Below are 562,619 nucleotides of genomic sequence, written 5' to 3'. Positions count from 1 at the left end.
CTGCACAAATCAGTGCTCCCTGATGGTTAGAATTAAGTCCAAAGGCAGAGGTTTTCCTCATTAAAATTACCTTAAGAAAGATACAATTTTCTGCAAGAATTTATTTAATAGTCTGCTCTTTTTTTTTTTTTTTTTTTTTTTATTTTATTTTTGGCTGTACTGGGTCTTCGTTGCTGCACCGGCTTTCTCTAGTTGTGGCGAGCAGGGGCGACTCTTCATTGCGGTGCGCGGGCTTCTCATTGCAGTGGCTTCTCTTGTTGCGGAGCATGGGCTCCAGTAGTTGTGGCTCTCGGGCCCTAGAGCGCAGGCTCAGTAGTTGTGGCACGCGGGCTTAGTTGCTCCGTGGCATGTGGGATCTTCCTGGACCAGGGCTCGAACCCGTGTCTCCTGCATTGGTAGGCGGATTCTTAACCACTGCGCCATCAGGGAAGCCCTAATAGTCTGCTCTTAATAGAATAAGACCTAACTGAATAGTTGAGTTCCTTCCTTACTAAATCTCTTTGGATTAGTTTGTGATCAATTTTTTTTTGATTTATTGATTTTTATTTTTTATTAAGATATAACTGACATATGGCATTTTATTAGTTTTAGGTGTACAACAGAATAATTTGATAAATGCATATACTGTGAAATGATCACCACAATAAGTCTAGTTCACATCCATCACCACATAGAGTTACAAATTGTTTTCTTGTGACGAGAACTTATACAATCTACTCTTAGCAACTTTCAAATATACAACACAGCATTGTTAATTATAGTCACCATGCTCTACATTACATCCCAGAACTTATTTGTCTTATAACTGGAAGTCTGTATTTTTTGACCACCTTCACCCATTTTGCCCTCCTCCCCACCCCACCTCCCACCTCTGGCAATGACACGTGATCAATTTTTGAAAAGTATTTTCCAAGTGGTCCGAAGGACAAAGCCATCTGTCACAGGCGCTCAAAGTCATTCTTATTTTCTGTCTTTTTGTTTAAAAATTCACAACAAGTTCTCTCCATTTGGTGTCTATTCTCATGTTTCAAGATTCCTTCCCTTAAAATACTGCCTCTCATGTACTTGTAGTCTGACTATAAATTAGCAATATTTTCAGAAGTAATTTCAGCAGGATCTATGAAACATTTTAAATACACATATTCTTTGACCCAAGAATTCTAATTCTAGGGCTCTATTCTCTAGAAATACTGACAAAAAATTCTCCAAGCATTATTTATAAGAGCAAAAATATTAAAACTATCTAAATGTCCATATCCAGGACATGTTAAATGAACATTGATACATCTATATTGTGGAATGTGGATAGTATAATGAGTAGGTAGATCTGCATGTACCAATATTCATGGATGTGCATGACATTCCATTGAATGGGGGAAAAAACCCACAAACTATTTTATATAGAGTGAGCTCATTGTTTAAAGAATAAAAAGTATCTTGTATATTTACATTTGTGTACATGTTTCTACTGGCATTGAAAAAGGTATAGGAGAATACACAACAAATAAAGGGATCAGGACAGAGCTCTTTCACTTTTTATGTTTTATGCTACTGTATTATTTAATTTTTTCCCACTTAGTGTATATTATACTTGCATTCCAACACTTCCTTCTGCATTATTTTTTTTTCTTGATACAGTTTATTTTAGGTCATGAGTGCTAATTGTTCTAAATCTTTACATGTCCAAACAAGGCTTTATTTTATTTTCACTCTACTCAAACTACTGATAATCTGGTTATAAATAAAACTGTAGATTCACAGTAAATTTTCCCTCAGTATTTAAAAAATATTTCTCCATTGTTTGCTTGCATAGAATTTTTCTAATCAGATATCCAGGGTTATTTGAATCTTCTTGCTTTGTAGTTCAGCTTTCTACTCTGGTAGTTTATAGGGTTTTCTCCTTATTGCTGATATTTTACCATATGTTTCAGTCATGTTTCTTTATTTCATTTTTTGTATTATTCTGCTAGAATTTAGTGAACTATTAATCTGAAGTATCATGTCTTTTTTTTCAGGTCTAGAAAATTAAAGAATCACATTTCCTCTGTTCTTGGGAAATCTCCGGGAAATTCTATGAGACCAGAGTTTTTTAACCTGAGCTCTGTGGATAGAATTCAGGGGAGTCCATGAAACTGGATGAAAAAACTATTACATTTTAATTTTCACTAGCCTCTAACTGAAATATATTACTTTCCACAATTTGCATATTGGCAAAAAACCACAGTAGTATTGGCAGTATCTGTGACATTATCACCAACTGAAATCACAGATATTTTCATGTTATATTACAATTATGGCAGATATTTCAAAAATGATAATAAGCTGGCTGTAACATCTCATTATTCAATTTGTTAATATGTTAACACATGACAAAATTTTAACATTTTGATAACCGCATTTCAATATAATTGATATCTTACATAATTTTATATATTTTATTTTATGCATTTGAAGGTATTAATCTGAGAAGGTACTATGGTCTGAATGTTTGTGTCCCCCCAAAATTCATATGTTGAAATTCTAATGCGCAATATGATGGTATTAGGAGGTGGGGACTTTGAGAGTTGCTTAGGTCATGAGAGTGGAGTCTTCATAAATGGGATTAGTGCCTTTATAATAGAGGCCCCAGAGAGCTCTCTCAGCCCTTCCACCATGTGAGGGCATAGCAAGAATACTGGCTATGGACCAGGAAGATGACCCTCACCAGAACCTGACCATGGCAGCACCTTGATCGTGGACTACTCAGCCTCCAGAACTGTGAGAAATAAATTTCTGTTGTCATAAGCTACCCAGTCTGTGGTATTTTGCTATAGCAGCCCAACTGGACTTAAGTCAGAAGGGATTCCATAGTCTTCACTAAGCTTGCTGAAGAGAGATCCATGGCACAAAACATTTTAAAAACACCTGCATTAGATTGATGATAAAATCTCTGTAACCTCAGTACCTCTTATCTTTTCTCTCAGTTTCAATTTTTTTCTATCTCTTCATCTCTTCGGTTAGATTAGAGAGAACCAGAAGGCCCCCAGTCAGGGCAGTATGTGACAAAGAGCAAGAGCTTTGAGGTGGCGGGAACCTCAGCTCACCGCTCTGGTTTCCCATGTGATTACGGCTTCTAATCCTAAGAAAGTTCCTTCTTTGTTTTTGAATGTTTATTAACCTATTTTTTATCAGTCCTGCAATTATGGTGATGGAGAGTGAGATGACCAATATGCAATCCGTCTGCATCTTAAAGCTGGGATGCATGTATTAATTTTGCATTTAGAAAGAGAAGGAAAAGATGCAGTGCTACATTCTTTCCCCTTCTATTAATCGTTTTTGTTTTTTACCATATATAATATTGTAATAATAAACCCTTACAAGGCTATTTTACAAGTGAGAAACCTGAAGTTGATACAGGATAATCATTGATTCAAAGTCAGGTAACTCATTAATAACAGGGCTGAGTCTAAAACTCAGGTTGTGGTTTCCTCTCTAGTGCTTACTCTTTTGAGCTTTCTTGGGAGAGTGCTTCCTTTCCAGGAGCTAATGGTGCTGATATTATAAACCACAATCTAGAAAAATCACTGTGTTGTTTATTTGTTATTGTACATGTGGTTCTCTCTGCCAAAGATAGTTTTAGTCAATAGGATCAACTAATATTTTAGAACATTTGATGTGTGCCAGGTGCTGAGCTGGGCGCCAGGCATACAATGAACAAGATTAATCCCAAACACACAGAATTTATAGTCAGTGTATTAAGAAGGCTAGGTATCAAACAAACATTGAATTCTTCTCCCCTTCTTTGGTGACCTTCTACTCATCTTTCAGGAACAGATACAAATGCATCTGCTCTGTGAAGCTTTCTGGGCAGTTAGTTGTCCTTCTCTGTGCTTCTACAATGCATAATTCACCCCTGCGTTATCAACTGAGAACAGGCTTTTTATTTTAACACTTTAGTTAACAATGTTTCCTGCCACTTCACTCACCTCTATCCCCCAACTGGGTGGTAAAGAACTCAAGGGCAAGCTTCCTCATTTATCTTTTTTTTTTTTTTTTAACTTTTATTTATTTATTTATTTTTAATTTATGGCTGTGTTGGGTCTTCGTTTCTGCGCGAGGGCTTTCTCTAGTTGTGGCAAGCAGGAGCCACTCCTCATCGCTGTGCGCGGGCCTCTCACTATCGCGGCCTCTCTTGTTGCGGAGCACAGGCTCCAGACACGCAGGCTCAGTAATTGTGGCTCACGGGCCCAGCCGCTCCGCGGCACGTGGGATCCTCCCAGACCAGGGCTCGAACCCGTGTTCCCTGCATTAGCAGGCAGATTCTCAACCACTGCGCCACCAGGGAAGCCCCTCATTTATCTTGATAGCAACTTCAGGACTAGCACAGTGCCTGGCACATAGGCGATAAATACTTGAATGAATGGAACTGACACCGAGAGGAAAGAATGGGAAGTTCTGTATGACTCCTTTCTATATACTGTATGTCCACTTGTGGCTTTGAAATTAAAAATGGCATTCCCTATTGATGATTTTTAGCTTTATGATTGGCAAAAATCCATTTTTCTTGTTTGGGCTAGTGGCCAATACAAATGGAAATAGATGTAAGCTCTTGCCAGCTGTTGTTAATTATACTTTAAGCCTATTCAGAAATATTGAGAAAATCCACCTTTTGCTTCAATTTATCTGAGTTGACAATCTCCACAACCTAAATCCACTAAAATCCACACCTCCAAACTCATTTAATTCTGCATGACCTATGACTATAGAAATTGAATCCCTAGAGTCTCAATTTCACAATTTGGCTAACTCTAATTCTTTAACCTTTATAAAATTCTTTTTGAATGACTGTTGACAAGCCGGGTATCTAAGGTTCAAGAAAAAGAAATGAAAATTAGTTCCATACTTATTTGGCAAGGAAAAGGCTGTGGCCCCTGGGAGGAGGAAGCAATTTCTCTTCTACCCTTACCTTAGAGATTGACTCTAAGCTTGACTACCTTAGAGTGAGACACTTGGGAAAAGCCACAATCTCTAGGGGTAGACAGGCACATGATGCTTGTAACCAGAGCCCTGTCAAAAATGGCCTGAGATTTTTGAAGGCTGGGGTGGGGAGAGTGGCTTGAACGTTGTAATTTCAGATCTTCAAGCAGTTTTTTTTTTTCTTTTTAAAATTTATTTATTTATATATTTTTATTTATTTATTTATTTTTGGCTGTGTTGGGTCTTCATTGCTGCACACAGGCTCTCTCTAGTTGCAGCGAGCGGGGGCTACTCTTCGTTGCGGTGTGCAGGCTTCTCATTGCGGTGGCTTCTCTTGTTGCAGAGCACGGGCTCTAGGTTTGCAGGCTTTAGTATTTGTGGCTTGCGGGCTCTAGAGCGCAGGCTCAGTAGTTGTGGCACACGGGCTTAGTTGCTCTGCGGCATGTGGGATCTTCCCGGACCAGGGCTCGAACCTGTGTCCCCTGCATTGGCAGGCAGATTCTTAACCACTGCGCCACCAGGGAAGTCCCCTCTTCAAGCAGTTTTTCAAGGGTAGTTTTGGTTTAGGGGAAATGATCTAACTGGACAAGATGAGATATACTAATACTAAACCAGACCATTTTCTGGAATGGAAGTTTGACAGCTCCAACTCCAGAGACCTAACCTTTTCTGCATCATAATGTCAAAAGTTGCCTTTGTTATGGGTGGAGCTACATCTCTGGAGTTTAAGATGCCTTTGGAGAAATAGTTCCTTTAAGGTGTGGGTATAGATTCCCTTAGCCAGTATGGGATTGTTTATTTTCGTAGAGATGCTTGTGCTTCCTGTTTAAACAGCTTCTCACAGGAGATGGGGAGTGAGCACTTTAGGACTACAGGGAAGCTACAGTTCTGGGTTTTTACTTCATGTGGATAAAATGCCACAAAAAGATACTGGACTGGTCCAGGCTTAGTACAAATAGACAGGCCTGTGATTACCTCACAGGTGGTAATACTCAAACACAGACGTGGGGAATGTCGTCTATCGGATATTTTGCTTTTATGTGATGATCTCACAGAGGCCATAGGAGCAGACCTGACCCCGTGAGTTGGGGAGGGCTGAAGTTTCCTCAGAGGAAGTGGACAGGAAATGGGGGTAGGAGGGGCAAACTTGAGGCTAGAAAGACTGCAGGGAGAAATGTGGTCTTCTTCTGGGGCCTCTGGAGATTGGGGCCTGAACTTTCAGTAGGGTGAACTCACTTGAGGTCACTCCCAAAGGGAGAAGATAAGCAGCCCCTGCCAGAGAGCCCAAGCCTGGGAACTAGGCAACAAGGCACCTCCACGGCCCTAAGACAGCCAGGGCTTTGCTTGTGGACTCTGAGAGCCTTCAGAACTCATAGCCATTTAACAATTTGTCGGTTTTATCATTCCTTTCTCTTATCCTTAAACGTTTAATCAAATTTTACTAAGTGTTGCAGCCTAGTCCTGGTCAGGCTATGGGAAATTAAATGAAGGGTCTGTGTCCACCTCTGGGAACATTTAGTAAAGGGAGGAAAAGCCTTCCCTTGAGGCCAGCATGGCTGTGGTGGCTTCAGTCGTGGGGTTGCAGGAGGTGAGAGGTGACAGTGGGGGAGCTGTGATGACCCATCTGGAACCACATTGGTGGCCAGGGCAGTATGGATTTGTGGACCACGTGAGCCACTGGCAAGTGCAAAGACCTCTGTGTGGAGAGGAGCCGCATAAAAGACGAGACTGCCTGTCATCAGATATGATGAAAGTTTGAGCCACAGTAATTTGGCCATTACAAGGTAAACCTGACCTCATTTTTTAAAAAATTATTTTATTTTATTTTATTTATTTTTGGCTGTGTTGGGTCTTCATTGCTGCTTGTGGGCTTCCTCTAGTTGCGGCAAGCGGGGGCTACTCTTTGTTGCGGTGCACGTGCTTCTCATTGTGGTGGCTTCTCTTGTTGCGGAGCACAGGCTCTAGGCGCTTGGGCTTCAGTAGTTGTGGCACACGGGCTTAGTTGCTCCGTGGCATGTGGGACTTTCCCGGACCAGGGATCGAACCCATGTCCCCTGCATTGGCAGGCAGATTCTTAACCACTGCACCACCAGGGAAGTCCCAGAACTAACATTCTTGATCACTGTTCTCTCCTTCTTGAGATTCTTTAATACATTTCTTCCATTATTTTTCTTTTTATATTGTCTTTCCATCTATATGATTCTTCCTTTCTGTATTCTTCTCTGGATCCTCTTCCTTTGTCCACCTTAGATTTGTGGCTTTCTGAGAGTCTTTGTCGTTGTGTCTGATTATAATCATGACTGTTCATTATCTTTTTTTTTTTTTTTTATGGCTGTGTTGGGTCTTAGTTTCTGTGTGAGGGCTTTCTCCAGTTGCGGCAAGTGGGGGCCACTCTTCGTCGCAGTGCGGGGACCTCTCACTATCGCGGCCTCTCTTGTTGCGGAGCACAGGCTCCAGACGCGCAGGCTCAGTAATTGTGGCTCACAGGCCCAGCTGCTCCGTGGCATGTGGGATCTTCCCAGACCAGGGCTCAAACCCGTGTCCCCTGCATTAGCAGGCAGATTCTCAACCACTGCGCCACCAGGGAAGCCCTGTTCATTATCTTTTGAATAGCCTTTCTATAGTAGGGGAATTCCCATATTTATATAGTAAATTTTACCATGTAGTAGTCAGTCTCCTTTGCAACAAGGATGCAGGCACACAATTTTGGTACCATCAATCAGCTCATACCACATGAGACTTAACTAGAAACCCAGTATCCCTTTAGTTATCACCCTCCAGGTTCCCCATCTTCTCAAGCTCTAAGCAGCAACTAATCTACTTTCTATCTCTATAGATTTACCTATTCTGTATATTTCATATGAATAGAATCATAAAATATGTGATCTTTGGCAACTGGCTTCTTTCACTTAGCATAATGTTTTCAAGGTTCATCCATGTTGTAGCATATATCATACTTCATTCCTTTTTATGATCAAATAATATTCCATTGTGTGGATACATCATGTTTTATTTAGTCATTCATCAGTTGATGGACATTTGGGTTGTGGCAGCTTCTATTATTACAAATTCTACTTTATTTTAGAGATGAAGAATCTGAATCTCGGGGAAGTAACTTGACCAAGGTGAGACAGCTAGAAAGTGGCATAACTGAGATGCACACAAACCCTAGTGTATCTGATGCTTTCATTCTTATCTTAACCACTACACCATTGTCTCTTACCATGCTATACAGCCTTGTGAGCTTACACAAAAGAGGATGGGGCAAGACCAATAAAATTCCCATTATAAATCTTTTTCAGAGCATGACTGAAATTTCATCCCGAAAATCAAGTAGGTGAAATTATCCAAGAAATTTTTGAGAAATAAGATTTTTTTTTTTTTTTTTTTTTTGGCCGTGCTGTGTGGCTTGTGGGACCTTAGTTCCCTGACCAGGGATTGAACCCATGCCACCTGTAGTGGAAATGCAGAGTCCTAACTACTGGATCGCCAAGGAATTACCAAGAAATTTTTTAAAATAGCAAAATATAACTTAACTTTATCAGATTTTAAATCAATATGTCTATGATAATTAAATATTAATAACCAACACTTACATAGCACTTACTCTAAGCGTCTAAGAACAGTTCTAACTGCTTTACATATATTAACTGATTAAATCGTCACAGCAACTATTTGTGTGTATTAGTGTCTACACTTTGCAGATGAGAAAATCAAGATGCTGGGAATTTAAGTAACTTGCCCCACATTATAGAGCTGGTGGGTGGTAGAGATGGTATTTGAAATCAGGCAGTCTGACTCTGGATTTGGGGTTCTTAATCACTACCCTCATAAGCCAGACAAACAAACATAACAAACTAACTAATATAATCAAAGAAAACAAAGAAAAGAATGATTATCAAATATGTATGGGGTAAACTGTTTAAGTTTAAAAGTAACAGAAGATAACACAATGTTAAAAAGCAATACATCGAAGTACAAAAAATAATTTCTCTGTACCCCAGACAAACCAAAATCAAATGGAAAACAACAAATAGGAAGAAAGTATTCCCAGTGTATATGGAAGATAAGAATTAATTCACATGAAAACTAATAAGAAAAATAGTACAGAACCAAATAGAGAGGTAGAAAAAGGACATAAATATATTATGTCCAAAAAACAAACAAACAAAAAAACTTGAGAAACATGTTTAACCTCATTAAATGAAAGAAATGCAAGTTAAACCCATGTTGATTTTTTTTTCCTATCAAATAAGAAAAATATACAATATTGAAGGACAACATTTAGTCTTGGCAATGGTGTAATAAACAGATGTTCTCAAACAATGGTGGTAGAAGTGTAAATTAGTAGAGCCCTTCTGTCAAATCATCTTGCAAGATAAACCAAGAACCTTAAAAATTCATATTATTTGCTTCCTCTCCTGGGAATCCAGGCTAAGGAAATAAGTGTAAATTTAGAAAAGGCTTTAAGTTCATTGACATTCAATTGACATTCATAACAATTCAGATAAAAAATATTGGAAACCATCTAAATACCTAACAATGAGGAAATAGTTAAATAAATTGTTCAATGTATACACGTTATGTGGCCATTAAAACTTTATTCACCTAATTATGTAAAGGTTTGGGGAAATATTCCTGTTATACTTTTACATGCCAAAAAAAAAAAAAAAGGCAGAATACAAATTTATATTGATTACAAAATGTATATGATGGAAGATGGCAGAGTAGAAGGACATGTGCTCACTCCCTCTTGCGAGAGCACTGGAATCACAACTAACTGCTGAACAATCATTGACAGGAAGACACTGGAACACACCATAAAATATACCCCACATCCAAAGACAGAGGAGAAGCTGCAGTGAGATAGTAAGAGGGGTGCAATCACAATACAATCAACTCCCATAATCACCAAGTGGGTGACTCACAAATTGGAGAAAAATTATACCACAGAAGTCCACCCACTGGAGTGAAGGTTCTGAGCCCCACATCAGGCTTCCCAACCTGGGGGTCCAGCAACAAGAGGAAGAATTCCCAGAGAATCAGACTCTGAAGTCCAGTGGGATTTGATTGCAGGACTTCGACAGGACTGGGGGAAACACAGACTCCAATCTTGGAAGGCACACACAAAGTAGTGTGCGCATTGGGACCCAGGGGGAAGGAGACTGAACCACACCTACCTACTAGTGTTGGAGGGTCTCCTGCAGAGGCAGGGGTGGGGAGTGGGGGTGGCTGTGGCTCACCATGGGGACAAGGACACTGGCAGCAGAAGTTCTGGGAAGTACTTCCCCTGGGAAGGTATGAGCCCTTCTGGAATCTGACATTAGCCCCACCAAAGAGCCTGTAGCCTCCAGTGCTGGGTTACCTCAGGCCAAACAACCAATGGGGAAAGAACTCAGCCCCACCCATCAGCAGACAAGCTGATTAAAGTTTTACTGAGCTCTGCCCACCAGAGTAACACCCAGCTCTACTCACCACCAGTCCCTCCCATCAGGAAGCTTGCACAAGCTTCTTAGATAGCCTCATCCACCAGAGGGCAGACAGTAGAAGCAAGAAGAACTACAATCCTGCAGCCTGTAGCACAAAAACCACATTCACAGAAAGATAGACAAAATGAAAAGGCAGGGAACTATGTACCAGATGAAGGAACAAGATAAAACCAGAGAAAAACAACTAAATGAAGTGGAGATAGGCAACCTTCCAGAAAAAAATTCAGAATAATGATAGTGAAGATAATCCAGGACCTCGGAAAAAGAATGGAGGCAAAGATCGAGAAGATGCAAGAAATGTTTAACAAACACCTAGAAGAATTAAAGAACAAACACCTAGGAGAACTAAAGAACAAACAAACAGAGATGAACAGTACAATAACTGAAATGAAAAATACACTACAAGGAATCCGTAGCAGAATAACAGAGGCAGAAGAATGGATAAGTGACCTGGAAGACAGAATGGTGGAATTCACTGCCATGTAACCAAATAAAGAAAAAAGAATGAAAACAAATGAAGATAGCCTAAGAGACCTCTGGGATAACATTAAACGCACCAACATTCCCGTTATAGGGGTCCCAGAAGGAGAAGAGAGAGAGAAAGACCCAAGAAAATATTTGAGGAGATTACAGTCAAAAATTTCCCTAACATGGGAAAGAGCCACCCAAGTCCAGGAAGCGCAGAGAGTCCCAGGCAGGATAAACCCAAGGAGAAACACGCTGAGACACATAGTAATCAAATTGACAAAAACTAAAAACAAAGAAAAATTATTAAAAGCAACAAGGGAAAAAAGACAAATAACATATAAGGGAACTCCCATAAGGTTAACAGCTGATTTCTCAGCAGAAACACTAAAGCCAGAAGGGAGTGGCATGATATATTTAAAGTGATAAAAGGGAAGAACTTACAACCAAGATTACTCTACCTGGCAAGGATCTCATTCAGATCTGACAGAGAAATCAAAAGCTTTACAGACAAGCAAAAGCTAAGAGAATTCAGCACCACCAAACCAACTCTACAACAAATGCTAAAGGAACTTCGCTAAGTGGGAAACACAAGAGAAGAAAAAGACCTACAAAAACAAACCCAAAACAACTAAGAAAATGGTAACAGGAACATACATATTGATAGTTACCTTAAATGTGAATGGATTAAATGCTCCAACCAAAAGACACAGGCTTGCTGAATGGATACAAAAACAAGACACATATATATGCTGTCTACAAGAGACCCACATCAGACCTAGGGACACATACAGACTGAAAGTGAGGGGATGGAAAAAGATACTCCATGCAAATGGAAATCAAAAGAAAGCAGGAGTAGCAATACTCATATCAGATAAAATAGACTTTAAAATAAAGAATGTTACAAGAGACAAGGAAGGACACTACTATAATGATCAAGGGATCAATCCAAGAAGAAGACATAACAATTATAAATATATATGCACCCAACATAGGCGCACCTCAATACATAAGGCAACTGCTAACTGCTATAAAAGACGAAATAGACAGTAACCAATAATAGTGGGGGACTTTAACACCTCACTTACACCAATGGACAGATCATCCAGACAGAAAATTAATAAGGAAACACAAGCTTTAAATGCCACAAGAGACCACATAGATTTAATTGATATTTATAGGACATTCCATCCAAAAACAGCAGATTACACTTTCCTCTCAAGTGCACACAGAACATTCTCCAGGATAGATCACATCTTGGGTCACAAATCAAGCCTCAGTAAATTTAAGAAAATTGAAATCATATCAAGCATCTTTTCTGACCACAACACTATGAGATTAGAAATAACTTACAGGGAAAAGGAACATAAAAAAGACAAACAGATGGAGGCTAAACACTACGTTACTAAATAACCAAGAGATCACTGAAGAAATCAAAGAGGAAATCAAAAAATACCTAGAGACAAATGACAATGAAAACATGATGATCCAAAACCTATGGGAGGCAGCAAAAGCAGTTCTAAGAGGGAAGTTTATAGCAATATAATCCTACATGAAGAAGCAAGAAAAATCTCAAATAAACAATTTAACCTTACACCTAAAGGAACTAGAGAAAGAAGAACCAAAAAAACCCCAAAGTTAGTAGAAGGAAAAAAATCATAAAGATCAGAGCAGAAATAAATGAAATAGAAACAAAGAAAACAATAGCAAAGATCAATAAAACTGAAAGCTGGTTCTTTGAGAAGATAACCAAAATTGATAAACCTTTAGCCAGACTCATCAAGAAAAAGAGGGAGAGGACTCAAATCAATAAAATTAAAAAAGAAAAAGGAGTAGTTACAATGGACACCACAGAAATACAAAGCATCCTAAGAGACTACTACAAGCAACTCTATGCCAATAACATGGACAACCTGGAAGAAATGGACAAATTCTTAGAAAGGTATAACCTTCCAAGACAGAACAAGGAAGAAATAGAAAATATGAACAGACCAGTCACAAGTAATGAAATGGAAACTGTGATTTAAAATCTTCCAACAAACAAAAGTCCAGGACCAGATGGCTTCACAGGTGAATTCTATCAAACATTTCGAGACGAGTGAACACCCATCCTTCTCAAACTCTTCCAAAAAATTGCAGAGGAAGGAACACTCCCAAACTCATTCTATGAGGCCACCGTCACCCTGATACCAAACCCAGACAAAGATACTACAAAAAAAGAAAATTACAGACCAACAACACTGATGAATATAGATGCAAAAATCCTCAACAAAATACTAGCAAACAGAATCCAACAACATATTAAAAGGATCATACACCATGATCAAATGGGATTTATCCCAGAGATGCAAGGATTCTTCAATATATGCAAATCAATCAATGTGATACACCATATAAACAAATTGAAGAATAAAAACCATATGATCATCTCAATAGATGCAGAAAAAGCTTTTGACAAAATTCAACACCCATTTATGATAAAAACTCTCCAGAAAGTGGGCATAGAGGGAACCTACCTCAACATAATAAAGGCCATATACAACAAACCCATAGCAAACATCATTCTCAATGGTGAAAAACTGAAAGCATGTCCTCTAAGATCAGGAACAAGAGAAGGATGTCTACTCTCGCCACTATTATTCAACATAGTTTTGGAAGTCCTAGCCACGGCAATCAGAGAAGAAAAAGAAATAAAAGGAATCCAAATTGGAAAAGAAGACGTAAAATTGTCACTGTTTGCAGATGACATGATACTATATGTAGAGAATCCTAAAGATGCCACCAGAAAACAACTAGAGCTACTCAATGAATTTGGTAAAGTAGCAGGATACAAAATTAATGCACAGAAATCTCTTGCATTCCTATACACTAACAAGAAAAGATCAGAAAGAGAAATTAAGGAAACAATCCCATTCACCATTGCAACAAAAAGAATAAAATACCCAGGAATAAACCTACCTAAAGAGGTAAAAGACCAGTACTCAGAAAACTGTAAGACACTGACGAAGGAAATGAAAGATGACACAAACAGATGGAGGGATACACCATGTTCTTGGATTGGAAGAATCAATATTGTGAAAGTGACTATACTACCCAAAGCAATCTACAGATTCACATGCAATCCCTATCAAATTACCAATGGCATTTTTTACAGAACTAGAACAAAAAATCTTAAAATCTGTAAGGAGACAAAAAAGACCCCGAATAGCCAAAGCAATCTTGAGGGAAAAAAACAGAGCTGACTTCAGACTATACTACAAAGCTACAGTAATCAAGACAGTATGGTACTGGCACAAAAACAGAAATACGGATCAATGGAACAGGATAGAAAGTCCAGAGATAAACCCACACACCTATGGTCAACTAATCTATGACAAAGGAGGCAAGGATATACAATGGAGAAAAGACAGTCTCTTCAATAAGTGGTGCTGGGAAAACTGGACAGCTACATGTAAAAGAATGAAATTAGAACACTCGCTAACACTATACACAAAAATAAACTCAAAATGGATTAAAGACCTAAGTGTAAGACTGGACGGTATAAAACTCTTAGAGGAAAACATGGGAAGAACACTCTTTGACATAAATCACAGCAAGGTCTTTATGACCTACCTTGTAGAGTAATGGAAATAAAAACAAAAATAAGCAAATGGGACCTAATGAAACTTAAAAGCTTTTGCACAGTAAAGGAAACTATAAATAAGATGAAAAGACAACACTAAGAATGGGAGAAAATATTTGCAAACGAATCAACACACAAAGGATTAATCTCCAAAATATATAAACAGCTCATGCAGCTCAATATTAAAAAAACTAACAACCCCATCAAAAAATGGACAGAAGACCTAAATAGACATTTCTGCAAAGAAGACATACAGATGGCCAAGAGGCACATGAAGAGCTGCTCAACATCACTAATTATTAGAGAAATGCAAATCAAAACTACAATGAGGTATCATCTCATACCAGTCAGAATGGCCATCATCAGAAAGTCTACAAACAACAAATGCTGGAGAGGGTGTGGAGAAAAAAGGAACCCTCTTGCACTGTTGGTGGGAATGTAAATTGATACAGCCACTATGGAGAACAGTATGGAGGTTCCTTAAAAAACTAAAAATAGAATTACCATATGACCAGGCAATCCCACTACTGGGCATATACCCAGAGCAAACCATAATTCAAAAAGACACATGGACCCCAATGTTCATTGCAGCACTATTTACAATAGCCAGGTTTTGGAAGCAACCTAAATGCCTATCATCAAACAAATGAATAAAGAAGATGTAGCACATATATACAATGGAATATTACTCAGCCATAAAAAGAAACGAAATTGGGTCATTTGTAGAGATGTGGATGGACCTAGAGACTGTCATACGGAGTGAAGTAAGTCAGAAATAGAAAAACAAATATTGTATATTAACGCATATATGTGGATCCTAGAAAAATGGTACAGATGAACCGGTTTTCAAGGGAGAAATAGAGACATAGATGTAGAGAACAAATGTATGGACACCAAGGGGGGAAAGCAGGGGTGGGGTCGTGGTGGATTGAATTGGGAGATTGGGATTGACACGTATACACCGATATGTATAAAACAGATAACTAATAAGAACCTGCTGTATTAAATAAATAAATAAATAAAATTCAAAAAAACAAAAAAATTTAAAAATAAAACAGTGAAGTTGTAAAAAAAAAAAGTATATGATGACAACTCTTAAAGAAATAACCTACTGAAAGGCTAAAGAGAAACATATCAAATATGCTAAATTGTTAAGGAATTTTTTTCCTTGCATATTTTGTTATTTGCCAAATTTTCTTGGAGCACTGATTACTTTTACGATGGTAAAAAAAAAAAAAAAAACACCTTTGCTTTTAAAAAACAGTTAATGGCTTGTGTTATATGTGTTAAGTTGACTGATCCCAATTACTCCCGTCTTTCACTGGCACAGCTATCTGACCCAGGGGAGTGGTGTGCATATATCTCTTTGAAGAGTCAGCTCTGGAGATAAGCCTCCATTGACTTGTGGGCCTGCTGATTTGCTAGCAATGCCAGATAAGGAATTTTAAACACCGAAGGAAACTTCAGAGTCACTGGCTGGTTCTCATCAGGAGAGCCCAATCAGTACAGCTTTTGTTTCCTCTGGTCAGTGGCCCTGAGAGAAAGTGAGATTACACTGTAGCTTTTGCACTCTGTCCAGGGCGCCAGGGCTTCGCCACTTACAGAGCTGAGGTGGGCTGCAGAGGAATGCCTGGCTGGAGAGACAGAGGAAAACGACACCCGGTGGTGAAGGATGAAGATAAGATCTCCAAACAAAGAAGCTCGTTCTGGTTAACAGTTTCCAAAGTCTGAGGAACAAACAGAAACCTCTAGGGAAGAGGAAATCAAATGTGGCTAGGAATTCCCTGGCCTGATCCGTGAGAAGGGTTAGGGGCCTTTGGAATTCTTACTCCTGTTCTCATTCTTTCACTGACCAGTAACTAATTGAGCACATAGGATAAGCTGGATGTGGCTTCTCATAGGTTTTACTTACAGACCCAAACAAGAGATAAACTGGCAGACAGGCAATTAGGCCCGGTGTATAGGATGCTATGGCTGTGATATCAGGGGCATCTTCAAATATTGAGGAAGGCTTTTTGGAGGAAAGTTGACTCTAAAGTAACATCTTAGGAGTTAGCCTGATGAAGGTGAATAGGGATGAGGAAGAAGGTTCTTGCGGGCTAGGGAAATGGCTAAGACTTGCAGGCAAGAGAGATAGAGAGCATTTGAAGAAGCTTAAGACATCTGGAATGGAAGATGGGAAGTGGTTTCTTCCTGTTCCCCTTAGACTGAGTTATGGAGAAAGGTGAGAGGAAAAAGAAAAATAGATTTGTGAAAGCCTTCCTCTTCTTCATTTCAAAACTTTGCCCTTTTTATTAGTCCCAGACTACGCTGCTATTAGCTCTCTTAACCCTTGTGCTGTTGTTTCAAGGTTGTAGAGGAAATGTAGGGACGGAGGCAGCCCAAGGTTGAAGTCTGAGATCCATACAGGGGCTGCTGCCATCACACAGAAATGAGACTGAGCAGCCAGGACAAAGGTGATCCACATTGCTCTTAAACACGACAGCTGCAGTCATTTTCAGTTCCAAGAGGCCAGTGGTGGGGTGGAGATGTCATTCAGTCATTCTGCATATGTTGAGTGCACAGTGTGTATCCACTGATGTAATTCACAGACTCACTGGGGAGGTATTACATGCAAACATGAGTGATTTGTATATTTACTTGTTATAAGACAGTAGTGGAGTGGGGAGTACAACAAACTTTTATTGAGTCCTTATTATGTGTTAGGCACTATGTGAAGTGCTAGGGAGTAAAAATGAAAAACAAACAAACAAACAAAAAAACCTCTCCTAAAGTAGATCAGGGTCTAGTAGACCCTGATCTACTAGCCCATGAATATACGTAGTGGAAAGAGAACAAGGTGGGAAATGAGACTTGAAATGCACTTTAAATGTTTCATTACCTTGTCAGCCTGTTGAGATAGATCCATTGGCTCTCCGTCCTCTTGTACAACTCATTTAAGGGCTGAGTTGAATGACAGGTGAACTTATGAAGGGGGTTTGGGAAAAGTTTTTGCGTTCCTGATAAAATGGGGACTAATATGGCTGGCCCTACGTTTCCCTCTGAGTTCTACCTTGAATGTGGATATGATATCTGGAGTTGATGCAGCCATCTTGCAATCATGAGATGATAAGCATAAGGCTAAAGGCCAACTTCCTAAGGAGAGTGATGCAGAAAAAGAGACTATTCCTTGATGTCAATCACTTAGATGCTGAATCGATGCCAGCACCAGCTACTGGACTACTAAACCCCTAATTTGTTAAACCACTCAGGTTAGATTTTCTGCATTTTGCAGCTAAATCTATCCTTAAGTAATTTCACAGGCTTATTGTGAATATGAGATTAATATGCAGATCATTTAATAGATGCTCAATAAACGATGCTTCTCTTCACGTTTTTTTTTTTGTTTTTTTTTTAAACTTTTTTTTTTTTTTTAATAGGGAGCATTTTCTTTTTTCAAATTTTATTTATTTATTTTATTTATGGCTGTGTTGGGTCTTCGTTTCTGTGCGAGGGCTTTCTCTAGTTGTGGCAAGTGGGGGCCACTCTTCATCGCGATGCGCGGGCCTCTCACTATCGCGGCCTCTCTTGCTGCGGAGCACAGGCTTCAGACGCGCAGGCTCAGTAATTGTGGCTCACGGGACCAGTTGCTCCGCGGCATGTGGGATCTTCCCAGACCAGGACTCGAACCCGTGTGCCCTGCATTGGCAGGCAGATTCTCAACCACTGCGCCACCAGGGAAGCCCTCTCTTCACGTTTAATTTCACAGAAAGTTGATACCATTCCTTTTGTGATCAGCAAACATTTGCAAACAAAATGCTAACATTTTGCACAAGCTCCTTTCAAGAATATGTCACCTAGAATGGAATATTTTTCAGCGCCATTTTTAGTTTCACTCTAATTTTAAGTTTCCAAGGCCTCAGAAAGAGTAGGAAAGGGAAGGACTGAGAAGAATATCTAGTTTAGCAGGAGCCTGAGTATGAAAATATCCCAGGGAATTGTCAAACAAACTGGAGCAACAAACTCTCCCTGGTAACAATTAATGAAAGTATCCTTTTTCATTCCCTTCCTCTGCTGCTTGCCAAGGTTCCTCATACCTGCCTGCCTCTGACTTCAGATGTGAAGATAAGAAGCACACAGGGTGCTCTGCACAACGAGACCCTCAGTAGATGCTATTCTATTTTCCCTGCCTCTCTTTTCCCTGCCTTGCACTCTCACGGTCTGGGCTTATTAAAGAATCAGATCCAGTGTGCAAGGCAGCCCCAAGAAGAAGGCACTCTAAGCCTGAAGGAGGAGAAGACAGAGAATGATTAGTCCAGGGATTGAGAGCAACAAGGAACAAAGGTTTAGAAATGTTCAGAGTCAGGCAGTTCAGAAGCAAATTTCTGAAAAGCAGGTTTCTGGGAATCTCTCTCTCTCTGTCTTAAAATAGTGCCGTGTGTGTGTGTGTGTGTGTGTGTGTGTGTGTGTGTGTGTGTGTGTGTGTGAGCTTAAGGTACCCATGCAGAGACAGACAGTATCCAATAAATGTTTTTGAAAATATGGATCAATGGGTGGGTGGATAGATAGATGAATCATTAGAGAAAGGAACGGATATTGTGAACATTGTGCAGCAGTGGTCTGGCTGGCTCTTGGTTTGGCAAGCTCTGTGAGAACTTTTCAAATTCCCTGTTGCAACTAAATTCTATTATAAGGTGAAAGCAGCCACAGACAATATGTAAAGGACCTCAGAAGGATGTTTCCCAGTAAATCCTTACTTATAGAATCAGGTGGTGATTCAGATTAGACCCACAGATCGTAGTTTGCCCATCCTTGCTCTGGACTATGTCCACATCTGGGAATGCCTCCTAGACCTGCAGTAGCCATTCTGCTACCTGCCTGAGGATGGAGATGGACAGGTGCAGATAAAGAACCTTGGTTATTTGGCAAAGCCTCTATCCTGATGCACCTAAGACCCATCCTCACTCTGTGCTTCTTATCTTGTGAGGCAGGTGGTTTTTGTTTTTATTATGTTCATTTGAGTGGACTTTTTTCTTACTTGTAACCAAGAGCAACCTAGCTGCCCTATTTCCCTAAGAGGAAAACTCCCCCTTGTCTATTTCCCTCACTAGGTTGTGAAATAGTAATGTACTCAAGGCTGGTAGTGGTAGGAGAAAGAAGGAAAAAAAGAAGAAGAAGAAGAGGAGGAAGAAGAAGAGGAAGAAGAAGAGGAAAAAGGAGAAGAAGAAGGAGAAGAAGAAGGAGGAGGAGAAGAAGAAGGAGAAGAAGAAGAAATGTCTCCTTACTGAAGACTTCCCAGAGCAAGAATTCACTTCAATTTAGTCGATTTTAAAATCCTTTAGGAATTACTATACTGCTAAATACCCTGAACTATCACTGATTTGTTAGCCCCTTGTTTAGAGAGATGTAAAGATGATTGGAATATAGCTCCTGCTCTTGTTTAGTGGGCTGACTTCACTGAACCACTCATTTTTACTGTCCTTCATTTGTCTCTTATTGTTTCATATGTGTAAATTTTATTTCTATCAATTTAGAGAGAAGTTCTTTTATGGCAGGAAACTTTTTATAAACCTCACAGAATTGGGCACTTAACAGGTATACACTATATGCATTATTAACTCAATTTTTTAAAAAAAATGTTTTCAACTTACTGCATTTTCTTTTTTCAGCTTTTTTTTTTTTTTTTAATTTATTTTTTGGCTGTGTTGGGTCTTCGTTTCTGTGCGAGGGCTTTCTCTAGTTGCGGCAAGTGGGGACCACTCTTCATCGCCATGCGCGGGCCTCTCACCATCGCGGCCTCTCTGGTTGCGGAGCACAATCTCCAGACGCGCAGGCTCAGTAGTTGTGGCTCACGGGCCCAGTTGCTCCGCGGCATGTGGGATCTTCCCAGCCCAGGGCTCGAACCCGTGTCCCCTGCATTGGCAGGCAGATTCTCAACCACTGCGCCACCAGGGAAGCCCAACTCAATTTTTAAAGGGTATTTTCATGAACATATTACAGAGTAAGAACAATTTGGGGTTATTTTAAATGGCTCTAGTCTGATTTAAACTACCTATTGCAAAAAAAAAAAAAATTGTAATGAGTCTATCTGGGAAATTTTTTTTTTAATTGAAGTATAGTTGATTTACAATGTTGTTTTAGTTTCTGGTATACAGCAAAGTGATTCAGTTACACATATATACATACATATTCTTTATCAGGTTCTTTTCCATTGTAGTTTGTTACAAGATATTTAATATAGTTCCCTGTGCTATCCAATAGGACCTTATTGTTTATCTATTTTATATATAGTAGTTTGTATCTGCTAATCCCAAACTCCTAGTTTATCCCTCCTCCCCTTTCTCCTTCAGTAACCACAGATTTGTTTTCTATGTCTGTGAGTCTGTTTCTGTTTTGTAAATAAGTTCCTTTGTATCATTTTTTAGATTCCAAATAAAGTGATAGCATATGATATTTGTCTTTGTCTGACTTACTTTACTAAGTATGATAATGTCTAGGTCCAACCATGTTGCTGCAAATGGCATTATTTTATATTCTTACAGCTGAGTGATGGAAATGTTTTTTAAAGTCAGTGAATTTTGAACTATTTATTCATTCTTTCTCGAAGGGGAATATTTCCCCTACAGTGAAACTTGTATGGTATGAACTTGTACCACGGAAGCCCACTTGTCCAGCATGTGGTTGTTACAATTAACATATCCCAATATGCACAGGTTTACCATTCTTTTTCTGAAATTCACAAGACATTTATTGTTATGTACAAATATTGGAGGTTGGCCTGTAACTTTGGGGCAGTTTTCAAATACAGTTGGGTAAAATACATAAGAATAGTAAGTAAGGAGATGAAACTAGGTTATTATGGGAAGCAAAGAAAAAAGAGAAAAGGTCAGTCTAGTTTAGACTTGCCTTAATTACAGCCTATATGCACTGAAATGTGGTAATTTGATCCTAGTTGATTAATGGGGTAATCCCTTTTTTGTACTAGTAAATAGCCCCAAATTGCCTTTTGTATGAATTATGTTACAAGAAATGTGTAAGTCTATAAGAGAAATTGGTTAAACAAAAGAGGTAGAATTTTAAAGGTGGTGTTAAAAAAAACAAAACACCATGGGTTTTTTGTTTTGTTTTTTTTCTGAGATTCCTACAAACTCTAAGCACCTTTTAAAAAATTACAGATTTATTTTCTTGGCTGTGCAAATAATATGTGTACACTGTAGAAAGTACAAAGAAGAAACTAAAATTATGCATAAGCTCATAAGCAAAGATAACCAGTTCTTTCTCTCTCTCTCTCTAGATGTGTATTTTTTACAAGCCATCCAGGCAATTCTGATGCTCACTAAAGTTTGAGAACCACTGTCCTATGGGATCAACAATCTGCAGAACATCCTTTGGGAAACAATTTGCAAAATTGCCTTTCTGATGAGTATCTATATTTCCTGAAAGGAAGACGCAAATTGCTGGCTGCCTCTGTTCCCTCAAGGGTAAAACAGGGATATTAGCTGCCTCCCAGGTTAAGATTAAATATAATAATTAGTAAAAGTGTTTTGTAAACTATTAAGTGGTGAGGTGATACATAGATATTATTCCTATGGTGACCTTGAGTTTAAGCTGAAAGATTTCTATTACTTAGCTCTGGGGAAACCCAAATGGAATGTGGGTACAGATGGTTCTTAACTTTCACATATTCAACTTTTTTTTTTTTTTCAACTTTTTTTTTTTACTAAATTTATTTATTTTATTTATTTATTTTTGGCTGCATTGGGTCTTTGTTGCTGCGTGTGGGCTTTCTCTACTTGCAGCGAGCGGGGGCTACTCTTTGTTGTGGTGCCTGGGCTTCTCATTATGGTGGCTTCTCTTGTTGCGGAGCACAGGCTCTAGGCGTGTGGGCTTCAGTAGTTGTGGCACACCGGCTCAGTAGTTGTGGCTCGCGGGCTCTAGAGCACAGGCTCAGTAGTTGTGGTGCACGGGCTTAGTTGCTCCGCGGCATGTGGGATCTTCCTGGACCAGGGATCGAACCTGTGTCCCCTGCATTGGCAGGCAGATTCTTAACCACTGCGCCACAAGGAAAGTCCCATATATTCAACTTTTATACAACCCAATTTTCACACATGACACATGCCACCCCTAAAATGCCTTTCCCACACCAAATCTGGAATTTCCTACACTTGCAGTTTAATGAGCAATTTGACGTATCCCATGGCTGCACCACCTGCCAACCCAAAGCTCTGTTTTGGCAAGCTCACCTCTTTTTATATTTCGCAGCTTTTGTGCCTATTTTATTGCATCTAGCCATTATCATTTACAAAGAAAACAAGAGAGAAACAGTAAGAGACACAGTCCTCAGCCATGTTTAGTTTCTATTACATTTCTTTGGCAGTCTTAGGCTGTGATTGTACGTATTTTTGTTTTATGCATGTGATAGCCTCTCAAATGTTCCTAGCTTCCCAAGTTCATATTTTTTCAAGTCCTCCTCTGCTCACTGAATTAGCTTTGCTTCCTCTGGTCAGTTTGTTCTCTTTGCTCCTTCTTTGTCTTGATGCTGGTGATCCTCAGATACCTGGTCATTCCTAGTTGTCTGTTCATATATTTTTTTTTTTTAAAGAAATTCACGTTCTTTTATTTATTTATTTATTTATTTATGACTGTGTTGAGTCTTCGTTTCTGTGCGATGGCTTTCTCTAGCTGCGGCAAGTGGGGACCACTCTTCATCGCAGTGCGCGGGCCTCTCACCATCGCGGTCTCTCTTGTTGCGAAGCACAGGCTCCAGACGCGCAGGCTCAGTAATTGTGGCTCACGGGCCGAGCTGCTCCGCGGCATGTGGGATCTTCCCAGACCAGGGCTCGAACCCATGTCCCCTGCATTGGCAGGCAGACTCTCAACCACTGTGCCACCAGGGAAGCCCTGTCTGTTCATATTTATATGACTTTTAGGTGCCTGGTATGGGCTGCCTCTGCAGCTACTCATGTTCCTTTTCCCCAACAGACTTCTCCCCTAAGAGGGAGAGTGGCTGTGATCTTCGTATAAGTGGGCAGGGCTTTGACCAAGAGATCCCGCTTTAGGGACTTAGCTGTCAGGCAGACAGACAGGCTAAAACCCCTTACCCTCTCCACTCCCACCTCCCCCTCATTGCCAGACAAGAAGGACTTTATTTTGACATTGGAGGATGTCAATGAATTTTTCTCCTAAGCAAAGATGGCTTAAGTTTTTTTTTTAATCCCTTCTGAGTCCATTTTGGAATTTTCAATTTACCTCTCTCAGCTCTCTCCCCCCACACATCCTATCCCTCCCCAGATAGGAAGTTAACATTATTTGCAGGAATATTCTACTGGGACTTTAACTCAGGGTCTAAGGCTGCCGCTGTTGCTGGCTGCTCAGTGGTGGCGGGGATGGGTGGTGGTGGGGTGAGGGACATGACTTTGCTGCTTTGGATGCAGGTCTGTAATTAGTTATCTGGATAATTAATTATGCAAATTATCTTGTAATTAATTATTCAGATAATTATCACAGGGCCCCTACTGCTCTTGACTTATAGTCACCTTTACTCTGAGCTGGGAGTTTCTTTCAATCTTATCTTTCTTTCTGAGCCAATCTATTTTTTACAGATTTCTCTACAATAGTAGTTCTCCAAGTATAGTATCTGAACAAACAGCATCAGCACAACCTGAGAACTTGTCAGAAATGCGAATTGTTTATCTATAATACTGCTGATGAGAATTTGGTTGTTTCTAGATTTTTGACTCTTATAAATAAAGCTGCTGTGAAATTCTTGTACAGGTGTTTCTGTGGACATATCTTTTCATTTCTATTGGGCAAATACCTAGAAGTAGAATTGTAAGACAAATCCAATCTGATGTAATCCCAAAATTCTTCCTAACTATGATCTACTAACAGTACAGTGTTATGGACTTATTCTTTTTATGGTTGCCAGATAAAATACAGTAAGTCCAAAATATTACATTTGGGACATATTTATACTAAAAAATTATTCACTGTTTATCTGAAATATAAATTTAACTGGGTGTTCTTTTTTTTGTTTTTTGTTTTTTTGCTAAATGTGCCAACCCTAATTCCTTTTTATTATCATTTATGTTATTTTAAGGGCTTCCGAGGGTGGGAGAAACAAGATTAACTTGTATAATTATTCCACCATCTTAATCCAAGATAAAAATTTGGCAGAAACTAAATAACCTCATAATCCACTTACCAGTTGCCTCATTCCTCTGCAAAATAAACTTCCCAAGCCAGTGAAAAATTACCATCAGACAGTCTTCCTTCCTAACCCTAAACCAATATCTTATGTCTACAAAATATCATTTCAAATAGGCTCAGAGCAGAATTTGAGATAAGCAATTACTTTAGATAAGAAATTTTATTTTCTGTATTTAATGTTTAATTTGTGCTTTGACCATTTTAAATAATCATACATATATATACATATATATGTTTATATGTATATATATATATAGTCTAACACTCAGATTTCTATTTTTAAACCAAGATTAAAACACTTATATACTAGGAACTCTATAATTTTTTTCGTTCTTGGGGATAAAATTCCTCACATAGCATGCAAGTCTACTGCTTGATTTTTATATATTAAACTTTTCATATAAGTTTTCAGAAACTCGTTAAACACAAAAATGGAACTGACTCCAAAAAGACGTAATGGGCAGAAAAAAGTTTTAGGTGTAACCATGAGACCCTTCGGCTAGAAAAATAAATATCTAGGTGTCCTATTAGCTTTCTGGCAAGCTTAACCAATTTTGTTACCCAAAGGTAAGGTTTTACTAAAGAGTCCTAGCGTAGTTAATTCTCTCTTAGCAGTTATGGATGTCATGAGATTACTATACATTCTGCATATGAATATTTTGGACTTGCATTTCTTTGTCCTATAATTTTTTAAATGTGGCTCCTTTTACTCCACTGTTTTGGTACAATCTCTTGTGGTGAGTTGGTGGCAGGACACCACCCTGGCTTTGAGGCTTCTGGCAGAACATCATTCTTGTAGGGCTGTGGTTGCTACTAAGTTATTGCTGAGGAATCCTGTCCGAGGCCTATCCGCAGTTTGGGTTTTGCCTATGCATTGAACACTGTTGGTGGTTTTAGTGCCTCCATTGTTCCTATTTGAATTAAATGAAAACTCCTGTGAAATAGGATTTCCGGAGGTAGTAGGAAAAGACCCAGGTCCAATAATGCCCAGGTTGCTCTGCACAGATTGGATTTACTTCTGTTTAATTCAGCCATTCTCTAGAGAGGCAAGAAAAATTCTACTTCTAAATTTTCTTTTTCATATCTGGTAAAAACATCAACGATAATAATAATAATAATCAACATTTACCATATATCGGCTTAAGTACTAGTCTACGAACTTAATATGTGTTACTTGATTGATAAGAGTCATAATCATAAACAGTATAATTTAGCAAACCTTGTCTATAAGGTGGGTGCTTTACCTACATTATTTAATCTTCACAACTTTTTGAGAGAGGTATTCAGAAACAAGGAAGTTGAGGCACTAACAAGTTAAGAAGCACGTCCAAGATTAGACAGGTGGTAAATCATAGAATTGGGATTTAAACCCAGACCCTCAAGACTTCTTCATGTAATGCAGTTGAATCAATTTTTATTCTTTTTTTAAAAAATAGGGCTTCCCTGGTGGCGCAGTGGTTGAGAATCTGCCTGCTAATGCAGGAAACACGGGTTCGAGCCCTGGTCTGGGAAGATCCCACATGCCGTGGAGCAACTGGGCCCGTGAGCCACAACTGCTGAGCCTGCGCGTCTGGAACCTGTGCTCTGCAGCAGGAGAGGCCGCGGTGGTGAGAGGCCCGCGCACCGCGATGAAGAGTGGCCCCCACTTGCCGCAACTGGAGAAAGCCCTAGCACAGAAACGAAGACCCAACATAGCAATCAATCAATCAATCAATCAATAAAGAAATCTTAAAAAAAAATAAATAAATAAATAAATTTATTTATTTATTTTTGGCTGCGTTGGGTCTTCGTCGCTGCACACAGGCTTTCTCTAGTTGCGGTGAGCGGGGGCTACTTTTCGTTGCAGTGTGCAGGCTTTTCTTATTGCGGAGCACAGGCTCTAGGTGTGTGGGCTTCAGTAGTTGTGGCTTGTGGGCTCTGGAGCGCAGGCTCAGTAGTTGTGGCGCACGGGCTTAGTTGCTCCACGGCATGTGGGATCTTCACGGACCAGGGCTCGAACCCATGTTCCCTGCATTGGCAGGCGGATTCTTAACCACTGTGCTACCAGGCAAGTCCCCAATTTTTATTCTTAAAAGTATGGTCACTTATCTTATTTAACTTTGACCAGAACTCCTGTGGAAAGAAAAGAAAATACTATTATCTCCATAATGTTAAAGTAAAATGAGATATAAGAAGTTAAATAGTTTGCCCCACTTCCCATATTAATGGTAAAGTTAGCCTAGAGTGCCCACTTTCTGGCCGTTTAAGGCAATGCCTTTTCTACTATCCACCTACCCTATGACTGGGTGAGGTTACGTTAAGAAAATATATGTTTTAAGTCCTTCCACTCAAAGCAAACCTTAGAGGGTCATCATCCTTGAATTCTTAGTTCCCACATTGTCATTGTTTATACCTAGTCTAAACCTGTTAAATATCTAAGAATCCAGAGAGCCTTAGTTTGTGCCAACAAACATTGATTTTTCAAAGGTAAAGTCCTCTACAGTTTTACTCTCCAAACCACACTTCCCAATAAAAATGATCTTCCACAAGTTCCAAAGTAAGCGCCAGGCCTGGATCCCAGGCCATGAGTTCTATGGGAGGGCGTCATCTACAACCCACCGGAAATTTGGCAGGTTGTTTAGACAACCCGTCTCCATCAAGCTGCCTTCGATGGCAAAGCCAGATGAGCTTCTTTGCACCAGTTGACCTTCTCTACTCATCTCTGCAGGGCTCTCCTCTTCTTTTACCCTAACCCTCCAGGTCAGATCTCCCTGCACAAATGCTCCTCCTTACCAAGAAGATACGTTGGCTCAAATGATCCGATAAATATACTGGTCATTTTTCTGAGCAAATCAATGCTGTGTCACTTCAGGTCTCTACAAAATGCCCTCCAACTGCTTGACAGCCCTATCCACTTACAATCAGAGTTCTTAAAACCTAGATGCAGGTTGAGCCCAGATTCTAATTTCAAATCTCTGTTGGCTCTCACTTGGGGTATGTCCTGTTTTCCATCTCCAGCTGGCCCACTATCATGCCCTTTCCTCTGGAACGAAGACTTCCCCACATTCATCTCCACATTCCTCACACTTGGAAGAGTGGAATTTATAGCGTGCTAACTCAGCCTTGTCTCAAAGAGCAAGCAAAGGGGAACTGGGTTCAGGGTTTGCCTGCTAGGCAGGAAGTAGTCAAAGCTCCAGTTTTTGAACTTTTTGCCCATTTTTTCCTCCTTTCCCTTTTGAAAGACTTGCTTTCTAGAGGTCTCTGCTTAACTTTTTAAGCACCCAGCACTTGATCACTACCTGGTTAAGGTTCAGCAAAAAAAAAAAAAAAAAGCCTAATGAAAGTTTTTCAATCAGATTCTTTCCCTGTTTCAAGCTACTCCCCAGCAGTCCAGTGGGAAGTTTTTTTTTTTAATTTAATTTTATTTATTTTTTTATACAGCAGGTTCTTATTAGTCATCAATTTTATACACATCAGTGTATACATGTCAATCCCAATCTCCCAGTTCATCCCCTCACCGCCCCCCCCCCCCCACCACTTTCCCCCCTTGGTGTCCATACGTTTGTTATATTGGAGTACAGTTGATTAACAGTGTGTTAGTTTCAGGTGTACAGCAAAGTGATTCAGTTATCCATATATATGTATCTATTCTTTTTCAAATTCTTTTCCCAGTGGGAAGTATTTTTGAAAGATGCATTAACTCTTTTAGGCCACTAGGGTGTCATAAGGTAAATCACTGCCTATAAAATGACCTGAGAAATTATGTAAACTTCCAGTCAATTGCATTAAATTGTAGTGCGGATGCCCCTGAGCGTTCTCATGATTTTTAAGAGTTCCTGAAAGTGACATATACAAAGAGAGGACCTCATCAAGTCAGTGTCCCCTCAGCCATTTGTTGTTTTACAGAAAGCAGACACCTGGACTCATTTTCTCATTCATTCAACAAACATTCTTTGCGTCCCTGCTCAGAGCCAAGTATGAGTTAGGTGTGGAGGGTACACCAGGTAAACACAAAATAACAAAAATCCCTGCCTTCAAAGAGTCCCAGGGCCTGAGGAGGGACTTAAGCCTCAAGTTGCATTTCTATTTCTGGTGTCTTGACTCGTCCTGAGAACTCCTGGAGGCTGTGAAAGTATTGCCCTTCTCTTCTCATTTAATCTCTCACCCCAACCACAGTGAGGTGGAAATAGAGACAGATCAGGTGCAAATTCCCCTTCCCTCCTAGAGTTCGTCATATCTTAACCTCTAGTCATCTCAGTTACCTTGTTCATAAAATAGTCAGTAATATTTAATGTCTCCTTCGCAGGGTTGTTGAAATTATTAAGAATAATATAAGTAAAGTACCTGGCAGACAGCGATTGTTTGATAAACAATGGTAGCTATTTTAATAAGAAATGGAAGGTGATACAGTAGTTGCCCAATAAGTTAACTGTAGCTATCACTATGGTAGTTCTTTGTCTTTAAGCCAAAACTCAAAGAGCTGATATATCAAGGTGAGGGTTAATGGATGTGGAGGATTATTTTCCCTGGCACCTGTCTCATCCTGTATCATGCAAACCTTGTTTGTGCAAACCTTTCTGCTCTGTCCTAAGGAGCTCAGGGTGTGTCTACTCCTCATGCTGGCCAAGTTCTACCTGCTGAAGCTTCCTGGGCAGCCAGGGGTCAAGCAGTTGGCAAAGGCAGGCCAGCCAGCTGCTGTGAAGTGATACTTCTGAAGGAAATCCTGGATCGGTCCTGCAAGGGAGTTGCAAACTGCCCGGGGTTAATCCAGGCTGCTCACCAGTGCCTCAGCTGCTCGCCCACTCTCTGCCGGGCAGCTGGGCAAGAACTCCAGGACGGCCACTCCCCACTGCCCAGGATGGCCAGAGGGAACGGTGGGGATTCCTCATCAGTACATGCTCTCTTTCCCAGAAAAGGGATTAAGCGTGCCCTGACAAAGTTTACCCTTCCATCAGTCTTTCTTGGGGAGTGAAGTGGGAGAGAAAAGGGACCTGAGAAGTCCATTCCCCCAATACCCTAAAAACCCCTGCAAGGTGCTCCATTCTGCCATCAAACACTGGATCTGAGCAAGCAATCTACTGGCATCACATGTGCCTGTGTTCTTGATAAAACGAGGAAAATCATGCCAACCTTAGTGGGTTGTTATAAGTAGTAAATGAGAGATCACACGTGAAAGCAACTTACCCAACTGCCTGGCACATGGTAAGTACATAATACATGCTAGTTTTCCCTTTTCTGAATAATTTTGTAAGGAGGTATTGCATAATGTGAGGAAAAAAACCCATAAGTCTCTATCAGAACCCTCTCATTGTAGGTGATCAAAACCTGACTCAAACTAGATTAGGGAAAAAAAAAAAAAAAAAGGAATCCATTGGCTCATGGAACTAATAGGCATGGCTAGGTTAGAGGCTCAAATGAAGTTTTCAGGGCTCTGTTTGTCTTTCTCCATACTTAGCTGGCTCTGCTTGGCTCTGCTTCTTTGTGCTGTTGGTCTCATGCTCTCACAGGATCTCTCCATGTGGAAAGCAAGACAGCCATGGGAATCAGGATACAAAAGGACAAGGCACACACACTCTCTCCCGGTTTCCATGTATTAAATCTCATGACAGGACTTTGGCCGTTTGTGGGTCACATGCCCATGTCTTAGACCAGGAGTCAACAAACTATGGCCCATGAGCCAAATCCAGCCTGTCTCCTGCTTTTGGACAGTAGGCAAGCTAAGAATAGTTTTGTCATTTTTTTTAAATGTTTATTTAATTAATTTATTTATTTTTATTTTTGGCTGCATCGGGTTTCCATCGTGGCATGTAAGATCTTCGTTGGGGCACGCGGGCTTCTCTCTAGTTGTGGCCTGCGGGTTTTCTCTCTCTAGTTGAGACACATGGGCTCCAGAGCGTGTGGGCTCTGTAGCTGTGGTGTGGTGCGTGGGCTTAGTTGCCCCGTGACATGTGGGATCTTATTTCCCCGACCAGGGATCGAACCCACGCCTCCTGCATTGGAAGGTGGATTCTTTACCACTGGACCACCAGGGAAGTCCCAGTTTTGTCATTTTTAAATGGTTGGAAAAAAAGGAGGATAGTATTTTTACACCTGAAAATTATATGAAATTCAAATTTCAGTCTCCATAAATTTCAGTTTTATTGGACACACCACAACCATTCGTTTATGAATTGTGTTTTCTGCTATCACAGTAGAATTGAGTAGTGGTGACAGAGACCTTATATCTCACAAAGCCTAAAATATTTCTATCTGTTCTTTATAGAAAAATTTTGCTGACCCTGCCCTAGACCAATCATGGTAAACATGAACATAAGACACTCGGATTGACCAGATCTGAGTCATGTGTCCACCCCAGTAGCTTGGAGACAGGTAGGGTATGGGTCTGCTCTAGCAAAACAATGGTGGGTAGGATGGTTTGCCCTGGAAGGAAGGGTACCCGGGAAAAGAAACAACAGGTATCCATAACAGTGTCAGATTAATATAAGTTTGGAAATCTTTTACTGAACTTCTTAGGACTTCAGTTTTTTTTATCTAGAGTGAAGTAGATAAGCTTTGCCCTTTGGGAGGGTAGTAATGATGTTGGCTAATATTCATTGAGCATTTACTCTGGGCTAATACTAAGTACTTTATGTATGTTGTCTCATGGAGGAAACCAAAGCTTAGAGAGGTTACACAGATTGCCCAGAGTTACATGGTGAAGCAGGGCCAGGGCTTTGATGGGAAGCCATGTCTGTCCACCTGGAGGGCCCAGGCACATAACCACTATACCGCACTGCCTCCTATTCAAGAGGATGAAGGGAGATGAGATATCATATAGGCTGAGCAGAGAGCCTGATATACTGTGGGCACTCAGTTAAGATTAATTTCTTTTCTCCCTCTTCCCTGACTTTTCCCATTCACATTACGGAGATATAAATGAGCAAGGAATCCGTAAGTACCATTCAAGTGTCCTGTTGCCTCTATCTTTTAAGTTAAAAAAAAAAGAAACCAAACCCCTCCCCTGCAAAAAAAACTCCCTTTAATCAGTCTTGCTGTCAAAAAGGCAGAGTAAAAATAGTAAAAGTTCAGATAAGGGCAGTGAAAATAATTTGCAGCATGCATGGCAGAAGAGCATGGCATAAGAAGAGGAATTCCAAACCCTGGGATCATTTCATTTGAAAAGGAAAGCTCCCAGAGGCACAATGTTTACAGTATAATAAGCTGACGACAGGTATAGGAAAGACTAATCAGGACCTGGTATTTACTTTTCCCCCCAAATACAAGAACCAGACTGTTTCACGCATTGTATAATAGCCGTGTCACCTTCCACTTTGGAACACTATCAAAGTGAGCTTTACCCTCCCTTCCTATGGACTGTGGAGCCAAACCACACCTCCAGTCCCAATCAGTACACAAGACACTGCACTCTACACGTACTATTCAGAATCTGGAGGTTTCTAGCTGGAAGGTGTGTTGGGGCCACGTTATAGAGAAAGCTGAAGCCCAGTTAGGTGAAATAGTTTGTCCAAACTTGCACGGTGAACTCATGACACATCTAGATTTAACTTGGCCTTGAGGTCAGAGAAACTGGATTGAGATCCTGGCTAGACCTAAATGACCTTTCTGAGACTCAGTATCCCCTTTTTTAACCATTTTTAACATAGTTGAAGAATCAAATAATAAAAGTGGCCTAATTCTCGGTTCAGGGTATTGGGTATTGTGGCTTAATTCTCAGTTCAGTGCTTTCTTTCCCTAAGTCATTCTGCTCCTTGGATCGCCCAACAGAGGAAAAAAGTGCAATGCTGGATTGTTGGAAAAAAAAAATTGGAAGATGCCGCACCACCCCCTCTTTACTTCCCCTTACCAACAATAAAGTACAAACTTCAAAAGAAACAAACTTGAAAATGGTGAATGCTGGACTCAGAGACCTTTCCTGGAGTGGAACCCTGTGGTCAGATATTGGCCAGGGCAATCCTTGAGCAACTTGGTTGCCATCCAAGTCTGTTTTCAGTGGGGAATAAAGTTCATGTTTTGGAGGCAGTATCCTTGACTTTTTTATCCTGTTATTCAAATATTTCCTAATAATCTTCAGCATTTACACACTCAAGAGACCTTGAAGGAAAAGGATGCAGGACTCCAATCTTTTTTCCTTCCTTTTGCTAATGAATAGCTGTTTTCTTTCTGAATTCACTGGCCCTATCTTCCTATTTTTTTTTTTTTTTTTTCATTCAAGTAACCTTACAAGACAGAGGTCAAATAGCAAATGGAAAACTGTAAGTTACCAATTTCTGGTTTGGGCTTAATGCTATGTGTGCCTTTTCAACGTGAAAAATCTAAGTAGAGAGGAATTGACGTTTTAGCAAATATATACATAATGCATAAATTAGTTGGAATAAGTGTGGGTGTTTCTGGTGCCACCTGTTGGTCACACTGTGAGATTGACCGATACACAGTATTGTTGGTCATGAAAACGAATATAAAATGGAATTTATGCTGTAGCTGTCACAGTTATGTATTTCAGCAGGCTGGCTGAATGTTGAAATAGGGTGACTGTTGCTTGAACATTATCTTTACTCACAGCTACTTGGAAGTGCAGGACTGTTTTGCTGTTGGTTTATTCACCAACTAAATGTGTAGAGGGGAATATATAATGAAGCATCATCTCTGGGAACTCCGAGATTAATGAACCAATACTCCGATTCAAATGATTTTTGTGTCTTGTGGTTCAGAACTGGTGTTGGTGCCCTGCCCAGATCCCTTTTACCAGCCAGCGCACCCACGCAGTTTCCCTGAGCTACTGGGAGAGTTGGCTAATACAATTCACAGCTACTCCCTTCTCTGGAGAAGTGCCCTTGGCTAAGAGCAAGCCACCTTGAGCAAATGGGAGCCACCTCGACCAGGAAGCTACGTACACAGGCACACAGACATGTGGCCTCCACGGCCAGTGGCCAAAAAAAATGACTGTCATGGGGGTGCAAAGGGCCAGCCCTCCTAGCTTTAAGGCGAGATGAACCCTCTGGTGCAACTTGTGTTCCAGAGCTCCCCATGGGATCAAGCCAAAGCTAGACTCCAGCTGAAGCCAAATTCTTGTTTAGCCCTTTTCCCCTGTCATAACTGTGTCTCTGCTTCTCCTTGAAAACACGCAGTAAATCACTTGAAACCAACACATCTCAGGCTCTGCTTCTAAGGAACCTGACCTAAAGCAAGAACTATCCCATGGAAAAATGTATGTGTGTAATGATAAAATTCATGAGAGCGAAACAGGCCTTTGGGTCTGTGAATGTGGTTTTCCCAACATGTTTGGGAAGAAACACCGAACAAAGCAGCCCTTCTCCATAGGCGGCAAAGCCCAGACGGAAGGACAGCAGCAGTGATACTGCACTGTGGGACAAAAGACCTGGGTGATGATATAAAATATATGCTTGCAGTGGCACTATGCCTGAGTTTTCTCAGAAATGCGTTTAGTTTCAAAATAGTACGTCCATGCTGGCATTAGACCTAGTGCTCCCAGGGGCAATGAAAAATAACCCGGAATTGGAGGACTTGAGGCTTTACACATTTCTATATCTGCTGGAGGAACCAGACCTTTTTGGCTTGTGCCAAAGGAGCACTTTGGGGAAAGGAAAAAACTCTGCCAGAGGACAATTTTGGAAATCTCAGAAGAATTGTTGGTTGATTTAATTGGGTTTTAGTTGTAGAAGTTCCAGCTGGTTCTCCAGAAGTGGCAATGCCAAGTAAGAAGTGGGGAGCTTTGGGGCTAGTCAGGCCTGGGTTTGAATTCTCCTCAACTTATTAACTCAGTTTCCTCATTTACAAAATGGGGATCATAATATTTATCTCCCCAAATTGTGGAGAGGTTAGATTTAGTGTCATTTCAGCACCTGATATATAATGGTCAGTGAATAAAGGGTAAGTATTTTTTTGTACTCAAGCTGTAGCATCGACTGAGCAGTCTAACCTCTGTCACTAATAAACGCAATATTTTTAGTTTATTTATTCAGCGTGTTTCCAACCCAGTGGGAAAAAAAGATGCTGTTTATTTAGGGCCTTATTAGGGACCCCCTAAAAAGCTATTTTAATTTTTAAAAATTAACCCTCAGGTGACTGAGATCATCACTTGGAGAAAGCCAAGGGAAGGGTCTCATATAATGAAAGGCCATCCTGTATGGTTGAGAAGATTGTATACAGTGTACAAAGGCACCCCACTGCGGGCAAGTGGGGCTACAGTCTAGCTTTCCTTCTCTCACCAAGCCATGAACCCCTTGGGCAGGGTCCACCTAGAGGGGATAATTTACTAATTCTCACAGAAAGTGGGTTGGAAGCAGCCCTGACATTGTTCATGCCCTTTGTCAGGGTTAAGGTCCCTCTTGTGAGTGGAAGGGACCATGAGCACCTCCTGAAGACAGTACCAAAGCATCATACTCTCTAGACTCAACCTCTTCCCACCTACATGCCCTGTGCTCAAAGATAAAGCCTAACAGTGACATTTGGGCCACAGTGATTAGCTGGCAGGGGTTACCTCAAAATGGGGTGCCTAGTTCAGACATTTCTCTATTAGTAATACTCAAGGTAAGGTCTGAAAAATTACTGAAGCCATCACTTGGGGTTCTTGATGGAAGATATTATTGCCTGAGCCATACACCTGACCTTCTAGATTCTAGACTGGCTAGAGGTTAAATTAGGGAGCAGCTGTTGAAATAATATTAATAATTTCTTCACAGGCTTACTGACCATAAAGAAGGCTTTCTTGGTCAAGGATTCCCTTCATTCACAAAGTCTACATAGGAGTCATGGTGAAGAGTTGAATGTTCCTTGGAGAGGCTCTTCCTCTTGGAAGAAGCCCAGAGATACTGACAGCCATACACTTCCTTTCCCTTGATAACCCCCTTCCACTCCACATCCCGTTCCCCCAGCATGTACACAAAATTATCTCTCATGAGAATCCTCTTTCTCTCTCCCTTTCTCATTTATGGTCTATGATGTGTAGAAAAACACATCTTTCAGCAGGCAGAGGCAGCTAGGTGATGGTTATCTGTCCTTAAAATTCTTGTTTATCCTTCAGAATCACATTTAGCATTTTATAATGCTCTTCCTAGAGCCCTGGGTTACTCAAGCCCTTCCAAGTAACTTAAGTCTGCCCTTGGTGGAAATCCTGACAGTCAGGGAATGTTCACATGATGGGTTATAAAGTTAATGATGTCTTCAATATAACATAGGCCTTAAATAATAGTAGTTAATATTTAAACACCTTAACATAAGGTTTGCCAATCAAAGAACCAAATTGAACTGTCCTATAACCAACAACTATACCATGGGGTATACATCTAGAGTTGTGTCAATTCACTTTACCCAGTTCCTAGGTAATTACTTCCAAGTGGGCTTCAATGTCACTGAAGAACAAATCCATGAAAAGATATAATCTAAGAAAGATTCAACACCTGTGCTAGGAGCTAGGGATAAAGATAAAGTAAACATGGTCTCAATATTCAAGAAATTCATAATCTAGGGAGTTCCCTGGCGTTCCAGTGGTTACGACTTGGTGCTTTCACTGCTGTGGCTCTGGGTTCAATCCCTGTTCAGGGAAATAAGATCCCACAAGGCTCATGGTGCAGCCAAAAATAATTAATAATAATAATTATAATAATAATAGAAATTCACAATCTAGTAGAATAATGACTATGGAAGCACTCTGTGACAAAAAGACTATACCAATTAAGGGATTATCATTATTAAGAAGAGAGTCTTGTACTATAATTTAGATGCTGAGAGGAAAATAAATATTTACTAACCACCATTAAATTTTCACAACAATCCTACTGGTTTGATTGCTGGATCAGTTATAGTGCCTTCATGGGCAAGAAATAAGAAAGAAACCCAACTAAAAGTGGCTTCCACAAGAAGAAAAATGTATTATCTCACTTAAACATAAGTTTAGCCATAAGGACTACTGGGGTTGATTAATTCAGTAGCTCAATCATATCTGTAAGAACCCAAGTTCTTTTCATCTTTCTGTTCTGTCATTGTATTAGGGCTCTTCAGAAAAATAGAACCAACAGAATATATATACATATATCAGATTGGGTATGGAACCTGACTAGTCCCAAGATCTGCGGGGTGAGTTGGCAAGCTAGAGACCCAGGAGGGTTGTTGGTGTAGTTACAATCTGAAGTCTAGCAGGCTCAAGACCCAGGAAGAGCCAATAGTTCAGTTCTAGTCTGAAAGGGGGAAGAAAACTGATCTCCCAGATCAAAGGCAGTAAGGCAAGAGGAATTTTCTCATTTCAGGGGAGGGTCAGCCTTCTTATTCTATTTAGACCTACAACTGACTGGATGAGGTCCACCCACATTAGGGAGGGCAATCTGCTTTACTCAGTCTATTGACTTAAATGTTAAACTCATTCAAAAATATCCTCACAGAAACACCCAAAATAATGTTTAACCAAATATCTGGGCACCCTGTGGTCCAGTCAAGTTGACACATAGAATTAACCACATATTCATCATCAGCATTTGGTCTGCACTCTTCTGGGTAGCAAAATGGCAGCAACAGTTCCAGCCATCACATCCTCACTCAACATCCAAAAGCTGGAGTAAGAAGAGGCAGATGTTTTTGCTATACCCTTTCTAAAAGTTAGGAAAAACATCCCCAAAGATGAGCCCTCCATACCTACCCCTCATTTGTACTTCCATCTCATTGGCTAGAATTATGTCATATGCCCATTCCTAAGCCAATCACTTGCAAGGGGAGAGATTTATCCCCATGCCCTAGGACCAGGAAAGGGCTCATCTTCCTCTGAAGCACTTGACAGTCTAATACACTGTTGTTAGAAAGGAAAAAAAGGTTTGGATGGGGCAAGTAGGGGTTGGGGGTAGCTACTGGCTAAACAACTAACAGCGTCTGCCATAATTTCTATTATGCCATTTTAAAGATATGGACACTGAGGCTCAGAAAGGTTGAATTGATCAGCACCACCCAGCTAGAACTATCAAGTTAAAATTTCCAATCAGATTTCTCTGGCTCTAATTTGCTTGCTCTATTTATAGGTCTAACTGTAGACAGACCTATCTCTGCCCCATACTGTAACCTTGAGCAAGTGCCTTAATCCCTCCAAATCTTCTGTCACTGATAAATAGACACAACAGTAGTCTTGACCTTTTAGAGTATCATATTAACTTAGGTCATGTATGTAAAGCACTTTAGCTATTATTTATTGCCACTGCATAGTAAAAAGAACACACACTGTACAACTCCAGGAGGCACTATTCACCTAGACTGTAAGACAAATTATGCCCCTGGAATTTCACCATAGCATCACCCTTACTAAGAGGTATAGAAAACTTACCTCTAGAATGAGGAGTGGAGAATTCTTGGATTTAAGTACGACAACACAGGCAAGTTTTAACTCAGTGCCACAACAAACAGGTGATGGAAAGACAACAGAATTTTCCAAGCCTAATGGTAAGAACCTTTATATATGTGTGCCTTATATTCTCACAAAAGCCCTAGGATGATAAAGAAATTTTGTTATTGCTTTTGTTTTTCCTGTAGAGAGTTACTATGGTAGGGCTTAATTCTAAAAAGGAAACAGAATTTCCTGATTTCCTTGCTGGAAGATATTGTCAGTCAGTCAACACCCTTTCCAGGGGGCTCATTGTGTCCCTCGTATTCTAAGTGCCAGGGCTTCAGCATGATGTAGGAGGTACTGGGCTGCAAAGTCAGAAGGTCTGGGTTCTAGCTTTGCTCTGTGTCCAGCTAGCAATATCAAAGGGAACAGTCAATGATCATGTACTTTTCCCTCTGTATCCACATTTATCCGTAAATAGGGTGACAAGGTAGACTCATTGGTCTCTAAGGTATCTTCCAGTTCTGACATTCTCTGAGCCACTCCCACCGCTCTGGCCTCGTGGGGATGCTGCAAGTCAGACTTCATTAGCAGGGATATCTCAGCTCGCCCCTCAAGAGAGGCTTAAACAGTCACAGAAGCAGAAACGAGGAAGCCATTCAACACAGCTCTTCTGAAACACAATGTATGGACAAGGAGGAAGGAGAGATGGGTCGGCTGAGGTAGAGGAGTGATTGGCTTCTCTGAAGGGCAGGCAGGTGAGGCAAGTCTAGTCATCCTCAGTGCACGAGTGGTCACGTGTGGCAGTGCTACTGAGAACGAGAAAGGGCCTGGTTTACAGAACAATCTATGACCTTGCTCCCCGTATATGCAGTCTGAAGCCTCGGGTCTGAGTAATGGGTCTGCTGCTGTTTACCCATAACCTGGTTTCCACAGCGATCCTGCTTTCTCCAGTAAGGAGGTGGAAGGAAGACGGTGTGGTGTGATGTGAGGGGAGGAGTCCTGGATGCAGGGTAAAGGATATTTACTTTTAGCCCCATCTTGCACAAGCCATCGGCGCCCATTGGGTCTCAGATTCTCTATCTGTTGAGTTCTGCAGCAGATGATCTGGAAGGTTCCTTCCAGGTCTCTGGTAATCTAACAGATGTTATCAACTGCTACTGTTTCTTTGCATGTATCTGAAAATTGTTTTCTTAAAATGTGTCTCTTCTTGTTTTATCTTTATTTTATTATTTATTATTATTATTATTATTGGCTGTGCCCTGCGGCATGCGGGATCTTAGTTCCCTGACTAGGGATCGAACCAGTGCCCACTGCAGTGGAAGCGCAGAGTCTGAACCACTGAACCACCAGGGAAATCCCCTGTCTCTTCTTGTTCTAACATTTTTTTTTTAATTTTTTTTTTTTAATTTTTTTTATGGTTGTGTTGGGTCTTCATTTCTGTGTGAGGGCTTTCTCTAGTTGTGGCAAGTGGGGGCCACTCTTCATCGCGGTGCGCGGGCCTCTCACTATCTTGGCCTCTCGTTGCGGAGCACAGGCTCCAGACGCGCAGGCTCAGTAATGTGGCTCACGGGCCTAGTTGCTCCGCGGCATGTGGCATCTTCCCAGACCAGGGCTCGAACCCGTGTCCCCTGCATTGGCAGGCAGACTCTCAACCACTGCGCCACCAGGGAAGCCCTCTTCTTGTTTTAGAACAGAAATGGTATAGTTTCTTGAAGGCAAAAGAGATAAGGAAGAAAAACTGGGGCAGGGAGGTCGAAAATTCAGTCACGTTCTTAAAACTGAAAAATTGAGGGCTACTGAAGGAAAATCAGATAAAAATGCAGGCATCTGTAAATTCCCAGGATGTGATACATGAGGGATCCTTAATGTCCGTCCTATTTGGGGGAGCAATTCCAATTACCTTATCAGTGCCCACAGGAAGGACTGTAAATGGTTAACTGATTAACTTTAGTATCAATATAACAACTAGGCAAGGAGGTAGGTGATTATAAAAGTTTCCTTGCAGTTCTAATATCTGGATACATTTTGCACCCAGAGGACACTTGTGGAGGCAACAAAGCCTCGAAAGTAGGATGCATAATGGTCAGGTGAACCTGTGTTGGAATAATATCAACTAAGCTATTTACTGCGGGACCCCAGGCAAGTTTTTAATCTCGCAGGCACTGTGTTTCCTCATCTGTAAAATGGAGAGAATAACAGTAGGTACCATCCAGGTTTGTTCACTTAACAAATATTTACTGAGCACCTACTAGGCACCAGGGATATGTTAGTGAATAACACAGTTAAGACTCTGTCCTCATGGAGATTCTTTTTAGTTAGGAGAGAGACAAAGTTGATAAATAAGAAAGTAAATAACCAAGACAGTGATAGGCATCAATAAGTGCTGTGAAGGAAATAAAACAGAGGAAGGAGTGAGTGACTGAAGGGAAGGGTGAGAGACATGAGTGTTCAGGGCTGACCTCGCAGAGGAAATGACATTTGTCAGGAAGGAGCAGCCATGGGAAGCTGGGGGAGAGTGGCTTTCTAGGCTGAGGAGACAGCAAAGCCTCTATGGTAGGAACTAGCCGGGTATGTTTTAGGAATAGAAGGAAGGTCGCTGTAGCTGGAGTGCGTTGAGCAAGGCAGAGGGTGTGACCGAAGCGGAGGGGAGATGGGGCCAGATCTTATGGGACTTTGTAGGCCTGATACATTTTAATCCAACAGCAATGGGAAACCACTGACAGGCTTTCAGCAGGAGAGGAAGCTGATGGTGGAAGCTGATGTGTAAAGACGGCCCTGTTTGCTGTATAGAGAAGAGACTGCCAATGAGCAGGCCTGTTAGGAGTCAGTTGTGAATGAGGGGTGATAAGGGCTGGGTGGTTGGTGGTGGTGGAGACGGACAGAAGTATTGATAATTCAATACTTTAGGATATACTCTGGAGGGCAAGTGGATTAAATGAGGTCATCTAGGCTTCCCTGGTGGCGCAGTGGTTGAGAATCTGCCTGCTAATGCAGGGGACACGGGTTCGAGCCCTGGTCTGGGAAGATCCCACATGCCGCGGAGCAACTAGGGCCGTGAGCCACAACTACTGAGCCTGTGCGTCTGGAGCCTGTGCTCCGCAACAAGAGAGGCCGCGATAGTGAGAGGCCCGCGCACCGCGATGAAGAGTGGCCACCGCTTGCCACAACTAGAGAAAGGCCTTGCACAGAAACAAAGACCCAACACAACCAAAAATAAATAAATAAATTAATTAATTAAAAAAAATAGAAAATCCTTCAAACATTTCATTTGGAGACAAATCAGTAAGCAAATTAAAAAAAAAAATGAGGTCATCTATGTAAAACACCAAGCACAGTGCCTGATATGTAGGGGCTCAATCAAGTGCTTGGATAGATAATAGGATCTGGTGTAGCAGGCCTGTTGCAATTCCATAAGTCAAACAGGAATTTGGCAAATACTTAGGTCACAGAGCAGGTTAGCAAGCTGGTTCAACCACTCATTTATTATGTGCCACTTGGGCAAGTCACATTTGGGACCTCAGTTTCCCCATTCAGAAATGAGGAGTAGACCAGGTGAACTCTAAGGCAGCTGCCAGAGCTTATGTCCTATGAGTCTTTTTTTATAGGATGTATCAGTCAGGGTTTGATCGAAGAAGCAGAGTCACTCTGCGTAAGGTAGAATCAAGAATTTATAAAAAGCATCAGACCTCACAAAACTGTGGAAGCCAGTGCAGTACTCTGCAAGGGTACTGGGCCTGAAGTCAGTACAGATCAACCAGGCCTGCAGTCAAGAAGGAAAGCTGGGCAAAAAGTTTGGGAAGTTGAGGGCACACTGGAACCACAGGGACAAACTAGATCCTGTGTCTGTCTCTAACCACCTCTAATCTTGAGGATGCAGGTGACCTGCAAAAGCTCGAGCCCTTGGCCACAGAATTACTCAAGCACCTGGCCCAGGACTCAGAGAAGCTGAAGGACATAGCGCAGGTCCAGATCCTGCCAGCAAGTGAGCCAGCAGTTAGGGACAACATCCATGAACTGCCACCGTACCTGGCACCCAACACTGACTTTCAGAGCATAAAGCGCTGCTTCACTTCCACCTCCCCAGTCTCGGGCTAATTTCTCTTGTGGCCAATCCCAATCTAGAACCATGCAAGAAAGGGAATTCTGGAAAATGTAGTTCTACTGTAGCTAAATGGACACAGTACAAAGCTACCAGAGTCACTCTCTGTCAACTTGGCAGTCACACGCCCTTCTTTTAACCATACTTAACTTCTTATTTATTTATTTATTTGGTTGCACCTGGTCTTAGTTGCCACACGTGGGCTCCTTAGTTGCAGCATGCGAACTCTTAGTTGTGGCATGCATGTGGGATCTAGTTCCCTGACCAGGGATCGAACCCGGGGCCCCTGCATTGGCAGCACAGTCTTATCCACTGCGCCACCAGGGAAGTCCCCATAGTTAACTTTTTTTTTAAATTAATTTATTTATTTATATCTTCATTTATTTTTGGCTGTGTTGGGTCTTCGTTTCTGTGCGAGGGCTTTCTCCAGTTGCGGCGAGCAGGGGCCACTCTTCATCACGGTGCACGGGCCTCTCACCGTCGTGACCTCTCCCGTTGCGGAGCACAGGCTCCAGACGCGCAGGCTCAGTAGTTGTGGCTCACGGGCTTAGTCGCTCCGCGGCATGTGGGATCTTCCCGGACCAGGGCTCGAACCCGTGTCCCCTGCATTGGCTGGCAGATTCTTAACCACTGCACCACCAGGGAAGCCCAACCTCTTCTTTTTAAAAAATTTTATTTATTTATTTATTTTTGGTTGTGTTGGGTCTTCGTTGCTGCGTGCAGGCTTCATCTGGTTGCGGTGAGCGGAGGCTACTCTTTGTTGCGATGCGCGGTTTTCTCATTGCAGTGGCTTCTCTTGTTGCAGAGCATGGGCTCTAGGTGCACCGGCTTCAGTAGTTGTGGCTTGCGGGCTCTAGAGCGCAGGCTCAGTAGCTGTGGTGCACAGGCTTAGTTATTCCGAGGCACATGGGATCTAGTTCCCTGACCAGGGCTCAAACCCGTGTCCCCTGCATTGGCAGGTGGATTCTTAACCACTGCTCCACCAGGGAAGCCCTTTAACTTCTAAATAAAAATAGCAAAATCATGCTTCCACGTAACATGACCCAACTGTCCCCCATGCAACTGAAAACATTACCCCATCTAAAGTCCCTTTATTCATCTTTGGGTAGTCATTCTTTCTCTAGCAGAGTCACACTCTCTTTTGATTATTTTGTTACTTACTTCTGTTGTGGTTATATGTTGCTGAATAACAAACCAACCTAAACCTATAGGCATTGCAAAAGACTGAATGTTTGTGTCCTCTCAAAATTCATATGTTGAAATCCCAATCCCCAATGTGTTCGTATTGGAAATGGGGATTTGGGGAGGTGATTGGGTCATGAGGGCAGGCATGAATGGGATTAATGTCCTGATAAAAGAGACCCCAGAGAGCTCCCTTGTCCCTTTTGCTATGTGAGGACACAGCAAAAAGGCATCCTCTATGAACCAGGAGGTGGACCCTTACCACTGAATCCACTGGTGCCTTGATCTTAGACTCAGTATCCAGAGCCAGGAGAAATAAATATCTGCTTATAAGACACCCAGTCTGTGGTATTTTGTTACAGCAGCTCAAATGGACTAGGATAGGCATAAAACAACAACCATGGATTTAGTGTGTCAGGAATTTGGAAAGGCACAGCAAGGATGGTTCTTCTATGCTCCACAATGTCTGGGCCGGGATGACTCAAACAGCTGAGGGTGAGAACAACTGGGGCCAGAGAATCCATTTCCAAGATGGCTTCTTCATTCATATTTCTGGCACTTGGCCTGGGATGGCTGAAGGACAGGATTATCTGGGACCATCAACTGGAAAGCCTATATGTGGCCTCTCCTGCATGGTGGTATCAAGGTAGTTGGACATTACAAGGCTGCTCAGAGCTCTAAAATGAATTTCCCAGTAAATAAGGTAGAAACTGCAAGGCCTTTTATGACGTAGCTTTGGAAGTCACCTAGTGTCACTTACTCCATACTCTATTGGTTGAAGGAGTCACAGCCCCTTCCAGATTCAAGGAAAGGGAACATATACTTTGCCCTTTAATGGGAAGAATGTCGAAGAAATTGAGGCTGTTTTAAAACCACCACCTGGAACGCTGTCTAGTCTAGTTCTTGCTTATCCATAGCAGGTGGCTAGTTCACCCTTTGGTAATTATTTAACACCACTTTTATTCCTGTTCATATCTCACCTGTATCAAATGATGAGAGTGATGCCTGTGAGAATATTATTACAGGTGCCTTCTTTTCTATGCTTCCCAAGGGCTCTTGGAAATTTACACATGCCTCATAGCTAAGCTCACATTCTAATTTTTCTACAAATGTATCATTTACAGGTGATCCCCTGACTTATAATTCCTTGGCTTGAGATCCCTGCTGACAGCCTGTGTTGTAGCATGTATGATTCCTAATGGCTTTAGCTGACAATAATGAAATAAGTGGTCAACTAGCCAATGAACAGTGATAAGAAAATGTCTTCAGCTGATTTATGAAGTAGAGAAACAGGCTTCTGAATCAAACAACAATTTGGTCAAGACACTTTTCTACCTTAAAAGACTTAGGAATTGGCACAATAAAATAGAAAAGGAAGAAAAATGATTGGCAAAACAACCAAGTTCAGAGGAAAGCTGAAAGCTGTTTTGCAGGAGTGGCTTATAGAATAGACTTGACCATCATTCTGGGACCAGTTAGGTTGTATTTTGGTTGTCGCCTATACCCAGCACATAATAAAGGCTCTCTTTTTCTGAAGAACTAGAGCACTTATAGCCTGAACCATTCATTTATTTTATTTTTTAAAATTTATTTATTTATTTATTTATTTATTGTTGGCTGCGTTGGGTCTTTTTTGTTGCGCGCGGGCTTTCTCTAGTTACGGCGAGCGGGGGCTACTCTTCCTTGCAGTGCGCAGGCTTCTCATTGCGGTGGCTTCTCTTGTTGCAGAGCATGGGCTCTAGGTGCACGGGCTTCAAGAGTTGCGGCACACAGGCTCAGTAGTTGTGGCTTACGGGCTCTAGAGCGCCGGCTCCGTCGTTGTGATGCATGGGCTTAGTTGCTCCGTGGCATGTGGGATCTTCAGGGACCAGGGCTCGAGCCCGTGTCCCCTGCACTGGCAGGCGGATTCTTAACCACTGTGCCACCAGTGGAGTCCCCCATTCATTTATTTATTCAACAAATATCTATTGAGAGCCTTCGTTGGGTCAGGTAGTGTTTTTCTTTGCTGTTCAGCACAGCCTCTGACCTCAGAGGATTGTGAAGGAGACTGAAAAAAACAAAACTAAAAAACAGAAACAAAGAAACCAAACGTATAATACAGTAAGAGAGCTCAAGAGAAAGCACTTAACTATAAACAAGCTTGTTTCACTCTTGGTCTCATGTCTTAATCTCCTCCAACATGACTATAAGGTTCTTGAAGGCAGGGACCTCCTTTTATATCTGCATACCACTCAGTACTCAGCTCAGTGACATGTCCACAATGGTTATTTGGACTAAACATCATTAAACATTTGCTAATGGCTTGACTGATAAATACTGAAATGAAACGAGGTTGTGGAGGTATAAAATGTTTGCATTACTTTTTGTCTCCTGCAAAGGTTATTGGTTGCCCATCTGTGCATTAAACCATCACCACCAACAAGTAAGAGTGTCCTCTGTACCATTTTATGCTTGGAAAGAGGAACAACAGGGCTTTGATTCCTTGATACCCAAGAGTTCTATGGTGACTTGATTCTTCTCTGCTAGCTAGCTAATGGTGCAACCGTGATAAGAAGGGGATTTGGCTCTGCCATTACTTAACCACTTGGGGCCTCTGATTCCTCAACTTTGAGCAAGATTAGTGTTCCCTTCTGCTTTATTCAGTACACATGTTCTTGTTTTATAACTAGCTCGGGTGCAGGGTAAGATGCAGCACCTAGACTGTCCATAAACCCATGGGATGGGGCACGGCTTCTCCCTGTGCTTCTGTTGTCCCACCGTAAATTCCCAATCCTTACGAGGTTTTAGTCGCAGTGAATTTTCCCCTCAAAAACCAAACAGGATAATAATGAACCACTTTCTTGCATTTTCTATCAAGACAGCTCTTTGTGAGTTTTAAATGTTCTGTTCAGATTCAAAGAAGCTGGTTTCTTCATGAGTGGTTGGAATAAGACTTTTCTTGGAAGCTATTGAATATGGATTAGTTGGATTGTTTCGCAGGAAATAAAAAGCAGGCTCTAGGGTGACTACTTCAGCACTTAATTGGGTTAGCAAAGAACTGCAAATGAGAGGTTTCCCTTAGGAGGGAAAGGATGTTTACAGGCCCCCCCCCCACCCCCCTAGGTGGTGGATTTTAACCTAAACGTTAGTCTTCAAATGCAGCCTTTAATTTAGGAACCATTACAAGAATCTATGAGAGCAGAAAATGTCAGGTTGAAAAATTAACACATCACAGGAGTTAATTAGAACCCAGCCTCTCATTAGATGCAAATGGAGAGCCCTCCAACTGCCCAACAGCCCGCTGAAGTCATGTTTGTTGCCGCTCCAAAGTGGCTGCATCCTTATTACTCAGGGAGTGGACTAAGAAGCTGCCCAGGCATTCAGGCCAGAGCCACTAGGGACCCATGGCCTGCCCTTTAGATTAACAGAAGGTCTATTCCCAAGTCCCTACCTTCTACTCCTCTCCTAAACGCTCTGCGTGTCACAGGGTGGATAGCCTTCTGCCTGGAACTCCCTTGGGGAAGTGTTTTCTGCAACAAAGACAAACATGCCATGCCTGTCACCAGGCGCAGATTGTCGACTGTGTAAACCACTCTGTGAGAGGGAGGCTGAGGAGCTCCAGGCCGTTCAGACTTAGTTCTAAGTCGTGGTCTTTGTTTTCTTTCCACATTCAGACTGAAATGTGATTCCCCTGGCTTTCTTTTTTGGAAAATACCTGCGATGAGTTCCATGCCGGGAAAGAAAAGCTGTTGACAGGAAAAGCTTCTGACGGGCGAGGGGCTTTTTCAAGTGCTCTCAAAGGAGACAGTCGCTTCAAGCAGGCTGAGGCAGGGATGCCCGGGCTCTAGGAATAAGAGGTCCAGATCACAAAAGTATCATCTTTAACTATGGATTAGGCCAAGTGTCAAGCAGCTTCCTCTGTAAGAGCAGTGCCATGCACACAGACTTCTGGGCCAGGCAGATATGCATCTGAGTCCTTCTCTGTCACTTACTCTGTGCTCTTGGGCAAACTGCTTAACCTCTCGGAACATCAGTTTTCTCAGGCTGTTGTGTGAAATAAATGACATAATGCATGTAAAGTGTGTAAAACAGTATCTGGCACAAAGTAAAGGTTCTATATGAGTTATTTGTTATTGACTTAATGGTATTCCTTCACCCAGCACCAGTGGGTTCCCTCTGTGTGCCAGGCCCTATGCGAGGGACAGCTCCTGCTCCTTGACCTCACGGACTCCATTGTTTAATAAACCATGTACACATATCTTTAGCACAAAGCAAGCTCCCCTCCCCTCCCCGCAAGTGCCGTAGGAGAAGTGCCAATCGCACATAGCTCTGCTTTGTCCAGTAGCTCAGAATTCTGCTGATTATCCCCCTTTGGGCAGCCCTCCAAACTCAGCTACCTCTACCTTCAACTTACCCACAATTCTCTCTGTGTGCACTTACACATCGAGTTACAGTTGTCATTTTTTTTTTTTTTAATTTATTTTTGGCTGTGTTGGATCTTCATTTCTGTGTGAGGGCTTTCACTAGTTGTGGCAAGTGGGGGCCACTCTTCATCGCGGTGCGCGGGCCTCTCACTATCGCGGCCTCTCTTGTTGCGGAGCACAGGCTCCAGACGCGCAGGCTCAGTAGTTGTGGCTCACGGGCCTAGTTGCTCCGCGGCATGTGGGATCTTCCCAGACCAGGGCTCGAACCCGTGTCCCCTGCATTAGCAGGCAGATTCTCAACCACTGCGCCACCAGGGAAGCCCCCTACAGCTGTCTTTTTATTCTTTGTCTCCCCCTGTGAGTTCCTACAGGGTGAGAATCATCTATTCACTTGATTCATTCATCTAATCATTTATTCATCTCTGTAGGCCAATGGTCTCATGCATTACTCCGCAGAGATGAATGGGCACCACATGAGTGGTACAGAGCTCCTTCCAACTTGCATCCAGCCTCTGCCATATGCCAGAGTTAGCTGAAACGGGAGGTTATAAACACACATTAAAACTTGGTCCCTGTCATCGAGTCCCTGGAAAACAGTGCTATAAGTGTTGGGCCAAAATACCTCAGGAAGAGAGTAGAAAGCTCTTAACCCAGATCCTCAGACCTGGGCTGCAGAAGATGTCCCACAACAAGAACAATAACCAAGTTATTCGGCGCTTAGGATGTGTCAGTGCGCTCAACGATTTACACGCATTATCTCATTTAACTCAGAACAACTGTTTGGGGGGAGATATGAACTTCCTTATTTTACAGATGGCCAGTCTGAGGCTCTGAGAGGCACACTGGCTTGACCACAGTCCTGCAACGAGTAAATGGCTTAGGAATCCACCTGCTGAGGGTTTCCCTGGCCCGACTGGAAAGTGGAGAGTGTGGGCCAGCACAAAGCTCCATCCAAGGAGGGGCGGGTGGGGAGAAGGGCTGGGAGTGAGAGGGAAAAGTTGGATGGAAAAACGGCTGGCATGAGCCCCAGGACTCCCGCAGAAGCAGAATAAGTCAGAAAGAGATGCAGGCTGCAGGGGAGGGATGCCCGGGAGGCTGGGGAAGGGGAGCCCCGGCGGTTGTGCGCCTTCTCAGCTCCCCATGCACAGGTCAAGCTTCTCCCCTCCTGCCCTCTCACCCTCCCAACCTTATTTAGAAACCGTGTCCCCGAGACAGGAAGGGCGGCGGGCCGAGAAGCACGGAGCGTCCCGGTCTCATTTCCTTTCGAATCCCCCTGTGGAATTTCATTTCATACGGTGAGGAAATCGGAGCGCGAGACCGTTGGCTGGTCGGCTGCTCCGGGGCGCCTCCCCCATTCGCGGCTGGAGACAGACAGCTCCCGGGTGCAGGTCAGGCCGAGGCTGGGGGCGGGGAGAGGGGGGGCGGGGAGAGGGGGGCGGGCTCCAACCCAAGCAAGTTCGGAGTGAAAATAGCTGCGAGCTCACGCTGTACCAGGCACGGTGCTTAAGCATTTTACGCGTTATCTCTAATCCTCCCAAGTCTCTTTACGGATGAGGAAACTGACGCCGAGAGGCTGAGCAATTTGCTCAAGGTCACACAGCCGGATTTAAAGCCACAATCTTTGTAAATCCAAATCCCGTGTTCTTTGTATACGTTTCCCTGCTTGATGGGGAAGTGGCCACGGGCTGAGGTGACAGCTGGAAGAAAAAAAGGAAAAGGGAGCCGACTCCTCTGGGAGCGCTTCTCACCTGGGAGAGAAGGGGCAGGCTGGCCCGGCTGGAGCGTCTCGGCTCCATCCCCGCCTGGCCCCCGAGCGCCGAGAACCGGGTGGGAGGAAAGTGAGAGCCGGGAAGCGGGGTGGAGCGCTACGGGACGGGAGGGAGGGGCGGAGGAGGGGGGCGGGCGGGCGGGAGCCTGACCCTGCCCAGGGCAGAGAGGCCCCGCCCCTCGCTGGCCACGGCGCCCGGCCATTGGAGAGGCGCGCTGTCCGTCCCTCCCCGCCACCGCCCAGCAAACCTCCAGCGCCTCGGAGGGCTCGGGTGGTGAGAGCGGTGCGGTGCTGCGTGCTGGCGGGCTTCGCGGAGACGCTGAGCGGCCGCGGCCGGCGCCGGGTTGGGGGCTCGCCGCCTGTGGCCATGACCCTCGCAGTCTGTCCTTCGGCCCCGGCCGGGGGCGTCTAATACCCCACACAGTCGCGCGCAGCTGCTGGAGAGCCCGGCCGCTGCCCCCTCGTCGCCCTTGGCGCCTTATCACACTTCCTTTCCCGGAGCTGGGAGCAGCGCGGGCAGCCGGCTCCCCCGTGCAAACTGGGGGTGTCTGCTGGAGCAGCCCTCGCCACCGCCGCCGCTGCCCCCCGGCTCTGGCCATGGCCTGGCGGGGCGCAGGGCCGCGCGTCCTGGGGGCCCCCGGGGGCGTCGGTCTCAGCCTGCGGCTGCTGCTACTCTTGCTGCTGCTCCTGAGGCCGGCGCGGGGCTTCGGAGACGAGGAGGAGCGGCGCTGCGACCCCATCCGCATCTCTATGTGCCAGAACCTGGGCTACAACGTGACCAAGATGCCCAACCTGGTGGGGCACGAGCTGCAGACGGACGCCGAGCTGCAGCTGACAACTTTCACGCCGCTCATCCAGTACGGCTGCTCCAGCCAGCTGCAGGTGGGCGCCCCTACCCCGGGCGGGACCCCTTGGGCAGGGACGCCCCAAACTAACTCCGTGGAGCCCTTGCCAAGTCAAGCCCCCTGCCCCCTTCCTAAGTCTGAAGGGTATTAACTATCCTGGAGAAGTGGTTTCCATTCCCACCCCCACTTTTCTGTCCCTTCTCAGGGACTCGAAGCCAAAACATTGTGTAAGTCATCTGGCCTGCGAAAGAACCCACTCTTACACCCCGCCCTTCCGTTTTTCTCCCCTGCCCACCCGTGTCTGGCCAAGCCCCTAACCCCAGTGGAGCTGAGAGTTATCTTTGCCAAGGATTCTGGCCGCCGCTGCTCGGTGGGCGAGTCCCAGGCAGGGCAGCCAGCTGCAGCTAAGACTTGGAAGGAGAGATAAGGAGACGGGAACTTCTCCTCCCTCACCGACCTCCTTTCTCCCCCCATATTTTTTGGGTGTGTTATTAAATGAAACACCCCTGCCCCGTTTCTGCAGAATGGCCCCTCGCGTCGTCCTGCATGATTTTAGAGGTCATGCAGTAAGGAATGGCTGCGATGGCTTGAGTTCCTTCTTAGCCTCAGGGTTAAGGGCAGGTTTAGTACTTGGAGGGGGAGAAGATATCACTTGGGAAAAAGGCGTTAGTATGGTCAAGCTCCAGAAGGTAGTTTGTGTATTGGAAGTTTTTTTTGGTTTTTTTGTTTGTTTTTGCAGTCATTAAAAATGTTAAAGCTTATGTAATAATATAGAAGATATTCATCCTACCATAAAAAGTGAAGAATTTGCATATACAGGGTGATTATATAATCTTATAACAACAACCAGTTAATTTAAAAAAAAAAAAAAAAAGAACCGAAAGGAAATTTTTAAAAATGTTAACACTGGTTGTGTTTTGATTGGTGAGGCTATGAGTGATTTTTAGAAGTTTAGAAAAGAGAGAAGTTGGGGGAAATAGAGGATAGTTATCCAGGCTAAAAGCCTTAGAAATCTGTGGTTCTGGTTGTAACTTTTGAGAGATAAGAAACAGGCAGGCAGCTGACTTACTAGGTGCATGTTTTTACATAGGTCATTTGGAAAGTTGGATTGTGGTTTCAGAAAGATGGTTGGGATTAGACCTGTTGCTGGTAAAATGTCCCTTTGGAAGTTTCAGGACTTTAGAACTAGGTTATAAAAACTTGAGAAAATGATTCTCTAGCTCTCAGTTTGGAAACAGCACATATCCTGACATCAGTGACAATTTTGTTGGCGAAACAGCTTTTGCAGGGATATATATTTTTAATTACATGTATCCTGGGGAGGCAGCCAAGCTGTTTTGAAGGACAGGACTGGATCCCTTTACATGCTGGAAAATAGTTACTTGTAACTCTAGACTTCATAGACAACATCTGTAAGGAGCCAAGCAGACTGTTTATCAATGCTGGAGGAATTGAGGACAGCAACTGGACTCTCCCCTGCTGGTATTGCAGTTTCAGGGACTGAACATTTATATTTTCCTATTGTGCTTCATTATTATTCTTTGAGGAAACCTGGCCAAACAAACCCCTGGTATCCAGAGGCTTCAACCTGCATCCCATCCTTGGATTTAACAGTATCTCAGTGAGGACATTTTCTCTTTCAATATGAGACTGGTTAAAAAAATAATTTTAGGGGATAAAATAGAGAAAGGAGAGAATATTAACATGAGAAAAGCCATATCTACTTTTTTTTTTACATTTATTTTTACGGTGATAAAGAAATGGGGGTAAAAATAAATCACCCCATCACCCAAAGGACTGAGTCATTTGATTAGTCTGTCCAGCTCTTTCAAATAGTAGCTGAAAGGGGAGGGAGACTCAAAGTCAGCTTTTTAAGGTTTATTTCCCTAAGTGTTGTGCAAAAAGGGATTATGTAATTCTTCGAGTCCCTTTTATATATTTATTTATCTATGTTCTCCTGGAAAGGATTACTAGACCCAAAAGCAAAAAAGTGTGCAAGTGATGGATTATTAGGCACATTTGTTTGAGGTCAGAGTCAACAGACACCCCGTAGACTGATTTAAAAGTAGATGCGTACTTTGCCCAGAAGCATTCAAGTCAGTTTTGTGCAAGCCTTTGGTCAAACTTCCAAGTCATTGTTTTCTTTGCTCGTTTCATGACTTTTCCAGTTCTTCCTTTGTTCCGTGTATGTGCCCATGTGCACAGAGAAGGTCAATATCCCCATCGGCCCCTGCGGCGGGATGTGTCTTTCGGTCAAGAGACGTTGCGAGCCTGTCCTGAAGGAATTTGGATTTGCCTGGCCGGAGAGCCTGAACTGCAGCAAATTCCCACCACAGAATGACCACAACCACATGTGCATGGAAGGGCCAGGTGATGAGGAGGTGCCCTTACCTCACAAAACCCCCATCCAGCCTGGGGAAGAGTGCCATTCCGTGGGAACCAACTCTGATCAGTACATCTGGGTGAAGAGGAGCCTGAACTGCGTTCTCAAGTGCGGCTATGATGCTGGCTTATACAGCCGCTCGGCCAAGGAGTTCACCGATATCTGGATGGCCGTGTGGGCCAGCTTGTGCTTCATCTCCACCGCCTTCACTGTGCTGACCTTCCTGATCGATTCTGCCAGGTTTTCCTACCCGGAGCGCCCCATCATATTTCTCAGTATGTGCTATAATATTTATAGCATTGCTTATATTGTCAGGCTGACTGTAGGCCGGGAAAGGATATCCTGCGATTTTGAAGAGGCAGCAGAACCTGTTCTCATCCAAGAAGGACTTAAGAACACAGGATGTGCAATCATTTTCTTGCTGATGTACTTTTTTGGAATGGCCAGTTCCATCTGGTGGGTTATTCTGACACTCACTTGGTTTTTGGCAGCGGGACTCAAATGGGGTCATGAAGCCATTGAAATGCACAGCTCTTATTTCCACATTGCAGCCTGGGCTATCCCTGCAGTGAAAACCATTGTCATCTTGATTATGAGACTGGTGGATGCAGACGAATTGACTGGCCTGTGCTATGTGGGGAACCAAAACCTTGATGCCCTCACGGGCTTTGTGGTGGCTCCCCTCTTCACTTACTTGGTGATTGGAACCTTGTTCATTGCTGCAGGCTTGGTGGCCTTGTTCAAAATTCGGTCGAATCTTCAAAAGGATGGGACAAAGACAGACAAGTTGGAAAGGCTGATGGTCAAGATTGGGGTCTTCTCAGTCCTGTACACGGTGCCTGCAACCTGTGTGATTGCCTGTTATTTCTATGAAATCTCCAACTGGGCGCTCTTCCGGTATTCCGCAGATGACTCCAATATGGCGGTTGAGATGTTGAAAATTTTTATGTCTTTGCTGGTAGGCATCACTTCAGGCATGTGGATTTGGTCTGCCAAAACTCTTCACACGTGGCAGAAGTGTTCCAACAGATTGGTGAATTCTGGGAAGGTAAAGAGAGAAAAAAGAGGGAATGGTTGGGTGAAGCCTGGGAGAGGCAATGAAACTGTGGTATAAGGCTAGCCAGCCTCCACGCTTTCCAGATTTTGAAGGGGGCATGCCAGCATTGCAGTGCAAATGCTACTAAAAGCTTCATGCAGTGAATCTCAGTTTGAACAAGCTAGCAACACTTAAGTGACCCCCATAACCCTCCACCACTCTCCCCCATCTCCCCCCAGCATCATAAAAACTAATGATTTTGCTGCGGACTTTGGAATGATCCAAAATGGAAAAGCCGGTTAGAGGCTTTCAAAGCTGTGAAAAATCAAAACATTGATCACTTTAGCAGGTCGCAGCTTGGAGCGTGGAGGTCCTGCCTAGATTCCAGGAGGTCCAGGGCGATGCTGCTTTTCCCTGCAGGGTGGGATTTGAGCTGTGAGTAGGCAACTTGCAGGGAGAAAGATTAACTTTTTTAACTCTTTAAAAATTTTAAATACTAACTGGGTCTTTCAGATAGCAAAGCAATCTATAAACACTGGAAACGCTGGGTTCAGAGAAGTGTTACAAGAGTTTTATAGTTTGGCTGGTCTAACATAAACATTTTCTGTGGTGTACTGTCTGCTGTTTAGAACTTTGTGGATTGCTCTCCCAAGAGGTGGTGTCAGAATCTTTCAGTGCCTTTGTCATAAAACAGAATTGTTTGAACAAACAAAAGTACTGTACAAACACACATAAGGTATCCAGTGGATTTTTCTTCTCTCTCTTCCTCTTAAATTTCAACAGCTCTGTCCTAGGCTGCTGCTGTTTTCTCCATTTTACGTTAATGACTCAAAAACAGGTATTTTTATAGGAATTTTTGCACTGCAGCATGCCTAATGAGGGGGAAAGGAAGGGTGATTCACTTTCTTGACAATCACTTAATTCAGAGGAAAATGATATTTACCAACTCGACTTACCTTACCCACCCCAGAGACCGACTGCATTGAGCAATGGGGACTTAATATATTTTACTTTGTGTGATTGCATCTATGCAGACGCCAGTCTGGAAGAACTAAAATGTTAAGTTTCTTGGCAACTTTGCATTCACACAGATTAGCTATGTAATTTGTGTGTGTCAATTACAATTAAAAGCACATTCTTGGACCATGACATAATAGTTACTCAGCTGACTTTAAAGCTATGGTCAGCTTGCATTCTCAGAATGATAGTGCCTTTTTTTCCCTTTAGCATAAGAATGTTATCAGAGTCTGGTCTACTTACCACAATGGAGACTTTTTCAATTTTGTAAAAGGAGCTAAGGACAGCTAATCCAACTACTTGGTGCATAATTATTTCCTAGTAATTGGCAAGGGCTCCGTATAAGATTTCCTTGGAGGCAGTGTGGCCTGGAGTATTTATATGGTGCTTAATGAATCTCCAGAATGCCAGCCAGGAGCTTGATTGGTTCGTAGGGAATAAAGTGTAGACCATATGAAATGAACTGCAAACTCTAACAGCACAGGTCTTAATTGCCTTTTGCAGAGGTATCCAGAGCTTTTAAAATTTATGCTGTATGTTCCTTGCAAGGGGGTACCCCCTAGCAGACTCTCAAAAGCTGCAGTTCTTTTAAAATTGTAACTGGCCTTTCTCCTAACCCGCCTGAGGCCTTCTAATCACCAGATCTCTGGGACAAATTATTGACGATGTCACAGGTTGCTGTCCTTGAAGTTCATACCTGTCTTTGCTTCAGCAACTACCTTGCGATGACTCATTTATTTATTTATTCATGCTCCTCCCCCCTTTAAAACAGGTAGGAAAGCTCTTTTATCACATTTCTTTGTGGAAAAGTATTTCCAGGGACTCAAAATTCCAAATAGGAGTTCAGATTCTGGAAATAAGCATGTCTTTTTTTTTTGTTTGAGCTTTATGCCCCCTGGTTTGACATTTTCCTTTCTTCTTTCTCTGTTGTGGTGTGGTTCTTGAGCTGTCTGAGATGAAGATGCATGTAAGGTCTGTTGCATGTTTTGCAAGGCAGAGTCTTGGGGCTTTGGACACAGATGCTAAGTGGGCACCGGTGGCCCCTGCTGTGTGTGCTGAGCCTGAGTACCTTGGCTGGACTCTGGGTCAGGGCTCCAGGAGCATGAGAAATGATCCCCAGAAGGACCAGTTGAACTCCATCTGAGACTGCATCGCCTATGAGATGTAAAATGTGAACGCCCCGTGCTGCTTGCAGATGGTTCCCATAGCTGGCCGGGGCCCTGGAGCATGCACCCAGGGGCAGAGCCTGCCCTTACTCACGCTCCGCTCCAGTGTCTTGGGAGTTGTGCGGAGACTCTGGCCCAGGAAAGGAAAGAAGGACCAGGCAGGGGATTGTAATGCAGTTCTCTTTGTAATGTTTCAGTGATCGTGTGACCGACGCAGCACCTAGCAGAGGGCCCGGCATGGAGAGGGTGCTCAACATTTATGAATAGTAACAAATAAGTAACAATAAGAGTACTTGGGTGAACCTGGACCCCCAAGTTTTGGAGCTTTCTGGGTTGTAACGTGTCTCTTCCATAAATCTCTTGCCTTCACAGGAGAAATATATATTTGATCAGAAGTCGTCATTGGTGCAGAATAGATGAGTAGCCTTGGCAATGTCACAGGGTTATAGGCCGTTCCTTTCACATTCCAGACGATGGAGAGTGTTTACGGTTTTAAGAAAAGAGCTTTGTGGCCGAAGAGTTAGATATCAGTTACCTTGAAACGAATCCATCACCTGTTAAGTTGGTATTGGTTTTAAAAAAGTTAATTATCAGCACATTAATTGAGCGCTAACTGTGTGTAAAGCCCTGTGTTAGGCACCTTAGGGGATGTCAGGGAGGGTCAGCTCTGTTCTTTTAACCGACCTGCATTGGGATGCCCCTGGGTCTGCTGAACTTGGCCATTGGTTTCAGGAAGGAGCAGGGGCTACTGAATTGCCATCTGTTCCACTGTCACCATCCCATAAACCTCTTCCTGGGTCTTTCTCCCTTTAACACATCACTTATCCCTTCCCAGGATTCCCTGCAAATCGATTCACAGGGGTTTTGCCAGAAAGCATCAGCTCTGTTTCATGACAGTCTCCGTGGAAATCTCCTAGGAAGATCACAAACATTGGCTACAAGGACATGAACTCCCACAGCTACTATGGCTTCGGGAGCAGGCAGTTTAGGGCTTGGGGTGTTCTGGTGACTCGTACAGGTGAATTTGAGGACAGCATCTTGCTAGGGAAAAGGTTAGCGTTCTTTTTCTTTCTCGGAAATCTAGGATAAGTAGGTATAATTATAGCTTCCTACAAAATCCCTTGGCCTCAACAGGGACCAAGGGCACCTCTGTCCAGCCTCCTCTCTGGCAAACTCCTTTCTCCTCCTTCATAAAGGCCACACCTCAGGGCAGAGGAACATGGCAATAGTGGAACTGGCCAGGACCGCCTGATGGAGCTACTTGGTTGATTCATATCCTTTTTCCTCTATGGAGACCCGTTTCCTGATCTCTGAGACTGCTTCTGATCTGGCAGCTTACTCAGGGACCTGGAACAGGAGAAGCGGTGACACTTTTTATTTCCCTGAGATGCTCTCTGACTTTGCTTTCCCCTGGCCCTCCCTCCCCTGCATCCTCCAAACCTGGAACCTGGGAAACTTCTGTATCTAGGTTCTGAATTGTGATGTTACCAGCACCCCCAGCTCCGTCGTCTCTGGCCCCGCTCAGCCCCCTGGTCACGGAATTCAGTGTTAGGAACCAAGCTGAGGCCTGAGGGTGTAAAGAGAAACTCGACAGCCTCAGCCCTGGAAGGCAGACTCAACTTAAGATTTCACCAGGATGCTGCAAGCCTCGGCTTCTAGCAAGGTGGCCACAACCGCAGTTAGGGGAGAGGGCTGTGGAGCCCAGACTCTGGAAGGAGCCCCCAGAATCGATCTGTTATACATCCTGGATTTCATTCTGTGATGGAGGAGATTGGAGAGAGTTGCTATTCCAGCCCGAGATGTCGAGTCATTGGACTCTGATGGTTCTTTTTGTTCCTTTATTATACTTGGGTTCAGAGTCCCCGTCTGGGTTTGTATTATATCTGGCAAAGGACCCGGGTTCTCGTTTTTCTTCTGGGCCTAGGCTGTAGATCTTGGAAACTCCTAGGAGAGCATTTTGCTCCTACCAAGGATCAGATACCAGAGCCTTAAATAATGGATTTTGTTTGGCTGCGGCCTGGTTTGAGCTGTCTGCTGCTGCCTCTTGCCATGCACATGTGCAGTGATGGCCCACTGGGTGTTACCTGGAGGGAAGTGAACCCCGGATCTCCCCAATAGACCTCTTCTCCTTGGTACACCCAGTTGCCTATTCCTGATTTGCCTTGTTTCCCTTCTTTGCATCAGCAAATTCCCAGTATTCACCCAGGCAACTTGTAGAGGGCCTGCTTGGGGTCCTATGAGCCGCGTCCTCCAAGCTTTGTAGCTCCCTGATCGCCTACAATATTCAGTACATGACCACTGTCATCCCAGAAGGCTTCCGGGGAGGGGGCGGGAGCCCCTGCCCCTTGGAGGCTGGGTCCATCTGCTCTCCCAGGTGTGCACCTTCCCCCATCCTGCTGAGGGCTCGGGCTGGTATGGCTGAGGGTTTGGGGAGGGGAGGCTGCTTTCCAGGTGTCTCCCCGTGGGGCATCTAGGTGGTCCTGAATTTTTTCCTACCTCACAGGGATGTTGTGAGACTTTAGAAGGAAGGAGGACAAAGGCCCCTTGAGCTCTTTGTAGGAAAGTCAGAATAAATATCAGGTGTGATCTATGCAGAGATGAAATTCGGCCTGCTGGTGAGGCAGACACGCTCGTGCTCTGCGGCTGTTCTCGGGCTCCCGTGCCACCCAAGCTCTGGCCACCTCGTGGCCTACCTGAGGGACTTTCAGATGTTCGACATAGAGGTACCAGGCAGACCCCTCCTACATGCCCTGAACGAATTGCTGAACGTCAGAGGAAATGGACCCTGCTTTTGAGGATGTACAAACGTATGTCTGCATTGATGTCTGTACTGTAAATTTCTAATTTATCACTGTACAAAAATAAATAAATAAATAAACTTTGCTATTTAATTTTTGTATCAAAGGAAAATAAAGTTTTGTTTAGTAGCTGGTGTGTGATTTGGCCTATTCCTGCAGATGTCTGAAAGCCCCTGGGAAGCATGCTTACCCAGCAGTGAGAAATAGAGAATTGGGTTTGCAGGGCAGAGGAAGAGCCTCTTTCCGAGAGCCTCGTTGTCTTTTTTTTTTTTTTTTGCTGGTGCTATTTCTCCCCCCCCCCCCCCGGGATTTCTCTTGGGTCAGCAAACCCCTGAGATCCAAAGTCAACAGACTTTATCACTACTATGGTCATCAGTAACACTCAAGTGGTCACATGATGCTTCGGATGTGACTATGGTTCTCAAGCTGTCACCCCATGACACCCCTTTTTGGCATTTCCAATACATGTAACCATTTTTACACACCTTCCCAGTCCCTTTGACTTAATCTGGCAGCCTGAAAAAAGTTTCCCCATCACTGCTAGAGCTTCAGGCCTCTTGAAAAGGGGAAAGACAGCTTTTTCTTTTAACTTCAGATTTTCATTAAAAGATTTTTTTATTTTTCTGGTTACAAAATGGTTCTGTTTCGTGTAATAGACATGGTATCAGTCAGCCAGGAAAATGACTTCTTTAGCTAAATTTATAAGCTGGGTGGTCTGTGTCCCCATATCCAGAAAAGTCATCAGACAAAGCAAATTCAAGGCCATTAGCAGGACCCTGTCAAGGGAGCAAGTAATATTATGGACCACACAGACAAGGGGTAGGGCAGTCACTGCCATTGGAGACGGCTGCTGATGTCCCAGAGGAGAACATCAGCCCTCTTGGTTTGCCTTTCAATTGCTTTCCACCCCTTGGTCTCACCTGAATACCACCCTGTTTTGGTGTGAGTAAAAAGCCCAGGGAGCAAGAATCTGCAATGCTCTTCTCCTTCGCTGCAGATCGCTATTGTATTTTTTTATCAAACCATACCTGAAGGGAGGCATGTAATTTAAATTCTCTTCCCTGTAAGACAGGCTGTGTTTCTCATTTCATTACCTACTCATTACGTAGTTATGACGTTAAGGAAAATTCAACACAAGCTGGAATGAATTCATAATCCATTGCACTTGTAGAAACACTTTCCGTATAGAAAACATTTTTATTTACACGATTTCATTTTTTGCTCATTGCACCTCTCAGGTAAGCAGCGCAGGCACTACTTTGCTTTCGAGATAACTGAAACTTTTGCCGTGAGTACCTCTGTGGGTGACTAGCCTGTGGGCTAGCCTTGTTCTCTCATGCCTAGCCCAGGGTTTTGTTTTCGTTCTGCATTCAGCTGTGGGTTGAATCGTGTCTGCCCCAAAGACACGCTGAAGTCCTAACCCCCTTTACCTGTGAATGTGAATTTATTTGGAAGTAGGGTCTTTGCGGACATAATCAAGATGAGCTCCTACTAGATGAGTGTGGGGCTAATCCGATAACTGGTGTCCTTATAACAAGAGGGTAATTTGAACACAGGCACAGGAGAATGCCATGGGAAGGCAGAGGCTGAGATTAGAGTGATACAGCTACAGGGCAAGAAATACCAAGGATTGCCAACCACCACCTGAAGCTGGGAGCGGCATGGAAGATTCTTCCTCAGAGCCTCCAGTAGGAGCCATCCTTGCCAAAACCTGGGTTTGGACTTCTATCCTCCAGAACTGTGTGAGAATAAATTCCTGTGTCTTAAGTATTCCTAGGAAACTAACATGCTCTATTCCTCTGATTTTTTTTTACTGCAAGTAGTTCACTGAGAATGGGTAAATGTTTTGGCAGGCAACTCAATAACGAGACCTGGCCATGAGCTTCTGTTGTTTAAGGATTATGTAGCATAATCACTCTTGTAAGTTTCTTTATCTGTAAGCTGGACACCTCCAGAATAAACCCCAGGACCCTGGACACTCAACTGATCTGAACTGGTCTTAGCTGCTCTCCCGTCCACCCACCCCGATAGGAGCTCCATACGCAGGGCTGGGACCTTGACTGGAATGTGGCCTAAGGGTTTTTTAGCATTTCTGTCCTGAGAACTGATTTTTTCTCTTTCCCGTTTTAGCTTTCACATGCAATCATAATTTTAAAGTTGAGCAGACTCTTGACTAAAGAGGTCAGCCTTGGCCTCCTGTCTTCAGAGTTTCTGTGAACAGAAATAAACCACACTCGGAGAAGGGCGTTGTCCTCTGCTCAGTTTTCCTTCACCATGGAGCTGGGGTGTAGGACTGGGAACATCTCGCTAAATGTTTTGAAAATGTTGGACCTGCAAAGGTTTAGTCCAAAAAGTTTTCAGAATGGACCTTGGTCCCACCTGAAATTCCCAGAATCACCCTGTCCTTTTCCTTAGGCAGAGAACCCACGGATTCATCTGTTCTCACAGCAGAGGATTCCAACTTCTCAAACCCCCAGGGAGAGAGAATAAAAGGTAAGATTTATTACATTTCACATCAACGGCCTGATTTTCATCAGCCTCCCACATGGTTTCCTATAAGCACCCGATCCGGTGTTCACCCAAGAATGTGCTTAATCTCATAGATAGCCCACATTATCAATGCCTTTCTCTTTAAGAGATTAAATGATTGGCTATCTAAATTTTCCAAGATGCTGAAGGATTGCATCATTTCACTGGATATGAGGTGAATGTAGAGTATAAAGCACTGAGATGGGATTGATAAGTCACAGAGACTGTCCTAGTTCCATCGTTTTCCTTACTCTCCCTTGCCTTTCCGCATGTGTTTCCCTTTGCCTGCAATGCCCCTTCCCTCTTTCTTCAACTAGGCTGTTTCTATTCTCCTTTAACGTTGAAATCTTAGGTCATGTCTCCTGGGAAGATGCCCCTGACCCTCCTGCTTGCCACTTCCTGCCTCTCTTTTCTTCTTATCATAGGTAAATTTCAGCCTCTGTGCTTTCAATTCTGGGAGCCTTCATTGAGCTGTTGGTAATAGACTGTTCATGTGTCTGTCTCCCTACTAGACCAAACACCCTGACAATGACTCTGAGCACCCAAAGGTGCCCATCTGTGGGTCCTCAAGGCCTGGCATGAGTTTCTGAAATATCTATGGAGAGAATAAGGAAGGGAGGATAGAAGGACAGGAGGGTTTTAGCTTGTTAGGCCGGGAAACTGTGGAGCTTTGGTGACAAATGTGGCCAGCATAGGAAAGAAACCAAAGGTCCAACAAGAGGCCTCACCTAGGCAGGACTTTCTGGAAAGATGCTTGGGCAGTAGCCGCAGAAAATACTGTAGTCTCAAAGATGGTTTTGAGACTGATCACCTACCTACTCACCGTGTTGCTTATTGTTAAGCTGTCTCTCTTCCCCCTTTTTTCTCCTCTCCCCCCAACAAATATTTGCTGACCGCCTACTATATGTAGAATACTGGGGTGGGCTGTGGAAGGGAGAGACGGAGTGATTGTAGAAAACCACAAAGACAAGGTCCAACTCAGAGTCCAAAAGTGCAGATGACGAAACAGAGAAAGAATTCATCTGTTATTAACAAGCTTAAATCTCCAAACCTGGAAAAACAAATCCTCTATTGCTTAGTAAATATTTGTGGAATAGCTGAATGAGGGTCCAGCATGTGTCAGCCTGGGAGGGTATACCAAGATAAATAAGGCACAACCTTTTCCCTCCAGAAGTTCATGGCAACAAACCACATGCCTCAGTACCTGGTAAAGGATCTGTACCCACTAAGAGATCAGTGCTACTATTCCTATCACATTTATTAGGTAATTTCTTCCTAATCTGAGTCCCAGGGCCTTGTTGGTTTAGTTTGGGTAGAACAGCTTCTGAGTACTGAGTGCAATGGGAAAACGTTTTCTAACCCATTCTCATCCCATTTGATCCCCGGAAGGACACGTCTGCCTCAACAGGTAAATGTGTAGGGAGGGCGCAGGAATAGGAAAAAGGAAGGGGCAGATCCCAGCAAGCATGACTTTTCTAAATCTTTGTCTGCTACTCAAAACCACCCTCTGTTCAAAATATAAAAAATAAAAATTAGGGACTTCCCTGGCGGTCCAGTGGTTAAGACTCTGTGCTTCCACTGCAGGGGGTGCTGGTTCGATCCCTGGTGGGGGAACTAAGATCATGCATGCCGTGCCCCATGGCCAAAATAAAATAAAATAATAAAAATTACAACTTACTCGCGAGGTGCCATTGGAGGCATTTAGTCATGAGATCGGCTGCCTCCATCTGAATATCTTTGCTGGCACACGTGATTTATGATACTTGCACCCAGTAGGTGTGTGTGTAGGCGTGTCTGCCCTGTGTCCTCTGAGACCCACTCTCTTGCTTGTCTCATGTCATAATTCTATAAATCCAAAGAGACTACTCTATAGAAATCAAGAGAAGTGCACATTCTACCCTCATCTCCTCATTCGCCCAGAGTGGAAGGAAGAAATGTGTGAATGAACTTGGCTGAGAGGGACGCCCCTGGTGGCGCAGTGGTTAAGAATACACCTGCCAGTACAGGGGACACGGGTTCGAGCCCTGGTCCGGGAAGATCCCACATGCTGCGGAGCGACTGAGCCCGTGTGCTACAACTACTGAGCCTGCGTGCCACAACTGCTGGAGCCCACGCCCCTAGAGCCCGCGCACCGCAACAAAGAGTAGCCCCTGCTCTCTGCAACTAGAGAAAGCCCCGTGCGCAGCAACGAAGACCCAACACAGACCAAAAAAAAAAAAAAAGATAGAAAAAACTTGGCTGAGAGGTACCTGTGGGGCGGTGCAGGCGGTGAGTTGTTCAGTGTAACTGGAGCCTGAGATTCTTGGAGTGGGAGTGTGGGTGGGCTGAGGCCGAGTTACGAAAGGCCTTGGAGCTTGTCCTGTCTCCTGCGCTGGGCACAGGGGAGGTGGCAAAAGTTTGAGGGCAAGGGAGGCTCACACGCACTTTGGTGTTTTACAAAGCTCGCCCTGGCTGCCGCAGGGGCCGTGGGCTGGAGACAAGGCGGGGCTGGGGAGGGCAGGCAGACCAGTTTCAGAGACCATGAAGACCTGAATGAAGGGGGTAGCAGAGAGCTGCTGGAAAGGAGGGGGCGATTTTCAGGGAAACCACAACAAGCTGCGTCCTCCTTCGCACAGTTCAATGAGCCGAATCTGTGCTTTCTAAACGGCCTGTGTTTCAGAGGCCTGGAGCTTTCTGTTTGCTCTGCACACCTGCTCTAGCACACTCCCTGCGTTGCAAGTTCCAGATAAATAACAACCTCACCGAAGGGCTGTGGCAGATTGCGCCCTGGGGAGCTGGGGTTTCCCGGGTGAGACTGTCTCCCTCGAAGTCTGCAGGTCAGCATGACACCATTTGTTAGTGGCTGGAAGGGACAGGGTCCTGGGGAGGACAGCATAGTGCTTAGTTGTTTGTGTAGTGCTAAGGGGTCCCACCACCTCTTTTGGACTCAGAGTTTCCTGTCAAGACATACCTCCTAGAATAGCTGATACAAATTCCATAGTAAGCGCTTCATTTCGTACAAACTTAATCCCACTCACGTCTCCCATCTAATAGATTTTATTTCTTGACACAGTTTTCTCTGTGGGTTACTGTGATCAGTAAAATTCTGGACTGCCCAACCAGATCCACGGCAGAAGATACCACGAGCACACACATTTTCCCTAGTCCTCTTCCTTTTAAATCAGAAATTCTGTATAACATTTTCCATAAGTGAAAGAGAGAACCACTTCCTAGCTTTTTTTTTTTTTTGGTCCTTTTTTTTTTTTTTTAAACAACAGACCTTCCTTTTGGATTTACATCAGCATTTAGCTAACTTCCTGAACACTTCACCCATTTCCTGAACTTATTCTGAGGAAGGAAAAACATCCTCCTTCAGAAATAAATGCAAATAATCGCAGAGATTATTTTTATTAAATAAATAGTGTAAATGCAATGGAATTTCCTGTACAATGGACGTTTACCGTGGATATTTCAACAAAAATCTATTTGTTGTGATCCTGTAGGGACTATCTTATTTGCAGGTAGTCTGAGGAATTACAACCATTATGTAGCTACTCAAGAGATAAATTTTGAACATTTGCAAGTTTTGCTGTTGTTAAAAATATTTTTTCTTTTTTACTCAAATATCTGAACCCTAGGGGGAATGGTTTTCTTTAGGTCAGCAGTTTTGAAGATTTGTCTTCTTAAAAACAGGGTTCTCCTGACATCTAGTGGTAAATACGGGAAGGACAGCTTCAGAGCAGAGATTAACTTCATAGAGTGTCTCAGTGATCAGCATTTTCTGTCTATGCATTAGTTTGGGAGAAAACACACCTGTTCCAAGGACTTCTTTTTTTTTTTTTTTTTTTTTAGTATTTATTTATTTATTTATTTATTTGGCTGCGCCGGGTCTTAGTTGCAGCATGCGGGATCTACTTCCCCCACCAGGGATCGAACCCGTTCCCCCTGCAGTGGAAGCTCGGAGTCTTAACCACTGGACCGCCAGGGAAGTCCCCTCTTCTCTTGATTAATATTTCTTCAGAGCCAGCCCACCACCTAGGACTAAGCTGGTTTAATTTACAAATAAATGAAAAATGTGAGACTTTGCAGAGAGAAACACATCAATATATTCAGCTGGGGTCAGGTTCCCTTCAATTTTTTTTTTTTTTTTTAATGAAAGCAATTTCTCTGCATTTGTAAGAAGGCCGATTTGGTCATCTTTCTGTGGAGAAGAATGGTACTTTTCTGGTGAGTAAATCTCACTGACACCTTAGAGATGTGTTTTAGGCTAACTGCCCCTGTCTTTTATGAAGGCTTTATAGGGCCCTTCCTTTGTTCTCCAGTGTTGGGCAGCGGCTGATTTTTAGAGACAGAGGTGATCGGGATGTGAGAAAAGCTTTTCACCCCACATCTTGACCTCCACCCCATCCGGCAGAAGGCCGTCCGGGACAGATGGATATCTGGCTTCTTGCACCATCCCCAGGAAGAGACTCCTTCATCCATCACTCAGGTTGACATTCTTCCGTAGGTCCAACCCCTTAGTGTGATATCCAAGGGCTCCAGAATTGGACCCCTTCCCCTCTCCTCCAGTCTCACTTCCTGCGTCTTCTTCAGATACAACGTATGTTCTAGCCAATTCCAGCTCCCTGTGTATCTCACGCTGTCTGAGTCTTTTCTGCCTTTGCATATGCGGATCCCCTCAGCCAGGAGATTCTGTCCCTCCATGGCTCTGGGCTCACTCCTCAAGACCCTGTGTAAGTGTTTTCTCTCCTGGGAGCCTCGAATGATCCAACCTGGCAGACATAGTGCACCCGGTATGTCACCTCTCAAACACCTATAGTTGCCTGTGTTATCTTACATTTTTTGTCTGTGTGTGTGTCTCCCCTAGACGTCTGTGATCTTCTCAAGGACAAGAGCTGTCCTGGTGCCCAAGTCCCTGGCTTGTCCAGGCACTCTGCAAACGTTCACTGATGTCCTCACATCAGCCGTCTGTGGGGTTAGACTGTCCCACTGGGCTGCAGTGTTTTGATAGGAGCAAATTGGGGGGGCTGGGGCGTGCAGCTAGTTCAAGGGTAGAGTTGGCAATCAGCGGAGTAGGTCTTTGAAAATGTACAGAACCATTTATTATCCCCAAATGACCTCAACCTTCACCCCCTGAGAAATACGATGGTTTCACAAAAATGATCTCTAAGTTTCTGTCTGGGCCCAGCATTGTAGGTTTCTATAACTGGGGGATCTGTGATGGGTTTTTTAAAAATCTGGGGTCAATGAAGGAAGTCTATAATTGCATGCAAACTGTTTTTATGTACACATGTGTCTTTTGGGAGGGAAATGGTCCAAACTTTCATAGATGGGTCTATGATCATGAAAGATTAAATGTCACTGATTAAGAATTGTTCACCCAAAGGATGTTCATAATCTCTATTGGCTCAGCAGGAGTTGACACCTTCTTGCGTGCTTCAGGAGAGAGGCTTATAAACCAGCAGCCCTGTTGCTTTTTGCCCACTGTCCTTCATTAGGGCACCTACAGGTCTGGTCTGCAATTTAAAAAGAGAGGCTAAGGGGCTTTTGGCTGTGTTTCATTTTGTGTTGTATTAATGTCCCCCCTCCTTAGGTTCTAAAGGTAGGTGAGAGTGTAGTTAGAACCCTTGTCAGCCCAAGATTATGTACCTTTCCCCACATAAAAAAATTCTTCCTGCTCTGGGAAAGCTATGACACAGCGCCCACAAATTCTGCCCGCATGGTCCACGCTGAACCCTCTGGGTAACGTCAGGTAACCTGCACATGACGCATGATTATAAAACGTTCTGCCACTGTGGGCTGGGCCTGCAAATTGCTATGATGCTTTTGCTCCTGGATGGGAGATGCCATCTGTAAAGTGAATTGTAGCTGGCGGGGCAGGCTTCATGAGTGTGTGACCTGGGCAATCTTTCAGGGCCCCATGCTTTGTTTAATGCTCTATTGTTGCTGTCTTGAAGTTCTTAATAATTTTTGAACAAAAACCTCTGTATTTTTACTTTTCACTTGGTCCTGCAAATTATGTTGAGGGTCCTGAGTGGCTGCACCCACTTGAAGGAGCAGCATGCAGTGGAAAGGGCATGAGCTTTGGAGCTGGCAGTTGGGGTTCAAATCCCAGTTCTGCAATTTCCCAGCTGTGTGAGTATGAGTAGGTTACTTAACCTCTCTGAGCTTCAGTGTTCTTATATCTAAAATGGTGACCATAATATCTGACTTTTGTAATTGTTGAGATCATTAAACAGTACGTGTGATATAGTGATTGGCAATGGTTGATAATGATGACAATGATTTGAAGTTAACTAGTTAAGGAAGAATAAAATACATGAATGTGAAAAGGAGATCAAAACAAAACAAACAAATAAAGCCATACACACAGACTTTTAGAGGTGGGAAGAATCCTAAAGATGAGCTCCTAGGTTGAGTTGTTTTGACCTTTGTCCCTCCATAGCACTTTGTATATAATGTCATTAGAGCACTTAAAAATATTATGTTATTATTATTTTCCTTTATTATACATATTTTCCCCATTAAACTTTGAGACCTCCCCCGCCGCCCGAGACCCGGGACTGTGTCTATCCTTTAAAAAAAACTTTTCACTTGGCCTGTCACAAAGTGGATGTTTAATAGATATTTGTTGAAAGAATAAACTAGTTCGTTATTTTACTTTATGGTTGAGAAGCTGAGGCCCAGAGAAGTTAAGTGAGCTACGCAGGCTCACAAAGCTTGTCCTTGGCGAAGCCAGAACTGGAATCCCTTCTGTTTGTTTTGAAAGGATTGCCTAGGGGCCCCATGTGGACCCAGGCTTCTGAGCTACTAGACACTGTCTTTATTGCTTGCTGAGTTGCAATGATCGGATTACCTGGGAAATGTTTGAGCCTTTTGTGTAAGTGTATATTTATTTATTTGGAGTCAAAAATCAGAGGGGAAGACCAACCACTGGAGCTGGAATATCCTTGTGTCTATCCCAGAGAACTTCTGGAGAAAGCAATCCATCAGATCACCTTTACTGCGCTCACAATCCTGGGACAGCTCAGGTTCCCCTCTCTCCTTCCCCAGATCCTCCCATTCATGAGATTATCTTCTGTGGTGCTGATGTCCTGGATGTGATTGATTACCCACCACTATCTTGGGGACCTGAGAGTGACCTTCTGGGTGCATTTGTAAGGAACCAGCTTGGAAAAAACAAAAACAAAAACCTGAAGGCATCCTCCGGTTGGCCTGAGATAAGGGGACCTCAGAGTCATCTTTCATTAGCCTGGCAAAACAATCTAAAGAATAAAAAAATCCATAAGAAAATATTCTCCTTCCAGGGACTTGAAAGATACTCCTCATTTCACCCACCCTGTCAACATGATACCACCCCTATGTAAGAAAAACAAATGTGTGTGTGACAGGAGGAGAGGAAGGGAGGAAAGAAGAGAAGGAAAGGTTAACAGAGAAAAGGAGGAGGTGGGAGGGGGAGGGTGGAGACGAGGAATGCCAGGAAAAAGATGAAGAATTAAAGACAGAGGGAGAGACTGAACATATTTGGAAAGAGATGCGGGACTAATATTTACCGGAATAATCCCAGGAGGTTAAATCAAACCATCAGGATGAATCAATCCAAGTCACCTTGTTAAGCTCACTTGGTGTAACGATAATTCTTGGGCTGGGGAGGAAGCGGTGGGATACTGCGGAAAGATCTGGGGTTGAGTTTTGGCTCGGATGATAATTTGTTACGTGAACAGGGATACGTCGTTTCAGGTCCTGGACCTCAGTTTTCTCATCCAGAAGTGGGGGAAACAGATGAAGTGAGACATACGAAAGTAATTTGAGAAAATAGAGTGTGACACAAGCAAACACGGTCCTGAATTTACAGTCAAGCTGGATCCATTCCACTTAAATGAAAACAGGCTTGGACGCGCCCCCAGCTCTGCTCTTCATGGGCTTGAGAAAGTTTTCTACCTCGTGCTTCTTAAATAAATAAATACATGATCCAATGAGCTCGTTACATCGTTATGCTCAGGTGAACTCATTCCAAATCATGGGCACAATTCTGAAATCATAATAAAAAGAGAAAAAAGACACATGGCTTACCCATCAGCTTTCAACACATTTATTACAGTGGAATGGGCACATCTTGTGAGGAATGAGATCTGATGGCAAGCTCTGCCACTCAAGTGCTGTGTGGCCACCCACAAATTTCTCAGTCTCATCCAACTTCACTCTTTCCACTTCTGATGCGGAAACACCTCCCTCCCAGTGTTGTCAGCACAAGGACAACGCTTAGCACAGCTCCTGGCATCTGTTAGCGCCTCTGCCTGTATTGACCATCACTGTACCTTCAGTTCTAGCACAGACTAGATGGGAAATACGTGGTACTTTTCCTTCTCCCTTTCTCTTTTTCAGTCCTCTTACCTCATCCCCGCTCCCACTTACTCAGGTGTATTTCCATGGCCCCCAAAGTAAAGTCTTGGATCTGAGTATCTGAGATACTGCTAGACAACATCTCTGCGAAGGCTTCAGACAGGAAATGAACCACCAACAGTGCAAGAGGGTTCCCTTTTCTCCACACCCTCTCCAGCATTTATTGTTTGTAGATTTTTTGATGATGGCCATTCTGACTGGTGTGAGGTGATATCTCATTGTAGTTTTGATTTGCATTTCTCTAATGATTAGTGATGTTGAGCATCCTTTCATGTGTCTGTTGGCAATCTGTATATCTTCTTTGGAGAAATGTCTATTTAGGTCTTCTGCTCATTTTTGGATTGGGTTGTTTGTTTTTTTGTTATTGAGCTGCATGAGCTGCTTGTAAATCTTGGAGATTAATCCTTTGTCAGTTGCTTCATTTGCAAATATTTTCTCCCATTCTGAGGGTTGTCTTTTCGTCTTATTTATGGTTTCCTTTGCTGTGTAAAAGCTTTTAAGTTTCATTAGGTCCCATTTGTTTATTTGTGTTTTTATTTCCATTTCTCTAGGAGGTGGGTCAAAAAGGATCTTGCTGTGATTTATGTCATAGAGTGTTCTGCCTATGTTTTCCTCTAAGAGTTTGATAGTGTCTGGCCTTACATTTAGGTCTTTAATCCATTTTGAGTTTATTTTTGTGTATGTTGTTAGGGAGTGTTCTAATTTCATACTTTTACATGTATCTGTCCAGTTTTCCTAGCACCACTTATTGAAGAGTCTGTCTTTTCTCCACTGTATATGCTTGCCTCCTTTATCAAAGATAAGGTGACCATATGTGCGTGGGTTTATCTCTGGGCTTTCTATCCTGTCCCATTGATCTATGTTTCTGTTTTTGTGCCAGTACCAAACTCTGCCTACTTTTTAAAAATTTAATTTAATTTTTATTTTTGGCCGCGTTAGGTCTTCGTTGCTGCGCGTGGGCTTCTCATTATGGTGGCTTCTCTTGTTGCGGAGCACGGGCTCTAGGCGTGCGGGCTTCAGTAGTTGTGGTGCACGGGCTTCAGTAGTTGTGGCTTGTGGGCTCCAGAGCGCAGGCTCAGAAGTTGTGGCGCACGGGCTTAGCTGCTCCACGGCATGTGGGATCTTCCCGGACCAGGGCCCGAACCCGTGTCCCCTGCACTGGCAGGCGGACTCCCAACCACTGCGCCACCAGGGAAGCCCCCCTGCCTACTTTTGATGTGGACGATGGGTCCTACCTCCCACCAAGAGAAATCACAACAAAGATCAATCCTTAGAAAGAGAGAGGGACTGGCTGACAGATACTAGATAATAAAAATACGACACATGTCCACTGCAGCTCAGAAGAGGATCTTCGGTCATCTTCCAGAGGTCATGGAGTCTAAGGCCCCGCTTTGTGCAGGGACAAAGGGCCCACGTACAGCACTGAGGCGTTTAGCATCCATTGGTGTGAATAGGGAGGGCCCCACTGTGTCTGCTCACTCAAAGTGGTTTTGAAAAAAAAAAAACATTAAATGAAAATGAATAATTAGGGATTTATTAACAGTGAATAAAAAGCACATATAAAAAAGCTGAATTCAGTTAAATGGTGAGAGACCAGCTATTCAGACGGCTTTTGACTGATTTCCGCACAGCTGTTTCTCCAAACCTGTCTACATACAGAGGCAGATGCTTCAAGCAGGCACGTGTGTTTCCCACACACTCTCAGCTCTCAACAAGCTCTCCTGAATGCTGGGTGGCCGTGTCACCGATTGTTATGGTCCCTGCCTCAGGAACTGACTGCTTCCTTCTTTCTGTATCTTTCAAGCCCTAATTATTCAAAAAAAAATAAAGACTCAAGCTCAGCAGCTGAATGCATTTTTTGTTTGGGAAAGCCCAGTTTTCAATAGAAAACTACCCCCGGCAAAAGCAGTTCCTCCCCCCACCTTTTTTTTTTTGCCCCAAGAACAAGTATTCTGATGAATCTCAGTAGCCATTGGATCCATTTCCTACCAAAACGTGAAAATAACAAACCAACGAGAAAATAATGATTAATCACTCCCCCAGCCCTTCATTGCAAATAAACAGGACTACCTTGGGCAATTCAGATGGTCAACGATCACCTCCAAAATTTGGTATGGATTTAGAGTAAATCCTCACTTTTGCACAGGGCTTCACAGTTTATATAGAGCTTTATGGCTTGCATGGAGCTTTGTAGTTTGCCCTCTTATACACATTATTTTATTTGATCCCCATGCTAGGCCACTGGGCAAGCATCACCTTTCTCCTTGATTATTGTAAACACCTCTTCCCTTTCTCGATGTCCACTCTTTCCTTTTTCTTTTAAATTATGGTATACTTAACATATTATAAAAAGCACAAGTCTCAGTTGTTCACTTTGACAAGTTTTGACAGTTTTACACTGTGTAACTGCCAAGTACAAAAAGATATAAAACATTTCCAGCGCCCAGAACATTTCCTCATTTTTCTTTCCAGTCAATTTCCCTCTCCCCGCAGCAACTACTTTCTGATTTCTATCACTATACTTTTTTTTGTACATGGATTTCATTTCATGTCAGTGGAATCATACAGTATATGCATTTCTGTGTCTGCTTTTTTTCATGGATTTAAAAATGATCCATGTTGTGCGTATCAGGAGTTCCTTTCTTTGTATTGCCAAGTGGTATTCCATTGTATACATGTATCACACTTTGCTTATGAAATCATCTTTTGACAGAAATTTGTGGAGTTTGAGGGGCACAATTTTTGCTTTTATAAATAACGGCTGCTATAAAAATTCTTGTACAAATACTTTTGCAAACATATGTTTTCATTTAACTTGGATAAATACCTAAGAATGAAATTGCCAGGTCATAGGGTAGATGTATGTTTAACCTTATAAAAAAAGCACCAAAGAGTTCTCCAAAGCGGTTTGTTAGATATATGAGTTGTCAACATCCACTCGGCTTCCTCTGGTCATTTGTCCTCATAGACTCCAGAGCAATCTATTCAAAACATAACCTTGATCCCATCACTTTCCTGCTGAAACCGTTTCAATGGCTTTCCACTGCCCTTCGGATAGAGTCCAAAGTTTTAAACAGAGCCTGCATAACTTGGCCCCTAACTTTGCATCAGCTACTGCTTCCCCAGTATCCCTGCCCCGTTGTATCTGCATTCCAGTCTGCTGAATATGTTTCCACTCCTTGCCTGTGAAGCTCTTGCTCTCCCCAGGGGTTTGTACATGGGGTCCCTTTTCCTGGATGGCCCTTGTTCATCCACTGGCCCCTCTGCCTATTTATCCTTCAAGTTTCAACTTATGACTTACTTCCTCAGGGACTTCCTCAGCAGACTAGGTCAGGTCACACGTTACCTGCTTCTGGAGCACCCTGGCCTTCACCTTCTTAACATTCATTGTAGTGTTGTTATTTTTAAATTATGCATATTTATTTCAATTTCTGAATAGGTTATACATTCATGTGGTTCAAAAATTCTCAAAAGATATTAGGTGAAAGGTTTTATTCCTACCCATGTTCCCTTTTGCCTGGTTTCCCACCTACCTTAAAAAAAAATAATAACCCCTTACATTGGTTTTAAAATCTTTTCCAGAAATTTTAAAAAATGCCTATACAAAATTTTACACACATATACACTATACTAATTATTAGTATTACTCTTACTAATATTATTATATAATTTTATTATATTAGTTTGTAACTAACACTATTTGTACAACTATACTATCATTAGTATTACATTAATACACTCTATATACCATCCTGCACTTTGCTTTTTCCACTTAGCAATATGTCTTGGCCATTTTCCTTGTCAGAACTTAGAAAGCTTCCTCATTCTTTGTCACTTATGCCCAGTGTTTCACTCTATGGCTGATCTAGGCCTATACTGATGGCCATTTCAGTTAGTTTTAATCTTTTGCTATTACAAACAATGCTGCAGTGATAACAATCATATACATATGTTACTTTTTGTGAAAGTGAGAATATCCAAAGGATAATTTCCTAGGAACAGATTGCCGGTACAAAGGGCATACGAGTTTGTCTTTGAACAAATTTTGGCAAATTGCCTTCCATGAGGTTGTACCACTTTATACTCCCACCCACAGTGTATCAGAAAACTTGTTTCCCTTGACCTCATATGTGTTGCAGAACATTTGGATATTTGGCAATCTGAGAATAGAAAAATATTATCTTGGCATAGTTCCTTTTAGTTTGCATTTCTTACTTGAGAAACTAAGCATCTGGTAGGATTTGTTGTGTTTTTAATTACATAGCACAGTGACGGGCATGTGGTAGATATCCAATAGATCTATTGATACAATAAAAAACATATGTATTATATATTAATACATATACGATGTATTGTATGCCAACTATATATGCCTTATTTATTAATGTATATTTAGCATATGTATTATACACAGATATATATAATGGTTAAATGGATGAAAAACTGCATGATAATCAAAGAGCTTAAGATAAAGTGATTTAGGACACACAGCTCATAAGTGGAGATTTTCTGGCATCAAGTACACTATGATTTCCATCAGCCTGTGCAGCCCCACATTTCTAGGGTGGTCCAGAAGGAGAAAGGAAAAGGAGAGGACACTAAGGGGCAGAAGGTAAAATCTTAGCTCTGTCTTGCTCTCAGTATTGCTGTTGAAATCATTTACATGATGCCAAGTGTACCACTTAATGCCAACCGGAGAATACCCAGCTCAGGGCCAGCTTCCGGGCTCTCATCACTCTGTGTTCGGTTAGGAGCGTGGTGGTGAGGGTCTATCAGACCTGGGCATGAATCTCAGCTCTGAGAGCAGCTTCCCCTAAGATGCAACTTTCTGCTGGTGAAGAGGCGACGACAACAGAAACCTCGAGGCTTCTGCTCGTCCCCGGTTCTCTTCCTCCAACAACTTTCCTCCCTGTCAGTACCCTGCGACTCCAGGCTCCCGGCAGAGCTGATTGGACCCAGGGTGGACTGGCCCAAGTTAGGTCCTTCAGAATCTCAAGAGAATTTGGGCATAGAGGCCAGAGGCTCTGTTAATTCTTGCTCTGGGAAGGGGGGTGAGGCCATGACGGGGCAGCCCTCTTTTTTTTAATAAATTTATTTATTTATTTTTGGCCTGTGTTGGGCTTTCGTTGCTGCGCGCGGGCTTTCTCTAGTTGCGGAGAGCAGGGGCTACTCTTCGTTGTGGTGCGCAGGCTTCTCATTGCGGTGGCTTCTCTTGTTGCAGAGCACGGACTTCAGTAGATGCGGCATGCGGGCTCAGTAGTTGTGGCTCACGGGCTTAGTTGCTTCGCGGCATGTGGGATCTTCCCGGACCAGGGCTCGAACCCAAGTCGCCTGCACTGGCAGGTGAATTCTTAACCACTGCGCCACCAGGGAAGTCCAAGGGGTGGCCCTCTTTGACTGCATGTAGGAATTTGACGGGTCCCAGGCAGTGGCCTCCCCTTCCTTTGCCCCACTTCAGAGCCAGATAAGGGATGGGCGAGGTTATGGCAGAGGACGAGTTACACATCTGCCTTTTGTACATGAACTTGGCTCAGTGTGGCAGTGCGGAACCCCATAGTGAGACAGACCTTGTAGGCAGCCCTGAGCAGTCAGAGACCACCCCACGTAGATGCAGGAAGGGAGGTTGGGAGCTTTCTGAGGGCCTCCAAAGAAGAAAGGGGAGGGGAAAGGGCTGATCGATGAATTCCTGGTCCTTTCCCCAGATTTATCAATCAAAGGCTGGAGTCTAACCCTAATGGGGGGCCCTTGTGCTTAGGCACACGGTGGGTCACCCTAACATGGAGGTGCAGGGCTGAGACAAGGTGCTCATTGGAGAGGCAGCCTCCACTGTCTGGGTGCTGACTGCCCAGCTTCTGCTTCTCGTCTCTTCTGAAACCCAGTCACACTTCTTGGTCTTAAGTTCTCTCAGACGCATGACGTTCTTTATAATGATGTGTCCCCCTTTATTCAAATTCTTTCATGTGGGTCCTGTTACTGGTGCCCAACACCCTTTAATAAGGCTCTAAGTCACACAATTGTTGTGAGGTTTAAATAGAGAAATGACTATAGGGCATCTAACATGGTGGACTCAATATATATATTTTTTGATGGGGGAGGGGATGGGGCAAAGCTCTGAGCCAGTCAGTCAACTCGTTTCCAGTTTGAACATGACACCAAATGAACCCCAAAGTCTTCAAATGTCTACTTGAAGGTCAAAGAGCCCCCCAAAGTTGTATATTTGCTGTGAAAACATTGTTGAAGTCATGTCTGTCACAGGCTGCGGAGACAGTGTCGGCTAGTAGCTGGAGCCAGACATACTTGGGTAGCAATTCAGGCTCCAACACCTACTATCTGGGAGGCTTACAGAAGTCATCACCTCTCTGAGTCTGAATTTTCTCAACCATAGAAGACAAACCTAATTTGTGTGGTTGCTATAAGCACTAAATATGCCCCTGTACACAGTGAATGCTCGGTGAATGGTAGATACGTATTATTGCAATATTCTCAGTACTCCCAAGAAGAGTCAGCAGGACCCTTCTTTCTGATGATAAGAGCTACCTGCCTGATTATGCTTCCCTTTTAACCTAGAGTCTAGAATCAAATGTACAACTTAGTCATGGCAACCCTGTTACCATTAAGGTTGTGATATTATAACCTTTTCCTAGCTCTTGATTTTCTACTTCTGAAGCTTATCAACCAATGAGAAGAACTTATCAACCTGACCAGACCAGGGCATGTGTATGTATGTGTGTACACACACATGCACAAGCTTCGAACAGCTATTTTTCAAGGCAATTCCCACTTGGGTAATCCCCTGCCAAGAGAAAATCTAAATCACTTTTCAGTCCAGCATCCAGGGGCTCTGCAAATCAGTCCAAGATAAATTTAATCTTGGTCTACATAACAGAAACTGGGCAGCCAGCCAGCTAACTTTTGTTTTGTGTTTTAAGACATATTAAGAGAAATGCAACGTGCTCTTTGTCAAATGTTGTCTATGGTGATCAAGCACGGCCCCACTGGGCTAAGGTGTAGCCCTGGCAAAGGACCGGGGTAGCTTGGTGGGTTGGGCTAAGGGAGGACCTTTGAGGGGTCAACTCCCCTGGGTAACTTAAAGGCTGCAGAAACCTCTAAGGAGGGAAAAAGTAAGAGCGTCAGCATTCAGGATGTTGCTTCTAAAAGTGTGGTAGTTCAGAAACTCCTAAGGGTGGAGCGGGGAGTTGAGGGTGAGAGGGAAGCAGGGAGATGAGGTGCGACCAGTTCACAAAAGGGAGTTTGAACCTTCCCCTAGAGGCTGTGGGAGCCCTTGGACCAATTTAAACAATGATACTGTCTTGCCCACTCTTCAACTCAGCACTATTGAACTGGGAGTCAGGAGATTTCTCATTATCATGTAATTACTATAACAATACTTGGAGGTAGACTTTATTACTTTTCTTTTCCAGTTGAGTAAACTGAGACTCAGAAAGTAACTAAACTGCCTAGGATTACCAGGCTAGGTGGAGCCAACACTTTTAATCCAAGAGCCTTCAGCACCACTCATTGAATTTTCCAGTTTGGCTCCAAGGCAAGGACAATATCTTAATTATGCATCTTTGTTTTCCCTACCCCTCCCTGCCTGGTCCCAGCTCTCCCAAATTTAGTCGACTTTGGGAGGTTGAAAAGTCAAACAGGACCTCGCCTTTTTTTTTTTTTTTTTTTCCCCTCCAGCAGGCCCTGGGAATGGCTGTAGGAGCTGGCAAAATAAGTGCGCTTTGAGGCCAGAGACCCTTTTCTCCTCTTCGGAGCACATTCCCTTTTCCTGTTCCGTCTCTGAGAGAGGAATTTTGCCCGTGGGAGCTGTCTCAGGTGCCAAATGCTCCCCCTGACCTTTCCGTGCCTCCCTAACACATTCCTGCATTTAAATCAGAGCTGGTCAATGTTTCATTCCCTGCTACCCTCCCAGCCGTATCTTCTGAAGCTGGTGAACGATTAACTTCCAACAGCTCTTGATCTTCCTCCTGAGAAGCCTCCGAACACTTTACTACTGGGTGTCAATGATCTACCAAACCTCTCCAGTCTCCGAGGAGCCCCTTGCATACATTTTTATAATAATTCTGATGATATACGATTCTTCCAAACAAGTAAATACGTCTTAGGGGACAACTGAGCCAAAACACCCACATTAACTCTTGAATCACATTTTCTTGAAATTTATTGAAAATTGAAAATTACTGAAAATTATTACAAAGAACCAGAGAAGACGGGCGAAGATTCTAGCTTAGCTCTGCCACTTATGTCCTTAGCCAAATCTCTTCACTTATGCAGGTTTTCTCTTCTTCACTTATCAAATGAGGAGAATCATTCTTTTCTCTTACATTTAGTATACAGATTAAACATCAATGTAAAACGGTTTGGCTCCTAGTAGAAATATAATAAGTATTCTTACTTAAGAAGAAACTGTAGCCTAAAGTTTGTAAAGGCATAGACTTCTGGAACTGGAAAGCACCTGATAGAGCTTGTGCATCTTTTACAAGTGAGGGAGCTGGAAGGGAGAAGTCAGAACTGTATTCATCAATCTCTCAGTCAGTCCGTGGTCTATAGTATAGTTGAGCTCTGTCTAGTAGAAATACAATATATAAGCCATACATGTAATTTTAAAAGTTTTAGTAATCACATTTAAAAAGTAGAAGGAATTGAGACTTCCCTGGTGGTCCAGTGGTTAAGACTCTGCGCTTCCACTGCATGGGGCACGGGTTCATTCCCTGGTCAGGGAACTAAGATCCTGCATGCTGTGAAGCATGGCCAAAAAAAAAAAAAAAAAAAAAGTAGAAGGAATTGACACAACATTGCAAATCAACTATACTTCAATTAAAAAAATTTTTTTTAAAGTAGAAGGAAACAGGTGAAATTAATAACATTTTATTTAACCCAATATATGCAATATATTTTTCATGTAGTCAACATAAAAGTTATACACAAATTATTTTATATTTGTTGTACTAAATCTTCACAATCTGGTGTCTATTTTACACTTAGAGCACTGTTAAACGGACTAGCCACACTTCAAGTGCTCAATAGTCACATGTGGCTAGTGGCTACCATATTGGACAGCACAGCACATATCTAGTTCAATATGTCAGCAAACATTTTGTGTGCCTGTTACGTTCCAGGCACTCTACTGATGCAGGGATATGAGGGTAAACAAACGCAGGAGAGGACCAGGTGGACAGCCTTGGAAACCACAAACCATAACCCAAGGCTGGGAGCCCTTCCCCAGCTAGGCTGCTGGATTATGCATGTGTATGTTTGGTTGAGCAAGTCAAGAAGAAAATTCTCCAGGGACCATATCTGTATCTCGAGGGCATTTTCCTCTACTTGGGTATCAGCGATAGCAAAGTTTTTGTACCAGAGTTGCTATTATGTCCTAGGCATTGTGCTCTGTACTCAATGGGTATTGTCTGATTTACTCCTCAGAGTGACTGTGTGGGGATATTATTTTGCCCATTTTAAAGAAGAGGAAGTAAAGGCTCAGAGAAGCTGAGTAATTTGTCCAAGGGTCATACAGTTTATCAGAGGCAGAGCTGTGACTCAATCTCAGAAAGGAGGCATGTTTAACTTGGTCAGTGTCACCCATGGAGGAGTGAGCAAGATGAATGTTCCTTGGCCATTACTATTTTGGACTATTTAGAAACGTTCCTAAAGTTTCCTGAATAAAGTGACTGGAGGTTTATTTTAATAACAACTTTCCATCCCTGGTGGCCAAAGTTCCCGCTGCTTGAAGGCTGTTTTCAACTCCTGCTCACACAGGAATTGTATGAGCTAGTAAAAAGTACCCAGAACGTGAATACCCACCAAGCTGGAACACGGGCTGCTGCAGCTCTAGTATTTCCTGAAAGAGTATCCACTGCCATAAGGGCCACAGATGAATAAGTTTATGAACCTGGAATAATCAAGGAGAATGAAATGTTCTGCTCGAGATCATCAGTGTGATTTCATGGGGACATCTCCCCCTAGAGGAGAATAGACAGTGTGTGTGTGTTGGGGGGAAATTAGTTCCTAGAAAAAGGTGATACTTTGCATTAAGAAACAATTCAAAATTAGATCACATCCTGAAACACAGAGCATATGACACCCTGTGAGATTCACCTGGCTGAACTTGAACTGGATTGACTACAGGATTAGGAAAAAAAAAAAAAAATCAAAACCACAAGTTTATTCTGTTATTTGAAATGATCTTGTTTACTTATATTTCATTCACTCAGCAAATACTTTCTGAGTACCCACTAGGTGCTGGATCTGCATATATGGCAAGGAGGGTGGGAGGCAGACATATGAAAAATGCCAGGGGAGGCCACTTGACCCTCAGGTAGCCTTTAAGCTGAGCTGAGAAGTCTAGATTTCAGAGCTCAGGTTTGCGTTTACAAATCTAGGAGCTGATACATGATGCTTAAAACCATGGGAATAATTCCCCAGATAGAAAAAAGAATAGAAGGTCCAAGACCGAGCACCAAGAAATAGTGACATTTCATGTTGGGTGGAATAGAAGGAGCTGAGAAAGGAGCCCGGGAAGGAGCAGACTGTGAACTTGGAGCATTCCTAGGAGCGTGGGTCTCACAGAAGCCGAGAGAGAGAGTGCTTCAGGAAGGAGAGGGTGCATTACTGTGCCACGTGCAGCTCGGAGGGAAATAAGATGACAACAACAGCAGCAGTAAAAAGGGTCATTTGGATGAGGTGGCATGGTGGCATTGGTTAGTCGCTGAGGGGTGGTGCTGAGACCGGGTGGGGTGAAGGGTGACTAGGAAATGCAGATATGAGGACAGAGCATGAAATTTGCTCTTTTGGAACATCCAAAATATGAAGCTGAGAAATTGAGTGATATGTGGAAGGGGAAGTGGTTGGGTCAAGAAAGTACTGGTTTTGATTTGCAGATAGAACCTGCCCATAGTCACCCTGTTCTTTCTTCTGGAGTTCCTCTGCAGGCAGATCTCTACTCATTCTGTAAGATCCAGATTTAAGTGTGTTGTCCTCTGTCAAACATTCGTTCCGGGGCCAGTTAGATGTCTGTCCTAGGTCCCCAGGCCACGCTGTGTATACTCTGTCTGCCTTAAGGCTTATTTCAGAAATTAGGAGGAGCCCTGGAAAACCGTTAAATCTCAGCTCCTGCCCTGTGAGATGTTCCCAGGTCCCTCTCTAGAGCTGCACTGCCAGCCCCACAAGACACCTGGGGGTGAAACTCTCACATTCACATCAAGTTTCACACTTCACCACAGAAGCACAGGCCTTCACCCGTTGGGGGAGTGTGCCAGGGAGGGGGGTCTTGGCTTTCTGTGGATGAAATGCCCTAGGCTGTAGGCTAGAAAACTGAACCGAAACCAAGGGGTACCACAAGGTGTCACTGTTGATCCTCAGTTAAACAAAAACTGATTAGGGCAGGGACTTGGAAAAACACTTCAAAAACACTTATTCTGCAGCTGAAGAAACTGAGGCACGGAGAGGTGACACGATTTAACAAAGATCATGTAGCCAGTTAGTGGCAGAGCAATTATGAGAATCCAAGTCCCTTAACTTTTGGACCATCATGACCACCTTCCCCCACTGCTCTTGGGCAGCGCTTAGAAGGGAGGAACAAGCTGTCTATACAATCATTCACTCAAGACCGTAGCTCTGGATTGGAAATAGAATAGAGAAAAATGGAGGGGAAAAAAAGAACGGAAAAAACAAACCTTTAGCATTCACTTTCCCCATGTGCCTTATGCAAAGTGTTCAGCTTAGATGCCACGGCCCACAATGAGAGTGTGGTACGCAGGGCCCCCATCTGTGACATGGTTTGAATAGCTGAATAGAAAAGTATCAGGTGATGGGTTTCATCCTTTTTATGGCTTCGACTTAAAAAGAGTCTGGTTCCCAAGGAAAACAAGAAGCCAAGTTGCTTCAGCAAAGAATTGGCTGAAACCTAAGTAGGAACCAGATAAAAACATTTGGCGGATAGAAGAATGAGGATAAATTTCTGGGGCCTTTGTTCGGGGAACGGGGCGCTATGGGGCAGGAGATCCTTTGTGAGCCAGTGACCTCTAGACCAGGCATTTATCCCGGTGTCTGAAAAGAACAAGGTAGCAGAGGAGTCTTGGGAGAGGGACTTTGTCCTCACCCACCAGGTGTGTCATGAGGTCTCCCCTGCTCCTTGGCCTGACTTCCATCAGCCCTTTCTTCTCGCCTTGTGGTTTCTACTGGAGTCTCCTTTTATTGCCTCCCAGTCAACTTTTTTTTTTTTAAGTTTTACTGGGATACAATTGTGTGTATCTTTTAATTAATTAATTAATTAATTAATTAATTTATGGCTGTGTTGGGTCTTCGTTTCTGTGTGAGGGCTTTCTCTAGTTGTGGCAAGCGGGGGCCACTCTTCATCGCGATGCGCGGGCCTCTCACTATCGCGGCCTCTCTTGTTGCGGAGCACAGGCTCCAGACGCGCAGGCTTAGTAATTGTGGCTCACGGGCCCAGCTGCTCCGCGGCATGTGGGTTCTTCCCAGACCAGGGCTCGAACCCGTGCCCCCTGCATTGGCAGGCAGATTCTCAACCACTGCGCCACCAGGGAAGCCCTAGTCAACTTTTTAAAAAAAGTTAAGGTAATAAAATTAACGTGAGCTCATTTCAAAAATTCAGATACCAAGTAGCAGAAAGAAGGAAATAAAAAGATCTGTAATCCCTCCATTCAGAAATCATTGCTGTTAACCTATTGTCTGTAAGTCAGGCAGTTGGCTTGTGGGGCACCTGCCGTGTGTCCAAGGCACTGGGTTTAGAGCTGGGAAACAACACACACCAATCCCGGCTCTGCCAGAGCCTCCATTATAGCTGGGGAGGCAGACAATCAACTTTAAAAAGAAGTAAAATACTTAGTGTCAGAGTCTGGTAAGTGTTATGAGGACAGAGAAACGGGAGAAGGGGATGGGGATTTTATTGGTGGTGAGGTGGCGACTTAAAATGGGATATTCTGAAAGTGCCATCTGAACCAGGACCTGAAGCAGATGAGGGAGCAAACCATGTGGACACCTGGGGAAAGGCTCCTTCCTTCCCATCCATTTCCTGTGCATATGTAATAATGCAATTATAGCATAAGTAATATCTGACTACCACCTTGATGCTAAAAACATAAACAATATGGAAACATATAGATGACGAGAGAACCATTTTCTCACCACCCATCACCTCCTCCTCCCTCCAATAAACACATTGGCCATGGTGTGTTCCCTACTGAACTTGGTCTCTGCATTTGTATTCATTTCTGTGTATCCCACCCATGCACTTAGCTTCATTTTATTTACTCCATAAATGAGATTATCCTTTGTGAAGGTGATGTCTTTTTTTTTTTTCTTTATTTATTTATTTTTGGCTGTGTTGGGTCTTCGTTTCTGTGCGAGGGCTTTCTCTAGTTGCGGCGAGCGGGGGCCACTCTTCATCGCGGTGCGCGGGCCTCTCACTCTCATGGCCTCTCTTGTTGTGGAGCACAGGCTCCAGATGCGCAGGCTCAGTAGTTGTGGCTCACGGGCCCAGCTGCTCCGCGGCATGTGGAATCTTCCCAGACCAGGGCTCGAACCCGTGTCCCCTGCATTGGCAGGCAGATTCTCAACCACTGCGCCACCAGGGAAGCCCAGGTGATGCCTTTTTATTTTCCACAGACAGTTTCTTCTAAATGTTTTCTATACTTCAGAAATATAGGAGAGCTATGGGCTTCATATAAAAATGAAATAGGTACATTTCACTGCTAAGTGTGGTTGGATGTTTCACTTCCTCCCATGGGCTATTAATCTAGGATTCATTGCATTATATTATAATAATTTGTTTCTGCCTCTGTCTCTTCTATTGGACAATGAGTTATTTGTGGTCAGGGATTGGGTCTTCTCCCTGAACTTCCAGTGCCTGGTACAATGCCTAGCACATGGTGGGTATTCTGTAAATGAATGGGCAGTTAATTACACTTTCCTACGTGACCATAGAAAGCTTCCAACATTGGATGGGATATGCACTGAGATCAATGTTATGGTCTTTCCTGATGGGAATCATTTATTCTCCATTGAAAAATCTGTGTCACTATTGGATATAGCCATTATTGGATGGCAGCCAGGATGCCTGGGGTCAAGTCCTTCAAATCAAATAGTCCAATGTTAGCTATGAGAGCTACCTTTCACTACTCTTGCTGAAAGGAAATGACCATTTAATGAGTGAACAAATGTGCTAAGCACTTGACAAAACACTGCTCATTCAAGGCACAAAAGAACTCAATAAAGTAGATACTATTTTGGAGATGTGAGGAAACCAAGAATCAAAGAGATTAATATGGATATTACGTGGGTGCATTCATATACCACCATGCAGATTTATCTTACCATTTCCCCACATTTATTTTAGATTTTTTTTCCAGAAATAAACCATTGTGTATAAATATACCCTGGAGGACCATGTTCACAAATTTAATTGCCAAGCCTGGATGGAACATTTTAAAAGCCACTTATGCAACTTTGTCACTTAGCAGACTTTAATTGATCTTAGGCACTGGGCTAGGCCCTATGCATACAGAAAGGAATGAAGCATGGTCCCAGCCCCGAAAGAAACTCCCTTTCCAGAGGGAGTGGCGTGGTAGATACGAAAGCTTTTACAGTTGAGAAACTGAGGCTCAGGGAGGGCTGGTGACTCTTCCAAGGGACAAAGCCAGGTTTAGAGCCCAGGGGTCAAATGAAACTGACCTCTTAGAGCCCTGGGAGACCCCTACAGCACGTCCCTGCCCACTTGCAGCAGGGCGGCCCCTGAGTGGAGGAGTCTCCTCTCGGAGGGATGCCAGCCACACAAGAGAGCTGGTCTGACACAACCAAGCAGGATCCGTGAGAAACACTCATGGCTGTTTTTTTCTGTCTCCACTAAACAACTTTTTGCTGCAAAGAATAAAATTCTTGTCTGGTGACACACACTTCCTGTCAGGATGAGGCACACCCAGCCAGTGGAAACCACCCAAATCAAACGAAGAAAAATCCTTTTAATTCCTCTAGGTGCACATTTTTGGGTTGCACTGGATTGTTGCCATTTTCCCAGGGGCTATGCCAGTGGTGGGTTTGAGGAACAGCAAATTAGAACAATACACTAATAAGGGTAACAACCACAGTGACATTAAATCATCCACCATGTAATATCTCCAATTAAATTCCCATGTTCTATAAAACAATTCATTCTCATAGAACACTCAGAAACTGACAAAAATCTGTGTGCTTTTTTAAAATTAATTAATTAATTAATTAATTTATTTATTTATTTTTGGCTGTGTTGGGTCTTCGTTTCTGTGCGAGGGCTTTCTCTAGTTGGGACTAGCGGGGGCCACTCTCCATCGCGGTGCGCAAGCCTCTCACTATCACGGCCTCTCCCGTTGCGGAGCACAAGCTCCAGAAGCGCAGGCTCAGTAATTGTGGCTCACGGGCCTAGTTGCTCCGCGGCATGTGGGATCTTCCCAGACCAGGGCTCGAACCCGTGTCCCCTGCATTAGCAGGCAGATTCTCAACCACTGCGCCACCAGGGAAGCCCTGTGTGCTTTTTTGATAAAAACAAAACCCAAATCTATATTTTCTCAGTTCAAACAACCACTGTTAACATTTTGATGTGTATAGTTCCTTTTTAAAAATAATATTTATGTACATTTTACATCCTGCTCTGTTCACATAACTTTATATGGTAAATATGTCCCCATTAATTATGTTCTTTAACACATAATTATAAATGATATGTAACATTCTGCTATGCAGTTGCCCTGTGATTTAGGTGGTTAATCTATTTTTGGACATTTACATCCCCACCTAATTTTTGGTTATTATATTATTACAACTCTAAGCAGATTCTTGCCTTATTAAGAGGCACCACTGGACTTCCCTGGTGGCGCAGTGGTTAAGAATCCCCCTCCCAATGCAGGCAACGAGGGTTCGAGCCCTGGTCCGGGAAGATCCCACATGCCATGCACGGAGCAACTAAGCCCATGCGCCACAACTACTGAGCCCACACACCTAGATCCCATGCTCCACAACATGAGAAGCCACCGCAACAAAGAGTAGCCCCCATTTCCACTAAGATCAGGAACAAGACAAGGTTGCACACTCTCACCACTATTATTCAATATAGTTTTGGAAGTTTTAGCCACAGCAATCAGAGAAGAAAAAGAAATAAAAGGAATCCAAATTGGAAAAGAAGAAGTAAAGCTGTCACTGTTTGCAGATGACATGATACTATACATAGAGAATCCTAAAGATGCTATCAGAAAACTACTAGAGCTAATCAATGAATTTGGTAAAGTAACAGGATACAAAATTAATGCACAGAAATCTCTTGCATTCCTATACACTAATGATGAAAACTATGAAAGTGAAATCAAGAAAACACTCCCATTTACCATTGCAACAAAAAGAATAAAATAACTAGGAATAAACCTACCTAAGGAGACAAAAGACCTGTATGCAGAAAATTATAAGACACTGATGAAAGAAACTGAAGATGATACAAATAGATGGAGAGATATACCATGTTCTTGGATTGGAAGAATCAACATATTGAAAATGACTATACTTCCCAAAGCAATCTACAGATTCAATGCAATCCCTATCAAACTACCACTGGCATTTTTCACAGAACTAGAACAAAAAATTTCACAATCTGTATGGAAACACAAAAGACCCTGAACAGCCAAAGCAATCTTGAGAAAGTAAAACGGAGCTGGAGGAATCAGGCTCCCTGACTTCAGACTATACTACAAAGCAAAGCTACAGTAATCAAGACAGTATGGTACTGGCACAAAAACAGAAATATAGATCAATGGAACAGGATAGAAAGCCCAGAGATAAACCCAAGCACATATGGTCACCTTATCTTTGATAAAGGAGGCAAGAATATACAGTGGAGAAAAGACAGCCTCTTCAATAAGTGGTGCTGGGAAAACTGGACAGCTACATGTAAAAGAATGAAATTAGAACACTCCCTAACACCATACACAAAAATAAACTCAAAATGGATCAAAGACCTAAATGTAAGGCCAGACACTATCAAACTCTTAGAGGAAAACATAGGCAGAACACTCTATGACATAAATCACAGCAAGATCCTTTTTGACCCACCTCCTAGAGAAATGGAAATAAAAATAAAAATAAACAAATGGGACCTAATGAAACTTAAAGCTTTTACACAGCAAAGGAAACCATAAACAAGACGAAAAGACAACCCTCAGAATGGGAGAAAATATTTGCAAATGAAGCAACTGACAAAGGATTAATCTCCAAAATTTACAAGCAGCTCATGCAGCTCAATATCAAAAAAAAAAAAACAACCCAATCCAAAAATGGGCAGAAGACCTAAGTAGACATTTCTCCAGAGAAGATATACAGATTGCCAACAGACACATGAAAGAATGCTAAACATCATTAATCATTAGAGAAATGCAAATCAAAACTACCATGAGATATCATCTCACACTGGTCAGAATGGCCATCATCAAAAAATCTACAAACAATAAATGCTAGAGAGGGTGTGGAGAAAAGGGAACCCTCTTGCCCTGTTGGTGGGAATGTATTGATACAGCCACTATGGAGAACAGTATGGAGGTTCCTTAAAAAACTAAAAATAGAGCTACCATACGACCCAGCAATCCCACTACTGGCATATACCCTGAGAAAACCATAATTCAAAAAGAGTCATGTACCACAATGTTCACTGCAGCTCTATTTACAATAGCCAGGACATGGAAGCAACCTAAGTGTTGCAACCACAGATGAATGGATAAAGAAGATGTGGCACATATATACAATGGAATATTACTCAGCCATAAAAAGAAACAAAATTGAGTTATTTGTAGTGATGTCGATGGACCTAGAGTCTGTCATACAGAGTGAAGTAAGTCAGAAAGAGAAAAACAAATACCGTATGCTAACACATACATATGGAATCTAAGAAAAAATAAAAGGTCCTGAAGAACCTAGGGGCAGGATGGGAATAAAGACGCAGACCTACTAGAGAATGGACTTGAGGATATGGGGAGGGGGAAGGGTAAGCTGGGACAAAGTGAGAGAGTGGCATGGACATATATACACTACCAAATGTAAAATAGATAGCTAGTAGGAAGCAGCTGCATAGCACAGGGAGATCAGCTCAGTGCTTTGTGACCACCTAGAAGGGTGGGATAGGGAGGGTGGGAGGGAGGGAGACGCAAGAGGGAAGAGATATGGGGATATTTGTATATGTATAACTGATTCACTTTGTTATAAAGCAGAAGCTAACACACTATTGTAAAGCAATTATACTCCAATAAAGATGTCAAAAAAAAAAAAAAAGAGTAGCCCCCCGCTCGCAGCAACTAGAGAAAGCCCGTGCGCAGCAACTAAAACCCAACGCAGCCAAAAACAAACAAACAAATAAATAAATAAATTTATAAAAAAAAAAAAAGAGGCACCACTGGTCTCTTTTCTTACATTAACTCATTTCCTCATCTTAAGCCTCCAGGGTAGGCATCACAGTGTTTTAGAAATGAAGGGACTGGGATTCAAAGAGGGTAAGGAACTGTCCCGAGATCAGAGCCAGGTTTGGAACCCAGGTCCCTCTAACGCCTGAGCCAGACCTACCCATTATCACACCTTGGGTGTGCTGGGCTCTGTCTTCGCCATGTTGAGTTTTCTGTCTTCACAGAGCATCGATGCCTGGGATGGAAGAGTGTTCTTGTACTCTCCTCTGCCCAAATTCTTAATCCTGGTCTCACTCCTTTCATGTTCCCATGGATACCCTGGTCCCTTAGTAAGACTGAAGCCTTTCCAATGAAACACTCTCCATTCGAAAGTTCCCAGGCAGCTGGGCTGCTGCGATTGATGGTTCCCAACTGCTGCGCCATATGTTCTTGCCCTCCTTGCTCTCAGCTGTTCTCAGATAGGCCGGCTGCGAGGTTAATCACGTCTCACATTATAAAACTGAATCCTGATACACTCACGAAAGCCCTCATGGTTATTTGTGCCACATTCGGATTCCCATTTATATTCGCAACGATTTCCAAGATCTGAGGTGACCTCAACAACTCAGCACATTTTAAACAGAACACTAAACTTAAAAGAAAATACGTGGAGCTCAAACCTCTCTTTTCATTCCCGACTTGTATATCCAACAGTCTAATCGACACCGTTTCTCAGGTGTTTTGAAACTTACTCTATTCAAATCAGAATTGTTGATGTTTTCCTCTCAGACCTGTCTCTGGTAGGCATGTGGGCTGTCTGGCCAGTAACCATTCGTTGCCTCCTTCTACTTCACAGAACCTTGATTTTGTTCAGGGACAATGTGCCCAGACCAAGGGTTGAACCGACATGGGTCTAAGCCCATCATAGCAATCTCAGCCCTGGGTGTTCCTGCTCCTGGCCTCCAGCAAGGGTGGGCAGTGGGATCGAAAGGAAGTCTGCTAGAGAATTTCTAGGTGTACATATTCACTGAGATAAAAGAGAGGTTGCATTAGACATTTCTCATGTAGCACTTCAAGTCATCTTGGATCACTGCTTACTTACTCTAGTCATCTCTGTGGAGATCAATTACTTGCAAAATTCTACCAGCTTCCCACTGGTGCAACTTGGGCCTACAGCTGAGTGTCTCTTGCTTTCTTCCCTGGGGCTCCCCATCTATGCAACCACCACCCCAATCGAAGATGCCAATCACCTCTCACTTGCATTACTTCAACAGCTTCCTAATTGATCTCCTCTCTCCAACTCCTGCCCCCTCCCCAATATAATTCTCCACATCACAGCCAGAGTGAGCTTTTAAAAATACAATGGGAATCATGCTAGTTCTCTGCTTCAAAACTTTCAAGGAATCTGCATTATATTTTGAGTAAAATCCAAACTCCTTACCATGGCCTTCAAGACTTTGCATGATCTGGCCATCTTTCCATGTTGCCAGACTTTGCTTATCTCAATTTGCCCTTGTCCAAATTGTCCCCTAGGTCTTACATGTTTGGAATCTTCACAATACAGATCCTTCTGCCTGGTATACTCTTCCCCTATTGCTCCCCATGGCTGGATCCTTTTTGTCAGCCAGATGTCAGTTTTAATGTCTGCCTTCTTACAGAGGACTTCCTTACCACCCAGGGTTAAGCAATTCCCCATTATTCTTTTTTTAAAATTAATTAATTAATTAATTAATTATTTGGCTGCGTTGGGCACGCGCAATGTCTTAGTTGCGGCACACGGGCTCATCGATGCAGCGCGAGGGCTTCTCTCTAGTTGTGGCACGGGCTCCAGAGTGCTAGGGCTCAGTAGTTGCGACGTGTGGGCTTAGTTGTCCTGCAGCATGTGGGATCTTAGTTCTCCGACCAGGGATTGAACCCACGTCCCCTGCATTGGAAGGCGGATTCTTAACCACTGGAAAACCAGGGAAGTCCCTCCCCATTATTCTTTGTACCACATCTTGTTTGTTTTCTCCATAGCAAGGCACAAAATCTAATGCCTTATGCATTAAGCTTATAGTTGTTATTACATATTTGTTTATTTTTTTTCACCCTTTAATTGCTTATCTCCCTGATCAGGTTAGAATCTTTTCTAGCAAAGGCCAAGATTTTACTCTCCACTATATACTCAGGTCCTTGTACATTGCCTGCCTTAGAATATGTGCTCAATAAATATTTATTGAGTGAATGAATAAACTGTGATAACAACAGTATCAGTTGCCATTGAATGAGGTCCTTGCTTGCGTGTTCAAATCTTGGTTCTGTCACTTATTAGCTCTGTGAGCTTAGGCAAGTATTTTAACCTCTCTGTACCACAGCTTTCTCATCTTCAGTGGGGATAATAATAGTACCTAGCTGAGTTGTAAAAATAATTAAATTATTTGTTATTATTATACATGTGAAAACTTAGCACAGTGCCTGGCTAGTAGTAAGAATTATGTAATGTAAATGCTTAGCTGGTCTTGTTGTTGTTATTATTATTATCTCTGCCAAGAAATTGAGGCTCAGGAAGACTAGAGTCATATAGCTAGTAATTGGCAGCCTGGGCTCCCAACCAACTAGAGGTGCGAATTAACAAAGACATCTCCACATAGTGCAGCATTGGTTGTACAGTGGTGAGCATAGCTGCCTTCCAAAGATACCTCTTCTTTAGTGTAGGTGAAATTATGAAATCTTTTGAGGGGAAAGTTATTGATGGACATTACTGGAAGTGTCTGCCACCACTGCAATCTCTTTGCCAATTGTTTGCTTCTAAATGCTTTTGAAAGCGTAACCAGATGGCAATTTTTTCAAGGAGATTCACATAAAAAAGGGAACCAAAAATGGCTTAATATAATTACACTTTAAAAAAAATTAGGCGGTGCATGATTGTAAAATTTGTGTGTGGACAAAGATCACAGGAAAACAAGTGGAATGCTTCGAGGGCATCTATAGATGCAGAACAATCTGCGCTTCCTCACTTCCCGTTCACTTTTTAACCCTCTCCAATCTGGCTTCTCCAACCTCCACTGAAACTGCTCCACAAAGGTCACTGGTGACTTTCCAACTACCAAGTCCAATGGGAGCTTTCTGGACCTCATCTTACTGGATTAATTTGAGTTATTCGATGTTATTAACCAACAACAACTCTCAGCTCTCAGTATCACCACTATCACTTTCCTGATTCTCCAACATCTCCTACTCTTCTTAGCCACTTTGCTGCCCATCAGTCTCTGCATCTTCCCCAGGGTTCAACTTCTGGTCCCCTTCCCTTCTCGAACTTCCCACTCTCTCCTGAGAAAATACCACCCAAGATCATCGCATCAACTCTCACCACAACCTGCATTCCCTAACCAGAAACTCTTGACATTTTAGTTCAGACTCAAAAGCTGGCCATTTTCCTGAAGAGTTGGGATTTTAGAGTCTGGAACTCTCAAATACAAACTTTCCTTTTCACCTAAATGCTGCTGCTATGAACTCTCATCCCCTTTCCCTGGGCATTTTACCACAGCATCCTGACTTATCTCCCTCCCTAGTCTCACCTCCAATCCATTCCCAACACTCCTGTAGAGTGCTTTCTAAAACGTGGAAATCTGAGGTTCCACTTCTGATAATGGCAGAGTTGCTCCTGTAGATATTTGCCATAAGTAACAAGTATAAGCTATAGAAAATAATATAAAAACCAATCACGGGGAGGCAATTAAAGAGGAACCAAAGCTGACATGGTGGACAAGAGTCACGCTTGGAAGAAAGAAATGTCATGTGTGAGTTTTGCATTTTTTATGGATTTTTACCTGAGGGAAAACTCCAGTCAGTACTCAGCAGGACAGCTAAAACTCAGATAGAAGCATGCAGTCTTACTAGTTAGAAGAACCAGAGGAAAGCATTCAGTAACCCTAGCCACTGTAAATTGGCGGGCGTGGAGGTGGGGTGGGAGGGGTGGGGGGATGAGGGGAGATCTAAGAAAGGAGAAAGCAACTTCAGAACTCACCATATAGTGATCCATATTGGTCACTCTTGGATCCTGTTACTTCTAAAACAACATTATTTTTATTTCTTATTACAAAATAATGCATAGGACATTTAGAAGATATAGGAGAGCAAAGGTAAAAATAATTCATTATTCAGTAATTACTCACTGAGCACCAATTATGTGCCAAGGATCATCCTTGGTACTGGGAACACAGCCTTAAAAAAAAAAAAATCTTTGCACTCACTCTAGTAGGTAAGTCACACAAGAGGAAAATAAACAAATAGATGTGTAATCTAATACTCAAGGTGGGAATTTTTTTAAAAAGTCAGTGTTTCTGGACAAAACAGAACAAGAGATAGAATATTTAGAATGCTAAAAGTGGGTACTTACAGGAAATCTTTTTTTTTTCATTGAAAAAATTTTAGCTCATTCTAGATACTTTAGAAATGACCTTCAAGTAGCAAAGTTTAAAGATATAAATATTTTTCTTGGCTTCCCTGGTGGTGCAGTGGTTAAGAATCCGCCTGCCAATGCAGGGGACACGGGTTCGAGCCCTGGTCCGGGAAGATCCCACATGCCATGGAGCAACTAAGCCCGTGAGCCACAACTACTGAGCCTGCACTCTAGAGCCCGCGAGCCACAACTGCTGAGCCCATGTGCCACAATTACTGAAGCCTGCGTGCCTAGAGCCCATGCTCCGCAACAAGAGAAGACACCGCAATGAGAAGCCCACACACTGCAACGAAGAGTAGCCCCCACTTGCCACAACTAGAGAAAGCCCACGTTCAGCAACAAAGACCCAATGCAGCCAAAAATAAATAAATTAAATAAATAAATTTAAAAAATAATATATAAATATCTTTCATTTAGGCACTTTATTTATAGTTAAATATGTCTTATTTTTTACAAGTAAAAGGCTAAAATATATCCTATGTAGGTTCAATCTATGGCTGGATCTCTCTATGGAGTGAAACAATTTTTGATCAATTTTTTAAAACCCTGAATTGACTCACTGTTTTGGTGTTATTTAGATACAGTATGAATTTACGTCTCTGTCATGTGGAGATGGCCCAAGGTATTATTACAATTAGAGAAGAGCTGTCATGAAAAGTGGTCTTCCATCATCTGTCATCTCCCTTTAGCCTAATGAGATACTGCCATTATCTCCTGATGAAATACTGTTCTGCAAAACCTTGTCCTGACATGCAATTCCTGCAGATCTTACAGGGGCAATCTGAGCTCAAGTGATATTAATTACTATTCCATCACTCCATTTATCTCTCAGTAATCATGTATTTTAATGATCTTCTTTATTTCCTGTGGGTTGTATAGAAGTTACCTTGGAGACTAATTCAAAACAGTCAAATTTGTCCCTTCAAGGGCTTGAGGAAGATAGAATAAATAGATCATTTACCCAGGGGTCTGGAAATAAGTATTTTAATTGTTCTAAAAATATTTTAAAAGATTATGCATGAAAAATTACACTAATTGAGGAACCACTTGGTATGGTAGTGGTGCACGTGGCTGACATGGAAATGACCGGTAGGCATGTCTGAGGAGCTCAGTCCACGCAACATAGATGGCATGAATCAGGACAGGTGATGGCAGTTACCTTGCAAAACAAGAAGCTGGGATTCTTGTTTGCTTATGTTTTGGTGAATAGCACATCTTTTACATTTTTTAACTGTAATTGTGCAAATTGACATTAGACATTTATCCCTTCATCCATATAATAGATAAGAACAGAGAAAGAGTGAGAGAGAGAGAGAGAAGGAGGAGGAGGGGGAGGAAGAGGAGGAAATATACCTAAAAGATTCTGGAGCTGGATCAAATGGTAGCAAGAAAAGCTGTTTTGAAGATGAGGTATCTATACTTTGGAAATATCATTCATTCATCGAGGCAGGTGAGGTCTCAGACAGCTCAGTGGGTAATCTTCCTCTGTGCTGCTGTTCTCCGTATCTTGGCAATAAGGAGACTGAGGCTTGAAACGGTTACATAGCTTGCTCACTCTACTCATAGGTAGAACCAGAATTTCCACACTGCTTTCCCAGAATCCACAGTCCAAGCTCTTAACAACTATTATATACATCTTTTATCCTTGGAGAAAAGGGAAGAAATTTCCCACTCAAGCCTGAAAGCATAACGGGGTTGAGAGAAACAGTTTGGAATTAGTTAAGATCAGAAAAAAATAAGTGCCAATCTGTGCTTTGATGTTATTCTGTTTTGGGTAGTTTTCTTTACTGTCTTTGTAGAAAAAACATAGGTAGTGGCATCATGTGCACTAATCTTTTTCTCCTTAGTCATTCATATCTGGAGGTAGTTTTTTTTTTTTTTTTTAAGAAGATCTCAGTCTAGCTTGGCAAATAATATTTATTTTATTTATTTATTTATTTCTGGCTGTGTTGGGTCTTCGTTTCTGTGCGAGGGCTTTCTCCAGTTGCGGCAAGTGGGGGCCACTCTTCATCGCGGTGCGCGGGCCTCTCACTATCGCGGCCTCTCCTGTTGCGGAGCACAGGCTCCAGACGCGCAGGCTCAGTAATTGTGGCTCACGGGCCTAGTTGCTCCGCGGCATGTGGGATCTTCCCAGACCAGGACTCGAACCCGTGTCCCCTGCATTGGCAGGCAGATTCTCAACCACTGTGCCACCAGGGAAGCCCCTGGAGGTAGTTTAATAGCTGGGCCTATGACACCAGGCCTGTTACCTGCCATCTGGTGGCAGCTAGCCAATTTATCCCATTTCTTTAAAATTTCACAGAGGGCATGGGCTGAGGGGAGGTAAGTGAACCTGAACTGGCTGGAGGTTGGATGAAGACTCTTATCCAAGTAGCCAAAGGTGGGAATGAGATAGCCCGAGTTACAGTAGTTAGGGAGTGGAAAATTGAGTACAGATGCCTTGTGTTAAGGGAGAGAAGACTCCAGCTGGGAGATATTGTCAAAGGTCAGGACACAGACTGAGTGTAAACAGAGCAGGAGAAGTTGGGAGTAAAGAGAGGGGATTCTGGGGATTGTAGAGTATGTCTCCACAGGGTCTGAGCACAGGTGGGCCAGGTTAAAGGTACAGCATCTTCTTAAATGGATACTGGGAGGGGCAGCTTCATCTCAGTGAAAGAAAACTCCGCAAATCGCGTAGACACACTCTCGTTCATCTGTTATTCAAGTAAACCTTAACTGATGATCTACTCTGTGCTCAGCACTGTTCTGGGCTCCAGGTAAACAAGGATCAGGAACATCCAGTTTCTAGCCTGGAAGGAGCCCCCAGTCCTGGTTCAGAAGAGGGAGACAGACATGAGTCGTGAGTTTCTCTCTTTATCTGCTTTTCCCTGGAAGTGTCCTGGTTTTCATAAATGACCATGGCTTGACATGCTATGCCTTTATAATAATATTTTACAATCAGTGGAAAACCAGAGGAATGCCTGGAAATTGCCTTTAGTTATGGGAACAGCTGGGCTTCTTGGGATAACACGGGCAAACACTGCACCATGTGGCAAGGGTCTGCGGGACCCAGGTTTCTCTGGAGGTGCAGCTGCTTCTCTTTCAAATATCAGCTTCATATTCTGACGTTTTGGCTTTTACATGAGTGACTGTGTGACCAGGTACCTGAGTGACCAGTTCTCCAGGAGACTTTTGATTAGGGGCTTCCTGGTTTTAGAAAATGGCCCTTATTTTTCTCAAAGTTCTTTATAAATTTTCAGACCGGTAACCTCCCTTGACCGTAGTTCCTTGGCTGGAAGGAGAAGACAGTCTGCCAACCTACCATTTTGCCTTCAACTCAATTTCGTGACAAGCACTTTTTTAAGGACGCTTTTTTTTTTTTTAAGGAATTCCTTTATATTTATTATTTATTTATATCTTCATTTATTTTTGGCTGTGTTGGGTCTTCGTTTCTGTGCAAAGGCTCTCTCCAGTTGCGGCAAGTGGGGGCCACTCTTCATCTTGGTGCGCGGGCCTCTCACTATCGCGGTGTCTCTTGTTGCGGAGCACAGGCTCCAGACGCGCAGGCTCAGTAATTGTGGCTCACGGGCCTAGTTGCTCCGCGGCATGTGGGATCTTCCCAGACCAGGGCTCGAACCCGTGTCCCCTGCATTGGCAGGCAGATTCTCAGCCACTGTGCCACCAGGGAAGCCCGACAAGTACTTTTAATAATTGGATATTATGTTGTGAGCTGATTTTGGTCAGAAGCCACATGTACCCTTTCTGCGCCAGCTGCAGGAGCAGATAATCTGGTAGTTCTCTCATCAAGGCAGCCATTCACTGACTCTCCAAATGTTTGTCACACAGCAGTCTGAGCCAGGAGCTGTGCTATATTCATGGCATACAATACCCATAAAATAGATGTGGTCAGTACCCCCATCTATGAGGGATGCGGTGACAGACATTAAACAAATAACTCCACAAATTTTAATAAGTGCCAATAAGGAAGAGACTGGGCTACTGTGAGTGTAAAAAGGGGCTGAGCTAATTGGATTAAGAGACAGGGAAGTCCCCTTTAAGAAAGAGACAATAATGCTGAGATTTGAAGGAGTGGGCACTAGTCAGCCAAAGAGTCCGGGGAAGAGATTCCAGGCAGAGGGAACAGCACGTGCGCAGACTATAAGCTGGAAAGAAGAGGGTGTCACCTACAAACGGGTCAGCCGGAAAATGCAGCGTGGCATAGTCATGGTGGGAAAGAGAGACACAAAACGAGCACGTCCAGGCGGCTCAGAACCAGACCCTGCAGGGCCTTGTAGCCTCTGCTGAAGAGTGTGAGTTTCATTCTGGTGACATGGGAAGTTACAGAAGGGTCGTAAGCAGGGAAGGAGGGTGATCTGTTGACATTAAAAAACACCTGTGAATTCTGCGTGTAGAATGGATCAGATATACATTTAAGAAAAACACATGACACAGCCCGAGTCATTGTGTGCCTGGCTTACCTGCATGGTGTCCTGGGCCAGTTGCTTTTCCAAGCTCTATGGCCAGGTGGGCACAGGAAGCTGGGCATCACCTGGACACATGCAGATCACCTTCTCCACCTGCCTGCCCTACCAAGGGTCCTGCCTGGGAGGCAGAATGTGGCTTCCAGACCCTGAGACAAAGTACAAAGTGTCTGTGTAGCAGCAGAGGAAGGCTTTGAGGGGGAAACAATAAATCAAGTTTTAAAGCTCTCACCAACTTAAGATCAAGATTCTAGTCTTAGGTTGATTTTCAGTGAACGGAATACATTTGGCTATAAGTGTCTCAGGAAACATGTCCTTAGGGCCCACTGATTTAGAAACATCTCTATTTTCAAAGTGGTGTTTAGTCAGTCTCTTCCCTTTTCTAGCTCAATTTCCTTGTTTTCTCCCTCACAGACCATGCATTCTTTGGTTATCTGATTTTCCTTTGTAATTTTTTTTTAAAGACAAGTAAAAACATCTTGATAAATTGGGTCTTTTTAGTGTTACTTGTCATTAGTTTCCCCTCCCAATTTACTTCATGGCTGATGCCTCCCTTGGGGTAATATTTTTTCTTGACTTGCTTGTTCTCCCTCAACTCCCCATCAGTGGGGACTGCGGTTGGGGTAGGAGTCAGCAGGGCCAGGGTTTGTTGAAGTAGGTGGGAGTTGAAGGGTGAGAGACAAATGCCTCCCAACTTCACACAGAAACCTGGTGACCGCTCAGCTGGGACTTAGGTGTGTACTTTGTCTGCTGGGTGTGCCTGGAAGTGGAGTGATGCCCCGGAACATGTGTGATGTAGTGGTCAGGGTACCTGGGTTTGATTTCTTATCACTTCCTAGTTAATAACTCTGGGCCACAAAGAAGTTAATGGATGCGTGCCTGTTACCACCAGACAATGTGCATAAATGTTCCCAGACACTCAGAGAGGTGGGCACTGTTTTCTCCATTCAGAGGTAAGGAGATGAGGGTTCAGAGAAGTTAAGTAAAACACCCAAAGACACACAGCTGGTAAGCTTCAATTTTTCAATCTGTTAAAGGAGGATAACATTGGATGATAAAGCCTAGGGGAGCAATTTACACACTGTGAAACTTCCATGAAGACACGCGGCCTTACGTGGCTGATGAAAGCCTCCGTGAATACATTTGAGGGGTCTTATGAATGGGCCTTCGATCTCACCCGTTTCTAGGAAGTTGTCTTGTTAAACACAAAAAATTGTGCTCTCCTTTGAGACAGCTGCCTCTGGCCCATTTCTCCCAGTCTCAGTCACCCCACTCCCCACCCAAATTCTGCATTCCCCCCTAGACCTACTCTTAGGAGCCCCAATCCCTCCCCACAAGAAGGTCTCTCTGCCTGGTAAGTCTCTGCCTGCCCCATCTCCCTCTGCTGAGGAACTCAGATTCTTTCTCCTGATCTCAGCATATAATGTCACGTCCTCAGTATGACATATCTATCTCCCACACAAGACTTAGGCCCCTAGGACAGGGACCCATGAGGGAACGACAGCAGAGGGATATAGATCCGAAAGGTGCTCAGCTCCATTTGCCTTTTCTCCAGATAACATGGAAAAGGGGCCCATAGCTACGGTCAGGATGGAATTCCCAAAGGGACTCTTTTTCCTCATGATTACGTTCAATGGAAAATGGAGTCTGTGGGACTCTTATCTCCAATAAAATCTCTCTCTCTATACCTCTCTCTATATCTTTACATATAGATATCTATGTACATACATAGATATTAATATTTGGTACCCTTACAATATCAGATTGGTCTTAATGAGTCATGGCAGCTTCCTCAATTTTTTTAATATTATACTTCATGAAGGAAATTAAAAAGAATAAGTCAGTTGCTCCATCTGGTTCTAGGGGACTTCTTCATTATTATCTTTTTTAACATCCATGGAAACAGAGGTGAAAACCCTTCTCCTCCTCCTCATTGCACTATTGACATTATAAACATTGACCTAAATTATAACCATTAGGTTCCCATTGAAATGAAAATTCTGCCCTGGGGTTTAAATTCCTAAGTTACTGTGTAAGATGAGCCCCCCATTAAAGTCTTCTAATAAGAAAAACAGAGATTTGGTGTTAAAACATCTTCAAATAAACTGTGGGGAACTTTACTTATAATTTTATAGCACTTATCACAGTCTGATCTGAGCAGAGTGTAGGTCTGTCTCCCTCTACTAAGGAGAGAGCTCCTTGAGAACAAGGAATTTACCTGATTCATGTTGACATTTGACACGTAATTGAGAGCCCATAAAAGGCACTCAATAAATGCTGGTTGAACAGAAAGGAAAAAGACATGCTGAGAGCAAAAGAGTAAGGTAAAGCCATTCTGGTCTTTTTCTACTTTGATGATGATGATGATGGTGGTGATGATGGTGGTGATGATAGCAAGAGTTATCTTTGACTGAGTTGTTTCCTATGTGCCAGTCACAGTGTCAAGCACCTTACATGCAATGTACATGTACAATTTAAACTCTATAATCCTATGAGGTACCCATTTTTCCCATTAAGTAGTTGAGGGCCCAGGGTCATTAACTAAAGCAACCAAGGTTACCTGCCTTAGAGGTGACATTTCCTAGGTCTCACTTCAAGTCTTTCTGCATGCTTTTAACCACTGTGCTGTCTTTCCAAACGAGCCAACATTTCTTGTCTTTTCATGCAAACAGTTGGGTCAAGTATTAGAAAACATTTCATATGTTCTTATTTCAGTTAGTTTGCAAAGCAACACCACTAGGGCTTGAATAGGGTAAAAGATGGGCTGAAGTTAAAGATACACACATGTATAGGATGTATAGGATAATGTTTGCTAACCCCGAAGGGTTGAAGGGAATTAAAAGTTTTCAGTGTACCAATTTGAGGCGGAAAAGTGTTAGCATGTTACGAGGAATTTCCCTTCCTCTGAGCCATTAGGTTTTTGCCAAGGCTGTAGGGTAGATGCTTCGTTAGTAGAAGACGAATTTGATCAAGTAAGACATCTTCTCAATCCCTGCGTAAGATTAGTCTGAGTAGGAATCACTTGGTAACAATTTGGAATGGAGTGATAGAAGAACATAGCTTTGTCTGGGTTGAGCCTAGAAATGGGTGACAGATGTTGATGAGCGACTGAACAGATGTTTGGGGGAGAATTACAAAAAGCGTTTCTATCACACAGGATCTAAACCTTAACCTTCCTGGCTGATGCTGAAAGGAGAGCTTGTTTATGAAACACGCTCTTGCAAAACTGTTTGGCGGATTGTGACAAAGATGAATGACCGGATCCTATAATTTAAATTTGAAAATAAGGTAAATGGGGGTCCTTGTTTGTGTGCGTGTGTATATGTGTTTTCTTTGACAAGGGTCAATGCCTTATTAAAGGATAGGAATAGGAGGGCCAAGTAAGTAATTTCCCTCTGACTTCTCCATTTTTCTACCCCCACTGGAAGGAATGAGCAGAATTTGATACTATACCTTAAGGCACAACAAAATTATTAAAATACCATCACTTATATCCATTCTGAAATATTTGCCCTATAACTACATTTGGAAAAAATATTTTCTGTACAAACTTAATTGATAGTTTTAATTGGGGTCTCTGAGACTTACTAGAAGTTGTTTTTTTTTTTTTAAACAAGGACAGCTGTTGTTATTTTATTTTATTTTACTTTTTAAAGTTTTGGCTGTGTTGGGTCTTCGTTGCTGCGCGCGGGCTGTCTCTAGTTGTTCTGAGCAGGAGCTACTCTTCGTTGCAGTGTGCAGGTTTCTCACTGAGGTGGCTTCTCTTGTTGTGGAGCACAGGCTGTAGGCGCGGGGGCTTCAGTAGTTGCAGCACGTGGGTTCAATAGTTGTGGCTCGCGGGCTCTAGAGCGCAGGCTCAGTAGTTGTGGTGCACCGGCTTAGTTGCTCTGCAGCATGTGGGATCTTCCCGGACCAGGGATTGAACCTGTGTCCCCTGCATTGGCAGGTGGATTCTTAACCACTGCGCCACCAGGGAAGTCCTTGAAATTTTAAAGAGTCTAAAAAGATCTTTCATCCAAAGTAAATAAGAAACAAAGGTAGAGTTTAAAAGCTGTAGAGCTATTACCATAAACCAATCCCCACCTCCCCACCTTACCAACTTCACAGAAAGATAAACTGTTAGTTGTGTTATACAAATTGTTGTGATACTTCCTGATAATTTGCTTGAAATGATTGATGGACGAAACAGAGGCATTTATTAATTCATCTTTGTATATAGCCTATAACTGACATAAATATGACTTTTATTCTGCTAACTGTAGCTATGTCTATATAATAATATCATAAATTTGGTTGAAAAAGATGAATGCAGTCAAAAATCCAAATACTCTCAGTTTAGTGTTAAAAAATAATAAATGCATCGAATTTATGATAGACACTGGACATACGATAGCCTTATATGTCACAATAACCATACAAGGTAAATTTATTATCCCCGTTTAATGGATGAGAAAGTAGACGCCCAGATAAGTTAAGTGACTTGCCCAAGGTCATATATGCTAGGAAGTAGCAGGACCAGGATTTGTACCTTTGTCTGTGGTATTCAAAATACTTTCCAATATGCTAGACTCTCCTGGGTAGAACAGACACTTAACTCTTTAATGAAATCTTGTGTGTTACTGTATATCAAAACAGAATCTGATTTAAAGCCATGATTTTCAAACTCAGGATCCGAAGTCTCACTTTTTTAAAAGTCATAACCAGTTTTATGAACTTGTACACATTTATCAATTCTAGTACCTACCCAACAAATTATTAACACACAGAAACATGCATCAAGAGAAGCAAGAAATATCACCCATGCTTTCTGTGTATTAGCAACTTGTCACTTCTGAGCAATGGTGCTCCCATCCCTGAGGTCTGTGACCAGTCATTTTCTGCATTCATCCTGAGTGCAAGATGGAAAGAGTACTGTTCAAAGAGCACTGTTAACTCTCTGCCCTGTTGAAAGGGGAAGGGAAACACTAGACTCTTGCTCATACTAAAGAGAGAGCAATAGGGAGGAAGGTGATAAATGAGAAGGATGTCAGCTTTGGGCAAGGCAGTATACTAGAAGTGGTGAGAGTTAGAAAGATAAATGAGATACTTAGAGCCTGCAGGGGAGATGAGACACATGCACAAATAGTCAGGGATGAGGAAAAAGAGCATACGTCAAGGGATATGGGAGTTAAGGGGAGAATGAGATTTTTAACCCTGAGGATTAGGCAAGGCTACATGGAGGGATTTGCTGCATTGGGAACTTTCTAGTTCAAAAAAACCAGTGAAGGTTAGTCCTTCCTTCCTTCAGCCTGACTTTCCCTTCCTGTTCCTAGTCTACTTCTTCCTTTCATCGCCAAAGTTCTCAAAAGATGTTCTGTCTTCATTTCACTATTATTTACTAGTCCTTAAACCCATGATCCAGGCCACGTGGAATAAAGCCTACTTTGGCCAGCCTCCCTTGCAGCAAGGAATGGGCATATGAGTAAGATCTGGCCAACAGAATATGATTGGAAGTGATGGGTGCGACTTCTAGGTTATACCCTTAAAGGAAAGGGGTACAATTTTCCCTCCGCCACTTCCTGTTAATGGGCATGTGGTTGTGACATGGGTGAACTGTCGTAGTCCATGCAGATGAAAGTGTCACCCTAGGGATGGAGGAAGAATAAGTCAGATAGAAGGAGCAGGTCCCCTGGCACTGGGAACTGCCACAGTAGTTCTAGAATACTTATTCCCACGTTATTATGTAAGAGAGTATTAGGAAAACTGTGAAAGGTTTTGGAGTGAGCAAGGAAAAGATTCGTGGGTGTCCTGAGGAGCTTACCCAGCCAGGTTATCTCTACCATTCATCGTCTTTGAACTATTTTATAACTTTGTAACTTGTGCATAAATGACAGCAGTGCAAATGATTATTTCTGTTCCATATGCAAACAAATCCTGTCTAGTGGAGGTACAATGGGTTCCCCTCTTTCTTGCTCCCCTGCTCCTGCCCCATGGAAAAAGCCAGTTTTACATCTATTTGTAAATTCATTCCAGCATTCGTGATTGACCTACATAAGTGTGATACTTTGAATTCTCTTTTGAGCTGGTAGTAACGTCTTCCTGTTTCCTTACTTACTTAATGAGTTAAAATCTTTGACATGTATTCATTTTATATTGGCATGAGAGTTGAAATTTTATCTTTTATTTAAAAAAATTATTCTTTAACAAGAGGAATAAAATTCTATTTTGTTTAAGCCACTGCTACATTGGGTCTTTGTTATAATGATCAAACCTCTATCCCAACTAACAGCTCCCACAATCTTATTTATTTCCTTGCAAGTTAGCATTGATTTTTTCCCTCTTTTCTTTTTTTTTTTTTTTTTTTAATTTATTTATTCATATTTATTTTTGGCTGTGTTGGGTCTTCGTTTCTGTGCGAGGGCTTTCTCTAGTTGCGGCGAGCGGGGGCCACTCTTCATCGCGGTGCGCGGGCCTCTCACTATCGCGGCCTCTCTTGTTGCGGAGCACAGGCTCCAGATGCGCAGGCTCAGCAATTGTGGCTCACGGGCTCAGTTGCTCCGCGGCATGTGGGATCTTCCCAGACCAGGGCTCGAACCCGTGCCCCCTGCATTGGCAGGCAGACTCTCAACCACTGCGCCACCAGGGAAGCCCCCCTCTTTTCATTTGTGTTTATTTAATGAGGATCCAGCATTGACTCTTTTTTTTTTTTAAACATCTTTATTGAAGTATAATTGCTTTACAATGGTGTGTTAGTTTCTGCTTTATAACAGAGTGAATCAGTTATACATATACACATGTTCCCATATCTCTTCCCTCTTGCATCTCCCTCCCTCCCACCCTCCCCATCCCACCCCTCTAGGTGGTCACAAAGCACCGAGCTGATCTCCCTGTGCTACCAGCATTGACTCTTTTTTTTTTTTTTTAGATTTTATTTTTTTTATTGATTAATTGATTGATTGATTGATTGCTATGTTGGGTCTTCGTTTCTGTGCTAGGGCTTTCTCTAGTTGTGGCAAGCGGGGGCCACTCTTCATCACGGTGCGCGGGCCTCTCACTGTCACGGCCTCTCTTGTTGCGGAGCACAGGCTCCAGACGCGCAGGCTCAGTAATTGTGGCTCACGGGCCCAGCCGCTCTGCGGCATGTGGGATCTTCCCAGACCAGGGCTCGAACCCGTGTCCCCTGCATTAGCAGGCAGACTCTCAACCACTGCGCCACCAGGGAAGCCCTACCAGCATTGACTCTTAATCACTAAATCAAATATCTTTTCTCAGTCAACATTCATCCTCAATGAGAGAAAAAGTAGAACTGTGTTTTTTTCCAGCTGTAGGTGACAACTCATCAATTGGTCATAGAAGCGATTTAGTGGGTCACAATCAGCATTAACAGAAAATAATCTATTATTATTTTACATCTGTAAAATATTATCTGTACATCACACATGGTACAGATATTTTGTGAAGCTCTGGATTCAGATACATATAAGTACATGTATGATGTTCCTGCTGCTATAACAAATGATCACAAACCAGGTGGCTTAAAACAGAAATTTATTCTCTCACAATTCTGGAGGCTAGAAGTCTAAAATCAAGGTGTCCGGGGCCATGCTCTCTCAGAAAGCTCTAAGGGAGAATCCTTTCTAGACTCTTCAGCTTCTGGAGACTCTTGATGTTCCTTAGCTTGTAGTAGCATCGCTTCAATCTCTGCTTCCATCTTCACATCGCCTCCTCTGTGTGTCCTTTTCTATCTCTTATAAGGACACATTCATTGGATTTAGGGTCCATTGTAATCCAGGATGATCTCATCTTGATGCTTACCTACATTACATCTGCAAAGACCCTATCTCCAAATAAATGGGAGACACTATTCAACACACTATATATATATATATATATATTATATATATATATAATATATATATATAATATATATATAATATATATATGTATATATGAATGAATATTCTTGATCACTTTATAAAATGTTTTTCTTATCATGGGAAGGGGTTTAAAAGTTTAAAGGATAGGACTAGAAGACCCCCACTACCTCTTCCACTCTGACTCCAGAGAAGCATTTATCATTGTTAGCCAGCCCTTCCCATTTGCAGTAATAATAGTAATAATTAATTAGCATAAAATTTCTCTAGGTAGTTTTATATGCGATATATCATTTCAATCTCATAACACCCTAGGAAGTGAATTTTAATAACATCACTGTTTTAAAGATTATCATGAAGCCAGAAAGCGAAGGAGCCAGGATTCAATTCCAAACCCATGCTTTTCTACTATTTGTTTCTTTGGAAACTCACATCTCCCTTGGCTTCCACATTGGCATCGATGGCTTCCAGAGGCATCAATCTGTCTCTGACCTGACCCATTTTTCTGGCTTCTATTTTCTTTTTCCCATCTCCTAATATTGTCACCCTATCAACTTCTGGCTGTCGCCTGCTTCCTCCCAATCTCACTGGCTTCCTTGCTTTCTACTTACAGGGATGGAGAGGCTTAATGTTATCTGTAGGCAGAATGGAAGGAGCCAGTAGAGAGCAAAGCTTGAAGAGAGATGAAGGAGAGAGAATGACTGATGAAACAAGGCTCCAGAAAGATGACCAAGTGCCAGGAGGAGGAATTCTTTGTGGGAAACAGGATGGACACCTCTTCCTCTGAGACATTTGGTCATCGTAACAGGGCAGTGACAGCAGTAGAAGCAGGGGGTCCCTGTCCCTTTAATTGGAATAAGTTCTCCAGTTTCTGGCCATGAGCCTTGAAGTGAAAGGTGAGGCCTTGCCACGTGGATGAGATGTTCCATTTTACAGATCAGGCCAAGCCCCGCCTGGGAAAATAAGGAAGTAGTGCAGAGTGTTTGGTGACATTGTTTAAGAAAGAAATGTGGGAAAGCACAAAAAGAAAAGCAGAAACACCCAACACCCAGAAGCCTTCCTCTCTGTCACATCACTAGCTGAGGTGACTCCCAGAGACTTAGAGAACAGGTCAGGAATCCAGGTTGGCTGTGTCCTTTGGCCTGGAGGAGCAGTCAACAGCCACAGGAGCCTGAACCAGCTGCCATCTTCCCCAGATGATTAATGAGGTATCTTGCGGCAAATGAGGGCGACGCAAGCTTCCACAGCTCGTTTCTTCAAATCGGGACCTTTTAAATAAGAATGCATTGTTGCGGGAGCAATAAAACCATCAGAATGTGGCTCTGGCTTCTTTCCATCTTATTAGGGTTGAGGTAATTATCCAGGTAATTCAGGAAAAATAAACGTCATTGCCTGAATTACTCAGATAATTACCTCAATGTTCCAATTCGGTCCAGTGGTGGAGGGCCAGCTGTAAATGTCTCGCGGGCCTCAAGTAGTCTGATAACTGAAAACAGACTTGGTAATTTCGGAGCCAGGGTGAAACAGTGAAAGGGGTTGAGCTCAAATAATTAGAAAACCTTGGTGTTTTAGACCAAGCTCTGCAGCAATGACCTGCTTATTCCCGGCTAATTTACCTCCCTGAGTCTAAGGCCATTTTAAGGAGGGTAAACTATAAATTGCTAGCCAGTACAGTTTAAGCAATTATTATTAATAATATTTTTTGTTGGTGGTGTTATCAACTGACGTAAGCTTTTGTTCTGGCATAAAACTGGATAAAAAAAATTGTGCTTTATGCAAAAGTATGAGATTCCAGGGCAATGCTTTTCAACGTTAGCTGCCCATGGGATTCATCTGAGTAGCTTTTAAAAAACAGAGGATTTTCTAGACCCCAGCCCAGACCAATTAATCTGAATCTCTGGAGTGGGGACCTTGACACTGGTTATTTTTTAAAAGCTCTCCAGCTGATTCTAAGGGGCAGAACCACTGCATGCCAGAGAAAGATTCAAAGAGGGGAGGCGGATTTCTGTCACTGGAGGGTCGTATCCAGGGTTGAAGGTGTCTGATGGATAAGCCTCAGAGCAACAGGTGAAGCTATCTGGCTGTTCAGCCGGTTCCCCAGAGTTCCAGGCGGAAAGGGCCCCAAATGCCCTCATCCCTGGGTGTCCAAGTGTCCTGGTTTGAACAGCGAGAGGGGAGCTCGCTGCACCTGCGAGCTCTCATCCGCCACTCCTGAGCAAAAGCAGGAGGGGCCAGCGGTGTCCACTCTCCACACCAGAGCTTGTTTGAGTAACTGAAGGACTTGTCAAAGCCACGAAACCACAGCTAGTTATTAATGGAGATGGGCAGAAAACACCATTTCCACCTCTTTTGAATCCTTTAAAACTTTCCTTCCCAAGGATTAGGCCCAGGCACAATCCCCTCCATGAGTTACCAGGTCTTTCTAAGGTACAACAGTGCATCACACCAATGGTCATTAAAAATAATGAGACCGTAACTGCTAAAAGACGTTACTTCATCCTGGTGGCAAATGTTTCCCAAGTGCAAACCTGCCATCTGTTAGGCAGTACTGGGAACTAGAAAACTCTTCCTTCTGAAGCAATGCAGTTGGATCCTCTGGCTAAAAACATCTGTTTGGCTCGATTAACCAAGATGGCGGAGTAGAAGGACGTGCTCTCACTCCCTCTTGCGAGAGCACCAGAATCACAACTGGCTGCTGGACAATCATTGACAGGAAGACCCTGGACTTCACCAAGGAGGACACCCCACGTCCAAGGACAGAGGAGAAGCCACAGTGAGACGGTAGGAGGGGCGCAATCAGAGTAAAATCAAATCCCATAACTGCTGGGTGGGTGACTCACAGACTGGCGAACACTTATACCACAGAAGTCCACCCACTGGAGTGAAGGTTCTGAGCCCCACCTCAGGCTTCCCAACCTGGGGGTCCGGCAAAGGGAGGAGGAATTCCTAGAGAATCAGACTTTGAAGTCTAGTGGGAATTGATTGCAGGACTGTGACAGGACTGGGGGAAACAGAGACCCCACTCTTGGAGGGCACACACAAAGTAATGTGTGCATCGGGACCCAGGGGAAGGAGCAGTGACCCTGGGGGAGACTGAACCAGACGTACCTGCTGGTGTTGGGGGGTCTCCTGCAGAGGCGAGTGGTGGCTCTGTTTCACCGTGGGGATAAGGACACTGGCAGCAGAGGTCCTGGGAAGTTCTCCTTGGCGTGAGCCCTCCCAGAGTCTGCCATTAACCCCACCAAAGAGCACGGGTAGGCTCCAGTGTTGGGTTGCCTCAGGCAAAACAACCAACAGGGAGGGAACCCAGCCCCACCCATCAACAGTCAAGTGGATTAAGGTTTTACTGGGCTCTGATCGCCACAGCAACAGGGAGGGAACCCAGCTCCACCCATCAACAGTCAAGTGGATTAAGGTTTTACTGAGCTCTGACCGCCACAGCAACAGTCAGCTCTACCCACCACCAGAGCCTCCCATCAAGCCTCTTAGATAGCCTCAACCACCAGAGGGCAGACAACAGAAGCAAGAAAAACTACAATCCTGCAGCCTGTGGACCAAAAACCACAGTTACAGAAAGACAGAGAAGATGAAAAGGCAGAGGGCTATGTACCAGATGAAGGAACAAGAAAAAACCCCAGAAAAACAACTAAATGAAGTGGAGATAGGCAACCTTCCAGAAAAAGAATTCAGAATAATGATAGTGAAGATGATCCAGGACCTCGGAATAAGAATGGAGGCAAAGATTGAGAAGATGCAAGAAATGATTAACAAAGACCTAGAAGAATTAAAGAACAAACAAACAGAGATGACCAATACAATAACTGAAATGAAAACTACACTAGAAGGAATCAATAGCAGAATAACTGAGGCAGAAGAACGGATAAGTGACCTGGAAGACAGAATGGTGGAATTCACTGCTGCGGAACAGACTAAAGAAAAAAGAATAAAAAGAAATGAAGACAGCCTAAGAGACCTCTGGGACAACATTAAACGCAACAACATTCGCATTATAGGGGTCCCAGAAGGAGAAGAGAGAGAGAAAGGACCAGAGAAAATATTTGAAGAGATTATAATCGAAAACTTCCCTAACATGGGAAAGGAAATAGCTACCCAAGTCCAGGAAGCGCAGAGAGTCCCATACAGAATAAACCCAAGGAGAAACACGCCGAGACACATAGTAATCAAAGTGGCAAAAATTAAAGACAAAGAAAAATTATTGAAAGCAGCAAGGGAAAAACGACAAATAACATACAAGGGAACCCCCATAAGGTTAACAGCTGATTTCTCAGCAGAAACTCTGCAAGCCAGAAGGGAGTGGCATGAAATACTTAAAGTGATGAAAGGGAAGAACCTACAACCAAGATTACTCTACCCAGCAAGGATCTCATTTAGATTTGATGGAGAAATCAAAAGCTTTACAGACAAGCAAAAGCTAAGAGAATTCAGCACCACCAAACCAGCTCTACAACAAATGCTAAAGGAACTTCTCTAAGTGGGAAACACAAGAGAAGAAAAGGACCTACAAAAACAAACCCAAAACAATTAAGAAAATGGTCATAGGAACATACATATCGATAATTACCTTAAACGTGAATGGATTAAATGCCCCAACCAAAAGACATAGACTGGCTGAATGGATACAAAAACAAGACCCATATATATGCTGTCTACAAGAGACCCACTTCAGACCTAGGGACACGTACAGACTGAAAGTGAGGGGATGGAAAAAGATATTCCATGCAAATGGAAATCAAAAGAAAGCTGGAGTAGCTATACTCATATCAGATAAAATAGACTTTAAAATAAAGAATGTTACAAGAGACAAGGAAGGACACTACATAATGATCCAGGGATCAATCCAAGAAGAAGATATAACAATTATAAATATATATGCACCCAACATAGGAGCACCTCAATACATAAGGCAACTGCTAACAGCTATAAAAGAGGAAATCGACAGTAACACAATAATAGTGGGGGACTTTAACACCTCACTTACACCAATGGACAGATCATCCAAAATGAAAATAAATAAGGAAACAGAAGCTTTAAATGACACAATAGACCAGATAGATTTAATTGATATATATAGGACATTCCATCCAAAAACGGCAGATTACACGTTCTTCTCAAGTGCACACGGAACATTCTCCAGGATAGATCACATCTTGGGTCACAAATCAAGCCTCAGTAAATTTAAGAAAATTGAAATCATATCAAGCATCTTTTCTGACCACAACGCTATGAGATTAGAAATGAATTACAGGGAAAAAAACGTAAAAAAGACAAACACATGGAGGCTAAACAATACGTTACTAAATAACCAAGAGATCACTGAAGAAATCAAACAGGAAATAAAAAAATACCTAGAGACAAATGACAATGAAAACACGACGACCCAAAACCTATGGGATGCAGCAAAAGCGGTTCTAAGAGGGAAGTTTATAGCTATACAAGCCTACCTAAAGAAACAAGAAAAATCTCAAGTAAACAATCTAACTTTACACCTAAAGAAACTAGAGAAAGAAGAACAAACAAAACCCAAAGTTAGCAGAAGGAAAGAAATCATAAAGATCAGAGCAGAAATAAATGAAATAGAAACAAAGAAAACAATAGCAAAGATCAATAAAACTAAAAGTTGGTTCTTTGAGAAGATAAACAAAATTGATAAGCCATTAGCCAGACTCATCAAGAAAAAGAGGGAGAGGACTCAAATCAATAAAATCAGAAATGAAAAAGGAGAAGTTACAACAGACACCGCAGAAATACAAAACATCCTAAGAGACTACTACAAGCAACTTTATGCCAATAAAATGGACAACCTGGAAGAAATGGACAAATTCTTAGAAAGGTATAACCTTCCAAGACTGAACCAGGAAGAAACAGAAAATATCAACAGACCAATCACAAGTAATGAAATTGAAACTGTGATTAAAAATCTTCCAACAAACAAAAGTCCAGGACCAGATGGCTTCACAGGTGAATTCTATCAAACATTTAGAGAAGAGCTAACACCCATCCTTCTCAAACTCTTCCAAAAAATTGCAGAGGAAGGAACTCTCCCAAACTCATTCTATGAGGCCACCATCACCCTGATACCAAAACCAGACAAAGACACTACAAAAAAAGAAAATTACAGACCAATATCACTGATGAATATAGATGCAAAAATCCTCAACAAAATACTAGCAAACAGAATCCAACAACACATTAAAAGGATCATACACCACGATCAAGTGGGATTTATCCCAGGGATGCAAGGATTCTTCAATATACGCAAATCAATCAATGTGATACACCATATTAACAAATTGAAGAATAAAAACCATATGATCATCTCAATAGATGCAGAAAAAGCTTTTGACAAAATTCAACACCCATTTCTGATAAAAACTCTCCAGAAAGTGGGCATAGAGGGAACCTACCTCAACATAATAAAGGCCATATATGACAAACCCACAGCAAACATCATTCTCAATGGTGAAAAACTGAAAGCATTTCCTCTAAGATCAGGAACGAGACAAGGATGTCCACTCTCACCACTATTATTCAACATAGTTCTGGAACTCCTAGCCACGGCAATCAGAGAAGAAAAAGAAATAAAAGGAATACAAATTGGAAAAGAAGAAGTAAAACTGTCACTGTTTGCGGATGACATGATACTATACATAGAGAATCCTAAAACTGCCACCAGAAAACTGCTAGAGCTAATTAATGAATATGGTAAAGTTGCAGGTTACAAAATTAATGCACAGAAATCTCTTGCATTCCTATACACTAATGATGAAAAATCTGAAAGAGAAATTATGGAAACACTCCCATTTACCATTGCAACAAAAAGAATAAAATACCTAGGAATAAACCTACCTAGGGAGACAAAAGACCTGTATGCAGAAAACTATAAGACACTGATGAAAGAAATTAAAGATGATACCAACAGATGGAGAGATATACCATGTTCTTGGATTGGAAGAATCAACATTGTGAAAATGAGTATACTACCCAAAGCAATCTACAGATTCAATGCAATCCCTATCAAAATACCAATGGCATTTTTTACGGAGCTAGAACAAATCATCTTAAAATTTGTATGGAGACACAAAAGACCCCGAATAGCCAAAGCAGTCTTGAGGCAAAAAAATGGAGCTGGAGGAATCAGACTCCCTGACTTCAGACTATACTACAAAGCTACAGTAATCAAGACAATATGGTACTGGCACAAAAACAGAAACATAGATCAATGGAACAAGATAGAAAGCCCAGAGATTAACCCACGCACCTATGGTCAACTAATCTATGACAAAGGAGGCAAAGATATACAATGGAGAAAAGACAGTCTCTTCAATAAGTGGTGCTGGGAAAACTGGACAGCCACATGTAAAAGAATGAAATTAGAATACTCCCTAACACCATACACAAAAATAAACTCAAAATGGATTAGAGACCTAAATATAAGACTGGACACTATAAAACTCTTAGAGGAAAACATAGGAAGAACACTCTTTGACATAAATCACAGCAAGATCTTTTTCGATCCACCTCCTAGAGTAATGGAAATAAAAACAAAAATAAACAAGTGGGACCTAATGAAACTTCAAAGCTTTTGCACAGCAAAGGAAACCATAAACAAGACGAAAAGACAACCCTCAGAATGGGAGAAAATATTTGCAAATGAATCAACGGACAAAGGATTAATCTCCAAAATATATAAACAGCTCATTCAGCTCAATATCAAAGAAACAAACACCCCAATCCAAAAATGGGCAGAAGACCTAAATAGACATTTCTCCAAAGAAGACATACAGACGGCCACGAAGCACATGAAAAGGTGCTCAACATCACTAATTATTAGAGAAATGCAAATCAAAACTACAATGAGGTATCACCTCACTCCTGTTAGAATGGGCATCATCAGAAAATCTACAAACAACAAATGCTGGAGAGGGTGTGGAGAAAAGGGAACCCTCTTGCACTGTTGGTGGGAATGTAAATTGATACAGCCACTATGGAGAACAATATGGAGGTTCCTTAAAAAACTAAAAATAGAATTACCATATGACCCAGCAATCCCACTACTGGGCATATACCCAGAGAAAACCGTAATTCAAAAAGACACGTGCACCCGAATGTTCATTGCAGCACTATTTACAATAGCCAGGTCATGGAAGCAACCTAAATGCCCATCAACAGACGAATGGATAAAGAAGTTGTGGTACATATATACGATGGAATATTATTCAGCCATAAAAAGGAACGAAATTGAGTCATTTGTTGAGAAGTGGATGGATCTAGAGACTGTCATACAGAGTGAAGTAAGTCAGAAAGAGAAAAACAAATATCGTATGTTAATGCATGTATGTGGAACGTAGAAAAATGGTACAGATGAGCCAGTTTGCAGGGCAGAAGTTGAGACACAGATGTAGAGAATGGACATATGGACACCAAGGGGGGAAAACTGCGATGAGGTGGGGATGGTGATGTGCTGAATTGGGCGATTGGGATTGACATGTATACACTGATGTGTATAAAACTGATGCCTAATAAGAACCTGCAGTATAAAAAAACAAACAAAACAACTAATACTAAACTTTCATTGGGTTATTTGTATGGAAATATGTTAATATAAATGTTTCAGACATTACATGAAATTTCTAAAAATCTTATATTTGTATTTGTATGGAAATATGTATGGAAATATGTTAATATAAATGTTTCAGACAGTACATGAAATTTCTAAAAATCTTATATTTGTATTTGTATGGAAATATGTATGGAAATATGTTAATATAAATGTTTCAGACATTATATGAAATTTCTAAAAATCTTATATTTGTATTTGTATGGAAATATGTATGGAAATATGTTAATATAAATGTTTCAGACATTACATGAAATTTCTAAAAATCTTATATTTGTATTTGTATGGAAATATGTATGGAAATATGTTAATATAAATGTTTCAGACATTACATGAAATTTCTAAAAATCTTATATTTGTATTTGTATGGAAATATGTATGGAAACATGTTAATATAAATGTTTCAGACATTACAGGAAACGTCTAAAAATCTTATATGTTCTGGTATAATGTTATAAGTAATAATCCTAGTTATTACTTTAAAATGTATATCTCAGAAATAACTAATTTTCTTGTCAACTGCATTATTATGAACTTTCATCAAATCTTTAACCATGGTCATTTTTAAGTCTTTTGTCATTTACAGACAGTTCTGGGTGTACTCTGATGATTTTGCAAATATGTTCCTATAAAAGAGTTTCATCTTCAAGAAATTCATGGAAAAGACTCTGACAAGTACAGGTTTCTGGTAACTGACTGTACTGCTGAACTGAATGAATAAGCATTTTCAGAACTCTAATGAAAAACTGATGAACTCATAAAAGTGCTAACAAAAGATCAAGATGAAAAAAAAGAAATTAATTACATGGGACTGAGTGAACTGATGAGGATGAGTATAATTTTTGTGACTTTCTGTCTGAATTAAAAAAAAAAAAAATCCCACAAGGACTCAGAGGAAAAGAATATACAAATCAATTTTCACTGCAAAGTAAAGGAGCTGTTACAGTGGAGGATTACTGGACTGAATGTCAATTTTATGACATAGTATAAGTGTGTTTCATGTTTGGTAATTGCAATCATTGTTGCTTTTGTTGTGGTCATCCATGTACAATGCTTGGTGTCAGTCTATCTATCTCTTGTAAAAATAAAATACAGTGTGTGTGTGTGGAAAAAAAAAAAACAAAAAAAACATCTGTTTGGTAACTCTGCTGTCAGCGCGAAGCTACCTTCTCGGTTTGGTTTCAAATGGCAAGGTGTCAGAGCCTGAGGAGAGAATTCCTGTGGTCTAGACACAAGTGATACCAGAGCTTACAGATGGGGCTCTCCTTTACATCTTAGGGGGAACACAGCTCAGAAGTGACAGCGCCATCTCTCAGCAATCTCTCAGGAATGGTCAACAATCTCTCGGAACACAGCAAAAAATCTTTTTCCTCCACTGAACCGAAGCTGCCTTCCCCACACACATGCTGCTCCTACAGGGTTTTATGACACATGAATTCAAAAGACCATTTCTTTTGCCCCATGACAAGCTTTTCAAAGGGTGAAGTGCTTGGGTTTACAGTAATTCCCCCAGTTGTTGAAATATGGAAAACACCAAGTGCCCCTGATCTATTACAGGACAACGCAGTGATTATTCCTCAAGGAGTGCTCTCCACACCTTGGAGAAAAGCAAGTAAAAGCATGTGTCTTTTCTTCCCCTTAGAAAATAGTCTAGTCTCTCAAAATTCTCCATGACTACAGAGAGCCCCATTACCCTTCAAGGCCCTGTTCAAATGTCACCTCCTCTGTGAAGCCTTCCAGGATCTTCCCGGACAGAATTAACCACACCTTCTGTGGCAGCTCAGTCTTTCTAGTAACCGGACACTCAGCTGCTTTTTATAACAGTTAGTTGTTTAGTATGTGTGCTGCGTCCTTTCCACTCCCACCTCCATTCCCAGTAGGACAGATTGTGAGCTCCTCGAAGACAGGGATCATGTAGGGAGGTGCCCAGTAAATACTATGGGGGGAATTCAATTTGATTCCTGATTCAGGATCTTTTGTTGTTATTGTTTATTTGTTTTGTTTTTACAGTGGGTGTCAGGGCTATTTGACTTTTCCAGGCGCTTCCGTAAAGTTGTGTTCCAAGTCCTCTGCAGGGAGTATTTCTTGAACGTTCTTATCTGCTCTCTCATATTTGCCTCTGGTGCTATGAAATCTTCCTTCTAGAACAGCCCTGGGTTTTCTCACAGAAATTTCCTGTTTCTGGTTTCTTTTCCTGACTGTTTTTTGTCCCCTTCTGGTTGTTTCCCATTGGCTGTTTCCCATCTTGGACAGAGCTGCCACTTACTTGTAGTTCACTACCAGTCCAGCCTGGTCTTGCACTTTGCGTGAACAAACCCAATCTCCATCTGCCATGTGCTTCCTCCAGATAATTGCATTTGGATAAAATCTCTAGAAAGATTACTTAAAAGAAAATAGGATAGCCTAATAAGGATGAGCACAGTTTGTTTGTTTTTTTTTAGGAAAAATAATAATGTTTTATTTGTCTTTGCTAGATTCCATAAATTATCCCCAACTTCTCACCACAGAATTAATTTCTGTCCTTGGATTAGAACTTGGGAGTTTTAAACGAGGAGATTTTTTTCATGAAAAATAGCATTTTTAATAACTGACTTAAAAAATGATTTTAGAACAGCACCCATAAGAACATAAACACGGGCATTATAATTAATCTACAGCTGGACCAAGAAATAAACAACCGTACAGGGAACTGATTGTGCAAATAAGTACATTCTATTAAGAGGCCAGACAGATAGTAACATGTGGGTTTAACTATCAAGGCACTGTAGGAAAAGCACATTGTCAGTAATAACCAGAAAAAAAGTCATAAAAATTTGTAACTACTGAAAACAACTCAGTTTGATGAACATAAATTGAATGAAGGACCAAGCATCCTATTTTTTAAAGGACACTATGTAAGGATTTGTTAAGAGAAATGGGACTTAGTCACTCATGGGCCAGACTTGTCTCCGAGGCAGGCAGAGCTGCACTCTACCCTCTACCAGCTGTGTGACTGACCTCTCACTGGCTTAATCACTCTGAGACTCTATTTTTTCAAAAATATTTATTTATTTATTTATCTGGCTGCATCAGGTCTTAGTTGCGGCATGCGGGATCTTCGTTGGGGCATGCGAGATCTTTCGCTGCGACGTGTGGGCTTCTCTCTACTTGTGGTGCATGGGCTTTAGAGCGCACAGACTCAGTAGTGGTGGCACACGGGCTCTAGGGCACGCAGGCTTAGTTGCCCTGCGGCATGTGGGATCTTAGTTCCCCGACCAGGGGTTGAACCTGCGTCCCCTGTATTGGAAGGCGGATTCTTAACCACTGGACCACCAGGGAAGTCCCTCTGAGACTCTATTGACTTGTGTGGAAAATGGGAAAAATAATAAAGCTTGGATGAGCACAGTTTTGTAGTCAATCATACCTGGATTTGAATCCATCTTTAATTTTAATACGGAGTAATCTTGGGTTAGTTATTTAACTTCTCTGAAGTTTGATGTCTTCATCTGTAAAATGGGGGTAGCAATAGTACCTACTTTTTTTGGTAGTTAATAATAATCTCATTGTTTGACTACTTGCTCTCTGTCAGGCCTCGGGCAAACACTTTATATGGACTCTTTCATTTAATCCCCACAGCAGAATTGTTGCAGATTAGGTTCTTTGAGAAGGAGATTCTGAGGTGGAGATTAGCTGCAGGAAGTTTATTAGGGAATAATTTAGGGATTAACACCTGTGGAGAGGAGGGACGCATGCAGGATTGGGAAAAGGGAAAAGCTGAGCTGCAATATAGTCTTTTTTTTAAATTGTATTTTATTTATTTAGTTTTGGCCGTGTTGGGTCTTCGTTGCTGCATGCGGGCTTTCTCTAGTTGCAGCGAGCAGGGGCTACTCTTTGATGCGGTGCGCAGGCTTCTCATTGTGGTGACTTCTCTTGTTCCAGAGCACGGACTCTAGGCACGCGTGCTTCAGTAGTTGTGGCACGCGGGCTCAGTAGTTGTGGCGCACAAGCTTAGTTGCTCCGCGGCATGTGGGATCTTCCTGGACCAGGGGTCGAACCTGTGTCCCCTGCACTGGCAGGCAGATTCTTAACCACTGCACCAGCAGGGAAGCCCTGCAATATAGTCTTAAAGGCTTCAGCCAATCTTATAGGACAGCTTGAAGCTGGGATGGCCCTTCAGAATTGTCTTGAAATATAGGAAGGGAGCTGGGGTTTCCTGAACTGACCTGTTATTGGAAGAAGGTTATCCCCCTCTCCCAAGGGAATGTGACCTGGGATGAGACAGCTCTTTCCAGCTGAGGGCAATTTTTGGAAAACTGTCACTGTGAAGTGACACTGTTAAAAATATCTATTACACAGATTGATTAACACTTAAACACTTAGCACAATGCCTGTCAAAGAGTAAGCACTCTATAAATTTTAGCTGCTATCATCATCATCATCATCATCATCATTCACCACCAGATATCCCATACCCACCATCTTGCCAGGAAGAATATAATAAATTGCTCTGCTTTCAGAGAGGAACCAATGGGCCCATTTTCTGAATTCTTCCCTTAAAATAATCTGTGACCTCTCAGAAGCATGATAGAGCTAATGCATATGTCAATGGAAAAGATTCTTTTTTTTTAATTGAAATATAGTTAATTTACAATATTGTGTTAGTTTCAGGTATATAGCAAAGTGATTCAGTTATATATACATGCATTTTTTTCAGATTCTTTCCCATTATAGGTTATTACAAGATATTGAATATAGTTCCCTGTGCTATAGAGTAGGTCCTTGTTGCTTATCTATTTTATATATAGTAGTGTGTATCTGTTAATCCCATACTCCTAATTTATCCCTCTCCCCCTTCTCTTTCCCCTTTGGTAACCATAACTTTGTTTCCTATGTCTGTGAGTCTTTCTGTTTTGTAAATAAGTTCATTTGTATTATTTTTTAGATTCCACATATAAGTGATTTGTCTTTCTCTGACTTATTTCACTTAGTATGATATTCTCTAGGTCCATCCATGTTGCTGCAAATGGCAATATTTCATTTTTTTATGGTTGAGTAATATTCCATTGTATATATATATATACCACATTTTCTTTATCCATTCATCTGTTGATGGACACTTATGTTACTTCCATGTCTTGGCTATTGTAAATAGTGCTGCTATGAATATTGGGATGCATGTATCTTTTCAAATTAGAGTTTTTGTCTTTTCCAGATATATGCCCAGGAGTGGGATTGCTGAATCATATGGTAGCTCCATTTTAGTTTTTTAAAGGAAACTCCATACTGTATTCCATATTGGTAGAAAAGATTCTTTTGTATTAGTCAGCGTTCTCCAGATGAACAGAATCTGTTTATACATATATAACAGATATATAAACGTATAACATATGTTATATATAACATATACAAACATATAAAAACATATAACATGTTATATATAACATATATAACACATGTATCTGTTTATACATATATCTCCAGATAAACAGACATCTGTTTATACATATATACACATATATCTGTTTATATATATATATATATATATATATATATATATATATATATAAACAGAGAGAAATTTATTTTAAGGAATTATGGAGACTGACAAGTACAAAATCTGCATGGTAGGCCGGCAGATTGAAGACCCAGGGAAGAGTCAGTGTCATAGTTCAAGTCCAGATGCTGTCTGCTGGCAACATTCCTTGCTCAGGAAAGGTCAGTGTTGTTCTATTAAGGCCTTCAACTGATTGGACTAGGCCCATCCACATTATGGAGGGCAATCTACTTTACTCAAAGTCCACTGATTTAAATATCAATCACATCCAAAAAATACACAGAAACATCCAGAGGATGTTAACCAAATATCTGGGCACCATGGCCCAGCCAAGTTGACACATCAAATTAACCTCACAGGAAGTGGGTAGAAGATTTCACCCCTAATTTATAGAATCAGAATTAGACAAAGAGGGTTTTATGGTGTGTATAACATTATTCAGTGACAGTGCCAGAATAGGTTTCAGGTCTCTGTGCTTTGCTTTTGTTAATTTTGCCTGTAAAGTACTTGGGATGTAGTAGTTAAGTCAGTAACATTCTTGAGTCACTGGTGGTGAAAGAAATTTAATGCTGTTATATAGTATATGGCAGTATACTGGGAGATTCAATCACTGAACACCTGGTTTGGGCCAAGATGTACTCTAGCACTGGAAATACAGAGCTAAATTAAATATGTGCTCTGCCTTCAAGAAACTGTTTTCTAATTGGAACACAAACATCACAATGAGCACAATACTATAAAATAATTATTTTACTGGAGATGTAGATGCAGTATATTTTGAGCATAGGAGAAGCACCTAAGTTGTTCTAGGGGAACAGGGAATGCTCTCCAGAAGAGGCAGATCTGAGCTGAGACTTGAAAGATGCCAGTTGGTAGAATGCCAAGTAGGGAGGAGATCACTGGGGAAGGTAACAGTATTCATGGTCATGGAAGTGTGACAGATACAGCACATGTTCAATAATTTATACCTGCTCTGGGTGGATAGAGGAAGATGTGATGGTTTAGTGGGAGATGAAGCTGGTTAGGGAGGCAGGGGCCATACCTTGAAGCCTGTATGTCATACAAAGTAATGTAGAGATTATTCTACTGGTAATGAGGTTTTGAGCAGGGAACTGATGTGATTAAATTTGAGTGTAAGGATATTTTGTTGGCAATGTGGAGGGTGAGTGAAAAGTGTTGAAGACTAGAGGGTAAGAGATGATAGTTAAATAGTCAAGGAGAGAGAAGATGAAAGAACCTAGTCTAGAATAACATTGGTGTAGATGAAAACAGAGAACATGATATATGCCAAAATTTGGTGGTGGGGGGGGATTGAGAAGCAATAAGACTAGATGATTTATTTATTGGCTATAGTCATAAGAGAGAGGTGAATGACTCCAGGATTTGTCTCGTCTACAACAAGAAAATTAAGGAATGTAGGATGAGAAAGAAGGTGAGGTAGAAAAGGAAAACAAAAAAAAAGTTAGTTTAATTTTGATTGCTAAATTTGAGGTACTTAAAATTCATAAATATGTGGAAAGTAAACAACACACTCCTAACTAACCAATAGATAGAAGAAGAAACCCCTAAATAACCAATAGATAGAAGAAGAAACTCACACTCAAACTGACATTCGTGTCAGGTTTTTTTTAAACTGACACAAATGTTTGTAACAGGTTTATTTCCAATAGTCACAACCTAGAAATAACCTACAGACCCATAAAGAGATGGATAAGTAAATCAACAGTGGCATATCCAAAGATAAGAATATTACTCAGAAAAAAAAAAAGAGATGAGTTACCCATATCTCAAAGTAATTACAGAACATGAAGGAAATCAGAAAAAAATAAACAGTTTATTATTCCAATCATATAAATACAAAAAGATGCAAAGGTTATCTATTGTAAGGGAAAGTAAACCAATGGTTACCTGGAGAAGTGGGAAAGGTAAGAAGAGATTATAAAAAGACATGAAGTAAATGACAGATATGGTCATTATCAGGACTAGCATGATGTTTTCAGAGGTTCATACCTATGTCAAAACTTATCAAACTGGGCTTCCCTGGTGGCGCAGTGGTTGAGAATCTGCCTGCTAATGCAGGGGACACGGGTTCGAGCCCTGGTCTGGGAAGACCCCACATGCCACGGAACAACGAGGCCCGTGAGCCACAACTACTGAGCCTGCGCGTCTGGAGCTTGTGCTCTGCAACGAGAGGCCGCGACAGTAGAGGCCCGCGCACCGCGATGAAGAGTGGCCCCCGCTCGCCGCAACTAGAGAAAGCCCACGCACAGAAACGAAGACCCAACACAGCCAAAAATAAATAAATAAATAAATAAATAAGTAAATAAAAATTTTTTAAAAAAGTTAAAAATCGACAAATCTTTACAAAAAAAAAAAACTTATCAAACTGTACACTTTGAGGGAGTCTACACTCCCTCTACTCAAACTGTACACTCTAAGGGAAATTAGAAAACACTGTGAGATAAATGAAAATGAAAACACAACATACCAAAACTTATGGGATGCACTAAAGCAATGCTCAGAGGGAAATTTATAGCTGTAAACACCTATATTAAAAAAAAGGGGGCTTCCCTGGTGGCGCAGTGGTTGAGAATCTGCCTGCCAGTGCAGGGGACACGGGTTCGAGCCCTGGTCTGGGAAGATCCCACATGCCGCGGAGCAGCTGGGCCCGTGAGCCACAATTACTGAGCCTGCGCGTCTGGAGCTTGTGCTCTGCAACAAGAGAGGCCGCGATAATGAGAGGCCCGCGCACCGCGATGAAGAGTGGCCCCCGCTCGCCGCAACTGGAGAAAGCCCTCGCACAGAAACAAAGACCAAACACAGCCATAAATAAAAATAAATAAATTAATAAAAAAAAAAAAAAAAGGAAAATCTCAAATCAATAATGGAAACCTCCATCTTAAGAATAAATTTAACAAAATGTGCAGACTTGCACAAAGTTACAAATCATTGTTGAAAGAAATTTTAAAAGTCCTAAATAAATAGAAAGACATTTTTTGTTCATAAATTGGAAATTTTAATATTGTTAATATTGACAATACTCCACAAAATGATCTACAGATTCAATGCAATAACTATCAAAATCCCAACATCTTTTTTTTTTTTTTTTGGTAGAAATGGACAAGCTGATCCAAAATTTCACATAGAATTGCAAGGAATCTCACCTAGCCAAAACAATTTTTTTCTTTTCTTGAAAAAATAAAATTGGAGAAAGCACACTTCCCAGTTTTAAAATAGCACAAGGCTACAGTAATCAAGACAGTAAGATATTGGCACAGGGTTAGGCATATAGATCAATGGAATAGAATTGAGAGTCCAGAGATAAACTGTTACTTTTATGGTAAATTGATTTTTGACAATGATGCCAAGATAATTCAACAGGAGAAAAACAGTCTTTCCAATAAATGGTGCTGGGACAACTAGATATTCACATGAAAATAATGAAGTTGAACACTTCCCCTACCTCACGCTATGTACAAAAATTAATTCAGGGCTTCCCTGGTGGCGCAGTGGTTAAGAATCCGCCTGCCAATGCAGGGGACGAAGATTCGAGTCCTGGTCTGGTAAGATCCCACATGCCGCGGAGCTACTAAACCCGCATGCCACAACTACTGAAGCCCGCGCACCTACAGCCTGTGCTCTGCAACAAGAAAAGCCACTGCAATGAGAAGCCCGTGCACCGCAATGAAGAGTAGCCCCGCTTGCCACAACTAGAGAAAGCCTGCACACAGCAACGAAGACCCAAAAATAAATGAATAAATTTATTTTTTTATTTTTTATTTTTTTTTTAATTTTATAGCTACTTTATTTATTTATTTATTTATTTTTGGCTGTGTTGGGTCTTCGGTTCGTGCGAGGGCTTTCTCTAGTTGCGGCAAGTGGGGGCCACTCTTCATCGCGGTGCGGGGACCGCTCTTCATCGCGGTGCGCGGGCCTTTCACTATCGCGGCCCCTCCCGTTGCGGGGCACAGGCTCCAGACGCGCAGGCTCAGTAGTTGTGGCTCACGGGCCCAGCTGCTCCGTGGCATGTGGGATCCTCCCAGACCAGGGCTCGAACCCGTGTCCCCTGCACTAGCAGGCAGATTCTCAACCACTGCGCCACCAGGGAAGCCCTGAATAAATTTATTTAAAAAATTAATTCAAAATGGATCAAAGATCTAAATGTAAGAGTTGTATGCTATAAAAATCTTAGAAAAAAGCAGAGGCTTAAATCTTCATGTTCTTGGATTAGGCAATGGATTTTTAGGTATGACACCAAAACAAAAGCAAAAAAGAAAAAGAAGAAAGGTAAAGTGGACTTCATTCATACTAAAAAACTTCTGTGCTTCAAAGGATAGTATCAAGAAAGTGAAAAGACAACCAATAGAATGGAAGAAAAGATTTGTAAATCATATATGATATATAAATCCATACCCCAAATCCAGAATATATGAAGAACTCTTACAACTCAACACTGTAAAGGCAAATAACCTACCTTAAAAATGGCCACAGGATTTGAGTAGACATTTGTCCAAAGATATACATATGACAAGCACATGAAAAGATGCTCAGTATCATTAATCATTAGCGGTGTTAGCAGGTCTTTTGTAGCGCCTCATCCAAGAAACATCACCTTTCCCTTTACACTCCTCCAATTTTCCAGCAATTTTGTAATCTCAAACTGTATATTTAGACTCTTGTGGAAATAGAGTGTATTTTTTCTTAACCTAATTTTTCTTAACTGAACACTGAAAAAACATATGATTAAGGATAGAGAAGCCTCAGTAGTAATATGTTCATAAAATATTTGTGTTTAAAATGAATCCAGAGCCTTTGCACAGGTAAAGAATTAGAACTTTTTGAGATGAAGGGGATTGGAAGAACCGGAACTGTGTAAGGAGAAGGGAAGGGTGTGCACACTGGATCCCACCAGAATGGGGACCTTTCCTTTCCTTTAGCCTCCCGCTAAGGCTTCCTCTGGCACTGTGAGGAGAGCTGGGGATTAGAGAAAAGACAGATGTTGTCCTTGACCTCAAGGACAATCTTTAATATTTTAACATTTACAAAGCACTTTAATACCTACCATCTTAAGCAATATTTAAAATAACCCTGTGAGGTAGGGAGGGGGTGGTTATTATTATTCCCATTGTATCGATAAGAGATGTAAACTGAGCACATGCTGGCTAGCCAGAGGAATCTAGAAAGCACCCTACCTGGAACTCAGCCTCAGACTGTCTGATTCCTTCATAGCAGATATGGTACCCCGTTAATCAGCTATGATCGCTGGAGACAAGAACTGTGCTTTGATCATCACTGTGTCCTCTGAAGTTTCTAATGTGACGTTTGGTACATGGGAAGCATTTGATGATGGTTTATTCCACAATTCATTTTAATCTCCCAGTAGCAACTATGCAATGTTCTGGCTGCTTTGTTTCATATGTATTATCATAATCCTCACACTAACTCTCTCAGAGTTATGATCTGCACTGTACAGTGGAGAAACTGAGGCTCAGAAGTCGAGTGACTTGCCCAAGACAGAAGTGGGAAAAAAAAAAGGAGTTTAAATCCATGCGTGCCTTCTAAAGGGACCCATGGTGTTTCATTTTATTTTTAGTTATGGAGTTGTGCATGTATCATACAGTGAAGAAATGCTTCTCCATCAACTCTTTATTACTGATATCCAGGTTGTCAAAAATCTTTAGAAACTTGATCATGAGAATGAGAGTTGATCCGCCCAAGACCTTTGAAGATGAGAAGAGCGGTTGTCATTTTCCTGCTGCACATCTTCACAGCTGTTGCAACCTCTATCCGCAGCTTTAGTCCAAGTGACAGAGAGTGATTGATGGAGTTGGAGGTCTCTGTCTATAAAGGAAATACGCTTGTTCCAATGTCCCTGCTATGTTATGCAGTTGCTTACATTTTTAACCAAAGATTTAGTCAAGAAATAGTGCAGACAGAGTCCTGTTTGTGCTCCCTGAACAAAGTCTGAATAGATATTTGGAAAAGAATTTTATGCCATGGACTCAGTAAGTATTTGACTTTTTTTTACTTTGTGAATGAGCCAAAGTTCCTTACAGAGGAGGGTCTGAAGATGAGTTTTCTTTTTTTAAAAAAATCTGAATTAATTAATTAATTAATTTAGCTGCGTTGGGTCTTCATTGCTGCACGTGGGCTTTCTCTAGTTGTGGCGAGCGGGGGCTACTCTTCGTTGCAGTGCGTGGGCTTCTCACTGCGGTGGCTTCTCTTGTTGTGGAGCACGAGATCTAGGCGTGCGGGCTTCAGTAGTTGTGGCACGTGGGCTCTGTAGTTGTGGCTAGTGGGCTCTAGAGTGCAGGCTCAGTAGTTGTGGTGCATGGGCTTAGTTGCTCTGCGGCATGTGGGATCTTCCTGGAGCAGGGCTCGAACTCGTGTCCCCTGCATTGGCAGACGGATTCTTAACCACTGTGCCACCAGGGAAGTCCCTAAAGATGCGTTTTTAAAAATGACATTCTCATCCTGGTCAACTCATTAGTGTGGCCTGTTGAAAACATGACTGTAAACTCTTTCACATCAGAAGGTGAGGTCTAGGTCCCCTGTCCTTGAATCTTGGTGGCTTGTGACTGCTTTAACCAGTAGAATACAGCAGAAGGGAGGCTGTATGACTTCTGAGGCTAAGTCATAAAAAGCCATGCAGTTTCTGCCTTATTTACCTGATCAATCCTGCTTGGAGCCCAAGCCACCAGGTAAAAAGTCCAACTACCCTGAGGCAGCCATGATGTGAGGAACTCAAGCCATGTGAAGACGTGTATAGGCATTCTGGTTGACAGTCCCAGCTGGGTCCAGCCTTCAAGTCATCCCAGCCTGGGTACCAGACACATGAGTGAAGAAGCCTCCGGATGACTCAGTTCTCCAGCCACATGTGCATCCTTTGCTATTTGCATCCCAGATGAGGCCTCAGACATTGTGGAGCAGAGATAAGCTATCCTCCCTATTCTATGCCCTAAATCATGACCCATGGAATCCACAAGCATAATAAAATGGTTTTTGTATTATACCACAGAGTTGGGGGTGGTTTGTTATACAGCAAAAGATAACTACAGCAATCAGTCAGAACTCTTCGGGTTGCAAGTGATAAAAGCACAACTCAAATTAGCTTAGGAAAAAGAGAATCTGCTGGAAGGGTACTAGAGTATGGTGGTAGGCACGAGCATGTGCCTTGCAGATCACCTGTGGGAGCGTGATTGACCCATGGTCCCAGCAGCTGCACGCCGAGATCCATCACTGTGTTCACACTGAGTCCAAGCTCCTCACAAGCTTAGGGGTGCCAGATTTAGCAGATAAAAATATGGGATGCCCATTCAAGATTTGGACATATGTATACTAAAAATAACTCTTTGTATTTGAAATTCAAGTTTAACTGGGTGTCCCATATGAATTGGGCACCCCTACACAAGCTGTGTAGTGACTGGATGTGTGGGATTCTGTGGTGGGCTGTTCTTGGGAGACACAGGACCCCTCTGATTGGTGACTTTGGCTCAAGGATTCTCCATCAGACTTGCTGAACTTCCTTAGAGCTACACTGCAGTCCAAGACTATCCCCCCGTTTTTCTCTTCACAAAGTTTAGACTTGCATCTTGGTCTGATGAGGAGGTCTCCCAGTATCCTCTATCTCCCTCCACATTTTCCCTCACAGGCATCTTCCCTAATCAATGCCTTGCACTTCTAATCTCATTTCAGAACTTACTTCTCATAGGACCCGAAATAACACAGGAAACTTGCATGAATGAAAGAAGTTTGAGTAACCAAATCACAGGCAGAGCTGTGATGCAGCTGAGCGCCAGGAACCTGAAAGCCTCCATTTCCCTTTCTAGTGCTCTCTTCTGCTTCTCTCCGTCCATCCATTCATTCTTTCTCTCCACAGACCGGCTTCCTTCATGGAAACTCCCAAGTTCCACATCCTATAACTTTCACCATCAGAGAGATGTTTACTCTCTTCCTTGCTTTTAGTTCGAAAAACTGAGGGAAGGGCTCTGATTGGCCTGGCTTGCGTTAGGTGCCCACCTCTGAATCTATCAACGATGGCCAGGTGTGGGGTCTGTAAGAACAGAGATTTCTGTGCAAATCACATGGTTGCAATTGGGGGAAGAACTATTCCCCCAAAGAGAGGATTGGATAGACAATATCATAGGTGAGTGTCCACTTTACCGCCTGATCTACTGCGTAATGTCAGCCAAACTTACTGGGATACATAAAACTCCAGAGTTAACTAATGGTTGATTGAATTGATTAAATGTTGGGAACTGAATTTCCACAATGTACCATGGAGAATGTGTGGTAGAGGCTTTAGGTATATTATTTCTTTATAATCTTTGTAACAGACCCAGGAGGTAGAGTTATTCCTTTCTTACAGATAATATTCTGAAGCTCAGAATATTAAGTAACTTACTCAAGGTCATTCACTTAGTAAACAGCCAGGAGCTAGGATTTAAAACCAGATCTTGATTTCCCCAGGTCTTTCCACTACTCTTAGCTGGTTGTTCAGTATTAATTGGAGCCAGTAAAGGGGTAATTGTATTTTCACCTTTACAAAACATTGCTTTGGTGTGGTATGTGCATAACTTCAATTTTTATTTTCTTGTGTGAAAAATTACTTTTTTCATTCCATTTTAAAAATTTAAGAATATTTGAATGAACTTACTATGTGCTCTGCCACTGTCTGTAAGAAAGACAAACAGGAATGAAACTGGTCTCTGGCACTGACCCAGGGTCACAGAGCTAGGAAGAGTTCAGAAGCAAAGGACATTTATACTCTTGAATAGAAAAATCATTCAGGTAGATGCTTCCAAAGACTCAAATGTTTTATCAAATACACCAAATGCTTTATTTTGGACCCACCATTTAATAATTAATTCTTAATAAAATGATTTAAATAAGAATCCTTATATTAACTTTGATTTGGTATAAAAAAAAAAAACAACTGGTCTCTGGGCTCAAAGGCGCTTAACAGTCTAAGATGAGGGTAGACAGTGGGCATGGTGTATAGACATGTTTATAAATAAAACAATGAGAGGGACTTCATTGGTGGCACAGTGGTTGGGAATCCGCCTGCCAGTGCAGGGGACACAGGTTTGAGCCCTGGTGCGGGAAGATCCCACATGCCATGGAGCAACTAAGCCCGTGCACCACAACTACTGAGCCCATAAGCCACAACTACTGAAGCCTGCGTGCCTAGAGCCCAGGCTCCACAACAAGAGAAGCCACCGCAATGAGAAGCCCGCGCATCAAAATGAAGAGTAGTCCCCGCTCGTGCCTCAACTAGAGGAAGCCCACACACAGCAACGAAGACCCAATGCAGCCAAAAATAAATAAATAAAAAATGAGAGGATATTAGGGTCAGGAGTGTGCTAAGTGTGGGATGGACATCAAACTCTCCGTTGTTCCTGTTGAACCACTTGGTTTTCCAGAACTTTAAACAACTCAGAAAAATGATATTTATATTTGGAAAATATTTTCTGGTTTTTACACATGGCCCAGGATACTATCCATTATGTTCCATTCTCTGAACACTACTTAAACATTTGCAAAAGAATGGATAATAATAACACACCATATAGGATTTACTCTATTACTGTGCTTGATGCTTTACATAGTTATCACATTATCGCATTTAATCCCTATAGGGGTCCGGCTGGGTAGAGAAAGCCCAAACAGGAAACAGAAGCCTTGCCAAGTAGAGGAAACAGATATTGGTGTTTGGGCTTCTGAGGTGGCTGGAATGTATGGGGCAGGGTCCTGGAGAGGAGGACACTGCAGAAAAGGAGCTTTAGAAATATGCAGGAGAATCTCTTGGGTCTTTGCCTGAATACCAGTTTGCTTTTGTGCAGGATAAGACTCCAGAAGGCCTGGCAGAGAAAAATACCTGAGGGGCAGAGAGCTGAACAGAGACTCCAGAGGTCACACAGTGCTTGTGTGACCTCTGGACATGTTGGACTTTCAACCATTCTGAGAGAAGTGATGTCATGAAAACTCAGGGAATTTAGTTGAGACATCAAGAGGCCGTGTTTTAGGAATAAGGATTACATCCTGTAGTTAGGTCAACTCCAGACAGATTCTAACAAAATGCAAAACCAAGTCTCAGCAGGATCAAGATGATCTGCTAGTAACTTAACCGCCTGCTGACACAAAACTCCACACTCTTTAAAGGAAAATACAGTAAGTCCCTTACAAACGAATGAGTTCCAAGAGCACGTTTGTAAGTCCAATTTGTTCGTAAGTTCAACAAAGTTAGCCTAGGTAACCAACTAACACAGTCGGCTATATAGTACTGTACTGTAATAGGTTTATAATACTTTTCACACATATAATACATGACAAACAAACAAACACAAAAAATAAAGAAAACATTTTTAATCTTACAGTACATGGGAATGTAAATTGATACAGCCACTATGGAAAACAATATGGAGGTTCCTTAAAAAACTAAAAAATAGAATTACCATATGACCCAGCAATCACACTACCAGGCATATACCCTGAGAAAACCATAATTCAAAAAAACACGTGCACCCCAATGTTCATTGCAGCACTGTTTACAATAGCCAGGACATGGAAGCAACCGAAATGTCCATCGACAGAGGAATGGATAAAGAAGATGTGGTACATATATACAATGGAATATTACTCAGCCATAGAAAGGAATGAAACTGGGTCATTTGTAGAGATGTGGATGGACCTAGAGAGTGTCATACAGAGTGAAGTAAGTTAGAAAGAGAAAAGCAAATACCCTATAAAAACACATACATGTGTAATCTAGAAAAATGGTATAGATGAACTTATTTGCAAAGCAGAAACAGAGACATAGACTTAGAGAACAAATGTATGGATACCAAGGGGGAAAGGGGTGGGGAGGGAGGAATTGGGAGACTGGGATTGACACATATACATTATTGATACTATGTACTAAAATAGATAACTGATGGGAACATACTGTATAGCACAGGGAACTCTACCTAATGCACTGTGGTAACCTAAATGGGAGGGAAGTCCAAAAGGGAGGGGATATCTGTATGTGTATGGCTGATTCATTTTGTTGTGCAGTGGAGGCTAACACAACATTGTAAAGCAACCGTACTCCAATAAAAATTAATTAAAAAATCTTACAGTACAGTACCTTGAAAAGTACAGTAGTGCAGTACAACAGTTGGCATACAGGGGCTGGCATCAAGTGAACAGGCAAGAAGAGTTACTGACTGGAGGAGGGAGAGGAGGTGGGAGATGGTAGAGCTGAAGGATCGTCAGCAGTAGGAGATGGAGGGCAAGCTGCAATTTCACTCACACCTGACACTGATGGCACAGGTTCTGGTTCCTTGCTGGATTCAATTCTATCTACTCCCCTGGAAAAACGATCCAGTGATGTCTGGGTAGTAGCTCTTTTTTTCTCTTTATAGATGACACGGTAGCACTGGATTGCATTCTGAATGGCTGCTGCAACCTTCATGTACCGTTCTACATTTGAGACCTGTGCTTCAAAAACTAACAGTGCCTCCTCAGATAAAGCAAATCCCTTTGCCATTTCCTGCATCGTGATGCTCTTTGGTTCTTCAGTTACTTCTTCCTCTTGTCTCTCTTTGTCCTTTCTCTGGGTCTCCAATTCCATCAGGTCTTCATTAGTAAGCTCCATGTTCGCATCTTTGAAAGTTTGCAACTTGAAGGTTCGTATGTAGGGGACTTACTGTAATATAATCTGGACTGTCTATAATTTAGCAGCTAGGTGAATGTCCACCGTAGCCCCTGATCTACTATGCAATGTCAGCCGAACTTTTCTAGTCCTCAGTCAAATGACAATTTTTAAGGTCCCTCCAGTTCCAATTTCTAAAATTAAAGATATGGTCACAGCTTTCTTTCCTTAGGACCAACTAGTTAACCATGCCACTGCTTAGGCTTCAGGCTTCAGAATCTGTACACGGAAAAAGGAACTTGATTCCTGTAAACATTTCCTTCCGTTATTCACCTATTAAAGAGCTACTTTATTATTGACGACTGTCCAAGAAACGGGACAGGTGAAATTGACACAGGTGGGATAATTTGGGAAAGACCTTTAGCTCCGGTGTTTTTTTTCCCTTTGTAAAAAATCCATCATCTCTGCAGAGCCAAGGCACGGGTGAAGACTTGTCAGCAGGACGGGGATGCTCTGGCCATCCGAGCCCGCCCTCTGCTGGTTAGATGAAGCCATATCATGCTGGGTGGAAACAACTAGGGTGGGGAGCAGGGAATCATTTGAATTTTGCCCTTTTCATATTTTTAAATCCTTGATACTCCTCCCCTGGGGCTCCTATAGTCTTTCTTAGGACCTCACCATATGTATATGTATATGTATATGATGTATATGTATACATATGTATATATAGAGAGAAACGGGGGAGGGAGGGGAAAGGAGGGAGAGGATGGGAGAGATGGGAAGAGAGGGGGAAATTGAGAGAGAGGGAGAAAATAAGGAGGGAGGGAAGGAAAAAATTAGGGGAGGCAGAGAGGTGGAGGGGAGGGAGAGAGAGAAGGAGGGGGAAGAGAGTAAGAGGAAGAGAATGAAAGAGAAAGCAAAGGAAGTGAGTTTTATAGAGAATGGGTATATGCTTCTCTTTTTTGACAAGCTCTAGTGGTTGGAAAAGAGGGACTCCAGGGCTAGGCGGGTCATTCACTTTTTGGTCGCTGATTTTTTTCCTTCAGTGTTGGAGGAGAAAGCCCAGGGCCAGAGTCAGAGAACTTGGATTCTGTCCCTGCCCTGCTGCTTACTGGCCAAGTGACCTTAAACAAGTCAATTGACCTCTCTGAGCACCGTTCACTCATTAATTCAGCATTCAATATTTATTGAAGACTTACTATGTTCCAAACCCTGAGTTAGGCTCTGGGGGACTGTAAAGATGAAAGAGATGTGGCCCTTGTCTTCAAAGGGCCCACAGTCCGGTGGGGGAACCAGGGCTTATTTCACAGTGGCCAGTCAGGCAGGTGCTGAGCAAACATCCAGGAGACTCTTGGACCCCAGTCCTGGAGACAAATGCAGTTCATGGCAGTGAGCACTGTGATAGTATGAGTCTGTTGAGGCAGCTAAACGTCCACTTCCCAGAGGGGTTGCAGAAATTAGTCCAGTTGTGTGACCTTGGGCAAGTCATTTAACTTCTCTGAGCCTCTCTCTTTCTCCCACTTCACAGAATAGTCAAGCCCTGTCTTTTGATGCCCTCAGGGACAATGCCGGCTCTTCTATTAGCACTCACCATGGTAGATTTCAGTGGCTGTCTGCCTCTCTCACTGGGCTCTGAGCAGTGTGAAGGCAGGGCCATCACTTAGTAGGTGCTCAGTTAATGTTTGATGAAGGATTGAATATATGGCTGAGATGGGAAGCGGGAAATGGCTTCACTGGACGCCATGTGTTATGGCTGCTGCTCTCACATCAGCAGAAGTCTAAGGTCCCATCACGGCACTCGAATTTCCTTCGCGGTAATACCTGCCATTTATTGAACGCCTCTCACGTTCCAGGCAATGTTCTGTCAAATCTGATACATTTGTTCGTCTACTTTTCTCCGCATAATAATCATTTGCAGTAGCTGACATTATGTCTGTTTTACATTCCAGATGAATTTCAGAGCAATTTAAAAAACTTGTCCAAAGTCATACAGTTGAGAAATGACAGCAGGATTCCAACCCAGGTGTCCTGACTCCAAAGCGTTTTGCTTCCCTCTGTACAAGCTGTGCCCAGGGCTCTCAGAGCTAGCTGGATCCAGGGAGTACAAACGTGGCAGCTGCAAGGAGCTCCACGGCACGGCACACAAAGACCTGTCGCCAGAGGGCGCTCAAGGGCGCTCCCTTGGCTGCCCTGGAGTCAGTGGGGACTGAGAAGCAGTCTTGGCAGTGTCTGGGACCACGACGGTACTAATGAGCTGGGGAGTGCCAGCGCCTGGTGTGGCTGGATGCTCACTTTTCCCGTTGGCATCAGTCAAGCCTCCTTATGTGGATGACTGTCATCTCTCACTTTTTCAACCACGTCTACAAACCCCTCTACGCCCTTAACCACTGAGGGTGGATCATTGCACTGCACCACCCAGAGGCTATCAGTGCATCCCATGTGGAATGGAAGCCAGAAGGATGAGAAGCACAGTTTTTTTTCTTCTCATTCAAGGAACCCACCCAGATCCCACGCCAGCTAGGGAATTGGCAGGGCCTCTTCTACTCTGCTCAGCCCGCAGGGTGGCCGAGATTTGTGCCCCCCACCCCCATTCATGATTCCATGAGAGTCTCTGGGGCGCCTCTTTGTTCACAGCCTCCTGTGATCTCAGACTTCTCTGCTCAGCCTCCCACTCTCCTCTCCTCACCCCACCAGGCCTCACTTCTTTTCCTCTTTGGTCTTTAGCTCAACTTGTCATTCATTACATACTGTGGAGCTGTAGGAGGGTCCCAGGGGTCAAGGAGGTGCTGAGACGAATAGTTTCTTAGCATAACTCCTCAGAGTTCTACTGAACCGGCCTCTGCTTTTCTGTACCTCACGTTGCATTGTAAAAACCTCCCTGTGTTTTCATAGCTGGGTGTGAAGGGCCTCTGAAGGAAGATGGTTATGTTCTATGACCCCAGGAGAGAGCTAGGGGGAAAATAAACATCCTGCCATCCATTTATCAAACCCGTCCTCTGTATATACACTCTAGAAAGATGATAAAGGCAAGACCCTGTCCTGATGATACTCTCTGCTCCTAAGACACTGGGGACCTGATCTAGGGGACAGTTGTAAACCCCGGTTCCCATGGAAGTCAGCCTTGATAGAGCCTAAATGTCAGGGGCAAGGCATTGTGAGAGCACAGAGGAAGGAGAGAATAGTTCTGAGAGCAGCTTGGGGAGGCTTTAAGGAGAAGGAGGCTTTGTGCCAGGCCTTCAAGGATGAAGGTGATTTTATCACAGAGATGTTGTGGGGAAGAGGGTGTGAATGAAGTAAACAGAGGCGTAGAAACTTGCGAGTGCATGTGGAAACATCTCTGCTCTGGCAACAAGGGCAAATTAGATATGCTGGCTCTGTATCTGCCACACCACTGATGTACTGGGTCTCCTTCTCTAGGGCACCAATGACCATGGGTGTCTTGCTCATTCCTAAAAGACCAGAACTCAATTTTAGTTTGTAGTAGCAGTAATTCTAAAAATAGAACTACCACATGACTCAGCAATTCCACTCCTGGGTATATATCTGAAAAAAAAACTAACACTTATTTGAAAAGATATAGGCACCCCAATGTTCATAGCAGCATTATTTACAATTGCCAAGATATGGAAGTAACCTAAGTGTTCATCAACAGATGAATGGATAAAGAGGATGTGGTAAATGTATACGATGGAATATTACTCAGCCATAGAAAAGAATGAAATTTTGCTATTTGCAGCAACGTGGATGGACCATGAGGGCATTATGCTCAGTGAAATAAGTCAGACAGAGAAAGACAAATACTGTGTGATATCACTTGCATGTGGAATCTAAAAAATACAACAAACTAGTGAATATAACAAAAGAGAAACAGACACAGATATAGAGAACAAATCAGTGGTTACCAGTGGGGAGAGGGGAGGAGGGAGGGGCAACATAGGGGTAGGGGATTAAGAGGTATAAACTATTAGGTATAAAATAAGATGCAAGGATATATTGTACAACATGGGGAATATAGCCACTATTTTATAATAACTATAAATGGGGGATAACCTTTAAAAATTGTGAATCACTGTATTGTACACCTGTAACTTACATAATATTGTACAGCAACTATACTGCAATTAAAAAAAAAAGCCAGAACTCAATGCAGTGTCTGCCATATAGAAGGTGCTCAATAAATATGAGTTGAAGGGCTTACTAATGAATGAATAGATGGATGGATTTTAAACAAATGAATTTAGTTGTAGGGCAATATTGCTTAAATGTGCAGGGAATTCATTATGCAATTGTAACAGCCCAGTCTCTCCTAATCTCATCCCATACCTGCATGCACTAACCCTGACTCCGTTCTTCCCACTGACCACAGCTCCCATTCCTGTACTGAGAGCACTGTGGCCACTTTGTTCACATTTCCTTGGTCATATGCTTCTCTGGACGATTTGCTACTTTGAGAGGCTGGATCCCACCCCTTTGGGGCTCTGTTCTTAAATGCAAGAGAAAGGCATAGAAAAACATCAGACTGGTTCTCAACCTTTGGAATATTCCAGCTCAATTTAGATCTAGGAAGCCATTCAAGAGGTGAGGAGAAAAGGCTTCTCTCTTGTTCCAACAACGTGGAACATGACTCCCAGACATCCTCGTCTGTAAAACGGAAGAAGTGATGCTTGTTGACCAAGTTCCCAGCCATGACTATGGTTATTCAACACCGTGTGGATTTCTGTAAGAAGCATTTGTGACTTCAATTCAAAGGACTATTGTAATCCATTGACTTTTTCCATTTGTCCCACGCACGGAAAATGAATTTGCAATCAGCAGTCTTCTCAGCCTGACACTGCTTTTTTCACTGAACGTGAGAACACCGTGGCATCATTTGGTGGGTGGGAGGAGGTACCTGAGCTGCCAGCACTATTCATGGAGTCCTTCTGAGGCAGGAGATAGATGGGCCCCCGGCTGAACAGTTTCTCACCTGTGGACAGAAACTCCATAATAGTAGAAACTCCATAAAAGCAGGATGATGGAGGAGGCTGGGCTCTGCCCAGATAAGAGATAAAAGACCACATATTCCTCATTCTCGAAATCAAGGAGACCTTCCCCTACTACATATATGCAGAAAGGCTCCTTGGAGGCAAAAACAGAGGGGATGCCACCCCATAGTAAGTGATGTCAACTACCCACAGCCCTCTTCGCTAGAATCCACCTTGGCTAAGAGATGCGCACACACACAGGGGAGGACCCTGAGATATACCAAATACGGACTCAGAACCAGGCAAAGCAAGATGACTGGTCAAAAGAAACCCGGAAGAAATGCCCCATAAAAGTGATTCAAACTACCACGAGGGCGTGACTCTCTCTCTGAGCCCACCCGTGTGTCTATCCACACATGCTGTACTCTTTTCTTCCTAATAAACACATTATGTACTTCACTACTTTCCGTCTCTATGTGGAAATTCATTTCTACGCAACTAATGGGCCAGGGCGTTGTCACTGGCCACTGGTCCCTGGTGGTCTAGCGGCTAGGATTTGGTGCTCTCACTGCTGTGACCCCACCTCAATCTCTGGCTGGGAACCAAAGCCCAGCTTCAAGCCGCTGCTGGCCAAGGCCACCTGAGATCACTTCATGGGACCCAAACCAGGAATTGGTTACCTAAGTAGAAACTGCCAACAAGTGGATGAGTGGAGACTTGCTAATTGATGGCCAGAGAGAGTCTGACTATATCCTGAGCTTTGTAAAACAGCCCACCACCTCCCTGCTGCTGCTTTGTCTGCCTGTCTTCTGGTAAAGAAAGGCTATAATGGCATATAGATGGAGGTCCAGGCAGGGAGCCATCCTGCCTCAAAGCATTTGCAGTTAGCATTTCCATCACTACACTCACAGAACTTGCTTAAACATCAGAATGACAATGACGAGGGCCCCTTATTTATTAAGTTATGCACTTTGCATGCATTATCTGCAAGCCACACCATAACTCTAGGAGGTAAGTGATGTAGTCATTCCTGCAAGAGGACACTGACACTCAGAGAAGATAAGTAACTTGGCCAAGACCACAATAAAGAGTGCAGTTGGAAATCGAATCTCACATCTGTCTGGCTTCAAAGCCTCTGGCCTCCTCACTGCACCATGATGCCTCCTTAGAGCAGGAGGGTCAGATCCAAGATAAAAAATATCCACTGAGCCCCTGCTACTTCCCTTGTGTGGGAGACAGACTAAATGCTCTGTCCCCTTCCACCACCACTAAAGATGGTCACGTCCTGATCCCTGGAACCCATGGATATCCTACCTTACGTGGAAAAAGGGAATTTACAAATGTGATTATGTTAAGGAGCTTGAGATGGGAGGATTATCCTGGCTTATCTGGGTGAGCCCAATGTAATCACAAGAGTTCTTATAAGAGGGAGGCAGGAGGGTCTGTGTGAAAGTAGGCAATGTGGTAACGGAAGCAGATCAGAGAGACTGGAAGATGCTAGGCTGCTGGCTTTGAAGATGAAAAGCAGGGCCGTTAGCCAAAGAATGAGGCCAGCCTCTAGAAGCTGGAAAAGGTACGGGAATGGATTCTCCCCTAGAGCCTCTAGAAATAACACAGCATTACGGACACCTGGATTTAGTCTATAATACCCATTTTTGGACTTCTGATCTGCAGAACTGTAAGATAAGAAGTTTGTGTTGTATAAGTCACTAAGTTTGTGATAATTTGTTATAGCAGCAATACGAAACTAATACACCCTGGAAGATATGACAAATTGTCAGATGACCCCTTTAGGGTCACTGCTGGGCAGGAGCCACCGTGAGAGCTGGTGATTATGAAAGGCAGCCCTGGACAGAACGATGACATTGACCAGCATTTGTGACGCCACCTGCCACGCTTCTCAGGCATAGCTGCATGACACTTCCTCTGGGTTATGGCTTCAGCCTCTCTGCAGTTCAGCTTTCAGGAGCTCCCAGTGTTAGGCTTGGCTCCCTCCGGTGACCCTGCTGCTGCATCAAGGAGTGAGCCTGTTGCAGCTGCCTGATTTCCAGCCTTAGCCCTGCCACTCACTCTGTTCCCACCTTTGCCAGGCCCCGTGTCAGGCCAGCCACACCAGGCATTGGAGAAAAAAAATCCAGCTAAAATAATCACCGTTACAGGCTGTGTAGTATGTGTAATGGCTACAGTCACAGACTCAAGGCCAGACTTTTAATGTCTTAACCTTGGTGATCTCATCTGTAAAATGAGGATGGGAACACGTCCCTCATGGAGCTGTTGTGGGGGAAATTCAGATGACTTATGCCAAATACACAGCACAGTGTGAGGCCCTGAGTCAATTCCCCCTCAGTGACAGCTGTATTGTTATGATTACACATTTTAAACATGAGTCATGGACATGAGCTACAAAGCGACCTCGGGTTTAACGTCCAGGCAGGTATTTGGAAAGCACGTGATTCCTTGGTGTCAGGCACTGCAATATGAATTACAATGCAAGCTTGACTCCATAATCCAGAACTGAACTTGGATTTTAATTCTTCTGCCCACAGCTTTATCTTTCTTCCTTTTGCGTTAATCATTAGGAAGTCAAAATTTTAAAAATATTTGGGAGGGATTGCTGAAGTATTTGAAGTCTATGAGGGGATTCTGTAGAAGAGAAAACAGGTCTAGGAAAATCTGGTAAGTGGAAAATCAAGAGAGAAAGGACTCAGTGTTGTAGGCATTTGAGCTGCTCTGGGAGACTCGAAATTCTGAAAGTTAGGATTCTGCCATATGAGAAATGTGACCTGTGACCTTCAATATTCAAAGCTCCCCAGGTGTCCCCTTTCTGAGGCAGCGTGCATGGTGGGCTGAGTTACCCCAATCCTTTCTACTTCCTGGCTTCCCATCCTGACTCCAGGCTAACGGATCAGGAAGCCTCCCATTGGCTTCTATGAGCACCTGGTGCATTTCCTGTATCCTGCTGGGTACTATGAGAGTACCAGGATGTTTGAAGCCAAAATTCTCTCCTCTAGAAGCTCCTGATTTAGGGAAGAAAAGGTTATAGGAAGGGAGGAGAGTTTAAAAGCATCAAAAGAGACATCACAAGGCATACTCTTAACAACATCTGTTGGGCGCTTACTAGCATTTATTAAACATCCACTCTGGCCCAGGCATGTTACCGCCATGATCTATTTTTTTAATTTATTCCTTTTTAAATTGAAGTATAGTTGATTTACAATGTTGTGTTAGGTTCTGCTGTACAGCAAAGTGATTCAGTTATACATATATATAAATATTCTTTTTCATATTCTTTTCCATTACGGTTTATTATAGGATATTGAATATAGTTCCCTCTGCTATACAGTAGGACCTTGTTGTTTATCTATTTTATTTATAGTAGTGTGTATCTGCTAATCCCAAACTCCTAATTTATCCCTCCCCCACTCCCTTCCCCCTTTGATAACCATAAGTTTGTTTTCTATGTCTGTGAATCTGTTTCTGTTTCATAAATAAGTTCACGTCTGTCATAATTTAGATGCCACATATAAGTCATATCGTATGGTATTTGTCTTTCTCTGACTTCACTTAGTATGATAATCTCTAGGTCCATCCTTGTTGTTTTATCTATTTTTTAAAAATGGTATTTGTGTAGTTTTGTTTTTATTTATTTATTTATTTTATTTTTTTGACTGCGTTGGGTCTTTGTTGCTGTGCACGGGCTTTCCCTAGTTGTGGTGAGCGGGGGTTACTCTTCGTCGTAGTGCATGGGCTTCTCACTGCCGTGGCTTCTCTTGTTGCGGAGCACGGGCTCTAGGCACGTGGGCCTCAGTAATTATGGCATGCAGGCTCAGTAGTTGTGGCTCGCAGGCTCTAGAGCACAGGCTCAGTAGTTGTGGTGCACGGGCTTAGCTGCTCTGTGGCATGTGGGATCTTCCCAGACCAGGGATGGAACCCGTGTCCTCTGCATTGGCAGGTGGATTCTTAACCACTGCACCACCAGGGAAGTCCCCTTGTTGCTTTAAATGGCATTATTTCATCCTTTTTTATAACTAATATTCGATCATGTACATATACTGCATTTTCTATATCCATTCATCTGTCAATGGACACTTTGGTTGCTTCCATGTCTTGGCTATTGTAAATAGTGCTGCTATGAACATTCCCCCATGACCTATTTATCTCACATATTTGCTCTCTGCCCATGGGCCATAACGAGTAAGTGATGGAACCAGTATCTGGAACCTGGTTGTCTGATTTCAGATTCTGTGCTAACACCACATGCCAGCCACTAGGATTAAGTACGAATACACGGAACAGAGAGTGTATGCTCTTGGAATTCAGAGGGAGAGACAGACAGCTGTGATCTGAAGAGGTCAGTGAAGACTTCATGGAGCTCATGGTTTTAGTTGAGCCTGGAAGGATGGCTAGAATTTAGATAGATGGAGAGGAGGGCGATGAGGAAGGGCATGAATAACAGATATTCACCAGATTTAACAGAGTACTTGCTATATTCTAGGTGCTGGTCTAGGTGCTTGAATAGAGCCATGTGCAAAACAGACCCATATCTTTGCCATTGTGGGGTTTATATCCCAGTGGGAGGAGAAAGATAAAGTAAAAGCATAACAAGTAAATGTTATAGCATAATATAAGGTGATAAGTGCAATAGAAAAAGGGAGAGGGAGGAAGTGTGTGTTTCCTATGGTTGCTGTAACAAAGTATCACAAAACTGGGCTCTTAAAATAACATACATGTGATCTCCTATAGTTTTAGAGGTCAGAAGTCAGATATCAGTCAAATTTCACTGGGCTATAAAGTCAAGGTGTTAAGAAATCTGGTTCCCTTTGGAGGCTCTGAGAGGAGAATCTGTTTCCTTGCTTTTTACAGCTTCTAGTGGCTGCCTGTATTCCTTGGCTTGTGACCCCTTCCTCCATCTTCAAACTGTATGACTCTCATCTCTGCTTCTATCATCACATTGCCTTCTTCTGACTCCCTGCCTCCCTCTTTATAAGGACTCTTTATAAGGACTCCTGTCATTACATCAGGCCCAGAGAGATAGTCCAGGATAATATCCCCACCTAGAAACCCTTAACTTAATCACATTTGCAAAGCCCCTTTTGCCATATGAGCTAACATTTACAGCTTCCAGGAATTAGGATGTGGACATATTGGGGGGTCATTATTCAGCACAGGAGTAAGGGGAATTAAGCACGAAGAAGAAGTCGGATGGTCAGAATAGGTTTTTAGGATGGAATCCTTAGAAACAGAGCCTGAGACAGGAATTTAGGCGCACATGATGTATTTCAGGAGAATCCTATAAAGCGGGGAGTGAAGCAGGACAGGAAGAAGACAGCCAAGCAAGGATGGTCACATGATCTCGTCTTGGCCTGACCCACAGGGAGTGGCCTCTGGAGCATACACTGCACTGTAGACCACAGATCTGTCCTCTCTGGAGGCAAGAGACCTGCCCCTATTATTTTTAACTTTTTATTTTGTGATTATTCTGGAGGCAAGAGACCTGCCCCTATTATTTTTAACTTTTTATTTTGTGATTATTCCAAATTTGCAGAAAAGTTGCAAGAATAGTACAGAGAGCTCCCTCCCACATAACCTTTAATCAGATTCATCAATTTAATTTTTTTTCTATATTTTAATATTTTCTTTCTTTCTCTGTCTCTAAACACACACACACACACACACACGCACACACTTTATTTTTTCCAAACCATTTGAAAGCAGTTGCTGCGTATGCTGCCCTCAACATTGTTCCTAAGAACAATGACATTCTCTTACATAACCACAGTGCAGTTATCAGATTCAGGAAACAACATTTATACAACACTCTCTACAGTTTATATTCCATTTATATAAGCGAATCTATAGTTTATACTCCAACAATGTCAGTTGTCCCAATAGTATCATTTATAGCATTTCTCTCCCTCCAGTCCAGGATCTAGTATTGCATTTACTTGTCTCTTTAGTGTCTTTTAATATAAGAAAATTCTTCAGGGACTTCCCTGGTGGTGCAGTGGTTAAGACTCTGTGCTCCCAATGCAGGGGTTCCAGGTTTGATCCCTGGTCAGGGAACTATATCCCACATGCATGCCGCAACTAAGGAGCCCACCAGTCACAACTAAGACCCGGTGCAACCAAATAAATAAATTAAATAAATATTTTAAAAAAAATTCCTCAGCCTCTCTTTGTCTGTCTTGATATTGACATTTTTAAAGAATACAGTCCAGGGCTTCCCTGGTGGCGCAGTGGTTGAGAATCTGCCTGCTAATGCAGGGGACACGGGTTCGAGCCCTGGTCTGGGAAGATCCCACATGCCACGGAGCAGCTGGGCCCGTGAGCCACAATTGCTGAGCCTGCGCGTCTGGAGCCTGTGCCCCGCGACGGGAGGGGCCGCGATAGAGAAAGGCCCGCGCACCGCGATGAAGAGCGGTCCCCGCACCGCGATGAAGAGTGGCCCCCGCTTGCCGCAACTGGAGAAAGCCCTCGCACGAACCGAAGACCCAACACAGCCAAAAATAAATAAATAAATAAATAAGAAAAATCCTTTAAAAAAAAAAAAAAAAAAAAAAAGAATACAGTCCAGTTATTTTACAGAAGTGTTTTCAATCAGAGTTTGTCTAGTGTTTTCTTAGGCTTAGGTTCAGATTAGGAATCCCCTGCTGGCTTTCCTAGGTCACGTGCTCTTCCTGGGTGTCCCACCTGGACGCACACACTCCCTGGCTGTCACACTGTGAGGTTCATGTTGGGGGCCTGGCCACAACGTTGTGCGGCGTCTCCACTGTATGATTATTATTTTTTTCTCTTGCAACTAATAAGCAATCTGTGGGGAGCCATTTTGTAACCAGACAAATATTTTGTGTGTCATGAAACTTTTACTTATAGATTTAGAATCTATTGATGATCTTGCTTGAAATATACTATGATGTTGTAAAATGGTGATTTTTTTTTTTCCTACTTCACCCCGCCTTCCACGTTGATCAATTGGCACTCAGCTTATGCTACAAGAAAGCACTCTTTTCTCCCATGTTTACTAATTGATTTGTTTGCTTATTATCTACTTATTATCAGCATGAGCTCATAGAGCCCCGTTTTTAGTCAGTGAATTATAAGCCTTTACTGTCTTTAGTTCTTACACTCCTCAAAGTGTCCCAGATTCGGTAGTTTGAGGACCATAATAAATGACAGTAAAGGCTATGATTCCTGTGCCTTTTTGGTCTACTTCTATTATTATTTTGAATACATTCTTACTTTCTGGCCTCACAAGATATTCCAGGCTATCTTGTACTTTCCCTACCTTTGTAGTTTCTCCTTACACATGCATGGCTTAGAGTTGAGTAACAGATTCAAGGCAATCTTGTACAGATTTGTGCTTTTTTCCTGAGATCTTTGGGTTTTTTTGAAAAAAAAACCCAAAACCCAGATACACGTATGCTTTATTTTCCCTTATTACTTACACCAAAAGTAGTATACTACATATACCCTTGTGCCTTTTGCTCTTTTCACTTAAAGTATATCATGGAAATGATGCCGTATCAGCTTATAGAAAACTTCAGTGGGTCTTCCTCTACACTTCATCCAATGTTCTGGTACTTTGTCCCATAATTCTAACCACTTCAGCTTCCATGATCTCTGTCTCTTCAATTCAGCCTGACGGCCCTGCTTTACTTAGGCTTCCCATCAGGCACGATGGTCTGAAAGAGGCATGACAGCAGGGCTCATCTCATCTGTTTCCCTTTTTTTAGGGGTCACATGCCTTGTACCTATTACCCAATGTCTTACAACAGTTGATTCATACACTGTGTCCAGGTTTCTGGTTGTTTATGGTGGGAGTTCAAGTCCATCCCCAGTTAACTCAGCATGGGGAACATGCCCAGGAAGAAATTTTGCATATACAATAGATTTTGCTCAACCGAATGAGGGTACCTTCTTCCAAACGAGCACTTTTTTGGACATATCCAGAATGCTGGGGACAAAATTTCTAAAAGCTTTCACATATTCTTTAACAACTTTAATATTATCCATTGCTTTAAGACCAGTCTTAGCTCAGATTCCTAACCTCTACTTGCCTCGTCCTTCCCGATCTGAATTTAACTGCCCAGCGTTTGTGGCCCTTATCCCCATTTCCTGGTGCCTGTCCTATTCCACCGGTCCTGATTTCTCTTTTAGCTCTGGTCTCTGCCCTGCTTAGCTTTTGAGGTTTCCTGTGCACATCAGGGTTTCTCTATACTGTAGCACTTTTAGACCATCTTGCACTTATTAACTCATTTCAACCTTCTAATAAACTCATGGGGCAGATATTGCTGTTTCCCTCACTTTACAGGTGAGGAGACCGAGGTACAGGGAGGTTGGTAAGTTGCCTATGATCACACAACCTGAAAGTGGCAGAGCTGGCATCCAAACCCAGGTAGTTCTCCTCCAGAATTCGTGCTCTCGACCCTCTTTACATCATCTCTCAGCCCCACAGGCATAGTGCTAGGTCCTGGGCTTTGGAGTGAAATGGACCTGCTTTAAATTTTAGTTCTGTTATTTAGCAGTTATGTAACTTTGGACAAATATCTTAGGCTCACTCAGCAAGCTTTAAGTTCCCCATTCATAAATCAGAGAAGATAATAGCTTCTAACATAGAGTGTTGCAGAGAGGTTTAAATTATACATTTTATAATGATATATAGTGATGTATATATATGTAATGATACCATTATACGGTGATCTATATCTATAACTATCATTAGTAAAATGCTTGGCAACAGCACGCTCTTAATAAAATGCAGCTACCATTACCTCAGAGTCGCAGATTAAATCTGATTCTTACTTAGTGGTTCTGTAATTACTACCCTCCACCCCTAAACATACACAAAGGCCCCGGTTTAGGTATTGCTACACTTCATGCCAACACCTATCTCATTGTCTGACACCAACTGGGCACTCCGTAAACACTCGGTGAACGTATTAACGAAGAGACAGATGAGTGAGTTAGCGCTGGCCGTGCAGATTACGAGAGCTTTCTCATGGTTGACATCCTTGGCCATCCAGCTGGGAGTCAGCAGATGGGTGAACCTAGTCCTCTCAGAGGACGAGCAGGGGGGAGAGTGAGACCTCGTGCTATTGACAATGCACTCATTGTCTTTCACGGTCAAAGGACTTACCCAAGCTCTTGTTTACTCTGTTGGGTTGGATGTCCTCCAAGCAGTGATCACACAGGCATCTCAGCCAGTGTTTGGGGTTTGTTTTCTCCCCATGGGACACAATCGCTGTGGACTCAGTTTGCTAGCTTCGGTGTTAGACAGTCTTCAAAGTCGCAAGGGAAATCCCAGCTCCATTTTTCTTCCAAGGACTTTCTGGGTCCCTGCCATGGTACTTGAAGGCCGTTTCTCAAATATTCATTTGGCTGCTTCTTGCTTTTCACTGCACATAAAATCACTAGAATTATGAGTTCACATAGCTGGGTTAGAACACTATTCTGCTACCCACTGGCTGTGTGAACTTGGATGAGTTCCTGAAGTGCTCTGCGTCTCTGTTCCCTCATCTGTGAAATAGAGGTTGCAAAGATTAAGTGATATACATGTGCAGTGTTTAGCACAATACCTGGCTGTATGAGTCAGTGTTCTCCAGAGAAGTAGAGCCAATAGGATATGTACATTACATAGAAAGAGACTTGTTATGAGGGATTGGCTCATGTGATACGGAGGCTGAGAAGTCCCTCGGTCTGCTCTCTGCAAGCTGGAGGTCCAGGGAAGCTGCTGGTGTCATTCCAGTCCTAACCCAAGTCCTAAAAACGGATGTCCAGCTCAAGCAGAGATCACATTCATCCTTCCTCTGACTTTTTGGTCTATTGGGTTGGGTTGGTAACATCTTATGGATGAACTTTTTGGCCAACCCAATATTTAGGGTTTGATTTAGGATCAAAGGATTGGATGATGCCCACCTGCACTGGTGAGGGGGATCTTCTTTACTCAGTCTACCTGTTCAAATGCTAATCTCTTCTAGAAACAGGCACACCTAGAAATAATGTTATACCAGCTATCTGGGCATCCCTTAGCCCAATCAAGTTGGCACATAAAATTAACCATCACATTGGCCATAAGTGATATTGAAGGTTAGAGTGCTTATGTCCCACTTTTTTAAGTGGGGTGAGTTAGCAAGGATTTTTCCATTTAAATACCGAGGGCTCTGAGATTTTTATCTCCTTACAGGGGGTGCTGCTTAAGATGGCCTGTCCTGCCCTCCACTCCCAGAAAAGTCCCTGGCATTGACAATCCTGCCTTGTTAGGGCCAAATGACCTACTTTTACTGTCCTGAATGTCAGAATTTTTAGCCACAACTCCTCAAATTCTGAAACATCCCCACTCACTCTCCTCATCATCAAGTTATATCATGAGAAGCGTTAGGACTTGCTGAGTCTTTGATCTCTTGCAATTGTGGATATGGAAGCCTCTGGGGGAGAATTCTTGGACACAAAGAGAAGTATTCACCATGTCCCCAGCCTCCAGCAAGAGGGTGTCCACTTTCTTACAAGAACCATTATTATCATTATTATTGTTATTATCACTTATAGTAACAAACAGGTCCAATTCCCCTCTAAATACTTCAGAGCACTTTTTCTAGGAACAAGGATATTCTCTATTAACATAAGTAAACTAACTTTGCTACAATGCTATAAATTATAGTCATTCAAATTTCATCAATTGACCTGATAATGTCCATTATGACTATTCCCCTCCCCCCACCATTGTAAGACACCAATCCAAGATTATGCATGGCCTTTAGCTGTCACTTCTTTAGCCTCCTTTAATCTGGAGGTTACACAGAGCTGATGATCAGTCCCTTTGCTCTTTCCACTACAGCCCTACTTCCTTGCTCTCAGTCATGGAGAAAGAACTCAGAGAAATAAATCATCCTGTGCAGCACCCTTTTGGGTATTGCAGTGGGGCTGCTATTTAGGTGCTGGATTAATGCCAGTGCCTATGAGGTGTCTGAATGGCCAGGGCACTGGGTGCTAGAGCTAAGAAAAGTAAATTATGGATTTGCCATACCTATTTGAGAACAAACCCATATCTTAGCAGCTCATTTCTTTTGACTTGGCAAAAGATATAGACTGCCACCGCCAGCAGCAGCCATGCCAAAGCCAAGTTTTAAAAATCTCTCTCTCTCTCAACTTCTTCCCCTCCCTCGTCCCTCCCTTCCTTTTTAAAAAAGTGATCTGAGCTCAAAAATCATCTTATAAATATTTTAACTGAATAACAAAACCAAGTGATTCTCTGAAATGAGCTCATAGTTGGGCTGGTTCCACCAGTCAAGGCCTGTTTTCAACAATTGCAGAACCCAGGTTTCCTCATTTTTGGTAGCTGGTATCAAACATATTAATTTATTATTTATTTATTATTTTTATTTTTGGCTGTGTTGGGTCTTCGTTTCTGTGTGAGGGTTTTCTCCAGTTGCGGCGAGTGGGGGCCACTCTTCATCGCGGTGCGTGGGCCTCTCACTATCGCGGCCTCTCTTGTTGCGGAGCACAGGCTCCAGACGCTCAGGCTCAGTAGTTGTGGCTCACGGGCCCAGCTGCTCCGCGGCATGTGGGATCTTCCCAGACCAGGGCTCGAACCCGTGTCCCCTGCATTGGCAGGCAGATTCTCAACCACTGCGCCACCAGGGAAGCCCCTCAAACATATTAAAATGCACATACAAACATGTAAGTTTTAAAAAATTTATTTGATTATTTACTTCCATCCTCCAGTTCCTCTCCTTGTTTAAAGAATTGAGGTAACATTAGTTTATAACATTATATAAGTTTCATATGTATATTTTAACTTCTATATACACTACTGCATGTTCACCACCAAAAGTTTATTTTCCATCTGTCACCAAACAGTTGACCCCCTTTAACCATTTTGCTATCCCCCCACCTCTCATCCTTTCTGATAATCACTAACCTGTTCTCTGTATCTTTGTATTTGTTTTTGTTTGGTTGTTTATTTATTTATTGTACATATGAATGAAAGCGTGCAATGTTTGTCTTCTCCATCCAACTTATTTCACTTAGCATAACACCCTCAAGGTCCATGTTGTTATAAAAGGCAAGATTTCATGAGTTTTATGGCTGAGTAGTATTCCATCGTATATATAGTCCACATCTTTATCCACTCATCTGTCGATAGACACTGAGATTGTTTCCATATCTTGGCTATTGTAAATGATGTAGTGATGAAAGTAGGGGTGCATATATATGTTTCAATTAGTGTTTTTGTATTCTTCAGATAAATACCCAGAAGTTGAGTAGCTGGATCATATGGTATTTCTACTTAATTTTTTGAGGCTCTCCATACTGTTTTCCATAGTGGCTGCACCAATTTACAATCTCACCAACAATGCACAAGGATTCTCTTTTCTCCACATCCTCTCCAACATTTGTTATCTCTTGCCTATTTGTTAATAGCTATTTTAGTGGGGATGAAGTGATAGCTCACTGTGGTTTTCACTTTCATTTCCTTAATAATTAGTGCTATTGAACATCTTTTCATGTGCCTGTTGGTCATCTACATGTCTTCTTTGGAAAAATGTCTATCCAGATCCTCTGCCCATTTTAAAATCATGTTGTTCGTTTTTTGCTGTTGTTTAGTTGTATGAGTTCTTTGTATATTTTAGATATTAACCTTTCATTGAATATATGATTTGCAAGTATCTTCTCTCATTCAGTAGGTTGTCTTTCCATTTTGTTGATGTTTTCCTTTGCTGTGCAGAGGCTTTTCAGTTTGATGTAGTCCCACTTGTTTATTTTTGCTTTTGTTTCTCTTGCCAGAAGACACATATCCTGAAAGATATCGCTAAGATCAATACCAAAGAGCATACCACATATGTTTTCTTCTAGTAGTTTTATGGTTTCAGGTCTTACATTTAAGCCTTTAATCCATTTTGAGTTGATTTTGGTGTATGGTGTAAGATAGTGGGCTAGTTTCATTCTTTTGCATGTAGCGGTCCAGTTTTCCCAACACCATTTATTGAAGAGACTCTCCTTGTACATTCTTTATTCCTTTGTGGTAAATTAGTTGTCCATATATGTGTGGGTTTATTTCTGGGCTCTTTGATTATGTTCCATTGATCTACGTGTCTGTTTTCCTGCCAATACCATGCTGTTTTGATTACTATAGCTTTGTAGTGTAATTTGAAATCAGGGAGTGTGATGCCTCCAGCTTTGTCCTTTTTCTCAGGATTGCTTTCGGCTATTCGAGGTCTTTTGTGGTTTCATATAAATTTAGGATTTTTGGTTCTATTTCTGTGGAAATTGTCATTGGGGTTTTGATAGGGTTTGTGTTGAATCTGTAGATTGCTTTAAATAATATGGACATTTTTACAATGTTAAGTCTTCCAATCCATGAACACAGAATATCTTTCCATTCCTCTGTGTCTTCTTCAATTTCTTTAAACAATGTTTTATAGTTTTTAGCATATAGGTCTTTTGCCTCCTTGGTTAAATTTATGCCTAGACATTTTATTCTTTGTTGCAATTGTAAATGGGATTGCTTTCTTAATTTCTCTCGTCACTAGTTCATTGTTAGTGTACAGAAATGCAATAGATTTTTGCATATTGATTTTGTATTTTGACAATTTACTGTATTTATTATTTCTAACAGTTTTTTTTATGGAGTCTTTAGGGTTTTCTGTATATAAAATCATGTCATCTGCAAATAGTGACAGTTTTACTTCTTCCTTTCCAGTTTCGATGCCTTTTATTTTTATTTCTTGCCTAATTGCTCTGACTAGAACTTCGAATACTATGTTGAATAAGCGTGGCAAGAGTGGGCATCCTTGTCTTGTTCCTGATCTTATAGGAAAATCTTGCAGTTTTTCACCATTGAGTATGATGTTATCTGTGGGTTTGTCATATATGACCTTCATTATGTTGAGGTATGTTCCTTCTATTTTGATTGAGAATTTTTATCAAAAATGGGTATTGAATCTTGCCAAATTCTTCTTCTGCATCTATTGAGATGATCATATGGTTTTGCCTTTCATTTTGTTAATGTAATGTATTATGTTGATTGATTTGTGGATGTTGAACCATCCTTACATCCCTGGAATAAATCCCACTTGATTCTGTATGATTCTTTTAATGTGTTGTTGTATTCAGTTTGCTAATATTCTGTTGAGGATTTTTGCATCTATGTTCATCAGAGATACTGGCCTGTAATTTTTTGTGCATGTTGTACTTAAGTCCATCTGGTTTAAAGCTTCATTTAAGGCTGCTGTTTTCTTGTTGACTTTCTTTCTGGATGATCTATCCATTGATGTAAGTTGGGTGTTAAAGTCCCCTACTATTATTGTGTTGCTGTCAATTTCTCCCTTTAAGTCTGTTAATAATTGCTTTATATATTTTGGTGCTCCTATGTTGGTGCATATATATTAATAACTATATTAATAACTGATATCTTCTTATGAATTGTCCCTTTTATCATTATATAATGTCCATCTCGTCTCTTGTCACTTTTTTTGGCTTGAAGTCTATTTGTCTGATATGAGTATGGCTACACCCACTTTCTTTTTGCTGCCATTTGCCTGGAGTATCATCTTCTATCCCTTCACTTTGAGTCTGTGTTTATCTTTAGAGCTGAGGTGAATCTCCTGGAGGTTGCATACAGTTGGCTCTTGTTTTTTTAATCCATTCAGCCACTCTGTCTTTTGATTGGTGAATTCAAAACATTTATATTTAGGGTGATTATTGCTAAATGAGAGCTTAGTATGGCCATTTTATATTTTGTTTTTTGGTTGCTCTATATCTCCATTGTTTCTTTTTTTAAAAATTAATTAATTAATTTATTTATTTATGGCTGCGTTGGGTCTTCATTGTTGTGCACAGGCTTTCTCTAGTTGCGGTGAGCAGGGGCTACTCTTCATTGCAGCGTGCTGGTTTCTCATTGCAGTGGCTTCTCTTGTTGCGGAGCACAGTCTCTAGGTGCATGGGCTTCAGTGGTTGTGGCACGCAGGCTCAGTAGTTATGGCTTGCGAGCTTTAGAGTGCAGGCTCAGTAGTTGTGGTGCATGGTCTTTGTTGCTCTGTGGCATGTGGGATCTTCCTGGACCAGGGCTCGAACCCGTGTCCCCTGCATTGGCAGGCAGATTCTTTTTTTTTTTTTTTTTTTATAAATTTATTTATTTATTTATTTATTTTTGGCTGTGTTGGGTCTTCGTTTCCGTGCGAGGGCTTTCTCTAGTTGTGGCAAGCGGGGGCCACTCTTCATCACGGTGCGCGGGCCTCTCACTATCGCGGCCTCTCTTGTTGCGGAGCACAGGCTCCAGACGCGCATGCTCAGTAGTTGTGGCTCATGGGCCCAGTCGCTCCGTGGCATGTGGGATCTTCCCAGACCAGGGCTCGAACCCGTGTCCCCTGCATTGGCAGGCAGATTCTCAACCACTGCGCCACCAGGGAAGCCCCAGCAGGCAGATTCTTAACCACTACACCACCAGGGAAGTCCCCTCCATTGTTTCTTTTTCCTGTGTTTCTGTTTGCCATTTTTGTTTGGTATTTTTCTATGATGTTTTTCTCAGTTTCCCCTTTTTTATGTTTCATGTCTCTGCTCTAGTTTTATGTTTTGTGGTTACCATGAGGTTTGTATAAAATGTCTCATAGATAAAATAGTCCTTTTTCTGCTGATAACATCTTATCTTCATTTGTCTATATGGGTTCCATCCTTTTCCCCTTCTTTTTGTAATTTTTGTTGTCTCAAATTATCCCTTTTTATGTTGTGAGTTTGTTAGCAAATTGAAGTAGCTATAGCTATTTTTACTGCTTTTCCGCTTTTAACCTTTATGCTATAATTTAGTGGTTAATAACCTATTCTTATATGGAGTTGCAATTTTCTGATTCTGTCTATTTATCACATTTCTCAAAGTTTTGTGTACCTTTGCCTTTTTGTTTCAAGTAGAAGAGCTCCTTTCAACATTTCTTATAAGGCAGGTCTAGTGGTGAACTCTCTCAACTTTCACTTGTTAGGGAGATCTTTTATTTCTCCTTCATATGTGAAGGATAACTTTGCTGGATAGAGTATTCTTGGCTGACACTGTTTATCTTTCAATATTCTGAGCATGTCATTCTACTCCTTCCTGGCCTGTAGAGTTTCTGCTGAGAAATCTGCTGATAGCCTAATGGGGGTTCCTGGGTTACCATGTTTGTTTTTTTTCCCCCTGGTTGCCTTTAAAATTCTTTCTTTGTCATTGACTTTTGACAGTTTTAATATAAGGTGTCTTACATTGAGGTAATTAGGTGTTCTCTTAACTTCATGGGTTTGTATATCCAGTTCCTACCTTGAGTTTGGGAAATTCTCAGCTATTATTCCTTTCTTTCTTGGCCGAGCCATGCAGCTTGCAGGATCTCAGTTCCCCGACCAGGGATTGAACCTGGGTCACGGCAGTGAAAGTGCTGAATCCTAACCACTATTACTTCTTTAAATAAACTTTCTGCTCCCTTCTCCCTCTCTTCTTCTGCTGGGATACCCATTTCCCTTATCGTGTCCTCCCTAATGGAGTCAGATACTTCTCTTAGAATTCCTTCTTCTTTATTTTTTTAGATCTTAGTTCTTTCTTCTCTTCTACCTGTATCATATCTTTGAGCTTGCTAATTCTTTCTTCCATACTGTCTGCTCTATTTGCAATGCTTTCTAATGCAGTCTTCATCTAATTTATTGAATTCTTCAGTTCCAGAATTTCTGTTTGATTCTTTTTTAGAATTTCAATCTCTTTGGTAAACTATTCCTTCTGTTCATTCATTTTATTCCTGAGTTCATTGAACTGCCTTTCTGAGTTTTCTTGTAGCTTGTTGAGTTTCTTCATGACAGCTATTTTGAATTCTTTATCAGTTAAATCAAAACATTCCATGACTTTAAATTTGGTTTCTAGAGAACTGTCATTTTCTTTCTGTGACATCACATCACTGGTGTTTTTCATGGTGCTTGAGGAGTTGCTCCTTTGCTGGCACATTTGAAGTAAAGAACACCTGTCTTCTTTAGGTAAAGCTTTTTAACTTGATTCTAACAATTCAACAGTTAGTAATTAGAGATCTTTCATTTGTTTTTCAGTGGTGCTATAGCACAAGTTTTTGGTTTCTTTTACATGAGTTGTCTCTGGCTAGATTTGAAAATGGGCACTTTCCACCCTCCACAGCCTCATTGTCGCTGCTTGTTGTTTCTGGAATTGCTGCTGCCTTGCTGCTGCCAGGGTTGCTGCCGCAGGGGTTGCAGGTTGTTGTGTTCACCAGCACCACTGCTGTGGGTGATGGTGGCTGGAGTTGTGTGTGCCACCTCCCCTGGTACTGCATGTAAGTTTTTTGAAAGTCTTTTTATAATTATGCTTTTGAAATTACTTGGTTATGTTACTTATTTACTTTAGGATTGCTTGTAATATCTGGGAAATCTTTGTGCCGTCTCTGGAAATCTTGTGATCTGAGAAATTCTAACCTTAAATTGTTTTCAAAATGTAATGAAGATTTCAACAAATAATAAAGACAAAAATGAACCAAGTTGGTTTAACAAAGTCAATACATTACATCTTACAGATATTTAAAATTTTTTTCTTTTTGGTTTTGCATACTCCCTGCAGTATTTTAGAGTCATTGCATTCTTCTTGTTTCACAGGGTTCAAATGTCTTTATAGTTTCCTAAAAGGCTTGGGGGCCTCAGGCACTGTACCTATGGGCCTAAGGGTTCAACCCGAACCCTGGCCTAGAATAAAGTTAACATTATAACACTCATCAGACATAACTAAAACTGCGTGTGGGAAGTCTGTCTCTCCACTTGCCTGTGAGTGATGTGCAGCAGGGAACCTGCCTGTTTTGCTCAGTGTTGACCCAGAACGGGGCCAGCACCACATCCATCCATCCATCCATCCACCCACCAATTCATCCATTCATCCATCCATCTATCCAACAAAATGTTTATTGAGTACCTCCTGCTGAATAATGACTAATGATGTTAATCCATTTTGGAAATCTGGCAGGGGTGGTGGTAATTTGCACCATAAAATGTTTATTTAGCATCCAAATATGTGACTGTCTTTTAATATAGACATTTTGCCTTATAAATCACACAATTCACTTGTTTACATTTTTAAGGGATTGACATATACCCACTACTATGTATAAAATAGATAACTAATAAGAACCTACTGTATAGCACAGGGAACTCTACTCAATACTCTAATAATCTATATGGGAAAAGAATCTAAAAAAAGAGTGGAGAAATGTATATGTATAACTGCTTCACTTTGCTGTACAGCAGAAACACAACATTGTAAATCAACTATACTCCAATAAAAATTAATTTTAAAAAAAGTTTTATGAAAGAAAAATCTAAGTCAAATAAAGTCTGTCACAGTTCAAGTGTGGGACCTTGTTGATGTAGGGTGGAGTCTAAATTAAGTTAAGCAGTGAGAAGGTTGGGTTCAATTCCTAACTCAACCATTGAGCTTAGCAGCCTGGCGCAAATGATTTAACTTCTTTAGCTGGCAGTTTTTTCACCTGTAAAATGCGTATAATAGCAACTGCTTTACCGGCCTCCTGGGGCTTCTGGGGGGTTCATGAGATCATGAATATGTGTTTTATGAACCATGAAGAGCAATATATAGTTGTAAGAAAATATGATTATGAAGGTGATGACCAGGGCTGTTATGAGAAGGGAGCAAAAGAGGTGTTAAATTGTAAAGGATTCTATAAAATCCAGATACCAAATTATGAAAATTAATGAATAGACTCAAAGAAAGGGAAGGCTTTATTTTTTAATTTTTTTTTAATTTTAAAATATTTATTTATTTATTTATGGCTGTGTTGGGTCTTCGTTTCTGTGCGAGGGCTTTCTCCAGTTGCGGCAAGTGGGGGCCACTCTTCATCGCGGTGCGCGGGCCTCTCACTGTCGCGGCCTCTCCCGTTACGGAGCACAGGCTCCAGACGTGCAGGCTCAGCAATTGTGGCTCACAGGCCTAATTGCTCCGCGGCATGTGGGATCCTCCCAGACCAGGGCTCGAACCCGTGTCCCCTGCATTGGCAGGCAGATTCTCAACCACTGCACCACCAGGGAAGCCCTATTTTAAGGAATAAAGAGTGATAGAGACATAACCCTTTCCCCCATTTCAATAAATGTAAAGAATGACCCGTATGTGGGAGTACAAAATCAGGACATCGTTTATGATTTAACAGCCTTCCTAGAATCTCCTAAAGCAAATATTTAGATTCCAGATTCGATGACACCATGGAGCTGTTACTCCTCGAAGAATTTGCACCACGATTCACAGAGACTGGAGAGGCTCGCACTTTCTCCTGTTTTGGAGACTCAGTGATGCCGATCTGTTTGCAGAGTTGTTCTGTTCATGTAGACATTTAGGTGGAATCTCAGCCCCATTTGCTCATGCCCTCAGAGGCAAGTGATGGCTTCCCACTGCCTTGCTCGGCAGAGAGGCTCCTTTCTGGGTTGATTGGGTGAGTGGTACTTTGATCACAAACAGGGTCGAGGAGCCACGTATAGTCAGATCAGCATCCTGACAGGGCTGGCACCCAAGTCTCTGCCTCAGTCCATTGCTCATACTGAGCACCCACTGGTTCAATGTAGGAGCTGGGAGGCGAGATGCGGTAGAAAAAGGTGAGATTAAATCACAATGAAGTAAATTATCCAAGCACCTCTAAAATAGGGTCAGATAGCCACACGTGGTCCTTTGCCATAGCTCAGGGCATCTTGTGGACTTAAGCACTCCTGAGAGGAGAGTGGGTTCCTTCATAGTTTCAGAGCTAATATTCCCCCCACCCCGGCCCACTGTTCTCAGTTCCCCCTCTTTTCTCTTGGACAAGGGTCCTCTTCAGCTTCACCCTCCCTTCCCCAAAGCCCCCTGCTCTGAATTCTCAATGTAACTTTGTGAGTGAGCTTTGCTCTATTAAAATGAATCGGAGTGTGGTTTTTTCTTCAAAATCTTTAAAAACCATTTTACTTTAAAACATTCATTGGTACTCTGACTTATTGAATCAAACCAATTATTGGCTTTTTGCTCTTTAACGAAGGTTGTTTGAAGTCATGATGTGTGTGCACTGAGTTTCCTGGTTCTGGACTAATTGGCCAGGACCCAGCGTTCTGCAGAGGGTCAGGTCCATGACACGGGCCGGGCCTCACCCTTCTCATGCTATTTGGATGGTGGTCAAGTGGCTGAGCCAGCGAGTCACAGCCCCAGTTGCCCAGCAGGAGCCAAGAAGTCTGGGACTGACTGAGGCCCCTAGGGCCGGCTTGTTTATGTGGGTAAGAGGAAGGGGGCTCCCGCCCAGCAGCATTCAACGGGCTTCATTGGCATTTTCAAGGCACAGCGTTGCCTGTAAGTCATTTTCATATCCTTAGGCTACCTGGCACCACTCCACTGGGATGTTAGCAAAGGGAAGAGAGTGAGGGGTGGACAAGTAAAAACATGGTACCATGGTACAAAGAGGAAAAGCAAGAGTACAAACTTGAAGGAAGGATTTCACCACCATCGGCGTCAATAGTGTCTTGATCACCACTGAGTGTTTGGGCCACTTTGCACATTGTACATTTTTCATTTCAAGATTCTGTCTTTGGAGGTTTCTCTGGGCAAAAGCAAAAAAGTGTGGAAGGGACAAAATGAAAAACAAATACACAAAGCTGCCTATTAGTATCTGCGAAATCGTCATAAGTTGAATAAACCACTAGGGGGCGACCCAAGAATGAGCAAACGTTAGCCCAGTTGGCCAGGGAAAGTTCACTTGGGGAGAGAGGATTTTTTTTTTCAGTATGTTTTTCAAAGCATGAAGAAATCTGAGATCGTTTAGTATGAATCTGCAGACCAAGGTTGTATTTCAAACTGTCGTTTATTTTGGGAGGCTCTTTTCTGAGCTAGAGAGAAAGGTCTCCCTAAATGGTCAGAAACATTTATTAAGTAAGAGTTGTTCAGAATCATATTATCGGGGATATATGTATATGTACAGCTGATTCACTTTGTTATACAGTAGAAACGAACACACCATTGTAAAGCAATTATACTCCAATAAAGATGCTAAAAAAAAAAGAAAGAATCATGTTATCATCACAAACAACAGAATTAGAATCACAGTATATCTTAAAAACTTGAATCTCTTCTCTGAGGCATTTCCGAAACTTCTGAATGTTGGCCATTTTAAATAGATTTTAATGAAAGATATACATATAATTTGACAAGCATGTAAAAAAAAAACTTAGAATACTTCATTCACATATAAAATGAATGGAATCATGCATGATTTGTATTACACTTTTACTGATGTTACACGTTCTTAGGTATGTAACGCAGCTTTGCAGATAGGTGCACTTATTTTTTTTCTAGTGCATCTTCTTTCCAGATAACTCAGTATATGCTAACCAGTTGCTCACGGGGACTAAATTGATGCTTCATCAAAGATCAAACATCTTTTGCTCTGTGCTGTATTCCCTGAAGCCCCCTCCCCCAACCAGGGAGGTATGCTAAGTTGCTACATTCCCAGTAGTTCCATGACACCTTGCTATAAGTAGAACAAGAGTATGAGCTCTGGAGGCAGACTGCTAGGATATGAATCCCAATTTTAAATGTGTGTTTTTGTCAAGTTAACTTCTCTGTGCCTGGATTTTCCCATCTCTGAAATGGAGATAAAATCAATGCCTCTTTCATAGGTTTGTAGTGGGAAGTAAATGAATTAATCTATGTAAAACACTTAGAAAAGTGTCTACACATAGGAGGTATTCAATAAATGCTTGTTCATTTCATGAATGAATGGCCTGATACTGGCCTCAATCCAATATAAATTCTTTTTTTTTTTTAATTAATTAATTATTTATTTATTTTTGTCTGTGTTGGGTCTTCGTTTCTGTGCGAGAGCTTTCTCCAGTTGCGGCAAGTGGGGGCCACTCTTCATTGCGGTGCGTGGGCCTCTCACTGTCGCGGCCTCTCCCATTGCGTAGCACAGGCTCCAGATGCACAGGCTCAGTAGTTGTGGCTCATGGGCTTAGTTGCTCCACGGCATGTGGAATCTTCCCAGACCAGGGCTCGAACCCGTGTCCCCTGCATTGGCAGGCAGATTCTTAACCACTGCGCCACCAGGGAAGCCCCAATATAAATTCTTTATAAGAGCAAATTCATGAGGAAATTGTAAGATCCTTGGATGGGTTTTCACTGGCTATAAAAAGTCAACAAGCCGATGGCAAACAGGAGAGTTGAATGGTGAATACCCTCTACCAAAGAAACTCTAATTGATGTTCAGGTCTACCAGATAAGCCTCTTTGTTTCACCTCTACAACATGGTGACAATCAGTGACCCAGAAATATAGGGCACTTTAATAAAAGTATAGAGTTTGTTTTAAAAATGCTGGCCAGCCACTTAGAAAAGTTTGATCTGCAATCACAGGATTTCTTACTTTGTTTTTTATCTTTTCAATTGTAACCATCTAAAGAGCTTAAAATTTGCCAAATCACCAGCTTGACTCTCTAGGCAGATTGATAACATTTCAAAAGAAAGAAAAGGTTTTTAAAATGGCATCTAAAACAAACACTATGTAAAAGGGTTATGGAGCTCCAGAGTCAAGAAAAACATAATTCAATATACTATAAATTAAAAAGAAAATGTCTAGGGAAACAGAGCTCACAGTTAGAAGGTCATTTAAAAAAATGAAATCAAAGGCTCTTTCTTACTCCAAAGAATTATATTTTCAACAAAAATGAGCCATTTGAAAAAATATGGACTGAAAAGAAATCTGATTACAATGTTAATGTCTGGATGTATAGACTCAAGTGTAATCATAATTATGTTTTATCCTTTCACACAGTGAGTATTATAAATAACTGGATTTCAAGTCAAATTATTTTTTATGAGTGACTCTCCATAACATTTTACCATTTTAAGTCCTCAGATGAATGCAAATGAAGAGAATGTGGGACATTAAACAACTTGAAGAACTTAATGAGGCATAAAGAAGCTGATCAAAAAAAGGGGGGGGGGAAAGGGGGGGGAATTGAATGAATTCTTCCTGATACTATGTTAGATTCAATCAACAAACACATTTTCCCCATGAGGATAGAAAAAAAATGGTGGCATTCCTGGGGGATCTTCTAAATCTGGTCTAGCAAACATCCTGGAGTGATTAAATGTGTCAATGCTAAAGGACAATGTCCTTATGTCCAAGCAAGGCTTATCCATGGAGGACATTAGTCATGCCTGAGTTATACTGGTTTACCAAACATGGCATTTTCCATCAGGAAACTGGATGCAGAGCAGTATTAAAAAATCCCAGAAAAGAAAGGCACTAACCAGGCAGGACGATCTAACTCAAAGATTTATTAAAATGTGAGAGGAACATTCAATTAGTTCAATTTGCAAAGTGGCAATTCCATTTCACTGACACCAAGATATTCTTGTAGACAGGGTAGTGACTGAGCCTTACCTCTCTGGGGGAGTAGAGCAAGAGTCAGGACTACAGTGACCTCAAAAGGAGAAGACACAGGAACACCTTGAGCACAGGGATGTGTCTCATCTGTCTCCGCAACTCCAGTGTCAGCACAGTGACTGGCACCAAGAAGGGCTTCTTGCTGAATGAATAACTGAATGGCTGAATAATTGAAGAGAGGCGGGAAGGGCAACCTAGGCAGAGGAGGAGAGTTTGGGCAATGGAAGAGGCTTGAAAACACAGTTTCATTCACTACAACTTGCTGGAGGCCAGGTTGTATGATTGCAGAGCAATGGAGGATAAACGTGACCACCATATTGGATGGATAGTAAATCCACGGCTAAGAAAACTAAACTTTATCCTCTAGTGGCCACAGTCTAGTCAACAAGACACAAGGCGAGGGGCCTAACCAGGTCTTTGCTTTAGAACATGCCTTGGGCAGCTGTGAGTGAGCTGGGAGGAGATGGTTTGGAGTCTGCTATGACTGCTTAAAGAAGAGAGGGTAAGGGCCAGAATCAGGGCAGTGGTGGAGGAGTTGGACAGAAGGAGATGGACAGCACATCTAAAAGACAGGTTGCCTGATTACATGTGAGATGTGGGAGAGGAAGAAGGCTCTGGGCCACAGGCCAAGTCATAACAGACATCCATTCATTTTCTAGCCATATATTTCTTAAGTTAGACCATGGGCTAGACAATGGAAGATACAGGGAAGAATAGGAGTCAGCCACTGCTCTTAAAAGGCTCAGAGTCTAGAGACAGACACATAAATAACAATAGCAATGTAATACATCCTAGAACAGGATAGAATACATAGAAGACTTTTATTCTGGGATACATTTGGACACAAGGAATAGCCAAGCCCAAGTAATCCTGAGTCATGGTGTTACAGGTTATATAAAGCCACCAGGATTGTTTCAATCATTCGTTTGAAAAACATTATGTATTGAGAACCCATGTGCCAGCCACTGGTCTAAGTGTGGGGATACAACAGACAAAAATCCCTGTCTTCACAAAATTATATTCTTACTAGTGGGGGACAGACAAGAGAAATTAATACAGAGTATGTGAGATATTGATTAGTGCTAAGCAGAGACATTAAAGCAGGGAAGGGAAGTCAGACCTGTCTGAGGCGGGGCCTGCGGAGAGTTGACCTCTTAGAGAAGATGGTCAGGGGAGGCCTTCCTGAGAAGACAGCTCAGTTGACGGCAAGGCTGAGCTGCGGTTCCCAAGGCTGTTGCTCCAGTTTCACTCGTGCGCTCTGTTTATTTCATTTTCCGAGATTCTCCTCATTCTCTCCAATGCAAACAACTCAGTCTTGCTGCACTGGATTGGAACTCAACCTTCTCAGAACTGTCCTCACTCTTTATGAAAGAGAGTGCCTTAGTCCTTTTAAAGTCTGAAGATGAGAGTGATAAATCAAGACTAAGAGAGCACTTGGTATTTTTACACACTTGATACACACACACACACCACACCAAAGAGTCACGCTATTAACTATAGTCACCATATTCTTCATAACATCCCTATGACTTATTTATTTTATAGTGGAAGTTTATACTTTTTAACCCCTTCACCCATTTCACCTCCTGAACGGACCAAATTTGATCCTGCCAGGGGCCCTTGCACTCCAGCTCCCTCAGCCTAGAATATTTTCTCCCCAGATCTTCAATGGGCAGCTCACAGTTGGGTATAGCAAGCCTGTGAGTTTCTCATGGGTAATGCCAGCCTGGAAGAATATGGCTGGACTTGGGATATTTTGCTGGTTAACCACTTGAGAGGCCTGTCTTCCGGGTAAGAGTGTCCCGGCAGCAGAGGGTTACATCACCAGAGGTAAGAGCTAAGGGGGATGGAAGAGCTGGTATTATCTAAGAAGCAGCAACCACTGAGGAGAGGACCAGATGTTTGCCCTTTTCCTCTTCTTCTGTTCTACCCCAGCCCACTGGAGGAGTAGGAGCCCAGAGAGAGAGGATCTTTAAATCAGAGAGGAGGGTTTTAAGTTTTAAATGGAAGTGCATTGAGATTTATTCACCAAAAGGAAGCAGGCAACTATGGAATCAGTCGGCTCAACTCCAGGGCCGTCGTCCCCCTCAACACCAGTCTGTTGCCCCAGCTCTCAGTCTTATTTACTCCTGTTCTGGAAGCTGGTTTATTCCCTTCTCTGGGGAAACAGAAGACTAAAAACAGATGGGTTGTTCATCTGCTAGAAATGGTTTGTGTTTACCACCTATGGACTCTAGACCCCATCCCACTGGGAGGATTTTTAAATGCCCTTCCCCTACCAGAGGCCCTCAGAATGTTGATCCAGGCAAAGAAGGCATGCAGCCCCACTGCAGTTCCTTGGTTCACGAAGATGGCTGTTGGTCTGCATTCCATACGGCGCTTTGCAGGGTTTACCAGTTTAGGTGACCAGACATGCTGGATTTCTCAGTACCTACCGGTTGTGTGCCTGCTGCCCTAGCCTCATTATTAATAGAATTCCCTTTCAGTCAGTCTCAAAAAAGTATGATAAATTAAGTGGCCACTCTACCAAATATTCATAAAAATCAGTGGAGGGAGGCAACTTCAAGGCACCCTTGAGCTGGTTCATGACAAGGACTAAGAAAAAGGACAGACATGAGCAGTTGAACTCAGAGAAAGCAGGAAGGAAAGCCAGGCTAGTGCAGGGACTGTCCCCTAGCCTCCTTGGCCGCGAGCTCTGACCAGCCGTGAGAGAGGAAATGCTGAGGACTGCTGTCCAAATTGTTTCGGACACTCTGGATAACTGCCACTTACCCTTCAGCTAGCACAGGGCGGACAGACCAGAGTCTTTATTCAAGGCTTGTCATCCTTGACAAGTTCGAAACTAAAGACTCCCGGGGGTGTTAGAGAGACATCATTAAACATTGACCCAGGTGTCACCGCGGGCTTGCCCTCCCACTGAGCAGGTAGAATGAGTCACATCAGAGTGAAGACAATGATCTTGGGGTTCCGCTTTACTTAACAGGTTTTAAAAAAAAAATCCATTTTCTGGTCCAAAAAAGGTAAAGAGAGAACACAGGTACAACTCTGCCACTGGCCAGTTCATATTTCTGTATCTCTTTTAGCCCTATTTCCCCTCCCCCTGCTTTTTTTGGACTAGCTCCTTTCTGAAATTCAAAACTTTGAATAGTCTACGGAAAATACGTGTCCCCAGTTCTGCCACAACCTTCTGATTCTCAACAACAAATGATGTTTCAAGTCTCTTCTCTCCTGTTTCACCTTCTGAACATTTCCAAATCTGGATACGGGGTTCTGGTGAACCCAAAAGGCACCGGTACCTGACATCACTCGGGACTCATACTTTCTGCAGCGCCACCTAGACCAAAAGGCTGTTACAGCAATCCCCAAAATGTATTCATTAGAACACTAAATCACTCATAGGTATTATATGAGAAAACAAGGTTTCCGTGATCAAAGATGCTTATTGAAATGCAGATTTTAAAACATGTCTCTTTATGACAGGACTTCTTAGAGCTTTTAATGTGCAAACATGCAAGTGAAGCCCCAATAAAGAGAGGGAATATTGTGAGGCAACCCCCTCCTCCTTGACAATGGTGCCATTTTTATTTTTGGTAGAAAATCTGGAAGGATAAGCGTTTAAGGCACACACTTTGGGAAACATTGTTCTACTAGCCCTACTCGGAGTATATCCTTACAATGTACAACTAATATATGTAAAGCACTAATTATATTAATAATATTGCAAGAGCCTTTTCTTTATTTCAACTTCCATGATATTTCAATATGATGCTTCTTTCTATTACCACTGAAAAGGTGGATACGTTGAACTATTATATAGTCTTCTTTTACAATTCTATGAATTATGCTGTATATAGACTGTGGGTAATATTCTTAGTAAATTACATCTACTTGTGAACTAAATATTGTATTATTTTGACTTTGTGCCATTGCCCACCCTTGTTGAGTTTCAACATTGCAAAAAATCAAAATCAAGAAATCAATGTGCTTCATAAAAGGAGCATCTATCAATATATATTTTTAAAATCAGTTCTGGTCTAGGTGTCCAGCAAACTTCCTTTAGCACCAAACAAGAGCAAAAACAAACAAAACCCCCAAATACCAGACATAGAGATGGAGACCCCTCTTCTTCCTCAGGCTAGATTCCTGTTAGATTCCAAAGCATATTGTAGTGGAAATCCGAAGGTTCCTGGTGGCCTTCCATCTCTGCTATGCACAGTATTTCTTATGTGATTTGAGGAACGCACTATGGTTGTAGTTTCTTGAGTGCTTTATCAGGATTATTCTTCTGAAAAGCTCGAGGAACATAAGCCAAAAGTCACCCGGAGAAGGTTTAAGCATCAGTGCTGTATTTCAGTGTCCTAACAAATAAATAGTCACAATGCAGGCTGGAAATGTCAGGGGTGCATGCACACCACATATCTGCCTTGTAATTCATTTGCTTTTTTTTCTCTACTGATACATTTAGAAAGAAGTGCTCGGGCTGAGAGGCATAGAATGAAAACATAAAATGAGTCCAAATCTTTTCCTTATATACTGTGATGATCATATTGATAAAACATTCATAAAGACATTTATTGAAGGGGTGATTCTGATCCATTTTGCATTCCCAATTTTCATTTTTTACTCTTGTACTTGATTATGGGTGTCTGTAGCCTGGAGAATTCTAGTAAAAGAGGCCCTTTTAAAGCTAGTAAAAAAAAAAAAGCCATATTGGTTTTTCTTAAAGCATTTTCCAAATATTTTTACTATAAAATAAGTAAGAGAGAAAAGTTTCCAAATTGCACAAGTCCACAGCTTCCTGAAAGCGCACTTAAAACTATGCAGAATAATTTTGATTAGGCTGGATGACTGTGCCAGTCTCCAAACAAGTGGTTATTCTGTTGTGACATCTGCCAAGCAATGTGTCCATTGTGCTCTGGAATTTAATTCATTTTAAATTACTCCATCCAAATGATAAAACATGAGATGTTCTACACTCCAGGGGTAAAATACAATGATTGTTTTTAGTGTGACCACAACTGTTAGCTGGGAAGCAATACAGCCTGTTCTAATTAGGCCCTGATTATTGTCTTCTGGAAAGCAGCTAGTTCAAGAAATGTGAGTGAAATCCTGTTAAATGGAAGGATTGGCATAAACAATCTTGCTTACTCTGGTGTGACTACAAAGCTGGCAGAGCCACATGCAAAGGCTTCCCAGAAAGTACAGCAACAATCTTCAGAAAAGAAACTATTTCAAAACTGAAAGATGCTTGGGGTACTTACTATAGGATACAGTTTAATATGTGTACCAGTATAATCAACAAATTATTTTACTGATCCAGGACTTCTGTGCAAATGCCCCCAAATCCAAAATATTATAACTGCCTGTCTAAAAAGTATTGTGAAAGTTCCTAAGAGTTGTATGTGGTGGGGAACACTGCCATCTGGAAACATTAATGATTAGGCAGTAAAAAAAAACAAAACAAAGCAAGTTGAACCTCAGGAGAAAATACACACATACACACACATAAGAATTTATGTCTCCCATATGCCACGTATTTAATATAAGCTTTGGAAACAAGTTCAGATGAAATAAAAATCAAAGTTCTCAAAAGGTGAAAGATTAACTTAATCACTAAATCTTCCCTATTGACCCAAACATCAGTATGTTTTTTATTTCTATGCAAAAGTATGCCTTCAAACTGCTTAAATGATATATCATACACAAACCAGTTTTCAAATAATACAGCCAGTCATCTTGCAATTTAAAAAAATTAGGTGAAAGATATTATAACACATTTCTCTCACACACACACACACACACACACACACACACCCCAGTGACAAAATTTGGCCTCTCCTAAAATAGAAGACCATTAAGAGCGGCCAGAAAGGAACACCGTGTCACCCCTCCCTACAATCCAGGTAGTTTCCTTTAATCCAATAGCAAATCTGGGCATATTTGAGAGGGGTGATTCTAACAGCCACGTTGAAATCTTGTGGAGAACCGTTCATGTCTACCCACTGGTGCCCGGAAAAGATGCCAATAATTTTTCGCTCCCACTTCTGCTGCTGTCTCTTCCACATCCTCACGTAGACCCCGGACCCGCTGGCCCCGGGCTGGGCGTCACACTGCTGGTACAGCAGGTCATAGGTCTCATCTTTGACATCACAGAAGCGGTATACCAAGTTGCCCGGTCGGTCATTGTCATAACCCGAGAAGTGGATTCTGCCCCCTGGCAGCTGCTTGGCGGGAGGGCTTACCCCAATCTTCATGAACTTTCTTTTGTGGGGTTTTTTGAGTTCCAGGAGGGCATAGTCATAATCCATGCCAATGTCGTTGGCATTGCCCTTGATCCAACCCTTGGGCACATGGGTGCGCTTCACCCGGATCCACTGAAATTTCATCTTCTCGGGCACGGCTGAGCTCGAGTCATTGGCCCCTCGACCACCATCTTTAAACTTGGGCTTCAGGAAGCCCACTCGAAGTTTCTGGGTTCCTTTCACATAGGTTTTCCCATCATGTATGCAGTGGGCAGCCGTGAGGACGTGCTTCTCCGCCACCAGCGTGCCGGTGCAGCCTGTTGATAACTTCACCGATGTTGAGAACGGGTAGTTGAGCAGGAAGTCCTTCCCAAAAATGCTGAATCTGCTGTCGTAGCCATAAATCTGCCGCTTCCTTCGAGACTTTCCCGAAGACTCACCCTCACCACTTCTGAGGACATAGATGCCCACCTGTGTCTCGGTGCGGCTGCCGTTGGCATAGAGGGTTTCATAGGACAGGTACTGCTTGGCCTCTTCATAAGTGGGCAGTGGACTTCCCTTATGACACTGGGGGCCACACGAGGAGGACACTTCCAATTTGGCTTCGGCCCCAAAGTGTGGCTTGGCCAAGTTTAAGGTGGATTGGGGTAAGACCACGGGGAGGCGGTAGGCAGGCCAGGTGGGTTTCCAGTGGGCGCCGTAGGGGCTCACCTGCCCATCAGCACAGAGGAGGACGAGGAGGAGGAGGAAGAGCCCTGGAGTCCCCGCCATGCTGAGCACCACCCTGCAGGAACAAAGACAAGCAGGTCAGGAGGGCGAGGGGCTGAGCGCTCCTTTGCTGGGGAGGCAGCCTGGGGGCATGCCTGTCATTGTTTTAAGACTGTGAACCCTGCTCATTGATCGGGGTGTGGAGAGGAATCCCTAGGTAATGGTCTCACTCACAACACAAGGGCTTGACCTTGTTTGTTCCTGTGGCTGGGTGCCCAAAATGAAATTGGGTATTCCTTCCCCTTGATGTTTAAGATGCCCCTAAGGACGGCCTGCGGCAGGGCAGGTGCATGGAGTCGTTAATTCACAGATGAATTGCCTGACCAGCCCTCATAGCCATACAATTTTGAGCCTTCTTTGTGCTTGATTCTATACTTTCATCCTCTCTTACCTTCCTGGTCCCCCTGCCTTTCTTTCCTTCTTTCCTCTCAATCTCATTACGGCACGTACTTGCTCATCTCGAGGGTAAATTTAAATTACACAGTTTATTGAGTGACTAAGGCATCAAGGAGGGATGGGTCCACAGTGTCACACTTACTGGGACTCTGATTGCTTTTAAATGGTGAGTGATTGAGAAGAGGGAATGAGACTTTTTTTGTTTTATTTGTTTTGCTTTGCTTTGAATTTAGAACAACCTTAACTATTATAAGTTTAGTTTCAGAGTAACCAGGCCTCTGACAAACCAAATATTCCTTCATCCTTTGGATTTTGTTGCATACTACCAGGGTCTCTGTCAAAGATCTAAAGCTCTAATATTGCATCAAGTATCACACTGTGACTATTTTCTATTCCTATTTCAAGTAACTATTGGTTACTTTTTCAGGTCTGTGCATCTGTGTTCCCAGCCAGTCTAAATGCCTTGAACTTGGGCCTATGCTAGCAACTCAACAAAGATTTATTGAATGGATAGTTTGTATTTATGAAGAGTGAATGAATGAATGATTAGTGTGGCTCAAAAAATATATATATATTTTTTAATTGGGGTATAGTTGCTTTACAGTGTTGTGTTAGTTTCTACCATACAGCAAAGTGAATCAGTTATACATATACATATATCCCCTCCTTTTTGGATTTCCTTCCCATTTAGGTCACCACAGAGCATTGAGTAGAGTTCCCTGTGCTATACAGTAGGCTCTCATTAGTTATCTATTTTATACATAGTATCAATAGTGTATATATGTCAATCCCAATCTCCCAATTCATCCCACCCTCCCTCCCCCTTGGTATCCATACATTTGTTCTCTACATCTGTGAAAAAATATTTTGAATGATGCATGCTGAGTGCTAATGACAGAGATGCACGTGGATGATGTGGTAGCTCAGAGAAAGGGCGTGGAATCCAGTTGTGGGGAGAAGAACAGGGGAGGTATCCTGGGGCAGGTGATGCTTGAGATGGGTGTTAAAGCTGAACAGAAATTAGCTAAGACAGAGTGAAGGGGACACTTAGAAAGAGGGAAAAACAGTCTGTGCAAGGGCAAGGAGACAGGCAACAGTACAAGTCACTTCAGTAACACACTAAACTCAGCAAGGGTGGAACAGAGGACATGGTAGAAGCAGCAGGCAAGAGCCAGCTTATGCAGGGCTGTGTATACTAGATGAAGGAGTTTGGATTTTATCCTGAAAGGTATGTTTAAAGACCCAGAACAATCATCCCACAAGAGAAACAACAACAACAAAGATGATTGGAAGTACTCTTATAAATATTGAAGCATCAGTTGGCTCAGACTGGCTCCGAATCTTCTGTTCAAGAGAAGCTGACTAGCAGGTAGGTTAATTCATTCACAATCAAGGACCCCGAAACAAGGACAAGGAGGGGTTAGGTCTTAAGAAGCTAGTGGGACATAGTGGGAGTGGGAGTCAGGAGGAAACTGTTTCACTATTCTCACACTTCCTCTTTGAGAATACAGACCTGCTAAAAACTTTTGGGTGCCTTTTACATAAAACTGGAAAATCCCATTGATCTGATCTAGTCCAGCTGAGCATGCCAAGCCATCCTCCCAATATGCACACACTATGTTTTCCAGTATGTGCTTGCCCCACCTGCCTCTGGGATCTGTTTTGCTTGACTCTTTCTGATTCCACTTCTGTCAAGTGCGTGGCTGGAAAAGAAAGAAATGAAGTCCTGGAAAAGCCAATTCCTTGGGACTTCCTGATTCCTTGAAACTGTTTCTCTCTATTTTTCCAAATAGGAAGGGTCCCTGGGCCCTTTGGCATGGAGGAAATATATCTAATTATTTCTCTAAATCCTTGAAATCATGGGGGGCATGTGTATGTGCATGTTTGCGTGCATGTGCATGTGCGTGTTTGTTTGTGCTGGTTGAGGGTATTGCCAGGACTAAAGGTTCTAAATGGATGAGGGAGGGGATGCTAATGTGGGTAGAGCCCTCTTCCCTAAGGGGGACTTTGGGGGTGGGTTAGGTGTGGTGAGGACAACACTTCAGGAGACTTCAGGGGATGGTTCTCTCTGATTATTCCCATCTCCTGGCCGAGGACCCAGCCCTTGGACATACCTAGGGCTTGGACAGACTTTTCTCTGTATAAGTTTCTGTGTAGGTGACGAAATGCCCCCCACACCAGAATCCCTGCCAAGTGTGATATGTACTAGGAGGAATCATGTATTTCCCACAGGGCTTCATCTTGGATCCCTACATACCACCCCCTCCTCACTTTGACTATAACATGGAGAACATTAACGCCTGTTAACACTGAGCAACAGATGTGTTAAGCCAAGTTTACTCCAGCTTATCTTTTTTCCTTATAAATTTATTTATTTATTTATTTATTTCTGGCTGCGTTGGGTCTTCGTTGCTGCCCGCGGGCTTTCACTAGTCGTGGCGATCGGGGGGCTACTCTTTGTTATGGTGCATGGGCTTCTCATTGTGGTGGCTTCTCTTGTTGCAGAGCACGGGTCTAGAACAGAGACTCAGTAGTTGTGGCACACGGGATTAGTTGCTCTGCAGCATGTGGGATCTTCCTGGACCAGGGCTCGAACCCATGTCCCCTGCATTGGCAGGCAGATTCTTAACCACTGTGCCACCAGGGAAGCCCCCTAGATGGATTTTTAAAAGTGTATTTGAACTAGTTTCAGACTCGTTCCTACCATTCTCTTCCCTGACACCTCAGCCAATAGACAATGTCAACAGTTGGACAAATGGATAAAGCTAAAGACACGTGTCATTGGCACAGTCCTACAGAGTGCAAATTATTTACTGCAGTAAATAATTTGCACTCTGTACTCCTAGGATCCAATTAACATACAAATTTCAGATTTAGGATTTCAAAAGGCATGTTCTAGTTGATAATATGAGCAGATTTTAACTGTCATGTTCTTCCTGCCCCTTGAAAATATCTACAACTTATGATAATATATAAGATCATACTATCTCATCTCCTCCTCTCTCTCTCCCAAGAATAATATTTTGAAAACAGGAATACTTGGCAGCTTGGATCTCTGGATTCTGTGTGTTCTTTCTTAAGATAAGCTGAAGTAGGGACTTCCCTGGTGGTGCAGTGGTTAAGAATCCGCCTGCCAATGCAGGGGACGCGGGTTCAAGCCCTGGTCTGGGAAGATCCAACATGCCATGGAGCAGCTAAGCCCGTGCGCCACAACTACTGAGCCTGCGCTCTAGAGCCCGTGTGTCACAAGTACTGAGCCCGCGCGCCTAGAGCCTGCGCTCCACAACGAGAGGCCTCCACAATGAGAAGCCCGCGCACCATAACGAAGAGTAGACCCCGCTCGCCAGAACTACAGAAAGCCCGCACGCAGCGACGAAGACCCAACACAGCCAAAAATAAATAAATAAATAGATAACATTGTTAATGTACTAAAATTGCCAAAAAAAAAAACCCAAAAAACTATCCATCTAGGAACCCTGTCTTAATGAATTAACCCCCTCTCAGGCAAAACTGATTCTAATTTCATCTTTCCAAGTGCTTTCCCTGTATAGTAAAGCCCCGTTTAAAAAATACTTTCCAAGACCATGAAGCATGCTTCATTTCACATGTGTCACCACGGCATACTTTTTTGAAAAATGTCTGCCTTTCAAAAAGTAAACACTGTTTTTAGAAACCAGTTAGTGGGTGTGGAGACACAGGAACAAGTCTTTTCTGGGATATGTGTGTTGGCTCTCACTGGCCACAGCTTCACTCCAGCCTCTCAACACACAGAATCGAATTTGTTCTTCAGCAAATGAGGGCTGACTCTGCCAAGGGCCTCCCGGACCACTTACAGATCACAGGATGCTGTTAGAGGGCACTAAAGAGCCTACTGCAGACTATGGCTAGAATATTAAGACTCTAGATGAATAGCATCTAATCTAATCCAGAGCCTTCACAACTGAAATTCTGGGCAGTCAGCCAGTTTAGGAGAAGCCAGCCATCTATAAGTAAAACTGCTAAACCAACAGGGCAGGGTAAAGCTCTAATCCCTTAAAAATAAACTTTTCAGGGCTTCCCTGGTGGCGCAGTGGTTGAGAGTCTGCCTGCTAATGCAGGGGACACGGGTTCGAGTCCTGGTCTGGGAGGATCCCACATGCCGCGGAGCGGCTGGGCCCGTGAGCCACAACTACTGAGCCTGCGCGTCTGTAGCCTGTGCTCTGCAACAAGAGGGGCCGCGATAGTGAGAGGCCCGCGCACCACGACTAAGAGTGGCCCCCGCTTGCCACAACTAGAGAAAGCCCTCGCACAGAAATGAAGACCCAACACAGCCATAAATAAATAAATAATTTAAAAAAAATAAAAATAAAAAATAAACTTTTCAGATACCTCAAAAACACTAATTCTCTTAGTTTGAAGCATCGCTTATAAGTTCCCTATATTATTATTTCAACTCTATTCATTACTTTGTGTGGTAAGACCTTATTCTGAGAAGATTTTATATCTTCATTAAAGTTTCTAGGGCTTCCCTGGTGGCACAGTGGTTAAGAATCCGCCTGTCAATGCAGGGGGCACGGGTTCGAGCCCTGGTCCGGGAAGATCCCACATGCCGCGGAGTAGCTAAGCCCGTGCGCCACAACTACTGAAGTCTGCGTGCCTACAGTCCATGATCCACAACAAAAGAAGCCACCACAATGAGAAGCCTGTGTACCTTAACAAAGAGTAGCCCCCGCTCGCCGCAACTAGAGAAAGACCATGCGTAGCAGCAAAGACCTAACACCGCCAAAAATAAATAAATAAGATAAATAAATTTAAAATAAATAAATAAAGTTTCTATCTAACTCTGAAAGCTACAAAACTGTATTTAAAAAAAAACAACTTTAATTCAGATTTAGAAATTAATGCAGGTCAAATTATTCCAAATTGATTTGGTTTTTAAATACCTGATCAGAAATTGGAAGAGAAAGTTGTATGTTCTCAGGTCCCCACCTGGGTTTAAACTGACAACTGTATTAAAGTTACAAGCTTCATAAGTTACTCACTCCTTTACCAAATGTGTGTTTAGGGTGATTTAGAAATTGTTATGAACAATGATCTCTTAGTCTTCTAGCTCTGGTCTTTCCAGGTCCAAGATTCTCTCATTTTATAATTTTCCAGGGTCACAAAAGTCCATGTCAGGCAGTATGTTGTTTATAGACAGCGTCTGCACTGTCATTTACTGCTCAGGAGCTTTTACTCAAAGAATTGTGGAAGGCGGAGGCACAAGGGGAAAGGAAAAGGAAAATTTATCATGCTAATCTCTTGCCTGTCTGGATGGCAAGGTTTCCCTTATCTGTTTGCAAAGGAAACAAAGACCTCCAGCAGAGGGCAGCTTTCAAGAATGGAGTAGAGGATGGCTAGGTGAGAAAGCTCTTAGGAAAGTCTTGGGGCAGAGAGGAGGAGGGGGACACACCCTACTCCAGCTCAGGGCCTTTCCTAAGGCATTCATACCTTGCCCTGACCCCTTCCCCATTAATAAAACACTTTAAAATTAGGTCGGTGGCTTTGCATTAATTTCCCAATTCACCTGATACTAGAATAATTCTCCAGGAGACAATTATTGTTTCCATTTTTATAAACTCTTGGTAAGCCTTAGCTATGCCCATTTAAGTTTATTTAAACATAAACACTCTAGTATGAAAACAGTCATAATTTCACTACTGGAAAGGTAACTAATGGGTCACATAATTTTTAATTCTCTCCTGCCTTTAAATGAATCATTTTATCCTTATAGAATCATTTTATCCTTATAGGTGTGTCTGGAAAACTCACACCTTAAAAAAGGAATGAACATTTCCAAACCTTATCCTTATTATTAACCAACAAGGACCTACTGTAGAGCACAGGGAACTCTGCTCAATATTATGTAACAACCTAAATGGGGAAAGAATTTGAAAAAGAATGGATACATGTATATGTATAACTGAATCACTTTGCTGTACACCTGAAACTATCACAACATTGTTAATCGACTATACTCCAATATCAAATAAAAAGTTAAAAAATAAATTAATTAATTACAAAAAATCTGGACAAAAAAATTCAGGTCTACAACATTTCATTTCTAGGAATAAGCCTTTACTGGATAAGGAGTCCTTGGATACATAATTACCTTTTAAAGTTCCCAAGTATTTTCATGCATCACTTCACCTAAATGACAAAGCCGAATGGAAAATGAAGGTAAGCTAATATTTTCTCACCATGCTTAGTAATATGGAAACAGTATTCCTTTTCCAGCTCTGTATATCTGACTCACAAGAGGGTTACACTTTCCATGTTCCATCACTCAACATGAGCTGCTGTCCCTCTGTCCACTGTCTGAAAATATTTATACCTTATGAAGATGCTGCTACTTCATAAGCCCACTAATAACCTTACAGTGAAGGGACATTGCACATTATCAGATGTGCAGACAACAATCACTGCTTGGAGACTGTAGCACTGAGATGGCTCTCTGCCAGTTCTACACCTTGAAAACTGCAACAACACAGGTCTCCTCAAGGGGGCAAGTGTTTGGGATAATGGTTTAACTCCTATAGCAAAGAAGTGCTGGCAGGGAAAATCTAATCCTCAGGATATAAGTTCTCTGTTGTACAACGTCTGAATTCCTGTGACCACTATAAACAGTAATGACAGAAAGAAACAGCAGGGAAGTTTGTGAGGATAAAAGTTTTGGACACCATTTGGAAGGATGGCAAAGGGTTTTTCCATGGACTCTCTGGCCAGGGATACTGAACAGTGAAACCATGCTAATTCCTAAAGCAAATAGCTAAAAATGAACAAAGCTCTGGGAATACTCTGCAGCCAGGCATGCTCTCATTTTCCTGAGGCACAGAACCTGTTAAAGGGAAACAAACCTAATCACATAATGGTTTAAGAATTATAGTCTTGTACAGGAAAGAAATGCAGGGTATTTACAAGCCCAGCTACCCTAAACATAATCTTGTGGTCAAACGAAGTTTAACTTCTTCTCTATCAGATTTTAGGCAAAATGAACTACCCTAGTGAGCCTGGGACAAACCTGGCAGCAGAACAAGAGCAGAGTATAAAACTGTCAATGGTGAGACCATGAGAAACGAATTCCCTGGAGTTGGGGGCGGGGGAGGGGAGTTAGGCATGAATAATGGCTGGTGGATTAAATCCTAAGAGATCTATGAGAAAAGATGTGCAGGAGAACCTGAGACTCTTAAACACTGCAGACAGGGGCCAGAAGTGTTCTCAGACCCACTAATGGGCACTTTGGCACTTATACTACAGACAGAAAAATGCACCCACATTCACCATCTACCTGAATAAGTTGTCACTGTTACAAACATGAGATCCATTTTAGTTACCTTGGAAGAATGCTTCCTTTCCAGTTCAGGCAATGGAAAGGATGACAAGTTATCTCTTGACTTTAAGTGGCAAAAATACAAGTGAAACAATCTATTCAAATGCAGACGGTGTGCATATGATCACAAACACTTTCACAAGTACATATAGTGGCTTGTGTGGCAGTTTCTAAGCTTCTTTTCCCCACTCAACCTCCAATCAACTCCTGTCTGACAGACTTCTTAAGAGATGCAGTTATAAGGTCTATTTTAAATGCTCTTATGCACAGGTATGATTCTGAAACAAGTGCAATAAATAGCCTGATATTAATTTGGAATTCAGCTTTTGGCCACAGCTGACTTCAAACCATAAATTCAACTCCTTACCACAGGGCCTCGTCAAAATGATTCTGGCATTGGCCTACCTGCTCCTGAGGAGGGCACAGGGACCCCTCAAGTTCAGTTTCAGAAGCTAAGAGAAGGCAACCCTAAGCCAACACCGATCCTGAACAACCAGGAGCTTTCCACCAGCCAGGGGCTGTGTCTGAAGTCTCATGGATGTCACCCAAAAGGGAATTAAACAAACAGGCTTTTTATCAGCCACTTTCTCATGAGATGTTCGAAAGCAAACCTAATCTGTATTCCGGAGGGGAGTGGTGGTTTTCCTTCATCTAAATAATTCTTCTCCTTCCTCTTTTAAAACATTTTTGAAACTTTTTTCAAACTGTTTTTTTTAAACGTTAACTAGTGATGAATGTCCACAGGCCCAGGAAGAAATATTTGCTTCCAGCAACTGTTGATAGTTCACGGACAGTAGTTTCTAGGGATGCGCAGGGTTATCAATCAAGGCACCAGAGGAAAGAGCCTCTTTGCTGCAGTCTCCTTGCTTGCTAAGGTTTGTTCACAATCACATGCCCAGGATTTAAAAATTAATGTTCAGATCTTGTTGGAATACGTATGTGCAAAACTCAAGGGAAAAAGTGAGGGTGTGCGTGTGTGTGTGTCTGTGTGTGCATGTAGGAGGTGCCGGTGTTGTCATCTTCCAGCCGGAGAACAGCGTGCCCAGAGCGGGCTCTTTCTTTACTCCCACCCAGCATCCGAGATGGTAGTTGCAAAACTTTCCTTCCCCACCCGATCCACGGGTGACACCGCGTGAATCCAAATGCCCTGCAGCTCCTGAGTCTCCGCGGAGCTCCCCCAGGCCGCCGGTCCCACCCCTCGAGCCCCGAGGGTAGCCCAGGCGAGGTCTCCGGTGCCGCCCCCCCCCAGCCACGCAGTCCGCGGTCCCCCCGCCTCGCGCCCACCGACCCTTTGTTCCACGGCCGCCGCCGGGCCGGCGCCTTCACTCACCCGCGCCGGGTCGCCCGCCCGGGCCCCGGCTCGCCGCGCCGCTCAGACAGGTGTGGGGGCCGGGAGGGCGCGCGCAGCTCCCATGCCGGCTCGGCGGCGCGACTGAGTGCGAGCGGGCGGGCGGGCAAGCAGTGCCGGCGGCTGCCGGTTCCGCCCCCCGCGCCTCCCGAGCCCGCCCGCCCCGCCTCCGGCCTCGGGGAAGCCGCGCGGCCGCCCCCCGCCCCACCCCGCCCCGCACGCGGCCCGCGCCGCCGCCCCTCGCCGTGCGCCGCCTGTCCGAGCCGGGCTCGCAGCCGGGAGGACCCGCGGCCTTGAGGCCCCGCGCAGGTGGCCCCGGCGCCGCTCGCCTGTCCCGGCCTCTCCGCGCCAGCCCGCGCCGGCTCTCGGGGAAGGGCCCGCCCTGCCCGGGGACCCACGCAACCCTTCCTGAGCGAGCCTGCGGCCTTCGCTGCAAAGACCAGGGGCCCCTAAAGTCGACAGCCTAGATCTGGGGCCGCGGGCCACACCTGGTGCGCGAAAAGCCCCTCCGCAAGTTTCAAGAGTTGGAGAGAAACCTGTGCGCTTCCCACCCCACATGCGCTTTGAGAGTTTCCAACGTTTTGAGGTGATGCCCGAGTTCCTTCCCGCTTCACCCAGTCTCTCGGGGGCCTCCAAGGGGCGGAAACCCGCAATCCGGTGGCAGGACCGCCAATGCTTTGCATCCTCTGCAGCAGCACCCAGTGCGGTGCATGGGGCCCGGAGCAGGGCAGGGACTTGGCAGCTTCCAGTAACCGGCTGGGTGGGGAGCCCACCGGCCTCAGCTCTCTATCCGGGCACCAGCGGGTGGAGCCACCTCCACACCCAGTGGGCAAGGGGCCCACAGAAGGGGCAAAGAAGGTACAGATTACGTCTCTTTGACAGGTAAGGCCGGGGAGGTTTTTCTCGGCTCAATGACTTGTCCCAATGCACTGAGGCCGCATTTTTTTTTTCTGTGAAGCCCTTTAGCCTGCCTGTCTCCCACCAAAGTCTGCTCTGGAAAAGAGAGGGCCTAACAGGCTGTTTCACACCAACGTGTTAATGACAGACCAAGGTGCTTGTGTTTGCCATCGATTTTAAATAGGAAAGCCCCAACACGTGTCACTATGTGGTGATTCTCAAATACGAGGACACTATTTTAAGGGCAAAATTTTCTTAAACCAACCCACTCCTGGCTTAAATTATTTTCTTTTAAAACGTTGCATTACTATAAACATAAAACGAGATATAAACTTGTGTTATAGCTTTTGAACAACTCTGGAATAAAACCAAAACAAATTTATAAGTTATATATAAAATTCCCCTCCCAGAACTGTAAAATTTAAATTACTAATGTTTACTCAACTACTACTAGCAACATGTGGTACTGACTGCCCAGGTGTGAGTACATTTGAGCTCTGCGTGGCTCTACCACTCTTACGGTGTGGGAAGTGCCCTGTATGGACTCAGTTTTCTCACCTCTTTCCTCCCTTCCAGGTAACACACCTCCTCTGCTCACACCCTATGTTATTATAATAGTTGGCTTTCATTTGACTCTGATACATCATTAGAGATTAACTTTGTGCTCTTCCTTTCTTATTAGCATAATGAGTAAAGTGGTAAGGGCTGGTGGCAAGGCAGAGCTCACACAGGCACTGAGATCACAAGGCAGTACTTGGTATCAGATGGTTATCCCAATGATCCAGAATGTGTTTATATTCATTTTTTAAATCATAACTATGAAAAAAATAAATTGTGGATCTCCAGCTTCCATTTGGAGAAACACCATTAAAAGTCAAATACCTAACTTAATAGAGAAGCCGGGGGTGGAATTAGAAGGAGGGGAAGAAGGGAGAGACTTCCCAAAGCACCTATTACACGCAAGGCATTGTGTTAGGCACCAAAATAAAGAGATGGCCACGGGAAGACAGTCCAGCAACATAATTAAGAGTATGCCAGTGGCATTCAACTATGTGAGTACTACTATTCCAGGCTCTGCCTCTTATTAGTTGTGTAGCTTTTGGCTTGACCTTTCTGTGCCTCAGTTTTCTCCTCAGTAAAATGGCGACTACTTCATAGCAATGTTTGAAGAATTGAATGAATTAATACACATAAAACGCTTAGCACATGGCCTGACACAACAGTAAGCCCTTAATATATATTAGCTATTGTTATATCTGTTATGTAAAAAGAACGTGCCTTCTCTCTGCTTTGGAGCACCATCCTTCAGGACTACCTCAACCTACTTTGACATTCATTGCTCATTTGTCCTGGTGGTTTTTGAAATTAGTGTCACCAATTTAGGGAAGTAGAATCTGGGAGAACAAGATGATTTTATTCCCATCATTCAGAGAGAGCAACTGAGGCACAGAAGGACCCACTGTGCCCTCTCCTAGCTCCACTCCCAGAGCCAGCCTCAGGCCTATTGCCCCTACCCAGACAGGAGCTCCAACTACAGATGACCTGCAGAACTGTGGGTTTGAACAAGCTCCACCCACTTCTCTTCTTTCCTGGAGCTGTCAGTAGTAAAACGAGAGGATGCTATCTGGCTCTAAGGTTGTCACTGCATTGCCATAGGATAGCAACAACGACGGATCTGTAGAGAACTTTGACGTCAAAGAGAAATGCCCTGTGTAGCAGGTGTCCTCATGCTGAGCCTAGATATTTGCTTTTTTTTTTTTGTATTTGCCCCACTCGGCTACCTGAAAAAAAAAAAAAAACCACCAGAAAAACCAGAACCCTCACTGCTTAAGAACTCAGTTCAACTCCATAATCGTAATTCTCAAATACTTTTCATGAGTATGGCACTTGAGTTGTTAAAAACACATTCAGGGCAAGGCCCACACATTTAGCGAGTGCTCACTCTGTATAAGGTGACTGTACAGGGGCTGTGAGAAAGAAAACAAATATCCCTCATCTCAAGGAATTTATGCTTTGGATAGAAACGAAACAAAGTCAAATACAGGAGAAAGTGAGATGTAGGCTTTATCAGGCTACAGCTAGAGAGCATGGAAGGGGGAATTGTTAATTCCCACTCTGGCAGGTGCTAAAGTCTCCCATGAGGTGGTAGAATTTGAGCTGAAACTCAGAGGAAGAAGACTTGAGCAAAGCTTCAACAAGCATCTTGTTGGGTTCCTCCACTGTGTAAAAATGAGGGCAATCTGTGGGTGAATGAAGAGGGCAGAACTAGGATGGGATTGTAATAATTATAGCTGTGTTTGTTGAATGCATATTATGTGCCAGGTAGTGTGGAATATACTTTATTACATGTGAGACTGAGGTTCAAAGTGGTTAAATGGGATACCCAGTGCTGTACCACTAAGAAACACGGCTGTGAGTTCTGCCCAGTCTGTCCTACTCTTTCAGCAGGCTCTGCTGTGTTATATTGCTTCCCAGACCTGCCTTTTCTTGTGCTAACAATCAGGAGGTTGAATCAGTGGCTGCTGTCGCTTGAGCTCAAAATATCCTTTTGATTCTATCTTGCTTTTGTTCCAGTTATGCAATCACTTAGTAATGACCTGTTACATGGCCTCAGTGCACGAGACAAGATGGGACTGAAAGATAATTGGAAACCTAGGGTGTGGCAGGGAGGGGGAAGACCCAACGTCAACTCTATATAAACTGCTAAACTCAATTTTAATGCTGATTTTCTTTTAATTGAAGTATAGTTGATTTACAGCGTTGTGTTAGTTTCAGGTGTTCAGAGCAGTGATTCAGTAATACATATATATCTATTCTTTTTCAGATTCTTTTCCATTATAGGTTATTACAAGATACTGAGTATAGTTTCCTGTGCTATACAGTAGGACCTTGTTGTTTATCTATTTTATATATTAAATATAGTAGCGTGTATATGTTAATCCCAAACTCCTAATTTATCCCTCCCCTTAGTGCTTATGTTTCACGAGGCCGAGATCCACATGCAGCTTCAACAATTTGCCAGTTTGAAAGGTGTCAATGAGGATTATTTCTAAGGAGATAAATTTACATATTTAAAAATCATTTCCATCTGGTTTCTTATTTCTGTGGTGATAACATGGCTCTAGGAGTTCACTCAGTAAGTGGAGGTTTCTAGCTCCGTGTAGTGAATGGAAAGAGAAATGGAGTGAGAGACAACACAGGGTTGGGAGAGAGGCATTCTCAACCTGTCTGGGTGACTTTGGATAAATCACCTCAGTTAACCTGGATTTCTCATCTGTAAAAAGAGAGCCTAGATGACCTGCTCTTACAGTCTTTGAGTCTACAACATTGTAATTCTTATGGAAGGATGATCCACATATATTTTTATCTTTGGGCACCCAGTATGTGGTCCTAGGGTAGCAAAGCATGTGGAACTCTGGAGTCTGACTGGCTTGGACTCAATTTAGAATTCATTTAGTTGCTGGGTGATCCTGGGCAAGTTATGTGACTTGCTGCGCCTCACTTTTCTCTTCTGTACAATGGAGCTTATTTCAGGCTGTTGTAAGGACTCAGTGAGATAATCAGTACAAAGCACATAGTACAGGGCCAGCACAAAATAAATTCTGAATTACCTATTATTATTATTATTATTATTACTACTGTTCCTCTAAATGCTTAATAAATGTTTTTAAATTTGTTGAATGAGTGAATGAATCAAATTGTTATAGTATCAATGCTAAAAAGTTTAATCCAGGCTTTCCAAGAAAAAACTATCTCAAGACTTTTGTTCAACCCCAAGTCTTTTGTCATAGGTTTGGTTTGTAGGCAACAAAGAGTTTCCTAGTCCAGTCATCCCTTGGTATCCATGGAGGATTGGTTCTGGGACCGATGCAGATACCAAAGTCCAAGGATGCTCAAGTTCCTAATGGCACAGTATTTGCATATAACCTACAAACATCCTCCATATACTTTAAATCACCTCTAGGTTACTTATAATACCTAATATAGTATAAATGCTATGTAAATAGTTGCTGGTGTGGCAAATTCAAGTTTTGCTTCTTGGAACTTTATGGATTTATTTTTTTCAAATATTTTTTCATCCATGGTTAGGTGAATCTTTGGAGCTCATGGATACAGAGGGCTGCCTGTACTGAATTTAGGAAGAGTTACAGATTCAAATGGGAGCCAGGGTTAGGTTTTTGTCTCCTCTTCCAGTCTCCCTATGCCACCATCAGTTCATTTATTCAACAAACATCTACTGAACGCTAACATTATCAGGTCTATATACTTGTCAGTGTTTTAAGGGCAAAACCAGATTTTTCTCTCATGATGGTGGGATTTAAAATCTTGCATGGTAAAAAATAAAACCACAACAAACTCCTATAATTTAAGAAAAAGAAAAAGCTAACAAAAAGAGCCACTAAAAATAATCTTTATGGCACTTAATAAAACAAAATAAATGTATTTGTATTGCACTTAAAACTTTTTAAAAAATTCCTGTGTTTGTTACGTATAGATTACTCATTTTTAAGTATTTGGAAATATAAGTAATCAGTACACTATGAATATAAATATGTAAAGTTATAATATATAAAACCTTAAAATATAAAGTAGTTGTAGAGTTAAATTGTCACATTGGTACATATGGTAGCCTAAAAAGAAAAAAAACAAAAAAAAGCTGCACAGCAAAGGAAAGCTTTACTCTAATCCTACTTAAAAGAATATAGCAATCTAAAATTATTAGGAAGAAAAACAGGCTTTGGCAATTTCCTGTATACTATGGGCACTATTCTAAACTGAAAAATTAGAAACATTTTGAAATAATTGTGTGTTTCTCATTTTCTGTGTTCAAATTCAAAAAGTCTCCGGAGGCCAGTGCTGGACTTCTCTGATGTCCTCTAACTTGCATACTGGATGTCATGATCAAGAACAAAAGAGAAAAAATATATTTTTTTTTCTTCCTTTAACTCAAGGAGAAGCAGCAGAGCTGCTGGCCTTGAAATAGACTTTAATAACCTTTTGTTATTCTCTTTACATTTACGTTATTAAAATTTCTCCCAAATCTCTATAACTTTAAAAGGCATTTTTGGAAAATCCTTTTGTTTTTAATTAATATTCATATTTATCCATATATATTGGATTCTTTCTTTTCTGTCTTATAAGGAGTAATCTTTTATGCAGTTAAGTATGGCGTCTGGATATTCAAATTCAGTGTCCTTGCATGAGGTTTCTCCTTTTTCCTGGCAAATTCTACTCGTCCTTTAAGCTTAAACATCAGCTCTTTTCTGAAGGCTTCCAAACCCTTCATTGCTAGATAAGGAGTTCATTCTCTGTGTTTTCAGAGAATTGTATTGAAATTATAGCTTACATTGTAACTATATATTTTCATTTCATGTTCAACCTCAAGCAGTCCAGAGCTTTTTTTTTTTTTCTTAAAGATCGTTATACAGTCTTTCTTTCCTCCCTTCCTCCCTCCTTCCCCCCCCCTTTCCCTCCCTCTCTCCTTCCTTCCTTCCTTCCTTCCTTCCTTCCTTCCTTCCTTCCGGCTGTGTGGGCTCTTCATTGCTGTGCTCGGGCTTCTCTACTTGTGGCCTGCGGGCTTAGCTGGGGTATCTGGGAACTTAGTTCCCCGACCAGGGATTGAACCCAGGCCCCCTGCATTGGGAGCACGGAGTCTTAACCACTGGACCACCAGGGAAGTCCCGGTCCAGAGCTTCTGATGAGTGGGAACTCTGTCTTGTTCTTCTTGTCGGTATGGTTTGCCTCTGTAGTCTAACAGAGCCTGGCTCAGGATAAAGGCTCCATTAATTTTTACTTAAAAAACAATTGAATGATGAATGAGTAAAATTCTTTTTTTTTTTTAAATTTATTTATTTAATTTATTTATTTTTGGCTGTGTTGGGTCTTCGTTGCTGGACGTGGGCTTTCTCTAGTTGTGGTGAGCGGGGGCTACTCTTCGTTGCGGTGCGTGGGCTTCTCATTGCGGTGGCTTCTCTTGTTGCCAAGCACAGACTCTAGGCGCATGGGCTTCAGTAGTTGTGGCTTGCGAGCTCAGTAGTTGTGGCTCGCAGGCTCAGTAGTTGTGGCACACGGGCTTAGTTGCTCCGCGGCATGTGGGATCTTCCTGGACCAGGGCTCGAACCCGTGTCCCCTGCATTGGCGGGTGGCTTCTTAAGCACTGCGCCACCAGGGAAGCCCCTTTTTTTTTCAATATGGTAGTGACATGTCATAGAACAGTGGAGTTCTGTAGGATACAGTTTGTGAAAAACCATCCATAAGCTTACCCCCACTTCCAGGAGTAAACCACCTCTGTTCCCAACATGTGGTTTGTGCTTTTTTGCCTCATTGCCTTTGCTTGTATTTGAAACTCTTTCCTTCATATCCACTTGTCTCAATTCTACTTTTTTAAAAAATTGAAGTATAGTCGATTTACAATATTGTGTTAGTTTTAGGTGTACAGCATAGTGATTTGGTATTTTTACAGATTATACTCCATTATAGGTTATACAAGATAATGGGTATAATTCCATGTGCTATCTAGTAAATCCTCGTTGCTTATCTATTTGATGTATAATAGTTTGTACCTGTTAATCCCATACCCCTAATTTGTCCCTCCTCCCTTCCCTCTCCCCTTTGGTAACCACTAGTTTGTTTTCTAAATCTACTTTTATACATTTTTAAAAGGCCTAACACTATGTCACATCCTCTACAAAGTATTTTTTTAATTGGTCTTTGATTTCCCATAACACTTTCTACAAGTTTCTCATGGCTCTAATAATTTTATTTCTTTTATTATCAGTTTACCTCTCTTCTCCCCTACCACTGAATACTATGGGTTTGAATCTCTGGTCTGCATCTCTTTTGCTGGTGTGTCAGTCAGGATCTTGACAGAAACCCAATTTGCCCTTGATTGGTTCAGATGAGGAGATTTTATTGAAGTGGCTACTTATGGAGGTGAGGACAGGGTGGAGGGAACAAGCAAGGACAGAGCACCCAGTGTCTAGCAACAGGCGGAAACCATCACTGCTCTTGGGATGGGAAGTAGAGGGAGGGAAGGCTGTAGCAGAGCTGGGTGAGTGAGCGCCCAGGTCCGGGACCTGCTGCCAGAGCCATGTGTCTATGGAGCAATGCAGCTGCTGCAGGAAGAAGGGGGTGAGTGGGAAAGAAACACCCTGACCTCTTCTTCTCCTACCCTCTGATCTCTGGAGGCTGCCAAAGTCAGCTCACAAGGGAGCTGGGCTGTGCTGTCCGTAAGGCTCAGCCTCCTGGGCACGGGGCAGGGCAGGGAAGGGTGGAGAATTGCTGAGAGGCAGACAGAGAATAACCAGCACACTGGGAGAGGCTCCATTTCCTCATCTGCAAGATAGGGTAGTGACAGTACCTTCCTCCCAGGGTTATAGTGAGGATTAAATTAGGAAATGCATCAAAATACTTCTCAACATATGTGGTGCCTGATTCTACTCATTAACTACTACTTCTTATTATTTACAATAACAATTCTTTGGATACTCCTAGTGTAAAAGCTAATTGAGGAAGGTATCATGTGTTGGTTATTTTGTAGCCCTTACACATCCAGCCCAAAACACTGTTGTAACATGGCCCAAAATAGATGGCATTTTACAGGTGATGGGGAGGCCTTTTTTTTTTTTAATTTTTAAATTTTATTTTATTTATTTTTTTATACAGCAGGTTCTTATTAGTTATCCATTTTATACATATTAGTGTATATATGTCAATCCCAGTCTCCCAACTGGGGAGGCCTTTTGGACAGGGGTAACAGGGAAGATTGTTTGGCTGTTTGGACTAACATCATCAGCCAATCTGACCTTGAAAACAGACAACAATGAGATAAATTTGAGACCTATTTTTAGTTTTCAGCAGATTTTTTGGGGCACTTCTTAAACCTAGTCCAAGGCCTCTAGTTTTTCTTTACCTCAGTAGAGGGGAGAGTTACTGAAAAACAAGCCAGCTCACCAGGACTGGCATTCCATAGACATCCCTGGGAATGGTGGTGATTCCTCATATTTTGAAAGCAAAGTAAGGATGGCCAGCCCGGGGTTTAATGCAGGAAGGTTTGTATCTATGGAAGCCATTTGCTTCCTGCTCTTTCAGACCAGTAACCTGGTTTATTTCAAACACAGGATCAACTGGCTCCTGCTCCCCTTGGTACACACATTAGGGAAACCACAAGAATAGTCGTCCGTGTTCTTTTCACTTCAAAGCCTGCAGAACGCCTTGGAAAGCCAGCTGACTCTCCACCTGAGACCAGAAAGGCCGATTCAAGAGAAAGTCCTTTCATAGGAGCTGGGGGTGGGGTGGGGTGTGAGGTGGGACTCACCCACACGGAGGCAAGTGGGTGTCGGAGCGGGTGACTGCAGCTTGTGCTCTTGGGGGAAGGGCGCGTTCGCAGGGTGGCAGAGCCATGAAGGTCAGGCTGGGAGGAGCTTCCAGTACTGACACCAGCAGCTGCAGGTGGGGACTCCCTGCAGGGAGGAGTGACTTTATCTGGGTTTCCAGCAGACTAAAATTAGGGAGGACACTTAGCTCCTAGATCTTGTGGGATCTGTAAGTAGTTGCTCACATTATTGTCCCTGTGCCTGAAAAATCAAGACCCAAGCCAGAAATGTTAAGAAATGGCTCTAAAGCCGCTCCACCCACCAGCCTCACGCTGCCCTCGTGGTCCCAAGCGTGGGTCCTCTGGCTTTTCCTAGAGCACACGAGCGTTTTATCTCTTTACTCAAGGCTGGCTGAGGGCCTGTTTGGACAACTGTGTGCATCCAGAGCGAGGCCTTACTCGCCACATAAGCAGTAGGTTCCCTCCATTAAACAGAGGGGTAATAGGTAACAGAGTAGTTTGGGGATTATGCTGTCAATAAAAATTAGCTCCTCCTTTAAAACTCTGACACCCTCCAATCTGCTTTTGACACTCATCTTTAGGTCATTATTGTCTCTTATAAAAATTTTAAGAGAGGCTTCCCTGGCGGTCCAGTGGTTAAGACTTCGTCTTCCAATGTAGGGGGTGCAGGTTCGATCCCTGGTCGGGGAGCTAAGATCCCACAGGCCTTGTGGCCAAAAAAACCAAAACATAAAACAGAAGCAATATTGTAACAAATTCAATAAAGACTTAAAAAAATTTTTTAAAAATAGAAATTTTAAGAAAGGTAGAGTGTTTCCAAGTTGCTACAATTAACAATACAGTTTCCATTAAGAAGATCTTAGAAATAAAAAAGAGTCATATAATAAATCTCAAGAAACAGATTTGAAAGTTGACCTATATAATATATTCTTTGTAACTGTGGCAAAAACAAAGCAAAATAAAAACAAACAAAAAATTGGCTCTTCTTAGCAATGTGACACTATCCCAAGATGACATGATATTTTTTGTTTTAATGTTGAAATGAAAAAGGCACTTGGCTTCAATCCAGGAAGACCCAGAAGGCCCAGCCCTGTGCTAAACCATTATGACCTCATGGTTGTGTAAACTGCATATTGGTAAAGTGAGGTTATCCAAACTATCTTCTCTTTCAGAACAAGAGATGGCAATGTCTCTCTTTTTTTTTTTTTAAACAATGCAATAAAATCAAACTATTTAATGCTTAAACCCCTTTCTGCAGGAAAACTAAGAACAAATAAATGACAAGTCTTTGATTTGTTAGACCACTCTGAAAAGTTGATTGCTGACTTCAAGGCAAATTCCAGTCCTGGTAGCAGCCCTCCAATCTCAGCTCCAATCATAATTTTATTATCAACACTTTCATCCCCTGCCCCATGATCCCAAATCTTCAGGGAATTGACGTTCACTCAGAGGTTGAGTATTCTTGATCTGAGCTTGTTAGGAATCAACCTTTGTATTTACTCTAAGACCTGCCTGACTAGAGTAGAAAGCATGAGTGAACCAATAAAATTGTTTTGTGTAAATTTAGAGTTTAAAAAGTTTTTTTTTTTGGTAAAAGTATTTATAGCATTGGTATAAAGTTCATTTTCACAATAATGGCTATTTATCATCTACCAGGTACCAGACACTTCCCACTACTTATTGTATTGGACCAAATAGCTCTGAGCAGTAGGAACACGTATCCTTCCTTTTACTGATAAGAACGCAAGGCTCTAAATAGTTAAGTAAAATTCCCAGTTTGAAGTGTTGGAGAGGGGATTCAAACCCAAGACTCTCTACCCCAAATCCATGTATCATAAAGTTTCCCATATTGTTTCTGTTAGAATGGTTTCAGATACAAGTAATGGAAACCCCTGACTTACGCTGGCTTAAATGACAATAAGGAAGTTGATTATCACACGTGTCAAGAAGTTCAAGGGGTAGGGTGATTTCAGGTAAGGGGAACTCAAGGCTCCAGCTCTGCTTCTCTTGGCTCTGCAATTACCATATCCAATTACATCCAGAGGAAAAAAAAGAGGAGCTTCTCTTCCTATGTCTCTCTCTTAGGAGCAAGACAGTAATACCACTTCCCAGACCTCTCTTCATATCACTGAGGTGGGGATTCAGTGGTCATTAAGTCCTTTGCTAAATCAATCATGGGCAAGGGAAGAAGGTATCTGTTAGACTAAGGTAAGTAGCACAGAATAATTGGAAGAGCTCTGGACTAAGGCTCAGAAACCTTGGGTTTTAGTCCTAATTCTGTCATCTACTTGGTTGTGGAAACTTGCTAGTTGCTGAGCCTCTCTGAGGCCTTACCTTTTCCTTATTGGTAGAACAAGCCTGATAATTCCTGTTCTACTGATCTCACAGAGTTGTAAAACAGGAATGAAGTAATGTCTGTAGAAGTATTTTGTAAACTGTGCCACATGATATAAAACCATGTTATGGCTTCTATTAACATGGTTCAGAGAGAACTTCTGGTCGTGAGATACTTTTTCAATTACACTCATGTGGTTCTTGATCATTATCAAGATGATAATTTAGAATTTTTAAAGTTTTGCCAAAGATTATCTGAATTTTACTTTTGTGTTAGAAAATTAACAGTGCAAAAATAGGGGGAAAGTGTGAAATTTAGTACTTAAGAAAGCCAATTTCCAAGCATCCTCGTAACTCCAATAGTATCTGTTTATATATGGATAGGTTGTTTATAAGTTATTTTTTATACTCATCAAAAAGCAAGTTTCCTAAGAATCTATTAAACAGCCTTTCTCATTCCTTCCTTTATATCAATTCAATAAACATATATGGGGAGAGGGGATGGGATGCACACATAAGAGAATCCAAAACAGACTCTGTCTGAAGGAGAGTAACTACCTACAAGGGAAGAAGCCTAGAGAGCAGACTAGACAGAACATATCCACAAGTAGCTATAACAAAATGTAGAAAGATAAGAGGAAGTGATAGGTAAAGTCCCAAGGTGTGAAGAGATAAAGGGCTGTAAGAATTCGGAAGGTTCCCAGCTGTGGGGTTAGGGAAGGCCTCAGGACAAGGCTTCATTTGACCTGGGAGTTGGAAGATTTGGACATGGGAAGAGCTAGTTCACCTTGGCTCTACATCAAACTTGCTCTGAACTTGAATACTCAACCAGAATGCAATAATCCTTGAGTATAAATTATATGAGAGATATAGCAGAAAATAGTAGTCGGAAAGGTAAAGATAGCAGCTAGATTATAGAGGGGTTGGAATACCAGTCCAAGGAATTTGAACTTTATTCAGTAGGTGTGAGATAATAGAAAAAATGTATATATTGGTCTCTGCCCCTGGTTTCTAGCACTGAGCTTCTAAAACCCATGTAATTTCCTAAGTGATAAGAGCACTAGGAGCATCTAGTTCTAATATTTGGTCTTTGATCCTGGTTCCTGATGCAGGGCTTCTGAACCCTTATAATTTCCTGAGTGTTAGGAGTGTCTTTTGTTCTAATGAGGTGACTTTGGTTGGGGTCCTGGATGGCTTGTGGATGGGGGCTGGTCACCAGAAACAACAAGCCAGGACTAGAAGCTTGGAGTTTTCAGCCCTGCCCCCATTCTCTGAAGGGAGAAGGGCTGGAAATGGAGTTAATAATTGCTCATTGTCTACGTGAGGAAGCCTCCATAAAATTGCAAAAGTGTGGGGCTCATAGAGCTTCCAGATGGGTGAACACCTGCATGTACTGGGAGGTTGACACACCTCACCTCCAGGAGAACAGAAGCTCCTGTGCTCAGGTCCCTCCCAGGCCTCGCCCTATGTATCTCTTGATCTGGCTGTTCATGTGTGTCCTTTACCGTATCCTTTAATAAACTGGTAAACATAAGTAAGTGCTCCCCTGAGTTCTGTGAGCCACTCTAGCAAATTAATTGAACCCAAGGAGAGGGTCACGGGACCCTCCAATTTGTAGCTAAATTGGACAGAAGTTGTGGGGAACCTGAGGAACTACTGCTTGCAATTGGCATCTGAAGTGGGAGGGGGGCAGTCTTGTGGGACTGACACCTGTGGGATCTGACACTATTTCCAGGTAGATAGTGTCAGAACTGAATTAAACTGTAGGACACCCAGCTGGTATTGTGGAAAATTCCTTGGTGTGGGGAAAACCCCTCCACATATTTGGTGACAGGAAGTGAGGTATTCTTTGTGAGTAGTAAAGGAGACACACAAGAGGGAAAGACTGTAGGTTTTTTAATTCAGGGGGCAATGGGGGTCAGTGAAAGTTTTGGAGCAGTAGAGTGAGTGCCTTCATGATATTTGTGCTTTACGAGGATTAAGTGGGCAGCTTCTGAAGCTAGATAGGAGGGGAGAAAGTGGAGGCTGAGAGACAAAACTCAGAGTTTGCATGTTCAAGTTAGAGGTCATGAGAATTTGAACTAGATTATGGACATTGGCCTGGAGATAAGCCAATAGATATGAGATATTTTGGATGGAGAAACCATAGGTCTTGGTAATTGATATAAAGACCAGTTGGGAAAGGGGGAGTCAGGAGTCTTTTATTTGAAGATGACAAAATGTGAATGCAAACTTGTCTAAATAAAGAAGTGAATTTGGGATTGACATGTACACACTGTTACATTTAAAAGAGATAACCAACAAGGACCTACTGTATGGCACAAGGAACTCTGCTCAATATTATGTAACAAATTTTTATGGAAAAAAATTTGGAAAAGAATAGATACATGTATATGTATAACTGAATCACTTTGCTGTACACCGGAAACTAACACAACATTGTTAATCAACTATACTCCAATATAAAATAAAAAGTTTAAAAAAAAAAGTAAATTTACCTGTTCACTTAACTGAAAAGTCCTGAAAACAGGTGTAGCCTCAGGAGCTGTTGGATCCCAGGTCTCAAATGATATCATCAAGACTTGGGCTTCTCTACCAGTTAGTTTTTCTTCTGTGCTGGTTGATAAGGCAACCCCCAGAAGCTACTAATTTATATTTTTGGAGGATTAAATCCAGTGGAAGAGAGAGCTTGTCTCCCCATCAGTTCCAACAAACATCCCAGATCTGGTTTCCATTGCACATTTCTGAAGCATTCCCTCTGGCTGCAAGAGATGATTGCTGACTGGCTTAGACCTATATGTGGTCTTTTATTTTCTATTGTAATTTTGATAATTTGTCCACGAAGACAACCTAACTCTAAGCCACTATGAGACATTTCCCTGTGACCAAAATGAGATCTCACTCTGAGGAATTCTTGCTAACTGAAAGACACTGCTTCAGAAGAGTGATGGCTGTTTCTCATTCAATTACATCAACTGCAATAATTTTTTGAGGCAAGTTTCTTGAGGACCTGCTACCTATCTGAACTCATAAAATGAATAAAACCTAGACCATTTCTAGGGCAGTCTTCAAATTGGGCAGTGCAAATGCTACATAGGTGCCAGAAAGATTTCACCTCTGGGAAAAAGGTGAGCGTTGTCTGAGAGGGCTCAACAAAGGAGTAACTATTGATCTAAGTCTTGTAGCAAATATAAGCTTTGCTTCAGAGCCATCTAGGCAGGGCACTGAATGCCAAGGAGATGTTGACAAGTCATTTGGATTCCATTTGAAATGGGGTAATGGCTCTAGAAATAGCATGAGGCCATCTGCCTGATCTGAGCAGTCTTCTCTTTACACAGTATGTGTGATGTCTAAACCGTGTTTTTAAATTAGAATTTTACAAAGTGTTTAAGTACACTTAGGAAAGCCAACTCCTTTCAGAGAACCGTATGGAGATTCCTTTGGTGAAGAAAAGAATCATGCTGTGAAGTGAATCCCTCAATCTGAAAGTGCCTCTCTTTCCCCTTGATTTGATGGGTTATACATCCATTTTCACATACTGGATTTGCTTTAAAACCAGGTACATGCACGTCAACTGCAATAAGGAAAAATCTTAAATTCCATTATAAGACTTAAATTGGGTGTCTGTTTTTATGAAGGAGAAAACATCAATTTGAAAAGTGTCAAAGGCTCAAATGCAGCCTGAATCAAGTTGTTACCGACAATCACACTGCTGGCGACACATTTTCAAACATATGGCTGAGCTGCTCTTTCAGCTTTCCCGAATGATCATCATCCCACGGATGCAAATTGCCGTAACATGTAATTTGGAATGAGATCAAAAGTTTGAAAATTAGGAAAGACGATCTGGGTGGAACACTTGATTTTTGATTTCGCAAAGCAGACCAGAGCACTGGTCTAGCCTGAGCTGGTCGTCCGGCAGGCAATCAACAGATCCTGCCATCAACGGGCCCTCCGAGGCTGAGGGCTTGCTGCAATATGGCAGCTGGACTTGCAAAGCCCAGGGATCCTCTTGGCCCTTATTAGGCTCTTAAGAGCCATCCTGAAACAAGCACGGGTATTAACGACAACACTGAGAGGAGACCCAGGTTGGGAGAGAATCACTTTTACCTCAATTCTGCCGCTTTCTAACTGGGGATTGGGAAGCCTGGAGGTAGCTAGAGGAAAAAGAAGATGATTTAGGAGACCTGTATTCCCTGTTTTTATTTGAGTGCTTTCCCACCCTCCCCCCGACCCAGAAATAAAAGGAGGGGCCAGAGAAGGGAGCTTGCATTTGGTGATCTGTACTTCGCAAATTCCTGGCATATAGTATACACTCAATAATGACAATCTGTTGAAAAAATGAGTGGATGAATGAGTGATTGGATGAATTAATAGTAGACTATGAAAAGTTCCCTCTTTGTGACTTTTCTGGGAGTGGGCTACACTTGAGCTTTCCTTAGGACCAGGATGGAGACCGTCCTTTGGGTTATTGATTGGCTGGGAGACAAGGAGTTATGCAGAAAACGAACTCATCTTAAATCTTTACAGGATCCGGGCAACTCCTTTCCAAACTTATTGGGAAATATTTCAAACTCTATTTCCCACAGAAAATAAATTCTTGGAAAAGAATTCAGAAGCCAAACCAAGTAAACAAACAAACAAAAAAAGCCCAACCCTCTGTTGAATGTACAACACTCGAAAAACATTTAAAGTTAGGGAAATTTTTAGTGACTTAACAACAGAAAACTAGAGAAACTGTTTAAGGTCTGATGCCAAAATGACTTCCCTTCTCTGCACAAGATCCCCCCACTCCACCACCCCCATCTATGTCTATACCTGTTAAAAGGCGAGGCTTTGGAGGATGTTAGATGCTGGAGGAAAACTCGAGATACAGCTTGGAAAACTCAGGCTGATTTCAGACCTCCACGAATCCGCTGGTGGGTAATCAAGAGATAACCAGGATAACGCCTTCTCTTCTTTTCCCATCACCAAATGTCTTTATTTTTATGGAAGTTCAGGTTCATAACTTCTAGTCCGAACATCAGGAATCAAATTTTGAAGAAAGGAAAAAATAGGAGGAAAAAGACAGAGAATGAGTCTGACCCATAGTGAAAGACCTTAATTGGAAGCATGGGGAAGAACATTACAAAGCAAGCCTTGGTTGTGTGTGTGTGTGTGTGTGTGAAAGAGATTGAAGTTGAAATTGAAAATGAATTTTTGAAGGCCTCATCCATTCTGGTTCAGATAGAACTCGTAGGAGGGACTCTCATCCTTTTGGAAATGGGTGACTCAATGATTACTGTCCATGAAGTCCCTCTGTCTTTGCTCTGAAAGCTTGTTTGCTTTAGTGGCTTAATAACGTGAAGGCCTGAACCTGGCATCCATGGACTTCTCTCCCATTGAGTCTTCAGGGCTCCTCACCAGGTGCTGGGAGTTTATGAGCTGTGCTTCTCTTATATCCAGAAAGCCAGTTGGTGTCTCAGTTGGCCTCTCCACTTCCCAACTCCAGGAGCAGTGCCACCCGCTGTGTCCCTAGGGGTTCTGGTGACCAAAGAACAACGCTTCCCAGTTCTCTTGTCCTTATTATCCTCAAAGATGCACGCATGGGCTGTTTCCATTTTAAGAGTTTTAGTGCTAATCACTCCTACAGTGTTTCTTGCTGTTCAGGGGAACTGCATGAGAATTATCAGGATTATATGTTTAAAGCTGCCAAAACTGTTCTAATAATATTCTTTTTCTTGACCTCAGTGCAGGGCGCATAGATACATTCAGTGTGTGAAAATTCAGCAAGCTGTACACTTAGGTACACTTTTCTGGTTGTATACTGCATTCCGGTAGAAATGTTTTTAAAAACCACCTGAACCAAATGAATCAGAATCTCAGGTTCGAGGCCTGAGAATATGCATTCTTACCAAACTCCTCAGGTGACTCAAGTTTCAGGGCCTTTGCACTAAGCAGAAATAAACAAAAGATTCCAAATATTCAAAACCATTGTACCAGTGCTCGTTGTGGTGTTTGCGGGCCTACTTCATTACTCATTCATGAACATCTATTCCATAATGCATTGTGTCAGGCCCAGGATCACAACAGTTCAGTGATGGACCATGTTCCTGCCCTCATGCTGCTGAGGAACCACTGAGCTCACCTAGACACCATCCCTGGAGGAACTCCCAGCCTCCTAGAGGAGATAATGGGCCAATAGTTAGGATGCAGGCTGGTTAGTGCTAGAGAGAGGGAAAGCACAGGATGATCTGTGAGCCCTCAGAGCCACCAACCATATCCCACTCATTGGCAACTGTACCCAGACTTCTGGCTTCTACTTCCAATCCTAGAAGGATGCTCCCTGATATTCTCCCCTCCCATAGGGGAGTCTTCCTTTCCCTTTCCTGAGGGATGGACCCACCTCCCAGCACTTGGGACTACAGGCCAGGCAGGGAGGAATAAGAGGTGCCAGGAGAGGCCTTATAGAATATTAGTATGGTTTAGAGCATGGGGTGTAGAGCCAGAGTCCCTTGGTTCAAATCCCAGCCCAGGTGTTTACTAGTTGTGAGAGTGATTACTATAGTACCTAACTAGTGCTATCATCTACTTCTAGGTGTGGTTATTGTGGAGAGTAAATAAATTCATATCTGTGTATTTCTTAGATCAGTGCCTGGTATACAGTTAGTGCTGTATAAATGTTGTTATATGATCCTTATTGGTGTTGTTGTTATTATTTAATCTACCATCAAATCTCAAGTAGATAAATTACATTCCTGAGAACCTCCAGACAGGGTGACACCCATCTCAGTGGGATCAGGCTGCCTTCTGGAATGATCCCCTTGAGGCAATCCCTCCCAGCTTGGAGAGCAAATAAGCCAAATAGAAAAATACTTAATTCAAACAAAACAAAAGCACAATGATGACTGAACATGAGGAGGAAGGGAAAAATACTGGTCACAGCCATGTAAGGGCCCTTCCCACAGGCTACATCATCATGCTGGAGTGGAGGCCGCTTTCTTGCACCCCTGTCTATGCAACTGTTAACGTTACTCAGGGAAATAATTCACAACAACAAGAATCATGCAGTGTATTTGCTCCAAGACCTTCACTGGACTCCCATAAGGACTGTTTCCTTCTCTCCCTCACCACCTGAAGGAAGTTGCTAGAAGTACCTTCTGTTACTGTCCATATTTCATTGATGGGAAAACTGAGGCACATCCAGAGTCATTAAGCTATTGGCTCCAGATCACAAAGGTAGTGAAGAGTAAAGCCAGGCTTTGCATCTTGGCTCTCAACTCCTAGTCAAGTGTGTACCACGAGAGAACCAGACAAGCAATCCCTGGCCATGTATGAAGTGAGGCATGAAGAGGTTCAGGAAAAGGGCAGAGCTAAGGACCTGGAAGCAACATGGCAATATAATTCAGCAATTAAGAGTATGAGCTTTGGGGCTTCCCTGGTGGCGCAGTGGTTGAGAATCTGCCTGCTAATGCAGGAGACACGGGTTCGAGCCCTGGTCTGGGAAGATCCCACATGCCACGGAGCAGCTGGGCCCGTGAGCCACAGCTGCTGAGCCTGCGCATCTGGAGCCTGTGCCCCGCAACGGGAGGGGCCGCGATAGTGAAAGGCCCGCGCACCGCGATGAAGAGCGGTCCCCGCACCGCGATGAAGAGTGTCCCCCACTTGCCGCAACTAGAGAAAGCCCTCGCACGAACCGAAGACCCAGCACAGCCAAAAATAAATAAATAAATAAATAAATAAATAAATAAATAAATAAAAATTTAAAAAAAAAAAAAAGAGTATGAGCTTTGGAATTGGACAAGTCTGGGTTTGAATCCTGGCTCTGTCAGTTTTATGGACTGAATGTTTGTATCCCTCCCCCCTCCAAGTTCATATGTTGAAGCCCCAACCTCCAGTATGGCTTTATTTGGAGATGGGGCCTCTAAGGAAGTAATTAAGATTAAACGAGGTCATAAAGATGGGGCCCTGATCTAATAGGATTAGTGTCTTTAGAATAGACACCAGAGAGCTCACTCCCTCTCTCCATGCACATATAGGAGAAGGGCCATGTGAGGACATAATAAGAAGGCAGCTGTCTGCAAGCCAGGAAGAGATGCCGCACCAGAAACCGAATCAGCTGGAATAAATTTCCGTTGAGTGTTCAGCCACCCAGTCTATGATATTTTGTTATGGCAGCCCAAGCTGACTCATACAGTTGCTACTAGCTGTGTGACTGAGCAAATAATTCTCCTGAAACTCCTTTCCCTCATCTGTCAAATGAAAATAATAGTAATCCTACCTCATAAGATTGTTATGGTGATTAAATGAGATAATGCATTCGAAGAACATAGCCAGAGGACGAGCACATGAATGTTAAAAACTCATTCATTCACCCTGTTTATTTAACAGATGTTGATTGTGTGCGTGCTTTCTGCCAAGCATTGTTCTAGGTGCTGGAAATCCAGGAATGACCAAGAGAAATAAGGTCCCTGCACTCATGAAGCTCACACTCTAGTTGGGGAGACAGATGATAAATGAGGAAACAATTAAGATAATTGTGGATTGTAATAAATGTCATGAAGGAAATAATCAGGTAATAAGATAGAAAGCAATCTGAGGAGGCCACCTAAGATATGGTTGTCAGGGAAGTTCTCTCTGAATAAGATGTTTGAGTTGAGACCAAAAGAATGAGAATGTGCCAATCATCTGAGGAGCTGGTGGACAAGCATTCCAGGCAAAGAAAACAAGTGCAAAAGCCAGTTGGTGGAAAGGGCAGAGTGCTCCAAAGAAAGGAAGGCAAAGTGGCTGTGCTCTGTGAATAAAATGCCCTGGGATTGTGGAGACAGGCAGGGGCCAGAGTTTGCAACACCTTGTGGTTTTTTCTATGAGTAATGAATTGCTATCAACTGATTCATTTGGGGGAATGACATGTTCTGATACGGGTTTTTTTGGAGACATATCTCTGGCTGGTGTGTAGAGAATGGATTACAAGGGTTATGAGCAGAAGCAGTGAAGCTTGTCAGGTGACTGTTAAACCAGTTCAAGGTAGAGATGATAGTGACTTAGGTTAGAGATGGAGAGGAGAGTTCAGATGCCAGATTACGATGGAAGAATTGGCAAGTATTCATGATAGGCTTGAAGTAGCATGGGGAAAAGGGAGGAACAAAGGATGACTAGTAGGTTTTTGCTTGGTGCTGTTAGCTGATGGGTGGGTGGGAGGAAGACTGGGGAAAGGCCAGGTTTGGAGTCTCAGCGATCTCCAGAGGTTGGGAGATTACACTTTGAGAACTGCTGATGTAGGGGACAACAGGAGTGCAGTCCTTCAGAGGACCAGAGGGAATGCGGGGGAATGCACAGGTAAAGGGGTTGAACGTTGACAGGAAAGTGACAGTTCTTCCATTTTCATAAGTGAGGAGGCGAGAAGATTGGTATACATTTTTTTAAATTTAATTTTTTAAATTGAGGTATAGTTGATTTACAGTGCTGTGCCAATTTCTGCTGTGCAGCAGAGTGACTCAGTTATATGCATATATACATTCTTTTTTATATTCTTTTCCATTATGCTTTATCCCAGGATATTGAATATAGTTCCCTGTGCTGTACAGTAGGACCTTGTTGTTTATCCATTCTACATATAATAGTTTGCATCTTCTAATCCCAAACTCCCAGTCCATCCCTCCCCCACCCCCCTCTCCCTTGGTAACTACAAGTCTGTTCTCTATGTCTGCGAGTCTGTTTCTGTTTTGTAGATAGGTTCGTTTGTGTCATATTTTAGATTCCACATATAAGTGATATCATATGGTATTTGTCTTTCTCTTTCTGACTTACTTCACTTAGTATGATAATCTCTAGTTGCATCCATATTGCTGCAGATGGCATTATTTCATTTTTTATTGTATATCCATAAATATACATTATGAATATAATGTATATATCCATTCATCTCTTTATCCATTCTTTATCCATTCATCTCTCAATGGACATTTAGGTTGTTTCCCTGTCTTAGCTATTGTGAATAGTGCTGCTATGAACATAGGGGTGCATGTATCTTTTTGAATTATAGTTTTGTCCAGATGTATGCCCAGGAGTGGGATTGCTGGACCATATGGTAATTCTATTTTTAGTTTTCTGAGGAACCTCCATACTGTTTTCCATAGTGGCTGCACCAACTTACATTCCCACCAACAGGGTAGGAGGGTTCCCTTTTCTCCATACTTTCTCCAGCATTTGTTATTTGTAGACTTTTTAATGATGGCCATTCTGACCAGTGTGAGGTGGTACCTCATTGTAGTTTTTTTTTTTTTTTTTTTAATTTACTTATTTTTGGCTGCATTGGGTCTCCGTTGTGGTGCACGGGCTTCTCATCGCCGTGGCTTCTCTTTGTTGTGGAGCATGGGCCTTAGGGCATGCAGGCTTCAGTAGTTGTGGCTCACGGGCTTAGTTGCTTTGTGGCATGTGGGATCTTCCCGGACCAGGGCTCGAACCCTTGTCCCCTGCATGGGCAGGCGGATTCTTAACCACTGTGCCACCAGGGAAGTCCCCTCATTGTAGTTTTGATTTGCATTTCTCTAATAATTTGCCATGTTGAGCATCTTTTCATGTGCCTGTTGGCCATCTGTATGTCTTCTTTGGAGAAACATCTATTTAGGTCTTCTGCCTGTTTTTTGATTGGGTTGTTTGTTTTTCTGTTGTTGAGTTGTATGAGCTGTTTGTATATTTTGGAAATTAAGCCCTTCTCGGTCGCATCATTTGCAAACATTTTCTCCCATTCCGTAGGTTGTCTTTTCTTTCTTTTTTTTTTTTTATGGTTTTGGTATGCATTTTATTGGAAGTGATTTGAGGCAGTTCCTCTCTGATAACATGTATTTTCTCAATGAAGTATAAGTCAAGGTCTTCAGCTGAGAGGGAAAAGTGGTAAGAATGGATATGGGAAGTTTAAGGAGAATGAAAAATGTGTGAGCTAGTTGACTTGGAGAGTGGGAAGTGGATTTGCTGGAGAAGCACAGTAAGTTTTCCAGACAGTGCTCATTTGAGGTTTGTGAGCATGAATTTAAAAAGAAACAGATTGGCTTTGTTTTGTGCTTTTTTCTCCGGGAATATTCACCTGTTTGGGTGCAGGCACAGAAAAGCTGAGAAATTGGTTCACTGACTGCTGAGGTTTATAGGTGAGTATGATGGAGAGAGAGAGAGAGAGAGAGAGAGAGAGGCGGAGAGAGAAGGAGTAGACTTGAGCAAAGGAGTTGAGGGTGACTGTTGCCAGGGAGTGGCTGTTTAAACTGGGTAAAAAGAATGTGATGGAGAGAAGGATAGAAAGAAAGTGATGGGGTCAGTAGACTGCAAGTTTTGATAAAGTGTTGTCAGGGAGTGGGCTATTTGAAATCAGGGTGGCGCTACCACCGATGGCAAGGTCTAGGGTGTGACCGTGGGAGTGGATGTTTGTGGTTGAGAAGGTGAGAAAAGCAAGGAACAGAGAGGCCAGGGGTTTGGATAGTCCATTTATAGGCATGTTGAAAGCATCCAGAAGATGACAGAGGTAGAATAAGACCTAGAACCCATAACCAAAGCCTTCAATTAAAGAAGGGGGGTGAGTGACTGGTGACTGGAGGGGCAGACAGTTGACAACTACAAGGCATCTGTGTGAGCTGAAGGCAGGAACTTTAAAGGAGCTGCAGTTTCTGAGAGAGGAAGCGGAAGAAATGGTCTAAACTGGAGCATGTGCAAAGAGAATGCTCACCCCACCTCCGAGCACTGAGATGCACTTGGTGTGAGGGAGAACAGGGCCTTGAGAGGCTGTAGGGGAAGCAGTGTCTCGGGGAAAAGCCAGGTTTCAACAAGGCCGGGAGATGAGAGAGTGGTCAGAGTGAAACCGTGCAACCCAGATGGGGACTTTCTTCCTTTCTTCCTTTCTTCCTTTCTTCCTTTCTTTCTTTCTTTCTTTCTTTCTTTCTGGCTGTGTTGGGTCTTCGTTTCTGCGTGAGGGCTTTCTCTAGTTGCGGCGAGCGGGGGCCACTCTTCATCGCGGTGCGCGGGCCTCTCACTATCGCGGCCTCTCTTGTTGCGGAGCACAGGCTCCAGATGCGCAGGCTCAGTAGTTGTGGCTCACGGGCCCAGTTGCTCCGCAGCATGTGGGATCTTCCCAGACCAGGGCTCGAACCCGTGTCCCCTGCATTGGCAGGCAGATTCTCAACCACTGCGCCACTGGGGAAGCCCCAAGATGGGGACTTTTAATTGAGATCACACACCTGGTCTCAGGACTTACTGAAGCTCAGGTTCTTGATGTCTCCTCCCAGAAAGAATTCAGTGAGAGACAAAGTGATAGGTAGGAAGTGGATTTATTTAGAGAGAAATACACTCTGCAGTCAGAGTGTGTGCCGTCTCAGAAGGCGAGAGGCCCCGAAATATGGGGTGGTTAGTTTTTATGGACTGGGTAATTTTATACGCTAATAAGTGGGAAGATTATTCCAACTATTTGGGGGAAGGGGTGGAGATTTCCAGGAATTGGGCCACTGCCCACTTTTTGATCTTTGATGGTTGGCCTTGGAACTGTCGTGGTGCTGGTGGGTGTGTCACTTAGCATGCTAATGTATTACAATGAGCGTATAATGAGGCTCAAGGTCCACTGGAAGTCAAATTTTCTGTCATCTTGGACCTAGTTGATTCTAACCAGTTTTTATCATGTCCTATGGCTATGTCATTCTTTTAAAGGTTGTGCCCTGCCCCCTTTCCTTCTGTTTCAAGAGCAATGAGGACACAGGGAAGTTTGTTGATCACAGGTCTCTTTCCAGAGGGCTCTAGAAAAGGGTTTGGGAGGAAACTGAGGGGTGAAGGATTGGATTGGATGATGAAAAATATGCAGCAGGAGTCTTGAACTTCTGTGAGCTCCTGAGATGACCTGAAGACACTTCTCCCTGTGAACCTCAGTGGGGCAGCAAGAGAGAGAGACATGAAGGCAACCCTCTTTTAGGTCAGCCTGGTATTATTAGGTACAGTTACCATCACCCAGTTCATCTCCCTGCCTCTGGGCATAGCTAAATATAGACTGTCCTGCTTTTTAAAGTGCCCCAGGAGAAAGTAATTTTATAATTTCTCTCAGTAATTCATGCCTTGGTTTAATGCTCAATAACAAGTATACTACCTGACACATAGTCGGTGCCCAATCAATATTGTTTGAATTAATTGAGTGAATCCACAGTATCAAGATCTTCCTTTTACGTCTTTTAATTTACTCACGCTGTAGTGCTAGCCCATTGCACTACTTTGACACAATGGATCCACAATTAATGTCCCCATTTTATAATTTCCATTGTCACAGATAAACTGTTCTATATCATCTGTTACTCAGATGTTGATTCTATTCAATACTATTTAGTTGTGTTGTATCTGTATCCCGGATCTCCTCAGCTAGGTTTAAATTCCCTCAGTATATATGGACCAGTTTGCTAATTCTCTTCTCTATAGTATCTACTCTAGTGGAGGCAAAGAGTCAATATTTAGTAGGTGCTTTTTGAAAAAATGAATACATTCTCATATTAATTCTTGAAATAATAAATACTTATTTGAAAATTCGTGCATCTTCCTAGACAGCCACTGACATGTCCTGTGGACTAACACCTAACATAACATCCAGATTGCCTGGGTACCAGTTGTAGCTGTGTCCCTTACTAGCTGTGTAACCCTGGACAAGATACTTAATATTTCTGTACCTCAGTGTCCTTGTCTGTAAAATGAAGACTGTTAACTTATCACATATTTGTTTTGATGAATAAGTTAATATGTGTAAAATGCTTAGAGTAATGCCTGGTACGTAGTAAGCACTCAGAAAATGTTGTTATTGGGCTTCCCTGGTGGCACAGAGGTTAAGAATCCACCTGCCAATGCAGGGGACACGGGTTCGAGCCCTGGTCTGGGAAGATCACACATGCCGCGGAGCGACTAAGCCCGTGCACCACAACTACTGAGCCTGCGCTCTGGAACCCACGAGCCACAACTACTGAGCCGCGTGCCTAGAGCCCGTGCTCCACAACAAGAGAAGACACCACAATGAGAGGCCTGCGCACCGCTACAAAGAGTAGCCCCCGCTCGCCGCAACCAGAGAAAGCCCGTGAGCAGCAACGAAGACCCAATGCAGCCATAAATAAATAAATAAATAAATAAATAAATAAATAAATAAATTTAAAAAATGTTATTGTTATTACTAGGCATGTAGTTCATATACATGGAATACTTTAATAAATGATAAATAACTCAGGCTGGATCACCAATAAATATCAAATGGTCTATTTAATAGACTCTATTGTGGCTAAACACATAGGCATACCCTCTATAAATAAAATCTGATTAAATGCTTCACTTTTCAGGTAATTAAAACAGGACCATATGAGTGAAATTAGCATAAAAAAAGCAATGCTCTCACTTTATGAAAAGGAGAAATGTGAAAAATACCTAGTAACCTAAGTTGAAGCATCCTGAAATAAGGTCAGAGATTGCTGAAAACTGAGGGAGTCCATAGCATGAGGCTGACGGCTTTGAGAAAATGTTTGTTATATAGAATTATGGAGACAGAAAATGCTGCATTAAGTCCAATTCTACAGATGAAGAAATAGCCAAAATAATGGAAAGCACCATTACACAGATTATTATTTGCTTCCGTTCACAAGGAACCCAGAGCCGAGGAGAATTAGGAGGTAATAAAAACACTGTTATAACTTTTGATGGAAAGCAGGCTGGGAGCCCTTAGCAAACAGGAACTCTGCAGAATCTGCAGAGCTAGATGCATGTTCCCAGGGGTATTAGAAGTGGGTATTTGCATTAATGTGTGTAAAGAAAAACTAAGATAGTTCTAGAGGTCAGAATCAGAAAGGTGATTTATATTCAAGGTGGAATGTAGCTCCTCTTTCATCAAGTAGTAAAATTAATGAAACAACTATGAAATTTAGAAGGTAAACCCAGAGACCTTAAGGAAAAAACATAATAATCAACAAAATTCAATAAAGTTTCTTCTTCTTTTTTGAAAGAAAGTGTATCACACCGAAGAACTTGCTTTTAAAATACTACGTTCCTAAATAAGTAAAGGAAGACATTATTACGCATTTCATGTATCTGTTTTTACAGTATTAGGTAATCCATAAGCTACCTTTAGGAGCATTTCAATTTAAAAGTCCTTTGGTTTTCTGGGTGATGGGATTAAATGTGATGTTCAATTTCTTTCTTAACAGTTGTGTTATTTTTGAGACAAAAAAGTAAATAAAAATTCACTTATAAAAAGTCATGCTTGGACTTCCCTGGTGGCGCGGTGGTTAAGAATCCGGCTGCCAATGCAGGGGCCACGGGTTTGAGCCCTGGTCCGGGAAGATCCCACATGCCGTGGAGCAACTAAGCCCGTGTGCCACAACTATTGAGCCTGTGCTCTAGAGTCCGCAAGCCACAACTACTGAGCCCACGTGCCACAACTGCTGAAGCCTGCATGCCTAGAGCCCATGCTCTGCAACAAGAGAAGCCACCGCAATGAGAAGCCCGCGCACCACAACGAAGAGTAGCCCCTGCTCGCCACAACTAGAGAAAGCCCGCGTGCAACAATGAAGACCCAACGCAGCCAAAAATAAATTAAAAAAAAAAAAAAAAGTCATGCTGATTAAAAATTGACCAAAAGACCTTAAACAAAAGGGAGCATGAGCCAGTTTGCCTGTGTTGGGAGAGAAGGTGGGACCCAGAGACTTCAGGAGCCGACGTCAGAATCTGTTTCCTTCCTCATTTGTGTGTGTGTTCTGGAGAAGTCAGAGTGACACAAATGTAATTTGCAGCTGACCCAGCACTGGGAGGTGTGGCACGTATAATCAAGACAGAGAAGCAACCGAAATCTGACTCAGAGGTGCTAGAAATACTGCCTTGCAGTAATTTTAGAAAAGAGAGCAAGCCTGAGACTACACAACATTGAATTTGTCAGCATTGACTGGAACTAGCTGTGGTGTGGTGGAAAGAACACTTGAAGTGTTTTTGCAGTCAGGGATCCTGAGCTTAAATCTAATTGTGTCTCTCAGGGACTGTGTGAACTCAAGCATTTCAACTCCCTGGGCTTTAATTTTCTCATCTTTAAAATGAGGATAATAAAACCTTTCTCAAAGTGTGTCTGTGAGCATGAGCTGCTTTTACAGGGCTGTAGGGATATCCGCTGTGATGACGCAAAAGTGGTATTTATGCAAAACATCATAAGTCAGTGGAAAGCGACACAAATTTAAAATCAGGCAGACCTGAATTCACCGAAAGTCAAATCATAGCTTTCCTTCTTTGCAGCTGTTGGACTTTGGGCAAGTTTGTTTCACTGAGACACCTATAAAAAGGTATATATCTATCTACCCCATAGTGTTCTTAGAAGAATTAAATTCAATAATTAATGTGCATAGGGCCTGACACAAAAAAGCTCCATGCATCTCTGATTTCTCCTTCTGCTGCCTCTTTTCTGCCTCTAGCCAGAGAAACGTCTCTGCTTTTGAAGCCTCATGAAATTAAATTTGGTCCACCCCGATAATTCAGGATAATCTCCCCATTTCCTTCTCAGGTTCCAGGCATTAGGATGTGGACAGTTTTGGTGTGGGCATTCTCCCTAAAGCTATACTTTCATGTGCCAGGTACTTTGCTAAATGCTTTCCATGTATTATCTCATTGAATTACCTCAATAACTCTATGCAGTTTATTTCTGTCAGTCACTCTATAAGGAAACTGAGACTCACAGATGCTAATCAGCTTGCCCAAAGTCACACAGTTAGGAAATATAAGAGGTGGAATTTGAATGTAGGTCCTCTGAGTTCAGAGCTCATACTCCTGTAGAGGACAAATGTCTAGAAGGAAAAGGCATCAAGTTGTAGGGCCTTGAGATGCATGGGCCTTTTTTGTGTGCAGCAGTGCTCCACGTAATCATGTGAGGAGAAAATACGTAAAATATAAATTCTCTGTGGAAGATCAAGTGGTATTTGGAAAGCCTGGGTTACAAATACTTATGGGTAACAGAAGGCAGATTAAAATTTTAATGGGACATTGACTTGGTCTCAAGAAATTGTGTTCTTGGAAGGAATCCAATGTGGTCTGTCAAGGCACAGTATAGAACTGTGACCATGGACTACATAAAAACACAAAAACAGTTATTAGACTGGATTCTGGGAGGTCTCCAGAGGATGTGATGAAGCCTGAGGGTCAATCTTAGTTCAGTTCATATCTACACTAGTGATCTTGGAACATGGGATCTTCATCCTTTTTTAATGAGATTCACTGGAAATAACAAAATGGCTGGAGTTACAGTCACCAGAAAGAACAGAAGAAAAGTTGACAGGAAGCATTTCCCATTAAACGTGGGTGGGGGGCGTGGGGGCAGGAAGAAAGGAATGCAGAACATAGATAGTCACTAAGATAAGGAGGTCTGGATGGAGTCACCATGATTTAAGAGGCCTACCATAGACAGAAAGGGGAGACAGGAAATTATATTGAAAGTGAAATATGGTAGCTGGCTTGAAAGCTGTTTCCCAAATGTGCAAAATTCCAAATGTCACAAACTTCAGTGCTTTGGGGGCACAGCTGGAGGGAGGCCCCTGGTCATGCACTGAGCTGGCTTCCTGGGTACCAGAGCGCTAGGAGTGGTTTGGGAGAAGCAGAGGCAGAGCAGGCTGGGAGAGGGTTGGGAGAACAGGTTGGAAAAGGGATGAATATGTGTCACAAAGAGCAGCTGTACTTCCTCTTAACTTGCCTGCCCACCCTCCCCTTCAGTTAAGTTATTCTGGGCTGGCCCAAAGGGCAGTGTTAAGTGGCCTCTGTGTTTCTCCCTGAAGAATCTCTCAGGGGCTCCCATATCTTCATGAAGTCATTGTATGTGTTAGGTTGGCTGGTAATTACTGGGTTACTTGATTCTCCTTCTCCAAACCGTGAGCGCCATAAGGTCACTTGATGAAAACACAGGATAGGAAACCATCCCAGAGATGGCTGTTAATCTTTTTGGGAGTCTTAAAATTTGATAAAAGCTATGGTTTTTTCTTCCTAGAAAAATGCACAATCAGGCAAACATTTGCATACAACTCCAGGGGCTTTATGAAGCCCCTGGGTCACTTTGGAACCCCCAGGGAATCTCCTGATCTATATCCTCAGGTTAAGAACCTCTGGTTATAGCAATGGCAAATGCTTGACTCCAGCTATAGTCTTTACCACCTCCCACTTCAGCCCTGGCCCCTCCCGCCCAGTGCCTTAGTGCATTGGTAAACATCGCTAATTGATCTCACATTCTCCTGCAGATCCTGGTTGTGGTTAGCTAAACATATTGTGGTAATCATTTCATGTGGTAATAAATGTGAATTAAACCATCATGCTGTATGCCTTAATCTTATACAGTGATGTATGTCAATTATTTCTCAATAAAACTGGAAAAAAGAAAGCACTCTCTTAGAAATAAATGTATATTTATTCAATAGTCACAAGAAGTCAAGTGATTTTCCTAAAAGACGCTTCCACTCATTTTTATATTATTTTCCATTATATGTGAAATACATCACCTCTTCCTGACCAAAACAAACAAACTACAAACCCCAAACCACCTCAACCTAGTACTCCCAATTTTCCACCAATTTTTCTGAATTGGCATCCTAGTTCAATCCTGGAAATGAGAAAAGAAGATAAGGAGAAAGGCTCATTGAAGTCTAAGAGGATTTTCGAGGTGGAAGGAGTGAGAAAAGGCTGAATAGGATGAGGATGGAGAAAAGGATTATTGGAATAGGCAATTAAATGTTTGGTGACCTAGGAGAGGGCAGTTTAAGGAGAGCTGTGGGGTTGGAGCCAGATCACAGCGGGTTAAGTTGATGGGTTTCTTTGACTGTATTCTAAAGAATACATTCAAATGTATTCTAACTGTATTTCCTTGAATGTTTTCTAAATAATCAGTCATATGCATAGGGATAGATGTACAAGGATGTTAACTATGGTCTTATTAAAATAGTACTGGTACAAATTGGAAACCATCTAAAGGCCAAATATTAACGAATTTGGTTAATTTGATTTTAATGCATCCATATGGTGGAATAATATTATATTAGTAAGGATTCTTTATTTTAAGTAACAGAAACCTGAATCAAACTAGTTCAAAGTTCAAGCAAAGAAATGTAAGAGGAATTTATTGGCTCATGCAGTTGAAGAGCCCAGAAATTGCCTGGCCTTAGGCAGGTCTGGAACCAAATGCTCAGATGATGTCCTCTGATTTTAAGATCGATCTCTCTCTCCACTCCCCGCCCCACACCACCATGTTTCTCTCCTTTACTCTGGAATGGCTTCATTTTTACACAGGATCTCTCTTCATGATGAGAAGGATGGCCTCCTATGGTTCCACCATTTCCAGAGCTCACCATCTCCACAAGAGAGAACCTTTCCTGGTCTCCGCATCCAGGCCAGGCCCCTCCCCCAAGAATCTTACCAACTCCATTTGCATCGCTTGCCCATCCTTCAACTGCTGTGCGCAAAGGCGTGGAGTACTGTGATTGGTCAGCCCGGAGCACATGTACCTTCCTTGACAAACCCACCAGAATCACGTGCTGTGGGGGAAAGGCGTCTTCCAAAACGAAGGAAGATGGAATTGACCAGAAAAGAGGTACCATTATAATTGTGAACTTGTTTGTTTGTTTTTTTTAATTAATAGACTTTTTTTTTTTTAAGTATTTGTTTATTTATTTATTTATGGCTGTGTTGGGTCTTCGTTTCTGTGCGAGGGCTTTCTCTCATTGTGGCAAGCGGGGGCCACTCTTCATCGCGGCGCGCGGGCCTCTCACTATCGCGGCCTCTCTTGTTGCGGAGCACGGGCTCCAGACGCGCAGGCTCAGTAATTGTGGCTCACGGGCCCAGCTGCTCTGCGGCACACGGCATCTTCCCAGACCAGGGCTCAAACCCGTGTCCCCTGCATTGGCAGAAAGACTCTCAACCACTGCGCCACCAGGGAAACCCTGAACTTATTTTTTTAAAAAGACTGTGTAGATCTACCTTTATGGGCATGGAGGCTTTGGGTGATGGGGGAAGACTGAGGTTTCATCAGAGCTCTGCTGTTCCCTGTGCCGGGAATCCCCCCACCTATCACGCCAACCCTTCCCATGTTTCTGGGCTACTGACTACTTGGGGTGGGTAGAATAATGCCCCCCTTCCCCAAAGAAGTCTAAGCACTAATCCCTGGAGCCTGCGAATATGTTACCTTATATGGCAAAAAGGATTTAGCGGGTGTAATTAAGTTAAGAATCTTGAGATGGGAGATGATCCTGGATTATCTGGGCGAGCTCTGTGAAAAGACGCTCCAAGTACACTGTGAAATAAGAAAAGCAAGTTACAGAGCACAACATAGAATATGATTTTATCTTTAAAATCTGTTTAACTTTACTTACATAGATGCATAGGAAAAAGTTTGGAAGATGTACTCCAGATAATAATAGAGTTATTTCCGAGGTGTTGTGATAGTAGATTTTTTTTTCCTTTTTGCTTCCATACGGTTTCTTACTATTCTGCCACGAACATGGATTACTTATGTAATTCAAAGCCATAAGAGGTGAAGGAGAGGAAGCAGCCATTAAAGAGAAAGGTGGGATGGTGTTTTGAATGAAGCACATAGAAAAAAAAAGTTGCTCGTTTATCCATTTATGTATGTATTTGTGTGGGGAACACTGGAGCCTCTTTTTAAGCTGAGGTGGTGGGCCTGGGGGAGCTGAAGAAGAAGATGCAGGAACCAGGAGAAGATCTGGGGGAGTCGGATCTCTAGGACTGGTGGGGGAGGAGTACCTCCTCAAGCCCAGGGCGCGGGTGTCCCTGAGCAGCCCGGAGGAGGGAGGAGAGGCTGGGAAGAAACATAGAGGTTTTTAATGGGAGAATAAGGAAGTCAAGGACCTCAGTCTTCCAAGCAAAGAAGGAGCCGTGGGCAAGGGGGCTGGAGTGGGTTGCGGGGGCTTAAGAAAAATGGAAGCAGTTGGAAGAAAATGTGGTCTGAGGAACGTGATAGGAGGCAGCCAGCATCAGTGAGGCTTTCTGAGTGGCCTCAGTGCTACGGAGATTAGATAACAGGGTTCGTAGTCATGCTAAGCATAGCAGTGGCCTGACTTTTTCCTGTGACATGGAGCAACCTGGGAACAGAGAGCAGAGCCAGCAGAGAGAAAAGAGAGTGCTTGGCTGCATGGGAGGCTTTGGATTACGGGGTCCAGGGTTCCCCGTCGGACCTCAGGGACTCCCACTGAGCTTCCTAATTCAGTTAATTGATTAGGAATCTGCTGCACTGCTCTGCCCTGTGCCCCTTGTGCCACCATGTGGTTGCCATGGCTCTCTCAGGCCTCATAGGGATGAATCCAGGAGCTCCACTGAGAGTATCTGAGAGGCCAAAACAAAAACCAAAACCGTAAGAGTGTGACAAAGGACATAGACAAATGGTGCCACTGAGCTGTTGGGAGCAGAGGGTGAGCTGAGGAGAGAAGGCGAGAGGGGACAGGCTAGTTTCCAAACCAGAGGTACAGTCCGGGTCACCTTTACAGGATGAGTAAGGTGAGCCAGGCAAAGTAAGGGGGAAGGGCATCCCAGAACGGGGGAACTGCAGGAGCAAAGGCATGGAGGTCTGAGCCTGTGTGGTATGTACAGACAGACACATGCGAGTGAGTGTCTTTGCAGGGTCAAGTAGAATGGAGGGCCTGGTGGGAGATGGGGCTGGAGAGGTGGGCCAGGACCTCACCCAGAAGAAAAGAGGCCTCTGAAGGAGCTTGAGAGAACAGGATCAGAGGAATAAAGAGCAAAAGGAGAGAGTACAGTCTCCTAAGTCAGGTTAGCCAGGAGGTTATTAGAAAAAAGAATGATTGACAGTGTTGGGTATCCTAAAGATGCCCAATGAGACAATTTCAAAAATCTCACCAACAGACTTGGCAATTAGGAGATCCCATGTGACTTTTGCCAAACAAGTTTTGATGGGGCAGTGAGAACTGAAGACAGACCACAGAGGACTGGAAGGTAAGGGAGAAAGTAAAAAGAGAATCTGAAAACTTCGGCTCAGTAGAAAAGAAAACAAAGATAAAAGCAAGAATGAATCAGAATTTCAAGAGAGACTATGTGTGTTTAAGGAAGGGAAAGATTCTAACATAGAGGCTGTCAGGCGAGGGACAGGTTTACATTTTAAGAAAGAAAAGATAAATTGCATGGAGCCCTCGAGATGGGAGGGGGTGGGTTTGGGTAGGAAGGGCAAGGAGAGCTGATCTTGTCTAATCGCCTCTATTGTCTTTATGAAGTATGCAGCATGGCGATCTGCTGAAAATGAGGAGTGAGGAAAATGGTGGAGTTAGAAAGAGGAGGTCACATGAAAGGGCCGTTGGAGAGGAGCTCAGGACTTGTGTGGGCTGCAGAAAGTACATGAGGTCATGCATGGACGATGCACTGCTCAGGGCCTGGGTAGTAAAGGCCCTAAACAAATGGTGAAAATTATCCATGTTCGAGGTGAATCTTGAGGAACATATTCAGGGCCTAACTAATCTCAAAGGGACGAAGTCCTGGGTCGGGGCAGCGATGGGTCTGAAGGTCAAACACCTACAGTGCGGGGCGGGGGGGGTGGGAGGGGGAGGGTGGGAGGGTGGGGAAGGGGGGGAAGGGGGGACTGGAAGGCAGATGTCTAAAGCAAAGAGTTTCTTAGTAGTTTGTATATTGCTCTCCAGCATCTGGGTGTTGAGATTTGGAAAGAAGAGCTAGTTCTACAAAGTAAGGAGAAATCGAGAATTCGGAGGCCATGTTATAATTCCAGAGGCAGAACTAACTCTGCTATCAGAGTCTGAGCCTTTTGCTGCAGTGACTGCAAGTTAAGAAAGATTAAACTGATAAAGTGCAATCTGAGATGATGTGGTTCAAAATAGAAAAAATGATTCCATGACTGGGATTGGTTGGTTCAATCTATTTGTTATCTTTTCCCCATTTTCCTAAATAAATGTTTACTCAGTGTCCTAGTAGGTTCTCAAAGTCAACAGAAACAAAGTTTGGCATAGATTTTGTTGGCATGTCCCTGATTTTGTTGGTGTTGGCAGGTATGGGCAGCATGTGCAAGTATTGTTTTGCTTTGTTTGCTTGTGTAAACATGGTTGAGGTCAAGAGTACCTGCTCTTCTGTTGCACTAATGGGGTTTGATCCCAGCTACCCCTGACTAAACACCATCACATCACTCTCCAAGCCTCAGTTTCCTCATCTGTAAAATGTGGATAATATCAGTATCCATTTCCAAGGGTGATCAATAAATGTTTATCCTTACTATTATTGTTAGCCTGACTTGCCTTAACTCCTTTTTAATGTCCTCTCACCTGCTCAGCTGCTCCATTGGCCCATGAGCCACAATCAGGTGTGGTCCCAGAAGATAAGGCAGCCATGTTGTTTTTACAATATGACAAGTTGCCTAGTTCTGTGAGATGACAAATAGAGCCATTCAGACACAATGCCTTTCGAAGAAAAGCAGGTATGCGGGTCTCAGTTAGTAGCGTCAGTGTCATAGGAGGAAAAAGCACAGCCCCTCCTGGGTTAGAGGTAAGGGAGGCCATGTGAAGCCAGATGAACCCAGCAAAAATCTCCCAAGTCCCAAGTCCATACCAGGCTGCAGGATTACTCTCTCTACCGTGTAGGGAATCGGACTATTCTAGGCAAGGGCTGAGTAAGAATATGGCTCATGATATGGACCGGTCTCTAGGAGCAGATAGAAATAACTAACAATTATTTATTCATTCATTTATTTACTCATTTATTTGTTTATTCAATCATTTACTTTTCAGCACTTACTGGGCATCCACTATGTGGCAGAAACTGCTTTCATGCTGAGGTACAGAGATAAATCTAATATTCTTGAGGCCAAGCACATGACAGTTCTAAAGGCTGCTGGCCATTTTGAAAAAATGTCTGTGTTTGAGACATTATACTAAGGACTCAGCATATTTTATTTCAGTGCCCCTCGCCTCTTAGATCTTTGCACATGCTGTTCCCTCCTCTCTTTCTGGACTAAATAGGTCTTCAGAACTCAGTTGAGCTGCCATTTTTTTCCCAAGAAATCTTCTTTGACTACCCCTACCCCCAAGTCAAGTTAGGTGTCCTTCTTAAGTGTTTCCCAAGCATCCTGGATGCCTCCAGTGGGCTTACCGTGCTATATAAATGAATCCTCTCTTTGTTGATCTATATCTACCTCTAGGTTGGAAGAGCCATGAGGGCAAAGATCTCATTTGTCTGGTCTACCACTGTATTCCACCAGGCCACACAGCACACAGAAATCTCTCAGTAAATATATTTAGAGTAAATACATGCTGATACTCACAAATGAAGTAAGCATTATTACCTTTGCTTTACAAATAAAGAAAGTGAATTTTGTTGTCAAATAATTTTCCCAAACTTAAAGAGCACTATATAGGTAGAGGTTGGAACTGAACAAATCCATAGTGTTAAATTCCAGCTAGGTACCGCTAGAAGATTCTGAGGCTGCAGTCTGCCGTCTTTGAATATTGGAGTCTTAGGAAAAGTAAGAGAAAAGTTAAAAACATATTATCCCCAAACTCAGACTTTTCCCCTAAAGAATCAGAAAATGTTTTTAATTGAATAGGGACTAACTTTTTAAAAAGTTAGTCAGAACTGTCATTTCAACCTAGTCTATCTGCTCTTTTTCTGTTTTTGTATCCTGCTTTGGAATCCTTTCCATTCAACACATTATTTATTGAGATTCTACTACTTTGTAAGCACTTGTTAGGTTCTGGGGTTAGAAACTCACAGTCTATTGGAAGTGAAAAGCATGTGAATAAATATCTACACAAAGCGTTTTGGACGCTATTCTCCAATGAGACATGGAGTGAAGAGTGGTCAGTTCTACCTGGTGGAGTGAGAGAGTGGTCATTTAGGTTTCTTAAAGGTGGTAATGCTGCAGGGTCAGTGACAAGTAGGAGTGCTGGAGAGATGACATTGGAGAGTTGGGGAGGCCAGATTTTAATGGGCTTTGTGTGTCATCCATACAAAGACTTAGAGCCCTGTGGTCTGGGACTTGCATCATTTAATTGATTTATAGTCCCCTACTACTTAGTTGTTTTGAAAATTGCAGTCTTAGCTAAAAAAATCTCTGTGGAAGAGATTTGTTGCCATTTTAGAAGGAAAATGGAAAGACAGCTGAAGAAAGAAAGTTATTTGGAGGAGTAGCCCCTCTCCCACCAAGGAGTATGGACTTTAGATATTGGGGATCAGTGAAGGATTACAATGCTAATTTATCACCTGTGGCTCTGAAGTCACCTAGGGCCTCCTTGACCTACAAGATCCAGCTAAACTCGCCTCACAACTCCAATTTCACAGCCTGTCTCTCGCAGCACTTGTTCCCTGAGGACTTATTCTCTCATGGCCCATTTGTCTCTAGATTTTGTCTTCCTCCAACCCTGTGTTGCACCAAGGATGACCCCAACCAGACACGAAAGTCAATATCCAAAAGAATTCACTCACACCAAAGCACAAATGAGCATTGTAGATTTTACTAAAGATTTCTAAGGGGAGTTAGAGGAAGAATTTACAGCAGTCACACCAAAGTCCACTTTTAGACATTCTTGTTCTCTCCAAATTCCTCCTTCATGCAGTAACCAGCCCAAGGCACCTTTCCTCATTTCCTGGACTACCTGTTGAAACTTCAAATTCTTCTATTACTGAAAAGTGCATCTGTTACCCCAGCCCAGGAACAGACCTGGACTCAGATCCAGGGATTAAGATAAATTTCAAGCCCCAAGTATTTATAAAAGCTTTTCCACCCCATATCCCACAGCCTTCAGGCCAAAATACAGTGTTCTTCATAAAAGAAATCCTGGTGCATAATTTTTCCTATCTGATTATAAAAGGATTAAGATAACAGTAGACTCTTTGATCCAAAAGTGTAAAGCTATACCATTGTTTGTACTGGGCAATCTCCCTTGAAGAATGAATCATCCCGTCAATCCTGGGGGGAAAAATATGTGTCAGAACCAAGCTTAGATAGGTAGGGGGAGAGAATCTCTTTTGATCTTGTCAATGGAAAGAGTCGAGATGTTTAAGAGAAGATCCTAGGTGGTGGCCATCAATACGGCATCACCCATGGGCAACAGGGGGGAGCTCTGAAGTGAGGACTTAGGCAAAGGCTCTGGGAAGTGATGTCAGCCCTTTGGATAGCTAGCTCATTGCCATTCATGGAACCTGTGTGAAATGAGAACAGGTAAAATCCCTGAGACCTAGCCAGTTCAAGTGGAATCAGAGCCTGTGCTTTGGAAGTTGCATCATTTAAATGATTTATACTCTCTGTTTTCCCCATTTGCTCTTCCCTAACATTCAGCTGTTTTTGAATGTTCCAGTCTTAGCTGAAGAATCTGTGAAAGTGACTCATTGCCATTTTAAGGGGAAAATAGAAAGATGTTTGAAGAAAGATAGAAAGATGTTGGGAGAGCAGCACCTTTCCTGCCCAGGAAGGTGGGGAGCCATTGAAGAATGGAGGCAGTGGGCTTCCCTGGTGGTGCAGTGGTTAAGAATCTGCCTGCCAATGCAGGGGACACGGGTTCAAGCCCTGGTCCGGGAAGATCCCACATGCCGCGGAGCAACAAAGCCTGTGTGCCACAACTACTGAGCCTGTGCTCTAGAGCCCGCGAGCCACAACTACTGAGCCTGCGTGCTACAACTACTGAAGCCCACGTGCCTAGAGCCTGTGCTCTGCAACAAGAGAAGCCACGACAATAAGCCGCGCACCGCAACGAAGAGTAGCCCTTGCTCGCCGCAATTAGAGAAAGCCCGCGCACAGCAACGAAGACCCAACACAGCCAAAAATAAAAACAAATAATTAAAAAATAAAAAGAATGGAGGCAGCAAGCAAACTGAGAAAATCCAAAGAGGAAGAGAATGCTCGGAACCCAGAGGGACAGAAGAAGAGTTTCTAGGTCCAACTCCCATCCTCCACCTGGAGATTCTCCTTCCAGGCTAAATTTTGGAGGATTTGAGTTTTATTTTATTGGGAGAATGTAACAGTAAATTTCTTTATCAAAATATGGTTGCTACAGCTGGGCCAAGCTCCCTCCTATTTCTGACCCAAAGATAGGCCTTCATGTCAGTGAAATTCTGGAAACTTGTGTGCCCAACACTCACCTTCAACCTCAGCCATATACCTGCTGCCTCAAGGTCTGCCTGAGGACGGGGATGGGAGAAGGATGTTGAGATGCATCCTCTAGCTCAGAGGTTTCAAAATAATTTTTTCTAGCATTGGAATTCTGTCCTGAGAAAAATTTTACTTTCAACCCCAAAATAGAAAACATAAAATTAGATTGCTCTGGTTGAATTGCAACAGGGGGTTGGGATCCCATCCCTTATGCTGCTGCCCCCTTCCCCAGCTCATGCCAATACTCCAAGTTTCCTCCTGGGAACTCTAGAGATTGAAGGAGTTCAGTATGAGGGCCACCCCTCTAGACAGTCATCTTCAAAGCCCTCGCCTCATGAGTCTGGCAATTGCATGTGGATAAAAGTTCATCTCAGTCCATTTGAGCATCCCCACTTTTCCCTGGAAACACTTGTATGTGCTATAGGGGAGGCACAGAGTGCATTTGATCCGTGAGGTTATGTACCGGTGCTGGCATCTGCTGAGGTGTCCAACAGCTCTTTGGGTTGTCAATCACCTATCCACACAGGTTGCCTTTGAATCATTCTTCATTCACACCTGAAAGCTTGTTTTGAGTCTGTGGCAGTCTTGGCCTCTCAGGAATGATTCTACAACTCCAGTGCCACAGAAGGACACAGGAAACTGAGTCTTTCTACAGCCTACACATAACAAGCAATCATTTCTTCTCAAACACCTTTCAAGATTTCTGGGCACGAGTTTTCTTTACTTGTGAAGCCAACGAGCATCCTACTGGGGTATTTGGGGCTTCAGAACAGAACACCCAACAGAGAATAACTTAAAACATAAGACTATATGTTACTTAACATAACAAGAAGTCTGGAAGTGACAGGGAGTAAAAGGATTGACTATTTTAGCAACGTAACAAAGTAGTCAAGGACCCAGGTACTTTCCACTTCTCTCTGTGTCATCCTCAGCATGTGGACGGCCATCCTCAGGCTTGTTCCATGGTTGGAGGTGGCTGTCACTTTCTCAGACATCACCTCCTCACACAACTGTTCCAAAGGCAGGAAAAAAGCCTCCTATATCTTTATTTATTTTTTAAATTGGAAAGTGTAACAGACAAAACAGTTTGTCAAATAAGGAGATGATTTTATTCAAGCTATTGCAATAGGGAGAATGTTCATGAATGAGAACGTTCTCTAAGAAAGGGAAGGGGGCCTGGGATTTTAATAAAGGCAGGTCAACAAGCGGGTCATCCACAGTCTTACAAGAGTCACGAAGAAGGATAGAGATGGGTCTTCTTTTAGTACATGGGAGAGCATTGCTGGTAGCTGTTTCTTGGAACACAAAAGAGAGGAGGAATTTCAGAGAACAAAGGTGTAGGGGAATTTCTTAGCCAGCTCTGCTTTCTGAGAGCACAGGGCTCAGGTAAAGTTCAACATTGTCAGTCTGCCCTTTTGTTCAAAATGAATGAATATCACTTGTCACTGAACAACTCAGAGGTAATTTATGAACCCCTGAATAGAGTGAAGCAGGGTCTGAGAAATAGTCTCTCGAGGACGTTTTGTTGCCTCTATTCCTGCAAAACCAGTTCAACCATCTGCAGAGAAGTGGTGGCAAAGGTTGGTTAGTTTAGAGTCCTGGAGATCAGGCATCTTAAAAGAAGTATGCTTAAAATGAAAAAAGGGAAACAGTAACATAAAAGGTTGTATTAAAGTAAAGAACCAGGAGTTGAACTCTAAGGGTAACCAGTCCAGTGGATTCCAACAGGCCAGTGGAGGAAAACATCCAGTTATGCAGCACAGCTCCTTGAGTTTCTTGAAGCTCTTGAGCTAGGATGTCAATGCTCTTGGTTGTGTTGTTGTCCACAGTCAAGGTTACCCCTCATATAAGGGCATGCGTGACCCAAGTATTTCATCGGCCTTACTTAGTAATCCAGACAGTGGCTTGTCCAGAGAGGATTCGGGCTCATGCATGGTCTGCTGCAATGGTGAGTCCTTCGAGCTTTATATCAAGCCATAGAGCTTCAGCTTCCAGGCCTTCTTCAGGTCCTGGGGAAAATGGCCAGCTGCAAGGCAACCGAGAGTCCCAGGAAGGATACGGACAGTCAGGCTATAGTTCTCAGTAATGCCACCAGGCAGAAGCCAGATAAATTGGAAAAGTTAGTTTGGAAGGTTGTAGCCAGATATTGAAGGAATCTGGAAGACTGAAAAATTGGGGAAAATTGACAATTTGGGCAAGGTAACAGGATCTGGTTCAGTTTGCAGCTTAGGTACCAAAACTCGTTTCTCTAAGCGGAAGAAGGAAGTCAATTAATCTCTACCTGACAAGACAGAGTTTGCGTATTCATCATCTACAATTTAGAGAGAGGTGTAAAATAGCTCAAAGACAATGAAAATCATAAATAAACCCAACAAATGTAGCCAGCTCTGAGTGCAATTAAATCCCCTTTCAGGAACCTTCTACAATTTTCTATATCTGTTGCACACCCTTTATTACAACTTCTCAAAGTGGTAAAAACAGAAACACATTCATTAACAGACCCAAATATGTACATATACCCTCTCCATAGCATATAAAAATAGGAAGCAAAGTATACAATCTTAAATTATACTTAGTGACACTTTTTCAGTATTGTATCTTCTTAGAAATGATCTTAGTATCTAATGAATATCTATTAATTAACTCAGTTTAGTATCAGTCCAAGGTTTTAAGTTACCTAAAGATCTTGGAAATTATCTTCAAGCTGATGTAATTTCAATTACTCTTGAAATAAAGTTTGTCAGAATAATGATACGATATGGTTAAACAAAAATTTAAATTTTAAAAAATTCTATATATTTAGTAGAAGTAATGCTAACCTGCTCTATCAGTAACTCTGGATAAGCTTAGGAAGAAGATATTTATGTAAAGTAAAAAATGTATGTTTGTATCATGCTTAACTTTAGCTCAGAGAAAACAGGGCTATTTTATTAAACTGAAATTATTGACCTAGTCTTGTTTGCCAAAGGTTCACCTACATCTTGAGAACTTGAATTTTAAAAAAATTCTGAGTTTGTTTCTATAAGAATACCTTTTCTTTTCCACATTGAAAGTATTTCAGGCTCACTTTCCTTTATTCCTGAGAATTTTAGGAATATTCAATTTATATATGAGCTTTTTTGTCTCTAAGCCAGTCAGAACACAATGAGCTCCTTTAAGATATTTTATAATATAATTTGGGAATACCACCCAGAGATGGGAAAATACTACACAATCAGATAATGAGAGGTTTTCTGAGGCCTTTCTGAATTACAGACATATAAACATACAGAGAGAGAGAGCCACTTACAACTTCAATTCTAAATTTCAGCCATAGGTTAAACGTGGTCCTCCTTTTTATTCTAAGTCTTCTTTCCCATAATGCACTTTGAAATCCTCCCCTTCCTCAAAGCTCATTCTAAATGCACCTCTCCCTTGAAGCCTTACCTTAACCCTCAGGAGGGTGGAATTTCTTCCACAGCCATTGCTCCTCTCTGATCACTTGAATCAATCAACCTGAAAATGCAGTTATTTATGTATATTCCTCAATTTCTCTTTAAATCCAAACTCAGGGATGGCAGAGACTAGATTATCTTTCTTTCAACAAGCATTTATTTTACACCTACTGTGTTTCAGGCACTGTACTAGATACCTTTTAGACAACGAGTGACAAAAAGGTGGGATCTCTGCTTTCATGGGGCTTCCAGTTTGGAATTTGATATACTTTTGTATTCTCTTTTTGTATTCTCTTTTTGTATTCTTTGCAGAATTTGCAGTGGTTTGTTGAATAAATTAATAAATGAATATCTTCAGGCTTAGATTCACCCTGATACTGAAAGGGAAGAAAAAAAAATTTTTGTTTTGAGGACCTATTGTGTACCCTGAGCTCTTAGGTACTTTGAACAAATTATCTACTTTAATCCTACTAATATCCAGAATCTGAGTTGAGTGCTTTATATACATATTTCTAATCTTTACAGCAGCCTTGTAAGGTAGATGATTTTACAAAGGAAAAAACTGAGGCTTAGTGAGGTTATCCCACTTGCCCTGAGTCATGATCCTAGTAGGTGTCAGCATATGGATTTGAACCCAGGTCTGTCTGACTCCAAAGCCCCGAGTCAGACTGCTGAGTATAGTTAAACTGCCTTGGAGAAAACTTAAGTCATATATCCCAGAGAACAAGTCACAGGTAAGTCTCGACTTAGGGAGCCTGTGCACCTCGGGCACTGAATGGCAGGCTGGACCACACCAGTGACTTGAAGGCCCTTTCAGCCCTCCAAATGAGAGCCAAGGTCAGCAAGTGGTGGCATGCTTTGTGCAGGTGGGGCTGAGGTTCCCAGGGGGCGGAGGGCTCTCTCACCTGGAATTGCACTCAGCCAGGCAGTCAGGAGTCAGGGGCTACCGGGGAACAAGAGCTGTTCATGCCTGAAACCCACTCCTCCCACTGAGGCCAAAAGTCACATTCCTTGTTTTAAGATCAGTACTCGGAGCCGGACCTTTCACGGAAGAGATGCTGTATGTGAATGAGCTCAGTGATAACCAGTACCAAACGCATTTTAACCCCTTAGGTTTGCAACAGATGACTACAGTCAGTCTAACCCATGTAATGTTGGGAAGGAGGGAAATAAGGGTTGCTGCCTTGACTTGAGGGATGCAGCAGCTCCCTCACCTCCTGCAGAAAACCAGGAGCAGTAGCAAGAGCAGAGAGCTTTTAGGACACATTTACTGTGTGTTACGGGCTTTACAGACATAATCACATTTATGTACCACAGTTGCCTCATGAGGTGGGCACGGTTATGATCCTTGTCAAATTACCAGCGAGGAAACAGGCGCAGAGAGATTTAAGTCTCTTGACCTATATCACAAGTCAGTGGAAGCAGCAGGATTTGAAACCAGATTGTTGGAGTCCAAAGACGTTGCCTTTAACCACCACATGATATAGCACCTCCAGGCAAAAATACCACAGAGGATTATTATGATAACGGCCACCCATGAATCATACTTCATGTGTCCACACCACTTTGCAACTTGTCATTGTTGCCTCTCTCATCAAGAGGTGGAATCTATTGCTCCACCCTTTTAAAAATTTTTCTTTTAAAATCTGGGCTAATCCTGTGACTTGCTTTGACCAATAATTATGGCTGAAGTGACACTGTGGGAGTTTCAGAGCCTAGACCTCAGGAGGCTTTGCAGCTTACACTCTTACCACTCTTACCCTCTTGGAATTTTGAGACCGCCATGTTAGGAGAAAGTCCAGGCTGTCTTCCTGGAGCATGAGAGGTCGTGTGGAGCAGAACGAAGGCTCCCCAGCCCACAGCCAGCCCAGCTGGCAGTTGAGTAAACCCTTTTGGATGTTCCAGCTTCAGCTGGCTCCCCTTGCCTGCAGCTGCACCTGTGAGCCCAGGTGAAACCAGTAGGACCTCCCAGTCAATCCACCGAATCACAAATAAGAAACCATTGTTTTAAGCCACTAGATTTTGAGGTGATTTATAATGTAGCAATATGTAACTGAAATAGGTGGGTTTTAAATTCATTGTCTATCTTGGACTGCCTGCTTTTTGGCAATCTAGGGTTACATGATAGGGAATGATGGGAAATTTGAGCTAGAGGAATGGCAGACAGCATCTAATTAAACCCTTTTATTTATTGATTTTTTATGTTATCATTATTTATAAATTACAAACAAGGCATATTGATCATCACTTGATTATGTTGTTTTTTGACATTTTATGTAATCTGTGAATTATATAGTCAGCCTTTGATAATGTCTGAAAAAACAGTGTTTCTTTTTTTTAAAAAAATTTTATTTATTTATTTATTTATTTATTTATTTATTTATTTATTTGGCTGTGTTGGGTCTTTGTTTCTGTGCGAGGGCTTTCTCTAGTTGCGGCGAGTGGGGGCCACTCTTCATCACGGTGCGCGGGCCTCTCACCGTCGCGGCCTCTCTTGTTGCGGAGCACAGGCTCCAGACGCGCAGGCTCAGTAGTTGTGGCTCACGGGCCCAGTTGTTCCGCGGCATGTGGGATCGTCCCAGACCAGGGCTCGAACCCGTGTCCCCTGCGTTGGCAGACAGATTCTCAACCACTGTGCCAACAGGGAAGCCCCAACAGAGTTTCTTTAATTAAAGTTTTCAGATGAATTTTCTTGCATTTTGCTATGGCCTTGCTGCTTTTGTCCTGTGTCTTTTTTTTTTAATTAATTAATTAAAGATCTTTATTGTAGTATAATTGCTTTACAATGGTGTGTTAGTTTCTGCTTTATAACAAAGTGAATCAGCTATATATATATATATATATATATATATATATATATCCCCATCTCTCCTCCCTCTTGCATCTCCCTCCCACCCTCCTTATCCCACCACTCCATGTGGTCACAGAGCACTGAGCTGATCTCCCTGTGCTATGGAGCTGCTTCCCACTAGCTATCTATGTTACATTTGGTAGTGTATATATGTCCATGCCACTCTCTCACTTCATCCCAGCTTACCCTTCCCCCTCCCCATGTCCTCAAGTCCAGTCTCTACTTCTGCATCTTTATTCCTGTCCTGCCCCTAGGTTCAACCCTTTTATTTTATAGAGGAAGAAACTGAGACCCAGAGAGGAGAAGTGACTTGTCCCAAATCACAGTTTTTACAGCCTGAGTCAAGACTAAACCTGTCTTCAGAGCCCCACGTCTAGAATTCTCTTTGCTACACGGCACTGCCCAACTACACTGCAGTAAGAGAGTGTAAAAGCTATTTCTGACTAATTTCAAGGATAAACACTAAAACCTGTTTATAGTACATAGCCTTAAATTTATAGTCTTCAATTGTTGTGACATCCATGCAAAGAGATCCATATGCCAAGTACCCATAAAATGCCAGGAAGGAAGCAATTACCGGAAACAAGACAGTGAATTGTCATAACTGAGCATATATATTGTCTCTGGTGGATCTGTGCTTTTGCGGATGTGCCAGCTCCCTGGTAGACCAGTTGTTCTCACCTTGGCTGCACCTTGGAATCTTCTGAGGAGTTTTAAAGACCGTCTGAGGTTGGCCCAGGCATCAGGAGTTTTAAAATTGGCCCAGGGTGAATCTAGTGAGCAGCTGGGGCTGAGAACCCCTGCTCTGGACCGTGAATTCCTGCAGGGGCAGAATTTTTATCTTTGCACCCCTCCGGAGTGCCATGCCAGAGAACAATTGTTGATTGAAACTGGGGACACATGGCTGAAAGCACTTACAGAGAGCAGCTATGGCAGAGTGGAAATTACATGGGCTTTGACGTCAAAAATATGTCTTTGCCTCTCAACTTTGCTATTTAGTAGCTGTGTAACCTTGGATACAACAGGATGTCTGAGCCATCTCTAAAACGGATATAAAGATGATACTGACTTCTCAGGGATGTTATGAAATTCAGCTGAGATTATTTAGCTTTAAACACTCCTTGATAACAATAAAGACCTTGTTAAGTATTGTTATTTCTATTCAGAAAGGAAATAGAGAAGCTTTTTTTTTTTTAAAATGGCAAAAGCAATGAAAGATGATTATAAGAGTTTAAGCAATATGGAGAGTTATTTTAAAAAATCAAGTACAAATTACCTATAATTCCTCCATAAGTACACTTAAGCATTTTGTTATTTCTCCTTCCACATGTTTTTCTTGCTGTCTCTATGTGTGCCTGCACACATTCAAACACATGCACAAAAACATGATTGAAAAAATACAGGACTGTATTGTGTCCATTTTCCTTGTTAATAACTTGAGTTCTTCATATCCATGAATAGCAGTTGTGATGTTTTTCTAACCTAGGGATTTGAAAGCAATTGAAGGAGGTAATATGGCTATGATGAAACGGAAACAAGAGCAAAGCCAGCGCAAATCTGCAGAAAAATTACACATTTGGGGTGCCTAATGATTGCTGAAAATTATTTGCAAGGTTCCATTGTGGCTTACCCATTTTCTCCCCTGAAAAGACTGGCGTTTCCCACAAAAGCTTGGGAATTGACATAGATGGTCCTTACCCAAGAGCCTTAGTCACAGCCCCCAAATCCTTTTGGCCAGCAACCTTTATTTACACATGGCTTCAAAGGTAGTGAGGAAGGGAATGGAAGGAAGAACAAAAGTGCTTATTCAAGTAACTATTAATTTGAGGAAAGCAAGTTTCATACCCGAGCCAACCTAGAGTTGATTCAAAAGTCAACAGTTTAAAGAGCCAGAGCAAACACACAGGTCAAATCTCTGAGGGTGATACTGTCTGGCAAGGGATCCAGCTTTGGGAAGGACATGAAGACGACTGAACCCTTTCTGGCTCAAGCCTCCTTTTTTTCTGGACATAATTCCTCACAGCATCAGAGCCTCCATGCGCCTGTTGGCTGGGGGTCTTGCGCATAAGGAGGCTGTGTTTACAGAATCAATGAGGAACAGAGGAAGGGTGGCTGTAAGTCTAAACAAGAGGCCCCTTTTAAGGATGCTCCAAGTACGGGCATGAGTGTGAGTGTGGCGTCATCAAAATAAGGCCTTCGCCAGAGTGATGTCTTGTTCTGCCCAGGAACCACTGCTCAGAACAGCCTTGGAATTTTTCTTTGCAAACTTTCTTTAGAGGCCCACAAGGAAAATCTATTTCATTTTTTTATAGTACCTTCTGATTTTTTTTTTTTTTGGTATGTGGACTTGTTTAGAATAAAAAGAACTACATTTGGAGTTGGAGAAACCTGTGTTATTAATTCCAGTTAATCTACTTACTAGCTGTGTGTCCTTGGATAAGTCACATATCCTCTATATTTCTTGATTTCCTTATCCATAAAGAGGGAAGCATGATCCTTACCTATCTCCCATCATTTATCGCATGGGAAATTACCATGATGCAGTGGTAGCCTCTAAGGTCACTACCAGGCAAACTGGTACACCCTGCCAGAGGTCATGGAACAGAAAGGCTCACTAACTAAATTAGGATGTCGAATCATGTGGATTATAAAATCAATGTAAAACACATAGTGGAAGCAAGAGGAAAGAGATGAGCACTCTGAGGTAGGGTGTGATCAGGGTGGAAGGGCACACTGAATCCTGGGGTAGGCAGTGTTCATTTGCCCTGTCTCTTTCTCTGACACATCAGCCTTCCCCCGCTGGTGGTTTGGTTACAGGACCAGAGTTGAGATTTGAGCTAAGGGACTCGCAAACGGAAAGTGCCCTGGCCAAGAACACACACTTAAACTATTGGAGAGATAGGACAAGTACACCAGGCTAATAGCTGTAGCTTGCAGCTCACCTGCTAAGCAGCCATGAGTTTCAGCCATGAGCTTGCAGAGGACACATGAGCCAGAATGGGTGTCAATCAGTGTGTGACTGAATTATGGTCTCACGAATAGTGATTGCTCATGTATATGTAGTACACCCAGAATATTAGTTCCTCATAGGACTCATGCATATTTATATATCACTTATATTCCCTTAAATGTAGTGTATAAGTACCTCATGAATATTTAGTGCCTCATAAGTATTAGATATCTCTTGATCCTTCCATCCCTTTCTATCTATGTTAAATATACAAATGCCATATTTTCTAACATATTTTATGAATTTCACTTATCTCATTTTTTTTTTCTCTGTTGCAGAATTGAGTATTTTCAAACCAAACAACAAATACATATTACAACATTCTGTCAGAAGTCTCAAGTGAGAAAACACCTTGTAAGATGTAAAGTCCTACATAATTTTAAGGGATTATTATTATTCCTGTTATTTTGATTATGGCCATTTATAAAAATCAAATCTATCTTCAAAGTGTAAAGAGGAAGCAGTTTAACCCAATGACTAAGAGCTGTGAACTCTGCTAATAACTGGCTTTGCTCGTCTTTGGGAAATTGTATAACCTCCCTGAGACTGTTTTCTCATCTGTAAAATGGGAATAACAATAGCAACTTCATAAGCCTCTTGTGAAAATCAAATGAGATAATGTGTGGAAAACACTTAGGAAATTGCTTGACCCACAAGAATGATGATACCTAACTTTGATTGAATGCTGACTCTATGCCAAGCACTCACGGACTATATGATTATATAAGTATGATTATCATGCCCATTTTACAGATGAGGATTTTTTAAAAATAAATTTATTTATTTTTTAAAAAAAATTATTTATTTATTTATTTATTTATTTATGGCTGTGTTGGGTCTTCGTTTCTGTGCGAGGGCTTTCTCTAGTTGTGGCAAGTGGGGGCCACTCTTCATCCCGGTGCGCAGGCCTCTCATTATCGCGGCCTCTCTTTTTGCGGAGCACAGGCTCCAGACGCGCAGGCTCAGTAATTGTGGCTCATGGGCCCAGTTGCTCCCTGGCATGTGGGATCTTCCCAGACCAGGGCTCGAACCCGTGTCCCCTGCATTGGCAGGCAGACTCTCAACCACTGCGCCAACAGGGAAGCCCCTATTTATTTTTTATTTATTTATTTTTGTCTGTGTTGGGTCTTCCTTGCTGCGCGCGGGCTTTCTCTAGTTGCAGGGAGCGGGGACTACTCTTTGTTGCGACGCACGGGCTTCTCATTGCGGTGGCTTTTCTTGTTGCGGAACATGGGCTCTAGGCTGGCGGGCTTCAGTAGTTGTGGCACGCGGGCTCAGTAGTCGTGGGTCGTGGGCTTAGTTGCTCCACAGCATGTGGGATCTTACAAGACCAGGGATTGAACCCGTGTCCCCTGCATTGGCAGGCAGATTCTTAAGCACTGTGCGACCAGGGCAGTCCCACAGATGAGGATTTTTAAGACAAAACCAGAATTCAAATCCAGGCAATCTGACTACAAGCCCACACTCTTTACCATTTTGCAACACTAACTCTTAACGCAGCAAGTATTCAATACATGTCTCGTCAACATATTAGTAAGATTGTCCACTAGAGCAGATACTCAGTATCACGTGCCACTGGTGATGATATTTTGAATTGACTCTCTCAATGGCAATTCTACCTTCCATCTAGTTAGAGAAGTTGGAAAACTGTACATGTCATTTTCTAGAATACTTTGCAGCTGGGGTTATACATGTAAATTGTGCTTTGCGATCAGATGCATTTGTGAATAACGTGGAAGGCAGAAAGAAGTGAGGGCAAGCCACCCTCCTGCTGCTAAGGCTGCTGGCAAACAAGGTGTGGTGGACAGACTCCCAGGTAGCCCCGTGATCCCTCCTCCTGGCATTCACACCCTTATGTAATCCTCTCCCCTGAAGTGTGGGTGGTGGGACCTGTAACTTGCTTCCAACCAATAGGATGTGGCAAGGTGATGGGATTACATGTACATGATTATGTTGTATGAGATTGTAGCATCCATCTTGCTAGGAGATGCTCTCTCTCTTACTGGCTTTGAAGAAGCTAGTGGCCATGTGGTAAGGGGTTGAGGATGCCCTCTGCCTAATACTAATTGGTGAGAAACTGAGGCCCTGCAAAAAACTGAATGCCGTCAACAATCATGTGAGCTTGGAAGCAGTTCCTTCCCCAGGCAGGACTCAGATGAGACTGCAGCCCCAGTTGACATCATGATGGCAGCTTCATGAGACACTGAGTCAGAGGATCCATGTAAGCTATGCCTGGGTTCCTGACCTACAGTAACTATGATATAATAAATGTGTGTTGTTTTCAGCCCCTAGGTTTGTGGTAAAATTGTCATGCAGCAATAGAAAACTAACACATGAGGTTACAAATCCTGGAGACGATTTGGCCATTGTGGCAGCACATGTGATGGCAGCAGCCTCCTGACGTGAGCATGGCAGCTATGGTGGATGGATGCCCTTGAACTCAGTAGTCCAGTGCTGGGTTCTTGACATCCACTCTTCCAGCCTTTTTGGCAATTTTATTTCCCTAATTCCTTGCGTTAAATCACTTTCTTTTTGAATTACCCAAAATGATTTCTATTTTCTGTACAGAATCTGAGTTCATATCATCACCCCGCTTCAAAATCATGGCCTAACTATCCCAATATTTAATTCTTTCATCACCCAAAAAACATTTTAGGGGAGAACAGAATAGTTTCCTTTCAAAACGTCAAGGGAGAAAGGAAGTGATAATCATTGAGCAAGTGTAAGCTTTGAATAGCCACAACAACCCTTAAAGGAAGATTATGTTAATCTCATTTTATGGAGGAGAAAACTGGAGTTCAGACCCTACATGACTACCTACTGTGAATAGCACACCTGGGATGTAATTCTTGGTCGAATGGACACCAGACTGCACATTCTTTCTGCTGAATCATCTTGTTAAGAATATCCTGGGCTTCTGTATGTCCTTTCACTCATTCATTCCTCAAATTTCTATTGCATATCTATTGTGTGTTGAGTGCTGTTGCTAAGCCCGGGATGCATACAGGGCCTTACCTGGTGGAGCTCACAATCCACTGGGGCAGGTCAATGAGAAAATAGACCATTATAAAGCAGTGCATCAAGTCCCATGATGGAGTCCAGCTCAGAATGCTGAGGGGATAGTGAGGAGGGCCATCAAATGACCTGACTTGGGTCAGAGCCCCAGGAGGAAGGGACAGTGGCCTGGAATAGCCTTCCTTGCAGGCTCTTCATGCGTCACCGACACAGCTGTGGGAACCCCACAGCAATGGTGCCAGGCAGGGACACTGGCAGAAAGGTTCGTATGACTTGGTGAGACCTCAGGCACCCTTGACCGGACACAGAGCTGACCCTGGCGGCGCTCTGTTCCCGTTACTGAGCCACAGTGCGGTCCCTGGAGACCCCATGCTTGTTCTCCAAGGCTGACTGGCTGTCAAGCTCCAGCCAGCCACAGGCTTGTTTCATTTAGTTGTTTGCTTTTTGGAACAAATGTACTTCCCATTAATCGTGGTTTTCAAAAATTAAATTAAAAGCCTTTGATTGAGTCTAAAGATAGATCTGGCTCACTTTCATCAAAGCTTACCCAGCTCTCCTGTCAGGAGAGAAAACAAGGTTTGAGAGTTTAAATCTCAGACAGACCTTAGATTAGTTCGGATGCCAAAATATCTCAGCTCTAAGAGCCCATGGGCAATTTTTCTGAACCCTTATGAGGCTCAATTTCCTCATCAGAAAAATAGGTTAACAGTGGTTCCTACCTGAGAGTGTGACTGTTTATGCGGGGACTAAATAAACTAATGCGAACGTTCCGGTCCCTGGTGTGCTGGTCCTTGACGATGTCCCTTCCGTGTCCTTCCCCTGCTTGACTCTGCATGGTGTGGGCTGCGCCTGCATTTCCCAGCTCCCGTACCAGCTGGCTCCTCTCTGGGTGTAGTCAATGGGAGGTGCTGATGGGAGATTATAAGGTGGGAGGAAGGGAGAAGAGGGGGTATTTCTCCTCCCTCCCTCTTGGGGTAAAACCTCCAGAGCAGTTGTTTCGCCTTTGCAGCAGCTTCCTGCAGGCATGTCCACCATGGTTGGGGTTCAGCAGGTGGGCCCAGTACCTTGGCTTGGGGGACGTGAGCTCCTTCCTTCCTCCTCTCAGTTGAAGGTGCCAGTAGCTTCCTGCTGAGGTTAACCCCTGGACTGCCGCGTCACCCCTATGGTCTCTCCCATCTTCCATCTTCTCCATAGCCACTTCCTGGTATTAGATTCTCTCTGTTTTAAATACTCAGGGAGGTTCTGTTTTCTGGTTGGACACTGACTGCTGCAGTGAGTGACATGCACTTGCGCCACGGGGTCTGTTTTCTCAAGGAATGATTAGGCAAGATACGAGGTGAAAGGAGAGGGAGCAAAGCTTAAAACACAGAAAAGGTTGGTTATAGATGATGGGGTGTCTTCACTCAACGTCTGGTGAATAGGTGTTCAATAAACGTGGCGGTGATAGGAGGGTCGTTCCCTTTCTGCTTACGGAGAGTATAGTGAGAAGCATGCCTTTGACTGGAAGAGAAGGGCAGAAAGATCTGCCACTTCTGTTGGCACTTGGAGGTCCCCCCCCCAGTGCCCTGGAGCCTGGTTCTCAGTGCTGGGAAGAGCTGGCCTGGCTTCTCAGCACCCAGGCTGTCACCCTGGGGTTGCTTGGAAGAACTGATGCCCCTGATGAGGAACGGATTTTTCCAGCCCCACCATCAGGGGTGAGAGCGCCTCTCACCCTAAGAACAGAGGGAGAATGTTTCAAGAATATTTGCCACAGCTATTCAACTAAGATCTTATTTTCACATTCCTGCTGCTGGCTTCCCGGCCCCGCACCAATCTGTTGTTTATGTCCCAGGGCCACTTTACTTTCATTCCCAACACAACATGAGTCAGAGGTATCCGGAATGGGCCCCATGCAGAGGCAGAAAGAGTTTGACACAGTCTGTGCCACCAGGAAGGAGACCGGACAGTCACTGGACTGAACTCACCGGAGGGAGGACAGGAGGCGAGTTTCAAGCCAGGACAATGCCTGGCACACTGGGAATGAGGGGATACAAACACGGTCCTGTGATGCAGACTGTGAAATTAGCCTCCTTCTCTGGTACCCTAATACCACTAATTGCCTGAGCCATGACTGTGCCAGGCACCTCGCATACACTATTGCTAATCCTCACAACCACCCTGTGAGGCAGAGTTATGAAGTCCAGTTGACAGATGGTGACACTGAGGCTCAGAGAGGTTAAGTGATTTGTGCAAAGCTGCACAGCTGGTCAGTGTCAGCATTGGGATTCAGAGCCACATCTTTCAGGTTCCAAACTCTGCATTATTTCAGCAATTCTGTGCTGCCTCCCTGACATCTTTGTGGCAGAAGTTTAAGAATACTGTGGGCTGCCGCACCACATATTCCGCAGCTGCCTTCACCAAATGCCTGCTTGGATCCCAGTTGGCAAAACAAGAGGGAGAATGCCTCTGAGCCCAGTGGAATCCACTGCAATCAATCCCCAGGGTCTCTCCTGCAACTCTGAAGCTAAACAGCAGCCGTTACCTGGGAAACCAGAAGCCATCTGAGAGGGCAGGGGCGCTAGAGAGGGAAGGTTCACTTGGATACACCTCCCATCACCCTGAGATTAAGGGACATAAAAAGAGATGACGGCTGTGAGTTCCTCAGTGGCTGGCATGAGAACCAGGCTTTTGTTTTGCAGACCAGTTACCGCTTGTAGGGAGTAACCACTAAACCAAGAGAAGCCTAAATAACAAAGCAAGAGCCGGAGATTACCTATTAAATGAACCTTGTTCCCAATCTTATGTCTATGATCTGACGCTCCCAGGCGTTACCAAGGCAATCATGTTCACGTGTAATACCCAAGTCTCTAGGGCACTGAGCCTCAACCTGTTTGAAGGTAGGAAGAACAGTCTTTGACAGAAACCCCTCGGAAACATCTCTGAGAATCCTCAGGGTCGCTTACTGTATCCAAGAATCAGCGCTGATGGTTGTTTGCCAAACATTGCAGCTGCTACCCAAGGCGGGATGCTGCCACCCCCCTCGTGAGTTAGTACTTCTCCCCTTCACGGCGCCCCTCCTGACCCTGCTTATTGGAGGATTCCACCCATTCTTTCAAGTCCTAGCTCCCAATTCTGCCTCAGGAATGTTTTTCAGGACCGCCCTCACCCTACTAGTCACTCCGTGGCCTTGAATTCCCCACACCCGAGCACGTGCTTGTTTTGTTATTCTGTGCGTGGACGACCAAGTTGTGTCTCACATAATATGGGATGCAGAGCTGTGTACCTAGGTTCCTGATGAATGAATGTGTCCAGATACCCATGACATAAACTCCAAAAACTTTCAGTGTGGACATACACACCATTCAGTCTTGTATTTATTTAGAGCCACTGCCCAAGCACCTTTAGCCAGGCCCTGCAGATACAAAATGGACCGAATGCGACCCTTGTCTCAAGGGTTTGTGTGTTCCAACTTGTTTAGATCCCTCCTGCTGTCTGATTTTTTTGCGGGGAAAGGGAGTATATTGGCACTTTTTTTCTGCCCCCAAATAAATGATAAATAATTATCTAACTCTGCAAGCAAATAGCAAATTTCGGAGGAAGAGAAATCATCAGTGAAAACACAAATCCTTCGTAAATAACATAATGTTTATCCAGTTATAGCACACTTACTACGTTCTGGGCCATTTAGAAACAGCATCGCACTCATTCCTCCATGCAGCTCTTCAAGTGCACTATTATTTCTGCTTTAATGATGGAAAAAAAGGAAGCAAGTGGCTTGCTCAAGATCCCTTTAAATGTGATGCCAGGTTTCAAACCCAGGTTTGGGTAGTAAGCAAGGCTGTGTCCTCAGCTGCTGTTCTATGTCACTGCCCCGTCCCTGACAGTCCTTCTGTGTCCAGGGTCACAGGTAATGAAATGAACAGTGATGAGTCACTGAGAGCAGGCAGCAGACCTGAGGTGATTGATGAATTTGTTATCAGTAAGTGGGGTCGGAGCTTACAGAACAGCTGTTAGAATCTATTGCGCAAAACCCCCAGCTCTCAGGGAGCCATGCAAAAAGCCAAGGCACTTCATTGTTCTCAGAGCAGAGTTTGGTGTCTCGACCTGCCTTCACACCTGTTTACTCTGGGGCCTTCTCTCCTTCAAGGGTGTTTCTCTAGAGGCAGTCCAGAGAATTCAGATTTAAAAAGATTGTCCCCAGGGCTTGTTTGCCTGACTCATTGTGTGCTTTCTCACTGGTGAGTCACCAATCTGTGACTCAGTTTTCACATCCTACTCAGGGCTCAGAGTTTGGCTGTTGGGATCCTGGGGATGGATTTACATGGAGGTGACATAAGGTGAGTGATGTGCTGGTGAGCCAGGGATCCTGGGCTCTGCTTCTTTCCTTTTGCTCATGGGAGCACCTTTTAACCTGTCAGAGATGCTCATGGAGGGGCCAAGACCAAGGTCACTGAAGTGGCCTCACCAGTGAGGTCAACTTCCATTTCTGATGCTGCTGTGTGAACTCCAAGTGTGGACCCTCCACTCGGTGGGTGGCCTACTGTGACAATGGTCTGGCAGCGTGAGACAACACCCCGTAGAGGAAGAAATCCTCCGCGTGAAGAAACATGGATTCACTTCATACCTGTTCTTTCTCAACTACGCTGTTCAAAAAACTTCAGTTTTTAATCCAGGCTACAACCCCACCCCATAGTTCCTCCAGGTAGACTCTAGGATAGAAAGAATTCACCTGGGTTGTGTGCAAGGAGCTCAGAGAGTTAGGTGATGAGGAGCATCTTGGAAATAACTGGGTCTTCAAGAGGTCCCTGCCTCCGCATCCAAGCAGGCCATTGCTTGGTTGAGCATTCTTGGAGATGCCATACCCAGAACGGGCTGCTACAGTGATGGGACATTAACAAGATGCTGGAAGGGGATTCTTGCCACTGGTTCACCTGAGACCCCACTATGATGAACATGAAGATTCAAAAATGAGTATGATAACACAGCACAGGATGCAGATTTTCCAGGGGAAGCGCTCAGGTATCTTCACTCTTCATCCAGCTCAAGGACAGGGAAAAGGGTCAGAGAGAGTGGAACAGGGAGACGATTAGAGAAGGGATTCCTTTGGGGGCAGCTGTTCCCACTCTCTCCCTTCAGGGCAGGGGTGCAGGTGCTGCAGGAGGACACCAAAAACTATTCCTTACAGAGGGGAGATGCAGAGAACCAGTGCCCTAGTCATGCCCAAGAAAGCCAGCCGTGACTGGCACCTGGCTCCTTCCCCCAAGAGGTAGAGAATGAGAGAGGGATGACTTGCTATGTAGGTTCAGGAGCCAGAAGAGAGTGCTGTGGGGCTTTGGACTGAACCCCCAGGGTTTTTCAGGGTAAGAGATGCAGTTGTTTCCTGTGCACAAGATGTGGGCCGTACCAAACAGAGAACAGTTGTGTGGCTGGGTCGTTTAGATCTTGTCTGAAAGAGCCTTCGGGAAGGGATTTTGGCAGGAAGACAAGATGTGCTGCTTCCCAGTGCCTCAAGTGCCTTCAGGAACGGAATCGCATCTGTCAGGGTCAAGGGAACTAGAGGACAAAGGTCTCAGAAGGGGATCTTGGAAGAACCCATGGCATGACCCCAGGAGAAGAGTCCGGCTCTGGCCCAACCAGGGCTGCTTTCTTTGGCCAAAGGCCAGGCTCAAATCAAAGCTGTCCTGTCTCTTTACCTTTCCTCTTGCTCATGGCTTTGACCTGAAACAGCAGAGAGGGAGAGTGGGGTGGGGAAGAACCAGGACAGGGGGAGTCAGTGATAAAGCTTCATTTCTAATGTGCCGTGAGTCATGCTTGTTCAACATACTAGTTACACAAACCAGAAAAGGTGTTACCTGTTTTTTGTTTATTTTTGTAATTAATAATAAACATCTTCGCCTTTCTCTTGGAGCCTGCCCACATCCCTACCTTCCATTCCTTCTCTCTGTATCTCATAATATTTTGTATAAGCCTCTGTGATAGCACACCACCTTGTACTATAACTGATTATTTACTAGTATCCATCATATAAAAGATGCATTCTTTGTGGGAAGCAACTGTATCTTATTCATAGCAATAGTCCCTGTAAAGCAGCATTGTGATGTGGTACGGTTGGTTGGCAGTCAATTCTTGTTAAGTGAATGATGAAATGAATGTAAGTATGCTGATAGAAAGAATTTGGCAAAAGGGAGATTATTTAGATCTTTTGGACCTCCTCAAATCTCACCAGCTGGGCTGTGCCCATTGTTTCTACTTGTAGCTCCAATCATGTTCCTTGAAGACCCAGGTAGCTCTGTGCCCATTTGGATTTTTGAGGGAAATCCCAATTATCCCCATAAGACAGAATGTCCCTAAGGAGGGATGGAGACATTGAAGAGAGCAAGATCTCCATCAGGGAAAATAAAGAATGGGAGTTGAGCCACGCCTGCCTGATTTCAACAGAACCCTCTGTTGTACAGGGAACAGAGGAGAAATTGTTCGTCCACATCTCATTGCTCATGGAAATATTCCGACTGCAAAGTCAGTGTCAGCTTTGATTTCCTGCCCCAGGAGGAGGCTTGGTCAAAAGGCATAAAGCTGGCCTGTGAAGAGTCAGAGGAATTGTGAGTTTGGGTGAGAGGAGACCCTCACACTCCATCTTTGTTTGGTGGTGGAAGTTCTAGCACTGGGGTGGTCAAGCCAGCCCAGCCCAGCCCTCGCCTTAGGCTCTTCTGAGAACTCCAGCCCAGCTTGGAAGCACCACAAGATCACAGGCGGAAGTGTGAAGGTCAGACCAGGCCTGAGGGTCAGTGTCCCGGTCCTGCGCTTGCTTCCTTGAAAGGAACGAGCACAGAGAGGGTCTGGAGTGATGGGAATCTGAGGAGCCGAGGGCTGGAGAACCAGAGGCAGACTTCACCCAACCATTCCGGGTCCCCTTAAAGAGGACACCAACTAAAATAACCTGGGAAAGGCACTTACAGGGCAAAAGCACAGCCAGTTGCTGTCTCAAAGCTAATTTTAAGAATGTCCTTTTCTGTTGAAATTTCATCACCATGACTCATCGCACCACAGGCCAAGATTCTGAAGCTCTGAGTCAGACTGGGCCCTGAGAGCCAAAGCTCAATGGGAGTTTTACCTAAATAAAGCCTGCAAGTGGGCCTGCTGTGATAGATGCCTTAGAAATTTGCTAATTCAGCAGTGCACACACCCTTGCCCCTCTGCCGTTCACGCAGTTGCCCACAAGTTCCTGGGGCTGTCGGTGTGCAAGGCATCTCTTAGGTGTGAGATCTTTCTTTTGCTTGAATCTTCAGTTAGTTTGTTTCCATATCTTCTCTGCCAATGTGGTTCCTTTTCTATAATCTGGTCAGTGCTACTATTGGTGCTTTTCTGATACTTGTAGCCAGAACAGGTGTGATGATTAAGCACAAATTCCAAAAAGGATCCAGGGTCCCCTTCTCTAAATGCCAATCAAAGGGAATGGCATTTAAATTGGGATTTTTGAAAGTCAGAGCTGGAAGGGGCCTCAGGTCGTGTCATCCACCCTCCATGTCATTATATAGACACCCAAGTAATCCAGGACTCAGAGATGCCAACAACTTGCCCAAGGTGACACAGCCAGTTAGGAAGAGAATCCAGACAAGAAGCCATGGTCTGCTCACATCTTTTTTAAAAATTTATTTATTTATTTATTTTTGGCTGTGTTGGATCTCCGTTTCTGTGTGAGGGCTTTCTCTAGTTGCGGCGAGTGGGGGCCACTCTTCATCGCGGTGCGCGGGCCTCTCACTGTCGCGGCCTCTCTTGTTGCGGGGCACAGGCTCCAGACGCGCAGGCTCAGTAATTGTGGCTCACGGGCTTAGTTGCTCCGCGGCATGTGGGATCTTCCCAGACCAGGGCTCGAACCCGTGTCCCCTGCATTGGCAGGCAGATTCTCAACCACTGTGCCACCAGGGAAGCCCTCTGCTCACATCTTAATCTCTGGACTGAACTGTCTCTGCTTTTATTTACTCTGTATCCAGATAAAGTCCTAGACTCTACAGAGCCCACATCTGGGCGCTGGGGGAGGAGAGGACGTATAGGAAAGAGGAGGCAATGTTCAGGGCTGACCACCTGCCTTGGTGTCCCTCAAGCTCCAGGCCAGTGACCTGAGAAGACGCTGGCCATAACCATGGTGGCAGGAGGCCTGGAGAGCAGCCCTGGAGGGGAAGCTGGGACTGGTTGGGAGTGGGCCGGAGGCAGAGACCCAGTCTTTACTCAGGGATGGTGGCAGCAGAAGGTTAACCAAAGCAACAGAGACATGAAACTCGGCCTCGGGATTCTTTGGCTTCTCGGCTGTCCTTGGGACACACGGAGGGTGTCGCCCTTATTGAGAATGAGGGGGTGGGGGGCATGTAGTCAGGCGGAGTGAGAACAGCTTTGACATCAGGCTGTTGAAGTCAGAATTTTGGGGGCTGCAGCAGAGGTCCACTCTCCTGAGCTCAGGTAGGAAGGATTATTATGAGGCTCCAAAGACCTCTCAGGAACGCAGCAGTGCAGCCAAGACTCCTGGGGCCTCAAGTCAGGGCTCTGTCAGGAACCCAGCCTCCGTTCCCTTTGGCTCTGTGTCCCTGCCCTGACCTCTTCCTCTCTTTCTGTCTCTCCATGTCTTTCTGTATCTCTCTGCTTTTACACTCACTTTTTCTTGACATCTCTGCTTCTTTCTGTGTCTGTTCTGTCTTCCCCGCTCTCTGCCTGTAGTTCTGCTCACTATAGTTCGCATGTGACCCAGAACTGTCGCCCCTGTATTAAGTGCATCTCACCAGTCTTCAGCTCAGCTTCCATAGCTCAGTGGCTGTGAGTTTTTTAGATTCTAAAATCATAAGAAAGGAGCCAGATGGGCCCAGATCACATTTTAAAGCCCGGCTGCACAAGCCATAGGCTGCTGGCCACCCCCTGAATTAGCTGCCCTTGTGTCAGATGTCCAAGCCTTATGTGATCAGCTGTGGCCACAAGTGCGGGGTCTCTAGGCTGCAGTCAATCAGCAGGGAGTGAGAGAGAATAGACTATGGAAGGTTCTTGACCTGAAGAGGATCTATCTATACATTCCAGCTGTGTCATTTCCAGGACATGTGACTTTGACCAAGGCTTCATACTTCTCTGAACCTTAGTTTCCTTATCCATAAAATGAGGGAAATAATACCTACTTCCCAAGGTTGTTAGGAAGACCAGATAAATATGATATGTAATCAAGCCATGCCAGGCACATGGCAAATACCCAATAAATTGTTGCTATTATCAACTAGTATTGATTTAAGAGAGCCAGAGTCTTGGGTATGCACAGGACATTCTGGCCTGTGGCCTTTTGAACTTCTCCCTCTTTTGTCTTTCTCCATTTGGAATTTTTTTTCTTTCCCCTCTTGATGTTTGTTAATTTCTCCCTTATTGTCAGTGCTGTAACCCAATGCTTGAGGATTTCACAACAGGGTGCACTGGAGCCAATGTTTTCCATTTGGATATGACTTACATGCTCTGCCTTGCTGTTGTCAATAACATTAAAGGGGTGGAAGGTGTGGTTTACTGTACTGAATAACGCTGTGATCTGTTTTTTAGAAAATTGCTCCAACAAAGGAATGAAGTTGTCTATGACGACACTGCTGGCTTTTACAACATAAATATGAAGCTCTGTGTTGTCGTTTGGCACACTCCCAAAATTTCCCTCTAGAAGCTCAGGCCAAGTTGAGAGTCAACTCCAGAATGCAGAGGTATATTTAACAAAAAGCAAAAATTACTCCGGATGCCAGAAATTGTTATAAACAAATACTTTGCCAAACATACACAGCCTTCTCTCTCTCCCCATCAGTCCCCTGTCTGTACACATTGCAGAGTCATTGCCTGGAAAGCTGAATGGGTGAACTGTGTTCTGGAGAATATCAGTGTAAAGGCTGGTCTGGGCGGGGAGGTAGGTTACTGGAGTCTTGGGAAGTTAGGGACAAATGGGGGAAGGGGCCAACAGATGGAGACCAAGTCCTAACAGCCATGGTGAAGGCAGGCCTGTTCTAGGTTAGAGCAGGGAGATGTGTTGCAAAAACAGAGGGAGAGGGACTTCCCTGGTGGCGCAGTGGTTAAGAATCCGCCTTCCAATGCAGGGGACGTGGGCCGATCCGTGGTCAGGGAAGTAGAGCCCGCGTGTATGCCGTAACTAAGAGTTCGCATGCCACAACTAAGGAGCCCACGAGCCATAACTAAGGAGCACATGTGCCACAACTAAAGGAGCCTGAGAGCCGCAATTAAGGAGCTCCCCTGCCGTAACTAAGACCCGGCGCAACCAAAATAAATAAATAAAAAATTTTTAAAAACCCCAAGAAACAAAGGGAGAATCTGTGGTGAAAACTAGGTCATTCCAAAAATTTCAGTAAAACCTCCAGGACCTGGGCTGACTTCATGAGCATGTGAGCTGTGAGGTTGCACAGGGTCCCACACTCAGAAGGGTCCCATGCTTGCTTCAGTGCTCTGCTGTTGATGTATTGAAATGCTTAAGATTTTTTTTTTTTCCTGGCCGCACAGCATGGCATGCGGGATCTTAATTACCCAACTAGGGATTGAACCCGTGCCCCCTGCAGTGGAAGTGTGGAGTCTTAACCACTGGACAGCCAGGGAAATCCCTGAAATTCTTAAGAATTTTTGAACATGAGACCCTATATTTCAACTTTGCACTGGGCCTTGAAAATTATGTTGCTGGTCCTGGCCAGGGAGGATTGAACCAAAGACTCATTTCCAGAAATACAAGCTGGCAAGAAGAACAAGGGAAGGATGAAGTGGTGAACCACCCCCCCCCCCCCCCCCGCCCCCGCGGTTATCAGGGCAGGGAGCAGGGGCAGTCGTCAAGTGATTTTAGAACCTAATGGAACCAGGAAGAGGTCAGTGACCCAGCTTGAATAGGCAAGGACCGTGGCAGCAACTGATACCCCAGTAGGGCTATGTCTTTTTTTTTTTTTTTTTTTAAAGGGAGGCCTAAGTGACTTTATTTATTTATTTATTTATTTATTTATTTATGGCTGTGTTGGGTCTTCACCTCTGTGCGAGGGCTTTCTCTAGTTGCGGCGAGTGGGGGCCACTCTTCATCGCGGTGCGCGGGCCTCTCACTATCGCGGCCTCTCTTGTTGCGGAGCACAGGCTCCAGACGCGCAGGCTCAGCAATTGTGGCTCACGGGCCCAGCCGCTCCGCGGCATGTGGTATCTTCCCAGACCAGGGCTCGAACCCGTGTCCCCTGCATTGGCAGGCGGACTCTCAACCACTGCGCCACCAGGGAAGCCCTGGGCTATGTCTTGAAGTGTGCCACGGGTGATAAGGCGCACAAAGCACTGGGCTTAGTCGGGAGAGGTGCCTGGGTATCAGGTGTCAATCCTTATCCAATCAAGTGTGGCCACAGCAGGGTCTCCTGACCACAGCCAATCAACAGAGAGGAAGAGTAGTACAGGCAAAGGAGAGCTCTCCATAGACAGACCTACGTGTAGATGCCAGCTTTGCCACGTACAGGTGTTGTGACTTCGGGCAAGGCTCCTTACTTCTCTGAGCCTTAGTTTCTTCATCTGTGAAATGAGGGAAACAATACCTATTCACAGCTGATGAGAAGATTAGATGAGATACAGTATATAAAGTTTCTACCACTTTGCCTGCACATGTAAATCATCAACAGTTGCTGTTATAGCCTACTGTTAATTTAAGAGAACCAGAGTTAAGAAAAGTAGGTTCTAATCCCACTGGCTGTGACCTTGGGCAAACCACTTTACATGTCTGAATCTCAGTTTCCTCTTAAGTAACAGGGCAATAAAAAACCCAACACCTGAGGCAGTGCCTTGCACATAGTAGGTACTCACTAAATACATATTAAGTGTCCCGCCACACTGCAATAAAAGATAAGAGCTATTTGCAAAGCTGCAAAGGGCTTTGCAACTGTATTATCTTTTTGTTGACTTTAGAAAATCAGATTTATTACTTTTGGGGGTTGGGATCAAATAAGGTTGAGATCACCTCACTCTCAAAATAAAATAACTTTCTGAGTGCTTGCCTGCTTTGGGATTTGGGTCAATCTTTTGTTACGGGCATCAGCACATAGCTAACTAATCCAAATGTAACCGAACTGGGTTGGGAGTCTTTGCATTGCTTTTTCCCCCCCAAGTTTTTCTTTCTAAAATAACAAGGAAATGCTATTATCACATGGGTTACCACAAAGCAAAAAGTATAATCAATGACAAGACATTCAATCTGCATGCACCTATATCAAATGGATTCAGAGAATGTCATTCCTATTCATTACAGCTCATGAAGCATGAAGAGTATTTATAGAGGATGAAAAGTCTCATTCATTAGCCTCAGAGATGCCAAGAGGGGAAATGACTTATGTACAAATGACACAAAGCACATATTTTTCTTGTTCTGAGTTTACATATCCCATATGAGATCAAAGGAAACCCAGTGTCACCATACTAAGCGCCTTAGATGAGAAGAGTTTTGGGCTTCAAGGATAGAATAACAACCTGAACACTGAGAGGCCAAAGGTCAGCTTCACCAAACTGGAGTGACCTTGAGATTGAAAGGATTCTTAAGGCATTACATACTTTCTGCCTCAAATGATGGAATAATATGATTAAAAATTGCTACTAAGGCCTATCTGGCTAAGTCTCCACCAAAAATCTGTGTTCTTCCTTTCATTGTATAGAGTTGTAGCTTTGCAATCAGGGGCTAAGTTTCCCTGGCCTCTAGCACTGTGTGACTGTGTCGATAAGTTCTGAACAATGGAATGTACTGGAAGTGTGTATATATCTTCTTTGGAGAACTATGCATATAAATCCTTGGCCCATTACTATTTGGATTATTTGTCATTTTCTTGTTGAGTGTAATAGTTCTTTATATATTCTGGTAATAGTTCTATATATATATTACTCTTCCCTTATCAGATATATGATATATGATATATATATGATTTGCAAATATTTTCTCCCATTCTGTGGGATACTTTCTTGATAGTATCCTGTGAAGCACAAAGTTTTTAATTGATAAAGTCCATTTTTTCTATTTTTTTCTTTGTTGTTTGTGCTTTTGGTGCCATAGGTAAGAAACAATTGCCTAATTCAGGGTTACAAAGATGTACACCTATGTTTTCTTCTAAGACTTTCATAATTTTGACTCTTACATTTTCAACTTTGAGCCATTTGAGTTTATTTTTGTATATGGTGTGAGGTAGGAGTCCAAGTTTATTTTGCATGTGGAGACCTGGTTGTTCCAGCACCATTTGTTGAAAAGACTATTCTTTCCTTATTGAGTATTTTGGTACCTTTGTCAAAATCAATTAATCAGGTTTATTTCTGGACTCTCAATTCTATTTAATTGATCTATATATCTACCTTATGACAGTCTGTGCCATCTTGATTGCTATAGCTTTGCAGTAAGTTCTGAAATCAGGAGTGTGAGTCCTTCAACTTTATTCTTCAAGATTGCTTTGCCTTTTCTGGATCCTGGCATTTCCATTTGAATAGTAGGATCAGTTTGTCAATTTCTGTAAAAAAGAACAGCTAGGATTTTATTTTTTTAGAATTGTGTTGACTCTGTAAATCAGTTTGGAGAGTACTGACATTTTAACAATATAAAGTCTTCCAATACATGAACATGGGATGTCTTTACATTTATTTACACCTTTTTAAAATTCTTTAAACAGTTTTGTAGTTTTTAGTGCATATTTCTTCCACTTTTAAAATTAAATTTATTCCTAAGTAGCAATATTTTATTCTTTTTGATGCTATTATAAATGGAATTGTTCTCTTAATTTAATTTTCAGATCATTCATTGCTGGTATTTAGAAATACAATAGATTTTTGTATGTTGATCTTGTAACCCGAAACCTTGCTGTACTTGTTTATTGTTTCTAATAGGGTTTTTTTTTTTTGTAGTTTCCTCAGGATTTTCTATAACCAAGTTCATTTTATTATGAATGAAGATAGTTTTACTTCTTCCTTTCTAATCTGGATGCCCTTTATTTGTTTTCCTTGCTTAATTATCATGGCTAGAACTTCTAGTGCAACATTGAATGAAAGTGGCAAGATTGGACATCCTTGTCTTGTTCTTGTTCTTAGAGAGAAAGATTTCAGTCTTTCATTATTAAGTCTGATGGTAGCTGTGGGATTTTCATAAGATGTCCATCATCAGGCTGAGGAAGTTCCCTTCTATTTTCAGTTTGTTGAATATTTTTTCATGAAAGGATGTTGGGTTTTCACAAGTGCTCTTTCTGCATCGATGAAATGCACACATGGTGTTTGGTCTTTATTCTATTAATATGATGCATGACATTGTTCAATTTTTGTATGTTGAACCAAACTTGGATTTTTGGGATAAATACCAGTTGGTCATGGTTTATGATGTCCTTTATATATCTCTGGATTCAGTTTGCTAATATTTTGTTAAGGATTCTTGCATCTATATTCGTAAGGGATATTGGTTGGTAATTTTCTTTTCTTGTGATACCTTTGGTTTTGATATCATAGAATAAGTCAAGTGTCTCCTATTTTTTTGTAAGAGTTTGTGAAGGATTTGTATTAATTCTTCTTTAAAGAAGTTTTGGCACAAATGAATCTATTCTGTTTGGACTTTTCTTTGATTACTATATCAACCTCTTTATTTGATATAGGTCTATTAAGATATTTTTTTGTTTTTGAGTCAGTAGTTTGTGGCTTTCTGGGAGTTTGTTCATTTTATCAAAGGTTATCTAATTTGTTGGCATACAAAATGTTTTGCTCATAATATTGCCTTATTATCCTTTCTCTTTCCGTAAGGTTGGTAGTGATAGTCCCTCTTTCATTACTACTTTATTGATTTGGATTCTCTCTCTCTCTCTCTCTCCTTCTCTCCCTCCTTAGTCAATCTAGCGAAAGCCTTATCAATTTTATTAATCATTCCAAACAAACATTGTTTGGTTTTGTTGATTTTCTATTAGTTTTCTACTCTCTATTTAATTTGTTTCCACTCTGATATTTATTATTCCCTTGTTTTAGGTATAATTTGTTCTTCTTTTTCTAGTTTCTTAAGGTAGAGTTTAGGCTATTGACTTGAGGTCTTTCTTATTTATTTATTTATTTATTTATTTATTTATTTATTTATTTATTTATTTTTGGCTGTGTTGGGTCTTCGGTTCGTGCGAGGGCTTTCTCCAGTTGCGGCAAGCGGGGGCCACTCTTCATCGCGGTGCGGGGACCGCTCTTCATCACGGTGCGCGGGCCTTTCTCTATCGCGGCCCCTCCCGTTGCGGGGCACAGGCTCCAGACGCGCAGGCTCAGCAATTGTGGCTCACGGGCCCAGCTGCTCCGTGGCATGTGGGATCTTCCCAGACCAGGGCTCGAACCCGTGTCCCCTGCATTAGCAGGCATACTCTCAACCACTGCGCCACCAGGGAAGCCCTCTTCTTTTTTTAATATAGGAATTTACAGCCTTCACAAATTCTTGCAGCAGCCTTATAGAGGCATAAGATTACCCCCATTTTCAATGTAGAAACTGAAAGTTAAAGGGGTTAAATAACTTATTTAAGGCTATACAGCTGGTCAGTAGCAGAGTTGGAATTATAATGTCAATCCTCTAAATGGGAAATGAGGATTAGAATTCAAACTCACCATACTTTCCTCTCTGCCACATTGCTTCTAGAAGCATTCAAATATTCCCAGAGAATTGTAGCACTCACATTTATGCCAGACTGTCTTATACTATTCTGTAATCATTGTAACCATTGTGTGTGTATGTGTGTGTTTGACAGTCTCTGTAATCAGTGTACGTGTGTGTGCTTGTATGCGTGTGTGTGTGTTTGACAGTCTCTGTAATCAGTGTATGTGTGTGTGTTTGTATGCGTGTGTTTTGAAAGCTCAAGGAAAACACATCTTCCTTGAGGGTAGCAAGTATTCTGTGAACTTCTGTATATGTAGCATTCAGAACAGTAGTTTAACATTTGTATACAGTACTAGAGTCTACCCAGTACCTCTTCTCATCTATCGTGCTATTTTACATTCACCAAAATCCTATAGGCAGGTGATACTCCAGGACCCAGAAGCTCAGAATTGTTAGTATGGCCCAGGTCACAGTATTACTAATAAGTGTATTACAGACATAAAATGGCGTGCCTGATTCCAGATTTTGTGCTCTTTCTGTTTTACATATTTATTGCTATGGTGAAATGGATTAGGTGAAATGGAGTGCTTTAAAAATAGAGTTTCATTCATTTATTCATATATTCCAAAGATATTTATTGAGCCTCTGTTCTGTGTCAGGCATTGTGCAAAACACTGATGAGAAGTGGTGAGCAAAATTAGATGTAGTCCTTTTACCTGTGGGAGGGACAGATATTAATCAAGTGGTTACACAAATACACGTAAAATTAGAATTGTGATAAATGGTAGAAGGTGGACTTGCATCATTAGGAGTAAATAATGAGGTGATCTGACTAGTAAGATAGGTCAGGTGAGGCTTCTCTGGGAAGTACTACTTCACTGAGATCTGAAGTTAACAGGAGCTAAATGAAGAACAATTAAAGAGCATTCCACACAGAAATAATAGTCTGTGCAAATGTCCTGTGGCAGCCTCAGCTCTCTGAGAAATCTAAGGATTTTGTTTACTCCATTTAAAACGTATTAGTCAAAACAATATGATACCCATAGAGGAATTTTAACAAACTTTGCTCTATGGGTATTGTATTGATTTGCAAGGCCCAGCAAACATTTGTTTACCAGACATTTGCTTTTCCATTTCCATGTAAATTGCCTTCCTCCCTAACATCCTCTTTCGTCTTTAGCTGAAGATGATATTTCAGGTGAGGGTTTCAGCCATTTGGGTGGGTTACTCAGTTTTCCTGGGTTTCTCCCATGTATACATGTTATTAAACTTTTGTTTGATTTTTCCCTTTAAAAAAAAAAATGATATATCGCAACTGAACAGGAAAATGATGCAGTGTAAAAAAAAGACAAGTTAACCCTAGCTTCTTCAAGCCCTAATTTATCTATCTCTTTGCTTATAAGCATCCACATCAGAAGATAAAGAAGAGAACAAAAAAGGAAGTGATATTACTGTATATACGTAAACCCATGCAATTGATCAAGAAGAGTGTTTGTTGAGTATTTCAGGGAACTGAGGCTGCTGGTCTTGTCTTTGGATTGGTTGTTAGTCCTCAGAAGAATAAGTATCATCATTCCTTTGGGAGCCCGTGAGGCCTATGAACCTGTAGGAGCCTTTAGAGCCACGAGGGCAGTCCGCAAGGTCTTCTTTCCGGGCAGAGTAAGCTGCTTTGCTCTAGGGTGTCAGGCACGTTCCCACAAGTATTCATGCATTAATCAATTCAAGTTCTGGATTAAAGGCAGTGAATCACCTTGAGGATTGACTGTGGTGTTGGTGCTTGCAGGAGTTTAAACAGCCAGTTTGGAATCCAACACCGTGTTGAATTTAGAGGGAAAAATATTCACATACGAGAAGCATGTTTCTCCCTCCCACCGAAGCAGGATTAATCATTATTAACAAGGAGGACATCTGTGGTGACTGGGAGGGAAGGAATGTCTGGGAGAAATTGTGATTTGCTAATTTACTTATTACCTGCACTTCTCTTTGATATCCTTCTTTGTCTAGGAATTTTGTTTGGCATTGTGTGTGCTTAGCCATTTTGTCATGCGTCAAAGACACTACAGATCCAAGCACTGATGGGAACTGATGCTACACAGAAGCCTAAGAAACAGGTCCTTCCTTGTAAGGAGTGGCCAGCAGAGAATCTGATCCCAAGAAGTGCTTAATAAACATCTATTGAAATGAATAGGACTGGATAAAATTAAATGTGCTCATTGTTTGGGGGAGAGTAAAGAGTAAAAAAAAAAGAAAGTAGTTATCCTATAATAGAGCAGCTTTTTTTCCCTTAGAGGTGCAGTGTTATATAGAGATTAAGCGTTCTAGATTTAGAGAGATTGACATGAAATCCAGGCTTAAATCCTAGCTCTGTCAATAATCACCAGTGTGACTTTGAGCAAACTGCTTAATAGCTATGTGTCAGTTTCCTCATCTGTCCAATGAGATTAAGGCTAGTGCTGACCTCAAAGTGTTAAAAAATTATAAGAGATAATATATGTAAAGCATTTAGTAAGATGCGTGATACTTATGTTCAATATTAAGGACATTTTGAGTTGCAAAGGATTCACAAGGGCTCAAGGAACACAGAAAAATGGAAGAGTAGGAAGTTCTCCATTTGAGTGGCTGAAGATCAGGATGTGATTTGGAGTGGACATGAGGACGGATGGATGGATTGGTAGCAGGATAATGGCAGCACAGGAGAGGGGTTAGCCCAGGGTCTGTTGTTCCATCTGGCCTCAGCAGAAGCTGCTTGCATGTCCTACTGGCTTTCGTGTCATCCATAGGGTGGGCAGGGTGTGGCAAGGGACTGATGTGAAGACCTACCTTTCTTTACATTTCTGCACAACCCAACATGCATGATTCTGGCACAGTGAAGCATCAACACGCCAGGGTTTGGGGATTTGAGGAGGGAAGCAGGATAGTCAGGGAAGGCATTGGCAGTGGTGGAGACATTCAGGTGTCTTGGAGCAATGGACATCAGCAAGGAGGTTAACACAGTAGGGCAATTTTGGACTTGTTCTTAAGTTCTGGTGAGATCTAGGGACTCCACCAAATAAGAGGGATCTTTGAGAAAGAGTTGAGATCCTGCAGGTGGGGCTGTGAGCTTGCAAAACTTGGGTACTAGTGAGAATTTATTCATTCTCTCAGCTTGGTGGGACTTTTGAAGACATTCGGGTTATACTAAGTTTTAAGTATTCACAATTATTTCTTCCCTTTAAAGGTTTTGCTGTGAATTTTCATCATCTTATTCACCACTTTCAGTGATAATTCCAGAAGGAAGAAAACTAAATGTCTGTCGGGGAGGACAGACTTTTCCTCTTCCAACTTGGGTCCAGTGATTGGGGCCTGCAAATTAACTGACCATAGGCAAATTAACAGGAGAAAAGACAAGGTTTATTTACAGGGGGTTAATTGCAGCTGTATTTTTGGGAGGCTCTGCTGTAGTTAGATATGAGGCATTCAAATAAGATTTCTTTCTGCGTCTTTTTAGCTCAAATGTTTTCACTTTAAAATAATCTTTATACTAACTCTGGGGTCTGAGAAGTTCCCTACATGGCTTACCAGGTATTGTGCTAAATTTAGTCACATACTGTTACTTTTCAGGTTATTCTATGAGATGTCTCTTTTTTACAAACAAACCAAAAATTGGAGGATCACATAGGTCAAATGACTTACCCACTATTTATTCAAACGATGATGAATGATATTCAGTGTGTGACACGCTCCCATGAGCTACACATTTCTTGCCTGCTATCTATGACACGACCCCTCTCTTTTTCTTTTTTCTTTTTGGCCACGCCTCGCAGCACGCGGGATCTTATTTCCCCAACCGAGGATCGAACCCAAGCTCCCTGCGTTGGAAGCACAGAGTCTTAACCACTGGGCTGTCAGGGAAGTCCTGACAACCCGTCTCTTTTGACTGAAGAAAGCATATTAGTAAACAATGTGTGACACTGATGTTATTATAAGGAGACACTTACATCCACTGTAATGTATTTTTAAAGAAAATAACTAGCAAACATTATTTACCTACTTATTATTTCTAATAGATGACTTGTGATGATTTCCACAGACCACAATCCACTTCTACGTCATAATACCTCAACTGAGAATGCTGCCCTGCCCTGTACCACTTCCCAAGGTGTGTAGTAAAATGCTGAGACCCACTAGGTTATCCACCCCATGATCTTGACCAAACCCCCAGGTATTGTTTGGAAAACATCCTCCACGGCCAGTGGACTGATGCCTTTGTCAACTGATGCCATGTTCACGTTTCAGGCCCAGGGGTGGGTGGGCTCCCACAGTGGATGGCACATGGCTACCTTGATTGATGAATCCTCTCTGAGCAAAGGTCCTTAAAGTCAGTTAAGTTAAAGACAACCCAAGTCTCCATACATTACTACCCAGAGTACAAGAGAAATAGATTTAATGCATACATCCAATTTATTTCTGCCATGGAGCTATCCCAAGGAAAAGAATGCACTGCCTAAAAATGTGTGTTCTCAACCCTGGGATTTCCCTTTCTGGGTTCCTTTATCCTCACTGTGAGTGAGGAGCAGTGTGGAGTCTTCTTCCAATTTTCTCTTCAGTTTCCCACCCCTCACTCTCTTGGTCTCTTTCTCCCTCCCATCTTTTCTGAAAACATGGAAGAAATGTATCCATCGTTGCATGTAATACACGAATCTATTCTTGCCACCTTATGTGTCTGTTGCCCAACTAAAGGAAAACACCTTGAAGGCAAACACTGTAATTTTCATCTCTACCTTCAGTATGCAATAGTATTCAAGAATAAATTATGCTGAATAAATAACCAAAATAGCTTTCTTTCCTCGTTGTATGAACAACCTCTCATTGCAGGCAAGGGCTTATTTATAAGTCATGTAGTAATAATAGCAGACGTATATTAAGAACTAACCATTTGCCGAGCACTGATCTAAGAGTTTTTTATACATTGAGGAATCCTGGATTCCCAAGCCTCATACATGTTAGCCAAATTCTAGTTAATCTTGTCTATGAGAAAAGACGTGGAGGTTACGGGAAGCATGGGGAGTTAACCACATCTGTTATCAAGCAACTTCAACCTTGACGTGGAAGTCTGAAGGAAAAAAATGCCCAAGTATTTTATTTAAAATAAAAATTGTATATATTTAAGATAGATATATAACATGATGACTTGATATACATATATAGTAAGGTAATTACTACAATCAAGCTAATTAACATGTATATATGTGTCTGTGTATGTATGTATACTTATATACATACACATACACTCCTCACATAGTTACTGTTTTTCTGTGTGTGGTGAAAGCACCTAATATCTACTCTAAGCATATTTCCAGTATCCAACACAGTGTTATTAACTATAGTTATCATGCTGTACCTTAGATTTCTAGACTTATTCATCTGACATAACTGTAACTTTGTACTCTTTGACCAACATCTCCCCATTTTCCGCTACCCCCTTACCCCACCCCTGGCAGCAACGATTCTATACTCTGTTTCTCTATTTGATCTTTTTTTTTTAAAGATTCCATATATAAGTGAGATCACACAATATTTGTCTTTCTCTGTCTGCTTATTTCACTTAGTATGATGTCCTCCAGTTTCACCCATGTTGTTGTAAATGACAGGATTTCCTTCTTTCTCATGGCTGAATAATATCCCCTGGTATATATAGACCACATCTTTATTCACTCATCCGTCGATGCCCAAGCATGTTTTGTTTTGTTTTTTTAATAAATGTATTTATTTATTTTGGGCTGCATTGTTTTTTTTGTTTTTTTTTACATTAATTAATTAATTTTTGGCTGTGTTGGGTCTTTGTTTCTGTGCGAGGGCTTTCTCTAGTTGCGGCAAGCAGGGGCCACTCTTCATCGTGGTGCGCGGGCCTCTCACTATCGCGGCCTCTCTTGTTGTGGAGCACAGGCTCCAGACGCGCAGGCTCAGTAGTTGTGGCTCACGGGCCTAGTCGCTCCGCGGCATGTGGGATCCTCCCAGACCAGGGCTCGAACCCGTGTCCCCTGCACTGGCAGGCAGACTCTCAACTACTGCGCCACCAGGGAAGCCCAAGCATGTTTTTAAGAGTCTTGCTTCACTACTGAGATCTGATTGCCTTGTTCTAGGAAGACATTTCAATTCTACAGATTCTGTGATCTCCCTCACTGTCTCCCCCATGAATTGCTGAGATATTGAACCAATAAAAAGGCTTTAGTATCTAAATCAAACACATGGCAAAGCATGTCTTATGAATGGTTTTAACTCATCTGAACTTCACAGCACCCTCGTGAGGCAAGTACTATCATTATCCCCATTTTACAAGTAAGAGAACAAGAAGCAAAGAGGTGTTATTACTTGCTCAAGGATACAAATCCGTAATTTCAGACGCTGTGCTTTTAACCACATTACACTTTTTAACCCATTGCACTTCCAAGTTGGTTCCACTTTTGCAACATATGTTGCAAAAATAACTGCTAACTAGAATGATTAAGCAAAGGATTGTTATTATTATGTTTCTCAGGCAGATGATAGGGTTATGCCCAAAATCCTTAAAAATTTTAACTCTCATCAAAAATCTTGCTTTAGAAAGTACAGTGGGTATCATAAAATGTGCAACATTAAGAGTGAACCCTAATGTCAACTATGGACTCTGGGTGATAATCATGTGTCAGTGTAGGTTCATTGATTGTAACGAATGTACCCCTCTGGTGGGAGATGTTGATAGAGTGGCTGGAGGTATGGGGGAGGGGACGTATAGGCAATATCTGCATCTTCCCCTCAGTTTTGCTAGTAATTTAAAACTGCTCTAAAAAATAAAGTATTTTTTAAAGTGAAAAAAAAAAAAAGTACAGTGGGTATAATAATGGGTTCTCCGAAGAGAGACCAAGCTCTGACCACAACAGTTGATCCCTCTAGTTTTCCCATCCTTTTCCTTTCCCACGGTTTCTCTTCAGCCCCATCAGGAGCTCAAGTCCTGTGACGGCTCCTCAAGGCTTCGCTCTTGTTTAGATCAGACCTGAACCCCCAGAGTGAATCACTAGCAGCGCTCTTTTTGTCCCCTCCGCATCCCAAAAGGCTTATCATTTTGCTGTCCGCATCTTCATAAACCCCAAGCTTCAGCTTGCTCCTGTGTTTCACCTTCTTGGCTCTCCACCTAGCTCTCGAAGTGCTACTGGAGAGAAGCCCTTGACCATGCCGGTTGGTGCTATGATAGATCCACAGCCTCTGAACCTAGCTGGGCCTCAGTATCACTCTGCAATGCTTTCCTGTGTTCCTGCTTTCTCACAAGGAATATCCAAACTCCACTCTGAAGTTTCTAGTTCTGTTCTTACTTAGTTGGGTGACTTGGACAAATCCTTTAAAAGCTTTATATTTTACTGTCTTCATCTGTAAGAAGATGGATTTCGATCAATATTTTTCAAACTTCATTCAAATGCATGAACGTGGTACGTCCTTTCTATTATTTGGGTTTTCTTTTGATTACCATCTTGCATTGTGTATTTAAAGATTTCTAAGTGAGCAGTTCAGTAAAATGCAGATTTTCTGCAATATTTTGTGTTTTCAGTGTATCACTATTGCACAGTTTCCATTAAATTCCCATAAATTTCCATTTGTTTCAAAGTATTTTGTATTTTTTGATACTATTGTTAATGCACATTGCAAAACATATGTTTGAATTTTATCTTCCAACTGTTTGTTGCTAATATATAGAAATACAATTAATTTTTGTATATCGACTCTGTGGCCTTGCTAAATTCACTTATTAGTTCTAGTAGGTTTTTGCAGTTTCCTTAGTCTTTGTGTTTTCTTTTCTTTCTTTTTTTAGAACTAGATGCATTTTACTAAACAGCTCACTTAGAAATCCTTAAATATACAACTTAAGATGCTACACGTTGGGTTTTAAAAGATACTTCCACCACTTCATCACTCAGGAACTAATGAAACCCAGTACAATACCAGTTAGTCTGAGTTTTTTGGGTTTTTTTTGAGAGTTATGTTTTATTCAGCAGGGAATTTTTAAGACTTCAAGCCTGGGAGGCAGCATCTCAAGTAACCCTGAGAGAACTGCTCCTAAGAGGCAAGCGGGGAGCTAGGATATATAGGAGTTTTGTAACAAAGGGCAGGTAGTTGGGAACATCAAAAGATTACTGTTAATTAAAGAAAACCAGATATGTCAAGCTAAGGAATTTAGTGCTTTTCTATGTACGGGAAAGATGCAAGAGTCTGCGCTCACTGAAATCATTCCTTTGACGTGCATCTCAGCTCTCTGGGGCCAGTATCTTGTGTTTTCACATGCTGAGTTTCCTCAGGGCTCACCGTAGGGAGTGGCTGCAGTCTGATGGCTGCTAGATGGCAGGTTTTCTTTCCCTCCTGAGTTTCCTCAGGGCTCACCAGCTCATTAGTCTGAGTTCTGATGTGTGCAGTTTTCTCTTCTAGAATTGTCCAAGTTAGCTCCTCTGTTGGTGGAGTACCCGTCCTTGCCACTTGCCAGTCTGAGATGCTGTTTCTTGCCTTCAGTACTCTGCACTGTGACGGTGGCCAGCTGGGTCTTCACCTTTCATTTGGGGATTGGTCTGTCTCACACCCACTCTCAGCCTCGAGAGCTGGTTGGGGTGTATCCTCTGGCCCAGCCAGTGCTCTGCACCACGCTTCACCCTCTGGTAGTCATGGAAAAGAAGAGTGTGATGGAAAGAGCAATTTCAGTGGCTGGGAGTGGAGATGAAAAAGGATCTGGCCTTGGGCAGAAATAAGTTCCTAAAACTTACTGTGCAAACTATTAACCTCTAGGATGCAGAGTCCAGTGGCTTGTTTTCACCAGTTTTGACATCACTTATCACGTAGGTGGGGTAGGGGTGGAGGTAAGAATTGTGTTACATGGAAAATCACAATAGAAGGGGTCACAGTAGTAAAGCAGCCATTTTTATTTGATCCCACATCTTTGCAATTCTCTTCGTTGCTCAGTAATAGGAAGCTAAGGTAACCTAAACGCTATACACATGCATTCATAGCATTCTTTCTTTTAAGATATGAAAGTATATTCAGGACTTTCATGCATCTTAATTGTTGTTCACCTGTATTAAAAGCTGGTTCTTCTTCATGCCTTTGCATGGTTTTTGATCTTTCACTGTTGTATTTCCTCCTTTGCAGCATCTACTATACTCTATCATAATTGTCCATCTACTACAAGACTGTGAGTTCTGAGAGCACGTTTTGCCTGACATGGTCACAGGTTATCCCTGTATCCAGCATTGCTTAGGACTTCCTAGGTAAACATGTTGTCAATGAATAAAGACAGTGTTTTGGGTGGTATTTTTTTTTTTAAAATCTTTACTGGAGTATAATTGCTTTACAATGGTGTGTTAGTTTCTGTTGTATAACAAAGTGAATCAGCTATACATATACATATATCCCCATATCCCCTCCCTCTTGTGTCTCCCTCCCACCCTCCCTATCCCACCCCTCTAGGTGGTCACAAAGCACAAAGCTAATCTCCCTGTGCTGTGCGGCTGCTTTCCACTAGCTATCTATTTTACATTTGGTAGTGTATATATGTCAGTGCCACTCTCTCACTTCGTCCCAGCTTACCTTTTCCTCTCCCCGTGTCCTCAAGTCCATTCTCTATGTCTGCGTCTTTATTCCTGTCCTGCCCCTAGGTTCTTCAGAACCATCTTTTCTTTTTTTAGATTCCATTCCATATATATATATGTGTTAGCATACAGTATTTGTTTTTCTCTTTCTGACTGACTTCACTCTGTATGACAGACTCTAGGTCCATCCACCTCACTACAAATAACTCAATTTCTTTTCTTTTTATGGCAGAGTAATATTCCGTTGTATATATGTGCCACATCTTCTTTATCCATTCATCTTTCAATGGACACTTAGGTTGCTTCCATGTCCTGGCTATTGTAAATAGTGCTGCAATGGACATTGGGGTGCATGTGTCTTTTTGAATTACGATTTTCTCAGTGTATATGCCCAGTATGGAATTGCTGGGTCATATGGTAGTTCTATTTTTAATTTTTTCAGGAACCTCTATACTGTTCTCCATAGTGGCTGTATCAATTTACATTCCCACCAACAGTGCAAGAGGGTTCCCTTTTCTCCACACCCTCTCCAGCATTTATTGTTTGTAGAGTTTTTGATGATGCCCATTCTGACTGGTGTAAGGTGATACCTCATTGTAGTTTTGATTTACATTTCCCTAATGATTAGTGATGTTGAGCATCCTTTCATGTGTTTGTTGGCAATCTGTATATCTTCTTTGGAGAAATGTCTATTTAGGTCTTCTGACCATTTTTGGATTGGGTTGTTTGTTTTTTTGATATTAAGCTGCATGAGCTGCTTGTAAATTTTGGATATTAATCCTTTGTCAGTTACTTCGTTTGCAAATATTTTCTCCCATTCTGAGGGTTTTCGTCTTGTTTATGGTTTTCTTTGCTGTGCAAAAGCTTTTAAGTTTCATTAGGTCCCATTTGTTGATTTTTGTTTTGATTTCCATTTTTCTAGGAAGTGGGTCAAAAAGGATCTTGCTGTGATTTGTGTCATAGAGTGTTCTGCCTATGTTTTCCTCCAAGAGTTTTATACTGTCTGGCCTTACATTTAGGTCTTTGATCCATTTTGAGTTTATTTTTGTGTATGCTGTTAGGGAGTGTTCTAATTTCATTCTTTTACATGTAGCTGTCCAGTTTTCCCAGCACCACTTATCGAAGAGGCTGTCTTTTCTCCATTGTATATTCTTGCCTCCTTTATCAAAGATGAGGTGACCATACATGCGTGGGTTTATCTCTGGGCTTTCTATTCTGTTCTATTGATCTATATTTCTGTTTTGTGCCAGTACCATACTGTCTTGATTCCTGTAGCTTTGTAGTATAGTCTGAAGTCAGGGAGCCTGATTCCTCCAGCTCTGTTTTTCTTTCTCAAGATTGCTTTGTCTAATCAGGGTCTTTTGTATTTCCATACAAATTGTGAAATTTTTTGTTCTAGTTCTGTGAAAAATGCCAGTGGTAGTTTGATAGGGATTGCATTGACTCTGTAGATTGCTTTGGGTAGTACAGTCATTTTCTTTTTTTTTTTTTTTAATTTTATTTATTTACTTATGTATGTATTTATTTATTTATTTATGGCTGTGTTGGGTCTTCATTTCTGTGCGAGAGCTTTCTCTAGTTGCGGCGAGCGGGGGCCACTCTTCATCGCGGTGCGCGGGCCTCTCACTATCGCGGGCTCTCTTGTTGCGGAGCACAGGCTCCAGACGTGCAGGCTCAGCAATTGTGGCTCACGGGCCTAGTCGCTCCGCGGCATGTGGGATCTTCCCAGACCAAGGCTCGAACCCGTGTCCCCTGCATTGGCAGGCAGATTCTCAACCACTGTGCCACCAGGGAAGCCCGTACAGTCATTTTCATACTGTTGAGTCTTCCAATCCAAGAACATGGTATTTCTCTCCATCTGTTTCTATCATTTTAAATTTCTTTCATCAGTGTCTTATAGTTTTCTGCATACAGGTCTTTTGTCTCCTTAGGTAGGTTTATTCCTAGGTATTTTATTCTTTTTGTTGCAATGGTAAATGGGAGTGTTTCCTTAATTTCTCTTTCAGATTTTTCATCATTAGTGTATAGGAATGCAAGAGATTTCTGTGCATTAATTTTGTATCCTGCTACTTTACCAAATTCACTGATTAGCTCTAGTAGTTTAGGATTATCTATGTATAGTATCATGTCATCTGCAAACAGTGACAATTTTACTTCTTCCTTTCCAATTTGCATTCCTTTTATTTCTTTTGTTTTTCTGATTGCTGTGGCTAAAACTTCCAAAACTGTGTTGAATAATAGCAGTGAGAGTGGGCAAACTTGTATTGACAGTTTTTTTACAACGATTTTTTAATTGAAGTATAGTTAATTTACCATGTTGTATTAGTTTCAGACATACAGCAAAGTGAGTCAGTTATACATATATATATCTATTCTTTTTCATATTCTTTTCTATTATTAGTTATTATAAGATATTGAATATATTTCCCTGTGCTATACATTAGGCTATATCTATTTTATATATAGTAATGTGTAATATTAATCCCAAACTCCTGATTTATCTTCTCCCCCCCACTACCCCCAGTCATCATCCCCCTTGGTAACCATAAGTTTGTTTTCTATGTCTGTGACTCTATTTTGAATAAAGATAGTTTACTTTGTTCTTTCCAATCTTCATGACTTTTATTTTTTTCTTGCCTTATGACACTGGCAAGTACCTTCTGAACAATGCTGAATAGAGGTGGTAAGAGCAGACAAGACAGCCTTACTTTGTCTTTCATTGCAGGGAGAAAACACTCAGCATTTTATCATTAATAATTACGTTAAATGTAGGTTTTCTCATAGATGCCTTTTATTATATTCAGGTAGTTCCTCTTTCTATTTTGCTAAATATTTTAAAAATAAATGGGTGCTGAATTTTGTCAGCTGTCTTTTGGCATTCGTTACCTTGGCCACATAGTTTTTCTCCTTTATTTTCTTAATACGTTAATTATATTGACTGATTTTTGAAGTTGAACTATCCTTGCACTTCTGAGATAAACCCCATTTGGTCACAATGTATTACCATTTTTATACATTGCTGTGTCCTATTTGGGAATATTTTGTTAGAAATATTTTCACCTATGTTCATGAGCGATACTGATTTTCTGATTTTTTTAATGTAAGATCTTTTTGATACCAAGCCTGCCATGAATGGTTAGTTACTAAGCATTTAATGATGCTTAACTATATTAGGTCTGTCTAGTTGCAAGTAACAAAAAGTAACTTGAGCTAGCTTAGGCAGCTAGCTTAGGCAGCTAGCTCAGATTCCAAGGTCAGACATGAGACAGGTAACCTAGCCTCTGGAAGGAACTGGAAGCACAAGCCACTGAGCCCTCTACCTCCCTGTCACTCTCCCTATTCCTCTGCTTCATTCCTCCCACTTTGCAGACTTTCTGTCTCTGCTTCTCTGATTCATATGGCAATTCCTAAGCTTATTAATAATAAATAAATAAACAAATACGTACATAAGGCCTAGAAAGGTTCAGGAACTTCTTTCATGCATCACTAGTCAAATGCATGCACAATTATAAGGTAATAAACTAGTCTTAGTCTGAGAAAAAGGAAAAATGATTGAATCAATGGATAAAAGCAAAAATTTCATTAGTAGAGCTACACTCACTAAGTACATACTATATGTTAGACCTTAGGTAAGCTTCATCTTATAAGATCTTCACCACACCCTTATGGATAGAAAGTTGTATTATCTCCACAGATGAAGAAAGTGAGGCTTAGGTGAAATAAGTTTACAGAGTCCTCTCTGAATGATAAATTTCAGAGTCAATATTGCTGCATCTAAATGCATTGCAGGCCTCTGGGTAGGACACAAATCCTTTGAAACAAAAAAGAAGAAAGCAGAATGTAAAAACTATTAACCTTCATATTGTGTATGAGTTTGTATTTATTGCATTCATGCCAATATAAAGATGATTGCCAGCAATATGCTACAGGAAGATTTTTATCTAACAGTGCTCCTGTATAGTCAAAATGATAAGATCAGTATATATTACAGTAAAGAAGCTTTTGTATTCTCAATAGCCAACTGAGCACTGCTCTAGCAGAAGAATATCAGAAAGAAAAAGGAAAATAACTTTGGTGCTAAAGAGGAATTTTAAATTAGAAAAAAAAACAGCCAATAACAATAATTACTGCTTTATCAAGAATTTACTAAGTGCTAGGTGCTCTGCTACATGCTTTACTTTTATTGGTTTATTTGCTAGTCACAACAACCCAAAAAGTAGGTATTATTAGCCCCACTTAGAGATTGAAAAACTGAGTTTCAAGAACTTTCCCAGGAATCACAACAAGAAAGCAGCCGATCCAAGATTCTAGCTTGTGTGGTGGCAGAAGTTACAAGAACACCGATGGGCTCTTTGCTTTTGGATTGGTTATGGCCCATTTTTTATGGTTATTTTGAAAAAACAAAACAAAACATTGGCACTTTCTCAGAATTCCTTGCTGTCCTCCAGAATACGACAACATCGTGAATCCAGAAGCTCTGAGATGCTCTCATTAGCTCTCAACCCTAGAAATTGCTGCATTTCCTTGACCACAGAAAAAAACAGCTTCTCTAGCCTAGAGGCCCAGGGCTCATAACCTTTTCCAGTTTTCTAGAAGTGCTGAAGACTAGAATGTAAATAGTCCTTCAGTGTGAAACAGAGCAGGGCAAATACAAGCATCCACAGGCTGGAATGTTGGCTCAACACACAGATCTCTAACAGCAAACACAGCAAAGCAAACAAGGTGCTGAGACAAGGAGAAGGAGATGGGTCTGAGGAAAGTCTGCCAATCACACCCAGATATTCATCCGCCTGAACCTCCGGTTCCCTGGAGAGGGGCAGGTTGGAACCCGGGAAGCCCAGCTTTGCCTCCTTCCAGCACTTGCTGCACTGATTTTGGCCTAGCCTACAATTTGAGCGGCGAAAGCCACTCGGAGAGGCCTTTGTTTGGTCGTATTACAATTTGGCATCCAAGATGAAAACATCTAAAATGTTGACATTGATCCTGGGTGGGTTAAAAAAAAAAAAGACGAATATCAAATCAAAGCGCTCCTAACTGCTGAGGTCCACAGGCAACGCTCAGAGTAACTTGCTCTAGACTAGTGAAAACTCAGACTACTGAAACCTGGACAAATGGAAACTTGGGGACTCTTTGCCCAGGGGGCTTCCTTGGGTAAAGTCTGCCTCCAATAAAGACTCTGAGATAGGGGGGAGGAAATCCTCTCCCCTCATTCACCAACACACATTACCTCCGTGACCTTCACACCCACCTAAGCTAATAAATGTGTTAATGCACAGATAGCTTCTTCAATGATTGTTCATGAATTGCACTAAAATTTTGAGGGTAGCTGGTTGATCATTGAGTTCGAACCCTCAATCCTCATGGTTTTCTGTTTGCTAAAACAGAAAAACATCACCCATGAATAGGTCAAATGCATTGGTAGGCAAGTCTGGAAAAAGCCTTTCAGGTGAATGGCCAATACTACAAAAAGGCAAATTCTGTAGGATACAACGAGACAAGGTGAAGATTAATATACAGAGCACTTTCCCCCAGTTCTACCTGTCTGTCTGTCTGTCTGTCTGTCTGTCTTGAGAAGTAATGAGTCTCCAGGAAAGGGGTAGCAACATATTGTAGAGGAAGCCAAGCCGATGATAAGGTTCCTTGTATCCTGCCAGGTCAGGAAAACTGAGATCCAGTGTTTCTAAATCATTCTGAAATCTTTCTTGAGCTTCCTCTATATTCCAGGCACAGTGCTGGGTGCTGATGGCATAAAAATGAAGACAAAGTCCCTTCAGAAGCATAGGGATGGCTGGGGAGATCAACACAAAAATAGACCATTTAGATCGGGAGAGGTGGTGCTGCATCAGAGTTTATGTGCAGAGCACTATGGGAACCCAATGCAGGGGGCTGCTTGGGTGCAGGCAAGGGAAGGAGTCAAGAAATGCTTCCTGGGGATGATGTCTGAGCTGAATCTTAAAGAGTGCATAAGAAGAGGGCTGAGTGGAGATGTAGGGTTGAGGGCATGATACATAGTGTGGTCTTGCCAGATCCCACAGTGGGAGCTGGGGAGGATCTGGAAATGAAGCCAGAGAGAGAAAGGCAGGGGCCTGGTAATACAGTAATATGATTATCCCCATCCGCAGATGAGGGAAGTGATGCTTAGAGAGGGAAGATCCAGTGCCCACGATTTAAAGTCACACAGTCCTAAATTCAAGTCTCAAGTTGGCAACTTACTCATCGAGTGAACATCTAAGTTGTTTATCTTCTGAGTCCCGGTTTCCTGATCTGCAAACTAGAAATAATGACAACACCCAGCCTATGGGGTACTGTGAGGATTAAATGAGGCATGCAAAGCCCGTAACATGGTCTCAGCACACTGTAAGCACTTGATAGTGATAGATAATGATAGAAATGAACTTTTAGAAAATGTATAAATTTGCTCAAGATTGCACAGTAAATGGCAAAATGTGGATCTGAACCCACTGGTAGTGAACACCCAGGGTGATAGTGGGAATGACCTGCCCTGGATGCCAGCAAGGGGTGTGTGCAAGCTCCACAGAGAATTTTAAAACTATGATAAAACTGAATAAGCCATTGGTCTGCTTTCCATTATTGTCAAGCGTAGAGAATTCCAAACATTGTCAGTGATAAAATACTCCTCCCTCCGATATTTTTTGTTGCTCTAAGAATTTCTAAACAATTGCTGCTTGGTTACAGTTGAGTTTTAATAATACCTATGAAAGCCACGTGGTCCTCCGGCACACACTGTAAGACTAGAAACCCATCCTCCCCTGCATCCCATTCATCAGAACATAGTTTTCAAATGATCGCTCTGGCCACTTTGTTTCCCTGTTTTAAATGTTAGACAGATAAACATTCCAAATGATTACACAGGGTGACAATTGAAGCGCCTCAAGTTCCGTGTCTTTGCCTTTCAGTCACTGTGCTAACGTTGTTTATTCTGAATCTAATGTTTCAGCGAGGGAATATGTACTCTCACGGGGATGGGAGACATCAACCAAACACAAAGTGTGCTTGAATGATTGTCAACTGTCAGGAAACTATGTAGACAAAATGTTTATTAAAGAATAAGGAATAAAAATGGGCTAATCTAAAGCTCCTTACTGCAAATAAGTTTTTCATACAGAAGAGAGTGTTAAAAAGTTATCTGCTCCGGATTTCATACCTGAGGGTACCAGCTCTGCAAGTCTGTCAGGCTCTAACACTTCTGCCCGTGTTTCTCCTCTTCTATCCTGACTGCTCTAGGGCTCTGACCGTCCCCATATCTCTCCTTCTTCGTTCTGGAACCCAGGCATTCCTATCAGTGGAGTTAGTTACTCAGGTTCAGTTGTGTCCCTCTGAGGCTTCACTGAAATGCAAACTCATCATTTGAGATGGGCAACACCTTAGTGCTGAGCAGCCAGGAATGCTCAGCGGGGTGGGTGCCCTCTGGGATAGAGAGCTCCAGATGAGGCATTAAACTAGGGGATGCTGAGGTGGGGGAGAGAGCTGGGGTTCAGAAGGAGGGAGCTGATCACCTGAGGGTGACGTGGAGAAGATGGATGACCCAAGTGGGGAGACACCCCAGTTGAGTGAGGTGGCTCACAGGAAGGCAGCATCAACAATGGAGTTTTTCTACTTTACAGTTTTGACCAAAGCAGAGGCGTATAAATTTGCTCTTTGTTTTCTGCTGGGTTGGAGGAATTCCAAAAAAATCCCCAAAGCCTTGGAACTAATTACAGCAGATGATGGGCACTCTTGTAAACACACGAGGAGAAGACAAGGACAGCATGCTTTTGAAAAGAGAATTTGAGTCAAGTAGCCAAAAGCCTGAGAGTGACAAGATTGCAGTAGGTAGGTCTATAAACCCTCCTTGTCGAAAGCCTTTGTGTGCCTGTTCCTCCAAGTCATTGGATTTTAGCAAGTTTCACTGATGAAAGATCACTGCAGAGTTTACAGACATGATCTACAGAATGACACTGTGCTCTTGAGATGGCCAAAGCCACCAGCTCTTTTCACTATCTCGTGACATGAAAGTTAAGTCAATCAGTTACCTTGTATTTGTTGGGCATTTACTTTGCCTCAGGCAATTTGTTTGACTCTGGGGATACAGTCATGAATGAGAAGAATTCATTTATTCATAAGTGATAGGGACTGTCCTTCTTCAGAAGGACAGTCCCTATCCTCACTGGAATTAGAGTCTAGCAGTGGTGACACCTTAAATTATCATACATACAATAACAAATAATTTCAAGCGAGTGAAGTGCTGTGAAGGAGAAATATAGGATGCCATGGGAGCGTATGGTGTGGTGAGGGTCAGAGAAGCCTTATCTGACCACCCCATGATTAGATAGGACAAAAGCAGAATGGGTTGGATGAATTCAGCCATGGCAAATCTTAGTGGGAAATCAAGAGTAATGCTAATGCTAGGAGTAACATGGTGGGATTTCATTGAAATCCCTGACTTTTGCCAAGGGTAGCTATGGGAATCTTTCTGGCACACTCAGAATAAGATATATTTAAGAGTGAGTTACACTCACATGACTTTATTTTGGGGAAATCAACATTTCTGGATAGAAAATACATTTCAAAATTGCACACAGGCAACTAATCCACTTATAGCAGCATATGTGGTAGAAAACCCAACACAGGCCAAAATACCCTCAGTGAGGACTAGATAAAATTGGTGCTAGCTTAGGAGCACTAGGACAAGCCAAAAGCACTTGTAGTGAAAAGAGACACAGTGAAGAAAAGCACTTAGCAAAAGGGAAGTTTTTCAAGGAGGAAGGGAAAGGATGCAGCCTGGGTCAACAATTTAACATTTGAAAAATGGATACAACAAACTCAACAAATAATTAGACAGTATGTTAGAGACAAAGATGGGCAAGAGTTTGCACCAGAATTCAAGAACTGTTAAATAGATTCATTCAAATGGAAACAGAGTTTCCATTTGAACTTCTACATGAAGTTGGCAGGGATTTTAGCAGCAAAAGCACAGGGAATAAATCTATGAGAAGTCAATGGTTTCCCTAATGTGTGGCAAATTACAAATGGTGAATGCCCTTTACATAGGTCCTCTTTCACTGCCAAGACTCCTCATCTAAATAAAAATAAGAGATATTCAGTGGTACAGTTGGAGTGGGATATAGAAAGTTTATTTATTTTTGGCTGCGTTGGGTCTTCGTTGCTACGCGCGGGCTGCCTCTAGTTGCGGTGAGCAGGGGCTACTCTTCGTTGCGGTGAGCGGGCTTCTCATTGCGGTGGCTTCTCTTGTTGCGGAGCACAGGCTCTAGGCTTGTGGGCTTCAGTCGTTGTGACACGCGTGCTCAGTAGCTGTGGTGCGCAGGCTCTAGAGCACAGGCTTAGGAGTTGTGGCGCACGGGCTTAGTTGCTCCGCAGCATGTGGGATCTTCCCGGACCAGGGCTCGAACCCGTGTCCCCTGCACTGGCAGGTGGATTCTTAACCATTGCACCACCAGAGAAGTCCCTAGAAAGTTTATTAAATTTGATTGAGTGTTGCACCTAAGTTGAAGGTGGACCTTACTCGGAGGAGAGAGTGGTAGCTGTATCTCCAGAAACACTCATATCCATTGTGCTGATCCTTCTTACTGCTTTTCGTGGTCTGGAATGATTTTATTTATTATTTTACTTTTATTGTAAAAGTCTCCCCACTCTAGTGTATATAGTTTATGAGGTCCAAGACCATGCTTGTCTAGGTCACAGATACAGTTCCAGCTCTCACAGTCCTTGGAGAGAGGAGGCAGTGACATAAACATCTAAGGAATGAATGGATGATGTGACATCAAGATTGGGACATAATGAACAGGCAGATGTGACCAGGCAGTGAAGGAAGCACATTCCAGGTCAGTGATCAGAGTGGACGGCAGTCCACATTGCTCCAACTGGAGAAACCTCTTATACTGAACAAGACGCACACTGCAATTCTAAGACTAAACAGGAGATGAATAAAACATGCCGATGCTTCACTCTTCCAGAATACAGGCTGAACCTTATAGAAAACTAAAAAAAAAAAATCAGGAGTTTAATTTTCAACATGATGAGTTTGGGATTATCTATTTTCCATCCAGGTGACTTTATTAAAGTAGGCAGTTGGATATACAAGTGTGGAGTTCAGGAGAGAAATTGAGGCTGGGACTAAAATTTGAGAAGATAGATATTCATTTACCTGAACTGTAAAGTGTGGGAAAGTAGCAGTGGAATATAGGGCTGGAAAGGTAGGTTGGGGAGAGCATGTTAAAGGATTTAAAAGAGAAAGATACATTCTAAGCCTTGAGGAAGATGATGATAATGATGATGACTTATGTACCTGCTAGACCAGAGTAGATATGAGGGTTAGCACTTAGGGATGGGAACAAGTGCCTAAGTCATGTGCCTTCAGAGGTGGTATGTCCAAGCATAAGGGCTCCCAGATGCCTACATGCATCCCAGCTCCCTTCCACTGAGCCCCTCCCCCCAAAGGAAAACAAAAGGGAGCATCAACAGGTGAAGATGATGACATAGTGACCAGACTCCCTGCAGGGTCCATCTCCTGGTTTGAAGGAACTGAATGTGAAATTAATCATGTAAAGACACAGCAGGTGATCTTAAGAGGAGTATTTTTATTTATTTATTTATTTATTTATTTATTTTTGGCTGTGTGGGTCTTCGTTTCTGTGCGAGGGCTTTCTCCAGTTGTGGCGAGTGGGGGCCACTCTTCATCACGGTGCGCGGGCCTCTCACTGTCGTGGCCTCTCCCGTTGCGGAGCACAGGCTCCAGACGCGCAGGCTCAGTAGTTGTGGCTCACGGGCTTAGTTGCTCCGCGGCATGTGGGATCTTCCCAGACCAGGGCTCGAACCCGTGTTCCCTGCATTGGCAGGCAGATTCTTAACCACTGAGCCACCAGGGAAGCCCAAGAGGAGTATTTTGATATTGTGATGTAATAAGAATGATATATTTGATCTTCTTCCCTGGTTCCTGGCATAAAGCTCCTAAAACCCTTGGAATTTTCTGAGTGACAGGGGTGAGAAGAGCATATTTTGTTATTTATTGTAAGCCCGGCTCAAGCCTACCTGACTTTATGCTAAGGAGATGACTCTGGAGAGTGGGAGCTGATTGCCAGGGAAACCAAGCATGTGATTAGAGGGTTAGAACTTTCAGCCCTAAGCCTCATTACCCCCACCTCTGGGGATAAGAGAGACGCTGGGGATTCATTTAATCACCAAGGGCCAGTGATTTAATCCATCATGCCTGTGTAATGGAACCTCCATAAAAACCCTAAATGAAGAGGTTTGGAGAGTTTCTGGGTTAGTGAACACATAGGGGTGCTGGGAGGGTGGTATGCCCAGAGAGGGTATGAAAGCTCTGCACTTCTTTCCACATACCTTGCCCTATGCATCTCTTAGATTTGGCTGTTTCTAAGTTGTAGCCTTTATAATAAACTGGTAATAATAAGTAAACTGTTTCCCCAAATTGACTTCTATGAGGTCGTTCTAGCAAATTATCAAACCTGAGGAGAGGGCTGTGGATACTCCCAATGTATAGCCAGTTGGTCAGGAGTGCCAGAAGTCCAGACTTGCCATGAGCATCTGAAGTGTGGGCAGTCTTGTGAGACTAAGCCCTTAACCTGTGGAGTCTGCATTAACTCCTGGTAGTTAGTGTCTGAATTAAATCAAATCATTGGGCACCCAGTTGATGTCCAGAGAGTTGAAGGACTGGTTGCTGGCATGGCAAAAACCCCACACATTTGGTGTCAGAAGTGTGCTGTGAGTAGAGAAATAGTTTTTCTCTTAGGTATATAAACTTGTTCTCTCAACTAGGGGCAAGGACGTATAAGGCCCTGCTACCATTCTGTATGCTTCCTGCTGTGACCAGATACCAAGGGGTATGAATAAATCAAGCATTAGAGTTTAGGGATTTCTTTGCCTCAGCCATGGGTCAGAGGCTGAATTGGGACAGCCAAGCCACCAAAAATCCTCTGCAGTGGTAGTAGCACCTGTAGAGCAGCAGCAATAAAGGGCCCTGCTGCCTTAGGAGAGCCTGCTAACATGAGTCTTTATTAAGCCCTTGCTGAATGCCAAATCCTTGCTAAAAGCTTTATATACAGTATCCCATTTAAATCCTATAACAAACGTTTTCTGGTGGCAGAGCCAGTAGATACACATCAAGTTACACTTATGACTCCATGATTCTAAAAGGAGAGCTATAAATTTCAACTTTATGAAGACAAAATTTTTTCATTAAAAAAACTTCTGTGCTTAAGTTCAGTTGGCAAAATCTAACCCTGCCGCTGATTTGTAGTTTGATCCATAACCCTAGAATTTGCTGAAGTGCTCCCTAAGGCTATGGAACAAAGAAATATGCATTTGAAAGCTTCAGTTAAATAATTAATTGCAACTTTAAAGATGCACAAATGTTATTTCATGATTTTTGGCCTGCTTCCTCTTTATGTGTGGAGTAGGGAAGGATGGCATGTTTTTCTTTTTCAATTATTTAAGAGTGTTAATGAGTCTCTCTTTGACTCCATATGTTACACCACTGAAAAACTGGTCCTTAGTTTAGTAGCATTTGGAACTGGGTGAGCAGCATTTCTTCTCACGAACTATCTCCTCTCTCGTGTATGACAGAAGAGTTAGGAGAGAAGAATCCCGTTGCTTTGCCATCTTGTCTCATTACAGGACAAAGGCACCTCTGTTGTAGGCTTTTGATGTTTTAGAAAGATCTAGAAGTTTTTAAGCCAGTCTCCAGGAGAACCCATAAGGTTGCAAGTAGTATGTATTTGTTATGTATGTGCATTTTTCTAGGATGGGCCCATAGTTTTCAACTGAGTCTCAAAGATGTTCTTGACCTTACCAAAATTAAGATCACTGCTACAGAAATTTCTAGAGACATAACTAACTAAATACATGGAACAATAGAGAGACTCTTTATAGCTGGATGTATTATAGTACAGTTGTCCTCGGTATCCACAGATGATTGGTTCCAGGACCCCACAGATACCAAAATCTGCGGATGCTCAAGTCCCTTATATAAAATGATTTCATACAGTCAGCCCTTCACATCCACGGGCCCACGCATACACGGTTCATCCTACTGTGGATAATTCGATTCAAGGACGGTTGTATCTGATGCAGAACCCGGGATATGGAGGGCTGACGATAATTCTATGTAAATTAGTGCTGTAAAAGAGTATAAAAAAAGTTATATGGTCCATGTTTGTGAGTCACATTTTTTTTTCTCTCTGAGATTCTCCAAGTTCAGCCCTTTGTCATTGATATTCTATCTATGCCTTTAATAGTATATGATAATTCTGCATTTTGTTGCTGAGATATAGTGTAGAGGTGCTATTTTGATTTTTTTCTCCCAATAGAGAGAGTGGTCTTGTTCTAACACGATCACTCTCACCTGGCAGTTCCCCTGGAATATCAGAAAGCAGTTATTAGATAGTCGATGATGTTAAATGATGCATGTGTGCATGAAAGCTTATGGGTGTACACGCAATAGCTAATGTTGAAAAAAAAATGCCTCTAATTTAACATTCAGTATGTAACCCATATAAGTTTCAACAGCCTAGTGACTCTCTCCATGGTTTCACATTCAAAGAAATTTGGTCCTACATCCATAATAATCGAAGAGAAATGTAAATTTGTATTGAAGTCTCTCAGCACCGAATAGAAAATAATCAAAAGCAAAAATTATTTGATATTCTTTGTTTCCCATCTCATGTCATTTTATCATCTCTCATGCGTGGAACCTGCTCTAAAGTATTTCTCCTCCCCTACTCCAAGCTCTAAAATTTCCCCCAATTCAGTGCATTTAAACTCTGATAGATCCATTCCTCTATCTTAATTCTATGTTATGGAGGTCAATTTAACCTCTCTGGTTTCTTTCTTTTGCCTGTTTTGTCATAACTCCAACTGTTCTCTCTTCCCCCTCCCCCAAAAAAGCTGATCCAGCAAGCAAGAGCCCTTTCTGGGGAGGTGAGGAATAAAGGAAGGAAAAAAATTTATATTTGCAACTTAAATCATTTCTTTTGTCTCTGACACCAGTATAATGGAAAACACCACACTCATCTGAGATCTAAACATAACTTCAGTTTGGGATTGTAGCCTTCTTAATTAACATGTCCAATTAAACCGTTCACACCTGATTAATTTGATAAAAAGAACTGTTCATACATATTAGTTAATACATAGTTGCTTTTTAGCCTCAGCAAGTTCATTCACTGTATGTAATACACACACACACACACACACACACACACACACACACACACACACACACACACACACACACACACACACACACACACACACACACACACACACACACCCTTCACCCATTTAATATTTAGCTTTTCGTTTTAATTGAACCAGTCTTTCACTCTAAGGGCCCTGGTTGAGAGCTCTGTCCAGGAAGGAAGAGCTTTAAACCCAGGCAAATGGAAAATTGATTTGCATAAAAGCATCTCTTCATGAGTGAAAGTCTGGCTTATTCTGAATCCTGTAAGTACGTAGCCTCTGTTTCTTTCACCATTAAAACCTGGAAAACAAATCTTCAGGGGAAACATCCTGATGAGACATGTGGAGTGAGGCACATGGGTAACTGTAAGTGTAAGCCTTTCTTTGTTGTTCCCACAGCAAGGGAACCCTATAGGCAGCTGACATGAGGCTGTGGATGTGCACACATGGATTTCACATGTGCCAGACCAGAGTCCCGGAAGCCAGAAATCCCAGGAATGATCGCTGCTGAAACCTGCCTGGGTTTCAAAAGCACAGGTCCATCAAACCTGCACATATCTCTCTGAAAATTTCCATCAGTAGTAAAAACAACTTGAACTTGAGAACTCAACAAGTGGCTTTGGGTGGTTGCATTACAAGTTTCCCATTTGGGACAGGAAGTTTATCTTGCGGGGAAGAATTGTCCCCCATTTCAAGGAAATCTACAGTCAGTCAACCATGATAGGGCGCACCCAGGGAGAGAACCTGGGACCACGGAAGAAGCACCAGACTGGGAGTTGGGAGAGCTCTTTTCCTGGCTCTGTCATCAATGACTTGTGTGACTTTGGCTTTGAGGATGCCTTCCAGGTCTAATATTCTCTGATATGAGCACCTTCATAATACATGATTCGGAAACAATGTGCACATGCAACTTTGTAAGAGACTGAACAATAAAGACAGTTCTGGCTCTGGGCCTTGGGCTCGTTATTTGTAAAATGAGTAGGGAGCAGAGCAGGGAGCAAAACTATCTCCCAAGTCCAGCTCAAATGTGTGACTGTTTTCACAAAGAAAACACCATGACAAAGGCCCTGTATAAAGAAACATTTTTTTTAAAAAACCCTGCCCACAAGAGGGTTCCCATCTACCTAATGAGAGAAAATATATCTTCTCTTGTTTTTTTGTTTTTTTTTAAGTTTATTTATTTATTTATTTTTATTTTTGGCTGTATTGGGTCTTCGTTTCTGTGCGAGGGCTTTTCTCTAGTTGCAGCGAGCGGGGGCCACTCTTCATCGCAGTGCGCGGGCCTCTCACCATCGCGGCCTCTGTTGTTGCAGAGCACAGGCTCCAGAGGCACAGGCTCAGTAGTTGTGGCTCACGGGCCCAGTTGCTCCATGGCATGTGGGATCTTCCCAGACCAGGGCTCGAACCCGTGTCCCCTGCATTGGCAGGCAGACTCTCAACCACTGCACACCAGGGAAGCCCCGCTTCTCTTGTTAACTAGAATGGAACACTCCATATATATGTGTGTGTATATTGGTAAATGTATATATACCAATCAAACCACTTATGAACAAGAATTTGACAATATGTCAAATTCTAATATATGTCATTATTAGCAACTATTTGATTGCTTGAAACAGGCTTTTAGAAATAATAGCAGTGTATTAAAAAGTGCTAAATGTGTAACATGGAAAATAGTGTGAAAGATGGTAATCCTGCATTCTTTGCCTGGCTCCCAGCCCTACTGTGCATTCGGGCCTCCCTAACTTTTACAGGTGTGAATCCCAGTTCTCTTGTTTTCAACAGCTCCCAGCACTGTGATCAATCTCCCTGGTTTAGGGAAATGTAAAATGCCGTGGCAGTGGTTCTCTGTCTTCCTAATGTGCACTCCTGTTGTTTGTCTTGAAGTTACCTTGGTCCCTTTGCCTTGTACGTCATTCATTCATTCATCAGAGAAGCTAAGCCCCTTGTTAGGCACTGGGGTGCAAAGGAAAGTATATCTCATCTTAAGCGTCACTTCCTCAGGGAGGCCAAATTACCTGATCCCTCCGTGTAGGGTCCCACAGCTCCTGTATCTCTCTTGAAGCCCATCAAAATTGTTGCACGTATCAAGAGTTTGTTCTTTTTTATTGCTGAGCGGTGTTGCATGGTATGAATGCCCCAGAATGTGTTCAGCCATTCACTCCTTGAAAGATGTTTGGCTTGTTTTTAGTTTTTTTGCTATTATGAATAAAGCTGCTGTGAACATGTGTGTACAGGTTTTTGTGTGAACATGAGTTTTCACTTCTCTGGGGTAAAATGACCAAGAGCGCAATTACTAGGTTGTATGGCAAGTGCATGTTTAGTTTTGTAAGCAACTGCCAAACTGCTTTCAAGAGTAGATGTGCCTTTGTACATTCCCACCATCAGTGTATGAAATCCAAGCTCTCTGCATCCTTGCCAGCCTTTGGTATATTCATGCTTTTTGTTTTAGCTGTTTTCATAGGTTTGTAGTGATATCTTATTGTAGTTTAATTGACATTTCTCCAAGGGCTAATAATGTTGAAAATCTTTTCATGTGCTTTTTTTGCCATCTGTATTCCTCTGTAGTGAAATACTGTTTATGTCTTTTTCCACTGTATAACTGGATTGTTTGAGTCATTTTACTGTTGAGTTTTTTTTTTTTAATTTTTATTTATTTATTTATTTTGGCTGTGTTGGGTCTTCGTTGCTGTGCGGGGGCTTTCTCTAGTTGTGGCAAGCGGGGGCCACTCTTCGTCGCGGTGTGCGGGCCTCTCACTGTTGTGGCCTCTCTTGTTGCGGAGCACAGGCTCCAGACGCGCAGGATCAGTAGTTGTGGCTCACAGGCCCAGTTGCTCCGCGGCATGTGGGATCTTCCCAGACCAGGGCTCGAACCTGTGTTCCCTGCACTGGCAGGCAGATTCTCAACCACTGCGCCACCAGAGAAGCCCCTGTTGAGTTTTAAAAGGTTTTTTTATATACTGTAAATATAAGATCTCTGTCGGAAAGACATTTTGCAAATATTTTCTTCCGGTCTCTAGCTGTCTTATCACCCTCTATTAAGAAGGTCTTCCACAGAATGAGGTTTTTAATTTTGATGAAGTCCAACTTAGTAGTATTTTCTTCTATGAATTATGCTTTTGAGGACATGTCTAATAACTCCTCACCTAGCCCTAGGTCCTGAAGATGTTTTCCTAAAAGTTTTGTAGGTTGAGTTTGTAGGTTGTATTTTACATTTAAATCTATGATCCGTTTTTGAATTAATGGTTATATATGATATAAAGTTTAGTTCAAGTTTCTTTTTTTTTTTTTCTTTTTGCCTAGTGATGTCCAGTTACCAAACAATTTGTTGAAAATACTATCATATTTCCTCCAGAGTTGTTTTGCACTAGCAATTAACATTTTTTTTTAAAAATTGAAGTATATTTGATTTATAATGTTGTGTTAGTTTCAGGTGTATAGCAAAGTGATTCAGCTATCTATGTATGATAATCTTTTTCAGATTCATTGCAATTATAGGTTATTACAAGATATTGAATATTGTTTCCTGTGCTACACGATAGGTCCTTGTTGTTTATTTTATTTTTAAAATAAACTTATTTATTTATTTATTTTTGGCTGCATTGAGTCTTTGTTGCTGCGCATGGGCTTTCTCTAGTTGTGGCGAGCGGGGGCTACTCTTTGTTGTGGTGCACGGGCTGCTCATTGCGGTGTCTTCTCTTGTTGCAGAGCATGGGCTCTAGGTGCTCCGGCTTCAGTAGTTGTGGCACACGGGCTCAGTAGTTGTGGCGCACGGGCTTAGTTGCTCCGCAGCATGTGGGACCTTCCCGGACCAGGGATCGAACTGTGTTCCCTGCATTGGCAGGCGGATTCTTAACCACTGCGCCACCAGGGAAGTCCTATCTATTTTATATATATTAGTGTGTATCTGTTAATCCCAGACTCCTAATTTATCCCTCCCCCTTTCCACATGTTTAAAAATTGACTTTCATGAAAGCTGTGGTTCATGGCCTTATGGAGCTGAAAATCTCCAGAGGGAAACAGTAAATAATAACAGCACCTTAAGAGAAAAGCTAGAACAGGGTGTGCATAGGGTGCTGGGGAAGCAGGAAGGCTGTGCTCCAGTGACTGACTTCCATCCATTTCCCTGCATCCACACCTCCCTGTGACTGAGCCCCTGGGGCCCTGAAGTCTGCTTACAGACCTTCCTGGACTAGAATAGTCAGGTCTAACCAACTGCATTGGAACAATGGCCCCTGAACTCTGCTCCCAGGTTTTCACCCCAGATCTCTGCTACCTCCCTTAGCCGCTTGACTCAACTCTCATTCTAGGTCTCCTTCAGTCTTGGCCATCCATGTTACCTGAGATGCTATATTCCAATGTATGAAACCCATTGTCTCTCCCCAGTTTTGTTTGGGGTTGCCTACCCAGACCAAAGATATCAGGATAGAGAGAAAGGATATCAGGAAAGCAGAGAACTGTATATTCTCCAATGAACTGGCGCTGTGCAGGTAACCAGTCAGGTATATGTACTCTGACTCCAGATTAAAGAGATGGTGGACAGAGAGAGGAAAGGGGTGTTTCTTGCTAGACTGACAGCCTGTTCTGTTTGAGCTCATTGGCCCTCAGTGTGTAAAAAATAAATTAATACAACCATAATAGCAACAAAAGTAATCCATTGTGTGGCCTAAACTATCTGGAGTGTTGGCCCCTTAGTTAATTACATTAGCCACAGAATGGCTCCACTCTCCCCATCAGACAGTTTGTTAGGAACTGGGCACATTGAGCTATCTCTGCTTAACTATTTAGGGCTTGATCTGTGAATCGAGGTCTTTGAAGAAAGCTCATGCTTGCAAAAACAACTAATAGGGGTCTTGGCATGGGGGTGCTTTTCTTCTATGGCCATAGTGACTGCTAAAAGCCAAGGGGTAATTTTTTCTTGCTGGAAATGTGATTAATCAATTAAGGGCTGGAACACTGGCCTCTTTCATCACTCAGATGCCCAGGATGCTAATCAACCAGAGTCATCCTATTTCCATGGCAAACCTGGCATGTAGTCAGGACTTAAAAGGAAAAATTCTAAACAGGGCCTGTTAGTACTAGAGAACTTTTCCTTTTTATAAGATCTATTAGTGAAGTTCTCCTGCCTTGGGATATGTGCTAATTAGTCATAAACCAAAGAGATAATCCCTGTTAAGCTAGTACTAGCCGCTATAACACATAAACTCCAAAATATTAGTAGCTTAGCAAAATATAAAAGTTCAAAGGGGTTTTCCATCTTAGTGGTTGGTTCTGTTCCAAGTAATAATTAAAGATCCCAAGATTCCTCTAGCTTGGAGCTCCTCCATCTTCAAAACATGGGCTCCAAGATCATTGACTTGGGAGAAAGAGCACAGAGGATGGCAGTTAGGTGTTTTTATGGGCCAGGCCTGCAAGTAGTTCAGATCATTTCTGTTCACATTCCATTGCCTAGAACTTGATCTTATGGCCACACTAACTTTGGTGCCTGGGAAATGTAGTAAAACCCTGTGCCCAGGAAGAAGAGGAAACAGGTTTGTCATACTCCCTGAAGTCACTGCATGTCAGTGATCGAAAACCAGTGATTTGCAAAATATTTGGAGACCTTCCAAGGTATATGGTCCTATCTAGTTTAGCTTGCTGAATATAATGATAATGCTGATGATGAGACTAAGGTTGTTGATACATCAAAGAGGTCCTGATGAGCCAATGAACTCACCACCAAAACTTTGTCAGTTGTCTTGCTTCTTTAAATCTGTATATGAGTGGGTGTTTAAATTGGCAAAATCCTTCCTTTACCATTGAAATAAATTAATGGTAAGCAGTCATCAGCATAACCCTCATATCTTCGCCCAGAATTAATACACTGTCCATGAGTTAATCAGTTCTTTGCCTAGAGAGGAAATACAATGTAGTGGCTATAAACATGGCTTGGAATTATACCTGGGTTCAAATTTTGTCATATGCTAGCTGGATTAATTAAGACTCTAACTGAAAGTAACAAATATAAACTTGAGCTAGTTTATGCTAAAAAGGGGGATTTATTATAAAGGTATAAGGGTATCTTATGCAAATCATGGGTAGAAATACAGCTAGAGCTCAAGAAGAGATGTAAGTTAGGAACTGGAAGGGTACCATGACTCTGTTTCTCATCTCTGCTTCTCTCTTTGCAGCAGCTTCATCCTAATTTTCTCTGCTTCCTATGCTTCTCTAAACATATTATTGGAATCTGCCTCCCCAAGACTGTCAAGTCCATGTGTTCCAGCCACAAGCAGGGACTTGCTGTCTCTGAATTGCAATTTCAAATTTCTAGGAGAAAGAATCTGATTAGCTCAGCTTTGCGTCACATGTTCATTGCTGGTCCCAATCAAAAATGACAAGGGAGGCAAGATTCTGTCCAAAAAAAGCTTCCAGAGGCCAGCTCCTGTAGATGTGGGCTTAGTTCCACAGGGAGTGAGAGAGAGAGAGAGAGAGAGAGATTGTGAGAGAGAGAGAACTCTGCTAACAAATGTCTCACCTCTCAGCCTGATTCCTCATCTGTAAGATGGAGATAACACCACCTAACCCAAAGGGTTATTCTGAGGATTGAGGACTGTATTCTGAGGTCTGTATGTAAATTCTAGCATAGTACCTTTCACAAAGAAACTGTTCAATAAATAATGAATGGATGGATGTATATAAAGTAACAATACATCACTCCATTTATCAGAGGCTGCAGGCATCAAGGCATACATCTGGATAAATAGATAGAAGTTCTGATATGAACGTTATTGAGTTTCAATTTTATGTGACTATATTTTTTATTCTGCAATCCTGAAAACCAAAGATCGTTATGCATAAACAATGAAAATATTAGGATCTTGAACCCTAATATAGATCTGTGGACTTGCCAAACTCCACATCTAAGCTTTTTTTTTTTCTTAACACCTTTATTAGAGTATAATTGCTTTACAATGGTGTGTTAGTTTCTGCTTTATAACAAAGTGAATCAGCTATACATATACATATATCCCCATATCTCCTCCCTCTTGCGTCTCCCTCCCACCCTCCCTATCCAGTCCTCTAGGTGGTCACAAAGCACCAAGCTGATCTCCCTGTGCTATGCGGCTGCTTCCCACTAGCTATCTATTTTACATCTGGTAGTATATATAAGTCCATGCCACTCTCTCACTTCGTCCCAGCTTACCCTTCCCCCTTCCTGTGTCCTCAAGTTAATTCTCTATGTCTGCATCTTTATTCCTGTCCTGCCCCTAGGTTCTTCAGAATCATCTTTTTTTTTTTTAGATTCCATATATATATGTGTTAGCATACAGTATTTGTTTTTCTCTTTCTGACTTACTTCACTCTGTATGACAGACTCTAGGTCCAGCCACCTCACAACAAATAACTCAATTTCATTTCTTTTTATGGCTGATAATATTCCATTGTACATATGTGCCAAATCTTCTTTTTTTTTTTTTCAAGTGGATTAACATCTTTATTGGAGTATAATTGCTTTACAATGGTGTGTTAGTTTCTGCTTTATAACAAAGTGAATCAGTTATACATATACATATGTTCCCATATCTCTTCCCTCTTGTATCTCCCTCCCTCTCAACCTCCCTATCCCACCCCTCTAGGTGGTCACAAAGCACCGAGCTGATCTCCCTGTGCTATGCAGTTGCTTCCCACTAGCTATCTATTTTAAGTTTGGTAGTGTGTATATATCCATGCCACTCTCTCACTTTGTCCCAGCTTACCCTTCCCCCTCCCCATATCCTCAAGTTCATTCTCTATTAGGTCTATGTCTTTATTCCCATCTTGCCACTAGGTTCTTCAGAACTTTTTTTTTTCCCTTAGATTCCATATATATGTGTTAGCATACACTATTTGTTTTTCTCTTTCTGACTTACTTCACTCTGTATGACAGACTCTAACTCCATCCACCTCACTACAAATAACTCAATTTTGTTTCCTTTTATGGCTGAGTAATATTCCATTGTATATAAGTGCCATATCTTCTTTATCCATTCATCTGTCGATGGACACTTAGGTTGCTTCCATGTCCTGGCTATTGTAAACAGATCTGCAATGAACATTGTGGTACATGACTCTTTGAATTATGGTTTCCCAGGGTATATGTCCACTAGTGGGATTGCTAGGTCGTATGGTAGTTCTATTTTTAGTTTTTTAAGGAACCGCCGTACTGTTCTCCATAGTGGCTCTTTCAATTTACATTCCCACCAACAGTGCAAGAGGGTTCCCTTTTCTCCACACCCTCTCCAACATTTATTGTTTGTAGATGTTTTGATGATGGCCATTCTGACTGGTGTGAGGTGGTCCCTCATTGTAGTTTTGATTTGCATTTCTCTACTGATTAATGACACTGAGCATTCTTTCATGTGTTTGTTGGCAATCTGTATATCTTCTTTGGAGAAATGTATGTTTAGGTCTTCTGCCCATTTTTGGATTGGGTTGTTTGTTTTTTTGATATTGAGCTGCATGGGCTGCTTGTAAATTTTGGAGATTAATCCTTCGTCAGTTGCTTCATTTGCAAATATTTTCTCCCATTTTGAGGGTTGTCTTTTCATCTTGTTTATGGTTTCCTATGCTGTGCAAAAGCTTTTAAGTTTCATTAGGTCCCATTTGTTGATTTTTGTTTTGATTTCCATTTCTCTAGGAAGTGGGTCAAAAAGGATCTTGCTGTGATTTATGTCACAGAGTGTTCTGCCTATGTTTTCCTCTAAGAGTTTTATAGTGTCTGGCCTTACATTTAGGTCTTTAATCCATTTTGAGTTTATTTTTGTGTATGGTTTTAGGGAGTGTTCTAACTTCATTCTTTTACGTGTAGCTGTCCAGGTTTCCCAGCACCACTTATTGAAGAGGCTGTCTTTTCTCCATTGTATATTCTTGCCTCCTTTATCAAAGATAAGGTGACCATATGTGTGTGCGTTTATCTCTGGGCTTTCTATCCTGTTCCATTGATCTATATTTCTGTGTTTGTGCCAGTACCATACTGTCTTGATTACTGTAGCTTTGTAGTGTAGTCTGAAGTCCGGGAGCCTGATTCCTCCAGCTCCAGCAATCTCAAGATTGCTTTGGCTATTCGAGGTCTTTTGTGTTTCCATACAAATTGTGAAATTTTTTGTTCTAGTTCTGTGAAAAATGCCAGTGGTAGTTTGATAGGGATTGCATTGACTCTGTAGATTGCTTTGGGTAGTACAGTCATTTTCACAATGTTGATTCTTCCAATCCAAGAACATGGTATATCTCTCCATCTGTTTCTATCGTCTTTAATTTCTTTCATCAGTGTCTTATAGTTTTCTGCATACAGGTCTTTTGTCTCCTTAGGTAGGTTTATTCCTAGGTGTTTTATTCTTTTTGTTGCAATGGTAACTGGGAGTGTTTCCTTAATTTCTCTTTCAGATTTTTCATCATTAGTGTATAGGAATGCAAGAGATTTCTGTGCATTAATTTTGTATCCTGCAACGTTACCAAATTCATTGATTAGCTCTAGTAGTTTTCTGGTAGAGTCTTTAGGATTCTCTATGTATAGTATCATGTCATCTGCAAACAGTGACTGCTTTACTTCTTCTTTTCTGATTTGGATTCCTTTTATTTCTTTTTCTTCTTTGATTGCTGTGGCTAAAACTTCCAAAACTATGTTGAAGAACAGTGGTGAGAGTGGGCAACCTTGTCTTATTCCTGAACTTAGTGGAAATGGTTTCAGTTTTTCACCATTGAGAATGATGTTGGCTGTGGGTTTGTCATATATGGCCTTTATTATGTTGAGGTAAGTTCCCTCTATGCCTACTTTCTGGAGGGTTTTTATCATAAATGGGTGTTGAATTTTGTTGAAAGCTTTTTCTGCATCTATTCAGATGATCATGGATTTTATCCTTCAGTTTGTTAATATGGTGTATCACACTGATTGATTTACGTATATTGAAGAATCCTTGCATTCCTGGGATAAACCTTGCTTGATCATGGGGTATGATCCTTTTAAGGTACTGTTGGATTCTGTTTGCTAGCATTTTGTTGAGGATTTTTGCATCTATGTTCATCGGTGATATTAACTTGTAGTTTTCATTCTTTGTGACATCTTTGTCTGGTTTTGGTATCAGGGTGATGGTGGCCTCATAGAATGAGTTTAGGAGTGCTCCTCCCTCTGCTATATTTTGGAAGAGCTTGAGAAGGATAGGTGTTAGCTCTTCTCTAAACGTTTGATAGAATTCGCCTGTGAAGCTGTCTGGTCCTGGGCTTTTGTTTGTTGGAAGATATGTAATCACAGTCTCAATTTCAGTGCTTGTGATTGGTCTGTTTATATTTTCTATTTCTTCCTGGTTCAGTATCGGAAGGTTGTGCTTTTCTAAGAATTTGTCCGTTTCTTCCAGGTTGTCCATTTTATTGGCATATAGTTGCTTGTAGTAATCTCTCATGATCCTTTGTATTTCTGCAGTGTCACTTGTTATTTCTCCTTTTTCATTTCTAATTCTATTGATTTGAGTCTTCTCCCTTTTTTTCATGATGAGTCTGGCTAATGGTTTATCAATTTTGTTTATCTTCTCAAAGAACCAGCTTTTAATTTTATTGATCTTTGCTATTGTTTCCTTCATTTCTTTTTCATTTATTTCTGATCTGATCTTTATGATTTCTTTCCTTCTGCTAACTTTAGGGTTTTTTTTGTTCTTCTTTCTCTAATTGCTTTAGGTGTAAGGTTAGGTTGTTTATTTGAGATGTTTCCTGTTTCTTGAGGTAAGATTGTATTGATATAAACTTCCCTCTTAGAACTGCTTTTGCTGCATCCCATAGGTTTGGGGTCATTGTGTTTCATTGTCATTTGTTTCTAGGTATTTTTTGATTTCCTCTTTGATTTCTTCAGTGATCTCTTGGTTATTAAGTAGTGTATTGTTTAGCCTCCATGTGTTTGTATTTTTTACAGATTTTTTCCTGTAATTGATATCTAGTCTCATAGCATTGTGGTCGGAAAAGATACTTGATATGATTTCAATATTCTTAAATTTACCAAGGCTTGATTTGTGACCCAGGATATGACCTATCCTGGACAATGTTCCACGAGCAGTTGAGAAGAAAGTGTATTCTGTTGTTTTTGGATGGAATGTCCTATAAATATCAATTAAGTCCATCTTGTTTAATGTATCATTTAAAGCTTGTGTTTCCTTATTTATTTTCATTTTGGATGATCTGTCCATTGGTGAAAGTGGGGTGTTAAAGTCCCCTACTATGATGGTGTTACTGTCGATTTCCCCTTTTATGGCTGTTAGCATTTGCCTTATGTACTGAGGTGCTCCTGTGTTGGGTGCATAAATATTTACAATTGTTATATCTTCTTCTTGGATTGATCCCTTGATCATTATGTAGTGTCGTTCTTTGTCTCTTGTAATAGTCTCTCTTTTAAAGTCTATATTGTCTGATATGAGAATTGCTACTCCAGCTTTCTTTTGATTTCCATTTGCATGGAATATCTTTTTCCATCCCCTCACTTTCAGTCTGTATGTGTCCCTAGGTCTGAAGTGGGTCTCCTGTAGACAGCATATATATGGGTCTTGTTTTTGTGTCCATTCAGCTAGTCTATGTCTTTTGGTTGGAGCATTTAATCCATTTACATTTAAGGTAATTATCGATGTGTATGTTCCTATTACCATTTTCTTAAGTGTTTTGGGTTTGTTATTGTAGGTCTTTTCCTTCTCTTTTGTTTCCTGCCTAGAGAAGTTCCTTTAGCATTTGTTGTAAAGCTGGTTTGGTGGTGCTGAATTCTCTTAACTTTTACTTGTCTGTAAAGGTTTTAATTTCTCCGTCGAATCTGAATGAGATCCTTGCTGGGTAGAGTAATATTGGTTGTAGGTTTTTCCCTTTCATCACTTTCAATATGTCCTGCCACTCCCTTCTGGCTTGTAGAGTTTCTGCTGAAAGATCAGCTGTTAACCTTATAGGGAGTCCCTTGTATGTTATTTGTTGTTTTTCCCTTGCTGCTTTTAATATTTTTTCACTGTATTTAAGTTTTGATAGTTTGATTTATACGTGTCTTGGTGTGTTTTTCCTTGGATTTATCATCTATGGGACTCTCTGTGCTTCCTGGACTTGATTAACTATTTCCTTTCCCATATTAGGGAAGTTTTCAACTATAATCTCTTCAAATATTTTCTCAGTCCCTTTCTTTTTCTCTTCTTCTTCTGGGACCCCTATAATTCGAATGTTGGTGCATTTAATGTTGTCCCAGAGGTCTCTGAGACTGTCCTCAATTCTTTTCATTCTTTTTTCTTTATTTTGCTCTGTGGTAGTTATTTCCACTAATTTATCTTCCAGGTCACTTATCCATTTTTCTGCCTCAGTTATTCTCCTATTGATTCCTTCTAGGGAATTTTTAATTTCATTTATGGTGTTGTTCATCATTGTTTGTTTGCTCTTTAGTTCTTCTAGTTCCTTGTTAAATGTTTCTTTTATTTTCTCCATTCTATTTCCAAGATTTTGAATCATCTTTACTATCATTTCTCTGAATTCTTTTTCAGATAGACTGCCTACTTCCTCTTCATTTGTTTGGTCTGGTGGGTTTTTACCTTGCTCCTTCATCTGCTGTGTGTTTCTCTGTCTTCTCATTTTGCTTAACTTACTATGTTTGGGGTCTCCTTTTCACAGGCTGCAGGTTTGTAGTTCCCTTTGTTTTTGGTGTCTACCCCCAGTGGCTAAGGTTGGTTCAGTGGGTTGTGTAGGCTTCCTGGTGGAGGGGACTACTGCCTGTGTTCTGGTGGATGAGGCTGGATCTTGTCTTTCTGGTGGGCAGGACCACGTTTGGTGGTGTGTTTTGGGGTGTCTGTGACCTTATTATGATTTTAGGCAGCCTCTCTGCTAATGGGTGGGGTTGTGTTCTGTCTTGCTAGTTGTTTGGCATAGGGTGTCCAGCACTGTAGTTTGCTGGTCATTGAGTGGAGCTGGGTCTTAGCGTTGAGGTGGAGATCTCTGGCAGAGCTTTTTCCATTTGATTATTACGTGGAGCTGGGAGGTCTCTGGTGGACCAATGTCCTGAACTTGGCTCTCCCACCTCAGAGGCACAGGTCTGACACCTGGCCAGAGCACCAAGACCCTGTCAGCCACACAGCTCAGAAGAAAAGGGAGAAAAAAAGAAAAAAGAAAGAAAAAAATAAAACAGAATAAAATAAAGTTATTAAAATAGAAAATAATTATTAAAAATAAAAATTTAAAAAGTAATAAAAAAAGAAAAAAAGAAAAGAAAGAAAGAAGACAGCAACCAAACCAAAAAACTAATCCACCAATGATAACAAGCACTAAAAACTATACTTAAAAAACAAAACAAAACAAAACAAAACAGGACAGACAGAACCCTAGGACAAATGGTAAAAGCAAAGGTATACAAACAAAATCACACACAGAAACATACACATACACACTCACAAAAAGTGAAAAAGGAAAAAAATATATATATCGTTGCTCCCAAAGTCCACCTCCTCAATTTGGGATGATTCTTTGTCTATTCAGGTATTCCACAGATACAGGGTACATCAAGTTGATTGTGGAGATTTAATGCACTGCTCATGAGGCTGCTGGGAGAGATTTCCCTTTCTCTTCTTTGTTTGCTCAGCTCTCGGGGTTCAGCTTTGGATTTGGCCCCGCCTCTGCCTGTAGGTCGCCTGAGGGCGTCTGTTCTTCGCTCAGACAGGACAGGGTTAAAGGAGCAGCTGCTTCGGGGGCTCTGGCTCACTCAGGCCGGGGGGGAGGGAGGGGTACGGATGCGGGGCAAGCCTGTGGCGGCAGAGGCCAGCGTGACGTTGTAGCAGCCTGAGGCGCGCCGTGCATTCTCCCAGGGAAGTTGTCCCTGGATCACGGGACCCTGGCAGTGGCGGGCTGCACAGGCTCTGGGAGGGGCTGTGTGGAGAGTGACCTGTGCTCGCACACAGGCTTCTTGGCGGCTGCAGCAGTAGCCTTAGCATCTCATGCCCGTCTCTGGGCTCCGCGCTGATAGCCGCGGCTCACGCCTGTCTCTGGAGCTCGTTTAGGCAGCGCTCTGAATCCCCTCTCCTCGTGTACCCTGAAACGATGGTCTCTTGCCTCTTCGGCAGGTCCAGACTTTTTCCCAGACTCACTCCCGGCCAGCTGTGGCGCACTAGCCCCTTCAGGCTGTGTTCACGCAGCCAACCCCAGTCCTCTCCCTGGGATCCGACCGAAGCCCGAACCTCAGCTCCCAGACCCCACCTGCCCCGGCGGGTGAGCAGACAAGCCTCTTGGGCTGGTGAGTGCTGGTTGGCACGGATCCTCTGTACAGGAATCTCTCCGCTTTGCCCTCCGCACCGCTGTTGCTGCGCTCTCCTCTGTGGCTCCGAAGCTTCCCCCCTCCACCACCACCCCTCCCACCCCCACCCCCCCACCGTCTCCACCAGTGAAAGGGCTTTCTAGTGTGTGGAAACTTTTCCTCCATCACAGCTCCCTCCCACTGGTGCAGGTCCTGTCCCTATTCTTTTGTTTCTGTTTTTTCTTTTTTCTTTTGCCCTACCCAGGTACTTGGGGAATTTCTTGCCTTTTGGGAAGTCTGAGGTCTCCTGCCAGCGTTCAGTAGGTGTTCTGTAGGAGTTGTTCCACATGTAGATGTATTTCTGATGTATTTGTGGGGAGGAAGGTGATCTCCACGTCTTACTCTTCCGCCATCTTGAAGGTCTCCCCACATCTAAGCTTTTAAACAAGAATTTATGGAAGTGAAAATAAGCCTGTTACAATAGGAAACTATTATTGCTAACCTACATGATTTACTGTGCAATGATCAAGCAGATGGAGGTTTTATAAAAACAATTCATTGCCAGTTCATGCCCAGGGGCTGTCTTTACCACCATCTTTATTACTCTGATCTTCCATGAGATCAAAACTGAGTTAGCAGTGAAACTCTTCCAAATCCTACGCTGAACCTAATTTGGCTAACACTGTGGAGGGCCTAGGTTTCGATCTCACTGCCACTGTCACACACAGGCTTCACTGTTTTTCTCCAGGGTCAAAGAAATGGCTCCCATCTGTTATCCTTTTTCCATTCCACTGCCACAAACCTTCCCAGGCTGCCCTCTACAGAAAGAATAACCTTGAAACTCCTCAGCTGGTCATTCCTGGACCTTTACAATCTGATCCCAGAATATTTTCTTATAGAATTTCTTATCACTTTTCACTCAATTCCAATAGCCTCCTTTCCATTTTCTAAACACTCTTCAATGTTTGGACCTGATTGTTCTGTTCATGCCTAACTTCTCACTGGAATATCCTACCTACAAATTCTCTGTTTATTGAAGTTTCATCCATCTCAACTCAAACCTCAACCTCTCCACAAGCCTTTCCATAATCTCTTCAGGTAGTAATTCCTCTCCTCACCTGTCCAGACACTCATTACACACTGTGGCAAATCAGTTATTTGTATCAGTTCTTAAACTATTAAAATATTGAAACTAAAAACTTATCGTAAAAATTTAAATTTCATTCTACATTCATTGGTAAGTTGGTATTTCAGTAAAATTCTGCATACCAATAACAAAATCTTGGTATGTTTTGTTGGGGGGTACAAGTCAATAAGACTTTGGACTACAACTTCTAAAGGTGAATTGCAAACGAACGTTAGATTGGTGTTGGATTTCTCATTTGCAACACCTAGTAGCTAGTAGAACAAAGTTCACAGACAATTTAGGCAAAATGATTATAATCTAGGAATCCTACAGATGTGATTGTTTAGTACAAGAGTACAAAATTTCTTAGCCATGCAGTGATTAAAAAGGTATATCACCTGTATTAATCTAAATCTTGGTTGGAACTAACAGAAGCTCAACTAAACTATTTCCATGTCCATTGGCAGACTTCAGTCATGGATAAGTGATGTCATCTGGGCTCTGTTTCACCACCTCTTGGTTTTACCATCTCTCTATACATAGCAGCAGGAGGCCACCAACACCTTGACTCCCATTCTATAAGTTTAGAAATCCTCAAAGAGAAAGTGATGCTCTCTGATGCATCTTGAAGAAAGAGCCCAGGATTTGGGTCATATGCCATTTCCTGGGAAGTTGAAGAGTTAGGTAGAGTTGGGTAGGGCCTTACCCAAATAAATGAAATGGATTTGTCACAGGGAAGCAGGGCTCTGAAACTATAAGAAGGGAAAAGGGATGCTGGGTAAACAAAATCCACAGTGGTCCACCATGTACAATTATGTACAACTCATGTACAATTACTAAGGAAATTACTCTAGAAATATTCAAGGCAGCTGAATATCAAATAACACCAAAAATGAGGAAAGAATAAGCAAAAAGAAATAATTCATCTATTAAAATTTTATAGCAGTTAATTCTAAGTAGTTTTTGGTAAAATATAATTGGGAACTGATCCTTGATACAGAGAGACATCCATAAGGAAAAACTTATTTGTAGCCTTGAAATAAATTGTAATTTATTTCAAGAAATTTTAAGCTATTTTTGGATGGAGAGCTAATGAAATGGGGAAATAAAAAGCATATTCCAGGTTTCATTTTAGTTAGAGTAGGGGGAATAAGAGTAGGGAAGCTAAAGCATATAAACACTCTACTTTTGGTTGGGACAATAATATATATTTTTATCGATAAAGAAATATAGGTTTAATATGACTAAAAATAGAAAGGTAACCGTTATCAGAAAAAAACATAGTGAAACTCCCATATTAAATAACAGAGAAAAGAGGAAAGTTTTAAAACTTAAACTAGCAGAAAAAAGAAAATAAAGAAGTGGCAGCAAAATGTAGTAAATAGCATGTGTAAAATATAATGGAAAAAATAAAACTAAACATATAAATTACAATAATAAATTTAATAAATGAAATTATCGCATCAAATGACAAAGGGTCACAAATTGGGAGAAAAGTTAAAATCTGGCCATCCAGCTGTTTATAAGAAACCAAAGAAAACAAAAATGCCCTCAAAATGATTTTTAAAATAGTTAACTAATGTGGCATGGGAACTAACCAGTCAGAACAGATATTTGTTATAAGCAATTGATAATTGAGCATCTGTGAATACCAACTTCCTATTAGCCCTGTCAGAGAAACACTGAAAAATGTACAAGACATGAAAAAACTAAACAACAACAAGGAGACAAAATTAATACTAAATAAAGTGGAATTCAGAGTAAAATATTCAATAAGAAAAGGATATATATATATTTTTTAATATTTATTTATTTATTTATTTATGGCTGTGTTGGGTCTCCGTTTCTGTGTGAGGGCTTCCTCCAGTTGCGGCAAGTGGGGACCACTCTTCATCACGGTGCGCGGGCCTCTCACTATCGTGGCCTCTCTTGTTGCGGAGCACAGGCTCCAGATGCGCAGGCTCAGTAATTGTGGCTCACGGGCCCAGTTGCTCTGCGGCATGTGGGATCCTCCCAGACCAGGGCTCGAACCCGTGTCCCCTGCATTGGCAGGCGGATTCTCAACCACTGCGCCACCAGGGAAGCCCAGAAAAGGATATTTTGAATGGTAAAAGGAATATATCTCTGCTATAAATTCTTATGTGCCAAACAAAATAAGAGTGAACTGCATAAGATAAAAACTTTTATAAATGGAAGAATTTGATAAAACCACAATTAAAACCATGTTTGGGTTCTTTTCAATATGGAACTATTTGATTACTGTGAATAAATCATCTATGAACATGCAAGTAAATATATTTGTGGACATATGTTTTTATTTATCATGGATAAATACAGAGTGAGATCGCTTGGTCATATAATAAGCATATGTTTAACTTTATAAGAAACTGTCCAACTGTTTCCCAAAGTGGTTGTACATTTTGTATTCCCACCAGCAATGTGTGAATTCCTTTGTTCCTCTTCTTCACCAACACTTTGTATTGTCAGTGGTTTTTATTTTAGCCATTCTAGTGAGTGTAGTAATAACATGAGGTTTTTATAAAGATTAAGATAATATCCTAAAGCATTTAATCCTGTATCTGGCAAAATAAGCACTCAATAAATATTAACTATTAAAAGTATCATGTAGGGGACTTCCCTGGTGGCACAGTGGTTAAGAATCCGCCTGCCAATGCAGGGGACATGGGTTCGAGCCCTGGTCTGGGAAGATCCCACATACCACAGAGCAACTAAGCCCATGAGCCACAACTACTGAGCCTGCATGCCACAACTACTGAAGCCCACACACCTAGAGCCTGTGCTGCACAACAAGAGAAGCCACCACAGTGAGAAGCCGGCACACGGCAATAAAGAGTAGCCCCCGCTCGCCGCAACTAGAGAATGCCCACGTGCAGCAACAAAGACCCAATGCAGCCAAAAATAAATAAATACATAAATTAATTAATTAATTAATTTTTAAAAAGTATCATGTAGCAGAAGAGGGATTAATAGGCATACAATAAAAAGAATGACTATAAATTATTAAGAAAAGGATCAGAAAACTATGAATCAATGAAACAAATAGTTTACAGAAAAGGAATTATAACTAGACAATAAAAATATAAAAGATTCTCACCCTCACTATTGGTCAGGAAAGTAAAAATTAACACAATAATGAAGTATTATTGTTTCCCATTTGATTAACAAAAATAGTGAAACTGATAGCATCAGTGTTTTGTGAGTGTGCAAAAAAGGACATGTTTGTATACCAGTGATGAGAATATAAATTGCTGTAACTCTGAGGAGACTAATTGGGCAGCATCTATTAAAATTTTTAATGTAGATATATTTTAAACTGGCATTTCCACTTCTAGGGTTTTTGTCATTCAATGATAAAAGCATGAGAGTATGATAATGCAGTTTATAATATAAATAATGAAAAATCTCCTAGTCATTCATTAATGGTATAGAATGGAGTAATAAATTATATCCAACCTTACTAGGGACTACTATGCAACTATGAAAGGAAAAATATAGGTCTGTATATGTTGTCTGGGGAATTTTATATGATATATAGTTAAGCAAGTCACAGAGCAATATTTATGGTGTGATCCCATTAACAGGAATGACCTGCATGGACTACAAACTCAGATATGCAAAAAATATATAACTGTCTTTATTTTTCTGTGACTGAGCTTAAGTTCTATCTTAAGTCTCTCTTCTACCTGATGAGATGATGAAAACTGAATCACACACAATGTAGGATTTCTACCCGCCTCCTCTTCTTTTTTTTTTTTTCCCTGTGGGTTTAAGGAGATCCATGCCTTAAAGTATGTGATTGGGGCAAGCACAGGACAATGGTCCTTGGTCATTATCTGCTACTGTGTCCTTCCCTCTAGACTACCAGGTCCCTTGGGTCTGCCAGCAACTAGTGCCACCTCCACACTGATTGCAGCACAAGGGAAAACATTCTGCTGCTCTCAAAGGAACCTGGAGGGGCATACAGACTCTGTGCATGTGCCACAGTCCTATGCTACATTGCTTTCCCTTTGAGGCATTTACTCATTCCACAGCAGTGAGATGTGAAAAGATATGAGCAGAAAACAAGCAGAAAGCAGCAGCTGAGCAGAGCCTTTACAGTCTTAGGGAGACAGCATTCAAAAATTAGCATTTAAGTTTATCATGTGCTATACACTGAACGTTTGTATCCCCCCAAAATTAGTATGTTGATACCCTAATCCCCTATGTGATGGTATTTGGAGCTGGCGCTTTGGGGCAGTAATTAGGACATGAAGGTGGAGGTTTCGTGATGGGATCAGTGCCCTTATAAGAAGAGACATGAGAGAGTTTGCTCTCTCTCTCTGCCATGAGAAGTTTCAATGAGAAGATGGCCATCTGTCAACCAGGGAGAGGGCCTTCACTCTTCTGGCACCCTGATCTTGGACTTCCAGCCTCCAGAACTGTGAGAAATAAATGTTTGTTGTTTAAGCCACCCAGTCTATGGTATATTTGTTATAGCAGCCCGAACTGACTAAGACACCAAAGCATGCAGCACTTGAGAGGCCAAGAACCTCTCAGGAAGGAAAGTGCAGAGAAGTGAGTCCCTGAGGCATTTGCCAAGTCCTGAGAGGTCCCCAAGTAGAAGGCAGTTGATAGGAGGCTGAGAATCCTAGATGAGCTTGCCCTAGTGGCTGACTACTTGAAAGACAAAAATTAAAGTTCAAGGCCCTCTAAGGAAGAGGGACACCAGTAGATACTCCAGATCTTCAGCTGGGGCTCCAAAGGGCTATACCCTAGACACAGGGGTGAACTAGAAACAGCACAGCTCTTTTTAAAAAGATGAAATTAGGAATTTGTTGTTTTTCTTTCTTTTAGACCCTTAGCCCAAGAATTTGTATGTTTTCTGTTGTGGTCAAAATTCACCTTGAAAGCGTTCTTCTAAGTCTATTGTTTAGACTGTATAGACAAGAATCATATTCGTTTGATTCTCTTTTCATTTCTGTTGTAATGACTTTACCCTGTGGATAACCAGTGTCAAAGGCGAGTTTGAACAGAAGAAGGGCACCGGGTTTAAAGAAGAAAAATTGATTGTACAAAAATATACATTTTTATATAAAAATATATAAATTTATAAAAATATAAATCTCAATATAAATTATATTGAGACAATAAAACCTACTATGCAAAGCTGTTGGTAGACTAGAGGTAATGAATATGAATTGCCTAGCACACAGTAGGGCTGCAATACGTTATACCCTTATAATTTCTTCTTTAAAGTTTATTTCTATGAGACTAAAGTTAAGAAGTGTTCCTTCCAAGCTCAGCCAAGTGTGTGTTTAGATAGACAGGACACTATAATTGACTCTAAGCTTTTCCCTTTAATAGCTCCTATTTGACATTTTGGATAGTCAGCTATGATCAATGTTTTTCTGGAACCAGAACCTTTGAAGTTACAGCAATGTTGAATACAACTGAAATTTGGTAAAAGAATCAGAGAGGCTTAGAATAAGAGTTCCTCATTCTCACTTTAGCCTCCCTGGAACCTTAGGGCTTTTAGACAGTAAGCTGAAGTTTTAAAAGCTATTTTCAGAATTAAATAAAGCTTTGCAGAAAGAGCAAGCTTGCCACACCAGCTAAAATAAAAGGTCAAGTTTCTTCAGGCTGCAATATTACCACCCCTGCATTAATGCTGCTTAGCTCATGCTCACCAGTAGCTTTGATCGCTTGTTGATGACATCACTGGAATTTCTAGGATGCAATCAGTCGGTGGGTGACATGTCTTTACAGCCACATATTTGGTGATTTCAGTAGTCCAACGGAACACATCCAGTACAGGCATGACCTTGGACACAAGTATAGTGCAACAGCTGGAGTTAGGCCACTGACTGCTGAGTTAACTTTTCCCTCATTATTATAATTAGTGCCACAACCATGACAGTGACTCATGTGATTATGCAATTCATAATACTAAATTAAAATGACATTATTGATAGTTACGCAATAACTGCCCAAGCAAAAAGCACTGATTGAATAGATGGATTTTTTCTTAATAAATATTGTTTACTTGGGAGATGCACCTTTTCAAAAGGTGGCATTCATAGAAGGGAGAAAGGAGGTCTTTGGGGATCAAGATTTGGGAAATCACCCACTTAAAGTGCAGACTGTGACCTTGAGTGGTGGGAGTTCAGAGAGGAAAGATGTACTAAGCAAAGCTTGGAGACTTACGAACCAGGCCTTTCAAAATATCTGTGATTTAGACATTGATGAGTAAAAAGTGTTCCAGGAGGAGGGAACTGCTTGAACAAAAGCAAGAAGGCCCTTCAAAGTGCAAGGTGAGAGAGAGAGAGCACTTCTAGAGCAATCCAGAGCCGTAATCCTCAGTCAGCCAGTAAGACAGACCAGCATCAATGCATCCCTGATATTCCTGCCTCAGAGGAGGAACTCCACAACATTTTCCAGTATACACTTTTCTGACGAATCTAAATTGCTAATTATTAATGCCAAAGCAAGTAAAAGAGTATATCTATTTCCTATTCTGCATCTTATGCCTATTTGTATGACAGCTACTATCAATACTTTGGGCTGTTAATAGTGTAAGCTATACCTACAACAAAACCAATAAAAAGAAACAAAAATAATATGCAGCTTGTTTATATATCATTTCTTTTTCTACATCACACACATTTGTTAGCTTTTAAACACTCTGTCACCAAAGCACTGATGTGTATATTTGCTCCAAGAAATAAACAAGTTGTACTCCCATTGTGATTGATAAACTGGGGTTAAATATATCCAGTGTTAAGATTTGGTTTTAGTCTTAAGCTTTAGTTTCTTCCTAAGCTTTTATAATATTCTAAAAACCAAGTAACTGTTTTAATCTTGTAAAGAGGACACCGTTTCCTATGATTTCTAAGCATAGAAAACATGCACTGCATTCCATTGTGGCAACCAAGGAAGTTGAGTCATTTTATGCTCATCTTTCCTGTTTTACTGATTTTGGCATTTGGGTGGTTTTGGCTTGTTGGGACTCGCCGCATACTGGCCCTAAGAGTCAGACAGGATCATGAGCAAATCTGCTTCAGGCTCCCCAAGGAACCAAGACTGTCTGAAAGAGGCTCTGCGGGACAGGATCCCAGGCACTGTCAGGGCGTCCAGGGCAGAGGCAGCCGGGAATTTTCATATGTCTGCGTGATGTTTCACTACTGACAAAAATGAGTCAAGATGATCCGCGCTTGGCATGGGTTATTGCATGAAATTGCAGTGAGTCATATGCATAGGAAAGCTTATTCCAAGTCATTATTTCCTATACTGAATAATCCATTTTATTGCCCTGGTATCATGATCTAGTATTAATTAATGAAACCCAAGTTAGATAATAGCCTCCACTTTCTTCCTAATGATTAATAAATTAAAACCCGCTAGGGTGACATGTCTATACAATAGAGACCCAGACAGGGTAGTTACAGAACTCTGGCTTTCTAGTTCAGGTGTGTCATCTAATTAGGGAGCATTCTTTGTTTTGGCTAAAATTCTCTATCAGAGTGATGGTATTTGGTCCATGAGCTACATGCTAGATGCCTGTGCTCCAGAGTTGCTTCGTCTCTGAACTCTGTATTACCTTCTTCTCTTGTCAGTTCTTTCTCTTACTAAATTCTGTCTGCCCTCCAACCGCTTTCCCATCCTCAACCTCAACTATCACTTAAGGTAAAGACAAGGAGAATAGGTTGATTATAGCAAAACTCAGAGAGTAGTGGTAACTGGACAAATGATATTTCCAGTTACCTCAGGATTAAATGGATCCTTGTGGGTTTTCACATTTTACTGAAATGAATTCAACCACCTTTTTTGTTTTTGCCTTAACATTTTTGAAAGTCATTAAACTGAACATGAATTCTAACTTTGCAGACCAGTAACTATTGAGGTAGAAGTAGGAGGATATTGGGCAGAATGTGATTGAGTCCAGGCTTACCATGTAATTTTTTCCTTACTGACTTTGATATTTTCTTATTTTGTTGGTGTTTCTCTTTCTCTAAGAAGTCCAGGACTGCAAAAATAACTAAATGAAAGCTTCTGAGTGTTGACCTTATAGCTGACTGAATACTAGAACTGTGGTCTCCACTGGCTTACCACAGAACTCTACCCTGTCCCAAAGTTCCTGTTAATGCAATCCCAGAACGCCAGTTTGCCAATGTGTGTGCATGATGCAAAACGATGAGTGAAACCTAACACATGAGTAACAAAGTCAACATCACAAAGATTGCAACAAGCTGAAAACAGCTGAAATAAATAAAATTACAGTTAAAAGCCATGAAAGAACAGAGAGGTATTTAGGTTAGAAATTTTCCGTAATCTCAAAAAAACCAATTGTTCAAGTAGACAATTGCCTTTTTAGCTGTTCATCTGACCTTGAGGTTTCCCTTAATAGCAACTCAGTCTAGCCAGCATGGTGGCAAAGCTCTTACAAATTTCAAGTGATATGAGGCTGCATTATTAGAATTTTGATGGATGGGGTAGGTACTTTCCTGATCAGTCCGTATCTGGAGTTGGTGGTCAGGTAGGTGGGTAAGAAATCTGCTAATAAGAGAATTGCTTGTTCTCATTCTTCCTGCTTCAGTGATTGATGTTTAGTACAATGTTATAGCTTGGGTTTCCATGGATATTTGTCCCAAACAAATAGTCTCTTCTTAATATGATGGTTACTGAGAACGTATATTAGCACACCCCACCTCTAAATTTTACTTTTCTTATTTAAAAAAAACTCAGAGACCTTATAATAGAAAAGCATAAACTATTTTTTAATTAATTTTTATTGGAGTATAGTTGCTTAACAGTGCTGTGCTAGCCCCTGTTGTGCAGCAAAGTGAACCAGCCACATGTATACATATATCCACTCCCTTCCAGATTTCCCTCCCATCTAGGTCACCACAGAGCACTGAGTAGAGTTCCCTGTGCTATACAGTAGGTTCTCATTAGTCATCTATTTTATACATAGTAGTGTATATATTGTCAATCCCAATCTCCCAATTCATCCCACCTCCCCTTCCCCCCTTCGTAACCATAAATTTGTTCTCTACATCTGTGACTCTATTTCTGCTTTGCTAAAAAGTTCATCTTTACCATTTTTCTAGATTCCACATATAAGTGATATTTTACGATATTTGTTTTTCTGACTTAACTTCACTCTGTATGACAATCTTTAGGTCCATCCATGCCTCTGCAAATGGCACTGTTTTGTTCCTTTGTATAGCTGAGTAATATTCCATTGCATATATGTACCACATCTTTTTTATCCATTCCTCTGTCAATGGACATTTGAGTTAGAAAAGCATAAACTATTAACTAATATTAGTGTAACCACCTTATTGACTATGCTGATTTCAATGAAGTACAACAGGAAACGCACATTTTATCCCTTCCCATCAGGGCCTTTGGTTCTATTTGGTCAGGTCTCCTTTTCATGACCCTTGAGAAAGTCTCAGACAGGTCTCAAAACTTTAAAGTTACCTTGAGGTAATGAAAGTTTAGTAAGGTACAATTTAAAATTTCAACCTCATGTTCACTTCAAAGATTCTTCTCCCAGCTTGGGCCTGTTTCACATGCAGGGGGAAATCTCTGGGGAAGAAAAAGTCATATATAGTCTATTCTTCCCTCCTCTTCCCCCTCACCTTGAAATTTCTGGTCTCTACCTGGTTGGAGGAGGAAAGGGGGACAAGGAATGTAGTGAGTTGAATTGTTACCTCAAAGATGATATGTCCATGTCCTGATCCCCAGATCCTGTGATTATGAACTTATTTGGAAAAGGGATCTTTGCAGATATAATTAAGTTAAGGATCTTAAGATGAGATTATCCTGGGTTATCCAAGTGGGTTCTAAATCCAATGACATGTCCTTATCAGAAACACAGAGAGAGAAGAGGAAGAGGCAGTGTGACCATAAAGTCAGATAAGAGTGATGCAGCCACAAGCCAAGGAACACCTGGAGCCATCTGAAGCTGGAAGGGTCAAGGAATGGATTGCCCCCTTAGAACCTTTGGAGGGACCCCAGCCCTGCTGACACCTTGATTTCAGACTTCTGGCCTCCGGAATTGTGAGAGAATACATTCCTATTGTTTTAAGCCACCAAGTTTATAGTAATGTATTATGGCAGCCCTATGAAACTAATACAAGGAGTGAAAGCCTTTATATTAAGAGTGTATTCTTTGTCGTTCTCTCATGGTTGCTGAAGCCCTCTGTGTGGCAAGTGTCCCAAAGCTGGCTGTGTCATTAGACACAAGAGCAAGTTTTCTTGGATTCCCTTACGGGAACCTGACTTAGGTGAAGAGCTCCCTGGCTGACCTCCCACGACTTTCTGCGCAGTTCCTGACCAGGGTGGTAAACCTTACAGCCTCTTACAGCTACAGTCCCCTCCCTTGGAACAGGCCACCCTCAGGGTGTTATACCCTCAAATGACTCAGGCCCAGCTACTTTTTGTTGTATCTCTTCGGCCTTCAAGAATCTCCACTCATCCCGGTCAGTGTGAAGAGTGGAGATCACTCCACCATGCAACTGGTCTCTCTCCTCTCCCACCATCACTGACTGCTTTGGTCAGCCTCTGGCTACAGAATTTCCCACCTCCCAGGGCCACAGCTCAGGCTCTCTCATGAGCCACCGAGACGGGCTGCTCAGTAAGCCTCTAGCCAGAGACTGAGATGCTAACCTGCCCTCTTAGAGCAGCACTCATCTCCAGGTGTGGTCCCCTGGGAGGCTTCTTTCTTTGTCTACCAACAACAAGAAGGGAGCCCTGGGCTCTCATCTTCTGCCAACGGGGGTGATAGCTGGAGGATCCATTTGGATCCTTAGAGCACTCCTGGAGGCCATGTCTAATGGTTCCTTGGTTTCTTTACAGAATGAGGGGTACCACCTATTGCCCTTAGGTTGGGGCTTTAGCTGAAATCCTGACATAATAAGAAAATTCCCATTCAATATCCTGTTGTACAATATATAGGACAGTAAGCAAGATTTAAGAAATGTAAACATATTGTTCCAATTTGATATCTTCTCTACTAATTCCATCTGTTATCAATCAATTATTATTCTATCCAGGATTTTCATTTTTTTGGGTTGGTTAGAGCTAGTTGGAACTGGTGATCAGATCAAACATCCCTGACTTAGAGTCTGTTAATTGCCATGAATTTTCTCTCTGTGATAGCTCCAGTGCTCAGCCTGTGGATTATGTATCAATCCAGTCTCTCACTTTCTTCTTATAAAGGAGAAATTTTCTTTCTGAAACATGAGGCTTGATAAAAGCTGAAAAATAAGGCTGCTGAATGTCATCATTCTTTTTCATCCTAAGGAATGGTCTTCTTCCTCAAAGGAGAGGGTTTTCTCCGTTTCATTAGAAATCCCTCTGCAGGGATGCTAAGTGTCTTCTCGCATCCAGAAAGCCCTTCGCAGAGGGCAAAGTTTCTATTCTTGGCACCATCACTGATTTATTATAAAACCTAGATGATCTCTAAGGTCCCTTCCAATGTGAGAATTATGTAATTTCATGTACTCTGTAATTACCAGGAGTTTTAGAAAGCTCCCAGCTCCACTTTGATAATTCTCCTGACTTGTAAAGAAATTCCAATTCCTCCCTTCATTTCTGTCACACATCTTGTTAAAGCTAATATTTTTAAGGACATGTGGCAGGGCATCTCGACTGGGTGAGAGCTTGGATTTGGAGGCCGTTCTGTTGAATTTACACAGCTCCTATTGGAGGTCAGTCCTCTCTATGCTCCAAGCAGACAAACGTCTTAAATGTGACAGGATGCTCAGGACATTTAAATCACTGTCTGGGCACATTGCTGATTTGCATGTGGCCTTGGAGTCTCATGAAGAAAAACTTGAGCCTAATTACAACTGATTGATATACGTGTGTATTAAACCCGGTGGACCTACCGAAGCTTGAATATAGATAGGGAAAATGCCTTTCCTCCAGAAAAACTTAAACAGTTTCCAGGATAGGCTGGCCAGGAGGAAGCAGAGGTTCAGAGTACATATGAGGCTGTCCTGGAATCCACTTTGCCCCGTCTCCCCCCAGGACCATCTGTGCGCTCTGGGAAGGGGAGAGATGTAATGACCAAATCTGTCGAGGTCCAGGGTTCTGCACTCTTCCAAGGGAGTGGTAAATCTGAAAGCATCGTGTTGAGAGGTGTCCTAGACCTTCATCTCAACCTTCCCCTGCCACCACCGAGAGAGCTAGACTCTAGAAGACTCTCCAGCAGAAGAGAAAAAGTGGGGAACCACAGAAATGCAGAGACAGGTAGAAATAGCAGAGTTTCAAGCAGTACCAGCCAAGAAAGCAGCTTCAGAAGTTACAGGGGTCAGTGTCACTCGCCAGGGATCTGAGCAGAGTTGCAGCAGTGCTGGGGACTGGAACAGATGGCCACAGCCCAGTGAGAAGAAGGGAAGCAGCAGAGCCATGGGTATAATTCAAATTATAAAACCTGCCTCTCTGCTGGGCAGAATACTAGATATGCACAAAGTTGGAGTGAGCTGAGGCCTTGGCATTTGATAGGTGGAGGGACATAGATCTAGCAAACTAAAGGCTAGTGGTGCAAGTGACCTTACCTGCAACGTGAGATGGGGGAGCCCAGGAGACATTCAACATCCATTTAAATGGTATCTAAAAGCTTTATACTGTGTGTGTGTGTGTGTGTGTGTGTGTGTGTGTGTGTGTGTGTGTGTGTATTTTCTATGATAATTAAACTACAGCTAAAACTCACTGAACATTCAGCCTCTACTCTGGGTATTACCCACCTTGGAGATATACCAATATTTCACATTGATTCTTTGAAAGCTGGATCTTTGAAAATTTAGTCAAGTGCAATTTAACCAATGTTTATTTAGCAATGATGATATACCCAGAATTGTTCTGTGGGAATACAGAGGAAGCATTGAAACAGCAATAATTGCTATTTATTGCAGATTTACTGTGTACCAGGTATTTAATCCTCACAACCATTTTATGAGTTAAATACTGTTACTATCATCCTCATTTTATAGATAAGAAAATTGAGGTTCAGAAAGATCTAGTAAATCTCCCAAGATCACACAGCTAGTGAGTATCCAAACCCAGATGTATCTGCCTCCAAAGAGAAAGCTCTCAGCTACTATACAAAGAAGTTGAAATTTATATTGGCAAAAATCTGAGACAACAGCCTGAAACGGTGACCATGGTTTCTATCCCTTATTTTACTGTGCAAATTAAAGTGTTAAATAACATGTTGATGGAGCTCAAATCTCAAAACCTGCTTTGAAACAGCAGGGTCAAGCCTGCAAAAACATAAAACGAAGTGGAGCTAATTCCGATGCCTGAAAAGCAAAAAGGTGTCTCTCCCGTCCATATCACTTGGATGCTGCTGGATCAGTCTCCACTGTACCCTTTGTAAGCCAGTCTTTTAGATTTGAAACCAAGCCCCAAATTCAAGCTGAGGAGAACTAAATCCGCCTGCTCTGAGAAGCACGCATTTTCCTGATAATGAGTGGCTTGCGGGGAATAATGGTATGACCTGGAGGGAGAAACACTGACCTTTTGGTCAGAATCCACATTTGGTTTCACAGCCCAGTGAATGCTTGCTCTGTGAGCTGCCTGATGACACAGATAACATCCAGTGCAATAATAAACCATACAAGTTGAAGCTCTAACCTGTGAATCCACAAAGGAAACAAATTACATCTCTTCGGGGAAAGGCTCAGTGAATTCGGCAGGGGTATTTAAGGCTGAATAAGAGCTGAGGGGAGGGGTCGAGTGGTTAAATCTTGTGAGAAGGGAAAACAAAAGCCAACTGAAGCGATAAGAGCTGAAGAGAACTTTATCACTGTTCACTAGGAATTGACTACGCTTGTCAATCTCACTAATTATATACATAAAGAAAACATACTTGAAAAACACTGAAAGCAAAAATAAGCCAAACTCTAGTGAGATCCTTAAGATTCCTCCAGAAAGCTGATGATTTTTGTCCCACTGAGAAATAAGACTGTCAACAGGGAAAACCATTTCCCCCCCCATTATGGAAGTATGTCCTCCGGACTGTTGCAAAGTCAACGAGGAAGAAGGAGGCTATGCTCATTACAGTTTAACAAGCTCAGAGCCGAAGATGGGAAGGAGCTGAGCTGGTGAATTGGGGGTCAGCGGGTGCAGGGGATGCTGAATGGGCCAGATGGGCAAATCACACCGCGGACAAAGAGCCCGCCCCTCACCCCGCTGAGCCACCGCCCTGACCTCCGAACAAACACCCAGGGCACAAATTTGTTCCCCTTTATCAGCTGCTTAGCCTAGCAGCTGCTGCCACGAATTTCTGTTTCCGCATCTTGCCTTTTTCAAACAGTTGCCTTTTGGTCTAACTTTTTTTTTTTTTAACATCTTTATTGGAGTATAATTGCTTTACAATGGTGTGTTAGTTTCTGCTTTATAGCAAAGTGAATCAGCTATACATATACATATATTCCCGTATCTCCTCCCTCTTGCATCTTTGTCTAACTTTTGTGTGAGGTCGAGGGGCTGGGAGCAGAAGGGAAGGATGGCCTGCTGGCTGTCAGAGAACTGAGTGATTGAATAGAGTGTTTCAAGAGGGGCAGAAAATAGATTTTTAAAAGCAACCTCTGGGAAACCCAGAGACCTAGAGAATACACAAGAAGTGCTGGTTATTCCTTCTCTCCCTGGTCACCCTGATCAAGAGCATTTTCCTCTTGGCATTCTTGCTGCGGGACGGAAGCGGGGGCATGTATGAAATGGATTATAAATTGTTTGTGCCTAAACCAGCCATGAAAATAAAGGCTGGCCTGTAGGTCAGGCCAGGAAGGGAAGTGAGCCTGTTCAGGATTAGTGCAGAACTAGATGAGAATCACGCAAGGAGTCTGATGAGAAAAAAATGCAGTATGTTATATCCTTCTATCTGGAAGCAATTATGTTTGGTACAACAATTGCTTGAACAGAAGGCTGAATGAGTTTATAAATAATGATTTCAGAGTGTTTTGTGATAACAGTATGCAGCCGTAACTGGATCTGGCAGCCACCTCTATTAGAAATGTGGTTAGTTCAAAGATATTCTTCTCTTGTTAAAATTAGCTATCACAAAATTATGGCACTGCAACAGAGGAATAGAGAAATAGAATGCAATGCAATAGAAAAATAAGAAATGCAACAGAAAAATTATTTTTCTAATGCAATGCAATAGAAAAATAAGAAACATGTTTTCTTCTGCTACCCAACAAAATTACTCTTTCATTTCTCCTTGTGACTTTTTCAGAATGTCAGAGGACTGTTTATTCCCACTTAAGGGACTGGGGGAGGGTGGCAGGGAGGTGGAGAGAGGGATAAGAAGAGAAGGAGAATCAGTTACCCTGGAAACAGCTCCAAAGGAGGGAGTCAGAGGGATCAGATGCAGAGGCTCTGTGGTCCCTCTATGCCACGTTGTCCTTCCCTATTCAGGTGTATCAAATTTAGTTCCATGGGCATTTAGTGTACCCACCCTTGTGCTAGTTGTCATGTAGGATGCAACGGTGAGAGTGATGATGAGGATAATGATTGGAGATCAGATGATCACTATCCATTTAGTGTTTGCCCACCAGGCCAGGCTAAGCATTTCCTAAATGTAAGCCCTTCATGTCCCGGTCACCACCATGGCCTCTGGAACCTGGGTTTAAATCCTGGCCCACTTCAGTGAGTTATTTGACCTCTCCAGGTCTTATGTCCTCATCTGTAAAATGGAGATAATAATTGTACCAGTCAAGAAAACTGTAGTAGGTGTAGCTCAACAGAAAGAATTTAATAGAAAGAACTGGTTTCACAGGTGTTAGAGGGCTGAATGAGAAGGAAGGTCAACCACAGAGAGTAACCGTAGGAAGCAGCTCCCATTTCTAAGGCTGGAGAAAAGGGAAGAGGCTGGGACCATCAGAAGCTGGACCCATGGAGGAAGTGACCCACTGCTAAGTTTTCAGCAGCCTGGTGAGGCTGGTTCTAGAGCGTGGAAGAGGCTGGGACCAATGGTTGATGGTGGGTGAAAGGCTGTGGCTGGAGGGGATACTGAAAGGAAATAATGGCAAGCAAACAGAAAGGAGGACATCTCCCCTCTCCAGCCTCAGTCTCCCCCTACTGCCCCCTATTGACAGGAATTAATAGAAAACCCGCTGCTCCCAAAGAACTGGTTTGCAGAGTACCAACTCCAGCCACAAACCAGAGTGTAGAAAGGTAGATCTGGAGCTGAGGTAGATAGCTCACTAACCAGCTCAGTATTTCATAGAAACACAAAAAGAGTATTACTCATATTATTAACTATTAACTATTAAGTGAGTTAATATTTATAAACTCCTAGAACCGTGCCTGGCATGTGGTAAGTGCATTACAATGAGCTTTAAAAAAAACAGATGACTACATTGCTCCACCAAAAACCAATGTGGGAAATAATATTAGAATACCAATGTCTAATCCAGGAAAATGATAACAGTTTAAAGAGGTCACATAAAATGCCCAAGGTCACACAAGCTGGTCACTGGTGAAGTCAGGACTATCTGAATGAAAAGCTGTTGCTTTTACTTCTGGAAGCCTCCTTTGAGGCTCAGAGAAAAAGGGCACATAAATAAATCACTTCCCAGTGAGACGGACTATAAAAGTGCAAGAGGAGAGGCACAGATAAAGTTTGGGGAGCACGTGGGAGAAAGGCGAGCTGCTGCAGGTTGAGGAATCTGAGAAGACTTGCCGGAGGATGTGGTGTTTGAGTGAAGCTGAAGGGCAGGGCTTCAACTGGCAGGTGTTGGGAGCAGAAGAAACTGCTTGAGCAAAGACCCAGAACGCAGGGCATGTATGCGGAGTGGCGAGTATGAGGACAAGGGGGAAATAAATGTTCTTCACCATCCTCTTTCGGTGTAAACAACAGAGTTGAAGTGTCTCCAAATATTCCTAGCAGCAATGTGAATTAAAGAGTTCACCACATTCATAACATGTTGCGTAGAATATTATACGTGTGTGAAGCAATGGGATTAGCTGAAAAATAATTATTTTAATGCACCTCCATTTTTAAAAACACATAGGGAGGCTCATTAAAATCTGCTTACAAGAGACAAGTGGTCTTGTTTCAAGGCAGTCAACTGAACTAAAACCCTAATTTGAAGCTGCTTTCCTGCCCTTTTACCAACGTACCAAATTTGGTTTCAACAAGTCCACTTTTTAGAAGGGTATGCACAAATTTGATTCATACCTGTTTTATTTAGTGCAACAAACTGAGGGCATTCTTGGTGCCAGGTACTGTCCCAGGTCCTGGAGATGCAAAGAATTGTAGATGGTGGTTCCGGTCCTCAAGGAACCCAATCTAGTAGTGCAACAGATACATGTGCAAATCTCTGCAATCACAATGAAAGAGCAAAGGTACTAAATGCAAGGGGAATATGGGAACGCTGGCCAGGGAGGATGGGAATGGGATTCCTTTCCTGCCACCCCGGGAAGCAGCACTACAACCATAGCAGAAGTCAGAAAATGGGATGTGAAGGCAGAGAGACCAAGACAAATTATGGAGACTCATTAGTTCTATCTAGTGCTGGACCAGACCACAGGGCTGGCTTGCTAAGGAAGTCAGAGCAGTATGGAGCTGAAGAAGTTCTGCAATATTTCCGTGGCTCTGAACCTGACCTCTGTAATCCTATGTTGAGGTCTAAAAGTAAGGAATGTGCCAGGAAACCAGGGATGGAAACCACACCTGCCAATAATAATAGTTAACAGTTTCTGAGCATCCACTCCACGCCAAGCACTTTCATATAAAATGAGTGTTATATCCAGACTGGTAGTTACTAGTCCCCAGGAATCATTCTCCCCTTCCTCCTTTTAGTAGTAGACTCCCCTACTGAGCAGGGGTATATATGCCTTTCCTGTTAGAGAAAATACTTCCAGGCTTTCTTGTAGCTGCTGTGACTATGTGACAGGTTTCACCAGCAGAACGTGAGTAGGTGTAATGTGTGCCACTTCCGCATCATTTCCCTAAAGGAGTGCCCTCCACTTCCTCTTCTCCCTTTCCACTGGCTGGGATGCTCTTGTGGTGGTATTCGTGCTTCCGTGGAGAGAAGCCCAACACCCTGGAGAAAGAACCTGGGTCTGTAGAACACAGCAGCGCTCTCCTCTTGTCACTGCCTTCTGCTGCTCCAGCTGGTGAACCTGCCTTCAGCACCTTTCCTTAACTTGGCCAAAGATCAAACACATGCGAAAGAAAAACAATATTGTTAGATTTACATCTGGGTTAAGAGAATAGAGGCCACAGGTGAGAGAATCTTAGACGTAAGCTGTATGCGCTCTAGTGAATAGATTGTATAAAAATTATATTGGCTTATTTGGGAACCTTTGATTACATCCTGGTTTCTAGTTAAGTTTCAAATGACTGAGGTTACCTATTAAATGTGCTCCAGGTGAGACAACGGTCATTGTATCGAGGAAGGGCAGACTATTCAAAAGTTCTGGATGATTTGTTATGTGTCAGGTACCAAAGATGGAAGCACACACATACATACACACAGGCACACACACACACACACACACACACAGTCTACCCTCAAGATGTTTGTCAACTGGTGGGAAGTTTGGCAGATATAGAAACAGCATTGAGAGGAAAAGTATCAGTTAATACTCTTGGTTGTAAGCAACCAAAAATCTGACTCAAGCTGGTTTAAGAAAAAAAAAGGATCATTTATGTGTTTATGTAAGTGTACAGTCCAAGAGTAAACCAGACTTCAGGCATTTAAACCCTACTGAACTGGAATCTTTGTGGCAGGGGCCTGGAAATCTGTATCTTGGTCCCCATCCCATCCCCCCACCAGGTAATTTCAATTCTGTTTTGGAAAGTAATGTTTTATATAGATAATTGAGCAGCGCATTGAAGATTGGACTGGAAAGGGGAGAGAGTGAAGGAGGAGATGATTGTTTCTGAGGGAGAGGAGAGAATCCTGAATCCAGGCAGGGGCAGCCCCGAGTGCCACAATACCTGCTTTGTACCTAGAACAAAGCCAGAGTGCCACATTCTGAAGGCTGCTTGCACGGGAGGTTTGAAGGGGAATGAGTAGAGGACCATGTCATTTGTCCAGCAGTCTGAGGGTTCACAATCCTTATGAAAGCGGCTGTCACTTCCGTTCCTTCACCCAACTACTATTTATTGTGCAACTATGCACGAGGCACCGAGCTAGATGTGAGAATACAGGTTTATAGGCAAAGAGCCTTTCCTCATGAAGCTTACATTCTAGGGGAAGACAGACAATAAACAATTAGAAAAACGAGCTAACTACTGGCTGTGTTAAGTTTTAAGAATGGAAAAAAATCCTTCACTACTTAGTCCCTAGTGGAGGCTGACGTTGGATGGAGTGGAGGAAAGGCCTTCAAGTTGACAACTTAGTGGAGACTTGAGAGCATGAGCATTCCAAACAGAGGCCATAGCAAGTGCAAAGGCCCTGAGGTGAGAGGGAATTGGATGGGGTGGAAACACAGGAAGGAGCAAGTGTGGCCAGAGCTCAGTGAGAGGGAGACTGCAGTGGGATAAGCCTGAAGAAGTTGGCAGCAGCCAGGCTACAGGATAACCTGTGGGCACCAAAAAGAGTCTGGATTTTATTCCACACACAATGAAAGGTTTGTGTTAAAAGGAATTTCCTGGCTACTGTGTGGAAAAACGGTAAAATTAAATTCAGGGCTAGATGGACTCCAAGGTTCTTGCCTGGTCCCAACAATTCATGTCAGGCTCCGTGGGGTCCCCAGGAGCCTGCTTAGTAACTGGGGACCCTATATCAGCGATGTCTGGTAGAACTTTCTGCAAAGATGGAAATGTTCCATACTTGCGCTATCCAGTCCCAAAGCTACGATGTGCAAGTGGCTCTTGAGCACGTGATATGTGGCTAGTGTGACTGAGGAACTAGAGTTTAAATATTATTCCATTCGAAGTAATTTGTTTAAAGGTGTGGTGCCACGTGTGGCTAATGGCTGTTGCACTCGATAGCACAACGCAACACAACACAGCGCTGGGTGCCTGAGGGTTGCTACCCGTTATCCAGAAGCCAGGGCCTTCTCCAAATGGTGGGACTGAAAGAGGGTACCTTGATCCCTAAATGCTAAGCCCCCTCGGTGCGTACGGCTTGTCAAGACGGACAGGCTCAGGGAGTATCCTACGCTTCATTTTGTCACCGGGGAGGCAAATGCACACGGCTGTGAGGCGCTCCTCGCGCGCCCTCAGGGGAGGCCCAGCACTGAGAACAAGGTTTCGGGACCGCTCTTTCCAGAACGCACCAGCCTCGCGCTCTCGCGGCCGCCGGCGCGGTCCACCCATTGGCAGGAGAGGTATAACGGCCCCGCTGCGTCTCGCCCCGCCTGCCCCGCAGCCCGGCCGCGTAGACATCAGCTCCAGGCGCAGCACAGGTGGGCTGGGGAAGCAGGGGACCTAGGCGAGCCACCGAGCGGGGCTGGAGGTTCGGGGACCCCTCGGCGCGCAGTCGCCTCTTCTCCTCTTCGGGGATGGGGGCGTGGGTGGCGCGGGCTGTGGCCCGGGCTGTGGCCCGCACCGGACCGCTTCCTGAGGTTGCTTTCGCTTTGCCGGGGGCTTGGCGAGGCCTGTGCACCGCAAGCGAGAAGAGAGAGCCGCGCAGGTGGCCGCGCGGGAGGGGCGGGGGGCTGGCGCCTTAAACCCTGCGGGATCCCTGCCCTCTCCCGGAGTACGCGTCCCTGGCACTGGCTCGGTGCCCCGCGGCGCTCGTGGGTCCTGGCTGGCCGGAAGGCGCCCCTGACCTTGGTGTCTCCCCGTGCCAGGTCTGCGCAAGGGCCATGGGCGCCGCGCTGGGCACGGGCGCGCGGCTGGCTCTCCTACCCGGCCGGGCCTGCAGCGCTGTCCGGCACTGGGAGCCCCCCGCGCCCGCCCGAGGCTGCCACTCCAAGGCCGGCCCGGCGCGCCCGGTGCCCCTGAAGAAGCGTGGATACGATGTCACCAGAAACCCGCATCTCAACAAGGTAAAAGTCCGGGAGGGTAGGATGGCCCGAAGCCACTATTCTGCGGCCCGCGGGATGGGCGCCCCGCCCCCTGGGCCCGGGGAGGATCCTTCCAGAGGCCCTTCCAGCGGCTTTACATTTTTGCCTTGGGGAGGCTTGGTGCAACTCGGTTTGGCTTTTTTACCACACCTCTTCTGCGTGGAAAGAGGTAATCAGTACTGCAGGAAGCCTAATTTCTTTCGTAAGAACAAATATAGGCTGGGTTAAGGTCCTCATGGCCAGTCTGACTTGAGGTCAGATCTCCCCTTGATGCTTGCTGATTCTGTTGATCTTGGGCAGTTCATTTAACCTCTGTCAGTCCAAGTTTACCTGTCTGTAAAAGCGAAACAGTTGTCTCGGGAGTGTTGTGAGATTTAAAGAGAAAATGGAGGTAGCGTTCTTAGCACAGTACCTGACATCCAGTGAGAACAAACGTCAGCTAAGGTTATAATTATTCTGAAGAAAAGATTTTTAATTTGAGCAGGGGCAAGAAAGTCTAGAATTATGGAACGTTTAGACTTTGAAAGGGCATCACAGATCCTGATTCAAACCTCTCCTTTTACAAATGAGAAAACAAGACAAAGGGAACTTGCCCAAGGTCACCAGCTAGTTAGTTCTGGCTCTGCCACTGGAATCCGGGTCTGGATCTCTGGTGCTGGGGTCAAGTTCAGCCCACTGCTAACACAGTGCTTAGGAGCGCACACACTTGTTTCTGGGAGTAGAGTTTAGTATCATTGGTGTTAAAACCAAGAGACCTGGATTTGAGGCCTGTCTCCCAACACCTCCTTGAGTTAACTTGGGCATCTCCTTTAATTTCTCTGAGGTTCAACTTTCTCCTGTTTAAAGTGGATATTATGATAGACCCACCATTCCTACCACATTCTGTTATTGTGACAATCAAATGAATTACTGAACTTGAAATCAAATTTTAAACTATATAAAGTGCTTGGTAGATAAGTAATTACTACAAAATAAAAGTTTGAATAATTTCTTGGAGTCAGGATTGTGAAATTCAAGTGAGGAAATACTTGTGGAAAAGGTGTTTTTGAGAAATAGGAACAATTATATAGATACTAAGTATTGTGATTATTTCCTACGGAATTAATAGAAGCTAAGAAAGAAAAATTTCTCTCAACCTCCATCTATCACACTACAATCCCTGCTTCCCCCCATAGAAACCCTAAATCCTTTGTATATTACTACTTTGGGATAGGTAAGGTGTTTTATGAATTTAAATTTACTTTGGTAGCAAGTGTTAGAAAACTCAGCTCAAACTGGCTTAGCAAATAAGAGATTTCTTTAACTAAATATCTAGAGGAAGGAGGGGTTTGACCCAGCAGTCCAGATGGCATCCCTAAGGATGCAGGTTCTCTCTGGCTCTCTGCTCTGCTTTTGCAAGGTCAACTGCATCCTCCGATTCCATCCAGTAGAGTCTCTCACCCGGATTCTGCCACAGTCCCCCATCTCCTTTTTTCATACCACACCACCCAGGGATAGAAAGACATTTTCTTCTGGTAGCTCCTGTGGAAGAGAAAGGACACTTTCTCTGGAGCCTCAGAAAAAGAGTCTTTCTGTCTCATGGACTCTGATTGGATTCCCTTCCATCCCCAAACTGGTCACCATAACTTAAGTAAGTCAGGGCTCACCCCTGGATTTAAAGAGAGAGTTTAGGTTAGGGGCACCCATACCAACTGGCTTAGAATAAAGGGGATATGGCTCCCCACCCCGCCCCCCCAGTAAATCTGTGTATTGTCATCAGAGGGAGGAGGGATAGATGCTGGAAAGCAAAATAATAAATTCCCACTACTGACTGTGATGGTTTGAACAATCATTGCTTTAGAAATACTGGCATATTACAGTTAGTACTTAATGCTTTATGAATAGTTTAAAAAAAATAAAAGAAGGACTTGAATGTCTCTTTTTTTTTTTTAAGCCCTAAGTTTATGGTTCCCTAAAAGCACTCTTGCCCCTTGCCCTTGTTCTTGATGTAATTTTTTTCCTCCTAAATAATATAAATGGGACATTATCCATAAATCTAGGGGCCTGACCTTTTCATGATGTTAAAGATTTTTTTGTATATCCCTGAAGTCAGCTGATGCTGGTCTGGGGTGAGCAGGGTATCTGGAGTGCTGCTGAGAGAGGCTGTTGGCCTCCCGCATTCGCCCTTGGGGAGGGAGGGGGGACAATGGAGGGAGCAGCACTGCCTAGGAGCCGCCCCTCACTCCCCACTGGGGTGCCAACCTCTCGCTGTCCTGCTGACCTCCAGCGCTCAGAGAGTCTCCAGGGAAGGCTTGGCGCTTGGCACTTTCCATCAGCCAGATGGGGAGACTTGCTGAGTTAAACAGAACAACTGAGGTTATCACTGAGAAAACAAGAGAAGGGCAGCTTTGAAAGGGACCAGTACTTAGTGGGTGGGTCTGTGGGTGGATTTTTTTCTGCTAGACTCTGAGCTCCTCCAGGGCAGGGACCGAGTTTCATGCATTTGTGGCTGGCACTGGGTAGTTCCTGAAGGGTGTAACAAGGGCATGAACATGAAAGCTAACATTACATTCTTCGAACATGTTCTCTGGGTTTGCCTCCCGCTTTTGACAGATCAGGAGAGGCATTTAAGTTGAAGCTTGAGGGCAGAGGGTCGTCAGGAGATGGAATTCTCTGAGAGAAGAAGAGCTACTGAACAGGCCAACCATCACTGCTGGTGTGCAGTCAGGGTCTGGTCCCTGCTCTGCCATAATCTCGCCGTGCGATCTGTGCTGAATCTCATTAGCCTCTCTGCCCATGTCACACCACTGCTGTGAGGATCACAGGGGTGAAATCATTTTGAAAACTGTACGGCACTAAATATTAGATGATCGTGTTGACAAGTTCCAGAATCAGGGTTGGAAGCTCCCTTAGATACGACCTAGTCTGGAATTGTTGGACGTGAAATTAGCTTGGGTCTAACCAGCATTTTTATGTTAAAGAAATGGGTTAGAATAGAATGAAAAAATAGTAAATGTATTAAACTTAATAAAGATAAGTATTATACCAAGTCACCATGTGAAATACCAGTTTTTGCTGTGGATTGTCATTAAAAAAAAAAAAAGTTTTTGAAAACCATTGTTCTCATCCAGCCTCTCATTTTCAGATGTAGAGGCAGGCTGAGAAAGTCAAGTGATACCACAGAGATTGTCATTTGTTGCAGAAGTAGGCAGAGGAAGCCCACCTCCAGATTTTCAGTCCACTGAATCAAACAATGACAATTCTCATTCACATCTGCTTTGACTGATTCAGGCATATTCAGAACGATGACAGAACTGGAACTGGATGATTCCAAGTTCCCTACAGGAGTCTAGATTTTCTGATTGATGCAAATTCAGCAATACATCAATTTCAACTTCCTTTTTAAAAAAAACAAACAAAACTGATATTGTACCTTTCTTCTAAAATTTACATAATGACCTCTTCTGTTATCCATGTAGATTGTGGCAACAGAGTAAATCTTTGATTACATATTACAAGACATCAGACATATTTTACTTACATTAAACAGGCAATTATCAACCCCATTTTATAGAGTATCTTCATAGGACGAATCATCCCCATCCTATTCATGTAGTAGCAAGTGAGCCATCAAAACGTTTCTGACCCCAGCTTATCTCTGGCCTCTTTTGGGAAGGGATGTTCTATTCCCACTCCCCAAACTAGACTTGAGTCCCCTCCCATTTGTCTTCTCACTCCATGTTTCTTTCCTTTTGGCACTGCGCACCCTCTTGTCATGGCTGGTTGGTTTGTCTTCCACACTAGATCCTGAGCACCTTGAGGACAGAGACTGTCTTGTCACACAATATTCTCTACGCCTGACTTGAGATGCTCAGTAAATATTTGCTCTTTGAATGATCTCAATCGAGTCCTAACCCCTTTCCTCTCGATTTTATGAATCTTAATGTGACTGCTTTACAGTTAGCCTCATGCTCTCATTGCCTAGAGAAATGGCTACAAATAGCCTATTGGGAGGAAATACACCTACTTGACCTTAATCATCCCGGACTTCAGGGCATTTCACTGCAGGGGGGCATTGTATTTCCCAGAGTGGGTCAACCTCCTCCTTTGAGCCACATGCCAACAATGATTTTTTGCCATAAACTTCCACTGACTCTTCACCTAGTTCTTTGCAGTTTTTTGATCTCTTGAGCTTGATGGTCAGGGAAAGAATGAATGAAGGGTGCTTGGTCCAGTCGCTGTGATTACGGACCAGTGCATTTCATGCAGCGGGGCCTTCTTAAACTGCAAGGCGTGGTGACCGCCTTCCCATGTGGACTAGATGCATCTAGATTAGTGAACGTGTAAAGGCCTGGGGGCCTGCACTACAGCGCTGGCTGCACATCTGAGGCCACGCAGGTTTTAGCTCAATCCTTCTATATGCAGTGGTAATTTATTAGACTCCCACACAGCTGGGATTTGCCTTTGACTAAAGTATGTCTTTGTTCGGTGCCAGTTTAGAACTTGATCTTGCCTCCTTTGGGTTGGGGGGGGCGGTCTGTCATCACACACTTGGCTCACTGATCAATCAGGAGGTGATGGCTGGGTTGTACACCGAATTAGAAGTCTGTTGCAGATGCTGTTTTGTGTCCCAAAGGCCGATAACATAATGTGTCTTCCTGAGACCTCTGCTTCAGATGTGATGTTGGGTTGGGCCTCCTTGATTGATAAAGAAGCAATGCATTATTAAGTGAACATTATTTCCATAAGCAGCAGTTTGCTCTAGACCTAAGCCTCTTGTGCAGTGACTCAGGGCATCGAAGCTCAAATACTGTTCAGATATTTTAAGAACAAACAAGCAGAGGCAGGTTGGAATTAAATCCTTCCCTGTCAAATACTGTCCTGGCTTCATGGGATTGATAACATTTGGTGTTAGGGCTTTGTGCTTGGAACAGCTAAAAGAACTTGTATTAGTTAGGCTAAAGGTTAGGCAACTTTAACAAAGTAAACCCCAGACTCAGAGGCTTAAACAAGATAGAAGTGTATTTTTCACATAAATAAGTCTGGGTAGGCAATCGCAGGTTGGTATGTGGCTTGATTTTGTTGCTCTGCCATCCTCAGTGTGCATCTTACATTTCGTGGTCCAAGATGGTTGCTTCTAGGCTCTGCCATAATTCCATACAGAAGCCAGTCGGTAGGGAAAATACACAATTTGGATGTTGCAAATATCACTTCCATTCACATCCAGTTGTCCAGAGCTTGGTCATACACCATACCTAGCTGCAAGAGAATCTGGGAAATGTAATCTTTAGCTGGGCACCCATATATCCACTTAAAAATTCTGTACCACTAAGGGAAGAAAGAATGGCTATTGGGGAAACTGCTACACAATGCTTATCTGAAATTTTAATTTGATTTACTGTCAATTTTATCCCAACCTTTAAAATCCATCAGTTTCTCTACATCCCCTCTACCACCAGCCTTGTTCACTCCTTCATCATCTTGTGTCTAGATTAGGCAGGAGCCTTCCAATGGGTCTCCAACTTGCAGTCCTGTTTCTTTCAATCTGCTTCTCTGTGTCTGTTGACCACACCTTGAGAGGCTAAAACCTTGCACACATCCTTAACCACTCTCTTTCTATCCAATTCACCAGATAGTCCTGTGGCTCTGTCTTCAGACTAGATCTGGAATCCACCCTCTGCTCTCATCACAGGTCCCACCCTGACCTAAGGCACCACTGTTTCTCTGCTGGATGACTGCAGTGTCCCCCTAGCTGGTCTCCTTGTGTTCCCCTTGTTTGTTCTCCACACAGCAGCCAGTGTGAGCCTTTTAAAACGAAATTTGATCACGTCACTCTTCTGCTCGAAACCCTGCAGAGTCAAAGTTCTTACCATGCCCTGCATGATTTGACCCTCTCTGACCTCATCTTTTGCTACTCCTCAGCCTCACTTGCTGCCCAAACATGCTGGCCTCAAACACTCCAAGCATGCTCCTCCCTGGAGTCTTTGCCCTGGCTATTCCCTCTTGTAGAGCACACAGCCCCTACATAACCATGTGGTTAACTCTCTCGCCTTCTTCAAGGCTTCTCACTTTCTCAATGAGACCTATCAGACCACCCCATGGGAAGTTGTAAACAGCCCTTTCAACCTTCTTGGTCTACTTAACATGGTCTACTTTTCCTCCATAGTATTTGATACTTCCTAACATACTATTTAATTTTCCTACTTACCATACCTCTTGGTTATTATTTGCATTTCCCCACTATAATGTAAGCTCCATTTAGGCAGGGATTTTTGTTTTATTTGTTCATTGATGTATCCAAGGTACTTAGAACAGTGCCTGGTCCATAGTTTGGTACCCAGTAAACAGTCATTGGATGAGTGAATCATTCAGAGAGACATCTACTGAGACTCCTTCCTCTCATCCCTTCCCTTCCCCCTCCTCCTTCACCAAAGCCCCCCTTCTTTTCCTCTGGCGCTTTTCCTCCCCCGGTATCCCCCTCTGTGGGGTTTATATGCCCAAGATCACTTGTATCTGGAATGTGGGTAAATCTCACATCAGACCTTTGTGTGCCCAGAGGCCCACTTACTGTGAAGACTGGAGAAGCCCAACACAGAGGTTCACCCTTTGTTATTTCCAATTTTACCAGTCAAGCCTGGGGAAAAGGAGATGCTATTCTGGAGACACAGATGGTACCTTGAAAGCAGAGATGGATGGAGACATTCTTGAGGCTCACAGAAAAAAACAAAGGGTTGGGGGTGTCCAGGCTGTGGGCCAGAGATAGGAAACCCCGGCTTCTGTCAGCATCTCCAACTTCCTAGAACTCCCACCCTCTACTTTGAGTCTTGGTAGCCCCCATCCCTGCTCTGAACTTCTCTGATTCCCCCGTGCTGCAGCACCCCTGCTGAAGATATGGGAAACCATGTTATAGAGTCAGTGACCCCCCCGACCCCTGTTCATATGTTGAAGCCCTATCTCCCTAATGTGATGGTATTTTGGAGGGGGGGCCTTTGGGAGGTAGAGCCCTCATGATGAGATTAGTGTCCTTATAAAAAGAGAAAGGACACTAATCCTCTCCCTCTCTGCCATGTGAAAGTAGAGCAAGAAAATGGCCATCTGCAAGCCAGGAAGATGGTTCTCACCAGGAACTGAATCGGCCATACCTTGGTCTTGGACTTTCAGCCTCCAGAATCGTGAGAAGTAAATTTCTGTTGTGTAAGCCACCCAGTCTATGGTATTTTGTTATAGCAGCCTAACTGGACTAAGACATCATAACAGGAAATGCCTCATATCTCAGGGGTCAGGAAATCAAGGAAGTGTGGGATGGGATGCCAGAAGCACAGGAGGAAGATTTGCTACTCCTAGAACCCAAAACTGATGCTCAGAAAGTATTTTCTCATAAACATGTTGTTATAAACAGTTGAATTGTTCTCCAAAGAAAGTATATTATGTGTTAGATTAGCATTTGTGTGATCATTATGAAGATTTCAGAAATGTTGGCTTATGTTTATGAATGCTTAATTCAAAATGCAAAATACTAAGTGGAATCTATATCCATGAGCATTACTGTAGAAAGATGTAGCTCTATAAAAAGACTTGGAACTAAATGTGTGAAAATTATCATGTTAGGGCAGTGGAATTATGGGAGATTTATTTCCTCGTTATATAATTTTCTTTTTATTTTTTTAACATCTTCATTGGAGTATAATTGCTTTACAATGGTGTGTTAGTTTCTGCTTTATAACAAAGTGAATCAGTTATACATATACATATGTTCCCATATCTCTTCCCTCTTGCTTCTCCCTCCCTCCCACCCTCCCTATCCCACCCCTCTAGGTGGTCACAAAGCACCGAGCTGATCTCCCTGTGCTATACAGCTGCTTCCCACTAGCTAGCTATTTTACATTTGGTAGTGTATATATGTCCATGCCACTCTCTCACTTTGTCCCAGCTTACCCTTCCCCCTCCCCATATCCTCAAGTCCATTCTCTAGTAGGTCTGTGTCTTTATTCCTGTCTTGCCCCTAGGTTCTTCATGACCCTTTTTTTTTTTTTCTTAGATTCCATATATATGTGTTAGCATACGGTATTTGTTTTTCTCTTTCTGACTTACTTCACTCTGTATGACAGACTCTAGGTCCATCCACCTCACTACAAATAACTCAATTTCATTTCTTTTTATGGCTGAGTAATATTCCATTGTATATATGTGCCACATCTTCTTTATCCATTCATCTGTTGATGGACACTTAGGTTGTTTCCATGTCCTGGCTATTGTAAATAGAACTGCAATGAACATTTTGGTACATGACTCTTTTTGAATGATGGTTTTCTCAGGGTATATACCCAGTAGTGGGATTGCTGGGTCATATGGTAATTCTATTTTTAGTTTTTTAAGGAACCTCCATACTGTTCTCCATAGTGGCTGTATCAATTTACATTCCCACCAACAGTGCAAGAGGGTTCCCTTTTCTCCACACCCTCTCCAGCATTTATTGTTTGTAGATTTTTTGATGATGGCCATTCTGACCGGTGTGAGATGATATCTCATTAGGAGATTTATTTCCTCTGTATATAATTTTCTTTAATGGTCCATTGTCTTTTCAATTTTAGGTTATGGTTTCTGTTGGAAATTGAGTTTCTAGAGCCAGATCAACTTTTGGAAGTTGACCCATCTGTAACACAAGGGTGGCACTCTGATCCTGTGGAGATCCCTCTAAAATAGTCTTATTTCAAGACTTGCTTGCATATATTTTCGTATCTTCTAGAGGCAATGTGTTTAGATTCATGTAATAAAATGTTAACATGGGAACCTGCCACCTGTCCTAAAAACAGTTGTAAACAGCAGTACCTAGAGTCTGTAACCAGCACACTGGAGGGCAAATCCCACACAGAAATTCATGTTGTCTGGCTCAGACGGGCCAAATGGTGTCAAAGTCAATCTAAATCTGGACTCTCTATATGGAGTTTCTGTGGATGCTTTTTCAGGCTCATCTCCAGCCTCTGTTTCCAGTTTCTCTTGGTCTTCTTGGGCCTTTGTAGGCTCTGGGGGTTACGGGTTTATTTTACTTTGCATTTGTGTCATTTCTACCAAAGGTTTCTTTTATCGTCTACTCTCTTCTTTCCAATGCCAGTCTTATAGTGAAGGGCAGGGGGGAGAAGGCCTTTTGATTCATGTGGCCATTGCAAAGGGGTCAATGGTGTGAGGCACCTTTGTTTGCAAAGACGAGGTTATAGGCAGCTTCCAGATCTTCACTTTGACGTGTACAAAGTATAATACATTGGGAAATCCTTGGGGTGGTGTCCCACTGCCTCTCTGACACAGAGCACAAAAGATGCACTATGACTGTGTGATGAAAATCTGAGGGCTAGCCCATGATTGGGGGTGCCAGGGTCAGCAGTTAAAAGCATGCATTCATTCTGTACCCAGATGGTTGCCTGGCAGCCTGGTGAAAACACAGTTCCTACCCAAAGGACAAAGTAAAGAGTAAAAAGTACTCAGTCATTTGAGGAGAGGGTTTTTGGGTAGAAAGATCATCAGCTTTTGAGGAACTTGAATAAGAGAAAATCAAAGCTGCTTTGCTTTTAAAAGTGATACGAAAAGCTAGAGGGACCATAGGGGATAGAGCTGAATGATTAGCAACTTGAGAATATTATTTTTTTTAAAGCATTTTGTCTGGATTCTGTATCGTTGTTTGGTAGTAATCTCCATGAAGCCCATAGCATAATGGTCCTGAAGCACACTCCCCTGTGGTGTGGAACTCTGGAGAAGGCAGACCCTGTTTGTTCCTTTGTTTTGTTTTGCCTCGTTCTTTCAGAAAAGAGCAGGAGGGAGGCAGCATCTGCACAAGGTGGCATCTCTTCTGAGTTGTTGATCTGTGCAGTGACTTTCCCCATGAGACAAAGGCTGCCGTGTTCCCTCATGACTTCAGTGGAGCTGGGTCTCCATTCACAGTAGACGGTTCCCATCCCCACTTTGTCCGGTCTCTGAAGGAGGTGTTGAGGATTCCAACCCAGATTCAGATTATACTGAATTTCCTTCAGTAGCAGAATGCCTTATGGAAGGAATCCAAGTCATAACGATAAGAGCTAGCATCTTTTTGGACGTACGTTGTGCCATGGATTGCTCTAAGCAGTTTCTACACATTAACTCATTTAATACAATATCACAATGCTTTGACATACACTGTCGTATTACAGATGAGAACCCTGAGGTTCAAGGAGGTTAGCTAGGTTAGCTAACTTGCTGGAGGTCTAGCAGCTCATAGTGGCAGAGCTGGGTCTTGAACCCGGACCATCTTGTTTTAGGGCCCACATCCTCACCCCTTCTGCTGTATTGCCACTTCCAGCGTGCAAGTGCCCTTTCACTTACACTGGTATGTAGAGTCTGATGCTCTGGGGCCTTGCCAGTTATATGGGGGACAGTCCCTGCTGTGGCCCTCTGATGGGCTATGACCATACCCGCTGACTCTGTTAGAATCAGAATCTGGGACTCGGAGGGAACTTTGAAGATCACTGGATGCCTTCTCTTTGCCCTCTAAATTTGTGTAATTCTCCCAGGACTCATTTGTTTATTTATTAAATTTATTCATTAGATATTTGCTTAGAGTCTATTATATATTTTAGGCAGTGGAACCTCAGTGGTGAATGCAACACTTCTTTTGCCTTCAAGAGCTTATGTGTGAGGGGCGGTGGAGGTGGGGACCAGTTAGTAAGCAGACGGTTTCAATTCAGAAGGTCCGTGTGATGAGGAGAACATGTACTAGTGCTGTGGGAGCTTGGGAGAGGGGTGTGAAAACACTCTTCCCTCTGGCAGTTCTGTCATTGCTGACTCTGTGGAAGAGGAGTCGGCAGATGAAGGTGGTGGAGGAAAAGTCGTCTAGGTCAAACCATGAGAGAGAATGGCTTTCTCTCCGAGAACAGCCACCTTTTGTGGTTGAATGTGCGGAAATTGAGCAGTAGGTCCATACCTTGTAAGGGGCCCCGTTTTCAGAGAGCTAAATAATTTTACAAAACCTCTAATTCTACAAGTAGAGTTAATGATAGATCTCTAGGACCGTGACATGCCCTTTTATTTCGTTATTTTCCTTCCTTTTGTGTTTCCCAACTCCTGGGGGTACCATTCACATTGGGTTCACTTATCAAAATCTTCAGCATACTTCAGGGCTCAGCTCTCCAGGGCCACCTCTGCCATGCCACCTTCCTTGATAATGCCCCATGCAAGTGGCTCGTTCACCCTCTGTGCTCCTCTGGCATTTAGCTTGTGTAGTCATGACCCTTTTCTACCTTTGGTTTCAGTATATACTTACAACGCATGTGTCTGTCTCCATCTGGATGTCATCTTCAGAGCCAGGTCTCCCTCTTAGGCACTGCATGGCTCGCCCGATGCCTTCTTCATAGTATACTCTCAATAAAAGTTAGTGATGTGAATTACTTTCACATTGCCTCCTGGACACATCAGAAACCGCTCTGGTGAACACTGACAATACACAACCCCATCTGCCATCTCTTCTAAAAAGATGGTGACAATATAATTATGCTTAGATCTCTCCATGGGGCTTGGAGGATTTTGAAAGCCGAGAGAAATCTTTTATTTTGGTCATATAAATTTCAGGAACCCATTTCTTTAAGAGAGTTTTCTGCCCTGATGCTGTGCCAGGTGCATTTCATCTAAAGAACAGCACCTTTATGATCAGATGATTTATTCTCATCCTTGAGGCTGCTTAAGACCCGAAATTTAGACCTCTGTAACTAGCAACAGGTTAGAGGATTCTGGTGGTGAAGGAAAGCTGTCAGGTAGAATCAACTGTGTGTGCCACCCCCCCCCCCGCCCCTGCCTCCGCCGCCCACCACCAGGGCACAGCCTGTGACCAGATAGTAGGCAACAGAGCACACTGGCTATGATCTAGGGATTTGGAGTCAGAAAAGTCCAAGGTTCCAGTTCCAGCTCGGCCATCCACTATATGTGGGATTTTGGGAAGGGCACTTAATTTCTCTAAGCCTCAGTTTCCACATCTGTGAATGGGGATGATAACAAAATATACCCACTTCACAGGGTGCTATAATGATTAAATGAAATAATGTATGTAAGCACATTGTAAGTGCTCAATTAATTCTCAACGAATCCACAGCTCTAAAAATTTTGCTCCATTCCTAACATAGTGTGAAGCCCTGTGTGGGCCTCAGAAGAGGTCACAGACCTAATAGGGTTTAGACCTGGTCCTTGCCCTTCTGGAGCATCCAGTCCAGAAGGAGAGGGGAAGACTGAGGGATCCAAACTCATTCTCCATGGGTGTGGATACATCGGATTTTGGCAGAGACTTGATAAGAGAGGAGTGAATTCAGGAAGAGGCAGGTTGAATAGAGACTTTAGAAATAATTTCTGGGTACTTGATGGATCTTAAGCTGGATGATCTAGACGTTTGTCTGAAAGAAAATGATATTAAAATGTTTTCAGCAGCAGAAAAGAGAGTGCCATTTGAAAACCTGGTACTTCCAGAATTTAAAGCTGGTGTCGAAGGGAGTGGCTGCCATCATACCCTGAAGGAATCTCAGGATTTTGCCCCAACATTTTGGCACATTCTAACCAAAGTTTTTAAAAGGAACACTGATCCAAATGTAGCTGGATCTTTTTATCCATCAACTTGTCTTTTTGTCTCTCATCCATCTATCTATCTATCTATCTATCTATCTATCTATCTATCTATCTATCTATCACCAACCATCACTACAACACTTCCAGTCTTGTGAGATCATGATAGCAAGACAGCAAGACAAGAGAATGTCTGCTAGGGTAGTTTAGCATTAAAGTTAAAAAGTTGCTTCAATCCAGCTAAAGAGGGCGTGGCTGGGCCCACCTCACCTAGCAGGGAGTTTAAGATAGTCCTCCAGCCTCCATACACTCTGCCTTGGGTAATGAATAAATAATTGCATATTCATATTTTAAATGAGCATCTCTCCTCTATAAGAACCCAGGATGAGCATTCCCCAAAAGACTATGAAGAGGTCATCTTGTCCAGCCCTTTGTCTTTGAGCAGATAAGATCCATTGATCTGTATGTCTGTTTTTGTACCAGTACCACACTATTTTGATTACTGTAGCTTTGTAGTATTGTCTGAAGTCTGGGAGAGTTATGCCTCCTGCTTTTTTTTTTTCCCCTCTCAGGATTTCTTTCACAATTCTGGGTCTTTTATGGTTCCATACAAATTTTTGGATTATTTGTTCTAGTTCTGTGAAAAATGTCATGGCTATTTTGATAGGGATCGCATTAAATCTGTAGATTGCTTTGGGTAGTATTGTCCTTTTAACAATATTAATTCTTACAATTCAAGAGCATGGGGTGTCTTACCATTTCTTTGAATCCTCTTTAATTTCCTTTATTAATGTTTTACAATTCTCAGCATGTAAGTCTTTTACCTCCTTGGTCAGGTTTATTCCTAGGTATTTTGTTTTTTTTGGTGCTATTTTAAAAGGTTTTTTTTTTACATTCCCTTTCTGATATTTCATTTTAGTGTAAAGAAATGCAACCAACTTTTGAATGTTAATCTTGTATCCTGCTGCTTTGCTGAATTAATTTACTAGATCTAGTAGTTTTTGTGTAGAGTCCTTAGCATTTTCTATATATAGTATCATGTCATCTGCATAGAGTGACAATTTTACCTCTTCCCTTCCAGTCTGGATCAGTGGAACAGAATAGAGAGCCCAGAAATGAACCCATACACCTACAGTCAATTCATCTTCTACAAAGGAGGCAAGAATATACAATGGGAAAAAGACAGTATCATTAGCAAGTGGTGCTGGGAAAGTTGGACAGCTGCATGTAAATTAATAAAGTTACAACACACCCTCACACCATGCACAAAAATAAACTCAAAATGGCTTAAAGACTTAAACATAAGACATGACACCATAAAACTCCTAGAAGAGAGCATAGGCAAAACATTCTCTGACATAAATCATACCAATGTTTTCTTAGGTCAGTCTCCCAAGGCAACAGAAATAAAAACAAAAATAAACAAAATGGATCTAATCAAACTTACAAGCCTTTGCACATCAAAGGAAACCATAAAAAAAAAAAGGAAAGACAAACTATGGAATGGGAGAAAATATTTGCAAATGATGCTACCGACAAGGGCTTGATCTCCAAAATATACAAACAGCTCATACAACTCAATAACAAAAAAACAAACATCCCAATTGGAAAAATGGGCAGAAAAAAGAAAAAAAGAAAAATGGGCAGAAGACCTTAATAGACATTTCTCCAAAGAAGACATACAGATGGCTAAAAAGCACATGAAAAGATGCTCAACATCACTAATTATTAGAGAAATGCAAATCAAAACTACAATGAAGTACCACCTCATACCAGTCAGAATGGCCATCATTAAAAAGTCTACAAATAACAAATGCTGGAGAGGGTGTGGAGAAAAGGGAACCATCCTACACTGTTGGTGGGAACGTAAACTGGAGCAGCCACTATGGAAAACAGTGTGGAGGTTCCTCAGAAAACTAAAAATAGAATTACCTTATGATCCACCAATCCCACTCCTGGGCATATACCCAGACAAAACTATAATTCAAAAAGATACATGCACCCCTATGTTCATAGCAGCACTATTCACAATAACCAAAACATGGAAACAACCTAAATGTTCATTGACAGATGAATGGATAAAGACAATGTGGTACATATATATATAATGGAATACTACTCAGCCATAAAAAAGAATGAAACAATGCCATTTGCAGCAATGTGGATGCAACTCAAGATTATCATACTAACTGAAGTAAGTCAGAAACAGAAAGACAAATACCATATGATATCACTTTTATGTGGAATCTAAAATATGGCACAAATGAGCCTATCTACAGAACAGAAACAGACTCACAGACAGAGAACAGACTTGTGGTTGCCAAGGGGGAAGGGGGTGGGGGAGGGATGGACTGGGAGTTTGGGATTAGCAGATGCAAACTGGTATATATAGGATGGATAAACAACCAGGTCCTACTGTATAGCACAGGGAATTATATTCAATATCCTGTGATAAACCATAATGGAAAACAATATGAAAAAAAGAATGTATGTATGTGTATAACTGAGTCACTTTGTTGTACAGCAGAGATTGGCACAGCACTGTAAACCAACTGTATTTCAATTAAAAAAAAAAGATCCTAACGTGTTACCACCATTTTCCAGATGAGGTTTCAGAGGCCCAGAGGTGTTGAATGTCCCACCCAGGAAGTGAATTGTGGAGGGTGACTCTGGCCCTCCTTGGGTGGTGTCTGTCTCTTACCCCGCTGCCTTTGACGGGTAGCACTGTGCCTCCTCTCTTGAAATAGTGCCTGAGTCAGCCTCCATCGACTTAAGCAGAGTGCTTTTGAGTCTCTTGTAGAAAGGAGACGTGTTCATGTTTGTTTGTTTATTTATTTATTTTTGGCTGTGTTGGGTCTTCATTGCTGCACGCGGGCTTTCTCTAGTTGTGGCGAGCGGGGGCTACTCTTTATTGCGGTGCGTGGGCTTCTCATTGCAGTGGCTTCTTTTGTTGCAGAGCACGGGCTCTGGGAGCGCGGGCTTCAGTAGTTGTGGCTCGCGGGCTCTAGAGCACAGTCTCAGTAGTTGTGGCGCACAGGCTTTGTTGCTCCACGGCACATGGGACCTTCCTTGACCAGGGCTCGAACCCTTGTCCCCTGCATTGGCAGGCGGATTCTTAGCCACTGCGCCACCAGGGAAGCCCACGTGTTCATGTTAAACAATGTATATTGCAAACCTAAACATCTGCTGACCCAGCTTGTGCTATCACTCCTGTGTGTCCATTTCCGATGAATGGACATGTTCATGATGCCCACCTTCATCTTGGGATTTCTATTTTTCTCTGCAGTAACATGATCTTGAAGACAGTCCACCAACCATTTGACAGAAAGCTCAGTCCTCCTGTCAGACCCTCCCTTATCTTTTTATTTTATTTTTGGGCTCTTCTAGCCCATAATTATTTGCTTTGACTGGTGAAATCACTTTGGTCACAGGACAGTGAATAGCAATGCAGTTGCCTCCTGATAAAGCAGGTGCAGAGAGAGATGGTGTAAAGAAAAGCCTATTAACAGCCATTTTTAGAAACAGGCTTTGAAATCCGCCTGTCAGAGCTGAAAGATTTCCCCTGTTCTCACACTTCAAGAGCTGGCAGCAGCTTCCCCTCGTGTCTGAGGAGCCTCGGAAGCTGCCTAGCCATGCCTGTGGGAGAGGATGGCATGGGTGCCAGTGGGGCAGCTGGCCAGGTGGTGCCAGGAGGGAGGGCATGCCAAGCAGGGGGACAGTCCAGGCTCCAGTAACCAGCCTTGGCTGTGGGGCTGCAAGGTCTTGAGCATCCTCAGCTGCTTTTTTGTTGACTGAGCTGTTCAATGTTCTGTGACCTTCTACTAGTCAAATGCACACAGAGTCAGCTGCCTCCTCTGGGACTCATAATTGCTGGAATAATAATATTAGAAATAATAAATTATTATAACAAATTTATTATTATTAATAAATTATTATTATAATAAACATTTACCTAATGCCTTGCATGTCAGGTCCTCTTATAGGTGCTTTATATTTATTATTCCCAAGCAGAGAAAAAAAATATGAAGAAGGTAAACTTTGCCTATAGCTCCCTCATCTCCTGTTTCCATGGCTTCCTCTCCTTTACAGATCTCTATACAAGACATCCTGAGGGCCTTCATGGTATCAGTAGGATGTCTAGGGCTGCCAACCTAACAGACCTTTATATCGCACAGAATCCTGCTTCCTGGCCCGGATCTCATCTCTTTCTTTACTTCCTTCTCTGCCTCCCCATCCAAGCATCCATCCATCCATCCATCCATCCGTCCATCCATCCGTTCATGTGTTCATCCATCTGTCCATCCATCCAACTATCAGATGTTTATTGAGCACCTACCATCTACCAGGCATTGTTAGGTGTTGGGAATAACATAGTAGATATGACAGCTACGATTCTTCTTCTTATCAAATATGTAACCTAGTGAGAAAGACAGTAAGTAAACAAAAGTGTACAGATGGTTATTAGTGGTAGAGAAGAAACAAACAGTGTATGGCATGAGGGAATAATAGAGGGTCTACTTCAGTGGTGAGAGAAGACCTCTTAAGAGGTGATATTTGAGAAAAGACCTAGGGAAAGAGGAGCCAGCTGGCGGAGAAGCCAGGGTAAGAGTGCTTTGGGCAGAGACAACAGCCGGAGGCCACAAACACCTTGGCATGGCAGGGTGTGGGAACTGACAGCAGGCAGTCCAGTAAGGGTGTGGTGAGCGGGGGGAATTGCCTAAAATCAGGGTGGAGATGGCTCGGGGATCTCAATTCTGTGCAGGACCTTGGCATCCGTGGGATGTGGGCTGGGTTCCGTCCTCTGTAAGGCGGGACACTATTAAATGGTTCTAAGCAAGGAAGGGATGTGATCAGCTTTATATTCATGAAAGATCTCTCTGGCTGCCATGTGGAGAACAGACTGGAGGGGGCAGGAGTGGAAGCGGGAAGCCAGTTAGAGGCCCTGCAGCAGTGGGAGCGTGAGAGGGCAGCGGCTGGGCTGAGGGAGGGAGCAGGGAGAGGAGGCAGGTGGTTGCACTGGGAATCAGGTTTGAGTGTAGAATGAACAGGACATGTCCCCTGCGTCCTTCACCTTCAGATTCACCCGGGCTCAGCATGTATTTTCCCTGCCGTGTCACCGCCCCACCCCCGGCCACAGTTATCACCACTGTTTATTTCAGTTACTTCCTGTCCTTCCTCGGCACCCTTCATAATAACAAGGAAATGGAATGTTTGTGTTTTACGTTTGGGGCTTCCTGACTGGTCATCTCATTTGATCCTCACGAGGCAGACGTTACTACCTTTGTTTTATAGGGGAGACACCGGGACCCAGAGAGCCTACATGAGTTGCCCGTGGTCTCCTGGACAGTAAGGGGCAGCAACAAGACTCAGTCCAGGTTTCCTGAGACCATCTAGTGGTTTATTCAAAAACATCTATTGAGCACCTACTGTGTTCCAGGCACTGTGCTGGGTTCAAAAAATGAAGAGATGAATCAGTCATGGTCCTTGCTGTCAAGGAACCTAGAGTTCAGAGGAAGAGACAGATTTGCAAGCTCACAAGTGTAATGCAGTATAATAGGTTTTATATTGTATTAAAAGTGTGTTATTAATAACGTCCAAGTAATTTTTGTCTTGGTGGGGAGAAACAAGGTGACATGTCTTTAAGTGGGTGACCTTTGGTCCTTATATTAAATTACACAGATAATGTGTTGCATGAAGTAAAAAAAAATTTGCTCTGACCTCTTTTCTGAGGTAACTACTTATTTTTTCTTGGTGCTAAGACCTAAAAGATATATAGGGATTCCCTGGGCGGACGAAGTCGGGGCAAGATGTTCCAAGCAAATATAGCAGAGCGGCATGGGATGTGAGGACGTGCGGTGATGCTGAAGGAGGGCAGGGTGTGTGGAGGGATGGTGCTGGAGAGCAGGCAGGGGCCAGACCTGCCTAGGGGTCTGGGGCTGCTCTTTGCCTGGGGGAAGACTTGGACGTTAGTCCTGAAGGTGACTGGAAAGGGACACAGTGGGATTCAAGCTACAGACAGATCACTCTGGCCCAAGGAAGGGGACAAGAGCAGAGTCAGGGAGACTAGAGAATAAGGAATTCAGCTCCCATGAGGGAGATGAGAAGGACCTGAGGTGGCCAGTGGTGCTGTGGACACAGATGTGAGAGGTGCTCAGGAAGTCGAAGACTCTGTCCCTTCCAGAATTCCTTGAGCTCCGTGGTAGCAGCAAAAGGAATCCAAGGTTTATTGTCAGTATTCTAAAAAAACCCTAATGGAAACCTTATGTTTCTACCATAAATTTATACAGCTTAATCACCGTGTCACATTCCTTTGTCTTCGCCTAGAATTAAACAAAATAAAACTATTAATACTGATGATCTCAGGCCAGTAGCAGAAGTTCTGTCTGCCAGTTATGTGTTTCTTAAACATTGGAAAATAAATTTATTATAAATGCAAGATTTTTCAAGACATGAAATTCCAAAGGAGTTTCCCAAAGGAGTACTTTGGGACTGGTGAAAATGTGATGAATTACTGACTTGGGTTCTGTTTTTCTGAAGTGTTTTATTGTGAATATTGGTGTCATTGACCTTTATCTAACTAACCATCCTTGTTCTGGCTCTACTCTCACAAAGCAACACTCTGATTATAATTTTGTCTCCCAAAGTGGAGAGAATGCCCTGACTCGCTGAGTATGTGCTCACGTTAGCTGGCGTTTTTATCATTATGGGGACATTGCCCAGCCTCCCAGGCAGTAATTAATGTCACTGCCCCCCCATCACAAAGACGTGGGTGAGACGCTATTTTAACACCTGTAGGAGTTTATGGGACTTCCTCCTTCTTCTGTGCTTTCTCTCAGTTCCCTGGAAAAACAGTAATTCCTTGCATTGAAAATGGAAAGAATGTTCATGGTTTGGAAAGTATATTTTCTAGATGAGAGTTTCCTTCCTTTAGGTATTTTTTTCCTTTCCTTCCTCTATTTTTTTTTCTGAGAAGACTTAGGTGGAATAGAAACAAGAATTTGAAGTTCATGCAATGTGAACCTTTCACAAATTTGGCCTCCATAGACAAGTGCTGTCACTTTCTCTGTTGGATTGGGTTTTTGCTTGCCTTTCTCTTTGCTGAATCCTGGTTTGTCTTTATGAACCATGATTTCTGGAGAAGGAAAATAGAAAGTCAGAAGCTTACAAGAATGATTTTCTTGGCTAATTCGACCCAGTATCAGCCACTTGTCTAGGTAAATAACTATTGAAAGATTTTTAAGAATAGGTAAAGTTTTAATAGAATCAGCAATAAGAATACCGTAGTAAGCCAACTCTTGTTTTTTGTGCATTTTTTGGTGTCATCTGGGCAAGATGATCAGTCACGTGATATGACTCTAGCCATGAAGTCATGGACAACATAGAAAGTTCAATGATGAAAACAAGGTTCCCAGAATGAAAATTCTTGGGAGGCTAGTCATCTTACAGTTCTTGCAAAATTGTAAAAAATCTTTGGTTTTACACAGTGGGTGTCCCAAGTCTTTGATCTTGTGTAACTTACCCTGTGTAATATAACTGCAGTAGCCATCTTTAATTCACTTCCTCTTCAAAAGTGAATTTTTTTAAGGGGGGCTTAACACTGTAAACATTTCATAATACTGTAGCTTCAAAGAAGGAAGGCTGTAAACACATTTGCATCCATTTAGCTGGTGGTTTGTAGATCTGAGGGACTCTTAGGTCTCTGTTTTCCATGGAGAAAGCATTTATTCCATTGGCTTTGCCTCTGAAGTGTAGTTCCCACTAGCTCTCTCAGAGAGCAAGGGCTTCATTAGCATCTTTGGTCAAATAACCTTTTTTGAGGAATTTTTATTTGGTTTTTGTGTTTTAGTTTGGTTTTGGTCTGCCTTAAACTGTCTTGTTAATTTTACTATTGCTTTCTTATCTTCCTTACTAAGTGAGCGAGAAGACTTTTCTCCTGCTTTCTTCTTTTCTACGTGGTGTCAGGACATGGTATCCAGTCCATTAGAGTCGCATAAGGGTTATTGAAAATTATACTAAATTTAAATATATACTACGCATTCATTCTTCTAGGATGTACTAACACGTGCCTTTTGTTTACCCCAGTGAAACAGAGTATATTGTGTTCACTTAATTGGATTCCCAGTTGTCGAACATGATGATGTTAAACCTCTGGGGAGTCAGAAACACTTTCTCCCCCATTTCTTTCCATCAGCAGTAAGTGTTCAAGTCTGGGGGCTCTAATCCTGGAGGTGAGATCCTGTGGCTGAATTGAGAGGGAGGGATGCATCCTGAAATATCAGTGGTGGAAACCCCAAACCAAGAAGAAGAGAGGAGAACCTGATGGGGAGGTGGGCCAGTGGTGGAGACCAAGAAGAATTGGATTGTATACCATGTTGGAGAGCATGACTGAAGGTGTAACATGACAGATCAGAAAAGAGGTGAAAAGAGAGAATAGTGAGGATCAAGGTCTGCAGTAGGTGGGGTGAGATAGTTCAAGATCAGAATGCATGACTTCTGGGTACCTAGGGAACACTACTGTTTTGGTGGGTTTTGACACCTCTGCAGAGGTAAGGCAGTACCTTAAGAAAACCAAGCTGGGCTGGATGGCTGCCATCTGCCCAGTCAGTGCGAGAAGCCTGTGATCCCAGTAGTGTCATTTGAGCATATGGTAGTTACATGCTAAAGCTGTTGACCCAAACACTGGGATCACAGCCAGTGAGTATGAGAGGTGAGACCTCTGCATACATGGCAGTCACTCTATACATCTGCAGCTTGAAGGACATCAGGGCCCCTGGGGTTCAGGGATATCAGACTCAGAAGCCTTCTAGCTTAGGAAACCCCATACTCTCTTACTTTCCAAACTGGGGTGGCCTTTAGTGCCAGAAGCTAATATGCTCTGTGGAACTGCACCAAGCCTGATCTCCTCCGTGGCAGGATCCAATGTACCAGGAGACTTCCTTGCAGGAGTCTGGCCTAAGCACCAAAGATTGTCATGCAGTCTTGATTTTGTTGTCTCTTCTTCCTGTGTCGAGGACCTCTCAAATGGTTCTCATTTAACCATGGTTCTTACTGGTGGGGGAATAGAGGGAGCTGGGGCAGAAACCTGTATGTGGCTAAGGTTTGACCTGAGGCCAAAGGTCGGTTCTGGCCTCACGTCCACTCTCTCTGTCTGATAGTAGATGGTCAGATCATATGCCCAGAGGTGGGTTCTGATTCCTATCAGCTCTGCTCATTCAGTTCTCTACCCTCTCCAGCTAACCACACCCAGTCTCCAGTCACCCACCAATAATGCCAAGCATAATTGGTGGACTGTGTCCCAGTTATCTGCCCATCTTAGAGACTTTGAATCATGTGACTCTTAGAACAAACCTGTTTATCACTTAATTTGAAAGAATATTCAGGCTTCTCTCACCTTAAAGTTTTCTGCTTTAATGTGGAGCTTCACTTTTATTCCCTGTAGCATTTTTCTATGAACTCGTAGAAAAGAGAGATTTCTGGACATCACTGAGATCAGCGTAACTGAGTTTATGAATTCTTTTTTCCTTTGGGAAAAAATTAGATTTGAATCCAGACGCAATAGAAAGCTTTTATATTCTGGATACGGGTGTTTAGATGTATGCTTTTGTGGCAGCAGGAGCTGGTCATGGCAACGTGTGGGGGAGATGTTTATCTTGGGATAAATATTTGGGTGGGAGGTTTGTGTTTCAAGACACTGAGCACTAATTGTAAATGAAACCATTTCGCTGTGATTTAATCACTTCTTACTCATTCTCTTGTAGGATCTTGTGGAAGCAGATTATGTACATTAGGGAGACACAGATCATGCTTTTCCATTGAGTAAATCTGCTAGAGGAAAAGGCGTTATTACTTACTTCCCTACCTCCTTTTTAGACACAGGCGAGAATAGAAATCTCATGACTAAAAAAACAACAAGGACAACAAACTTTTGCAGGAAATCATTGACTCCTGAGACAGGAGACCTCAGCCTGATACAGCAAAGAGAACACTGGCCAGGAAGAGAGGAGACCTTAGTTATAGACTGATGGCCCTCCTCTCAAGCTGCGGGACGTGGGGAAGTGTTCCCAAAGTCTATGGAAGGAGGATAACAATTCCAACCTCCTGAGGTCATTTTGAGGATTAAAAGAGACAAAATATATCTAAAGTGCTTGCTTAACCCAGTATCTGACACATAGTAGGCACCCAGTAAATGCTAGTGAGCTTCTTACCCTTTTACTAACATTGACATCATATTCATAAGAGTCCCAGAAATTTGAAAGACAATATGTCCTCTACCTTCACCCTACCCTCCACAAGAGCTTCTGTCTTTTTCCCAGTAAGAGCTTTTATTTTAACAAAGGCACATTAAATACTACTTATTTCCTTTCGTGCATGCTGTGGGTTGTGATTTTTTTTGCATTTGTATATAAAGTCAGTAGTCAGTGCCAGTTTCCCTTTCCCCTGGGGGCTGTAATTGCCATGTTAATTTAAAGTTCTGATTGCGGAACCGAGCTCAGCCCTGACGCCCTCCGTCCGCATGGCCCTGGCTGTGCTGTGTGTGGGTCCAGGCACGTAGTGCTCCCTGTACTTAACATCGTTTGGGATGAAGTTTCCAGGACCACAATCTCACAGACAGTGTTTCATAACCTCAAACTCTGGGTTTGAGGTTAGTCTGGAAATGAAAAGCTATTTGGGTTTCCCACAGCCGAGAAGTAAGAGGATGGGGCATATCTAAGGTAACCTGGCAGAGCCAGACCTGGGGGGCTTCTTTGGGAGCTGGAAGCCAGGTGTGATTCATGCCAGGATGTTTCAGTCCAGGCAGAACCAGCTGTGTGTGGGTATGTGTGTGCGTTCATGCATGTGTGTGAAGTTCACGATCTTGTCTTTCTCATCTGGACATTTTTTTTTTAAATAAATTTATTTACTTTATTTATTTTTGGCTGTGTTGGGTCTTCGTTGCTGTGCGCAGGCTTTCTCCAGTTGCGGCGAGCGGGGTCTACTCTTCATTGCGGTGCGTGGGCTTCTCATTGCGGTGGCTTCTCTTGTTGAGGAGCATGGACTCTAGGCGTGCAGGCTTCAGTAGTTGTGGCATGTCGGCTCAGTAGTTGTGGCTCGCGGGCTGTAGAGCGCAGGCTCAGTAGTTTTGGTGCACGGGCTTAGTTTCTCCGGAGCATGTGGGATCTTCCCGGACCAGGGCTCGAACCCGTGTCCCCTGCTTTGGCAGGTGGATTCTTAACCACTGTGCCACCAGGGAAGCCCTGGACATTTATTTATTGCCTTCTTTCCATTTTCTCCTACCCCCTAGTCCAACGTCTCTTTCAGCCTCCACCAGATGAAATTTTTAAAACATGGACACTCTGCTTCTTAAAACGCTTTCTGTGGCTTCCTCTCACCTATACTACAAACGGCACCCTCGTTCGTGCAATGTCCATGGCCCCTGTCAAGGGGCCTCTCAGCCTAGCAGCCTCACCTCTCCTCCACCATGTGCTCTGTGCCTGCCTACCCCAAATGCGTTACAGATCTCCAGTGCACACCAGGCTGTCTCTCAGCCCAGGTCTTTGTGCCTGCTGGTCCCTTGCTCTTAATTCTGACAGCGCCAGTGTCACTTCCTCTGAAAAGCCTTCCTGACAGCTCCAGACCGAATATAGGCTTTTTCCATTGTATCCCATTGATTATTCCACTGCCATGGCTCTTATCACACTCCTGATGAGTTATTTTTTGGCTTTTATTTTTACCTTACCCACTCTAATAGGATTCCCCACAGACAGTAACTATTCTGTCAGTTTTCTGGGTTTTTTTCATCTTAGAACAGTTTGTTTTTTTAAATTTATTTTTTATTTATTTTCTTATTACTCATCCATTTTATATACATCAGTGAATACATGTCAATCCCAATCTCCCAATTCATCACACCACCACCCCCACCCCCCCACGGCTTTCCCCCCTTGGTATCCATACGTTTGTTCTCTACATCTGTGTCTCAGTTGCTGCCCTGCAAACCAGTTCATCTGTACCATTTTCTAGGTTCCACTTATATGCGTTAATATACGATATTTGTTTTTCTCTTTCTGACTTACTTCACTCTGTATGACAGTCTCCAGATCCATCCACGTCACTGCAAGTGACCCAATGTCGTTCATTTTCATGGCTGAGTAATATTCCATTGTATATATGTATCATATCTTCTTTATCCATTCGTCTGTCATTGGGCATTTAGGTTGCTTCCATGACCTGATTACTGTAAATAGTGCTGCAATGAACATTGGGGTGCATGTGTCTTTTTGAATTATGGTTTTCTCTGGGTATATGCCCAGTAGTGGGATTGCTGGGTCATATGGTAATTCTATTTTTAGTTCTTTAAGGAACCTCCATATTGTTCTCCATAGTGGCTGTATCAATTTACATTCCCACCAGCAGTGCAAGAGGGTTCCCTTTTCTCCACACCCTCTCCACCATTTGTTGTTTGTAGATTTTCAGATGATGCCCATTCTAACTGGTGTGAGGTGATACCTCATTGTAGTTTTGATTTGCATTTCTCTAATAATTACTGATGTTGAGCAGCTTTTCATGTGCTTCTTGGCCATCTGTATGTCTTCTTTGGAGAAATGTCTATTTAGGTCTTCTGCCCATCTTTGGATTGGGTTGTTTGTTTTTTTAATATTGAGCTGCATGAGCTGTTTATATATTTGGGAGATTAATCCTTTGCCTTATGATTCATTTGCAAATATTTTCTCCCATTCTGAGGATTGTCTTTTCGTCTTGTTTATGGTTTCCTTTGCTGTGCAAAAGCTTTTAAGTTTCACTAGGTCCCATTTGTTTATTTTTGTTTTTATTTCCATTACTCTAGGAGGTGGATAAAAAAAGATCTTGCTGTGATTTATGTCAAAGAGTGTTCTTCCTATGTTTTCCTCTAGGAGTTTTATAGTGTCCAGTCTTACCTTTAGGTCTTTAATCCATTTTGAGATTATTTTTGTGTATGTTGTTAGGGAGTGTTCTAATTTCATTCTTTTACATGTAGCTGTCCAGTTTTCCCAGCACCACTTATTGAAGAGACTGTCTTTTCTCCATTGTATATCCTTGCCTCCTTTGTCATAGATTAGTTGACCATAGGTGCGTGGGTTTATCTCTGGGCTTTCTATCCTGTTCCATTGATCTATATTTCTGTGTTTGTGCCAGTACCATATTGTCTTGATTACTGTAGCTTTGTGGTATAGTCTGAAGTCAGGGTGTCTGATTCTTCCAGCTCCATTTTTTTCCCTCAAGAATGCTTTGGCTATTCGGGGTCTTTTGTGTCTCCAGACAAATTTTAAGATTTTTTGTTCTAGTTCTGTAAAAAATGCCATTGGTAATTTGATAGGGATTGCATTGACTCTGTAGATTGCTTTGGGTAGTAGAGTCATTTTCACAATGTTGATTCTTCCAATCCAAGAACATGGTATATCTCTCCATCTGTTGGTATCATCTTTAATTTCTTTCATCAGTGTTGTATAGTTTTCTGCATACAGGTCTTTTGTCTCCCTAGGTAGGTTTATTCCTAGGTATTTTATTCTTTTTGTTACAATGGTAAATAAGAGTGTTTCCTTAATTTCTCTTTCAGATTTTTCATCATTAGTGTATAGGAATGGAAGAGATTTCTGTGCATTAATTTTGTATCCTGCAACTTTACCAAATTCATTGATTAGCTCCAATAGTTTTCTGGTGGCATCTTTAGGATTCTATATGTATAGTATCATATCATCTGCAAACACTGACAGTTTTACATCTTCTTTTCCAATTTCTATTCCTTTTATTTCTTTTTCTTCCCTGATTGCTGTGGCTAGGACTTCCAAAACTATGTTGAATAATAGTGGTGAGAGTGGGCAACCTTGTCTTGTTCCTGATCTCAGAGGAAATGCTTTCAGTTTTTCACCATTGAGAATGATGTTTGCTGTGGGTTTGTCATATATGGCCTTTATTATGTTGAAGTAGGTCCCCTCTATGCCCACTTTCTGGAGAGTTTTTATCATAAATGGGTGTTGAATTTTGTCAAAAGCTTTTTCTGCATCTATTGAGATGATCATATGGTTTTTCTTCTTCAATTTGTTAATATGGTGTATCACATTGATTGATTTGCATATATTGAAGAATCCTTGCTTCCCTGGGATAAATCCCACTTGATCACGGTGTATGATCCTTTTAATGTGTTGTTGCATTCTGTTTGCTAGTATTTTGTTGAGGATTTTTGCATCTATATTCATCAGTGATATTGGTCTGTAATTTTCTTTTTTTTGTAGTATCTTTGTCTGGTTTTGGTATCAGGGTGATGGTGGCCTCATAGAATGAGTTTGACAGTGTTCCTTCCTCTGCAATTTTTTGGAAGAATTTGAGAAGGATGGGTGTTAGCTCTTCTCTAAATGTTTGATAGAATTCACCTGTGAAGCCATCTGGTCCCGGACTTTTGTTTGTTGGAAGATCTTTAATCACAGTTTCAATTTCGTTACTTGTGATTGGTCTGTTCATATTTTCTATTTCTTCCTGGTTCAGTCTTGGAAGGTTATACCTTTCTAAGAATTTGTCCATTTCTTCCAGGTTGTCCATTTTATTGGCATAGAGTTGCTTGTAGTAGTCTCTTAGGATGCTTAGTATTTCTGCAGTGTCCGTTGTAACTTCTCCTTTTTCATTTCTAATTTTATTTATTTATTTATTTTAATTAATTTTATTTATTTATTTTTGGCTTTGTTGGGTCTTCATTTCTGTGCGAGGGCTTTCTCCAGTTGTGGCAAGCGGGGGCCACTCTTCATCGCGGTGCGCGGGCCTCTCACTCTAGCGGCCTCTCTTGTTGCGGAGCACAGGCTCCAGATGTGCAGGCTCAGCAGTTGTGGCTCACGGGCCCAGCTGCTCCGTGGCATGTGGGAATCTTCCCAGACCAGGGCTTGAACCCATGTCCCCTGCATTGGCAGGCAGATTCTCAACCACTGCGCCACCAGGGAAGCCCTCTAATTTTATTGATTTGAGTCCTCTCCCTCTTTTTCTTGATGAGTCTGGCTAATGGTATATCAATTTTGTTTATCTTCTCAAAGAACCAGCTTTTAGTTTTATTTATCTTTGCTACAGTTTTCTTTGTTTCTATTTCATTTATTTCTGCTCTGATCTTTATGATTTTTTTTCCTTCTGCTAACTTTGGGTTTTGTTTGTTCTTCTTTCTCTAGTTCCTTTAGGTGTAAGGTTAGATTGTTTATTTGAGATGTTTCTTGTTTTCTGAGGTAGGCTTGTATAGCTATAAACTTCCCCCTTAGAACTGCTTTTGCTGCATCCCATAGGTTTTGGATTGTCGTGTTTTCATTGTCATTTGTCTCTAGATATTTTTTGATTTCCTCTTTGATTTCTTCAGTGATCTCTTGGTTATTTAGTAACGTATTGTTTAACCTCCATGTGTTTGTGTTTTTTACGTTTTTATCCCTGTAATTGATTTCTAATCTCATAGCATTGTGGTCAGAAAAGATGCTTGATATGATTTCAGTTTTCTTAAATTTACCGAGGCTTGATTTGTGACCGAAGATATCATCTATCCTGGAGAATGTTCCGTGCACACTTGAGAAGAAAGTGTAATCTGCTGTTTTTGGATGGAATGTCCTATAAATATCAATTAAATCTATCTTTTCTGTTGTGTCATTTAAAGCTTGTGTTTCCTTATTAATTTTCTGTTTCGATGATGTGTCCATTGGTGTAAGTGAGGTATTAAAGTCCCCCACTATTATTGTGTTACTGTCGATTTCCTCTTTTAGAGCTGTTAGCAGTTGCCTTATGTACTGAGGTGCTCCTATGTTGGGTGCATATGTATTTATAATTGTTATATCTTCTTCTCGGATTGATCCTTTGATCATGACGTAGTGTCCTTCCTTGTCTCTTGTAACATTCTTTATTTTAAAGTCTATTTTATCTGATATGAGTATTGCTACTCCAGCTTTCTTTTGATTTCCATTTGCATGGAATATCTTTTTCCATCCCCTCACTTGCAGTCTGTATGTGTCCCTAGGTCTGAAGTGGGTCTCTTGTAGACAGCATATCTATGGGTCTTGTTTTTGTATCCATTCAGCAAGCCTGTGTCTTTTGGTTGGAGCATTTAATCCATTCATGTTTAAGGTAATTATTGATAAGTATGTTCGTATTACCATTTTCTTAATTGTTTTGAGTTTGCTTTTGTAGGTCCTTTTCTTCTCTTGTGTTTCCTACTTAATGAAGTTCCTTTAGCACTTGTAGAGCTGGTTTGGTGGTGCTGAATTCTCTTAGCTTTTGCTTGTCTGTAAAGCTTTTGATTTCTCCATCAAATCTGAGTGAGATCTTTACTGGGTAGAGTAATCTTGGTTATAGTTTGTTCCCTTTCATCACTTTAAGTATATCATGCCACTCCTTTCTGGCTTCTAAAGTTTCTGCTAAGAAATCAGCTGTTAACCTTATGGGAGTTCCCTTGTGTGTTATTTGTCCTTTTTCCCTTGCTGCTTTCAATAATTTTTCTTTGTCTTTAGTTTTTGCCAATTTGATTACTATGTGTCTTGGCGTGTTTCTCCTTGGGTTTATCCTGTACTGAACTCTCTGCGCTTCCTGGACCTGGGTGGTTATTTCCTCTCCCATGTTAGGGAAGTTTTCGACTATAATCTCTTCACATATTTTCTCGGGTCCTTTCTCTCTCTCTTCTCTTTCTGGGACCCCTATAATGCGAATGTTGTTGCATTTAATGTTGTCCCAGAGGTCTCTTAGCCTGTCTTCATTTCTTTTCATTCTTTTTTCTTTATTCTGTTCCGCAGCAGTGAATTCTACCATTCTGTCTTCCAGGTCACTTATCCATTCTTCTGCCTCAGTTATTCTGCTATTGATTCCTTCTAGTGTATTTTTTATTTCAGTTATTGTATTGTTCATCTCTGTTTGTTTGTTCTTTAATTCTTCTAGATCTTTGTTAAACATTTCTTGCATCTTCTCGATCTTTGCCTCCATTCTTTTTCTGAGCTCCTGGGTCATCTTCACTATCATTATTCTGAATTCTTTTTCTGGAAGATTGCCTATCTCCATTTCATTTAGTTGTTTTTCTGGGGTTTTATCTTGTTCCTTCATCTGGTACATAGCCCTCTGCCTTTTCATCTTGTCTATCTTTCTGTGAATGTCGTTCTGTCAGTTTTTGTAGTTTCAAGAGCCTGGCTTAGGGCTTCACACACATAGCAGGTGCTTCCTAATATTTATTGATTGAATGAGTTCATGGGTTCATGCACTGAATGTGCATGCCTAGATATTAGTTGTGGATAAGACCCAGCCATTTTTAGTTTTGAAACCCCTTAAGGATACTGGATACAGATACCATTAGTGCTCATTTTGGACTCCATTTTATACTTCTTTTAGTCCTTATGTAGATGCAAGAACAGTGGTAAACAAACAGCAAATCCTTGACATACAGGATCTTGAGCTTCTCATTTCCTGCGTAGATGCACTCCTGTGGCCTCACGGTATCAGAAAGCCTAGATTTTAGACCTTCCTGTGCTGATTACCAGCCTCTGTGTAACTACAAGCAAAGCACTTAATGTAAAAACAGAAATTAACATTTTTAGGGACACCTTCACATACCTTTCCCGTTTAATTCCCCACAACACCCTTGGAGGTAGTCATTTATCTATTCACTTTGTTGAGGATGATGAAACTGGGATTGGAGAAGTTAAGTAACTTGCCCAAGATCCCATTCACAGCACACAGAAAAGCCAGAGTACGCATGCAGCTCTGGTTCCCGAACCTGTGCATGTTCTGCTTGACAGCTTTATCCTCTTCAAGTCTCAGTTTCCCCATCTGCAACCTCCCAGGACTGTTGGGGGAGTGAGGAAGAAAGGAGGCTGTGCAGTGCTCTGCAGGTCGTCCCGGGCCTCCTGATGCGGGGAGAGTTGTTGCTCTGGCCTTTCATCTGGATGGTGCTCCCCCTGAACCAGGGCTGGCTGCAGTGGTTGGGCAATGCTCAGCCACTGCTCTTCAGTCCAGGCCATGACCTTGATCCCTCTCTTTATGAGTGTTTACTCTATTGCCAGGCAGCCTCCTAAAAGCGCTTCATAGTCATCATCTCAGTTTATGCTTCATAAAAATCCCTTAGGTAAATCTCTCAAGATTAAAAGATTAATACCATAATTAGCCCCATTTTATAGGTAAGTAAAACTGAGGCACACAGGATGTAATAGTCATCCCTAAGGTCTTATAGGGAATTAAACCCACGAAGTCTGGGGCCAAACCTCCCTCACCCTGCCCTCCAGCACTCTGAACCCCCAGGCAGAACTGCCTCCTGTTCCTTCAACCCTCAGAAGCTTCAGGCTTCTGCAAGGACCCAGGTTTCTTTCCTGTGACCCTGGTAGGCTGGTAAGTGGTCTCTGCCACCACTGCCTGACACTGTGGGAACTCTAGCCCTGAGCCTTCCCAGGACGTGGGGACTAGGTTGAACAAAACAGCCCCCGAAGAACCAGGGAGGGAAATAATCCAGTTGAAAGACCAGAGTTCCAATAGTGGCTCCACCAGTTAACCAGGTTGTGCTGGTCCCTCCACCTCTAAGTCAGTTTCCTTTACCTGTAAAATGAGGTAGCAACATCTCTGAGCTGTTCTGGGAAATGACACAGGTTCTCTGTAATCAATAAATCCTTGTCTCAGTGAGCTTGGGCTGCCAGAACAAAATACTGTAGCCTGGGCGGCTTAAACAACAGACATTTATTTTTCACAGTTCTGGAGGCTGGGAGTCCAAGATCAGGGTGTCAGCATGGTCAGGTTCTGCTGAGAGCCCTCTTCCTGGCTTGCAGACTGCTGCCTTCTCGCTGTGTGTCCCCATGGCCTTTCCTGGGAGCATGCTCCTGTGGGGAGAGAAAACTCTGCCTTCATGATCTCATCTGAACCTAATTACCTCCCAAAGGTTCCACCTCCAAATACCGTCATGCTGGAGGTTAGAGCTTCAATATATGAATTTAGGGGGGACACAAACATTCAATCCTTTGACAGCCCGCAACCTGCAGTAGTCGTCATCATGATGTTAATGAGGAAGAGGAAGATGATTGTAGGACCAGTCACTAAGACCTCTGAGTTTGGGGGACATATTAAGGTCACCTGCAAAACCCTCACGCCTCAAGTCCATGGGCAGTTCCTAATTTTCTAACAGTGCCTGGGGACATCCAGAGTGGAGCAAAGATAGAATCTCACCTCTCAACAATTGCCACGGAGAATCTGTCTAAATTAACTTTTATTGTTCCTTATCATCCATCACAGTTTCAGTGCGTCCTAAGGGAGCAAGCAACAGATAGTGTTTAAAGAAACTTGCCAGAAAGGTTTCCCAGAAACATGACAATGGACAAATCAGCTGCTATCTATGCCCCCTTTTTTTTCAAGAACAACAACAATAACAAAAACAACCAAATAAAAAACCACAGAGAACCCAGAACCATTTTCCAGCCCATAAACGTGATCTTCTCTCTTTCTTGAGCTTTCACTCACAGTAGACAATGCCTCGGATATGGGACTAAAATGCCACTGGTCACCCTTTATCGTCTGGATAATTGTCTCTTGGAGGCACGACCATTTATCTCAAATCCAAAGCCACGGCTCTGCCGAGAGACAGGTAAGCACAGGATCTGACTGTTGAGTTGAGAAAACTGGTAAGTCTGCCCTCCCAGAGGTCATGCTGCCAGTTAACTGACACGATGGTCACCATCAGGAGGCAAGTGTGGCGCCTCATGGCTGCCCAGGATGCTGGGGGTTAAGAGTAGGGAGAAGCCAGCCCCGGCACTGGTGCAGGTGACTCACGTGTAGAGGCATGTGCCCTAGGCTCTGGCCCCCATGTTCCTTGGTTCATTTGGGGCATTTACATCCGGGCCTCCACCTCTGACTGACGGGTAGAGACTCCCCTGAGCCCCCTCTCTCTGGTCCTCCACCTGTCTCCTCCCTCTCTTCTTCCTCCTGCTTTTCTTTTCCTTCCCTTCTTCATGCCCAGGATGGTTGTGTGTTGGAATGGAAGGAGAGGGGTGTATTTTGGATGGGATTTGGAGACTGAATTAGTGGAACATATCAGTCAAAGGAGAATAGGTGAAAGAGGGAAATTCTGGTCCCTTTTTGTTCTTCTCTTCTGGACTCCAAAGGCAACATGATGGCAGAGTTAGCTGCTCCCATCTCAGCTCTGTCACTGTGGGTGGCCAGTCATGTAACTGCTCTGAGTCCCAGTTCCCCATCTAGATGGGGAGATGTAACCTCACAGCATCACTGTGATAAGCCGGTGAGATAGCCAATGTGAATATGGCTTGAAAGTGCTATTTATGATAACACTTACATTAATTATAACATCAAGAGTCATAGCACTTGCTGTGTGCCAAGTACTGATCAAAGCCTTTTACGTATACTGACTCTTTTATATCTCGTAATAACTTTTGGAGGTAGGTACTATTATTAACCCCATTTTACAGAATTTGAAACTGAGGCACAGAATTAAGTAACTTGCTCAAGATCACACAGCTAGTGGATGGTGGAGCTGGGATTCAAATCAGAGCTCTCTAGCTCCAGGGTCTATGCTCTTAATCACTCTTCTATAAACATTAGCCACAGTCTTACAAGGAGAAAGATGCGCGGGTCCTGGTAGAGTAGACAGTGTCCCACTCCTGTCTGCACTGTCCCTTGGCTTCCCTTTGGGCAGTGGCCTCAGTCCTCTCTACTGGGAGCCACCCATCCTCCGTGCAGCCCATCTTGTCTGCCGCATTGCTGGGACCTGCTCCATCTCCAGGATTCTAGACTGTGTCAAGTGAAAATTCACCTCCTTCCTGTTCTGCCAGAAACTCAGCGTAGGCACCTCTGCGCTGTTGATTTCTTCCATCTCTACCCCCTAACCCTCCGCCCGCTGCCATACATACAAATGTTTCCTGTCCTGAGGTCCTGTTGATTCTGCCTTTCCAGTGTGTCTCTCACTTTTGGATTCCTGGTGCCACTGTCCCTGTGCAGATCTCGTTGTGCGCTGCCGTCTGTCACGGCGCCGTCCTGACTACTTGCTTCTGTCGGCCACACACCCTGCACCAAGACAGCTTCCGAAGGCTTTGCTCTGTCGTGCACTGTCCTATTTGGAAAGATTCAGCCACCCGTTGCCTGACTGCTCAACCTCCTCAGCCTGTCGTTTAAGGTCTCCTGTGATCAGACCTCTCCAGCCTGTCTTCCCCCATTACTTCCCTTCACACGTGCTGTGACCCAGGAAAACACAACTCCCCACTCTTCCTGAAAGTGCCTTGGCATTCCTGCCTCTTTGCCTTTGCTCAAGCTGTCCTACCTCCTGAAAGGACCTCTCCGCACCAGCCTCCATCTTCATTTGTGCCTAGGAAACCCTGAGGCCTGTGGCAGATGCTTCTTCTTGAGAAACCTTTCGTGATGCATCTGACGGACATGCTGTCTTCCTCCTCTGGGCCCCTCTAGCACTGTTCTCTGTTGCCCTCTGGCCTAGGGAAGAGCATGCACACTTGGTTTCAGATCAACCTGGATCTGTGTCCCAGATACCTGTGCAAATACCTTCCTCTCCCTCACGTCCACCTCTCCCAGAGCAATGGAGTCTCAGTGTCCTGTCTGGTCCCCTTTTATTTCTCTTATTACATTTCTCCTTCATGCCCTTGTTTTCTAGTTATTTTAATGTAGAAAGTGGACTGTGCCATTTAACAATAGGGGCTTTAGAACTAGCATCATGTGGGTTTAAATTCTGGCTTTGCCTCCCCTAACTATGTGACTTTGGGCAGATTGTCTAAGCATGTTGTGCTCAGTTTCCTAATCGATAAAATAGGGTCGAGTACCCCTCCTGTGGTTGTTATGAGAACGAACCGCATTAGGACCGTGAAGCTCTCGGAACAGTGCCTGGCGCACGGTTAAGCGACTAAACGGCAAGTTGTCCTGGGTCACATCTGTCCTGTGTCAACAAGCTGACTGGGGACCCTGGAGCCACCTCCTACTTTGCAGAGGCGAGTTTCTCTGGCCCAAGAATAAGCAACCAAACCCTCAGCCAGACCACACAGCACTCGGTGGTTACTCAGTGGTCATCGCTGGAACGCGGAGCTGAGACCCACAGCGTTCTTCTGTGGGAACCCTCGACATCCTGACTCTGCGTCCCTGGGCACTGGGCTCGTGTGGTGCTTGGGAAGAGAGTGACTAAGTGCTGCTGTTCAGCTGTGGTGACTGACTCACGAATGAGAGGGTTGAAGGATGGGGAACTTGGAAAGCCCACACCTCCTTGTGGGTTTCCTCTCAGTACAGCCCTGCTCTGGGGCCTGGGGCTTCCATAGAGGAGCGATGCCTAAGGGGGCTTCCTGTGACTGCCCAGCACCTGGGTGCCCTGAAGGAAACCACCTGCCTCCACCGTCACTCATACTTCCTGTGCCGGCCCGAGGCCCCGGAGAGCAGCTCTGCCCCCCTGATCTCCTCTGTACCCCCTTCGCAGTGGGACAGCTGGTTGTCACAGGGAATTGATGCCGGAAAGAACCTTGGGGATCGGGAGCTCCTCACTGTGCAGATACGGACACAGATGTCGCAGGAGAGTTAGCAGTGCAGTCAGAACTGGAACCCTAAGGGCTGATACCCAAGTCTGTGTTCTTTTCAGGAAACCTTGTTAAAGTGAAAGGATGAATCCGCTTGGCCTTGGTGGGAGGAGTGGGCAGAATCAGGTACAGGCGAGCGAGTCCCAGGAACACAGCTTAGCAGAGGCTGCTCTGCCAGGCTCTAGCCAGCTGTCTGCTTTCACTTCCCAGCTCCTCTGTTTACTGTCTCCTCCGCGAGCTGTGAGGCTGGTGCAGCAGCCCTCCTGGGAAAGAGGCTCTGGCCAGGCTGCCCACTCATGGTCCCAGCGTCTCTCAAACGTATCCCTGTTGGAGGTACCCCCGTTCACACCACGACCTTGGCCTCAGGCAGACCCCTGGGGGGGTCCGTGGACAAGGTGCTTAGCCTCTTGGAGCCTCCGTTTCTCCTTCTGAAATCTTCTGCACTAAATTAAATGAATTCATGAGAGCCAGCCCTCAGAACAGCGTCTGGCGTAGAGTAGGCATCTAACGTGCAGAGTCTATTATTTGTGACTGCCTTTTATCTGTAAGATCTTCTCTCAGATTGTCTTTATTATGCCAGTGGTTCCAGATGCCTCAGAATCACCTAAGGAGCTCTGTAGATGATACAGCCTGATTTAGTAGGTTTGGGATGAGGCTGGGGAACTTTTTAAAGTTTACGAAGAAGATTCTGATGTGCGCTTGGATATGGGAACATAGCCCCCTCATTGCCCCCAATTTTCCTATCCTGAGTCTTGCTCTAGTTCTTTCACATTTTTTCATTCCCTACAAATTAAAGCCAGTTTTGTATGTGGGCTGCCCTTCGTTTTGGAAAGTTCTGACTCAGTCTCTAATTTGTCTGTCCTTCTTAATGAGCTACATCCCACCAAGACATTGACGTGCAGAGAACAGGGCTCTGTTTTCTCCGGAGGCAGGAAGGAGAGCACAGGGATTGAAAACACTGGGCTTCGGAATTGGAAATCCCAGCGTTCAAATCCCAGGTCTGTCTTTTACTGACTGTGTGACCTTCGGCAAGTTGCTTTATCCCCCCAAACCAAGCCCCAGGACCACCATTTGCGAACTGGCTGTGAAGCGTTTTGGGCTGCCCAGCACCTGTAATTCAGTACGTAGTATCTTTCCCCCAAACCGTCAGTTCTTGGGCATCCTGTTTCCCAGGGCCACAGTGACCTGGGCTCAACCGTGACTCGGTCGGTCCGTCCTCTCCTGCGTCTTTTCCATTCTCTTTTGGAAGGGGGGCACCCACCAGCACCCTCTAACTGCCTGCAGTCCGTCGCCCCGCCCCCTTCCAAGTTCTGGGTGGCCCCAGATCATTGCCCCTCGGGGGCTCCTTATCAACTGTCACTTCCTCTCAAACCCTTTGCCTGCAAACTTGTGCATCGCTGGACAGACAGCAACCTGGGCCTGAACAGTCCTTTGAAAATCCTGACTCAGGTCTCCAACAGATTACTCACACGTATTAACAAGATTATTCATGAAATAACAACAGTTTCTGAGGAGAAATGCTGGAGGTTGGTATTCCGAGAATATGCCAGCAAGTGTGTTTAATTCAGGCCAAAGGCCTGATTTGATGAAATCTGTTACGTCCTGTTGATTTTTCTTCGCATTTGGACTTGTTTGAGGTAAATACTGCGGGAGGTATGGTTTTTTACCTAAAATTGTAGTGTTGCTTTTGGGCTTACAATCTTGTGTGTAAAGTACCAAGTCACTATGTAAACTCTGTAACAAAGAAAAGGCCAGAAACACAGTCCCAGTGGCCTGTTTCACAGAAACCCAGGGAGAGCACCATCCATGGCATTATGGGGGACACGGGAGAGTCAGTGGGGACAAACCCACTCAGGTGTCCAGCTCAGGCCCCTGGGGTGGGAGGCATTTACAAATGCAAAGTCTGGCTGCATTTGTAAAACACTTCAACCAAACGTTCTCCATCAGGGCCTTGTGACAGACATCCATACTTCTGCTGCTGTGTTCTTTTTCCTTTATTAATAACAGAGGTGAATCCGTGTGGCTCAAACCTTTTGTTCATATGCTATTTGCACGGCCTTGAACTCTCTTCGTCAAAGAACTCTTTGGGGAAACCCTGTACAGAAAACAGATCAAAGCAATGAAAGGTTCATCAGGGGATTTAGACCTTTATTGCAAGCCATTGTTTGTGGACCCCGTGAAGTTCCCCGGGTTCTGCAGCTCTGAGGCAAGCACCCGTGTGGGCGTTCTTCAGACGCAGTTTCCTCTTCTGCATGCTTCATACTGTCTCACTGTCGTGCTGCAGGTTTAGCAGAATTAAACCTCAGCAGTTCCAATTTAGATTGTTATTCACATCCAGCTTCAATCACAATCCCTCATGCATCAAAGCTGGCTAGGGAGGCCCCTGACAGTGGTGGGTGGGTGGGTGAGAAGCCCAACCAGCAGGGTAATTTCTGTAAGCTGCCTTCTTAGGTAAGAATGATTGCTTTGCTCAGAACCTCAGACACCCCTGCCCTGTGTCCGACAGGTCTGACAACCCAGGGCACAGCAGATACTCAGGACAGTAAGAATTGACTTTAGGACTGGAGGACAGTGCAGATGGTAGCCAATATTTTTTCTAACAGAGAGGAAAACAAAAGCTTTATTTATTTACTTATTTTAACATCTTTGTTGGAGTATAATTGCTTTACAATGGTGTGTTAGTTTCTGCTTTATAACAAAGTGAATCAACTATACATATACATACATCCCCATGTCTCCTCCCTCTGCGTCTCCCTCCCACCCTCCCTATCCCTCTAGGTGGTCACAAAGCACTGAGCTGATCACCCTGTACTATGCAGCTGCTTCGCACTAGCTAGCTATTTTACATTTGGTAGTGTATATAAGTCCATGCCACTCTCTCACTTCTTCCCAGCTTACCTTGCCCCCTCCCCGTGTCCTCAAGTCCATTCTCTACATCTGCGTCTTCATTCCTGTCCTGCCCCTAGGTTCTTCAGAACCTTTTTTTTTTTTTCAGATTCCATATATATGTGTTAGCGTACGGTATTTGTTTTTCTCTTTCTGATTTACTTCACTCTGTGTGACAGACTCTAGGTCCATCCACCTCACTACAAATAACTCAGTTTTGTTTCTTTTTATGGCTGAGTAATATTCCATTGTATATATGTGCCACATCTTCTTTATCCATTCATCTGTTGATGGACACTTAGGTTGCTTCCATGTCCTGGCTATTGTAAATAGAGCTGCAATGAACATTTTGGTACACGACTGTTTTTGAATTATGGTTTTCTCAGGGTATATGCCCAGTAGTGGGATTGCTGGGTCATATGGTAGTTCTATTTTTAGTTTTTTAAGGAACCGCCATACTGTTCTCCATAGTAGCTGTATCAATTTACATTCCCACCAAGAGGGTTCCCTTTTCTCCACACCCTCTCCAGCATTTATTGTTTGTAGAGTTTTTGATGATGACCATTCTGACTGGTGTGAGGTGATACCTCATTGTACTTTTGATTTGAATTTCTCTAATGATTAGTGATGTTGAGCATCCTTTCATGTGTTTGTTGGCAATCTGTATATCTTCTTTGGAGAAATGTCTATTTAGGTCTTCTGCCCATTTTTGGATTAGGTTGTTTGTTTTTTTCATATTGAGTTGCATGAGCTGCTTATAAATTTTGGAGGTTAATCCTTTGTCAGTTGCTTCATTTGCAAATATTTTCTCCCATTCTGAGGGTTGTCTTTTCGTCTTGTTTATGTTTTCCTTTGCTGTGCAAAAGCTTTTAAGTTTCATTAGGCCCCATTTGTTTATTTTTGCTTTTACTTCCACTTCTCTAGGAGGTGGGTCAAAAAGGATCTTGCTGTGATTTATGTCATAGAGTGTTCTGCCTATGTTTTCCTCCAAGAGTTTTATAGTGTCTGTCCTTACATTTAGGTCTTTAATCCATTTTGAGTTTATTTTTGTGTATGTTGTTAGGGAGTGTTCTAATTTCATTCTTTTACATGTAGCTGTCCAATTTTCTTAGCACGACTTATTGAAGAGGCTGTCTTTTCTCCATTGTATATTCTTGCCTCCTTTATCAAAGAAAAGGTGACTGTACGTGCGTGGGTTGATCTCTGGGCTTTCTATCCTGTTCCATTGATCTATATTTCTGTGTTTGTGCCAGTACCATATTATCTTGATTACTGTAGCTTTGTAGTGTAGTCTGAAGTCCAGGAGCCTGATTTCTCCAGCTATGTTTTTCTTTCTCAAGATTGCTTTGGCTATTCGGGGTCTTTTATGTTTCCTTACAAATTGTGAAATTTTTTGTTCTAGTTCTGTGAAAAATGCCATTGGTAGTTTGATAGGGATTGCATTGACTCTGTAGATTGCTTTGGGTAGTAGAGTCATTTTCACAATGTTGATTCTTCCAATCCAAGAACATGGTATATCACTCCATCTGTTGGTATCATCTTTAATTTCTTTAATCAGTGTCTTATAGTTTTCTGCATACAAGTCTTTTATCTCCGTAGGTAGGTTTATTCCTAGGTATTTTATTCTTTTTGTTGCAGTGGTAAATGGGAGTGTTTCCTTAATTTCTCTTTCAGATTTTTCATCATTAGTGTATAGGAATGCAAGAGATTTCTGTGCATTAATTTTGTATCCTGCTACTTTACCAAATTCATTGATTAGCTCTAGTAGTTTTCTGGTAGAGTCTTTAGGACTCTCTATGTATAGTATCATGTCATCTGCAAACAGTGACCGCTTTACTTCTTCTTTTCCGACATGGATTCCTTTTATTTCTTTTTCTTCTCTGATTGCTGTGGCTAAAACTTCCAAAACTATGTTGAATAATAGTGGTGAGAGTGGACAACCTTGTCTTGCTCCTGATCTTAGAGGAAATGGTTTCAGTTTTTCACCACTGAGAACAACGTTGGCTGTGGGTTTGTCATATATGGCCCTTATTATGTTGAGGTAAGGTCCCTCTATGCCTACTTTCTGGAGGGTTTTTATCATAAATCGGTGTTGAATTTTGTCAAAAGCTTTTTCTGCATCTATTGAGATGATCATATGGTTTTTATCCTTCAACTTGTTAATATGGTGTATCACATTGATTGATTTGCGTATATTGAAGAATCCTTGCTTTCCTGAGATAAACCCCACTTGATCATGGTGTGTGATCCTTTAATGTGCTGTTAGATTCTGTTTGCTTGTATTTTGTTGAGGATTTTGCATGTATGTTCATCAGTGACATTGGCCTGTCATTTTCTTTCTTTGTGACATCTTTGTCTGGTTTTGTTATCAGGGTGATGGTGGCCTCATAGAATGAGTTTGGCAGTGTTCCTCCCTCTGCTATATTTTGGAAGAGTTTGAGAAGGATAGGTGTTAGCTCTTCTCTAAATGTTTGATAGAATTCGCCTGTGAAGCCATCTGGTCCTGGGCTTCTGTTTGTTAGAAGATTTTTAATCACAGTCTCAATTTCAGTGCTTGTGATTGGTCTGTTCATATTTTCTATTTCTTCCTGGTTCAGTCTCAGGAAGTTGTGCTTTTGTAAGAATTTGTCCATTTCTTCCAGGTTGTCCATTTTATTGGCATATAGTTGCTTGTAGTAATCTCTCAAGATCCTTTGTATTTCTGCAGTGTCAGTTGTTACTTCTCCTTTTTCATTTCTAATTCTATTGATTTGAGTCTTCTCCCTTTCTTGATGAGTCTGCCTAATGGTTTATCAATTTTGTTTATCTTCTCAAAGAACCAGCTTTTAGTTTTATTGATCTTTGCTATTGTTTCCTTCATTTCTTTTTCATTTATTTCTGATCTGATCTTTATTATTTCTTTCCTACTGCTAACTTTGGGGGTTTTTTGTTCTTCTTTCTCTAATTGCTTTAGGTGTAAGGTTAGGTTGTTTATTTGAGATGTTTCTTGTTTCTTGAGGTAGGATTGTATTGCTATAAACTTCCCTCTTAGAACTGCTTTTGCTGCATCCCATAGGTTTTGGGTCGTTGTGTTTTCATTGTCATTTGTTTCTAGTTATTTTTTGATTTCCTCTTTGATTTCTTCAGTGATCTCTTGGTTATTAAGTAGTGTGTTTTAGCCTCCATGTGTTTGTATTTTTTACATATATTTTCCTGTAATTGATATCTAGTCTCATAGTGTTGTGGTCTGAAAATATACTTGATACGATTTCAGTTTTCTTAAATTTACCAAGGCTTGATTTGTGACCGAAGATATGATCTATCCTGGCAAATGTTCCATGAGCATGTGAGAAGAAAGTGTATTCTGTTGTTTTTGGATGGAATGTTCTATAAATATCAATTAAGTCCATCTTGTTTAATGTAACATTTAAAGCTTGTGTTTCCTTATTTATTTTCATTTTGGATGATCTGTCCATTGGTGAAAGTGGGGTGTTAAAGTCCCCTGCTATGATTGTGTTACTGTCAATTTCCCCTTTTATGGCCGTTAGCATTTGCCTTATGTATTGAGGTGCTCCTATGTTGGGTGCATAAATATTTACAATTGTTATATCTTCTTCTTGGATTGATCCCTTGATCATTATGTAGTGTTGTTCTTTGTCTCTTGTAATAGTCTCTCTTTTAAAGTCTATATTGTCTGATATGAGAATTGCTACTTCAGCTTTCTTTTGATTTCCATTTGCATGGAATATCTTTTTCCATCCCCTCACTTTCCGTCTGTATGTGTCCCTAGCTCTGAAGTGGGTCTCTTGTAGACAGCATTTATATGGGTCTTGTTTTTGTATCCATTCAGCTAGTCTATGTCTTTTGGTTGGAGCATTTAATCGATTTACATTTAAGGTAGTTATTGATATGTATGTTCCTATTACCATTTTCTTAATTGTTTAGAGTTTGTTATTGTAGGTCTTTTCATTCTCTTGTGTTTCCTGTCTAGAGAAGTTCCTTTGGCATTTGTTGTACAGCTGGTTTGGTGGTGCTGAATTCTCTTAATTTTTGCTTGTCTGTAAAGGTTTTCATTTCTCCGTCGAATCTGAATGAGATCCTTGCTGGGTAGAGTAATCTTAGTTGTAGGTTTTTCCCTTTCATCACTTTAAAAGTGTCCTGCCACTCCCTTCTGGCTTGCAGAGTTTCTGCTGACAGATCAGCTGTTAACCTTATGGGGATTCCCTTGTATGTTATTTGTTGCTTTTCCCTTGCTGCTTTTAATATTTTTTCATTGTATTTAATTTTTGATAGTTTGATTAATATGTATCTTGGTGTGTTTTTCCTTGGATTTATCCTCTATGGGACTCTCTGCGCTTCCTGGACTTGAGTAACTATTTCCTTTCCCATATTAGGGAAGTTTTCAACTATAATCTCTTCAAATATTTTCTCAGTCCCTTTCTTTTTCTCTTCTTCTTCTGGGACCCCTATAATTCAAAAGTTGGTGTGTTTAATGTTGTCCCAGAGGTCTCTGAGACTGTCCTCAATTCTTTTCATTCTTTTTTCTTTATTCTGCTCTGCAGTAGTTATTTCCAATATTTTATCTTCCAGGTCACTTATCAGTTCTTCTGCCTCAGTTATTCTGTTATTGATTCCTTCTAGAGAATTTTAAATTTCATTTATGGTGTTGTTCATAATTGTTTGTTTGCTCTTTAGTTCTTCTAGGTCCTTGTTAAATGTTTCTTTTATTTTCTCCATTGTATTTCCAAGATTTTGGATCATCTTTACTATCATTACTCTGAATTCTTTTTCAGATAGACTGCCTACTTCCTCTTCATTTGTTTGGTCTGGTAGGTTTTTACCTTGCTCCTTCATCTGCTGTGTGTTTTTCTGTCTTCTCATTTTGCTTAACTTACTGTGTTTGGGGTCTCCTTTTCACAGGCTGCAGGTTCGTAGTTCCCGTTGTTTTTGGTGTCTGCTCCCAGTAGCTAAGGTTGGTTCAGTGGGTTGTGTAGGCTTCCCGGTGGCGTGGATTGGTGCCTGTGTTCTGGTGGATGAGGCTGGATCTTGTCTTTCTGGTGGGCAGGACCGCTTCCGGTGGTGTGTTTTGGGGTGTCTGTGATCTTATTATGATTTTAGGCAGCCTCTCTGCTAATGGGTGGGGTTGTGTTCCTGTCTTGCTAGTTGTTTGGCATGGGCTCTCCAGCACTGTAGCTTGCTGGTCATTGAGTAGAACTGTGTCTTAGTGTTGAGATGGAGATCTCTGGGAGAGCTTTCACCGTTTGATATTATGTGGAGCCAGGAGATCTCTGGTGGCCCAATGTCCTAACTCGGCTCTCCCACCTTAGAGGCACAGGCCTGACACACAGCTGGAGCACAAAGACCCTGTCAGTCACATGGCTTTTGGGAAGTCTGAGGTCTTCTGCCAGCATTCAGTAGGTGTTCTGTAGGAGCTGTTCCTAATATAGATGTATTTCTGATGTATTTGTGGGGAGGAAGGTGATCTCCACATCTTACTCCTCCACCATCTTGAACGTCTCCCAACAAAAGCTTTAAATGGTTTATCTTCATACAGTGCCTAAGGCTCCAGTTGATGAAGGAAGTCGCCACCAGTCTAAGAATACCAGTTCCTTTAGGCAACAGGAAATCGGGTGTCCTTTATCTGTGGGGCAGTGGGTGGGGGGAGGGAAGGAGTCTTATCCAAAGCTTGACATTTGGTCAACCTTTTTTCAGCTTTAGAGAATCTCCCTCAGTTTTAAAAAACTATTTTCTAGAGTGAAAGCCTTCTTTAAGAAAACAAATAAATGAGTACAAGCCCTGCATTAGAGAAAGCCATGCTTCTGGGAATAGTCCAGCTGCTGTAAATGTTATGACAAAGGAATACAAGTTCAGGGACATGAACTCATGGTGCTAGACCTTCTCATGACCCCTGTGAGAAAGATAGTAGGGCTCCAGTTTCCAGGCTTGGGTTTTCTTTCCCCAAAAGACAGATCATCATTCAGGCCCATTGAATTCTCCGTATCACCAGTTAGCTCTTGCAGGAGCAAGGGGTATGCATGAGGCTTACTGGTTTCTCTCTACAGAGACTTTTTACTTGGGTGTGTTCATGCAGAACATCAAGGAAGGAAAGTGGACTGGCTCCATGCTTGGGCTAATCAGATGACGACCAGTCACCTGCTTTGTTTCATATTTTTCATCCCATACTTGCCAATGAGAAATACTAGATCTAGAAGTTTCTCTCAGGTGAAGTTTCTCCTCCATCATCATAGAGAGCTTTCTATAAGTAAGACTGTGAAACTGAGGCTCAGGAGCCCATAATTTAGTCCAAGTCCACACAGTGGAGGGGTTGGAACAGTGTTCTACATGAATCCAAAGTCTGTTTTTCCAACTCCTGTCTTGGTTACCTAACGCATTACCTGAAAAGGAGTTGGGATCCTAGTCAGGCAACCAGAACAGAAACATTATTAAAACTTCCAGGCAGGACTGATCTCTGGATCAAGGAATAAGCAGTATTTTCAAATAGTCTACAAGGGCAGGGGCAGACCCACTGTAGGACACTGGTTCTCAACCTTGAGTGCATTTTATAATTATTTGGAGAATTTTTAAAAAATACTAATGACAGGTCCCATCTCCAGAGATTCTGAAAACATTTCTCTGAGGGTATGGCCTAGGCATCAGAATTTTGTAAACCTCCCCAGGTGATTCTAATGTGCGACCAAGATTGAGAACCACTGCTTAGGAAAGACAGAAATGGTATCTTAAAAAGTGAGGCTGGAGCTGCTTGAATGTCTGCTGCACCAGGGGCAGGACCCAGAAGGCATTCTAGTGACCCCAGCAGTTCCAGGAAGAGAGATGGACATGGGGACAGGCAGTAATGCTCAGCCAAGGCTGGGAACCAAACCGTCACGCTGAGCGCCCATGGTAATCACTGTGGGAGCCAAGGGGTTGACTCTTGTGTACTGGCTGGTAATTACTTTATGTACTTAAATCTGAACTCTCCAAATGGATTGTAAGCTCCCTTAGAGTTTCAGATGCCAGTACCCAAAAGAGGTCTACCATCTTCCCCATTAAATGCTATGCTCTGGAGGGCAGGACCTATAGTTATTCTTCTTGACAGTCTCCCAGGCTGCAGAGCACAGCACATGGGGACTGGACACAGAGGATGGTGTGTGGGGGGACTTTAGCTGGAGGCACGGTCATCCCTGGAAACGGTAATATTTTCACATTGATTCACTGCAGAAGCCGTTCTGCTTTCATGCCTGAAATTGGGGATGTGCTTATGCAGCATGTAACTGAAGCCGCCCTTGCCTGGCAAGTGCGTCGACCTCTTGCCACAAGGTTGGCCTCCTGTGCTTTCCCTTTGGTGCAGGTACACAGGCTTCTGCTGCCAGTGAGACTGGCCTTGGCCAAAAAGCTTGAAGGAGATTCACTGGGTCCTGAGGGTTGTGATTTTGAGGGTGGTAACTAAATCCCTCAGAGTGAGGAGAGGAGGGCAGATGTCACAAGTCAGCAGAAAAGCTGCCAAGAATATGCTTGCCGAATGGCTGTGTACATGATTCTCAGAACCTTGGTAATTTCACTGTGTCTGATTGAAAATTCGTATTTGTGGTCTTGGGCAAGACAAGAATAAAGAAATAATACACTTAATATTTGTATGCATATGGGCAGAGCAACTTTCTTTTTGTTTGTTTTTCAAATATTTATGTATGTATGTATGTATTTATTTATTTATTTAGGCTGTGCCAGGTCTTCAGTTGCGGCATGCGGACTCTCAGTTGCCGCCTGCATGCGGGATCTAGTTCCCCGACCAGGGATCGAACCCGGGCCCCCTGCATTGGGAGCCCAGAGTCTTACCCACTGGGTGACCAGGAAGGTCCCCAGAGAAACTTTCACAGTTTGAAAAAGTTGTCCTTCCAAAGTTGAAAATCACAAAGGGCAAGCAGATTTGCTCACAATTTTGTCAGAAAACCAGCAACAGGCCTTGTAGCCATGATAAAGAAAGGGGATAGAAGTTAGAAATTGAAATTTGCTGAGCATCTATTTGATTTGTACAAGTTGTTTTGTAAAGGGTAGATCATTTGATACTTGCCACACTCTATGTTACCCAAGAAGATATTTTCAGAAACAAATATGAGACTGTAACCCACCTGCTTAAAGCCATTCAGTGGCTTTCCAGAGCTTTTTGGAATAGAAAACTGGAACCTTGACATGACCCATACGGCCTTGCATAGGCTGGTCCCACGCTACCTGTGGTCTGTCTGCTCTGACCATGGCAATTCTCGAGTGAGCTCTGCTCCCTCCCACTGCAGGGCACTTACAGCCGTGCTCCCCTGCCCTGGAACGCCTTCTCCCACTCTCCACTCCATAGCCTCCAGTCACCCTTTACCTCTTCCTTCAGATCCCAAGGAAAGTGTAACAGTCAGGGTCCAGGCAGGAGACTGAAACCATACTAGTTATTTGAACCAAGGGGATATAATATAATATATTATAAAATAAGTGCCGAGTTACTAACTAGTTAACAGAAAGGGTGAACTAGATAACAGAAGAGGGGTTGGAAACTACAGCGCATGGACCAAATCCAGCTCAGGGTCCATTTTTGTGTGGCCAGTGAGCTAAGAATGGTTTTTACATTTGTAAAAGGTTGTTAAAAAAAAAAAAAAAAAAGCATGTGGCCCACAAAGTTTGAAATATTTACTATCTGGCCTTTACAGAAGAAGTTTGACAGCCCCTGCTGTCTGGCAGCACAGAGGTAGCAACTGAGGGACGCAGCTACCACCTCTGGGACTGCGGGAACACAAGTTGGAATTATTAAAACTTAGAAGCTTAAAGAAGGGACACAAGGGCCTGCAACCCAGACCTCTGAGGAGGGGGCACCAGCAGGTGGTGCTGCCGTCTCTGAGGTGCGTTGTGATGAAGCTGGTTCCACGGGTGGTAGCAAAACTGCACACGGGAAGGAACCACTGCTGCCCAGGTGAAGAAGCCTTGGCCTCGCACAGGTGCCACCCACGAGTACAGAAAGCCCACAGAAATCACTCAGGAGTAGACAGGAAGGAGTAGGTTCTGTCTCTCCCCTCCAGGCTTTCAGTCCCCTCCATTGGACCCTCTTGGTAGAGCCCAACGTAAAGGCAAGTTGCAAAGCAAAAATGTGGTTTTCAGATGCCAGTCCTCCCAATCACAACACACACCGTAGAGGAGGAGGCTTGGAGGGTGATAATTTTTTTTTAAATTTTTTTGGAGTATAGTTGATTTATAATGTTGTGTTAGTTTCAGGTGTACAGCAAAGTGATTCAGTTATACATATACATATATACATTCTTTTTAATAATTTAATAACTGGCACAGGAAGACTTCCCTGAACTCCATGATGTGCTCAGCGCCCTTCATCATATCGTTATTGTCTTTCTCTGTAGCACTTAGCACAGTTAATGATGATAATAGATGGTACTTACTATGTGCCAGCACAGTTCTAAGATTTAACCACAGTTTCAAGATTTAATCCTCACAACAACCTTGTATAGATAGATACTCATATTATTCCCCCTTTACAGATAATGAAACTGAGGCATAGAGAAGTGCAATAACTTACTCAAGGTTACACTCAGCCAGTAGGTAGAAGAACCAGACTTTGAACTTCGACAGTCTTGTTCCAGGGTCTGGGTTCTAAACTACACGGTACTTGTCCTCGGTTTCAGCTTTGTTTGTGAATCTTGATTCAATGTGTGTCTTCCGAATTAGACTGGCTTCATGAGGGCAGGCGTTGGGTCTCTTCCTGATGACCATTGCATCCGCTGTGCCTGTCACAAGATCCGGCACACAGGAGGCTCTCAGTAAATATTTCTTGAATGGATGAATAAATGGATGAGAAACTGGAGTCACAGAAAAGTTAAGCCAACTGGTAACTGTCAGAGCTGGGATTCAAACCCAGGTCTGTTTGACTCTGGAGACCATATTCTTCCCAGTCATGAGCTGGTGGATGAGTGCTTGCCAGCGGGTGATACACGATGATGGCCTAGAGGCGCTATAAATTCATCACTGTTCTCTGTGTTTTGAACAAATGATAGTGTTCCTTGTGGTCTTTGGGTTATCCAGAATGTGTGAATTATGTGTGTGTAATTCCCCGTTCCCTGGTCATGCTGCATGAGAGAAATCACTGTGCTCTGTAAATACAGTTCCCAAACCCAGAGAGCTGGGTCTTCTAGTAAAGCTTTTTCAGATACATACCACGTTAACTAACTATAGTTATGTCTGGTGAGACATTTAGCAGTGCGGGTAGGGGATTCTTGTACTTTTTTTTTTTTTTATTTAATTAATTTATTTATTTATTTTCGGCTGTGTTGGGTCTTCGTTTCTGTGCGAGGGCTTTCTCCAGCTGCGGCGAGCGGGGGCCACTCTTCATCGCGGTGCGCGGGCCTCTCACTGTCGCGGCCTCTCGTTGCAGAGCACAGGCTCCAGACACGCAGGCTCAGTAATTGTGGCTCACGGGCCCAGTTGCTCCGCGGCATGTGGGACCTTCCCAGAACAGGGCTCGAACCCGTGTCCCCTGCATTGGCAGGCAGACTCTCAACCACTGCGCCACCAGGGAAGCCCGATTCTTGTACTTTTTATTCCATATACTGTTCAAGGATTTGGATTTTTTTTTTACAACGAGCATACTAAAGAAAATATTTTTATTTAAAATACTGAAAAAACAGTGGTTCTTTTAGGAAATTTGAACAAAGTTGAATGGTGTTCATGACTTCAGGACAACATTCTTGCCCCTTAGCATGTCATCTTTTTTTTTTTTTAATCTCCTGACCAGGAATTGAACCCACATCCTTGGCAGTGAAAGCGCGGAGAATCCTAACCACTGGACCACCAGGGAACTCCCTCTTTTGGTGGGGGGCGGGGACATGTCATCTTCTAACTCTCTCTACCCCACATAGCTCACATACTTGCCGGGCTCCACAGGCCGCATTTTCTCTTTTCTCTGTACCTTTGCAATGCCGTCCACTCGGAGTAAACCCAACATCCCCACAATAGTATGTGAAGCGCTCCGTGTGTGCCCTCAGAGCAGCCCATGTGCCCTTTCTCTGTCTGGTGTCAGCATGGAAGCTCAGAGGAATTGGAGGGAAATAACAGAGAAAGGCAGAAGGGCAGTAGATTTCACAAACATTCATTTATCCAATTCACCTTTTAAGCAATCAATAAAATGTAATCACTCAACATAATCAGCTTAGTTTTCTACGTGGGCAATCTTAGTTTCCTGTACTGGTTGTTTCAGATATTCCCATAGCAGCTCCAGAAATTCTATATTAAACGTGGTCCAGGGCAGTAATTGGTTGGATGAGGCACTGGGAGGGGGGAAATAGGGGAGTGGTCTCAAAGCTATTTGTATGGTAAGCATATTATTTTTATTCAATACTTGAGTCTGTGTTTATTGGGTTGGAGGGATTCATCTGAGAATCTACAGATTTTACAGCCACTGCTAGTGAAAGGTGATGCTAGATCTCTGCTAGTTAAGACAAGCAGAGAAACAAACTTGGTCTAGATTAAGAAGAATAGAGAATCGAAGGTTATGGGAGTGTCAGACAGAGCCAGTCGGTGGAATTCAGGCAGGCCCGAGGGAATACTGGAACCAGAGGCTGGGAGGTCCTCAGAATCCTCTAGCTTCTTTGTTCTCTTATTGCTAATAAGCCAACTTCTTCTACTTCACAGTTCCTCATTGTGGGAAACATGACTGTTCCACAACTCCCAAGTTTATATTAAACTTCCAGCCTCAAAGACAGAAAGCCATCTCTTAGTCTCAATACTAAGTTATGAGAGAAAGAATGGATCGGTCCAGCTTGAGTCAGGTGGCCAGTCAGTGACTGGAGGGAAGGATCACACTGTGCATCAGGGCTGCTGGGGAGTGAACAGGCATGTGTTGGTCAGGGGGTAATTTTGAGCTGGGCAAGCATTTCAAAGATGTCTACTGTATTAAGAAAAAGGTAGGGGCTTCCCTGGTGGCGCAGTGGTTGAGAATCTGCCTGCCAATGCAGGGGACACGGGTTCGAGCCCTGGTCTGGGAGGATCCCACATGCCGTGGAGCAACTGGACCCGTGAGCCACAATTGCTGAGCCTGCGTGTCTGGAGCCTGTGCTCCGCAACGAGAGGCCGCGATAGTGAGAGGCCCGCGCACCGCGATGAAGAGTGGCCCCCGCTTGCCACAACTAGAGAAAGCCCTCACACAGAAATGAAGACCCAACACAGCCATAAATAAATAAATAAACAAATACTTTAAAAAAAAAAAAAAAGAAAAGAAAAAGGTATGTATAACCCCCAGAGGGAAACATATGTCCATGATACATCTGGATACACAGAATGCTTGATAACTGCCTGCTGTTGAACTGGAAGAGCCCTCAGAGGTACCTGTGAAATGATCTATTGATTGAGCTGTGGATTAAGTTGTTATTTCTATAACAATGCCTTGGTTATTTGACTCTTGACTGTCTGATAGCCTCAAACAGTATGACGTTAATAATAATAATAATAATAGCAAAGACTTACATAGCACTTTAATATACCAGACCCTGTTCTAAGCATTACTTTTTGTTAATTCATTTAAATTAATCCTCACAACAATACCATGAAGTAGATGCTATTATTAGTTCCATTTTATAGATCTGGTAACTGAGGCACAGAGAGGTGAAGTCATGTACCTAAAGTCACACTGTCAATAAGAGGTAGAGTCAGGATTTGAATCCCAGGAGTCTACTTCAGAGTCTGTGCTTCGAGGGGGTGTGGTTGGGAGTCGCTGAAAGGCTCCACAGACAAAGCTGGGAAGACATCCTGGGATGGATCAATTTACCAAGTAAAAAAGAGGCTGATCTGCGCGTCTGGAGCCTGTGCTCCGCAACAAGAGAAGCCGTGATAGTGAGAGGCCCACGCATCGCGATGAAGAGTGGCCCCCACTTGCCACAACTGGAGAAAGCCCTCGCACAGAAACGAAGACCCAGCACAGCCATAAATAAATAAATAAATAAATAAAAATAATTTTTAAAAAAAGTGAATGGGAAAATTCCTCTTATTAAAAAAAAAAAAAGAGGCTGATGATGGCAGCTGGAGCCAGGAGCAAGAGTAGCTGCACCAAAAAGTGAGGAGACAAGAAAACATCAAATAATATGGATGGAAGGAGAAATAAACTAGACCAAAGAGGTGGTGGGAAGGACGGAGTGAAATGGAAAACCGTAGAACAGAATTGGCAGAAGGAAAACATACCATCTCATTGTTTTTCGGATTGTGGTGTATAGACCTTCTGAGCTCTTGATAAAAATGCAGTTGCCTAGACCCCACTCCGGACTGAATCAGAAATCTACCAGGTCTACCAGAAAGCCACTTGTTTTAACAAACACTGTTAGGCATTCTCAGCTCAGGAGAGCACCAAGTGAGCGGCACACAGCCTTGTGTACCCCTACCACCCTGTAGGCATCACTGGATATGGCAGTGTCTTCCTTTAATCTATTATTGACTAAGGCAGGAGAATGTGTAATGCATTTTTAATGACTTCCATTGATAGGAGGGTCTCAAATGAGAACCCAAACTGCTAAGCTTTAATTCTGGCTCTGTCACAAACTAGCAGTTGTGACCGTTGGCAGACACTTAATTTCTCTGCAGTCTTAGATTTCTCTTTTGTCAAGGTTGTAGGTTAGACTGGGTCATTGAAAGGTATCTGGAATATGTCCTTCCACACATGTCCTTTCATATGTCCTGCAACCTTCCACATCCTCCCCTGGCCGTGGCAGACATTGTTAATCAATCATGACACTCCTGGCTGAACTCAGATGGGACTTCCCAATATTTATCTCAGCACCCCAGGCACCCACTAACCATTGCTTGAAGTTGGCTTCCAGTTAAAACTTACTTGTTATCTCTAGACTAGATGATCTGCAAAGCCCTTGTAAATTCTTAAAATCCATAGCTTTCTTAAAGGAAAAAAGTAATTTCTTTTTTTTTTTGCTTTATTCATTTTCATTTGTATAAAAATTCATTCAACAAATATTTTAATATTTTGATTTTTTTTAAGTTTCATACAGATCTTCCCTCTCCCAGTTATTCCAATCTAGATTGTAATTATGATTTGAATGTTGCTTGTCCTGAAACCCTCTAAATCTTCATTATTAAATTATGCTAAGAGGTTGGACTAACTTGACCTTAAACATGTTTTACGTCAACTTGAATTTGAATACATCCCTATTCGCAAATACAAGTTTAAAGTTTGGGAATTTGCTCTTTTATTTTTTTAAAAAATGAGTAAATAAGGAAAGAAAGCCCTGAATTTTAAAGTACTTTAGAAAAAAAAACAAGTAAAAACTTTCAGAAGTGATAAAACCACACCTGGCCTATTGATTACCCAAGAGAAATTCTCAGGCCAATTGTAAATAATTCAAAGTTCTGCATTTTTGTTTAAGAAATCTGAGAATCTTGCTTACAAATTAGCCAAGACTAAGGAGAAATAAAGTTTGAAAATATGATGCAGTTGACCTTTATTGTTCTTAAGTCCCATGAATTCTGTGCCAATAAAAGCATTGTTTTTCTTTCCATTGGCACTGGGTTGAAATGGTTGAAAATGGTGTTTTCGCTCCTTTTATTAACCTCAGAGAACATTGTGTCAGGATGGGAAATGAATATTTCAAGTAGGCAGACAGTCTTCCCAAAGCGATTATGGAGAAATTGGGAGTTGGCACAAATAGGTGGGTTTTGATATCTTGAGCTGGACCCAAAACAGAAACATTTTGGTTCTGGACCCTTCTCTGTGAGGTCTGGAAGAGTTCCCTTGGCATCCACTGTGCCCTGGATCCTAACCCAGACCTTACTTCCAAGGAGGCCGAGTCAGGAGCTTGGACTGTGTTGCATTATTTAACCAATCACAAGGCCTGAGAAACCTCACACTCTGATGGGAAAATGTACTCAGACAAGTGGCCTTCGGTCAGATGGAGCCCATTATGTAAAACCTCAGGAAATTGGACTAAGGCCCTGGAGAGCAGAGATTGGCTGAATTAGCAAAATGTCTGAATTATAAAGTATTTAACCAGAAGAAAGATGTATTATATTAAGGTACACAAGTAGCTGAATCTAACTCCCCAAAGGGCACTACCTGGTGAAGGTGCCTATAAGGTGACCCCTTCCTTTGTAATCAGCAGCATTAATGTACAAATGAATCATGTGTCAATTTCCTTAAATGATTGTTCACTTACATGTGATTGACATTCTTCCTGCAACTGTATGGCATGATAGGAAGAGGAGTGTATTTCTAATCCAAAGCTTTGACTTCAGACACTAGCTCTGAAGTCCCTTGCATAAAGCCTGACATACTAGGAAAGAGAAGACCTGTATTCTAACACATTAGAAAAGAGAAGACCCCCAAAGGGAAGCAGTGTGACAACGGCTAAGAGTGATCACCGATGCCTTAAATTGATGCTTAAATTCCCTGACCTTGAGTTGGTTCATTGTAAAATGGAGCGATGGCCTCTGCCTCATCTGCCTCACCAGGGAAATCCAGTGGCCTACAAGACCCTACTTGCTGTCCCTCCACAGGCCAGTCTCTTCTCTTCCTCGTCTTCTTCTTGCCCATGCCACTCTGGTCACACTGACCTCCTTGCTATTCTCTGGCTTTATGGGCTTTTCTCTGCTTTACCCCCTGCCTGGACCCTGGTTCCTCCCAATAGCTGCTCGGCAAACTCCCTTACCTCTTTCAAGTCTCACCTTCTCAGAGGCCAACCTTGACCAACCTTTTTAATACTGTGACCTGCTCTTCCTGCCATGTCTCTCTCCACATCTTCCATATCCCATGTGAATATTTTTTCTTAGCATTTATTGCTAAGATATCTCTTTGCGAACTTACAATGTTTATTACTTTTTATCTGTCTCCCAAATGGAATATCCTTCAGAGTAAAGACCTTTGTGCCAGTTTTTTAATTTAATGCTGCCCCTAGAACAGTGACTGGCACATAAAAAGGCACTTGATACATATTTTTTAATGATTAAATGAAAGCTGAGCCTCCAAGCAACCAGAAGGGCCCATGGAACACAACTTGTGTGGTTTATTCTGAAGGCAGCCCTAGAGTCCCTTGCAGAGAGCTTGTCGACTCTTATTTTTAGATGTCATTCCTAACAAATAGACTGACTCTATCATTTCCCAGCTCACAACAGATTGGAAAAGAGAAGACCCTGAAAGGTGACAATATGATAACAGCTAGAGAGTACACCTTGATGAGACAGGAGATGGAAGACTTTAAAACAAGCTGGAAAAATTAAAGATCACATGTCTGCAACCATTTTATGAAGGCAGATAGCCTCAGAGGACTTGACTCACATGAGATGATGTACAGTTATTGTGTTTAGAATAATGATGGTAGCCATTAAGATAAGGTTGGATCATGTTCATTAAACATACTTAAGAAGGTAGGAATACATGTCATACACTGCAGTTTAGCAATACATTTCTTGAACCTCTAGAAGATGCCAGGCACTGTGCTTAGTGCTAGAGAATTAAGGGAAGATATGTGTTTGTAGTCTGGAGTGTGAAACAGAAAATGTAAATAATTTTATTGTTAATTTTTGTCCAAAAATATTGAATTTTTTAGAACTTAAGAAGGTAGAATTAATTACACTGGAAAATCTACTTACGTGGAAGCGCTCATTCCCTGGAGAAATGATTTGTTGCTATGAAGTACTGTGAATCTCAAAGTTAGAAGAGGGTTAGTCAGCTAACTAGGCTTCCACCAAAGGGATAAATGTGCTGCCCTAATTAATGTATGATATTTAATTCAAACTCTTCCTTCTCTCCACTTCCAAAAGATATCATGTTGACAAGTAAGGTTGAATTCAGCAGTGAAAAGGAAGCTGATGTTAGTACCATATTTTTTTTTTTACGGTGCATACTATTTTTTAACATATAAATTTATTTATTTTTATTTATTTATTTTTGGCTGTGTTGGGTCTTTGTTGCTGCGCGTGGGCTTTCTCTAGTTGCCGTGAGCGGGGGCTACTCTTCGTTGCTGTGTGCGGGCTTCTCATTGTGGTGGCTTCTCTTGTTGTGCAGCACAGGCTCTATGTGCATGAGCTTCAGTAGTTGTGGCATGCAGGCTCAGTAGTTGTGGCTCGCGGGCTCTAGAGCGCAGGCTCAGCAGTTGTGGCGCATAGGCTTAGTTGCTCTGTGGCATGTGGGATCTTCCTGGACCAGGGATTGAACCCATGTCCCCTGCATTGGCAGGCAGATTCTTAACCGCTGCGCCAGCAGGGAAGTCCAGTACCATATTTTTAACAATCAAATTAAGACTCTGTTAATGCAGTTTCAGTATTATTCTACACTTTTTTGTATGAACAGTTTTTTCACCAACCAGATTGCAGATTCCTTGACATTAGAAACAAGGTCATAAAGGTGTGACCAGGTTAGTGCTATGCATGTTAGTGCTATGCATGCATGATTTATCTGATATTTATCCATTGTTTCCTATATGTGAGCTCTATGCAAGGCATTTTTCACATGTTAGCTCATTTAATTCTTATATTGTCTCTTAAAGAATCTTGTGATATAGATATTATTCTCACACTTTTGGGAGTGAGGAAACTGAGGCTAGGTGATTTTTGTTAGGAAATTGATGATTCCACATCTTGTCAGTGGATTTGAATTCAGGTCCTGGACATTAGGTCCAGTTGTGTTGAATCTTGGCTTTTAGCCATGCCCATCCTTAGTCTTCTCCTGAAGTCTAATATCATCTCAGAATATTTTTTGTATCTTGGATTATTTGTTTTCCTTTTGTCATTTGGACCCTAACTTGTAGATCAAGTTTCACATCTGTTCTGCAGTTTAGCACCCAAAAAAGAAGTTTTATATATGATAGAGCCAGAGTGCATTTTTCTTTATCCTTTGGTTATTTTTCCTTTCCTACTCACATAGCTTGTGGTTAAATTATTTTCCTTAGACTTTCGTACTAAAATAATTTGCCTTTGGGTAGAGGCCAAGCATGGACCATTTTCAATTCTCTACAAGACTGTTTTCTTAAGCAGTTCAAGTGAAAGAATTCCTGTGTCTTACAATGGACATTTGTAAGTTGGTTATTTTGGGCAATCAGTGCTAGAATGTAGTCTCTTTTCATAACCTTGCATCTTCTCACTTCACCTACCCTTAGGAAGTGACCCAATAACTACACAGAAAACAAAAGCAGTGACCCCAAAGCGCACACCAGTTACCATTTCCAGATTCATGTAACAGTTTGTCTCCTTTGTGTTGAGTTTGCAATTTTAATGAGGCTATTTAATTTTCCACTTTTAACATAACTGTGCATAAAAATTCCTTCTTACCTTAGAGGAAACAAAGAATTAGACAAAGAAGCCCTCAAACTAAATAAAGTAATCATATGGCTTACATTTGTCAAGCACTCACCTTGTGTCAGGAATAGCTAAGTGACTTATCTGCATTATTTTAGTTAAGACCTATAACCCACTGTGGTAAATAATTTTCTTCATACAAAATAGATGAACCTCACTCAAAGAAGTCATTTGTCTAAGGTCATTCAGCTGTAACAAATGCCAGATCCAGGACTCAAAAACAAATCAGACTGGCTCCAGAACCCTTGCTCTTCATCTTTTTTTAAAAAATAAACTTTTATTTTGAAATATTTTAGATTTACAGAAAAGTACAAAGCTATTACAGAGAGTTCATGTATGCCTTTCACCCAGTCTTTCCTCATGTTGACATCTTACATTTCCATGGTACATTTGTCAAAGCTAAGAAACTGATGTTAGTACGTTACTATTAACTAAAGACTCCAGATTGTATTTGGATTTCACCAGGTTTTCCACTAAGGCCCATTTTCTGTTCCAGGATCCAATCCAAGGTACCACATTGCATTTGGTTACCATATCCCCATATTATGTCTGGTCTGTGACAGTTTCTTAGTTGTTCCCTATTTTTCATGACCTTGCCTTGACATGGTCTTGAAAAGTCCTGGTCAGGTATTCTGTAGAATGCCCCCCAACCGGGTTTCTCTGATGTTTTCTCATGATTAGACTGGGGTTATGAGTTTTTTCTGAAAGAATATCACAGATGTAGAACCCTTTTTCTTAACCACTTTCTGTGTCATTTTCATACGTGCATATATTATAGGTGGGCAGAGTATTTCTATTTGCCATTCTACCAAAGAATGAACTGTAGCTCTAGTCTGCTAGTGGGAGAAAAAAGGGGGTGTTCATTTAAGAATATGATATAATTAAAAGTCTCATGATGACTTGCTTATTTCCATATTGACAGTTGACAGCTTGATAATTAATGTTAACACTGAGAAATTCCTAATGAAGTGGTGTTTCAGATGAAGAGAAGTTCCAATATTTTCATGTTGGAAATCTTTCCAAGAGAAGTAAGCCTAAATATGGTAAAAGCTCTATTCAGAAAAATTTCCTTTAGTGCTATTTATGATAAAACATTTAAAAAGAGCCTACATGCCTAACAACAGAGGAATGTTCACATAAATTGTGGCATATCCCCATAATGGTATATTATACAACCTTTTAAAATTATGTCTATAAAAGGTGGTAATAGTATAGACAGTATTTAGTGGAAAAAGCAAGATACAGCACAGCATATTTGTAATAGTCACAGCTAACAAAATATGAATTGTCCAAAAATGCCTAGAAGAAACTATACTAATTCACACGGGTTAGAATGGGCATCGTCAGAAAATCTACAAACAACAAATGCTGGAGAGAGTGTGGAGAAAAAGGAACCCTCTTGCACTGTTGGTGGGAATGTAAATTGATACAGCCACTATGGAGAACAATATGGAGGTTCCTTAAAAAACTAAAAATGGAATTACCATATGACCCAGCAATTCCACTACTGGGGACATACCCAGAGAAAACCATAATTCAAAAAGACACATGCACCCCAACGTTCATTGCAACAGTACAATAGCCAGGTCATGGAAGCAGCCTAAATGCCCATTGGCAGACAAATGGATAAAGAAGATGTGGTACATATATACAATGGAATATTACTCAGCCATAAAAAGGAATGAAATTGGGTCATTTGTAGAGACGTGGATGGACCTAGAGACTGTCATACAGAGTGAAGTAAGTCAGAAAGAGAAAAATAAATATCGTATATTAACGCATATACGTGGAACCTAGAAAAATGGTACAGATGAACCGGCTTGCAGGGCAGAAATTGAGACACAGATGTAGAGAACAAACGTATGGACACCAAGGAGGGAAAGCAGCGGGGGGTGGTGGTGGTGGTGTGGTGAATTGGGAGATTGGAATTGACATGTATACACTGATGTGTATAAAATGGATGACTAATAAGAACCTGCTGTATAAAAAGATAAAATAAAATTCAAAAAAAAAAATAGAGACACAGATGTAGAGAACAAACGTATGGACACCAAGGGGGGAAAGCAGGGGCGGGATGTGGTGGTGGTGAGATGAATTGGACATTGGGATTGACATATATACACCAATATGTATAAAATAGATAACTAATAAGAAGCTGCTGTATGAAAAAAATTACATTTAATTTAAAAAATATACTAAAATGTCAACAGTGATTGTCTTTGGGTGGTGGGATTATAAGTTTTACTTTCTTCTACTTCTCTATACATTCCATGCAATTAGGATGTTTACATTTTTTCTGTTTAAAAAAATATATTTTTTCAAAGGAATATACTCTTATACTACTAAAAGAATATTTTGTGACCTCAAAGAGGTGATTACACAGAAGAATCCTTGAGAGCAAGACATACGAATTAGGCTTCATTCTGTCTCTACCCCCCAAGCTATAGCACCCCTGCAGGTCAGAATGCTAACAGTCTCTGAGTATGGAGAGTTGAGAATAGAAAGGAGGTATTCCACCACTACCTACCTGACACTACCAACACCCAACACCCTCATGTACACACTCCCAGTTCCTCAACATCCCTCCAAAGGCAAAAGGCATACCTGTAGCAACTTGACTATAGACTGAGACAGAGGTGGACCCTTACTAGCTCTGTGATCTTGAATCAAGAGGTAGTGTAAAGAGGTGGTTAAGGTAGTCCCGCTGCCTGGATTTGAACCTTGGACAGGTTATTTAACTATTGTGCCTCTGTTTTCCTCACCTATAAAATGAGAATAATAACAGTATCTACTTTATGAGACTTGGGAGAGGACAAAATAAGTTAATACCTGTAAAGTGCTTAGAACAGTTCATGGCTCATAGTAGGTACTCAATGAATGGTATTTAATATGATGGCTTGTGATTGAACAGTTAATTTTTTTTTCACCATGAATTTGAGAATCCTCTACTAGATGATTTCTCAGGTAACCTCCAGCTCTAAAATGCCATGATTCCAGTTATCCAGAGGCTATAGCTTCTCAAATTGTGACTCTGAAAAATATGTACGGTCTAAATGTGGCTAAAAGCTGAGTAACATCTATTCATGTGGAAGAATAGTGTATAAACTCTGGCTTTGACTTCTAAAAGTCGGAAAAGCATGTCCCAAAAGGACCTCCAGCTGAAGGCCGTAGCTCTTGGTTTTTCATGCTGGATCATACAAAAAAAAAAGAATTTGGTTCTGCCAGCGTGGATGAATTCTTACAGCCAAAAACTTTAAAGGTTCTCCTGTGGCCACAGGTGACATGATTTAACATTTTGGACATTTTATAGAGAAGTAGTTCATTAATTTATTTGAAGTGGTAAGTGCTGTGGAACTAGGAATGCCAAGCCCTCAATATTTAATACAGTATTAAGAATAATACCAGTATAAGGGAAGTGGCTTGACCTGTTCATAGGTTAGTGGATACAGAGAAGCTATTGAAAAGCTTAATCTCCAGAACACTTGATTCAGGGAAGGGTTTGGCAAGTGAAGTGAATATTTGGGTTTGAGGACTTAGCTTTGGGACGCTACCAAAAAACATCCTTAGGCACCTGGTTGGTGACCATTGCCAAGAAACTGTGAAGACAGAGAACTGAGGTCCAAGGTGAAAGCCCCACCCTGGAGATTGGGAGATTTGGGTCCCCCAGGGATGGTTGTTCTTGCTTTGGGGAGCCCTTAGTGTCTGACCTGGCCCGCTGAGGGCCGAGACAGAAAGGAAAAAGTTCCCCAGTCTGCTCATATGGAACAAAGCAGGTCTTGGACTCACAGCAAGAATGTAATCCAGCCTATGTGTTTTGATTTAAATTAATCCCAAATCAAGTCATTTCAAGAGAGAATGTTTTAACCCAGTTGAGATGAGTTTATAACTTCTACATGAGCAGTGGAAGCACATTTGCAAAGCATTTTGCAGCTTCTAGTGCTGTAATAGTCTTTGGAACCAGGCAGACCTGGGTTTGAATCCCAGATCCACAATTTATGAATTTAAGACTGGTGTAGATTACTTAAGCTTTCTTCTTAGAGATTGCTGGGAAGCTAATGTGAGATTCTGTTTCAAAGTGCTAAGCACAGAGCCGGGCACATAGTGAACATCAATAAATGGTGGCCAGTGGTGTATTGTCTTTGCTCCTCACAGCCACTCTTTAGGTAATTGTTGCTGTGGCCCCTGTCTTACAGATGAGAAAAGTGCAGCTTAGAGAAGCTGAGTACTTGTCCAAGATCAGACATACAGAAGCAGAGGAAGTGCCAACATCCAAGGCCCATCTTTAGACTTAACTTCTAGGTCTTCCCATTGCAGGACAAGGTACTTCCTTCCTTTGACTGCAACATCAACCAGATACAGATTTCTATCAGTCAAACAACAAGTGTCTTTTGAGTAGCTACTTCTATTTTTTTTTTTTTATAAATTTATTTATTTATTTATTTATGGCTGAGTTGGGTCTTTGTTGCTGCGCGCGGGCTTTCTCTAGTGGCGGCAAGCAGGGGCTACTCTTCGTTGCGGTGCGCAGGCTTCTCACTGCGGTGGCTTCTCTTGAGGCGGAGCACGGGCTCTAGGTGCACGGGCTTCAGTAGTTGAGGCACGTGGGCTCAGTAGTTGTGGCTCGCAGGCTCTAGAGCGCAGGCTCAGTAGCTGTGGCGCACGGGCTTAGTTGCTCTGCGGCACGTGGGAACTTCCCGGACCAGGGCTCGAACCGGTGTCCCCTGCATTGGCAGGCAGATTCTTAACCACTGCGCCACCAGGGAAGCCCTTGAGCAGCTACTTCTTTTTGAGTGTGTACTTGGGAAACCAGCTGTTGCCCCCAGAGGCTCTGGCAAAATGGTCTAAGGCTCTGAATTATGCCATCCCAGGTTTTCTGATCCAGGCCACAAGCAGTTAAAGAGCAGGTGAGAACCAGTCAGCAGTGTGGCCAGTCCCCATCGGCACAGGTGGTAGGGTGAGCAAGAGGCTGAGGCCCAGGTTCAGGATAGCGTCTAGCAAGTCCGCTTGGAGTTTGGGGCTGTCCAGACCCAGTGCCACAGCTGCCTGAAAACTGGACTGTCTGGGGTATTCCAAAGTGCCCTGGTCTTTCTGGCCAACAGTTGGTTCAGTTTTGTTCAGCAAAACACTTTTCCCTTATTGTCAGCCAGTCACTGTCTGGATTTTGAGTTGCAGCAAGTTCCCATCATTCCTCCCCAAACTCCAAAGCAGACACTCTGTCGGTCATTATGCATGCTTGTGAACAGACTTCCGCATCCAGCCAATCTGCCTTTGAGAAGCAGGCAAGCATGCCCCCTCCCACGCCATCCAAGAGAGAGCCACAGGATGCCAGCAGATTCAAGCATTTCCAGCCAGCCGGGTCACCCCTGGCAGAGAGGCTGGGGCCTCCCTGTTCCCCAGTTCTACAGCCGCAGAAAAAGGCAAAGTAAATGTTGGAACCACCAAGTCTGGAGTCTGAGTCCCTCAGGCTGGGCCTCCTGGGGCCCTCGGGATGGAGAGTGGAATGTCTTTCTAACAATCTGAATTCTCCTGCACCTCCCACCTTTGTGTCTCTGCGCACGTTCTGATTTCCGCATTTGCTAGTGGTGCCCATACTGTTTAGGTCTCATGTAAATGCCCCCTTCTCCAGGCAGTATCAGGAGTCATGTTTCTTTCCTTTGAGCCCTCAAGGTATTTAGTTTCTTTTGGTTGATCTCTTTCTTTATTATGAAATAGTTCAGACATTAAAAAAAAGTATAAATATAAAGAGTATCTGTGTAACAATCATCCAGCTTGAGAAATAAAAACATAAATACATTTGATGCTTGCTCCCCTCCCCTCCCTGATCATGGTCCCCTCCCTTTTGCTACCCCTAATGTAATCGCTATCATAATCTTGGGATTCTTATGCATGTTTTTTTTTTTTAATTTTTATTTATTTATTTATTTTGGCTGTGTTGGGTCTTCGTTTCTGTGCGAGGGCTTTCTCTAGTTGCAGCAAGTGGGGGCCACTCTTCATCGCGGTGCGTGGGCCTCTCACTATCGCGGCCTCTCTTGTTGCAGAGCACAGGCTCCAGTTGTGCAGGCTCAGTAGTTGTGGCTTACGGGTCTAGTTGCTCTGTGGAATGTGGGATCTTCCCAGACCAGGGCTCGAACCCGTGTCCCCGGCATTGGCAGGCAGATTCTCAACCACTGCGCCACCAGGGAAGCCCCCCATGCATGTTTTAATACTTTTATGACATATGGATATATTCTTATATTTGAGTCTTTTCCATATGTTTAAACATCTTAGTGTTATATCAAATGTACGTATCCTTCAACTTCCTCATTTCTAAGATGGGTTTGGTGATAGTATCTAACCTTAAAGAGTTTTTGTGAGGACTAAATTGAGTTAATACATGCAAAGCGTTAAATAAATGTTAGCTATTATTATCATTATTTTTTCACTTATTGTGTTTCATGAGTTATCTGTATAATACATTTAGTTTTAGACCATTCATTTTAATTACTATATGTAACATTTCATTGTACCTGTAAAGTGAAAGTTACTTCTCCATGCCTCTGTTGATGAAAATTTAGTTGTTCCTACTTTTTACTATCAGAAATAATTTTGCAGTCAACGTTCTTGTATGTCTCCTTGTACATGGGCAAGTTTTTTCTGGCTTCGTATAAATGAAGAGTGTGGAATTGCTGGTTTATGTCTTTTATATATCTTAACTCACTTCTGGCTAGTATTATACTGGGGTGTGGATGTGTGTGTGTGTGTGTGTGTGTGTTTGTATGCACAAGTTTTATTTCTAGCAGATCGTAAGCTCTTAGAAGACAGGCAATGGCATTCAATCATTCATTGATTCATTTAACAAATGTGTACTCAGCACCCATTATAGGCAGCATACAGGTCTAGGTGACAGGATGCAAAGATTAACTGTCACGGACTATCTCCCAGGGGTCTCTGTGCTCTGGGAGACACAGGACACATGAAATCAGATTGGTGATCATTTCAGAAGGGAAGGTTTTCCTGAATATTCACAACGGGCCAGGCATTGTATGTACACCCTCTCAATCAAGCCCCTCATTAACGGCACCACTGCTTGTTGGGTGCCTGAGGCTAGTCGTTAATCTTGATGAGTTCAGTTTCCTCCAATGAGAAAGCATTATTTTATTGTGTCTAAGAGCACAGACCAGAGTTCCAATCCCAGCATCACCACATATGAACTGCATGAACTTGTACAAAGGATTTAATTCCCATAAGTCCCTGCTTCCTGCTCTGTAAATGGTGCTAATAATAGTATCTGTGTAAAAGGGGGCTTGTGAAAATTGCATGAGAAAATTCATGGAAAGTATTTAGCACAGTGCCTGACACGTAAGTTGGTGGCTGTAATGATGATCATCTTGATTACATCACCCGTGAACCAAAAGATACATGCCATTTTAGACATCAGCACATCTAGGAAATCATTAAAAATTTTTACATTTTTCATTGTTCTGTGAACCATCAGCCTATTACCTAATTTGAAATTTTAGAATATTATCAGTTACTACCTCTTCTGTATGAATCTATCTTCACAATGTATTTGATCTCAGCCTTACTTTTTTTGGAGAATGGAATTTTGTTTTGTTTTCTAATTTGTTTCAGTCAATAGATTTGGCTCTAATTAAGAGAAAGGATCAGTAACTCCTTGTGTGTCTCTTGATGCTGCTCTGGGCACTGGGACAGGCTTCCAAACCCAGGAGCTCTGCTGGCAGCTGCACACTTGAACCTCTAGAGGGAGCTTAGAGGGTATTTGAGTCCATTGCTCTGCCTCTGGGCAAAACTGCATTTGAACCATGCCTGAAAACATCACTCTTGTGAGTGGATTCTCAGAGAAAAGTTCCAGGATCACTTCCCAAAATAGATTCAGACACTGCCCAGATTGTTTCCATCCCATGCATACTTAATTTTACTAGAATTAGCTTTCATTTCAGAGTGGTCTCCAGCTCCCCACAGCGGCCCCGCCTAGGAATTTTTTCCAAAGTGAAGCCAGCATGCGTGGACTCTGAGAGACCCATAGCCTTATCTTTTGGCTGCCTCTTTGTTCCTCTGCAAGAGACAGGCATAACATTTCGCAAATAATGAGCTGCAGCTGAACTTCAATCTGCTAGCTCCATTGCAGAATGTTTGGAACTTTTTCTCTCTCTCTAAGAAATACCTTCTGTTATTTTTAAATATGTTCTTCATTTGTAACCTTATATTTAAGGGGTGTACTGCTTATGCTTAAACTAATCAATTCTGAATACAGCGTGTGCAATATTTATGTTCCCCCCAGAAAACAACCTGCTGCCAAGCATTTGGGAAATAGCCTGACAGGTACAGTTGACAGGTACAGGGACAGTCAGGGCACGATCCTCATTCTAACATGCAGGGAAAAATGATTTTGGGACCCCAGTCTCTTTCTGAAGGACAGAAGGCAGAGGAGAGCCCTCCTCAAACATCTGAAGGACCATCAAGTACAGTGAGAAGTAGACTTGCTCTGCATCTCCAGAAAGCAGAAGGGCATATGAGCAGGGTTTACTGCAAGATCAACTTTTGCTCAGTGTAAAGAAAAACTTTCCAAAACACACCGACTTCTCCATTTCTGGAAGCACTTGATTGGAAGCTGAAAAAAGCATCTATCAAGGATACTTCAGAAGGGTTTAGGAAAGACCCTCTTAGATCCCTTCCGAATCTAAGATTCTGTAAATCTCTATGGGAACAACGGGCTTTCCTAGTTTGTTTTTTTTCTGATGATACTGACTTCACTTTGGGGGGATAGTTTTCCCTGTAGTGAGAAAACTATGTCTTATATAACTCTTTGGTGTTAGACCGTGCTGTGGAATCAGAGAGGAAGGAATGAATAACAATGTGCATGGTGGGAAAAGGGAGAGGGGAAGGGGTTGGGGAAGGTTTCACAACCTGAGAACATTGAAGGAGAAGAAGAGTAAGGGAAGGTTGGAGGATTCAAGGTAAAGGTTTGAGAAAATAAGAGATCTTGGTTTATTTAAAGCATGATGTGTTTTCTTTTTCTTTTTTTTTTAACATCTTTATTGGAGTATAATTGCTTTACAATGTTGCGTTAGTTTCTGCTGTATAACAAAATGAATCAGCTATATGTATACATATATCCCCATATCCCTTCCTTCTTGCGTCTCCCTCCCACCCTCCCTATCCCACCCTCTAGGTGGTCACAAAGCACCGAGCTGATCTCTCTGTGCTATGCAGCTGCTTCCCACTAGCTCTTTTACATTTGGTAGTGTATGCATGATGTGTTTTCTATAATGGCTTGACTTAGTGCTGTAAAGGTAGAAGTAGAGGTTAATAAATAGAAGTAATATTCAAAATATTTAATGACCTGTATAGCATGGATCTAAAAGAGTCAAAACAGAGGCCAGCCATTTCACAGTGCTGCTGGTATACCAGGTAAATAAGTCTGAAAAGTAATTTCGGACCAGAATATGCCCAAAAAGGAGTAGCACAATCATATTTGCAACTTAGAAAGATCACTCTGAGAGAGGGGTGGATTGCTAAAATTCTTAATGGCTGGGAATGTACATTGAATAGAATTTGTTCAGCAAGTTTCAAGAAGCAATGCTACACTAAGCTATAAACCCAGCTATGAAAAATAAGCCTGTCCCTCAGTCCAGAATAACAACAACAAAATCCACAATGTGCAAAAATGAAAATCAAGCTGCTGGTTTACAAGAAATGTAACCCTATCTCCTTTTCTTGTTGTCAGTGCCAGACTGGTTTTCAGGCAAACCCTGGTCTGGCATTGATTACTGAGTGAATTTGCTGAAAACAGCAACCTCACATGTTTACACTTCTTCCTCCTGGTGACACTTGGATTAGAAAAAGAAATAGGAATGATTAAAACAGGAAGGGTAAACACCAGATAATCTAAAGCCAGTCAAATGACCTCCAACTCAAAACCACTCAACCAACAAAAGTCACTACACCACTCCACCAAAATCGCTCCATTTTTCCTTATGGGAATAGTCATCCGCACCAAGGACTGTCAGTACCCATTGGGTAATGGTGGATTTTTCCATCATCCCCATGTGAGAATGTGAGGCCTGAGCAGCTTCTGGTGAACATCAGTCACTGGGGTTGTCAGGGATATTTTGGGGGACTGTCAAGCTCATGGAACATAAGGGAAGCCTGTGAGGTGGAACACGAGAGCACTGAAAGGGCCCTGAAAATAGCTTTACCAAAGACCGCCACTGACTGATTCTTTAGGATCGAAGCCAGGGTTCCATCTGAGTGGCACTTGGGTGTGTAGCTATAAGTGGGCAGAGACACCCTCTCCCCTTTTCTGTCCACAAAGAGAGCCTTAGGAAGGCATGTCCCTGAGATATTTCCCCAAACTCCAGCTTAGCCCAGGAGGGAAATGGTGTACTTGGAGCTAGGTATGTTACCATGGGCAGATGAACTCTGTGATCCTCAGTCTCCTCATCTATCAAATCAGTCCTCACTTAACTTATGGAATTGCTGTGGCAGTCTCGTAAGATAATAGATAGCAAGGGATAAATTTATCTTTGTTATGTAAGGGTCCCATGATATTGCCGTTATTGTTCTTCTCAAATGAGCTCAGATAGCTTTGGGGAGCAGATCTCTGATGCATGGAGTGGACTCCCAGATCCTTCTCTGGGAGGGATGCCTGTGGGCTTTGGAAGCCCTTAGAAAATTGGTAGAGTGGAGAAATAGTCAAATGTTACTGGGCAGTTGTGGGAGGCCCATGAGGTGGGACAGGGAGGCAAACTCAGAGAAGAGAAAATCATTGAAAGAGTCCTGGAGGAAGGGACTTGACCTGAAAAGACTATGGGCTTTGGAGTCATACTGTCTGGGTTTGAACCCTAGCTAGCTCCTCCCTTTCTGGCTGTATGATTCAGGCAAGTTACTTGTCCATTCCATCTGTAAAACAGGCATGATTTTTATATATCTATTTTTAAAAGGTTGTTACAAAGATTTTAAATAATGTAGTTTAATAGAGCCTAAATAGTAAATGTCAGTGAATAATGACTCTTATTAAGGATCACTGACATCAGTATAATGCAACAGAAAATACTTGTTCATACAAGTACTGCATGGGATCACTTACACGTGGAATCTTTAAAAAAGTTGAATACATAGATACAAAGAGTAGAAAGGTGGTTTTGCCAGGGGCTGGGGATGGAGCAAATATGGAGAGGTTGGTAAAGGGTACAAACTTTCAGTTATAAGGATCTGATCTAATGTATAACATGGTGACAGTAGTTGATAATACTGTATTGTATAATTGAAATTTACTAAGAGAATAGTACTTAAGTGTTCTCACACATACTCACAAAAGGGTAAATATGTCAGATGATGGATATGTTAATTAATTCAGTGCAGAGAATCCTTTCACGATGTGTATGTATATCAAATCATCATATTGTATACTTTAAATATGTTATAGTTTTATTTGTCAATTATACCTCAATAAAGCTAAAAAAATTAGTGGTCATAGAGGAAATGCCAGGTCATAGACTGAAAGGGACTCTGAGCTCACCTAAATTAATGGAAATGGAAGCTGAGGCCCCCAGAGGCTGGCCCAGAGTCAAACAGCTATTGGTGGCAGAATTGAGCTCCCAAAAAAAGTCTTCAAAGGGTAGAGTCATTTCTTCTCCGTCACATTTCTAAGACACTTCCCAGGACCAACACCTGGTTACAGGTCTCAGATTCCGTGACCCAGAGGCATATCCAGCCTTCGAACTGTGTGCTTGTGGAACAGCATGTGCAGATGCTCCAACGGTGGCAGAGGGTGGTACAGACTGGAAGCCAGGTTGGCACTGCCGGACTTAGGGGCCTGTGGCTCAGAGCCAGAGAAGAGGCCAAAGGGTCAGATCACCAAGTCTTTCTTAGAAGAGGGGGAGACCGTAGAGTTTTAGAAGACAGAGCAAGCAACTCAGTCAGAATTGTGTTTTAGAAAACTCACTCCAGCAGTGCTGTGAGGACGCCACCTGGCCTGGCCTGCCCAGGACAACACCCATGCATGGATAACAGTTTATGAAGTACTTTTGTGTGTATGTGTTGGGGGTTGGCAAGGCTGTTCCACTGGAGTCTCTGATTCCTTGGTGCAGGTTCTCATTCTTCTCATTTGAGCCTCACAACAGCCCTCAGAGGGAGGCAAAGAGGATATTATCACCCCCATCCTACAGATAAGGAAAACGGAGGGGCAGAGGTGAAGCAGCTTGTCTGAACTTGACTGAGCATGAAGCTGGGTGCTAATTCCAGTACTTTCTTTGTACATCGCACTGGATTATGTATGGTGTAACCATGTCAGTAGTAAAAGTCTTCCGCTCCAAATTAAATCAAAATACATTGAGGACAAGAGACACAGTAGATGCTTAAATACTTGTTATTTTTTTCTACTACAAACCACAAAGTTTAATAATGAATTTCTGTAACCAATTTTAACAAATGTAGTTTCCCATAACAAATATTTATAGTTTCAAGGGTATAAGACAGCTGTACTTAGAAATATGAAAACAAACTTTTTAGTATCATAAGAAGTCTCTGAGTAAGCAACAGACACTGAGCTTTAAGATAAGAAGATAAGCTATAGAATGGGAGAAAATGTTTACAAGTCATATACCTGATAATGATTTTGTGTAGAATATATAAAGAACTCTTACAAGTCGACAACAAAAAGACAAAAACAAAACAAAACAACAAAAAAAATAAGCCAAAAAGCTAACTAAAAAAATGAGCAAAGTACTTGAATAGACCTTTCTCCAAAGAAGATATACAGATGGCCAATAGTGCAGGAAAAGATGCTCAACATCATTAATCATTAAGGAAATGAATATCAAAATCGCAATGAGATACCACTTCACACCCATTAAGGATGGTTTGACCCATCCCATCATCATCCAAGACCTAGTTCTGATGGGGGAAATAGAAAACATAAAGAAAAAGGAGAGAAAGTACAGAAAATGAAAACAGAAGAGAGAGGCAAAGTGATATAATAAATGAACATTGCACTCAGAATGAAGTTCGAGTCTAAACTCTGCCACTTCCTACACACATGATCTTGGCCACATCATGGAACCTTTCTGAAACTTCAGTTTCCTCAGCTATAATGTGAAAGAGGTAGACCAGATGATCGTTGAGGTCCCTTCCATCCCTGGCATCTTACGATTCTACATTTAGGTAAGAAACTTTCTTAAAGTCTCTCAGGCTCTTTTGAGAGTAAGAAAGAAGGAGGTCAGAGCATAAGCATGACTGGGAGGTATTATGGGATGAATTTTGAGTGGGAACTACTAGGAGTAGCCGGTCCTTCTGGTTAAACGTTTTCCTGGGCTTTACTGAGTAAAGCCCGAAACCTGTACTTTCAAAATGGAGAAAGGGGAGACTTGGCTTTAAATATATTTCATTTGACTATGATGAAAGTATTAAAATTGCACAAGTAGGAAATTTATAGGGCACTCTACATTCTGCTCATTTTTGCACTAGTCAGAAGAGACTGAAATTCAGTATGTTCTCAAATTAGCTAAAGAAACCCCTTGTCAAAGAGCCCTCAATCCATCTGGTTATCATTATTAAAGCATTATGGGGTGTGTATGCTTTCCATAGGAAAAAAAATGAATAATCCCTTCAAATATGTAATTTCATAGGTTTTAAAATGTGAAGGCAACCGTTAAGGGAGCTATCAAAGCAGTCTGGGGCACAGAGTGAGTTGTCAGGGGAAAAATATAAGAGAGTTTTCAATAACTGAAGGTCCAACCATTTCTAATGCCAAGGCCCAGGATTTTATGAACACTTCTTGGAATTCTAAAGACTTGTTTTCATTGCATGGAGGGATCTGAACCAAAAAGATAAATTCTAAACCATCTGGACCATATTAGAATATCTGGGGCCTCAAAGGTATAGAGAGGGGCTCACCCAGATCTGCCTTTGAACATGACTGCCCTCCCAAAGCACAGCACAGCTGAGCTTCTGTTCCTGTAGCTGTGGCATTTTGTTCCAAGAGCACCATGCCCTGTGCCAGCCTCACCTCCTTAGACATCAACCCAAACAAGAAAACATTTTCCCTTAAGCAAGATGTAGTAGAAACAGTGAGGGCCTGGAGTCAGACAGACCTTGAGCCAGATGCAAGCTCCCAGCCCTCGCGCTCGTGAGCTTTTGACCTTGGGCCAGCACAGTGTGTGGTTCATAGAAGGCATTCAGTAAATCCCTCTTGACCTGAACTGTTGAACCATGCTGATTACTTACTTGATTTGATCATCAGTTTCCTTCTTATAAGATAGTGTTTAAGAGCACAGGCTTTAAAGGCAGAACAACCGGGGTCTGATCCTTGCTTTACAAGTGCTTAATCTCTCTACGCCTCAGTTTCTTCATCTGTCGAATGGAGATGATAGTATCTACATCATAAGCTGATTATGATGACCACAGGAGTCAAAAGTTCTTAAAACAGTGTCTGATACAGAGTAAGCACTATGTATGGATGTATTGTAAAAAGAGAATTCTGAAATTTTCTAACACATGATAAACACTCCGAAAATATTATGTATATAATATTTTCACTTTCTTTATTGATATTTTATTGACTTATTTTTATATATTTCCATACATGTTATAAGGCCCTGCCAAAGTCTTCAACATCCTCCAAAGGCCTCCATGAAAAAGAATAAAACTCCTTTCTACTGCTCAGTGCTTTGTAGCTTACCAAGTGCTTTGGTGACAGACTCCCATTTGATCCTGACCCTAACTCCTACCTGTAGGGATCCCACCTGGCTTGTTCTGGCTGATCCCCCAAAGAAGTCTGGCCTTTGGCTGGAGAAACTCACTGCTGACTTTTCTCCCAGACACATCAAGCCCTAACAGAAGACAGATTTGTCATTATTATTTCTGGCTACCTTGCAAAGTATAGGAGGTGATTCCACTGTTGCCATCCCTGACTTGGGGCTGGGATTGTTTTCTCACTGGAGGGAAAAAAACAACTTTGAAACTTACCATTTGGATGGGAATTTAAATGTCTCTTCAGTTTACTTGTGTTTTGTGAGGTGGTGAATAAATGGGGGAGAGAGTGAAGGGGAAATGTCCTTAAGGAATGCAACATAGCCATGAACTGTTATGAAATTGTCAAAAAATTTTGGAACCAGAATACTCAGTGCTGGTGATCATGCAGTAAGACAGCTACTGATGTACTGCTAGTGGGATTATAAATTGCTCCAGCCTTTCAGAAGGTGATTTGGCAATATGCCTAAGGAGACTTAAAAATGTTTAGATCTCTCTAGAACATAAGATTCTTGAAGGCAAGGGTTTTTGTCTGTCTTTAAATTTTTTGCTTATTACTGCATTACCAATTTTGAATGTTGTCCAGCACCTAGTGGGTGCTCATTAAATATTTGTTGAATGAATGAATGAATGAATGAAAAAGTCATCAATCTCTTAAGTCCAGTAGTTCAACCTAAAGAAAAATCAGAAATACAAACAAATTTTTAAGTGTGCTCATCACAGCATAATTTATAATAGTGAAAGTTTGGAAACAATTATATTATACAAAACAGGGGAATTATTAGATAATCAGTTGGAGTTGTTTTTCAATTTTTAAGTGATGTTTTAGGTTGAAGTTTTAGTATGTGGGAAAATGCTTGTCTTATAATTTTAAGAGGAAAAAATTTCATATATATATATATGAAATTTTATGTATAGTATAATCTCAACTTTGTTTAAACCAAGGTTTTTTTTTTTAAGCACAGTAAAAATAAAGGAAGGAAATAGAGCAAAACAATGCAGTGGTTATCTCTGAGTGATGATATTAGGTGTGATTTTTATTTAATTTTTCTTAACTTTTCAGTGTACAATAAGCATATATTACTTTTAAACTTAAAAAAAAAAAAATACGTTACAAAATCCCTATTGAAGTTAGAGTCAGATGGAGACCAGGCTTGTGACCCAGCTCTACAACCTGCTGGGTGTGTGTTGATGTTCCAGAGACTTTATGTGGTTCACGTGATATATGTAAAAGTGTTGTCTTACAAAATGCTAAGCATAAAACTAATGTATGAAATGATAGCTGTTGTTCTTACGACTGTTGTAGCAAAGTAGCATCTTTTGAGAAAGGTGTCCAGAGCGTTGTAATATCCTTTTGTGAACGGTGTTAAAATTCCCAGCAGGTTGGGAAAGGCATCGTCAGTTCCTAGAGTGGAGGAGACACCGTCTGTTTTGTATATTATGGTGCCTGGCAATTCAGGTGCCGGCTGACTTCTACCGTGTGAGTAAAGAAAGGTTGAGGAATTGCTGACCTGCCGCGTTAACTTGTCAGGGTAACAGTGACCTGTACTCTTGTGTACACAAGTGAGTCATTTTCCTGGATGTGAGCCTAGCCCACCATCATCATCTCCATGCAGCTTCTTTGTTCTCTTTTCACACACAGTCACGCTGAATCCTCGTAATAACCGTGTGCAGAGGGGTCTGTATCATGCCAGGTTTATAGATGAGAAAGCTGAGGCCAATGGAAGGGTAAACAGGCTGCCCAAGGTCACAGACTTAGCCATCCATGGAACCAGGATTCAAATGCAGGTCTCTTTGGCTCATAAGTTCTGTACTCTTCCCCCTCCTGGACTTCCTTCCAGAGGAGTGACTAGAAAGTATGTTCTCCAGGTCGTACTGAATTGGGGGGACTTCCTTGGACATTCCAGACAGCACTGCTCTAACCTTCTCTGTTTTGTTGCTAGCCAGAAATGGAGAGAACCCGACATCTCCAAATCTGGAGAGGAACTGCATAAAATGCTCCTTTGTTACCGGTTTCAGTAGCAACCCTTAGATACATGGCTTACGTCAGATGTCGGGGCTGAGCTAGCCACATCCAGCAATTGTCTAGCAAAACCGTGTCGCACCATCAGTCACAGTAAAATGCCCTGTGTTTGCCTGCTGAAGGCCACAGGCCTCCCACTTCTCTCTCGGATGTAGTGAGGAAGTCACCGCAGTTGGGGAAGCGCTCCTTGACCTCTACCAGAGCCTTTACCTCTTGAAGATGGAGTCCATTTACGTTGTTCTTCCAAGTGGTATTTGTTCGACAAAGCTCAATAGTCATCCTGGTATAAGTGGAATATTCTCCCTCCTAACGCCTGAGAAGCCAGGTCTGAGCGTATGCTGAGAGCTGGGTTATTGTGAGCTTTGCAATCCAATTGACTGGCTCTTTAGAGAAAAGCAGCAGTCCCCTACGGGTCATAACCCAGTGCCATTCTTGCTCAAGTGACCGAATTCCCTGGACTCACCTGCCCACCCATTGTCATGGTGACTGTAATAAAGGGATGGGCCAGTGAAGAAGCTGGACTGGCTGGAGAAATAAAAAGAGGAACGTGGTCCCAGGTCCTGCCCAGGTGGGTTCAGGCAGGCTTGGACCCTGGGTGAGATTTTGATCGCAGGAGGTGTATTAGTTTGCCAGAGCTGCCATAACAAAGTACCACACACTGGATGCCTTAAACAACAGAAATTTATTTTCTCACAGTTCTGAAGAGTAGAAGTCCAAGGTCAAGGTGTCAGCAGATTTGATTTCTTCTGAGGTCTCTCTTCTTGGCTTGCATGGGGCCGTCTTCTCCCTGTGTCTGCATATGGACTCTCTCTTCTGAGTCTGTGTCCTAATTGCCTCTTCTTTAAGGACACCAGTCAGAGTGGATTAAGGTGCACCAAAACGACCCCATTTTAACTTAATTACCTCTTTAGAAACCCTAGCTCCAAATACAGCCATATTCTGAAGTATAGGGGTTAGGACTTCAACATATGAATTTTGGAGGACACAATATAACAGGGGGCCTGCAGAAAATTGGAATAGAACAACCAGAACTGAGCAATCACTTAGCACATTCCGAGCCACAAGGGCTGATGTCAACAACTCTGATGCTGGAGTGGCTCATCACACCCCAGGGACAGAGCAGCATCGTAAAGACTGTGAGGATCCCGGCCTCATGGATGCCACGTGGCGCTGAGCAACAGACATGGGGGCTGGCCCCAGTCTCCCAGGCCTGGGGAAGGTCTTCCACCTTTCCCCGCATAGCTCCGTACACTGGGAGGCTCCCGTCTTGCCTCCGCTCCTTCTGAAATGTACCTGGAAGCTATCCCTTCTCTTCCACTTCGTTTCCTCCGCTCTGCTTGGTATAGAGCATCTTCCTTCTTCACATGGACCACGGCCTCAGCCTATCACTGCCTCGAGCCTCCAGCCTCTGCCCCTCCCCAGCCCTCCACTCAGCTGCCAGAGGGCTCTTCACTGTGAAGGTTGGGTCAGTACTCGCGGGCTTGCCTTCCCCATAGCCTACAGGATAATTAGCATTCCTTAACAGGGCACATGAGACCATGCTTGAAAGCCCTCAGTGGCTCCTCACCGCCCGCAGAGTAATACAATTAGCAAAGCTTGCGAACCCCATTTCAATCTGGTCAATTCTATCCCTCCAGCCTGACTGCCCCTCAGTTCCACCCCCCCATGGGGTCCAGCACCCCACATCTGCTCCTCTTCCCTCAGGTGCTCCATGCCTGCCCTGCTTCCATCTCCTGCCTCCAGGCTTGAAGAACTGTCCAAAGTCAAGGTCTAATTCAAATGTTGCTTTTCAGTGACGCCTTCCCCACGGCTCCCACAGCCCTCAAGGAGAATTGTTCTCTCCCGGTTCTGTAATCCCTTAGCACTTGATACATTTCTGTGTCTGTGCTTAACATCTTGAATTGTTTCATTTTCTTTACTTTGTCTCCATTATTAGGACGGGAGCTCCTTAACAAAAGGACTTTCTCGTATCCATCCCTATATCCCCACAGCCCCGCACATAGTAGGTGCTCTAGAGACCCTTGCTAGTGAGTAAATAGATGACGTTGTAGGGTGTGTGTGGGGGGTGTCTCTCTATGACCTTATGATGGTCCGGGCTTGTCAGGTTCTCTGATGATGTCGTTTTCAAACTTGAGTGACGAGCTCTTCCAAGACAGTGTCCATGACCATCCCGTCTGCAGCAGCACTTCTGTCCTCTGGGGGCTGGGTTCCCTCCCCATTTGGGACAGTCAGCAGAAGTGCTATGAAGTGCAGTGTAAGTTATGTTAAAATTAGGCGTGAGAAAATGGAGCTGGAGATAGAGGCTGCAAACACCACTCACCTCGAGAGCCCCATCACTGCGATGTGATGTGTAAGGAGAACCAGGACGTGTGGGGACCAGGCGGCAGCAGCTTAGCTGTTGGAGCTCTGGCCCAAGTAGAACACAGTGTGAGTACTTGGCAAGTGAATGCCCTCATCCGTGTCATTCCTCCTGCCTTCCAAGAATAAGATGCAGGAGAATGTTCTACCAGTGGTCAGAAGCAGAAGAGATACAAGTACTTGCCTTGTCACGGAAAAGAGCAAAGCAGAAAGAGATGTAAGGGAGAAAAATTTAGCCCAGTATTCTTTTCAAACAATTTTCTTTGCCACAGAACCTTTTATTCACCCAAAATCTCAAATAAGGAAGCTCAATGAATATCATAAAAGCTGAGTTAAGCTGCATGGGAGAAGCAAGACAGACACCTATTCTCACGACACTCCCCACTCAGACCTCTTGGAACCCACTAGGGTCTTCAGAGTCCAGACTGGCATCTCCTAATCTAGCTGTCTAACCTCGGAGACTAATTTTTATTCATTCATCCATTCGCGTGCTCTCTCTCTCTCTCTCCCCTTTCTCTCTTTCTCCAAACATTTATTCAGCTCCTACTACAAGCCAAGCACTAAGGTAAAAATAAGTAGGACACAGTACCTGCCATAAGGAAACCAAGGCATCTAAATGGGGAGACAGACTTGTAAACAAACACCTGCAGCAAATTGACAAATATTTTTAGAGCTCCAGGACAGTGCAGGGGACAGCGAGGTTACCAAGAAAGGAGAGAGCAATTGATCTCCAGTCAGTGCCCAAAATAAGGTTGCCTGAATTACCAAGCCAATGAGATTTATTCCCTACCCCGCTGCCGCTAAAGGAATAAAAGAGGAAGCTTTTCTGTTAAGAGCCTGTGCACCGCCCCCGGGCCGCCCAGCTCAGCACCAGAGGTGCAGAGAGCACAGGGCAGGCGCTGGGAGGGGAAGGAGGGCAGGAGGAGGAAATCTCTCTCCAGCCTCAGGACCCACAGCTGCTGCTTCACAATGAGGAGGGCCAGTGCCTGGGCCCTGGTTCTTTTGTCCCAGGCCACTGGGGAGTTAGGAAAGCCATTGTGCCCAGAGATCTTTAAATAACATTGTCACTCACGAGTAAACCTTAGGGAAGCCCAGGCTTTCTTTCACCAGAAATTAATTGAGCCCATTAGTAGAGGAAAGGGCACTGCCCTCCCCTTCATATTTTAGTGCCTGGACGGGCTGGGGAGAGGGCCAGGCTTTCACACTCAGAGCTGCCAGTTTTGCCTGCACACAGCCCGAGTTCCAGGACGCTGCTCACCCTGGAGCTTGATGTGTTTGCACTTTCTGTTCTGCTGAGCCACAGGTTTTGAGGATGAGATATGTGACTTCATGCGGTCATTTTCTACTGGTCTCCTATGATTTAGGAGCCTGGAGAGGACACGAACTTAGTCACCTGGGGTTTCCTCGGCAACCCATCTATGTTTATGTGGGACTGAGATAGTACCTACTTATAGTGGGAGCCCCTGAAAATTTCGGAAATAAATAATTAGTATATACTAGCAAGCAGCACTTGTTAGATTATTTTGAGAGAAGTTAAGAAAGGGAGGGAGTTACGTAATGTGTATGAAGGGTGCATTCTGAGCCAGGCACCGAGCGGCGTGCCAGGCTCCCTAGATTATTATACTAGCAATGATTGAGATATTATTTATGCAATGTTTCTCTCTCTCCCTGTGATCTGCAAGCTCCAGGAAGGCAAGGACTGTGCCCCTCTTGTGCACTGCCGCAGTCCAGCTCCTAGCACAGTGCCTGGAACACAGTGAGGCACGCAATACATAGGTTGAACGAATACACGAATGATCTTATATAATCTTCCGATGATCTTGTGGAATTGGTATTATTAACCCCTTTTACAGATTAATAAACTGAGAGTCTAAGAAGTTGAGTAACTTGCTTAAGGTCACACAGTCATTAACTCTGACAGTATTAACCCAGGGCTTTCAAACTGAGCCCTTGTCTATACTTGAACCTGAAAGTACTCACTTTTTTTTTTGGATCGGAAAACAGAAAAGAGAAGGAATCCTTTTTTCCAGTGCCCTAGGAACGACTCTTGTTCTGCCTTCTTTCTAGAAGAGAGAGACAGGTTACTCTCTCATAATTATAATTTAACGTCTTACCAGGTCTTTCTCTAAATGGGTGAGGAGGACATTTGCTAACACAAATGGTGAATGGTGGTCTTTTCCACTGCCTTTCTTTTGGGGTATGATTCTGACTATAACAATGGAAACATTTGTGGAAAAGGAGGAAGGTGTGGACTGGAGTAGTCATGAAAGGCTTTATTCCAGGGCTAAGACTTGAGTTAGTTCTCAGGGATGAGTAGGATTTACCCAGAGGGTTGAGGCTGGACTCTCCGTGAACAGTATGAGCCAAAGCATGGAGGGGGCAATGAGGAGAGCAAAGAGACCCACTTGTCTGGAACAGACGTAACCAGGGATCATGCCTTGTCCCCACTTAAAAGCCTGCAGGAGCTCCCTAAGTCACAGGGCCCTCAGCTGGACCCCAAAGCCCACCATGACATGGGCCTGCCTGCCTTGTGCCTGCCCAGGTCTCTGGCCTGATCTCCACCACTCCTCTGCCCAGCAGCCCCACTGAAGCAAGCTGCACTGGCCCTGAGCAGCACACCTCCCAGGCCTCTGCATCTCTGCGCATGCTGATTCTCTTGCCTGGAGTACCTCCCCTCCCCTTGCCCATCGGCAGAACTTCTACGTGATCTCAACTAGACATGATCTCCTTTGCAAAGCCCTCCTGTCTACCTCCTTTGTAACCCCAAGCGATTAGCCCCCTTCTCCTCACACTCCCAGCTGCTCCTTTATTTGCGTCTCTTTCTCTGTCAAACTGTCATGTCTATACATCCTTGCCCCTGACCCAGCTTTCCATTCTCCACCCCATACCCTTCCACTTGGATTTCAGGAATAATGACCTTCTCTTACACCTTCAGTCCCTTCCAGGACATTATCTCCACCTCCATCTATTAACTTAAACCTACCCCCAACCTGAGTTGACTGTTTCTCCCAAACCCTTCTCATGCTACTTTCACACTCCTCAACCTTCCAAGTCAGGACAAAGGTAGGTAGCCTTTTATTCCTCAAGAATAAAAACTTTTAGAACTGCCCTTTCCCATCCTCTTATTTAAACAAATAACTTACACAGCGACAAAAACCGCTTCTCTGTGCCTTTTCTAAGAGTTGCGCTATTTAGAGAGACTGACCTTTTTTCCTTTTCATCACTGTCGTTTACCACCTTCCATTCATTGAGGACCTTGGCACCGGCTTATAGACTTTCTCCACCCCAATCCTGCCATCATCTTGGATGACTTCAGCATCAAAGGGCTGGTTCCTCCAAAACCCAGGCCTCTCCCAACTGGAATACCTTCCCTCTGCATTTCCCCTCAGCCATTCCCCCAGTCACACCCTGGACCTTGGCATCATGTGAAATTCCTCTCTGTGAATCACTGAAATCATAGAATCATAGAAATCAGTGATTCTGGGCTTCCCTGGTGGCACAGTGGTTAAGAATCCGCCTGCCAGTGCAGGGGACGCAGGTTCGAGCCCTGGTCCGGGAAGATCCCACATGCCATGGAGCAACTAGGCCCGTGTGCCACAACTACTGAGCCTGCGCTCTAGAGCCCACGAGCCACAACTACTGAGCCTGTGTGCCACAACTGCTGAAGCCCGGGCGCCTGGAGCCCGTGCTCCGCAACGAGAGAAGTCACCGCAATGAGAGGCCCGCGCACCGCAACAAGGAGTAGCCCCCACTCGCTGCAACTAGAGAGAGCCCGCACACAGCAACGAAGACCCAACACAGCCAAAAATAAATAAATAAATTTATTAAAAAAAAAAAAAAAAAGATATCAGTGATCCTAACAACACTCTCTGACCAGAGATGCTGCCTGGTCAGCCACGCCCTCTGAACTCACCGCAGTCTCCAGGCCACTCAGCCCTCTGCCTATGCCGGTCATCGCTCTTGCCCACGGACCTAGTCCAGTCCTGCTTCAAGTCCATGGTCCATCATTCCTGCTCTTCCTAACAGTACCCTCAACTTTTTGCCTCTATGTCTTTTCACTGAACTCTTTTGAGAAAAATCACAACCCTCGATAACATAGCATGGCGTGGAGAAAGCAAACAATTCAGTTTTGCTTTCTCCATGCCATGCTAGAGGAAAACACGCAGCAGGAAAAAGTGTACAACTGTATATTTATTGTCACCAACCTCAGCTGAGCCCTTTTTAGTGCTCAGAAGTCTCCTGTTTCTCTGACCACCTTGCTCTCACCCTCTCACAACTTTTCTTTCAAAACTTCCCTACTCCGAAATCTCCAACCCTCACTCCAGGCAGATAATTTCCCCATTGAGCCTGTAAGCACACAGCACCTTCACGAGTCCATCCCTCCTTCCCTTCTGCTACAGCTGCTGAGGTGGCCTCCTCTGTCTATGGCCAGTCCCCGCCGGCCGGGCTGTGGGTCCCATTCTCTCCCTTCTTGAGGAATCCACCCCATCAGCATCTAAACATGCTCACGTCTCTCCACCATAAACCACTCTTCATTAGTAGCTGACCTTCTTGTAAGAATTGTGTGCATTTGCTGATTCCCTTTCCTACCGTCCTGCTCTCTCTTCAAACCACAGAAGTCCAACTGCAGCCGACCTTCACTGGCTTACAGGGAACCTCCACTTGGCTAAGTCCAGCAGACAGTTTTCAGTCCTCGTATTACTTGACCTCTCAGAGAAATTCAGCAGAGTTGACCACTCCTGCCTTCCTGAAACACTGTTCTCTTGGGCCATCTTGTGACAACCCATCTTCTGGTTCCCCTTCTACCTTTCGGCTGCTTCTTCTCAGTCTGCTCCCTTGGCTTATCCTTCTTTATTCAGCCTTCAAATGCTGGAGTTTCTCAAAGCTTAGACCTAGGATTCTCTCTCCCTCTGAACTCTCTCCGTAGAGGAATATATCCCCGCTGTGGTTTCAGATACCACCGATTTGCTAACAATTTTCAAATTCATTCTCTAGCCCTCTCTCTAAGACCCAGATTTCCAGATACCCAGCTGACTGCCTGACATTTCCAGATGGATGTTTCAAAGGTTTTCAAACTCATTGTGTACCAAGTTCAATTTGAGATGCATTCCTTTCCTTCCAGCCCCTCCTCCACCCCAAAATCCTCATTGCTTAGCATCCCATCTCCCAGCCACCACAGTCACCCACCCGGTTACCATGGCAGTGATATCGCCCCAATTCTCTTTGCTGTAGCCATAGTGATCTTCCCCCGACACACAGACACACACACACACACAGAGCAAATTATGTCTCTTCTGTTTAAAACCTTTCTGTTCTTGAGGCTGAAAACCTAAGTCCTTAGCAAAGTTGCCCACACACTGTACCATCTTGGTCCTGCCTCCTCTTTCTGAGCCTTGAACATGCTGTTTCTTCTCCATTTAGGATGTTTCTCTGCTCAACTCCATCCTGGCACTTGGCCTAATTAACTCTTTGTTTGTCTTTCATCTCACGTCTCGAAGGTTGCTTCCTTAGGGAAGGCTCTCCTAGTCACCCTTCCCCCAAAGGAAACTACATCAGGGCTCCCAGTTCCCTCCATGCTTTCACAGCATCCTCTGCATCTGCTCTGTAGTATTTCTTATCATGAAATAATTACGTGGTAATTACTTATTGACTACTTGTCTTCCCTATGGGGATGGGAACTTCTCTTTCACACAGCTGCATCCCCACGCCTAGCACATTACCTTGCACAAAGTAGCTACTTAACAAATTTTTGTCAAATGAATGACACCCCCTCGTTTTGTTACTTTGAATGAATGATGAATCACTTTGTCTTGTGTCATCTGTGTTAATTTTCCCTACTGGAAGGTGAGATGGGCTTTGCCATCTCCCACCTGCGCCTAGAATTATGTACGTCACACAGTACCTGCTAGTTGAATGAGTGAATGATGGTTCGTTTGAGTAAGAAGGGTGGACCACGTGGCGGACAGCTCAGCAGAGGCAGCCGTGAGAAAAGCTTCCTAAGGTCCTTATCTTCAAGCCTCAGGTTATCTGGTTTGCGTTAACTTTCATCCATAAAAATGCTTCAGAGATTTGTTCCCTATAAAAGCCAGTCACTGGTTTTGATTGCTCACCAATGTTTAATGATCTTGATTTCTCACCAATGTTTAACTGCCCAGAATGCCCAGATACTTAACTTGAAGCTTCTGTTCTCTCTCTCCCTTTCTTTCTTTTTTTCTTACTAGGGAAAATAACGGAGAAATCCCTTTGATTCAGACCCAGTGGAAAGAACTCGGCTCCTGTCTTCTGCATAGGTGTGGCAGCCGATTTTCTCTCTGTTATAAACTTACCCAGTGCCAGAACTCTCGTCGGGGTTTTCCACTAGGGACAAAGAGAGACCTTGCTAGACAACAGTGTGTGATGATTAGTGCCATCGTTGTGCTTTGGCCGTATGCAGTCTTCGTATTTTCAGGCAATAACATTAACAGGTAATTCTATTAAATAGCAGCATTTTCCTTCTTGTCATTGCTGTTCATCCCGAAAGATAAATCTTTACTAATAAGTCAGCCTCCTACCCGCCTCACCCCCACCTCCTTCAGAAATTCTCCTGATTGCCTTTCTATTGAGATATTTCCCCAGGACAATATACTCACCTCTACTCCTGAATTCGTGTGCGGTGGATTAGAATTTGAGCAAAACTTTTGTCTCCTCTTCTGGGGCAGTTCCTCATTATCACCGGGGATGCAGGTGAAAAGCCCCGACTTTGCAGGAATCAGCATTCACAGGTACAGGTCTAGGACTTGAATTTTAAACCAGCACCCCAGGTGCTCCCCAGGTACACTGAATTTTGAGAATTGTAAGTTTAAGTCAATAACCTTTCATCCTTCTATGCACTAGTGATTAGTGGACAGGCATAGGAGAGCGTGCTCAGCAGAGGAACCAGCACGCGTACGCACACAGGCATGAAAATGCCCACTTCCTATGGGAGTGGTGGAGGAGTTTGCTATGTTGAGGGCTTCTCATGGAGATTGGCAGGAGATGAAGCCAAGGATGACGCACAGCTTATGAAAAGCGCTGCAGGCTTTGATAAAGATTTTTTATTGAAGTATAGTTGATTTACAAGATTTCATGTGTACAGCAAAGTGATTCAGTTACACACACACACACACATATATTCTTTCTCAGATTCTTTTCCCTTATAGGTTATTTTTTTTAATATATAAATTTATTTTATTTATTTATTTTTGGCTGCATTGTGTCTTTGTTGCCGCGAGCGGGCTTTCTCTAGTTGTGGCGAGTGGGAGCTACTGTTTGTTGCGGTGCGCGGGCTTCTCATTGCGGTGGCTTCCCTTGTTGTGGAACACGGGCTCTAGGCGCGTGGGCTTCAGTAGTTGTGGCACGCGGGGTCAGTAGTTGTGGCTCACGGGCTTAGTTGCTCCACAGCATGTGGGATCTTCCCGGACCAGGGCTCGAACCCGTGACCCCTGCATTGGCAGGCGGATTCTCAACCACTGCATCACCAGGGAAGTCCCTCCCTTATAGGTTATTACGATATATTGAATATAGTTCCCTATGCTATGCAGTAGGTTCTTGTTGTTTCTCTATTTTATATATAGTATTGTGTTACCTGTGAGTCCCAGATTCCTAATTTATCCCACCCCCCCTTTCCCTTTTGGTAACCATAAGTTTGTTTTCTATGTCTGTGAGTCTATTTCTGTTTTTTAAATAAGTTCATATCATTTTTTTAGATTCCACATATAAGTCCTATCATATATTTGTCTTTGTTTTACTTACGTCACTTAGTATTGAATATGATAATCTCTAGGTCAGATAAAGATGTTTTAAGTTAGAGAGTGAAATTATCAAATTTGGTTTTTGGAAAATGTCAGTCTGGCAGAAGTTCTGAAAGCTGTATTCCAGGGGTGGGACAATGAGAGCGAGGAATGGGAGGGGTTGAGACTGGAGGCCAGGACTTGCAGAACCATTCATTTATGAGCAGACCGGGGATGATGTCGATCTTAAAAAAAGGAGGATGAGAATGAGGAAGGTGGATAAAAGAGGAATCTCAAGCTATTCAGGAGATAGAACATCACCTAGATTTGGTAATGACTGCAAATTTGGGCTGAGTTGTGAGGAATCTAGGATGACTCAAATTTCTAATGAGCTACCGGGTGATACCATTGCTGAGTAGAGAGTGTGGGAGGGAGGTTTGGCCTGGAAGATGAGTTTGACTTGCAACATGTGGTGTCTGACAGGCCTATGAGACATGTATGTCGGGATGCCCAGGAAGCAGATGGATGTCTGTGTCTGGAATTGAAATGACTCTGGAGACATAATGCAAAGCATTGCTTTTGCCAACAAAGTATCACCCAACCTGCTTTGTTTGAAATAACGATAGCTGACATTTACTTAGTGAGTCCTTACTAAGCATCAGATACCCTGCTACATGTGACACACATTATGAAGTGCATACTGTTATCAGCCCGGTTTTACAGAGGAGGAACCTGAAACCTGAAAAGTTAGATAACGTACCCAGGTGCGACTAGTAAGGGTCAGAGCTGGTGTTCACTCTTTTGCAGTCAGACTCCATCACTCGTAATCATTATCCTGTGCTACGGTGTTTCTCAAAACGTTTAAACCACAACCTTCAGTTAAAAGTACACTTTACATCACAAGCCAGTACACAGATACACAATATACACGTGCACACACGTGCACACACATACACTTGAAATTAAGCAAAAGTTTAGCAAAACAAGACTTGTCCATGCTAAATGTGATACAACCTGGTATTTTCTACTCAAGTCTACATCATTTTTCAAATATTGGTTGCTCCTTATTAAATTGATTTCACAGTCAGAGCTGGTTTGATAAACTCAGCCGTATTTATTTCTCCTGGGGTGAATATTTCCCTTCTATTCCCAGCCCTTGTCATTCTCCCACCTTTGGGGAAAGAACACTAAATGTTGCTGAATGCTTTTCCCCTTTCCCTCTAGAGAAGGTATTAAAGGTAATAGGCTGGGGTCTAGTGGGATAAGGCCAGCCAAGAAAGTCTCACTTTAGTAGACCGATCAAACTGTGTTTAATGTGGCTGACAAACGTTATTGCAAAATGTTCAAATCACAACAAAGGATGCAAAACAATGTGTGCAAAATAGTGATTACAATTATGGACTTTAGTGGCACACAGACCTGAGTCCGTATTCCACCTCCACAGCTTATTAACTGTATAACCTTGGGCAGATATTTTACTTCATATGGGTATTGTAGAAGGATAAAATTCAAATAGTGCATTGGTTCATTCAGTATCTACACAGCCTGTCCTTTAGTAGGCACTAAAAAATGGTACTAAAATCTTTATTAATGTAATAGAAGTTATAAAATATAAACCAACCCACAAACTGAATATTCATCTGTAAAAGCAAATTAAATTTCCAGACTATTCAACAATGACCCAATCAGTCATTCAGTGGTGTATTTAGTCAATCAGCATAAATTTAGAATAAGCTGTTCATTTGTCCTTTAAAGGAGACTTTAAATATTGACTGTACTTATCACAGGATAGAGGTATTACAAGAGCTTGGTAGCTAATGGCACTAAATATAGCCTTGGGCATAGAGCTGTTTATTTTGAGACATTTGGAGGAGAGGTCACCCTGCAGTTCTCTGTGAATGTCAACATCGCTTCCTTCAGAGGACACAGTGTCACTTTAGAATAGCCGAGCCACAATTGTAGGAATTCCAATGACCTTTTAGGAAATCACCAATGGAAAAGAACGACTTGATTAACTAAGTACCTGTGGACCCTAAGCACACAGGTCCCAGAGCTGATCATGTTTCTGAGCTGAGAAATTTTTTAAGAGACTCTCAAATTCATTAAGTGCAAGGATTAGACCCTATCTCAGGAGGGAATAATGAAACCATTTAATGTTGATGATGTAAACTAAACACTGGTAAGAAGAAAAACTCACATGGTTTGAGGTTCTACATTTCTCCTTTCCCTTTCTTTTAATATAAATCTAATTTAAAAATGGAAATACAGTTCAGAAAGCATTCCCAGTACTTCAGCTTTTAACTTTCAGCCCCGCCTCCTACTGTCACCACAGAGTAGGAGACTGGTTACCCTGATCCCCTGTATGCACATTGGTCATCTGTCTCCTGGGCAGAATGACCTCCTCCCTGGTTCACCTGATGGGGGGGCGGAGTTGAGGTCAAGGCCCAGGAGGAGGAGGAATTGGTTAACATCAGGGCTGGAACAGGTTAACAGCGATCTGCTGGAGAGTTGCCCTGTAAGATGAACTTGTCCTTGGTCGGCCTCACGTCCAGTGCTGGACCCCCATCCACTTGACGGCACGCAGCAGGCATGCACGCACAGTGCCTGTTCGGTGTCTGTTTGCTTTATTCCTCCTGGCCATAGTTCACCTTTTGACCCAGTCCTCCCAGGCTGGGCCCGTCAAGGAGCCGTCTAGCTGTTGGAGGAAGGAAGCGGTACTCCCCTGTCCTCAGTGGCTCCCCTGCCCATCACCTTCCTGTGCCATTACCCTGTGGAGGTTCAGCTGAGTTAGAGGGCCATCAGGGTGCCAAGAACAATATTATTTCAATTTTAAATTATAACCTCTTGGGAAGAGAGGGCCATGAAGCATTCAAACCGCCGCAGGGAATTTTGCCAACAGAATGATTCATAAGCCTTCCAACTAGCCACCTCTGTTCCCTTGTTCAGTTAGGACAAAATCCTAGAGTCACCAAGGATTTCAGGAGCAGACTCCTGCATTTCTCCTCCATGTTGGTCCTTATCCAACAACTTTGTGTAAACTAGTCTTCCAATGGCAAAACAATTGAAAGAGCCGTTATTCTCACGTGCTTTTGATTGGCTTGTACTAGCCACGCGCCCTCAGCATGACATTGACCCACCTGGGTCTCAATTGCCTCTTCTGTAAATGGGGATAATAACACCTGCCCTGATTGGGGTCAAATGACGTAAACCACGTGAGGCCATTTTAGAAACAATAATATGCAAGACCTGCTGGGCAGAGGGGCACACAATTCATTAGGCATCGTCCTTTCCCGCAAAAATCTTATTGTCTTGCAGGGAAAACAGACAAGAAAGGAAATAAATACCATAAAGTGCAATTGCTAAATTGCTTAGTCGCAGCCTTTTAAAAATCTTTTTGCCACATCTTTGAGTTTACAAAGAGATGCCAGCATCTCAATGTTCTTATTCGACTGACACAACCACCCAGTGAATGCAGCAGACTCAGAGAGGGGAAGCCACTTTCTCCAGAATCACACAGCCAGAAAGTAGAGGGACGGAATGTAGAGCTTTTTCCTTATGGTTCCCTTTCCCCATACGGGCTGTGGGAGGGCAGCCCCTCAGCATCCTGCTCGTTATCCCATGGAAGGAAAATGGAAGTGTAATCCCACTAGAACAGAACTGTGCACATCATAGGTGGAACGGTTATAGGCAGCCTCTGTACATTTGCAGCACCAAAGCCCAGTCTTTGAGCCCAAAACTTGTTTCGGGTTGGTTCTGGGCAGTAAGGAGTAGCGTATCGTCCACTCTCCTTTCGGGAATTTACAGTGTATTTCTGGATCTGTAATTTTGCACCTGATCACAGAAGTATGTGATCTGGGAGGAAGGCCATTCTCAGGGCTGTCTGCCAAGACTTCCCGATGCCTGTGTTTCTAAGACCCTCATATATCCATCCCAGAAGTGTGCTTAGGGGCCCCCATAAACCTGGGGTTCAGTCAGAGAACAGCAGCCTCAGTAATCCCACTTCCTGTCTCCAACTGGAGTCCACGTCACCCTAACTCATAAAAGTCCCAAACATTGAGTCCTGAATTACTGTGCAGAAGGAGGAAGAGATGCCTTCCGGTCCCCTAACAGCTGGTCGGCTTCCATTGTACAGTTTCGGAGCTGACTGCCCCCAGCTCTGTCCCGGCAGCGGCTCCTCTCTGCTGTTACTGATGGAAGAAGCTGGCCAGCTGTAGCATAAGCAGTCAGCTCAGAGCATGACGTAACGGTGCTGGAACAGAAACCTTTACTGGTACATGTGTGCCTGCTGACCCTTCCTTCCAGTACCGACGCTGCTCTGAGGAAACATGGCTACGTGTATGTCATGGGCCAAGTACATAATCGCAGATGTACAAACACTCCTGTTTGCAGATAGGCTGACCAGCCTGGTGCTAATACAGAGGAGCACTTAGCAGTGGCTGAACCATTAAGGTAACTGGCTCCATTTGCAGAAGCAGAATTATTCTATCTCCAGTCAAATCAAAGCCAGCTCAGTCAACAACCTGTTTAATCTGTCCACTCTCAGCAGCAGCTGATTAGCACAGAGGAAAGAGTGTGAACTTTGGAAGCGTATGGATCTGGGTTCTACTCCTGGTTTTTCCATCGACCTACTGTGTGACCTTGGGCAAGTTACCCCTCTGGCCTCAGTTTCCTAGTCCATAAAATGGGGATGATAATCCTCGGATTGTTAACTCAGGGTTGCCATGAGGGTTAAATGAGATGACCGGTATGAAGTGCCTGACCGAACCCAGTGGATGCTCAGTGAAAGTTAACGGTTGCTCTTGTTATTGGTGATGATATTTTTGTGCTACAGCCTGTGTTGCTTCAGTGTCTGCTTCCCATTACCTCAAGTTTATTATCTGGTCATTAACGGTCAAGAAATCAAACAGGAAATGCCCTTCATGTGCTAAACTGTATGACACTGACTCTGAGAGAAGATGGAGAGCTGCATGAGATGGGGCATCAGGGAAGGCCTCCTGGAGGGGCAGCTTCTCCTGGGGATCGGAAGATGGATGGAGGGGGGAAGCGGTCAGAGCAAGGTGGACAGGGGTCCTGACGTGAGTCAGAGCATGGCAGCCAGAGTGAGTGTGCCTGTTGGGTGGGGTGGAGGACGAGGTGAGTGCGTGGAGCCTTGCCTGGGCCATCGGACAAGCGGTTATGCTGGATGTGGTGACGTCACTTCAGCCCCTGTTCCTCCAGCCCCCTTCTGCAGGATGAGCCCCTGACCACCCTTCAGGGCTTATCTCATGCATTGCTAATGAGCTCTCTTGTGTCACCCTGCCCCGTGAACAAACAGTAATGGTAATAAGGAGAACAGTTGGCGTTCACTGAGCACTTCCTGTGTGCCAGTACCCGTGCTGAGCATTTCACTCACGTTATTTCATTTAATCCCACAGACATGAAACAGGCAGCATTCCACTTCATAGGTTGGAGAAGTGGCCTGCCCGAGGCAGAGGCCCAGGATCACCAGTACATGTTAATTCATGTGTCTTTGCCAGTTGACTCAGGAGCATAGTCACTGGCTCCTATTCCTTTCAGGACTCCCTATTGCCTAACAGGGTACACCTAGCACAAAGCAGGAACTCATAAATGTTTGAAGAATGAATGAGAAGAGATTGTCAAGCGTACAGCAAGGCTCTGGGTCCAGAGGCAATAGGCAGATCACCAAGAGGGGCTTGGGAGACCTCAGGTTGGGAAAGGTCAGTTTTTCAGGAGCAGTAGAAAGCCTGGGTCTCTGGACAGCAGGAGGCTGATGGGCTCACTGCCTTTGACCCCTGCCATTTGATGGTGGGATCTATTCAAATATCTTCTCTCTGATGCCAGTAAGTTTTGTCCTGGGTTGAGCCCACGGGTGGAATTTGGTGGCTGAGCCAGAGATGCTCATTCAGGGAAGATGATAAAATAGGTTGATGGTTAAAAGATTAACACTGGTACAGCGTAGGCACTGACCAATCAAAACAGTCCCAGGCCTTTAGTGCTGGAGCAGGATCTTGAAGCCACCTGCTTTGCCAAACATTAACCCATTGGTTGTTGGATCTTGGGGAGGTTCCAGAGGTTCCCTGGGAGAAGCCAGAGCAGGTTGGGAGGGGCACCTGACTGGGGGGAGTAGTCAGAGCAGTGGCTCTGTAGCAATTCAAATATTTCAAAAGAGTCATAACTAGTAGGTCCTTAGTGGTGTGTCCTGGCTGAACACCACAAGGTTGCTCTCTGCTAAGAAAGTCAGCCATTTTTTAAAAGCCATTTGTCCTATTTTGAGGACTTTGTTAAAACTAGATAATATGACCCCAAACTCTGTTTAACTAGGCATACAGAAACTGTAGATTCTCAATGTAGTAAGAATGAATAAGGACCCCCCCCCCACTGTCAACTCCTCCAAGTTGTACAAACCCTACTCTTACCGTAGGACTTCTGGCATACCTTATGGGAATTGTGACTTTTTGACATACAGACCAAGAGCCTGAGTGCCAATTAGTAAAGTTTATTTCTTTCGTAGAGAAATGTTAAGTTCTAATACTTTTCCCTTACACCCTAGTGAATCGTCTTGTGCCTATCCTATTTTGGAAGCCATGGTAAAGCTAAAGTGCCTGCATTTCTGCTTTGCAAACTTGTAAATCTGAAGTTGCCTTAACATTAGCTTCAGGATGAAAAGAAGCTTCTAGAAGTATTTTTTTTAATCCCTGCAATTACCAGTTGCTAAACAGTCATACTGTTTCCTGAAATACAAAAGAAGTTGGTGGCAGTCAGACAAGAGAAACACTTAGCCTTGTAGAAAGAAGTGGACTCTTATTAAAAGCCACAGTGGTCATAAACAAAGATGATGTCATAATTAAATGCCCGGGCCTGCCTGGGATCCTACAGCCAAGGAGAGACAAACCCAGTCTTTACTAAGCCGGTGAAGACTCACCTGCTTGATGGTGTTTAGTGAGAGTGCCCAGTCTCCAGGGCAAGCTGTTTCCTGCAAAAGGATCAGGGACCTAGGTGTCATACCATGCTTGCAAAGCTGGTAGCCAGTACAGGGAATTTATGAACTGGTGACTTTGGGCTTTGATGAAGAAAACGTTGGGAGTTTTATGTGCGGAGAGTACTTTGCAGAGTCTCCGTGAGTCATACTTTCAAAGAGAGTGGAGCATATCCTGATAGGCCTTTCTAACAGTTCCAGCAGTTCTTCTGAGAGGAGGAACAATTCCTCGGGATTTTCATAATTTTCATGAGTCATCGTTATTACTTTATAAAAGCATAATAGGAGCCAGAATTCATAGTTTTGGATATTCCGAGGTTGCAAAACAAAAACAAAGAGGAAATAGGGAATAGCCAATATTCACTTTTTACGCTCTGTTTCTCTTTTTTTCCACTCCTCTTTCACCCCTCACCATCCCAACTCACATTTTCTGAGGTCCATCTCACAAAGGTCCTGGCAGGGTATACACTATGTATGTGACAAAAATAGAGCCTCTGATCAAATGTTGACTGTCACTTACCTCTAGTCAAAGAAATCATCACACCGAACAGACTTACTGATTATAAGATGCATCCTGGTTTGGCAAGCAATAAAATATGGGGTGATGACTATGCAACTTCAGGCACATCATATAACCTCCCGTGCTCAGCCGTCTCATCTGTACAGTAGAGGCTGCAAAACCTCCTCACAAGGTGATTTTTAGGGATGGAGTGAGATTGGGTATTTATTAGTCCTTTTCTTAGAGCTGATGTTAGCAACAGCTAGGTGGGGATGATCAATATATGGGCTTGAATCACCCTGTCATCGTTAAACTCCCTGTAAAAGCACTTGTAATAATTGTAGCTGAGGTATCTTTCAGCTGGTGGAGGAATGAGCGGAGCTGATACTCCCTACCTTTTCAAGCTTCCCCTCCCCATAGGAGTCTGGGGAAGCTAGACAGCCATCAGCGTCATTTAGTTCTGACTTATCACCCACACAGCCTTCACTTCTAGGAGGAACCTTGCGTTACTTGGGGCTCATTATGAATAGGGAACTTAAACAGGGTTGCCCCAGGTATCATCAGCCTTGACTACATAATAACAGTATTAATTAATGAATTCGTTAATTAAAAACTGTTCTCCGCCCCCTACACAATCCCCCCATGGGGATTCTGGTCCCTTCCTTGTTGATGTCTGCCACCCGTGGAACCACTCTGGGGCTTGCCACTGTGGCCATTGCCACAGTGAGAAGGTTGGGGAAGCTGAGGAAGCCTCGACCAGGAGCTTCTAGGCAGTGCTAGGGCAGCCCTCATTCAGCAGAGCCGCCCAGAGTTCTACACGGAAAAGGTGTCTCTTTTTCACAGTGTGTTGCACACTATCATTTCAGGATAAAGGCAGGGCAGCTGGGGTCCCCATGTCCCTCAGTATCCCTTATGAGAACAGGTCCTGCGACTTCTGCCAGCAGACGCTGTCTCCAGAGGGCTTAACTGGGCCAGGGAGCAGATTCCATGACGTCCTACGTGTCCCCCATCTCTCCCTGCCAGTGCCCAAACCAGAAAATGCTGTTCAGTGAAAGACACCAGTCAGAGAATGAAAAGACAAGCCACGTACTGGAAGAAATATTTACAAAACACATGTCTGATTCAGGACTTGTATCCAAAATATGCAAAGAATTCTTTTAAAACAGCTTTATTGAGTTATAATTCACATACCACACAATTCACTCATTTAAAGTATACAATTCAGTGGTTTTGGAGATAATCCATTATTAACTTTTTAAGTTGTGGTAAAGTATATATATATATATATATATATACACAACAAAATTTGGTTAAACAATTAAGTGTCATTAAGTACATTCATAATGTTGTGCAACCATCACTACGGTCCATTTCTGAAACTTTTTCATTGCCCTAAATAGAAACTCTGTAACCATTAAGTAATAACTCACCCACCACTTCCCCACGGCTCAGCCTTTAGTAATCCTAATCTACTTTCTGCCTCTATGAATTTGCCTATTCTAGATATTTCATGTAAGTGGAATCATATATATTTTCCTTTTGTATCTGTCCTTTTGTATCATAATGTTTTCAAGGTTCATCCATGAAGTAGCATGTATCAGAATTCATTCTCTTTTATGTTTGAATAAATTTTATTGTACGTATATACATTTTGTTTATCTGTTCACATAGTGGTCACCTGGGTTGATTCCACCTTTTGGCTATTGTGAATAATACTGCAATGAACATTGGGGTACAAGTAACTGTTCAAGTCCTTGCTTTCAGTTCCTTTGGGCATATACTAGGAGTAGAATTTCTGGGGTCATATGGTAATTCTGTGTTTAGCTTTTTGAAGAAATGCTAAACCATTTTTCCATAGGGGCTGCCACACTTTACATTCCTACCAGCAATGTACAAAGGTTTCAGTTTCTCCATATCCTCACCAGCACTTGTTATTTACTGGGGGTTTTTTGGTTTTTTGTTTTGTTTTCTTTTTTTTCTTTTTTTGGATTTTTGGTTTATAGTTACAGCCATCCTAGTGGGTGTGAAACGGTATCTCACAGTAGTTTTGATTTGACTTTCCCTAATGACTAATGATGCTGAATATTTTTTCATATGCTACTGGCCATTTGTATATCTTCTTAGGAGAAATGTCTGTTCAAGTCATTTGCCCATTTTTTTACTTGGGTTGTTTTTGTTGTGTTGTAGCAGTTACTTAGAGACTGGATATTAAACTGTTATCAGACCTACGATTGCCAAATATTTTCTGTCATTTTGTATGTTGTCTTTTTTTATATATAAATTTAATTAATTAATTTTATTTTTGGCTGCGTTGGGTCTTTGTTGCTGTGTGTGGGCTTTCTCTCGTTGCGGCGAGCGGGAGCTACTCTTCATTGCAGAGAACGAAGCCATCTCATTGCGGTGGCTTCTCTTGTTGTGGAGCATGGGCTCTAGCTGCACAGGCTTCAGTAGTTGTGACTCGTGGGCTCAGTAGTTGTGGCTCGTGGGCTCTAGAGCACAGGCTCAGTAGTTGTGGCGCACGGGCTTAGTTGCTCTGTGGCATGTGGGATTTTCCCGAACCGGGGCTCGAACCCGCGTCCCCTGCATTGGCAGGAGGATTCTTAACCACTGAGCCCCCAGGGAAGCCCCTGTACATTGTCTTTTCACTATCTTGATAGTGTCCCTTTATGCACAGAAGTTTTTAGATGAAGTCGATTTATCTAATTTTTTCTTTGCTGCTGGTGCTGTTGGTGTCATATCTAAGAATCCATAGTCAAACCCAGGGTCATGAAGACTTACCCCTATGTTTTCTTCTAAGAGTTTTATGATTTTAGCTCTTATATTTAGGCTATTGATCTATTTTGAGTTAATTAGGAGTCCAGCTTCATTCTTTTGCATGTGGAAATCCAGTTGGCCCAGCTGCATCTCTTGAAGAAACCATCCTTTCCCCACTGAATGGAATTGGCATCCTTGTCAAGAATCAACTTGCCACAGATGTATGGGTTTATTTCTGGACTCTTATTTCTGATTCTATTCTGTTGATCTATATGTACTTATGCCAGTACCACACTGGGTTTTTTTCGTTTTTTTAAAGCACCACACTATTTTGATTGCCACAGTTTTATGTAAAGTTTTGAAATCTTTTTTTTAAAAAAAATGGTTTAGGTTGTTCAGCAAGGAACCCCTTGCTATTCCGTATGAATTTGAGGATTGGCTTTCCTATTTCTGCAAAAGAGGCCATTCAAATTTTGATAGGGATTGCATTAAAACTGTAGATCAAAGGACTATTAAAACTCAACAATAAGAAAAAAACAATTAAAAAACAGGTGAAAGATCTGAACAGTACCTTACCAAGAAGATATACAGGTGAAAAATAAGCATATAAAAAATGCTCAACATAATATGTCAATAGGGAGTTACAAATTAAAACAATAATAACATGCCACTACATATCTATTACAATGACTGAAATTTTTTAAACTGATAATACCAATTGCTAGAGAGAATGTGGAGCAAGAGAAACTCATTCGCTGCTGGTGGGAATGCAAAGTGATACAGTCACTTTGGAAAACAGTTCGGCAGTTTCTTAAAAAGCTAAATGTAATTTTACCATATGATCCAGCAATTACACTTCTGTGTATTTACTCAACTGTTTTGAAAATTTCTGTTCACACGAAAACCTGCACATGAGTGTTTATAGTAACTTTATTTATATTCACCAAAAACTGAAAGCAACCAAGGTGTCCTTTAGGTAAATGGAGAAACAAGCTGTGGTACAACCAAACAATGGAATGCCATTCAATGATTAAAAAAAAATGAGTGATCAAGACGCAAAAATACATGGATGAACCTTATGTGCTTATTGCCAAGTGAAAGGAAGCCAGTCTGAAAAGGCTACATAATGTATGATTCCAATTGTATGATGTTCTGGAAAAGGCAAAACTGTAGAGAATAGTAAAAAAAAAAAAAAAAAAAGGAAAAATCAGTACTTGCCAAAATTCAGGGAGTGGAAGGAGGGATGAATAGGTAAAACACATGGGATTTTAGAGCACTGAAACTGCGTAGTATTGTACTATAGTACAATACTATCATGATGGATACATGATATTATGCCTTTGTCAAAACTCATGGAACTTTACAGTACAAACAATGGACCTTAATGTATTCAGATTTTTAAAAAAATATTTAATAGGTTGGAGGATCCCAGGAAGGAATGCAGACTGTGATAAGAGAATCTAACCGTATTACAAATATGTGATACCTCAGTGAAGGGGGTTCAAGGAAAAGTGCTGATCTAAGTGACTTCAGAAATGAGTGGGGTTTATAAAAGTAAAGACAAAAACAATGACACATAAGCACTATACTCCAGCTCATAAAGTTGTTTCCCACTGTAGTACAGGTTAACAGTGTTGATACTACTATATGTCAATAGGGAGTTGCAAATTAAAACAATAATAACATACCACTACATATATATTACAGTACTGAGTAATTAAGCATATAGATGGCAGATGATGGGAGCCAAGTCTCTCACTGTTGGAATCAGAATTCACAGACCAGCAAGGTGATGAGGCTAGAATGATCCATGTGGTAATGGGTTAGAGTTAGAGACATTAGTATGAACTGATATTCAGCTTAGTATAGATTCATTTCCTTACTCTGTCAGCTGAGAGGGACTGAAAACAAAGAAACTCCAGTAGCAAGGAGCACAAGGAATAAGTAGAACCCAGATTGTGGTTTCTAATACCATGCTCCAAAAAGGAATCCAGCCTCTTTGAAAAAAATGGCTGATTCTAGGACTTGGGCAGGCAATGTACAAGATGAGCCTGGAGTATCTTGTAGTGCCAGAAAATAAGAAGTACTAATGAAAAAGAGAAAGGGAGGAAAGGAAAGGAAAGGAAAGGAACAAGCAAAATTATAGGAGTTAAAGGGACACAGAGCCAACTGAAAGAGTTTCCAATGGCCAAAGCTAGAACAATTTGAGCAAAAAAAAAAAAATACATAAGACAGTACTGGATTATAACCCAGAGTATAAAACAAATACCCATGAGTTCATTCTAATATAAATTAATGATTGAACAAACAAATCAGACAAATATCCCATGCAGAATTCCAAGTAACTTTACAGTGGAGAGACCTGACAAGCACTACGTCAGCCAAGTGATTCATAGTCAGCATCGACAGTGGTGAGTCATGTTGCTAGTACGCGCCTTGGTCTGATGGGGTGAAAATGGTACTTCACCTCTGTGCTCTTCCTCCTCAAGACCCATTACCCCACTGCAGTCATGAGAGAAACATCAGACAAATTCCAGTAGAGGCATAGTGTACAAAATACCTGACCAGTCCTCTTCAAAATGCTCCCAGGTCATCAAAACCAAGGAAAGTCAGAGCCAAGAGGAGCCTGAGGAGACATGATGACTCCATGTAATGTGGGATCCTGGATGGGATCCTGGAATAACAAAAAAAGGGCATTAGGTGAAAACTAAGGAAATCTGAATGAACCATGGACTTCACTTAATAATAATGTATCGGGGCTTCCCTGGTGGCGCAGTGGTTGAGAATCTGCCTGCCAATGCAGGGGACACGGGTTCGAGCCCTGGTCTGGGAAGATCCCACATACCGCGGAGCGACTGGGCCTGTGAGCCACAACTACTGAGCCTGCGCGTCTGGAGCCTGTGCTCCGCAACAAGAGAGGCCGCGACAGTGAGAGGCCCGCGCACCGCGATGAAGAGTGGCCCCCACTCGCCGCAACTAGAGAAAGCCCTCGCACAGAAACGAAGACCCAACACAGCCATAAATAAATAAATAAATAAATAAATAAACAAACCCAAAGTTTAAAAAATAATAATAATAATGTATCACTGTTGATTCATTAACTCTAACGAATGTACCATACTGATGGACGATATTAATAATAGGGGAAACTGGGTGAGGAGATATATGGGAACTCTCTGTACTGTCTTCTCAATTTTTCTGTAAATCTAAAACTGTTCTAAAAATAAAATACATTTAAAAAAAATAAACAAAAATAAACCAAAAGGACCCCTGATGATATAGATGTTTTCCATGTTTTTCTGAGAGGAAGCTGGAGCCCAGAAGAGTCAAGATAACTGGCACAGATTGCCCAGCTACTTAAAGGGCAGAGGTGGGATTTGAGTCCAGGGTCCTTGCTGTTGAGTCACAGTGACTTTGGCTTGTCTGTGGATGGAACTCTTCTGTTCCTTGGTTTCCTGCATGTCCATTTATGTGTGTGTGTTTCTTTCTTGTTCTCCCCAGGGCATGGCCTTTACCCTTGAGGAAAGGCTGCAGCTTGGGATCCACGGCCTAATACCCCCCTGCTTCCTGAGCCAGGACGTCCAGCTCCTCCGGATCATGAGATACTACGAGCGGCAGCAGAGTGACCTGGACAAGTTAGTACCTAAAGTCTGTTCTCTCTCCCCAGAGCCCCGGGCTTAGCTGTCTGTTTCCTGTGGTCCACAGAGGGTTTTCTGGATAGGCTGAGAGCCTTGAGAGATCCCAGATCTAGCCCTGCCTTCCATAGGGTGATGGTCTCCTTGAGGACCAGGGCTTGTTATGATCAAGGCACAGTCAGTGTGTCCTGGGAGGACTGGGAAGGGAGCCTGAATTCCAACCAGTGAAATCTGGTTGGGCGTCCGGGAAGTGATAGAATCAGGGTCAGCCCAGGAAGCACCAGTAGGGCTTCAGCATTCAGCAGTGGGGCTCATGGAAGGCATTTTATTCAGCGGGAAGAAGTGGGGCAGAAATGTAGGGACAGGTATGTTAAGGAAGTGGTACGTGGCCCAGGTTCCTGGAATAAGGGGAATGTGGTGGAGAAGAGGGGAAATGGACAGGGGCACCTTGGGAAGGACCTGGGATGTCGTATGTTGGAGGTTTAGGGGGAGTAGTTAACAACCCTGCCGCCCCTCTGGTTCTTCCCCAGTGGGGATGTAGACATGAAGAGCCAATGGGGGATCACAGGGTCAGCTTTATCAGTCTTACTAAAGAAGGTAGTGACCTCACGGGTCACATGGCTATGAATTGGCACAGCCAGGATTTGAACACAGGTAATTAGCTCCAGAGTCTGTGCTTTCAACCTCTCTGCTACACCGTAGCTAAGAGGCTTTGAAGTTTAGTGGCTACGAGACTAGACTCTAATACTAGACTGAGTTCAAATCCTCATTTTATCACTTAACAGCAAAAGTTCTTTAGCCTCTCTGGGTCATTCCCCATCTGTACATTGAGTATATCAGTGGTGTTTAACTCTTAGGGTTATGATGAGGATTAAATACATTAGTATTTGTGACGTGCTTAGAACAGTGCCTGGCCCATAGTCGGCACTATGTGAGAGCTTGTTAAATAAATGTGTCATCTTCCCATGGGCTCCAGCAGAAATGTAGGGAGAAGATAAGTGTTCCCCTTACATATCCATAGAGCTTAATGGCCAAGACTTTGGGTCCTTGAGACTGTGGCTATCCCCCTAGGGGCTGAGCGCAGCAGCTTGTCAGGATCTTCCCATGCCCCGCCAGTACCATCCATCACTTCTGAGCGGTAGTGAGTAAGGAAGCCTCTGCCCCCTCCCCCCTCCCCCTCCCCTGCAGCACTAACCTCTATGGTCATTACTCACATTAACTCCAAGGCCATACTGCAGCCCAAGCCAAACATTCTCTCCCTCTTGTTTATTCCACTCAGATTGGGTCTAGCCTCGTCACCCTGAAGAGCAAACCAGGAAGTACACATTGATTCCAGCTAACAGTATTAGACGTGCCCTAACTTTGAACAATCCGAACTTCTCTCGTCTGTTAAATTTGCAAAGAAGAATTAAAGTCCAAAGTGAAATCCTCTTTCCTAAAGATATTAAGCCCTAAAAATCAAAACCCAAAATCCTTCCCTTTCCGGTTCTTTCCAGCTAGATGGGCCTCACTCACATGCCTGGGAAGATGCGCCAGGCGCAGGGGGCAGAGGCCTGATGCTGGGAGCGCTAGGGGGTTTGCTCCGGGCACTCGCCCTGTTGACTACTCTGGCCCACTCGTTCCTGGAGTCCCTCATTTCAGCAGGTGCTTAGGGGGAAATGCTAAGGACGCTCCCCAGCTTCTTACGGGTAAGGACAGTGATGTGCTGGTAAATGTTTAAGAACTGGCTCTGGGGCCGTTGGGTGGGGATTTAGAGCATTTGCCAGTTTCCATGGTGTAAATACTCCCACCATGGCCAATTGCAACTTACCAACTTGACATCACTGAATGCAGAATTGAGAAGTGATGTGTACAAATGGCTACTGAGTAAGGGAATCCTTACACTAGTGCTGAGCTGAGATCCTGGCTATTCTAAGCATAAATCCTCCCTTCCTAAAAGTGCCTCCTAAAACACGTTTTTTAGTTCTGAACCAGTGTCTTCGGTGAAGAAGAAGAGGCTGACGCCCCAAGAAGTCACAAGACTTCCTCACAGTCACACAGCTAGTGAAGAGCAGAGCTGCGATTCACACCCAGGACTCTGACACCACACCCAGGGATCATTCCCCTGTCAGAGCATCTCTGTCACCCGACTCCATGCCAGGACCTCACGTGCCTTCATTATCTCTCCCAAACTGTTGTCCCGAAAAATTGCAATATCAGCAGTCACTTACACCTCATTGGGAATTTCAATCCCTTGGTTTTTTCTCCCAGACTTTTTTTTTGCATTTTTAGGAGTGTGAATGAAAGGCTCTTTTCCTGGCTTAGTGATTTCAGGCTTCAGGAACTAAGTAAGAGAGAGATTTTTTGGGGAACATGCTTCCTGAGATCACTTGGTACTGAACCACTGGTGAACACTGCTTGTGACCGGAACCAGCCCTGTGTGGTAGAAAAGGCCAGTTCATATATCCCTGGTCCGCCCAGTATATTCCTTGACCCTCCCCATCCCCAGAATGCCGTTATTCTGTTGTCATGCATTAATGTCCACATAATAATAGTATAACTAACCACCTTGCATCATGGTTGAGAGCGCAGATTCTGGAGTCAGATTGCTTAGGTTCAGATCCCTTGGGTGAATTATTTCATTTCTCTGTGCCTTGATCTCCTTGTCTCTAAAAATAGTCAGAATTATAGTACCCACCTTCCAAGTCATTGGGAGGCATGTTCCCCATGTTAAATGCGTTAATGAAAAATATTTAGAATAGCACCTACACCACGTGTAGTAATAAGCACCATAAGGCAGGTACTATTCTCCACATTTCATAGATGATGAGACACATGCTTAGAGGAGATGGTGACTTGCCCACAAAGGTGCCATTGAAAGTAGCTGAGTGGGAGCCCTGGGTCTTTGCATCAGGGGCCTTCCGTGCTGCCACAGGTGGTGCTCATGTGATCAGCTTGCTTCTTGTCTCACCTCCCGAGGTACATCATCCTCATGACGCTCCAAGACCGGAACGAGAAGCTCTTCTACCGAGTGCTGACGTCGGACGTGGAGAAATTCATGCCCATCGTGTACACGCCCACCGTGGGGCTGGCCTGTCAGCACTACGGCCTGACCTTCCGCAGGCCCCGGTGAGCGGTCCTGGGGCAAGGGCTCAGGGACGGGCTGTCTCATGGAGGGGAATCAATCTTCCCGCTGGCCCTGCTTGTTGGGACGCCAGAGGCGCTTTCTGATTGGGGCAGCGGCCCAACGAGACATTTGTTTTTAAGCAGTTGCTCAGTGAAATGACCCCATGTGCAGAGAAGTGAGCTGAGAGAGTATCTAGCAAGGGGATAGTGGAACTTCTTCACCTCGGAATAATAAATGCCCGACATGTTGTTCAGAGTTGGCCTGAGAGGTATTTCAGATGGTTTTTCTCTCCTTATCTACCTCCAACTTCCTCCCTCCCTCTCTCCCTCCAAACCCTGCTTTCCTGGTCATCTCCAATGTGCCAACAGCTCTCCGGCCAATTCAGGCCCATGAAGAATGGAGTGTTGGATGCCAGAGACTGAATTCTTTTGCTGATTCAAAGAACCAGTATTCCTTCATTTGGGTTTGACTCAGATTCCACTCAAATCGTCATTTTATTAGGCAAAAATTTGGCACTGCATTTTCTTTCAGAGCCAAAGAGTTTGGGGGCAGTTTTCTAAAGAGATCACCTGGGTTTTTTTGCGGTGAGTTCAGCATATACATTTTTTAAAACTTAAAAAGGAAAAACTGGGAGGATTTTCAAGTCTTCAGTGCAAGGTAATTGTCAACACATAGTTCTAGCACTGATGATTAAAGAGCTCCTGGGTTTATTATATGTCATGGAACATTGTTTCTGTCTGTGTTAAAATACGTAAATTTACAACATACTGTGCACAGATGTGTAATTTACGTTTACATAGAATTTATAAATCTGTGTTTATAAATCATGCACTATGTGGGGAACATGTAATCATGGATCCAGAACATCTTTTGTTAATTTGGAAAAACAGTTTTCCGGTCCTGAAGGCAGCATTTGGGATGAGCATTGCAGGCTGAGCCCGGGGAGTCCCCAGTGTTACCCTTGGCAGAGGGCAGCGTGTCACACCTCGTCTGGGGGAGGGTATCCGGCTATTGCAGCAGACTCGTCCTCATCACTCAGAGCAGCCACGCTTCTGCCATTCTGGGACGTGGGGTAGGGGTGGTGTGTGGCGAGCGAGGCAGTGCACCAAGGCCCCGTAGCAGTTCTGGTCTTTGACCTGCCTCTTTCAACAGGAAAAAGACTCCTGTTCTCTTATTCTCATCCCTAAAACCAACACTGGCAGAGACCTTGGAAGCTGATGGTACATATCTGAAGGATGCAGGACCCTATTTACCTCCCAGTTCCTACTCAGAGATGGTCCTTGCAGGTCCTTCCTCTTGCACAGTGCAGCTCAGCTCATGTCATTTCCCTCCTCTGAGGCTGTCAGCAGCCACCTGGGGCTTAAAGAAACAAGTCGAACACTTTGACAGAACTAAGCCTGGCACAGCCCAGATCGTCCTCAAAAATCCCACGTTCTGGCTCCCCTGATCTAGGCTCCTTGCCCAAATATGCCTGGCATTCTCTGCATGCCTTTGCACATGTAGTCCCCTCTGCCTCAGACTCCTGCATTCTCTCCTTTCCTCATTCTCTACCCGTCAAAATTCAAGTTATCCTGCACCGCCCCCCTTCCAAGAGTCTCTGTGGAGCCCTCCCTGATCCACGCCGGCCTGAACTGACCACTCTGCTCTCAGCCTCCCACACAATCCATTACACATCTTTCTATTCCATAGTTCTATTGTTGGTGCTTTATGTTTTTAATTATTTGTGTATCAGCCTCCTCTACTGGAACACAAATTTCTGGAGGGGGCAGGAAATGCATCAGATCCATTTCTCGAGTAATCGACCCTCAGATGGGAAGGTAGCATTGTGTACTGAGTGAGAAGAAAGAGCTAGGTATTCGCAGTCAGCCCCATGGTTTAGTCTCCTTGACCTTGGGCAAGTTTCTTAACCTCTCTCAGCCTTAATGTCCACATTTATCAAATGGAGGTAATAGTGCTGCCTACCTCAAATAATCATTGTGAGGGTACAATGTGGTAGTGTGGTCAGGTACCTGGCATAAATGTTAGGGTCTGTTTCCTTCAGTAACTACTGGGAGGAAGGAAGGACTGATAAATGTAGAGTTCTACTATATGTCTGCATTTTAAAATTTTTGCAAAGAAAATTGAGTCGTTGAACATGTAATGAACAAACTTGTGTAACTACAGATGCGATTTGGCTCTTCCAGACTCATTGTTTCCTGAAGAGGTCCTTTAATCCTTAAGGCATGGCTCACTGCTGCCACTGGCTTGCAGCTGAGATCGCATGGAAATACACGGCCATCCCACTCCCCTCTCCCACTCCCAGGCTGTGTGGGAGCCCTTCTCCATAGGCGCTATGGGCTAGATTGTGAATTCAGCTGTTGGCTTCAGATAAACTAGTATCAGGCTGGTGATGGTAGAGTTTGCCTCCAGGGTCCACTCCAGAATCCAGGAAACACGCAAGACTGAATTTGAGTTAATGAGCAATTCTGGAGCAGTTACTAGGTGCTGAGCATCATGTTACACACTACGAAGTGACCCCCAAAGAACAAAATACAGTTCTTGACCTCAAGCAATAATAATGTAAATTGAATACAATAAAAGTTAAAAGGAAATAACAGATTTAATAGGGACAAAGGATTACAGGAGCACAAGGGAGAGGAATATTTCTTTTCCCTGAGGGCAGCAGGAATGCTTCACCTCGAAGGCTGAATAGGAATTCCATGGGTGGAGGAGGAGGGAACGGCCATTCCAGGAAAGGGCTTGGTTTTATCGGCTTTGTAGACAGCGGGGGCAGTCAGCTCCCTTGGGTATCTCCCCACCTCCTCTGCCTGGCAAGGAGGGCAATGGGAGGGGACCTAAGCCTTTACATCCATTGGCTTATAATGGATCTTCCCAAAGTCCTGGAAGGTCAGTTTGTAAACAGTGTCATTCATTTCACAAATGAGGAAACTGGGGTGGCCAAAGCAAAGGAACTGGTCTGAGATCACATTTGGCAAGCAATTTATAAAGTGACAATTCTGACAGTGGGAATCAGGGGAAAGCCACACCAAGGAGATGACATTTGATCTGGGCCATGAAAGATGAGTGCAAAGAATTGAGACAAAAAGTCTTTGTCACTCTCAGATAGCCTCATCCACCAGAGGGCAGACAGCAGAAGCAAGAACTACAATTCTGCAGCCTGTGGAGGAAGACCACATTCACAGAAAGACAGACAAAATGAAAAGGCAGAGGACTTTGTACCAGATGAAGGAACAAGATAAAACCCCAGAAAAACAACTAAATGAAGTGGAGATAGGCAAGCTTCCAGAAAAAGAATTCAGAATAATGATAGTGAAGATGATCCAGGGCCTCGGAAAAAGAATGGAGGCAAAGATCGAGAAGATACAAGAAATGTTTAACAAAGACCTAGAAGAATTAAAGAACAAACAAACAGAGATAAACAGTACAATAACTGAAATGAAATATACACTAGAAGGAATCAATAGCAGAATAACTGAGGCAGAAGAACAGATAAGTGACCTGGAAGACAGAATGGTGGAATTCACTGCTGTGGAACAGAATAAAGCAAAAAGAATGAAAAGAAATGAAGACAGCATAAGAGACCTCAGGGACAACCTTAAACGCAACAACATTCGCATTATAGGGGTCCCAGAAGGAGAAGAGAGAGAGAAAGGACCCGAGAAAATATTTGAAGAGATTATAGTCGAAAACTTCCCTAACATGGGAGAGGAAATAGCCACCCAAGTCCAGGAAGCACAGAGAGTCCCAGGCAGGATAAGCCCAAGGAGAAACACGCCAAGACACATAGTAATCAAATTGACAAAAATTAAAGACAAAGAAAACTTATTAAAATCAACAAGGGAAAAATGACAAATAACATACAAGGGAACTCCCATAAGGTTAACAGCTGATTTCTTAGCAGAAACTTTAGAAGCCAGAAAGGAGTGGCACAAGATATTTAAAGTGATGAAAGGGAAGAACCTACAACCAAGATTACTCTACCCAGCAAGGATCTCATTCAGATTCGACAGAGAAATCAAAAGCTTTACAGACAAGCAAAAGCTAAGAGAATTCAGCACCACCAAACCAGCTCTACAACAAATACTAAGGGAACTTCTCTAAGTGGGAAACACAAGAGAAGAAAAGGACCTACAAAAACAAACCCAAAACAATTAAGAAAATGATAATAGGAACATACATATCGATAATTACCTTAAACGTGAATGGATTAAATGCTCCAACCAAAAGACCCAGGCTCTCTGAATGGATACAGAAACAAGACCCATATATATGCTGTCTACAAGAGACCCACTTCAGACCTAGGGACACACAGACTGAAAGTGAGGGGATGGAAAAAGATATTCCATGCAAATGGAAATCAAAAGAAAGCTGGAGTAGCTATACTCATATCAGATAAAATAGACTTTAAAATAAAGAATGTTACAAGAGACAAGGAAGGACACTATGTAATGATCAAAGGATCAATCCAAGAAGAAGACATACAATTATAAATATATATGCACCCAACATAGGAGCACCTCAATACATAAGGCAAGTGCTAACAGCTCTAAAAGAGGAAATCGACAGTAACACAATAATAGTGGGGGACTTTAAAACCTCACTTACACCAATGGACAGATCATTCAGACAGAAAATTAATAAGGACACACAAGCTTTAAATGACACAATAGACCAGATAGATTTAATTGACATTTATAGGACATTCCATCCAAAAACAGCAGACTACACTTTCTTCTCAAGTGCACACAGAACATTCTCCAGGACTGATCACATCTTGAGACACAAACCAAGCCTTGGTAAATTTAAGAATATTGAAATCATATCAAGCATCTTTTCTGACCAGAATGCTATGAGATTAGAAACCAATTACAGGGAAAAAAACGTAAAAAGCACAAACACATGGAGGCTAAACAATACGTTACTAAATAACCAAGAGATCACTGAAGAAATCAAAGAGGAAATCAAAAAATACCTTGAGATAAATTACAATGAAAACACGACAATCCAAAACCTATGGGATGCAGCAAAAGCAGTTCTAAGAGGGAAGTTTATAGCAATAGAAGCCTACCTCAAGAAACAAGAAAAAATCTCAAACAATCTAACCTTACACCTAAAGGAACTAGAGAAAGAAGAACAAACAAACCCAAAGTTAGTAGAAGGAAAGAAATCGTAAAGATCAGAGCAGAAATAAATGAAATAGAAACAAAGAAAACAATAGCAAAGATCAATAAAACTAAAATCTGGTTCTTTGAGAAAATAAACAAAACTGATAAATCTTTAGCCAGACTCATCAAGAAAAAGAGGGAGAGGACTCAATCAATAAAATTAGAAATGAAAAAGGAGAAGTTACAACAGACACTGCAGAAATACAAAGCATCCTAAGAGACTACTATAAGCAACTCTATGCCAATAAAATGGACAACCTGGAAGAAATGGACAAATTCTTAGAAAGGTATAACCTTCCAAGACTGAACCAGGAAGAAATAGAAAATATGAACAGACCAATCACAAGTAATGAAATTGAAACTGTGATTAAAAATCTTGCAACAGGGGCTTCCCTGGTGGCGCAGTGGTTGGGAATCTGCCTGCCAGTGCAAGGGGACACGGGTTCGAGCCCTGGTCCGGGAGGATCCCACATGCCGTGGAGCAACTGGGCCCGTGCGCCACGGCTGCTGACCCTGTGCTCTAGAGCCCGCGTGCCACAGCTACTGTAGCCCGCGCGCCTACAGCCTGTGCTCCGCAGCAGGTGAGGACACCGCAATGAGAGGCCCACGCACCGCAACGAGGAGCAGCCCCCGCTCGCCGCAGCTAGAGGGAGCCCGCGCACAGCAGCGAAGACCCAACACATCCAAAAATAAATAAATAAATAAATATTAAAAAAAAAAATCTTCCAACAAACAAAAGTCCAGGACCAGATGGCTTCACAGGTGAATTCTATCAAACATTTAGAGAAGAGCTAACACCCATGCTTCTCAAACTCTTCCAAAAAATTACGGAGGAAGGAACACTGCCAAACTCATTCTATGAGGCCACCATCACCCTGATACCAAAACCAGACAAAGATACTACAAAAAAAGAAAATTACAGACCAGTATCACTGATGAATATAGATGCAAAAATCCTCAACAAAATACTAGCAAACAGAATGCAACAACACATTAAAAGGATCATATACCATGATCAAGTGGGATTTATCCCAGGGATGCAAGGATTCTTCAATATATGCAAATCAATCAATGTGATACACCATATAAACAAATTGAAGAAGAAAAACCATATGATCATCTCAATAGATGCAGGAAAAGCTTTTGACAAAATTCAGCACCCATTTATGATAAAAACTCTCCAGAAAGTGGGCACAGAGGGGACCTACCTCAACATAATGAAGGCCATATATGAGAAACCCACAGCAAACATCATTCTCAATGGTGAAAAACTGAAAGCATTTCCTCTACGATCAGGGACAAGACAAGGATGTCCACTCTCGCCACTATTATTCAACATAGTTTTGGAACTCCTAGCCACGGCAATCAGAGAAGAAAAAGAGATAAAAGAAATACAATTTGGAAAAGAAGAAGTAAAACTGTCACTGTTTGCAGATGACATGATACTGTACATAGAGAATCCTAAAGATGCCACCAGAGAACAACTAGAGCTAATCACTGAATCTGGTAAAGTTGCAGGATACAAAATTAATGCACAGAAATCTCTTGCATTCCTATACACTAACAATGAAAGATCAGAATGAGAAATTAAGGAAACAGTCCTATTCACCATTGCAACAAAAAGAATAAAATACCTAGGAATAAACCTACCTAAGGAGGTAAACGACCTGTACTCAGAAAACTGTAAGACACTGATGAAGTAAATCAAAGATGACACAAACAGATGGAGAGATATACCATGTTCTTGGATTGGAAGAATCAATATTGTGAAAATGACTCTACTACCCAAAGCAATCTACAGATTCAATGCAATCCTTATCAAATTGCCAGTGGCAGTTTTTACAGAACTAGAACAAAAAATCTTAAAATTTATATGGAGACACAAAAGACCCCGAATAGCCAAAGCATCCTTGAGGGAAAAAATAGAGCTGGAGGAATCAGACTCCCTGACTTCAGACTATACTACAAAGCTACAGTAATCAAGACGATATGGTACTGGCACAAACACAGAAATATAGATCAATGGAACAGGATGGAAAGCCCAGAGATAAACCCACACACCTATGGTCAACTAATCTATGACAAAGGAGGCAAGGATATACAATGGAGAAAAGACAGTCTTTTCAATAAGTGATGCTGGGAAAACTGGACAGCTACATGTAAAAGAATGAAATTAGAACACTCCCTAACACCATACAGAAAGATAAACTCAAAATGGATTAAAGACCTAAATGTAAGACCAGACACTATAAAACACTTAGAGGAAAACATAAGAAGAACACTGTTTGACATAAATCACAGCAAGATCTTTTTTGATCCACCTCCTAGAGTAATGGAAATAAAAACAAAAATCAACAAGTGGGACCTAATGAAACTTAAAAGCTTTTGCACAGCAAAGGAAACTACAAACAAGACAAAAAGAGAACCCTCAGAATGGGAGAAAATATTTGCAAACGAATCAATGGACAAAGGATTAATCTCCAAAATATATAAACAGCTCATACAGCTCAATATTAAGAAAACAACCCAATCAAAAAATGGGCCGAAGACCTAAATAGACATTTCTCCAAAAAAGACATAAAGATGGCCAAGAAGCACATGAAAAGCTGCTCAACATCACTAATTATTAGAGAAATGCAAATCAAAACCACAATGAGATATCACCTCACACCAATTAGAATGGGCATCATCAGAAAATCTACAAACAACAAATGCTGGAGAGGGTGTGGAGAAAAGGGAACCCTCTTGCACTGTTGGTGGGAATGTAAATTGATACAGCCACTATGGAGAACAGTATGGAGGTTCCTTAAAAATCTAAAAATAGAATTACCATATGACCCAGCAATCCCACTACTGGGTATATACCCAGAGAAAACCATAATTCAAAAAGACACATGCACCCCAGTGTTCATTGCAGCACTATTTACAATAGCCAGGTCATGGAAGCAACCTAAATGCCCATTGACAGACGAATGGATAAAGAAGATGTAGTACATATATACAATGGAATATTACTCAGCCATAAAAAGGAACGAAATTGGGTCATTTGTAGAGACATGGATGGAGCTAGAGACTGTCATGCAGAGTGAAGTACGTCAGAAAGAGAAAAATAAATATCGTATATTAACGCATGTATGTGGAACCTGGAAATATGGTACAGATGAACTGGTTTGCAGGGCAGAAATAGAGACACAGATGTAGAGAACAAACGTATGGACACCAAGGGGGGACAGTGGTGGGAGGTGGGGCGGGGGGATGAATTGGGAGATTGGGATTGACATATATACACTAATATGTATAAAATAGATAACTAATAAGAACCTGCTGTATAAAAATATACATAAAATTTAAAAAAAAAAGTCTTTGTCTACAGTGACCCAAGCACACCCACCTCCCCCCTGCTAGAATGCAAGGCCTCTGGGACCTCATGGAGGGTGGAACAGGAGACTAGAGGGGCTGGGTAGGAGAATTGACCAGTGGTTCTGCCCAATACTTGGTCTCCTCCCCACCGCCCAAGGGGGTTGGATTAATGGGGAGCTGTTTCACACTCTGGTCCTGGACTCACTGGTGGTTCTCCAGTGGGTCCGCGATAGAGAGGGTCTTGACAGCAGAGTGGAGGTTCATGTGGGTGGAAACAGGGCCCTGCCACCCACCTGATCCCAGAGAGCCAGATCAACCCTGAGTGGGTGTAGAGAGGGTGCTGTAGAAGCTGGACATGTAGCATGGAAAACAGATGTGTGATGGTCCCGGCAGGAGACCTGCAGTTGTACTAGAACCAGGAGAAAAGCATCATCATAATAACTGCTCGCTAAAGGCCAAGTGCTACCCTAAAATCTTTATATAGATTACCCGTTTAATTATCACAGACCCCCTAAGAGATAGGTACTATTATCATCGTATTTGTAGATGGGAAAACTGAGGCACAAAGAAAACTTGCCCAGAGTCACACAGCTCATAACCAGCAAAGCCAGGACCTAAACCCACGCAGTCTGAACCAGAGTGTGGACAGATAACCTCCATAGCATGCTGCTTGCTAGAGTTTGGGGCTGTGCACATTTGGTGGGTATTCGGGATGGGGCACCCTTGCAGCTCCTGGAATTTGATTGCCCGGGGGTCTGAGGTGAGGGTTGCTATATACTGTTTCCAGAGCCTCTCCTGGGAGGGAATGAACCCCACGATCAGGACCACTGGGTGGGGCTGAGGCAGGCACCCGCAGACTGAACCGTCCTCTTGGATTCGTCCCTCATGCTCTTGGTACAGACTTCACTTCTTCAGGTGATTACCCAATTAAGTTATCTGACACGTGACATTCTGAGCTGTTGCTCCAGGTGTCCATTTGGCTGCTTTCCTGGTGTTGACTGCATACCTGCCTTGCTCCTTAGGGAAAGGAGAGTTTGGGCTCCACCCCAGCCCTGAGCTTCATCTGAGGCCTGTCTGGGAATGGCTTTGTGGATTAAGATCCGAAGGGAGGGCAGCCCCAGGGCCAAGAGGGAGAGAGCCAGCTCCTTCTCAGTTTCTGAAATGATAAACATTCCTGCCAGGTTCTTGGGAACAATGGAGTCCTCTGTGAAAGGGCCTGGCCCCCAACCTAAGCTAATTAGATCTAGCTGAGGCTGAAATTGACCCTTCGACACCCCTGGGGCTCTGCATCGCCTCACAGCCCTGAGGGAGATGCCAGAGTATCTCAAGGACGCCTGAATACCCCTGGGCAGATGAGACACAGCAGAAGGTTCTGGGCTCTGTGGAGCCTCCTCTGCCCCTTCCTGCGTCTCCCCGGACACACCCCCTGCGTGTGCCTACATGGGCCTTGGGTCCTGGCTAGCCTAGCTTGAAGGAATGCACCCAAGGTCATTAGTGTATGACTCGGAAGAGGTGGACGCCAGAGGAGAGGCCAGGCGAGAGGAATACAGTTCAGCCACGGAGCAGGTGTGCAGAGGAAGCCAGTATGGTGTGGTTTTGCTGTCCAGCGTGAGCGAATGTTCCCCCATCAGGAGGCCGCCTCCCGTGGACCAGCCCGGTCCTCACCCTCCTCGTCCTCTCGAGCTCCAAGCGCTCTGCACACGCATACCTGTACACCTAACACTTCCCGGCCCCCATGTGGGGTCCCAGCTGTGTGGGTGATGAGGGCTGGGTTGCAGGTAGTGGAAGGAGCACGGCCTTTGAAGCCAGGCAGACTCGACCTTGAATCCCAGTTCAAAAAGATGATTTCTGACAATTACGTTAGCACCCCCTCAGCCTCCTCATGTATAAAATGGGAATAATGCCCATTCACGTGGCTGCTTGTGAGGACCGGGTGAGATGCCACACGTAAAGGGCGCTTGTCAGTGCTCGGCAGCTGTGATCCGCCCGACCCATCTCCGCCAGGATCTGTCATCTGACACAGTCACCCCACCCAAGAGTCTCAACTGCAGGCCTCGAAATGCCACCCACTCTGTTGTTTGATTCAGCCCTGCGTGATCTGTACTTGTGCTTAACTGGCAAATCCACCAGCAAGTACTTGTGCAGAATTACGGGGCCATGATGAGTTAGAAAGGTGAGGGTAGGAAGTGGGACTTGGTTTCCCCAGTCGAGGCTCTGTGGCAGATACCTGAGGACAAATTCGCATTTGGACAAAGCCAGCAGCCCCTGGCCCTGCGCCAGGCTCTTGTCTCTCTTATCTGCAGGTAGATGGGCTTCTGTACACAGGCCAGTAACAGGTACACAGGATAGTAACAGCTACTGTTTATTGAATTTTACCAGGCTCCTCGAGAGCCCAGGTTAGGTTCTTTGTGTGCTTGATCTCTGAGCCCTACCACAACCCTGCAAGTTGCTTGTTACTTTACCCAGATGAAAACTAAGTCGTCTAAGACATCACAGCGGACCCAGAGCCAATTCCCTGTATTTTTCCTGTGTTCATAGTCCGGCTTCTTGTGGCCCTGGTAAACATGACGCCTCACAGACAAACACTTGCATTCTTAAGGGACACACGTGAGGGGGACACACACACACCCGGAGGGCAGGATACCATGGTGGTCAGAGCACCAGAGCTGGAGTCTAGAAGGAGGGGGTCAGCTCCCCCCGGTGACAACCGTGTGGCCTTGAAGCCCGGCTGCTCCCGGTCCTTGAGCCCGGATCACAGGCACTGTGCACCTCGTGGGGGTGTCGTGCAGGTCCGATGAGCTAAATGTGTGTGAAGGTGCTTTATCAATTGCAAAGCTCCTCCAAAGCTGGAAGGGGGTTCACTTTTTCATCTCTTCCTCTCCCTCCCCAACCTCCATAAAAGGATGTGATTAAAGCTCACACTCACCCCCTTGGGGTTTCCTGCCTGCCACCCTCAATGTCTGGCGAGCCCTGGCCTCATTTTTTTACGCTGGGACCCTTTTATCTTCAACCACCTCTACAGTCTCCACACACACACACACACACACACACACACACACACACACACACACACACACACACACCCCTCTCTGCTTCTTAAATGCCTACTGAAGCCATTTTCTAGCCACATACAAGACTGATGTTGCCGACACCTTGACCAAAGCCACTCTGGAAAACAAAGACAACTTTATCTCAGCCAAAGTCAGAAGACCGCTGACACCCAGGACACCGTCTTGGATCATGTTGCAATCTGGACTCCAGCCCATCTGTCAGTTCATCAGGAACACACACACACACACACACACACACACACACACACTCTCAGCATAATTGGGAGGCAGGCAGAAAGCAAGGATTAGCCTCATCAGACCAGCTGTCTCCTCCCCATCCTCAGGGCACCCAAGTGCTGATTCCTTTGCCAGAGCCCGCTCCACGTCCAGTTATGCCCAGGTTCCTCTGCCAGACTCTCCCAGCTGTGACGCTGGAAAGGCCCCCTGGAGCAGAGCAAGCACAGGGCTGGCTGCAGCTGGGTCTGCTTCACTTCCCATCTGGCCCTTTTAGTCCCCCAGCCTTGGTGTTCTGAGCAGAGCACGGGGTTAGGCGTCAGGACACCTGGGTTCTAGCCCTTGCTACCCTCTTTCTGGCCACGACTCCTTAGGCAAGTCACTTAGCTCCTTAGGCTCAAGCAAAGGTGGTGGCGTTGGATTGTATGGCTTCTGTGATCTCTTCCAGCTCTAACCATGTAGGATCTAATAACTCAAACTCTATAACCAGGTTACAAGTGAGATCTTCAAGTGAGCCATGGTCGCATTATGGAGCTGAGCTGAAGTTTCTCCACCTGTAAAATGAAGAGGTCAAGTTAGAGCAGTAGTTCTCAGTGGCAGCTGTGACTAAACTGTGGCATCTGAGTTGGTTTAAATCAGAATCCCAGAGGTGGGGCCCCGGCAGCTTTAGTTTTCAGGAGCTCCCCAGGGATTCTCTTGGGGAATTGCTGAGCAGGGTGATCTCCAAAGTTCCTTCCAGCTTAGATCTTCTCTGACTTGTCAGGAGTCGATAACCTGCAGCCCATATCTTCCAGGCCACCCCAGCCTGGCAGTGTGCTGACGGTTAGGGTCATGATAATGTAACAGAAACTTTATCTCCAGCTCAACCCTCAGCAACCAAACTGTTGAACCTCACTGCCAAGTTCCCTCATGTCTCATTCACACGGTTAGTGGAGGGGGGGGGGTAGTCTCACATGTGTTTCCCCCGCCCCCCAATTTCCTCCTGAAGCCTCTATCACTGCACAGAAGTCACCCGTCTCCCAAGCTGCAATTCATCCTATGTCAATAGTTCATTAGACAGGAAAAAGCATCGGACCAAAGGTGACTAATCATTTGGAGGAGGGTGTGATTCAGGGCAGCCTGGCTCAAAAGAGGAAATGGGCCAATTGGAGTCCTTTCCAGGAATTTGAACTGACAAATGGGAAAACTTATATGGAGAGAATTTTCCAGTTAGGAAGGGAAATTAGGGCAAATAGACTGCTATGGTTTAGATTTTAGAGTTGGGTCATGGTAGGTCAAAGGCAAATGCCAGCTATGATGGGGCAGAAAAAAAAAAAGAATAGGGAGTAAAGGATCAGATCTGTGTAGAGAGAACAGGGCAGATGGGAAAGAAAGAGGGAAAAATAGGCAGAGCGAGTGACGGTCCCCAGAACTGCCTCAGTTCATGATCATTTTCCACTCCAGTTCCTGTTCACGAATTTACAATGAACTCTGTTTCTCCAGAGGTAACTTAAGTGAGCCTCTGCTTTAGGTCACTGGAAGAGCCAGACTGAAAAAGAGCTGTGAAATTAAATGGATCTGATTAGTGCCCCAATCCCCTTGTTAACTGGGTGGATGGAGCTAACAGATTAAAGTAGGGTGTCTCAAACTTTAGGGTGCACTAAAATAACCTGGAGGGCTTGTGAAAACAGACTCAGAGAGTTGACTTAGCCACCAAGTTCCAGGCGCTACTAGAGCTGCTGGTTCAGGGACCACACTTTGAAAACCACTGAATTAAAGGCTGGTGAAAAGTCACTCACTGAGAAATGAATCGAGACTATCTGAGGGAAGCAGCAGAAGTAGATATTTCCAGGCCCCACTGTGCCTTAGCAGAAAAAGCTGGGAGTCCTGAGATGGAGGTGCCGGTCCGAGTTTTAGCAGTGTGCCCTTCGGTAAATCCCTCCCCCTTTCTAGGCCTCCATTTCCTCATCTATAAAGGAGAGCATTTTATTAGGGGATCTAGGGGGCTCCTTCCAACCCTTATAGTCTGTCATTTTTCAGCAGATTAGAGCACTGTGGCTGTAAATTTGCCTCTAAAGTTCCTGGCATTTAAGGCAGATAAATGCAAAAGGAGATGAAAACACATGGCTTTCATTTTCTGCCAAGAAAAAGCTTGCAGGCTTATCTGCAGAAGTGTCATTTTGATGAGAGTTCTGACTCACATGTGGGCATCTTCCCAGACAGACCAGCTGGGCAGTCCAGGGTCTGTCGTGGATTGCTTGGTGCCAGTGATTGGGAATTGATGCTGGAATGGATCTGAGGAAGGTGGCACGGGAGTCCTTCCAGAGCGTGAGGTTGTTCAGCTGTCATTTGACGTGAATGTCATGTGGTGTAAGTTAAATTGTATCTGGATCCCACATCGCAGAAACACTTTGAGACACGGAGACGGGGGAGAGAAGGATCTTTTTTTTTAATTTTTTTTAAATTTTTTTTTTAGTAAAGACTTTGTTTTTTTAGGAGCAGTTTTAGGTTCACAGCAAAATTGAAGGGAAGGTACAGAGACTTCTCATAGACCCCCTGCTCCCACACATGCCCAGCCTCCCCATAATCAACATCCCTCACCAGGGTGCTACATCTGTCGCGATTGATGAACCTACAGTGACACATCATTTTCACCCAGAGTCCATAGTTTACATGAGGGTTCATTCTTGGTGCTGTACATTCTATGGGTTTGGACAAATGTATAATATAGTATCATACAGAGTATATTCACTGCCCTAAAAACCCTGTGCTCTGCCTATTCATCTCTCCCTCCCCTACTCCACTCCTGGAAACCGCTGAGGGTCGTTTATTTTTGTGTCTGAATTACATGGGTTTCAATCACTGAGGGAAGTGGCTTCTTTTTTAGAGGAAGTTTAAAGATTTACAGACGAAAAAGTGAGTTTGTACTTCATTGCATGTGACCTGCCTTTAGCATTCAGAAGGAGCAGCTTGCTGTGTGGGGAGGATAGAGAACCCTCACCCGCAACCGTCACCCATGAGTCTGGGTGTAGGGGGCTCAGAGTGAAGGTAGAAAAGGTTGAGTGGCCTCACACAGATGCAAAGATTTTATTTTTCTGTTCAAGCTGGAAGCAGATGAGCTTTATTAACTAGAACAGGATGTTCTGAGTTTGACTTCCTTTAGCCGAAGGCAGATTTCCCTGGCAGTTTAAACAAACTGATTTTTGTTTCTTTTTTATCTGGCTCTGTACTTTTCCTCCTTTGTCTCTGGCAATCCCAACCATGGTGATCAAAAGAATAGGTGTGGGAGAATTTCCTTACTGAGAAGGAAATCCGTACATACAGTCAGGAGTTGGGTAGACCTTTCCGCAAATAACCTTGATCTCTCATTAACCTGTAAAATGCACTAAAGCTTGTGTTTGCTCACAGAAACAGACTCACAGATACAGAGAACAGACTAGTGGTTACCAGTAGGGAGAAGGAAGGGGGAAGGGATGAGATAGGGGTATAGGATTAAGAGATATGAACTACTATGTATAAAATAGATAAGTAACAGGGATATCTTGTACAGCACAGGTAAATGTAGCCATTATCTTTAATAACTTTAAATGGAATATAATCTATAAAAATATTGTATCACTATGTTGTACACTTGAAACTAATATAATATTGCAAATCAACTATACTTCAATAAAAATAAAAGCTTGTGCTTGCTCAAGCTATGTTTAGTCCCCAAAGAGCAGCTTCTTAAGGGATGTTGCAAATAGTGCAAATATTTTGAAAGGTTCTAGACTAGAGGAGGAGTAAAAGATCATTGTTGTAGAATTTCTTGAAGAAAAGTGAAGGCTGTCTTGCCGGAAAAGAACCCACCACCAGCTGGCCAACCCCCAAAATCCAGTATTATATGTCCTTGCACCCACAGGAATCCCCCAAATTCCTCACATGCCCTGGATGGGTAACATTGAAAACTTGAAAACTTTACCTATAAACTAGTTTCTTAGAGACTAATATTAAACCAACATTCCCCTAGATCATAGGGACCGGGACTTAGGAAGGAGAGGTTTTGTGTGAATGGGAAGAGGAACGAGAAGGAACAGATCAGGAAGAGTGTGTCTGGGGTGCTGGAGATGGGAACAAGGCTCAGGCAGGGTGCCCCAGTGTGGCATCAGCAGTGTCCAGAAGGTTACTGGAGGCGAGCAAGTGAAAAAGCTAAAAGGACAAAAAGTAAAGTGAATGGTAGACGATGGACCTCTCCAACTTCACACAGTTTCTCATATGAGTTCCTCTCCTGCACCACAAGCTTCAGGGGGGGAGATTAACTGTGTTTTGTTCTGCCCTGTGTCTCCCATGGTGCCAAGCATGGTACCTTTGGGCACCTACCAGAGAGAGCACTTAAAAAGACCGTCTTTTGATTTGGTTCCATTCAACAAGCATTGATTAAGTGCCATCTTTATGATCGGCCACCATAAGTACATGGAAGATCCAAATGGAATAAGACAGTTTACTCATGGTCCCTAACCTTCAGGAGTTTACAGCCCACGTGAGGTGAGGAGCAGCTCTAAGGTGATACAAGCCAGTTACTAAAGTGTGGTCTGGATTGTCTAGTTTATTTTGAAAGTATGGAGGTAATTCATTATGGTAAGAAATCCCTCCGCTGAATTGTTGGCTCTTGATCTAAACCTTGAGAACAGGATTTTGATTCATGGTGGGAAGGTGGCCCAGCACAGTCACTGACATGCAAAGATTTATTGGGTGAGTTCCAAGCAGGAGGAATTGCATAAGCAAGAGGTGTGGCTAGAACAAGCAAGAATCACAGACTCTCAGGACTGGGAATGTAGGAGACACTTCTTCCTTCTTAACAAAACCCCCAGGTTTCTTTCCAGTTCTTTCTTCCCCCAGAGGGCCATGTGCTTTGACAAGCCTTGGCCCTTCCCAACACCAAGCAGTGGGTCCTAATTAATCCCAGCCAGTTACAGAGAAGTTCCCTTACCAGTGACAATTCTGCTTGAAGAGCTGTGAGGGCAATCTGCCCAAGGATTCCGGGAAAGGTTTTCTCGTCACAGGAGAGCTCCTTGTTTCCCGGATGTTCTCATGTCTGCCTGGGAACTGTGACGATCATCCTACAGTCGTGAGGAAAACAGTGCAGGGACAGAGCTGTAATGCCAAGGATGGTCATGGAGGGAGCCTGCGTCCTTGGTGACATTTTGAGCCAGTAAATAAACAAATCCCGAGTCGCCTTCCCCTGGACTTCTTGTTATGTGAAATAACTTTCCTCTTTCCAGCCAGTTGAGTCAGTTTTCTGTTACCTACAGCTGCAAGCAATGCCCCTTCCTGATGGGATGTTTGAATCACTTCTGTCATATAACAGTGGCTCATATTTATTTATTCAGAGCTTGCAATGCACGAGGCACTCTCCTAGGTGCTTCACTCAGGCCCACAACATCTCTTTCAGTTTTGTGATGTTAGGCCCATTTTCATGAAGAGGAAACTGAGGCACTGAGATTTAAATAACCTGAAAACAGTTACATATCTAGTATACAGTCAAGCCGCGATTCGAACCCAGGCTCCAAAGCACACACCCTTGGCTACTGCCCATCATGTCCTTCTGCGCCTCTTCTCCCTGGTGATGGAGCTTCTCCAGGACAGAGGACTCACCAGCACCGTGTGCACAGCATGTGTGAGGAGATCCACTCCATCAAGTGGGTGGGGAAGGTAAGGCCAATGTGAGGCCAAGTGAGGACTTTGGATTCGCTCATCAGGGATCACAGTACACTTCTGAGAGGGGGGCTACACCGAAAGCATTTTCCAAGGAGGATAGTTCTTGGAGGACTAAAGAGGAGCGTCCACAGAGCACTGCTGTGTTAGCTGAAGGACAATGAGACAAAAGCCTGACAGAGTCTGAGATGCAGAAATGAAGAGTGAAAATGCAGGACACTGAGAAAGAGGAGCCTGCAGGACGTGAAGACTAGTTGGATGTGAAGGTGAAAGAGAGAAGAAGAAACGTCAAATGTGAACTGCATCGCAGTGCAGTGACAGGCATGGAAAGTTGAGCTTGGGCTCCAGAACTGGAACAGTGAGCTGGATCAGAACAACAGCTGCCACTGCCTTCTGTTGAGGGGTCAGGACCACAATAGTCACATGACCTTTATTCTTTGAGTCTCACAACAGCCCTGAGAAATCAGAATATGTTACTGTCCCCATGTCACAGAGGAGAGGTTCAGAGGTGATGGGACACTTGCCTGGAGCCAAAGGGCTAGTAAGTGGCAGGATTCAAACCCGAGTCTATTCTGTTCCAGGGCCTCTCCCTCCTTCCACATTGGAACTCCCTCTAGTCCTGCATTGCTCAGCATTTCTGAGTCATGTGTCCCACACATATGTCCTCCTCAAAGTGACAGCTACGGGACTTCCCTGGTGGCGCAGTGATTAAGAATCTGCCTGCCAATTTAGGGGACACGGGTTCGAGCCCTGGTCCAGGAAGATCCCACATGCAGCGGAGCAACTAAGCCCGCGAGCCACAACTACTGAGCCCGCGAGCCACAACTACTGAGCCCGCGTGCCACAACTACTGAAGCCCGCGGGCCTAGAGCCCGCGCTCCGCAACAAGAGAAGCCACCGCAGTGAGAAGCCCGTGCACCGCAACGAAGAGTAGCCCCTGCTCGATGCAACTAGAGAAAGCCCGTGCTCAGCAACGAAGACCCAACACAGCCAAAAATAAATAAGTACACTTATAAAAGAAAAAAAATGACAGCTAAGCAAACACGTTCCTTAGACTGAATGAAATTAGCCACAGGGATCTGCAGGAGCCCGCGTGCATCAGTCTCGGCTGGAGTCCCCTGCGGGGAGACGGAGGACATGGGGCCGTGTCAGGGTGCCCGGTTAGAGAGCCACGGGAAGAGAGCCAGGGTTTGCACCTTGGCAGGATCTTCACACCCGCACAGGCAGAGCCCTTCAGGCACATAGCAAGGACACGCCAAGCACTTCATGGATCCTGCTCCCATGATACGTCCTTGAGTTGGTATCGGGTTATTCGATGGCTCCACGTTTAAGCCCGCCCCCTGCACAGCCAACACAGATGCTACCTGTGTGCCCCCGGCAGCACCCTTCCCACATCTCCCAGACAGCTCCCTGCTCCACGTTTCAAGAAAGGCTGAGACGTTTGCCTCCTAAGAGGACTTTGAGAAGAGTCACATCTCTCCAGGAAGTCTTAGGTGAGGCCTTGTCTGTAAAGAGGTGGAATCGATTAGCTCTTAAGAGACCCTTGAACTCAGCATTTCTGTCGGTTTGCCTCTCTTTGCATCCTACGGTGACAGGATCATGGAGCTCAAACCGAGGCCAAGAGGGGACATGACACCCTCCCCACCGGGGGTACAAATCAGTGGAAACAGTAGGACTAGAACTTAGGTGTTCTGACTCTTTATTCCCTTACTACTGTGCAGAGAGATAGGTAGGTGTTCCCCCGCCACTTGAATCAAGCTTAATTCATAATTATTATTTACATTTATATAACACTTTGAAGTTTGAAGGTGAATTCAAATATAATCCTGCCAACTGCTCTGTGAAACACAGGGCAGCCCCTTTCACGTGACGAAATGGGGGATCCACAGGTTGACTCCCCCAGGCTGTACAAATAGTAAGAGAGAGAACTGCACCTAGAGTTGGCAGCTTTCTATTTGTCATTCAGGACTCTTTCCACTGCTGGACTGACTATAAATTTCGAACTGGCAGGAGCCATATTTGTTTAGCTCATCTTTGGATACCCAACACCCAGCACAGAGCCTGGGTACACTCCTTGTTAGATGGAAGGAAGGATGGATGGAAGGATCAATAGATAGAAGAATAGGATCAATGGATAGAAGAATAGGATCAATGGATAGAAGAAACTTAGAGTCTTATTTTCCTGATGACTTCTAATAGATCTTTGAGGAGTGAGCTTCTATTATTAATGGCTCCTTACTTAAAAACAAAGAGCTTTAACTCTGTAATTTTGTTTAAAATTCATTATGTCCTAATGTTTTTTAATGTTAATGTAAATTACATTTGATTCCTTTAAGAATCTTCAGCAGGAAGACTTGCCTAGGACTTGGGACATAGTAGGCATTCGATAACTGTTTCTGGAATTTAACTGAATTTAAAAGCATGGCTGGAGAGGTAAAAGTAATTGCAAAGAGTCTCTATGTTACTGGTATAATTAAAGAACAGACTATCTATTATTTGCAAAATAACTTTATCCCCAAATCCAGGCCTATCAATGGGGAAGAAATCAACAGCGAGAATGGAATGAGATCATGACCTGTATTTCCAGAATCTTTGGTTCCAAAGGATTAATAACGATGTCCAGTCCTCACCACAAATAGATGCAATAGATTGCCCTTGCCTGCCGGTGCAGGATGAACCCTGCGTGAGCCAGCGGTGCTTCTTGTGTGCAACCAAGTGGAGGGACGTGGATGTGAGGTTGTCATGGTAACTTTTTCACTGACTGGAAGAATAGATGAAGCTGGAGTGAACCGCCTTGGCTCATATGGGGGTGGGAATGGGGTAACCAGTAGTGAGGAGCAGAGAAACTTCTCTCTCTCTCTCTCGACAAAGACCCAGGAAATTTGAATTCACGTAATAGTAGAGCAAAATCAGGTAAAGTGCTGGCTAGAATTAGGGTAGATAGGTAATTAAACGATTTTGATGATCAAACCAGAAATGGGGGGGGTGGTGTTTGAGAGTAAACCTCTACCCAGGCCAGTGGTTTTAAACTTTCATAAGAGTCCACTTTAAAAAATTACAGACTGCAGCTCCCTTTCCCAAGATTCTGTTTCGTTGTGTCAGGAGTGGGGCACAAGAATCTCCATTTTAAAACTACCCAAACTCATTATCCTGCAGGAAATTTATGGACTATATTGGTAGCACATGGACCATAATTTCATAAACTCTCCTCTGGGTAAGCAGAGTATCAGAAATCAAACTCAAGCTGGAGCTGACAGCTGTTCTCATCTGATGGGAAAACTTAGGGGAAAATAAAAGCTGTTTTCTACTTAGTCCTAGTTTTAAAACAAAACAAAAACCAGAGTTTATTTATTCCATGATTGATAACAGTTGAGTTTCTGAAATAAGCTACTTTAGTTTATACATTATACTTTCTTTTAAACTTACATTCTACCAAATGCTTCCCTCATTGACAGAAAACAGCAGATGTTCGCTTTGCCTGATGGCCTTTCCCCATCTTACCCAAAGACAAATTCCCACGTACCCTTTAAAATCATCCCAAATGTCTTCATCTCTTGCCACCTCCTTAGTCTCTGTACCCACACTCTTGCTTGCAGAATATTTTGATCCTTCTTCTATGTCTGTCCACAGTGGCCTCTGCTAATACTCTACTAGTGAACTTACTACATTGTTATCCAGTAGTTACTTACAGATCTGCTCCATCACTCTCTCCTCTATCTGACGGAGCTTATCAGACAGTGTGTCTCATTCATCTTTGTAACTTTGCCCTTTCCCTTTCTTTAACTCCTAGTATGGCAGTTCCCATATACTAGAATGAATGAATGAATGAATATATGTTCCATAAGGGCAGAGATCTTTGTCTGTTTTGTTAACTGACGTGAATATTACAAGTGCCTAGAACAGGTCTTGTCACAAAGAGGGGTCTAATAAGTAATTGTTGAAATGTTTAGCTTACACAGCCAATAGAAAAGGAAGACTGGACCTGCTGTGTTTCTCAGCATAACAGTAAAAATTTTTCATAGTGGCACAGTCTCATGAACAGGTCGTGATTGAGCTCCCCATTTGATATTTCTGGCATCTAATAGTTTGGGGTTTAGCTATATAGACCCAGGGTATTCTAATAGAGAAACAGAAGTAATATTGCAAGCATATAGCTCATACCTACATAATCGGATCAAGTCAACTTTTTTCAGCCTTCCTCATTACATTCTGCTACTAATGGTAAGCCTCGGATACCAATGATTCTCTAGGAGAGTTTACATGGAGTAATAGTAAAAATAGCTTCTATTTATTGAGCACTTACTAAATGTGCCAGGCATTGTACTAACTGCTTTCCATATATTATCTCTTTTCATCGTTTCAGGCAACTTGATTAGAAATGTTTTATTATCCCTATTTAACAGATGAAGAAACTGAGGCTCAGATGTAATCATTTGCCAAGGTCACTCAGCTACTAACCAGAAGACATGAGATTTGAGCCTAAGCCTGTCTGAGCTTCTGCTCTTGAGGTTCACAATAACTCTGGTGTTTTGAATTCAGTGGGTCCAATTGGAACACATGTCATTTCCCAGTCATTTCAGAGCAAATACTTTCTTGGCCTTAACCTTCCTGATCTTGAGTTTTCTGAGACTTCTTCCTTTAAAGAGATTTATAGTTTGGAGGCTAAACTCAGTCAAAATGACAAATTAAATCAAATGCCCCACACCCACCTTACCCCAGCTTAATTATACCTGATGAGTAGCCCTTTCATACATTTGGTTCCAGGCACTTAACTATCTCTTGCATTTGTTTCCAGTGATCAGGGTCCCTGAGGTTTGCACGTGTTTTCCCAGTGAACTTTTGTCCTCTCTGAAAACTACATTCTGTTCTCTTTTATTAAATTCCAGCTTTCATGACCAATATACGGTGATAGCTCCAGAAATGTTTATACGATAAATTAAAGTGGGCAGATTCTTCCGCTTACAATTGCTTCAAGATAGGGCTCACATGTCTACCCATAGAATCGTCTCATAAATGCTAGCATAAAATTGATCCGAGCTTTTACAACTTCAGCTTGCCCTTGGCTTAGGGGCCTATTGTTTCAGTGGGTCTCAACAGGGTCCTGCGCTCCTAGCCTGTTTCTCAAGCTGAGGCTACAAAGATTTATGACTCAGTTGGAAAAAGTATGTGGGACTACTTCTCAAACCTGCTTCAGGAAAACAGGATGTTTCTCTCTCCCGATCTTGCACATACCTGTAAACAAACGAGTCATTGGCAGGGCCTCTGAGTCAGAGGTATAGCATTTTCAGTCTCTCAGGTTTGACGATTATTTGCTTGGATAAATCAGAAGTTCATGTTAGAACAGAGCCACGTTCCAAAAACTTATTGCCCAGAGACCCAGATTAAGTAGAGACCTTCTAGACGGCAGGAAGGTGTGTGTTTGTTTTATAAAGTGGAGGCATGTGTGGGTCTGTGCCATGTTCACAGCCATAAAAGAAAGTGAAGAGTGTTAAGTGTGACTTCTCAGGGAAAACGGGGCCTGAAGCCTCTGTGATTATTATTGTTGGAGGAGTAAATATTTCAGTAGAAAAAGAAACTCCTTTGTACCATCTCTGCCTGAGTTTTCTTGGCATGTTTTAATATTTTCAAGTAGCAGCTGAAACCACACTTATCTTCCCTGTTCTAATTGGAAGCATCTGTGAGTTGCAAAATTAGAATTTTCAGATTCTGAAGTGATTTGCTATTTGGACAGGGGTGTCAGTTTCAGCTGAAATTTTCATCTATGCGGCCTTTTTTTTTTTCCTCCCAATTATAAATTGTTCAGTCAGCTAATGATGTGATGGTAACCAGGGCACTCTTCATCAGCTTTCCATGTACGGACACTTTCTTAAAAATGAAAACCACACTTTCTTCTACAGCTGTTTGTACACCTTATCAGGCTCCTTCTGATTCGAGGAGAACAGATGGAAAAATTCCCCCAACCCTTGGAATTCGACTCGAACAATTTTCTCCTGCCAAAAGGCATCTCATAATCAAAAACACTAGAGCAACAAGTGATATTTGCAAATTCCAGGAAGAAAAAAAATAGTTGAAACAATTAGAAACCTGTTCCAGGTTTTCTCTATGTTAGTAGGAGCCTGTCTTCTGAAGGACTTTAGTGTTTTACAGGTATCTCCCGAAACTTCAACAAGAGAGACGTGAAGGCTCGGTGGCTTCTTACCTGCTTGCCTGTACTTCCTACTTACACTCCTTCCTGTCTCAGCGCTGCTACCTCATGGAGCCTCGGTTCTCCCGGGTGTAAATGAGAATTTCCTAGCTTCCTAGACTCGTGGTGATGAGTAAATGGTGTAGCATTTGTAACATGCTCCCAGTGGGAGCTTTCTGAGTCCATTCTGGCTGCTATAACAAAATACCACAGACTGGGTGGCTTATAAACAACAGGAATTTATTTCTCCAGTTCTGGAAGCTGGAAGTCCGAGATCAGGGCAGTGGCATGGTGGGATGAGGGCTCATTTGTGGTGGCAGACTTGTCCTCGTACCCTCACGTGGCAGAAGGGGTTAGGGAACTCTCCCGGGCCTCTTCTTTTTTTTTTTTTTTTAATTTTATTTATTTATTTACGGCTGTGTTGGGTCTTCGTTTCTGTGCGAGGGCTTTCTCTAGTTGCGGTGAGCGGGGGCCACTCTTCATCGCGGTGCGCGGACCTCTCACTATCGCGGCCTCTCTTGTTGCGGAGCACAGGCTCCAGACGCACAGGCTCAGTAGCTGCGGCTCACCGGCCTAGTTGCTCCGTGGCATGTGGGATCTTCCCAGACCAGGGCTCGAACCCGTGTCCCCTGCATTGGCAGGCAGATTCTCAACCACTGCGCCACCAGGGAAGCCCAGGGCCTCTTTTATAAGGGCAGTGATCCCATTCATGAGGGCTCCACCCAAAGGCCCTTCCCAAAGACCCCACCTCCTAATACCATCACATTGGACATTAGGATTTCAACATATGAATTTTGGAGGGACACATTCAGACCATAGCAGGAGCTAAACAAACGTTGGCTTCTCCTCTTTCTCTCTTTCCTACATTTTACTTGTCACAACTGAGGTAAAAATGAGATGACTTACTTGAGGCCAAAGATCAGGCCCTCAAGGAGCCAAGACAAGCCTGAAATTTACAGGTCTAGAATCTTCAAGGCTCCTTCCTCTGTCTGGGTTCAACACCAGCTCTACAGAATTTGGCACAGGGTACGTTGTAGACTGTTCCAAAAAGTCATAGAGAGCAAAAGACTGTGGGTGCTACAAGCCACTTCACAGACACTTAGTGTGGCGAGTAGGATTAAAATTAATGACTACACAGGGGAAGGGTTCAAAATGATGCCACCAAAAAGATGACCCTGGCTTTCCATACTAGGCTCCCAATAAACGTTTGCAGTATTAAATTTAATAGGCTGGACCTGCAGATCAGTAAGTTTTTGAGAGTGAAAAAGAAAAACAAATAACAGTTGTGTCAAGACACAGGCAAACCAGAATATGTAGTCACCCTACCTGGGAACCACAGCATGAATTTCTGTGTCTCTTGGAGGGAAACCGCCATTCATTCCTTTGAGAAATACATCTTATGTTCCAACTTAAGATTTTTGAAGAGGCTACTTGTGACCAACATTGTGTTATTTTACTTAACGCTCACACCAGCTTAGTGAGATGGATTTAATTATTAAATTAACTATTAATTAGTGCCCCATTTTAGTAATGAGCAACTGACAGTGAGGTTAGTAATTTGTTAAGGTTGCACAGCAAATAAGGGTAAGATTTGGGATTTGAGCCCAGGTTTACATGAATGTAAATTCATGCTCTTGCAACTGTTCTAGGTCTGGTCTGTAGGTCTTGCTAGATTATGTCATAGGATCATAGATTTTTAGAGGTTATCTGACCTGCCTTCTACATTTTTCAGATGGGGAAACAAGCTCAGAGAGGTCTGATAGCTTTTTCAAACTCACATAGCTGGATATAGTAGCAGAAATTTTCTAGTGCCCTTTTCCCAACCACTCCATTCCCACACAGGGAAGGAGAGAAAGGTATCTATTCAGAGATTCCCTTCTGAAGTGGACACGATGTTTATAGGGCTGTACTGGGGACCCATGGAAATCAGTGGAGGTGGAGCTGCTCTTAAGATGCTTCAGGTCTTCTTGGGGATAACTGTCCAACGGCAGCAAGAGGAGGGAGGGTGAGAGGGAAGGGCCAAAGTGCCCTAGAGTGGAGGCTCCAGGCCCAGCTCTGCTGCTCTTTCACTGTGATTTAGCCATCCTAGTACTGCTTGTTCCATGGTTCTCCCCATCCTCCAATCATGTCTCCATTATACCCCATTATACTGTTTTTTTTTTTTTCCAGTCTGCCTAGAACCAAAAACTCCACTGGATCAGAGGTAAAGTCCTATGCTTCCTTGTTTCCCATGTGCCCAGCACAGTGCTGGATGCCTAAAGCAGGATGCAAGAAGCCCGAGCAGGGAACAAGGCAGGCAGTACTCTCAAGGAAGCCCCGCCCACTCCGAGGCCCCGCTGCGGGAGTCACGTGGGCGGAACCACCATCCTCACCTTTACGTCTCACTCCAGAGACAGGCACGCTCGACCTCAGTGTCATCTGGGAGGGTCGGAAGGAAAGGGGGCCTCCTCGGGGTGGGAGGGGCCACGTGCCCATCTAAGAGAGAGACAGAGTGGGAAACAGGAGGGGCCGTCCGAGTTCCAGAAAATTAGCTATGGTTCAGTGGGTTAAAAATAATCAAAATGTCCCTCAAGATAGAAACTAAAACCAAAGAAGGATTGTGAGTGACCTACCACTAACAGGTGCCTGCCCCGCTTTATTCACATTGCCCTGAGGACATTTCACAGAACCAGGGGAGAGCGTGATTCCTAATTTCTCCCAGGCACGATGGCTACCTCGCTGTATCCTCAGGCTCTGCCTTCCCAGGTGCTGGGCAGCCAGGCCCTGGGACTTCTCAGACCTACTTTCTCCTGCTGTGCTGTTGAGTCCAGGAGGCTGCTCCTGGGCTTTAAATATAGCCTCTTGCCTGTTTTCAGAGGACAGGTCCCCTGGCTGCCAAAAATGTGCAGAATAGTGGTTCCGTGGCAACAGCGAGCCTTTGTTCCGAAGTTGAAAGTTCACGTCCCTCCTCCTGAGCCCGGCCTCGGTGGTTTGCCTGATGTCACTGACCCTGTTTTAATTAAGTCCTCCTTTTTTGTTCGACTTGGTGCCAAGAAGCTTGAATGAATCTTGTGTTGTTGAGTGGGTTTTGTTGGGGGATTTTTCTCACTTCTATTCTAGGAAACGTCTAAGGGTCCCTCCTCTGCAGGCGGAGATAAGGGTTAAGAGTCTTTTTCTCAAGAAATAACATTCTCCTAAGTGAACGTTATCTTTGTTTTTCTTTCTCTTTTGTGTAACTGAATTCTAAAATTCAAGAGGGTTTTCTGGCTCCTGATGGAAACTGGAGATAGTATGTAATTTACAGGCCTCTGTGGGAGGGAGGACACTTCACCAGGGCTTGTCCTTCTGAAATTCCAACAGACTGAGTTTTAAGACAGGTTCAGGGAAGGAATCGTGATCACCACTGCTCATGGCGACAGCACACAAATTGAATGTTGGTGTACTAGCTTCCTAGTGTTGCTGTAACAAAATACCACAAACAGGGTGGCTTAGAACAGCAGAAGTTTATTGTCTTACAGTTCTGGAGGCTGCAAGTCTGAAATCTAGGTGTCGAAAGAGTTGAGGTCTCTCTGAGATCTGTAGGGGAGAACCCTTCCTCGCCTCTTGTAACTCCTGTTGTTTGGCAGCGGTCCTTGACATTCCTTGCCTTATAGATGCCTCACTCCAGTCTCTGCCTCCATCACCTCGTGGCCATCTTCTCCCTGTGTGTCTCTGTCTTCACCTCTTCTCATAAAGACACCAGTCATTTTGGATAAAAGCCCTCTCTGATGACCTCACCTTAATGACATCTGCAAAGACCCTATTTCCAAAGAAGGTCACAGGTAGCAGGGGTTAAGATTTCAGTGTATCTTTTGAGGGGGACACAATTCAATTCAGAGTTGTTTCATTTTCTTGGCTTGGGATTTTCTGTCACCCAGAAAATATTTGGATATGTTATTGCTCTCTAGCATAAGTAACCAATATCAGCTACCACTTATGAAGCATTTACCACATGCCAAGCACTATGCCAGGTACCTGATCTATTATTTCATTGAATCCTCACAGAAGCACGTTGAGGTAGGTGTTATTATATGCCCAGTTTATAACTGAAAACATAAAGGCTCAGCTGTGTCTCATTTCAGCACCCACGTTCTGCACCACTCAGCACACCCAACACGTATGTTGCTTCTAGAGCACCTGTTGTGTGCTTGGTGCTATGCTGGACCCCAAGGTTACAGCAGTGAACAAGACAGATGTCGTCCTGCCCTCATAGGACATATAGTCTAGTAGGAGGAGCTATGCATTAAAGATATACTTTTCTAAATAACAGTCACTAACCCACAGTGCTATAGCACCGTCTCCAATCAGGAATTCTTTTCCTCTGCTGTCATTGCCTGAGGTCCGTTGTAGGAACAGTGACTACTGAGATGAAGAGTAGTGAGAAGACCTTCCAAGAAGGAAGGCTCTCACCTCTGCTTTAAACCAGAGCACCAATATCTCGTTTAACATAATGGGCATCTCTGAAAGGTTTTGTGGAACAGAGTGTACCATGGCTACATGGTGCTATGGAACAAACATCCCTTAAAGCTTATTCTGTGCTTCTGCATCATGTCCCGTGGGTCAGCTGGGGGCTGTGCTCAGCGTCTTCCTCACTCCAGAACCAGGTCCTGAGGCAGCCTCGTCTGGAACAGTACAGGTGGCGGCGGCAAAGGAAAAAGAGAAGATGGTGAATCACATTCTGGCCTTTAAACGCTTCCAGCCCAATGTGTCAGGTCAGCCCTGTTGCAGGATGAACAGCCTGTAACAAATATGTCTTTTAGGCCAAATGAGTTACGTATGTGAAAGAATAAAGTAGGTGTTTAGTTTTTGTTAAGCATGAAGCCATTCCCTTCCCTGGCCACACATTTACCCCAAAACTCCATGTGAGGGGGGCTGCCCCCTTCTCTGGTCCCTCCTTCTCAGGCCCTGATGTCCAAGCATCAGCTGAGAAGGAACCTAGGTTCTGTTTCTAGAAACCAAAATAGGAAAGTCCAAATTTGTGAAAGCCATAAATCGGGGGACAGTGATTTATGTTCCTGAACAATTTTCTGCAGCCTCCCTTTAAACAGCAACCTCCCGAGTACACGTACGGTATTATTTTAGGTATATTTTATTAACTCACAACTTTTCAGGAATGTTCTATAAAGCAGGGAATACATTCATTTAAGCCCTGGTTCCATAGGTTGGCAGCTTGTCATATTTACTATATATATTTTTTCTTCCCTCAAGTTCCAAAATTGCTTCCCTGAAGTAAACAGGAAAAACTTGGGGGAAGGTATCAGTAGCTACAGTTATTTCTGGTTTTTTGTTTTTTCCTGTTCCGGTTAACGGCTATTAACAATGAGAGATTCCCACCACAGCCTCTCACCCAGAGGCCCGTCTTCACAGCACCACGAGCGCCAGGGGCGTTCCATTCTAATTACTCAGAGGATACATTAGCCTGGATGAGTGCTCAGGTTATGTTAGCTCACTGCAGGCTGCTCAGTGCCTCGGGATCCCCCGGGGCAGCCTATAATTGACTCGGAAGCTGGAAATGCTTCCACGTCTCAGCGAAGCCAGGCCCAGCACTTCCTGGAGCTTCCCACCTTCCTGCCTCCTTTTGTGCCTCAGGACGGGGTGGTGGAACATGACACCAGCTGTCAGAGCCAATGTCTCACAGAGCAGCCTTCATTTTGGGGGTGGGGGGGAAGGGTCTGACTCCTTCTCATGGAGAAAAGATTAAAACAGACCCAGCTGTGGAATACAGAGAGCTCCTCCGCACCCAAATTACTACCCCATTCACCCAGAAAGGGCCATCAGGAAACCAGAGAGACTAGCACACTTAACACCCCCTCTCAGACTTACCATATTGGTCAAGGTCAGATAGATATGAAGATTCACATGTCTACAGGGCTTTACAGTGTGCAGAGTGTGTGTGAACTTGCCTTGCTTCCTCCTCACAGCCACTCCATAATGGAGAAGCCATTGTGCCCATTTTACTGATGAGAAAACTAAGACACTGAGAATTGAAGAGACTTGTCCCAAATCCCACACCTAAAGGAGCCACATTTCCATGCTCCAAGAGACGTGTGCTTAAATCTCACCTCTACCTTCACACCTCTTCCATCTTAATCTCATCTATAGAATGGGGATGATGCCTGTCTGAGAGTGTTGCGTGAGAAATAAGATAACGTGCGTAAAGGGACAAACAGGGTTCCTGAGATGTTCAAAAGCCCGATGGATGGATGGATGGATGGATGGGTGGATAGATGGATGGATGGATGGATGAGTGAGTGAGTGAGTGAATATTGACCTTTTGTGACTTGTATTCCCTTTCAGGCTGCCCTTGATCTCACCCTATTGAATACTAGCTCTTGCAGGGAACGTGGAAGACTACTAGTCCCAACTGTACATCACCAAAGAACTCTATTTTGCCCTCACTCAGTGACCCTCGTACTGCAAGATTTTCTACCAAAATTTGACTGCCTTCCTGTTTCACCAAAAGCACATATAACTGTAAATCCTAGTTCCTGACAAACATGCACATTAACTTGGTATAAGTCTTGGTATAAAATACAAATTAATAATTAGCTACTAGTGTTTACTGAGCACCTACTATAAGCCAGGTTCCTCACTGGACATTTTGCTAGCATTTGGACCCAGGTGGTCTGACTGCCGGGCCTGCACTCCTAACCACGAACTACACTAACTCAGCAACGCTAAGAGCTGCCATTTGTTGGGCACTAACTACATGCCAGCAGGCACCACAGTGAACTCTTTAAATATGCATTGTCTTAGTTGATCCTTATAGCGAAGGCATGAAGCAACTGGTGTCAAGTTCTCCATTTTACAGATGAGGAACTGAAGCTTGAAGAAGGGGTAACCTGTCCACAGCCACACAGCCAGCGAGGAGCTAAGGCAGGCTTTGAACCCAGTGCCGTGGCTGCAAAGCACGTACATTTAACCCCCAGTCTATGCTACCTTCCCTCTGCCACTTCTCTAAAACTTCACTTGAGTCACTTGCAGCTTTATCACTTTCAGTGATCTGTTTTATTGGAAGTAGTCCCTGAAAATCCCCACGCCAGCCTCAGGGACTCCTGTGGGCCTGAGGTCTCTGGTGAGACTAAGCAGGTGTGGGTAGCTGCGCCTCCCATGGCACCTAGATATTCTTCCTGAAGCCGCTAAGAAGGAATACAGAGGAGTGAGTGTCTGCATTTCTCACTTGAGAAATGAGAAAGTGAGATAAGAACCAACCATGGCAGCAGAGATAAGAACCAACCCCATCACCATGTATTGCTGGAGAAAATAGCAATAGCACTCTTCGAGTGGAAGTGGTTAAACCTGAAAGTAGATTGCTGAGAGCATCTAAGAAGTTTTCTTCCCTGGAAGTATCTTCTTTTTTTTTTTTTTTAAATTAATTAATTTATTTATTTATTTTTGGCCGTTTTGGGTCTTCGTTTCTGTGCGAGGCCTTTCTCTAGTTGCGGCAAGCGGGGGCCACTCTTCATCGCGGAGTATCTTCTTTTTGAGCTGGTCTAGATACAGTTCCACCAGGAAATTTGGCAAGCAACCCCCTAGGATCCTACCGGAACCTGCAGTCCATTTGTTTATCATCATAATCCCTCACTCTGCACATTTTACTTCCTCACCAACATGCATCAGAGAAAAATATTTCATTAGTGGCCCCAGTGCGCATCTCTGGTACATTTCAGTCCATATCCCTAGCTGTCTGTTGGGAACTAGATCCATGGAGAGAACAGGCAGTCTGGGTCAGTAGAGAGAGCCCTGGACTCAGGACCTTGGTTCAAGCAGGTTCTGCTGCTTATGAGCTGTGTGACCTCAAAGAAGTCACTTCACCTCTCTGGACTTCAATGTCCTTGTTTATAAAGTGAGGTCTTTGGACTAGATATCTCAGAATCCTCATCCAGGGCAATCCTTTTGGGATGATTTGTAGCTGCAAGTTATGTAATAGATGGAAGTGCACTTTGAGAAGTGATTAAAAGCTGTTAATACATTTCAAAAGGTTTTATTTTTGCAGTATGATCTCTTCAGAGAATAAAATGATATATACAAAAAAGAAAGTAGTCTTTTGAAATTTTAATAGCTCAAATTTAACTGTAAAATATTCATTTGAAGTGTCCCTCAGCCCTCTTCTTATCTTCTACAAAGAGAGCCTATTTTAATGTACCAGATTATTTCCACAATCAACACTTTTCCTGTGTTTAGGATTAACTGCATCAGAGCTTTGCTAAGGTCTAAAATGGTGCCTGTGTCTTACCCCTTAACATGTGAGCTTTTTTTTTTTTTTTTTTTTTTTTTTTTTTTTTTTTTTATAGATTTAGCCAGCTTATAACATCCTGACTTCTATTTATTTTGCTTTTTTTTTTTTTTTTTAATAGCTACTTTATTTATTTATTTATTTATTTTTGGCTGTGTTGGGTCTTCGGTTCGCGCAAGGGCTTTCTCCAGTTGCGGCAAGCGGGGGCCACTCCTCATCGCGGTGCGGGGACCGCTCTTCATCGCGGTGCGCGGGCCTCTCACTATCGCGGCCCCTCCCGTTGCGGGGCACAGGCTCCAGACGCGCAGGCTCAGTAGCTGTGGCTCACGGGCCCAGCCGCTCCGTGGCATGCGGGATCCTCCCAGACCAGGGCTCGAACCCGTGTCCCCTGCATTAGCAGGCAGATTCCCAACCACTGCGCCACCAGGGAAGCCCCAACATGTGAGCTTTTTTCTAAATATCATTACTAAGCTTCTATCTGGTAAAGACAAAGTTGAGAACAGGAGTTGTTTGGCTGAGGGACATTTCCAAAACAGGTCAGGGTCAAGAGCTGCTAAAGGCCAGGAATGCGTCATTGGGATTAATTAATGTGGGTAAATGACTTCCCCAAGGTCATTCCGATGAGTCATCAGTGAGCCTTGGGCTGAGACCTGGTTTTTCCAGCTGGGAAGAATTGGCCTCTTTGTTAACATTGTTGTTCCATGTGACTAGCTCTGGATGACCTGAGGGGAAGTTGCTTATGAATATGAGAGCTGCAGCTGTGGAAAAATAGAAGCTGGTGAAGAGTCACAGCCCTAACAAGACCTCCTCAGGCCACACCTCAGAGCAGCAGCTGGTTTGGAGGTAGAGGAGGTGGTTCTTTGAAAGGATCCAGATGTATAGGCTCACCTTGGCCCACTTACCCTTTTACCGACACCAAGACAGGTACCACTATTTAAACTTCAGGATGGCTTGAAGCATCCTGAACTTCAGTCCTTGGAGTTCATTATTATCAACACAGTGTGATTTTTCCAAACTCAAACTGCCTAGAGATGATCCTTAGCGACAAGTTCCAAAAAGCCAATCCGATACTTGGTTTTGTCTTGATTGATACAACTGAGTGCCCCATGATCATTTCAGAATGGCACAACAAACTCCTGGAACTTTTTCTCAAACCTAATGAATAAGTTAATTCAAAGACCCACACCGCCCCCAATCAACATGCTGGAAAGAGCCCAGCAACTCCCAAGTCTTAGGCTCTGGGGTTTTCCTCCCCACTGGCCTGTCCACTGCCTTCATACATGCATTTCCCCACTCTAAGCCACAGGCACAGCCCAGCACCACCCAGCCCAGCACACTGATCCCTTGAGCATGATATAACAGCACACACATTAAAGTTTCCTTCGCTCCAGCTTTATTCAGCACCTTTCATCTTCATCCCTCATAGTTCACTTACTCACTTCTCCACTTATTCAGAAATTATGTATGAGCGTCCATTATGGACTAAGTCTGGGCATACAGTGGTCAACAACAACAGAATAAATGTTCACCTTGCCCTGATGAAGCTTACAGACTAACGGGGGAAAGATATTAACCAAATAGCCACACAAATAACTGTAATAGGTTTGTGTATGTAAGTATGGGGTATTTTGAGAATATATAACAAGGAGCCCCAGCTTTGACTTGGAAGTCATCAGAAGAATAAGTAGAAATTAACTAAACATAGAGTGAAGAGAGGCAGGGGGTACCAGGCAGAGGGAATAGTATGTGAACTTGCCCTGGAGTAAGAAAATCATGGCACATGGAGGAATGGAAAGAAGGCCAGTGCAGCCGATGACTGGAGAATGAAATCAGGATGAAGAAGTTGACAAATGCTAGGCCACACGGGGCCTTGCAGGTAGACCATGCTAAGGACTTGGGTCTTCATTCCAAGAACCATGGAAAGACATGAAGGATATTTATCACAAGGGATAACACAGTAAGGTTTTGGAGTTCCCTGGTGGTCCAGTGGTTGCAACTCAGCACTTCCACTGCTGTAGCGCAGGTTCAATCCCTGGTCAGGGAACTAAGATCCCACAAGCCACGGCCAAAAAAATCACATGGTAAGGCTTTGATTTCAAGAACATCACTCTTTCTACTGTGTAGAAAATAGATTAGATAGAGACAAGAGAGGATGTTACAAAGTTATTTTGGTGCTTTAAGGAAGAGCTATTGGGAGCCTGGACCAGGTAGGTGGTGTCGTGGATGAAATAAAGTATATGAACCAGGAGCTAATTACAGAGTAGAAAGGAAGGACTTGGCAAGGGGTTGCATAAAAGGGGAGAGGACAGTGTCAAGGATGCTTCCAGGGGTCTGGGGTTGTTAAACTAGATGTATGGGGGTAATAGTCACTGAGAAAGGGAGCAAGAGAAGAGAATCAAGTTTGTCTTGGGTTTTTGTTTTGTCTTGTCTTTGAGTCATAGTGATGCAAGTTTAGATCATAAATTTGGTTTTGGACAGGTTAAGTTTGAAGTGCCTTTGAGACATACAAATGGAGATGTCAAGCAAGCAGTTAAATATAAAGGTCTAGAACAATGGCTCTAAAGCCAGGGTCACGTTTGCTCCCCAGGAGACATTTACCAATGTCTGGAGACATTTTTGGTTGTCACAACAGGGCGTGGGGTGCAACTGGCATCTAGTGGGTAGAGACCAGGACACTGCCAAACATTCTACAGCACACAGGACATCCCCACCCCTTGCAGCAAAGGGTTATCCAACCCAAAATGTCAACAGTGCCCAAGGTGAGAATCTCTGGTCTACAGATACTTGAGAGTCACTGGCCAAAAGCCTTGGGCACCGATGAGATTATATAGAGGAAGAATAAGAGTAAGGAGGAGAATGGGATAGTGCAAGTTTTTGAGGAACTGTAACACCTGATAGGGGGATGACCCAGCACGAGGGACTAAGAAGAAACGGCCTGAGAGGCAGAAGAAAACTCACAGAGAGTGGAGTCGCAGAAGCCAGAGGTTGGGTGGGGAGTGCTTTAAAGTGTCAGATGCTGTTGAGAAGCCAAAGGACATGGGGACTAGAAAGCTGCTGCCATTTATGGACGTGGATGTCATCGGTGGCCTTGGCAAGAGCAGTGTTGGCAGCACGATATTAAGAAAAGACATGTTTCAGTGGAAGATGAAAAAATGGAGGTGGCTAGTGTAGACAATACTTTCAAGAAGTTTGGCTATGGAAGGAAGGAGAGAGAAAGAACAGTCTTGGCAAGGAACGTGAAAGTCAAGAGTACTTTGGGCTTTGGTGGTGTTTTTCTTGTTTTGTTTAAATTTTTTATTGTGGAAAATGTCTTAACATGTATAAAGTAAGCAGACTATTATAATGGACCTCTCTGTACCCTAGATTCTGTGAACTCTGGAGTGTTTTGTTCCTCAGAAGAGTAAGTTTTGTTCTAGGAAGGAATTAACTTGGCCAGACTCAAATTCCAAACTCTGTCCCTACTGGTCTGCAGCAACGGAAGTCTCTGCTGGGTTCTTTCAGCGTTCAGCTGCAGCTTTTTTTTTCTTTTTTTTGCCAGGCCCTTGGGTATGCATAGCTGAGTGGTCAGCCAGTGATTTGGGCAGGTTTTACACACAGACTTGGAAGTTCATCCTCTCTGCATCTCCTTCCCTTCCAGAACTTTCCCCTTCACTTCCTGACTGCTTTTCCAGCTCCAACTCACTTCTCTGACACCTCAAGCTAGTAAGACTTTGGCTTTCTGCTGCCCCAAGTTGCTTGCAGATTAGACTGCTCTCAGGCAAAAGCTACAAATTTGCGAATCTCAAAGGATATAATTCCTGCTTTCGAAGGTAGATTCCCGTCCAGTGTCTGCCTGTTTTTGGCCAATTTCCATTGCCTTAATTTAAAATAATTTTGTAACGTAACAATAACATAAATTGTTTAACAATTTACCATCTCATCATTGTTATCTGCAGAAATGTTATTCTGTCCAAGTGACTCTGTCACTACCAGAAGCCAGAAGTTTTTAAGATGATAGACTTGGGCATATTTTAGGGCTAATGGAAAATCTAGTAGAGTGAGAGATTGAGAGAGACAGAGAGAGGGAGGAGGGATAATCAAGGATGTGAGGCTCTGTAATTTTCACTGGAACAAGAGGAATAAAGAGGTTGGCTGTGGATGCATTCGTTTGTAGATTCGCTGGTGGGAAACTGACAGAGATGCTTCCTGTGACATCAGAGACAAGGTCACTAGGGCATTGGGGGGGTGGGGGGGAAAGGTGAGGCAGTTGGAGGTTTGAGAACAGAGGATTTTGAAACAGTCTTTGCAAAGAGTGAAAAGAGTGAATTTTGACCAGAGAAACTCTGTAGGCACAGAGGCTGGTCAGTACTGAGAGTCTATGTGGGTTGACAAGGATGAGTGGATGGTGGTGCCGATCAGTCTGCCCTGTAGTAAGATTGTTTCCATCTGCCTTCGGCTGCCTGGGTGGAAATGCACAGGGAGCGGAAAGTGGGTTTCCTCCAGGGATGAGAGTTTTACAAGACTGATGAGACCAAAGAGCAGAGCCATGGGTGTTTACAGTATGGACGAGGGCATGACTTAAATAATGAGTCACAAAATTCAAGCACCTCTTAAAGCCATGACAAGCGTTTTTTGGAAGTGCTCTCTGATTTAGCCAAGGCAAGTAGAATGGGGAACTGTTCTCCCACACCTCCCCAACCTACTCACACTGGCAAAAACAGACCGAGTATTTGGCCCTGGGCACTTCACGTGTCAAAGGAGTCTCTCTCTTGGGTGCGTTGGACGAAAAAAGGAAAAGAAGGAAGTGGTACAAACTACTTGCCATCCTCTGCACCATTCCCCACCTCCCCTCCCCAGGTACATATTCTCTCACCACTGATCCCAGGATAGAAGATTCAGATCCACAGACTTAGGTCTAAACATTAAAAGTTCTAAGTCAGGCTAATAAACTGTTGAGTAAAATATGTCTCATCCTCCTACCCTTACAAATATACCTTCATGATGGTCTGGAAGGCCAAGTTTGAATTTAGAATTCTCAGACTCTAAAACTGGCTCAAGGCTGGCAGCCCACCCCTCTTCCCATCCCCAGCTCCATCCCCCACTGCAAGAGGCCATGTGTACGTGTGTCTGGACATCACAACCCACACGGCCAAGTACCAGTCATAGCCTCAGGCTTAGGGACCCACCCACTGCAGTGTAGTCTGTACTTGGAAGGAGGGACCCAGAGAAAAGGCTCACAGAGTCCCTAAAAGCAGCCTTGAGACCACTCAATCAGAGAATTCTGGGGTCCTGTGTGCCTGATCTAGAGAGAGGAAGGAAGGTACAGGCTCTGTGAACACAGGCTCCAGGTGGGTACATCCCTCGGCCCCATGGACCTCTTTGCCCTCTGGAGAAGAAGAGTTGGAGGAAAACCAGAGCAGGGCTCTCTACATTGCTGGGGCTTTGGGCAGGGACCCCTTTTGCCCAGGTCTATGGTTAAAATGAACTGATGCAACGATACACAGTACTTGTGGTCTTTGCTCTGTTCCTAGTCTGACCGGTTACTCTGTGTGTATGTGTTTTTCTTTTCCCAGTGGGCTGTTTATCACCATTCATGACAAGGGCCATCTTGCAACAATGCTGAACTCTTGGCCAGAAGATAATATTAAGGTATGGCCCTGTTTTCTTTGATATTGCTCTATTGTTGGATGAATCCTTTCAGCCTGGGCTAGAGTCATTCTCAGCTATGAAATGGGCCATTACAACACTGAAGGCAAGACACTGCATCCCTTCCCCAGGCCCAGACCATAGACCAGTTACAGCCAAGCACAAACGCACCACGGAGTAAAGGCTTGCATTAACCAAGCATCCGTGTAAAAATGTCTATTATTATTATTATTAATAGTAGTAGTAGTGCATGTATTGAGTACCCGCTGAATATACACTGCCAGTTTCCATGGTGGATTCAGGGAAAAATCCAACATAGACCCTCTTCTCAAGTGGCTGACTTTTCATGAGGAAAATAAGACAGAGCCACCAAAGATTAACAGGTGGAAGCTGACCAGAGATAAACAAGGCACACTGAAGAGCTGGGGGTGTTCAAGGAGGCCGAGATTACTTTTAGCCTGAAGGGGATCTGGGAAGACTTAGTGGAAGAGGTGACATTGGAGCAAGGCCTTGAGTTGAGGGGTAGAGTTTGGACGGTCAGGCGTTGGAGGGACTAGGATGGAGGGCAGGGCCATTCTGCACCAAGAGAAAAGTTTTATGATGAGCGATGTCTTCACACCTGGCTGTACACCGCAGTGTATGTGTTGGGCGGGGGGGAAGGGACGCATATGCAGAGTGACAAAATGAACCTGGCACTGTTTCCTGGAGCATCGATTTTACTTGAAACCTTTAAGGAAACTTTTTTATATGTAACAAACAGAATGTAATATAGAATGCAAAATTAGTGAAGCTTTGTAGAAACATGTTAGCCTCTGGCTGTGTCCCCGGATCTCCTCCTGTCATGGGGACTTCTATGGAAGAGTTTCAGGGACTCTGGATTCTAAGATCATTGTCACTTCTGCAAACAAATGGGTGAAGCAAAATTACAGAACATCTGCTGGCTGCTTGGTGAGGGCATCTCTGGCACTCGAGCAGGGGAGGGGTTGGACCTGACCAAGCCCAGTATATGTACCTCTCGGGGCAATGCTGGAAGGCTGAGAGTTGTTTGCTCTCAGGCCCTCCCTCCCTCCGTCCCTGCCCCTTCCCTGGGCCACCTCCCTCCACCAGGCACTGAGTACAGCTTCTCTCTACCTACCTCTCCTTGTGTCCCACCCACTTCTGGCCCTCTCGGGGGTGTGGTGACATTCAGAACCAGAGCCAGTAGGGCAAGACCTTGGCTCTCAGGAGCCAGGCCTGAGCCACAGCTGAGGCCCTTGGACTCCAGTCCTGGCCTCGATGAAGAGCTCAATTCGTACGTCTCTGTCTGGGTGTGAAGTGCCCTGTGCTCTTCTTTCCTGCCTATCTGCTTAGACTCTGGTTACATGCAGGCCTTGGCCCTGCAAGTTTTGGTCCCAGTCCCAGAAGAAGCAAGTTTCCAAGGTGTGTTTAGGATGAATCTATAATAAAATCTTGAGCACATTAAGGGAAACCAGCTCACTCGATGGGAAGTTAACTCCAGCCTTCCCTGTGAGGACATGCTCTGAGGTCCTACAGACTAATCTTTCCTCCTTCCTGGACGGTTCAGCCGTGGTGAAACTTGTCCACAGTAGGCACTCAGTAGATGCTTGCTGAGTTGAATGAACTCAGTAGATGGACACGATGAACATCTTCCAGGTACCAGGCCCTGTGCCAGGAGCAGGGAGATGGGGGTCTGCACTAACATCTATGGTGCTTCTGTGCAAGCTATGAGGAATTAAAAAATAAGTTGAAAAGACACCCCCTTTTAACCAGTAAGAGAAAAGCGCCGCTTCCTCCAGCCTGGCACAGGGCCTTGGTGAGGGGCTCATGGGCTGGATTTCAGGTCCCCATCACTTCTCTTGTCAGGGTGTAACTTTACAAAACTGCACCCAGGGCTCTGCTTTGAGGAGTGTAGAATGAGAAAAACACAGACCCCGACCCTAAATTGCTTCACTCTGACTGGGAAATCCAGATATGAATTCAAAATAGAACCTCGGCTGCTAAGTATCCATGGACTTCAACCAACATATTCTGAGAACCTTCTAAGTGTCTCCAGAGAGATGGAGATGCACCTGTTGTGATTTTAGAGAAAGAGAAATGAGGGCTATGGGGTCACCCTGGGAGAGGTGGAACTCGGCACGCCTCAAACAAGGAGAAGTATCCAGAGCCTCTAGGAAAAGCATAAGTTACATGAGTAGATATCTGGGCCAGTGCATCTAATTCAGTTGCATTCAACAGCCGTTTAGTAACATCTGTTCTGTAAGAGTTCCCTGGGGGTTCAGGGATAAAGAAGGTGCACAGGCCCAACTTCAAGGAGCTTGCAGGCTAGTTAGAGAGACTGACCTGGAAACAATTACAGTAGACTGTCTGTGCTGCCAAAGACAGGAGCCCGAGGATGAGGAGCAAACAGGGTGACTTGTTGGCCCCTCACCCTGCAGTACCCCAGAGTGGCTGGCTGAATGCCTGGGGCCACCTCTCCCCCTCCACCCTATACTCCTGTTTCACTTTGGAGGAGCCCAGAAGTCAGTCTCAGAAACTAACTAACTAACTATGTAGAAGAGTCAACTCTGGCTTTGCAACCAGGCAGACCTGAGTTCTGGTCTTGAATCTTCCATTTACCTGCTGTGTGTGCAGATAACCTCTCTAATCTCATAACAGGAAATTGTGAGGATTAACTATGATAAAGTCTGTACAACACTGAAGGGCACTTGAATGGACACTGTCATTGCTGGAGGTGGACAAGGCAGCTGTAGCACACACAGCAGTGCAGGCAAGAGACTGAAGATGCCTAAGGGTGGCCGAGGAGGGGGTCCCCTTACCAGGGAACCACAGACCACAAAAGGGCAGCCAGTCGATTTGGTCCCTAGAGATGTTTGATTTAAAGTGACTTTTGAAAATTTTGAATTCTTAGACAACATTTTAAAATTAAGAGACTTCATTTGAAAAAAAAAATTTTTTTAAACCCTGGATTTCTGGCTTCTCTAGAAAAACCAGGAGCTCTGAATATTGGGCCCATAGTTTGGCATGTGTACAAGTCAAATAGGACTGATCAGGTTACCCCTAGTCCCTACCCTGCCCCATCACCGGCCTTTTTCTGGACGGTCCTTCCCTCTCACTCCAGGGCTGCCCTTTCAAAGGTTCAGAATGTTCTAAGCCACAGTTTTTCTTGTTTATTGGTGTGTTTTCTCCAGTTACCTTTAAAAGAGGAGATGGAGAACTCCTTCCCTAAGTAGGGAATCTCTGCTCGTTATCCCTTTCATGGTACTTTGGTGCTAACGGAGACTCCCCTTCAGTATTTCATTTGATTTTCACACTGTGATCAGAGTGGAGTAAGGAGTGCTTCTGAAACCCCCCAGGGGGTCTTGGAGAAGGGGTAGGGTAGGGGCGTGACTTTTCTCAGATGAGCAAGCTGGTGTTAAGTGGTACCCACAGTCATCCACAAGTAAGAGATGATGTCACCCAGAGCCCTGCTGCTGAGCCATTGCTTCCCCAGCTTCTGAATAGCGCAGGCAGGCAGAGCTTTTCAAGGCACAGGTATCTCTGGACCCTGATGTTGTTGGCTGGAGGGGAGGAGTGGTTCAGAGAAGCTTCTGAAACAACTCAGAAGATAAAAGCTGAGTTTCTGTGGCTTCCCAGCCAGAAAGCGGAACTGCAAACTGAGATGTAATAGGAGTAGGCTGTGAGGGAAGTGAGGCCAAAGCTCAGGTCTTGGGGACCATGAAGTTTTGTGGGCCCCTCTTGCTCAGGGAGGACGGGCCAGCCTGGCCCACCCAGAGCTTTCCAGCATAAATCACAAAGGGGAGTGAGAACTGCTTTTCTGACTCTTTCCCACAGAGGCCATTTCCCGGAGCCAGGAGGAATGCTCAGCTCAGAAAAGCCCTCCTCCCCAAGAGCTTTCCCAAGATCCTCAATCTCTCCTTCATCCCAGTCCCAGCAGCTCTGGGGAGGAGGTGCTGGGAGGTGGCCGAGTACTGGAGCCAAAGGAGCATTGCCTGCCTCTGGGCACCAACCACTTGGGCCTTTAAACTTGGACCAGACGTTAGTGCTAAGTGCCTGCCTGTCATGCACATGCCCACCATGGGTTAAACCCCACTCGGTGTCAGCAGTTGGATTTCCCGAGAAACATTCTCTGAGATGGAGATTGGCATATTAGGGAGTGCTCTTGGGATCAACACCTCTAGAAGGAAAGGAAGCAGGACAGGGAAGAGGGAGAGAGGTTGGGCTAAGTGGGCGCCCCCGGAAGACCCAGCTGAGTGCACGAGGAGGCTCATGAGCAGGGATGGTCCTTCAGAGTCATCCTGAGTTGGGCCAAGGGATCTGGGCCTTGGTACATACCCCTGCATCCATCATTCATTGGTTGTGGGCTGCTGCCCTGGGAACGGGGTCAAGGTGGCTCTCTTCAGTCGAGGAAAATCCCAGAATAGGCTCATAGCTGAGGGTACCACTGGGGGAATAACCCCTTCATTCCTAAAAGGGGAATCTGGGCGGCACAGCACCCTATCCACCTCACCAGCATTCTGCTAAGTGCTCTACACAGACTAACTCACTGACTTCTCCCAGTGACCCTCCAAGAGGCAGGGGTTGTTATCCTCCCCATCTTATAGACAAGGAAGCTGAGAGGTTAGCTCAGCTTTGCTCATGAGGGATGGAACCAAGATTTGAGATCCCGGACTGTGCATTATTTATGTTGTGGAGAGAGAGAAAAAAGGAGGAGCAGGAGGAGGAAAGGGAAGGATAAGCGGGAAGGAAGGAACAGCAGGAGGAAGGAGAGGGCGTCACACACAGTGCTATGGGCAGCCCATTCCCAAAGCTCCAAGTCCAGGGAAACCAGAGCCAGAGCAAGCAAGGAGGCATGATCCTCCGATCAGTCCTGGGTCAGCCCCACTGGGTCCACCTAGGCTGAGGGAGGTGGCGGTCAGTCAGAAGCTAGGCAGACAGAGAAAGAATGGGCCGCACCATCCCTCAGTCGTCTGAATCTCCTCCTCGCCATCTGAAATACTGCAGAGGGGTTATGAGTTGTAAAAGCCATCCTAACAAGGAAACTGTGATCGATCCAGTCCACTGGTAGCTATTGCTGGGCTCTAAAGCCCCAGGATGCTGCTCAAGTTTGCCCTCAGCCTTTTGACCCCGACTTCTCCAGTGACCCACAGCTCTAGCTCCACTGATGTCACGAAAAACAGGATGCAGCATCTTCTCTCTGAACTTGTTCATCTACTCCAGTTCTGAATTCAGTCCCATGGAGAAGAGCCTTTGCTCTCTGTGTTGGATCTATGACATTGTCCATCGGTTACTGAGTTCATATCACATTGCAGGCCCCAAGCTAAGTGCTAAAGAATCAAAGAGGACAAGACCCTTTACTTGCCCTTAAAGAGTTGCTATGAAAGACAAGGAAATATATATAACTATAATACAAAGAAGAAAGGGATAGATGCTCTGGGAGAGGAAAATGCTATAGGAATGCAGAGTTGGGAGTGATAACTTCCAGAAGGGAAGCTTCATGGACGGAAGTGACTTTTGAACTGTTCCTTGAAACATGCAAGGATGGTAGGGTTTGGATCAAGGAGATACACGGATTGAGGTGTAAAATGGCGTGTAGTCAAGAAAACACACACTTTATAAAGATTAACAGCATTTCAGTTTGGATGCAGCATGGAGTGGATAAAGGGGAAATTCAAAGAGCAGATTGGGCGTAGACCACGGAAGGCCTCAAATGTCAGTTGAGGATGTTTGAGCTTTATTTTATAGGCATCAGGAGCCATTGGAGGTTTGGGAGCAAGAGCGTGACAAATCTGGGTGTGCTTTGGAAAAATGAAATGGAGTAGGGAGAATCCAAGAATAGAAAGACCAATCAGGGGACCACTAAAGTGGTCAAGTGAGATGCGGATGGGCTGGTCTAAGGTTAGCAATAGGGATGAAGATCATGAAACAGGTGAGAAAAATTGAAGCAGGTCAAATCAGCAGAACTTGGTGACCAATTGACTGTGGTTGACTGATGACAGAGAGAAGAACTCAAAGCAGATTGGACAGTTTTGAGCCTGGGAGATAGGAGATAACAGAGTGAGGGAGGAGAGCAGAAGTGGAAAGTTGAAAAGGAGAAAAAGGGAAAAGCAGATTCATTTGGTAAAGGACTTGGAGGATTGGAGAGGACTATTGGACATCCAAGTGGCAATCTCTGGCAGATGGTGAGCTGTAAGTATTTGCTTAGAGATGACAGTATTTGCCATTGGAATGAATGACAACGTCAAGGTTAGAATGCTGTTGAGTTTCTCATGGCCGGACTTTCTTAAAAGCTGCCAAGGTCTCCCCTTGGTTTCCTTTTCACTCACTCATTTAACAGATATAATTGTTGCATGGCCTTTCTATGGTGAGGCTGAACTAAAGAGAGATGAAACAATTAAAAATTCTACTATGTAATCTTTGCCCCAAATAATAACCAACAATATAATCATACAAGCAGTGACCATTTGCCAATCACTTACAAGGCACAAGGCACCTGGTTAAAATGAGACACTTATTATTTCATTTCATCTTTACAACAAGCTGACGAGTTGGACATTATTATTGTTCCCATTTTATGGAAAATTAAAACTCAGAAAAGTTATCTGATGACCCAAGATTACATATTGGTGGGTTATCAAGGAACCTAGATCCAAATACTGGTTATCAGACGCCAAAACCCCTGCCATTAACCTTTAGGCTGTTTGGTGAGATTAAATGTACATTTTTTTAAATGTTAAATGAGAACCCAAATGCTATCACCATCAGATTTTTAAATCGCACCTATGCAGGGCTTGGCAAGCAGTAGGTACTTAATAAATGTTTGCAGAAGGCAGGCAGGCAGACAGGAAGGTTGAGCAGGCCAGGTGCGTGGTAGATACAGCAAGTGCCAGGAGAAATCACACTGGGTTGTAACGGGCAGGATTTGCACTGCTGGAGAAAGAGCAGGAAGAGACAGGAGTATAGAGGCTGAGAGGCTAGAGATTATTGGTGAATTCGGAGTGTGTCTGATGGGAGTGAGGCCAGTTCTGCTAGAGGGGGCAATTGTGTGTAGAGTTTCAGAAGGTATGTTGGGTTCCTGTCATTAAAGAGATAAGCCTTTTGGACTCTATTTTATGGACAGTTAGAAGTCACTAAAGGCCTTTGAGCCTGGTTGTGAAGCTGTTGCAGTAATCCAGCCATTAGCACTACAGGATGGAGAGTGGATGACAGGTGGAGGTGAGACATTCCCTCGGAGGAGTCAGGCATGTAGTCAGGCACCTTTGGACATCCCCAGGCTGGGAGGGTGGCCCTGCAGAGCCCCGCTACCATCTTTCTTTTTTTTTTTTTTTTGGCCACACTGCGCGGCATGCGGGATCTTAGTTCCCCAACCAGGGATCGAACCCATGCCCCCTGCATTGGGAGCGTGGAGTTTTAACCACCAAACTGCCAGGGAAGTCCCCCTGCTACCATCTTGAAAGGCCCCAGAGTTATAAGGAGAACACCCTGGAGTCGTAGCTGATTTCCTCTGTTGAACTCCGTGTCACTCACTGCCCCTCAGCAGAGAGAAATCTAAGAGAATGGGAACCAGAATAAGGAGGCTTTGTTTAGGAGAGGTGGTAGAGAAATGCCCAGAGTTTGGGCACTGAGGGGCAGCATGAAGGCACAGGCTCCACTGGGGAGAGCTGCCAGCAGGGGGTCAGAGGCTGCAGAGAGGGTGGCACCAAGACAGGACAGGACTTTGCCAAGAGCACAGGTGCTTTTTCCCAGCCCAGCGGGGTTGTAGAAGGAGCCCTGAACCAGGTACCCGAAGCCCGATTAGAATCTCGACTTGCCACATACACAAGCAAGGTGCCCTTGGTAAGTCATCTAATATTTCTAAGATAACTGATGTGGAAACATCCAGCGCAGTGCCTGGCGGTTGGCTGATACTTAACAAATATGTACAGAACGTGAAGGTCCAGGAGCTTCAGTTTGTTCACCTGTGAAACACAGATAACTATCCCAGACGGGCCTCCCTGCCAGGGCGGGGGATGCAGGACGGGGACACTCGCCCTAGAGGCAGGAGACCAAGCTAAGGGGGACAGCACGACCTTCATGGGTCCGCTGCTCTCTCCGGAGCCCCCTTTGCAGCAGTGGAGGTGTGGTTTTACGAGTTTCTACACCTGTTTCTACCAAAAGGCAGCACAGCCCTGTGTGCTCTCACCCTGGGAGAGAGAAGATTCCACGGAGCCTGTGGGTGCTGGATCATAAGCCCTCCCCAGTAGGCGTGGGTCTTCGTCTCTTTATCCCCGGCGCCCACCACTGTACCTGCGTGGAGTAAACTGACCTCCACGGTGCTGGGGCCAACCAGGACGTCCACAGCTCAGAGCTGGTCCTAAGTCCTGACCCAGAGCTGCTTCCAGTGGAGGGCTGGGTGGCCCCATAAACTCCACTCATTTAGAGATGGAGGGAACCAGTGCTGCAGAGCCAGTTGGGGTGACCTATAAACAACTTCACTATCACCCTGGCGGGTTCTTCTTGGCCTGACATTCAGGGCCCCTCCCAGTCTGACTTTCCATTCTCTCCTTTCGTGGGACCTGAACCCACACACACAGCCTACATTCCCCCCACTTCTACCCTGAAACTTAATTTCCTTTTTTTAAAGATTTTTTTGATGTGGACCATTTTTAAATTTATTTATTTACTTATTTATGGCTGCGTTGGGTCTTCGTTTCTGTGCGAGGGCTTTCTCTAGTTGCGGCAAGCGGGGGCCACTCTTCATCGCGGTGCGCGGGCCTCTCACTATCGCGGCCTCTCTTGTTGCGGAGCACAGGCTCCAGACGCGCAGGCTCAGTAATTGTGGCTCACGGGCCTAGTTGCTCCACGGCATGTGGGATCTTCCCAGACCAGGGCTCGAACCCGTGTCCCCTGCATTGGCAGGCAGATTCTCAACCACTGCGCCACCAGGGAAGCCCCCTTAATTTCCTTTTGCATCAAATACCTTTCTCCCCAGCTGCACCCCTAATGGATAATCTCCACTTGTCCAAAGTGTGGCACATGTGTCCCCTCATCTAAGAAGGGTTATCCTACAGGAAGTACCTCTCCCTTTTCTCAATCTCTGCTGCCCTTGAGCTGTTCCGCTGCCCTCACACTTTCCCCCCAGAGTCAGTATAACTATACATGTTCCATCTCTCTTTTGCCCATTAGTCCTTTAGAGGGCTGGGTCCACGCATTCTTGTTTTTATGGATGAGCAAACTGAACCTCCGTCCCCCAGGATTTGGCACACTGTCTTTTACAAAGTAGGTGTTTCATAAAGATGTATTGAATGAATGAATGAGGGAATGAATAGCCATCATTATCATATGATTATTTCTGTCACCACTCTCAGCTCCATCAGCATCTGTTAATTCACAGTAGGTAAGCCTGGAACTAGTACTATGTCTAGTACCTACTATGCCTTCGGTGATTTTTTGCCAAAACACAAAGATAATCCCAGTACAGCTTGAGAACCCTCCTGGTTTCACGTGGAATAGTGACCCTAGCAGATGTCACAAGGAGCTCTGTTTTTTGCAGATTGGATTTATTATACCCCGGAACACGGCGGAGAGCACATATATGGGTCTCTAAACCCTGGGGCTGTAGTAGCAGCATAAACACTTGTTTTATTATCTCCTTTCATTCTGCCTTCCCTCCCTGTCCCCAACCCCAGATCTCAAGCTGAGAGAGTCTGCTTAATTTCTTTGAGGGAGAATGAGTCGGTGTGGGTTCCCTCCAGCTGTTCCTGCAGGAACAGAACCTCGGAATGCAGGCCGGTGTCCTTCCATCATCTCACCTCGGTGGGGTTTCTCTCCAGCCCTGCCAGAAAGGGGAGGGGATGGGGGAAGGACCCGCCACCTACAGTTGAAAGAATCCTTTGGCCTTATCCCAGAGAAGCTGTTTCATCCCGCAGCAGAGGCGGTGGGCGTCCAGTCGGCAGGCCTGCCATGCTGTACAAACGAGCACTTCGTCACAGGAGGTGCTGTCCCGGATTGATGGCGTCCTGCTTTGTCTTTCAGGCTGTGGTGGTGACTGATGGGGAGCGCATCCTGGGCCTGGGAGACCTGGGCTGCTACGGCATGGGCATCCCCGTGGGCAAGCTGGCCCTGTACACGGCGTGCGGAGGCGTCAACCCGCAGCAGTGCCTCCCTGTCCTGCTGGACGTGGGCACCAACAACGAGGTAATGCGCTGCCTGGGCCGGGAGCCAGAGGGTGGCAGCTGGGATGGCGTGGGGAGCACCTCTGCGTGGTGGTTCTGTTTACAAAGCATCAGGCCGTTTCATTCTGGGGTCCCCGCTGCCAGGACACCTCCCCTACATGGCTGTGACGCCAGGACCTCTCTCCTCCCTGGTTGCCCACCCCACTCTCCCAGTCCCTTCCTCTTCCCCCAGCCACTGCTGGGTCTTCTTGCCCCCCTACCTCCTGCCAAGGTACCCCCTGCGCGGGCTTTCTGTGCTTCCTTGTCCCGTGTCCCTAGGCAGCTTCCATTGCCCTCATGGCCCCTCTCTGATCCATTAGTGAAGAAAGCCGCTGAGGCGAGAGTGGCTGCTGGGCTGTGTTTTTTCAGCATTTTAGAGGCCAGCTACCCCTGTAAAAGGATTAAAACTCAAAGCACCAGGACCAAGGGCTGAAATGTCTGGATCAGGCAGATGAGCATCCTGCAAGCCCAGGGAGAGAAACTGACCCGAGCTGTGGCTGAGGGCCACCTGCAGGCTTCCAGGAGGTTTAGGATTTAAGGAGCTCAAAGCCCAGCCAAGAGTTTGTCTGCTCTGGGTACCACCACGCTGGGTCACGGTGTTTGTACATGTCTGCAGTTCTCAGCTCTGTGTCTCTGTATCATGAACATAAAAGAATTTCTTCTTGATGATATTTATCTCTGGGTTTAAAATCAGTGCATGTCCATCTGAGAAAAACGTTTTCTCATGTTCATTGAGAAAGCTCCAGAGAAGTATTAAAAATAAAATATTAGTCACACAGCCAGTAATAATCATTGTTTACAATTTGGGATATTTCTTTCTAGCCTTATCCCTCTGAAACGTTTATAAAAACGAAATTAAGTTTATATTGCATATACAGTTTTGTATCCTGCTTTTTTTTTTTAAATTTTATTTATTTATTTATTTATGGCTGTGTTGGGTCTTCGTTTCTGTGCGAGGGCTTTCTCTAGTTGTGGCAAGCGGGGGCCACTCCTCATCGCGGCGCGCGGGCCTCTCACTATCGCAGCCTCTCTTGTTGCGGAGCACAGGCTCCAGACGCGCAGGCTCAGCAATTGTGGCTCACGGGCCCAGTTGCTCCGCGGCATGTGGGGTCTTCCCAGACCAGGGCTCGAACCCGTGTCCCCTGCATTGGCAGGCAGATTCTCAACCACTGCGCCACCAGGGAAGCCCTGTATCCTGCTTTTTAAAGTGTAACGTATGTCATGAGTTTTCTCCCAGGTCACTAGCCATTATTCCACAATGTCATTTTCATAGCTGCCTGGCGTATCACAATTCACGTAAGAAACCCTCCACTCTTGGACATTTAGGTTGTTTCTGGTCTTCTTGCAAATATAATTGTGCTCTGATACCCGTTTTTGCAGATCAGTCTTTCCATCTCTGATGATTTCCCAAGGATACATTCCTAGAAAAGGAAATATTGAAGCAAAGGGAATGGTCATTTTTTAGATTCTCGATTCATATTGTCAAAAAGCTTATACTTATTTGCCTTCTGAGTTGATCTTTCTCTAGAAAACTTGTTGTGACTCTGCATGGCCTCCTTCCTCCCTGGATGCCACACAACATCCTCATTTCTAAACAAGAACAAGCACTGTAGCCTCTAATGAGAAGTGATGCTTATTCAGGCTTCATCCACAGATACGGTCAAATGAAGGAGCAGCAGACAGACCTGGCTTCAGAGCTGAGAACTCATGGGGGTGGGAGGGGGATGAGGGAGGACAAGGGGAGCATGAGAAGTGCTGGCCGGGGAAGCAGGGACCCTGGTCCCGGTACCCCTGACAGCCGGGTGAGTCCCTGTACCTGTCTAGATACCATCCCCTTCTGGTACAATTAGGGCCTGGACCAGAAAGTTACTAGGTGTCCTCCCACCGCTAAATCTCTCCTCCATATGCTCCCCGCCAGCCTAGGAGAAGGGAGGCTGCGTGGTGGCACAGCCTCATAGCTGCTCATCAAGACCCATCTTCAAGGTCTGCTCTGCACTGTGGTTCTCCTCCCCAGCCACACACCTGGGTTTTGCTGAAATTGTCCCTCAGCCACAAAGGACATGTGTGTGTGGAACCGCACAAACATGGATGAGGATAGCAAACTTTGTGTTAGTTACTATTCCCATCCATCACCTCCTGCCGTGTTCCAACTGGATTTGTTTGAGACCGTCTCTCTCTCTCTCTCTCTCTCTCTCCAAAAAGCTGGCTCTAGGCAAGAAGTGGAACGGCTTGAGACTGATTCTGAGGCCACTGCATCCCTTGGAAGGGTGTTGGTTGCCTCTTGCAGATGCCTTAGATCCTTTATCACTGAAGGTCCAGCACTCAGCAGTGATGTGCTAAAGTTTAGAGTTAGTGCCAACTTGTAGCAAACCCACCAGAAAAGATGGTGAGAAACTATGAGTAATCAGGGCCAGGCCCTTTTCACAGACTACCCTGTTTAAGCCTGACAATAACCCTGTGAGTGGAGCTCAGTTATTACCCTCTTTTTACAGCTGAGGAAACTGAGGCCCAGGGAGATTAATTGGCCCAAGAAGATCTGCTATAAGTGGCAAGAGTGGGGTCCTAATGCACATGAGTGTTCCTCTCCCCACACCATACCACACTGCCTGCCCGGGTTTTTGGTGCTTTATGAGTAAAGATTATGTCTTGACTTTTAGAATTTTTATTACTAAAGTAACTTTAAAACATTATTCAAAATTTTAAGAGGAGAAGGAAATGGCATTTCTCCCACTATGCTACGTTTGTGCTCCTGTCTGATGTTTCTCTGTGCGTATACATAGATGTAGTTACAGTATTACCTAATTAATCATACTGTGCCCCTAATTTTGTTCTGATTTCTTCAATGAAGATTATTTTGTGGGCACTTTCTCTTTACTTTTTTTTTTTAAAGTTTATGAAGTGTTTAGTAGGTGTCAGGCATTCTGCTAGGCTGAGGGAGATAAATGAGAGCCAGGCGTGGGTGGAATCTTTTAGTTGTCAGTGTTTCAACACTGTCACCTAATTGATCATTTTAATGGCTCATGTGTTACATCTCCTCAAAGTGTCTGCTTCTCCCCCCCCCCCCCCTGGGGCTTTCGGCCTCTGCCTCAGCTCTCCCTCCTGGGTGTGGAAGGGAGAGAGTTGTGGAAGGACCAGAGGATTCCCCAGCTGAGGGGACAGGGCACAGCCTGACCTGCCATGCAACACCACAGACGCGAGAGAAAGCAGTGTTCACCACGTCCAGTAAGACCTATGCCAGCACCTGCAATGGCCAGGCATAGTTCTGGGCCCTTGTATATTTCAATCTCATTTCATTCTCTCTCTTTTTCTTTTTATATTTATTTATTTTATTTATTTATTTAATTAATTTTTTTAGCTGCGTCGGGTCTTAGTTGGGGCACGCAGGATCTTCGTTAAGGCAGGCGGGATCTTTATTGTTGAGGTGCATGGGCTCTTTGTTGCGGCGCTCAGGCTTCTCTCCAGTTGTGGCGTGCGTGTTTTCTCTCTCTAGTTGTGGCACGTGGGCTTAGTGGCCTGACCAGGGATCGTACCCGCCTCCCCTGCATTGGAAGATGGATTCATTACCACTGGACCGCCGGGGAAGTGCCTCAATCTCATTTCGTTCTCACACCAACTGTATGAGATACTGTTCTCCCCTTTTTAAGATGAGGGAACTGAGATTGACACACATTAACTACTTACTTCAGGTCACACGGCTCTAAGTGTTGGAGCTGGGATTTGAACCCAGGTCTCTCTGGCACCGGAGTGGCCTTGTCTACTGTGGCACATTGCTCCAAGATGTCAAGTGTTTGTGTCACAGGCTGGGTAATGAAGACTGAGAAAGTAGGTGTTTCACACAGTCTGTGTTCCATGGACACTCAGGATCAAACTAGGGCACACCGATGCCATTTTCACAGCCCTCCCCCGCAAAGAAAGGTGAACTCCCGCCAGACCTTCTTCAAGAAAGTTACAAAGAGGCCAACACTGGGAAGACGGAAGACAATGATTTCTCTCTTTTCAAATGCATTGACTATGTGATCTCCCACACTAGAGTTCTTTTCTAAAAATAATCAGATTGCAAGATTTTTCCCCTAGAAGTCTGGGGGCATGTCTGTCACCCAGAGCAAGCCACAGCAACAGGAGAGGGAAGCTCCGCCTCGCAGCTTCCGTCTCTCGTGGCGGTGCAGGGAGGGTGCTGCTGTGAAGGCTTTAGTTTCAGAACAACTAGACCATCTGTGTGTGTGTCTCTATAAAAAACTCCTGAGGCAAAAGGAGCTTTAATCAGAGTCAAAGAAAACACCCCTCCAGGTTTCCTGTTGAAGGAAAACATCTGCTATCTACAGCCCTGAAACTCTGAGTCACTTTTACCTGCCGATGCCAGGAGGTTTGGAAAAATAAATATGTGAGACGTGATCCCATGAAGGAGGGACATCCCGTGATGAAGTTCCAAAGGGCCAGGGGGAGGGAGCCCCGCCCAGTTAGACAGGGCACCTGCTCCGGCCCTCCCTCCCTTGTGTCTGTGTGTGGATTGGTTTGTACATCTTGTTTCATACACACACAGCAGAGTCACAGACTGTTCACATTAGATATCATACTTACCAGATATTACATATAAATACTTCTCACTCAACCCCCTCGTTTCACATGGGAAAAGGGGCCCCAGGGCAGAAATGGCTTCCCCCCAGGTTTGAGTCCAAGCCCAGTGCTTGTCCCACTCTGTGCTAAAGGTTCTGTGGGACAACCCAGGGCTTGGCTTCTCCTGCGGAAGTCTTGATCCTCAGTGGAATTTTCCTCTCAAGGAGATGCTGCGAAAGTCTCTGTGAAAATGACTAAAGAGGGGGATGGAGGGGACAGATTATCAACAGAGCCTGGTAGACTGTGCCTTGGGTGTTACTGGTTGCTGAGGCAGCGTGGGATCGCCCACAGAGCTGGGTGTGGAAGGGTTCCTTCCACCTGGCAAGGTTGTCTTTATTGCAGCTCATAAATAGTCAGCATTCACCCGTGGGGCCATCGGGCGCAGGCTCTCTGTGCACATGTGACCAGTGAAGGGGCCCTTCCTAGGACCTTTGTAGCTTACCCTTGGGCTTAACTGAGCATCCAGAGAAATACGTGGTGGGCATAACTGTCACCCGGAGGGGGAAAGTGCACCGTGTCCACACTGGGAACCCAATCCCATGACCTCCCCAGACCCCCAGATGCTCTCTGAGTAACATCTTCATGTGCCCGTTGCTCTGCAAGATAAATATTTTTCCAGACCAAGAGGTTCGTCTCTCTTCCAGCTTACACCCAGTGCTCAATGATATGGCAAGTGAAGACGAGCCAGCCAGTTTGCTTTCCATGACGTTTAGTCTGCAAGATTTTTCACCTTAGAAAGAGCCAGGCACACAGCCATGGAGGGTATATTCAACTCGCACAGCAGAGGGGGAAACTCTGGTTCATCTGCTTTGGATAGAGCCTTAACCTGAAGGCTTACTTAGTGCCAACGGGAACTTGGCAACTACCTAGCAGAGGGGAAGCAGCAGGCTCAGAGGTGAGGAAGCTGATCCCACCTGGGAAGACCCCTGCTCTAGAAGCTGTCATTTCCACCCTGTTGCTTCCACCAAATTCGTTTTGTGACCTTAGGCAGTTCATTTAACCTTTCTGGGTCTCAAAAACTCGTTTGGAGGAAGCCCAACCAAGTGATTTCTAAGACTTTCCTAGTTCTTAATTCAGCATCTCCTTAGCCCAGTCCTAGAATAAATGCAACTCACATCAGTAAACACTTTTTAATGGCCTGCGATGCACCAGCACTGTAAAACGTCACTAGGGAGATGCACATGAATAAGGACCCTTTCCTCAAAGAGCTTGCATTATGCAACAGAGATCATTACTATCCCTATTGGACAGAGAAGTAAAATGAAGCAGGGACAAGTACCCCAAGTCGCAGAGCTAGTTAAGTGACAGAGCCTGAATTCAAACCCAGGTATGTACGATTCCAAAGCCCAGAGCCCCTTCTGAGTCTAAAACCACGCTGTCCTGAGGGTGCTCCGGGAGAGCATCTGACCAGGGCCACTGGGCCAGGCAATGCCCTGTCCTCTGCGGCACACTGCCTCCCAGCTTCAAGACTCCTTCTGCCTCTCTTGATGGGGTTACCAGATTTAGCAAAGAAAAATACAGGATGCAAGTTAAGTTTAAATTTTGGATAAATAGCGAATCATTTTTTAACATAAGTATGTTCCATGCAAAACTTGGGGCATATTTATACTAAATATATATATATAATCTCCTATCTGAAATTCACATTTAACTGGGTGTCCTGTATTTTATCTGGCAATACTGCCTTCTGGAAACTTCTCTCTTTAACATTTATGTGACAAAGTTCAGGATAGAGGAGGGCTGCCAGGGGAGGGTCCAGGCCAGTTCATAGTCCCACATCTTGCTGGCAGTCATTCTTGTAACCAATCACTTGGTGGGACACAGGGCAGAATGTGGATTTCTTGTTCCATGTGGTACCAAGACAGTGTGGAAGCTCCACCCTCTGCTGTTTTTGAGAAGTCATTTTCCCGCCTGCCAAAGGAAAGCCAGCTGGCTGGAGATGTGGACACGGTCTTTCCCCAGACCCCATTCAGGCTGTCACTGCTCCCCAACGTGGTCTACAGGACCAGCTGGACCTTCCAGCCACTACTGGACTCTTCCAGGAGGACCGGGAGGGTCAGGAGCCGAACCCACATTCCCTGGTCCCCACAATGTCAAATGATGGGGTGGAAAGGGCGCTGTCATGAGACCCAGTCAAAGCAAGGCTCAGTTTCAGCTTAGATACTTTCTGGCTGTGTGAGTTTGGGCAATTTATTTAAACTCTTGAACTCCACCTTCCTCATCTGTAAAATGGGCATGAGAGTATGTAAGACAGAAGGATCAAACTACTTTTGATTCATAAGGAGTGAATTACCAGAAAGTTCTGTACAAGTATAAGAAGCTATATTTTCGTGTCATCTCCATATAGAAACTTTCTTCCCAATTTTTTGGAGTACTTAGTTTTGAAGTATTTCAGACATAAAACATTTTATTATAAATAAAATAAATATTATAAAATATCAGGACTTTTTTTTAAAGCTTCTTATAGTCACCTTTACATCTCAGTAGAACCTGATTAGTGTTGACCTTTCATCTTAAGTGCAGATATACTGAGAAATTTTTGGAAAATCCTAAAATTCTTCAGTACCACTGGAATTGGACCTGCCCCAGAAACCGTGTATGCAGCCCTGAGAAATCCACTCTTGGCAGCCTAATGCACTACTGAACCAATCTGTGATTTGGCAACATTACAGATTATAATTTACCGTGGACCCGTTCACCTCTATAAGAACTAAAAAGTGAATATTTTCTGCAAGTGCCAAGAGTTAGACTATTTTTATCATTTATGTGTATGCCCTTTGCAGGCTGTTCGTATGTTTCAGACAGTTGAAATTGTGGTATCTGTGCAATTTTGTATCCTGCTTTTTTCATTTTGAATAATCTCATATACATTTGTCCAGGTGGCTGCATAGTCTTAAAAGCCACCAATTTCAATGGCTGCCTAGTTGTCCATCTAGTTGTTACATCATCATTTACTTCCTTGATCCCCCTTGGCTGGATGTTTGCTGCCTCTAAGTGGCTTTTAGATGATCACTTTGAAAGTGGCCTGTGGAAGGGTAGGCACCATATATGTCCCACTCATCCTTTGGTCTCACACACACACACACACACACACACACACACAACTGCCAGGGCAGGGTCCTAAACAATCTCAAGGATGCATAACCCAGGAGGCAAAGAGATTGAGAAAAGAAGTTTAGACCTCACTGTCTTTCTGATGTAGCCGTGTGGTTCCTTGGAGAAAGCGCTAAACCCACCTCAGATTCTGTGGACCCAGGATCGGGGGTGAGGGGTTGAGAAGGCAGATATTTCCTGGTCTTTTCTGTCCACTATACCTTTGCCCTACCACCTCCTACAAGACAATATGGAGCTAGAATGGTGTCCTAAACAAGAATAAGCCACCTAAGCAGCCTGGCTCTGTGGTTAAGACCATGGGCTCTGGAGCTGGCAGCCGTGAGTTTGAATCTGGATTCCTCCACTTACTAGCCCAAGAAAGAGGCAGCTGTTTATCCTTGCTGTGGCTTCCCCTCCCTCAGCAGTACCTGACACATTAGCAAACGCTGCGAAAGTTAAAGCTGCTGCCATTACTTTACAGCATATGTTATGATTCACAAAGCTCTTTCACGTGTATTATTTCATTTCCTCATCACGATCACCCTGTACAGCTGGTATTTTATCCCCATTTGACAGATGAGAGGAAGGCTGTGAGAGGTCACGTAATTTGCCTGAGGTCACACAGCTTGCCAGTGGTGGAGGGGAGACTTGACTCTGAGCCCCTTGAGGGCAGGACCCATGACATCCTTGCCTCTGAATCCTGCCGGAGCAGTCCAGATGGAGAGGACGATAACACAAAACCTTGACCCCAAGGAGCTCATATTTGTGGCGGTGGGGACACAAAAATAGATAATTTCCAAATACCCGAAAACATAAAATTACTTCCTGTTTCTTAAACGCACCAGGTCACCAGGTACTTCTTCCTCCTTCTACCTCCAGCCCCCAACCTTTCTTTGTGCTGATTTCTAAGCCTCGAGAGCCCAGCCCACCTGGCAACATCTGCCCATCTTTTAAAGCCTGACCATTTCTTCCATGTCACCATCCCCACCCGTCCCCCGGCGGGAATTACTCCACTCCTTCCCTGTGCTGCCAGGTGCCATGCTTTGTGCCGAAGAAATGTCTCTGCTCTGTAATAGAGTTTGCTTACTCATCAGCCACCTGCATTAGGCCGTGAGCACCTCAGAGGCAGCGTCCATCCCTTACCTACAAATTCCCCGACAGGCCTGATGGCAGCAGGCGTAGAGGGTCAGTAAACGTGTCGTGCACGAATGAGCCCGCTGATTTCTGCGTAGGGGTGTGTGTGAGGGGTACAGAAGAGGCGGGAGTGGTCATCAGACCAGGGCAGACAGAGAGGATGACCAAACAGCGTGTGAAAGCTGTGACAGGAGTGCTGCAGGAGGTGGAGTTGGGGGTCACCTAACACAGGCCGGCGTTAAGGTGGGCCTGTCTCTTGAATGGAAAGTTCTGGTTGTATCAGTCTGTCCTTGTATCCCCAGGGACCAACACAGTGCCAGGCACATGCTAGGTATTCAGTAAGCTTTCACGGAAGGAAGGGAGGGAGGGAGGGAGGGAATGTTTTCTAATTTGAGTCTAGGTGAGTGACTTTGGACAAGACCCAATACCTCAATCCAGATGTTGCCTGGGGTGATTCTCAGCACAGGCTGTTTTGTCCCCCAGGGAGACATTTGGCAAAGTCTACAGATCTTTTTCACTGTCACAACTGGGGGTGCTACTGACTTCAAGTGGGAAGAACCCAGAGACACTGCTAAGTATTCTGTCAATACAATATGCGGGTCAGCCTTCCCATCAAAGAACTGTCCAGGCCGAAATGTCCATAGTATCACTGTTGAGAAACCCTGAAATGAACCCAGAGCTGCAGCTAGAGGTTGGAAGACTGTATCAGAGAGTTTTGCTTGTCAAAGCATCCTTGATTCCTAAAGTGTGGACCCGTGGGGATCTACCCTCCATCAGTGGCTTGGCTTCCAGACCCTACCTGGGGAGTGGGAGTGGGGAGCTGCCTCCTCCCTCCCCCCCTCCCCCCTCCCCCTTCCTTCCCGCTAACCCAGGACACTTGACGAGACGGATGCTGTCCGTTGCAGGAGCTGCTCAGGGACCCTCTGTACATCGGCCTGAAGCACCGGCGCGTGCGTGGGCAGGAGTACGACGACCTTCTGGACGAGTTCATGCAGGCCGTGACGGACAAGTAAGTGGGTCAGTCTGTCCCTTGTGAAAGAGGACTGTTAAGAGATAGCATGACTAAGTCCACGCGGGTTTTGGCAGAGATGCGTGCTTTTCCGGATGGTCCGAAAATTCCAACTTGACTCCGTGTACTCGGAAATCTCAAAGCCAAATGGGCTCGTTCTCTGGGAGAGTCTTTGGGAGCAGAGAAGGGAGGGGAGGGGATGACGGCTAGTTAAGTATCTGCTGTCCCGGGAGGAAACCCCCCTCGGCCGAGCTCTCCTGGGTTCCCGGCAGGAATAGGGATGCTGTTAGCAGTGGGGGAGAGAAGTGTGCCCTTCTGACGCAATGGCTTGGAAGGCAGCTGGCCACCTTAGTTGTCATTTTCCAGCTCCAAGGACCAGGCAGCATTAATGGACCACCACCGCAGGCCACACGGGCTGGGCCTGCGAGATTTACGAGGTGTCGTCTCTGCACGGGGGTGCACCACGCTGGCAGCTCCTGCCCCCCTGGCCCGCCCCATCTGTTTGCCATCATTGCCCCCCGCTCTCCCACGCTGAGTCTGACGGGCAAGTCAGTCAAGACTGTCTCAGCAGCTCAGCAGGCCCCTGCAGACCCAGCAGGTCCCCTTCTCGCTTGAAAACCTGCAGCCTTTCTTGCTGTCCCAAGAGTGCCCAGGTAGGCAGAGCTGGTCTGGATGTCCTTGGCAAAGTATTTCCTTGTCTGAGTTCAGCCACTGGAACCAGAGCGGTGGGCTGGAGAGAGAGCTGCTGTGACCTCTGCAGCCCAGGAAGCCTCATCTGGGTGGGCTTTGGGGGTGGGCAAACCACCCCCACACTTCCTGGTCATTGACCTGGGGCAGGTTACTAAACTTTAAAGTCTCCTTACCTGGATTCCTTATCTGGGGATAAGAAGAAAGCATTCGATTGTTGTTGTGTTTTTTGTTTTCATTCGTTAAGATGAGGGAAAGTAATGCTGAAGTTATATGGGATGGGGATGATCCTAGAGGGAAGATGAAATTGGTAATGGGGTGTGGGGTGTGGAGGTAGGCATGCTGATAAGCAAGTGGCCAAGAGTCCAGTGCACACCTGGGAGCTTCGTCTTAGGTGGGAGCACAGAGCCCATCCACACAGAGGGAAGGCCGCGCCCTGGGCACAGATGCCGGCAGGTGGGTAGATGTTGAGGGGGTGTGTGTGCGAGCCCCACTGGAGGACAAGGTCATCTGCTGAGAGCGAGGATGGGGACAGAGGTTGTGGAGGTTTAAGGTGCAGGAGGTAAGCACTGGCACGTCCAAACTAGGGAACTAGAGGCTGGTTGCTGGGCGGCTCCATGGGCCTCCTTGACGTTACTGATCATGAATTTAACTTAGGTCAGTTAAACCTTTTCTGTGATTTTCTCTAGCCAGTTTCCACTGTCTGGATGCAGGGCAGGAGGAGACAGAGAGGAGGATTTAATCAGGGTTGGGATTTTGCCAGGCAAGAGAGAAAAAGAGAGAGAAAGGAACTGAGAGTGTATTCAAGGGGATGATTATAATGATGCATCATGAGGCCTAGGCCGGGTAAGAAGGGACAGATAAGGCCCTGCTGGAGAGGAGGGGTGAGGAACAGTGGTATGAGCAATGGACAGTAGGTCCTGATGAGGCCTGAGAATTATTGAGTTGGGTACCAGATGGAATATGCTGGAAAGAAAAGAGGTAATCAGAAAGTCAGGGCTTGGAAGCTGAGACTGTGAAGGAAGGGCTGCTATTGAGACATGACCACCAAAACAGCCAAATCGAGGGTTGGCCTACGTGAACAGAGGCGTATCATCTAGAACACGAGAGGTGACTGTCCTGCTTAATTCTCCCCCTTTTAGATCATCCTGAATATGACATTCAGTTCCAGACAAGATACCTTGAGGCTGGTAAATTACCTAAAGTGCCTTTGGAGAACAATAGCCACGGCAGTGACAGGAACCAAAGGCTCAGCCTAGTGGGGAGAAGACACAGGGACTGCTCTGTGGGTACCGGGGGTGCGGTCCTCCCTCCAGGAGTCTGAAAGCTGTTCTTCCAGAGGAGGCACTGGACTTGTTTCTGTATACCCAGCCGGAGAAGAACCCACTGATGAATTCTTCTCCTCCTCTAAAGGAGGAGGCTTTCCGCTCAAAGTAAATCCGAGCTATCCCACAATGCAGGGGACTCTGTGAGAACAAGTTCAAGTTCAGGTTGAGTGGCTTCTGGGGGGCACTGTCACAGGAGAAAACGTAAGCATCAATTGTCCTTTAAGATGCCTCCCTGCCCCAGTGTTCTCTTCAGACCTCTTAAGATCCCTGCGTGGCTGGCAGGATAGGTTTTATTATTCCCATTTTGTAGAAGAGGAATCTGAGTCTCTGAGAAGCCAAGGAACCTGTCCCAGGTCCCGCAGCTTCCGACAGGACTGCAAATTGACCCTGAGTCTGCTGACTCCAAGGCCAGACTGCTTTCTACAATTACCTGTGGATGACAAGAGAAGGGAATGAATTTGGCTTTGAGAGCCGGTTTTTTCCTTCCTGTTTCCAGGGCTCGTTGCGTATCTAGTGAGTTAGTAGTCATTCCGTGATTCCCCACAGAGAAGCCTTGCTATTCGTGTGAGAAGGTTAAATAAACTAGGATGTAAGAGGCTCTTCAAATCATCATTAAAATCAGTTCACAGTCTCACAGACACACTCACAGAATCCAGGGGTGAACCCTTGGGCAGGGGTGTGCGTCAGCCAAGAGGAATGTGTCCTTAGGTGGAAAAGACAAGGGGTTGACCCTTGGTTGTTTTAACTTTCTAATAAGCTAAAGCAGATGTTTCTGTGGATACTGTAGTTGGGGAGTGAGCCAGTCTCCCAGGCTCTCTTGGGAATATAGTAGCCCCGTGATGGAATGCCCGGCCTGGGCAGCGCTGGGTGAGTCAGCAACCTGAGGCCAAACACGATGTGTTTTAAGAAAGAACCCTGGGAAACGTTGACTCCTGCCTTCAACATCCTCTTTCCAAATGTCCTGCAAATAAAAGCTCCGCCTTCTTGCCCCTACCTGCTAATCGGGTGTTATCTTAAGATTTTTGGGGCCTGAAAAGAAGAGTCACTGTAGCTCAGTTACTACCCTGGAGTTTGGCCACTGGGGAGAACCCACCGAGGCAAAAGGAATCTCCAGGTGCACCTGTGAACCACAGCAGTAAGTGTGTGTGTCCAGCTCAAAGCTAAGACACAGCCTGATGTTCCCGTGGTGAAGACCAGTCATACGTGCTTCCTGCTCTTTCCCTGCCATGCAGTGGGACCTGGAGCGCTGCACCTGAGGGACAAGTTTTCCCTGATGGTTTCCACGTATAGTTTTCATTTCTATTACTTACAGCAGAATGGATGGGAATGGTTCATTTTAAGTTTGCACCTGGAGCCCCAGCTCTGTCTGATGCTTGGCCTGGGCTGGACAGAAGTTTGATGTCAGCAAACTTTAGGCAAGCCATGAGAGGAAGCCACCCCCTTTCTCTAGTTCACCAAACCCTAAATATAGAGATTGCTAAGCTCCTGAGATAAGAGTGATAAACAACAAGGGAGATAATAGTTTTTTTAAAACCTGACTTTTAAAAAAAGTATCTGCATTTTAGCTCCAGGAAAATTTCTTTTTGAGTCTCTCCATCTTTCTCTCTGATTTTCTCTCTCTCTCTCTCTCTCTCTCACACACACACACACACACATGCGCGCGCACACACACACACACACACACACACACACACACACACTCACGCACACAGACACACCATCCTACACCAGATACCTGAGGTTTATGCCATAATGGAACTGGCATAGTACAGTTTCATCACATTCTGGTGGTTAAGGCAAATCAGAGGTGCACACCAGATTCCAAGAGAGAAGATAACACAAGGGTCGAAACCCCAGGAGGCATGGTTCATTGGGGAGCCACCAAGGTAACAGACTACCACACACCATCCAGCCTGGGAGGGGTAAGGAATGGGGCAGCCAGCATTACAGGAGGATGTGCTCTGAAAATGCAAGAAGGGTTGAGAAAACAATAGCATCATTGCACATGGAAACAGGGAGATGCATCAAATACAATTGATAGTCAGTTATTGAGTATCTGCTGGTATATAAGATGCTGTGTCAAATGTAGGTGGCGGGCTTCCCTGGTGGCGCAGTGGTTGAGAATCTGCCTGCCAATGCAGGGGACGCGGGTTCAAGCTCTGGTCTGGGAAGATCCCACATGCCGCGGAGCAACTAGGCCCATGAGCCACAACTACTGAGCCTGCGCGTCTGGAGCCTGTGCTCCGCAACGAGAGGCCGCGACAGTGAGAGGCCCGCGCACCGCGATGAAGAGTGGCCCCCGCTTGCCACAACTGGAGAAAGCCCTCGCACAGAAACGAAGACCCAACACAGCCATAAATAAATAAATAAATAAATTTATTTAAAAAAAAAATGTAGGTGGCAATCCACAGAGAAATAAACAGTCCAGCTCTCAAGGAACTGTTCATTCAGAGACATTTTTTATCTACCTACTGGAGTTCAGACCTGACCTCTAAGCTTTCTTAGCCTCGGAGTCTCTTTAAGAAGAATTCTAGGGAGAAAACATAAAGTTGGGAGTTACCAGTTCACAGATGGTAGGTAAGGTCAAGGGCATGATGGGGTTCACCTAGGGAAAGAGAGTAGAGAAAGAAGAGAGAATGGCTCACCACCACTTTTGGAACCATGCCCTGTGAATAACTGCAACTTGAAGCGCTCAACAAAATTTAGGATTAGACTAGGATATTGTTGGTAGAAATGGCAAGGAGGGTGAAAGGTTTCGTTCCTCATACCAGCTCTGATTACTAGGATCCTAAGGCCTCTCTAGGTGCAACAGGAAGTGATGATTGATTAGCAGTGTCTGCCCTGCAGGGGAGTGAAGCGTGGCGGCATGTGTGCTATGCTTTAGCCATCCTGGATCTGTGAAGAGCCTATGGCCTAAGCATCTGCAACTTCATGAGCCCTCACACTCGCTGGTCCTTCTGCAACTCCTACAGTCAGCAGAAACTCAGAGGCCAAAGGAACCTGAAGCCTGAAGATTTTTCGTATCTAGCTGTTCAGGATATTTCAAGAGCTATACCAAGCCTGTCTGTTGGGTCCACATGAAACTGCATCTCCTTCTTCTGAGTTACAGAAACATGCAGGTATATGCTCCCATGGGTACACTCCACCCTCACGCCCACCCCAGTCCACTCTGGAACAAAGCAGTGGATCAAATAAACATAAGCATATGAATACTGACCTGTGGTTCCCAAACATGGCTTGATATTGGACTCATCCGGGGAGTTATCAAGAATATAGACTCCAGCCTCCTATGCCATAGTAGGCCTGGGCTGAGGCCTGGGCATCTCTGTTTTTGAAGCTTTCTTGATGCTTCTGTTAGAGCCACACAAAGGTTGAGATCTAGAAAGCTCAGATGGACTACATTCCCAGTAGAGGCATGTTTCGAGCAGCCCCAGCTCCCCCTACTTTCAGAGTCAGACTGGAGCCTGAGGCAAGGGTTAAGGACCAATACACATCGTATACAATTGATAGTCAGTATTGAGAGTCTTTCCACACATCTTCCCACCAGGGACCTGCAGGAAGAAAGGCCCAGCACATGCTCTGGGCTCACCCTGCCAGGCAGTCTATCTTGACAACACACCTGAAGCTCTAACAGTTTCCTTCTGGTCTGAAAACCTCCCAAGCCAGGCTGTGCCTGCTGCTTCTGCTGGTATCCCCTTCGCCCTGGAGGAACTTGAGCTGCTTTCAGGCCTGACGTGATTGCATTTCCACGTATGGGGAAAGCCCACACACACATCTGGGCACCCCTTCCCAGAAGACTCGTCACGGGGAAGAATCAGGCCCGCCTTTCCCCACCAACTAGGTGCAAGCTCAAGCCTGATCCCCAGGCCTCAAGCCTTGACTCTGTGAGGGCTGATGAGCGTGGAAGAGGGAGATGGCAAATGCATTGGTAAGGTAAAGGCAGTCATGACTATCTCATTCAGAGGATTTCTTACAAAATGCTTCCCATGGAAATACAGAAAGTCACATCACCCTCCCAAAAAATATGTCTTTTTTTTTTTTTTTTTGGAATTTGACTTTTCAAACTCGTTCCATGAGGGAATATATTTTTCTGGCAAAGAGATAGGAACAGCAGGTACTGCATCGAGTGCTCCTGGGAAATGAGCTTTATTTCACCACTGAGGTGAGAAAACTCATTCTAGAAGCTCCAAGAAAGCTAAGAGCAGCACAAACAAACAATGTATCTAGTCATGCTTTTCCAGGGCTTTTGAGTAAGGACTACATGCCCAGCACTCTACTAAGCCCTGTAATGAGATTCAGAAGAAATAAAAGACATGCGCTGTGTCCTCATGAATCTTACCTTCCAAAAAGACAACATTTTGAACAGGAACTAATTAGAGAAGTGTTAAGTACTCAACTGTTTGGTATTGACTTTCAGTTCAGTGGAAATTCAGAGAAAGAAGCAATCAGGGATCACTGGGAAGAGATGGAAAGTAAACAAATTCAGGGTCAAATGTGAGTAAGCAACAGGAGAAAGAGCACATTCCATATGGATGATACATCATGAGAAAAGCAAGGACACAGCAAAGACAAGGAGTACGCAGAAGACTCTGGAAGACTGGCCCCACTAGAGGTGAATGTTTATTGGTTCCAAAAAAGGTTAAGTAGGAATAGGGCAGACTATATGATAGGCCTCGAAACCCAGGCAGAAGGTTGTAATTATTAGAGCTCAAAAATGGAAGGGGCTTCAGTTACCTAATCCAGTGGTTTTAAACCAAGTTTCCCCGAACCCCAGGCACTTACAGAGGTGCATCAGGAGTGCTAGAAATGAATATTTTCCACCAACCATACAAGATTGAAACCACTTGAAGAAAAACATTATTGTTTTTATTCGCCTTCTGTATCAGGGTTCTGCTCAAGATTTCATTAATTAAAAAATTCTTCTACTAAAAATGTTTGAAAACTATCAATCCACACAAAACCTTATTTGGGACTTGATTCAGAGAACAATAGGGAACCATGGTAGGTTCTTGAACAACAAAGTATTGAAATTGACAGGACATGGGAGAAGATTAGAACAGCAGCCATAGCAATGCCCCAACTCAAATTCTACCCTCCCCAGAGAGGTCTGCCCTGACCAGCCTGGCCTGAAACTCTTTTCCTGTTTGTAGTCATAGCATAACTTATTGGCTGTATAATTCCTTTGCTAATTAATCATGCATTGCATCATGGCATCTTTTCTATAATGGTCTAGAGCTTTTCTTTAAAGCTTTTTTGGTCTTTTAACTTTTCATCGTCAGAGCAGAGATTGGGCAAAGATGTGCCTGGACTGTTGTAGTGGGGTTCAAGTACCAGCCTGGCCCAGACTAGATGGACTTTGAAGAACATTCCTTCCTCAGGTCCTGTAACTCTGTAACATCTCTACCAGACTGGTAGTTCCTGGGGGGCAGGGAGCATGATTTTACTCATGCTGGACCCACCGTAAATAGTAAGGGCGGGAGTTGGACGGTTGGTTGGTTGGCTGAGGGATTGAAAGCCTTCACCAGGCTAGCTATCAGAATGGACTGAAGGTTATGAATTTGATGGCATCTGAGGAAGCTCAGAGGGAGGAATGTTGCGACCCATTCTAGCTTGTCTGGCCTCTGAAAAAACAGATCAGTTTCCCAGTCTCAGCCTGACGTGGCTAATTGTTGACAGTCCAGCTCCTACATGTTCCCATCAGAATAGGAGCCAGATGCTGCAAAATGACAGTCTCTCAAGCCTGTGAAGACTCTGTCTTGGGTCACAGAAAGGGCTGGAAGGCTGTAGAAAAACACAAACCAGCACTCAACTCTCTAGGACCTATTTATTTCCATCGTGACCAAGCAGACTGAATAATTGAGAGGCCAAAATGTGATGGAGGAAGTTCACTAACTGGGAAGATGGATTCAGTGATGCCAGCTGGCTACTTCCATTTCATTTTTCCCCAAGAGGCAGATTGTATCACCTGGTATCAGAGTAGGAACAAAATCATGCTCAGACCTGAAAGTTTCATATTATAGCAGAGGAGAGGAAGGAATAGAAGGGTTTTTTCCCCTGATTTTTCTCAATGGATTAGTAATAATAATAATAACAACAACTCTTTTTTACTTAATTGCCTGCTATGCACAGACTCTAATATAAGCGCTTCATACAGTATTAATTCACTTAATTCTCACAGCAAGCCTCTGGGGTAGGTACTATTATTAGCTTCATTTTAAGGGATGAGGAAACTGAAGCTTATAAAGTGTAAGTAACCCCCCTAAGAACGAGAACCCTATTAAGACCCCACCCACTAACAACAGTTGTTAAAAGCACAAACTCTAGAGCTACACTGCCTGAGTTTGAACCTCTCACCTGCCACTTACTAACAAGCTATTTAATTTTCGTTGCCTCGGTGTCCTCATTTCCAAGATGCGTTTTTAATATTTAACTTGTAGAATGCTTCTGCTGAATAAATGAGACAATCCATGTAAAATGCTTACCATTATACCTGGGTAATAGTAAACATGAATGTTTGCTATTATTAATAATAATAATAACTTAGGCAGTTTCCAAAGCCACTGTCCTTTAAGCAGTGCTTTAGTACTTCCTCCATTCATGCAATCAGTTAAATTAGCCATTACTATATTCATCTTTTCCTTCCATAGTCCTTCACTCATCCATCCCTGCCATTCCAATAATAGCTGCCTTCTCTTGCCCAATTCTTCTTCCCTGGTGCTAATCTGAAGAAATAAAAAGAACAGTTCTGGAAGCACTGGGTGTGACCCATCTCCATGTTCAGATCCCGGGTATGTACAATTAGTAAATGTTTGGTCCTTGCCCTCTACACCTATTCAGTTAAATTCTGCCCACCACCACCCTCCCCCAAGTGGAGAGGCATTGTGTGTATCCATGTATACATGCGTGGGGGAGATCTCATATTTTCTGTAGTTGTTTCAGCTGAGCGTTATTTGGGCCTTACAGACCCACCGTTCTGAGGGCTAAGAAGCTAATTTCCCAAGTGAAGAAATGAGTATAAAAGTGTCCCCTACCAGTGACATGGCTGGAGAGCCTGGCAGAGGGAAAACTAAAACTCCTCTATAGGGTCACTCCCACAACCCATGCCATGTGGAATTCCTTGAAGGGAAAAGCAATTCCCCAATGGAAATAAATTCATGATTCACAGTAACCCACACAGAAACAGTCCACAATGTGGGAAAATCAGAAACTAATAGAAGAATTAGAACCCCAAGGAAAAGGAATATTCTGAGAGAGACTATAAAGCAGTTATACTTAGATGTATTAAAGAGCTATTTTTTATAAGAATGAAGTAATAAGGAAAGTACCTAACACTTAAAAAAAAAAAAGTAGCAGGCAGATTTGAAAAAGAAACAGATAAAACTTCTGAAAATGAAAAACAGAGTCATGGACATTCAGCAGAGTGTACTAATGTTAGCTCAAGACAACGTCAGAAAACCCAAATCCTTAAAAATAACTGCCTGCAGGGCTTCCCTGGTGGCGCAGTGGTTGAGAATCTGCCTGCCAACTCAGGGGACACAGGTTCGAGCCCTGGTCTGGCAAGATCCCACATGCCGCGGAGCAACTAGGCCCGTGAGCCACAATTACTGAGCCTGCACGTCTGGAGCCTGTGCTCCGCAACAAGAGAGGCCGCGATAGTGAGAGGCCCGCGCACCGCGATGAAGAGTGGCCCCCGCTCGCCGCAACTAGAGAAAGCCCTCGCACAGAAACGAAGACCCAACAAGGCCAAAAAAAATAAATAAATAAATAAATTTATATTTAAAAAAAAAAAAAAACTGCCTGCGGGCATTTCAGAGACCCTCCAGTCCTACTACTGATGATCCAGAAAGAACTGGGACACCAGGTGTTTTAATCAGGAAAGATTTCTCTGAGCTGCTTGTGAAAAAGAGCATTTCTCTCAAGGGAAAGAAAGGATGGATAAGACCGCAGCCCCCAAATCCAAACCTCATCATTCCATGCCAGAGAGGATGTAGCAATTCCAGGCAACCCCATGGTACATTTACTCTCATTTTCTCTTTGTCTCTCTTTCTCTGTGTCTCACTCATTCATACACACATATTATGCAGTCTCTTCTTATTCTACTGCATTCATTTTATTAGGCTCAAGCACATTGTTTTTTAATGTGCTTGAGCCTAATAAAATGGAGAAAAAATCCCAAAAGCAAATGATTCTGTCAAGATAAGTTATGTAAAGAAAAAATGTCTGGATGTATATACACCACGCCGTTAACAGTGATTACAGTTAAGGCATGAGATTGCTGGGATTTTTGCTTTCCAAGCCAGTCATTCCTATAATGTTTGATTGTTTGTGTGCAGGCATTTCTTTTGTAATTAGAAAAAAACAATGGATTTTTAAAAATAATGAGTTAGGCAGCAGTTCTTTCCCAGAGACAGTTCCTTGCATTTTTTTTTTAAACCCACTAAAGATACAAAGAAACAAGCAAGCATCCCAGGCTTTACCCTCTGGGGAATTGAGTACTGGTCTAACCTAGGCTCCTACAGACAATAAAATAATTCACATCCATCCACTCATGTAATACTCACAATAATCCTATTAAGTAGATACAATTATTGTCCCATCCCACTAAAATGTAAGTTCCAGGGAGAGATCTTTGTCTCTTCTGTTCACTGCTGTATCTCAAGCGCTCAGAACAATGCCTAATGGCAGCATGGATTCTCAATAAACATTTATTGAATGAATGCACACTTTACAGATGAAACTGAGGCACAGAGAGCTTAGGGATCTTGTCCCAGGTCACACCATTAGCAATGGTGGAGCCAGGCTTTGAACTCAGGTGGTCGAACTCCAGAACCCACCTTCTAACTTGGATGCTCTCTATTTCTTTTCTTCTACATGAAAGAAAAGACAGTCCAGCATACTCCAGACACCTTTTTGATGCAGCAGGCAAGGAGAACAAATGGGAGGAAGGTCTTATGGAAACTATTCTACTTCACATACTCGTGTCTCCTCTCTCCAGCTTGTTCTAGGGCGGGGTTAGTGACCCACCAGTCCTCACCATTAGGGAGGATATGGAGGGACCAGCCATCAACTCCCATTTTCAAAACTCTCTAGCCTTTCTCAGCGAAGGACGCATCCTCTTTTTTATTTTTTTATTTTTATTGAAGTGTAATTGACATATATCATTGTGTAAGTTTAAGGTGTACAATGTGTCGATTTGACACATTAATTTTTTTTTAATAGATCTGTATTGGAGTATAATTGCTTCACAATACCGTGTTAGTTTCTGTTGCACAACAAAGCGAATCAGCCATATGCATACACATGTCCCCATATCCCCTCCTTCTTGAGCCTCCCTCCCATCCTCCCTATCCCACCCCTCTAGGTCATCGCAAAGCACCGAGCCGATCCCCCTGTGCTATGCTGCTACTTCCCACCAGCCAGCTATTTTACATTCGGTAGTATATATATGTTGATGCTACTCTCACTTCGACCCAGCTTCGCCCTCCCACCTCATGTCATCAGGTCCATTCTCTGTGTCTACCTCTTTATTCCTGCCCTGCTACTAGGTTCTTCAGTACCATTTTTTTTTTTTTTTAGATTCCATATACATGTGTTAGCATACGGTACACATTAATATAATGCAATATGATTACCACCACCGCGTTAGCTAAGCCTTCTATCACATCACATAGTTATCATTTCCCTTTTTTGTGGTGGGAAAATTCCCCAGCATCTGAGTCAGTTGGCACTTGGTTCTTCCTTCTTAACTACCTAACAGTGGTCCAGTTGCCCCATCATTCACCAGAGCTGGGCGCCCCCTGCAGGCCTCTCCACAAACTGCAAACCCAGCCAGTGTTACCGAGCCCCAGGGGAAAAGCTGAGGCTCATTGGCTCCAAGCTTCTCCTGGTGGTTTTAAACAATACAAACAAAGGAAAAGCCCTAAGCTTATGGCATCCAGACTACAAGGCAAGTTTCAAGATTTTATTTTAATTTCGAAAGATTGTAAAGAGTGTAACCATTAGCTCTAAATCTTGATTGTAATGTTTCACAGGAGCGTTCACACGCTGAGTCCCTCTCAGCAGAGACAGTCACTGCTCAGTATTTTCATATACACTGAATTTTAGGAATGCCTTTTGCAGTTCAACCTGTGTCTTACTTTATTTTCCCACCTGCCCCTCCCTAGAACTGTAAGCACACAATCTTAGAATACCTGAACAAGAAACGACCTGCCCATTGATCCAACTCCATCACTTTATAGGTGGGGAGACTGAGACCCAGAAAGAAAGTTCTTTCCCCAGAGTCAGATAATGATAAAAAGCAGTGGGAAATTAAGGGGAACTTATCCAGTTGTTTGCTCCCATTCACATAATTCATGAAATCTCTTCCAAGTTTCCATTTAGCCTATATTTATCATATGCTTTCTCTGGACCCCAGAGTGTGGCCAATACAAAAAGACCTGTCCTAGAGTTCAGTTCTCCCTTGAGCTTGTAATATGGACACATAAAATAATCAGAAAATAGTTCAAGGCAGCATTCAATTATTCTTTTATCTATTTATTCTTGTATTCACCCATACTTTAATTCATTCAATGGACAGATATTTATTGAACATAGCAATAAGTCAGAAATAGACTTTGCTCTCAAGAAGCTTATAATTGACTGGGAAAAATTTAAATATGCTTAAATAATTACTGCTGAGTTTGTGTAGATTTTATGTCTACTTAGTTAATGGCCCTGCCTGCAGCGTCAGTCGAGGCTGATGGGGGAATACAGTGGTCAAAGGCCTGGGGCATTTAGTTGGAGTTCAAAGTCATGGCCTTCTTCCCAGGATAGAGCTAGCAATTCACTTTTACAAAGAACCTACTCTGTGCTGGGTGCTTTACTTTTAATTATCACAGCAACCCTTAGGGATAAATAAACTGAGGTTCAGAAAGGTTAAGTAACTTGTCCAAAATCACCCAGTTAGAAATGGAAGAGTCTGGGCTCACCCCAAATCCATCTGACTTCAAAATCAGAGGTGCTTTCCTACAGCCTCTGCTTCCTGCTCTCCCAGCCTAGCTGGAAACCATTCCTTGCTTGTGGCCTCATTTGTGTTGATTCCTCGGGGTAAAGGAAAGGGACTGAGCTATTGTGATACAAAGATACTTTGCAGCAGTGGCCTCTAGAAGAGGACAGTGGGGCTTCCAGGGGACGGGGACGTCACGTGGGCTGTGTGTGACTGGTCACCCCTATAGAAGGACTGTGCTCTGGCAGGCATTCATTCCTGCTTCCGTTTGTTCACCAACGCTGGTCGAGATGGGCAAGCACAGGGCCTCGGGCATACGGCAGCAGGTTTGTTTGGTCTTCTAACTTGGGTGTCTGAAGCGGATTTGTCCAGAGCAGGTGGCAGGAGAGGGGGTCAGTTAAAACTCCTTCTTCAGCTGTCGTGCCCCACATGGTGAGTGAGGGTCCCCCTGCCCTCAAGGACCCTGCCTAGTGCCTGCTTTGACCTAGTCTGTCCCCTAACCTGGCTTAGTCTTTCCTTTCTTCCCCTCCCTGACTTTGACTCACTTTGGTCCTGAAAGGCCACAAACACAGACTGCGATTTCCAGCCTTATTGTCTTTCACCTGAATGTCAACATTCAAGGTGGAATTTAGCCAGTTGCACGAGAGAGGGACAGTTTAGATGCTGAGGAAGTCCAAGGTACAATTGTGTGACAGACTGTATGGTACAAATACTACAGTAGCACACCTGAATAGAGAGATCAGAATAGGCCAAACTTATCAGAGAACATCAGTCACTTCATGACAACTAAAACGTACAATCTGTGGGCAAATCAGAGCTGGTGTAAATGCCAATGCCCCAAGTCAGCCAGTGGGTTGGAGGCTAGGAAAAGCGCCCAGGCTTTCAGAGCTGAAGGTTGGGGTGTGAGCTGCTGTGACCTAGAGGAAAAACTCAGTACTGGCCTCTGACCTTTGAGAGGTCGAGAGGTCGGCAGATCAGCCACCATCCTCTTCCCAGCACTGGGATTTCTGGCGCCATTTGCGTGTTTGCCCAGGAAGTCAGACAAACGGGGAAATTGAGGAGGAAATACAGACTGTTCCTGGAGTGTTTTCTGTCTGGCCTGGGATTGCCGTCAGAGCAGTGACTGAGGAATGGCCACATTATTCTGGTACTTTTGCTTAGAAGTCCCTGCTTCCTGTGACTGTCTTGTTACACGATGGGAGTTTTCCCCCATTAGGCCGGAATGGCAGCCCCAGGAGCCCGCCAGTCTGGCTGCCAGAGCCGGCACACCGGGGGACTCTCCCAGTGTGGGACCTGGGAAGGGAAGGGCCTCAGAGGTCCATACACCACGTCCACCGTGGCTGGAATCCTTTCCACAACGTCAATGCCAAGTGAGGTTCTGGGGACCCTGGAATCACTGCCAGTGACAGCCTCTTCCATCCAGCGCTCGAGATCTCTGCTTTATATGACACAGAAATCCCTGTCCTTCTGACTGCCACCTGTTGGCTCTGCTTTTCTCTTAAGGCCACATAAGATCAGTCTACCTTAATTCCCTGTCCACGGAACGGTCCTTCGTGTCTTTGAAGATGATCATTACGCCTCATTCCACTGAGATTTCTTTTTCAGGCACAGTATTCCCGCGTTCCCCAATCCATGGTTTCCGGTTTCCTCACCTACAGAAGAGTTTCCCTGTCATCCTTGAGAGTCCCTTCCCAAGCAGCCCTCCCGCCCCCCGCAGAGTGAGTCACTCCCTCTACATATGTGTGGTGTGAAGGCTGCACATCTGTCCCTCCGCTAGGCTGTGACATCCCAGAAGGAGGAACCATGTCTTCTTCACATTCCATCTGGACTTTGGCTCCTGCCTGCTCCCATCTCCCTAGGACCTCGATCCCCCATCATCACTCCTCGCATCTCCCCTCCTTACTGGCTTCTCTATCTCATACACACACCTCCCATCAAAAACGAATCCATCCTTCAGTCCCACATCCGCCACCAGCTGTCTCCCTACCCTTGTTTCATAGCCAAGCCTCTTCTTTAATACCCCGCAGAACGGTTCCCTCCGCACGACTCCACTGAAAGTGCTCTGGCAAAGTTCACAAATGATCTTCTGACCGTCAGTTCCCCGCCCCCCGCCAACACTTCCAGATCCCTGTTTCAGTTGACATCTCCGCAGCATCTGACACTGCCCACAGCCTGTCCTGCGGCTCCTGTGGCAGCTGCCACCGTCCACCTCGCCGGTCCCCCTGCTCACTTTCCTTCTCTAGACTCTCTTCCTCCGCCCCTTGCTGCGCCCTGGACACAGGTGTGCGCGAGGTCTGTCCTTGGCCTTGCTCCCTGCTCTGTGCACACGCTCTGCCCAAGACCCTCACAACACGCTGAACTCCCTGTTCCTCTCTGCTGAGCCTCATGTAGCGTCTGCTCTTCGTGAACACGTCCACTTGGATGTCCCAGCACCTCAGACTCAGCACGGGCCAAGCCTGTCTTGCGGAGTGAGTCTACCTGTCCCTCCCTGTCCCCAGCCTTGGGGACCAAGAGATGCCACCACCCCCATCCCGGGCTCCTCCTCCTCCTGCAGCTTCCACATCCTGCCCGTGATTAAATCCTGCCCTTAAGAACCATGGCCTCCATGGACTCAGTGCCTACCACGTGCCAGGCTTTTTATTTACATTATCTCATTTAATTCTCACAGCAGGACCGCAAGAGGTACTATCATCCCGCTCTCTTATCAGCAAAGACTGAAATTTGGATTAAATAACTCGCCTGGGGTCACACGTTTAGTAAGTGATGGCTGCAGACCTGCTCAGCCCCAAAGCTCCCTCCACTGCCCACCCTCTGCCTTCACATCCGTCAGCCCGCCCTCCTCTCACTCGTGGTCCCTGTTGCCTCGCCCCAGCACTTCATGATCTCTCACCGGGGCTCCGTGCCTCCAGGGTGTCCTCCCAGCTAGCCCATCCCATCACCCACTCTGCTGCAGAGTGGATATCCTAAAACACAGGCCACTTTCCTGCCCGAAGCCCCTCGGTGGGTCCCCATCGTCCCCCGACTGTGTAGGCTCTCTTTTTTTCTCTTTTTTTTTTTGTATTTATTTATTTATGGCTGTGCTGGGTCTTCGTTTCTGTGCGAGGGCTTTCTCTAGTTGCAGCGAGCAGGGGCCACTCTTCATCACGGTGCGCGGGCCTCTCACTATCGCGGCCTCTCTTGTTGCGGAGCACAGGCTCCAGACGCGCAGGCTCAGCAGTTGTGGCTCACGAGCCTAGTTGCTCCGCGGCATGTGGGATCTTCCCAGACCAGGGCTCGAACCCGTGTCCCCTGCATTGGCAGGCAGATTCTCAACCACTGCGCCACCAGGGAAGCCCTGTGTAGGCTCTTTTACACAGGCATGTAAAGGGGTGGCCCCTGGAATCCGCCTAGCCTCAGCTCTCCCCACATCTCCCCTTCTTCACCCCTCTCCCAGCTCTGGTTATTTGCCTGCAGCTCCAGGAAGGCCCCCCATTCTCATTCCAGAGGCATGTGCCGTTCCCTCTGCCTGAGGCGCCCTTCTCCCTCCCCACCCCGCCCCTGCACGGTCTGCCCCTGAACCTCTGCTCTCCCTCAGGCCGAGCCTCGGTCTCCTGCTCTGTGGAGCCCTCAGTGCCTCTCCCAGAAGAGCTGATTGCCCCCTTGGAGGCCTCCCACATGCCTAGGGCATACCTTCATTATTACCCTTGTCACAGTATGTTGCAACTGCTTTTTTTATTTTCCTGTGTCCCCATCAGACTTGAAATTCTTGAACTTGCCTTTGTAATCTAGCAGGGAAGACAGTCCCTTGTTCACAGTGGACACTTAGAAATGTTTGCTGAATTGAACATTTATGTCATACCTAGGAGAGTTCCTGGCACAAAGGGGATACCCTGCCCGATACATTTCTTTAATAATTAAAACAGAAATGTCAATAAATAATTGTGATGCAATGTGATGTATCCTAACAGAGATACGCCCAGAGTAGCAAGGCAGCCCAGAGAAGAGAAGAATTACTGTTACCCTGGGTAAGGAAATCGATGGGTCAGGGAAGCCTTCCTAGAAGACGTGACATTTCAGCAGGGCCTTACCGTTTAAGTAGGAGTTGGCCAGGGTAAAAGGAGGCCCTCTGGGCACCTGAGCAAAGACATGGAGCAGTGCAAGGGCCCACAGTGGTTGGGAAGCAGCAAGATATGCCCAGGGCAACGGAAGACATGAGAAGGGGGTGAGCATTAAGGTTGGGGCCAAAGTGAACGCCATCTAAGGAGTCTGAACACAACCCCAAAGGCAGTGGGAGCCCTGTAAGGATTTTAAGAAAAGAACTTGCACAGATTTGTGTTTAGAAAGATACAGTGGATGGATTGGGGGAAGGGAAATAAAGCTGGAGGAGGTGAGACCCGTTATTATAGGATCCTGGCCAGAAGTAACAATTGCAGGAATCCCAGGGAGAGATGGCCTTGCCCTGAGTCCACCCAGCCCCTGCAAAGTTCTTTCTGCAGAGAGCTGTGTCTGTCAAACTGTGCTCTATCATATAAACGGAGAGGGTGGGACACAGAAGGGTGAGGTCTCTAGTCAAATAAGTTTAGAAAATGCTGAGTTAAACAGGTTTCTTAATGCAGGACTTTTCAGAATCTTTCGTATATACATTGTATATGTTATATGAACGTTCAGAGTTTCCCAAATGGTTTGAGCCCTGGAACCTCTTCCTGAGAGCATCTCAAGGGACTAGAGTTTAATGGAATGTGTAAAATAAAAACAAAGACCTAGAGCTTTGGGGATTCTGTCAGCTCTAATTCCTGGAAGGACAAAATAAACAAAAGAACTAGCTTTCCACCGGGTGTAACTGATGTCCTCACCATGCACTCTGCTGGGGAGTCTTGTGTGCGTGTGTTTTGTTGGGGGCGTGGAGTGGGCTGCCATGGAAATATGAGTGGTAGGTTTTTGTTGTTCTGTTTGGAGGCAGGCTGAGCAAATTCACCTGCTCTTCCCAGGTGCCCTGTGTTTGTTCAGGCCTGAAAGAGGTCAGACCCAAGTGTTTGAAAGAATGGCAGGTCCTGACCTTCAGAACAAAGAAACCAGGTCTGCAGCCCATGGAATGTTCTGGTCTCACCACATCTCTCACGCAGCCTTTGGTCAGCTTGCTGGGGGGAAGGGCAGAGCAACCATCTCAGAATCTCTTTACCCTGGGGAGGCTGCAGCCCAGGTGGCAGGTACCCGGCTCTGTGGGTCCTGGCTTAGTCTCGTCACATTGTCACACGCAACTCCCTAGGGCTCCCAGGCACAAGTCACCATTTTCAGGCTTTCTCTTGCCTGAGGGCTGGAAGAAAAAAACTTTTAACATCCACCCATCGGCCTTGTGTCTTTAAGTGAGCCCCGGCCTTAGAATGCCTCCTGTGGCAGCGCCAAGGCCATTTCCCAGCGGAGTCCCCAGGGTGGAGGAGTCTGGGCAGCTCCGTGTGCAGCCTGGGAAGGTGCCTCTTTCTCCATTGCAGGAATTCTCCCCTGAGAAGCAGCAGATATTCCCCAGCCCCTGCCAGGAGTTCAGGGTGAAGAGTTCAAAAGTGCAGAAGGGGACAGACAAACAGGAGCCGCCCCGGTGAGGGGCAGCTTCTGGCAGGATGGAGGGTCAGCGATGAACTGCCGGCACTGAAATCAGGAAACTGCCCAGAGCCCTGAGTAGGGGGCCTGAGCGGGGCCCCTCTGGAGGGGCTGCTGCTCCAGCTGTACGACCTGGACAGTGGCCGCCTCGGCCCTGCTCGCTCAGCCCGTCTGCTCTGGGTCAGCTCAAAAAGGACTCGAAAATACTGATGTTCCTGTCACATGTTGCTCTTACCAGGAATGGTCAGACATCCTACTTTGGACTTACATCTCAGTGAAGCTCCTAGTGTATCTATTCCAACCCTACGTTAAGGAGCTCCTGCTTCTCCCCTAAGGCTCTCAGATCAGGAACTAAGACCCAGAGAGAAAGGGGACTTACCCAAGACTCAGAGCTTATATCAGAGACAGAAGGAGGATACGATTTTCCTGTGCCCCAGTTCAGCGTTTTCTTCACCACATGGCACTGTCTCTCTAGTTGGAGAAAGACCTAACTTTAACATCGACTTCACTTTATGTTTTACAAAATCATATTGTTGTTAAACCTAAACTAAGTTCTGGCGTCAGATAGAGCTGGATTCAGATTCCAGCTCCACCACTTTCCAACTGCAGGAGAATAAATAACCCCGGGGGCAAATAACTGACCGGCCTGTAGCTCAGGATTCCTTCTCTGAAATGGTACCTACCTACTTCATAAGGTCGTGGGAAGATGAGTTGAGATAATTCATGCAAAGAACTCAGCCTGATGCCCAGCACCATCGATAACCATCAGCTGTTTTTGTTACTGTTGTCATTCGTAGAAGTATTTTCATGCATATGTAAGGCAGTTATAGTTAACATTTAAATTGGTGTTATGATCAAAGTCCAACATCCTGTATTTGGATATACATGGATGAATTGAGAAAAGGTTTCTTGTAACCTAAGCTTTTAAAATTTTCATTTTGAAATTTTTGTTGTTCTTAATTGGCTTTTTTTTAAAAATTATTATTTATTTATTTATTTTGGCTCTGTTGGGTCTTTGCTTCTGTGTGAGGGCTTTCTCTAGTTGCGGCGAGCGGGGGCCACTCTTCATCGCGGTGCGCCGGCCTCTCACTATCGCGGCCTCTCTTGTTGCGGAGCACAGGCTCCAGACGCGCAGGCTCAGTAGTTGTGGCTCACGGGCCTAGTTGCTCCGCGGCATGTGGGATCCCCCCAGACCAGGGCTCGAACCCGTGTCCTCTGCATTGGCAGGCAGATTCTCAACCACTGTGCCACCAGGGAAGCCCCTTAATTGGCTTTTAATTAGTTTAACAAGTTGGCAGGAAAACTCACACTAAATTTCCACCAACTCCTTCATGTACCCAGCTCTTCCTAAAGCATTTACTGAACAACTGCAGTATTGGCTTATCATAGGTGCTCAGTAGCTGCTTTTGGATGGATGGATGGACCAGCAGATGGATGGGCAGAGGGAATGGATGGATGGATGGATGGATGGATGGATGATGCAAATAGAGCAATTGAAGTAACCACCCTTGGTTCAGACTGGATAGTTAGTGGTGTGGTTTCGTGAAAAGCCATAAGTCAGGAGCCAAGGGACCAGGAAAAAATGGTAAAGGGCCCAAAGGTCTCACTGGAGATGACGAAGAGGTATAGTGGAAGTAAGGGAGGTGGAAGGAGAGGCTGTGGTCAGAGACTGAAATGCACAGTGTGAATTTTTAGTAGGAGTGGCTCCTGGTGACGAAAGTCCAGGGAGCAGCCATGGGGAGGGCATCCAAGGTGGGTAGGGGTCCTGGAGGTCATTAAATACAAGGAGGTCAAGAAACTCTGAGTCTAGGTTATTGGATGGGAGATTCACATAGCCTTTTATCCAATTCCAAGTTAGGATTAAAGTGACTTGAATGAATGAGATTTTACTCTGTATCTCATCAAATTGCTCCCTGGGAAGGTTCTCTTATGTGAAGCTGAATTTGCCATGAAAGGATAATAGTGCACTGAACAAAGGTAGTTATTTATAATACTTGCCTTATTTTTTAACCTAAGAGTGGTGTTGCTTAAAGGTCAAGTGTGTGTGTATGTGTGTGTAAGAGACAGAGACAGTGAGAGAAAGGAGAAACAATGTGCATCACATTGTTTTGCCGTCTGACCTTTTCAGCATTTTAGCTCCAGGCCAGTGCGGGAGCGACACTGGGAGTCTTGTGAGGATTCTGTATATCAAAATGTCACCAACAACCAAAGACATTCTGTTCCTGGCTCCCCGTCCAAATACTTGAAATTCACACCCTGAGCAAAAATTCACAGTAAACGTTGGTTTGGTGAACATAGCATTATAATTGTGCACTGAAGGGTTTTTTTTTTTTAACCATTTCTATTCATTGTACAAGGAGAAGAGGGCTGGATGGTGGGTCAGGAGACACTGCAAGCTCCCTACACCTACCCCCACCAGCACTTGCTCTGTGACTGGGAATAAGAATTGTGGCCAGGATGACACGTGTTTAGCACTTTACTATTTAAAAATCACCCCCAGCTTTTAATCCTCACCACAGCCGCAAAGTTGGCCAGGCAAATATTGTGCCCATTGACAGATGGAAAACTGAGGCAGAATAGAGAAGTGAAGTGACACTCGATTGCAGTGGCAGAGCCAGGTCAGGCCCATGAGCCTCCTGACACAAGCCCAGAGCTCAACACTGGACTGAGGCAAGTTGCTGTCTCTCCATTTCGGCCCCTGTGACATGAACCTGTCTCCAAATCCCCCCACCAACGGCTCCAACTGGAAGGACCATGGTAGGAGCAAATATTTGCCTGCCCACTGGCACTTCTACTGTACTTTTTTTGCTTCCTCCTTTTTCTGGTGGTGCGCTAGCTTTTACAACAAACCTCTATAAACAGTTTCTGAGAATTACTGAGCTATGTTTGCAATGCAGATGTACTCAGGGAGTATGTAAAGTAATCATTTTAACAAAAGGAATAGATATTTAAAATTTAATACTAACTACGGGAAAAGTGTCCATTGTGTAAAACATAGTTTATCTTTGGATTCAATGTTTGTCTTTGGTTTTACAAAGTAGTTTGTATTTTCAGTATTTTCTACATAATATAGTCAAATGCAGAGCAGTTGCAATGCATCCAAAAAATGGGTAAATTTTCTGAAAAGAAAAAAAGGATATGCCATGCACAAAATTCAGAGGTTGGAAAAAATGTGTTCTGGGCCACTTCAGGGCTACTCACCCCCTCACAGGCACCAGCCTCATCAGACAGATGCCCCGACAGCACAGGAAGCCCACCACATGTGGGCCGCAGCCACTTTTTCCAACAAGGTCGTACATCTTTCTTTCCACAGCTGGTCCCAAGCTGGTCCCAGGCCTCCAGTTCACACAGTTGGGGATGGCAGGCACTTCTCCCTACCACATGCCGAGACACTCCGTGCTGATCAATCAGGCCATTTTTTTCTCAATGAATGTGACCGGAGATACTGTGGGTCACAAATTGGTCCATGAGATGAAATCCTTTTTCGGCCCATGGATTAAGTCATTTTTTTTTTTTTTAATTAATAGCTACTCTATTTATTTATTTATTTTTGGCTGTGTTGGGTCTTCATTTCTGTGCGAGGGCTTTCTCTAGTTGTGGCAAGCGGGGGCCACTCTTCATCGCGGTGCGCAGGCCTCTCACTATCACGGCCCCTCCCGTTGCGGGGCACAGGCTCCAGACGCGCAGGCTCAGCAGTTGTGGCTCACAGGCCCAGTGGCTCCGCGGCATGTGGGATCTTCCCAGACCAGGGCTCGAACCCGTGTCCCCTGCATTGGCAGGCAGATTCTCAACCACTGCGCCACCAGGGAAGCCCCAAGTCATTTTTAATAATTCACATCACACTTGCTTCCAGAAAGACTCCAGTAAGAGACACAGTACAACCCAAAAAAGCAGGATCAAAGAGCCAGAATCAAGTCAGGGGAGGGTGTGTGCAGAGAGCCTCGGCTGAGGGAACCTACCGTTAAAGGGCAGAAGACAGCTCTCAGCTTCCTGATGCCCAGTGTTAACAAGAAACACAGGTTACCAATCCAGTCATTTTTTAGGAAACACAAACTTTTTCCTGACTTTGAAATCTAGAAGGCAATTCTACTGTGGATTTTAAACAGGGCAACTCAAGCCACTTAATGGGCCTTGTCTTTACCCACCAAGGCAGTGTTTCTGAGTTCTCCAGACAGGATCAGAACGATCTGAGGTGCTCACTGAAAATGCATTGTACAGCATGGTGACCAAAGTTAATAATTAATACTGTATCAGGTACTTGAAGTTTGCTAAGACAGTAGATCTTAAACGTCCTTACCACTCAAAAAAAAAAAAAAATGGTAACAGTGTGAGGTGATGTGTGTGTTAATTAGCTTGATATTGTGGTAATCATTTCAAATGTATACGTGTATCAAAACATACTGTTGTGTTCCTTAAATACATACAATTTTTATTTGTCAATTATACCTCAGTAAAGATGGAGGAAAAAATACAGATTCCTGAGCCCCACCCCTAAACTCACCGAGTGACCCTTTGGGAGATGGGCCTGGTGATCTGCATTTTGAACCAGCTTAGCAACTAATCCTGCTCTACCTGCACATGGAGAGCACCCTCACCAAGGTGTTAGTGGATGACAGTGGCTTCATGCAGTGGCCTTTCCCAGCCTTCCCTGTATCTTATCAGGGAATAATGCCTGAACCCAGAAGAGTCTCTGGTGGAGGGACTTGAGACTTCAGGATCCACCAAGGGAGATATTTGGAGGCTGCAGAGGCTCCCCAAGCCTGAGTGGCAGAGGAGCCGGGCTCTCTGCACGCACTTGCGTTTGGAGTGAGCTTTCTGCTGGGATTTCAGACGGCCACAGGCCACAGAGAGGCGGGGCCCCATCTCAGCCCTTCCAGCACCCCAGGGGTCTGCCATCCAGAGCCCATGGGAGCCACCAGCCCACATTAGAGACAATGATGTGGGCTTGGCTGACCACCAGGCTCCGTACCCCTACTCTCTGCCCCATCCTCGTCCATAATGGGGCAGGCAATCTGCAGCAATGTAGATGCAACTAGAGATTATCATACTAAGTGAGATAAGTCAGAAAGAGAGAGACAAATACCATACTATTCCACTTTTATGTGGAAGCTAAAATATGGCACAAATGAACCTATGTATGAAACAGAAACAGACTCACAGACATAGAGAACAGACTTGTGGTCGCCAAGGGGGAGAGGGTTGGGAGAGGGATGGACTGGGAGTTTGGGGTTAGTAGATGCAAACTATTACATTTAGAATGGATAAACAACAGGGTCCTACTGTATAGCACGGGGAACTATATCCAATCTCCTAGGATAAACCTTAATGGAAAAGAATATAAAAAAGAATGTATGACAGTGGTTGAGAATCTGCCTGCCAATGCAGGGGACACGGGTTCGAGCCCTGGTCTGGGAGGATCCCACATGCCGCGGAGCGACTAGGCCTGTGAGCCACAATTGCTGAGCATGCGCGTCTGGAGCCTGTGCTCTGCAACAAGAGAGGCCGCGATGGTGAGAGGCCCACGCACCGTGATGAAGAGTGGCCCCCACTTGCCGCAACTAGAGAAAGCCCTCGCACAGAAACGAAGACCCAACACAGCCATAAATGAATGAATAAATAAATAAATGAATAAATAAAAAATTAAAAAAAAAAAGAAAGAATGTATGGAACTTCCCTAGTGGCGCAGAGGTTAAGAATCCACCTGCCAATGCAGGGGACACGGGTTCGAGCCCTGGTGCTGGAAGATCCCACATGCCACAGAGCAACTAAGCCCGTGCACCACAACTACTGAGCCTGCGCTCTAGAGCCCGTGAGCCACAACTACTGAGCCTGCGTGCCACAACTACTGGAGCCGGCACACCTAGAGCCCGTGCTCTGCAACAAGAGAAGCCACCGCAATGAGAAGCCCATGCACCGCAACGAAGAGTAGCCCCCACTCGCCGCCACTAGAGAAAGCCCGTGCGCAGCAACGAAGACCCAACACAGCTATAAATAAATAAATAAATAAATAAATATATATATATATATATATATTCTTTTTTAATTACATGGGAAGTATTGTCAAATGAGTAATAAATCTTCAAAAAAAAAAGAATGTATGTATGTGTCACTGAGTCACTCTGCTGTACAGCAGAAATTAACACAACATTGTAAATCAGCTCTACTTCAATTAAAAATAAATAACTAAATCATAATGGGGCAGGCAGAGCCAAGAGTCCAGAAGCCAGCCAGGTGGCATAAACCCCAGTGAATGAGCCGTGTCACACCCACACCCACCCCTGGCCTGCACCTCCCTGCTCCCCAGTTCAGGCTGGGACCTGCCAGGCATCAGCTCGGGGAGGCAATCACGTGCTCTTTCCTCTCCCTCTCCACAGGTTTGGAATAAATTGCCTCATCCAGTTTGAAGACTTTGCCAATGCCAATGCCTTCCGCCTTCTCAACAAATACCGTAACAAGTACTGCATGTTCAACGATGACATCCAAGGTAAGTTTCCACCCCTCCTGACAAAGCCGCTGAGGACTAATGCCTTCTCACAAAGGCTCACCTGTGGGGAGGGGCCACCTCATAGCCGGTTTGCTGCCAGCAGCTGTTGAAGAAAGAGCAGTAAATCCAGATTCACTTTGCTAGTTCTCAGCTCTGTGACCTTGGACATGTCCCATAACTTTGCTAAGTCTCAGTTTCTTCACCTATAAAATGGAGATGATTACTGCTTCAGAGGAAAGTAAGAATTTGGTGATTAGATATATGATAGAAATTTTAAACAATGCTGTGATTTACTAGTTGGTTGAACATGGGCAGATCACATCTCTGAGCCACAGTTTCATCATCTGTTCATTGGGAATGATAGTAACTACCTTGGAAGATTATTGTGAAAATTTAAAGAGCTAATATATGGAAAGTACCAGCACATAGGACTCATCATACCAAACCATCAATCACCATAAAAGTGGCCTTCGCCAGCCACAATAGCTTGCTCTTGGATTTTCCAAACACAAGGCATATCACTGTCAGGGAATCAGGATAAGGCCTTCTCTTAACTTGGCTGGAATGAGTGCTTCTCACAATGATAACCAAGGCCCCAGAACATTCCAAAAGTCAATGGGAAGCATCTTCTAGTTCAGGGTCCACTTGGCTCCCTGTTCTGTGGACCAGAAAAATCTGAAGGCACTTGCTTCTTGCTGTGGAGATGCCAGCATGTGACACTGGAGTAGGAGGGGTGGTTCCTCAGCGATTATCTCACCTGATCCAGGAGTTCTCAGTAAGGAGCATTGCCAGTTATTCCCAGTATTTTATAAAGCCCAAGGGAAACCTTGATGACATGTAGGTTACTATTTAACAAATGAAGTTTGGCAAGCAAGATCTTTTCAAATCAAGGAACCATGTCATGTAAAAAAGAACAGGTTGGTAGGGGACAGGTATTGGTCCCTGGGAGTTAAAGATGGGCCAGCATTTTGCAGATGAGGCCCAAAGAGGTCACAGTTTTCATCAAGTGAGTAAGATAGACCTAGGAGGATTCAAGCCCAGGTTAACAATAGCTAAGGTTTAGAGCTGAATACCTGTTATTCATCAGGCACGGTTCTAAGCACTTCACAGGTTAATCCTACCAGATAGTACCAACCCTGTCTTATTTGTACTCCTATGACCTCCCTCTGGGTCAGTTCCCTCTGCAAGTGAAAGCTCTGCTTCTCAGCTTGGGACACTCTTCCCCATCGTCTTTGGCTCAGTAGCTCCTACTCACCCTTCAAGGCTCAGCTCCAGGGTCTCCTGTCCCAGGGGAGGGACAGCCTGACTTGGATGCACACCGGGCGCCTCCACAGCCTCCTGTGCCCCGCTCTGTCAACTTTCTCACCACACTGTACCCCACATGCCTGCATTGAGTTGTCTGTCTCCCCAGGAGACAATAAGCTCCCAGAGGCAGGAACACATCTTTTCTCTTCTCACTTCCCAGCCCCAGCACAAGTGCCTGGCGCACTGTAGATGCTTCGTTAATGTTTGAAGAATGAATGAACGAGGTCCACCTGCACAAACTGAGATTCTCATAAGCACCCATCTGTTCATGTGGGTGTGTCTACACTGGACACCTGCCCCCGAAGCCTCTCTCTTGTCCAGGTCGTCATACATATACTCACCCAGAAATGCACCCCACATGTGCTCACACGCAGACATATATACATCTTCACGTGTGTACACCCTCATGTATACACACACAAAACTTCTCAAATTAAATCAATTCGTTAGTTTTTATGTCCTGCTGATACCCAGTTCCAGTAGAGTCTGTTTTACTCCCAGGCAAAGCCAGATGGAATGGTTTTCTGGGTCCCACGGCAAACAGAGGAGGAATTTCCCATTCTTTTCTCAGAAATGAGACTAAAGTCATTAAACTAAAATGCATGAGGAGAGCTGGCAAATCGTACTAGAATGGCAGGAGCCCTATAATATCGAGGCTTTGATCGGGACAACCTGACCATTAGGCGTGGCCGTGTGATTAACAGCACCGCCCAGATCTTCCTTCAAGAAAGGACTTGTTGCCCCAGCTGGCGGCAGGGCTGGCTGGAGCATCAAGCAGAGCCGCAGCTGCAGAGAGCCGTCTCGCCCACGGTCCTGCCCTGCCAGGACGGCATCACCAGGTGCTCAGGGAATCTAGAAGCTCAACCATTTTGGCCCAGTGCAGGACAACTCTGAGGGGACATGTAACTCCAGAGCTCCCCACGGGGTTGGCTGAGGCCCTGGGGACCGCATCGCAGCTCAGCTTCTCCCGCTTCCCCATCCTCAACCCCATCCTGCTTCCACTCCCTCCCTAGCACAGGTGTGCTGATCCCCAGGGCACTTCTTGATAACATCCTGAACACTTCACATCTCTCTGAATCTGCTTCCCAGGGAACCCAAACTGTGCCAAGTAATCCAGTTGGCATGAACACAGAGCTTTAGGCTAGAAAAGTGTTTTCCATCCACACTATTTCACAGCTTCCTTGCCTCACCCCCTCCGCCTGTGGGGAGGACGGACATTGCTGTTCATGTCACCGATGAGGCAACTGAAGTTCAAGGACTTAAGTTTTGCTCCACGTCCCACAGCCTAACAGGCATAAAGCTGGGGCTAGAACCTAGTTACTTCTAACTCGGAATTCACTGTCTGTCCAGGACGTCGGGCTGCCCATGCTTCCTCGTGGGTGAGGTGGTGCCCTGAGTCTCCTTGGTGAGGATTAAATTCCAGACCCCACGTAAGTGTGGGTGTCACTGCTCTCTTCACCCCTCCCATCCTCTCCTCTAACTCCCACAGTTCACAGAACCCCCCCCCCACCACCGATGAGGCCTGGGGACGGGGAGGGGCTGGTCCACAGTCGCCAGCTGGTTAGTGATGGGTCCAGAACCAGAAGCCTATGATGTGTACTCTCAGTGCTGGGTGGGCAATTAGCAGGCTGGTGAGGAATTCCGGGATGAATGGGGCAACGTGGAAGATTAAGCTCATGCTAGAATTGACCCCCTTACCTCCAAACACAAGGTAAAGAGAAGAGGAAAAAGAAACGTGAAACTACATAGCCACGCTCAAAAATAGAAAGGAACGCCTGCATGCACAGAATTGGAGAGAGCTGGGAGAAGGGGGAGGGTGGGAGGAATCACAGTGGTAAAACAGAAACCAAAACCAAGCCGCATGTGGTTGCTGGGGACAGGCCCGGTCCACCCCAGCAGGACTTGTCAGAATCTTCTGGAACACCCCAGAATGGCGGGAGATGGGACCAGGCTGCCTGCATGAAATGAACACCAGCGCAGCCTCACGTCCTCGGTGGAATAAGGAAAGATATGACTAAAGGCCTCAGGGTCCCCACCAGACTGAGCTCCATGAGGGCAGGGCCGTGCCTGGTGCTGAGCAGGAGCTTGGGCACAAGAGTTGAACCCCAGCCAGTCCTGCTGCACCACACTCCTGGGAATCACCAACCCCACGTGGCCGACCACAGGGTAGGGTTGGCCCCAGCACTGGCAGGGCAAAGAGCTCCCCAGGGCTGCCATGGTCTCCTCCGCGCGCCCCCCGCCCCGGCCCGACTCCCAGCTCAGACCGGTGCAAAGCCTCAGCCTCCCCAGGCTGGTTCTCGGTGAGCAGGGCTGCCCGTGCACTGACTCGTCGCTGGAAGCCTCTTCAGGAGTTCTGGAAAAGGCAGAGGCTCAGGTGACTTTTGTTGTTTCAGCTGGGATCACAGAAGCATCCCGGCTCTTAGCGGAGGAGAGAGAGACCTGGAAGGGGAACAGCGCTAGGAATGGTCCTGCTGGAGGACTGGCCAGCTGTGTCCTTCCCAGGAAGCCAGGTCCAGGATACTGCTGGCCTGGTGAGCACAGGCCCCCGGGCTCCGCGGCTAGCTGCCCGCAGTGTGGCTGGGGACAGCAACGGCCAGCTGGCCTGTCAGCTCCAGGGCGTCCTCCCACCCCACCAGGCCTGCCCGGAGCTGCACTGCCCTCAAGTCCGGCCACATTCCCGAGAGCAGACGGCCAGTCAGGGTGCCTGTGTGGTATGTCAGGCCATGGTCACCCCTCATACTTTCAAGTTTTCATCTGTGAGCCAGAGTGCTTAGCAGTCAGATGTTGGACTGAGACAAGCCTAGGTCTGAATCCCCACTTTTCTGCTTTGGGGCTTTGGCCAAGCGGCTTAAATCCCCCCAGTCTTCTTTTCCTGATCTGTAAAATGGACATGATGGTATTCACAGCCACGAGGGATCCTCAGCCAGTACTGCCAGAAAGATCAGGACGCCTTCCGAAGGCCAGCATCGATCCTGGCTGGACGCGGACTGTGCTAGCTCATGGTTAAGCGTTCTCGTCGTCACCCTTGCTTATGGTACCAGGTAGTTGTAAGGGCTGCAGTGACGTAGCGCAGGCACAGGCGTGTAACCGTACTCAGCTCTGGTACCGGGTACTCTGGTACTGGGTACTGATACCTCTGGTGCACAGGAAGCTCCCAACACAAGTCCCAGAGGGAGGGAGGAAGTGTTGAGACCCAAAACAGAGAGGCTGGGCTTCCCTGGTGGCGCAGTGGTTGGGGGTCTGCCTGCCAATGCAGGGGACACGGGTTCGAGCCCTGGTCTGGGAGGATCCCACATGCCGCGGAGCGACTGAGCCCGTGAGCCACAGTTGCTGAGCCTGCGTGTCTGGAGCCTGTGCTCCGCAACAAGAGAGGCCACGATAGTGAGAGGCCCATGCACCGCGATGAAGAGTGGCCCCCGCTTGCCGCAGCTGGAGAAGGCCCTAGCACAGAAACGAAGACCCAACATAGCAATCAATCAATCAATCAATCAATAAAAAAAATAAATAAAAATCTTTAAAAAAAAAAAACAGCTAACACACTATTGTAAGGCAATTATACTTCAATAAAGATGTTTGAAAAAACAAAACAAAACAAAACAAAACAGAGAGGCTTTGGTGCAGGTGAGGAGAGGGACCGGTGTGAGCGCAGGCCTGGGAAAGCCTGAGAAGGGAGGCAGGGGCCCACCTCACCTCTTTTCCTCTTTCCACATCCAGCCTATTCTTCCAGCCCATTGCATTAGTCAGTTCTGTGAGTTTTCTGCCGATTCTGATTCTGAATGTGCTGGTCCCTCTGCCTAGAACTCTCTTCTGCTCTCGGCTAATTTCTCTTTGTCCTTAACGACTCAAACCTCACCTCCCCCAGGATACCGCACCCAGGGCCAAACCTGTTCCTCAGGCCCCAGGACGATCCCACCCTTCCCCAGGGCCTGGGAGTGACACTGGGCAGGGGTCACCCCGCTTTGCAGAATATTTCAAAATACCCCGGGGCTCAGATGCCACGGTAGGAAAGGGGCAGATTGGGGAGGAATGGCCCAGCTCTGAAGTCTGTCCAGCTGGTTTGTCCTGTTTACAAGACACCAGGGGTTATTTCCAGCTGTCAGCGCTCTGCTTCTCCTTCCCGTACCACACACACTGAGCAGCAGTTCCTGGCCTTTCCCGTCTCTCTCTCCCACAGTGAAACCTCCCCCGGCCGCTTCAACCTCATCTCTCCCCAGTCCCCAGAACCTTCCTTTTCACTAAGTCCTGTGTTCTGAGGCTGTTCTTCCCGGACAGGGCTTTCCCAGCCCTGAGATTCTTGTGGTTCTCTTCGTACGTCTAATCCTGGCTGCTCTGAGACCTCCCCCTTAGCCTGTTGCATCAGTTAAATCCCCAAAGAAGCCAAGAACATGGTAATTATTCCCTCCGGTGGCAGAATAGTCTAACCCTGCCTCCTTCATGGGCCGGGAACTGCCTTCTTGAGAGTCCAAGGGCTCCAGAAAATTCCTTTCATGACACAGAGACAGGGTTGAAGTCATCTAGAAGGCCTTTGCTTGGTTTCCAATAAGGGGAACTTGAATTTTCTGAACAGTTATGCTGCTAACCCCTGTGGTCAAGACTGTTGTATTCATCTTCATAAATCTAAGGCTTCATATACCCATATACCCAGTGGAGCCCCAGAACAGGCTCTCAGTACACGCTCATGAACAAATGAAAGGCGGCCGCTGGCTGCCGTGGGAAGGTAATTCTGCAGATCATGAAAGTGGGCCAACCTAATCCTAGAGGATGCCCAATCCCCCATGGCCCCAGGCCTCCAAAGCCACCCTGGCCGGACCCTGCCGAGCCTAACTCCCTGTCCTTCTCGCTGCCTAAGACAGCAGCCTTGTCTCACCTGAGAAACAGCTAGTTCTTTCCCTTTTCTCTGATAATGTGTGGTTTAGAATGGAAACTTCTTTAACTTTGTCAAATGTGACTATGAAAAGCAGAATAGAAACTACATTTTCAGTCCTTTTGTGCTATTTCCTGAACCTACAACCTCCAGTACTCAGTTTGCAGGAAATGCAAGTATGGAAAGCTCCCTCTGAAAAGGAAAATTTGTTTTTCTTTCATCATGAATGAGGAACAAACAGTCATGCTTTCAGCTGCCCTCAGCATTTACAGGCATGTGTTCTAACACATCCCTAGACCCCCGGGCTTCTCCAGGTGGTTACCTCCAGAAAGCTCTGCAGCTTCCTTCCTCTCTACTTTTAAATCCCTAATACATTACCCAAGACCCTCCTCCTCAAAATGAAAGTTAATGATGGGGATAACTTTCTTTGCCAAACTTTATAATATGGGATTTAAGAACTGCTGTGTTCCCTCTTGAGTTCTGGACTGTGAATAGGGCAAATTGCCACTTCAGAGGATGGCCTCAGAGAAGGATCCCAGAAAGGAGAATGAGAAGTAACCAGCAAGGTAGCCAGTGAGCATGGGGTTCCAGAAGCCACATGCAGAGCTTCCCAAAGGCAGGAATGAACACCAGTATCAAATGCTGATGAAAGGTCAAGGAAGAGGAGGGGCTGAGGACTGACCACTGAACTTGGCAAGATGGAGGTGCTGGGGAGGTTGAAAAGAGGTGGGGCAGTCGCTTGATGGGACTGGGTTTCAGGGAGACCAAGAAGAAAGGAAATAGAGGCAATGAGTATATTCAGCTCTTTAGAAGAATTTGGCTATAAAGGGAAGTAAGAAATAGGGTGGGAATGACATAGGGTCAAGAGGAGGCTTTTTTTTTTTTAACCTTTTATTTATTTATTTATTTATTTATTTATGGCTGTGTTGGGTCTTCGTTTCTGTGCGAGGGCTTTCTCTAGTTGCGGCAAGCGGGGGCCACTCTTCATCGTGGTGCGCGGGCCTCTCACTATCGCGGTCTCTCTTGTTGCGGAGCACAGGCTCCAGATGCGCAGGCTCAGTAATTGTGGCTCACGGGCCTAGTTGCTCCGCGGCATGTGGGATCTTCCCAGACCAGGGCTCGAACCCGTGACCCCTGCATTGGCAGGCAGATTCTCAACCACTGCGCCACCAGGGAAGCCCCCAAGAGGAGGCTTTTTAAGGATGGGAACTTGATGACATATTTGTAGGCTGATGGCAGTGATCCACTAGAGAGGGAGCAGTTGAGGATGCAGAAAGAAAAAGGGAGAGAATTACAAAACAAATTTCTTGAGTAGGTAAATATGGTGGGATCCAGCACACAGCTGGAGGTGGCTTTAGCTAAGAGCAGGGACCATTCATCCACGTAACAGGAGAAATGGCAAAGTATATGGACCGGAGGCAGAGGTATTATAGAGTTGGTGGTGAGACGATTCACTTCTCTCCTGGTTGTTTCTACTTTCTTTGAACTTCACTTTCCACTTCTGAAAGGGGAAAAAATGGGAGCTCAGTAGTACCTATTTCCCAGAGTTGCTGTGAAGATTAAATGAGCAAATAAATGCAGGCAAGTGCATACATAGCACGGAGCCAAGGTCACAGGGAGAGCAATCAATAAGTGGCAGTTGTTGTATCCTTTTGAAATTTTCAACTCTTTTCTATCAGATTTCCCAGTGCTTTGTGTTTTCCACCGCTTCCAGAGTCACAACTGAACAATTATATCCACCACCTAAGTTCACTTCCCTCCACTTCCACTACCACCCGCCCCTCAGGTCTCCCCCAGGGAAACCCCATAAGGCCACTCCTGCTGCCTTCAACTCCAGAGTCAGGAAAGGCTGTCTGAGCTGCATAGACCAGGAAGGGGTGGAAGCAGCAACCCAGGTTTACCTGCTTTACTTCTAACTTGGTGACTAACAGGCGGAACCCACTGCCTCTCTCTGGCCTCAGTTTCCTCATCTGTACAGTTGTTAGATGTCACGCTCTCCATCCAGCACTGAATCTCTGCAGGTAAGCTGTGATTCAGCTTGTAGGTTCTAACCACAAAAGATACTTGACATCCAAGAAGGAAAAGATCCATCAAGAATGCAGTGTCTTTGAGAGGTTCTCTGATGAAATATCTTTGGCGCCACCTGGTGTCGTATGCTTTGTACAGCTCTTTTCAGGAGGCAGAAGGCTGTCGTGAAATACAATAGAATCAGGTGAGCGGAAAACGTGCTCTCTGTCCAATGGAAAACTGGAAACAGAAAAGGGAAAGTTCACTCCTGCTCCCACCCTGCAACCATTAGTATTTTGTAGCTCCTTCCAGATTCTGTGTGTATATTTTGTTACAATTAGAATCATAGTATGTAGACTGTTGAATGTTCTCTTCCTTCCAACTAACTCGGTGAAGCATGATTTAGGGGTTAAGAGCACATGCCCTAGAGCCCGATTCCCTGAGTTCAAAGCCTCATTCTGTTGTGTGATCTTGGACAACTCAGCAAACTGCTCCGTACCTCATTTTCCCAATCTGTAAAATGGGGATGATGATAGGATTAAATAAATGTCTTTACATTAAGACATATAAAGTACTTAGAACAATATGTGATGTTGGTTACTAACTTCATAGCATCTTCTGTGTTGCTACACCATCTTCATAATGAATATTTTTAATAGCTTCAATATCCTCATGAGTGCCTACACTAGCTCATTTACTTAACCATTACTCTTTTGTTAGGTGTTTGTTATTTCCAGTCATTCTACGTTATAAATAACACTGTCATAAATATCCTACCACATACCTTTTGGATTTTTTCATACATAGATTCCCAGAAATAGAAGCATGAGGTCAAAGGGCAAAAACATTTTATGCCTTTGGTCTATATTGGGAAATAGTTTTCCAAAAAGGGTTGTAGCTCTTTAAAATGGAATGTGTGCTGAACTTTGCCCTTTTCATTGCTCCCTCACCAGCCATAGATACCATCAGTTTCTTCGATTTGCACAATTTTAATGACCATAAACAGTCACACTTTAATTTCCTTTTCTTTGACCATCATAGAGGCTTAGCGTTGCCAGTTGCAATTACTTTATTGTGACTCTGTCAGGGTCCACACCAGTCGTTTTAACAGAGAAAACTCGACATAAAGAATTGCGAATTCTGCATTAAAGAACTGAAAAGCCAGAAAGAAACACTAAGGATCTGCTACCACCCCTGAGGCTGGGGGAACACAGGGAAGACGAGGTGACAGCTGGGTAGCGTTCATGCCTCTGAGGGGCGCACGCTGCGAGGCTAGTTCTGTAAGTGACGGACAAACAGCAAACTGGATTCAACTGCTGCTTGTGGAACAAACTTCTGCTGTAAGATTAAAAAACCAAGGCTGTGGAGTTGCCAGATTTAGCAAAAACAAAATGCAGATGATCAGCTAAATTTGAATTTCAGACAAATTACAGTTTTTACAATATTTATGCTAATATTGCATGGAACACACACTAGAAAATTATTTCTTGTTTATCTAAAATTCAAATTTAACTGAATGTCCTACATTTTACCCAGCAATCTTACAAAGCAGGAATGATGCTGGAAAAACTGTTCTTTCCCTGCCCATCTAGTCTTTCAGTCGCCCTCTGGCGCCCCCTATTGGCAGAGCCCACCATAGAGCCAATTGGTAAAGCTGAAAAGTGGTTTGCAGACAAAGGAGAAACGATTACCCAATAATCGGCACAGTCCACCCTTTTGGCTGTTCAGCATCCATACATACCGTCCTGCACATTGGTACTTCCAGACAACAACAACAAACTCTAACAAAATGCCTAATAAAATGCAACTATCTTTCCAGCAGATAAAGACATTCTCACCCTTCTCCCTGAAATGGGGAGAGGCAAAGTCTCTACAATTATTTGCCAACTAAAGAATGTCGCTCATCATCTGGTTCTACAAGAATGAAGTCGCTAGCCACTGCAGTCACCGACCTTCAACACACCCTGAAAGAAGTTCAAGGCAGAGATCAGGCATGAGGCACTCTGTGCTCTGGGAAAAACTGGCAGAACAGGCCTTCAGATACATAGATATTTTCAGAAGATTTTATGAGCCCAGTTTCTTGCATCTTCTCATATCTAGGAAAACACTAAAATCATTAACGGAGACATCCACTCCTCGTGACGAGCAACAACCTTCTTGTAACCAGCAGCAACCTTCTGCCAAAATGTGTGCTTGATTGCACGTACCCCCTTCACCAAAAATCACATATACACTGACACCCACACCCCTCTTCAGAGCAGTTCCTCAGAGCTATCTGAGGGGCTGTCTCCTGGGCTATAGTTCTCATTGTGCCCCAAATAAAACTTAACTCACAACTGTCACACTGTGCTTTTTTTTTTTTTTTACACTGTGCATTTTTTTGACATATTTATCTCTGGAAGATAGTCACACCACCCATCTCTGGGCAGGACTAACTACTCTTAAATCTCAGTCACAGTCACATTTGAAAACTCTGTTATCTAAAGGCTAAATTGTAGAATTAACCTCCAACAAAACTTCTATAAAATAATAAGAGGAAGGAGAAGGGAGAATAAATTAGCTAATACGAACCATCATCCGTAATCACATGATAATCAAGGAAGAAAATTTGCAAGGCTGTTACGTTCCTCATTTCTGTAACCAGTCATGACGCCATAGTTGATGTTTATGCATTTCGTCCTCGGTCTCCCATTCCATGTTTTCTTGTCCTCAGACAAGACCTCAGCTTGCCAGGGTTCCTTAGTAGGATGACCCAAACCTTCATTCCTGAAGGAGCTGCATCCTCAGCAGCCCTGCCTCTCTTTAGTTGCAACAGTGTTTATTAATATTTACTCTTGAGCACAGGAGTACTAAGACACACCCCAGAGGATCCCCTAGGCTCAGATACAGTCTTCCCTGTCCCTCGTTTCCCCTTGGTTCTCAGGATGAATAACCACAGCCAGTAAAGTAACCCTCTACTTTGCCCACTGGTTTTGTGGCAAATGGCCAGGTGGCAGTCTCAACTTCCAAGTAAATAGAACCATGTTGCGAATGCTAATGGAAGCATTTGTCTCTTGGGAACCAAGACCTCCAATCCAGAGAGCACAGAATTGAAGAGACAGGAAGCAAAAACCCTGCAAGTGATTCATTAGGTGAAATGGTGAGAGGAGCCATTCTCACTTCAACACTTTGATTTCCAGACCCAAGTATTCTGGCTGTGGAGAAAGAGCACAAGGTATTGCTTGCTAAGTCAAATCACATATTGCATCCCATAAGATAGAACTTCACCATCTCCTCAACTAAGTCTTAAGTCTTCAGGAGCCCATCCTACTGATCTCTTAGGTCATCTGCTCCTGGGTGGTAGAGTACATGTTAAGGCCACTGAGTTCCATGGGTATGCGCCTATTGCTGCACTTCTATTGCTATGAAATGAATTCCTTGATTAGAAGCCTTGTTGCCTGGAATATATCAGGATGGTGACTAGGCATTCCAAACATGCACAGATGATGGCACTGGCAGAACACTATAGACAGGGAAAGTCAAGCCATACGCAGAAACTATGTTTATTCCAGTGAGGACACATCTCTTCCCTGTCGCTAATGGAAGGAGTCCAGTGTAATCAAACTCCTGCCGGCTGGATAGTCCTCCCAGAGAATGGTACCATAGCAGGAGCTCCACATTGGCCTCCGCCATTGACAGGTCGGTCATTCAGCAGTAGCAGTAGCAGGCAGCCTCCGTGAGAGCAAGTCCATGCAGAGCCTCCATCCTTGCCACCATGGCTACTCTATATGGAAACTGAGCAAACCCTAGACGGCGTGGGAAAGATGCTGACTGACGTGCACAAGCCATGCCATTTTGTCCACCTGATTACTGAGAAACTATTCTCATTCTGCCCTTTGGTGAGCTTTCACATGGGGCACAAATATCTTCACACCCTGTACCTGTTCAGAGAAGTCCATTCGCAAACCCTTCTCTAGACTTCCTCATCACCAGTCTTACTATTTTGTTCTTTCGAAGTCCCTGACCATCTAGCTAAACCATTAGCAACTGCCCACGAATCAATGTAGGTCTAGCCATCTCTTGGACCAAAGTGGACAACAAAATTTACAACGGGAGCTCATGTCCATGGGGAAGATTCACTTCACTATTTCCCTTTAGGGTGACCTTTTATTGGGGCTGTGAAACTGCAACCGTACGCTTCTAGTTGATGCCAGCATACTGTTAAGAATAATCTGTAAACCAAGCCTGCTTTTTCCTCCTTGGTCAGCTGGTCATAGGAATTCCTAGTGAGGCCTTCGGCGTGGATTGAGGGAGAGGAAGAATAGTTGTCAAACTAGTCTGAGCCACCTGCTTGTGCAGCTTACCTGTACCTTCAGATGTATTCAAGCCATTTGATGCTGGTTATGCTACTGGGCACACCCAACCTTATGACTTGCTGGATACGACAAGCAGCTCAGGTCACATGGTCATGTAATGTTTCACGGTTAGTTTGTGGCCTCATTTTTAATATGTTTTTATCCATTTACCCCTTAAACAAATCATTCTACGAGGCTCACACTTCTTTTTGGCTTCCCTTGTATTTGTCCTTGTTGTTTCATTTATGAATGATGGTGGTAGCAGCCCCTGACCCTCTGATCCTCTCTCCCAGGGTAACAATCCAGGAGCTATTTCTCAAACTAACAGTTATTTGCAAAAGAGTGCATGGAAAAGAGTATCATGCAAAAGAGGGTTGCTCGACAACCTGCGTGCCTACAGGGCTGACCTCTGTAAGGGCGAGGGAAAGTTGCCTGTTCCATCCCAGGTTCTAGGTGTGGGGAACTCTGCCAAGGGTCTTGGGGGTGGGAGCCGGTGGCCAGGGGCTTATCTCAGTCCACTCTGTTGCAGGCACAGCCTCCATCGCCGTGGCAGGGATCCTGGCCGCTCTGCGAATCACCAAGAACAAGCTCTCCAATCACGTGTTTGTTTTCCAAGGTGCTGGTGAAGTAAGTGCCATCGGGGGCTCTCTGCTGTTGTTCCAGTAGGAGAATAAGAATGGGTGGAGGAGCAGCAAGGAGGAGCGGTGCTCTGGGCTTCTGAGGAGAGGAAACCGCACAGATGCGTTGTGATCACTGCAGCCGCCTGAGCCCCAGCATTTGGGTGTCTCAAGGCAGGGACTTAACTGGGCCTCCTGGGAGTAGTGCGGGAAGAAGCGAGGATCTTGGTGAAGCATCTGATAAAATCCTGAGCTGCTTTTTGCCTTTTGTCTAAACACCCACCTTGCAGGCAGCCATGGGCATCGCCCACCTCCTTGTCATGGCCCTGGAGAAAGAAGGCGTACCCAAGGCAGAGGCCACAAGGAAGATCTGGATGGTGGACTCCAAGGGGCTCATTGTCAAGGTACTGTCGGTCTGGAGACCTGAAGGTTACCTGATATCTACAGCTATTGGACTGGAAGAGATCTCAAGGGGTAAACTGCTCAGACAGAGGAGAGAGCAGAAGGAGGGCAGTGTCCTAACCCCCAAAGCAAAAGATTCATCCCAAAGTAGCCTGAATTGCTCTTGTCCAGAAGCTCTGAATCACGTCCTGCCTTGTACTCACCTCTAGCCATATTGAATCATAGCTGTCCAGAAGTAACATGCTCTCTCTCTTCTACATCTTTGCCTATTTTGTTCCTCTGCCTGGAATGCCCTCCTCTTTTTCCACACGCCCACTCACAGCCCTCAGCCCCATCTCTTTCCTCCCTGTCTTCTGTCACCTCCTTCAAGCAGCTTCCCTGAGCATCTGGGTCTCAATTAGTTCCCTGTGTTTATGCTCACGTAGCCTTCCGCCCTTCATCTATTACACTTACCCCGTGATAGGGCTGTTGCCCCTTTACTTGCCTCCCTCCCCGTGAGGCTGTATAGTCTTGATGTCAAGGTCCTGCATGTGATAAGTACATACTTGATGTTTGAGGTATGAAGGAAGGAATGAATGAGAGAGACAGTCCAGCTTCTGACTGCAGTGTGGTGAGGGGCACAGTTGGATGACCTCTTCCCTCAGGACTTCACTCAGAGCTCCATGTTTTAATCCTGAGATTCCACTAACATAGACTGTGACAGTGAGAGACTAAAAAAAGACAGAGATAGGAAAGCGAGGCTCTCAACCAAGAATAATGGAGACCCCCCTCAGAAGCAACAGACCTTCCTATTGTTCCTTATAAGGGCAGATTCCCACTGGAAAGAACTGGGACCTGGAGGTTCCTCCTTCTGCCCCAGATCATTCCAGAGCATGGTCCAGGCACAGGTGGAGGCTGCCACACTTGCCTCTTTCCCACATTTCAACATCACCTTTGCTCACCTCATTGAGCTCACCCCTCCTCAAAGATCTCTCAAAGCTGGTGTTTTCACTCTGCTTCTCATGAGGTCAGCTGACCCAAAGGAGTCATCAGAAACGTTGACCAGCCTGTCACCCACTGACTCCTATTTGAAGAAATGGAAGGAATCTGGACCCCATTGGGAGCAGCCAGCCATTACAAGCCTGTCCTGGATCTCAGCTTATTATTATTTATCGGGAGCTTAATGGCTCTTGTCAAATACATTCAAATTAGCGCCCTGACCCTGGGTGACTCAGGCCCCCCTCCCTCAACTGGGCCTCTGTGCTATATGTCTTGGGGCCAAGAGTCTTGGTCCAGACTCAGGCATTTCCTCAGAGCCTTTCTGTCCTGGCCCAGGAAGCCATGACCCTAGCAGCTCAAAGAAAGGCCTTATGGGTTCTCCATATGTGGTTTGGATTAAAGAAAGAAATACACACACACACACACACACACACATTTAAAATTCTTAGGTTGCGTCGCAGATTTTGATCAAAAGGACAGGGCCCAAGGTTCTGACAGCTCAGACCAAAGCACAGGGCTCTGCAGGGAATGCTCTCAGAGTACACAAATGCATCCAGGCACTGCCCAGCGGTTCTCACCACCACAGCTGTATCATGTTCTTCCTTTCCCTGCAGGGGAGGAGTCACCTGAACCATGAGAAGGAGATGTTTGCCCAGGACCATCCTGAAGTGAACTCCCTGGAGGAGGTGGTGAGGCTGGTGAAGCCCACGGCCATCATAGGTAGGAGGAGGGGGCAACCCACTGCCCAGCCCAGCTAATCCCCTTGACTTGCACGTGAAGACCGAGGCTCAGCGAGGAGGCATAAGCAACCCTTGGAAACACAGCTCTTTCCCCTCATTTCCAATTCAATGCTACAAACTTTTATTGAGTTATTACTGTATAAGAACCGTAGAACTAAGGCACCAAGCTGGCTGCGTGATGCAGAATTATACAGTAAAGTGGAAAAGCACAGGCTGCTCTCTCTAACCAGGATGACATGAGCGCTCCTCCCCCAAGGAGGGGACCCTGGCATCACTCCCTGTCCTGCGGGAGCAGTCCACTCTAAAGGACAGTGGCCAGGCATGCTTCACTGGTGCATCTTAACTGGGCTGGGGCCTGAAGTGGACCAGTGGAATTAACAGGGAGTCTCAGCCAACTCAAGCAGGGAGACCCTTTTCTCCTATCCTCCCCCATCCCTATGGCGGATGCCATCCTCAAGACTCCTGAGTCTTCCATGTTGTACCTAGTTCCACCACCACCACCACCAGGAGAGGAATGGGGTGTATATAGAGTAGGCACCCCACTACCTCCCCCTTTTCCCCGTAGGTGTTGCCGCCATCGCAGGAGCCTTCACGGAGCAGATTCTGAGGGACATGGCCTCCTTCCACGAGCGCCCCATCATCTTTGCCCTGAGCAACCCCACCAGCAAGGCCGAGTGCACGGCTGAGAAGTGCTACCAGGTCACCGAGGTCAGCGGGGAGTCCTTCCTTCCCCGGGCTGAGAGGACATAGTAACAGTAACCATGAGCAACCCTACGAGGGTGAAAAAAATCCCCACGTTGCTGATAAGCAAACTGAGTTTCAGAAAGATGAAGTAACTTGCCCAAGGTCACAGAGCTAAAAAGGAGTGGAGCTGGCCCTCAAACCCAGGTCCGGCTCCAAAGCCCAGGCTCTTACCAGTAGGCTTTACTGCTCAGGGTTCCCCTAACGTAGAGCTCTGACCAGAACTCAAGACGCTTGTGGACTCTAGGCCATTTGCATACCTGGCCTGCCCCTGCGGGGAGGTGACAGGTTAAAAGGTACACCTTCCCTGTTCCGTGGTTTTGTGGCTGCCAGGTAACTCAGTGGGAGCTGAGCTTTCGGTCAGATGAACAGGTGTGCTTTTAGCACCTGCAATGTCCACAGCACAATGCTGAGCATTTAGCAGAAGATGAGGAAGGGGTCAACTTTCGGGAGATAAGGCTAGGCCACCACGACCCCTGAAACCTAGCTCCAAGCTCTGTCTCTGGTTTTCTTCCTGCCCCCAGGGCCGAGGGATCTTTGCCAGTGGAAGTCCCTTTAAAGGCGTGACTCTGGAAGATGGCAGGACCTTCATTCCCGGGCAGGGAAACAACGCCTACGTGTTCCCTGGAGTGGCTCTGGGAGTCATCGCAGGCGGGGTCCGACACATCCCAGATGGGCTCTTCCTCCTGACAGCAGAGGTATTGCTGTCCCCACTGCCCCGAATACACCCCAGAGGGCCTGTGAGCTCCACCAGCTCCTACACCGGGTCCCCAAAGATTCCTTCTCTTGTTTCTTCTACCTACCTGCCCCAATCCTTCAGTGGTTCCCCAGAGCGCTTGAATGTCAAGCTTCTCTCAAGATCGCCTGGAGGCTTGAACTTCTCTGAAAACACACACAGGCTTTTTAAGGCAGGGGTGGCAGGGGAAGGAATAGTCAGTGGGAGGGGTGTTGGCAGGAGGTGCTGGCAGTGAGGGAACATACCTTGTACTGCACCCTGCCTCCCAGCAGAACCCGTATGCATGCCAAGGACGGAGATGCCATCAAAACCACCTGAAACCGTGGGCTCACCGACCATGACAAGCAATAGATTTTTCCAGCCATGGGTCTTGGCCACGTTACTGGGTAACTGGTAGCAAAATAAGCCCCACTAGGGCAGGTTTCTGTAAGGAAGGGAATGGGTTGCACATCAGGTTTGCCTGCTCTGAGTACCCACGTCTTGAGCACAGATAGGGGGTTGTGGGTGTGCACCTGCTCCAGGTATCTTATCAGAAAAGCTCCCACAAGGGTTCTTTACTGGGCATGGTGAATTGAAAACAAGGAAAGAATTTGTTAAGGATGACAGCTCCCTTTCATAATAATGGTTGTTAATAACAACGGTTACAGTGGCTGCCATTTAACAAGCGCTTACCAAGTGCCAGGCACTTCACATTTATCTTCACTCTGAGGAACCCAGGCGTAGAAATGTTTCTGTTGAGAAGTTAAGCTAATCAAAACTATAAACAAATATTAAACATATTTGTCCCCAGCGGGCTGCAAAGGCTCTACTGTGAGTTCTGACATGTGCCTGCATTTCCCCCTCACCACGGCACTGGTGAGAGCCCCAAACCAGCAAAGCCGCAAGAAGGGCTTCCACGCAACCCTACCCAGCCCTGCTTCTCTGAGTCCCACGAGGAACTAACTGCCTCATGCACCAACTTCCTTCTTCCTATGTCTGCTGAAGTTTTGTCAGCCTCCCCCAAGCCTTGTGCACACCAGCTCTGGCTTTATGCTGTAGTTCTCTGTCCCTCTTGCTTGAGTATTCTGTGTTTGATTGGTGGTGCTGTTGTCCTGTGGCCATGGGCGGAGCTGTCTGAAACCCCCATTGGATGGGAAGAGTCACGTCCTGCTTGGAGTTGACCTGAAAGCAAATTCCCCTGTTGTGCAGAAACAAGGTTGCTAAACCCTTCCTACACAGCCCCCAGAAACATCTGCACGACCCACAGCCTCTGCTATGGGACATTTCAGCTCCCTCTTTTCATGAACCGTGTCCATGAATTAAACAGGAACCTCTCCTCGAGCTACTTCTCAGTCACTTGCTCTGAGCAGCATAAGGCCCCTCCCCTCCAGGAGCTGACAGTCTGGTCTTCAAAGGCCTGGCAGGTTATATTTCTGAATAGGGTGTTTGGTTTGGTTTGGTTTGGCTGTCTTTTGTTTTTTTATTTATTTTTGGCTGCGTCGGGTCTTAGCTGTGGTGCGCGGGCTCTGCATTGTGGTGCACGGGCTTCTCTCTAGTTGTGGCGTGCAGGTTTTCTCTCTCTAGTTGTGGCACGTGGGCTCTGTAGTTGGTGGCGCGCGGGCTCTAGTCGAGGCACGCGATCTCGGTAGTTGTGGCACGCGGGCTAAGTTGTCCCGGGGCATGTGGGATCTTAGTTCCCTGACCAGGAATCGAACCTGCGTCCCCTGCATTGGAAGGCGGATTCTTTACCACTGGATCACCAGGGAAGTCCCTGAAAAGGGTGTTTTTAAATTAAGATAATTTAAGTTGAAACTGATTTTCCTGTGGAAGAAGTAATATAAGTTTTAGGAGATGTACATGCACTATCTCATTTCACCTTGACAACCCTGTAAAATACAGTGATCATCCCTATGTTACAGACAAGGAAACTGAGGCACAGAGAGTTTAAGAAGTTACTTGCCCAAGGTCACCTGGCTTGTGAGGGATGCACCAGGATGGCCCCAGGCCATTTGACTCAGAGACACAGCAGAGCATTAGCGCCCAGCATCTCAGAAGTGGCCACACATACCATAACTCGTCACTCTGCAGGAGAGCCTTTCTAGCTGCAGATCTAGCCATGGAAATTCTGCTTCCCTCTAGTCAGTTCACCTTCTATACCTCCACAAAGAGAATCCCTTAAAGCCCGGAACAGGCCATCTCTCTAATTTCAGACCTTTTATGGCTCGTTGGTGCTCCCAGGAAAGGCCGAACTCCTTCACATGGTTTCCATACAAGGCACTTCATCCAGGGCCCTCCTTTCCTCTCCAGCCTTTTAGCCTCCCCCTGCCGTCAACCTATCCCGCCTTCTTTTTACAGTCGTGCTCTCTCTTCCCTCTAAGAATTTGCATGTGCTATTCCTTCTCCTCTCGTCAAGTAATTCACACTTTGTCCTTCAGGTCGTAGCTTCTGTCTTGTCTTCTGGGAAGCCTTTCCTGTACATGGCAGACTGGGCCCTGCCTTCCTCTGTGCCCATATGTCCCCTCTCCTCGAAATCACTATAATCGTTACTATTGTTTGTTCATTGTCCACTGACACCAGTCTCCAGGAAGGAAAAGACTGTGGCTTCCCCACCATGGCTCTTCAGCACCTAGCACAGAGCCCGGCATATCGCAGAGCTCAGTGGATGTCTGACTGAATGAACAGAAAGGAGAGAGAGGAATGTGAGAACGAGGTAGCAGAGAGGGGAGCCCAGGTTCCTAATGTCTGCCAAACTCTGAGGCGAGACCAGCTCCTTTCCCTGTCCGTCCCAGGACACAGAGCTCTCAGAGGGCACTGTGGCTTTTCCCAGATTTCAATTTGACACGAGAAGACTGGGTGGGAGTGCATTCCGAGCCCCGTTAAAGAGGCCATTCTGCAAGGCTGGCTGAGCACCAGTGCCTGAGGCTGCAGGATGAGGCTGGCTGCGGAGAGCTGGCCCTTAGAGATGGGCTCTGAAGCAGGGAGGGAAGCTGTAGGAGAGGCTGTTCCCGGGCTGAAAGTGCTGTTAGGGCATTTATTCAGGTACCGCATAAGGCCCATTCGTGGTGTCCCTGGAGAAGCAGCCTTTCTTTCCTCACTGGGGCCGGGGCCGGAAAGGAGAGCCCAAGGAGCCCTGAATACAGAGACACGAGATGGCCTAGGGGGACAGCCGGGATGCTCCCAAGCATGTGGGAGAGGCTGGAACCCGGGAAGCGAGGGACTCGGGGATCCCCATACAACAGGCTAGGTCAGCCGGGGCGGGGGAGACCCCAGAGTCTGCTTTGCGAGTCACAGGTTTATTCATCTTGGCCTTAGTGATTCTCCTTTAGAATTCAGACAGCTTCATGTTGTTTTAAGCCTCGGCCAGTCTCACAGGACAGAAAGGATGTGTCCTTGCTTAAGCCCAAGCATTAAGCGCCCCTGGGGCCACAAGGTGGCAGAGACAGGAGTAGAAACTGCACCTATGGGCCACGTATGAGGGGCGAGGTGAGTTTCTGGTGCACTGGGTTGGGCTTGCTCCGGGAAGGCGGAAACTCAGCTTGTTCCTCTCTGTCCTCTCTCCCCAGCAAATCGCCCAAGAGGTCTCTGAGCAGCATCTGTCACAGGGGAGACTGTACCCCCCACTCAGCACCATCCGAGACGTGTCTCTGAGAATCGCCATCAAAGTAAGGGACGTCTCACCCCCTTACTATGGGGAGTGGGGCTCATCAGCTTCCTCTCTGTGTGACTTTAGGAGGACGAAGGGGGTGGCAGCTACGGAGACAGGCTGAGCTCCCTGGGCTGCACTGCATGCACCCCAGAGGCTGGGTGACACTCTTGCCTGTAGCTCGAGCCCCACCTCAACCCCACTCAGGGCAGTTCTGGGAAAGCTCCTGGATTTCCCCTCAAACACCAGGCAGAAAGGTCACCAAAGGCCCTAGTTTTGTGGACCAGAATGCAGGTGGAATTTAAAAATGAATCATAAGTGCCCATTTACACAGAAAGGTCAACTTGTATAGCATCATAGAAAGAGCTCAGGCTGCGGGGTCCTAGCTCTGCCAATCAGCGGCAGAGTCACCAGAGCCCAATCACTTCACTTCCCTGAGCCTCAGCAGTTTCCTTCTTCTACAAAGAAGCCAGTAATTCCTCTCTTCCAGAGTTCTGGAGGACATTAAAAGAGAACAGTGGAAAAGCTCTACACTCGGCACCTTTCTGGTCAGAGGAGAGGCTCATGCCTCCCCTTTCTCTCAGAATGGCTGGGCCATGGGTGATCAAGTTCAGGGGATATTCTACGTAAAAATGTCACCCAATAGACGATGCAGAGATGATGGGTTTTCAAAGAACCAGAACATGGGGCAGTAAAGACTGGCCTGACATTGATAATTGTTCATCTGGATGATGAATTCATGAGGGTTTATTATATTGTTATTTCTATTAACATATATTTTACATTTTCTCTAAGTTTGAAGAATAATTTCAGAAAACGCACTGCACAAGAGCATGCACTGCCCATGAGCTGTCCGGTGCAGGACCCGGAATCAGCCCTCAGGACCAGCAGCGCAGCTTAGGGTCCACGTCCACCCTATCCAGTTCCTTCCTTTTGGGGATATTTAGATTCATGCTCTTCTGAAGCCGAATCTAATACCCAGAGAACAATGTCCAATTCAAGCCACGTTTAAGACAGAAAAAAATATCAGATACTGAACACTTATACCTGCTACCTAATTTTATCCTCACACCATGCCAGAGAAAGCTTTCATGACCCCCACTTTACAGATGAGGAAACTGAGGCTCAGCAAGGATGATGTCACTGCTGAGGACCCACAGGCAGTTGGAAGCAGAGGCAGACTTTGAGGCCTCTTGACCCTGGCCCAGTGTCTGTTCCACAGTGTCACAGCTTCCTTACTAGGCAGAAAGCTCAAGATCCTTCCTCTCCAGTGGCTTCCTGGGCCTCAACTCATGAGAGGAACACATCTGCTGCTTCAGGGTATAGTCCCCTTCCACAAGCTCCCAAGCAAGGGCCTTTAGACAGGTTCCTCCTTAGATCCAGTTCCTCAGTCAAACGTGTTTTTCCCTAGGTCCTCGACTTCGCCTACAAACACAACCTGGCCTCCTACTACCCAGAGCCCAAGGACAAGGAGGCTTTTGTAAGATCCCTGGTCTATACTCCAGACTATGACTCCTTTACGCTGGACAGCTACACTTGGCCCAAGGAAGCCATGAATGTTCAGAATGTCTGATGCAATCTCAGAGGCTGGTGTGGGGCTGAATGAAGCCCAGAGTAACACTGACAATATAAACGGGTTCCAAAATGGCCATCCTTGTCATTGTGTTTTTCCTTTGAACTTTCTGGTGTGAGGCGAGATGCCCAGGCATATGGTGAATGAGAGCCTTGTCCCTGAAGGCCTTGAGTTCACTTTTCTATAACCCTCCTCAGGCTTCCTTCCCAAGAATTTCTTCATCTGTGAATTGCCAACTATTGGCTAGACTTTGTGGAAATCTAGAGTCCTGCCTGGAACTCTGCCTTTACAGGGTCCGGGGTCTAGAAGAGGAGATGAGATATGCACACGATTCATTTTGCCACAAGGGAGAAAGTAGTAAGTCCATGGAAGAACTGCAGAAAAAGGTCAAGGGTACTCAGAGAAGGGAGAGGATACTTCCTATGAGGACATAAAAGAAGGCTTCTTGGGGGGCAGTGTTTGCAGTGAGTCCAAGAGTGAAGGATGGGTAGGGTTAATGGAGAAATGAGGACTGTAAGGGCAGCCACTGGCCAGAAAGCATGGCCCACCCATCAAGGAGTTCAGTCCCCATTGGAGGAATACACACCCTTTAAGACTCAGATGGGCATGAGGGCTGAGTGGCTGGAGGCAACTCACAAGTCAGAAAGGGTCGCTGCCCTGTGTGCTGTTGAGTGTTAGGCATTCCTTTGTGGTCATTGCTAAAAGGAAAACCAGAGAAGTGTGGGTGGAGAGGGTCAGCAAACCCAGAGGAAAGAGGAAGAGAGGCTGTGAGGGGAAGAGCACCCTGGGGCGTTCTAGGGAAGACTTGATTTCATGTTCCTGGCTCTAGAACACTCTCTCTCTTCCACCCTTCACTCTGAAGTAATAAAGCAAACTGGAGCAGTTTTCTTACAGAATGATGTCAGTCTGTCCTGAGTGTTTCTTAGACCAAGTTCAGTCATAGCCTTCACCTCCCTCATGTCCAGCGAGCCCACACCATGCGGCTGGGGAGGGGGAAGACGAACCTGCAGCCCTCACAATCAAAGACCCTGCTAAATTGCTAACATCTGCTGGCATGGCAGCATCCAGCCTCTAATTTCATTGTATAACACAAGAAACAACAATCCATGCCCAGAGACCTACCACTGCCCACCCCTGCTGCCAGCTCAGCCTCAGGTTCCGCACTGCCCACAATGAATAGGTCCTATACGACCACCTCAGTGACAGGCTAGGTGGATGACTGGGATCCTAGAAGAGTAATTAGCAGAGACATCATCAGTCACCCCTTGTCTAGGTCTTATTCTTCCAACATCTGCTTCCTTGGTGCTGGTGCTCAGCCAAGAATATCCTGAGGAAGCATCCCTGTTCTGTAAATCCGTGGACTCACGGATAATGAGAACCTCTTCAGAAGAGGGCTTGAAGAGTGAAGCTGGAATCTGAACACCAGGGAGCCTTTTACATGATCTTTTCTACGTCCTGTCCCACCGCTTCCTCTGTACCCCAACTACACCTCCTTTATACTCAATGTAACAGAAAAAAAAATAGTAGAGAAAATTAATGAAACCAAAACAGGTTGATGAGATCAACTGAATTAACAAGCTTTATCTATACTGACAAAGACAAAAAGAAAGAGGATAAAAATTACATTTCCTTTGTTCCAAGCGCAATGAACATCTTGCTGGCACTTACACAGGCCCTTACACATGCTTGGTCTCTACCTGGAAAGCCCTTCCCTCTGCTTCTCTGCTCTTTACCAATTAAATTTCAGTTCACCCCAGCTTTCTGCCTGGAGACATCATTCATCATTGGAGTTCAAATGCACTTGGCTCCAGGAAGTCTTCTTGGACAGAGTTAATAATTAAATTAGAAATCAACAACAGTAAAAAAGAAAATGGGAAATTTCCAACTCTTTGGAAATTAAACAATATATTTCTAAGTAAGTCACAGTTCAAAGAAGAAATCACAAGATAAATTATATATGTTGAGTTGAATAAAGAAAAATCAAAATTAATGAGTTGTAGCTAAACTAGTGCTTAGAGGGAAATTTTATAGCTTTAAATGCCAATATCGGGGGAAAAAAAGAATAAAAGGTCTCAAGGCAATAACATAAACTTTCTCCTTTAGAAACTAGGAAAGAAAACTAAAAATAGAATTACCGTATGACCCAGCAATCCCACTACTGGGCATATACCCAGAGAAAACCATAATTCAAAAAGACACATGCACCCCAATGTTCACTGCAGCACTATTTACAATAGCCAGGTCATGGAAGCAACCTAAATGCCCATTGACTGATGAATGGATAAAGAAGATGTGGTACATACATACAATGGAATATTACTCAGCCATAAAAAGGGAACGAAACTGGGTCATTTGTAGAGATGTGGATGGACCTAGAGACTGTCATACAGAGTGAAGTAAGTCAGAAAGAGCAAAACAAATATTGTATATTAATGCATATATGTGGAATCTAGAAAAATGGTACAGATGAACTGGTTTGCAAGGCAGAAATACAGACACAGATGTAGAGAATGAACGTATGGACACCAAGGGGGGAAAGCGGGGGGTGGAGGGTAGTGGGATGAATTGGGAGATTGGGATTGACATATATACACTAATATGTATAAAATAGATAACTAATAAGAGCCTGCTGTATAAAAAAGTAATAAAATTCAAAAAAAAAGAAACTAGGAAAGGAAAAGCAAACAAAATTCAAAGTAAGCAAAGATTAGAGTAGAATTCAATAGACCTATAACATACAAAGAAATTGAATTAGTAATTAAAAATCTTCCCACCAAGAAAAGCCCAGGCCCAGAATTCTTCATGGCTGAATTTTATCAAATATTTAAAGTATAAATAACACCAATCCTTCACAAACTCTTTCAGAAAATAGAGGAGGGAACACTTCCAAAATCATTCCATGATACTGGTATTACCCTGATATCAAAACCAGATTAAAAAAACAACACAAGAAAACTATAGACCAATATCCTTCATGAATATAGATGCAAAATTCTAAACAAAATATTAGCAAGCCAAATCCATCAACATAAAAGAATTAAACACAATGAACAAGTGGAATTTATCCCAGGAATGCAAGGTTGTTTCAACATTTAAAAATTGATCATCGTAGTACCTGATATTACTAGAATGAAGGACACAAACCACAGGATCAATGGATGTGGAAAAAGCATTTTAAAATACCCAACACCCATTTGTGATAAAACTTTCAACAAACTAAGAATAGAAGAGAATGTCCTCAACCTGATGAAGAACCAACAGCTAACATCATACTTAATGGTGAAATAATGAATATTTTCTCCCTAAGATCTGGAAGTTGTTTTCACCACTCCTGGTCAACATGGAGGGTCTAGCCAGTTCAAAAAAGAAAGAAAAGTAAAGTAAAGGCATCCAGACTTGGGGGGGGGAGAAAAAAAGAGTAAAACTGCCTTTAGTCACAGATGACATAATCCTGTAAGCAGAAAATGCCAAAGAATAGAATAGCACTTGCACTGCTCTCACTCTCACCCTCCCTCCCTATCTCTCTTTCTCTCTCTCCTAACAAATGAGTTTAGAAAGGTCATAGAAAGTAAGGTAAATATACAAAAATCAGTTGTATTTCTATAGACTAGCAAGCAGCAAACGATCTAGAAATAAAATTAAGAAAACATTCCATTCACAATAGCATTAAAAAGAAAAATAAGCAATTCAAGAGGTGCAAGTCTTGTACAATGAAAACTGCAAATCATTGATGATAGAAACTGAAGATTTAAACACATGGAGAAATGTTCCATGTTCATGGAATTGAAGACTCAATATTGTCAAGGCGGCAGTTCTCTCCAAATTATCTATAAATTCAACACTATACCTATTAAAATCCCTGCAGGCTTTTTTTTTTTTTTTTGTAGAAATTGACAGGATGATCCTAAAATTTATATGTAAATGCAAGGGACTTAGAATAGCCAAAATTTTTGAAAAAGAATGAAGTACATGATCCAATTTCAAAGCTTACTATAAAGCTACAATGATCAAGATAGTGTGCTCATATAGATCAATGGAACAGAGTTGAGAATTCACAAATAAGTCCTTATATTCATGGTAAATTGATCTTTCAACTACCAAGATAATTCAGTGGAGGAAAGAATTGTCTTTTGAACAAATGATGCTGGGACAACTGGATATCCACATGCAAAAACAAAAAAAAAATATATATATAGACATTTACCTCACACCATATACAAAAATTAACTCAAAATGGACCACAGATCTAAATGTAAGAGCTAAAACTATACAATTTCTAGGAGAAAATATAGCAGAAAAATCTTTGTGACTGATTGAGGAGAGTTCTTAGATACAATTTAAAAGCGTGATTCATAAAAGAGAAAATTGATAAATTGTACTTCACCAAATTTTTTAACTTTTGCACTTGAAACACACCAATAAGGAAAAAAATGACAAGTAACAGACTGAGAGAAAGTATTTGCAAATTATATATCTGATAAAGGCATTGGATCCAGAATATATAAAGAACTTTTCCAGTAAGATGACAAAAAAACCCAACTGAAAAAATGGGCAAAATATTTGAATCGACATAGTACTAACAAAGATATGTGAGAGAATGTACACTAAAAGATGTTTAACAACATTAGTTGTATTAAAATTAAAACTACAATGGGGGCTTCCCTGGTGGTGCAGTGGTTGAGAATCTGCCTGCCAATGCAGGGGACACGGGTTCGAGCCCTGGTCTGGGAAGAGCCCACATGCTGCAGAGCAACTAGGCCTGTGAGCCACAACTACTGAGCCTGCGCGTCTGGAGCCTGTGCTCCGCAGCAAGAGAGGCCACGATAGTGAGAGGACCAAGCACCGCGATGAAGAGTGGCCCCCGCTTGCCGCAACTAGAGAAAGCCCTAGCACAGAAACGAAGACCCAACATAGCAATCAATCAATCAATCAATAAAATAAATAAATAAATCTTAAAAAAAAAAAAAAACTACAATGGGATAGCACTCCCCATTCACCAGAATCGCTGTAATAAAAAAGACAGACAGTAAGTGTTGGAGAGAATTAAAACCTCTTCTAGCAGGGCTTTGTCTCCTAAGCACTATGAGGTTAAGGGAAATTTCCCTCTGTCTTTTAAAAGTCTTCATTCTAACTCCCCAGCCTCTCGTACATAGTCCCAGAACTCAGCAAGTGTCATTTAGTATAGTGGATGCTGTGGTTGTACCACCCAGATCCCTCTAAAGGTCTGAAACACTTATTCAGGGCCAGCTGCCAGTAGTATTATCAGCTGAAGGCTCACAGTTGCATCCCCCGCTGGGAGTTGCAGTTGACTGAAGGAAGATGCTTCATCCAAGGTTATGCCCTCATCCCCAGGGACAGCCTGCATCCAATGACTGGTTGATTCGAGTCCAAAGGTCCAACCCCCTTGCCACAATTGCAGACATCTCTAAATGGCCATCCCAGCTTCAGAGCTCCCTGGGAGATTGGCTAAGGTCACTGTTGAAACTGTATGTATCACCATTCAACTTCTGCAGCATCCTGGTTCTCTTGCTCCCTCTCAAGTGTTGTTGAGGTGCCTCCCCAGTAAGCTTCCAAAGGCAAATCTCAGATTCAGTACCTGTTTCCTGAGGAACTCAACTTGCAACATGAAACTAGCCAAGCTTCTCAATTTTCCAATCTGTTGCACCAGCCTCACATGACCATCTAAAGCCTTGCTGGGTTTCTCTTTCCCTCAGTAGAGACCCTCTGCAAGAACAAAGCCAGATCCTTAGTCTATGTCCAGAATCGGTAAATACCCCCAGCAAACAAAAAGGCCACTCACCTCAGGAGAGCTCCTTCCTCTCTGGAATTTCTATTCATCTAGTCCTTGCTGCTTTCACAGCTCTCATATGTCTTTAAACATATGATTTTTGTAATTTATCCATATTTTTCTGGATGTTGCAGGGAGGGTGTTGGGCTGCCATGACCTACTACATCCTATCTAGAAGTGGAAGTCTCTAGACACAGATTTTCAAAATTCCAAATGATACTAACTTTTTTTCCCTAACTTAATTGTAGTCAGAAAACTTACTTGTGTTATTCAAATATTTTAGAATTTTGATGAAATTATTTATGATCTAATATATAGTCAAATTTAATAAAATATTTCATGTACTCTTAAAAAAAATATGGATTCTCACTGTTGGATGCAATACCCTCTTATGTTCATGGGATCAAACTTGTTAATTGTTTTGTTCAAATCTATAGCTTTACTGATTTTTGTCTACTTGATCTGCTTCTGGAAGAAAAATAGTAAAACTTAACACTATGGTAAACTTGTCTATTTTCCTTGTAGTTCTCTCCATATTTGCTTTATGGATTTTGAACCAATGTTATTTGATACATAAAATTTAGAATTGTTATAACTCCCTGGTGAATTGAAACTTTTGAAACTTTAAGTAATGATTTTCTTTATCTCTAGTAACGCCTTTGCTTCTACTTTTACTACTATTAAAACACCTATACCATCTTGCTGAGTTTGTCTCTGTCTCTCTCCTATAATTCATTATTTAGATGTTTAAGTTCTTGTACTGGTTGGAGAATGGTGAATACTGACAAATTATTTCTCCCAGAGAACTACATTCCCAGACACTATGAATATATGGTTGAACTAACACAAAATACATACCACGATTTTATCAATTACATAATAAAACAAAGTATCAAATATCCAACTATTAAGTTACACAGTTCAAAATCATATAAAATATTAGATGTCTGATCAGTTCATTAGTAGAAATCCTCTTCTGTTTTGGTTGGAAAGACAAAGAAAAAAATATCACACTTAAAACAAAAATAACAGTAACTTCCAATAGGTATGGCGAAGAATTATAAGAAATTCAGAAATTTTTGAAATGTTTTTGCTACAAAGTATCTTTACCTTTAAAGTTTACTAAATAAAAGAACCTATTCTATACATCCTGCACAAGACAAAGAGAACATGGAATTTCTAGTATGGAATCCTAAAAGTATTCCATGGCCTCTTTCCATGCTGTCTTCAGGCCCTCCCCTCTAAAACTGCATCCCAAGTGTAAACAAAGTAACTGTTAGGCTTTTTTGTCTGAAGATATTACACACATATGCTTCTGTATGATGTATATTTTACATGAACTTTCAACCAGAGATGTGTGATTTTTTTCAAACTGGAGGTTTTCATAACAGCACAAAATGAGATTTATAGAAAGGCATTAAATAATCACCATAAGTCTTGGTAAGAATTCAACAAAATCACTTGTTACACAAACCTGATGTATACTGGTACACGTGTGGGGTGGTAAACATAAAGGAGCAAATAACCATATAGGTCTTACTTGCAATGTTTGAGATGACTGGAGGAATAAACCACATATGGTTTACAATGCTGTTCCTAATTCCTAGGATTTTAATTCTGTATGATAATAAAAATATACAAGTATTGTGCTGAGTATTTTGGCACCTAATCTCTCAATTTCTTATATATTGTTTCTGGCATGGGGATAGTAGTAAGCCAAACAGAGAGGCTGCAATTCTGTCAAGCTTGTGGCTTTTCAGTATTCCTATGGAAGCTTCGTTAGACTTGTCATTCATTAAGCCTATTATGTTGGCTAATATGTACGATAAATTAAGTCCTGCCTCAAGTTTGACTTCCAAGGCAACAGCATGAGGCAGCCAAGTTTTATTGAATGCAACAGTTGTTTCTATGACCACTAGAGCCTTTGAAGCGCAGCCGCATTTTAGAACGGTATTTCTCCAAATACAAAAGTTGCTTACTGTTAAAAGCTCCACGCCGCTTTTGTCTTATAAACTGTACTGCATCTTCATTTTTCATTCCACCTTCAATTAGTGCCAGGGCAACAAGCACTGGAGTTCTCCCAAGACCTGCAACACAGTGAACAGCAATGCAACAACCAGGTTCTTCACGAAATTTAATGTTTAAAAGACATAACCAGTCATCAACAATCTGGTTAGGGGGTGATGAACCATCATCAAAGGGCCAATCCAGAACCTGGATACCTTCTTTCTCCACAAGAGCAGTGTCATAAGTTGCTTCACATACTCTTACTGTTGTGGTAACTCCGTTATTTCTTAAGGTCCTCTATAAATTTGTTTAAGGTTGCACTGGTTGGATTGTGTATAATAAGAAATCTCATGTTCCTGTATGTGACCTCCACAGGGGCTGGGCGGTTCAGTGGAGCCATGTTAATTTAGTTTAAAAAACAAACAACAAAAAAAGAATTCGATACGGTTACCAAAAAAAATATTAAATTTTTGAATGCAGAAATGATGTAAAGAAACTGAAATCTACTCCAATATGCCCCACTCGAAATTCTCAATGCTCTGGATATGCAATTGGGAGTAACAGGAAATGAAATGAACCTCCTAACAAGAAGCCATCCTTCAGTTCAGTAATACTGAGTCAATGGAAAGAAAGAGCACCGAGGTTTACCCCATCCAGGTCGTAATTCTTGTAAAATGCTCTGATGATTTCAATCCCACACTTCTGTGTCCAGGATGACCGCGCCTATGGGGGCTTCTTGGTGGAGTAGCAATGAATATCTACAGTTCCCTTGTCCTCATAAAGGTCGTGCTGTGCCTGGCAGTACTCTCCGGGGCCCTTCAGAAACTCCATAAATGCGTGACCAAGAACACCACAGGAAGGAGTTAGCTTACTCATTAAAGACTGTGGCCTAATCATACAGCCGGTTCCGTGGCACAGGCGGCGGCGGCGTCGGCTGCTGAGAAGGGAGCTGTAGCTATCGTCGCGGAGCGGCGGCTGCGACGGGGCTCCGAGCTCTAGCGAGCGCCGGCCTCGGGAGAGCCAATCCGCGCGCGCCGAAGCTCTCTTGCGTCTCAAGCCCTGCCTTTATATCCGGCGTGACGTGCGCTCCTCTTCGCCAATCGCGGCGGGGCGGGCCAACAACCTGAGAGCGAGGGAGTGGGGCCCGCCCCTCGCAGACGTCACCACGGCCGCCGCGGGGAGTGAGGTGGTTGGCGTAGAGAGAAGGGCCGCGGCTTGAGCCTTCTCGCCTCCCCGCCTCCTTCTGGGGAGGAAAGAGTCTGAGGACGTACTTGAGGATGGGAATGGTGGGGGACAAAGACTGGAAGAGGCTGAAGAGAGACGGAGTGGGGCCAAAACGGGCGGGAAAGGGAAGGTAGTGGAAGAATCCCGCCCATTGACTCTGTTATATCTTCCTCCACCGGCTTCATGTTTTAGACGTGTCACGTTGCTAGGCTTTTTTTCCAATTCGGTCTGACCAACTTTGTCTTTACTGAAGAACTTCGTCCATTTACATTATTTTATTACATTATATTGTCTTATTATTTTATATTACAATGTTATTGCTATCTCTCCATCTGTTTTTGCTCATATTTTGTGCTAGTTGGCCTATGTCTATATTTCTTTTTTTATCTTTTGATTTCTTTTGGATTAAGATTTTTCCTTCCCTAAATCCATATTTTCCTTCCACTGTTTTGGAAATTTGTAATTGTGGTTAAAACTTCTTAGCAGTTATTATAGTTTGGACACTGTTCTAAATCTAAATAGGTTTACATAATTTCATTTGATACAACAACCCTATGAATTAGATACTAGTATTATTTCCATTGTTCTGATGAAAAAAACTTTTAAACCATGGGCACAGAAAAGTTATTTGCCCAAGGTCACACGGCTAGTGATTGGCAGGGCTGAGATTGGAATTCTGGAATTCTGGATCTAGAGTCTCTCTCTAATATGTATGTCTTATTATATACCTTATTTCTATACTTTCAGTACTTAAATGGCTTAGAAAAATTCAAACATTCAAAATCTTTTCCCGGGACTTCCCTGGTGGTCCAGTGGTTAAGAATCTGCCTCCCAACGCAGAGGACATGGGTTCAATCCCTGGTCAGGGAACTAAGATCCCACGTGCCATGGGGCAACTAAGCCTGCACACTCTAGAGCCCACGCACTGCAACTACTGAGCCCACGTGCTGTGGAGCCCATGCACCAGAACTAGAGAGTCCCACATGCCACAACTACTGAGCCCGCGTGCTCTAGGGCAGCTCGCCACAACTAGAGAGAAGCCTACATGCCTCAATGAAGATCCCACATGCCACAATGCAGATCCCGCATGCTGCAACTAAGACCCGACGCAGCCAAATAAATTTTTTTTTAATCTTTTCCCACCTCTTGAAGGAACTCAACATGCTTTAACTATTAATGTTGTCAAGTATTTTTTAACCCCACAAATTACATTGTTTATAAAAATCAGTGTTTGTTTAAATTTGCCCAATATGTCAGCAATTTCTTTGCTAGCTATTTCTTCTTGCATCTCAACTCTTTCTTCTAAGATTATTCTCCCTTATCTAAGAGCATCTTTTGGAGGTTCCTTTAGTTCCTATTACATGATCAACTTTAATATTTTATATAATCTTGAAAATATGCATTCTCTCACTGTTGAAAAATACATTTTATTATTGGTAGACTTTTTTGCTTTTTCTTTTCTTTTAATAAACTTTTTTTTCTGAAATTCTTTTATTTTGCTTTCATTTCTAATAGTTCCACTGAGTACACAATTCTACATTGACATTTATTTTCTCAGCCCTTTGAAGATATTCCTTGTCTTCAGGTTTCCTTTCTAACAGCTTTAGAATTTTCTAAAATGTCTAGGCTTTGTTTCCTGGCCTATACTTGGCCCATAACAATAAAGCCCTATTTCTTCCTTTTTTCCTCTTCCTTCCTTCTTTGCTCTTCTTTCTTCCATCCTTCATTTCTTCTTTAATAACTCAGTCCACTACATGGAGGGGAGCAAGGTAGTTGTCTGTGCAGTAGGTGCAGACACAGAAGATACTAGAGTTGGGGGAGAGGGTGAGGAGGACATTCAAGCAAGGGGGTGGGGCTGGTAGTTGCAGCCTAGTACCGGCTGTCACAACCCAAGCAGGGTGCAGAGGACATGTACATAGGGGGACAGCAGTGGTGATCAGAGATTACACAAGGGTTTATCCAGTAAGATTACATAAGAGTTTATCCAGTAATACATTGAGAATAATGGGAATCAGGCACCTCCCTGTCAGACAGGAGTTACAAATATGGAAAGGGAAAAGAAGTACAATTAGTTGTAGGAGTTTGGGTTGGAATTGGTTGTATCTCTGTGAAGTCATCATTTCAATATATAGATATAGAAATATAGATGAGTATGAGTGTGTGTGTGTGTGTGTGTAAATTCCTCAGCTTTATCTACAGAGAGCAGAGAGGGCCTGAAGCAATGACAACCCAATAGCAAAGATGAGAACAATAGCACTCAGATCATGGTTTGTTAATACCATTCTCCATTAAAAAAGTCTCCTTGGAGGGAAGAGACATGGGGATATATGTATATGTATAACTGATTCACTTTGTTATAAAGCAGAAACTAACACACCATTGTAAAGCAATTATACTAATAAAAATGTTAAAAAAAAAAAAAAGTCTCCTTGGGGAAATGGCTGATTCCAGAGGTCGGGCAGAAAAAAATATGAGTAGCCTGGAACATCTTAATATGACAAAGTTATGGAAGTGTTCAAAAAACGATAGGAATATGACAAAAGGACATAGACCAAAAAGAGCACAGACCAAAGGAGGCTAAAGAAACCTGACAACTAAATGAAATACGGTATCCTAGATGGGATCTTGGAACAGCAAAAGGACATCAGGGTAAAACAAGTGAAATCTGAATAAAGTGTGAAGTTTAATTAATGGTAAACTACCAATGTTGATTCCTTAGTTATGAAAGATGTATCATAGAAACAGATGTTAACAATGGGGAAAACTGGGTGAGGAGTGTACAAGGAACTCTCTAAAACCATTCTAAGTTTTTTTTTTCTTAATTATTTAAAACAAAACAAAAAACATAGAAGCCAGCTTAAAGAGCTCCCACTGATCACGATTTTTATACCAGTGATAGGACTGGATTATTAGTCATTGAATAAAATAAAAATCCTTAAGTCTATACTGCTATAAATAAATAAATAGGGAGAAGAAAACACTTTGCCTTATAGTAGAATGCCAGCTAATAAAGTAGCAGCAATGGTGGAATTAGAAAAGTCTGTATTTAGCAATCATCATCATAATTATGCATTTAGCAAAGAAACATCAATAGATGCTAAAACTAGTGGATGAAACTCGATGAGGAATGGTATATTACTTTCAAAATACCTACCATGAAATGCCAATTAGTTACAAAAGAAAAAAATAACTTGATAATGGTAAACCTGGCAAGCATCACTTAATCAAATGATCAAAGTTAACGTGACCAGTAATGGGACAGACTGAACTGGGTACCACCTGATATAATGGAATGCAAGGAACCTAGCATCACATCTATGATATTTCTGAAAAAAAAAATACATTACTGGAATTTTATCATGATGGAGAATCATACATCCAAATGGAAGGACTGAAATCTTCAAAAGTGTCAGCCATGAAAGTCAAGTAAAGTCTGAGGACTGTTCCACATTGAAGGAGATTAGAAAATAATATCAGCTAAATGTTACACATGATCATAGATTGGATCTTTTTGCTTAAAAGGACATTACTGGGACAACTGGCAAAATTTTAATTGAGTTTTTGGATTGTATGGTAAATGAGTGTTAATTTTCTGATTTGGGTGGTTATTTTGTGGTTTTATGGGAGAATATCCTTATTTGTAAGGCATTATGCTCTAAAGTATTCAGAAGTGACAGGGCATATGTCAGCAACTTGCTCTTACTTAGTTCTGGGGGTGGGGGGGTGATATTTTTACCATTCTTTTATCTTCCCTGTAAGTTTGAAATTGTTTCAAAAATAAAAATTTATGTCTAGCATTAAATTAAAAGGCTTAGATCATAGGTAATTGGCTGATGCTTGCTTCTCTGAATTCCCACTTTGTGTTTGCCTCTAGAGACTTTTCTTGCAGCTTCACATTTTTTAAAGATTTTTAAAAACATCTTAGATAGCATTGTTAGGTATTTTGTAGATTCTTTCCCCCAAAATTACAGGATATGGCAGACTGGCAGTTGTCCACTACTATCCATTTCCCTCATACTTAGTACCAGCATTCCCTGAATATTTCACTACACACACGGCCACCAAGCTAGAGACTTCATTCCCCAAGCTCCCTTGCAGCATGGTGTGGCCATATGATTAAATTTTGGCCAATGGGATGTGGACAGAAATAATGGTACCACTTCCAGGTTATACAACTTAAAAAAAAAAAACAAAAAAAAACAAAAAAAAAAACACTTGCTCCCCTGCCCTTTTCTTCCTACTTGCTAGTTAGGAGATGATACCTGGAGCAGTTGCCTTGACCCAGTGGTGGAAACCACAGGAGAAGCTAGTAGAGCCACCCTACTGTCTGGGTCTATGTACCTCTAGACTGTTTCTTGAGAGAAAAAGGCACTTCTGTCTTGATTAAGCTACTAGTATTTGATCTCTGTTCAAATTTGATCTCTGCTACCCTAACTAATAAAATGTAAATGAAAGGACTGAGGTACCACCTGATTTGGGAGAAAGGGGAAAGGAAGAAAAATAAAGACTCAAAACCAAAATAAAAATGCTTCTGGTGCTGGCCAAGATGGAGTAAGGGCACTACAGCATTTCTCTTCAACTGATGTAACTGAACAGATTATAAAAAGCAACTACCTGAGGACTCTGAAAAGGAAACACTCGCAGGGGGATTGTGTAAGTAAATCAAAACCTGAAGAATGACTGGCATAGTGACGAATTTACTGGTGAATTTATTCCTCTTCTGGTTTGACCTGAGGGCAATCTAAGATCCAGACGACACAGAAAGCCTAAACTCAAGAGAAACCCCCTCTTTCTAGCCAGAGAAGCAGGAAAAGGGTTCCGTATGAGCTAGAATATAGAGGGAAAGCCCTTTTTCCCCTTTTTTCCCCCTCCCTGGTATGCCCCAAGACCAACTGCAGTCACAAAGCTGCACAGCGGCAGCGGGAATAGCAGTGGTGGTGGCATTCAAGCATCTAAGACCCTGAGAGGTCCTGTCTTCCTGGCCAGAGGAAGCAGGGAAAGGGACCCCCCTGGTCAGAAGAGTGTGGGAGGAATCTCTGTTATTTGTTTCTGTCTTGTCATCCACTAGCTCCCCTTTGAGAGAGTGAAGGGAGCTAAAACTCCAAGAAAAACTCTGGCTTTAAAGCCAGACGACTGGGAATAAGAGACTGGAGAATGTGAAAGGAATTCCAGAGAGGAGAAAGCTGGAGAAAGAGATCCCCTAATTCTGTGTACAAATCAGTACAAGTCTCAGGTTTACTCCCAAGTGGCACACGTGAAAAACAGATCCAAAGAAACACAGACTTTGAGAGTTGAACTGACATCACAACTACTACCCACAGAAGGTGAGATAGCACTTGCATTCTGAACGTCAAGATTTTGCTTGCTCTAAATAAATACTTAATAAATAAATAAATAAATAAAAGATCAACATTCTCCAGCGGATTTTAACAAGGTGGGGCAAATAGTTACCTTAGTTTCTTGGGGTACCTCAGAACAAGACGGTCTGGTTATGAAAAGATCGGGCCTAAACATTCCTCAATCCCCTGGTCGAATAGCATTATAATACTCTTAACCACTAATGAATTCCGGCAAACTATGAAGTACTGTGAGAGGGAAGAATTAGGTTAAAATTGTGTTTATCAAACTGAAAATTATCTATTTACACTAGCAGATTGTTAAATCAATTTTGTTCAGTCTAATCAGAAATTATTTTATGAAATAAAATAGAAATTATCCAAATGCATTGCTGATGGGTAAATATAACCCTGTAAAACTTTTGTCTTAATTACACGTGTGGGCATAGGTCCTGTGTTTCAGTATGAAATGTATTTCCTTTACTGAGTCTTACTCAAAAAGTTTTGAAAACTACTGGAGTATGTGCTTTCTAACAGCCATTCCAATTCTCATCTCACTATTTTTATGAAGAATCAAAAAGGAAGGCAAAAGTGGACATAGTTCTCTAGAACTGAAAGGGCATTTTCAAAAGCAAAAAGTCCTTCACTTTGCTCACTTTTGATAACCTGAGCTTGTTATAACATTGAAGGAAAGCCATCTAGAGCAGGAGTTCTTAACCTGTGGTCCAGGTGATCTAGGAAAACACTAATTACATACAAAATATTGTATATGAAAATGTGCATATTTTTAGGAAAGAGTCCATGACGGTCCAAAACATTAAAAACCACTGAAACTGGGAATCCTTTGATACATTAAGCTGGTCTGGCAGTGCCGTAGTTCCAGAAACGACAGAGCTTGCTGATAGTAATTCAAAGTGATTTAGAAAAAGACATTCTAATTTGAGTCTGGCCTCATAACAAGTTTGAGCTAAAGCAATATTAGCAGTTAAGATCCGTGAAAAAGATATCAGGAAGACTTGCTCAAAAAAAAAAAAAAAAGACTGTGCATTCTTTATTGTATGAAATCAACTGTTTTAATGAAAGACTGTAATAAAATTTGATTCTTAAAATGGTTGAATGATTTTTTAAAATTAGGTTTTATAACCTAACTCACATAACCATGTCTCCGTCTTAGCGTCAATAGACAGGAGCACAGGGCTTTTTTTTTTTTTTCTGGCTGCACGGCATGCGGGAATCTTAGTTCCCCAACCAGGGATCGAACCCGGGCCCTCTGCAGTGGAAGCATGGCATCTTAACCACTGGACCGCTGGGGAAGTCCGAGCACAGGGCCTTGACATCTGTTGCCATGACCCCTTGTCACTCTTCACCTAGCTATTTCCTATTTCTCCTTAAAAACTCAGCTTAGGCCTCATCTTTTCCAAAAGCTTTCCCTGTCAGTCTAACCTGAGTGCAAGGACTCCACCTTACTCTTCCGTAGCAAGAAATGCAAAGCGCTATGAGGTATCTACCTTGTTACAGGGAGATTTTCTAGTCACATCTCCCCTCTGCACTACATGGTGAATGCTCTGAAGGCAGGCAGGGACTGATGAGGTCTTAATCTCCAGGTCACTAGCTTGGTGCCTGGCACACAGTAAGAGTCAGTACTGCTACCCATGGTAATAAATTATAAGGTCAGTTCCTACGGTAAAAATGTCTATGAAGTTAGATCTTTTCACCACCTAAACATATCAAAATTGCCTAAAGTCTTTTTTTTCTTTGACAAGGCAGTCTATATTTTTAAAAAATATTCATACAATACTATTATAGTGATTTATTATATATTAGAGACAGAGAAATACTCCAAGGATGTAGCAGGGATGAATTTCAAGCAAGTAAAGCAGTCCTGGGGAAAGGCTATTGTTTTAAATATTGCTTGGTGGGGATGGGACCTGCATGGAGGGATCTTCTGAGGAAATGGAAGGAAGTAGTAATGTAGGGAGTGGTGGGGGAAGGTTCCAGACAATTCCAGTCACCAGAGAGCATACTTGTTTCCATAGAAAAAGATAACATTAGCAACAAAATTTGCCCAATATCAACTTGAGTAGACTACTTTCCCCTTAACCATTCAGAGCTCAAAACATTCCTATTTTGTACCTGGACTAGGGCAAAACAATGTCTCGATGTGGCAGGCAGAAAGCAAAGTGTCTAAGGGACTTTCTGCCCAGCTTTTATATCTTGGAAATCTAGACATCACTCTGCTTTGTTAATTGTTGCACCTGAGGCGGTAGGGCAGGGCAGGGAGAGGAAAGACAAAGGGTGAGGGCAAATGAAGCAAGTTGTGGTTGAGAACACATATACCTAAACCGAAAATCAGTCCCTCAGCAGGAAGCTATTCCTCTTCCACTGCACATACAGCTTAAGAATGGATGCCAGGGAAGCAATGAGAGAAGAAGATGGACCCTGGCAAGGCTGCCAGGCTCCCCTCACAGGACACAACAAACCTACAATCGATCGTGGTGCAGAAATGCCTGGATGGCGGAATGGTTGGCCGGAAGATCACCAAGGGAAAACTATTCCCTGAGGTCCCAACAAGTCCCGGGTGTGTTATCAGCTAGAAAATTCAAGAAGCATTGCACTGGCCACTGGAGGCAAATGGCCTAACCTACCTTTGGGAGGGTCACACATCCCCAGCCCCAGAAAAATCGAGGAAAATCGAGGAAAAAGTCACCACTATGAATCGTTATGCCCAAACACGTAGAAAGTATTTATTATGACACTTCATTATAGGTGAGGAAAAGATGAAGTTTCTTAGACAAAGTCACAGAGGCAGTGGCAGGGCTGGGTCAGCAATACTCCCTCAGCCAGAATGAAGCTGGGTGCGCCTCCAAGCCCTGACTGCGGCAGGGTAGTCTGGGGCGGGATGGGAGGAGGACAGGTGGGGAGAACCTGTCCATAGGAATTCCCTCTACCCCTGAAAGCACCAAAATGGCACAATAATTTTTTTTTCCTCTGAAGTACAAATATGTAGTTTCACCATCACCCCTGCACGTTTAAAAAAGAAAAACTTTCCCTAGGAAAGGCAGGCCCAGACGTTGGGTTTTATACAAACAGCCGGGAGCCGTGCATGTACTTGTTCAGGGGCCACAGGTTGCTCTTGCCCACGTTGGAGGGTCGCCTCTGGCACTGCTTGCAGCGCCGATACTTCTCACACTGGTCCAGGAGGAAGAGCTTGCTGGAGGCCCTGTGGAGAGGCAGAAAAAGGGGTCATTCGCCGGCGTTCCCGAGTCCTTACTGGGTGCCTCGCCTGGAAGCCGGTGCAATGGAAGGGATACAAAAGAAAAGTCACACCTGGTCCCTGCCCTCCAGGAGCTGACGGCCCTCCTGTGATTTCCCACCTGCAGTCTCTCCCCTCCACGCTGCTACCTGTTGCTCGGCCCGGGCTGGGCATCTCCTGCTTCTCCTCCTTCCCTAGTGAATAAAAGGCTCTGCGTGGTGCCTTCACAACAGTCTGAGCCCAGCCCTCTCCCCACACCCACCTAAACCCTCAGAGAACACAGGACTTGCCCAAGGTCACTCAGTCAGCGTGAATGGGATGGTGACTCCAAAGCCTCAGTATTTGCGGCTTTGTCCCATGGATGCGCCTGTACCTGTCAGGCTTCCCCGGGAGACAGCATTTGAGAGGGAGATCAAGCCATTAAGCTGCTGGTTAAGTTAACACCCCAGCAGACAATGAAGCGTAGACTTCAATGGAAAGTCCCAGGGGGCCAGAGGCCTCTGGAGAGTTAAGGGCAGGAGAGGAAGTGAAGACGTAGAAAAAGAGGACGAAAGCAGCTAGAAGCAGAGCTGAAGGGATGACAGTCACTGGGTTTCCACTTCAACAGTTTTTCCTGATTGTGCAGGATGTGCACAGTCCCTGATGTGTTCCCCTACATTATCAAAATTTCTACACAGTGGGATTCTGTAAAAAGAAGCATCGATGACAGCCTTCAAAGGAAAAAGGACAATCTTGGGAGATTGGGATTGACATATATACACTAATATGTATAAAATAGATAACTAATAAGAACCTGCTGTATAAAGAAAATTAAATTAAATTAAAAAAAAAAAAAAGAAAAAGGACAATCTTGGCAGTAGGCAGGGGAAGACCTACCTGGCTTGCCTTGGCGATGGGACCGAGTATCATGAACTAACTGCATACATGTGAACCTTGTTTTTGCTTCTGCTTTGTTTTCTTTTTAACGCCAACCAATTCCTCCTTCCTACGTGCTGTCCACTTGAGTCCCTGCCCACAACTTGGCCTAGGTCTTCAGGTGAGAGGTCTGCTCTGCCATGTCCGTGGAACAGCTGCGCTATCCTGCCACTCAAGGTTATGTCATGTCTCCTCTACCCTTTATCACCATGTTAGCCAAGCCTTCTTCCAAAATCCAGCTAAAATCTCCCTGACACTAATCTCATTGCCTTCTACCTGCTTTCCTACAACACTGAGAAAATGGCTTGAAACACCCAATTCCCCTTTCCCTTCCTCTTCCCTAGGCCAAACAACCTCACTTCTCCTTTGGAACTTATTTTCCACATCATCTGTCATACTTTCATTGTCACAAAATATGGGTTCTACCCATTAGAAAGACAGGTGAGAAATGCCTTAAAATCTAAAAGGAAAAGGAGAGTTTCAGATCAAGATCCACTATAACAATTTTTTCTATGATAAAAATTCGTTGATAATTGGCAAGCTAAATATTATTTTGGTATATTCAGGTTTTAATAACATTTGATTGCATAGACTTTGTTTCTTCAAGTTTTCAATATTCTATGAAATCGTACCTTCCATTTGTAAAGTATTTTAATTTTTTAAAGTGTAATAATTTTCCAACTCTTTATTTGATCTGCCAAACTCCTGTGTTAGCCAAGCCAGGCAAATGTTTACTTTCCTCATCTTAGAAATAAGAAAAGTAAGGCAAAAAGATTAGCTGCCTCTCCAAAGTTAGTGTTAATTCTCCAAAACATCTGGATTCCCCAACTCTAGATTGTAAATAGATAGCTGGGGAAAGTGAGCATGGATATAATACATGTCAGGAAGACGTTCTTGGTTGGGCACCTCACTTTTCCAATTGCCAATCTTACCCACAACCCCTTGACTCTGCTCTTACGAGACCATCCCATAAGCCTTAGATGTGTTCAGACAGAAACACTTTCTTCCTATTTCCAACTAATTATCTCCAAAGAGAATTCCCACCCTCCTCCCCCCACACCCCCAGGCCTCCCTAGCCTCCACAAAGCGAAAATAAAGCTACTACACAGAGGCAAAGATTAGGGCAGAGATGGCAAATATATAACGTGCAACACAGCATTCTCCATCCCATGTCCACAACAGACATTTCTAACATATCATAGCAGTATTTCCCACTGAACCCAGAATTCTTTTCTCACAAAAGTCTCTAGGCAGCCACCCCTAATAAACTGAAGCTGACACTTAAAACCTATCTGCCATCCCAGGATTAGAGGAAACTAACAAGATGCAGAGGGGATTTTCTCTGCGAACAAAACTTCAGGTGCAATCAGGTACTACCGCTCGAAAGCCTTCTCCTCCAGGTCCCGCTGCTTCTTCATGACAGCACTCCTTTCCCAGTCATCCTGTAAGTTTTGGTAGATTCTGCTCACTCGCTCAAGCTCAGCATTTCTGTCTGCCAAGTGCCTAGAGAGAACAGAAGAGTCTGAGATTCCATTCATTAATACCGGGAAGGGCATGCACCAACCTTAGGAGCCCCATTCCTTTCATGCTAAGTTAAACAGAAAAGCTTCTGGTTTTGTTCACCACTCTTTGAAATAGACTAAGGGGCATGAACACTGTAAAAACATAGTGAAACTCCTAGCAAATAATTTGTGGGTCTAGGACCTTTCATCTTCAATCCTGGTTTAAATTAGCAGGATTAAAACCTTTTTCCAATTAACACATTCAGCCTTTAAAGCCATCAATTTCCTTTGAGGCTAATTTAACTGATCTGAAGATTCATCTCGAATGGATTTGCTACACTTTGCTTCCTTCCTTTTAGTCCAGCCTCTCAGCTGTCAGTAGTCCGCCCACCAGTTCTGCCAGATGTTTTACAAGACAAAGTAGACAGGCATATGAATGAATGGTTAGAAAGGGGGAAAGAAACAGAAATGACTAAGCAAAAGAAAATGAAATCGAGAAAATATCTAACATTGTGAAGAAGGGTAAAAAAAAAAGAAAAGTGTTTGGTGAAGGTCACATCATCAAAGGCATGACTGCAGTATAATAATCTCTCTTCAAGCACAGTGTTCCAGCATTCCCAATGTTAAGTGTTTCTATTACTGGTCTCTAAACATGTAGTCACTGCTGTGTGAATCACCTTAAACCTGGTTCAATATAAATGTGTCTATTTCTTGCCAAACTGAAACTCTTACAGTCAGTTCTCATTAAATTCTGGAAGGGACTTCACTAAATGTGACCCTTGATTTAGCCTGCCTACTCTGAAGGGTCTTGTGTTACAGGTACCAACTGCCACGAGGTGTCAGGACCCGCCGATAAAATACTGTAATGTGCTCTGTGCTGGTTCACTTATTCTAAAATAGCGTGGCCCCATTATCCTCTAACAAGCGTTGATTCAATAGCTATTGTGCGGTCATTATAAAGATTAAGTAGGATAATATACAGAAAGCGCCAATGCCTATCACAAAATGGGAGTTCAATGACAGAATGGTACCTATTATATATATTTTTTCATAACCTTTTTTATCTTTTCACGGTTTTTTTAAATTGTAGTTAAAAAAAAAAAAAAAAACGCATAGGGGCTTCCCTGGTGGTGCAGTGGTTAAGAATTGCCTGCCAATGCAGGGGACACAGGTTCGAGCCCTGGTCCAGGAAGATCCCACATGCCGCGGAGCAACTAAGCCCGTACGCCACAACTACTGAGCCTACGTTCTAGAGCCTGTGAGCCCAAACTACTGAGCCCGCGTGCCACAACTACTGAAGCCCGTGCTCCGCAACAAGAGAAGCCACCGCAATGAGAAGCCCACACGCCGTAATGAAGAGCAGCCCCCGCTCACCGCAACTAGAGAAAGCCCGCACGCAGCAACAAAGACCCAACGCAGCCAAAAGTAAATTAATTAATTAAATTAAAAGAAAAAAACCCGCATAACATAATATTGACTATCTTAACCATTTCTAAACATGCAGATATATAGTGTTAACTATATTCCCACTGTTGTGCAATCAGTATCTAGAACTCTTTTCACCTTGCAAAACTGAAATTCTAAATCCATTAAACAACTCCCTATTTCTCCTTCCCCCAACCCCTGTCAGCTACCATTCTACTTTGTTTCCATGAATTAGACTACCCTAATTACCTTATATAAACAGAGTCATACAGTATTTGTCTTCTTTTTGTGGCAGGCTTATTTCACTTAACATAATGTCCTCAAGGTTCATCCACGTTGTAGCATGTGTCAGAACTTTCTTTCTTTTTAAGGCTGAGTAATATTCCATTGTATGTGTATACTGCACTTTGTTTATCCTTTCATCTGTGGTTGGACATTTGAGTCGCTGCTATTTCTTAGCTATCATGAATTATGCTGCTATGAACATAAGTGTGCAAATACCTCTGAAAGATCATGCTTTCAAATCTTTTGGATATAGACTCAGAAGTGGAATTATTGAATCACATGGTAACTCCACTTTTAATTTTTTGAGGAACCACCACTGTTTTCCATAGTGGTTATACCAATTTACATTCCCACCAACAGCATACAGGGTTCCTATTTCTCCACATCCTTTCCAATGCTTACTATTTTCTGTTTTTTTTTTTTTTTTTTTTAATAATAGCCATCCTAACACATGTCAGGTAGTCTCCCTCTCTCTTTCCCTTTCCCTCCCTCTCTCTCTCTCTTTCCTTGCCAGTTCTAGTTTCCTTTATCTTTCCTCTTTACATCATATATATTCACATCTTAATGGTTTTATCTAATACTGAATAGACAATTTTCTTCCTTCCTAATCTTTTGAATGGTCTAAAAGAAGTACTTGTTAAATGTTTCATGGTGTATGTGGTGTAAGAAAAATATATAATTGTTCTTGTTTTGGACATTTCACAAGGCAATTAAACCACAGATATTATATAATCCAAGATAAATGATAACACATTTTATCTTTGCATTTATGAAATCTTATTACACTATTCTGCAAATGTATAAATGTTTTCTTTTCAGAAAAAAACATAGAAAAAAAAGATAGCCATCTTATCCATGTATGTCACACTGATATATATATCCTAAATAGTGAAAGACATTTTCTTACATCTATATAGGTGTTTTGCAGGGGAAAACATGAACAATTTGCTGACTGCTTACTCCATTCGGACTTCCATAGAGTTGGCATTCCAGCATTCTATATTATTAGAATTAAATTATTAAATTGTGTAATATAAAACACAGCCGTATTTTAAATCTCACATTCCTACCTTGCCACCTTTATTCACTGGAGTAGAGAATCCCTGTGTCGCAGGTTCACATAAGTAAATATTCAATAAAACACGGAATACCTCTTATCTTGGAGAGGCACACATAGAGTTAAATGTTAAATGACCTCCAACAGGGTTCCAACAGGTTCACCCCCACACTCTCCCAGAGCATGGAAACCATTTGTTAATGAGCAGCTACCTCCTTGTGGTTTTGATTTGTATTTCCCCAGTGATTACTGATGTTGAGCATCCTTTCATATGCTTTTTGGCCATTGTTATACAATTCTTTAAAGGATAGGTTAAAAGTCAGTTTACTTTAAATGCCTAGAAAGTAAGAACATGAAGTAAGATTAGAGGGGAAGCAACTAGGATTCTCCCAAGACTGCTGGTGGAAGCAAATTGCTGTACCTTTTTAGAAAGCAAAGTGTCAGTATCTGGTAGTATTTAAAATGTGCCACACACTTGATCCAGCAACCCCACTTTTAGGAATTTATCCAGTAGAAACAAAACAACCAGTATAAGGAAAAATAAGAAAAATGCTAAATGCAGAATTGTTGTAATAGCAAAATACCTGGAAACAAAGTGAATGTTCATCAATGGTGCAAAAGCTAAACTATATAATCCATATTATAGATAGTATGCTGTTATTAAAGAAAAATGAATTTCATATATAGGTACTGACCTAAATACAAATTAATGACACATTATTAGGTTAAAGGAAGGTTGGGTTGCAGAGTAATATGTAAGATCTCATGGGCCTCATTTTCATTTACAAAAATGGAAGGAAAAATATATGTGTGTATATTGTTTGAATATATTTATAAAGAACAGGAAAAAAATGTAGAAGGCTAAACTTAACACTGACTACTCGGTAGAGGAGATTATTAACCTTTTTTTTTTTTAATCTCTCCACTAACTGACTTAACGAGCATGAATTGTTATATTTTTTTAAACAAAAGCAGAAAAGTTTAAAGAAAAAAAAGTAAAACAAGTAAAAATACTTCAGCAGGCCTGTTTGGATCACACAGACTAAGTCATTCCCTCTGAAAGAAAGTGACCTTCTAGTTGCCACAGGAAGATCTAAGATCACATCTTGAGATGGACCGAGGATGGGGAAGTTGGAAAAGAAAAGAGAAGAGAATACGGAATAATCAGTAAAGGATATAGAAACAAAAGACAAGGATCTAATCCATATAAAAATGGGGGTTTACAACCAGAACTCCAACAAAAGAGATAACCAGATAACAGCCATAGTTTGTATTTGATCAGAACTCTGAAGTTTCCAGAAATGCTCTCACATACATAATCTCATTTAATCGTCATAGTGAGGATAGGCAGGGCGGGTGTGATATCCTTATTTTTTCATATGAGGAAAAGAGAGCTCAAAGACCCCGTGTGTGATATGGTCCAGGTCACACAGTCTGGAAGTGACAGAGTTTAAACCCTCCTAACTCCATGTTCAGGAGAACAGCCAGAGAAGCTAAGGAGCAGAGGAGGAAACTGCAATAATCTCCGCAACACATGCAAAGGGTCCCAGATCTGGCTGTGGCAGCATGCACGGAAAGGCAGAGCCACGGCGGGGCAAGGGGCAGCTGTTTGCTATGAAACAAGCTCCTTACAAGAACTTCTTCATTTGACCCTTAACCACCTTGGAGGTAGATATTAGCATTCTCCCTAATAACTGATAAGGAAACCAATGCCCTCAGGGGGCTGTAACCTGCCCAATCCCACACAACTAGTGAAATGGCAGAACCGCATATCAATCAATCAGAATGGAGACCGGAAGTGGTCTTGGAGACCCCAGGTGTTCATCCATTAGGTGAAAGGTCGTGGAGAGGTGGGATGGGGGATCCCAGGGAGGGGCAGGAGCAGCCTGGGCAGCAGGGGTGCACCTGTGGGGCTTGGGGCAACAGCTGTTAATCAAGAAGTATGGAAATACTTCAGTATTTTAGCAAACAGTACAGACATACAAGTATACATTGCCCTGGGCTGATGCAAGACTCAGTCCCACATCTGATTTGACTCCAAAAGCCATGCTTTAAACTACTCTCACCTCTCTACCCCAATCCAACCCCACCCTTATCACAATACCCTCCCACCTTCACCCAATTATTCTACTCATATATTCATGTCTGAACCTACTTGCTATAGAACATAACAGATCTTTGCACCATCCCACTGACCATTTATAAAATTTATAGAATTTTAATATAATAACTTTTTTTCTTTTTATAAGTACAACTGCCTTTTTAAAAGAGGAGATTCCTTTGAAGAGAAGCCCTCTTGGAACTCCTGAGAACTTTGATCAAGTATCTGAAAATTGCTGAACATCTACAAAGAAGAAACTAGTTCTCTGTGGCAATCAGGGGGTGAAAGAGGGAGAGTAGGAAACATGGGAAATGGGAAGACAAGAAGTAGCCAAGGAGATGTTACAAGGCTGAGGGCTGGTCAGGATCTTAAAAAATTCCCCATTTGTGGGGTAACCAATGGGTACTTTAAAACAGCGGGTGTCTGATGTTTGAATTTAAAGGTATTGTGCATTGATATGGCATAAAGTCCTCCTCTGCCTACCCTGACACCTTCAGCACCCCTGCACCAGCAAACATCAGCACAGCTTACTACATGCGCGGTTCTCTGAAGAAGGGGTTTAGTGGAGGTTGAGAAAGGGCCTCAGTTTCATGTTTGTGTCCACTTGAGTAGGACAGCACATTTGTGGCTCACATTGTATTTCCAGTGGCCAGTGCTGGGGTGGACAACTCTTTTCAGACATTGTCCTGTAAAGGGAAAGAAAACTATGGAAAGGTAACTAGAGGGAGAAGTGGGATCGAGAGAGTTTGTTTGTAACTTATGGTTAGCAAAGGGGAAAGGGGGTGGGGGAGGGATAAATTAGGAGTTTGGGATTAGCAGATACAAACTGCTATAAATAAAATAGATAAACAAGAGAACTATATTCAACATCTTATAATAAACCATAATGGAAAAGAATATGAAAAAAGATAACACATTTGGAATTAATTATTGTTTATCTTACATTATGTATGTGTATAAATATGTTTATATACACATGAATACATAATATTCTTTTAAAAATGAGTTTGTTTTTAACTTAATAACTTTTCTTCATAGGGTGACTTGTGGGGATGAAACGAGATAAAGCACATAATAAGCTTAGAACAATATTTTGCACATAGTAAGTCCTCAATGTGTTCACTATCTTGATTGCTTCTCTGGAGGGGAGGGGAGGAGGAGGAGGAGGAAAGATCCAGGGTGTCTTACTCTTTGTGTGTCCTCTGAAGCATCAGCAGATCCCACTTTTGGTCCACCAGCTGGTGCAAGATGGCTGTCCTCTTGTGGTTAGCGGCTGCCTCCAGCTGGTGCCTCATGTAATTCTGTTCTCTCTTTCGCTTTTCCACCATCGGCTCACCCTCTTCCTTACCAAAGATGGGCTCAGAAGAGTCTGGCTCAAACATGGGCAACTGGGGGCGTTTGTTCTTTATCTGAAGCAGGGACACACATGATGCAGATGATAATTATACCAGGGAATAGACTTAATGCACAAGGCCGTAGCATAGTAAATACCAGCACCTCAGAGGAGAGAACAAGGGCCTCAGAACCACCAAATGGATAACACATAAGAGTATTAGTAACATTACAGGATTTATACATATTTTTAGAATGCTACTGAAACCCTGCAAAAGTTTAAAGGAATAATTGGCCCCTTACCTGTGCATCCAAAGCTCTCTTGTAACACTGTGTTTCTTCCATCTTATCTTTTATATATTTGGCTCTTTGCGCAGCAAGTCTGGCAGTTATGAATAAGAGAAGTTGGGACCACAGTTTGTTGTAGAGTGTTTAGTAATACAGATTAACATCAACAAAACATGTTTAATAAATATTAATAGGAATAAGAGCCTGATGAAAAGTGATATTTCCTTCTAGGAACTTTCATTTTAAGAAAGAAAAGAGTAATTCAAATCCATAGGCTAGTGGACAATGTGTTGGACAGGGATGGATGGGCAGGTATAAGCGAGTGACCAACCATATAGTTCAAATGCACTACCATTAAGACAGGCACCCCTCCTCCCCCCATGCTTAAAGAAATCTAGATGGGAAAGCAGGAAGTGTCTGTGCATGCAATACAATGACTCATCATAAGATTCCTTTTTAAGAAGAGTGGTCTTTCCTATTATAAAATGAATCTATTATATGCAACCTCCACATGATCTGTAAAGTGAATATAATGGAACATATGCATTTTATGGAAATAGATTTTTGGTCACAGAAACTAGATACTTATTTGTTTTAGGAGTTTCTCTCACACCACAGTAGCCTCCTTAATTGCTCTCCTGACCTCAGTAGCAGAAGTATGGCCCGCTTAGGCATGTTTGAACTCTGTGGCCCTGACCCTATCCCAGGCCTCAGATAACCCAAGCAGGACCAATCAGATTCTCTTTCCTGAAAATTTGGAATTGAGACTGAAATTCATCCAACTGTGAGCTGGAGTACAGACAATGTCAGCTAAGGAGCTGGGGTGTGAGCAGGTGGAAAGCTTTTTTTACATGGATTTTAGTTCCTGGTTCCAGTCTTCCTGGGTCCCCCATACATTCCTGCCCTCAGGTTCCATAGGACACCCTTCATACTTATAATACCACTCAGCTTTGCCTTGAGGTTACCTGGGAATAGCTGGGAAGGAAGCCTGCTCAAGACAAGTCCCTTCCTCCATCTACCAAGATTAGTGATCACAAAACAATACAAAATGATACTCTGTAATTAAAATGATTATAGACAGCAATCATTACTCTAACGATAGTTATAATAATGCTGGCTTTTCCATGTTTCTAATGAAGTGTTAGGCTATGGTACTGGCTGCTAGCTGGGTTAGTTTGCTCAGTTGGTTACAGTTGTGCTAATGAAACTACCAACGCTGATCCAATCCCACATGGAAAGAAGCATCACGTGAACATTCCGAATCCATTTTTCAGGGCATGTCTAGCTAGACTCACTCCTCTGTCTGCTGCACTTGTTCCAGGCGGTCCATCAACTCTCTGTTTTGTCTTTGCATTATGTCCTTTTCCCGTCTGTGACCCATTTGTTTCAGGAGACTTTGGGAGTATTCCTCTTGCTTAAAAGCATTAATCTCAGGACTGAGTGGCCGTTTATCAAACAAGAAGGATTTCTAGAATGAAAGAGAAGCAACTCATTTACTCTAGAATACTAAAAAGCAACACAGAATAAGGGTAATCATTCAGAAGACTAAAATCAATCAGAAAGCCTTGATTAATTTATAATATGTGCCCAGTCCTCAACACACTGACCAGCTAGTGACCCACAGAATCATCTGAGTACGCTCAAGGATGAATCTGAGCAGAACTGACCAAAGCCCCATAACTGAGAGGGAGATGAAAAAGGACTTCACGGAGTAGGTCCTCCGCTAGTACTTAAACAACTTGCATACTGAAAGGAGGAGGAATTCTGAGTGAGTGCAGAAGCATGAGCAGGGACTGCGAGGAAGTGGAAGAGGGAAAATTGAGCTCCTGCTCTGGGCTTAGCCACGCTAGACACTGGGAACCCAGCCGTGATCAAGAACAGAGATCCACAGGGCTTCCCTGGTGGCGCAGTCGTTGAGAATCTGCCTGCCAATGCAGGGGACACAGGTTCGAGCCCTGGTCTGGGAAGATCCCACATGCCGCAGAGCAACTAAGCCTGTGTGCCACAACTACCGAGCCTGTGCTCTAGAGCCTGCAAGCCACAACTACTGAGCCTGCGTGCTGCAACTACTGAAGCCTGCGTGCCTAGAGCCTGTGCTCCGCAACAAGAGAAGCCACCGCAATGAGAAGCCCGTTCACCACAACGAAGAGTAGCCCCCGCTCGCCGCAATTACAGAAAGCCCGTGAGCAGCAACAAAGTCCCAACACAGCCAAAAATAAGTAAATAAAATAAATAAATTAAAAAAAAAAAAGAACAGAGATCCACAGAGAGCCTCACTCTCATTGAGCCTGCATGCTGGTGCAAGAGACAGCCAACAAGCAAACCACACACAGATAATTTAAGGTAGTGATAGGTACTATGAAGCCCTTCTCATAGCGAGTGTCTGGGTGGGAATGGGGCTAAACTGGTTATTAGGGAAGGCTTTTATTAGGGAGGTGACTGAATCACCTCCACTGCAAATATCAGGGGACCAGTGTCCTATACAGAAGGATCAGCAAGTGCAAAGACACTAGATGGAAACAAGCAGAAAGAAGGTCTATGTGGCTGAGGCAGAGTGAGCAAGGGGAGAGTAGAGCAGGTGAGCTCAAAGAGGGAGACGGGCCAAACCAGGAGGACTTGGTAAGTCAAGGTAAGGCGTTTGGATTTTATTTTAATTCAGTGGAAGCCCATGAGAGGCTTTAAACCAGGTGGACCTTACATCTATCTAAGAGGAGAGAGAGAGAGGACCTAAAGCTCAAAAGCATGGTGCTCCCTCTTCCTCCTTCCCTATTGCCCCTGCCTGGAAGGTTTTGCCTCCATTCACTTCTTTACCTAACTCCTGTATGCCAGGAAGTCTTCTCAGGTCTCTGGTCTGGGTTAAGTGACTCTCCTCTTTGCACTGTTCAAAGATTTATCATAGCATTTAGTATATCACACTCTTGTCTCTTTAAATCTCTTTCCCCCACTATCCTGAGACTTTAGAGAGGGACCTTGTGTTATTCATCTTTGTATTCCTAGCCACTAGCAGAGTGGTCAGCACAAAGGAATTCAATGAATGCTTGATGATGAATAAAGAAAATCTATTTTATTAGGTGTATGTCCCGGAGTGTCACACTGCCTAGATAGTGAGGTGAAAGAAGGAAGATTCAGGCAGAAATAAAGGTAGGCACATCATGATTGGAAACATTAAATCAATGGCAAAACAGGTGGCTCACGTCCCTCTGAAGCTGGGGTTCTCAAACTTTAAGGAAACTACAAATCATCTAAGCCTCTTGTTCAAACGTAGATTCTCATTCTGGAGGTCTGAGGTGGCACCCTAGATTCTGCATTTCCAGCAAGCTCCCAGGGGAGCTCCCTGGTTCTCTACTTAGATCATCTGATCCTGGGGCAGGAATTTAATATACTGTCCCTATCCCCACCTCTCCCAGGTCCTGGTTGAAAATTACTATCATTAACAAGTGCTCTCATGACTAATAGGAACTGTATTATGAATGTGAATGGTGTGGAGGCAGATCCTGGACCACTCCTGCCCTGGAAGGAAGCTTCAGCCTTGCACAATCCTCTTTTTACCTCTACCACTTTAAAAAATTGGCGCAATACGGAGAGTGGATCCAAATGCTCACAAGTAGGGCAGGTATCAGCCCTAGAAATTTCGAAAAGACTCTTACATAAAATTCAGGTTTCTCATTCTTGTGGATTCTTATGGCTTCAGCAACTCCAAGATTATAGGCAGCATTTTTTTGATTCTGTTCTCTACTAGCCAGACTTCGCATCTTTGAGGAAAAAAAAAATCACATATGAAATAGAGCTTTTAAAAATTTAATTCTACTGTATTAAAGTAACCCAACCAAGGTATAAACCTGCCTTTTGGAGGCAATGGTAAATACTTTCTGATGTGTTCATAGATTTTTTTTTTTAAGTGGGCTTTTGTTTCCCATTCTTGGGCTCCAGGCACCACCTCTACAGGGATTGTAAGAAGGAACAGAAGATTTCAAGAGTGGTTACCTCTGATATCACAAATGCAGGAGAGGACAGTCAGGCCAGTTATTGGAGATCACAGAAATTGGGATAAAGCAAATACCAAGGTGCCATTCTGTCTTTACTTGAGATAGGTCATGAATTTGAAGGGAAAAGCCCTGACTGGGATTATATTTTATGAGAAATAAAAAATAAAGCTATATAATCCAGGAATTCCACCTTTAAAACTCAGTCTTGGGAATTCCCTGGTGGTCCCGTGGTTAGGACTTGGCCTTCTCACTGCTAGGGGCCCGGGTTCAATCCCTAGTCGGGGAACGAAGATCCCACAAGCTGCACGGTCTGGCCAATAAATAAATAATAAAACTCAGTCTTCATGAGGGGGGGGTGGGGGGGAATCAGTGACACGTACAAACATCAGCTGCACGGATATTCATCCCAGGACTGTTTACTATTAGAGAAAACTTGGACACAACCTAAGTTTTAGTTCAGCAGTAAGTAAATGGTTCAATATGTTACAGTACAGACACACGATGGAACTTTTTAAATGGTGTTTTATAATCACGTTCTCCTGTCCTGTGTTAAACACTCCTTAACTGAGGTGTTGATCTACCTGCTCTTTGAAGAGAGCCTCTTGATCTTTCAGCATCTGATACTGCTGTAGGAGTCGTTCATCTTCCACCTCTCTCCTCTTCCTCTCCTCACTGTAGTACAACGGGGAATTCCGCTGTGCTCGTTGCAAGCATACATAACACATTTCCTGTAACACCAAGTTTTAGGACAAATTGACTTTTTTTTTTTTAACATCTTTATTGGAGTATAATTGCTTTACAATGGTGTGTTAGTTTCTGCTTTATAACAAAGTGAATCAGTTATACATATACATATGTTCCCATATCTCTTCCCTCTTGCATCTCCCTCCCTCCCACCCCTCTAGGTGGTCACAAAGCACAGAGCTGATCTCCCTGTGCTATGTGGTTGCTTCCCACTAGCTATCTATTTTACGTTTGGTAGTGTATATATGTCCATGCCACTCTCTCACTTTGGACAAATGGACTTTTACCTTTTACCTTTTTGCCTGTGCATTCCCTTTCCAAGCTCTCCAAAGGTTAGGTGTATCAAGAAGTACACTTCATAAAAGGATGTATTAAAGATATTAGCCAAGGGAGATTTTCAGAGAAGGCCGCACAAATATTCCAGAGGATTTAATAAACTCTTGCCTCAACAGATGTGTATATAGCAACTGGAAAGTGGAGATTTCCCAACCCTATTTCTGTGAACTAGTAGATTTTGACTAGTAGATAGATTTATCACAGTCCAATTATGGGTCCTGAGTACCTGAGCCATACCCATATATTAAAGAAAGAGCAATTCCCAGAATTCTGTCTGAGAAACAGAAGTCAGAGGAAGATTCTGACTGGGTTTTATTTCTTTGAAGACACTGTACCTGTCCTGCCCTATTATGATCCTGGCAAGAAGTGGCTGGAGGAATTTTAGGCTTCATTTCATTGTCATTTTTCAGACCACCCAGAGATGGTAACCTATAAAAAACAATGCAACATTAATTAATGTTAATGTAGTCTGACATCAATTATCATCAATTAGTAATGATAATTTTAGAAACAAGTATAAATATAAGAAAATGAAAAATATCTCAGTGGTTTTCTTTAGAGCATCTACATGTATAGAGGTTAAGAAGCCAGGCTTTGTATCAGATAAACCTGGGTGGGTTCAAAGCCCAGCTTTCTTTATTAGAAGCTGACTGGCATTAGACAAGCTGGGTAATCTTACAAAGTCTCAGTTACCAATTCAGTGAAATTGGGATGAAATTTATTCATTCTCCAAAAATTTATTGAGTGTTTACTATATGTACTGCTCTAAGCATGGGAGAGGTAGTAAAGAACAAAATACACATAAAAAAAGCTCTGTCCTCATGGAATTGACATGCTGATGGGGGTAGACAGCCAATAAACAAGGTAAATGAGTGAATTCTATAGTCTATTCAGTGATGATAAATGCCATGCAATGCTGGAGGAATGGAGTATTAAATCATGAATAGAATGGCTAGGGAAGTTTTCACCAAAAAGGTGAAATTTGAGCAGATACCTGAAGGCAGTAAAGGAATAATAATCATCAGATATCTGATGGAAAAGGACCTAGCAGAGCAAATGAGCACTAAGGCCTTGAAGTGGGAGCACGCCTGTGTGCAGTATGGCTTGAGGAAGATGAGTTAGTGGGCAAAAAGTCGGAGAGAGGTCAGAGATCAGGCAGGACCTTGACGGCCACAGTAATGACTTTAGCTTTTACCCTGGGTGCGTGGAGGGTACAGTGTCCAGTATTAGCAAAGCTGTAGAGAACACAGCAGTCCCTCACATTACTGCTACTGGGGAGATAATTTGGTACAATCTTCCTGAGGATAACCGGTAATGTGTATCAAAAGCGTGAAAAATGGGCTCATCCCTTATCTCTGAAATTTCACTTCAAAGTTTTTATCCTACAGAATACGCAGGTGTGTGCAAAGAATTATGTGTGATTATATTTGTTACAACATGATTCATAATATAAAAAACTAAAAACCATCTAAGTATCCCACAGGAGATGGGCTAAACAAAAGGTTTAATCAATGAGACGATGAGAAACCATTTGTTCATGTTTTAGAATATTTAAAGCCATAGCGAAATTTTCACCACTGTTTGTGGTGTAGCAAAGGTTCATATGATATGATCTCAGTTTTGTTTCAAATGTATCTATATGTTTCAAGTACAAATATATGTACATATTATATATGCATTGAAATGAAGAATGTACACCCATAACATTACAGAAAGTTTCCTCTATTTAGTGGGGTTATGGGTGATTGTTTTGTATCTCTTGCTTTTCTCATTTCTTCCAAAATTTCTGTGATAAAGATGTATTACTTTAGTAATCAGAAAAAAAAAAGCCAAAAAAAACATTAGTCAACTTCTATAAGAAGCCTTTACTAGGAATCCCTAATAATTACTCCCTCCTCTTTGCAGCCTCTGTACTTTCTTTTGTTATCTTCATCACGTGCATTATTTCTTTAGCCTCAATCTCTCTACAAGACTAAGTTTATGAAAGTTGGTTTATATGTCTCATAGCTCTATAGCTTCAGTGTCCAGAATAGTGCCCGGCACACAGTGGTGTTCAATGTTTGTTGGATTGAACTAAATTCCAAAGTACTAGACATTTAATTCTCAATTATCTTTCATAACGAGATTACTCAAAAGAAGCATGCCTAGGGTTTTGAACATGACTTTAGGAATCTACAAAGCACCTAAATTACACATATGATAGCTGATATATTGTGACATTAATAAATTGAATGTTGACAGCACAGTGCAAGATATATAGTAGATGCTCAATAGATACTTATCAGAACCATAAGTTCTGATCTGAGGTCTTAAAAAGTATCCTACACAAAGGGAGAGGAGAAAATAGAAATCTTCTGATATAAGAAGAAAACAGGACCATCATAAATTGTAATACATTCATTTGCTCGAAGAACATTTATTGAGTGCCAGCCACGTTTGGCAAAAATGCTTTCCAATTTGATCTAAATATGAATTATGTCACATCATAATATCCACACACTCAGAAAACAAGACAGGTTTTCCCAAATCCAGAAGGAAAGTTAGATGTTTCCTCCTCTGTGCTATATTGTTTCCACCTCTGTCAGCATTTATCCTGCTGAATCATAATTTATCACTCTGGCTTTCCCACAGATTGTGAGCCCTGGTCGGCTTGATTATCCCCAGCACCTAGAATGTAGCATCAAGAATAGTGGATGAAGGAATGAATCAATGAACACTTATTTAAAATTCCCTGCATCAAGATAGGACTTGAAAATATACTTAGTAAAGTGCAACACAAAAAATACCCAGGGACTTCCCTGGTGGTCCAGTGGTTAAGAATCCGCATTCCAATGCAGGGGATGCAGGTTCGATCCCTGGTCCGGGAACTAAGATCCCACATGCCGCGGGGCAACTAAGGCCACGCGCCACAACTACTGAGCCCGAGCACTCTGGAGCCCACGTGCCACAATTAGCACTAGAGAAGCCCACACGCCACAACAAAGAAGAACCCACGTGCCACAACGAAGACACAGTGCAGGAAAGAGAGAGAGAGAGAGAGAGAATGGAAGAAAGAAAGAAAGAAAGAAAGAAAGGGAGGGAGGGAGGGAGGGAGGAAGAAAGAAAGAAAGAAAATACCCAATGCATTACCTTTCAATGTTCGTATTCTTCCCACCACTCCCATTCTGCTCCAATTTCTGCGGGAAACTGACATTTGTCACTTTGGCGGGGGAGATAGCTTGTCTATCTTGAATTACCTTGGGTGATAAGATCTCTGTAGAATGAATGAAAGTGAGTTTCCTTTGAACTCTACATAGGCGGTTTGTACTTAACACAGATTTTTAAAAACTCATAATTTTACTAGGGAAATTGTTCACATAAGATACACTTTCTTATCTTTAAAGTATTGTCCCTTGCCCTAGTGTGGTTAAAATATATATATTTTTTTGCTGTATATTTATTACATGCAAAGCTCTGGCCGGGCACTTTAGAAAATACAAAGAGGCAAGTCTCTGCCCTTAAAGATCTTTCAATAAATACAGTTGAAGAGGAAAAATAAGATATAAACAGAAAACATGAGAGCTGTCATTTGTGGAGGTCTTACCACCTGCCAACAGTACTAAGTGATTTACACACATTATATAAATAGTAACTCAGGACAGTGATGCAGAATGTCTAAATCTCAAATAAATGGTGCAATCTCTAATGTTCAGAGAAGAGAGAAGCCACTTCAGAATCCACTGATGAGAGAAGTTTTCATGGAGGAAGTGAGATGTGAAAAGGGTACAAAGAGGAGAGTAGGATTGGGATAGACTGTAAAAAAGGAACGGAATTCCAGGCAGGAGAAAAAGAGTGAACAGAAGCATGAAGTTGAGGAAGGGCAAGGCATGTTAGAAGAGCATGAATAGACAATTTTGCTCAAAGAAAGAGTCTGTAAGGAACAGTGACAAATGAAGCTAAAGAATGAAAGCATGTGAGTATTAGGCTAAAAGTTGGTATGTAATCCTGTAGGCCACATGTCACAAAACCAACATTCACAAGCCAATGTTTACCCGTTGATATATATTTTGTTTGGCCCAGTTAGCATTTTTGTTTCAATGTAAATTGGTTGCCAAAATTTAACGGTCAATAGATTTCATATGTCAGGATATCTGCTTCTCTTGAAGAGTCAGAAAATTTGCTACCACTTGGCCCACATTTCCACAAATCAATAATCTGCTAGACTACCTTATCAAAGGGTAGTTTGGCAACCTCTGGGGATCCCTAGGACCCTTTCAAAAAGTTTTTGAAGTCCTAAGATTTTCTTCACATGCTTCAACCAAAACAACATATCACACCAGATTATATGAAGACGCAGATATAAGAATCCACTATCTTCTATAAAGCCAGATATCAAAGATATAAAACTACCTCTCTTCAGTTTTCATAAAAATTATTATTTATGCTAACATGTCTCCCTATCATGTGACATACAGCCCAGTTCATGCATTTACGTTAGCTGCCTGGACCTTGTAGGCAGCTGAGTTTTGAGCCATGCAGAGCCAGCAAAGAGATCACAGTTTAAGAGTCTGAGAGTCATAAAGTGGTTAAGGTGAGATACAAGATTCCAGGAATAGAAGATGTTTGTTAGAGAGAAGAATACAGTGATTATTCATGAAACGAACTTTATTTATTTTGGCCATAGGAGTCGCTAAGCAGTATGGCTTGGCTCATAAGTAGTAAAGAGTGACAGATTATACCCAGAAATCATCGACCTACCTCGGACACCTTCTTCTTTGTCTGACTGGTCTTTTAACTTGCTCTTCCTTTGTCCATTCTGTCCACCTTCTTCTACAGTGGTCTCCATAGGCAGTTTGTTCTCCGTCTCCTTGAGCTCAGTCCTAGGAATGAACCAAGATATTTGTCCATAGGTGACTGTGTAAACTCTCAATTCTGAGAAGCAGCCAAGCTTGCTCACTGATTCTGAATGAAATAAGCCTACTTCTCTCAAGGGGGCAAGTGCTTTTATTTACTAAGTACAAATCATGGACTCATTCTCTTTGGGAGCCAACCATGACCCTCCCCCTTTTTATATAGATAAATTGCTTTGAAGGCCTGGATTTAAGTTTTGTTTTTTATATCAGCTTGAATTTGTCTTTTCTAGTTCTGTAACCAGATGCCATAGGCCTGAAACAGTGAAAGGTAGTCATCGGATAGCTTGAAGGCAAGGATTCATAGCCTGGTAGGCAGGGTACACCCAGAAATAACCACTCCTCTCCTCCCTCTTTCTCCTCCCCACTTCTCCATCCTCTCCCCAGGCAAAAATGAGGGACTTGCAAAGGCAAGGGAGGAAGGGATTTGTTTAGTTGGTGTGTGTAGTTGTAGATTTTCTTTTCAAGAGGAGATACTTGCAGTAAATTCAAGGGCCAAACTTCAAATAAATGAAACACCTACAGCTGTTTTGGATATTTGAGTCCTCATGTCCAATTCCAGGCTCTCTATTTGACAGGAACTTCCATCTCTGTTCCTTAACTAACTGCAATTATTCCCCTCCTGGATTGCTTAAGCCAAACTATGTCCAAGAGGACAGCCAAATTTGCCTTCCAAAATATAATCAAAATAAAACTATTTGGAAACCACTGATTTATATTTAATGAGTAAGGCAACATGCTACAATGGAAACAACACTGAAACAGTCAGGAGCCATGGTTTTATTTCTGGATTGGCCCCTCAGTTTTGTAACCATTTCATCTGTAAGATGAGGGGATTGGACTCATTAATCTTTAAGGCTTATTCTCCCCCTTACACTGATTTTGCTGAGGTCTGTGGCATACAGTTTTTCCAGGAGGGACTTGTTCCAAACCAACAAACACAGGAGGATGTCACAGACTCAAAAACATGAGAAAAAAAAAAAAGAGAGAGAGAGAGAAAATAATACTTTGGGAAGCTGGTTACTATTTCCCAAACTTCCTTTACCCGAAATGCATAGTAGTTAATGGCACAGCAATTAAGATTAAAGACATGATTAAGAGCTAATAATGGGTAAGTAATGAACAAACTGGAAATAAAACCCAAGTCTCCTTGGAGTGAAGCTGTACCTTGTCTTTCTAGCTGCTTCAGTGGTGAACAACAGAGCTCAGAGAGGAGGTAGTCTAGACTGCAGGACAAGGAAGGAGCTAGGTCAGAGGAAGGGGTGAAAGGTAGAGCAAAGCCTAGCAGGTGAGAAGAATTTTACTAATACTGCAAGGACTAAGGTTGGTGGGAGGTAGTATGAAAATTTCCAGGGAACCAAGAGTAGTCTAAAAAGAGAGTATCTTAAGTGCCGTTGTTTTTTAACTTAACTACAGAAAGTGTATGCAATAAACTCTTATTTGTTGGAGCACTGAGAGAGCAACAGAGAGAGATAAAGAGAGAGAGAGAGAGCATGAGCTAGCAAACTCAAGTGTGACACACTGTCCAGTTCCATCCATAGGTCCCCAAGGATTGCTGTGCCTGGAGGAACCTGTGGGGGAAAGCACTGACCTTGGAAATGAAAGCATGCTGTTGGGCCGCTTCCCCAAGGATTCTCTGCTAGACAACACTGAGTCCACAGTGTCAGGCCTCTGGGGACAGGGACAGAGACAGGTTATACTTGGGCTGTGGTCCAGGACACAGGGTGCTCAGAAGCCTCAAACTACCATGATACTCTCTACTGTTATTTTTACTTAGTGCTCAAAGCCTAGAGCTTAAAATGCAATGAGGAATGATCTCATTTATCAAAGTAGTCACCCTGCATGGTCGCCTACCAATTCCATTGATGCTGCCTTTTCTCAAACCATTTCCTCCTTGGAAACTGCCCTCAGAGTTTACAGCTCCTTTCAGACATCTTTAAGAGGACAGCCGACTTGCTAAAACTCTCAGGAAAATGAGCAAGCTGGCTAATTCCACTCTTGACCCAAATAACTCTAAAACTGGGTAGTTAAGAGAAGGGCTTTGGAGTCAGGCATCCTCATGTTTAAATCCTCTCACTGCTAACAGCCACATAGCCTTAGACCTTAGGTACCGTGGGGATAATAATAGGATCAGATTCACAGGATTTTTATGAGGTACTGTATATAAGCGGCTAGCACATATAAGCATTCCACAAATAGCGGCTCTTATAATTATTATATATAATAATATTCTAATATATAATATTATATATGATTTAAATTATAATTATATAATTATAATATATAAGTTATAAAATATATACTAATGGATAATAATCACATTATTAAATTATACTAGTATAGAATGATATATAAAATGATTCTTTTTGGATTAATGATATGGTTTATAAAAGGCTTTGAAGGGGATTCCAAAAGTAGAAGTTTTAAAAATATTTCGAGCAAAAACAGCATCAGTGAAGTTAGCACACAGCTTCCCAAGAGACCTCTTCTGCAGGACAGCACTCAGGTTTACATTATGGAACATTTGGGAGAAAAACAGTCACTCTCACAACTTTATAGCAGTTTCCCAAAATGTGTTTTATAGACGTTAATGAATATTGACTCAACCTAAAGTTCCATGATTAAATACATTCGGGTTGGTTAAAGCAGCTTCTTTCCAGCCAGACCTCTCAGATCCTTTAACATGCCCCTGTGCTTTGGCCTCCAGACCGTTTTTTCATAGAATATTTCTCAAGACTAGTTCTTTTGGAAAATGCTCCTTAAAAGGTAGGTCTTAGAGTGCAGCAGTCCAATTAAAACATTATCTTTTCTTTTAAACACATATTGAAGCTTACAAATTTCTGTAGAATCCCTGAGGGTGAGAGATAAAGCAGCACTTCGGCCTTGCTTCTGGTTTTGCAAATCTTGCCTATGTTTTTATGAAAAAGAGAGGGTGATACTTGTGCGTGTGTTTCCACTTTGCACACACAGGGTTGGCATCCCTCTTAGCAATCCTGTATGAAGCCAGAGTGTGGAGAAAACACCAAGAGCTTCATTATGCACAACTCCGTCTCCTAAATACCCATCCCAGAGCACCACGAAAGGAGAAATTAGAGGGTAGAATTAAACCATATTTATAACCTTTCCTTGCATAGCTTTTTCATTTAAAAGTCTGGCTTTTGCTCTATGGGACACAGGATTATATAACATTCATGATAATCCAATTCGCTCATACAAACTTAGTACATTAAGATTCAGTTAGTCCTGTTGATTGACTGTTTAACTGCCTCCTTAAAGTCTGCTATGTCCAACTTAGCATGAAGGTCACACCAGCTACTTAACGGTTAACAGTGATGGGTCAATTATGAAATTTCTTCTACAACAATGCAAATTAAAAGCTAAAGATACATTTCCATGACTTGAATGCGATTTTTCTGTAGACTTTCACTGAAATAAAATAGTGTAATCAGCACAAAAAGAGTAATTAGGAAGTCTGGGCTTGAATTTCAGTTCTACGGCAGGGCACCCTGACTTCAGGTTCCCACAAAACCTCTCTGAGTCCCCATTTTTCTCATTGGTAAAATCAGGATAATAATTCTGGTTTTATAATGTTTTGAGACTCAAATGAAATAATATACGTGGAAGAATTTTTTAAACCATAAGTTATTATAAAATGTTCAGAATTGTAAGAGTTTCTATCACTATATTTTTCAGGTGGCATTGAACTAAAACTTAAAGTTCCTTAGCCCCTCTAACTTTTTTGTCAGAGAGTTAATCATCTATAAACAAGTACTTCTTTGACTTGGGGTAACTGCCATTCAAAATATGTCAAACTTAGTTTTTCTTAAAGATGACCCATTTACAGATGATTCAGAGCTACAATCAGGAAAGGGGTTAGGAGAAGGAAAATATTAATTTACATTTGCTAGGGCTCTCGCCAAAGCCCCACTTCCATCCATTGTACAAAGGAAGTCCTTATAAAATCTCATCTTCACTTTGCCATCTTTGATCACGAGGACCCCAATTCCTTTGAATGTAAACTCCACGTTTTGTTTGGTGGAAATAGATCGTGATAAAAAAAGCAACGTCTCCTTCACACATCTTTCCACCGTATCTCTGTTAAATGGACTCTCTAGGGATATCATGACAAAATTAAGTGGAACAACTGGGATATCACCTAGAGGAGAAAAAGACAGTTGGGGTGAGGGGAAAGAAGTGGAAATTACAACAAGGACATATACACACTCATAAATAATTATCTGATTCTCACTTAATACTCAAAAATAGAACTGTCCATGTGAAGCCTTTAGTTGTACCCTATTAATAGATATTAATCAATACAATTTTCCCTAAAAGTAGAATGTTTTTTGCTCAGAATAAGAACAAATAGCTTCCTAAGCAATACTCCAGACAAGATTTTTATTTTCTCTTGGAGACATATTTATAACTAACTGTTCCTCTTCATCAGAGGGTTTTCTGAAGTTTTCAGTCCCCTTTCAGGACACGCTGCAGCAATATTTGCCTCTCTCCTCCAGTTATCTTATCATTTTTAAATGATTATAAATATCTACAAACATTAAGTGTTTTGAAAAGATAGTTATGTCCACTAGAAGTTACCTTTCAAGCAAAAGTGGGTCTTATCAGAGGGTATCAGTCTGAGTGACTTGCAGCCAGCTTTTCCTCTCTAATGAGTCCATAAATGGCAGTGCAGGGGAATATGGTTATATCTAGCATGAAAGTAAGCACAGGGTCTATTCAACTAGAACAGATATAGGAGCTATGCACGGTCCACAAGTCAGAAAAGAGGGAAAATAGGAAAGATGATCAAGATGATAAATTGAAAGAGAGACAGTAGACAAGGTCCACTGATAGAGGACCAGGACAGAGAGAAGATAGGGACATTCTAAACATTCACTTGGCAAAACATTAATTTAGAGCCTTTCCAATGTCTACTACTGCTGGATGATGAGAATTACCAGCTCTACAATACACAAGCTTCCCTATATCAGCCCACAGCCTCCTGCACAATTTAATGGTGATTCTATACCATCTCCCCCTAGATTCTCCCCTCCCATTTGCCCAACGCCTATCTGCAATCTGTCTTCCAGCCCATTTATATAAGGATGCTGTCATCTCATGATGGACAAGCCAGCAGAGACGTTGCAAATCTCATTCTCATGACTTCTCTGTAACTTCTGTGGGCTACACCCTCGCTTTTCTCTTGTATCCATGGCATCACTCTTGGCTCTCCAATTTCTACCTCCTTGGTCTCTTTTGCTGGCTTCCTTCCCCTTCTGCTTCTTATAAGATGGTGTTTGTTTTAACAGGATTTTGTCTTTGTCGGTCTCCTCTTCTTACTTTATATTGTCTCCTGGGTAAATTTATCCTAATCCTGACCTCTAGTCTCCACCCCTCTCCTGACCTCTGAAATTACCTATACCTAAACATCCTGACAGGAATCTCAAATTCAACATGTCCAAAAGCAAACTCATTATTTTATCTGCCACCACAGCCTGCCTTTCCCCTTCATTCCCTATGGCAGTTAATGGCATGAGTATCCATCTATTCTCTGAGAAATCTGAGTCATCCTAAATACCTTCCTTCCTCTTGCTACCCACCGATCTCCACTGGTCACCAAATCCCACCAGTTCTACATCTGAAATATCTCATGAGTAGATTCCCTCATCTTCCTCCTGATTGCCACTGCCTTCATTCAGGCTTTCACATATTTTACCAAACTACTTTACTTAAAAGAGCTACCTTCCTAAACTAAAAACTGGACCAGTACAGATAATCCCCTGCTCAAAAAATTTCAGTGGCTCCTCAGTACCTAGAGGATGAATTCCAAAGTCCTTATCAAACCATATAAGGCTCCTCACAATTTTACACTTACAAACCTCTTACTTCCCTCTACTTGTCTCCACAGTCAAATGCCCCAGCCACACAGAAGCATCTGTTATTCCCTTAACAGGCTTCACTCTTTCCCTTATGCTTGAATTGTTCATACTGTTCCTGAAATGCCTTCCACAGCCAGCAAAATCTTATCATCCTTTAAGACCTCCTGGCATGTCATCCTCCTAAATCTCCCCAAGCAGAGTTAGGCATCCTCCCCTCTGGGCTCCCCTGGCATTGATCCAGTTCTGCTCAATGACCCAGTTCTGATCAATGTTGCTTTTACAGCACTTAATCATGTTGCATCATTTTCTTATACATTTATCTACCATGCTAGATTCTGAGCTCTTCAAAGCAAGGACCATGTCTTAATAATCTTTAAGAATCACTGTACAATGTTTGATTAGTTACCTAATTAATGATGAAGAATCGTCACCCCAAAGCTAAACTGTCGGGAATTCCCTGGCGGTCCAGTGGTTAGGACTATGTGCTTTCACTGCCAAGGGCCCGGGTTTGATCCTTGGTCGGGGAACTAAGATCCCACAAGCCGTGCAGCATGGCCAAAAAAAAAGCTAAACTGTCTCTGTTCTTATAAATGAGTTCAATCATACATGTTTAATTCTGAAATTTCCTCCACCTCATAAAAAAATTAATTATAAATCTAAAGTACTTTTTTGGACCACACTACAAAATCCAAGGTGCAAAATAAGTCCTGTTCTAAGGCACAAATGTTTTTGCAAAAAAAGTTGGCTTTATTTTCACTTCATTTGGTAGGTTTTTGATGAATTAGGATATTACATTTCTTCTGTCATAACATTCTAGATTAAAAAATAGGCTGGAAAATCCATCAAACTCACCATACAGAATATATGCATAATGAATTCTAAGTATAGTTTGTTGGTGTTTGTTTGTTTTTCCAATATATCATTTTTTTGGTGGAAAGTTACTCTGAAAATTAACCTTCAGGGATGTTAACATAAAGGAAAGTTTCAGCCTTTTCACCTGTTGGCATTGGGGGTAGACGATCTCTCTTCATCCATATATGAGTCTGATGCACGAGGGCATGATAACGAAGATCAAAAGGAACACAACCAGAAATTAGGAAGGAAGCCCCCAAAGGCCTCTAAGTAACCAGGGCAGGTGTCAGAAAGCCACACATTAAAGTTGGAATTCAAGCATCCTGTGGCAGGCATCACATCTCCCACTATGTCTCTAGCACCTGGAACAAGGCCTGACACATAGTTGGCCCTCAGTAAATATTTGTAGAAGGAAGGAAGGAAGGAAGGAAGGAAGCAAGGAAGGAAGGAAGGAAGGAAGGAAGCAAGGAAGGAAGGAAGGAAGGAAGGAGGGAAGGGAGGGAGGAAGGAAGGAAGGAAGGAAAAGAGGGAGGAAAGGAGGGAGTGAACAAGGAAGGGAAGAAAGAAGGAAGATTTTAGGGTGCAAGAGGTGTATACGGTATTAAGTCTTTACGGAATTATTAAGCTTCTAATAACTTTTAAATTTTAATAATTTAGATTATATATAATAGAAACACAGTAGTCTTTTCTGAGCTGATATTAACTGCGATTCTTCCAACCTGTGACCCTAACTAACTTTCTCTTCTTTATAACCACTTTTAATTTCTTAGGATCTGAAATATGAATAAAAATCTGTATGACTTGGTGATGTGGCTTTTATATAAATTTGCCTTGATGTCGCATCAGGTTTTAAGCTACTGAGATTTAAAATGGCCCACAGGAAGACTGTATATAATTTCCTACCTTGGCCACTCCCTCTGCCAAATGTACCACGTGAAAAGAGAGCTCCTCAAATAAGAAACCAATAAAGCAGCAACTGGCCAAGCTTTGCCCTTTCATTTTTATCCCCAGGCTGGTCACCTTCTGGGAAAGTCTTAAAAATGAAATATATTTACCAGGAGTATATACTTTGTTTTGTTTGAGTCCACGGATCTGTACTAACTTCTCCGCCATGATAAACATGGGCCTCTGAATTAGAATAAACTTGTTGTTTCCCACCTCAAATTTTTGTCTCGTGAAAGTGAAAGTTCCAAGTCCTGGAATCTGAACTCCCTGAGCAGACAAAGAAGGGGGAAAAAAACAACAAAGAGAATTCACTGTAAATGTAAAGAAAAATAATCCTTAGCACTGTTATCTCAAAAAACATGAAGAGCATTAAGCTTGGGCCTTAAAATTCAATGATCTTTATGATTCCTTACAGCTTTAGTATTTTATGACTCTAAGTTTTCAAATCAGTATAAAATATATCAATCCACGATTCTTTTCTGATCCTTCATCTCCATATCATTCAAAGGCTATGAGGACAAAGAAAACGTGTATGGATGCCATAGCTGCTTTTAATCTATATCTAAGATTACTCTTGTCCTAAATTGTGTGGCATTTTAAATTTTAATCCCTTGCCATCGGAGGGGGATTTAAGGGGTCATGAGAATCTCTGCTTTCTCATTCTTTTAGGTTTTATGTCCCTCACTTAAAATCAGACAACACAAAACATCCAAGACACATGCTGCAGTGTGGTGATCTTGGCTGAGGGTAGAAGCAAACACTTCTGGCTCTCACACTGGGTCTCTGTCTCCCTGGAAATATCATACATCAAGGGTTACAAACTCAAATGCCTGCAGGAGCAAAGAAAGAATGCAACGGAGTGAAGGTATCAAGCCAGAGAATGTGATGGCTAAGGAATGCATGCCCCATCTAAAGGGGAAAGCCCCTTGTCAGCTCCAGCCAAGTGTCACATGTAGGGAAGGAAAACCGGTATCATTAATCTGCTGATTTTTTGAGAAAATAAATACAAATCTTTGTATAAACTCTTCCAATTTTAAGTGCTCTTGACTAATTCAAATTATCAGACCAAATAAAATAGGTTTCAAGGATGAATTCAGCTCAAGAGCTGTCATATTGGGACCTCTGAGCAGGCTATAAAACTTTCACAACATCCCAGCTCCCTCCAAACTCCCCAGATCTCCAATCAGTTCTTTGGCATCCAAACAAGACTTGATGGGAGGAAATAGCCCAGCCCTGGGCAAAGTTTCTCACTTTTGGCAAGTTCAGTTCAGTTTCTGACTGCCTTCTTATATTTCAATTAAAATCCATCCCCTGCAAAGAGGCAAAACAAAAAGCATCATATCCTTCTATAGCCACGCCAGGAACTATCAGATCACAGATGAACAGAATTCACCTAGTTCGTCTACATGCATCGGTGCTGACCAGCGATACACTTCCTATCACCAGGCGAGCAGAACTTTCAAATTCATTACCTAAGGGTGAAATCCGTGTTTGTTAAATCTACTACCCACAAGTCCTAAGTGTGTGCATCATAAAAATCCCAAAACTGCAAGTTAAACTGAGTGGCTCTAAAGTCTGCTATCCTGCTCCCAGAAAAACTATATGAGACCAAGGAGGAAAGATTCTTTGACTTCCTACATTAAAGTTAAAGTATAAATCCTACCTTGTGTAGGGATAGCTGCCGTTTCACGAATTCTGACACATGCCCCCAGATAGTAGAGAATTCTGAAATTCAAAAGAAACAAAAAATAATTTATGAGAGCACCCCTGTGATAGTATTTTAGTGTTAATAAATTAAAATGTAAATGCAGAATACAATAACAGTAATTTCTAATTAATTTAGAATTAACAGAAAATAAGGTCATTCTCCAAAGTTAATTTTCCTGGTAAGTAAAGCTTACCCCTTTAAGTTCCCAAAATGTGAAGGAAGAGGAGGAGGAAAAGGATGGGGGAAAGGGAGGAAGGGAGGAGGGGGAGGGGAAGAAGAAGAAATTTCTGAAGAAAATCTTCCTAGAATAAAGAGAAATCTGTCACTCCTTTCCCTTTATTCTATAAATAGAGTTAACCAAGTATAATATAGCCTTTTATTAATGACCCATTCAACAAACCTCTAAGGGTCTACTCTAGTATCTGATTAACATGAACATTCATTCTTGCACCATTCTATAACACAGGAAGACGGCCAGGGGCCACTAAGGCATGAAAGGCTGTTGTCTGTACACTGTTTCTGTACTTCTATTTTGGCTAAATTCTTGACTCTGCTTTTCACTCTCATTTGTCACCGTTGGACTCCAGCTGTTGCTTCTCTCTGCTACTAGTACTTTGCACTTTCTGCTTTTGAATGGTCAAAGGGAGGCCTTCTAGGCTTATTTTCTTGTTCTGAGCTGTGTTCCCAAAAAACTGTGGTAGAAAAATAAGTAGTTACCAATAACTCAAGTGTTAATGTACTATATGAAGGTATACTCTAGTTATAACTAATATTCATAAATATAGAAAGCTATGTCTGTGTTGACATTTCCATTCCAAACCTAGTCAGGAGTTTATTACAGATACGTTCCACTGATGAACTCTTGACAAATGAAAAGAGTGTTATGTTTTAATTCTCAAAATAAAGGATCAAGAACAGTGGCATTTACCAGGTTGCCACCTCAGGTCATAGATGCAGTTGGGGACAAAAACCAATTCTTTCCCCATTTTAGAAACTGCTTGATTTATTGGTATAACTGTTTTTCCTAATGGTTTAAACCACTACCTACGCAGAAAATTGCAGTCTTTTAATCCAGTATATCAGGGTTATAAATATTTTTAATATGCCAGGGAAAGAGCAGGTTAGGCAACAAGAAGTAGCAGTGACTCTTATGAGCATCTAGGAACAAGTTGGGTGATGGAAACTTACTCAGTCACCAGGAAAACTAGGGCTGCATGCTACAGTGAGCCAAATGCCAAGATTCTGCCCTTCACTCCAAACCACGGATATACAGTTTACGATAATCAGGTATTTCTTCTATTCTATCCCATCCTACTGCATTTCCCACTGCTCCTCACCCCCGCAGACAAAAGGATTCTACTGCTGGCTGCTAAGAACTAAGAAGGGCTTTCAAACAGTCCCAACTGTTTTCTGAGTTCAAATTTTCATCATGACTAAAAATATTATTAATTCACTAATGATACAGAATCTCAATATCCAGACTTACATGGAGACTTTTCAAAGCAAAACTGTGAAGCCTTTCACCTAGACTCGTGATATGAAGCTCAAATTTCAGGAAAACAATCTAACCAAAGGAAATGATTTAATTAGGGCCAGGAGAAACTAGATAGCTTGCAACCAAACCCTAGTGGAAAGACTTGACTGAGCTTAATTAGAAATTTGAAGATTGTCTTTCCTCATTTGAATGATACATTCAAGTCCCCTGTGTTGTTTTACTCTATAAAATCTAATAGGCAAAGTCATATACGAGCAGAGTTATTATTCTAAACTGAAATTTGATATTTTTCACTGAAGGAAAAGGAAAACATGTACAAGATTTCCTTTAAGAAGTTTTAAACTCCTGCAATTCAAATGGAATAGATTTGGAAATCTTACAGACTGTGATTTCTAACTTTGATGTTTTCTATATCCCAAAGTGTCAGAAAAGGTATCACTAAATCTCAAAAGAAAAATAATTTTAATCCAGTCTAAAAAGCAAATTAAAGAATATGCTTTTATATTTTTAGGAAAGCTGAGGTTATTATTTATTTTAATCAGATACTGAAATACCAAGAATCACAAGAAATAATCCCTGAACATACCTTCTATATTCAATTCAACCTTCATCTGACTTCAAATTCTAAACATTTTGTGCACTCAAAACCATATTTTTAAACACAATGCCAAGTGTATTCCAAGCAGGAATACTGTATCTTAGTTATAATCATTATAAAAAAAAAGGGCCAAGTGCCCATTATATAATTATAGAATAATATATACTTGAAATAGATATTAATATCAAAAGACAAGCCCCCTGACTTTATAAAACATCTTCTAAAATTAAAATACTGATATACAAACACAGCAAATTATTACAGAGTGATTTGCACAAGGAAACATATTCCCAGAGCACAGTACAGTGGAAACACCAGTGCGCTGTGTGTCTGAAGACCTACAACCTTCCTGCCTTCGTGGGATTGCTGGCTGTGTAGTCTTCAATACTTTCAACCAGTTCACATCTGTAAAATGATGATGGTACCCTCTAAGTACTATAACTACATAATATTAAACTTTGGTGAAACATATGAAAGCAGCAGGCCTTAACACACACAATGATGAAAAATTAATTTGTGTGTTTTGCTGATACTGGGAGTTTATCTTCATCTCCTTTACAGTGGGTCATTTGTGAAAGTTAAGTAAATAGTCATTTGACTTATGCTTCTCTCATTCAATCAATAAAGCTCTTGCTGAAATCACCAGTGGTCTCCTTGTCAATAAATTCAATGGACTTGTTTAATTGTTCACCTCTCTGACCACTCCCTCCTCCTTTAAGGCCCTATCTTTTTGGCTTTTGTGACACTACTCTCTCCTGGGTTTTCTTCTTGCCTCTCTAGGTATTTCTTCTCAGTCTCCTTTGCAAGCTTACCTTCCTCAACCCAGCCATTAAATGTTGGAGTTTCTCAAGACACAACCCTAAGCCGCCTTCCCTTTTCAATCTATACTTTCTGCCTAAGCAGTCACATCTATGTCCAGGGCTTTAATGACCACCAATATGCAGATGACCCCAAATGTTTATTTAGAAGCCCAGACACCCTCTGGTCTTTTGAGGTTGCAGACCTGTGTACCCAACTGCCTTCTTGGATATCTCACGAAGGCACTTTAACTTGGATTTTCCTTCCCTTAAATGTTGTCTTTTTCCCAGGGTTTCAATCTCAACAAATGGTCCCATCATTTACTCAGTTATATAAGCTGGGGACTCAGAAGGCATCCTTGAAACTCCCCTTCTCTGTCACCTCTATATCCAGTCCATCACTATAATTTGTAGAGTTTTTCTCCAAATAGCCTTTCAGGCTGTCCACTTCTCTTCGTTTTTACTGCTACCAATTCAAACCAAGAGTGAATTCAGATGACTCATTCCCATTTAGGTTACTGTTATAGGCATTCTTGACCCTCTAATTCATTCTCCACATTGCCACCAGACCAGTCTTCTCAAAACGCAAATTTGACCATGTCATTCAGCTCCTCCTTTAGCTCCACTCAAAACAGTTAACAGCTTCCCCTCAGGCTGAACATAAAAGCCAACATCCTTAACATGACTTATGAGGCCATGCCTAACCTGACCTCTCCATTTCCCTCCAGCCTCCTTTACGAACACATTCCCTAGTGCAGCTATAGCGCCACAGAGCATGTTGACCTTCTTTCAGCTCCTCAATCACACCACGCTCCCTCCCTCCAGAGATTTTGCTCTTGCTATTCTCTCTGCCAAGAACACTCTCACCTCCCCTCCACTCCCTATTCAACTGATCCATTTCACCTACTAAATTCTGAAACCTAGCAGGATGCTGTGGGGCCTTCCCAGGGACAAACCCCCCACCTTCTGTGTCCCCTGCCTATTGCTTGTAGGAAAGCTTTAGCCTCCTAGGCCTTCCCCGAGTTCCAAAGAGCAAATTTAATCAGAGAAGTGAGAAGATGCAAAAACGAAGGAAAACAGTCAAGCAAGACAAAATAATAAGAGTTTAGCCATAAAGCAAAGTCAAGGACCTTCAGTTCCTCTTCAAGGGCTAAAGATAATGTCCTGAGCCATATCCTTGAGTTGTTTTGCAGATACTAAAAGCCCCACCAGGTGGAGGAAGTTAACTGCATGCAGACCACAAGCATGTAGATCCCAGACAGGTTGGAATTAGAAGGTTGGTAACTGAGATTCCCGAAACATCACCCTGTTACCTCAACATCACGAAGCAGAGAATCATACACGAGCTGATCATGCACACTGCAACCCTCTCCCTCACACTGTCTTTAAAAACCCTTCCCTGAAAGCCATCGAGGAATTCGGTTCTTTTGAGCATGAGCTTCCCATTCTCCTTGCTTGGCCCTGCAATAAAGGCTATACTTTCCTTCACCACAACCTGGTGTCAGTAGATTGACTTTGCTGCACATTGGGCAAATGGACCCAAGTTTGGTTTCATAACAATTCCAACTCATTCTTCACATCTCAGCTCAAATCTTCCCTTCTTCAGCAAATCTTGACACACACCTCCATCCTCACCCTCATTAAAAGTTCTCATTGTACCATGCACCTCCTTAGTAGCACCGACTAAATGTAAATTTATATTTATTTCTGTGACTACTCGGTTAATGTGTATCTTCCCCATTAGACTGCGAATTCCAAGGTTTTGCTCAACATCAGTTCTCTAGTGCTCAGCACATAGTAAGTTCTCAAAATACTTGAATTGAAGAAATTATATATAAATTTATAAATATGGCAAATATTTAAAAATCCATAAAACCATTATTTTAAACACTTCTTTTAGAATTAACAGGAAAAATAGGAGTGATGCAGGGGAAAGAGAAAGAAGAGGCATGTACTCCTATTTATTTTGTCTCCTAAAATCGTTTGGTTAAAGCCTAGGCATCATCCCTAAGTTACAATGACTTAATAGCAATAATAGCTTGCATTTCTGGAGCTCCTTTCTTCCCAAGGGCTCCTGTTACTTGTAGACAGGTCTCAGTGTCACTTTAGGGTCACTTTTTTAAGAAACTATGTTTTAACCAAGCCTAGTAAGTTTTTTATGAGAAGATGTCAGGTCTTCTTCCAAACACCCAGTTGTTTTTTGTTTTTTTGTTTTATCTCACTTTCTTAACACAACCCCAAGATACCACTGGCAACAAAAGTAGCCTTGTCTTTGCATGAATTCTGAGAAGGAGCCCTTTGGGGTGGTTGTTTTAGCTAACGTTTATTGAGCACTTACTCTGTGCTAGTCCCTGAGCTAATCCCTATGTATACATTATCTTGTTTAATCAAAAACCCTCAGCTGGGGCTTCCCTGGTGGCGCAGTGGTTAAGAATCTGCCTGCCAATGCAGGGGACACTGGTTCAAGCCCTGGTCCCAAAAGATCCCACATGCCACAGAGCAATTAAGCCCATGTGCCTCAACTACTGAGCCTGCGCTCTAGGGCCCGCCAGCCACAGCTACTGAAGCCGGTGCACCTAGAGCCTGTGCTCCACAAGAAGAGAAGCCACTGCAATGAGAAGCCCACGCACTGCAAGGAAGAGTAGCCCCACTCACCGCAACTAAAGAAAGCCCGCTGTCAGCAACGAAGACCCAAGGCAGCCAAAAGTAAAATAAATAAATTTATAAAAACCCTCAGCTGGCCCTTTTCTCTCATTAAAGAAGTCAATAAAGAAAGTGTATTTGGACATCCAGCGTGAGGCTGCAAAGGCAACACGGCCACTCAAGGCCCGCCAGAGACAAGGGATAGGGAAGAAGGTCTCCACCTTGACCCCCAAGCAGGTAAAGTTTCGTTCCCAGGGCCCCCTGCCCCATGTCGCTTACCCTCCTTGCTCAGCGAGGGCAGCGTGTGCAGCACGTGCCTGCCTAGGTCCTGCAAGGAAGGGACGATGGTATCCAACATCTCTAGTCCCCAGTCGGCTGGGTCTTCAAAGGGTCTCTTTTCTTCCTTCTTTATATGGAGTTTACACAAACGTGGTTTTCCCACTCTCCTGGGAAATTTGGATGTGTCTTAAGAATAAAAATGATCAAATCTTGATTTTTTTTTTTTTTTCTTTCTTAAACGTTTTTTCTCGCCGTCCCTCCCCCACTCTGGCTCTCCCGGAAAGGCTCCCACTACAGGAACTCAGAGCGCTGTCTGGCGTTTGAATCAGAAAGTGCAAATCCAAGCCCTCGGGACCACCAAGTGGCCCAGTGAGAGTGTATGCCGGAGCGGTGAGCAAGGTAGGGGGACCGAGGGAGGGCAGGCCAGCCAAGGCGAGGGAGGAGCGCGTTGCTAGGATGCGACAAAGGCTTGCTCCGTTGCCAGGGAGTCAGAGTAGGGCCTCGGCCCCGCCCCCTTAGGTGGATCGGGTCCCAGGTGGCCCGGGTGATCCCGGGAAGAGATTGGGAAGTAACTTAATGGTTCTTAACTTTGTTTTTTCCTTACCCTCTTACCCTGAGCAGCGAAGAGTCTTGGTCACTTTTGTAATCACCTTGGACAAAATCTGGGAATAACCTTTTGCCCCGAGTGATGGACTTTTGGGTCTCTGGATCTGTTTGAGGGTTTGAGTGTGAGCCGGAATTTGTTCCTCGGGTTTGATTTTTCCTGGGCTCCCCTCATAGGAAATGGAGGGCAGTAGGTTTGGGGAGGGAGTTGACCTTTTTTTTTCCTTACAGTCATTTTTCCCCCTTCCTTTTCCACTTAACCAATCTCATCCTGTAGAATTGTTTTCATACTCTCTACTCTGCTTGATAATGAATTATCCCAAAGCAAACACACCCATGTAAACCCCATCCAGATCAAGAAACAGAACTCCATCAGTACCACAGAAACGCACTTCATTCCCCCACCAGGCATTATTCCAACAAATACTATAAATTAGTTTTACCTGTGTTTGAACTTTTGGAATCATACAGTATGTATTCTTCTGTGTGTGTCTCTGTCACTAAACGTTGTGAGATTTCTCCGTGGTTTCTGCAGTAGCAATTTGTTCATTTTCAATGTTGCATGTTATTCCCTTGTGTGACTATGGCACTATTTATCCATTCCTCTGTTGAGGGGATGTGAGTTGTTTCCATTTGGAGCCATTAGGAATAATGTTGCTGCAAACATTCTTGAACACAATTTTTGATGCACATATGTACTCATTTCTGATATGTATATAACTAGGAGTACATGACTAGGTCATGAGAAATGCAGATTTTAACAAATAATGCCAAGTGGATTTCTAAAGTGGTTGTCCCAACGGTGGTGGGAGGGAAGAATTTCTGGCACAAAGCGTGGGCAGAAACCAGAGATGCTTTGCAGCCTGCAATGCACAGGGCAGTCCTGCACAGTGAAAATTGTTCCACATTCTGCACCATTTGTCATATCTCATCAGATTTCCATGTAAGAAGGGAAAAAAAAAAGGCTGCTTATGAGCCTAGAAAAAAATCCACTTTACATGTAAATACAAAGAAATTTTAGTTCAATTTCAATATCACTTAATTTCCTAAGAATTTAAAACCCAAGTAAATTGGGGGGAGACTATGCTCTTTTTCAGGATTTAAGAAGAATTCTTCACCAGTTAGGAAAATTATATCATCACCATCAATTAGGCTGGTAGTAGCTGAGTAGCCAACACACCTGAACTAAGCTGCATTTGTAGCTGTTGCATTCAGAGTGATTCTTCCTATAGATAAAGCATGTGGTAACTTTATTTCCCTTCCAGCATAGTCATGCCTGGATGTATATGTGTTAAAATATGTATTATTTTACTATACAGTACTCACCTTTAATTTCTCTGATATACTAGAGTTATGACTTTATATTCATTTTAAATGGTATGCTGTATTATATGGTGTATTATCCATAAACCTCATTTCAGGATAATAAGAAGGCATTACAAAATATTTGTTATCAAAAAGAGGGCTTCCCTGGTGGCTCAGTGGTTAAGAATCCGCCTGCCAATGCAAGGGACACAGGTTCGAGCCCTGGTCCGGGAAGATCCCACATGCCTCGGAGCAACTAAGCCCGTGATCCACAACTACTGAGCCTGCGCTCTACAGCCCACGAGCCAGAGCTACTGAGCCTGCACGCCTAGAGCCCGTGCTCCACAACAAGAGAAGCCACCACAATGAGAAGCCAGAGCAACACAACGAAGAATAGCCCCAACTAGAGAAAGCCCGCACACAGCAACGAAAACACAATGCAGCCAAAAATAAATAAATTAAATAAATAAATTTAAAAAAATTTTTTTAATTAATAAAAAGAAGAATTGTTCTATCTAATGAAACTGAGAACCTCTGTGCTAGAAAATGGCAAGCTCTATAACTCAGCCTCTTTCTCTCTCTACCTTGTTTACTAAGAAGCTCAGAACTAAGTTGTGGGCCTTTCTTAAGCTAGTTTCTTGGAAAAATAAGTTCCCCTCACCCTCCCTTTTACCATCTGCCTTTTTAGTCTATTGATGGTGTTGTGTCTTGAAGCACTTGTCCTTGCAGCATAGATGTCTCAAATCTTTTGGGGAAATAAGCAGAGAAGACTGCTAAATGGCTCAGCAGCAAGCAAAGGGCAAACTCTTTTGTGACATTTGTCTGAACAGTTGCCCAGCCAGCTATTTTTAGTGGCAAGATCAGCATTATTGTTCTATCTTAAGATAATAATGGAATTGTAAAAATATATTAGTTTCCTAGAATAATAGATTAGATTTTGAGTGAATTATGGTGATGACAATTTTAGTCTCTAGAAAAGCTGTCTTCAGTTTCAGAAGATGGTTATGAATGACTGCTAATTATTAGTGACTTGTAGATGGCCAAAGGAGGATCTACAAAAGATAAAGACCTTTCTTTCAAGGTCATCTTTTCCTTTTGTCAAAGGTCTCTTGACAAAAGAGGCTGTGGAAACACACACGACCCTGTGTTTACTAGCAACTTCCAATGAGCTGTTCATATCCTGAAACTACATACACTTCAGCTGAAAATAAAGCTTGAGCAAACTGTGCAATTCCACTGCTAATAATTCACTCTTTGGATATACCTGCATGATACATTAAAAAAAAATGTGTATGCAACATTGTTTGTAATGCTAAATCTTAGAATTAACCTAAGATAACCAGCATAGGGAACTAGTAAAATTATAAATCTGTACTTTGAAATACATTTTTAAGAGTTTGCTTAAAAGAAAGATGACACTTATGTGCTGATATTTTAAAAGTTTCAAGATTATTAAGTAAAAACCTGTTGCAGAATAGTATTTATAATATGATCCTATTTGTTCCAAAAACACATATATATATGTAATTATACATGCATATTGATATATATGTTAGTAAATACATAGAATATTTGAGAAAAGATACACAAAAAATATTAGCAATGGTTATTTTTGGATACCGTGAAATTGTGTGTAGAAGTATAAGAGTTCAGAGAACCTTTCACTTTTCTCCTTTATTTACTGTTTACCAAGAACATGGATTACTTTAATAATATTTTAGAGATAATTTACCAAAGAAAGAGAGACAGAGAGAGAGAGGTACAGGCAGAGTGCAGAGATTCATGTAAACACTGAAACAAACAAACTGGGCCAAAGTTTTCCAAAGTGTTTCAATGTACGTATACTTTTCTGCAAGCTCCAACTTGCCTTGCAAAACCCACACTGAATGAGCAGTCGCTTTTACCCAGGTCCCAAAGCATACACAATATTCAGTGGCTCATATTCAGGGCAACTTAGAAACCTACTGAAAAAGAAAACATTTACAATACAATTTAAAAAACTGACAACACCAAATGCTGGCAAGCATGTAAAACAACATACATTGTTTGTGGAGGTTAAAAAGGTACAACCACCTCTGAAAATTAGCAGTTTCTTAGGAATTTAAACATACACTTACCACATGACCCAGCAACTCCACTTTTAGATATTTACCCAAGAGAAAAGAAATTTATGTCCACACAAAACTTGTCCACAAATGTACATAGCATCTTTATTCATAATAGCCAAAAGCTAAGTACAACCCCAAATGTTCATCAACAGAAGAATGGATAAACCATTTATGCAATGTAATACAATGGAACACTATTCCACTGACACATACAGTAACATGTATGAATCTCAAAAACATGTTGAACGAAAGATGCCAGACACAAAAAAGTACATTCTATATCATTTCATTTTTTTGAACTTCAAGACAGATCAAACTACTCTACAGTAGTAGAAATCAGAGTAGTAGGTGGTTATGAATGGTAAGGATTCACTGCAGTGTGACTTGGGGCACCAGGGAAGCCCCAGCTTACAAGGGAACTTTCTGGAGTGATGGAAATGTTCCATGTCTTGACTGCGGTGTTGGTTCCAGATGTATATTTTTGTCAAAACTTACAGAA

At 43.3% G+C, this 562,619-nt stretch overlaps 4 protein-coding genes and 1 pseudogene across 8 annotated transcripts; 2 read left to right on the top strand and 3 right to left on the bottom strand.

Moving 5' to 3' along the window:
• Positions 1–49,712: 49,712 nt before the first annotated feature.
• On the top strand, positions 49,713–58,849 carry FZD4 (frizzled class receptor 4). Of its 2 annotated transcripts, XM_028163132.2 has the most exons (3): positions 49,713–50,357; positions 52,489–53,751; positions 54,523–58,849. In XM_028163132.2, exons 1-3 carry the CDS (start codon positions 50,073–50,075, stop codon positions 54,613–54,615), a joined length of 1,641 nt encoding a protein of 546 aa, XP_028018933.2. In that variant the 5' UTR covers positions 49,713–50,072; the 3' UTR covers positions 54,616–58,849. The 2 variants fall into 2 exon arrangements, with proteins under 2 accessions (XP_028018933.2, XP_057409483.1); XM_057553500.1 differs by having other exon boundaries at positions 49,939–50,357; positions 52,489–58,849.
• Positions 58,850–159,784: 100,935 nt separating this feature from the next.
• Positions 159,785–175,217, bottom strand: PRSS23 (serine protease 23). The gene is made up of 2 exons (XM_057553843.1): positions 175,062–175,217; positions 159,785–166,003 (listed from the first exon to the last, which is right to left on the bottom strand). Exon 2 carries the CDS (start codon positions 165,988–165,990, stop codon positions 164,860–164,862), a length of 1,131 nt encoding a protein of 376 aa, XP_057409826.1. The 5' UTR covers positions 165,991–166,003; positions 175,062–175,217; the 3' UTR covers positions 159,785–164,859.
• Positions 175,218–175,379: 162 nt separating this feature from the next.
• On the top strand, positions 175,380–506,519 carry ME3 (malic enzyme 3). 4 transcript variants are annotated; one of them, XM_007168485.2, is made up of 15 exons: positions 175,380–175,961; positions 205,921–206,221; positions 398,643–398,776; positions 401,735–401,884; positions 439,355–439,430; positions 449,439–449,600; positions 459,364–459,467; positions 484,415–484,524; positions 497,564–497,661; positions 497,942–498,055; positions 499,646–499,751; positions 500,337–500,479; positions 501,037–501,210; positions 504,791–504,889; positions 506,282–506,519. In XM_007168485.2, exons 1-15 carry the CDS (start codon positions 175,636–175,638, stop codon positions 506,441–506,443), a joined length of 2,259 nt encoding a protein of 752 aa, XP_007168547.2. In that variant the 5' UTR covers positions 175,380–175,635; the 3' UTR covers positions 506,444–506,519. The 4 variants fall into 4 exon arrangements, with proteins under 4 accessions (XP_007168547.2, XP_007168548.1, XP_057409825.1 ...); XM_007168486.2 differs by lacking the exons at positions 175,380–175,961; positions 205,921–206,221 and adding exons at positions 301,026–301,177; positions 301,565–301,762; XM_057553842.1 differs by lacking the exons at positions 175,380–175,961; positions 205,921–206,221 and adding exons at positions 301,082–301,099; positions 301,565–301,762.
• A 7,472-nt stretch (positions 506,520–513,991) lies between these two features.
• Positions 513,992–515,100, bottom strand: LOC103020734 (protein tyrosine phosphatase type IVA 1-like; annotated as a pseudogene).
• Positions 515,101–523,576: 8,476 nt separating this feature from the next.
• On the bottom strand, positions 523,577–558,183 carry CCDC81 (coiled-coil domain containing 81). The gene is made up of 15 exons (XM_007168489.2): positions 558,105–558,183; positions 552,248–552,309; positions 550,695–550,851; positions 546,811–547,067; positions 544,503–544,582; positions 542,760–542,881; positions 541,152–541,275; positions 538,358–538,451; positions 537,524–537,670; positions 536,604–536,708; positions 534,252–534,424; positions 532,972–533,050; positions 532,525–532,745; positions 526,344–526,469; positions 523,577–524,018 (listed from the first exon to the last, which is right to left on the bottom strand). Exons 1-15 carry the CDS (start codon positions 558,181–558,183, stop codon positions 523,877–523,879), a joined length of 1,968 nt encoding a protein of 655 aa, XP_007168551.2. The 3' UTR covers positions 523,577–523,876.
• Positions 558,184–562,619: the final 4,436 nt, after the last annotated feature.

The sequence above is a fragment of the Balaenoptera acutorostrata genome, chromosome 9, assembly GCF_949987535.1.
Source record: "Balaenoptera acutorostrata chromosome 9, mBalAcu1.1, whole genome shotgun sequence".
Lineage (NCBI taxonomy): Eukaryota > Metazoa > Chordata > Mammalia > Artiodactyla > Balaenopteridae > Balaenoptera > Balaenoptera acutorostrata.
Note: the sequence above shows the minus strand (reverse complement) of the source record. Positions and strands in the feature narration are given on the sequence as shown.

Excerpts from the sequence above, each read along its gene's own strand:
- FZD4 (XM_028163132.2), top strand. The coding sequence starts at position 50,073 with ATGGCCTGGCGGGGCGCAGGGCCGCGCGTCCTGGGGGCCCCCGGGGGC. Across the intron at positions 50,358-52,488 it reads GCTGCTCCAGCCAGCTGCAG|TTCTTCCTTTGTTCCGTGTA; the intron begins GTGGGCGCCCCT and ends TGACTTTTCCAG. Across the intron at positions 53,752-54,522 it reads GATTGGTGAATTCTGGGAAG|CTCTGTCCTAGGCTGCTGCT; the intron begins GTAAAGAGAGAA and ends AAATTTCAACAG.
- PRSS23 (XM_057553843.1), bottom strand. The coding sequence starts at position 165,990 with ATGGCGGGGACTCCAGGGCTCTTCCTCCTCCTCCTCGTCCTCCTCTGT.
- ME3 (XM_007168485.2), top strand. The coding sequence starts at position 175,636 with ATGCGCTTTGAGAGTTTCCAACGTTTTGAGGTGATGCCCGAGTTCCTT. Across the intron at positions 497,662-497,941 it reads TTTTCCAAGGTGCTGGTGAA|GCAGCCATGGGCATCGCCCA; the intron begins GTAAGTGCCATC and ends CCCACCTTGCAG. Across the intron at positions 504,890-506,281 it reads CTCTGAGAATCGCCATCAAA|GTCCTCGACTTCGCCTACAA; the intron begins GTAAGGGACGTC and ends GTTTTTCCCTAG.
- CCDC81 (XM_007168489.2), bottom strand. The coding sequence starts at position 558,183 with ATGTTGGATACCATCGTCCCTTCCTTGCAGGACCTAGGCAGGCACGTG. Across the intron at positions 544,583-546,810 it reads TGGCGAGAGCCCTAGCAAAT|AGGCCTGACACTGTGGACTC; the intron begins GTAAATTAATAT and ends CCCTGTCCCCAG. Across the intron at positions 536,709-537,523 it reads AGGCTCTCTTCAAAGAGCAG|ATGCGAAGTCTGGCTAGTAG; the intron begins GTAGATCAACAC and ends TTTTCCTCAAAG.